This window comes from Crocodylus siamensis, chromosome 2, assembly GCF_052110815.1.
Source record: "Crocodylus siamensis isolate JL-2025a chromosome 2, ASM5211081v1, whole genome shotgun sequence".
Lineage (NCBI taxonomy): Eukaryota > Metazoa > Chordata > Crocodylia > Crocodylidae > Crocodylus > Crocodylus siamensis.
In genome coordinates this window covers 273,210,487-273,787,202 of record NC_143396.1, presented here as the reverse complement: position 1 = coordinate 273,787,202, position 576,716 = coordinate 273,210,487, and the positions used below count along the sequence as shown (strand labels likewise).

At 44.0% G+C, this 576,716-nt stretch overlaps 1 protein-coding gene across 10 annotated transcripts; it reads left to right on the top strand.

The window, feature by feature from the left end:
• The first annotated feature begins 308,449 nt into the window (after positions 1–308,449).
• Positions 308,450–574,880, top strand: BEGAIN (brain enriched guanylate kinase associated). Of its 10 annotated transcripts, XM_090034027.1 has the most exons (9): positions 308,450–308,765; positions 378,766–379,198; positions 385,922–385,950; positions 437,579–437,668; positions 458,160–458,321; positions 469,148–469,214; positions 563,477–563,584; positions 569,412–569,495; positions 572,505–574,872. In XM_090034027.1, the coding sequence occupies exons 2-9, from the start codon at positions 379,148–379,150 to the stop codon at positions 573,876–573,878; spliced, it is 1,965 nt and encodes a 654-aa protein (XP_089890153.1). In that variant the 5' UTR covers positions 308,450–308,765; positions 378,766–379,147; the 3' UTR covers positions 573,879–574,872. The 10 variants fall into 10 exon arrangements, with proteins under 10 accessions (XP_089890153.1, XP_089890157.1, XP_089890154.1 ...); XM_090034031.1 differs by lacking the exon at positions 437,579–437,668 and having other exon boundaries at positions 308,451–308,765; positions 572,505–574,871; XM_090034028.1 differs by lacking the exon at positions 378,766–379,198 and having other exon boundaries at positions 308,452–308,765; positions 572,505–574,871.
• Positions 574,881–576,716: the final 1,836 nt, after the last annotated feature.

Here is a 576,716-nt window from a genome sequence, read left to right as displayed (position 1 = left end):
CAGCTGCCAGGGGCACATGCTGCTCATGCTCTCTCCCACCCCGCTTCTGTCTCCCTCTCCCCTGCCCTCTATCCTCTTTCACGTGGAAGCCACGTTGTGGAGCCCGTTGTGCAGGGCAAAGAGATTTAACTTAGTTGGCATCATTTACAATAGTCACTACAACAGTGTCTGATCATCTTCAAACCTCCAATGTTCATTCTTGATTATAAAAAAACATTCTTGGCAAACTCTTTTGCTTTCATTTGTCTTGCCCCCATCCAAGAATTTCACCTCTAACGGCACAATACGAATGCCCCTGGCCATCCCTCTTATTCATGGCCCCAGTTCCTAAACCAAACACAATAGACCCAGAGTGCTATTCCACTGTTCCTAGCTGTAGTATTCTAGTGACCAGCCTGCTTTGAACACACTAATTTTTTCAATGTAGATCCCAAGGGCATTCAGTTAAGAGCAGCAAGGCAGTGCTAAGAAGCAGGGGCCAGGACAGGTGATAGCTTGCCTCACGGTGGACTGCCAGCTCCATCCCAAGATGCAACTACTAGCTTTTTAACTGCAATATACACTTTTGGAGCTATAATTACCAGAGTTGCTGACAGCAGACTTGCCCTGCAATCGATCCTACTTTAAAGGATTTAAAGTATACTCATTCCAATTACAAGGCCTTGAAACAATACTGGAATGTTATTTTTTGTCACTATCCTTCCAGGGTCAGGGGTAGGTAATCTGCATGCCTGCTGCCTTCCTTGGATGTGGTAGCCATTTTTCAGACTCCCTCTCCAGAATCAAACCCTGAGTCCCCATTACCAGCAGTCACCGGGGTAGGCACACCGGGGTAGGCACAGAAAGTACCATGGAAAGTTGATGGGGCAGACATTCGAATGAGTCTTTACCACCACATGGCATGCCATTGGTCGGAGGTTATCAAAGCAGCTGGGTAAGCCCAGGTTGGTTTTGATCTGATAAATGCATGCATCCCTGGAGGTCAGTGCTCAACAGCGTGTATTAACTCTGAAATTACCACAGTTATCCAAGTAATGGTTTGCGTGACCAAAGGTCACCAATAGTTGATTTAATGAGCCATTCACAGTTTCTCTGTGCCAGCCTTGTGCATTTAGACATGCATGGCTTGATCTTTGAGACAAGCATATGCTACTGGGAGGATCAACCAGGTAGGTGTGTAGGTGTGATGCTCATGAGAGAGTGGGGGCATTGGGGAGGAGGGAGAGGGGAGGGTCATCTACTGGTCGCTGGGAGAAGGCCAGTGGCTTTCCTTTCTGAAGCCCCTGGCATCCCTGCTGCCCTTTCCTGGGAGGAAGGCACAGGGTCTGCAGTGCAGCAGGCTGGGTCAGTTGGGATAATGGCCCTCCCTAGAGCTGATCCAGGGCATGTGCAGGAAAGGAGGGTAGAGAGGGAAGGCAAGGAACAGGCTAGAGCCCAAATGCTCACTTACCCACTGTGTCCCCCAGGGGCCCCTTGAGGCAATGTGGAAGGGCAGTGGGCCAGATCCCGCTGGCACCCACTTTCACAGCTGCTGCTAGAGAAAATGGTATCTATGAGACAGAGGGCAGCAGGTAGGCAGAGAGAGAGGGACCTCACATGGCTCCTCACCCAGGGCCACTGCCTGGACCTGCTGACTCTCACCTGCGTCTCTGTGCACAATCGGATGTCTGGAGGGACTCACAGGGCAGCTTGCCCTCACTAGACAGGGTACAGTCATACTTCCTTTGGGAAGGGGAGGGCACTGCACCCAAGCCCCTCTCCCTGCATGAGAATGCCTCATTTTGTGGAGGCAGGCAGTCATGCAAGAAGGGGAGGTAACCACTTTATCTGAACACCGGTGGGGGAATTGCCAGCCCACAAAGGCTCCCTCCCAACATGACCAGGATTGCCACAGCAATCATTATAGGAGCATGAGGCGGAGTAGTGCATGGCCTGAGACTGCAGGAGTGAATGGGGATCCGTGACCTTACCAGGGAGGCAGCTCCATAAATGCTTATGAAAGTTCACAGGGGAGTGACACACATTGAGGCTGACCTCCCAGAAGGGGGTACAGCATAGTGTGGGGACACCACACTGGTCCATGAAGAAAATGCTGGGGCAGGTCAGGGCAGGCAGGAAAACTGGACCCAGACTGTGGTCTCCCACCACCAGGTGCCTGTCTTCCTCCTCTCCTCAGTCAGGTACAACATTCAGGTTGGTCCCCGAGGTGTCACAGAAGTGTGCCTGGTAACATGGTGTAAATGCCAGGACTGGTCAGGTCAGGCAGGACATCCAGCCAGACTGTGGTCTCCCACCACCAAGTGCTTGCCTCTCTTTGGTCAGTTACAACACTCAGATTGGTCCCCTAGGTGTCATGGAGATGTCCCTGGAAGTGTGGAGCAAATGCCAGAAAAACGGGATCAGTCAGGATAACTTGCACAAGACCATGAGCTCCTGCTTCCAAGCATCCGTCTTTCTCCTCTCAGTAGTGGGGTACAACACTGAGGTTTGTTCCTGAGGTCTCCCAGTTCTCAGCAGGTTCTGAAACTGTTCCTGAAAATCTCTCCAAACTTTTTAAACAGGATTGGATGGCCCCGGCACCCAGCTCAATCATCAGATCAAGCCAGGTAATATAGCTGGGCTTCTGGAAACAAAGATGCGCATCAGAGTTTTGAGCGACCCCTTGTGGACTTCTGGAGCCTCCCAGGACGCCAGGTCAGCCATGCATCCCTTGGGAGGTGGATCTGACCTCCTCATGGGCCTTAGAACATTTTCCTCCCCCCACCTCTGCTAAGAAAGTAACTGCAAGACTCTGCCAAGGTTAGGAGTGCTTCTTTCCCTCTCTGTGCTTTTGACTCCTCCAAAGCCCTCTCCTCTTTTTAATGGGCTTGATCTTCCACAGATCAATTTTTTTTTTCTTGGAGAAGGTTACACTACATTTGAAAGCATGTCTAATTTTATCCCAACCATGTAGTTAGTCCTATAAAAGATATAACCCACAAAAACCCTTGCCTTGTTTATATTGCTTGAGCCATCAGGGCTATAATATCACTTGAACACTACCACAACATTTTTGTTAAAACATACTTCATTCAGTTTATGTAATTCAAATCAATTACTTATCTGCCATTGTAGTGGCAGGGCATAGGCAAAGCCCTCATCTTCCCTGCTTGTTCCCTGTGGCACGTTGTATGGTACTCTTTGGTGTTTATGGTCTCATATCTTGTAGTTGTGGTACATGGGGTTTGGTCTAAGTGATTTTTAGGAAACTTGGGTAACTGGTTGTTTGAGGATGCAAGAGTGTGGGCTTCACAACCCAGAAGGCTCCTTCCAGTCCTGTGTTTCAAACTGCCTGCAAACAGGTGGCTTAATGACTTCTACTCCCTTCAAATAAAAGCACAGAAAGATTCAACTCCAGGTCTAAAAACCTCCACGAAAGCTATCAGAAAAAGAACAGAAGACAACATTTGATATGACATATTTCTAAGCTAAAAAAGTTGTCTGCTTTGTTTTCCTTTTTAAAAAGCACAACCTTTCAGTCTTCTCTGTGCATCATCGGAAGGAATAAAAGGGACAAATAGTCTTCCTCTTCAAATGGTCACCTTCACCTGTGTATTTTTACACAATTGCCTGTTCCTCTTTTCTTTCAATTCATACTTACAACGGGCTACCTCAGCTGGAGCCATACTGACTATGTCCTGCTTGCATCCTTCTTTTAAAGCCTTGCTTAATTAGTGCCCTTCAGGTTTTGTTGGCTTAGAAATGGTATTTAAAGTTCTGTTTTTTGGAAATTGGCTTATAGGTATAGATGTGTGCATTAGAATGGTTTAAGATGGGGATCAGGGGTTAGGGTCTCTCATACACAAAGTGTCTCATAGCCCTGAAAGCAGACAAGCTGTCTAACACAACAATGCCAACGGATACACACATAGCCTAAGAACTGAGAGGGCTTGCCACAACACAAGATCACAGCCTTCAAGACAGACAGGTTATTTAACACAACAGGGACACACAGTCTGGGAAAACAGCCTGGGAGCCAAGGAAGTCTGTATCATACTGCCCATAACATGAGATAAGTGACACCAGCTGCAAGGCCCCAGAGCAGAGGGGGGGGGCCCCGAGTCCCAGTTTTGGGGGAACAGACCAAATTAGAAGGCCTGGAAGGCTACGTGAACATATGACTACAGAGGGAAAACCAAGCCACGGATGAAGAGTCATCAGGAGGGAAGGAGAATACAAAAGCAGAGCCTTGAGAGTAACAAATGGTCCCTCCCTGTCCTGCCCAGGTCCCTCCCTTTGTCCTGTCCCTCCTCGTTAGTCCCTCCCTTTGTCTCATCCCTCCCCATCCCCATCCTTGTCCCCCAGGAAGGCTCCCCAAGACCACCATGGACAGAGGGCATAACAGCAGCCTGTTTCATGCACCCCACTGGATGGGGGGTGTCAGCTTCAGCATCCCACCTCTAGGCTGCTGATATGCTGACATCTGGTACCTAAGGGAGTGCCTCAGAGTGAAGCCTGTCCTGGTCAGATGTAATTTGACTCTGTTGACAGCCCTAGGATATGGTAGATATATACAATTGCTTGATTGTTTTTATTGCTTTTTTTTCCGTTATTGCTGTGTATCAGTAAATTTACCTATTATTGAATGGAAAGGTTGTGGTCAGTCTGAGGGTGCTCCCCCAGAACAAGGTACCTGGATCCTAAGTCCAGAGTCAATAGGGTTCTCCAGCCTACTTTTTAAATTAAATGTAATGCCTTCTTCAATCAGATCTTATTTGCTAATTCATTGGCTTTTATGTGAAAGATCTGGGAGCTCCCTGCTATAATTTATGAATATTATATGTGTGGCTGTTATTTGAGTATGTTTGTGTTGTTTGTCCTATGACTACAAAGCGTCAATTTGAGCAGGGATGTATATGTGCATGTAGGAAAGCTCGTAAGAGCTTCAGATTCCTCCTCCACTTATACTGAAAGGGAAGTGCAGCTGGCAGTCATGTCATAGAAAAACATTATTCTCCTTTGCCATGGAGAGAAGGGCATGTGGTAGGGGTGTGCAAAACAGGCCATATTCCATTTGGATTTGGATTCAGCCCAAATTGGGGATAGTGATTCGATTCATTGATTCAGATCACTGTCCCCAATTCGATTTGGTCAAATCCAAATCTGAAGATTCGATGCTGATTCGGAGAATCAGCGATTCAGCCATGACACAGCTTTAAATGTCTTTCTGACATACCTTGAGGTACCAGGCGTGGCTCATGAACGCTGTGATGCTGGGGCAGATGGAGCATCCCACAGGAATGCAGGAGGACCCCCCCTACGTGCTTGGCAGTGAACCTGGAAGTGGACCAGAAATACTTCCAGTCCACTTCTGGGTCCACTGGGGATCACACGGGGCAGGGCCCCTACACACCCATGGCTCAGCAATCAGCCGCAGGGGGACCCCAAGCCAGCGGGGTGCTTGGAGGGCCCCCCCAGCATGCTCTCTGGTGCACACATAAGTGAACTGGAAGTGCTTCTGGTCCTCCAAATCCTTTGAAGTGTGCTGTGAGGTATGAGGTGATTAGCACATAAGATAAGCAGATAAACCACAGGCTCAGTGTTTTCCCTGCTTGGCTGATCCCCCACCCACAAGGCTCAGCCCCCCTTCAAGGAGGTAAATACTATAAAATATAAATTAGCTTTTGAAATCAGGAGCCTCTCAATTCACAAAACTTATGGAGGGGGGCCTTGAGTCCAACAAGGTGTCCCTCAGTCCGAAAAGATTGAAAAGCACTGACTTATCATCTCATTTGAATTTAGATATTATGGCTCATATATTATCTGCTTTGCAATTTATAAACCTCCTGTATGATAGAGGTTCATCTGTATTTCTCTGCCAAAAATATATAGTATAGTTTAGAGGACCATCATAAGTGTCCTGTGGTTCAAGTACTCTTGAGAGCTGGTCCAGAAATGTTCCATTCTTTCTGTTCCTCCAGTTCTGATGATATGCAGAAGATACCCACTTCTATTCTATATTTTTCATTATTTTTTAGATTTCAGATTCATACCCATCATTGTCAAATTACGTGATCTCATTTGCAATGTGAACATTTTTGACACACAACACCTCTGCTCTTCTTTCTAGCTAGCTCTGCTTCTGAACAAAGCTTTGCTTCTGAACATAGTATTTACCCATGTGATAGACAGAGTCTTTTGGTTCACGTTGTTGTTAATAAAAGTTGTTAACTTTTATTAGACCAACCCATCTCCACAGATATCAACCTGAACTGTAAGACTCTATCATATAGCCCTAGACCAATACAGCTGACCCCAAAAGAAAATTCTCAAACATAGCTAGTATTTACCTTCTGCTTCTGAAAATAGTATTCTGAGCATAGTATTTACCCATACTTACATTTAATATTTATGCAAATCTTGTCACCAGATTCCAGTTACACGCACTGAATTAGACTCACCATCATTCAATAACATTTTATTTTTATTTCTTTTGTTGTCTCCCTTTCTTTTTACATTTGCATTCAGACAGATTAATTAGTATATGCATATTTTATTTCAGAACACTTCCACTTCTTTCCATTACATCCTATGCCATAGGTACCTTTCAATTATTTGAATTAGGAAAAGGCTCCCAACCTGTGGCTCTTCTGCTACATTTAACAGCCACCTAAAAATGCTGTTTTAAAATCTAAAAGAACAGAATACTTTCCTGCTTAGGTGGAAACCATTAAATCCACAGATCGATTCAATGCAAAAGTTCCAGTGCTCTGTAAATCTAAACTCGTTTTCTTCCTTGTATTCAACCTATGTGCTTAATCCAACTGAAAAGCATTGTCAGTCTCTTTAATTACTGCACCCACCTGCAAGAAACACTCCTATTCACCCTCAGCAGTCTTTACATCATTCCTCAAAACTGCCAGGCTTGGATTCTGGCAAAACTTAAGACATTTTCACTGAGAACATTCTATCACTCATTTCAGAAAGGTTTGCTCTAGGACAGTCGTTTTCAACCTTTTTAGACTGAAGGCACCCATTGTTAAATTCAAGGCACCGCTTGGAATCTTAGCTTTCTTTCATTTTTTGATGGCAGAAACATAATAGAGCAATGCTTCTGTTGCAAAGAACTCAGAAATACCAGAGTAGGTCAGCGTGTTTTTGATACTGTGGCTACTGTGGCTATTTGAAAAGTCTGGGTTTATCTTGTGAATTATGTTTGCACAGCCAACAGCGTTAAAAATTGAAAACAAAAGAACTTCAGGTCATCATTATTAACATTGCAAAAGATAAAATTAATTATTGTATTTTAAGCTATCCAGATCTCTGATCCCACCAGGCTTTTAATAACTTATCCTGAACAGAATCTAAAAATTGTAGTTAGAACGGATGATGGAAAACTGGTCTTGTGAGCTCCCAACCTTCTCCCACTCTTGGAAAATGAGCAGTTCACTGAGTTCTCACAGCTTTTCAAGACCTTAAAACATTTCCTAAAGAAAAATATAGGGATCCATCAGGGAGGAGTCATGACCAAAGATGGCAGTAGCAGAGTTCTCATGCAGGAGTCTGTCAGCATGGATCTTTTTGCAGGATCTGGGTCATAGATTTCATTTAACTTTTATTTTCTGCTAGGTACGGAATGATCTTGCAACTATATTTTAGAAACTTATAAAGAGAATAATTTATATGTTTTCTGACTGAACGATCAAAAGAAAATAGATTGTGACAGAAGACTTGAGCATGTTCTTTTTTGCTGTAATTTTGTACACAGGATCCTTCAACCTTCAAGCCAGTAACATAAAAAAGGGTGGAAGGACCATATGACAAACACCAAATCCATAAGCCACAAAAAGGTCTGAGTCATTGTGCATAATAGCTCCTGAAGACTTCATAATACTTCTGGTAGTCATATACACATATGAAATATAGGTGTAACAGAAAGGAACTATGTAGGACACCATGCATGAGAAACCGGGAAAATCGGAGGCAGTCCCATACCACTGACAGGTCAATACTATCCTGTGAACAATAGCATCAGAGTCCTGCCAGGCACCTTAATGGCATCATTGCGGACACTTTCCTTTTATTCCTCACTGATCACAGACTTTATGGCAGATACATGCACACAGCTGTTGGAGGTGACATTTTCACCACTGCTTTGTTGGTTAACACCACAATTTGAATTAGTTCAGCAGGAACCTATCAGATCCAGTCTACACATTTTAGATGAGGCTGCCCCATCTTATTCCTTTCTCAGGAGGCAGCACTGCAGTTCTGTTCTTTAGTCCAAAAGCTCTTTGTTCTCACTGAGGACACTCTCATTGGCAGACCTCTCATTGGTTTCAGCGGTACAGAATTGCACCCTAAGCTACCTCACTTTACCTAATAAAAAAGCAAGTCCCCGTCCTTCAAATATATGGACACAGCCAGAAATTATTCCCCAGAGACTGATAAAATATTTTTTGTACGGGATAATTTTTCTCCCCAGAACAGTGGCAACTGAAAATACTGTAGCTAAAATCAAGTCCGGCCCCGCAGGGTAACTACATACTTTTAAACTGCACTTGCTAAATAACGTCAGCTCACCTAAGCCAGCATGACCCATCAGTCACTTAACACAGACTGGAAAATACTGCAGCCATTTTCGAAGATTCACTTTGTAAAGTTCTGGTCCTACTGAAGACAATAGCAAATACCCACCAATACGGCTAGGTTTTCATTCACTGTCTTTCATCGACAGAAATGCACAACAGCCCATCAAAGAACACGAACAAGAATTGCTTATAAAGAAGCCCTAACATTATTTTTCATAAAAAAGGTTATCAATAGAAAGAAGTGACAAGAACTGGAAGAGAACTCCATTGATAGAATAATAATACAGAGCACAGATATGAATTAGGAGGCTATTATTGAAAATATACTTAGGGAAGAAATAATTATAAAACCAAAATGGAGCCCTTCAGTAGATGACATCACAAAAAAGCTAACTGCTTTCTAAGCCATAAGCACTAAGGCATCTCTCAGAGAACTAGGAAGATTTCATTATCATTCTATACTGCACGAGTTAGTATCAGGAATATTGAAAGTAACTCTTGGTTTTTCTGTTCAGGAGTACCATAACAATACAGAAAGGTGCAATGAAAGTCAATATGTAATTCCATTTCTTGTGAAAATGAAGAAAGAAAACTGCATTTTCTGACACTAAAAAGAAAGAAGCACAAAACGATGGGGGCATAGTGTCTATCTGAATATTTAAAGCAAAGGAAAACAGAGTGACTAACAACTATTCACAGCCAGCAGAACTAATGGCCAAAAGTAAAGTTGAAAGAAAGATTAATTTAGTTTGGATATATATAAACCGACTTTAACAGCAAGGCCAATCAGATAGTGGACAGTTTGGCAAATGGAGTGAAGGCAAAATAATTAGATGTCTTTAAGGAAAGGTTAGGTATGTTTATGGAAAGACTAATATAAATACATCACTGCTTGAAGCACGTGTTTGGATTAGATTATCCAGGATTTTTTATGGTTCTATGCTACCTTTCAGTGCAGGGAAATGTATCCTACAAACGATCATTTAAGATGAAAGCATGAATTTTACAGATTTTTTAAAAGTGCTTAGCATTCTGACAGATGCCAATGATAGCTATGAAATTCCTAATATAATAGAAGTAGTTAAGTCCAACACCCGTTACCCATTTTTGGCTGAAGTTGATTGTAGCTTGTAATTTATACCACCTTCTTATCTCTTTTTTTACCCACAATGCATTGGGAACAGTGCTTATACCTATGGATTCTCAAGTCAATGAATATACTGAATACTTTTTATCCTAACTTTCCTATTATTACATTTTAATATAAATTTTAAGTACTTTCTTGAGACCAACAAAATAATGTTCAGTTCTTCTATATCCTATAACCAGATTTAAACCATTGTTCTAAGGGAGGGAGATAAAAAGCTTCTTTAATTAGGTAATATATGCTTGTGTTTACTTGAACTGATAGAGTAAGTTATTCTGTGTGTTTCCTGAAAGGGATTTTTATGAGAAAAAATGGATAAACAAGAAGTTTGCTTTGAAACAGACATATATCAAAATGAAGAGCTCAGTTTTAAGCATACTGACCTTGAAAAGACAGTGAGCCATCAAGTGTCAAAGAGAACAGAGATCCAAGATTGAACTATCACTGAAATTTATTTGAGTATTGTCATTGTAGAGATGATGGCATCATTTCCTTTTTCATGTCCTTGCATGACAAGGTATTTTAGCAGAAATTGCAGATTTGTTGGAATCTGATAGGGCCATACCATGAGCATTGCTGCTATGGCCTTAAATTTGTGATTTCAAGGCTATCAGCCATGCATCTACCTGCTCACACCAAATCACATCAGCCCCCAGGGGCTGATTGATCATATACATATGTGTATGTGTGTCTGCATGCATACACATACACACAACCAAGGGAATAGTTATGAATCTCATTGATTAATATATGTAAAAAAAAAAATGCTAGCGGGTCTAAAAATCTTAAGATATAAAATCTCCAATGTCTTCTGATCCAGGCAGTTTCTCCAGAGCTTTGAACTCTAGTTGTGCATACAGCTTTGAAATCTTTCAAAAAGCTGTGATGTGGGCCTAAGGTGCTTGCAATAAATTAGGGGAGAGGCAAGTAGCAGGCAAAAACGAAGAAAAAACCCACCCAAAAACTTTTCTTCTCCAGTCACAGTTGTCAGGCTCTAGATTTCTGCTATTCGATCTTTGCCTTTGTCTCAGTCTCAGCTGGTTTTTGTTCACATACTACTCTAACTACAGAAACAGGAATTGTGGTTTATCATCTGCCCTTACCAAGGGTTACACTTGCTCTGGATTTATAGTTTTTAATCCAATACATCTGCCGTATAAAACTCACACACAGCTTTGTTCTATACACACCTCTATGAAGGCATTTGCTTTCTGGTATCCATTTCCTGCCTGTGTAGGAAGCTTGCTGGGGGTTTTTTGTTCTGTTTTTTTTTGAAGGTGGGGGCAGTGGAAGGTGGAGGTTGGCTAATGGACCCTGGCTAATGGACCAGAGCATTCTTTAAGTGATTTAAAATTTTTCTTTTGCACATATTTTTGCACATACATGCTCCTCTTTCCTTTTTGGTATACCCTTATCGATACTAGAAAGCAGGTTAAATTTACTCCTAATTCAGTTTTGTTTGTTTTCCCACTTACATGATAAATGTGCCAGCCTCATTCAGCTTTTTGCTATTACACAGTATTTCTAACTTATTTTCAAGGTGCTACCATTTTGCAGGTCTGTCTTATAGTTATGCTTTTCATTAGTTTCCAAAATGCTAATATACATCAATAAAGATAATCTAAATAAGAACCACATCCTAGAACCTCTATTTTGTTTGCTGGCCAACTAATATTTGCCCAATTTTGCATGTTGTTTGGAGTATTTAACTTTTCCTTTGTTAGCATTCATTTCCTAAGAATCAGTCAGATTTTCTTGGTTTCATGAAGTTCCTGCTGCACTAAATCAATTCAGTTTTACCTCATTTGTAAGGAATACATGAAGAATATGCCTCAGAACGAGTGCTTCGGGAGTAAATATGAAATTAATGTTTGATAACATGAGGTATCATAAAATTCCATTGTTTGAGAAATAGGAGCAGTACACATAAAATGAGATGGGAGAATAAAACACAGTGATTACATAATCTACAACTAGGAGAGGTCCAATCTTCTCTTTCTAAAACTACAGAGATGCATTGGTGATGTGTAGGGGGTGCATGCGGGTGCACCTCCTGAGACTGGTGGTTCACCCTCTGAAAGAGGTGCCTCTGTTGCCGCTGGCAGTGCCTGCAGGCAGTCACACTCCTGCCCCCCCGGCTACCGGTGTCTGCGGGTGGTCACTGATTGCCACTGGCCACTGCTGAGGCTGCCAGCAGCATCTGTAGGTGGTTGCCATGCCCCCTAGCCTCTGGGGGTATGCGTTGTTCATGCAGAGAGGAATAAGGATTCTGACAAAATTTTATCCAAATCTTGAATGTAGCTTTCTAGAACTTCTTCTCACAAGGTTATTCTGTCTGTTTCCTACGGTTTTTCATTTTCATCTCGAGTCTATATTGATGTCATTTATTCAAACCTTCCCTGGAAACTGCCAATGAACTTGACAGGATGAACTTCCAGTAAATTTACTGTATCATAGATATCTGACATCTAGAAGTTGTTGACTTTTAAGAAGACAATGTCCACTTCAAAACTTCAAGTGATAGCAAATCTATAGTATTCCTTAGTAAACTGTTTCAGTAGTAAAATAGTCTGATCATTATGTTGCTCATTTTATTCAGTCTGGATTTGTCAAGCTTCAGACAGAACAAGTATTCTAAATGAAAAAAATAATGAACATTTGGATAGAATTTAAAATTGTATTAGAGGAGTTTTTAATTCCAAGGTGAAAAAGAAGTTCTAGGGTAACATTGGAAGGCTTTCTTTTAGTCATCTGAAATGCTTCTGTTCCCTGAATTTGAATATTCAGATAAAACCAGATCTGAATTACCAGTGTTTTTGATTTTAGAAAATCAAATCCTGTCAGCAAGGTTTTGCAAATCAAGTAAAGGCATATAACTAAATGAAAATATCATCTCTCACTGGAATATCTCAAACTATTTTACAAAAGTTGGTAAGTATTAGTATCCCTATTTTACAGCGGGATAAATATAGATACAGAGTGTTCTCTCCATGGGCTAGTAATAGAATCAGGGGTACAGTCCTGGTCTTCTGGCTCCCAGTTTCTTTTTCTCCCTACTACCTCCCTTGAAACATAGGATCGTAGGAAAGTAGGGCTGGAAGAGACCTCACAAGACCAGCTAGTCCATCCCCCTGAAGAAGGTAGGATCATCCTGGACTAAACCATCCCAGGCAAGTGTCTGTCTGACCTGTTCTTGGAAATCTCCAGGGCTGGAGATTCCACAACTTCTCTAGGTAGCCTGTTCCAGGGCTTGAGTCATAAAGGTCCTCCTGATCTCCAACCCAGATTTCCTCTGGTGCATTGCTCCTAGTTCTGAGCCCTACAGTCCCGGAAAAAAAGCACATCTTTATCCTCCCTTGATAATCACCCTTCAGGTATGTGAAGGCTGTTATCAAATTGCGCCACAGTCTTCTCTTCTCCAGTCTAAATAATCCTAACTCTTTCAGCCTTTCTTCATAGGTATTGCTTCCCAGGAATCTAATATTTTTTGTTACTCTCTAGATTCTTTCCAAACTGTCCACATCGTTTTTAAAATATGACTCCTAAAACTGGGCACAGTATTCCAGGTGAGGCCTCACCAGTGCTGAACAGAATGGAAGAATCACTTCCCATAATTTGCAAGTGATGTTCCTGCTGATGCAGCCCAGGACACTGTTGGCTTTCTTTGCAACAAGAGGACAGTTTTGGCTTATATTCAGATTACTGTCCACTGTAACCCCCGGGTCCTACTCTGCAGTTTTGCAGCCCAGCTGGTCATTCTTCAGTCTGTATTTGTGCATGCAATTATTCCTTCCCAAGTGCAGGAGTTTGTACTTGTCTTCACTGAATATCATCTCATTGATTGCAGATCACTTTCCAGCACATTATGGATCCTATCACTACCCTACAGAGTGTCTTCAACTTTACTTAATTTGGTTTTATGCACAAACTTTCTAAGTGTGCACTCAATCCCATCATCCAAATCAATAATGAAGATGTTGAACATTACCAGATCCAGGACAGACCCCTGGGGACCCCCATCTAATGCCTCCCCACAACCAAACATTGAGTCAGTGTTGACTATCATTGAACAAAATTATCAAACCAGTTCTGTATCCATGGGTGGATCTAGGATTTTGAAAAGGGGGGTGCAGATGCTGTGGTGCTTCATGTCATATAACACAGTATATATTTTCTTCAGGTAAAAAGAAACTAGAAGCTTTACTAATATTCTATGGGCCTAGGAGTATATTATTCAGTTTCATGTATATAAAAACAAATATAAATAAATATATCAGTTTGACCTCAATCTCTGGAAAGATCTTGGAAAAATTCATCAAAGAAACCACCAACAGGCTAACTGAAGGCAACATTTTGAGAGAGAGCTATCATGGCTTTGTTGCAGGTACGTCTTGCCTGACCAACCTCATTTCCTTCTATGACCAAGTGATACATCACCTGGACAAAGGAGAAGAGGTTGATGTTGTATATTTAGATTTTAAAAAAGTCTTTGATTTGGTCTTCTTGATATCCTCGTGGTAAAATTGGGGAACTGTGGCCTTGACAATCTTCTAGGCTGATGGCTGGGGAACTGGCTTTGTGGTTGGACCCAAAAAGTGATAGTAGATGAAACCGAATCAACATAGTGCATAGTGACCCGTGGCATGCCCCGGGGCTTCGTTCTCAGGCCTGTACCTTTTAATGTATTTATAAATGATCTGGACTCTGGTGTCAGAAGCAGACTGACTAAATTCATGGACAACACCAAATTATGGGGAAGTATAGTCACTCTAGATGACAGGCTGGCAATTAAAGCCAACCTGAACAGGTTTGCAATGTGGGTGGATAAAAACCTGATGACATTCAATTCAGAGAAATGCATGGTGCTCCACCTTGGGAGAAAAAGTGCACATCATACTTATAGGAAAGAGACTTGGGCATCATGATTGACCACAAGATGAACATGAGCTACCAATGTGATGCTACAGCTGGCAAAGCAAATAAAACTCTGCCTTGCATCTATTGATGCATCTCAAGCAAGACCCAAGAAGTCATCCTTCCACTTTACTGAACCTTAGTCAAGTTGCAGCTGGAGTACTGCATCCAATTCTGTGCTCCACATTTTAGAAAAGATGTGGAGAAGCTTGAGAGAGTCCAAAGGAGAGGCACGTGCATGATTAGAGGTCAAGAGAAAAGGCCTTATGAGGAGAGGCTGAGAGGCATGGGACTCTTCAGCCTGAGAAAGTGAAGCCTCAAAGGTGACTTGGTAGCAGCTTATAAGTATATAAGGGGTGTACATCAGGAACTGGGAGAACGTCTGTTCACTAGGGCACCCCAAAGGAAGACAAAGTCTAACAGTCACAAACTGCTGGAAGACCATTCTAGACTGGACATAAGGAAGAACTTTTTTACTGTCTGTGTCTCCAGAGTCTGGAATAGACTCCCCACAGAAGTTGCACAAGCACCTGCTCTGGTTACCTTTAGAAACACTTGGATGATTAACCTGCTGGAGTGATCTGATCCCAGCTGACTTCCTGCCCCTTGGGCAGAGGGCTGGACCCAATGATCTCACGAGGTCCCTTCCAGCCCTAATGTCTATGAAATCTATGAAATAACTTCATTGGAATGAGTTAAAAACAGCCTGCAGGGCTGTGAAAAAGGAGCTACATTATCACAAGCAGCTAACAGACAGCAGAATTAATTAGGCTAGCTTGATTAGTGGAACACTATGACCATTAAAAAGAAGACAGGGTCATTAACACCTGTGGAATGAAGAATTCTGAAAGAATCCTGTAGAGCAGGAATCAAAGTGGGGGGACCAGGGTGCAACTGCACCAGTGTACTCCCCCCCGCCCAATCTGCCCCTGTCTGTTTCCAGCTTCAGTACTTTCATCTAATCTGTATTTTCTTAGCATGTTAGTGAGATTGTTGTTGGAGAAGTCAAGGTATATCACATCCACTCATCCACTGAGCCTGTCCCCTTACCATAGAAGGAAATCAGGTGGGTTAGGCATGACTTGTTTTTGGTGAATCCATGCTGGCTGTTCCTGATCAGCTTGTTCTCGTCTAGGTACTTCACCATAAATTCCCTGAGGATCTGCTCCATGACCTTTCAGGTATTGAGGTCTAGTCTGTAATTCTCCTCATCTTTCTTCTTCCCTGCTTTAAGGATGGGCACAATATTTACAATTTTCCAATCATCTGGGACCTCAGTTAACCTGTAGCTCATAGAATCATATAAAAGTAAGGCTGGCAGAAACCTCTAGGAATCATCTAGTCCATTCCCCTGCCTGAGGCAGGATGATTTCTATCCTAACCACCAAGTAAATCCTTATCTGACCTATAACTAAAACTGTACGGGCAATTCTGCCACACAAGCACAAAGCAGAGCACTCTAACCTGCCACAGCAGGAGAACAATGGTGGCTAGCGTCCTGTTGCTACAAAGGTTGTTAAAATACCTTTAACAGATCCAAGGACAAGAGCCATATCCCCCACTGCAGAGGAAGGTAACCGTTGCCCCTCCCCACCCTTCCAGTCTGTAGTAATCAGACCATGAAGTAAAATTCCTTCCTGACTCCTTATGTTGCAATTGGTCTGACTCTCAGCAGATGGCCAAGACCCTTTAACCAGGAACTCTGGGTTTCCATCCATCCTAATAAAAATCCCCTGCCTTGGTTGCAGCCAATTTCCAACACTCCTGAGGAAGGAAAAAAAAATCCCTTCATATGTAACAATGAGAGGGGGAAAAATTATTTCTCAGTATTATGTAGCAACCAGCAAAGCCAAGAAGTATGGGAAATATGCTTATATAATCTCTTCTTGAATGCCTCTGATGATGGAGGTTCCCCAAGTTCCCTAGGCAGCCTGCTCCACTGCCTCACTATTCTAGGAATGAAAACGTTTCTTCTCATCTTCTCATGTTTTCCCTCATCTTTATGATATTCCCTTCAGATACTCAAAGGCTGCTGTCATGTCCCCTCTTAAGTGCCTTTTCTATAAGCTGAACATGCACCTATTTCCTTTAGTGTCTCCTCATATAGCTTGCCTTCCAAGACCTTTATCATTTTTGTCATCCACCTCTGGACCTTATCTAACTTGTTCATGTCCTATATAAAACATGGAGCCCAAAAGTACGTGCAGCCCAAAAGTCCAGCATCCAAATCATTAGTAAACATATTAAATAACATTGTCCTCTGTGGGAATCCACTCAAAACTTCCTGTCATTCCAACACGACTCCATTTATAATTACTCTTTGCTCGTTGTGTTGATCCAGTTGTCTAGCCACCTTATAGTAATTTGGTCTAGCCCACATTTCCCCAATGTATTTATGAGAAGGTCTTGTGAGACTTTGTCTAAAGCCTTGCTGAAGTCCAGATGCACTATATCCACTGCATTCCTTTCATCTACTCAGCTAATTATCTTGTTGAAGGTGATGAAGTTGGTTTGGCACAATGTGTTCATAGTAAATTCATGCTGGCCGCTCACCCAGATTTCCTTCTGATATGCTCCAATAACTTCCCAGGTATTGAAGTGAGGGGAACTGGTCTGTAGTTTTTTGGGTCTTTTGGCTTTATTTTTTAAAAAGGGGCACTATGTTGACCTTGTTCCAGTCCTCTGGTACCTTGTTCACCTCTGATGACTATATAAATATTATCGCCAAGGGCTCTGTCAGTTCCTTTAGTACCCTGAGATGAACTCCATCAGTCTCTGATGACTCAAATTCATTCAGACCCATCAAAAGCCATCCAACTGTTTATTTTGTTATCTCATCACTTAACTTGACCCCTTCCTTACCCAAATAATTCTTTTTAGCAGCCTGGTTGTAACCTAATTTGTTGTGAAGACTGAGGTAAAGTAGGTCTTGAGAAGCTCAGCCTTCTTTGCATCTTCTGGAAAGCGTTTGCTCTGGCTACTTAATAGTAGACCCACAGCTTCTTGGTCTTACTGTTCTGGCCAACATATCTACAGAACCTTTTCCTCCTGTCCTAACTTGCTTCACCAGATGAAGTTAAATTTTACATTTGTTTTCCTGATTTCATCCTCACAAGTTCCTGTTGTTTCCTGGTGTGCTTCGGTGGTGACATATCTATCTTTGCATTGCCTGTATGCTTTCCTTTTGGATTTGAGGCATCCTAGAAGCTCCCTGTGCAGCCATATTTGTCTCTTGTCATTACTCTCCCTGTTGCTACATAACCTGCACCAACTGGAAGCCGCTTTTGGCAGAGAAACCTTGCTTATTCAGGTCCAAATTGCTGTGCTGGAAGGTTATGTCCTTACATTCTTGCAAGAATAATTTTCTAGTTTTAAGTTTCTGAATTCCCTCTTCATTGCTGCCATGAGTCATGCTATCTATAAACTATTCATACTTAGAGGGTTTTGAGAGTACTTACAAGTCTCTTACTATCTAATTAAATGTTTCATCTACATATCAGTTGAGAAAGTTGAACACGTGCTATGCTATTTCTCTTCTGAGCACAATGATTCTTAGGTATTTTGATCAAAACTGTGATTTGCCTCATGTTCAAATAGAAAATGTGCTACAAATCTTCCAAGCCAGTTCTCCTGAATAATGCAGGAACATTGAGTAGTTCATTTTTTCTGATTTGGTGCCCTTCTCTGTGGCAATCATATACAGTTTGATCTAAACTGGGGGGGGGGGTTGGTTGTGTGTTTTATTAAGTAATTAACATTTTTGGTGGATTCAGTTGTTCACAGGAAATGGAACCCAGGGCCTGTCACACATTAGATTTCATAGATTTCATAGACATTAGGGCTGGAAGGGACCTTGGAAGATCATTGAGTCCAGCCCCCTGCCCAAAGGGCAGGAAGACAGTTAGGGTCATAAGATCTCAGCAAGGTAAGCATCCAATTTACTCTTGAAGGTGTTCAATGTAGGTGCTTGAACCACCTCTGATGGTGGGGTGCGCCAGACCTTGGGGACTTGGACAGTAAAGAAATTCTTCCTTATGTCCAGCCTGAAACGGTCTTGCAGGAGTTTGTGACCGTTCGACCTAGTCATCCCTTGGGGCGCTCTGGTGAACAAACATTCCCCCAGATCCTGGTAGTCACTCCTGATAAACTTATAGGTGGCCATCAGATCGCCCCTGAGCCTGCGCTTTTCCAGGCTAAAGAGTCCCGTGGCTCTCAGCCTGTCGTCGTAAGGTCTGTTTTCCTGACCTCTGATCATGCGCGTGGCTCTTCTCTGGACTCTCTCAAGCTTCTCCACATCCTTTTTGAATTGTGGAGCCCAAAACTGGATGCCAGCTGCAGCCTCACCAAGGCCCAGTACAAGGAGAGAATGATGTCCCGGGATTTGGTTGAGAAGCATCTATAGATGCAAGCCCGCATTTTGGTCACTTTACCAGCAGTATTGCATTGTAGGCTCATGTTCAACGTGTGGTCAGTGATGACCCCCAAGTCTCTTTCTTCCTTAGTGCTAGCCAGTGTAGCACTGCCAAGCTTATAAGAATGCTGCAGGTTTTGCCTCCCAAGATGGAGAACCTTGCATTTTTCAGTGTTAAACACCATCAGGTTCTTGTCTGCCCATTTGCTGAGCCTGTCCAGGTCATCCTGGATCACCCACTCTGCTCCTGACTCCAATGTCTGCATTATTAATGAAGATGTTGAACAATATGGATCCAAGGACAGAGCCTTGGGGGACCCCTCTGGACACAGGACACCATGATGATTGACTTTCATCTATTACCACCCTCTGGATCTGACCATGGAGCCAATTCCCTAGCCAGCGAATCATGGTGGACCCAAGGCCACAATTGGCCAGTTTTGCCAAGAGGTGATCATGGGATACCAGATCAAAGGCTTTTTTTGAAGACAAGATATATGACATCAAGCTCTTCTCCGTTGTCCAGGTGATAGGTCACCTGGTCGTAGAAGGAAATGAGATTGGTCAAGCAAGACCTACCCACAACAAACCCGTGCTGGCTGTCCCTCAGGATGTTGGCGTTGGCCAGTCCATTAAGGATGGCCTCTTTAATAAACTTTTCTAAGAACTTCCCCGGGATAGAAGTCAGGCTGATGGGCCTATAGTTAGCCAGATCCACTTTCCTTCCTTTCTTGAAGACAGGCACCAAATTGGCCTTTTTCCAGTCTTTGGGCACTACACCAGAGCACCAGAAGCTCTCGAATATTCGTGCCAGAGGCTGAGCTATGATGCTCGCCAGCTCCTTGAGTTCCCTGAGGTGTAGATTGTCAGGGCTGGCTGACTTGAAGGTATCCAGCCTCTCAAGATATTCCTTCACAAGGTCAGCATTAATGGAGGACAGGGGATCTCCCTCACCCAGACGGCCCTTTCCCGTGGTGGGCATGGGCGTCCCATGGGACTGATGAAAGACCGATACAAAGTACCCATTTAATAGGTTGGCTTTTTCCTGGGCATCAGTTGTCAGTTGCCCCATCTGGTTCAGCAGGGGCCCAATGTTGCCCTTGCTTTTCCTCTGGCTCCCCACGCATCTGAAAAAGGACTTGTTATTGTCCTTGATGCTCGAAGCTAGTTGGAGTTCAGTTGCAGCCTTGGCTTTCCTGGTTTGCTCCCTGCAGGACTGGACCAGTGCAGAATAATCCTCCTTGGAGGTGAATCCTGTCCTCCATCCTTTGTAGGCCTTCCTTTTTAGCCTCAGGAGGTCTGCGAGATCCCTGGAGAGCCAGGGGGGCTGCTGTGCCCTCTTGCTGCCTTTACTCTGAGATGGAATGGAATTAGCTTGTGCATTGAGCATCACTCCCTTGAGGAGCAACCACTCTTCTTGAACTCCCCTCTCCCTGGGATTGTGTTCCCTTAGGGCCTCACTGACAAGTCTCCTGAGCTTGTCAAAGTCAGCTTTCCTGAAGTCAAGGACTTCTGTGTTGCTGACTGACTTGCCAGCTTTATGGTAGATAGTGAAGGTGATCAGCTCATGGTCGCTGTCACCCAGCTTCCCATAAATCACTAGGTTGCCGATTAGGTCATTCCCAGTAGCCAGTACCAGGTCGAGCAGCACTTTACCTCTCATTAGCCCATAGACTTCTTGAGTCAAGTAGAGGTCATCCATGCATGATAGGAAGCTTTGTGACCGCTCGGATTTTGCTAAGTGATCCTCCCACAAGATGTCCAGGTAATTGAAGTCACCCATGACAACCATGGTCCTGGATCATGCGGCCTCAGACAGTTCCCAGGCGAACTCCTGGTCAAGCTCAGGACTTTGGGTGGGAGGTCTGTAGTAGACTCCCACCGTTATGTCCCCTGTGCCATGTTCCCCACAGATTTTATCCCAGAGGGTCTCCAGTCATCCACCCTGGGCATCAACATTAGCTTGCAGGGACGCGTAACTTTCCTTAAAATAGAGAGCTACACCCCTGCCCCTTTTATCTACACGATCCCTCCTGTACAGGGTATAGCCATCTATACCCATGGTCCAGTCATGGGTGGAGTCCCACCAGGTCTCCGTTATCTCTATGACGTCATAATTATTTGAATTAAGCAGGAGGACAGGGTCTTCCTGCTTATTCCCCAAGCTCCTGGCATTTGTGTATGGGCAGGCAGGTGTCCCCTTGGGGTGTCTTGCCTTGCCCACAGATTGTGCCAGGGCCGGGGCAGGGGTGGGCTCCCTTAAGTGCCTTGGCCTCCTCACTTTGCAAGGGTTGCTCAGTGGGCCTGCAGTGGTGGTAGTCCCCCCATCCCCCAGCGGGCTTAATTTAAAGCTCGGTGGAGCAGGTCAGCCAGTCTGGCTGAGAAGAATCTCCTCCCCAGTGGGGAGAGGTGGAGGCCATCTTTTCCCAGCAGCTCGCTGCCTCTCTCGCCAAAGAGCGGGCTGTGGTCATGAAAGCCAAAGCCTTCCCGATGACACCAGCACCGTAGTCTTTGGTTGACTACATGGATCCTCCTCTCCCTCCTCAGCCTATAGCCCAAGACTGGGAGGATCAAAGAAAACACCACCTCTGCCCCCAAACACTTTAGCCCCACTCCCAAATCCCTGTAGCACCTCATGACCCGGCTGGGAGCGCTCTGAGCCATGTTATTGGTGCCCACGTGAATGAAGAGCATGGGATAATGGTCTGTGGGCTGGAGGAGCTTCGGGATCCTCTCTGCAATGTCTTGGATGCGGGTCCCCAGAAAGCAGCAGACTTCCCAGGCTAAGGGGTTGGGGTGGCAGATTACCCCCTCAGTCCCCCTCAGGATGGAGTCTCCCACAACAAACACCTTACATTTTGTCTTGGGGAGAGTGGGGGCGGTAGCTGTAGTTGAGCCTGTGTTGCCTGTGGGAGCCGGCAACTCAGCAGGCTCTGCTGGAGCAGCAAGAGGTGCATAACTGTTGCTAAGCTCTGGCAGGGCAGGGGCCTTGGCACGGTGAGCCTGAGGGCCCTTGACCACCTTGATCCGTGCCCCTCTGAACAGAATGGGAGGTCCCGGAGTCCTCCTTTGTCCTGGAGGGAGACGGTGGTCTACCCTCCGGCTCCCGGGGGAAAAGGGCCTGGCAGTAGGATTCAATCTCCTGCTCACAGTCCCTGATGGCATGCAATCTCTGGATTGTGGCCTGGGGCTCCTCCAGCTGGTGCACCAGAGACCCCAAAAGGGAGCAGACCCCACAAGGGGAGGTAGCCATGCTTCCAGGCCCCAGAGCCCAAAAAAGGGACAGGCAGCCCCCGCAGCTGAGAGCCAGGGGCTCCATCTGGGTGGCCGTCTCTGAGGTGCCGGGGGGGGGGGCCACAGAGCCCGAGGGGACCTCGGGGTGTGGCGCATGCCCATCTGCAGCATGCTGCTGGTAGGTGGGCTGGGCCTGAGTCTGTCTACCCTAGGGGGTTTGCAGGCAGGATCTTGGACCCTCCCGCTCACCCTTCTGCGCAAACTCTGTGCTAACTCATGCGCCAGCAGATAAGTGCACCTGATTTCACAGCCTGTTTGTGTGGCTCCAGTCGCATGGCTCCCTGGGGACTGGGCGAAGTAGGGACCTGGGCAGGGCAAGACCCGGCCCGGCTCCATTCAGCCACATCCTCGCAATCACTAAGGGATTAACCCCCTCCCACCACGGGCCCCGCTTACCTCCAGCTGTGCTGTGGGTCAGCATGGGGCTCCGTGGCTGCTGGGGATTTCTGGGGGGCTTTGGGGGAGCGGGGGCACAGCAGGATTTCATCTGCATGTCTCTTGCCGCTCTGGAGCCTAACTGAGATAATATTCACAGATGTTGCTTTATTGTGACAACTAAAAGCACCTAGTGACAGGGACACAAATGAACCATTTTTCTCCTCCTGCAGTACATGAAAGTAATTGTGACCAGGCTGGATGGGAAGGAGACCACATTGCTCCAGTTACATTGGTGTAGATCCACAGTACTTCCAGATTTACACTAAGATAAATATTACTTTTTATTATTATATTATAATACATTGTGTTAGTCTATCCAATTAATTCTTGTCTTATATTTAGCTTATATAATCCTTTGGGGTAGAGACTGTCTTTTTGTTCTGTGTTTGTGCAGCACAGTGTCATGCTGGGGATCCAGGCATTGATACAATAGAGATGATAATAGTTGTGTAATATCTATATTTTAGTAGTGCCCATAGGATTGAAGCCTGATTAAGCTAGATACTATAATGATAATGCGAAAGAGGCAACCTCTGTCTATAGGAGAAAGGCAATGGAAAAGGATACAACAACAGCACAGTGATGGCTGTCAGGGAATGTATTAACTCATCTAAGTTGGTTTTGTTTTTTGTGGTGGAGGGCTGTATAAAAAATTATAAATGCACACAAAAATCCAATACACTATTTTAAAAGAACATCATGAAGGTTGAAATGTTTAGACTCAAAAGTTAGGAAATACAAGAATTAAGGTTGCTTGTGAGAATTTAATTCGCCTTACCCCAGACCACCTTGAGTATATGCATTATAATACAATATTTAATTACATAATCACATACCTTTTTTCCACAGGATGCCTGCCTGATTCAATGCATCCTTAATGAGTGGCTACTCAATATTTTGTTTACTTATTGTTCAATATGTGTCTGATTTCTTATTTACTGCAAAATCTGCTGAAAAGACAAAATTATTAACTCCTCATTGCAGGGTTGTTGGTTGTAGCCATGTTGGTCTAAGGACATACACAGGCAAGGTTCTTTGGGTAGATACGAGATCTTTCATTAGACAGACTAAACAGTTGGGGGAAAGTTCTTCGTAAGCTTTTGGGCACATACACCCTTCTTTAAGCTGAGTCTCCCAATGCCCGAAGAAGGGTGTTTGTACCCAAAAGCTTGCAAAGAACTTTTCCCCAACTACTTAGTTGATCTAATAAAAGATCTCACATCTACCCAAAGAACCTTGCCTGTGTTAATTCCTCATTGGCTATTAGTTCCTTATTGCTTCACAAATGTTAATTAATTTTCACAACACCCTTGGGAGATGAGGGGGATTAGTACTTCCATTTTAAAACTGGGAATAGAACCAAAAGCTTGGGGTGATTTTGGGTGCCCAGTTTGAAATGCTCAGCACCTGATTACTTAGTATTATAGAACACTTTATATATTCAAAGCACACCACCCATCCACACCACTTAGAGATGTGAGAACTCAGTGCTTCCACCAATCAGATACCAGAGTCTCAAAAGCGGGACCCAGAAAATAATAAATACACATGATTTTCTTGTTTGTGCCACCACAGTGTCACACTGAGGTCTATCAGCAGGAAGCATGGTCTGCCCATTTGCTCCCCATCGGTCTATGCCAAACTTCAGAAGTGAGATAGTGTAGGGCTGTCTTAGAGCAGTTCTGAGTGCACGAGAAGGCCACCTACTACAGGGAAGCTGGGAGTGGTCTTGGGGATGCTATTCAGGAGGGCTCTCTGTTGGCTACATTGGCTTATTTGGGGGATTTGGCACACACCTAGCAGGAGCAAGTGGGCAAGGTATGATTCCAATTCTCCACAGCAGTTTCAGGTGCAGCATAAGAAGCTGTGTGGACACACCCTAAGTGACCACTTATGAAAACTTTGCTTCAAGAGATTTCTGTGGCATCATACAGGAACTCTGGGACAGAAGCAGGGTTAGAATCTAATTCTCTTGTGTGGTATTAAAGAGCCTTATCATGAAACTGCCCTCTCTCTCCCCGCTGCCCTCTGACTGATTCGCTATACGTGCAACATGGGAAGCAGTGGTACTACAGACAGCAGTGTCCCTCATAAAACAAGCTTGATTCATCCCAAGAGTAGGTCTATCTTGTGCACTGGGTGAGGTAGTGTCTTGAAGACATATTCATAAAGTTATAAAAAATAGGTCTCAAAGGGATGCAACAGGGTCATCAAGATGTCACTCAAGACAGAGGATCATATTTGTCTAGACTGTCCCATGTAAATATTTCTCTCATTTGAATTTAAAGATTTCCAATGACAGATTCCTTGGCTTCTCTAGGTAATCTGTCTTATTACTTAACCACTCTAATTGTTAGAAGTTTCTTCCTAGTATCTAAACGAATGATCTCTTGTTATAATTTAAAACCACTCATTACCTCTTGCCCTTTCTCCTGTTGACACAGAACAACCGATCACTTTCCTCTTCTTAACAATCCTTTGCATACATAAAAACTGTTATGAGTCTTCTCCTTTCTGGCTTAAATAATCCTAGTGCTTCCACCCTTTCTTTATATGTCAGGTGCTATATACCTCTAGTCAGTATTGTTGCTTGCCTCTGGACTTTTCCAATTTATCCACATGTTTTATGAATGAGTTGTATAAAACTGGACACAATACTCTGGGGAAAGTCTCACTAATGTTGAATAAAGTGGAAATATAATTTTCTGTGACTTGCTTAAGACACTAAAGCTAACTCATTGTTGTATATTCTGAACATTTTGCAACATTATGGATAGTTGGCTCTCGTATAGGTTGTGGACCACTATAACCCCACATCTTTCTCTACCTGTTTTATACCGTGCAGTATAGAACATTGCACTTGTCCCTGCTGAATTTCATTCCAGTTATTTCAGACAATTTTCCCAGTCTATCAGGGTGCAAGTCAACATGAGATGTTTACTGGAGAATTGCTTAATTAGCTCCAAAGTAAAGTCTCAACATCTACATGTACAGCCCTATTAGGCTGCAATAAACTAATAAATGCCACTGTAGGTTAGTACTTGTAAACACAAGTACTATCCTGCAACAGTTTTGGTGAGATGTCAGGGTACAAACAGAGAACGAAGCTTGCCTGTGCAAACAGGCTAGGTCAGAGAGCTGAGAGAGATGCTAAGAATGGATGCAGAGACTGGGAAGGGATGCTGGCACTGGGAGCCAAGTGGGCTGGGGGATATAGAAAGTGTTAAACAACTGGAAGCCAGTAGGAAGGCAAGAAACTGAACGAAGCAATAGGTGTGGAAGAAGACAGAAAGGACAGAGGGGAATATGCCTTAGCTGAACAAGAAGACTGAGTACGAATTTAGAGAGAGCAACTGTCTTGAGCTGCTACTTAAGTCACACAATTTAAACTATTAGGAATGACAGAAATATTAACTCCACCTATAATTATAGGACAATGGGAATTGGCAGAAGGAGGTGAGTCAATAAGAGAAAAATGTAGGAAATAAAAGGTGGGATGGAGTTTTTAAGGGGAAAAGAGAGTAGGAAAACAAAATGGGTTAGGAAAAAATGAGTGAGGATGGAGAGGCAGGGGTTATGAAGAGCTGAAATGAAAGAGAGAAGAGAAGCCTGAACCCGCTACTCCTGTTTGGACCTTTTCCTGCCCCCAGGGCTCATCCCAGAGCTCCCCTCTGCCCTGCAGGTCAGGCGGCCTTCTGTTCAGCCGCTCTGTTTCTCCTGGCTGTGCCGTCATCCCACTGCACTTTTGTGGGATGTGCGCTTTTCCTGGCTGTGCTATTCCCCGCCCCCCCAAAGCAATGTAGGTAAGGGCGCAAGAGTGTGCGCGAGACAGCACGTGAGTGAGAAAGAGGGAGAGAGAGCACGGTCGCCCTGGTGACAGACTGAGAGTGGAATCTGCAACAGTAACACAGGCACATTCACAATCTTGCTGCAATTTCTCATCTACACCATGTAACAATGAAACGACCAAGAAAGGGATGACCCATTTGTTTGGTTGCCATATTTCCACTTTATTCAACATTAGTGAGACTTTCCCCAGAGTATTGTGTCCAGTTTTATACAACTCATTCATAAAACATGTGGATGTTACCATGCAGGGAATGCTGGCTCAGAAGAGCCTTGCTGCCTTGGCTCTTGTGGGCTGAAGATGCCTTAAATCACAGGTTCTCAAACTGTAGTCCGCAGACCACCACTGCTCTGCAAACTGCATTCAGGTGGTCTGCAGAACGGTTGCTGAACAACTGAGAATATCTGTACTTGTAAGGTAAGACTACTGGTATTAAAATATGAGTTGTGTGCTTTGATTTGTAGAACAAAAAAAAGTTCTCAGCAATTTTCAAGAGGTCTGCGAAAAAAAAGGTTTGAGAACCACTGCCTTAAAAATAAACTGATAATCAAACCAATCTTTCTTTGCAACAGAAGTCATATTGACATCTATTAGGACATTGTAGGTATCTGAAACAGGTTGAGAGTCATCAGTGGTTCAAAATTCAGCAAGTGTTTATTCAAGAGGAGATTGGTTGAACTAGATGCATTTTTTAAAATTATGATGAGCTAATTCTTAGCTAACATAACCGTGCAGGCAAAGTAGGTTCAGGAAACCAATGGGAGATTATAGAACAGGAGCTTAACTGTTGGCATGTTATACTTTGCATACATGGGAAGCAGCCATTCTCTGAAATTGGTTAGACATAGAAGCCAGATAAAGACACGCCTACCTTGAAATTACATAAGGCAAAAGATAATTTTATAACTGGCACAGAAGGGGGGACACAGTGCTGCCATGAGAACTACCACTGCTTCTACATAGAGGAAAATACTTTACAAACTTACTAACCCTAAAAGGTCACTTGGACACACATAATATTTCTTCTTATAGATTTGGCTGCTAAGTTTTAGGTCACCTGGGATATGTTCCCTGAAGGGCTTTTCAGATTCACTGAGGAATTTTCTGTACTTCTTGTTTCATTTTATAATTTATTATAATAAGGATTCAGTTGGTGAATTTGCTTCAAGCTTCTCAGTAAAAAGTCATTTATTATTTATTATTATTTTGAGGTAGCGCCTGGGAACACCAACCACTGTTTTGCTATAACATACTAGGCTTTGACTCTTTTTATTTAAATCCTTAGTCTGATACTCTTATTTCTTATGGCATTCACCTCAGTGAGTATGTAACCTGTTCCTTCTGGCTAGCTGTAATTTCCTTTGTGGCCTTTACAAGATATGGAAATCACTTTTATTAATATATTCTGTCACAGTTGCTGGGCAAGCTGTGCTTTTATGTCATTCAGTCCTTCCTAATGACAAGCTTCAGAAGATAGGCACATCCCCTGCAGTGGACCTCCATAGTGCTGTAACTGTTGGGTTGGGTTTCTGGGCTACATCCCCTCCCACCCCATTTCCTAACTATACTAACGAACCTGTGTTTTCCAAACTGTTTGGAATCCACGTGTCATGGTCTTTTAGGGACCTGTGACAAGCAGGCTCACTAATCTGACTCACAAGAGTTCCTTCCAAACGAAGTATTAATTTATTCATTCACCCGAAGATACTTGGCTCACTAAACAAAGGGCATAAAACAATAAGAGCCTATATGCATTTTTTCCCTTACCTATACCATATTTTTTCTTTACAGGCTTTTGTATGGCCCATTCAGCCCAGCTACATCCACCCCAGCTAGGAATTACATGGAAGCATGCTCTCTGTGACTTTTCGACAAACCATTCACATCCCCCTCCTGTCTACCCAGTACCTCTGTAGACTTGGTATTCTCCTTGATATTCCCAGGCTTTGGCTTAGGAAAAATAAAATTTTCCAGGCCACCTGGGGCTAGATAAGGCTATTCCTAAAATAAAATCTCCTCCCATTGTCCCCATAAGGGACATTATTTTTATGACTGGTTTGTTTTCTATTTGCTGCCCCCAGCAACAACCTCATTTAATTTAATTCTAATATCACATTGGTAAACTGAGGTGCCTATGATATTACAAAAAATACACATCATGTGTTCATTTGTCATAACTTTCCTAACAGATTAAATTGTCTGACTTAAGTAGCAGCTCAAGACAGTTGCTTTCTTTCACTTCCTACTACACAGAATTCCCTGGTGTGTTGTTTTGCTGTTTCTTAGTAATTGGTTCCACGTGGCTAAGATGGAGCCTGTCCCTAATATATATGCTCTCTCTTCTGCATTAAGTTCCCTGAGGCCTAGTAAATGTAACCCTTGCCTCTTCTAATCCTAGGGTTCCTCTTGAACTCTTTCTTAGTAACTTATACTTTGCTTCCAGGGAACTCTCCATTACCTTCTTTTCATATCATTGGTACTTACTGTGCCAACTGGCATGGCCCCAAAACTCACCAGAAGTATAAAATTTTGTGAGAACTGCCATCATCATATCTAGTAGAAACATCACTGTTTATTGTCATTTTTATTATTCATATCTACCATTGTCAGAGTCTGTGTCCAACAGGTGTAACCACTTTTACTGATCTTTGTTATATGATGTATGATTAATAGCTTCTCCTTTTAGCAGAAGGTGGGCCCCACGAAGGGAATTCACCCTTCCATTCCAATTTAAAGACAGGCTTCTTTCTTTTCATCCAGGTAATGACATGGTCCACACCTCCATAGCATCTGAGCTACTCCCAAGTATTTAAAAATAGAAATCTTTCCCACCTCCCCCATTGCGTCTCTTGGAGAAATAGCTTAATTAGTTTTATAGGGGTGTGTTTATGTCTGCCTGTGTGTGCAAATGAATGGGTGTGGATTATGCTTATATAAAGAATTATTGAAGGAGAGCTAAGTCAATGAAATTAGTATTGCATTTAGCCATGAGAATGATGGGGCACATCTTTTCATTTCTCCTGTAAGAATGAGTCCTATATGCTACTTCCAGTTCCTGCTGTCTCCTAAACTCCACAAGTCTCTTCTCGCTTGATAAAGTCATGAGTCACCATAGAAAATCCAGAGAACAACGAAGGCCATGGTTGTGAAGGAAAATGTGATCTTCTAGGACACTACAAGTAATCCCACAGTGAGAATCCCTGACTGACAGATCACATCAACCAGTTTTGAGGTAAATATAGTGTGTAATATATGCTGTTCCTGTACATAAATACTTGTCTATGATTCTTCAATCAACTGCATGCTTCTCTGAAGTGACTGGTTTCCCAAATGTTATACACTTTTGATGTATTCCTGCTCAAATGTGAACCCTATAAACTTTTAAATGATGCAGACAGAGAAAAAATTATAAAGCCAAAGGGAGAGCCATATTATGCTGGTTGGAGCTCTACTGTCTCTGCTGCTTATAAAGATCAAAGGCCATGGCTCACATCCCTAGTAGGGAACTCGGTAGCAGATGTTCTACCCACAGATTCAAGCTGGAGGGAAAAAGCATCAATTACAAGTAGCACAAAGCATCAGAAAAGGCCCACTTATTTGGGGACTTTAAAGAAATATTTATTTGTGAAAATGATGAACAAGAAACTAAGGATTAAATAATAGCTGATCATACTCTGGTAAGACAGAGCCACACTGGAGACAATGTGGTATCATGGTTGCAGTGACTGCTGTTAAATGCACCCCAAGCACCTCTGAGGCACATGCTTGCTTATCCATCATGCAAATACAAGGCTTCTTATGATTCTTTTTCATAAATGTAATAAGGCCCCAAAACAGAACCTAAGTAAAAATGCTTTAGAGAAGACTCTTCTTGTTTTCTGCAGGGGATCTGGAAACAGGCTACAGCTGCCAGGGTGCAAATTCTTTCACTGGGGAACTAGCCTCAGCTGGTGTAAAGCCAACATAGCTGTTTTCCATACTGACTTCCTCTCTGATGAACTGAATCCTTGTAGTGGCTTTTGTCCCTCAGTGATCCTCTGAGCTGTGTTATTTGGAGCCTCACACTGTTAGCAGGGTCACTCATGGAGAACAGGCCTGAGAGGAGGATCTAGGAAATCAAAAATTAGTGGTGGCAAGATAAAGTCAACGAGATTCAGGTCCATGCTGATAAACATGACATGTATAGCTTTTTCCAGGCAACAAATACCATCTATGGCCTCATGTCTCATGGTCCTACTTTCCTGTGATTGCAGGAGGGCTTGATGTTGTTGACAGACAATAAATCCATCCAAGCTAGATGGAAAGAGAACTTTGAGGAACTCCTGAACCATGAGTCAACTGTGGCAGATAACATACCACCACTGAGGGCACTGACAAACAAGTAGCTCCCCACTGTAAGCCATGGCACTTCTCAGGAAGCATCATGAATTATTGCGAATTATTATTATGAATTAAGCATTCCCCCCAACCCAACAGACATTTGTTTTTGGGTCTGGGGGGTTGGAGGGATCAAGCTTCAGTGTGCAACTGCTCTCCCTTAGCCCTGCCCCTCCTACCTCCAAGCTTCAGTGCTGTCTAAGAATGAGATGGAGACAAGAGAGGGGAGGGAGTTCCATCTGGGATTTGCCCAGCCTGTGCCAGAGGGTGGGGCAGGTAGATTGGAGCCCCCCCCCCAATCCGTGCATCCTACCCTCCAGCGCAGGCTGAGCAAACCCCAGATGTAACGCCTTCCTTGCCTCCCCTTATTCCCTTCCCATTCTGTAGAGATCACCAGGGGTGGGTCTGGGCTGTACCAGCCAAAGCCTGCTCTTCAGACATTAATGCTGACAGGCAGTTTTGGAGCACCTTCATCTGAACCCTTATGAGGATTCAGATTGTTGTGTGATGGGGCACTTTTAAAGGGCTCTGCAGCTATTCAGTTCTATAAGGGCATGGCTCTAGAGCACTTTCAAGGGGCTGATTGCATGACAAATGTAACTCGTTTCTGTGCCCTGAGTGCATACCTCAAAACCCTGAAAGGGGATCCCTCTCCAACAGTGGCAACATGACAGGAACACATAGGGGTGCATGGATACCCCCTGAGAGCACTGGTACACTCCCTCACAGCAGCGTTTCTTGCTTAGGTGGCAGACGGGGAGGGGAGGCAGGAGCACTGGTACCCCCCCTGAGAGCACCGGCTAGGGAGTGGGGGCACCAGGAGAAGTGCCGCTGGCATTTCCAGGCATGTCCCTGGCCCTCCTGGGTATGCCGCTGGCACTTCTGGGCAACGTTCTCTCTTAGAGCCAGCATAGGGGGAAAGTGCTGCCCCCCACCGACTCAGGGGGTACCAGTTTCCTATGCTCCCCATCCCTCCTATCTTAGAAGTCTCTTGAGTCATCAGGGAAACCAAGAACAACAAGACTGGAGGGCATACCTGATGAATTCTACAAAACTAGGAATGAGGAACTGGTACTGAGATTCCATGAATTTATTTTTCAAATATGGAACAATGAAGAGATCCCTTTGGACCTGAGGAATGCAAACTTTGTGACTATCTTCAAGAAAGGAGATAAGTCTGTGTGTAAGAACTATTGAGGCATCACTCCCCTTTCCACAACAGGGAAAATCCTTGCTCACATCCCCCTGAACCACTTTGTATCTCTTGCTGAGAAACTCCTGCCAGAATCTCAGTGTTGTTTCAGACCACCTTGTGGAGCAATTGACATGATTGCCCGTAAAGTCCAAGAAAAGTGTCAGTAACAACATTAGGACCTGTATGTGTCCTTCATTGACCTAAAAAGTCTTTACTAAGGCCTTTGATTCCATCAATTTTGAAGCCTTGTGGAATGCACTGGCCAGATTTGGATGTCCTGAAATGTACATCAAGGTCTAGAGGCTTCTCCACAACCAGATGACTTCATCATAGCAGATCAGAGAAAGATCCATCTGTCATCCAAATGGGGGTCAAATAAGGATGTGTCATTGCTTCAACTCTGTTCTCCATTTTTTTTGACAATCAACCTGGTTCCAGGATTGGTATTGAATATCGAGGGAATGGAGAGCTCTTTAATTTGGGATATTTTCACTCAAAGACCAAAGTACTCAAAACAACCATCCTTGATCTTCAATACACTGATGACTGCACACCATCTTTGTGCATGCTGACCATGCTGGATCTCTTTGGGGAAGGCTACTGAACTTTGGCTTCTCTCAGCATCAAGGGAGATGCAGTGGAAAGTGTATTGAGAGCAGGTGTTTGGACTATGCCCTGGCAGGGGAAAAGGAGGAGAGTAGAAAACTCTCCCCTTCTGAGACTCAGAGGAGTCTCTCTACACACCAGAGTAAAATGATGGGAGGAGGATGGGCCAGTGTTTGAAGAACAGCAGTGTCAGCTTTGAGAGTATCTACACGGGAGAAGACAACTAACTGTGAGCAGTTGCATTTCAGGGTCAGCCAATGGGGGGAACCCCAAGACCCGATGCCCCACTACCAACCCAAGGCTATTTCTTTGATTTAAAGTGACCATATCCAGTTATGTCACCTAATGGCTTTTCTAACTTACAGGGGGTCAAGACAGAGTAAGTGAGCCTAATTAGTTACCAGTCCTGAACAGCTGTGGTGCTGCTGGAAAGTTGCTGTTTATATCTTCATGGGAAATCTCTGAGTTTGTCTACATACTATCACCTGTATTTCCAATATAAACTATAAAAGAGTTATAGAGAAAAACACACCTTGGTTTAGACTGGAGCTGTCCAACTTCTAAGCAACTGAGAGCTTGGACTGTATCCCACATGGGTTGCACCAGTGAGGTCCTCATCCCACATGTATTACAACAGTGTAAGCCATGCGGCCTGCACCTGTGGGTACTCCCATCCCGCACTGCTGTACTGCATATGGGCAGCTCCCTCCCTTGCTGCACCACGTGCAGAGAGAGATACCCTCTACCACTCCAACATCTGTGTGCACAGTGCAGTGGGGGGAGGGGGGGCTATGCATACTGCAGCAGTGGCCTGGGGCCCTGTGGCTCTTACTACTGAAGCCCACATGGGGTGAGGCCTACATTGGCGTGCCACCCTCCAGCTTGCCAGCTATGGGATTCCCTGCTGCACTGAGTCACAGGCTTCCCCAGCAGTGCACCACACTGTCCCTTGGATTGGGTACAGAAAGAAAAAAACAGTGGAGGGAGGGGAGCCCCACAGACCCCAGGTATAGCATCAGTAAAAGCAAAAGGGGTAACAGCAGCCAGATGACAGCCTGCTAACCACAGATGAACTCCTGGCAGGCTGTATGCTGCCCACAGACCACCAGTTAGACAGCCGTGATTTAGATGAGCATTCCCAATGCCCTAATTCCAGTATGAAAAGTCTCTTCCTTCATGTCCTAGCCTCTAATGTTCACTCTCACACCTGGCTCAGACATAATCTCACATTGGTCCTAGCAATTCTTCTCCCTGCCTTAGTTGCTTAAAGTTATTTCTTACCATTCAAGGAGTTTGATTTCTTCATTAACGCACACTAATTTTTAGAAATAATCAACTTATGTCATTTTAAATTCTCTGTAGTTGTCAAGTTATGCATCATGGAGTTTCATCTGCTGTTTATTTGTTCTCTTGACTCTGTAGAGCACTGTATATATACACGTTTCATTGTTTTACTATGCAGCAGCTTTTGTCTTAAGATTTCAGTGTGTGCCCATACACTACTGGTGGCATTACATGGGTGCCCAGAGACATTTTTAAAGAAATATGTTTTCATTCTGATTATAGCTAAATCCCCAAAACTTTGGTATATGAGTAGTAATAGCTGCTTGAGGAGATGAGGGATAGATGTGATTAGTGGATACTTGTGCTTTAAGTTTCTTGAGTGCCTAAAAGACCTCTCGACATACAAAAAACTAGAACTCTTGGTTCCAAAATAATACCTTTTATTAGACCAACTGGAAAATGGCAAGAAAATTGTCCTTTTCTGTAAGCTTTTGGGATCAAAGTCCCTTCGTCAGGCTCTGGGAAAAGTGTAGATGGAACAAGATGGTAAAAAGTCCCCATACGTAGGAAATAAACTTCATTTTTGCACAGAGGGAGCTGAAGATGGAAGCCTGATCAACACATCAAAGAGCTACTCAACACAGCTCACAAAGACACTCTCATGGACCCATAGGGACAGACTTCCATCTTCAGCTCCCTCTGTGCAAAAATGAAGTTTATTTCCTACCTATGAGGACTTTTTACCATCTTGTACCAATGACAATTTTCTTACCATTTTCGAGTTGGTCTAATAAAAAGTATCATTTTGGAACTAAGAGTTATAGTTTTTTGTATGTCTTTTTGTCTCAGACCAACATGGCCACCAAGTACACCCCTAAAGGACCTCTAGGCATTCCAAGCAGTTGGGAAAACATCAGCTAGCCTTGAAGCTGCTCTAAATTGTTCAAGGAACTGGAATGAATCCAATCCCATGCCAAGACTGGGGAGCCACAGGGGTAACTTTGTCCACCTACTCTCACCCTTAGCCATACTGGGTGTATCTTAGCCCCACCTGAGGATGAAAGTCTCTATATTTACAAGTGAGTGTCATGAAATACAATTTCTAAAACAGACCTTTAAATGCATAACTTCTCTATTATTTTTTTCCTCTCAGAAATATAAAAAGACCAGCTAGATTCTAAAAGGATGTAAATTTACCTAGCTTCTTCAAGTTCAAAAGAGGTATGCCAGTTTATTCCAGATGAGTTTTTGGTCTATAATCTCTGAAAACAGGTCACTGACTGGTTGAGAAGGGATGAACCTGAACCATCATCTACTGGAGGCAAAGGAAGATCTCTAGAATCATGGAAAAATGTTTGGTGATCCATTTCTTTCAGAAAATATGTTGATGAATGCAAAGAGGATCTAAGGGTGAAGGGGGATCTTACGCTTAGACAGCACTAAACCTGTAGAATGTTAAGCAGTGTTCAAGCTAGAATGTGCTGTGAGCAATTGCATATTAAGCGTTAATAGCATTTCTTGCCTGAACAGCACTGACTTGCCACTAGAGGGCTTGCAAGCAGAGGCAAGCCTAGGAGCATGGTGCAGGTATGAAATTTATCCTCTGTTTGGCGTAAGTTGCCATAGTTATTGTGCAAGGACAGGCATGCACATGGAGACGTGCACCTGTACTGCACAGTAATTGTTGGTTACTGCTCAGTAAGCTAAATTACTGCACAGTAAATGTGCATGTGTAGATGCACCCAAGAAGTGAGAGCAGTTTGCTGCCATTAATAGCAAATCTGCTTCCACTTCCCTGCATGTGTGAACTCCTGCCTGGGGGCATTTACTCATGAGTAAACTTCTCCCAAATCTAATGCATGTGTAGATATACCCTCTGAACCCTAACCCTACCCTCCAGCTTATGTACTACTTTCTCCAGCTGGGTAGCATAAAATTTCAGCTATGAAGCTGGGTAGCATAAGAATTCCATCTAGCATATTCCTTAAAGCTGACCTACCAAACACTGTTTCTGCATGTTCTAAATAAGTAGGTAAAAGACTTTGTACTAGTCTTGAGATCTCTTTGTAAGATGTGTGACCTAGTTAATGAAAAGTTAAAGATTTTGTACTTTGAGTAGGACGTTGGAGGGTTTGTGATGGCTCTTTGTTTTTCAGGGGCAACCAGTACTTCCATGTTTTTCACAATTCCCATGAGATAGCTTTATTCCCATGTAGCATCAGCATAATTTCAGGATACTTTGAGAAAGTACACAGAAAGGGGCTCTCAACTACTAGTAAATTAGCACTTCTCAAATAGGGTTCCTGAATTATTATGCTACCCTGCTTGAGGCCTAGAGTTCCCATAGTAGAAATGGTTCAGCAGCCAGCCTTTTTTCCAACAATGAAAATAACCCTGATTTCAAAAGGTACCAATTGACACAGCAGCCATGACCAGATGGCATCCCGAGTTTTAATACATTATTAGTGACACTGCTAATCAAATCACCCAGGGAATTATGATGCTTCAGAACAAAAAATACAATCCAAATACAATTTGTTCTATGAATTATTAGTGACACGTTTCTTTTTAACAGAAAAAACTATATTCTACTATATGGAAGATTCCCATTTTTGACGGAGCCAAAAGCCTGGCTACATTGAGACTTAGCTTTAAAAACACACATTTTGTTGCTTTCATTTTTACGCACATAAAACGGTCACTTAAAAGTGAGAGGGGAATAAATAGCATTTTGTTTAATTTATATACCCCTATCCTCTCAATAAGTGTCTGTGAGACATGACTTGCTTTTAGTGGGAAGCCACAGGTAGCGAACTGATTGGTACAGTATCTTCAGGATAAATCTCTGCAAGCTGGTGAGTAGTTTTTGTTTCGCAGCAGGTTGGGCTTTTTAATTTGAGCCACTGACTCACTGGGGTTGGAGACAGTGAACTTTTGATTTCTGCCAGCTTTGAGACACACGTAGAACAGCTGCAAAGAAAAGATTAATGTACAGAACAGGTATCGGAAGGCAAAAGCAATAGATGCAAGTGCACTGGGCTGGATTCTTCTCTGCCTCAAAATCAGTTATAGCCCAGGTGTGGGTTCGAGATAGACAAAAAGAGATCTAAGTCACTCTTCTACGCTAGTGGGACTAGCTGGGGAGCAGTATGATCACAGGTGCAAATAGCGACTCTAACACAAGTTGTTACTGTCCCTTAGATACCATTTCAAAAACCTATGAATGCAGAAGAATTTTATACCCAGCTGCATCTCTTTTTAACTCTGGCCTGCCTTCTCACTACTCTGGAATGCTACCTGCATCTAAGGCAGACAGGGGGAGCGAGATATTTAGAGACAGCAGCTCTGGCTTTATGGAAACCAAGGTTCACTCTGCACTGCAGGGTCCCACAGAAGTTTAATTTTGGCCAGCGGTGGACAACCTGAGGCACAGGTGCTACAAGTGGCACAGGCAGCATGTGTGTATGGCAGGTGATAGATCAGTGCTAGATAGGGCAGGAAACAGAAAGCAGAAGAACAGATCATGCAAGGGAAGGGGACTGGAGTGGTACTGGAGAGCAATTTATGGCACACTTCCCAAAAAGGTTGGCCCCACTGATTTAGGCAACTATGTATGCCCACTTAGGGGCTTACTTAGTGCAAGAATTTAATCCTGTATTTTGCTCTTCTGCATGCCTGAATAAGTCTAAAATAAGTGAGAATACATAAAGTACAGATCAGTGCAAAACAACTGAATTTGTCCTCTAAATGGCAGTGACAGAAATTATTTTGAGACCAGGAAAAAAAATGCAAAGAAACATTAAAACACATTTAACAACCAAAAAGCTGGTGGACCAAGTTCAGATGGTGCAGAAATTGTGTTTTTTGGATCTCTGATTAAATATACAAAATCAAGGACATTGACTCTTGTTTCATGTGGACACTGCAAATGCACATTGGCAAGTCTTCTGAGATACCATGTAATTAGTGCAACTTCACAGACAAGTCTCTTAATACCCTCTCTATACATATACATACAGATATACCATATTTAGTTGTCAAGAACTAAATCCTGCCTTTAGCTGGGCTGCTCTAGGGAAAAAGTAACCATCAGAAAAATTAGAGATATCAGTGCCTTATCAGACACTTTGAAATTTTCCATTGAGACTTCATTTGCTAAAATACTGGCTTGAACTAAAGTTACATTTTCACAAAATATCTTCATCTCTCCAAAAACAATCAAAACCCAAGAATTTTTGCCAAAAACTATAATCTGAAAATTGTTTAGTTTTCATGTTTTGGGGTTTTTGTTACACAAAGCCTCAATCTTCTTCAGTAAAATCACCACCCTTTTTCACCAGTGTCTTATTTACCAAGTACATTTTTGTAACAGAATAATATTCAAGTCAATCAATAAAAAAACTTGATTCCACATTAGTTATACTAAAATTGTTAAAAACTGATGACATGCAAGTCAGAAATACATCTTATACCAAATATTATTCCATATGGAGAATAGCCAAGTGCTTCAGTGAAGTACAGGAATGTTTTAAACTCTTAATAGCATAGCAGTTGTTCAGATATGATCGTTCATGCTACATACACACAAAGTCAGAATACACAAATTCTACATGCAGCTATAGTTGTCTTTTCAAAGCATGACAGAATTAGTTTAGTGCTACCATTACCAGATATTTTTAGTTTTCCAGGTACGATTTATTCACCTTTACTCCTTAGAATAACAAGATATAGGGAAAGACCCTGAAGACAATGGAAAATAACATTATGGGTTAGGTTAAAGTCTTAGTGAACTGGGGGATATAACAATTATTTAAAATGGTCATAAAAAACAATTTAAGTTATTTTATGAAAGAACAGTGGCCTCCATCATAAACACAAACATATTATTGCTTTGGCGAGAGAGGCAGCGAGCTGCTCGGAAGAGACGGCCCTGGGGAGGAGACTCGCTGACCTGCTCCACCGAGCTTTAAACTAAGCCCGCTGGGGGATGAGGGGACTACCACCACTGCTGGCCCGCTGAGAAACCCTTGCAAAGCCAGCAGGCCAAGGCACTTAAGAGAGTCCACCCCTGCCCCAGCCCTGGTACAATCTGTGGGCAAGGCAAGAGCCCCCAAGGGGACACTTGCCTGCCTGTACACAAATGCCAGGAGCTTGGGGAATACAAAGGAGGAACTCATCCTCCTGCTTAATGGAAATAATTATGATGTCATAGAGATAACGGAGACCTGGTGGGACTCCACCCATGACTGGACCACTGGTATAGACGGCTATACCCCATACCAGAAGGATTGAGTAGATAAAAGGGAGGGGGATGTAGCTCTCTATGTTAAGGAAAGCTACAAGCTGATGTTGGTGACCAGGGTGGACGACTGGAGACCCTCTGGGTTAAAATCCATGGGGAACACGGCACAGGGAGACACAACGGTGGGAGTCTACTACAGACCTCCCACCCAAAGTCAAGAACTTGACAAGGAGTTCACCCAGGAACTGGCTGAGGCTGCATGCTTTAGGACCATGGTTGTTATGGGTGACTTCAATTACCTGGACATCTCGTGGCAGGATCACTCAGCAAAATCCAAGTGGTTGCAAAGCTTCCTATCATGTATGGATGACCTCTACCTGACTCAAGAAGTCTATGGGTCAACAAGAGGTAAAGCGCTGCTCAACATAGCAGGCTACTGGGGATGACCTAATCGGTGACCTAGTGATTGATGGGAAGCTGGGTGACAGCGACCACGAGCTGATCACCTTCACCATCTGCCATAAAACTGACAAGTCAGTCAGCAACATGGAAGTCCTCGACTTCAGGAAAGCTGACTTTGACAAGCTCAGGAGACTTGTCAGTGAGGCCCTAAGGGACCACGACCCCAGGGGCAGGGGAGTTCAAGAAGAGTGGTTGCTGCTCAAGGGAGTGATCCTCAACGCACAAGCTAATTCGATTCCATCTCGGAAGAAAGGCAGCAAGAGGGCACAGCAGCTCCCCTGGCTCTCCAGGGATCTAGCAGACCTCCTGAGGCTAAAAAGAACGGCCTACAGAGGATGAAGGATGTGATTCACCTCCAAGGTGGATTATTGTGCACTGGTCCGGTCCTGCAGACAGCAAACCAGGAAAGCCAAAGTTGGAACTAGCTTCGAGCATCAAGGACAATAAAAAGTCCTTTTTCAGCTATGTAGGGAGCCGGAGAAAAAGCAAGGGCAACATTGGACCCCTGCTTAACCAGATGGGACAACTGACAACTGATGCCCAGGAAAAAGCCAACCTATTAAATGGGTACTTTGCATCAGTCTTTCATCAGTCCCATGGGACGCTCATGCCCACCATAGGACAGGGAGGTTTGGGTGAGGGAGATCCCCTGTCCTCCATTAATGTTGGCCTCGTGAAGGAACACCTTGAGGGGCTGGATACCTTCAAGTCAGCCAGCCCTAACAATCAAGGGAGAAGAGATTGACATCATATATCTTGACTTCAAAGCCTTTGATCTGGTATCCCATGATCACCTCTTGGTGAAACTGGCCAATTGTGGCCTTGGGTCAACCATGATCCGCTGGCTGGGGAATTGGTTCTGTGGTCGGACCCAGAGGGTGGTAATTGAGGGAAGTCAATTTTCATGGTGCCCTGTGACCAGTGGGGTCCCCCAAGGCTTTGTCCTTGGACCCATATTGTTCAACATCTTCATTAATGATGTGGTCATTGGAGTCAGGAGCGGACTGGCCAAGTTCGCTGATGTCACCAAACTCTCGGGCAAAGCATCCACACCTGAAGACAGGAGGGCAATCCAGGCGGACTTGGACAGGCTCAGCAAATGGGCAGACAAGAACCTGATGGTGTTTAACACCAAAAAGTGCAAGGTTCTCCACCTTGGGAGGCAAAACGTGCAGCATCCTTATAGGCTTGGCAGTGCTACGCTGGCTAGCACTATGGAAGAAACAGACTTGGGGGTCATCATTGACCACAAGATGAACATGAGCCTGCAATGCGACGCTGTGGCTAGTAAAGCGAACAAAACCCTGGCTTGCATCCATAGATGCTTCTCAAGCAAATCCCAGGATGTCATTCTCCCCTTGTACTTGGCCTTGGTGAGGCTTCAGCTAGAGTACTGCATCCAGTTTCGGGCTCCACAATTCAAGAAGGATGTGGTGAAGCTTGAGAGAGTCCAGAGAAGAGCCACACGCATGATCAGAGGTCAGGATAACAGACCTTATGATGACAGGCTGAGAGCCATGGGGGTCTTTAGCCTGGAAAAGCGCAAGCGCAGGGGTGATCTGATGGCCACCTATAAGTTTATCAGGGGTGACCACCAGGATCTGGGGGAACATTTGTTCACCAGAGTGCCCCAAGGGATGACGAGGTTGAACGGTTATAAACTACTGCAAGACCATTTCAGGCTGGACATAAGGAAGAATTTCTTTACTGTCCAAGCCCCCAAGGTCTGGAACAGCCTGCCAGTGGAGGTGGTTCAAGCATCTACCTTCAAGAGTAAATTGGATGCTTATCTTGCTGGGATCCTATGACCCCAGCTGACTTCCTGACCTTTGGGCGGGGGGCTGGACTCAATTATCTTCCGAGGTCCCTTCCAGCCCTAACATCTATGAAAGTCTGCGAAAGAGTCTTGGCCCAGATTAATTTACCCTGATGCTTAGAAAACAAAGGCACATGTGGGCAGAGGATTTTTCACTGTTACAGTTTGTGTGCCTGTTGTAAGATAAGCAAAACACAAAGGAAAAAGATTTAGATAGAAGGTGGCAAGAACAAGCAAAGACTGGACAGGCACTGGAATTACAGACCTGAGTAGAAATCTACAGAAAAGCTAATCTGAGGCCAGGAGCAGGCAAGTACACTGTCTTTTTTTATATTTTTGGTAAATAAAGTTAACATCAAATATACACCTAGCTCCACGATCAGGTTCTCCTCCTAACAGAATCAGTCCCCAAGACGCACAATTTTTGGCAAGACATTTGGCTGCAAAACGGTAACTGTAATAATAAGAAGCAGCAATTCTAAGGAGACCTACAAAGTTTTCTGTAGGAAGGATAATACATGCCTTCTTCCAGAATGAGTAATTTATTTGTAGGAGAGTTGGCATAGCAGAAAAAATGGAGTGTTTCATGATTCGTGACACAGTTGTCATACACTCCATACTGAACTCCGTAATGCTTCCAATCTAGAAAGATGTGTAAATACATTTTAAAACTAATTACTAAAACATTAATTTCACACACCCTTAATGGGGCATTGAGGCTGCACAAAATTAAATTATTATGCTCATCATTGCCTTTGTTCTACAGAAAAAGCTTTGTACCACATTATGATGCATCGCTCTAGGGGTTTTGCTTTATCACAGAATTTATGAAAAAGTGGATCTACTTGCTCTAGTCCTGCAACCAGATTCATGCACCTGGGTCTTGGGACTGTTTCGGGCTCAGGGGTCCACTTGCCTGTACTGACTACGCTGTAGGATTTCACCCTAAGGGCCACTGCTTTTCCACATAAACTGGAGCTGCGCTGATTATATGCAGGAAAGGAAGTATGTCATCTCTTGTGTGTATTCTGATGTGGGACAGCATGGTTTCTGACATGGAGTGGAGGATGGAGAACAGAAGGAATGCATTCAAGACACTGGAGATGATGATTAACACTTCTGGGTGCTGGCTAAGGCCTCATATGAACTTCTACATCTAGTTTTGGGCACAGCTTTAAGAAAGTTGTCAAGAAATGGAAGAGCATCCAAAAGTCAGTGCCAAAACTTATAAAGGGATTGAAAAGCAGGTTTTATGAGGGAAGCTAGAAGGTACTAGGTAGGTTTAGTTTGCAGAGTAGGAGCTTAAGGGAAGATATGACTGTAGTTTTCAATTACTTACAAAAGATGCCTTAAAGAAGGTTAAAAAAATCCCCATTGTTCTCTTTTGTCACAGAGGAGAGGGCAAGTGGCAATAGACTGGATTGCAACAAAGCAGATTTAACTCAGATCCCATCAGGAAAAGGTTCCTAACTGTATGAGCAAGAGGACCATAGAAAAACCTGCATAAGGAAGTTGTAGACCCTCCTTCATTGGAGGTTTTCAAGAAGAGGCTCCTCTTTAACTGCTATGGGACTTGCACTAGGTTATGATAAAGGAGAAACATGCCACAGGCTAGCAGAGAGTAGTTAGCAGTGTTAGTCTGCAGTCAGGCAGAAGGCAGGGCAGGGTGGCACCTTACCAATTAATTATGCAGAAGGCCATATGCTTTCACAGGTACACCAGAACAGGGGGCAGAACAATCCTTCACACATCCACCAGCATAAGATGACAGCAGAAGGCATCCTTCCCTCTCCACAGCCTTCTCTGAATCAGCTCCTAGCACTCAACAGGTTTTTTAATCCACCATAATAGGCTTCTCTGTATCTGCTCCTTCACCCCGCAATTAGATTGTTCCTATTCTTGTTCTCTATGCTCTCCAGAATAGGACACCAGGAGATGGAGGGCTCTGGGGAGAGCATTTCAGTGTGATTCATTCTTGTACGGTGGATAAGATCTAACGTATTTTGACTATAATTGTAAACCATACTACAGTCCTCATGGAGACCATTGCTGCTAAGATCCATTCTTCCTAATTTAATAATGGCTAAAAAGGAGAGATTACAATTTCAGGCTGCTTTGTTGGTTAGCAGAAGGAGAACTGAGTTTCAAAGAAAATGCCCTGAAGTGCTGGGGCAGAGAAGGGGGGAGGAGAGTTATTTTTTGTGGGGTGGGTAGGTATGGCTCACTTAGTAATATTTTAAAAAATAGTGCTATGTTGGCAAGTCATCTGAATAGTAACTGGAGCTAGTAGAAACCTACATATTAATTCCATACAGGCTTTATGCTGTGGCATCAACTTCATACTTTAAAGTATTTTAATGTCTCCTGAAAGAAAAGAGACTGCCGTGGGGGGGAGCTGGGTTCCACAATTTCCACAGGACAGACTCTCAGATGTCATAGCATGAATGTGTGTGTGTGTGTGTGTGCGCACAAAAGCTTCCCCATTGCAGACCTTTGGTGTCAGCTTGGTTAACTCTAGACTTATCTCCCTTATTGTAATCAGAGACACTTTGGACTACAATGTGCCTGTGCATGCAGTAGACAGTCAGTCGTGCTCTAATGATGCTGGATTGAGCTACTGATGCAGTCTCCTTTTCTCTCACTTTGTTCATTCGCCACCCTCTGATTAATTTATCTCTCCCGCTCCCATCATCTCTCCTTGGTTCTTTCCCTGCTTAGCAGTTCATGCATCTTCTTTGTTTTTCCAAGCCAACCTCTCTTCCCGCCCCTGACACTCCACCTTGGATCTCATAACGTCTTTTGCTTTCCTGTATTGGCATCTCCTTTCTCCAGCTATTCCCAGGGTTTGCCCCGCAAAAGACTACCTTGCACTTGATTGCCTGACGACAGATATTTGTGCCACTTCAATGTTTGAGTGCCTTTGTGCTACTGGGGAGAGGGTAGATAGCAGCTCCTTGTAAACAGATGACAAGCAGCCAGCGGGAAGCTTCTGAGTGCTATGCAGAATCAGTCTATTGTGACAGTGATTCATTTGGTGCCTGGCGCCTACCAGCCATCCTCACGCTGGAGTCTACCAATTCTGGCTTTGTGTCTCCATGAGCCGAGAGACCGTAAGGACGGAAAAAAAAATCTTCCCCTATCTGTGGGCTGGAGATTTTTAAATTTTTGTTAACAGTGACGGGCCTAGTGGTAGGGAATCAGAGTGACAGTATGAGCAGCCTCTCTCATTTCTCATTCTGATGCATCTTTCTCTCCTAACAGATACTTTTCTTTATGCACGGAAAATGACAGACTAATTTGCATGGTGGAATAAGTGATAATAAATTAGCTGCCTAAGTCCCCGCTTCCTAGTCCTCAGCAGAATAAACGAGACTGGCTTATTTACATGCCATGCACCCTGTGGAGAGGAACAATATATTCACAGGAAACAAACAGCTCTTATTCTTTAACAATAAATATTTTAGCTCCAAATAAGTGTCCAAAACCATACTGAAATCGTATTCATGCTAAGGAATTTCTTGCATTAAATCTTGGCATTTCCCACAATGGTGAGCAGATTCCTCTGTTTCCAAACAGCATGGTCCACAATGTCCTTGGAGGGTGCCTGGCTCCTTGTTCACTCTGGGACCTTGTGGACAGCCTGGTTATAGCCACTGCTTAATGCAGCTTTGTCTCCCATTTTGATTGTGCAGGCCAGATCCAAGAATTTCAGCTTCAAGAGTCATAACACGCTTGACACACGTGCGAAAGATCTTAGCTATAGAGAAGCCTCCCCCCACATCGATGTCCTAGGAGAAAATGCTGGCATAGAAAATGCTGAGAACGTCTGAGGACTGCCATCTCCTCCACTCCAGCTGCACTAATTCTTGTCTTGCTCCTGTGTAGACTGTTCAATGTTTTGCTGCAAAAAACAGCTTTCATCCCTGCTAATTTTATTTAAGAGTCTTTCATGTGCCCACCTACCTGAAGAGGCAGGTGGAATTGGTCTGAACAGTCCAGAAAATTCCCTTGCCTTAATCCCTTGATCTCGCTGCTGCTTTAGTTTCTAGTCTCATCATCACAATGGCTGTCATAATTCATATTTCTCGTTGGATCACAGAACTCCAGTTATTTAAATCCACTTATTTGTGCTCACCTCCGACACCAAATTTGAGCCTATGCTCTCTGAGCCTCTCAAGGTTCCCTGCACCTGTCTTTCTGTTTACAAGTCTCCTCTCCATCTACTTTCGACCCTGCTCTGCCTCTTTGCATTACACAAGACTCCTGCCTAACCATGCCTGTGTCTCCCCATGACTTTGTGCTTTCTTTGATGCTTTAACTTACCCTTGAGGAATATGCCTCTTGTATGCCAGCTGAGCACTCTGTCTTCTCTCAAATCCCTGACTGAACAGTCCCACAAAGCTTTTAAACAACACTCCAGTAAATAAATTATTTATACACACATGCACCCTTCTCTCTTCTCCTGCCCAATTTATAATAGCTGCTGGCTGGAGAACAAATTCACTCTGTGCGTCTGACTGTCCTTTGGTCTTTCAAAACAAAATGAATTTACCATTGGCAGAAACCCTTTTTCCCCCTTGCAACAATGGCAATATTTTTCTAAAATGTGAAGAATTTTTACATGAGAGAAATTCATAAATTTGACCTTTTAAAGTATGAAAAGCAACATTCACAATGGGCAATATTGCTAAGAATAGCAAAGGACGCCCCCCCCCCCACACAAAGCAAATAAACATTAACATCTGTCCAAATGTCTGTCCAGAATTGAAGTTGCTTCACCCAGTTCCCAAAATTCAGTTGCGGTGATAATTAGAAAAATCTACATGAGAGTTTTGCACAGTAATGACTGCTTGATCAAGGCCTCGCTGCAAAATAACATGCAGATCAAATCCTGACTCCTGATTCATATAATTAAATACATCTCTGGGTCTCGTATTGTGGAAAGTGTCATTTCCCCCCCCACACACAAAAAGACCAAGCATATGCTTTCAGTTCACATGACATCTATTTTAGATTGAGGGAACAATGAACTACAAAATGATAAATGTCTCCATGGGAGAACAGTGTGTACATCTCCATCTTATAATTAGCACTAAACAGTAGATGTCTCTTTAGATAGCAGAGAACTACAAATTCTCTGGCATACACAAAGAATCACAGACTTTACACAGTACACCACAAAAAGCTGGTAGGACAGTCACTCAGCAAATTTTCCCCTGACCAAAGAAAGAAATGCCGCTGGTCCATGGGATCCCAGTGCATATCTATATGTACTATATCATTCCAAAATCTGTACTGTGATTTCTGTCTTACCTACTATTCCATCAATTCTATTGTACCATGCAAACATATCTAAATCACACACACGTAGCTAGAGTGCAATTTCAGGCTACGTATTACATGGGTAGGGGAGGAAGTCACCATCTGGAATGCTGGAACTTAAGAATGGAGGAAGTATTTAAGGCCATTGAATTCAGTCCCCTACATTTACAGGCAACCATTTTCCCCGCAGATGTCTAAAAATCATCCACCTGAATTTCACATATGCACACACACACCCACCCAACTAGAAAGCAGAAAATAAGGAACTCACTAACACCTCAAGTAAAAGAAGGGGAAAATCAGGGTCCTTCCAATGCTCTGTCCTTCTCAATGGCAGAGTAGTAGTTTAGTTAATACACTTTCAGAATATCTTAGGAAAAGGACCACAACACACACTATAGGGGCCAGTAAAAATCCCCAAAGTCCCCTTCAATCTAACCTCAGGAAACAATTCTTTCCTGATCCCAAAATTTGGTGACCAGTTAGGCCCAAGTAGAACACCCGACCCTTGAGCTAGGAACCTGCACTCCAAAGTTAAAAAAACTCCACTGCCTTAACTGCAGCCAGTGTCCAGTGCTTTAGATCAGGCTGTCCAGCTTCTGAGTGGCCAGGGGCCGCACAGCCTCTGGCCACATATCGGGCAGGCTCCACGCCTGCTCCAGGCTGTGTGTCACGTGGGTGTTGTGTGGCACTGTGCCAGCACCCCTGAATCCTGTATGACATGCCAGGTGGGTCCCTCCCGCTATGCCATGCAGCAAGCACCACACTGTAGTGTGCTGGCTCCCTGCCTTTTGCTGTTTGGGGTCCCTAGGTCTTCACAAGCCACCCACTGATGAATTCATTGATTCCTCCACCACAGGAAAGACAGGGAGCAGAAGCCAGAGAAAGACAGGGAAGCCCAGAGGATTGCATGTTTCCCCCCCCCCGGGCTGCTTCTGGCCTGAAGGCCACCAACTGGACAGCCCTGCTTTACAAGATAGAAAGAAACCCAAATACCACTACCACCATGAGAAGAAAACAATTCCTTCCCACCCTTTGGAGGCAGCCAGCAAAAGCCCTGAAGCATGGGACTGAGAAGCACCTGCCACACTGCAAAACTGTTTCTATGCCCTAACATAAGGACTGCCAATACCTGATTCCACATATCATACACGTGGAATGTATGATATATGGAATAATTATTCGTTTCTATCCATAGGCAGTGGAAGGCCAGGCCTAATGGGGCTTAGCCCCGACAAACATGGGAAAGCGGGTAGGGCCACAGAGCAGCCTGGCCATGGGCTCCACGCTGCTGCAGTGGGGGGGTGGGGGCATGCACACTCAGGCATGCAGCCAGGATCACAGCCAGCCAGGATCTCAGCCCCGGCACGTGGATTACTGCCCAGCATGGCAGCCAGGCAAGTTTCAGTCTCTGTGAAGGGGAAGGAGCCAGGGGCGGGGGGCAGATCAAGGCCCCCACAGTGCAGGAGGGAGTGGGGCAGAGGCAGAGGCAAGGGCTGGGGTGAATGGGGCCCCAGAGTGAGTCGTGGGATGCTTAGAGCCTGGATGGCTCATTTGGAGGTGGGGTGGGGGGGCTCCCACCACTGACTGCTCCCCGATAACATTATCTCCCTTTGTCTATGTTTCTATCATTACTGAAGAAAAAATAATCACACTGCCCTCTCCTTAACTTTTTCAAGGTCAGTCTTAAAGTGATTTAGGCTGTTCTCCCTTCCTTTTTTTTTCAAAAGACCTTTCCAAAACATCACTCCTCTGCATAGATTTCCATTCTAAATTTAAGAACCAGTTTTAACTCTCTGGTCCTCTGCCAATATTGGATATTTTTAGCATATAAACCTTTTCTGCCTTCCTAATATTTGCCCAATGACTATTTTGTAGAGGGTAATAATAACTCCTCCAAATCTTTGTGAAAATGTACAAACCAATCTCCTTTAATAGGAAAAGACTTCCATTATAGAAATGTCTTAATGGTCCTTCTTTGTACCTGTTCCAGTTTCTCTCTTTGAGTACTTATCCTATTTTTCATTTTACTTAGCAACATTGGTACTGCAACTAGTTGTCATCATGGAACTTGCAGATGATACTAAGCTGGGGAGGGATTGCCAATACGGAATCTAGTCTTGATTCCACAAGATTATGTAAATCTTCTTGAACAACAATCCAGTCCTCTTCTGTATTGGCAATCCCTCCCCACAGTTTGGTATCATTGCAGGTTTCATGATGACAACTAGTTCCAGTACCAGTGTTGCTAAGTAAACTGTAAAACAGGATAAGTCCTAGGACTAGTCCTTCAGAAACACCACTAGCCAACACTACTTTCCAGTCTGGTAACTTACCTTTCAACATAACCTGCTATGGCCTCCATTTTAGCCAGTGTCTGTATTCATCTCCAAAATAGATTATTGATCTCCATCCTCTCCAATTTGGCCAAGACTTTTCCATGAGTTACAGTAGTGAAATCTTTGTGTAAAGCTAGATAAACTAAGTCCACTCTATTGCCCTTACCCAATAAGTCAATCGTCTTGTCATGGTAATTAAGACTGCACTAAGAATTTCATTATAAAAACATTTTCTAAACTGTTTTTGAATAGAGACACTGATTTGTCTGAATTTTTGTGAGGTTGAAACAAGTTAGGAAAAGACCCGCTTTGAGAATTTGGAAACTAAGAGATACATTCTTCCACATTGTATTTAACCCAAATTGGCTTCCTACTAATTTTATAATAGTGCCCCATGGCTATTCACATTTCCTTTTCTCAGCAAATCAAAAATATGTTTGAGAGTCAAGTATGTTCATCATTCTCTTCACACTCAACCAAAGAATAGTTACCACAGTTATAAAAATTAATCAAACCAGTATTGTGGCCTCAAACCCTGCAACTTTCTTGTTGAGTGAAGTGTTAATAAGATAACAATTAAAACTTTCATTACTAAGTAATTACACTTGGGTGTGGTAGTAGGTACATCATGAAAGAGCACTGAGCTCTAGGGCCAAGGGAGAGGAAGAAGCAGCCAGCAGACAAGGAGGCTCCAAATTCTAATGTGCAGACACCTGTGATAAAGTGCAGGAAGCAGATTTTAGAAAGGAAAAGAGATAGGTCTTATATTACAGCACAGGGGGAGCCAAGGAAAAAATCATTCTGGGGGCAGAAAACACAGCTGGAATCAGGTTTGGCATTGGATCTTAGAATAATGGCACCTGATTGCTGGAACCTGTGAGTAGAGATGCAGACACTGAACACACTCTGGAAGTCAAGACGGATGGACTGTGGCCGGCTATCTCACAATTCACTGGGAAAGAATCAGATCAGCTCATCATATGGCAGCACATACGGTATGTCCCAGAAGTACTAGTGACACACCTCAAATAAGGGCATCAGCAGTAAGCATACAATGCACTGGTGTAGCTTTGAAGTATGGCTGCTCACACCTGAGCTAAGGTACGTACACCTGGGTCATGATTACTAAAGTTAACTCTGTGGTAGGAGGCTGGCTTGACAGGTTGAAGACCTCAGATGGCTGGATAGGCAAAGCCATAATACTCATCAAATCATATCAGTTCAGGGTAAAACCTTCTCAAAGGTTTAGGCTGCTCAAAGTCACATGTACATTGAAAGATCTTGAAAAGTACAATAAACAAGCACACACGTGTAACAAAATGGTCAAATGTAGTGTAGAGACATGAAAAGTATAAAACCTTGCAGAAGGTTTTATAACTGACACTCAAGCTCATACCAGGTAGAACAGAACTCTTCTTACAAAGCAATGGGAATCTGGCATCATAATGACAGACAGAGGCATTTCCAAACACAGAGAATATTAAGCAGAAATAATCTCAATCATCACCACAGAAACAAACTTGACTTTTCTTTGTTATGCTTATAAACAGTTACAGAGATGACAGTGGTGGGGTTACTGAGGCGCGAAAACTCTTGCCTATCATGACAATCAATACTGTCTCATTGGTTCTTTGTACACCCATGTCTATCTCTCTTGTCCAATCCTCTACCTTTTCCTTTAGGGACTGTGCTTATACTGCCTCACCCAGTAGAGTCCTGAGCCAACACTAGAACTTGTAGTCTCTATGGTAATAAAAATAAAGAACAACAATTACAAAATGGAAATGAATTTTGTGTGCGTGTCACATATTAGTAGGTGCCTTTGAGCTATTTATGAAATTTAAATATCTTGATCTTATTCATGTACCAGCCACATCATAAAATATATTGGTATTTTAGTAATATCTACTCTGTCTAAGGTTATCATTGTTACTTATCACACAAGTGTCTAGACACATCCAAATAAGAATAGCTCCAGACTTTTACACCTAATTGAGCAAATATTATTTAAGGCAAATGCTATGAATGTATATTAGGCATAGCTCTTATACCAGGTTATAAAAGATGTCCATTAAATTAAAACAGGAATTGTTCATGTTACATTGATTCATTAATCTTGATATGGTAGAACAAGCAATATGAACCTGTAGTCAAGTATGCAAAGTAAGAAAATGTAACCAAAAAAAAAAAAAAAGTTGAGGACAAGAGCTTGCTCCAAATTCCATTACAGTCAAAATAAAGTTTGACATTGATTTCACTGGATGTTAGGATTGGGTTCTACATTAGTTAAAAATGCAAGGGAAGAGTTGAGATTATTTAGGGACTACAGTTTAACTGTTTGTATATGTGAACTGAATTTGAGGACTGGTATCAGGATTCTTTATACTATCTGTAGCTGTAGCTTGTTTTTTCCATAGTGGTTTTTTTTCGTTTTGTTTTGTTTTGTTTTGAAGATGCCTTTAACAAAGCTGCTTCTTTCACAGTTAGAGATCAGAACCATAATTAAACCAAGTTTGGGCACTTCATATTCTTACACTATTGCATAAACAAAAAGAAAGAGGCCAGTTAGTAACAAAAGCTTCCCTCTAGCTACTGTCTTCATCAAATGTGTTAAAAAGACTTTTCAAGTTGATGATAGCACATGGCATAATTATACATGTGGTAACACCATTAAACATATGCATGAGTATAACCTAATTATACCTTCACTGTAGGACTCTTAGCTGCAGCACTCATTTTGACACAACGGCTACTGTACTATCATTTCAAAGTGCTCTGTAATTCATCTTATTTGTAAAAGATTATATTTTAAAACTCTCTTAGTTCTTAGCTGTCTGGGAGTACTGTTTAGCCCAGTATTTATCACTGCTTGGCAACACTTAACATAGCGATATTTGACAGAAAGAACTGGCAAAATGGATCAGCTGTTTCAGCAATAAAACTATAACCTTTCAGTCAAGCATTTTTTCTTTCCAAGATTTCATTTTTGAAGTTCAGATTGCTTTGTTATAATATACTTTTACATGAACAGATTCAAATGCCATTAAAGCTACAAGCCCTGTTATAACTGGGATAGAGCTCTGCTTTGATCAGAAGACTAGGAAGATAACTGGAATTGTTTTGTGTTTCTAATTGGAATAGAAGTAAGAATTTCCTGTATTCCTTTGGACTGATGATTAATTGAATCTTCAATGCCCAGTCAGTCTGAGCGATCTAAGGAAACAGTTAACCGCACCTTTGCTGGTAACCAGATCTCTGATAGAGTGTAGCAGTCTGACCTATTGGTTTGGGTATACCCAATATGCAAGTGTACCTGATCAACCGAGAAGACAATCCAAGAAATGTTGGCTTTTTTTAAACCTTTAAGACCTTATGTATACTTCGGCCAGTAAATACATAAATAATAGCAATGTTAAGAAGATGTTGAATTATGTCTCCTTACTATTTGAAAGAAATAACTATTTAAGCTGGTAATATGATTTGAGTCATTTTTAGCACCTGTTGGTATTCTTTTATGTAATTTTAGTTCAGAACTGATATTGCATCTGGAATGCAGCTGTAAATGGAGGTTGATTTAATCTGGAAGGCCAAAGCCAAATGTGGCAAAACTCTGGTAGGTGTTTTAAAACTCAGGTTCTACTTGAGAAGACAGGTAACTTTGTAGTGAAAGTAAATAGGCAGCAAGGAGGAAACAGCTCTTTGCCAGACAGAACCTTTTCTCTGACTGGAGAAAGATCTTAATGATTTTATGTTCATTTTGAAGAAGTGGGGAGCCACAGAGCATGTATCCTTTCATTCATATTTTCCCACAGGCATGGGTCAAATGACCCCATACAAGAAGCTGATGTCTTGACTATTTAGGTTCACAAAAGCTGATCACTTTTCAGGTTAGTAGAGAGAAAACCTCACCAAGCCTGGCCAAATTCCAGTGTAACTAAATTCTGAGGCACCTGCTGTTTCAATTGCCTTTGCAATAGGAGATGCCTGCCAGAGCCAGTCTTGTTGATTAGAAGTAACAGTTGATTAGGACACCGACCTATAAAACACTGATCAAAATGAAAAACAAGCCATAAAACCAGATAGGCTTAAATTAAAAGTAAATATCATCTGGCTGCCAGAGTGAGCTCTTCTGACCTAACCACAGTCAGACTAATTCCCTCCATGCTAACTCAAGCCTTGATCAATTCCCTTTTCTCCTATTAGCCATTGCTTCCCATAAAGATGCCAAGAAAGAAAACATCCCCTAACAACTGGACACCAGAGGTGGTGGTTTAGTGAAACGTTTCCTTTATAAATCCTTCCTAAACAAATAATTGTTTGAGGTTAACTCCCATTTGGTTGGAATCTACCGTAATCAAGTGTGGTTCTACTGAAACCAAGCCCTATAAGAGAGGCTAATTTATTAGGCTATAAATTAGCTTAAGGAAATAGATAAGGAAAATAGATAAGGAAAACCTAACTGTCCACATGAATTGCTTTCTAATGGGATTTGTGCTCCTTAAATGACTCAGGCTTTTGGACATTCCAGCTGTGGTCTATTCATCTTGGTCTACCTAGTTTCAGGCTAGATACTAATTGCCTTGAATGGAAACTGTAGCTGCAGGAGGAAGTGAGACCACAGTCTGAGACAAAGTATGAATAGCCCATAGATAACAATGTTTAACATTTTTTCTTGTTTGAAGAATCTTATGTGGTTGGAAAATTAATATTCATTCAGTCATCACTTTTCATGCCATGCCAATATCATGAACACATGTAAAAAGGCCAAATAAATTGGGGCAGAGGCTATCTTATTGTTCTATGTTATACAGCAAACTAGTGGCCCAAACCTTGATGAGGGCCTGTAAGTGCTTTAATAAGGGATGTTCTTATTTGCTAAATTTTTGTTAGCTACGTTTGCTTGAGATTTTTTACTATGAGAGGCTCAGCCCTGGTATGCATAATATCAGTAGGTTATTGGACTAGCATTGCCACACCATGGAGTTGTTTTAATGAGGATTGAGAACGTACAATATTACCTATTTTCATCCTATTGATGATCCTCGGTGTTTTAATTAAGGATCCAATTCTCTGTTGAGAGATTTCTGAGGTCTAGTTATGAGACTGTAGGCAATACACAGCTGTGCAGATGCAGTTCAGTCTGATCCCTTTCTAACCTGCAGTGACAGAAGCATATGGCCTGCAAATAGAATTTGTTCTTAATCATTTTGAGTTAGTGAAAGATATGTAAAAAGTCAATTTTTCTCCCAGTTACAGTTGACAAGTCCAGATTGCCACAATGTAACTGAGAAGAAGACATCTCCAAAAAGCAGAATTCAATATGATGGCTTTAAAGGGCAGAAAGTAATTTCAAGTAGCACACTCTGCTTTGCTATTCTAGCAGAAAAAATTATGGACAAAAATATTCAGGAGTATACTTTCATATGGTTAAGATTCAGAACTGTTGAGATGTGAAAGCTATAACAACATCTGTACCCACAACACTGAATTGTGTGTACCAGTTTCAGTAATTCTGTCTCAAGCTTCTTGATCTGCATGCACGTCAAATAGTTATCAGTGCAAGTATTTAAACTGGTGCCACAGTTGACTCACAGCTGCAAAAAGCCAGGGCAAACTTTGTAGGCACAAATTGTGCTTCAAGAAGAGAAGGCTACCCTTTAGAAACCTCTGGCCTATAATTTGACAAGGAACTATTTATATAAAACCGCTTCCTTTACTGGAATGAACAACTTGGGAACAGCGACCATGTTCTCTTTCTCATCAAATGTAATACAGATGATCAACATTTCTTAAAGATAATATTTCATTCACATAGCTCTCCCTGATAACTAGAACGGGAGGTATTGCAAGTAGAGATTATGAAGTTGTCTGAAGCAATAAATAATTTGCAAGGAGACACTTACAACCTTTACTTCTCCTGGGCTTACAAAAATACATCCATATACATGGTGGTTTGGAACTGTGCGTAGATTTTCATAAACAGAACTACAAGAACAAGGAAAATTGGCTTTTCATTGATTTCTTCTGAAAGTGAGGAAATCACTTCCCACCTTGTGCAATTATGCCATAAGGGAAAAGTATTTTTCCCTGTGTTAAGAGATAATTAAATCACACTAAACTGCCATCAGCAAGACAGGAGCAGATGAAAATACAGTACCTGCATATGTGGGAAAGAAGACCCATTCCACTCACACGGCTCAAGGAAACCTCCCTGCCATGCATGGGAATTTCAGTACAGTCTGAGGGTTTCCATGTGGCTGTGGTCAATGAGTCTGTAATTGGCAAAATCCATTAGTGTAATTTCCCGAATACAGCATCACCCTGACCCTCCCAGATGGGTGCCCATAGATCCTAGCAGCGCCACGGGCTTCCGATTCCACATCGAGAGGCTTGTAACCAATGGAACTGTGCAGTTCAGTGACTTATGCCCTTACTTTGTCCTAAGTCTATACATAACTTTATGAAATCTAGCTCAGTGGGTGTCACAGTGAACAAGAAATTACAACAGATTCTCACTGGGTTGCTTCTTCACAGTCTTCCCCTAGAACAGGGGGCTGGACTTGATGATCTCCCGAGGTCCCTTCCAGCCCTGATGTCTATGAAATCTATGAAACAGAGTTCCACAAGCCCCCTGGCACTTCGTTCTTTGGGGGGTTATGCCTGGGCTCTCTGTGCTTGGGAGAGAGTCTCAGAAAAAATGGGACTGAAGAAAACACCAACAGAAAAAAAGAATGTCCTCTGTTAGGGTCACGAAAGGAAGAAAAAGGAATTTTGTCCCCTAGGCATGCAGCCCGGAAGCTTTGAGTAACACAAGGGTTAATGTATTTGCTTCACACTGGACGAATGGAGCTAAAAGTCATGTCAGGTTTCTGTAGTATGCAGACTCAATCTGAGAGCTAATTATGGTAGTAGCAGAGGAGGGAGGCATCCTACGAAAGACAGAAAGAAACAGGTGATACTGAAAAGCTTGGGTAGGAACTTTCCAGTTTATTTTGTTCTTGGTGACCTCACCTTCCTTCTCTGTGGTCTCTTTTTTCCTGTCTAATGTACAGAGATGTAAACACTGTGACAGTACAAGTCAGACTAAAAATCAAATCATGGCTGCCCTGTAGTGCTTGTATTAGCTGATGGCAGAGATGGAGGAAGACCTTTCCCTTCAAGTGTCCAGACACATTATGATGGCCATGGAATAAAACCTAGGTAGAAACTGTACTCTTAAAAAAAAGTATTGAAAATTCAACTACAGTACTTTACAAAAGATTCACCAGCACTGCATGGCAACTTGGCAAAGAAGATGCATTTGGGTTTTTTGAGATGTTTGCAGTTTCTTGGGCATGATAATTACTGCTTAGGATACAGAAACAGGTGAAGGAGGAAGTGACTATGGTACTTTTCATACAGTTGTAGCATCTGTTTCATACGAGTCTGTTCCTCCCAGCTCTCTGGAAGCATTGGCTGAGCTGTGCCTGCTGCAAGTTCCAGTAGAGAAGCAAATGTAACTCTTAAAGCATCTTTATATCTTCCCAATCCCAACACCACCAGGTGCTAACTTAGTCCCTTAGAAAGGTACAGCAGCCTTAACTGAATGGGTAATTCATCCTATCATGCCTACCTCTGCTTCACCCGTAGACACTCAATGTCAGCTGCGTATCACTGGAAAAGCAAACAAGTGGTGTCATCTGAATCAGATTTAATCAGAGCTGGGTATTACTCACAACTAATGACATCTGAACTCAAAAGTGAGAAAAATAAGACAAAACTACATTCAGGGAAGTCTCTTAAATTTGAAGGAATGGAATCAGGCAAGACTTTCTTTCCTACCTAGGATCTGCCTCCATGGCTTCCAGGATATACTTGGGAATGCTGCTCTCAAGCATCCAATTTACACCTAGTCCCACCTGGTACACACTACACCTGGAAATGAAGGGGTGAGACCACTCCTGAGCATGCTCCTAGCTCCCACTTTTGAAATATCTTCCTCCATCGTGCTTGAGATTTTCAGGGAGGGGCACCTCAGAGTGCCTTCACTGTCTCATTTCCAGGTACAGTAAGGTGTACAAAAAGCAGGAGTGGTATTTCTAGATTTTTGCAAAATAATTTCAAGTTAAATTCTAAGAATAACGTGTCTTATCAGGATTTTTTTGGTTTTAGAGGTTTTTTCTCTAACCACATCTGCTACAAGTAGTAGCACAATACATGTAATTGTAGAAAAAATTAAAATGTTGGGTCAGTGTATAAACAAACACAGCTCCCTCAGCTTGAAATGGAGTTGCATCCAATGAGTCTGGAAGAGAATTTGGCCCAGTCTGTTTATGAATCCAAATTAAAACCCCAAGGCACATTTTTGAATGCTTACTTTTAAAGTACTGTGTGTTTCACCAGCCATAAATACCTTAATATGGGAGTAGGTAATTAGTACCTTAAATTATCCACACAGGACGATACTTGCCAAAGGAGATAGGGAGGGGGTAAGTGACTTTAAATCATAAGTAGTAGTAAATAAAAGATATTTGGAGTTTGGCAAAAGTATGCTTGCTTAGGTGATACTGCATTTGATTTCAGAATAATTTATGGGCCTGTAACAAAATACTGTGGTTAAAATATTATGCAGAGAGGAAGAGGAGTTATGCTAGAAATGACTGTTGGTAACTTCCTGTTCAGGCCTATTGACAGGTGATTTTTTTATCCTTTTTTTAATGAAATTGAAAAATTATTTAGGTTATTTCACCATTTGGATTTGCTGAAAGCAAAGTTACGCACTAACTACTAATCTGAGAACAAACATGAGGCAACTAGAAAGATGATGAGCAGAGCTGGCCTTAGGGGTGAGAGGCTGCCAATGGTCCAATGGCACCATGGTCACAGGATACCAAACACCCTGTTGCCCCATCCTAGCCCAGCCGATCCCCGCTCAAGGCAGGAGGAGCAGTGCCCAGTGCAGCAGGTGCCAGCTGAGGCCATCTACTGCTCCCCACCCCTGTGGGGTCCCCTCATGCACCCCAGCTCAGCCACATGGGGCAGTGCCCCCCATCACCCCAGTCACCCCAAGATCTGGGCACAGCACAAGGGGGGGTGGCTGGAGGAAAGCAGGGATCAGGCCAGGCCAGCCGGTTGCCTCCTGATTGACGCCCAACTTTCTGCTCCTCCCCCACAGAAACGTTCTGTTCCTGGACCCTGGCTCCTCTCCAGTCCATGCACCCATCCCGTCCTGGCCCATCCCAGCCTGCCTTGCACCCTCTGGAGCATGGAGCAGGTAAACACCCTGCCCCGCTCTGCTCCAGTCCCACTGCACCACAGTAGTTTCATAGTTTCATAGTAGCTAGGGTCAGGAGGGACCTGAACAGATCACTAGCCTGACCCCCTGCCACAGGCAGGAATGAATGCTGGGTTCACAAGACCCCAGACAGGTGATCATCCAACCTCCTCTTGAATTTGCCCAAGGTAGGGGCGAGGACCACTTCCCTGGGAAGTTGGTTCCAGATTTTGGCCACCCTAACTGTAAAATATTGCCTTCTGATCTCTAAGTTAAACCTGTTCTCCATCAGCTTATTACCACTGTTCCTCATCAAGCCAAGTGGTGCTGGGGAGAAAAGGGCTCTACCTATTTGCTGATGATCTTCCCGGATGAGTTTATAGGCAGCCACCAGGTCCTCCCTCAGCCTCCTCTTGCCGAGGCTGAACAGGTTCAGGTCCCTCAGTCTCTCCTTGTAGGGCCTGTCCTGCTGCCCTCTCATCAAGCGGGGGGCCCTCCTCTGAACTCTCTCCAGGCTGGCCACATCCCTTTTAAAGTGCGGTGCCCAGTACTGGATGCAGTACTCCAATTGCGGCCTGACCAATGTCACATAGAGGGGGAGTAACACCTCTCTGAACCGGCTTGAGATGCACCTTTGGATGCATGACAAGGTATGGCTGGCCTTGCTGGCTTCAGTCTGGCATTGGTGGCTCATGTTCATCCTGGAGTCAATAATGACTCCAAGATCCCTTTCCGCCTCTGTGCTTTCAAGAGGGGAACTCCCCAGCCTGTTTGTATGCTGTGGACTCCTTCTCCCAAGGTGCAGCACCCTGCATGTGTCTACGTTGAACCCCATCCTATTCTCGTCTGCCCACTTTTGTAGTCTGTCTAAATCTATTTGCAGCCTCTCTCTCCCTTCAAGTGTGCCCACCTCACCCTACATCTTAGTGTCCTCAGCAAACTTAGACAATGTGTTTTCAAACCCCTTGTCCCTGCCCTGGTGGCCCCAGCCCTGTACTGGGCTCAGGTGGCAGCAGAGCGCGTCCCTGCCCTTCCACAGCAACTCACCAGGGAAAAACATCTTCACACCCAGATTGAGCCACAAGGGGAAACTGAGTTTGATCATCATAGCATGAGCCCCAGTCTAGCAAAGCCCTTTGCCTTCATGAACCCCTGAAGTCAAAGGGATACCATGAACCAAAAGGTCTTGTCAAAAATGGAGACATAGCACCTGGAGACACTCTACACTTGGATGGATGACATTAGTTCTGCCTCCAGTTCTGACCTAAGTAGGGAAATTTAACATAGCAGCTGCCTGTGCTACTCACGACTTTACTGCTGTCTGTATTCCCTTCACGCTGCATTAGCATCAAACCATGTAATAAAACATTTTGTTTTGCAGCACAAGACAGCTACAAAATGACTGGATTTCAAGATGGGCAATGGTCACTTATCTTCCTTGACAGGCTTTTAAATATAACTGAAAGCATTCTTAAAATTTATCTAAGGAGGGAGTGCTCAATTTTAATTTAGAGCCTGGGAGATTTTCTGCATTCCAAAATCTTAATTCTGCTGCATAAGCTACAGCATGGATAGCTGACCTAGCTTCAGATGTTCAAGCCTGCATCTCAAAAGGACTTTGTAATAATGGTAAGGTAAATTGCTTGATATAACAATTAAAAAAAAATACATCATCAATATGGGACAACAGTCCCCCAAAATGATGCAAGACAAATGTATCTTTCTTTGAAGGCCTTATTATCTCCAGCTGCATCCCACTCCTGTGTAGGAAGTAGGCCATGGATTTTTCTTTTCTATTCGTTGCTTATTAGAACACCAATATATTAGGGAGTACAACGTACAGTAGTCCAAAGTAAAACTAGCTAAGGTACAAGCAGTCACAGAAAATGAAAAGCATGAAACTGAAATGTGAAAATACAGATTTCCATGCCATAAAGGGAATTAACAATAGAAGGGATGGTAAAGGTTGTATTCAGCAAAATGCCAGCATTTAGTGCTCCAAAGTCAGGGAAGGAACTTACCAAAAAAGTTTTTTACGGCTAGTCAGTAAGCCACCAGTACTCAATTCCCTCAAAACACCTTTTAGCACCGAGCACAATGACTGAGCGCAGATAGCCTTCTACTATATTATTCCCCAGCTATCTTGAAATATGTCATTCATAATGGAAGGGAACAGCATGTGGGCAATATAGTGAGCCAAGTTACAGCAGGGAGAGAAGGAATAATGGCAAATAGCCCACCGTCTCACAGAAGAGTGCTTAGGTTGGGTTGGTTCCTTTGACTGCTACAGAACTATAGTCCTTCTGCACCAGCCAACTAGTTGAGTCATCCCAACTCTCAGCAAGTCCTCATGCAGATGTAATTAAAATTGCCCCCACCCTATAACACAGTTTAACTTAACTATATAACAATAAGAATTCAGACTTTTTCCTCCCTATGTCATAAATTGTCTCAGGATTTATGGTATTTCCCTCCCAAAGACACAACTTCCAGAGGCAAAAGATGGAAGATAAACAGGACAAATCTGGTTCAGCACAATTTTTTGCTTTGCTAAAGGCAGTCAAACTCTCTCTTTCCTTATTTGTGCAAATGGCCTGACTGGTCCACCTGCTTCCCTGTTCTGTGCAGAAGGACATCCATAAAATCTGGCCAGGAAAGCCAATTGCACTATTCCCTGGTAATTTTCATGATTTTTCATAATTTTTCATCCAGAATTGAGACAGGAAGCCAAAACTATGAAACGTTTTCTAGAACTAAAATCATTCCACAATATTTTCATTCAGAAACATTAAGACATGATGGTTTTCTGAAACAAAATATACTCTCTGCGATCTCTACAACCGTTAACTTCAGTTGACAAGAATCTAACCAGTTTTCATTGTTGCCCATGACTGGAAAGCAGTGGTGAAACTCGCTTTCTTGGCAAGCTAGGCTATCAGAACCCTGCATTTAATTGGAAATGCATCAAAACTAAGACTTCCTTGCAGAATATGTTGGTTTCCATGCAACGGAATAAATTAAATACTTGTTTAATCAGAAAGCTTCCAGTCAGCTCCACCCCAGAATTCATTGTTCCATGCAATGTCAGTGCTATTCTGTATGCCCTCTACCATCTGCATGATCTACCATGGGATAGCTGCTTGGATTTTCTGTAAACACATTCATACAAAAAGAACAAGGCAGCAGAATAGGTGAAAATGCACAGGATACAGCTCTAATGACATAAGAGCTGTTGTGTGGACACAAACTGTGCATTACTTACAACCTGGTAAGGTGACTGGCACACCTAAATGGTTACAATACCATCAAAATGTTGTAGACTGAAGACAGGTTTTAGAACCCTCAGATTTCAAAAGATTACCGTTCACTTTCCATGATATACTTAGATCTGAAATACTGAGACCTATCTCCTTAATTGTGCTAAGTCAAGTAATAAATATTATAGGATTTAAGAACCTTGTATTATGGGAAAAACTGGAACTTTAACTAGATCATGTCCCTGTTTTTGAGATTAAAAATTGAATTCAAGGTAAGAACCAGTTTCAGCTTTGGAATCAAGAGCTACATATGCATTGAACAGACAGAAGTGGTTGGCTGTGTTTGTCTGAAGTCACGGAGAAGGTGGGGTAGAAATATACCTTGCAGACTAAGTCAGAGATGCATAAGCTTTTGTGAAATTATATGCATTTCATAGCAGAGATTAATTTAATCCTTATGTTGTTCCCTTTCACTCTGAGCTACTGGCCCTGAAAGGTCTGCCTGCTCAAATGTGCATCAAACTGTAGCAAAACCCCCAGTTTTTTATTTCATTCTCTCCCATTCCCCAACCATTTCTGACTTTTTCTCTCCCTCTCTATTCCCTATAGATAAGTATAAGTGAGCTAAGACATAAGATAAGCTTCAGCATTTTATTTTGGTAGTGTAGTAGTCTCGGGCTACTGTGTAGTCAGTATCTTGTGTAGATGAGGCCAGTAAATCTGCTACACATGTAGATGCTGATCAGGAGCAAATTTGTTTCCAGTCAGCCAGATTAGCAAGGGGCCAGGCTCCTGCCAGGGGCAAAGCAACATAGAAACCCTCCAGTGTTGGGGCAGGAAAGGCTCTTTAGCAGTCCCTGACTGGCCTTTAGACCCCTGGCTTGACCCCTAGGTCCTGGGCCAGCTGCTTCCTGCCCCTGGCCACTGTGTACTGGTTTGGTGGGCATGTGCTGGCTGCAGCAGCACTGTAGATCCCTGGCCTGACCCCCAGGCCTCTGCTGGCTGCTCCCTGGCCCCTGGGTAACCTGCCCCTATGCTGCAGGCACATGCCAGCTCCAGCAGTCCTGCAGGCCACTGTCCTGATCCTTAGAGCCTGTCCCTGCATCTGCCTAGCCTCTGGGTACTGTGCCCCTCTGCTGTGGGTATGCACCTGGACCTGATGGTTTTCAGAGTCCCTGCCAAAGGTAGCACTGGCAATGACAGCCTCGAGAGCAGCCTGGGGCCCAAACCAGGTGGCAGGGGAGACCATTGACTTCATTGTGGTCTGGGGTGAGGCTGAGGTCCAGAGACAGTTTGGCTGGGCCCAGCCCCATGGAGGAATAGGAGTCTCCATACCAGCAGTAGTGCTGCCATGCCAGGGTGCCATGTGCCTCTCCCCAGGCTCCATGCTATAGGTGCCTCCAGTCCACTGTTTGTCCCTGACACTGTACCACTTTTGAAAATAGTTGTGTGGGGAAGTGGGTGTTTTACTGGTGGTGGGCACAGACAACTGGTAGAGGGGACATGGGGGGCACATGCCTCCCACCCCGAGTTTGACCCCCAACTCAGCACTGCTGAGGACAGGGCAGTTTTTTTGCTGCGTGAGCCAGCAGCATGTTGGATGGGGGGTAGGGGGGCACTAAACCACAGCACAGAAGTGTAGGAGTGGATATGGGGTTTTGGCTCGCCCCTGGGCCCACCCACAAATTGTGCTCCCCCAGACCAGGAGGCACCTGGTGGTGGGCATTGGGGTTCAGTGGGGATGTCTGTTTTGGGGAGGGAGGATGGAAGGGAGTGTGTTATGCTGGAGGGAAATAAAGATTGTTGACTGGAAACTGTCCAGAGTGTATGTGGTCTTGGGGGTGCACTGAGGGTCTGAGGTCCATGGACAGCCGCCCAGGCACCCTATTGCATGGGGTGGGAGAAGAGGTGGTCCATGAGTGACTTGTGGACATGGTGCCTTGACTGTTGCTTCCAGGAGAGAGGTCGGGGAGTATCCATGACACTCACCACAGGCTCCTGGGACAATGTATCTGGTCAGGCTGAGCCTGCTTTTTCCCTGGAGAGACCCCTGCCAGCCTGAGCCTGCCCCATGGGATACTGCTGCTGGCCTGAGCTTGCCCCTCTGGAGACCCCTGGCACCTGGGTAGCTTGATTTGGCGTCTGCAGCTCCGCCTGGCTGCTGCAGGAGGTCAGAGAAGGGAAGGAGCAGGTTTGGATCTGCTTAATCCTATAAGGAGCAAACCTGCTTCCAACAGGATGCACTTGTAGATGCCTTCCCAGGGCTGGCTTACTGCACAGCAAACTACTGAGCAGTGAGTCTAAATAGCATTAATTGCACATGTAGACACACCCACTATTGATGTCTTCTTACTATTGAATGAAGATAAAATATGGTAATAACAGGGGTAGAAACAAGGTTAATATTCTTAAGACTCTCCAGTCTTTCTGACATCTGTCTGTTTCAACCTGTTGACATAGTCTTCTAAGTTCTTATACTTAGAAATATTTGTATGATTATCCCTGCAAGACTCTAAAAATGCAATTTGGAAATTTAGTTTTGGCTACAAAAATGATAGCAAGGTATGAGTTGTATGTGCATAATCAACAAGATTCATTCCACATATATGTATTCAGAGTAGAGCTTGTAGATTTCTTGAGGGTAAAATGTTTTAAGATACCTCTGGATCAAGGAATTCTCACCAAATCCCAGGCAGGATTCTGAAAAATCTCTTTTTACCTTCCTGTCCTATTTACCTACCTGCCTGAGAACAGACACCAAGGCTCCAAGGCAGGCTGCTTATGGGGTCTCCCCTGAAGCTGGTGACTCCAAAAGTACTGAGCCCGTCTCTTCAGGAGTTTGTCAGGGACTGGGACTCTGGGGCATATCCATCAGGCAGGCTGTCCTAGGGCCAGGATTTTAACAATTCACACTCAGCATTTTGAGGCTTCTCACCTTGCCAGAGTTTCCACAATCTCTGTAAGGGAGCAAGAAGCCTGCAAGCTTTGGAAGCTCTGGTTCTGTCCAGGATGCTCAGAGCCCTATTCACTATCCAGTGTCTGGATCAGATCTGGATGGCCTTGTAGGATCTGCTTTCAGGACAGTTTGCATCATGTGGTCTGTGTGGAAAATTCTCCATGCACATCTTGCTTATATACCACCTCTAACTCAGAGTCATAGCTGTGTTTTTTACTGACTGAAAGTATTACAAGCAAGTTAAAAATCGGGATCTGAAGCTAAATTCCATTCTGGTTCATGTATCAGATTTGCTAACCACATCCTGAAGGTTGGCACTCCATGTCTGTGTGTGTGTGTGTGTGTGTGTGTGTGTGTGTGTGTGTGTGTGTGTGTACCCACCACCACACACAGGCACTTCCATGTTGATGCATTATTCAGAAAAAAAATCTGAGTTTCCAATTCCTCTTTCACTTTCCAGCGTTGACAGCCAAAAAGAGCATCTCTTTACTTGTAAACTAAGCAAATTGGATATACAACCATTGTGTGATAATGAGCATGGAATCCAGTCAAACCTCTTTTTTCTCCAGTTAGTGTTGCCTATTTACAACATTTTAACTCTTATGTGACACTTTTTATACGGTGTTCTACCAGAGAACAGGCCTAGTCCAAAGCCCAGTAAAACCAATCGGAGTTCCTTCACTACATTCAGCCGCTGTTGGTTTAAGTCCCTAGTAAAGTTAAGTAATGGAGATTGTACTCAGATTGCAGTCTGAGAAGGAGATGCTTGCTGAAAGTGAGACTTCAATGATTTATGTTATAACCTTTTCTTCTGCTCTTTAGCACTTTTAATTTGATTGAACATGCACATACAGAGAGGCCAGCAGAGTTTATGCCAAATGTTTGCCTAATAAATCAAACCCACAGGAATACCCTTTACTTTCACGTTGGGCTGTAAATCTTTTCCTTTAATTCTGTGAGCAATTTGTCAAGAAGTTGTTTGCCAGTCATTTGACAAAGTGGACTTAACTATGCCAGAAAAACTCAGATGCCTGAATGCCTGAAAGTTTTAATTTCCATCTTCCTCACAGGATATTTTTGTTTCTACCTCCATACCATGCAATTTATCTTTTGGAATTGTTATAGAATTGGGACCTTCCCCCTTCAAAATGGTTTTACAGCTTCAGAGTGGGTAACATTTATTATGCAAATAGACCTCTGTACTATTAAAGTGTAAAGAATGCAAGGGACACTCAGGCTTTCAATAGGAGCACCCTGGAGAGGACCCTCAGCATGAAAATCCCACAGAGCAGATGGGGAGAGCAATTCATCCACGCTGGTCTTCTGAAGGGTAGGTAGAATCTGTCAAGAAGTTAATGCAACCTAACAATTACAGGGTCAGTGCTTCTCTAGCCTAATGTTTTAATGTCAGGCAGCAAAAAAACACCACAAATAGCTGTTACTCGCAGCATCAAAAACACAAAATCTATTTCCTGAAATTTTCCTCAATTTTTACATATAAAAGGGAGATCTCCTTTACACATGGCTTCTATGCATCACTTTTATGCCCTATGTAGTCTCTTTACATCATGTCAAGAGGGACTTAAGCAAAAAGTAGAGCTTGGCCTGAACCCTGTATTCCTAAGCAGGATTCATAGAAATTTGTATAGAATAAACTCCAGATTTCTATAAAAGCGTACAGCTCATTGCACAGGGGAAGTTTGGCTCCTTTGTCTTTTTTGGTAATGTGAAGAATGTTGAAGACCGTCAGATCTTTTCCCCAGATATTTTGTTATGAAAATATTAAGGTGTGGCTGGTGTTCTGGAAGGCGTCACCTGGTGCATGAGATAAGATGATGACCTGATTGTTGCTGAAGACAGTGAGTCTGGAGGTTAGAATACTGCATTTGATCGTTTTATTTGCTAGGCAGGAAGACAAGCATTACTTTAACTAACCTGAACTTCTGCAGAGCTGGACATTAAATTTACCATTCATAAAAATACATCGAATAATGCTGTTTCAGACAGCCTGAAATGATTTGCAAATTTGGGTCACAATCACTGAATAGCTTTTCTTGGGGGCGGGGAGTGAATCAGCACTGGCCTTACTACAGAGGAGGTGGTGATTTGGATAGGAGGGGCCCTCCTAGGTCCCCTGTTACTTCAGGCAGCCACCTCATACTAGTCATTAACAACCACCAGCTTCTTAAAACAAAAAAACAAAGTAGAGTATCTGTCTTAGCCATTTATGGACATGCATTCTTTGTCCCAGACATGTTCCTTGGTACATCATTGCAACCAATGTAAGGCAATTACTTTGCCACATTTTCAGGATTTGGCAGAAAAACTGTTGGAACTAGCTACAAACAAAAGAAAGAAAATTGTAGCAGAGGGTTCCAGATTTAACAGGACAAATAACCACTTCATAGGAGATATGACGAATAAGCAGAAAGCTGACAAGGAATGGAAAATAAGAACTAATCAGTAAAGAAAGTGAAGTCTTGGAGGTTAAGAACTGAAGACCTGAAGTGAGAATTGCCAAAAGTCAAGCTAGCCTTGCAAAACAAATAGTAAAAGATTCTTCTGAGACATAAATCAAAAGACGGAAAAAAAGCAGAGAACATGTAGGGCTCCTACCCAAGTAAAGGTGGTGTAGAAAGTAGCTCAAAAAAATCAAATGGGTGTTTCTTTTTCAATAAAGGAGGATGATTCCCCCACTCACTCCTCACTGGTTGGAGCTTTGCCCAGAGCACTCCAGGCACTTACTATGCCTTTGTTAAAAGACATGACTATATATATATATATATATATATATATATTTTAAAAAAAATACAATACAAGTTTAACAAAAGTAGTCTGCATCAGATTTGTTATTTTCTAGACCAAAGACGTGCACTATACCTGATCTACCTGGACCTCAGTAAATAATTTGATGCTGAATTACACAGGAAATTATTAGTTAAAGTAGACAAGACTGGGTAGGACTGTGAAGTAGGTAAGGAATGAGATAAAAACAAGATGACAATGCTAGTATTGAACAAGAAATGCTGGGCTTGAAGGGTCTTACTAGGGAATTTCTCCAGGGTAAGTCTTGGGAACAATCCTATTAAATATTTTCAGTTACGACTTTGGTATCAAAAGCAGGAACATACTAATGAGCTTAGCTGATTATACAAAATTGAGAAAGTGCATCCATATGGAGGCAGAATAAAAACAACATAAGAGAAAGAACTGGATGATTTTGAGGATTGGAGTATCAGCGATAGGATGACATTTCACAGTAAATTTAATAATACAAATGACAAGGACATGCACTTGTGGAGGAATATCAAGAATTTCTATTATAAACTGAGAGTTCACCAGGTAGAAATGACAAGGCAGGAGAAAGAATGGGGTATACTAACTGATCACAGGTACCACCAGTGTGATACAGCTATGAAAAAGGGAAATGTAATATTATAGGACAGGTACAGACATTACATTTTTACCAGTATAAGTGATCAGAAGCCAGTCTATACCCATAACAGAACAGAAGTTTTCAGCACACAGAACCAGTCTTTACCTATATTATAACAGAAGTTCGGCGCACACAGACTGGAATAAAAATGGTAGAATCCAGTCTAAGTTTTCCCTTCCCCACCCCCAACTAAAGGGAGAATTATGTGTTCTGGTTACTACTGATCTGAACTATGCTGTTCACAGAAAACTGCATAACTTAGGTTGAAAAAGCCTGAGGCAGAACCAGTGTCTGCCTAGTCATAATGTGTGGGGCAAAGTATCTTTCAGGGGAGATAAAGTATTGCTGCAATTCTACAATGCACTGGTAAGGCCTTATCTAGACACTAGGCAAAATTTTGGTCACCCTTGTAAGGTGAATATGAACTGCAACAGTGTAGAGAAGGGCTGCTAGGATGACCAGGGTGAAAGAAAGCTGAAAGAGTAGGGTCTGTTTAGCTTAGAAAACTAAAGCCTAAGAGGAGTGTACCAACTGACCATAAATAAAGTTAATTGGATATTAAGGGCACCAGTACACACTATGGGTTTCAATCCTCATTAAATAAATCGGTTTATAAAATTTAATCTTGTTTATTTTGGAGCATCCCATCAGTGTTTGCACACACTAGGATTTCAAACAAATTAAGCTTCTGAGCATTGCATCTATGTTTGCACGCGCTAGGCTTTTGAATGAACTGAGCCCAGCCCCCAGCCGGTGCTGCAAGGGAGTGGTACAGTCCAGCACTGCCCACCCAGCCCAGGGCCCCCACCCACTCCGTGGCCATGCCCTGCCACACAGTTTTGGAAGCAGGGAGCTGGCAAACTGCACAAGAAAAAAAACCCAGCAGAAGCAATTTGAAAGCGAAGCGATTCGAAGGGGTGAATTACAAAAAGTCGCAGTACCATCTGGTGGACAAAGAAGCTCATTACATGTCTTTGAGTGCTTTTGTGTTTGCATGCAACGAGTCCATGGACGCAATGCTTTAATTCCTGGTGAGCCAAATTAAATGAAATCCAAGGAGTTCTAGTTTAATATGCCAGCAGGACTATTAAAGCATCCAGAAAACCCACTTGTGCAAACAGTCATGCAGTTGCAGGGCAAAAAACGTGGCGTGTATAAAGACCCTAAAAGTTGTTTTCTAACCATCAGAGCAGCAAGGTTCTGGAACAGCCTTCTAATCTCAGGACTGGGGGCAAAAGCCTAATTATTTTAAGAGGAAACATGAAGAAGATCATCTGAAACTGTTGCCTGAGGAGACTAAACTGGACATGATTAACCCAGAGGTCCTTTCTAGTCCTATGCTAGCTCCTCCTCACCCCATTTTCAGACCTAAGCTTTAAGCATCATTCTAGCTCTTATTTATGTGAGTGCTGACAGTCATTATTAATGAATTCAACTCTATTATCATTGGAGGGTCTTTTTCCATTTCTTGAATAACCTGAAGTTTCAATGCTTTTTTTTTTTTTGTTTCTTATCTTGATTTTATTATTTGAGGCACCTTCATTCCATAGACTCTCAGAAATATTCACAGCCTTCTAAAAATGAGGGAATTAATATACTGTACCTGAAAAGAGTGTGGGAGAATGACTGAGGACATATCTGGCTCTCACAAATACTTTTATTCACTGTTTCTTTGATGTGAAGAGCTGTAAGAAATGTAGCCATCTGTAATGCTAAAAAAAGTATTTTAGGAAGCTTAGAAAACCCTTCCACAAGAGCCCCTCAGAGAAGGGGTTTTAGATCTGTTTTTATCATTTTCTGTTTAGTGTTTGAGCCTAATGGGAAAAGACCATTCTGTCTGAATGACTGTTTTTCATTACAGCTGAAGTCATTTCAAAAAACGGCACAATTTTTAATTTTTCATTAAATCTGGTGAAAACATTAGTTTCTCATTTGATTGACAAGTGGTACAATGTTTTTTCCCCCACACAGTATATTTAAGACAATAAGTCTGAGTCATCTGAATCCAAGAATATACAAGCAGAAAATTAAAAAAAAGAACCCTAGGAAACCTACTGCTCTAGGTTCGTGCCATTGGAAAGATCTGCAGGGACAGGCCTGTAAGAGTACAGAACAGATTACTGTACTTTAGTAATCAAGGTAATACTACTAAATGCTTCATAGCATTAATATTTTAGAAGAATCACTAACCTTTAATTTTACTCTATCTGAATACAAACCTGGAATTTATGACCTACCACAAATCGTACGCTCTTGACAAAATTTTATGCAACGTAGCAGATTGCCACAGAATACGCAGCCTGCCATTTTCCAGTAACTCTTAAACAAACTGTCTTGCCAAACTAATAACTGGATATACACAACAAACTATAAGGCACCTCCATCACATTGGGACTTCTTAATTACTTATGCAATGTACAGCGATGATGTTGCTGCCCAGATCAAATCATCACTGGTTACTAGTAATTCCTCTTGCTGTCCAGCTATCTGTTGCCTCTTTGTCTTGTTGATATTCTAGGCCAGAGCTCACTACCTGAAGACAAGTGTATGTGTGTGTCTGGGGGGGGGGGGGACAGGGAGGGAGGATGGTGGGGGTGTGAAATCCTGGTTGCAGTGAAATCTGTGGCAAAACTCCCATAGAGAGACTGAAATTAGGGCTGGGCGAAGCTTCGGACCGCGATTCAGATTTGGAAAAGGTTTGGATGATTCAGAGGCTAAATCTGCAAGTCTGAATGAAACTGCTGGCTGCTTTTGGATTTCTGAATCGATCTGGAAAAGATTCGGAAAAGTTTCAGTGATTCAGAGATTTGGAGGGCTGTCTGTATGGAGAAACAGATACTTAGAAGTGGAAGGAGGTGCAGGGGGGGAAAGGCTGACATGTCTAGGTGGCCAGTGAGCATGATTTCTCTCTGACTGCCTTTCCAATTACAGCACCAGAGGGGAAGAACATAGAAAGAGCATTAAATCCTCTGTGTGTAGGTTTGCTCTGCCTTTTGTGAGCTGGTTCTGTCTGAGCACCAGTGTCAGAAAGGTACTGTGCTGCCTGGCTTACTTCATAAAGTCAGTCAGCTGCAACTTGCCTGCTCCTTTTTGTTGTTAGAAAGGATTGAATGGAATTTAGCTTAGCTTAGCTTAGCTTAGACTCTCTTTACTTAATACTATCCAATTCATTTCTTTCAATTATATTTGCTCTCTTTTTTTTCTCCAAACTTTGAAAAAAGAAAGCTCAGTATGTTCCCTGCCAACGTGATCCATTACTGTGCAGGAAGGCACACAGATTGCACATGCACACTTATAATATACACACAGAGAAGAAGAAAAATCAGATATTCATAGGAGAAGAAGAGAGTCAGATTATATATAGTAGTTATTAGTTATTAATATTATTACAGTTTACATAGAGACTGAAGACAACACAGAAGTCAGATTCAGATTGAAACTAACACAGAACTCAGGGTCTTAGAAGAAGATATATCGTTTTAGGTACACATTAAAACACAGAAGAAGAACAAGAAGTACAGTACTAGTCACACATTCACATTAATAGAACAACACAGAAGAAGACAGCATATATAGTTATTAATAATCAAAGAAGAGCCCAGTGCATGCATGGAAAACAGAGGGAATAACACAGAGGGAATAAAACACACAACAGAGTCACGCTTCGTATTCATAATTCATAGTAAATAAATACATCACAGCGGAGAAGACATCAATCAAACAATCAAAGAAGAGTTCCGTGCATGCACACAACACAGAGGGAATAAAACACATAATACAAAAGGAATGACACACACAAACACACCTTTTGCAGCACAGGATAGATTAATGTGAAGCATGCTGGAAAGGCAGGTGCCAAGTCTTCAGGCAGGGGAGGGAGAGGGGGAAGGGGAAGAGCTAGAGCTGCAAGTCCCCTCACCCCTGCAAACATAGACACATCTTCTTCCCAAGCAGCCATGACGCTTCTGCTGCCAGTGGAAGCAAGAAGTTGGGTGCGGTGTCTGCACCTGATGTCCCTAAACCTGCACCACCTTCCCTCAGTCCAGAAATAGGCAAAATCACCGTCTCCTCCACCCCAATGTCATCTCTCAGCATGAGCCTCCCGCTGCCAGAGGAGGAGCTGGAGCTGGAAGCAGGGGTGCTGAGCTCCCTAGCTCAAGCAATTCTGGGGACTGAGGGGGAATCAGAGTTTGTGCTCCACACCCCTCAAAGTTTCCCTAGACCCATGTCTCCTCCAGAAAGCAGCATCTCAGAAGAGGTTGAGGTTGTAGAGGCAAGTGGCTCAGCTCCTCCTGCTATTGTGCCTCAGCCTGCTGAGGAGTGGGATAAGGCAGCATCCTCACCCTCAACCCAGAAGTGGGCACGTAGCATAGTGTGGGAGCATATTGAGCTGGCAGATGATCCCAGGTTTGATATCTGCCAGCACTGCCAAAGCCACATCAGCTAGGGCAAGGACATGAAATACTTCTCCACCACGGTGATGCTGCTGCTTGTCAGGAGGCAGCACACCTTTGCCCTTCTTGCTGCTCAGCCTGGCACCAGTTTAAGCATGCTGAAAGGGAAGTCCCCTGCTCACTCCAAAGCCTCCTTCCCCCCAAAGCAGAGGCAGGCCACCCTGGACCAGTGGGGGAGAGCTGCAGACAGAGGGGGGCAAATTGCAAAGGCGAGGGAGATCACCCAGACCATTGGGAAGATGCTTGCTCTGGATAGCCAGCCCTTCTCCGTAGTTGAGCGGCCAGGGTTCAGGTGGCTCATAGTCTTTCCAGTCCCATCTTACAATGTGCCTGAACACACCACCTTTAGGAGGATGGTGGTGCCCTTTCTGTAGGAGGCATGCAGAGAGTACTTGAGTGAAGAGCTGCTCAAGGCAGGGCCACAGGTAGCCATACACTTCACCTCCAACATCTGGAGATCTGGGGTGGCAATCATGCCTACCTCTCCCTCATAGGGCACTGGTGCCATCAGTCAGGCTGTCAGTGGGCTCTCCTCCAAGTTGAGGTGCTGGATGAGTCCCACACGGCAAGGGAGATCATGGGGCCATGAACCTCATGGTGGCTCATTGGGCAGGCCGAGCTCACCTGTTGGTATCCACTGTGTGGCACACAGGCTGCACCTCATAGTGAGAGATGCTTTGGAGGGGGACAGGGCTGCCAGTGATGGCACCGCCACCACTGCTGCTACAAGCCAGGTGATTTTGAAATGCAGGAAGGTGGCGGGCTACTTCCACTGCAGCATCAAGGCAGGCAAGATGCTGTGGGAGAAACAGGAAGATTTGAGCATCCCACAGTACAGAATCATGCAGGACGTGGAAACTCGTTGGAACTCCACATACCTGATAATCAAAAGGCTGGTGGAGCAACAGAAGGCTATCCATGAGATGGCCTTGCTTGGGGAGATCAGGATCAGCAGACCCCTGAATAGAGCTAAGTGGGGTACCATCTCCCAGATCTTGGTGGTCCTCCATCCCTTCCTCGTGGTCACTGAGACCCTTAGCACTGGTGATGCCCTCCTCAGCCAGGTGATCCCCCTAGTGAGGGAACTGGAGAACCAAATGGAGAGGTTCCAGGGGATCAATGTTCCTGGCTAGGGCAGGCTGCTCTCACCAGATGTGCAGGCACTGGTGAGGTGGCTGAAGGAGGACATCAGGAGATGGCTGGATCCCCTGTGGCCCAGTACAGTCCACATGATGGCGGGCATGTGTGACCCGAGGGTAAAGGGGAAAATGTGCACTGGCAGCACCAAAACCCTCAATCACTGGATGCAGGTGCTGGTCAACAAAGTCAGGGAGGCCGAAGTGCAGAGGTAAGGGGATGTGGAAGAGGGGAATCCACTTTCCCGTGCCAGCACTCCCAGCACCAGCACCAGCCAGTCTTCTCCACACCAGCCTCAGCCAATGTGGGCCATGGGCTTGGGTGTAATGCTGGGGTCCAAACGCACCAGACCTCAGTGTCGGGTAGGTGGCACCAAGGCTTCAGTGGCTACCTATCTTGCTGAGAATGTGGAGCCACTAGACTGTGACCTCTTGGCTACTGGGCAAGCTGCAGCCAGATGTGGCAGGATCTGGCCATGGTTGGCCGGTAACACCTATCCTGTCCATCAACCAGTGTTCCAAGAGAGAGGGTGTTCAGCATTGCTGGGGATGTTGTGACACCCCACCACACCACCTTGGATCCTGCTTTGGTGGAGCAGCTGCTGTTCTTGAAGGTGAACCTTTCGCTGCTGGGGTTCCCCAAGCTCCACATGAAGATGGACTGAATGCCACCCTCCTCACTCTGTCTGCATCAATTTCCTTTTTTGATTTTTTTAAAAGCCAGGTAATGCCCCGCTCTCAGCTGGAGGGGGCACTAACTGCATCACCAGTCAGCAGGGGAAGAACATGTTCCTGCTGAGCTCATTCCCCTACCAGGATGAACTTGGAGGTATGGGATTGGGGCTATGGGGAAGGAGAAGGCCTCAGGTCCTGGGCATGACCACTAAAACTGCACCCTGCCAGGGTAGAAAGGCCTGGTGGGACTGCTGGTGGCACAGCAGCCCCATAAATGCCAGGACCAACGATCCCCTGGTGAAAGGTGGGTTGGAGACACCATAACCTCCAACTAACACATGCACATGCACAGTCCCAGCTAGGGAATGCCGAGACCTGTCATGTCTTTGACAGGCCTGACACTTGCTGGTTGCAGTGCAGTTGTGAGGCTCTCAGTGTGCTCAGCTTACCTGCCTGGGATGCCAGCTTTTGTGTTGAAAACCCCTTTGTCAAGCTGAGGAAGTATCTGCAGTTGGTCCTGGATTGGAAGGAATAGTAAACAAACCAGAGACTGGCCTGGCACACAACGCAGGCAAGAAAGCCAGTCAGTGAAAATGGAAATGGAGGCACCAGGGGGTGAGGGACGGGGTGGGGGATGTAGCAGCACAGGTAAAAGTGCAGAGGTACCTGGGGAGTTAGATGTCCGTCAGGTTACAGTGTGTCAGAATTTCACAGTCTAATATATATTGAGTCCATGAGTTTCTGTACCTACTACCTAGGAGGCTGATGAAGGGCAGTTCATAGGCCCAGCTCTGAAAAGTGGTTTGTACATTCAAAGAAGCACCTAACCTCATCACCAAAACTGAATCCAACTTCCTACAGCTTAAAAAAACACAAACCCTGCCAACTATCTCCAGTACTCCCACAGACCACACACCAGGATCATTCTCTTTTTTTCATAATAAACATATAGACATAAAGACACAAGATAAGCCATCACACACCATGAGTAGTATCATATATCCAACACAACACAACATTTTTAATTCTTGCTGTCAATTCCTTTATAAAAAGAAGGCTCTGTGACAATTCCATTTGGGTACCTTTGATGCTGCTGCTGCTGCTACTGGTGTTGAACCAGTTATTCAGACCTGCTGTTGTTTACAGTGGTGGACCAGCCGAGGCTGTAGGGGAGAAGGAGACCTCACTGGGGCACACTGCCGTGTTGTGCAGAGGCCCCAGCACCAGTGACGGTGCACCTGAACACAAGTACATACACAGACACACACAGACACACACACAGTGAGAGAACACCTTAACAGACGCTAGAGAAGAAGCAGCCCCTACTTGAGAAGAAAGAAGAGCTCTCTGACAGTTTGGCTACCTGAGATGCTGCTGGTGCTACTGCTAGTGCTCAGTCAGTCACTAAGATATTTTACCTGTTGTCATGTAAAGTGGTGGACCAGACTGGGGCTGTAGGGGAGGAGGAGACCTCACGGGGGCACACTACCGTGTTGTGTAGAGGCCCCAGTGCCAGTGAAGATGCATCTTAACACACACACACATCATGAGCTTTGCCTGTTAGCAGCCAGCAGTGCAAGGTCCCAGAAGCCAGACTCCATCTGCTCCTATCTCCCTGGCAGCTGGCAGGCTTTGTGGCTGCAGCAGGGCCTAGCAGGACTGCAGTAGTGTTTTTCATCCCCTGTGCCCTAAGAGAGAAATAAGTCACACAGGTTTTGCCTGTTAGCGGCCAGAGGTGCAGGGCCCCAGAAGCCAGGCTCCCCCTACACCTATCTCCCTGAACACTGGCAGGCTTCGTGGCCACAGCAGAGCCTAGGAGACCTGTAGTTTTCACCCCGCTGCGCCTTAAAACCCCCATATAGTGTCACCTATGTCACAAGTTTTGCTTGTCAGCAGCTTGAGGAGCAGTTTCCCAGAAACCCCTGCACCTATCTCCTTGAAACTTGGCAGGCTTTGTGGCCTCAGCAGAGGCTACCATCCTTGCAGTTTTCACCTCAGCAGGGGCTACCATTTCTGTAGTTTTCACCCCACTGTGGCGTAACATACAGACAGGACATGAGTTTTGCTTTCAGGACTTTGATGTGCAGTTTCCCAGAAACCCCTGCACCTATCATCTTGGACCTTGACAGGCTTCATGTTCTCAGCAGAGGCTACCACTTCTGCAAGCTTCATCCAAGTCACACAAAAAACAACAAAGTTATAGATATTTCATTGATTCCCCTTTATACCCTAAGGCCAAATCTCCGATTGGCTCTGAAGCTTTGGAGCGGATTCGGCCGAATCAAAGTGGAAAAATGATTTGGAACTCTGAATCGAATTTCTGGCATCTGAATTAGTCAAATATGGATCCAAATCAAATAGTTCCCTATTTGCACAGGCCTACCTGAAATGGTTCATTTGGGGGTTATGTAACTCTTTTTCATGGTTTTGTTTTTTTAAAAAAACTAATGAGTTATTTAGTACATATTAACATTAGGCATTACATAATTTATTGGACCAGTATTGTATTTATGACTCATACTGACCCATTGTATAAATAATTTGACTAAATTAGGAGAAGATTAGTTTCATTTGGGAATTAGAAGGAAAAGTGTTGCATGAAATAGTAATGAACTTTCAGGATAAATTAATTTTTTTGAGGATTAATAAATCAATTCATTTAATCTGTAAGTGGTATTTAAAAAGATAAATGATCCTGCCAAATATCAGTCTAGGCCTTAAGAATTATCTCCAAGCAATGTAGGACCCAAGATTTTTACATCCCCTGCAGTGAAATATCACTTAAGCATTTAATCAATTTATGCACTGATCTATTTCTGATGAAGAGGAGAAGGTTGAAAATTCAGACTAAAGCAGAAAAGACCCATTAAGCCTCATCAAATACATACAAAAAACAGCATGACTACTTTGTTTATGCAGAACAGCTTTTGGTCAAGTCTCTGGCATTTCGTTTAAAGAGAGTTTTTACCAGCTCCTCTGACCCTGTGGTCTAGGGACAGACATTACACATAAACAGGTTCAATAGATCAGAAACTGGTTTAAACCTGTAACAGAACAGATGTTCACTGCATATAAACCAGTTTGAAAATGGCTGAACCCGGTTTGAGATAAACCGGGTTGAATGTAGTATCAAACACAACTGATTTGGGCCAAACCTGTTTATGCAGTCTGTCCTAGACCCCTTCCTAGTTTAGCTTTGCAGTCCTGGGCTGGGCTGTCTGCTCTAGAGCAGCGCTGGCCAGCTCCTCTGCTCCCTGGCTGGAGCTCCGGCAGAGATATTTGCTTGGCTTCTTTCAGCCCATCCTGCCCCCCATTCCCTGCTCAAGTAAGGATCCCCACCACCCTTTCCCACAGCATGGACTGTAGCCAGCATGTGGTATGCGAGCTAATGCTGAGAGGTGTCTATGTAAGGTGGACAGGACAAAGGCAGACAGGACAGTGTCAGTTTAGTGCTTTTTGGAGCTAATCAACAGGTCAGCTGGTAATATCCCTTGTTCCTTCCTTGGAAAAAAGGCTATTTAAGAAGAGCTTGAACTAATGAGAGGCTTTTGGTTTGTTTTGGTGGGTTACTAAATGTTGTGTTACTCCCTGTGTAACTCCCTGTTTTGTAACTAAATGCTCTGTAACTCCCTGCTGGCTCCCTCGCTAGTCAGGAGCAATGAGGTGGGGAAGGGAACCCCTCCCTAATCAGACCATCCTGCCAGGGCCTGGCCATGCCCCTCCTCAGCACTATGGAAGGGAAGGGAGGGCTTCTCTAGCACTCTCTGTGCCCCCACCCCCCCCGGCTTCTAGCCTAAGCCACTGCAGACATGTGCCTGCATTACTTCAGTCTGGAGGGGATGTCTGTCCAGTTAGAAACTGATTCAGCCTAGCCAGGTTAGACTAACCTACAAAGATTGAATCAATTCAGGCTTAGGTTTCTTGAATGTCTATCTCTAGCCCTGGAGAGCATTGTCTGTTCCCATTAATAGGGTGTACCTATTTTGCTTGGTAAGCATTAACAAGCATATTCACTCACAATAAAGACAACCTAGTACCTGCCTCTAATACATACCATATGAAACACACAGTATTTTACTTAGCAAACCTTCCCCCACTTCTGATCCCTTCTTTATGGAACATGTTACTCTAACAAATAAATTAATACTGATGAATAAATGGAAGCATGCTGGTAATTAAAAAATGATGTATTCTGTCAAATTTCTTCATGTCTCCCTTAGAGAGTTTTTAACAAGAGTGTTGGTTAAGTGACCCACAAACTGATTTAGCTAGAGTTGAAAAACTGACCCCCTACTCTAATCCAGCATGTACATAATACACTCAGTGAAAAGGAAATAATGCAGAAAAAAGGAGAGGTTTGTCACCAGTGAAGAAGGATTATTTTAAGGCTAAACAGAAGACTGGACATGAGAGTTGCAAATCATTCCTTGCTGTATCACACTGGATCCATCACCTTGGAGAACATAAGAATGAGTTTAAGTGCTTTGTGGAAACCAGACCTACTAATCTTTCTCCATGGTGTTCAAGGTGCAATGATCCCATTTCAAGGATGCTAGTGTCCTTAATTGGATACATAAACCTTGAAAAATGGATCCTCAAATGGATCATCCATGAGTGATACTTGCATTTTTTGATAACATGGGTCTATGGTTTAGTTAATGTACCTGGGTATTGGGTGCTTTGAACAATAGGCACTGTGGTGCTGCAATGTTATTATCTCTTGAGTTTTATCAAAAAGGATTGATTATGATATATCATTCCACAGGAATTTTTGGGTAAAGATAGCCATTATTTGGAGTGTCTTCTTCAAATCACACAAAGATTAACAGAATCCTACCTAACAGGAAAGAAAGTAATTTTGTAGGCAAATACACTGAGGGAAAAATACAGTTTTTCTGCCCATTATATTCAATTGCTATAAAATGACAAGATATTTTTGCATTCTTTGGTATTAAGTGAGCTTTCTCCATTGACTTTAATAACATACAAATGGCATGTGCTACAGGTACATAGATATTAGAAAACAGAAATTAAAAAAATTAAATACAATCCTTGTAGCAATAAAACCAGAAGAAAAAATGATTCTGCAAAACATGATTTCTCTTTGCTTTCATAATAAAGGTAAATTGCGCATGGATTAAAACAGCTGAGGCATTATATTGAATCTTGAAACCTTTTCCCTCCACTCATCCCTATTCTAATGTGTTATTACACTGAAAGTAGTTTTAAAGTAAGTAAAATAATCTTCACTTTAGGGAAGGGTGTGGTCTCATGATCTGAACATATGGTGAAGAACAGACAGTTTGAATTCTAATTCTCATACCAGGATGAGTATTTTTTATTGCCTTACACAATGTATTCAGGCACTACTTTAAAAAGGAATCCCTGTTCACCAAAATATGTTAGTCCCATTAAAATCAATGAGAGTTAAACTAGAGTTTAAGCATTTTTGTGAATTATAATGTATGGGCCTGATTTGTTAGAAGTAGCTTTGCTTCACCATGTATTTCACCTTGTAAGATTGCTGTGGAGACTAAACAGTTAAATTCTCTGAAGCTGAAAAGTAGTGTTTATAGAATAAATTATTTGCAGGTAAAGTATTGAAGAAATGTAAGGAGTGGTTCTCTTTTTATTCTAATTTTTAACTGTCTCTGTTTGAATGGAGGTTATCACAGAAGTAATTGAAGTAATTTGTGGTGTAGGAGTTTAAATATATGTTGATTTGAATTAAGGGGACAATAGCTAGATTAAAACATAACTTTTCTTAAGCAGAAACGTTATTATTGTAGGTGTGCATGAAAAATTATGTCTAATGACCTACAAACTGTTATATAGTTTTAATTATGAAATAAACAGATGTTCCATTCTTTCCTTAATCATCTGGAGAATGTGTATTCCTTTTATGGCACAAAGTTTCTACCCAGCCTCCAGTTTTCCACGTGTAACTGATTAGGATCACAAAAGCAAACTGCCAAAATCAGAGGCTGACTGAAAAGCCTCTTTAAAGTAATGCATATCCAGCATTTTCCCCCCCTCCCCCCCATTATTTGGTGGTTCCCAGGATTGCCTTTAGTTCCATCAAGGCCTAGAAAAAAAAGTGAATGCTGTAGGGATTAAACCTCTCTGCTCTGACACAAATGGTAGTCCAAGGAACTGCACTGGTCTGCGTGAAATGTGAATAGTTCCAGCTGGATGTTACAATGGCCGTGGGGCAAAGTAACTAGCTCTCTTAGCCTGCCCCACTGAGATACTTTGCAACAGAAGCTGGAGTTGGATTGTGGTTAACCAAGCTACTTGTGCCAGTGTGCTGGGAATCTGACCTGGACATAAGATTTGGTCCTATGCCCCTGAGCCTCCCCCTACAGGATTTGAAAAGCACATATTTGTTAGGTACTTCCCAAAACAGGGGTCAGCAGTGTTTAAGAGCAGGGATGAGAAGGGAGCACTGCTTTAAAAAAGCTCAGCTGTACTGGCAGGACACTTCCTAACTAGCATGTTTCACTGCTGCTGCCTGTCACACCACTCCTTTCCAGGCTGCTGCTTATCCATGCCATGCCAGAGCCCACACTACAGAAGCTGCCCTACCTCCCCCTGCCACTGAAACACCACAGAGGACCTCTGGCTCTACAGGCTGGATATAAATGTCTCTAGGGTCTGAATCCAACCCTCATGCTGTCAATCCCTGTCCTAGAAGGCATTTGCCAGAGAAGGTTATCCCAGGACCAAAATGCTGAACAAATGCTACTAGGTAACTTTGGAAAATGTGAATAGCTTTGGAAAGTCATTAAAGTTTTTTCAAACAAAAATGATGATGCTAGACAATCTAGTTGTCTGTTCTTCTCTGTTTAAATACAGGTATTGTAAAACTTTTGATGAAAGGAGGGAAGAAAAGAAAGGGCAACATTACATTTCTGTTTCCATGAGGAGAGATAGAGAGGTCATTAGCTGTGTTAATCTAAAGTCAGGAAGAAGGTAGGGTAGAGTTGCACCTTATAGGGCATGTCTACACATCATCCTACAGTGATGTTGTTACTGCACTGTGTTTAGTTCCCAAAAGGAAGTACTAAAGCATGGCACAGTAACTACTTGTGCCCTGCATGTGACGCAGTTAGTTTTAGCTGCTACTTTGCAATAGCGGCGTGCTAAAATGGGAGAGCACATCACTATGTCAAAGTAACTGCCTGTCACATGTAGATTCACATGATCACTGTGCCACCATAGCACATCATACGGCAACATAACATGTCACTACGGTGACATAGGGTGATATGTAGATGCATCCATAGACTAACTGAACCAGATGTGCACAAAAGACTTCTGCATCTGATTCAGTTACTCTCCGAGAAGAATCTCTACCCTTTCTTTGGCTTTCTCTTTCCTATTAGCAACATTTTGCTAGACATAGTTTGAAACCACAGTCTAGCAACCTGAAAAGAAAATAAGATAGTGCTTCATGGACCTATTGACATTTCAAGAGGATCTTTGTTAAAGGATTATATATTTCTGTATCATGAAGGTTCAATAGTCACATTAAATAAAGTGGGGTGCTTTTAGGTATTATAGGGCTTGAGTCCTCTCTTGCCTGGTGTCCTACCTCCTTGAAATGTCAGGGTGAGATCTTAAGAATAACATTATCTGCTTGTCCTGTTAGTTGTTCCCTCTTTCCTCCCATGTCTTGATGTTCTTCCTGGGAGATCGTACCTGCAAGTATCCTGTGAGATCTTACTCTTTTGGTTTCTTTGTGGGGCTCCTACCTTTCCTTTATCCCACCCTTACCACATCCAGGGCCAGAACAGGCATTGTTGTCTTGGAGTTCACTCTGTCTTGGTGCTAGGTTCTCACCCATGCTACCTGTCACTCAAAGAATAATTGCTCCCCGACTGTTGGCTCATCCTCAGCTGTTCTTTGGCTCAAGCTATTGTCCCCACAACTAAACTCATCACAGTTTTGCATTAATAAAGTTCTTTAAACAATAACTTAGGAAAACTAACTTAAAGCTTGATTGACCAGCCTCTGTGGGTATATTCTTGTAGATACCGAGTTCTCGTCACAAGCTGAATTATGGGGATTTTCAGTGTCCCGCTGTGCCCCTCAGTCCTGATAGGGCTCTCTCTGGGTACCTGTCCCATCGGCCCCTGCTCCTGATCTCAGTGTTGTCTGGGTCTTCATGCCCTGCCTTGTCTCTAGGGCCTCAGTCCTCCAGAAGGACTGTTCCTGCCCTGACAGCTCCTTTCCTGGCTCTGATCAGCTGCAAGGCTGGATGGAACTTCCCCATCAGGCCTCATGTTGCCTCCCAGCTCCCATCCCAGCTCTTTCCCACCTGGTACCTCTGGGCTCCGACATTGCCTGTCCTGTTGGGGCTCTGGGCCCTTCTCCAGCCCTCTCTTCACTGGGGCACACAGCTCCCTGGGCAAGCCATGTGCAACTTCCCAGCTGCTCTTCACTGGGGCACACAGCTGGCTCAGCTCTTGGGGCAAGCTGCATGCAGTTTCCCAGCCACTCATCACAAGGGCACACCATGTGAAGCCATGTGTGGCTTCCCTGATCTGTCCTGCCATGGCGGTTTCTTACCCAGTTGGCAGCAACTCTCGCCAGCTGCTTCCCAGCTCACTGACTTCACCCAGCTCCCGCTGGGTTTCCCAGTGGCTCCGTGCTCCTGGTGAGCCACTCCGAGGCTCTCTTCCCTGGCTCCCTCCTCTCTGTGTCATTTTCTCCTTCTTGAGTCTTCTCCTCCCAATGCACATGGCATTGCTCCTCTTTCAGATTGCTCATTATCTCTCACCAATCTGCAGGCTCAGGCTGCTGCTTGAAGCACCATGTCAGAGTTGCAACTGCTTTCCCGGCTGTGCAGGAAGGGGGAAGTGGGGAAAACCCCCACTGGCAGTCTCTTCCCACTTCACAAATGGGGTAGACAAATACATATTTTTAAAAACTGTCAAGAGACAATAACCTATTAATATCACAGTTCCTAAATATTAACAGGAGTAAATATTGAAGACATAGCTTTTGGGATGCATTTGAAGAGCCACTAATCATTTTGGACAGATTTTGATAATAACACAGCTTGTTGGAATAAACCTATCATCACACCAGATCAGTCCTCTGGAAATAGCTTAATGATCTCTAACCCAAGTGCCAGGACTGATAATGGGTTTTTAAAGCAAAGGTGGTTTAACATGATTTTCACTGTCTTCTTGAGGTTAGAGCCAGAATACCATATGCTTATTGAATCTTCATTCATGCCCAAGTGCACATGTCAACCATATGTTGCACAGAAAACAGACACACTTGGTGGAAATGCAATTGGAGTATTTATATGTACATTATGAGCCTATGAAGATGAAATAGTAGGATATAGAATTAGATCTTTCTGATGATCTTTCTAACACGAACTTGGATCTGGAAAGATGCTTCAAGCATTGATACTCACACTTGCCAATTAACAAGGTATGAAAAGCAGTAATCAGACTCAGAAGACCTTTGAAAATCAATCAATCTATGATAAAACTTGATGAATTTAATGCAAGTACGCCAGCACTGTATTTGATGAATATTCCAGTTTGGTTGATGAAACATTTGTGCCTACTACAATGTCATCTCTTTTGTTTTCCTTTTAAACAAAAAAATAGATGCTACACAGACAATAGGAATTTTTAGGCTTTAGTAAGTGTTAACACACTAAGGAGGTCACTAGTACCCATGACTGAGTGCCAATTCTCTTACTTTCCTTGAGGCTGCTCATTACACAGAGCATTCCTTGAAAATGCTTTGTCAAGCTGTCTGCAGTGTCTTTACAGCTGTGAGATTTTAGTTTCACTTTAATTAAAAATTCAGGTGGGGCACAAAGAACCAATTTTAGGTAAAATGATGTAATGTCAATTTATTTATGTCTTAGTTTGGTGATATTCAACCAGAGGCTCATGGAACTATGTGTGTGTCACTTGCACTATGCAAACGTTCTTCTGGGGTGTGAACGAGGAGCCAGGCAGCATCTTGACATCAATGTGGCAGCTGCTAGATAATACTTGTGCCTGATGGGACTATTGGATGGCACTATAAATTAGTCTATACTGGCCTAATTGCCACACACATGTAGATGGCGATGCTCTAGCACACAGTAAATTAGTCTACAGCACAGTAAAGTTCATGTGTAGATGTGCCCAAGAAGTAATTAATCCAGCCTATTTGACATTGGTAAGTGCCAGCTCCATACTGGGGTACCACACTTTAAGAAAGATGTAGGCAAATTGAAAAAAGCCTAGAGGAGAGAAACAAGCATGTCAAGAACACTGGAAACCATAGCCTGCGAAGAAAGGTTGAAAGAACTGGGTTGGTTTGGTCTAAAAAGGAGAAGGGAGAACAAGATATTGACAAGATATTGATATTGTCTGCAGGAGAACAAGATATTGATCTTCTGATACAAAAAAGGTTGTCAAAAAGGGGATAATAATCAATTATTCTCTAGGACCACTGGAGAAAGGATTAGGAAGGAATCAGCTTGCTTTGCAGTGAACAAAACTGAGCTAGATTCCAAGAAAAAAAACCCTTTCCAAACTATGAGGATACTTCAGCACTAAAACAGGCTAAATAGATAATAATAAGTGCAATCTCACTCACAAGAGATTTTTATTGTTAGTTAATGCCTCAAAATTCACATCAAATTGGTATCTAAGCTAAATGGATAACTTGTGAATCACAGTCTCAGAATGCTTTTCATTTATACTAAGTCTTGTGATGATTTTATATATCAAATTTCAGGGTGCTGACAGACATGCAGGTCATAAAATGCCAAGAGTTATAATGATTCCTCTGACTCAACAGAAGTTTGTCTGTTGGAAAGGGGGGTGGGAGGAGGGCAGGGGGAGAAGAGAAAAAAAAGAGGTCCACTTTGGAACCTGTCTGCAGCCTCTCTCTCCCCGCCCCGGCCTGCCCCCAGCTCCAGTGCTGTCTGCAGCAAGGGAGGGGGGAGAAAGGGATGGGGAGGGATCTGCACCAGGGTCATCATAGCCTGCATTCTGTTCAGCAGTAACTAGCCCCAAAGGGACGGACTGGCTGAAGGGGACAATTTTACAACAGCCGTCCTCAAAGGGTTTTTTGGAAGTGCAGGGTGGATTGGCAAGGAGTTACTCATGCTGGTTGGTGGGAAATGTCTGGGGCGTTTGGCTGCGCACACAAGACCTCTTGCAAGTTTTTCTGCCAGGCAACTGGGAGATTTTGGTACCAGAGAGCGTCAAGCTAGGGATGGGGTGCCGTGTCTGCACCCATGGAAGCTCTGTGTACTTTTTGGCATACTTGTTCTGCACATGTTTTAGCTCTGCTGTGTCCTGTAGCCCTGCCTGTATGCAGTTGCACAGATTCAGGCTGCCCATGAGCAATGTGTCCGGACACAGCTTCCAGCAGGACATGAGCTGAAATGCTGAGCATTGGAGAAATGGCTAGTGAGGGAATTAATGGTGACAGAGCTCACCCAATATTCATAAAGTGGAAGCGCTTAAGGCCCATGATCAGGGTGACAGGCGATGTGTACCGGGGGCACGGGGTGGGGGAAGATGTGCTCCTCCTGAGATTGGCCCTCGCCAGCTGGAGAGTAGGGGTGATAGCCAGTGCCCCTCCTGAGACTGTGGGGGTACTGAGAGAAGCACCAGCGGCACTTCCAGTTTGCCACTGAGACTTCCAGTGGTGATTGGCTGGTGGAGGACCACCCCCGGTCAGTGTTTAGCCGCTGGTGTCCCCTCAGGATCAAGAGGCACCAGTCACCCATGATCAGAGTTACGTGAACCTGACAAGCGGATTTCTGTAAAAGCGGTGAGTGAATTAATGGCTGCAGCCAGCTGTAAAAGGATGGTTTTTGGAGGTGCAGGGTGGGTTGGGACAGAAGTTACTCACAGTGGTTGGCAGGAAAAGTCTGGGGGGTCTGGCTATGCATGCAAGACCTCTTGCAAGTTTTTCTGCCAGGCAACTGGAAGATTTTGGTGCTAAACAGTGTTAAGCCGGGGGCAGGGGGCTGTGTCTGCATCCATGGAAACTCTGCGTATCTTATGGGCATGCTTGTTCTGCAAGTGTCCTGTACCTGTGTACGCCATGGCACATATTCAGGCTGCCCGACAAGCAATGTGTCAAGCACTGCTCCCAGAGGGACTTGTTTCCTGCAACCACCCCTTTTCAAAAATGAAAATCGCTGAAATCCCTCAAGCACTCAGTGGAAAAAGGGCAAGTGCTGAGCACAGGACTGACTGGACAAACCATGAAACACCAAGGCGGTCACCCCTCCTAGCTGAAAGCATCCCTCACCCCAAGATCACACCAGTCTCCCCTCAAGGGAGCCCTCACCACCAACAGCAGCCACCACCCACAAGACCGATGCCTCACAGATAGCTAAAGAATTGCTAAACGTACCAAGATTGAAAAACCTGAAACTTCCAAAATTAAAACTTTTAATTCAAATATAAACCAATACAAATACAACAAAACAGAGAACACGTAAAAACTGTCAATTGCCAGTGAGGGAATGAATGGTGATGGAACTCACCCACTTTTCATAATGTGGCCGCACTTCGGGTTCCTGGTGGGGTTCACAGAACACCACGTGGCAGGTTCATGTAAAAGCAGTGAGCAAACTAATGGCATTATGGGGGACAGTCAAGCTGCAGCCAGCTGAAAAGGTCATGAGGTGACCTGGCCAAGGGAAGCTTACCCCCACTCTGACCCTGCAGTGCCTGTGCAAAGTTTAGAGAGCAGACATGCTCCACAGGTGTTGCAACTTCGGTGCCAGACAGAGGGGTTCACCTGGGACATTTGCAGCCAGGCAGGGTCAAGCCAGGGAGGAGGGCTCCGGCTGCACCCATAGCAACTCTGTTCATCTTATGGGCATGCTCCTTCTGGAGCACTGAAACACTGCCAGACTACCCAGTAACCCGCGTGTCAAGACACCACTCCCAGTGAGACATGGTGTGAAATGCTATGCATTTGAGAAATAGCCGGTGAGGGGATGAATGGCGATGAAACTCTCCTGCTCTTCATACAGCAGCCACTCTTTAGGCTTGTGATTGAGTAGACAGAACCCCACTTGTTGGTTTCACAGAAAAGCAGCGAGTGAATGAATGGTGTTATGGAGGACCATCACACCACAGCCAGCCAAAAAAGTATGTTTTAGAGGTGCAGGGTAGGGGGCCACACTCACTTCCTGTAACCCCCCTCCCTCCTCTAGCTGGAGCAGACCAAACCCAACAGGGCCAGAGATGACCTCCCTGTTGCAAAAACTGATAACTGTCCAGACTGCAAGGGAACTTTGGGGACCCGTTAACCTCCTATTAGGTGTTAAATGCTCAGAGCAGAAGCCTTCAATAACATGCTTCACTGTGCAGAATTTCTATAATAGTGCTAAGGGGGTCAGGGTACACCACACACTGCATTTACCCCGATAGTGGAGAAGGGAGCACATACACAGCAGACACCGATCAATCTCCAAAAGAGACTGAGATCACCCTGATCTTCCACCCACCAACACATCCTAGGACACCCACCCACCACACCAGGTGAAATAGGAGATGACAAACAAAAAATGGTTTCTTTGAATTATTCATTTAATGAAGAAAGAAAAAGAGGTCAGCAGAATATTGGTTCATGTTGGGCTCTGCAGCTACACCTGATGTCCTAAAACATTCATTGCTCATAAACACCTGCAAACTATAATGACCCATGGTGGACAATGGGCTCAGTACGTGCAATTCAGTTAATTAGCATGTACACATGACAGATTTATGGCTTTATAGTTGTAAGTTGCAATGTTGCAAACTGAACTACATTGGTTTGTTTGTAATGATGAGAAGTAATTTAAAACCCCCAAAAGTCACGTACGTGTAAAGCGTGATGGTATTAAATCACACAAAGGGAAATTTTCATCAAATGTACATCGTCTCACCATCATGTGTACAAGTGCCCATTGGAGTTAAACACAGCAACACTCTGAAGAAGGAAGAGACTATAGAAATCATCCTTCATACTTATTTACACCACATTTTAGGACACAAAGACCATACTATTTTTGGCCAAGTATCTGGAAACACAACATGATGAATATTCATGATATATAATAAAAGCTACAAGACAGTGACAAATATTGTTCTAGGCTTTCTTTTCTTTAAGAGAAAAGGGGAAAGTTCACAGCTGCATATGAAGCACACCACTTTGTTTTTATAAGTTCAGTATCCTGCTGTTAGAGCCGGGCAGCAATTTTGCAACATAAGACTTTCCTGTCAGAAAAAGCTGATTCATTGAATTTGAAACCTTTCTTGAATTTTCTGGAGAGAAACAAAGCAGGTTTAAAATCTCTTTCCCTGCTAACTTACCTGCCTTGCATTCTGCCACAGAGCTGGGACCACAGGAGCTCCGGCTATAAGGGCTTCCAGACTTCCAGCATTGTGGTTGTACATGAGGCAGAGGACCAGAGAGTCGTGTCAACTTAGTTTTGTAAAAATTGAAAATATAACTGTAGTAATAAGAGGTACAATTCAGCGACACTTCCTAGCTTATAGGAGTTGAGAGTTGGGAGCTGGTCCCTTAGTTAGGTAAGCAGCTGTTAGTTTGGAGAGAAACAGACCAGGTGTCTGCAGACGTTGCCTGCTGCTCCACGAACACATTTTATCGTTTAGTTCTGCTCATTCATGTATACCTGTTTTACTGAATCCAGTAACTACTACAGCACCATATTTTTAGTTTTCAGGACCCAAGATTTCAGCTTCCCCACCTTCAACAGGGAATTCTGAGATTTCAAAATAAATTCATTTTTTGAAAGTTTGATATGAGCCAGTGAATGTTAATTCCAAACTCTAACCAGCACTACTTGCTACTACTATTGAAGAGAAGCTAGTACTCATTTTCAGCTTGCTTTGTTTTATTTTTTAATATACATACAATTCCAGCACTGGTTTTAATGCAGCTCCTCCTCCACCAAAATGCACTGCTATTCTGAAACTCTTGCTGAGTAGGAGCTTCAAGGAAATTCAGAGCAGCAGTGTATTAGGATAACTCCATACCCTAAAGGGTTGCAACACATGGGGTAGAGCCAGCTTCTGTGTGACTGGTGGCCTGTTGCCAGCTATGGATATTTTTTACTTCCCCCTGCAAAGACAATGCTTGGGGCTGCCACCCTGGTCACTCCCCCTTCATTATACTCCTAATTTAGAGCCCAATCCAGGAAATCACTTATGCATGTGCTTGGTTTTAAGCAGGTGAGTAGTCACATATAAATATGATGCTATTTTAAAAAAGAAACAGGTTAACAGGACTCTGTGTGATCTGAATTGAGAAGAGATACATGCCAAGTACCCTTAATTATTGGTGTGGAACAGAAATGCATTTTCTTTTTTCCTACTAAAATACTCATAAACCACCTTAACGCTGATAGGCTCTATTGGCCTAATCTCATCAATTTTAGTTTTATTTATTTCCTGTTGCTACAGCAATCTCTTCTTAAGGGTCCTGCAAGATATTACTCTTGTGAAATCCAGAGCTACCCAAACTCCGTGACATCAACAGGAGATGAAGATACTCATAACTTTTCCTGAACTTTGAATGCTGTCCTCAATCTACTGTGCACTCATAAGATGAACAAAACACACACAGATTCAGAATCAAGCCTACAGGATATTTGGAAGCAGTCAGGGACATGTTATGAGGATCGTGCACATGGTTTGCATCAAGGCCCTGATCCTGCAGTCTGATTCTTTTGGGTGGACTCCTGTGTTTACCTCATTTCACAAGGATTCATAGATTCATAGATGCTAGGGTCGGAAGGGACCTCAATAGATCATCGAGTCCGACCCCCTGCATAAGCAGGAAAGAGTGCTGGGCCTACATTACCCCAGCTAGATACACATCTAGCCTTCGCTTGAAGACCCCCAGGGTAGGGGAGAGCACCACTTCCCTTGGGAGCCCGTTCCAGACCTTGGCCACTCGAACTGTGAAGAAGTTCCTCCTAATATCCAATCTAAATCTGCTCTCTTCTAGCTTGTGGCCATTATTTCTTGTAACCCCCGGGGGGGCCTTGGTGAATAAATACTCACCAATTCCCTTCTGTGCCCCCCTGACGAACTTATAGGCAGCCACCAGGTCGCCTCTCAACCTTCTCTTGCGGAGGCTGAAAAGGTCCAGTTTCTCTAGTCTCTCCTTGTAGGGCTTGGCCTGCAGGCCCTTAACCATACGAGTGGCCCTTCTCTGGACCCTCTCCAGATTATCCGCATCCTTCGTGAAGTGCGGCGCCCAGAATTGCACGCAGTACTCCAGCTGCGGTCTGACCAGCGCCCAATAGAGGGGAAGTATCACCTCCTTGGACCTATTTGTCATGCATCTGCTGATGCACGATAAAGTGCCATTGGCTTTTCTGATGGTTTCGTCACACTGCCGACTCATGTTCATCTTGGAGTCCACTAGGACTCCAAGATCCCTTTCCACTTCCGTGCCACCCAGCAGGTCATTTCCTAGGCTGTAGGTGTGCTGGACATTTTTCCTCCCTAGATGCAGCACTTTGCATTTCTCCTTGTTGAACTGCATTCTGTTGTTTTCTGCCCACTTGTCTAACCTGTCCAGGTCTGCTTGCAGCTGCTCCCTGCCCTCCGGCGTGTCCACTTCGCCCCACAGCTTAGTGTCATCTGCAAACTTGGACAGAGTACATTTCATTCCCTCATCCAAGTCGCTGATGAAGACATTAAAGAGTATCGGTCCAAGGACCGAGCCCTGCGGGACCCCACTGCCCACACCCTCCCAGGTTGAAACCGACCCATCCACCACGACTCTCTGGGTGCGACCCTCCAGCCAATTCTCCACCCACCGGACTGTGCAGTCATCCAAGTCACAGCCCCTTAACTTGTTCACCAGTATGGGGTGGGATACCGTATCAAAGGCCTTCCTGAAGTCCAAGTATACGACATCCACCCCTCCTCCTGCGTCGAGGAGTTTTGTAACCTGGTCATAAAAAGATACTAGATTGGTCAGGCACGATCTGCCTGCCACGAACCCATGCTGGTTTCCCCTCAGCATAACTTGCCCTGCCGGGCTCTCACAAATGTGAGCCTTGATAATTTTTTCAAAGACTTTGCCAAGGAACAAAAAATCTGTGCATTACAGAGTAGGACTGGGGCCAAAGGTTATAACATTGCAGCTTTTCACAGACTAGGAAAAATTAAAACATCATAAGTTCCCAGAAGGGGATCCTATATGACAATCCTAAATTCTTAAACTACCCAAATTGGTCTTCCTTAACAGTTTGGCTAGGGACAGAAATTATACAAACTGGTATAAGTGACTGGAAACCACTTCAAATCAGTAACACAGCAGAAGTTCAGTGCACATAAACCACTTTCAGAATGGCTGAAACTGGTTTCAGTTAAACCTGGATGTAGTATCAGACTTAACCAATTTAGGTTAAATCAGTTTATTGAACTTCTGCCCCAGATCCCCTTCAGATTCAGGTTAACTCACAGTCCCCCACCATCCCAGGATGCTTTGCACCTCCCTTGCAACCGTCCCTTTTTGCAGGTTGGGTGGGTTAGCTTTGATCCAAGTTGTCTGCCCCAGCTGAGCAGGGAGGTATGCTATAGCACCCCCTGGCATCTGTCTTGAGCTACTGCAGGCATGTGGCTGCATTTCCAGAACCAAAAAAGTGAATACCTTGTTTACTTGTTGTCAGTTCAATCTACACAGTTTAGACTAAACTGTGAAGATTGACTCAATCCAGCCGTGGGCTTTTTGACTGCTTGTACTTAGGCTTTATGATCCCTCTCTTCCTGGTGATCTTTAGTGGCAGCTGCTGTACAGGGCTCTGGCCACTAGCAACTCTGTCTACCATTTAAGCCTGGTAGCATTGGCAGCCTGCCTTTTATGTGAGGAGGAGCTAGAAGACACTCTCCCACATCTTCCTAGATTGCCCCTGGCTGTGACCACGTTTTGCTGTCCTCAGTGCCCCTCTTTAGCATGCTGGGACTCTGAGACAGGGTACATTTTCTCTATCCTGTATCAGGCAGCCAAGGGCAGCGTGATCTGCCTGACCAATTTCCTAAAGGGTTGAGCTACAATGGCAACCCTGAAAAAGCTTAAAGAAAAAGAAAGAAAGCTCAATCACATAGAAGTAGTTTTCCATCTTCCCAAATACCAAAACATCAGTTTATTCAAAAATCTAAAATGCTGTCTGTTTTCTCCTAGTCCAAGGGTCTATCTAAGCTGAGCAAATGGCTGGCAACAAATAATTCTGGTTAATGAAAGAAGCAAGTGATTGTGAAAAGGGAAAAGACAGTCTCATGGTTTAAAGCAGCTTAGTGCTGGCCTGGAAAGTAGTCTTTTCTGACATTCAGTTTCTATATCATTTCACAGACAGTTACTAATTGTGTGTTCTTCATTTACTTGAGCCTCTGGGGTCTGATTTGCAGAAGTGCGGAGCGCTTGGAGCTACAAGTGATGTCAATAGTAGCTGTGATTAAGCAGGGAGTATAATATAATGCTAAGTACTTTGAAAAATTGTGTATTTTGTTCTGGTCACCCAACCTTAGAGGAAATGTTGATCTTTGCCTCTGTGCCTTAGTTCCCCATTTATAAAATGAGGATAATACCAACCTGTCACATCATAGAGGTGGTGAAGGTTAAACAAGTAAATGTTTCTGAAGTATGCATACATTATATTGAGTCCCATAGAAGAACCTATGAGAAATTAATAATTCTACATTTATACCAAGGTATGAAAAGAAAACAATGAATAAGACATAGAACTGCACAGTGAACACCAAGCACAAAGCAAAATGATTCCTAGCTACTCATTAAATGTGTCCCATCCATCCTGTTCAGTGAATAAGGAAGGAATAATGAAAAAATAATATCTGATCATGCAATTAAATAATAATGTATACATACCAAGGGGCCTAATTAATGTTGCATAAGCAACCTTAATTCTGGTATTTCCTAGAGGTTTAAAACTAAGTAAATGGTATTTTAATGTTGTTGTTTTGTGTAGAATATATAATTATGTATATATGCTTTATAATGGCAGATCTTAGAACTCACCCAGGCCAACAGCCAGCTCAAGGTCCTAGTCTCACATTTCACTCTTGACAGCCTTACTCTTCGCAGTTCTATTTTAGAACTGATGCAAAGCTGCAAGTGGATGCTTTGGGTTCAAAATAATCAGCTACATTACACTGCATATGCGTGTCTTAGCTGATTTTTTTTGGAAACCTTCATCATTTGCAGAGTCATAAATTAAAGGTGGAAGGGATTCATTAGGCACTGAGGCCATGCCTGCAAATTAGAGTTTTGAAGGCAGCTGTTCAATTGAGTTTTCTGTGTGTTGAGTGATGGGTCCTCGGCTGCTCATTCAAGGCTGTTCCACAACTTAGTAGGTCTCACTGTCAGGGGAATTTTTACCTTTGATTAAATCTTGAACCCATGTAAATCAATAAAAAAATTCCCCTTAACTTCAATGGGGATGAGGATTTCAAGTTGTACATTTTACCTTTGCTTACCAGCATAGGCACGTGGTATCAGTATCTAGCTCTTAGTAAATTGGTCAGCCACTTTTGTTTCATACCCATCTGACAACCAAGTTTCTTTACTTCTGATATACTGAAGTTACCATTTTACTGTATTATTTAGCATTTGCTACTATGCAAGACCCCCGCCCACTAAGCTACAGGATTTATAATGGAGAGAAGAGAAAGGCCCGTAGATTTCCTAATGACTGTACTCTCTCCACCCCCACTCCACTGGAGTCATATGGCACCAAATGATCTTTCCAGCCAAAGTTGCTACATATAGGGAGTGATGGACAATTCTGGAAATAACATACTTGGAAAAAAATAAAGAGAGCAAGTCAAGGTATTACTGAGCTAACTTTGTGATTATGTTCTCTTGTTTTCATTTCCTCTCTCACATGCAAACATCCTTGGTCAGATTCAGCTACTAAGCAGGGTCTCCCTACTGCCTAGATACTCCAGCTTTAGGGCTGTTTTGCTCTAGAAGCTCAGTGCCATGTTGCCCTAATGAAGCATTGATTCCAACCAGTGATTCCTTATGGAAAAGTAGCAATGTTACTCTTGCATTAGCCTGAATGGTCATGCAAGTCATGGAAAGCACTCTTCTCTCAGTAGCATAACTAAGGTAGGGAGGGGGTGGGGGGGATGGGTGGAGGTGGAAGAGGGGGGCAACCAGAACAGCAGCCCCAGGCACTACCTCTATGGGGAGAATGCTGAGGGAAAAAAAGAGGTCATGCAAAAAAGTCAGCACCATGGTAGCTGATGCTGCCCTGGGCATTGGGCATTGCATCACTGCCAAGGGCATTGACATGCCTGGCTACACCTCTCTTCTCCCTTTTGGATTTGAGCATGTTGGCTAAACACAGATACATTTGGGTCAAGTGTTTAAAACAGAGGAATGGCAATCCAGAAATCTGGGTTAAAGTCCCAATTCAATCAATGACTCATATGGGATCTTAAATCACTGGACTCCCTTCTGGCATTCACCTCAAATGGACATTAATATTATTTTTCCATGTTTTAAAACCCTTTCATGCCATTGGGTGAAAGATGCTACAGGAGTGCATTATGCTGTTGTTAATATACTTTCCAGCCTGTGTTAACACAGGAATGAGGAACATTCTACATGTATAAGATGTCTATTTCTAATTAGCCACAATTTCACTTTTGGTCATGTTAACACCATTCCAGCAGACAATGCTAATGGTACCAGGTCCTAAAAAGGGTTCAGGTTGAGGTAAACTGCTAGCACAATTCTGATGAATTACTGAAGGGTATCTTGTTAATGAATTAAAAAAAACTATATAACCTATAGTAATTCATAAGTCAGTTGTATTTTACTTCTATAAGCACCCTTTTCTCCTTCATTTGCTACTTTTTTAATACTATAGAATAGGAGCAACAGAATTTCAAACTAGTTATAAAAATGGAAATATTTCTTCTGTTTTATCATATCTGACCAAATCAACCAAGCTATATATAATGAAAAATAAATAAAAACCGCATAATTTCTGTAGTAGAAATGCAGTATCTCATATATAGTAACTGAGAAAAAAGAAAGACTGTGAAAGGCATTTAGGAGACACTCCACAGCTGTGGAAATTCAGAACTGATGGGTTAACTTCCCAGAGGCATGATCAATATCTGCTCTGTGCATACTACTGTTTCTGGTTTGGGCAATGCAAGTGCATTCATGCAGCACTGTAGGAAAGCTGTTGATTATCAGAGGACAAGCTAAATAGCATGTCCATGGCACCATAGGAACACCTTTGCAATCCTTGGATTGCAGCAGCTTTAGAAATGCACACTATTATTTCAGTTTAAAATTGCTTTTGGTGCATGAGCAATCATCTATAGCTAAACAGACCAGCAATAGCCAAATGATGATTGAATACAGTTTACATGTCACCTGGCAAAGAGATATCCACCATTTATTCTGCTCAGGATATGAAAACATGACATGTTCAAACAATGGAATAACAAACAAGCTTGATTTACAACTGGGTAATGCTATGCCTATGATGATTTTTAAGTAAATGTAATATTCTAAATGCAGAGCGAGTAAAAGCTATTAATTTTAATTAAGCATCAGCAAATAAGCAGAGTGATACTCTTTTTGAAAGCATAAATCCCTCTTTTCATAGGCAACTTACAATTCTGGATGGTAGTATTTATAGCTTGTCACATACAGCACAGACATCTTCATTGTAACAGATTTAAGTGAATGAGAAGGGATTACTGAGAAGATTCAGTCCTTTTTTCTCTTAACCTCCTCCCCTCCCACCCCACTGTTTTATGAGTTGTTCTTCTTCCTAGTTTTCCAGCTGTGTACAGCATATTTTATACTCATTGCCTCTTGGCAATCTGCACGGAAAGAAATTTATCTATTCCTGTCAAAAGTTCAGCCGAATAGGCTTGGTTGTCAGGTATAAAGCACGGATTTTCATTCTTTTCTTTGACATGTAAAACCCATAGATCATTTCTAATGAATACAGCTCTTAGCCTGCATTTGTTTTGCATTGATTTGTATTATTTTGGCTACTGGCTTATAGTCAAAACAAGCCTGGAGTTATAGGTTTTATGCATTTCATAGCTCAAATAAATCTGATGGAAAGTGGTAGCCAAGGCTTACAAATGAACTTTGGCAAAACTGAGAACAAGCCTACTTTGCATAAAACCTACAGATTTAAGTAACATTGAACTTGCCTTGCATAAACAAGAATTTGTGTGTTCAATGTGATAAACTTTACCCTAGCTTGAAGCTCTGAGCAGGCTGGCATAGGCTGGCTCTGCCAGCTCCAGGAAATGGATCATCACAGTTAGGCATCCCGTATACATGGTTTACACTCCAGAGACAAAGAGTATCAGTTCTTGTACTGTAAACCCGTCTCTGGCATGTTTATGGTTTTCTTTTCTACCTGAAAGGAGAACAAAGTTATCCTCCCTACCTCAAAACCTTCGCACTGCATGTTTCAATAGATCTGCTGAACTCAGTTCCTTCTCACTCTAAGTTTCCACACTTTTTGTTAAAACATTTCATATGGTTGTATTTCTGGAAAGAGGATGGGAAGTGATTTTCTCTCTCAATCTCCAAAGAGCATAAACAATAGGAAAGGACAAATCTTACCAGGACAACCCCTGCTAGCATAGCCTACTGCATGCTTATGAGAGTAAGCACGCCACAGGCACCAACAAAGGATTCTGATTTAGTGTATTTAGAAAGGGAGGACATACTACACTCTACACTCTTATTGAGTGTAGTGTGTTCTCTCTTTCTAAATACACTAAATCTAAATACACTTATCCCTTTATTAGGGATTAAACCAATTGGAATATACAGAAAGTATTTTTTTAAAGCCTAAGAGTAGCCAGTCTGTATCCAATAAAGGACTTTTGCCACTATCCTATGACATTGTCAAATTGTATGGAAAAGTTACCTTTCTTCATTAACATCCGTATTTTTCTGTAAAAAGGATGGTGTCTGAAGACAACAGTGATAATGCATATGAGAGGGAGGAGGGAAGGGAGACATGGTTAGAAAAAGTAAGCTTGCTGAGTAAGTAAGCTATAAAGCTTACTTCTACAAGTATGTCAATAGCAAGAGGAGAATCAGGAAAAGTGTGGGTCCCTTACTGAATGGGGGAGGCAACCTTGTGACTGATGATGAAGAAAAGGCTGAAGTACTCAATGCCTTCTTCACCTCAGCCTTCACAGGTAAAGTCAGCTCCTAGACTACTGCACCTGGCAACACAGTTTGGGGAAGAGGTGAGCAGCCAGCAGTGGTGAAGAAACAGGTTAGGGACTATTTAGCAAAACTGGACATACACAAATCCAAGGGGCTGGATGGGATGCACCCAAGGGTGCTGAGGGAGTTGGCTAAGAAGACTGCAGAGCCATTTGCAATCATCTTTGAACACTCTCAGAGATCAGCAGAGGTCCCAGATGACTGAAAAAGGAAACAGTGCCCATATTTAAGAAATGGAAAAACGAGGATCATGGGAACTACAGTCCAGTCAGCCTCACCTCAGTCACTGGAAAAATCATGGAGCAGATCCTCAAGGAATCCATTTCTACATACTTGAAGAAGAAGGTGATTAAGAACAGTTGGCATGGATTCACCAAGGGGAAGTCATGCCTGACCAATCCAATTGCCTTCTATGACAAGGTGACTGGCTCTGTGGATGTAATATACCTTGATTTTAGAAAGGGTTTTGATAGTTTCCCACAGCATTCTTGCAGGCAAGCTAAGGAAGTATCGGCTGGATGAATGGAATGTAAGGTGTCTAGAAAACTGGCTGGAGCATTGGGCTCAGAGAGAAGTAATCAGTGGCTTGATGTCCAGCTGGCAGCCATTACCAAGTGGAGTGCCCCATGAGGTCAGACCTGGGGCCCATTTTGTTCAATGTCTTCATCAGCGACCTGGAAAATGTCATGGAATGCACCCTCAGCAAGTTTGCAGATAACACCAAGCTGGGGAAGTAGTAGATACACTGAAGGGTAGGGCTAGGATTCAGAGTGACCTGGACAATTTGAAGGATTGGGCCAAAAGAAATCTCATGAGGTTCAAAGACAAGTGCAAAGTCCTTCACTTAGGATGGAACAATCCCATGCACCAGTACAAGATGGGGGCTGACTGGCTGGGCAACAGCTCTGCAGAAAAAGTCCTGGGGGTTACAGTGGACATTAAGTTGAATATGAGCCAGCAGTGTGCCCGTGTTGCCAAGAAGGCTAATGGCATACTGGGCTGCATTGGTAGGTATGTTGCCAATAGGTCAAGGGAAGTGATTCTTCCTCTCTATTCAGCACTGGTGAGGCCAAATATGGAGTACTGTGTTAATTTTGGGGCCCCCTGTTAGGCCCCGACTCCATGTGGCCCTGATGATCCAGTTACTCAGGGATCCAATTGCTCAGGGAGCAAACAAGGAGCACAAGCACCAGCACACATTGCTTGCAACAGCTTTATTCAGAATGGAGACAGCTTCAGACTAGCTTCCAAAAAACCGGGGAGTCGCTGCAAGCATTAGTTCTTTCCATATTTATACCCCTTGGGTCATACTCATTAATGTTTACTCCACCTTTGTCCTACCCATATTCCCTCCCATCTCAAGCTCTGCCTCTGTTTACTGTTTACTTCATTAGCATGGAATTACCTATTAATGTCACTTATTTACATGCCTTTTTGCTATAAGCACATGTCTAAGACCCTGACCCCGCTGCTTCGGTCACTGGGCTGACTTAGACCAAAACTTGGCAGCTTCCGGAGGCCTCTTCACCAATCACCACTCACCTTTTCTCATATGTTTATTTCAGATTCTGTTACCAGTTATGTGTTGTCTTTCACATTCCAGTCCGTTTTTCAGTCCCCTGTTGTACCATCTTCCACATTCCTAAGACTTCACCTCATTCACAGCACACAGACTCACTTGAAAATGGTTGACACAGTTAAGATGGCTACTTAACATAAGCATTCACAAGCAAAATCTGCTCTTATCTCCTAATGATAGCCGGTGGTTTGCATCCTGTTTCTTTTACACAATGAGCTATATCTTGCAACAATACTATATGCCTAGAAAAAATACTTGCCTAAGCATCTTGCTATGTTACTTTTAATATATCATTCTGCCTTGTGGTTAGCAGTTTCGCTGAGCCACACATTAAAGCCTTTATTTAGCTGCAAATCCCAAGATCCAAATATTGTCACCCTAACACTGCTCACTACAGAAAGGATGTGGAGAAATTAAAGAGAATCCAGTGGAGGGCAACAAAATGGTGAGGGGGCTGGGGTACATGACTTATGAGGAAAGACTATGGGAACTGGCCTTATTTAGCCTAGAGAAGAAGAGACTGAGATGGGGACTTAATAGCAGACTTCAACTATTTGAAGTGGGGTTCAAAAAAGGGTGGAGCTAGACTATTCTCAGTGGTGGCAGGTGACAGAACAAGGAGCAATGGTCTCAAGTTGCAGCAGGGGAAGTTTAGATTACATATTAGGAAAAACCTCTCACTAGGAAAGTAGATAAACACTGGAACAGAGAAGTTGTGAAATCTCCATCCTTGGAGGTTTTTAAGGCAAAGCTTTGGCTGGGATGATCTACTTGGGGATGTGTGGTGAGGTGGGCATTCCTCACTAGCCATAGCTAGCTCCCCACCTGCCTCTGGGCATGCTGCTCGCCTGTCCGTCTGTACCTGCCACACCTTGTTAGTAATTTAATAAAGTTGGTAATTAAGGTAGGAGGCTGCCCATTGTTGCATCCTGATATTAGAGGATATTTGTGGCTCCATACCACCCGTACACCGCAGCCCAAGCCTCACAGACAGCATCTCAGGCAGTTAGTTGGATCCTCACCTTCGTCCATTAGCTATGGCCCCCAACCATGGGAACCTTCAGCTTCCATAAGCCCTGGCCCCATCTCAGGCCCAGTCAGGACCCTGAGCTCATTGTGGGCAGCCCTCACGGTGGGCCCCTGGCCCTTTTGACCCTTAGGTCCCAACCCTAGCATTGACCAGTTGAGTCCCTCAGAAAGGGTCCAGAGGAGGGCCACACGCATGACCCGGGGACAACAGGGCAGACCCAACAAAGAGAGACTGTGGGACCTAAACCTGTTCAGCCTCCACAAGAAAAGGCCGAGGGGAGACCTGGTGACTGTCTATAAACTCACTAGGGGAGACCAGAAGGGTTTGGGAGAGACACTGTTTCCCCTAGCTCCCCCTGGCATAACAAGGAACAATGGACACAAGTTATTAGAGAGTAGGTTTAGATTAGACATCCGCAAGAACTACTTCACAGTTAGGGCGGCTAGGAGCTGGAAACAACTTCCTAGGGAAGTGGTGCTGGCTCCTACCCTGGGGGTCTTTAAGAAGAGGCTTGATGCCTACCTGGCTGGACTCAATTGAGTCCAGTTTTTTCTCCCGCCCGGGGGGTAGGGGTTGGACTTGAAGATCTACAATGTCCCTTCCGACCCTACTTCTACGATTCTATGATTTTATGAAAAGCAGCATGAAGCTAGAGGCAGCAGATTACAAGACCCAAGACATGGCTGGAGGCCATTGTAATCCCAGAGCCACTGCCACTTTCAGCTCTTCCTCTGCTTCCACCTGTGAGGTGTCTGTCCGTGCAGGACCACACACCACTGAGGCTGTGTTGTTCTCAAAAGATTAAGCAATTAAACTTACAGAATGGTAAAGCTCATTTATTCAGAGAACACTACCCTGCCTGCAGTGTTGCTTTTACCTCCTGCAATCCCAGGGCAAAAACAATGTATACATAACACTTTTAAAGGTATCCACATATCTTCCCCTTTTACAATATCCCCATATAATACTAACATTGGAAGTGTAGTTCGACCCATACTTAAAGCACTTTTTAACAGGTCCCTTTTAGTCTTTGTGTTGGCTCTTTAGCTCTAAGCAATCTTCTCAGTTTCTCTGCATTCTCAATCCGTATTGGTTCAGTTCTTGATTGGTTTCTTTGTTCAGATGTCTGTACTTCTGTGTCACTTTCAATATCCTCTGTTGTTTCTTGTTGCTTTGATGTTAGTTTTGTTTCCTTTGGTGAATCTCATTATTCTGCTTCTTTTCTCCACTTTACAAGCTGCAAGTGTCATCTGTTCTTTCTTAGCACCTGTCCTTCCAGCATGGCTACTTTATAGGATGTTGGAGCTACTTGATGGGAAACTAGTGCTTTTTGTTTCCACATTTGTCCATCTGAAATAAGCATCATATCTTTGTTGTGCAGTTGTGGTAACTCCCTGAAACCCCTGTCATAGTACCATTTTTGTTCAAGTTTGTTGATTTTAAGTGTTTTCACATCTTGCATTTCATTCTGATGAGCCTCAGCCACAAGATTTGGCAGCCTGGGTTTGAGTTTCCTATTAACAAATTTATGCTGGGATAATCCATGTTTCATGGGTGTTGCCCTGTAATTTTCCACCAGACCATTGGATTGTGAGTATTTAGCACTTGAAGTATTGTGACAGAATCCATAGTTGTTTTTAAACTCTTTAAACTCAAGACAGTTGAACTTAGGTCCGTTGTCTGTCCTCACAACTTGTGGAATTCCATGTCTAGCAAAAATCAATTTGATGTGAGTTATGACCTGGTTTGCTGATGTGCTTTCAAGCAATTCAATTTCAGGATAGCAAGAATACTAATCCAACACTAATACATAATCTTTTCCTGCATGCATGAATAAGTCAATGCCCACATGATACCATGGTGTTCCTCCATGACCATATCAAGGGCTCTTTTCTTAGTGTTGATCTGTACTTTAGGCACATCATACAAGCCTTTACAGCATCTTCTATGTTATTTATGATGGGCCAATATAAAGCCCCCTTGTTCTCCTTTGGCTTTTTTCAATGCCTGGAGGCCCCTCCTGTATTTTGTTTAACTTATCTTTAGAACTACTGGAACAAGTCACAAGCCTTTGAACAAAATGCCATTCAGTACTGACAGCTCTTCCTTGAACTGAAAGTAGGGGCTAGGTATATGTTTTCCAGGCCAACCAGCATCAAATCTATGATTCTAAGTATGGCTCAACATTGAAGGGCAGGGTGCTAACAGTGAAAAAGTCACTGAGAATTTGCCATAGTGGTTTTCCCATATCCTGCAGTTGCATCTTGGTGTTTGTGCATCTGTGTAAAATACAAAGGAACATCTGGTCCCCTGCTACTATGGGTTACATTTCACTGATTTTAAAAAGAAAGTTTCCACAGCTCACTGTTAATGAGCCATCTGGATCAGGTTCCCTTTGTGCTCCTGAGCTGGGGAAGTAAACATATGCATGGAACTGATGGAGCTTTACTGCAGGAGTGACATGATAGTGGTGTAGAGGGTATTTGCTACCCGAATAAAAATAAAACTCTACAGGTATGGATCTGTGGAAATTCAAGCACATTTTGTAATAACAGACTTCTGAATGATACATTCTATTATTTATAATGCATAGAATCAATGCAATAGATACTTATTAACCCAAAGAACTAAAACATTGTTAGAACACATCTAAGGCTAACAAGATACTTGTAATAAACCACACTAAGAGTGTATTGCTTTATATTTTTGTAGCAGTTCCCAGCATAACGGGAAAAGAACCTCCTAGAACTAGAAGCTAGAAGTGTCACCTATATATTCAAGCTGATCTATATTAAAAGTGAAGGCCTTGGTATGGGGAAGTTGACTCTCAGACAAAATTATTATCCTCAATATAAATTTAGTTTTGTTGCCTATTCTGATGCCAATTCTGATTCAGTATTGCCAGCTCCCCAAGTATTTAAAAAGCAAATTGTGGTCCAAAGTAAATAAATAAACAAACATAAAAATAAAATAAAAACCCATAAAATGACCTTAATGATTTTTAAGAGATATCTATATCTATTTATCATTTTAAAAATATATATTATTAAAAAACTGGATGGCAAGTAACACTACCATCTGTGCATGTGCGCACGTCTGTGCCATCCCATTTTTGCACTTTTTGGCTCCACTCCTTTCCTGCCTTCAAGATTTCTTAGCAGCCATGACAACTAGAAATGTACCTTTTAATATTTAAAAGCAGTGAAAGTTGCTCACAATCTGAGGCATTAGGGAAGGGTAATACCATTTAATGTGAGATTCAAGTTAAAATATAAAAATTGCCAGCACTGAAAATCCCATATTTTAGTCTTCTCCTTTCAAGCACATTGTTTCATACTGTAAACTATGCACTTTATGGTTCTCTGCAATGATCACCCGGAAAAGCTAGGGTAGACAGGACCTGCTAGAGGTCATATGAGGAAGCATCGAATAACTCAGGCTCACTTGGACAGATGCCAAGCTGATCTCAGAAACCTCTGATGAAGAAAGGGATTCTGCAATCTGTTAATAACCTATTCCAATGCTTAGTTACCTTCAGTTACAGAACCCAATCCTAAATCATTGCTGAAAATTAAGCTGATGAATTCTTGTCCAGTCATGATGGACAATGACAACAACTGATCACCGTCCTGGTCATACCAACTTTGTTACATTTGAAAGCTTTTATTGCTCCCCTTTCCCTTTGGCTTCTCTTTTCTAAGCTAAGGAAGCCTAATTTTTTCACCCTTAACTGAGAGGCCATATTTTCTAAACTTCTTATAGTTCTTTTAAATGGAATCTTGCCAATTTGTCTACCTAGAATCATAGAAGTTGGGTCGGAAGGGACCTTGTAGATCTTCAAGCCCAACCCCCCGCCTGGGAGGGAGAAAAAGACTGGACTCAAATGAGTCCAGCCAGGTAGGCATCAAGCCTCTTCTTAAAGACCCCCAGGGTAGGAGCCAGCACCACTTCCCTAGGAAGTTGTTTCCAGCTCCTAACCGCCCTAACTGTGAAGTAGTTCTTGCAGATGTCTAATCTAAATCTGCTCTCTAATAATTTGGGTCCGATGTTCCTTGTCATGCCAGGGGGCGCTAGGGGAAACAGCATCTTCCCTAAACCCTTCTGGTCCCCACTAGTGAGTTTATAGACAGTCACCAGGTCCCCCCTCAGCCTTTTCTTGTGAAGGCTGAACAGGTTTAGGTCCCACAGTCACTCAATGTAGGGTCTGCCCTGCAGTCCTCGGATCATGCGTGTGGCCGTCCTCTGGACCCTTTCAATGTTGTCCACCTCCCTCCTGAAATGGGGTGCACAGAACTGGACACAGTACTCCAGCTGTGGCCTGACCAGTGTCGCACAGAGGGGGAGGATCGCCTCCCTGGCGCTACTTGAGATGCACCTGTGGATGCACGACAAGGTGCGGTTAGCCCTGCCAACTGAGACCTCGCACTGTCGGCCCATGTTCCTCTTCGAGTCAGTAATGACTCCAAGATCCCTTTCTGCCTCTGTGCTCTCAAGAAGGGAGTTTCCCATTCTGTAAGTGTGCTGCTGGTTTCTACTGCCCAAGTGCAGCACCCTGCACTTGTCAGTATTGAAACGCATCTTGTTTATGTCAGCCCACTCCTGTAACCTATCCAGGTCTTGTTGCAGTTTTTCCCTCCCTACTAGCGTGCTCACCGCACCCCAAATTTTGGTATCATCAGCGAATTTAAACAGGTTGCATTTCACCCCGTTGACCAAATTGCTGATAAAGAAATTGAACAGCGCAGGCCCCAGGACCAAGTCCTGGGGGACTCCGCTGCCCACTTCGCCCCAGGTTGAATATGACCCGTCCACCACCACTCTCTGAGTACGACGCTTGAGCCAATCTGCAATCCATCTGACTGTGTAGGTATCAATGCTACAGTCGCCTAGTTTTTTAAATGAGGATGGGGTGGGAGACGGTGTCAAAGACCTTGCTGAAGTCTAGAAAGACTATGTCCACGGCAACACCTGCATCCAATGCCTTTGTGACCTGATCATAAAAGGCAATCAGGTTGGTCTGACAAGACCTGCCCCTAATGAAACCGTGCTGGTTGCCCTTGAGCATCATCCCTGAAGCCGGCCCATCACAGATGTGCTCCTTGAGGATCTTCTCAAAGAGTTTCCCCAAGGATAGAGGTAAGACTGACGGGCCTATAGTTGCCTGGGTCCTCCCTCTTCCCTTTTTATTTATATGTGGTTTCTGTAAGGCCTTGCTAGGCTGGGGCAAAATATAATAGTTACCTCCTATAGCATGCCTTCAGTATTCCTTTACTCCTATACTTTATCACAAAAAGAGGCTAATGCCATTTTGAAACATCCTGGTACAATTGACTCATATCCAGTTTGTGATCTACTGTATCCCCCAGATCATTTCTGCAACCTAGACATGTTGTGTTTCTGTAGTTGCTTTTTTCCTTTCCAAGTGTAATACTTTGCACTTGTCTTTGATTCCATCTTATTGATTCCAGAACAGTTCTCCTATTTAGCAAGACCATTTTGAATTCAAACCCAATTTCTCTTGGTCCAGTGTCTTCTGTAAATTTTAGGAGTGGTTTCTATTTCAGCTTCCAAGTTCTTAATGAACTGGATCTGGAACTGAATCCTTATGACACTGTATGAATTACCATGAGCTTGCCAGCAAACCATCACTAAACACTCCCTGGTAGGGTTTCTTCAGCCTGTTGTGTATCCAGCTTGTGCTGATTTCTTCTAGTTTGCTATAACACATTTCCCTAGTTTGCTCACAAGAATGTCATATGGTGCCATGTCAAAACACTTACTGAAGTCAAAATAAAAATCACATCTACATTCCCTTATCCACTAGACCACTTATACTGTCAGAGAAGGATATTAGATTGGTTTTACATGATTGATTCCAAGATACAGCAGTATACGCTGAGGAACAGAAGGGCAAAGTTTCCTGTGACTTCAGTAGGAAAAGGATTAGGTAAGTATCAAATTATTTAAATAGATCATTACAATTTATGAAGACAGACAGTTTTGACGAAACAAATTCCTAAACAGCCATACAACCCTCTCAGAAACTTTCTCCTCCCTAACAATCTCAATCAGGCATTCATGGTTTTCTTTATGTAAAAGGGAAAACACATATATTTCATATTAAATTATCTGGGTTTTTGTCACTAATTTTATAAGGGCAATGCTCCTTTGTTAAAATATTTACTGTCCTTTATGATTAGGAATTTTTAATCATATCTAGGACACAATATAAAACAAAAGAAAATTGTTTTGACCTTTTAGGACAAAAAAGGTGACGCTCTCTAAGAAACAACACTCAAGGTTTTAATCCACATATATTTCCAGGATTGCGGGTTTTGTTCAGTTTATCAGAGAGACAGAGCATAGCAGCATCCCTCCCTCATCTGGCAGACAGATTAGGGCCTGCAAACCCGGGAGGACTGGCACAGCCCCTGCAGCCCTCCCAGTGATAGGCCCTGATCTGCCTGCTGGCTGAGAGAGGCTGTATCAAGCTTCCCCATTATAGGCAAAACGTTGAAACGTCATCACTGTTTCAATGAAACAGAATGAAAATGGAATGAAACAGAACAGCAGTTTCCAACTGAAACAAAATTTGAAATGAAATTATCATAAAAGGTTACAACCTAGACTCAGGTTTTCCAATAAGGAAATTACAATGTAGCACCTTTAGGTTTGAAACTGACATTGCTCCACCTAAGTCCCAACCCCTTTTAGGTTTTCTTTGAATATACTTTCTTGGGATGTGCTTTCCTCGAATGTGTTGGGTGTGCCAGGCAGTTCGATCCAGTTTTATCATCAAGGCTGAACCCTGAGCAAAAACCGTTAGGTCACCTAATCTTACAGCTACAGCTTTGCCTATGGGGCCCAGTCAGTTCCATGAACAGTTAATTTTATCATTTTGGTTAAACTTATGACAGACAAGTTACATTTGCGGTTTACAAACTTACAAGCTTTATATTATCTAATGTTACCTGTTTAGGCAAAATACCAAATGCCTCTAAGAAGCACGTATTTATTGCTTATTAATCTCTCTGGTTCTGGCCGTCACAGGCATGCACTTCCTGGCGCACCTGGAAGTGGACTGGCAGTGCTTCTGGGTCTGCTGCTGAGAATGCGGTGGCACCCCTCCAACCCCCACTCCCATGGGACACACCATCTGCCCCACCATCTCAGCATTCACAAGCTGGTGCCTTGAGGTATGTAGAAAAAACATTTAAAGCTGTGTCTATGTCCAAATCGTCAAATCTTTCTGAATCAATTCAGAGGGTTCCAATTTGATTCGGAGAGATTAAAGGGTCTCTTGATTTGATTCAGATTTGGGGATGCAGTCATTGAATGAGGCCGATTCTCCGCCAAATTGAATCAGTAAGTGAAGCTTTACACAGCCCTGGTAGTTAATATGAGCTGAAGAGATTCCCGGTAAGGGCCAAACACTTTGCTACAGAGGAAGAAACCCCCACAATTCATACCAATCTGAACATGGGGTAAAATTCCTTCCTTACCTCAAATCTGATGATATACTTGATTATTTGAATATAATATTACAGGTGACAGAAACCACAAAATCTGTAAAATATAAAAAAAAAAATCATAAAATCCATGACTCTTAGGAGCATTAAATTTTAATTTAAGCACAATAGTAATAAACTGTACATTTTAAAATACTTGTTCCTTGACATTCTGCCAATAGAAATTAAGTAACATAGACTCACTATGCTTACAGCACATCTCCAGGGATGTAGAGACTGTAGAAGTGTATAAAATGGCCTAGATTAATGTTGATGACACTTCAGAAGCACAAGCCAGAAGCTTCCACATCTCATCTTGATCTGTGAATAATTTACTAGTTTTAGAATGTTTTTAAAAACTTAGATACAAATTTAGATGCATAACTACTGAATTTCCTTTGATCCTTGCTGTATGTTTAATCAGTTACCTAACATTAGGTAAAATGCTTCATAATAAGTGCAATCAATACTAGCTTTACTAATAAAAAACCTCAAGTGCAATACTCAATCAATAGCCATTATAAAAGGTAGTTTACAATACTAGGGATTTCTTGCTTTGTAGCTGAGAGTAAGGATTATGGGAGCTTAGGTGCTCTTGAGAAAGGTATTCAGTATATTGTCTAACTTTGATGAACAGCTTGTGATGAAGGAATGCCAGCCAGCGGGGGGGGGGGGGGGGGGGGGGGCGGGCGGGGAAATCAAATACATGAAATGACTGAAATTTCTCTCATTGAGTACTCTTACATAGTGAAGATTTTTGAGACCTCAAGAAGACCAATCAAGAGAGTAGGCCTCCATTTTGCTAGAGACAGTACAAATAGTCAGACAGTACATGCACCAAGAATTTGCAGTCTGTTACATTCCAATAAATACTGTAGTTTGGATGATGTACTGAATTGCATTATGCTGCTCTAGAAAATGCATGGACCCCACTTTATTCTGACTCATCTCTTTTGATAAATACAATGAGCTAACTCTAGGTGCTCTTGCTCTATGGATTACATCAGGGTAAAACTCTCTCCAATAACTGCAAATCAATATTTTAAAAAATGTTATTCAGACCAATGAAGTATTCAAAACATTGCTTCCATGGAATTACCCTGTAACTCTTTTGGAGTCAACTGTGAAATAGAAGCATAGCTTTTCTTGACATCAAGAGCTATACCCCCGCCCATTTTGTCCACTCGACCTCTCATGTACAGGGTATGGCCATCCCTGCAAGGCGACATTGGCACCCATGGTAGAAGACTTGAGACCCTCTGGGTTAAAATCCGTGGGGAGCATGGCACAGGGGATACTATGATGGGAGTCTACTACAGACCCCCTACCCAGGGTCAAGACCTTGACCAGGAGCTTGCCAGGGAATTGGCTGAGGCCACGTGCTCCTGGTGTATGGTTGTCATGGGAGACTTTAACTACCCAAACATCTCATGGGAGGAGCACTCAGCCAAATCCGAGCGGTTGCAAAGCTCTCTCTCATGCATGGATGACTTTTGACGCAGGAGGTCTACAGGCCCAGGTCTACAGGCCCATGAGAGGTAAAGCACTACCCAACCTGGTACTGGCAACCAGGGACGACATAATCAGTGACCTAATGATCGAAGGGAAGCTGGGTGACAGTGACCACAAGCTGATCACCTTCACCATCCACTGTAAAGCTGGCAAGTCAGTGAGTAATACAGAAGTCCTCGACTTCAGGAAAGCTGACTTTGACAAGCTCAGGAGGCTTGTCAGTGAGGCCTCCAAAGGGGAGAGGAGTTCAGGATAAGTGGTTGCTCTTCAAGGGAGCAATTCTGGATGTGCAAAGTCTATCCCGCCTCAAAAGGAAAGGCAGCAAAAGGGCACAGCAGCCCCCTTGGCTCTCCAGGGAACTACCAGACCTCCTGCATCTTAAAAGGAACACCTACAAAGGATTGAGGCCTGGAACCACCACCAAGGAGAAGTACTCTGCTCTGGTCTGGACCTGCAGAGAGCAAACCAAGGAAAGCCAAGGCTGTGATGGAACTCCAGCTAGCTACAAATATCAAGGACAATAAAAAGTCCTTTTTTAGATATGTGGGGAGCTGGAGGAAAAGCAAGGGCAAAACTGGACCCCTGCTAAACCAGATGGGACAACTGATGCCCAGGAAAAAGCAAACTTGGTAAATGGGTACTTTGTGTCAGTTTTTCACCAGTCCCATTGGACACCCCTGCCCACTGTGGGTCAGGGATGCCCGGGTGAGGGAAATTCCTTACCCTCCATTGAAGCTGACCTTGTGAAGAAACACCTTGACAGGCTGGATACATTTGTCAGCCAGCTCTGATGGCCTAGACCCAAGGACACTCAAGGAGCTGGCTAGCATCATAGCTCAGCCCCAGCATGGATCTTTGAGAACTCCTGGCGCTCTGGTGAAGTGCCTGATGATTGGAAGAAGGCCAATGTTGTGCCTATCTTCAAGAAATGAAAGTAGATCCAGGAAACTACAGGCCCATCAGCCTGACCTCTATCCTGGGGAAGGTCTTGGAAAAGATTATCAAAGAGGCCATCCTTAACAGACTAGCTGACAGCAATATCCTGAGGGATACCCAGCACGGGTTTGTTGTGGGTAGGTCTTGCTTGACCAATCTCATTTCCTTTTATGACCAGGTGACCTATCACCTGGACAAGGGAGAAGAAGTTGATGTTGTATATCTTGACTTTAAAAAAGGCTTCGATCTCGTATCCCATGATCATCTCTTGGCGAAACTAGCTAACTGCGGCCTCAACCTCAGCACAATCCGCTGGCTGGGGAATTGGCTCTGCAGTAGGACCCAGAGGGTGGTGGTTGATAGAAGTCAATCATCGTGGTGTGCGATGACCAGTGGGGTCCCTCAAGGCTCTGTCCTAGGGCCTATACTTTTTAACATCTTCATCAGTGATGTAGACATTGGTGTCAGAAGTGGGCTGGCCAAGTTCACCAATGACACCAAACTCTGGGGTAAAGCATCCACACCTGAGGACAGGAGGGTGATCCAGACAGACCTTGACAGGCTCATGAAATGGGTGTATGAAAACCTGATGGTGTTCTCCACCTTGGGAAAAAAAACCCTGCAGGATCCTTACAGGCTCGGCAGTGGTACGCTGGCTAGCACTATGGAAGAAAGAGACTTGGGGGTCATGATTGACATGATGAACATGAGCCTGCAATGTGATGCTGTGGTTAGTAAAGCAACCAAAATGCTGGTTTGCATCCATAGATGCTTCTCAAGCAAGTGCCAGGATGTCATTCTCCCCCTGTACTCGGCCTTGGTGAGGCCACACCTGGAGTACTGCATCCAGTTTTGGGCTCCACAATTCAAAAAGGCTGTGGAGAAGCTTGAGAGAGTCCAGAGAAGAGCCACGCACATGATCAGAGGTCAGGAAAGCAGACCCTATGATGAGAGGCTGAGAGCCATGGGACTCTTCAGCCTGGAAAAGCGCAGGCTCAGAGGCGATCTGGTGGCCACCTAAAAGGTTATCGGGGTGCTCACCAGGATCTGGGGGAATGTCTGTTCACCAGAGCGCCCCAAGGGATGACAAGTTCAAATGGTACAAACTCCCCTGGGACACGGGGCTGGACTTGATGATCCTTCAGGGTCCCTTCCAGCCCAAATGTCTAATGAAATCTATAGCTCCTTGAACAAGCTTTATCTAAAGTGCCCCCACTGCCATTCTGAAGTGTGGGGATGCTGGTACACAAGATGCTTTAATTAAACTGTCTCAAGTGCCCCTGCCCCACCCCCAGAGCACATGTATAAGTGCCCACAATTTAGTGACACTTTAATGCACAATAAGTAAACTAATGCACATTAAAGCGCATGCGTAGATGCACCCTCAGGGAGTCTTAATCTGATAAGTCCCTTCCCTCTACTAATGCATGTTGTGAGTGGGTTATGGATCCTAACTCCTTCTCCCTCTGAACTCGCCTGCCATAACTTGGATGGAAAAGATAATAAGAGGGATTCAGTGGTATTGCCCCATGCAGAGTTAGTAACGTCACCCAGGTGTTAATTTCTTACAATAAAGCTTTATTGCCCCTGTAGTGGATTTGGAGAACTATGAGAGCCTTGCTAATTATTCCATTAGTGAGGGAAGCCCAGGTTGCTGATAAGGTACCTTGGCACTGGGTACATATTGTATTCGCTACAGTCCTTGTCACTAATTGCCTCATTAAAATGGTGCATTCCCCGCGTCTTTCACTTATGCCATGTGCCGGAAACGGCCCCAGCTGCTCCCTTGCTGTCCATGTCGCCACACTCACCGTCATTGCTGGTCCCGTTGGGTTGGGGCTAAGTCTAGCTCCTCTTGCCTGCTTCACCCTGGGGAGCTTCCCTTTCACTCCCAGCTCACTGCTGCAGAGCCCCAGCTCTTCTCTGGACTCACCAGAGCAGCTGCAGTTCCCCAGTAAGTACGTAGCTTTGTGGCCAACCCACCATCATCCCGAATCCCATGGTCCTGGTGTCCTGTGGAATCACCCATCTGGCGCGTAATACTTCTCTTTTCTGGGGTCCGGGTTGCTCCACATCTTTCCTCCAGTGCCTGAAGGCAGAATGTATATGCCACGTCGCTGGATATATACCGGCCATGGCAGGATAAGCACCCTGCCCTGCCCCCAGTGCCTGATTCCCTCCACCTGGTGGGGTGCATCGTAGTGTTAAGATTGCCCAATCCTGCCTTAGTAACCGGGCTCTCACCTGAGCCCCTGTTACACACACATAATTTTCTACCTTCCCTCCTCTCTTACAAACACACATTATGAAAATAAGTGTAGTTTATCCCCATACATTATTGATATCATACCTTTTGATTATTTCTCCCAAAATTATATAGATTGCTAATAAGCCCTTTTGCAGTTCTGAAAGATGACATTTTAAATACTTTCATTCATATTCAAATACTCTTCTTTAATCAATGGTAGAGTTCAAATTAACTGTTAATTAAGAATGTCATTTAGTTCCAACATCTGAAATTCTGTTCCTATTCACAGTCATATCAGTAACTTACAAGTACTTCTTTCTGTATTACTTTGTGTGTGTGTGTGTGTGTGTGTGTGTTTATGCATGTACACACACACACACACACACACACAGAGTCTCCCAGCCATGCTCCAAATTTTACTTGATTAATTATACACTTCTCTTCACCATGTTGTTGTCTTTGTTTGTCCCTCCTGTTCCAGTTCTTACAGAGGCCCTAGACTATCACAAAATAAATTACAGCTCTTTAGTCTTTTGCCTGTCACCTCTGACAATTTCCTCCTCATCTGACTTGCTCAGCACATCTTATAAAAGTTTTGAGGTAGACTTTTATGAGTCTCCTAGGTACCATAACTGTTTTTACTAAGCTTTTGCCTATCTTAAACAATGACTTTATCATAGTATTTAGGCAAACAGCTGCCATAAGGGTTTAAGGGCTGGATTATGTTGTATCCCTATTTGGTTGTTCATGGAACAAAGAGAAACCACAAGAAAACAGTTTGCATACACATGGTTTCAATATTATCTACAATTACAGCATCTCTATAACCAGTCCTCTCAATTAAAGCCCACTATAGTTTGAGAAGCACAGAATCCTCGCAGGTTATCACTTACCACAGGGGTGGCTGGTACAGGATTCTGCATCTAAAGGCAGGTGTTGGGGTTAGAGTAGGTTTCAGAAGTCACATCTCTCCTCTTCTCCGGCTCACCTGAGTATCTCCATGTGCTCACTTTCATGCCTTTTATATTATTTTTGATTTGGTACACTGTCCTAATCCACCAGAACAACTCCTTCATCCCTCGGCTCCATCTCTCTGGGCCATTGGCCCCTCAGCTCAGTTCAATTTTCTATGGGCTCTCACCCCTCAGGCTCAGCTCTAATAGTCCTTTTTTCAACTGCATTGCTTTCTCTAGTGGCCACATTCCAGCCTTTCAGCCACTCTCATGCTTTGCAGCTTAAAATGCAGTAAGGAAAGCTCCACCATAATCAACTTGCATCTGGACAACCTTTCTATAAATCCACCTCAAGCCTCTACTTCCACTGCCTTCTACCAGCTCAGGCCCTCCTGAGCCTACTCACCATTCCCTTAGTCTCTAATCCTCATGCTCCTCAGATTCATACAAGGAGCTCCTTCTGCTTCCACAGTCTAAGCCAGACTCCAGTTCCCTGCTCCTTTTCTTAGTTACCGGCAAGAAACTCCAGACTTCAGCTCTGCCCAAGTCAGACCACCCTCTCTGCCACTGGCAGAGGGCTTATATAGCCCCTGACTCCTCCTTCTGAAATGAGGTCACCTCAGCAAGCCATTACCTAACGAGCTGCCAGATGCTTATTATCTGGAGCTCTGCAGCTGTCTATTTCTACCCTCAGCAACATGGCTTGGTCCCTGTTACAGCGCCACGAGTCCCATAAGTTCCACGGGTAGCCTCTGCTTCTAGCTCTGCTTCTAGCACACAACAGATTGGAGAGGGGTCAGGGAGCAGAGAGCAGAGCAGGAGAGTGGGCAGGTAGGTACAAAGGACTGGAGTAACACTCAGGGAGACTGTGAAGCTTAATTTGTGCTATGTCTGCCAAAAAGTTTGGCCCCCACTGAGTCCCATCACACAGTACATGGAACCTGTTGTCAGTCTTGTATGATCCAGAACAAAGAAGAAAAAATAATTACCAGGCAAAGAAAATACAAATTCAAATGAAGCACACAGGCATGAAGGGACCAATAGGTTGGAAATGCAGGATTTCCAGACCCAAAATACTTGTCCTTGCACAGGCTGAGGGGGGATCTTGTGGCCTGTTATAAACTAGTCGGGGGGACCAGCAGGCACTGGGGGAGTCCCTGTTCCCCCGAGCACTGCCAGGAGTGACCAGGAATAACGGTCACAAGCTGGCAGAGGGTAGGTTTAGGTTAGCTATCAGGAGGCTCTACTTCACGGTCAGGGCGGCTAGGATCTGGAACTAACTTCCAAGCGAAGTGGTGCTGGCTCCTACCCTGGGGGTCTTTAAGAGGAGGTTAGATGAACATCTTGCCGGGGTCATTGGATCCAGTACTCTTTCCTGCCATGGCAGGGGGTAGGACTAGATGATCTGCTCAGGTCCCTTCCCACCCTAGAAAATATGAAACTATGAAACTATGAAACCCAAGTGCATTGGAATGGTGAGATCCCATCCCTCGCTCCCCCTCTTTCTCTTTTTCTGTCTAGGCATAGATTTCTGAACCTGAATTGTATTAGTTAAGCTTAAACTAGGTTTCTCCAAATGCTCAGTGAAACCAAGATAATATTGTAATTGCTTTTGTTTGTTTTCCCTTGCATGTGTATTACTACTAGTACCATTATGCATTTCATATACTTAGCAATAAATAACTTTTATAGTCAAACGGGTAGTAACTGAGTATATTTTTTCTTCTCTACTTCCCCTTCCCCACTCGCTCTGCAGCAACGCTTCTTTTACCTAAGCCAAAGGTCCCTGTGAAGCCCAGAAATATTGTGGGGTCTGATCATCAAGAGGCTACCACTACTAGGACAGTTAGGGCAAAGGATTGGGACGTGCTGAGTTTGAAACAGATAAGGGGATCAGCTTGTACAGGCTCATTGATGCAGTTTGGCTCAGACATGCCCTAATAAACTGAATGCTGGCCCATGAGGGTGTCAGCTGGACACCCAGCTGGATTCAGAGGTATTCTGTTTAGCTGTGTGCTTGTGTCTGACTGCATTTTATTGTTACCTTAATGAACTGATTCCTAGCATATAAGGGTGTCAGCCTGTCCATGCTGATCAACCCGGCCAGGTCAGGCATGTCACGTTAATCTGTGTGTGTGCTCTCCTGCAAGGGTCTACTAAAGCCTCCCAATGGAAAGATCTCATCTAAACAATTTATGGTGATGGGGGATTGCTATCTAGCTTCCCCTCTAGGGTAACATGTTGGCATGCTTCAGATTCTCTGAGTGCTGGCTTGGTATTGCAGTACCTCCAGATACCAGGCCCAATGCTTATTCCCTCCTGTGACATAAGATAGTTGCCGGGGAGTGGGGGAGCGGGGTTGTTTGGTTTTTTTAAATGGCCACATAAAAAAGGATCAGTATGTCCAATATGGGCTATGTGTTTTATAGATATGCTCAGTGGTGGCTGCATTTAATCAAATCAGCTTCAGAACTGGTTTTTCACTGCTGAGCACATGTATTTAATGAATTTACCTTATATAAAATTATAAGGTGAGGGGCTTTTTCCATCATGCTGATTAAAGGAAAAAACCTTGTCTTGTATTTGAATAAATACAATAATATATTTTTTATGTCTCAAAAGTTACATGAGGTGCTGATTTTTAAATTCTGTAATGTAAGTATCGTTGCATTCTTCTGGTTCTTGATGTTGTGCTAACAGGACATGGGTCAGTCAGACCCAGCTGTAAAAGCTGGAGTTTGAAACTAGAGTCATAAATTTGATAGCCCAGTGGTGGCCATGCTTGCCTCACAAACCTAGGGCCCTGAGTTTGATCCCTGTCCTCCTGTAACAGTCTGGGCCTCACAGGGCAGCTGCAGCACACACTAGGGGCCTCCTTATGCCCATTCTCTGACTCCAGTTCCCCTTCTTGGGTCTCCTCTTCTCTTTCCAGCCATGCCTTGATATCAAAAGATATTAAACTCATTAAAAGGTCCAAATCAAATCCAAAGCCTCTGAATAGATTCGGAAAATATTCAGAGAGATTCGTAGACTTGGATTGGCTGCGGAGAGACAGGCACAGCTGGGTGGCTGCAGGTTCTCACATGGCTCCTCCAGCTGTGCCTACCTCTCCCCAGGCAGGGGAGCTGCAGAAGAAACCCCCATGGCTGCCCTGCCCAGCCCCATCTCCCATCTGGTCCCAGCCTACTCCTGGCACTTAAAAAAACCCCCAAAAACCCCAATTCCCTGTACTCGCTATCTGTAGCACAGGCTGTGGGGGCTCTGAGGCCACGTGGCAGAGCCCCCCAGCACAGTCCCCACTCCCAGATCACCCCCCAACCCTGTCCAGCCCTGCCTCTGATGGCACCCATGTCTGGCCCTGCCGCTGATGAACTCCCTGCCCAGCCCCAGCAGTGCAGGAATCAAAAAAAACAACCAAACCACTCCCTGGCAGTAGCAGTGGCTGTGGAGGCTCTGGGGCCACATGGCAGAGCTCCCTCTGCCACAGCTCCAGCTCCCTAATCTCCCCCCCCTGCCCAGACCTGTCCCTAATGCCCTCCTACCCCCCATGCCTGGCAATTAAAAAAACATTTTAAAAGCCCCGTACTCACCGGCTCTCACAGCAGGGGGCAGGGCCTCTGGGCACTCATGGAAGAGCAGCGCAGGGCAGTGGGGATTGCTCTCCCACCTGGCACCCATGTTGCAGCTGCACCATGGCATGGGTGCAGTGCGACTCAGCAGGGCCCCATGCAGTGTCTGAGAGCTGGGGCAGCTCCAGTGGTCAGCCGGAGCCTGGTACCACTCAGCTCCAGCAACCCCCAGCTCCCAGATAGAGCACATCTCCCTGCTGCCATGCTGAACCCATGCCATGGGGCAGCTGCCACGCAGGTTCCAGGCAGGGGGGGTAATCCCTGCTGCCCCATACTGCACAGGGGGCCTCTGCCACGAGCCTCAGAGGCCCTAAGTCCCATTGCTGCAAGTGGTGAGTGTAGGGCTTTTTTTTTTTCATTTAAAGTACAGGGAGCCTGGGGCCAGGCAGGGGCTGGGGCAGGGGCTGGGGCTGGGGCTGGGCAGAGCAGCCAGGGGGGTTTCTCCTGCGGCTTCCTCCAGCTGGGGAGAGGCAGGCACAGGCAGAGGAGCTGTGGGAGAACCTGCAGCCACCCAGTCATGCTTGCCTCTCCGCAGCGGATCTGAATCTCTGTATCATCACTGAATCTTTGATTCTGATTCACCCAAATCGAATGGGGACAGTGATTCTAATCATCAAATTGAATCACTGTCCTCTGAATCAGCCATATCCAAATCAAATCCTTCCCTACTCATAGAGTCCTAATAGACCCCAACTCCCTATATCTGCCAGGCTAAAGAGCTGGTGAACAGAACAGGAGTACATAACACTCCACAACAAAGTCTCTTTAAGACATCTCCTCAGACTCTTAAGAATGAGTTGAAACTTAATTCTCCTGGTGTTCATCCTGGAGTGGAACAGTTTTTTTCATGTCCATAATCAGGGCTCATCCTAAAGGCACATCTTAACCATAGATGGATGCCTTCCTATTGCACTAGTACTGTAGCCTGTGCCCCTGTGGGCTGTTAAATCATCTTGAGCTGAGGGAGGTGCCGTTTTTCAGAGGAGATTTAATGCAGAGCATTTGACCTTTTCTTGCTCTTAGAAATGCTTAGAGAGGTATCTGTTGTGACACATGTAAACTGAATCAGCTTTTTACTAGCTATCAGAGAAGCTCTTCAGCTGTACAGCCAGTAGCTTTTATTTGCATCTGGTTCTACTAATAAAATGGTGATTTAAAAAAAACAGTAAAAGGAAGCAGCTTCTAGAGCTCCCTCCTCTAAACAATCTGTCTGTCCCAACACTAGCCTTATTGTCCTTATGTTCTTCTGAGCCATACCTACAACAAAGAGTCATCAGCAGTTAACCTTGTAGAGCCTTGCAGCTTCCAACAGGATAAAGCACCAAGAGAATCCAGTTATAGTGGAATCCAGATATACAGAACACAACAGTTTTACAATGTAAGTGTCCACTGCAATTTCAATGGATTAGTCTTTCTGCATTTCCCGTACAGGGTTAGTGAAGTGATTCCTATAGTTTATATATAGAAGGCTCTTTGGAATTCTACCAGGTAAAAGACTGTACATGGATTTATGACACTTGCAAAAAATACACAAAATAAGTACACAGTAGAGACTGTTTGTATAGTCCTTCCAAGTAAGGGTAGAAAAAGACAAAAAGTACTGTTGAAACAGCATACAAAATGGCTGCAAGAATAAAGTGGACTCCATATTGGAGAATGAAACTGGATCTGAAAATTGCTGGTCCAGAGTCAACCCCATATGGATACAGATTATACGGGTGAAATTGTGTATATCAACCCAAAAGCTTTCCTTCCCTCACATCACCCCCCAGTCAGATTATTTATAACTGGGATAGAAAGACAAAAAAACATAGCGTTAGACAAGACTTTCCAATACTGCTAAGGTTAAGACAGACGTTCCTAAAATTAGGATAGCATCACAGCAGAATCCAAAATCAGTTGCAAAACCAAATTCAAATACTGTCACTAAGTGAACCTGAGACCTTTTAAAGTGCTTTACTTTAAAAAATTGCTGAACATACGATCTCTGCAAATCAAACCAATTTAACGAATTGCAAGAAAGTAAGTCACTTCTAAAAATCTTTAGTCATGGTTAGCAAAGGCCATTAATTTACACAAAGATTTTTTTTTACTGGATTACAAGTTACTTGAAACAAACATTCAAAAAAGAACTTTTGAAACTGCAATGGTTCTAAAATTAATAACTACAGCAGTGTTTCTGTCTATTTTCTGTCCAGATTTGAATACACTGTTCAATTTCTGAATCTACAGAAATATGTCTTTCCCAATAAGTTGTGAGAAACATTTTATTTTATTACTCAATATAAATGCTAAATATTTTTTAAAACAACAAGCATGCTTGATGCACCATGACTTATAGTTTTGTCTTGCTCCGAAAAGTATCTCCCGTAGCAACTGCTGTGTATGTCTGTTGATATTAAATATAAATTGCATTGCAAAGAAAACACAAAAAAATCTCAGTAGCACAACAATCCAAGTCAGATAAACATGAACAGCCGTCACAGTGTGATTTACAGGACATTCATTACTCATGACTATGAGCAATACCAGCTTGTTTTGCATATTTATTAATTCTCATCTTAGGATACTGGCAATAAGTGCAATCATTGTCATGAAATGCTAGATGTAAAATAAGTGAGTGGAATAAATTAGCTCCATCTCTGTACATGATTAGAAATTATATACCTCTAATTAATAAACCAAGGGCTTGAAGGACATTAATAATTTATTTTCACAGACAATTTTCTTCTGTGTTTGTGTCACATTAATTCTTCACTTGGACAGATGACAGCTAGGACTCAGATGAAGTGAATTAACAAAACTGTCATGTCTACCAAGATTACAACTCAGAGTACAGACCTAAAGATACTACTGAACTTATACACTTCATCCTCACACACAACTTCACTTTCAATAATGTACACTTCCTCCAGACCATGGCCACAGCTATGGGCACCAAAATGGCCCCACAATGTGCCAACCTTTTTATGAGCCATCTGGAAGAAGAATTCCTCAAGGACTGCACTATCAAACCAATGCTATACTTAAGATATATTGATGGCATCTTCATCATTTCGACTGAAAACCTGCAATCTGATTGATTTCCATCAGAAATTCATTAATCATCACTCTTCCATCAGAATAAATCTTGAATACTCCAGCACCAATGTTTCCTTTTTAGACACAATGATCACTATCCAGAATGGTTAAAGACAAACCATCATATACAAGAAACCCACGGACCATTATATATATATACATATCTGCACAGAACCAGCAATCACCCTAAACGACCAAAAAAGTTGTTATCACAGCCAAGCCCTCCGATACCACCAAATCTGCACTGAGAACACACATGATCATCAACTCACAAATCTCAATAGGGCTTTCAACCAATAAGGACACTCCTCCAGAGAGATAGATTGCACATTTGAAAGAGGCACCTGGATACCACATGAAGAATTGCTACAGTACAGAAAGAAAATCCCCATGAATTGCACACCATTAGTTATGACATACATCCTTCCCTGGAACCTATATGGAAGATCCTCAAACAATTGCAACCCATACTAGAAGAAGACCCAATTGTTAAAGAGATCTTCCCAGAAACACCCATCCTAGCCTTTAAACAAGAACTGAACCTTGCAACCTCATCAACAGAAGCAAACTAATGTTTGCCCAAACACATCGAATAGATCCAGACCATGCCATGACAAGAAATGTAAAACCTGCCAACATATCTCCAGCACCCCCACAATAACTACTCCCCATAACAGAACCATCACTATTTCTGGATATTACACCCACACCCCAAGAAATGTAATGCATCTCATCCAGTGCACTAAATGCCCTGATGGAAAATATGTAGGAGAAACCAAACAACAACTGCAGACCAGAATGAATGCACACCGAAAATCTATTAAAGACAAGAATACCCGACTACCTATGGGGGCACATTTCTTACAAGATAACCACTCTCTGTCCAATCTCCCAGTTCTACTCCTCAAAGGAAATTTACAAAAAACCTTTGGCCAACAACCCTATGAACTTCACTTCATCAGCCTACTGGATACAGAAAATCATAGAATAATTCATAGAATCATAGAAGTAGGGTCGAAAGGGACCTTGTAGATCTTCAAGTCCAAGCCCCTGCCTGGGCAGGAGAAAAATTGGGCTCAAATGACTCCAGCCATGTAGGCATCAAGCCTCCAGGATAGGAGCCAGCACCACTTCCCTTGGAAGTTGGTTCCAGATCCTAGCCGCCCTGATTGTGAAGCCGTTCTTACGGATGTCTAATCTAAACCTACTCTCCAACAACTTATGGCTGTAATTCCTTGTTATGCCAGGGGGCACTAGGGGAAACAAGGTCTCTCCCAAACCTTTCTGGTCCCCGCTAGTGAGTTTATAGACAGTCACCAGGTCCCCCCTCAGCCTTCTTTTGTGACGGCTGAACAGGTTCAGGTCCCACAGTCTCTCATTGTAGGGTCTGCCCTGTTGTACCTGGATCATGCGGGTGGCCCTCCTCTGGACCCTCTCAATGTTGTCCACATCCCTCCTGAAGTGGGGCACACAGAACTGGACACAGTACTCCAGCTCTGGCCTGACCAGTGTTGCATAGAGGGGGAGGATCACCTCCTTGGCTCTACTTGAGATGCACCTGCGGATGCACGACAAGGTCCGGTTAGCCCTGCCAACTGTGACCTCGCATTGTCGGCCCATGTTCATCTTGGAGTCAATAATGACTCCAAGATCCCTTTCTGCCTCCGTGCTCTCAAGAAGGGAGTTTCCCATCTTATAAGTGTGCTGCAGGTTACCACTGCCCAAGTGCAGCACCCTGCACTTGTCAGTCTTGAAATGCATCCTGTTTTTGTTAGCCCACTCCTGTAACCAATCCAGGTCTTGCTGCAGTCTTTCCGTCCCTACTAGCATGGTCACCTTACCCCAAATTTTTGGTATCATCAGCGAATTTAAACAGGTTGCTTTTCACCCCGTTGTCCAAATCGCTGATAAAGAAATTGAACAGCATGGGTCCAAGGAGCAAGCCCTGGGGGACTCCGCTGCCCACTGCTCCCCAGGTCGAATATGACCCATCCACCACCACCCTCCGAGTACGACCCTTCAGCCAATCTGCAATCCATCTGACTGTGTAGGCATCAATGCCACAGTCACCTAGTTTTTTAAGGAGGATGCAGTGGGAGACGGTGTCAAAGGCCTTGCTGAAGTCCAGACAGACTATGTCCACAGCAACACCTGCATCCAAGGCTTTTGTGACCTAATCATAAAAGGCAATCAGGTTGTTCTGACATGACTTGCGCCTAATGAAACCGTGCTGGTTGCCCTTGAGCATCATCCCTGAAGCCGGCCCATTGCAGATGTGCTCCTTGAGGATCTTCTCAAAGAGTTTCCCTAGGATTGAGGTAAGACTGACAGGCCTATAGTTACCCAGGTCCTCCCTCCTCCCTTTTTTAAAGATGGGGAGCACGTTGGCTATCTTCCAATCATCTGGCACCTGGCCCGAGCACCACAAGCACTCATAAAGCCATGCCAAGGGCCCTGAAATAACTCCTGCTAGCTCCCTCAACACCCTGGGGTGGAGAGCATCTGGACCTGCTGATTTGAACATGTTCAGCCCCTCCAGAAGCTCTCTAACCTGTTCCTCCCCAACCTGAGGTCTGGAGGTGTTCCCCTCGAGTCCGTCTTGCATCACAGTGGGGAAGTCTCGGTCCCTGCACAAGAAAACGGAGGTGAAGAATTGGTTAAAGAGGTCTGCTTTCTCCTCTGGCGCAACCACAAGATTGCCCAGAGAATCTTGCAGGGGCCCCACATTTCCCAGTATTTTATTCATCCTCCCTATATATTTGAAAAAGGACTTTTTATTATCTTTGATTTTTGATGCTAGTCCTAGCTCTATGTCCACCTTAGCTTTCCTGCCAGCCCCCCTACGGGCCCGAACAGAGGAGGTATACTCCTCTTTGGAGATAGCACTCCCCTTCCCCTGGTTCTTGCCGCCTTTTTGGCAATCAGGCATTCCTGGATGCCCTTGGTGAGCCAGGGGGGCTTTTGGGCACTCTTGCCTCCCTTGCTTCTTGTTTGGATGGTCACCCCGTGGGCCCTGAGTATCGTCTCCTTAAGGAACGACCACTCATCTTGGGCACTGAGTTCCCCTGCTCTCAAGAACCCCAGTGCCTCTCCCACTGATCTCCTCAACTCATTGAAGTTGGCCCTCTTGAAGTCCAGGGCTATCGCCTTGCTGCAGGCCCCTGACACCCTGCGCTGGATGGTGAATTCCAGCAAGCGATGATCGCTATCACCCAGGTGGTCAAGAACCTGGAGGCCCTTTACCAGGTCATCACCTGTGGCCAGGACCAGGCCACAGACATTACAGACATTGGATTTACCTGCCTAACATCTGATACCCCAGGTAACCTCTTTCCTATTTACCAGCTACATCTTATCACCAGGTCTACATTCCTCTCCCCCCTCCCACCCCACAACACCACTGGTTTCTCACCCGTTCTGCCAGAATTTTCATTTTCACTGACTGGCATTGGTGCATACTGGCCTCTGGCTTCTATTCTATCACATCTAGGAAGAGCCCAAAACAAATGCAGATGCTTCCTCCACCTGAAGAAGGGTGTTTGTACCTGAAAGCTTACAAAGAAGAATTTTTCCAATTATTTTATTTGGTCTAATAAAAGATATTGGATTTTCCCAAAGAAACTTGTCTGCCTATATCTACCACAATGCACACTGATGAGCAGATAAAAATTAAGTGAATAAGTTTTTACTTTCCAGTTCTCTTGAAATTAAATAATAGTGGGAAAATATTTCCATAGTATTGAAATTGGGATGACACATTCAATCTTCCCCTCTAGTCACATCTCAAAATGCATTACTACTGGTATTTATTTCCTAATAGTTAAGCATGGAGGCACACTAAGTGATAGTCAAACCCCAATAAGGTCAACCATTTAAGTTTGGTTTTGATAAGAACCATGTGTGTGCCTGTTTCTCCAAGTCTTTGTAATATTGCCTCTAACACAAGCCCCTTTTTTACCAACACCTATTTCCTTTTTACTTGTGAGTTTGGTTTCACTATCCTCACTTTATGCTCCCTGGTAATGAGAAAGGTGTCAGGCCCTTTTATCTGCTTCCAGTATCTCCAGCCAACAGTCAGTTTATCTGCTCTTCACTCTTCATATGAGGGATGAAGCCATTTTCTCTTTTACCAGATTAATAGGCATCTTGCTTCCTACAGATATAATGTTTTCAAACAACTACTCTGCAGCTCTGATCCTGGGCCATCACTACTCTTGTGATTTAGAAGTCCATGGACCATAGAGGGACACCCCAGACTATTGCGTAATGTTCTTTGAAGATGGTTGGAGAGTCACCTATGCTTGGTGAAGGAAAGGAGGGCAAAAATTGGTGAGATGAGAGAAGATGATCAAAAAATATACTGTCCCATCCTCAGACACGTTTGATTGGAGTTTGGTCCTTTTTAAAAACAAGTTACTTTTATTTTTTCCCTAGCTGTTATGAACTTGTGGTGTATACATGAACAGCATATTGAGCAGCCTTGCATTCAATATAACAAAAGAAGAGGTAATGTACTGAAAGCTGACTTTTTTTCCTTCTCTGTGAAATTTAAATAAGTAGCATGAGTCTGTTGCCCATTCGTTTTAGGTATCCACAGAACTCTTAATTTGCTTCATCTACATGCCAGTAAGAGCTGAATTAATAATTTTAAATCAATCGTTTATAAGAAATTAAACACTGTTTCTGTTTGCTAGTTGTCCATGTAGAGATCTGCTCAACTATACCAGTGTTAGCCTGATTTGAAAAATAAGATCTATGGGTTTATTTAGACTAGAAAAGATTAGTGAAGTATTGCAGGTTGGAGAATCAAGAATACCTGTTGCTATAGATCTTAAAATAGGGTAGACAGACACCTATTGGAGATGGTCTAGGCATGCTCAGTCCTGCCTCAGAGTATGGGGGAGGGTATGAATAGATGGACCTTTTGAGATCCTTACCAGCCCTCCATTTCAATGATTTTCATATATGAAAATAAATAATAATTAATGCTGGTCTCTTCTTCAGGCAATTTATGCAATTTGAACTACTAGAAACCAAATTTAGATTGTATTGGTTAGTAACTTAGACCCACAAGTCACATCTGTGTCTTGACTCCTTGTCACAAAAAACTTAGGCTTTAAATTTCTGAGGAACAGGTAGTACATAAGAAAAATTTGAAGGTTTAAATGTATTTTTCCTTTCTGTAGTGCACATGTATTAGTGAAGGCATTGGTTCTTGAAAATTTAGGCAAATTGATAGCCTAACTTGAGAACTTTAAATGTAAGTTTTGCTTTCACACAGGCATAGAAACAAATTATGAACACATGCTCAGTCTGGGTTGCAAAGAAGCTAGGAAGTCCATTTAACTGCCTCCATGCCAAGACAACATTCAAGGTGGTTTGTAACTTTTTCCCCTTAAATTGTCCCGTCTGTTACAAAATGTACACCTTCCAAGCAAATACTGGTAAAGGCAAATTTAAAAGTGACTATCCTCTTAAAATTCACCACAAAACTTCAAACCTTCTGTGGCAATTTTGTAAGTAAAACTTAATAAAATCATTCTTTTGAGTATTGCAAGACAGAACACAAAAGGGTGAGTATGAGTATGGTCAAATCAAGTTCACCTTCAGATTTGAGTGCATCTCCTGCTTTTGTTGTAGGTCAGCAGGTTATGCTTCTCAACGGCAGGAGGAGTGCTTCAGAATTTGTACAGATATACCCATAGTCTCACTAATGATGTGTTTATCAGCTTCCATTACAACATGGTAACATACTGCAAAGGTATGAACAATCCTAGAAGGGATTTCTGAATTAGAATTTACCTAGGTGGGAGATTTTTTTCAGTGATCTTGGAATGATTATACCGGTGTAGTAAAAACATTATAATCATAGCAGTATACCTGGAATATCTCTTTCAGTTTAGCTCAATGCAACATAAGCTAAATATGAAAGGCAATTTTATACCAGAATAAGAGTATAACTGCCAAAGATCCAGTTAATGTGTTTGTGTGTGTAAGTAACTCAGGAGTAGACAATTATTTGGGCTGGAGGGCCACTTAGGGAATTTTAGTGAGCTATTGTGAACCAGGTCAGTACCCACCTCCAACCTGCAACAGTTCACCAAAACTCTCAGAGTGGTTCCTGCAAGCAGTGAGCTTCCCCAGGTAGATGAGATGGGGCTGTGGGCAAGCTGGGAGCAGAATGTATGGACAAGCAGTGGTGACCAGGAACAAAACAGGCATGCAGGGCTGGGACCAGGATCATGGGTTGGTGACAGCATGGGGCCAGGGCCCAGTGAAAAGCTGCAATCCACTGCCTGCATGACAGATCATAACCAACCTGACCTGGAAGGGGGACAGAGCACATGTCCATGACCCAGCCTCTGCTGCCCCTGCCCCAACACAGGTGCATGTGGGCCGCCCTAGTCGAGCATGGCTGCAGAGCAGCACAACCCAGCAGTGCAGGGCAGTCTAAACCAGTCAGGATGCATCAGGGCTGCCCCATTACAACATGGAGGTTAGATGAACATCTTGCTGGGATCATTTGACCCCAGTACTCTTTCCTGCCATGGCAGGGGGTCAGACTAGATGATCTGCTCAGGTCCCTTCTGACCCTAGAAACTATGAAACTATGAAACCTCAAAAACCCTATTGCCTTGTGGGTATCCCTTGGTTAAAGGCTAGGGGACAAGACTGACACATATGTACCCCCACTGAAGTGTTAGGCAGTCAGCAGCAGCTATAATGTGTTGCTGTCTGGCAGAAGCTACAACCAGAATGGTACTGAACGTCTGGACTAGATCTGGTCTTCAGACCCTTCCTCAGTTGTCTAAATGAGGGATGGTAGGTCTACACCAGCCTTCACTCCTCCATGCTCTTGCCTAGGTGTACACACTGTAGGTCTCGATGTGATCTATAATGGCCAAAATGATAAAGTGACTCTTATGCTGGGATGTTCAGACTCTGATCCTGGAATCAGACCCTGGCTTTGATTCAGATTCTAATTTACAGAAAATGGCACTACTAAATTATGAGTTGGTTAGGCTCAGAATTGACACTGGTGCATTATCAGAAACTCGGCTCTTAGATATAGGTTCTATCCAAGAGAATGATTGCACTATATTCTGGCATGGGAAGCCAGCAGAAGAAAGGAAAGGAAAGGGAGTATGCTTTGCTATTACAAACAGCTGTGTTTCCCTCCCTCAGCTTTTATGGCTCCATAGTAGCTAATCAGAACTCGGGGTTTGCCATAGGGGCTCTGGTTATAGTCCTCCAGTAAAAAGTATGCATTGTGCACAGCATACCCTCTGTCTGGAAAAGCTATTGCACCCTGTCGCGGGGCACTCCCGCGCCCCGCTCCTAAGGAGACGCCACCCCGGGAAGGGGAGAGGTGTAGCAGGGCACTAGGGTGCCTGCTACTAGCAGGAGGAATAGGGCTGCTGAAGTGCCCCAAGCAACACAGATGGGGGTTGCTAGGGCAACCAGGCAGGTCATGTGGCCAGGAGGGGGCAGGGCCAGGCCCTTATAAACAGCTAGGCCAAACCCTTTCTGGCTGCCACAGGAGCAAGAGCTCTGTGGCTGAGCTGAGTGGCCTGAGTTAGTGGTTGCAGCCTTACCACGCTAACTGGCTGCGATAATGCGGGGAACAAGAACACCCTGAAGGGAGGTAGGATTGAGAGCCCTGGTGGGGCTTGTGTTTATGTTCAGAGCAGGGAGACTCTGTGCGGTTTATGTTACAGCCGGGTGGCTCGAGCTTATGTTACAGTTTGCACCGGAGGACCGGGTGAGGCTGTAGGGGAGTAAGGAGGCCTCAGCGGGGCTCCCCAACAGCTTGGGGGGAGGGTTCTGGGTGCCCAGTAGGGGCACAGTGCCAGCGGGGCACAATTGTTGGTGCCAGAGTGGCGCAGCGTACGGGGTTTGGACCCCAGCCCGTGAGGGCGGCAGTTTGCCCAGTGGGGCAAACGACCCAAGAAAGGGTCAAGGGGGCCAGGCATGGCTACGGCCACCTGAGCCCCAAGCACGAGGAGCGCGGTACAGGCCCCAGAGAGGGCGAGGCCCCAGAGAGGGCACAGCGCAAGGTGAGCGTGGTTGGAGACCCCTAGAGGGGCCGCAAGCGCGGAGAGCATGGCAGAGACCCCGAGAGGGGCGAGAGGAGCTAGGGCGGTGGCTACATGCCAGGCCCAGGGGCGCCAGGTGGGCGAGAAGCCCAGAGTGCCCGAGAGAGAGAGGGCCCCGGGACAGCTGCGAGGCTTGGGGCGTGCTAAAGGGGAGGTTTGGAGGCACCCATTTGCCCATAAGGCTGGGGTGAGAGTACCCCCTACTTTGGAACGGAGGTGATACCAGCAAGGTGTCATTAAGTGTAAGTAGGCAGCCTCCCATTCTGAACCTCAACAGCAAAGACGTGGCGGGCGAGTAGAGGGTGCCAGACCACCCTAATTGGCACGGCAAAGGGGCGCTCGCGAGCTCACGGCTGCTCGCGGGGCCACTCCGTGACACACCCTCTGAAAACTTTTTGGTACCTTTCTGGCAAAATTCTTAGGCACAGCTCACCCACTCAGCTTGCAGCCAAGGAAGGCTTTGCAGCTGTTACACACAGCATAGCTTCACCATGTTGTTTGGTGTCTACGGGCTTACCCTTCAAGCTAGTGTCAAAGACAGGAACATTTTCTACCAAAAACTTGAAGAAGAGATTGAGAAAACTCATAGAAATGAGACCATTATAATACTTGGCAACTTCAAAGCAATAGTTGGATATAGTTTTAAGAATTGGCCTAGTATTTTGGGCAAACGGAATTAATAATATGAATGAAAATGGCCAGCAAGTGTTAGAATTTTGTACAAATCAAAATCTGTGTTACCAACACAAGAAAGACATCTTGGAAACATCCAAGATCAGGGCCTGGTACCAATTAGGTCTAGTACTAACCAGGCAGGCATAACCACCTGAAAAAAATCCTGCATACGAGGTCTTATCACAGTGCTGACTGTGACACTGGCCATGCCTTAGTGTGCTGCAAAGTCAGAATCAGTGTCAAAAAGATCCACCGTAGCAAAACTACCCGTCATCCTCAGATAGACATCAGCCAAAAAAAGGCATAGAAAAAAGCAGACGATTCAAAGAAGAAGTTGTGAAAGCAAGTTTCCTTAACAACTCAGTCATTGAGGCCTTGGAAAGCTTAAAAACTATCATTTACAATGCATTGGGTACAACAGTATTGGGCAAAAAATGCAAGAAAAATGTAGTCTGGTTTGAGGAGAACTCTGAAACCTTTTACCACTCACTGAAAGCAAAGGGACAGTGCTAACCAAATATAAGAAATCTCCCAGCACCATAAATCTGAGAAAATCTGAGAAAGGCTCAAAAAGAAGTGCAAAAGAAAGGAAAGAGCTGTGCCAAAGATTCTGGACTGAAACTATGATGATATTCAGAAAGCAGCTGATGCAGGTGATAGCTGTGGAACGTATGAAGGTATCAAATGAGAAAGTGGTCCCATCAAAAAGAAAACATCTCCACTGAAAGACTCAAATGGAAATTAAATTTCTGATAAACAAAAATAACTAGAGCATTGGATTGAACACTATGGAATGCTATACTCCAGTGAGACTAACATCAAACCTGAAGAACTCAAAGGATTATAAGTTTGAAGTTATGATGGATTTGGACAACGAGAGCCATCTAGTTACACTAGTATAACTTCCCTCTTGTAGACAAGCCTTTAAATTATGGGCAGGCAAAATACGGCCAGATCTGGCCCACCAGGACATTCTATCCAGCCTGAGAGCCCCAAAATGTTTAGAAAATTAATATTCATCTGCCCCTGGCTGTCTGTCAAAGATGACAGGAGACAGGGGCAGTAGGACCCAGAGAAAGCTGGTGGCAGGACTAAGCAGCATAAGCAGCAAGGCCCACCCAACCCCACACCCCCAGGCCCTCCCCACCCCCAGCCAGAAGCATCTGCCTAGCAGAAGCTTGCGGCCTTGGACCCTAGGGCTGTTCCTGCCTTCCTGCATGGGAGGAAAATTCAGATAAGAAGGAGGGCAGGGAGGGAGGCATGAGAGGACCATGGGCGATTACCCCAGTCCTCAGGGCCATGCCGTGACAGGTCCTGTGGTCCCAGCATTGCAGCCGTGAACCACATGGTGCTGGAGTGGCCAACTGATGGGGGGGCAGGGAAATTGCGGCAGAAAGTGGGGGAAAGGGGTAGTTAGTGGGTGTGTGGAGCACAGCAACAGCTCGGTGGGAGCACGAGGCACACGCTGGTGTGCCAGAGCCAGCAGCAGCAGTGGCCCAGGGCAGGGCAGCAGGAATGCACGGCCCAGGCTGGCAGGGGCTCTATGGAGCAGAGCCAGCTGCCCCCTCTTCTCGCTGCCCCAGCCCAGCTTCATAGAGACCCTGCCACCATACCCTGGGCCCCCACTAGAACTGGCCCTGGTGCACTGGTGTGCCCCACTCTCCTGCCCAGCTGTCACTGTGCTCTGCGTGCCCACTCACTGCCACCCCCCTGCCACTTGCCACAGCTATTTCTCTGCTTTCCCACCCACAGCTGCCACCACTCCAGAACCACGTGGTTCCTGGCTGCAGCTCCAGGCTGCAGGACTCAGAAGGAATCAGCTTGGCCCCTGCAATTCTCAGCTGGCACCATGCAGTGATGGCTGGGCTGGGCCAGTTCCTACTGCATCCTGTGGTCTTGGCCATGCAGCTGGGACATGGTGCCTGAGCAGCATGCTGGGCAGAGGGGGGGGAAGGGGGATGAAGCGGGCAGGGAAGTGTCATGAAAAAGGCAGCAGTGGCAGATGGGAGGGACAATGGCAGTGAGCAGGAGTACGGGTCCTGCGTTGGTGCTCCGGGGCCAGAAGTGGCAGAAGTGTGGAGCCTGAGCTTGGAGGAGTGCTGGAGGGGGTGTGCCTGCCACAGGGGTGGGGGGGAGCTGTGGGCAAATGCTCCCCCTCCATGCATGCCACAACTCTCCCCAGCCACCCTCCCCCCACACACTCACAGTCCTCCACAAACCCCATACCCAGCTGCACACCACGCACACCCACATGCTCTCTCAACCCACATACATACACATCCACACCCTTCACACCTATCCATCCTCCCACAAGCCCTCCCCACCCTCCACACCTATACCCACCCACCCACTTGCACCCTCCCACAATATACAAGAGTAAGACTTCATTTTAAGCTATTATATTATCACCTCTATGTACACTACATAAACACATGTAAATCAGGACAAAAATATTTTTTGAAATGAAATTAGTAAGTGTTGTAGTACATGTTTGATTTTTATAATATAATTTGGAATTCTTCTGGTTCTGAGATGGCAAACCCCCTTGCTGAAAGGAGAACTTCCAGGGGGTAAGGGAAGGGACTTTTGGTGGCAAAGGTCAGGGGTTAAGGGGTGGGACTTCCAGTCCCAAGATGGTGACCAGAGTGTGGAACACATGTCACAGGGAGGGGCTACCCTTACAGCTCTCGGTGGCTGCCAAAACTTGGAAAGCAGCCCTCTGCCCGAAATATTTGCATACTCCTGTTTTACATGGTGCCTAAAATATAGGCATTTGCCTCCAAATTAGTTTTAGATCAGGATCTCAGATTTAAGATGACATCAAATCCCTGTTCCTATTTCTATTAGTTGCCAGGTATATCTTCAAGAGATTTTTAGTCACAAGTGATGGAATTCTCACAAGGCCTCGTGATCTCAAAAGATTTCTAGCATGTGGGGCCAACACCTCAGAAAATGGCTCTTCTGAGATTTTAACTATGTATAAAAATGCTTTCAGTTTTAGCTTTTGTGTGTTATCTGAATTATATGGATGGTTTCAGATCTGAGAAAATTAATGCAGAACATTTCTCTTTCAACTAATAAGCTGCAGCAGTTTGGACTGGAGGCTCTAGCCTTGTCCCATCTCTAGTAGGATTGTTTTGATTCAAACATAAAGCTGAGATGATGAGCAATCTTCATCATAATAATAGAAAACTTCCCTTCAACTTATTGTCTTGACTTGAAACTTATTATCTGACCCTAAAAGCCTGAAGAATAGGTATTTGTTAAAGGCATAGAAAATAGGAATCTCTAGCTCCTTACCAGTGGTGATATGTATGAGGTGCACAGAGGTATGCGTGCCCCACCCTGAGAGTCCTGATGCACACCCTCACAGCCAGAGTTCCCTGCGTAGGCAATGGGCAGGGTGGGCAGGTGGGAGCACTGGCGCCCCCCCCCCGACAGCACCAGCTGGGGAGTAGGGGCTCCAGGAGAAGTGCCACTGGCACTGTTGGGCATGCTGCTAGCACTTCTGGGTCAGTGCGATCACCCGCAGGGGGACACCCCCCACCTCCGGTTGCTGACTGGCCTGTGAGGGGGCAAGTCCCCCCCCAACCCCGACTCAGGAGGCACCAATCGCCCATACTTCTTACATTTTTTCTTACCAAAGACAGAATAAAAATTAGATTCTTGCTCTAATAACAGACATGCAAGAGCAAGGCTGTGCTACTTTTACCTTAATCTGTGCCTCAAAGGCCTGGAAGATCAGCTCTTCAATACATAAAAATACATTCAGATGCCCCAGTCCACATGCTAATCATGTACTGTGCTCCATAATGACCTTTTTCATGTAAAAAAAGGAAGCTCCTAATCCTGTTCCTTGGCGATAGGATAGTGAGCCTATAAACAGAGGAGTAGATGGCCAATTAATTAAACTTCTTAGTGAAACTTAAAGGTCAAAGCAGAATATGCAACTACCTTAGTTCACTGAATATGAAATTAAAGGAGCCATCTTCCTGGTAAAATTATATGGGCACAAAGTTATTTTTTGTGTTATCCACTGAAGTGCCTTGAAGCCCAAGAGTAATTTGGCCTAGTGTTTGGAAGGCAAAAGATATTTGGATTTCCCATGCAGAAACAAGTCTTATTCGAAGACATGGTTCTGCAAAGGCTTGTTGGGAAGAGATGGCATCCACATCATGCCAAATGGGGAGAAACTGTTTTCTCCCAGGATGGCTGACTTGCTGGAGAAGGCTTTAAACTGGGTGTGTTGGGGGATGGGTGTGCAAATGAGAATGAAAGCCTGGGAACAGCCAAGCAGGAAGGGCATAGAGAGGGTACTCAGGCAGGTGTCAACAGGTTGGAATAATGTCAGCATGGACCAATGGCAGGGAACTAGGGGTTACCAATCAGGGACTTAAGTGTCTATACACAAACACTAGGAGTATGGGGAATAAGCAGGAGAAACTGGCACTCCTGCTAGCAAATAGGGAATATGATCTTGTCGGAATAACGGAGACCTGGTGTGACACAACACATGACTGGGCTGCATGCATAGAGCTACAGGTTGCACAGAAGGAATTGGGTAGGGAAGAAAGGAGGAAGTGTAGCTCTCTGTGTAAAGGATCGAGAAGGGTGACTTGAGAACTCAGTGGGTCAAGATATAGATAGGATGAGGAGAAGGGGACTTGATGGTAGGCATTTACTATGGACCACCAAACCTTGTTGGGATCATTTGATCTCAGCAGTATTGCCACCCAGAGCAGGAGGGTTGGACTCAGTGATCTTCTGAAGTCCCTTCCAGCCTTAATTTCTATGATTTTATGAAATGGATGATTATAAAAAAGAAAAGTATAACAATTCAAGAAGAGACAGAAATTGTGATATTTATGCCATGAAACAAGTGGCACACTAAGTTGGAAAGAGGAGATGGGTTAGCAATTAAAACTTGTAGGGAGTGTAAAGTAAAAGAAAAACAGTTTAGTGATCAAAGCAAAGGCCTAGAAGTCAAAATGTTATGGATACTAGACCTGGCTCTGACAAAGACCTTTTCTGTGGCCTCAGTCAAACCACTTAATGCCTCTGCTTCCATTTAATTTGCCCATCCGTGAAATCAAGGTAAAATGCTCTAACCCCAAAAGTGTCTAGGAAACATTAAATATGTGTACAGAGCCTTGAAGAAGAAATGGGCTATGTATGATAATGTAAATGTTATTAATTAATGCTTAGAAAACCCATGTAGTACTCCTGATATTTAACAAATTGGCACATTTTTAACACTTCTTTCTATATTCCACATTATGGAAAACAAATTCTCAGTTTGTGTCTCTAAGTCTTGTCTCTCCTAAGGCATTTACCACAAGAAGTGAGGGTTTCATCTGTAAAGCCAATATACTGTGTTCCAGCTGAGACTGTGGCCAGGCTCAGTTAAATCCCAAAGAAAGACCCTTTCCAGGCAACTGTGGGGTGTGAGTGAAACCAAAGAACTGACTGCAGGTTTGTATTTGTGATGAACTCAAAACAAGATGCCTTTAAATTACTCCACTAAACAAAGCGTAGCCCCACTATTACTGTAGAAAAGTACTTTTCCAAATGTGTTCATCTTGGGAAGGTCAGTGAGACTGCCTTCAGCATGCTAGGTGGGATTACAATGGTGGCTGGCTATCATGTTGGGTGTACCACTGAAGTCAAAGGAAGGAAAAAAAACCCTCTATTCTAGGAACCAGCTGGGCCCAGGGGGCTGTGTTGTGAAGGAGCTCTCTCTGAACAGGGACAGGGTCTAGTTGACTGAAACACACTGCCCTATTGAAAACACTGACTGATCAGGCCTGGGTGAGCATTGGCTCCTGCTGGTGGAGTGGTAACACATTTGTCCAGTGTCCCAGCAACTGAAGGAGGTTAAGGGGAAATTTAAATTACTTTTCTTTCAGCCAGAGGCATGCATCCTACTCTGGGAGCCTGCTAGGAAGAAGAAACAATATCAGTCTGTTGGAACTTGTCAGAATAACGGAGACCTGGTGTGACACAATGCATGACTGGGCTGCATGCATAGAGCTACAGGTTGCACAGAAGGAATTGGGTAGGGAAGAAGGGAGGAAGTGTAGCTCTCTGAGGGGAAAGGGACTTAATGGTGGGAGTCTACTATAGACCTCCCAACCAGGGAGAAGAGCTTGACCAGGAATTCTTGGGTCAGCTCACAGAGGTAGTGAAGGCTCAGGATGTGGTAGTCATGGGGGACCTGAACCAACCTGGTGGCCTTTTATAATCAGATCACCAAATCATTAGATGCAGGGGTAGCAGTGGATATAATCTTCCTGGACTTCCGGAAGGCTTTTGACACTGTCTCTCACCCTGTTCTCATCAAGAAACTGGGGGGCTGTGGTGTAGACACCCACACAGTCAAATGGGTTGCCAACTGACTGGAGGGCCACACCCAGAGGGTGGTAGTGGATGGGGTCTTCTCACCTGGAAGGACGTGGGCAGTGGGGCTCTGCAGGGCTCGGTCCTTGGGCCCGCACTGTTCAACATCTTCATCAGTGATTTGGACGAGGGGGTAAAAAGCACCCTGTGCAAATTTGCTGATGACACTAAGATGTGGGGGGACGTGGGCACACTGGAAGGAAGCAACAGGCTACAATCAGACCTAGACAGGTTACAAGGCTGGGCAGACGAGAATAGGATGGGTTTCAACACAGACAAGTGCAAGGTGATGCACCTCGGGAGGAACAACCGGCACCATAGCTACAGGTTAGGGAACTCCCCTCTTGTCAGCACGGAGGCGGAAAGGGATCTGGGGGTCATCACTGACTCCAGGATGAACATGGGCCGGCAGTGTGGGGATGCAGTCAGGAAGGCCAACCGCACTTTGGCATGCATCCACAGATGCATCTCGAGTAGGTCCAGAGTGGTGATCCTCCCTCTCTATGCGGCACTGGTCAGGCCACAGCTGGAGTATTGCGTCCAGTTCTGGGCGCCACACTTCAAGAGGGATGTCGACAGCATGGAGAGGGTCCAGAGGAGGGCCACTCGTATGATCTGGGGCAGCACGGCAGGCCCTATGAGGAGAGGCGACGGGACCTGAACCTGTTCAGCCTCCAAAAGAGAAGGCTGAGGGGGGATCTTGTGGCCTGTTATAAACTAGTCAGGGGGGATCAGCAGGCATTGGGGGAGTCACTGTTCCCCCGAGCACTGCCAGGAGTGACCAGGAATAACGGTCACAGGCTGGCAGAGGGTAGGTTTAGGTTGGCTATCAGGAGGCGCTACTTCATGGTCAGGGCGGCTAGGGTCTGGAACCAGCTTCCAAGAGAAGTGGTGCAGGCTCCTACCCTGGGGGTGTTTAAGAAGAGGTTAGATGCACATCTTGCTGGGGTCGTTTGACCCCAGTACTCTTTCCTGCCACGGCAGGGGGTCGGACTAGATGATCTGCTCAGGTCCCTTCTGACCCCAGAAACTATGAAACTATGGATCCATCCAGAGGCTCCAGGGAAGGTGGATGCAATCTGCTGCTAACCAGACTTAGAATACCAGGAGTGACAGGGACAGTGAAGCTAGTTTGCAGCTTATTTACTACCAAGGGGCATTTATATAGTTCTCATTTGTCAATGTATCTGTTATTATAGATGTCACGGAGTCACGTAAGTGCCCTGTGACTATGAGTGTGATTGGCCGAGCTGCCAATCACCCTGGCAGCTCAGGTGCCGGTTACCAGGGTGACCAGGCAGGTCACGTGGCCAGAAGGGGGCAGGGCCAGGCCTTTATAAACAGCTTAGGCCGGAGCCTGCCTTGCAGTTCCCTTCTGGCTGCTGTGGGAGCAGGAGCTCCGTGGCTGAGCTGAGTGGCCTGAGTTAGTGGTCGCAGCCTTACCACACTAACCGGCTGCGATGATGCGGGGAACAAGAACACCCTGAAGGGAGGTAGGATTGAGAGCCCTGGTGGGGCTTGGAGCTTATGGTTTGGAGTACGGAGCCTCTGTGTTTATGTTGCAGCCAGATGGCTTGAGCTTACGTTACAGTTTGCACCGGAGGACCGGGTGAGGCTGCAGGGGAGTGAGGAGGCCTCACGGGGGCTTCCCAGCAGCTTGGGGGTTCCCGGTGCCCAGTAGGGGCACAGTGCCAGCAGGGCACTATTGTCGGTGCCAGAGAGGCACTGTATTGCACCAGGGAGGCACGGTGTGCGGGGTTGCAGACCCCAGCCCATAAGGGCGGTGCTTTGCCCAGTGGGGCAACTGGACCCAGAGAAGGGTCAAGGGGACAGGCACGGCAGCGATCGCCTGTGCCCCCTAGTGTGTGGAGCGTGGTAAAGGCCCTAGAAAGGGCAAGGCCCCAGAGCGGGGCAGAGACAGGGCGCGAGGTGCGTGGTGTCGGCCCCTGAGAGGGCAAGGCCCCAGAGTGGGGCAGAGACAGGGCGCAAGGCGCTAGGCGTCGGCCCTAGGAAGCGCAAGGCCCCAGAGCGGGGCAGAGACAGGGCGTGAGGCGCTAGGCGCCGGCCCTAGGAAGCGCAAGGCCCCAGAGTGGGGCAGAGACAGGGCGCGAGGTGCTAGGCATCGGCCCTAGGGAGGGCAAGGCCCCAGAGCGGGGCAGAACAAGCGAGGTAGCGAGCCAGACCCATGGGCGCCGGGATTAGGGCGGTGGTAGCGAGCCAGACCCATGGGCGCCGGGATTAGGGCGGCGGTAGCGAGCCAGACCCAGGGGGCGCCAGCGATTAGCTGGACATCGGCGAGAACCCGGCCCAAGGGCGCCGGTATCAGGGCACCGGTAGCAAGCCGGCCCAAGGGTGCCGGTATTAGGCGGCGGTAGCAAGCCAGACCCAGGGGGCACCAGCGACTAGCCGGATGCCGGCAAGAACCCGGCCCAAGGGCGCTGGTATTGGGGTGGCGGTGGCAAGCCGGACCCAGGGGGCGCCAGCGATTAGCTGGACGCCGACGAGACAGGCCCAGGGCGCAGGGAGCGGGCTGGAGATAGGAGCCCGGCCCAGGGGGGCGCCAGGTGAGCGAGGAGCCCAGGGTGCCTGAGAGAGAGAACGAGGGCACCCGAGGGGCGAGGGACTATACAAACGTCCCCCAGAACAGCTGTGAGGCTTGGGGCGTGCTGAAGGGGAGGTTTGGAGGCACGCATAGCCCTTAAGGCGGGGCGCATATAGATACCCCCTGTTTAGGAGTAGGGGCAGGAACATCGGTACTGTCCACTAGGGAAACAGAGGCAGCCTCCCATACAACTTATTGGTCATTAAAGTCGTGGCGGGCAAGATTCTGAGGGTGCTAAGTTCACCCTAACATGACGGTAGGGGGCGCTAGGGAGTTCACGGCCGCCCCTAGGCCCCACTCCCTCACAATAGACAAGAAGATAAATTTGGACATTTTTTAACTTCACTATGATTTATTGGGGAAATTTTGATGCCAAGTATCCCACTAGCTGCTGCTGGTTGTGTGTGTGTCCTGAGGAGTTGTGCATTTGATATTGCATAACTCTTAAAAAACACACTAATAGGACAGGGAAATTTTGTGATTATGCCCATTCATTCCATGTCATCTTTTTCAAATAAAATGATCTAAGTGTGCATGCAAATTAGGTGCCATCCTCAGATTCCTGGCATGCTGCCAGTGGTGGCCCTCTGTGTCACAAACTGTGTATTGTAATGTGCTTTTTATCATCCTTTTAAAAATTCCATGCGTGGAAAGCCTGATTCTGATCCCCAGTTGCATGGAAATCTGGAGCAATTTAACTGCTCAGCCTGTCCCTCAATTTCCTGCATTTCAACCTAATTGCTGCTTGGATAAGTCCAGGACTGAAGAATGCCATTATTCATAGAGCAAGGTTAATAACAACATACCGGCATATTAGAAGGCATCTTGCATTTTGGAGCTGTTGCATCCAAGGCCTCAGGCAGTCATCAAGCCTTGTTACTCAAGTGCTTTGAACCTGGATGAAGATTTCTCAGCCTATATACATATCATATAAGCACCATACAAAGGCAGAGAAAACCGAGAGACAAAGGCAACAGCTGCTGCTACTACTCCAAACCTGGAAAAACCATACTGTACAAGTCAGTTCTTTGCCAAGTTTTTTTTTTTAAGCCCATTACCACATCAGATTTCCTCCCAAACAGAATGTTCCCAACACAGACATCTTCACACCCTGTCTAACCCATTGTCAGTTAAAGAACTCATAGGCACAGCTGGCTGTGGGTGGTAGCAAGAGGCTGAATTAGCAATAAATTATCAGGCTGAGTGAGATTGAGAGTAAGCAAAGCAAGATTTCTGAGACTCCTGTTATGCATCTATTTCATGTTTTCAGAGCAACTTCCCCTCCATATTTCATAACCAGAAGGAATACTGGCATACAGCCACAGTCAAACAAACTTGATCACGTCTGCCATTCACCTGCCTGCAAAAATAACCTTTTAATATCTATTACATGAATAATATCTCTACTAGTAATATTAGAATCATTTCTTACCTTAAAGATAAATACAGAATGCCATTCCCTCAAAACACAGGGCTTTCTGAGGATAGAATTTGCTACACACTAGTTTTAAGTTCAATGTTCAAACTTTTGCTGTGGATTGATATTTTCAACATTCTGGCTTGATGTTACTACAGTTACTGCAGGGTGTAAGTAAAACCTGGGGAGGCATCCAGCAGTAACATACTATTTTAAATATCGTATGTGACCATCTCATGGTTGCTACTTCAGGAGCCACTACTCTATACCTTAAATATCCCACAGCTCAGCAAAGCTTTAGACCTCTCTAATGAGTCAGCCCATTCTCAGTGCAAACTGGATATATTCTGTTTTTTTTATTAGCTGGCTTGCCCTTAAAGAAAAAATAGGAAGAGCATGCATACAAATCATACTGAATTCTCCTAACATTGGTTTTATATGATTAGTATGACAACATAATTTCCACCAAATAACTTTAATACTAATTTCCAAAAATACACTCTAGTTATTGCTACATATAGAGTATGCTGTATGTATAGAGGGATACAAATTGTAAGGTTATTCCATCTGGAAATCTCTCTTAAGCTAAGGGATATTAAGAAATACTGTACCTGCACAACTTAGCAAAAAGTCAAATTAATTTATTCTTCGGGACGTGCACAATGGCTCTCCTGGAAGAATGTTTGCTGAATCCCTGTTACATTCCACAAGTAGCTGTCAGAAAGGCATACAGTTTCATATATATTTGCATATATGAAATAAGTAATGCTACATGCAAATACACATTTAGATGTGACAATTGCCAAATCCATGCATGCAAAGGAAGAGTTCTTTAGGTTGCACCTGATACACTTGTGATGGGAAAAAAACAAGTGTCAGTTTCAACTGGCCCCACATATTATTGACAGCAAGGATAGTATGCCAGTGCTGTTTACTGTGGGCACAGTATGTACATACAAAGGCTGATTAATATAGGTACTATGTCATAGATGGATATTCAAAGGACCTACTATAACTTAAAATTAAACAAAGGCAGAGAGACACTAATTATGCAGTTTGTTGCTGATTCAAGTCGGGAACGTATCACTTGCATTGCTGATTGAGAGGTCAAGTAAACAATCTAACCTAGCAGATCTGACCAAAAATGCTTTATAAAACAAAAGAAGGCAGGGCAGATTTGCAATTTATAAACTATCTTCCCTGCCTTCTGCCTGACTTTCAACGAATGGATGACTACCTCTTTTTATCAAACAAAGAAGTCAAACAGAAAAAATTATATTATTTATTTTGCTTTTGAATGAGAAGCAAAAGTATTTAAAAAACAAACAAACATATTTTTAATCAGACTGATCTTTCTCCTAGAATTAGTTTCTTTGTAAAAACATAATTGGTATTTATAATCAATTCCTATCAAATTCAGAAACATGCTTAAAGTCAAAATACTTAAGAGGGACAAAGGATGGGACAGAGACTGCGGGATGAAGTGACTTGTCCACCGAAGTCCCCCATCTGGCCTGCAGCAAAACTATGAACAGAGCCCTGGACTCTGTAGTTTCTGGCTATACATCCTGCTGCTTCTCCCTGCACACGTTAAGGCAGATGGTGGGAAAAGAAAAACTACACCTCCTTCCTCATACAGACCCCTAGCCATCCCCTGGTAAAAGATGCAACAGTATTGTGAAGTAGGACAAGTCAAGCCTCCCCCTCCCCCTCTTTTTTCCATCTTTGTGTGCTCTGCAGTGGTAACTGCTGGCAAAAGTATCAGCTTCCACTGCAATGGATAAAAAGGGTCCAGATACAGATTAACTCTATGTCTTCTGAACAGTCATCTAGCACACAGCTTCAAAACTGCTCTGTACCCCCTTGCCAGACCTGACCAAGTGCAGATTGCAAGTATTGTGCTCATACTTTGCAAGAGCATAGGAGCAAGAACTTTGCAAATAAGGCCTGATCCTGCACCATGGAATTTGAAGAAAGCTTAGAAAGTTTTGTTATTGACGTCAGTGGAAGCAGGACCGATCTTTAAATCTGTGGCAGTACTAGGAATAGCACCGACAACTCAGACATTACCTCCCACTCCCCTAGTGTTCTTAAGTTAAGCAATTGATGCTTGTGCTGGGTTAAAATAAGTTAATTTGTCATGCTATTACCAGATAAACATTTGAACTTCATAGGTAGTACATCCGGCTTCTGAACCTCCACCATATAATGGAGCATATGCATCCTAAACATGAAATTATATCAAAGATAAATTTGGCCAAATAGTACCTCTAACCTTTTCTTTGCAAAATTTTCAAACACTTAGTCTCCCAAAACCCTCCTTTGTAGGCTACATTTTAAAAAAGTCTTTACTTTTCCATAGTTGTTCTTCATTTGCATAAGGTAAAAAATGTTTCCATAGAAACAACTGAGATATATAATTTCTGAATAATGATTCCTCCACAAAGTACTGGAAATCATTTTCAGATTAGAACGCAAAGTCTTCAAACAAAGCTATTTGTCTTATATTATGGTGAAAAATTATGTAATGTCTTTCTTGAAAACATTACACTGCAAATTGCTATAAACTATGCAGAGAGAGTTGAATGTATTAGCTCATGCAGAAAAAGAAAGCTGAATGTATTATCAGTATCCATAAAAACAAGGAAAAAAACCATGAGCAACCAAGGTAATCAGTTTACTCTAGTGCAGCTCCACTGAGTTAACTGGATGTAGATTAGGGTACATCTGTATGCATCTATATCAGTTCGTAAACTGTTTGGTTTTATAAAGGCCATTTTGGTTATAGGTAGGATAGATATGTACCTTATAGACTAACTCAATAAGCTATATATAGAACACAAGCTTTCGAGAACTTGAGTTCACTTCATCAGATTTTGGTTATAAAACTGGTTTATGCCTTTACATGGGCTCTGTATTATCTATATTTAAATGAAGCACATAGAAGATCTTGGAGGAAACTTTGCACAAAACTAACAATGGCTGGTTATTAAATTTTGATGACCACCTGTTCAAATGGAAGCAACCTTTGATGAAGCCCTGCCTACCATCCAGGGAAATTCATTCTCTCTGGTAGGCTGATAACCAAGCAACAGATTAGCTGACTTGGGTTTGAGCCTTAACCAGGGAGGTGACCTGATGGGGGGATTGGAAGTTATAAAAGGTTAAGACTGCTTTGAGTTCCTTTCTCTCTGATCAGAACAGAAAAGGAACATAAAGCAGCGAGAAAGAAGAAAGGGGAACGAAACAGAACACTGAATTCTCTGAACAGACATTGAACAAATCCAAAAGACTCTTGAAGTGAAGAGGAAATGGAGGCAAAGAATTGTGTGCCAGCTGTATCTTTTCCTTAGATTTGTATCTCTCTTGTGAGGTTTAAAAGTAAAATATGATCAAGTTAGAATTCCTTTTGCAAAGGTTCCCTATTCTTCCTTCATATATTACATGTTCCAGAAGAAAAACTCGTAGACACTGCTGAACCTTTCTTGTAGAAATACAAAAGCAATTGAACTCTTTGTGAAACCAGGTAGCCAAAAAAAAAGTTTAGGGCACACCCCAAAATACAGGTACATGTCAAACTCTGAGTGGAAGTAGGTAGCTTCAAAGTGCTTCTCCAGACTGAGACAACAAAGGCAAGGGCTAGGACATTGAATAACAGAGCTACACATGTCCATGTGTCACAGGAAAAGGTGCAGAAGTAGCAGAAAGCAAAATTTTAAGCAACACAGCCTGAACAAGCGTGCTGTTAGCTTAAAAATAGAGGGAAAGTAGAGCAACCAAGCAAACAAATAATTCTTGTGAAGCTCAGCTGAGTTCACCAGGGACAGATTAGTATATGTATGAGAAATGCTTTGGGACAGTCTTCGAGGTAAAGGGCTGACTGGAACAGGCTTGGACTGTAAGCAAAGAAAATGTTTCCAGCTGTTAGATTCCGCTTGTGTTTAGGGAAACAAAATTTTAGGGACATTATCTGTTAAAAAAAAAAGGATCTGTTTCTTTTCATAGACAATCATCTCACAGGACCCTACATTTTGGCTAACTACTTGGATCAAGAGAGGAGTAGAGCTCTGGGGAAGCTATGCATGCCAGAGTAGAGTGTCCTGTGGGTCTGCAGTGGTTCTGGAGGCACACAGCAGTCTCACTGCTTGAATGTGATACCAGGCGGATAGTCTATCCAGAAAGTGCCCATACAGGCCATAGGCAGAGACTGTGGCTAGAGCAAAGCAAAGACCCCCAGAAGCATGCAGATACCATACAGGGTTAGGATCCCAGTCAGGTGCCTGGCCAGTGTCTAACTGGGAGAACTCTGTCAGGTCTGAAACATAAGAAAGGTTAGGCCCACAAAATATATTTCTAGAGTGCAAAAATCTCAGCTAACAAAATATTTCTACTATGGGAATTAACATTAATCCATGTGTTAAGGAGACAGGCCAAAGAGACAGGACAAAGGTCACCTGACTGGCCAAGTCAGGTGCCTGGCCAATGTCTAACTGGGAGAACTCTGTCAGGTTTGAAACGTAAGACAATTTCCGAAGACGGAGAATCCTCGGTTTCTCTAGGTTCCCTGTTCCAGTGCTTGACTACCCTCAGAGTCAGCAATCTCCTCCTAATCTCAATGGAAAATTTCCTCTGCTGCAGGTTGAGGCCATTGCTCCTAGTCCTGTCTCCTATGGCCACAGATGGAAACCCATCTCCATCCCCTCTGTAAGTGGTCTTCAGATATTTGAAGACTGTTATTAAGCACCCCTCAGTCTTCTCTTCTCCAAACTAAATAACCCTTGTTTTTTCAGTCTTTCCTCATAAGTCTTGCATCTCAGGCACCTCATCATTTTTGTCACTCTGTGCTGAATGCCTTCCAATCTGTCCACATCCTTCTTGAAGTGTAGAGCCCATAACTAGACACAATATTCCAGGTAAGGACTCACAAGTGCTGAATAAAGCAATCACTTCCCTTGATTTGCAAGTGATGCTCCTGTTAATATAATCCAGTTTACTGTTGGCTTCTTTTTGCAACGAGAGCATACTGTTGGCTCATATTCAGCTTATGGTTCACTGTAACCCCCACGTCCTACTCTGCAGTTCTGCAGCCTAACCAATCATTCCCAAGTCTTATCTGTACATGCTGTGCAGGACTTTGTACTTGTCTTTGTTGAATCTCATCTGATTGATTGCAGACTATTTTTCCATTCTATCTAGGTCATTCTGGATCCTAGCCCTGCCTTCCAAGTGTCTGCAACTCCACCCAACTTGGTGTTGTCCATAAAATTGCTAAGCATTCACTCAGTCACATCATCCAAATCATTAATAAAGATGTTGAACAATACTGGACCCAGGAAACAGCCATGGGGAACCCCACTTGCTACTTTCTCCCAGCTAGATATTGAGTCACTGATGACTACTCAGTGAGTAAAATCACCCAGCCAAATCTGTATCCATGTATTTTCATCTAATCTGTATGTCCTTGGAAGTTGTGATAAGGGCCTTCCTTCCGTTCCCCATATATTTTATACTTCACCTGGGTTGAGCTGGGCAGAGACTAGTTATTGCAGGGATGAAGGATCTGAGTGGCTGACTTGGTTCAGATGTAGAATAAGGTCTCTAGAGGATGAGAGTTCCCATGAACTTGCTGTTTTTCACCAGCTCTCCTGAATGCCCTAGCTCCAGTCTGAGTGGTGGCCTTGGGATTGCCCACTCTTTGGTAGGCCACCGGGGTGAGGGGAGGACGAAGGGGGCTGTTGGAAGGTAGGGCCCCTGGAAGTCTTGGGAACCCAACGCTTCTGTTAGCGGCTGTGTTCAGTGCATGAGAAAAGTGACTGAGTTGCATCTAGCAGGGTCTGAGATGAATCTCTTGCCATCTAGCAGGGTTGTGTAAGGGCAGGGATCGGCATGCAGCTGCTGAGCCAAGGAGGTGTTACTACATGTTAAATGGAAGGTAGGGCTATACTAGGCAGACAGGCTAGACCAGGGGTGGGCAGTTATTTCAGCTGGAGGGCTGCTTAATGAGTTTTGGGGAGCTGTTGAGGTCTGCAAGGTATAGCCCTGACCTTTGACAGGTGCCCTGCTTCCTAGTTGTCATCTTGGGATTTGAAATCCTGCCCCTCTTAACCTTTGCCACTGGAAGTCCCTCCCCTTGCCTCTGAAGTACTCCTTTTTTGTGTGGGGGGCAGCATCTTGAAACTGGAAAAAAAAAATCATATACTAAAAAAAATCAAACATCCAAAAAATTAGGCGACTGTCGCATTGATGCCTACACAGTCAGATGGGTCACAAATTGGCTGGAGGGCCGCACCCAGAGAGTGGTGATGGATGGGTCATTTTTCGACCTGGAGGGATGTGGGCAGTGGGGCTCCCCAGGGCTCGGTCCTCAGGCCCGCACTGTTCAACATCTTCATCAGTGACTTGGACGAGGGGGTGAAAAGCACCTGATTCAAGTTTGCTGGTGACACTAAGATGTGGGGAGAACTGGGCACGTCAGAAGGGAGGGACCGGCCACAACTAGATCTGGACAGGTTACAAGGGTGGGCAGATGAGAATAGGATGGGTTTCAACACTGACAAGTACAAAGTGATGCACAGGAAGAACAGCAGCATACCTACAGGCTGGGGAACTCCCTTCTCATCAGCACAGAGACAGATAAGGATCTTGGAGTCATCATTGATTCCAAGATGAGCATGGGCCGCCAATGTGAGGACGTGGTCAGTAAGGCTAACCGCACCTTGTCATGCATCCACAGATGCATCATGAGCAGGTCCAAGGAGGTGATCCTCCCCCTCTATGCAGCATTTGTCAGGCTGCAGTTGGAGTACTGTGTCCAGTTCTGGGCACCGCACTTCAGGAGGGATGTGGACAGAATTGAGAGGGTCCAAAGGAGGGCCACGTGCATGATTGGGGGCAGCAGGGCAGGCCCTTTGAAGAGAAGCTACGGGACCTGAACCTGTTCAGGCTTCACAAGAGGAGGCTTAGAGGGGACCTGGTGGCCATCTATAAACTTACCAAGGGAGACCAGGGGGAACGGGAGAGACCCTGTTTCCCCAAGCACTACCAGGAGTACCTAGGAATAATGGCCATAAGCTGACTGTGTGTAGGTTCTGGGTGTACATCAGGAAGCACTACTTCCCAGTCAGGGTGGTCGGGATGTGAAACCAACTTGGAAGTGGTGCTCACTCCTAGCCTGAGGGCCTTCAAAAGGAGACTAGATAATCATCTTGCCGGGGTCGTTTGATGCCAGCATTCTTTCCTGCCCATGACAGGTGGTCGGACTTGATGATCTGCTCAGGTCCCTTCTGACCCTACCAACTTATTCTAATTTTATTTTTAAAACTATTTTTGTCCTGATTTATGTGTGTGTACATAGTGTATCTAGAAGCAATTGCGTCAACTGCAGTGTTTGATTTTGTGGATACAGACAGGTAATCATACACCCCTGTGTAATGTACTTTGGTATAAAACACTGGGACAGTGCAGATGGAGATGCAGGTAGTTTATAGTAGTGCACACAGTAGGGAGCTATAATTGCCTTGCCACTAGATGGCAGGAAAACAGTTTATCTTAGGACCTTGTTTGTCTTAGGACCTTGTTGCACCTTATGCCATGAGCTGCATAAATGTTGATTGATGTTAGTGCTAGCTTGGAGTTTGGAGCAGTCACAGCCTTAATCTAGAAACCTCTGACTGTCCCCCACCTGCACAGATGTGACTTGCCACTGGAGGCCTGGTAAGCAGGGGCAGGACTAGAAATTGTACTTGCGAGTTGACACTAGAAAGCTGGTGAGCCAGGACAGGCTTCTTTCCCTGGTCTATGGGTAGGGGTGTGACAAATCCTGGCATACTGGAAGACTTCAACTTGGGTGTCACATCTGTTGAGAGTGGCCACACCTTAGTGGACCGGGAACTGAGTAATAAGAATCAAAAATAGTCCTGATGGATCCAAATCAATTTGAACAAATGCAGAAAAACTGATTACAAGTAGGAAGGAATCATATTTTAAGCAGAGCAAGTTGATAATGGTACAGAGTGTTATTCTAATCCACTGATAATTACCAGATGTGCTGGCTAAATCTACATTAATCATCTGATATTCAACAAATGGATTTAAAATCCATCCAAATGCCAGTAAATCCAATAGGAACTTTCCTCTGGTAGATGCCAGTGTTCTGTATGCGAGCCATTCCCTCCTGCTGAATGACATTCACTGCTCAACTCTGTCAAAACTCTCAGACTGATAATGCTAATGTGTATTTGCTTTCAGCACAAACAGCAGGGGGAATTTGCCTTTAAAATAGGATCAATGATGTCTCTCATCCTCATGACTGTGAAATTCCTAGCAGCTCTGGAGTACAGCGTATGAACGTTAAACCCAAGGATCTACAGAGCTACAGAACTGAAAGGGGTCCAACGTAAGTTAAAACCAAACAAATCTTGCATGTTCCCCAGACCATCATAGCACTAACAACACTACAACATGCTTGTGGTAACTTATTAAGTCAAAATATCACTGTTGATAAAATGGCTGAGGGGAGTACTGTGGATATGCTGACTACACTGTGTAGCTGGCCAATGACTGTGATCCTTCCCTGAGATCCCTTCTAATCCCAGTACTCTCGGGGAGGGATGGAAAAACAACATAAAAGGCAGCATTGCTTGAACTGGCCTGCTTTCTGCCTTGGGGTCTGACAGTTACCAAGCTGTCTTCCAGCAACTCAGGAGCATTAGACAACAAAGGCTACTACTAGCATTAATTTGAATGATTTCCTACCTGCTAGTCTAACCTAGCAATGGGATTCCATAATTCCTTTTTGCTTTCTTCTAGACTCTTTTATTATTATATTCATTGATTTATTCTTTTCAATTTTATAATTATATTGGATATTACACTGTAGAATTTCATTTATATAGGAAGGGATATACATTTATATTTTATTTCTATACATTCTATATATACCTTGTGGCATATACTACATACCTTATATAATGTATATAGGAACAGAGATACATTTATACTCTGCGTCATAGACTATACACCTTAGAGAATTTATATAGGAACGCATATACATTTGATATATTTGTATAAAAGCAAAACACAATGAAACACACCATGAAGCATGGTGCAAAGCCTTCAGGGAGGGGTGGAAGAGAGGGTAGAAGGAGAGGTGTAAATTCCTGCTCTCCCCTGCCCTCCAAAATGAGACTCAGCCTCTTTCCTACAACTAGCAGGGATGAGGCTCCCACAAGCAGCAAGGAGAAGAGAGCAGTGCCACTGCCACTGCCACTGCCTGTGCCTGAGACTGCATCTCCTCCAAGTGCACCAGCCATAACCCCCACCACTGCCACCATGACAACAAACAGCAGCACCAGCATGACATGACAGTCTCCTTCACCCCCATTTCACTTGCCATGCTGAGCCATCCAGTGCCAGAGGAAGAGCTGGAGCTGGAGCTGGATCTGAGTGCTCTAGCAAGGGAAATTCTAGGAAAGGAGGGGGAATCAGCTGTATTTGTGCTCCACACCCCTCAAGTTTCCCTTAGAACCAGGTCTCCTTCCCCAGAAGGTGCTTCAGAGGAGGCTGAGGTAGAGGTTGTGGAGGCAGGCAGCTCAGCTGAGTCTGCTCCTCCTCTTGCTGTGCCTGCTGAGAAGGGGGAAAGTGCAGCATCCACACATGCACCCACACCCCAGAAGCGAGTGGGTTGTGTGGTCTGGGATAATTTTGAGCTGGCAGATGGTACCACATTCGCAATCTGCCTGCACTGCCAAGCCAAAACCAGCTAGGGCAAAAGAACAAAACACATGAACACCCCAGTGATGCTGATGCATTTCTGCAGGCACCACCCCCTTGCCCTTGCTTATTTTCAGCCTGCCACCAGTGGGAGCGTGCCCATAGGGAAGTTCTGCCTCTCTCCAAAGCCCCTGTCCCCCCAAATCAGAGGCAAGCCACCCTGGAATAGTGAGGGAAAGGCAGACAGAAAGTGGGGGCATGTTGCAAGGGTGAGCGAGATCATCCAGAGCACTGGGGAAATGCTTGCTGTCAATGGCCAGCCCTTCTCCTTAGTTGAGTGGCCAGGTTTCAGGTGGCTCGTGGCGCTCGTGGCCCATCTTACCAAGTGCCTCCACTGCACCACCTTCGGCAGGATGGTGCTGCTCTCCATCTATGAGGCATGCAGGGATTACTTGAGGGAGGAGCTGTGCAAGGCAGATCTGCAGGTAGCCTTACACTTCCCTCAGACATCTGGAGCACCTGTGGTGGAGATCAGACCTGCCTCTCTCTCACAGGGAACTGGTGCGACCAGTCAGGCCATTGGTGGGTTCTCTTTCAAGCCGAGCTGCTGGGTGGGTCCTAAATGGCAACAGAGATCATGGGGGGCCATGAACCGCTTGGTGCGGGTGTGGATCATTGGGTAGGGTGAGCTCACCCACAGGTTCATGGTCACCAACAATGGGGCCAATATGGTCAAGGCAGTCTGTGATGCCAACTTTGTTGGCATGCACTGTGCAGCACACAAGTTCCACCTCATTGTCAGGGATGCCTTGGAGGGGGGCAGGGCTGCTAGTGATGGTGCCAGCACCACCAGCAAGCTCATTTCCAAATGCAGGAAGGTGGCAGGCTACTTCCACCAGAGTATCAAGGGGGGCAAGATACTGCGGGACAAACAAGCAGAGCTGAACATCCCACAGTACAAAATCATGCAGGATGTGGAGACTTGGTGGAACTCAACATACCTGATGCTTTACGGGCTGATGGAGCAACAGAAAGCCATCCATGAGAGGGCCTCGCTCAGGGAGATTGGGATCAGCGACCCCCTTAACAGAGCTGAGCAGCATACCATCTCCCAGATCTTGGTGGTCTTCAAGGCCTTCCTCAAGGCCACTGAGACCCTCAGTGCTGGTAATGCCCTCCTTAGCCAGGTGATCCGCATAGTGAGGGAACTTCAGAGCCAAATGGAGAGATTCCAGGGGATCAATGTTCCTGGCTGGGACAAGCCACTGTCACCAGATGTTCAGGCACTGGTGAGGCGGCTGAAGGAGGGCATCAGGAAATGGCTTGATGCCTTGCAGTCCAGTACGGTCCACATGCTGGCTGCCATGTGTGACCTGAAGGTGAAAGGCAGTGTATGCAGCAGCCAAAGCCTGAATCAGTGGACAGAGATGCTGATGAAGAAAATCCAGGAGGCAAAATGGTGGAGGTGGGGGGGATGTGGGAGAGGGGGATCCACTGTACCATGCTAGCACACCATCCACCAACTAGTCTCCTCCTCCACCACAGGTGCTGCCAATGTGGGCCAAGGGCACGGCTTCCATGGCGAGGTCCAGAGGCGCCAGACCCCACCATCAGGCAGGTAGAATTCAGGCCTTGGTGGCTGCCTATATCACCAAGGACATGGAGCTGCTGCTGTGTGACCCCTTGGCCTACCGGGCAAGCCACAGCCAGATGTGGCTGAATTTGGCCACGGTTGGCCACGAACATCAGTCCTGTCCACCAACCAATGTTCTGAGCGAGAGGGTGTTCAGCATTGCTGGGGATGTAGTGACACCCCACCACACCTGCTTGGATCCTGGGTTGATGGAGCAGCTGGTGTTCCTGCTGCTGGGGTTCCCCAAGCTCCAGGCATGGATGGAGTGAATTCCACCCTCCTCACTCCATCTGCACCTATTTCCTTTTTTCATTTTTTAAAAGCCATTTAATGCCCTGCTTCCAGAGCTGGAGGGGGCACTCACTGCATCACCAGCCAGCAGGGGAAGAATATGTCCCTGCTGAGCTTCGATGCCAGGATGAACCTGGGGGTATGCACTGGGGCTATGGGGAAGAAGGAGGCCCCAGGTCCTGGGCATGACCACTAAAACTGTATTCTGCCAGGGTTGGGGAGGCCTGGTGGGACTGGTGGCGGTGCAGCATCCCCAGGAAATGCCAGGACTGATAATCCCCCTGGTGAAAGGCAGGTAGCAGGCACCATAACTTCCAGCTACCACACGCATGCACACAGGGGAAAGCCCAGACCCATCAAGTCTTTGACAGGCCTGAAGCTTGCTGGTTGCAGTGGAGTTGTGAGGCTCCAGGTGAACTCAGCTTTTAGGTTGAAAAATGGTTTGTCAGGCTGAGGAAGTGCCTGCAGTTGGTGTGTGCGTGTGCTGTTCCTGGCAGGAAGAAATAACATAGAAGCCAGAGGCTGGCATGCAATGCAGGCAAGAAAGCCAGATTTTCAACCCAAAAGCTTGCTAAGATATATTTCTGCAACTAACTATTTAGTTGGTCTGCTAAAACAAACCAGATTAGATTGACTCAAAGGAAGGGGCCTTGTCTGCCAGTGCCATGTACTTAAACCAACACCCCTAACACCTGACCAGAAAGATGCAGGGCCCTAGGCACATCTAAGCCCCAGGGATGGGGCTGGCAGGGAGAGTTCTCTGGCAGCTGCTAGAGAAGAAGCTCCTGCAGGAAAGGCAACAAAGGCTCTAGGCTGTGACAGTTTGGCTGCCTGAGATACTGCTGGTGCTACTGTGCTGCTTACTAAGTTATTACCTATTGTCATTTAAACTGATGGACCGGGCTGAAGGGAAGAAGAGGCCTCATTGAGGTACACTACCATGTTGTGTAGAGCCCCAGCACCCGTGAGGATGAACCTTACCACACACACACACAGAGTGAGAGTGCACCTTAACACACACACAGACAGTCGCATAGTGAGGGCACACCTTAACACACATGCTGGAGAAGAAACTCCTGCAGGAGAGGAAATAAAGGCTCTGATAGTTTGGCTGCCTGAGATGCTGCTGGTGCTACTGTGCTGCTGCTCACTAAGTTATTTTATTACCTATTGTCATTTAAAATGGTGAGCCAGAATGAGGCTGTAGGGGAGGAGGAGACCTCATTGGGGCACAGTACCATGTTGTGTAGAGGCCCCAGCACCAGTGAAGGTGCACCTTAACACATATACAGTGTCACCCATGTCATAAGTTTTGCTTGTCAGCAGACTGAGGTGCCGTTTCCCAGAAATTCCTGCACCTATCTCCTTGACATCTGGCAGGCTTCATAGTTTCAGCAGGAGCTACCATCCCTGCAGATTTCACCCTGCTGCGCCTTAACACACACACGACATGAGTTTTATTTCAAAACTTTGAGGTACAGTTTGCCAAAAAAACCTGCACCTATCTCCTTGAAACTTTGCAGACCTCAGGGCCTCAGATGGAGCTACTATCTCTGCAATCTTCATCTGAACTAGGTAAAAAATGACAAAGTTATAGGCAGTTTTGTGCTTCCCCTATAGCCTATAAGCGAAATGTTGAAACAGTGAAACAGTTTCGACAAAACGAAAGAGAACAATGGTTTTGAAATGAAACACTGTCCTATCGAAATGTCAAGACAGAAGTTGAAATGGAACAGTGCTGTTTCTCACAGTCCTACTGGATAAAACTGAACTTGCCTCATGTCCCAGCCATGCCCTCCACAGCACGTTGAGTCAGGCTCCACGTGCTGTTACAGAGTTTATTGCTCCTGGGCACACATTCAAACAGTGCACCTGGGAGCAGTTAACTGCGGAGCAGTCAGTTCTGTAGTTTATTCAGGTGCCAATTGCATGTGTAGACACACGCACTGCTATCTACTTCCTTGTTCTAAGAGCCGGATCCTGTACACAGACAGGTGTTTGCTATGCAATGGAGCCAAAAAGGCAGTTGAGTGAGTTAATGGAGGATTCTTCTACCATAGCAGCTCCTAAGTGAGAGCTCTTTATCCCCAGCCCAAAATATATGTGATGCAAGAAGAACATCCCTATATTTTTCTGGTCCCTGGCTGCTAAAACAGGCAACAGCTATAAGTAAGATCTGGGACAGAAAATCCATAGGTCAGGGAAATGCAAAGGATAGTATAAAGACACTTTTCCAGAAAAGAGAGAGCTTGTCTGGAACATGACTTAACTTGTTTTTTGAAGACATAAGATAACTGTTCTTATGCTTCCTACTATTTCTGTTTATTCATTCGTGAAGTTATTTATTATTAGGCAGCTTCACACTCAGACATAGTATGGACAGGCAAACAGCAAAATTATAGAAAAAGTGACTTGAACAACCACCCCTCTCTCTCCCCCAAAACCTCCATATTTTTTCTATCTAATACACATTAATTTCTGTTACATGATTCAATGAAAGTAATATTGAGGCATACCGTGGCCAGAATTCATTGCTATGGGTGATGTGTCTGGCTTAATTCAACATGAAAGTATGAACGTGAGTGGGCCAATGGTAGGAGTAAATCATGGAACAAGATTCCAAATTGGACTCGTATTAGTACCGTCACATGATTTAATCATGGAGCACAAAAAACTATTTTCTAGGTATGTCTCTTGTAAAAGAAAACTCTTTCTAAAAATGCAAATTTACTACACGCCGTGAATCCTAGCATAAATATTCATTATGAGCGAGTCAGGACTTCTTGGCCTTTTCTGTGCCCCTCCACACCCCCTGTGTCTCTCCACTTCCAAGAACCTCTGCACATCTCAGCCTATGCCATGAACATTGTGTCAACCTTAAATGTGGCTACCACCAACAGGCCATCAAGGATTAATGCCCCTCTTGCTGCCATGGCAACCTGTTAAAATCTATGTGCTCTTCAACTGACAGACTAGACAAGCAACTACACAAGTGGTGTGTCTACATGGACATTTGATCTGGGAGCAGTTTACTCACAAATAAACTACTTGCAAGTAAATGCTTCTGACCTAGCATCTACACATGCAGGGACTCAACAACAGATTTGCTGCTCATGGCAACAGTCTGCTCCCACCCCTGCTGGCCCTACAGGCCTCCTGCAGCAGCCAGGGGAGCTCTAGCTCCCCTGGGTACAAGCCCAGGGGTTGGCAGGGAGCATAGGCCCAGGAGACAGCTGTCTCCTGGTGGGAGCTAGTTCATTGCTCCTTGCCCCTGTGTGGCTGCCTGTTGCTGGGGCGGACTCTGCCACTGGAACCCTGGCGGGGACAATGTCCCCCTGTCCCAGCAGCAGGGAGCTCCTGGCCCCAGCTTCCCAGTCAGGTACAGGTAACTTGGAAAGAGCTGCAGGGGAGGAGCAGGTCCCAGCCTCTTGTCCCAATTTGCCAATGTGGCAGCTAGCTAGTGTCTCCTGTAGATACACCTATAGAGTATGGATATACAAGAAAACTACAGCAAGTTTAAAAAAGCAGGGGCCTATGAACAGTAATTGTCAGCTGATGAACAGTAACCGTCCTGCAGTAGCATAGCACTGTTTCAATGAGCTTCTCTGGTTGAGCCTTCACTTACCATAGGGAAAGTATATATTGTACCAGCTGCTCCAAGGTAAGTCTATGACTCCTTTTACCTCACTGTAACTCACCTATTCTTTGCCCATACACAGCGACAGAGAATGTTATTATTTCATTAACTTTCTGTTATGAAAGCTGAGTAAAACTATTAGAATATTACAGTGCAGCACTATCTCTAATATAAAAAAAAACATTTAAAAATCAGGCATGCTACACACAGTGCATATGTTTTGCTCGGAGATCAACCCTTACTGAGCACATTTCTTCACAGTGTGTACTTAGTAACCAGATGGAGGAGCCAAGAGTCTATTCATTACAGGTGGCACAAAAAGGCAGCATGTCTAGAGTGATGAGGACAAAATAAGAACATCCAATAATTTGAGTGGGTTGTCCTTTCATGGAAGTTTGATATTCAAAACCTAATTGATATTCCAGTCAGGGCATAAAAGGCAAGTCATCCTGCAAAATGGCATCAAATACATCTCGATATAAACCCATTCCCAGCTGATGGAAATGTCCTTTATATGTTTTCAATTGCGGGGGGGGGCTTTAAATGGGGCTAAGTGCAAGGGCAAGGTGCATGTTATATTAAAAGGAACATTATTAAGATTGCAAATTTGGACACATACACAGTTAGGAGATTCCATAATTAAGAGTGTCTGAACACTTTAATTTGACCCCAGTAAGTATACAATTTAGCTAAGTACAGACATTCAAATAAACTGAGGTGGAACCAATTCAATCTACCCAGGTTTTGCTAAGCTGCATAGATTGAATCAGGAGTGAACAGAATGCATGTTCACTCTTGGATGGAGGCGGGGGGGGGATGCAGATGCCTGCACTGTCCAGGCCAGAAGGCAGGAGGTACATGACTCCCAGTGGGGCTTCTTTCCCCAGCCCCACCCCCCACCCCACCAGCAGCCCTGTCAGCAGCAGTGGGACACCCCCTAGTTGTGCTTGCTTGGGTTGGGGAGGGAACTAGGGCTAGGCTGCGGGGTGAAAATCATATGAAAAAAAGTTGTCCTATATCAAGACAGATTGGGCACCTGTAGATGTGTGGGGATGCTGCTCCAATGTGCTATAATTACAGCATGTTGGAGCATGCTCAATTAATCAAGTCTGTTGGTGCTAATTAGCATGCTCCAGCAGTCTCCACATCCCATGTATTCAGTGTCCCCCCAGAGGCAACACTAGATCCATGTCCTGCCTTCATATAGCGCAGCCCTCCCCCCAGTTTTCTGTCTAGTCCACTTCAACCCCCTCACTGGGAAGAGGCTGATGCCACCCCTGGTCCTCGTGCTTCAAAATGGTAGTGGGGGCACTTTAAAGCTCATCAAATGAGCTTTAGTTGATGCGTCCCCACCACCATTTTGAAGCATGGGACACTGAATATACATGACACTGTGGACACTTCAACTGGAGTGGCTCTTGGAGACACTCTAATTAAAAATTCCCCTCCACCCCCAGAGCACATTTAAGGATACCTATTTAGATGAAATTTCAAGAAAAGGCTTTCTAAGAACAGAAGGACGGTGGAAGAAGCTGCCTAAGGAATCTCCTCCATTGGTAGATTTTAAGAAGAGGCTAGATAGGCATCTATCTGGCTTGATTTAGAAATACAGCATCCTGCCTCTGTGTTGTATGTTGGACAAGATATGACTCTGGCAATCTTTTGTGGCCATCTTTTGTCACCACAGGCCGCTGTTTGTCACCTACCTTCCACTGCTGCTATCACCCCTTCACCTCCCCAGTAAGCTGCAGATGTTGCAAAGGGAATAGATAGAAAAAGGCAGGCACTGGGACCCTGCAAATGCCTCCTCTGCCACTGCAGAGAGGCTGAACTGAATGTTATCAGGCAAAAGGACCCTGGAGATGCCTCCTCTGATGCTGTGCATGAAGACTGCTGTGGATTCCCTGGGCTTTCACAGGTTGGACAGTGTCTTCATGGGCCAATCTGGCTTGCAGGCTGTAGGTTACTGACTTCTGGACTAGACAATCCTTGAGGTAATTTACAACTGTATGATTCTCTGGTGCACAGGATCCAACAAAAGCCACTTTGAGTTAAACAATGATTAAACAAGACTGACTTGCAGAGGATGTAGATAGACTTTCTGCATAGGGGATAATTTCACCAAGAGTGATTAACATATTACATGCAGTATAGTGTATAGTGAGGAAATGCTGCTCATATCATACACACCATTTGTACCACAGTTAGGTGTATAGAGATTTCTGTAGCTCCTCCTTTGGTTTCCAGGCTTATCCTTTACAATGTTTCTTGCACATACATGGTCAAGGGTCAAGACTGATGTATATGTAAGTACAGGAGAGCTGATCATCATTAATTAAAAATGTATACAAATCTGAGAATAATTAGGCATGAGTGTAATGTGACATTTTGCCAACTAAGCTAAAGGAACAGCTATTACATAAAAGTCACAGAAGTTCCTGCTATAAGTCACTTTCTTTGACAACAGTAACATGGGTATGTAATAGAAGAATACAGGAAAGCATCTATCCTGTTCAATACAGCAGGTAAAAGGTAACGACTGAATCACTGAATACCAGTCTTCAGTCATCGCTCTTGTTAAGAACTGTAATTTTAAGACAACTGATATCACGGTTAATAGCACAGTTCATTTTAAAATAAAAATAGCATCAAAGGAGAAGAAGAATAAACCATGTTCTGTAATATAATCAGATTCATGAATATCAGATCAGATTGGATCAATTTCTTCTTGAAACTGTGCACCATTATGTCCTGACACTTGTACATTCTAAAAGCTCCCTTTTTGAATTGACAAACCCTGATTTACCTTCTCTGAACTGTCTGTGATACACTTCCCCATCCCATCTGCCTTATGTTACTGAGCTAAGGTGGACCAAAGAACACCATTTGCTTTATCTTCCTATCTTAAGTATACAATCCTCTTCAGCCTCAAAATTGTCAGCCAGTACCTATTCCCCAGTATAAAGTTAAATCTAAATTATAAGGGCATTTGAGGAAAACACAGGGCAAAATATATAAATATAGAAAATGGAAACAATAACAACAAAACAAACAAACAATGGTGTTATGATTTTCAACCAGAAACCTTGTTTTAGGCAATAGGAGGTTTTGGCTGAAGAGGTTTTGGATAGGCACAGACTGCAAAAATCTGAACTCATACAGGCTCTGTGACTCAGTGACAAATGCTAAAGACTGGTGCTCAGAGGGCATATCTAAATGTATATTTATGCTGGCTTAAATTTACTGTGCACTAAATTACTGTATAGCAAGCAGGAATAGGCCAGAGTCTACACGTGCAGGCATAACAATGCATTAACACTATGTGTGGACTAACTTGGGACTAAAATTAGTCCCAAGTCAGTCCGCACATACACAGTGTTACTGTGCAGTAAGGCATCTACATGTGTGTTACTGTACAGAAACTAATCCGGCATGATGCAGGTATCAAATTTACACTCAGGTCAGTGTAAGTTGCTATATTTACTGTGCAGTGTGGGCATGCATATGTAGATACATGCCCATATTGTGCATTAATTTCAGTTACTGTGCAGTAAATGGGCACGTGTAGACACATCCAGAATTAAATCTGAGGACAAGAAATTCAAGGCTTGCTCATTCCATGAAAAGTCCTGTCCACAACTGTTCCTGTTTCTCTAACCAGGCCACTAGCTCGTAGTAGAATTCACAAGCAATTGAGTGTCCTTTTGCTATCCAGCTCCTCCTTAGCACAAAATTTAACCTTGGCACAAAACTTAACCAGTAAGTTTCCATTAGTTGTCTAACTTTGATGATGATACACTGTTCAAAAGCTAAGCACATGCACACCTTAGGGAATAATTCACAAACAGACTGATTCTTTCAAGTACATGTAAAGCATTATTATGTCCCACAGGTGCACCCACCTCTGCAAAATGTTTGGGTAAACATTCTTCATTCTCATTAATTCCTCAACGATCATTTTCACACCCCAGAAGATTTTCTTCATGTTTTTTTCAGTGTGGTGAATTATTTTGCTTTTCTAACATTCAAACTTAAATCAACCATACATTGTGTACCCATGGGTGTTACTTTAAAAGAATTGTTTAAGCAATGGGAGTGGTTGTATTATAGCCACTCACCACAGTGAGGAATCAGCCCAAAATATGTAAAGAATATGCAGCTAATTTAAGCAAACCTAATGGTTTTACCACAATCATTCAAAAACTTCACAAAACACCCACAAAATACAATATGTGCAGTAGACTACTACAATTTACTTTTTAGTGCAAAATGCTTTTGATACCAAATTAATTTAGGTAGAAACAGACTAGTTCAGGTCTAGATTTTGAACATCCCCCAGAACTACAGAGCATTTAGATTTGGGCTTCTGGTTTGATTTAGGACAGCATCAGACAAAAATAGGGCTGGGAGAGACACCAAGAGGTCACCTAGTCAATCCCCTACTTAAGTCCCAATTGTATGTATCTACACCATCCCAGACATAATACATTAGCCCAAAATCAAAGATAAAGTGGATGCATCTACATGTTCATTAGGGCCATGTGAAGCTTTGGACCACAATTCAGATTCGGAAAAGATTCGTACTATTCGGAGGCCGAATCTGCATGTCCAAATCAAATTGCTAGCTGCTTTTGGCTTTCCAAATTGATTTGGAAAAGACTGAGAAAGATTCAGCGATTCAGAGATTTGGAGGCTGTCTGTATGGGGAAACAGAAACTTAGAAGAGGGAGGGTAAGCAGAAGGGGGGAAGAGGGAGCAGGAGGGGAAGACTAACATGTCTAGGTGGCCAGTGAGCATGATTTCTTTCTGACTGCATTTCCAATTACAGTGTCTGGGGGGAGGGATATAGAAACAGCATAAAAGCCTCTGTGTACAGGCTTGCTTTGCCTTTCATGAGATGGTTTTCTCTGAAGAACAGCATCAGAAAGGTGCTGTGCTGCTGCCTGGCTTGCTTCATAGTCAGCAGTTGAAAATTGCCTGCTCCTTTTGTTTGTTAGAAAGGATTGGATAGGATTTATCTTATCTTAGCTTAGAATCTCTTTATTTAATACTATCCAATTCATTTCTTTCAATTTATATTTTCTCTTTTTTTTTCAAACTTTGAAAAAGGAAAGCATGATCCATCACTGTGCAGGAAGTCACACAGATTGCACACACACACATGCACACTTACATACACATAGAAGAAGAAAAATCAGATATTCATAGGAGAAGAAGAGAGTCAGATTATATATAGTAGTTATTAGTTATTAATATTATTACAGTTTACATAGAGACTGAAGACAACACAGAAGTCAGATTCAGATTGAGACTAACACAGAACTCAGGGTCTAAGAAGGAGATATATCATTTTAGGTACACATTAAAACACAGAAGAAGAAGTACAGTAGTAGTCACACATTCACATTAATAACACATATTCATAATTCATAGTAAATAAATACATCACAGAGGAGCAGAAGACAGACAGACATACAGCACACATTTTACATAGTTCTTAATACTTACTATTAAATCAATCAAACAATCAAAGAAGAATCCAGTGCATGCATGCAACACAGAGGAAATAAAACACACAGCACAAAAGGACACACACAAACACACCTTTTGCAGCACAGGAAAGATTAATATGAAGTGTGCTAGAAAGGCAGGTGCCAAGTCTTTGGGCAGGGGAGAGAGAAGGAGTAGGGGGAGAGCTAGAGCTGCAAGCCCGCCGCCCTGCCTGCAAACATAGATGCATCTTCTTCCCAAGCAGCCATGATGCTTCTGCTGCCAGTGGAAGCAAGGAGGTGGGAGCGGTGTCTGCACCTAACATCCCTGCACCTGCACCACCTCCCCTCAGTCCAGAAATAGGCACCAGCAGCAAAATCACTGTCTCCTCCACCCCAATGTCATCTCTCAGCATGAGCCTCCCGCTGCCAGAGGAGGAGCTGGAGCTGGAAGCAGGGGTGCTGAGCTCCCTAGCTCAAGCAATTCTGGGGACCAAGGGGGCATCAGAGTTTGTGCTCCACACCCCTCAAAGTTCTCTCGAAGATTCTCCTATGGAAAGCAGCACCTCAGAGGAGGTTGAGGTTGAAGTTGTGGAGGCAAGTGGCTCAGCTGAGGCAGCTCCTCCTGCTATTGTGCCTCAGCCTGCTGAGGAGTGGGATAAGGCAGCATCCTCACCCTCAACCCAGAAGCAGGTGAGTAGCATAGTGGAGGAGCATTCTGAGCCGGCAGATGATCCCAGGTTTCATAGTTTCATAGTAGCTAGAGTCGGAAGGGACCTAGGTAGATCATCTAGTCCGACCCCCTGCCTTAGCAGGAAAGAGCACCGGGGTCAGATGACCCCGGCAAGGTGCTCATCTAACTTCCTTTTAAAAATCCCCAGGCTAGGAGCCTGCACCACTTCCCCTGGAAGCTGGTTCCAGGCCCTAGCCGCCCTGACTGTGAAGTAGCGCCTCCTAATATCTAATCTAAACTTACCCTCCGCCAGTTTGTGACCGTTATTCCTGGTCACTCCTGGCAGCGCACGGGGGAACAGGGACTCCCCCAATACCTGCTGATCCCCCCTGACCAGTTTGTAGCAGGCCACAAGGTCCCCCCTTAACCTTCTCTTGTGGAGGCTAAACAGATTCAGGTCCCGTAGCCTCTCCTCATAAGGCCTGCCCTGCTGACCCTTGATCATACGAGTGGCCCTCCTCTGAACTCTTTCCATATTGTCCACGTCCCTCTTGAAGTGTGGTGCCCAGAACTGGACGCAGTACTCCAGCTGCAGCCTGACCAGTGCCGCATAGAGGGGGAGGATCACCTCCCTGGACCTGCTCGAGATGCATCTGTGGATGCATGACAGGGTACGGTTGGCCTTCTTGACTGCCTCCCCACACTGCCGGCCCATGTTCATCGTGGAGTCAATGACGACTCCAAGATCCTTTTCCGTCTCCGTGCTGGCAAGAGGGGAGTTCCCCAACCTGTAAGTGTGGTGCCGGTTCTTCCTCCCCATGTGCAACACCTTGCACTTATCAGTGTTAAACCCCATCCTATTCTCATCTGCCCACCGTTGCAACCTGTCAAGGTCAGCTTGTAGCCTATTGCACCCTTCTAGTGCACCCACATCCCCCCACATCTTAGTGTCATCAGCAAACTTGAACAGGGTGCTTTCTACCCCGTCATCCAAGTCACTGATGAAGATGTTGAACAGCGCGGGCCCGAGGACCGAGCCCTGCGGAACCCCACTGCCCACATCCTTCCAGGTCGAGAAGAACCCATCCGCTACCACCCTCTGGGTGTGGCCCTCCAACCAGTTGGCGACCCATTTGACCGTGTGGGCATCGACACCACAGTCTCCCAGCTTTTTGATGAGGACAGGGTGAGAGACAGTGTCGAAAGCCTTCCGGAAGTCCAAAAAGACTACATCCACAGCAACCCCTGCGTCTAATGATTTGGTGACCTGATCGTAAAAGGCCACCAGGTTGGTCTGACAAGACCTGCCACTGATGAACCCATGTTGGTTGCCCCTGAGCATGCATTCCCCCGCAAGGCCCTCCTGGATGTGTGCCAGGATAATTTTTTCAAAGAGCTTACCCGGGATTGAGGTAAGACTAACTGGCCTGTAATTTCCCAGGTCCTCTTTTTTTCCCTTTTTGAAGATAGGGACCACATTGGCCCTCTTCCAGTCCTCCGGCACCTCGCCAGAGCACCACGAGTGCTCATAGAGCCGCGCCAGGGGTCCCGCAATGACCTCGGCCAGTTCCTGTAGAACCCTAGGGTGAAGATCGTCCGGACCAGCGTTTGCTATCTGCCAGCACTGCCAAAGCCACATCAGCCAGGGAAAGGACGTGAAACACTTTCCCACCATGGCAATGCTGCTGCATGTCAGGAGGCAGCACCCCCTTGCCCTTCTTGCTGCATAGCCTGGCACCAGTGTGAGTGTGCTGAAAGGGAAGTCTCCTGTTCACTCAAAAGTGCCCTTCCACCCAAAGCAGAGGCAGGCCACCCTGGACCAGTGCAGGAAAGCTGCAGACAGAAGGGGGCGAATTGCAAAGGGGAGTGAGATCACCCAGACCATTGGAGAGATGCTTGCTCTAGCCCTTCTCCCTAGTGCAGCAGCCAGGGTTCAGGCGGCTCATAGTGCTTCTGGTCCCATCTTACTTCACCTCCAACATCTGGAGAGCCGGGATGGCAATCACACCTACCTCTGCCTCACAGGGCACAGTCAGGCTGTTGGTGTGCTCTCCTCCAAGCCAAGGTGCTGGATGAGTCCCACACAGCAAGGGAGATCATTGTCAGGGATGCCGTGGAGGGGGACAGGGCTGCCGGTGATGGTGCTGCCATCACTTCTGCTACAAGCCAGGTGATTTTGAAATGCAAGAAGGTGGCAGGCTTCTTCTACCAGAGCATCAAGCAGGGCAAGATGCTGCAAGAGAAACAAGCAGAGCTCAGCATCCCACAGCACAAAATCATGCAGGATGTGGAGACTCAGTGGAACTCCACATACCTGATGCTCAAAAAACTGGCAGAGCAACAGAAGGGCATCTATGAGATGGCCTTGCTTGGGGAGATTGGGATCAGCAGACCCCTGAATAGAGCTGAGTGGGGTACCATTTCCCAGATCTTGGTGGTCCTCAAGCCCTTCCTCAAGGCCACCGAGACGGTTAGCACATGTGATGCCCTCCTCAGTCAGGTGATCCCCATAGTGAGGGAACTTGAGAACCAAATAGAGGAGTTCCAGGAGATCAGTTTTCCTGGCTGGGGCAGGCCACTGTCACCAGATGTGCAGGCACTGGTAAGGCAGCTGAAGGAGGACATCAGGAAATCCCTTGTCCAGTACAGTCCACATGATGGTGGGAATGTGTGACCCAAGGGTGAAGGGGAGCACGTGCGCTGGCAGCACCAAAACCCTTGATCACTGGACACAGGTGCTGGTCAACAAAGTCAGGGAGGCCAAAGTCAAATGTCTGTCAGGTTGTAGTGTGTCATAAATCCAATGTCTATATGGAGTCCATGAGTTTCTGTACATCGGAGGTTGATGAAGTGAAGTTCATAGGCCAGGCTGTGAGAAGTGATTTGTAAATTCCCTTTGAGGATCAGGACTGAGAGACTGGATACAGAGTGGTTTTCTTGTGAGAAATGTGCCCCCACAGATAGTTGGGTATTCTTGTCTTTGATAGATTCTGGTGTGCGGTTTGTGGGGGAACTGGAGATAGTTGGCAGGTTTTGTGTTTTGACCGGTAAGATGTTGGCTTTGGTTTTTTTGGTGATAAGGTTAGGTGCTTGTTTGAATGTACAAACCACTTTTCAGAGCTGAGCTTATGAACTGCACTTCATCAGCCTCCTAGGTAGTAGATACAGAAACTCCTGGACTCAGTATAGATTAGACTGTGGAATTCTGACACACTGTAACCTGCCGGACATCTAACTCCCCAGGTACCTCTGCACTTTTACCTGTGTTGCTACATCTCCCCCACCCCGTCCCTCACCCCAGCCTGTCCCTCACCCCCTGATGCCTTCATTTCCATTTTCACTGACTGGCTTTCTTGCATGCATTGTGTTCCAGCCCAGCCTCTGGCTTCTTCACTATTCCTTCCAGCCAGGACCAACTGCAGGTACTTCCTCAGCCTGACAAAGGGGTTTTCAACCCGACAGCTTCCTAAGATATATTTTTTTTAAGTATTCCTTTTCTTTTCATAATAAACATATAGACATAAAAACACAAGATAAGCCATCACATACCATGAGTAACATCATATATCCAAGGCAACATATTTTTATTTCTTGCTGTCAATTCCTTTATAAAAAGAAAGGCTCTGTGACAATTCCATTTGGGTACCTTTGATGCTGCTGCTGATGCTACTGGTGTTGAGCCAGCTAATTTATTTTGACCTGCCGTCGTTTACAGTTGTGGACTGAGCCAAGGCTGTAGGGGAGGAGGAGGCCTCACTGGGGCACACTGCCATGTTGTGCAGAGGCCCCAGCATCAGTGAGAGTGCACCTGAACACAAGTACACACACACACACACACACACACACACACACACACACACAGTTCCACAGTGAGAACACACCTTAACAGATACGTTTGAGAGGAAGCAGCTCTCTGACATTTTGGCTACCTGAGATGCTGCTGGTGCTACTGCTAGTGCTCAGTCAGTCAATAAGTTATTTTACCTGTTGTCATGTAAAGTGGTGGACCAGACTGAGGCTGTAGGGGAGGAGAAGACCTCACTGGGGCACACTACCGTGTTGTGTAGAGGCCCCAGTGCCAGTGAGGGCGTACCTTAACATACACAGTGTAACCCACCTAGTTCATGAGTTTTCCCACCTAGTTCATGAGTTTTCCCTGTTAGTGGCTAGAGGTGCAGGGCCCCAGAAGCCAGACTCCCCCTGCACCTATCTCTTTGACAGCTTGTAGGCTTTGTGGCCTGGCAGAGCCTAGCAGCCAGGCCTGCAGTAGTTCTTTTCACCCCCCACACACACACCCTAAGAGATGCATAGCTGGCAGGCTTTGTGGCTGCAGAAGGGCCTAGCAGCCAGGCCGGTAGTAGCTCTTTTCACCCCCCTACACCCTAAGAGAGACACAATTGCACAAGCACCCATGTCACGAATTTTGCCTGTTAGCATCCAGAGGTACAGGACCCCAGAAGCCAGATTCCACCTGCACCTATCTTTTTGACAGCTGGCAGGCTTTGTGGCCTGCAGTAGATTGCTCCACCCTGTGCCTCAAGACAGACACAGTCGCACAAGCACCCATGTCTTGAGTTTTGCCTGTCAGCAGCTAGAGGTGCAGGGCCTCAGAACCCAGACTCCCTCTGCACCAATCTCCTTGACAGCTGACAGGCTTCATGGCTGCAGTAGGGGCTAGCAGGCCTGCAGTTTTCACCCCTCTGTGCCTTAACACACACGGTGTCACCTATGTCATGAGTTTAGTTTGTCAGCAGCTTGAAGTGCAGTTTCCCCTGCAGTTTTCACCCTGCTGTGGCTTAGCACACACACGTGATACAAGTTTTGCTTGTCAGCAGCCTGAGGTGCAGTTTCTCAGAGACCCCTGCACCTATATCCTTGAAACTTGGCAGGCTTTGTGGCCTCCGCATGGCATACCAGTTTTCACCCCACTGTGGTGTAACACACACACTTGATGTCATTTTGGCTTTCAGGACATTGAGGTACAGTTTCCTGAAAACCCCTGCACCTATTCCCTTGAAACTTGGCAGGCTTCCTGCCACCCCTGCAAGTTTCATCCAAATCACTCAAAAAACAACGAAGTTATAGATAGTTCATTGATTCCCCATTACACTCTATGCCAAATCATTGAATCAGCTCCAAATCAGCTCTGAAGCTTGGCTCACAAGCCCCTGAAGCTGGGGTTTGGTTCTGTTCAGGTATATGTTTTTAATTAGTTCAGTGTAATATAAACCCACCTTGAAGAAGAGCAATTGGGCTGAGTCTGTTCTCTCACTAACTTTACAGTGGTGGTGTAATTCCATGGACAGGACCTGAGTTACCTGAGTCACTGGTATAAAAGAGGTAATCATTGCATCAGCTGTGTAAAAGCTCATGGAAGATGCGTGGGTAGCAGCACCTCAGTTTTAAATGTGCAATGTTCATTCCCTGCCCAAATGAAAAAGGAAAAAAAAACATTCTTTAGTCATCCTTCAAAGTTACTGCTAGTGTTTTTTCCCAATCTGATGCCAATGGAAATAATTATGAATGTTCCAAAAATATTGTTTGTAATATGTGCTGACAGACTCTGAAGCATATAGTGGGGTTGTATAAAGAGTGAAAATATATAACAAATTATCACCTGTTATGTAGACACTAAGCAAGTGAGTCTGCCTCATAATTATACAGTGCTTGAGGCACTCTTACCTCATTTACATTTTACCATGGGCACTTTTGGTTGATATTAAACTGAAATGTAGATTATAACTCCACAACTAGATGGTTAATTAAATCTAAAAAATGGCAATCCAGACCCTCTGCTAGTATAAAGCAACACAATTCCATTGACATTAGTACAACTCCTGCCAGCTAACAACCTAGCTCTGTATTTCAATTCATATGAGAGACTTTCAAATTGAAAATATTGCACAGATAAAAAGCAGGGTCTGTGAATTATCACTTGCACAGTTCATTTTTATGCATTTATTGTTATGTTAGACAGTTAATGTGATGATATTTGTCCATGAAGCCAATACAGACCACAAATATTTTAAATGCTAATTTAATTTAGAAAATATCAAGTTGTAGATTCAGCAAAAAAGGTCAATGAAAGAAGAGAGTTCTTTGCAGAAAGGTTATCCAACACCTAGCAAAAGTGTGTGCTAATAAAGACTAAAATGTAACCACTGTGAATTCAAAAAAATAGCTTATGAGAGCCAATATTTGGTTTGACTGACGACAATGACATAATCCTATGTTCCTCCCCTGTCTAGCATGGCAACTATTTTTGAAATCTTTCAGAGAATGAAATAATCGGTCAACTGGTAATATAACTATGTGAACAAAACATAGTATAGTATATAATGATATAGAATTTGCCTAGAGAAAGCCCTTGTCCTTTGATAAATTATTCAAGAGACAGTGCTAGCCAATTTATGTTGCAATATATTCACACTATAAAAGGGACCTTTAATTCTGAGCTGCTTTAACACATTCATACTCCGACCTCTTAGATTTGCATGAGTTCCAAAAGCATTGTGTCATATATATACACAAGATTAAAAGTTGCACTAAAATCAGATAACTATGCCAAATTAACCATTCAAAATTATAAATTCTTCCAAAAAATGGGAAAGCTTGTCATAAAAATCTTGTTCCCCACCCCCAAAGGTTTCTTTTCTTTTTTCCTTTTTTTTCTTAAAGCATACATAAGGATGCCCTTGTAATTCTTCAAAATATAAAGGCTTAAATCCAGCAGGCTTTTACACACATCTGCAACTTTAAGAGATGAGTAGTTCCAAAGAAGTTGATGGTTGTAGTATTCTTTAATTAATTTATTCAAAGAGAAAGGTTTTTCTTTTTTTCCCCTCTTCAGGTGGAATGTCAATAAGCTTACAGAGGTGTTTCAGTACTGGAGCCCAAATGATTCATAACATATACAATTTTTAAATTATAACATTTTTAGTAGCCATTTTTAAGGGCCTTTTCATTTATTGCGTCCTTATGAGAATCGAACATGCCTATAGCAATTATGCTATTGACAAATTCATCCCATGGTATGGTTTGTACTTTCAACAATTCCCTAAGTTGATGGCTGAAGCCAGAAGCAATTGCAATGCTTTGCAAAACATGTGACCATAAAGAAACAGATTTTTAAGTGCTAAAACAGAATAATTTGTTTACTCTCAAGGATTATTTAACTTTATACCAAAGGAGCAGCCCTTATGCCATCATCATTTATTATGTATAGAAAAGAGTAGTTCAAAATTATGTTGTAATTCACTGGGATTTCCACTTTCTACAAGGAATTGTTTTGTTTTGGGTTTTGACACATTCAAAAGGATGTTAATTATCTGTTAAAGTCTGGTATAACCCAGTTCCATCACATTACTAAGAAAGAAGATGTCGTGTTTTATCAACAAAGTCAAAAACATATAAAACTCATGATTTGCTACTTAAACAATATTTTAATTAGATCCTACAAACATTTACATACCTATCTCACTTTAGGCACTCTTTGTAATCCCATTGAAATCCATACACCTGTTCACTGTATATAAACGTAAATGTCTAAATCTTTCCAGATTTGGGTCATTAAAGGCTATATTGCATATTTCAGACTATACTGCAAAAGCCAAGTATTATCAAATTTGAAAAATATGAAGAAAGAAATGATAACTCTATTGATAACTACCAAAATAATATATGTAGGATGAAATCCAGACCCCCCTGAAGTCAACAGGTCTTTGGTATTGACTTTTAGAGAAAGGAATACACTCATATCTTGTTGATATTTGAAGAATTTCTCTCATATACATTTAGATGGTGAAGTAATTGTGTACTAAGACAACACTATTAGTGTCGCAAAGCCAAGCATGCATGAATGAAGAAATGCTGGAATTAGCATTCACAGGCTGGGTCTGCACGTGTGATTTAATGCACATTAGCCTATTTTAATGTACATTACAGCATCACTAAAAATTATGGGCATTTGTACACATGCTTGTGCTGCAGTGCCAGGTGCTTTTAAAAGGACCCAGCACTGCAGCACATACAGTTGTGTAAGTGGCGAAATGCACGTCAGAGCTGAGAAAATGGCAGCGGCGCATAGTGTTTTGGTTCAAAAGTGTACCAGAGCCATTTTCTGCGTGTCGATGCATATTTTGCTGCTTATACAACTGCACACAGTGCAGCACAGTGTTCGTCAGCTCACATGTGAAGCAGACTCAATTAATCAAGTCTGCTCTGACTTGCCAGATCTCCACTTTATCGTGGGGCAAAAAGGTATGTGCATAAATGCCCTATGCTCTTTAGTTAATGCATATTAAAACAGGATAATACACATTTTCTTAGTACCTCACAATGGCAACACTAGATTTAATGAGCATTAACTAAAGCGTGTTAATGCACTTGTAGACACACCCACAGGCAACCTGAATTTAGCTCTCTCGTGTATAGGCAGTATGATACAGTCTTTAGTCAGAAGGCAGGGTAGATTTGCACCTTTATAGACTAAGTAAATATACCCTGTCTTCTGCCTTACTCCAGACTAACACGGCTAACTACCTCTCACAGGCTTTAACTACATGCTCCTATTTTTGTCCATAGAACCTGGACTCTTGCATTTGGTACATGGTTAAGTAATGAAGAAGGCTCTTGGCCGCAGGACCCCCTTCCTCATTTGCTGAAGAAGTTGGAATGTGTATATTGAACAAGGCAGGGGATTTCAGCAAGAGCAAGGAGGGCCTTGTGACTGAAACTGTTGAATGCCATTCTATGGAATTGTATTCTACCCTGCTTCTACCATAGAGTTCTTATATAAAGTCAGGTAAATCACTGTAGGCACCCTCTAAACAAGTGATCTGTTTGTCACTTATAGAGGCTTAAATTGAGACCCTGGGATCAGTTAGCAGAATAACTAAGCGTTCACATTTGACAATGAAGCCTGTGAGAACAGAGCTAATGTTAGCAGTGTTACCTAATCTCATTCAGGCTAAAAACTTTCTGTGACTGTCCCCTACCTACCCCCTACCTACCTAGCTATAACTTGCTACTAGAGGGCTGGTGAGTAAGGTGTGCCTAGGAGCTACAGCTGTGAGTTGCCAGAGCACATGTGCAGAGGCATTCCCTGGAGACAAGTAGCAGCAGCACAACTATGTGTTGCTGCTATTTGTCCCCAGGGAAATACATGTTCCTGCATGTCTGGAATTGCCAAATAAGGGACAGCAAAAGTAAACAGGTCTCTTGAGTCTAAAGGTTAGGGCACTTGTTCCAGAGTTAGGTGGCAGCTGGCTTATAGACCTAAATTTGGTCTCTAGGTGCTTAAAGTGACACCCTCATGTTTGCTCTTACCTAACGTGTCATGTCTAAATTCTAGATAGCAAATACTTTCAGCCAGGAACCGTATCTAACCATGATTTGTAGGGTGTCTGTGTTACCACCAGGTGCATTGTAATCAGTATGTCAACAGTGCCACTACAAATCCACACTTATTTTAATACAAACTATAAACAGACAAACAAAAAAAAGACAGATTGCAAATCTCTTACTCAGACTGGGGAGCACTCCTACTGAATCACTCACCAGAAAGACTACTCCTATGAATATCTGCAAGGTTAATACTCCAATCTGGCCTATACACAGATACTGTTGAGCATTTGTGTAAACTGTTTTTATTCAGACCTCTCTATAGGGCAAGTTACAGATGATATAGAGAGTCACTTCACCCTACTGCTAAAGGGATTTTGTTCCAAAATGGAATGCACAAGCAGCAGACTGCACAACAGCTTGCACAAGGAGAGGCATACAGTAGTTAATTAATCCTAATGTTTTTTCAAAGTTTAATCATGCAGGTCATCTACATCTAAATATTTAAATGTAAGCTTTAGTGATTCCAAAGGATCTGGGAGCTTTTGCCAAATAGTAGAGTGTTCCAGTCCTTCCAAGTTGCATAAATGTCTCTAGCAAGTAGTACTGATAAACTTCTCTAACTATTCCTCCATACCTATAGAATTTGTCTTCATCCACTTTTTAAAAATATATATTTCTGAAGACTGAGCTGTAGCTTCACCCCTTGACCATCATGAAATTATACCTCCCTTCCCTGGCCCTGTCTGGAAAATAGCCCATGGAGACATCAGACTGCAACTGAACAGCATTTATTCAGAGAAAAAAATCCTAGGGAAATATAAAGTGGAATCTTATAAAGTGGCCTTTATAATGGCAGCCTGCATGCTCCACAATATTTATGAAACCCAGGGAGAGCAGGCTGATGAAGGCAAGAAGCAGTGGCACAAGAGGCAGCAGCAGCCACCAGCCAGAATTGAAGTGTGAGAGGCAGCAGCAGCAGCAGCCTGATAGAGACATAGGCAGGCAGCACACAGCACAATACAATATCAGCATGGAGATACTGGTCAGGTGGCCCTTGTACGGGATTACCTGACACCGCATATTATGCAAGCTGCTGACAACTAGCAGTGGTTGTTCTTCATTAAAATAAAATTGTTGCCTATTTACACCGGAAACAATCTGTGTCTGCAGTACATTTTTGTGAAAAGTAGCGGAGAGAAGGTTTCAGTGTGAGTGTGGGGGGGCAGGTGGAGGATGGTCAGGGCATGCAGTGATGGGGTGGATCAGCAGCCTGGACTGGGGTAGTGGGTTATTGTTTGAAGGCTAGCATCAGGTGGGGGGTTGGGGCACGGACAGTTCAGTTCCTGACACCACCTTGCCACCCTGGATCATGTCCTGCAAAGGGTTAATTAAACTTTTCCTGGGTGGGGGTATGAGGGGGGACTGGTATGAACAGCCTGCAGGAGTCCTCAGGTTTTTGGTGTGTGTTGGGGGTGGGGGAGGGGGTGTATTTGCCTAAGTTGATGGAAGGACAAAAATCCTCCTAAAGGTGTCTGCTCTATCCAGTTGTTGCTTTACCACCTTTTACATCCAACTGTGCAAAGAATACTCTTTGGAGTAAAGGAAAGGTCTCCATTTACTACACTATAATTGTTTATTGATGTGCTGAGACACTGAGATATATTTACATGCAAAAAAATTGAGGGGGGAACAGATGGAGAGGTGGTGCAGTCCATAGTCAACCCTACATTTCACAGAGCTCTGTGCCATATAAAACACACAATCACACAGCACATGGCTCTGTGAAATGTTAGGGTGACTATGTTCAGGTATTCATGGTATCACTGGTCAGGGGGAAGAGAGGGTGGAAGCAGCCCCTGTCGGGGTCCCCATGGAAACTGTTCCAAGCCCAAAGAGATGGGAAATGTTGGGAAATGTAATCCTAAAACATGGAAAACTAACTGTCAGACAGATCCAGGAGGACCCCACACTACTATACTATACCGTTAAGTTCTGTAATAAGCGTTAATTGCACACTTCCATTTTGCATGGAAAATGGCCATGCCACCACCAACAGCCACAAACACCACTGGTGATATGGAGATGGATGAGAAGCGGGCATGGCACCCACTCCTCTCACCCCATAGAAATGTATATTTCTGATACGATATAGTTAAAAAAAATTCATATATACCTTTGCATTATTTTCTAACATGGGAGTTCACACTGTTTGGGGGTGTGGGAGGAAGTGATGCACACAGCTTGGCATGGGGGTCACTGTCATGGGCTGCCTGCTGGAGACCAGATAGAGCCTAGTGGAGTGCAAGTGGCAGGGTTTTGGGGTGACTGCAGCTTGGCAGGGGCGGGGGTGGGGGGATTAGTGTGAGTCTCCTGATGGGGGGGGGAGCAGGGACTGAGGAGGGAAGAGATTACTGGAGTATTATTTACTGGTTAACTGGTGAACACGCACCCCTGCTGTAATTCAGTAGCGAAGACTGCACCAGGGTAGATTGGTATTTGGCTCCCCCTGCTGGAATTTACAGGGAATTGCACACTGGGCTTAATTTGTTCAAAAGCCCTGCACATGCAAACACTAACACACCACTCCAAAATAAATAAGTTTAAATATTATAATCCTATTGAAATGAATTAGGATTAAACCCCGTGGCATGTACAGGTGCCCTTAGGCAATTAAACCCCCACAAAGTTACAAACAAGACTTATAAGGAACCAGGCATAGGTCCTGATTATAGTGTAGTAAGCATCCTTGTGATTAATACATGAGCACTTCTGGGCTATGCCTCATTGTAGTTTTAAAGAATCAACACCTATGGGCTTTCTAGGACTTTGAAAAGGAGGTTACAGGTGGTGTATATATGACCACATACAACACAGCACATTTTTCTCCAGTTGAAGACAAGCAGAGGATTTACTAATCTGCTAGGGGTATAGAGATCTATTATTCAGTTTAAGATCAAAACAGAAACAAAAACAAATATAACTTTATAGAAATGTGTACCAGTTTGCTAGCATATATTAGATTTGGAAAACACCAGAAGCTAGGCAAAAATAGGCCAAAGATAGTGCTTTTAGTCCTGCAGTCATGATAGTTAAATGTACCTTTCTTACTCATATTAACAAAAGAAAATCTAGTCTTCTTGAGGATCTTGACAGTGCATCCAACATATCACTGTCAATTATTTCTGCACTGAAGTTAATATTCACTTGAGTTAATATTAACATACCAGACTTGAGCTTTTCAGCTAGAACAAAATGCATTCTGGAGGGCTGTGAAACAGAAGAGAGATATTATTAAGATTATAATGAGCCATCCTCCCTTACCCCACCCCCCACCCCCCAGGGTAACTTTCCATGTGCCAAAGCATGCATGGCACAGGTGTTCCCTGGGGATAAGTAGCAGAGATGTAAGATGCACCACCACTACTTGTCCCTGGGGAACCAAATATCCACGCACATCTGGACATGCCCTCTGAGTCTTGATGCTTCAATTTCATCTCCCCACATTTATTCCCTACACCCTTCTGCTCCACCAGTTCTAGTCATCTCTTTGCCAGATTTAATCTTCTTCTGATGGATTAGAAATACATTTTTTAAGTGTTTGATTTTTAAGTTAGATCAGAATTTGTTCACATAGTTAAACTTCTTTAAAACTTAAATTTGATGTTACAACCATTGCTCTCAAGGGCAAATGTTTAAAATAAATTATGATTTGAAGGAAGTGGGAAGACTGAGAACCAATTAGTTCAACAGGTTGGATCAACTGCATACCAAACAAAAATTCAGCTTAGTTTAAAAATTGGTTAAAAATTGGTAATTGAGTCATATAATTGTTTTACTTACTTGCCCAGAAATAAATCTTTCGTCTCTTGTGGGCCTTTTTTAAATAAAGCAGTGAGTCAGAACATTCAGGTATTTTGTAGTTAGATCTCAATCTGTTGGGTGTCTTTGGGCAGTGAATCATCTTTTGCTCTTGCAGAGTATTTTGGACTCAACATTTCTAATGCAGCCAACATGTTGTATTCTTTCTTGCTTCATTTTTTCTTTTATTATTGATCCTCTTCTTCATCTGGCAGCCATTAGGTATAATGCAAATACCATCCAGCCTTATGTAATTGTTTAACCTACGCCTAGTCAAAAATCAGGAGACATGGTAGATGGAGCTGTTTCCCCTCTTGCTGATCATGAAAGGGATTTTAAAAAAAAATTGACACCATTTTGGGGAAAAAAATCAGCCTTGATATTTCTTGTTGGTGATAGCAATAAATAGAATGAGGTCCAAAATATTCTTCTCCACATGTTTCTTCCTCCCCATCCCCATGTTGCTACTCATTTCGTTTTCAAAACTTCTCAAAACTTTGAAATGCAGAAAGTGGCCGGATTAAAGAGCTTAAAATGTTCCTTTTGCCAGCTTATCATTTCAGAAATTGAGGAAAATATGATAAGTTACAATAGTAAAAGGAAAAGAGTCGAATAAAAATGTTAAAAACAATCTTAGAGTTTATACATTTATATTATTCAGTGAATATGCTTTTCTAGTATAGGAATAAGCCCCATATGCAAAGCAGGTAGCCTCTTCTAAATTTGAGTTGGTGATGTGCCCCTAGGTATCCTAGATCTACAAGAGTCAATAGCTTATGTATCCTTAGCACTATTTCTCCTCCCAGTATACATACACCTGTAAGTAGAGTAGAACATACAAAACAGCGTAAAGACACCAGACATGCTCTGCCCAACAGCATTCCAACACTGGAATTCTGCTACTAATTTCAGATTAAAGGAACAATTAATTTTTCTCCCTATTGTGCAGCCACTTCAATCATCGCCTGAACAGACAACTGCAGACAGAAAAACAACTTAATAACTTGTGTGTTCCAGCTCCAAATGGCCAAGCATCCACCACTGAACATGAATCAGCCTTGGCAGATATGGTTTTGCCACTCTTGATTTTGCCAATCAAGGTTGCCAATGAAGTGGAAGGGTTTCTCCAATGGTTCTACCATTTGTGACCAGTAGCATAACTAGGGGTGAGTGAGAGGGTCACCAACCCTGGATGCCAAGCGAGGAGGGGTGCCAGAATTGCCCTTCATCCCCATGAAGTCCACAGCCTGGCAGCAAAAGCAGCCCCCCCAGCTTACCCATGCTAGGAAGTCTAAAACAATCCCCAATTGCCAAAGCCCTGCTGCCAAATTTTGGGACCTGTGGGGAGCCCCTGGGCTTGAAAACATACTGAATCGGTGTACAGAGGTGGCCCAGGACCTGATCTTTGTACATAGGGGCCAGCTGCAGGGACCGATTTGGCAGTCTGGGCCTTGGGAAGCAGCCCAAGGCTAAGGGAAGAGGTACAGGCCCTAAGAAGGTGGTATGGGCTCCCAGTCTATTGGTGTGGGGCTGACTTAGGCAGTGCAAGGTGGTATCTCTTCCATAGACTAGCCTCATGCATTCATCTGGCCCGTGACTCCCAAAGGCTGAGCACCACTGGTTTAAGAGTTCCTGACATGGGTAAGGCTGCTTTGCCCCCTGCCCTTCTCTCAAAACACCCATGCTCTCCTGCAGGGTTTGTTCAGGGTGTCAACTCTGCTCGTTATACCTGTTTGTGACTATCCCTGAACCACAAATTATGTGACACCTTCTAAGGTGCTGGTTAGTTGGAGATGTGTGCTCTACAAGCAATTTGGCAGTGTATAAGGAGCATGCCATTTCACATGTAAAAAGAAGAGGCAAGGAAGAGGCAAGGTAAGCAAGGAAGTCTATAAAAAACTGAGAAGACTGTATACTAAGCAGAGAGAGAGGGGGACCTACAAAAACTGAATATACAAAATACCACAAATGTCAAAATGTGGAGTTTCAACAAAAAACTATAGTACTAAAAACTTTTTTTTAATTCCATTTTTAAAAGAGACCATATTTTGTCAAATGCTTTGAATAGGAATTTTGATCCAGCCCTCTTTAATTTTTGTGTCAATATAAAAAATCAGTTTACTTCTGTTTTTACTTTGCATTATTAATATTCAATTTGCTTTAAATCAATATTGTTTCCCTTTAAGTTGTTCCAATGGCTTGAGCCTTTGCACTCAAAAGATAACCGCCACATATTAGCCCTAACATAGGTGATTCTCTGTACTTCTGCTCTTGCAGTTACAGGCAGGAATCAAGATGTTTTATAGCTATAGACCCATAGAATTACATGAAGAAAGTAGTTTGAAGCTAAACTGAGACAACTTGGGGTGTCGTTCTGTCTGAGCAATTGTTTGTCCTCTTAGTGCTGCATTTTTTCCTCTTCTTTTTCCCCTTCATTTTTTACTTTTTCCGCAGTTGTGCTATTCTTGTCTTTGCTGGCAATCTGAGTCTGCCGTAGAAGTAAATCCTGATGCATGCAGCCACAGGGGTATTTGCAGATCTGTAACAATCTATTTCATACTCTCACAGCTTGCTTACTAGATTCTTCCAGCTGTGCCATGGTTCTTACATAACAGAACTGTGGTCTGTAAATTGTATGTGCATAGCCAACTAGGCATATAAGTTTCCATGGCACTTTCAAAATCTTCACAGCAATAAGTGTATTTGAGAAATGGCCTATGAAATCAAGAATGAACTACTGCCCAATATGATTATTTGCCACCCTTCACAGACACCTTTCTTCTGAATACTTTACAGAATTCAACAACAATTACAATTACTAAATCAGCTGAGGCATGGCAGAGGTGGAACGGTGTGGCTCCTTTATTAAATCCAGTTATGCCTTTACCTGCAAATGTAGAGGGGTTCTGGGCCAAAGCTTGTACAAATAAGGTCCGAGGCAAACTAACAGGGAAGTTTGCACTGAAACTGGCTATTTTACATTTCTTCTATAAATAAGAAAAAAATTGTCTGGAGTTACCCATATGACACTTTTCTAAAATGATTTATAAGTTTTAAAGAGGACACCAATGGAATGAAAGTGCTTTTGGGATCTGTGTAATCCCCAGCCTCCAAATCAGCACAAACACAATTCAAAGCTGAGCAACAGGAACAAATTGTAGTTACTTGACCAGGATTTATATCAACAGTACCGAGGCAGAATCTGCCTGGGAGTGAATTCCTTTATTCAGACTTTGATACATTAAATACTGCTTAGAAGATTAAACCCTGGACACTTGAATAGAAAGCCTCTTCCCATTACAGAACTGATTTAAATATAACTGGAGTACATGGTGACTGGAGGTGCTGAAAAATGTCAATGATACTTCTTGTCTTTTTTAAAAACGAGGTAATTTATTTTCATTTTTAAATGAACTTGAATCTTAACCATTCATTTTCGGTTTCCCAAAGACAAAGGCGAACTATATTTGTTTATTTTCAACAGAAATCAAAACAAATATTCTGTTCCATTCTTAAAAACAGAGATCATTTCAGTCCAAAACAAGGTTTTGACAAACCTGTGCATCCAGTTCTGAAATGATCAAATATAATTAACAATTAATGGTCACTTAGGGTGCTTGTACACATGACAAAATTGGCCTTGAAATTGCCCTTTCTGTACTGCTTTAATGGTGTCACAGTTTACACCTTCAGTGGCATATTTTGCTTTAATTTTGTGACAATGTACACATTCAGCAGCATATTTCACTTTAAATGACATTGGAAGGTAAAATCCATCTGAGGTTTTTTAGTTTGTTACGTAACAAAGTACAATGGTGCACAGGGCACTGGAAGTGCAGACAAGAGAGGCAGATAGCCTTGGGGGAGGATTGGACCCCTCACCACTTTTTCTCTGGTAGAGCCTGCCCATGGCAGTGGGGGGAGGGGTATGAAGGAGGGGGAGAGGCAGGCGAGCTGATGGGAGGCCATGATGCACTGTGACGTGACATGATGTGATGTGACGGAAGTCCCTAAATTGAAACCATGGGGTTTTTAATGACATGATTAAAAACACACTGATTAAAAACCCACAGTTTCAATTTAGGGAGAACTAAACCTCCACTGCATGTACAAGCACCCTTAGTGACATCTTTGAATCTAATTTTTTATCTTAGTCAAATCAAGGTTCCTTTGCTAGGAACCTTTCCTTTGCTTTGAAGGATGGAATGGGCCAGGTGTGGCTGGTGAACTCAGACTGGTGGGGCGATGGAGCATCTCATGGGAGCAGGGAGGGGTGTAGAGCTGGCCAGCAGTGGGTGTGGAGGGGTGGGGTTTGCAGCCTCCTTGCTACTGGTTGACTGCAAATCCCCCCCACACACACACACACTCCTGTGGGATGCTCAACCACCTCACCAGTCTGAGTTCACCAGCTGCACCTTAATTTTATATAGTCTGTTGGTAAGCAAAAGATTTCAGTATTCAGAGCTGTCACTCTGGTACCTGCATGTTGAAATCCCCCATTCATAAGCACTATTGTCACCTTGAATAATATAGAGGATCTGAGAATAAAGTGTTTTTGATTAACTTCCTTGTACATTTCTAAAAGTGAAAGGATAGTTTGCAACTTTTCACAGGGAGTATTTTAATCCCAGAAAAAAGAGGAACTAAAGATTTAAAGGATGGGGACAAGATCAAAATGTGAAATGCCTAGGGAAGTGATCTATTTTTTTTTTCTTGATATGCATGGCTGGCAGCATGACTCTCACCATGGAGCATCAGGCCAGTACACTGCACTCAGTGGTGTCAGTTTTATAAAAGCTAAGACATGGCTTACTGATCTGTGAAGCTTAGTTTCAAGTGAATTCTATATCTGTGATGTTTATGACTGCAGGATATATTTAAGACAGAACATGAGCATTGTTAAATTCTTTTGCTGTTAAATTTTGGGGATTCTGTGACCTTATGGAGGTTTTTTGTAGATTTAAATATTCTCATTGTCCTCTTTTAATATCTTTTTTATGCACCTCAAGGATGGCAAAAATGAATAATAGACAATATAAGATTCCACAAGAGGAAAAAAAAACCTATGCATGAGATTCTGAGTAGCCTGGGTGTTATGAGAAAGTTATGTGTAACTTTATTTCACTGTGGTGGTCATCCAGACTTTGCAAATTATGTGACTCTGGGACAATGTTGCCACCGGCCCAGATTTTTTGGTTTATATAAGGCCTAAAAATGCTGATAGGCACCTAGTGGGAAGCACTTTCGAAAATCCCACTTCATTTTTAGGTCCAAAAATACTCTTAAAAATCTCTCTCTTAATATATTGCTTACCTATGGGTATTTAAGGTAGTCAGTGTAGACTGAGGAACAAGGACATATCTACATTGCTGTGTTGTCACCTGCCAGGTGGGTTGGCACCTAGCAACCTCAGCCACCATTCTTTCATGCACACTTCAAATCTGGAAATACCCTGGTGACACTTTCACAGCACACAGACTGTGGCAGCCCAGACAGTAAGATGTCTAGAGTAGCCACAGAGGGCCTCTCTAGAGTGTTTTCACTAGCATATTTCTGGGTTTAGAGTGTGCATTTGGGAGCAGCAGATGCAGTGCACTTCAGGATATCCTGCCTGAGAGATTCGACATGGTGTAGACCAGTGGTCTCCAACCTTTCTAAGTAGGATACCACCTTTGGCATTTAAAAGCAGCCCAAGATCTACTGTGCACTGCCACCCTCTCTCCGCCCCCACACACACCCAGCAGGTAGGTATGGGGGTGCAGATTGAGGCAGAGGGTGTAAAAAATATTTGGGGGCACACTTCCCTAGCAGGTAAGTCCCACCTGGCCAGGGCCCCACACATCTTACCCCTTCTCCTGCTTCTGTGGCACTATCCCTCACCGTGGGGGCCTTGATCTAGCCCTTGCCCCTTACCTCCCCCATGGACTAACCGGCTGGGCTGGGGTGAATGTGTGCATGTACGTGGGCACTCAGCCCCCAACCCCAGCCTTGGCTCAAGTCCAAAAGTCTACAAGATCTCCCACAAGAGGTTTTGAGATCTACTGGTAGATTGAGATCCACTGGTTGGTGACCACTAGTATAGACTGTTGACTGAGCCAGAGGCTAAGATAGGGTTAACTCCTGAAATTCCTAAAAAAATGGCACTGGTTTGTTATTAAGGTCTACTTGGAAAGTAAGAAACAGCAGTAACAACTAGGAGGACTGGGGTTCACCAGTTCACCTAAAAGAATTAAGTGGTTTAAGACTGATTAATATATGTGTATGTTACTTTTCTTGTGTATCTTATCATGACTAATGAGATTAGGTTTTATTTCCCCTGTTGAGTTGTTGTCAGGCAAACTAATCCAGGAATGTAATAAACAAGTTACATTGGTAATGTTCTAAAGTACAAGAGGCAGAAATAATTAGGTATTGCTCAGTGGTATATCTGTGGGCTAGCCTGTGACTGGATTATTTAAGGAACGACATGTCTAAAAGATATATGTTTTAGGGCACCATTGGATCTGTGTACCTTGGCAGGTATCCCCTCTGTAAGTTGGCTTGATCACCCAACCAAGAGTAAATAAAAGCTACTTGGTTTATGTCCTCCATGTGTTTCTTTGAGCCTTGTTATGAGAAAAGTTCCTCATCTTTGATTCACGTACAAAGTCCGAGGGGAAGGGTGAGGGGTAGGCAGCTGCTCTGGGTCTGACTCTGGCCCTGAGCCTGGGTCAAGACCAGAGTCAGACCCACAGCAGTCTCCTGCCCCCCACCCTGTTCTTAACTTATCTAGTGGTCCTCACCAAACACAGTCCTCACTAAAACTCCTCTACTCACATATCTCAGCTCCTGACTGGTCATGTTTTTGGCCTACATTTTGGGCATTATCTTCTCTTGTTCCAGCAGCTTAATTGCTTCTTTCATTTATTCTGGAAGAAGAGCAGCTTCTTTTCATGTAGTGAAGGAGAAACAAACCCACAAGTAAATCTTCTGTAGTAAGAGCAGAGCCCTACAAACCTCTGTACATCTTTGAGTATTTGGAGGATTTCTAATTCTGCAGAGGCTCAATTTTCTGTTCATCAGTGGAACTTCCTTCCTCACTGGTTGTGTCCCCAAGGTAGCTTCTGTTTTTAAACAACCAGTATTTCTTTGGGTTCAGTTTCAGATTGGCAGCTTTAAGCTTATCACAGGCCACTTGTAGATGTATCTTTCCCTGTTAAAAAAGTCTAGCCTGCACCAAAGATATTACTTAGGTACAAAACACAGGCCAACAGAAGCATGATAGACAGTTCCTTCTCCATTAACCTCTCAAATTCAGCTGGCATACTGCGTGAGGTGAAATCCATCACTTAAAATTGCCTTGTCCTGCTGTGACAGCAGTCTTCCCTGTTCTTTAGATACATTTGCCATTACCCACTTTTAAGGTCTATTGTGCAAACCTACTACACCTATTCAGATATTGTCTATTCCTGGTAATGAATTAGAATCTTTCAAAGTAACAATTTAGTTTTCTCAATCCACACAATATCTTGGGTTGTTTTTTTTGTTCCTGATCACACAAAAAGTGAAGCCCAGTAGGTAGATGAAGACTCCAATAAGCCTTCTTACTATATTTCCTCAATCACTAGTAAAGGCCTTTAATTTGCTGTTGACTGCTTATCAGAAACATCCAGAAAAGGAACAGGTATCCATTCTTGCTTCATCTATACCAAAACACTCACAGCTAAAAATCCCCTCACACATGCACTTCTCAAATTCCTGGGTCTAAAACAGATTTTGGTATTTTCAATACCTATTCTGTGTTGTCAGATGTGTTAAAAACACACATACAATGTACTAGTACTTTCATGCATACAGTTATGGATTGCTGTCAAACACTCACATAGCAGTTGACACTCCCCCCTGTGGCAAGGTCTGGTATATCAGTTCTGTCACTATCACCTTCTGTCTCTGGACTAGTAGTCACCTTCTTCACAAGTCCAAGTAGAAATTAAAGTCTGGATACATGTCTCCAAGATTCAACCCCTCTCCAAGGGCTCATGATCTTTGCTTTTTCAGACTCCAGATCAGGTACTGCCTCATTCTGTACTCTGGGTGACAGTGTTAGGACAGCTAAGGCAGGAAAGGTTCTTTGGGTAGATCTTTCATTAGACCAACTAAATAGTCGGGAAAAGGCTATTTTCATGCTTTCAGGCAAAAACACCCTTCTTCAGGCAATGGGAGACTCTGCTGATGTTTTGAGTTCTCAGAGGTAGAAAAGAAGCTAAAGTAAACAAACAGTCTGTGAAGATGCAAATGAGTGGAAGTTTAGAAGACAAAGGGTAGAGATTGGAGGGGAGGGGAGAAGGAGAAGGAAAAGTGTGAAGCAAAACAAGTGGTCAGCTAACAGGCAGGTTACCTGGTATGGTTGATATCAGGTAAGTTGTAGTGTGTCATAAATCCAATGCCTGAATTAAGTCCATTATTTTTTGTATCCAGTAGATTTCTGAAGTGAAGTTCATAGCCTAATCTATGAAAGGTGTTTTGTAAATTCCCTTTGAGCATTAAAACTGAGAGATCAGAGGGGGAGTAACTGACTTGTGAGAAGTGTGCCCCCACAGGTAACTGGGTATTTTTGTCTTTTATGGAGTTTTAGTGTGCATTCATTCTGTTACTCAGATGTTGTTTGGTTTCTCCTACATCTTTTTCCATCAAGGCATTTGATGCACTGGCTGAGATACAGTACATTTCTAGAGGTGCAAGTGTAGGAATGGTGATGGTTCTCTTGTGAGGTGTCATTATTGTGGGACTGATGGAGATGTGTTGCCAGGTTTTACCTTTCTTGTCTTGGCATGGTATGGATACATTTGGTGTAGTTTGGGTCATAGGAAGTTTCCTTCTGGTGATGAGGTTAACAAGATTTGGTGTTTGCTTAAAGACTAGGATGGGTGGTTCTGGAAAGATCTCTTTAAGAATTGGGCCTTCTTCTAGTATGGGTTGCAATTGTTTTTAGATTTTCTATATAGATTCCAGGGAAGGATAGTCATAACTATTTGTATGCAATTCCTAAGGATTTTCTTTTTGTACTGCAGCAATTCTTCACGTGGTATCTGGGTGGCTGTTTCAAAAGTATGATCTATTTCTCTGGAAGAGTGCCCTTGTTGGGTGAAAGCTCTTTTGAGATTTGCGAGGTGATGATGGACTTGTGTTGGAGTATTCAAGAGACAGTCTGATGGAGGGGTGATGAAATAAGCAAATATAATTTAGGCAGGGCTGGGCAGTGCCTGCCTAACCCCGCCCTTCCCGCCTGTAGGGCCATTCTGTGGCTAGTGCGTGCTGGTGCTATGCACACAGTGGCAGAGGAGCATGCAGCAGGGGCACTGGATGCAGCATTGTGGTGGCAGTGGTACTGGAACTGCTATCACCGGCCTAGTTTGGGAAGGGGGGGCGGCTAACGTCCATTAGCCCCAGCCTTCCACCACATATGGGTGGTGGTTTGTAATGGAAATCAATCAGAGACTACAGGTTTTCAGTCCAAATGATGATGTCATCTATATATCTCAGGTATAGCATGGGTTTGATGGTGCAGTTCTGAGGAATTCTTCTTCCAGGCTGGTCATAAAAGGTTGGCATATTGTGGGGCTGTTTTGGTGCCCATAACTGTGCCCATGGTCTGGAGGAAGTGTTGGCTGTTGAAACTGAAGTTGTTGTGTGCAAGGATGAAGTGTATAAGTTAGTCAGATCTTGAGGTCCATAGTCTGAGTTGTACTCTTATTCTTATAGATATGTGAAACAGACTTGGATGCCATCCCAATGTGGGAGGATGGTATATAAGCTGGTGATGTCCATGGTGGCTTTGAGGGTATTGATGGGAAGGTAGTCTATGTTTTTGAGTTTTCGCAAAAAGTCTGTTGTATCTTGGATAAAACTCAGTCTTTGGGTGGCAAGAGGTTTTAGGATGGATTCGATGAAACCTAATATTTCTTCACTTAGGGTTCTATGGCTGGAAATTATAGGTCTGCTGGGGTTCCCTTGTTTATGGATTTTAGGAAGCATGTAAAGTGTTCCTGGAGTGGATAGTGGAGTGATCAGGGATTGAAGTTTTCTCGTGGATAAGATGAAAATGGTGTGATAGTGGTTTTGAGTTTTGAGATGAAAAGGGGAAATGGGTTATCCTCTAGATCTTCCTTAGGGCACTTACGGTATGCTCTGAGTTTTTACTTCTCTGGGCTGCTCCTGCCTTTGCCTGTTTACAGGGCTATCCTATAATGGTGTCCTCCAGTACTTTCTCTCTCTGAAGCTTTTAATTATTTGCAAAAACATTAGTCACCTGTTTGTTTGGTTGTTTGTTTTACTAGTGAAAACTGAGAGCACTTGTAGACAGAGATGAAACCTTTTAAAAAAAAAATCTTTCTTTTTGTTTTTTAAACTGTTACTACAGAGTGTCCAAGCAGATTGGGAATCCCTACTGCAATGTTTCTAGTTTGGAATTGCAAGGTGGATTTATGAGGTGATCAGCAACCTGACTGATATGGACCAAAAGACTTTCCATGAAATAGGAGATAAAAGGAAGCTCTGGTCAACTTGGAACTTGCTAAACAGAGAGGACATCAGGAAAGACTTAAGGAACTGAGACCCTGAGGAGGAAACAAAGGCTCATAGACTACAGTGGAAGTCAGATCTCTGGGTGTTGAACTTGCTGAGACTGGATATTCACCAAAGTTTTCTATCCTATTTGTAGTCCAGAGGACTGGAGGGAACAGAACAAATTGTCTTTGTTAAAGTGATAAAAAGTTCATTACCTCTCATACAATAACTCCAGTGGGTTTGCTTGTCTCAGGCCAATGTCATAGTGCAAATGAACAGCTGGGGAGATGGACAATGAGAGGAAGATTTCTAGCAAGTAATCCCTGTTTCCCTGGTCTAAAAAGCAAATAAGTGCTGCAGAAAAGCAAGTAAGTTAACTACATTTAGTACAAGGCTTTGATACGTGGTTTGGAATCAGCCATAAGTTTGAGCTGGTCAATATACAACTAAGAGCTGGAAGAGAAGAAAAGAAGAGACTCCAACTGAATTAGCAGCATACATGTTTCATAGTTGGTAGGGTCTGAAGGGACCTGAGCAGATCATCAAGTCCGACCCCCTGCCATGGCAGGAAAGAGTACTGGGGTCAAACAACCCCAGCTAGGTGTCATCCAGCCTCCTCTTAAAGACCCCCAGGGTAGGAGCCAGCACAACTTCTCTTGGAAGTTGGTTCCAGATCCTAGCCACCCTGACAGTGAAGTAGCACCTCCTGATGCCTAGCCTGAATCTACCCTCTGCCAACTTGTGACAGTTATTTCTAGTCACTCCTAGTAGTGCTCGGGGGAACAGGGACTCCCCCAATGCCTGCTGGTCCTCCCTGACTAGTTTGTAAACAGCCACTAGATCCCCCCTCAGCCTTCTCTTCTGGAGGCTGAACAGGTTCAGGTCCCTTAACCTCTCCTCGTAGGGCCTGCCCCGCTGGCCCTTGATCATGCGAGTGACCCTCCTCTGGACCCTCTCCATGCTGTCCACATCCCTCTTGAAATGCGGTGCCCAGAACTGGATGCAGTACGCCAGCTGCGGCCTGACCAGTGCCGCATAGAGGGGGAGGATCACCTCCTTGGACCTGCTTGAGATGCATCTGTGGATGCATGACAAGATACGGTTGGTCTTCCTGACTGCATCCCCATACTGTCAGCCCATTTGGTGTCAATAATGACTCCAAGATCCTTTTCTGCCTCTGGACTGATGAGAAGGGAGTTCCCCAGCCTGTAGGTATGCCACTGGTTCTTCCCCCCGCAAGTGCAGTACCTGGCACTTGTCAGTGTTGAAACCCATCCTGTTCTTATCTGCCCACCCCGTAACCTGTCTAGGTCTGATTGCAGCCTATTCCTCCCTTCTAGCGTGCCCACTTTCCCTGCATATTAGTGTTGTCTGCAAATTTGAACAGGGTGCTTTTCCCCCCTCATCCAAGTCACTGATGAAGATGTTGAACAGTGCAGCACTGAGGACCAAGCCCCGGGGGACCCTACTACCCACATCCCTCCAGGTCGAAAATGACCCATCCACCACCACTCTCTGGGTGCGACCCTCCAGCCAGTTTGTGACCCATTTGACTGTGTGGGTGTCGACACCACAGTCCCCCGTTTCTTAATGAGAATGGGGTGAGAGACAGTGTCGAAGGCCTTCCTAAAGTCCAGAAATAATACGTCCACTGCTACACCTGTATCTAAAGATTTTGTGACCTGTTCATAGAAGGCCACCAGGTTGGTCTGACAGGACCTGCCTCTAATGAATCCATGTTGGTTGCCCATAAGCATAATCTCCCCTGCTGGCCTCTCGCAGACGTGCGCCAGGATAATTGTCTCAAAAACCTTACCCAGGATCGAGGTAAGACTAACTGGCCGATAGTTTCCTGGGTCCTCCTTCCTCCCTTTTTTGAAAGTGGGAGCCACATTGGCCCTTTTCCAGTCCTCTGGCACCACACCAGAGCACCATGAGTGCTCGTAAAGTCGTGCCAGGGGTCCCACAAGGACCTCAGCTAATTCCCTCAGAGCTCTGGGATGGAGATCGTCAGGACCAGCTGATTGAAATACATCCAGTCTCTCCAGAAGTTCCCTGACTAAATTCTCACTGACCCTAGGCCTCCGTGTGCCTCTCCTGGGGCCTATGGGAGTCCCAGGGGCGGGGGTGCAACCTGGTCCCTGCTCAGAAAAATGGAGGCAAAGAAATTGTTAAATAGTTTAGCGTTGTCATCTGATGCGATGACCAGATTTCCTAGCAAGTCTTGCAGGGGCCCCACATTACCCGGTACCTTCTTTTTCATAATTTCATAGTTTCTAGGGTGGAAAGGGACCTGAGCAGATCATCTAGTCCAACACCCTGCCATGGCAGGAAAGAGTACTGGGGTCAAACGACCCCAGCAAGATGTTCATCTAGCCTCCTCTTAAAGACCCCCAGGGTAGGAGCCAGCGCCACTTCTCTTGGAAGCTGGTTCCAGACCCTAGCCACCCTGACCGTGAAGTAGCGCCTCCTGATATCTAACCTAAACCTACCCTCTGCCAGCCTGTGACCATTATTCCTGGTCACTCCTGGCAGTGCTCAGGGGAACAGTGACTCCCCCAATGCCTGCTGATCCCCCCTGACTAGTTTATAACAAGCCACAAAATCCTCCCTCAGCCTTCTCTTTTGGAGGCTGAACAGGTTCAGGTCCCGTCGCCTCTCCTCATAGGGCCTGCCCTGTTGTCCCCAATCATATGAGTGGCCCTCCTCTGGACCCTTTCCATGCTGTTGACATCCCTCTTGAAGTGTGGCGCCCAAAACTGGATGCAGTACTCCAGCTGCGGCCTGACCAGTGCCGCATAGAGGGGGAGGATCACCTCTTTGGACCTGCTCGAGATGCATCTGTGGATGCATGCCAAGGTGCGGTTGGCCTTCCTTACTGCCTCTCCACACTGCTGGCCCATGTTCATCTTGGAGTCAATGATGACCCCCAGATCCCTTTCCGCCTCCGTGCTGACAAGAGGGGAGTTCCCTAACCTGTAGGTATGGTGCCGATTGTTCCTCCCAAGGTGCATCACCTTGCACTTGTCTGTGTTGAAACCCATCCTATTCTTGTCTGCCCACCCTTGTAACCTGTCTAGGTCTGATTGTAGCCTGTTGCATCCTTTCAACGTGCCCACGTCCCCCCACATCTTAGTGTCATCAGCAAATTTGAACAGGGTGCTTTTTACTCCCTCATCCAAATCACTGATGAAGATGTTGAACCGTGCGGGCCCGAGGACCGAGCCCTGCGGAGCCCCGCTGCCCACGTCCTTCCAGGCTGAGAAGACCCCATCCACTACCACCCTCTGGGTGTGGCCCTCCAGCCAGTTGGCGATCCGTTTGACTGTGTGGGTGTCTACACCACAGCCCCCCAGTTTCTTAATGAGAACGGGGTGAGAGACAGTGTCAAAAGCCTTCTGGAAGTCCAGGAAGACTATATCCACTGCTACCCCTGCATCTAATGATCTGGTGATCTGATCATAAAAGGCCACCAGGTTGGTCTGACAGGACCTGCCATTGATGAACCCATGTTGGTTGCCCCTAAGCATGCAGTCCCCTGCTGGCCCCTCCTGGATGTGTGCCAGCATAATTTTCTTGAACAGCTTGCCTAGGATCGAGGTAAGACTAACCAGCCTATAGTTTCCTGGGTCCTCCTTCCTGCCTTTTTTGAAGATGGGGACCATGTTGGCTCTCTTCCAGTCCTCCGGTACCTAACCAGAGCACCACGAGCGCTCATAAAGTTGTGCCAGGGGACTTGCAATGACCTCGGCCAGTTTCTTTAGAACTCTAGGGTGGAGATCATCCGGACGGGCTGACTTGAATACGTCCAACCCCCCAGAAGCTCCCTAACTAAATCCTTGCTAACCCGTGGCCCAGGTGTGCCTCCCCCGGGGCCCGAGGGGGGGCCAGCAGGGAGGTGGCTGTTCTGGTCCCTACTTAGGAAGACGGAGGCAAAAAAATCATTAAACATGTTAGCTTTGCCGTCTGGTGTGACGATCAAGTTTCCCATGGCGTCCTGCAAGGGCCCCACATTACCCGGGACCTTCTTTTTACCCCCTATGTATTTAAAAAAGGACTTCTTATTGTCCTTAATCTGGGAAGCTAGCCCCAGTTCCATCTCTGCCTTGGCCTTCCTAACTACCCCCCTACATCCCCGAGCAACTACAGAATAGTCCTCCCTGGTATGACCACCTTCTTTCCATTGGGCGTAAGCCTCCTTTTTAGCAAGGAGACATTCCCGGATGCTTTTGGTGAGCCACGGAGGCTTGTGTGCTCTCCTGCTCCCTTTGATCCTCGTTGGGATTACCTTCCTTTGGGCTTGGAGGATCGTCTCCTTAAGGAGCGACCACTGTCCTTGGACACCTGGCTCCCCTCCCCTCCAGGACCTCAGTGCTTCTCCAACTATCCTCCTTAGCTCGTTGAAGTCTGCCCTCCTAAAATCTAGGGCCACTGCCTTACTGCATGCCTTTGCCACCTTGTGCTGGATGGTGAATTCCAGCAGGCGATGATCGCTGTCGCCCAGGTGGTCGAGCATCTGCAGCCCCCTCACCAGGTCATCACCCGTGGCCAGCACTAGGTCCAACAAGGCATCTCCCCTGGTGGGGCTGTGCACCTCCTGGGTTAGATGGAGGTCCTGCACTCTGGCCAAGAACCTACGTGAGCGTTCAGACCTGGCTGACTGCTCTTCCCAGCAGATGTCCAGGAAATTCAGGTCCCCCGTGACTACCACATCCTTAGCCTTCACTACCTCTGTGAGCTGACCCAAGAATTCCTGGTCAAGCTCTTCTCCCTGGTTGGGAGGTCTGTAGTAGACTCCCACCATTAAGTTCCTTTCCCCTCGACTGCCTTGTACTCTAACCCAAAGCACTTCAGAGTGCCCCTCCCCTGACTTCTTGCTAATTAACAAGGATGTGTATTCCTCCTTAATATAGAGCGCCACGCCCCCACCTCTCTTTCCTATCCTGTCCCTCCTGTACAGCCTATAGCCCTTCACATTGACCGCCCAATCATGTGTTTCATCCCACCACATTTCTGTAATCCCCACTATGTCCGGGCTGGTGTCAGCCAGCAGGAGGGTAAATTCCTCCTGCTTGTTGCCCATACTATGAGCATTTGTGTAGAGGCATTTGAGGCCTCCTGTGGGTGTGTGTACTGACCCCCTAGTCCCAGCGTTACCCTGGCCCCTATCTCTTACCTGTTTATTTGCTTTGCTCGTTGGTCTGGGCTGGGCTGTAGTTGTGGGTGCTGTTTGGTCTGGCAGTCTGATGTTTCCTCCGCCCTCATCTTCCCCTTCCCCCGACGAGCCTAGTTTAAAGCCCGCCGGAGGAGGTCCGCCAACCTAGAAGAGAACACACACTTACCTTTAGGGGAAAGGTGGAGCCCGTCCCATCCCAGCATGTCTCTTGTCGTGATGTGCCGGTCATGGCTGAGGAAGCCAAAGCCCTCCTCGAAGCACCATTCCTGTAGCCACCAGTTGGTCTCTGCGATACATGTTTCATGCCGTCTGCCTCGTCCACTCACTGGCAGGATAGAAGAGAAAACGACCTCTGCGCCCATCTCCTTCAGCACGCACCCCAGAGCGTGGTAGTCCTCCATCAGGCGATCAGGGCTCCTCCTGGCTGCATCATTAGTGCCCACATGGACTAGGACCATGGGGTAATAATCGGTGGGCTGGATTACGGTCTGGAGCATCCCTTTCACATCCTGAATCCTCGCTCCAGGTAGGCAGTATACTGCGTGTGCCGAGGGGTCCCGGTGACAGATGGGGCCCTCCGTACCTCTCAGGATGGAGTCACCAATGACGATCACGCAACGCTTCTTCCTCCTGGCCTTCTTGCCTCCTTCAGCTTGCACAGGACGTGGTGTGCGTGGAGTTGCCTCCTCCCCAGTTTCATCCTCTCTGTCCTCCTCCTCCAGGTCTGCCAGAGCTTCGTACCTGTTCTCCAGCCGGACTGTAGGAACTGATGCTGCCGTGTCTCAAGCAGCCCTGGCACGGGAGGTGACCGTCTGCCACTTAGCAGTGGAGGGCTCATCTTGAGGTGCATCCTCCTTGGTCATACAACCCTGCAGGGAAAGAAAATAACTGTCAATTTCTTCCTCTGCCTCCCTGATTCCCCTCAGCCTGCTAACCTCCTCCTGGAGCACCCTCACCTGTGCCTCCAGGGCCCTAAGGCGGGTGCCTGCAGGACAGGTGTGGGGGTCTCCAGTCCCTGCCCCTCCAGGCCTTGCTAGGCAGCTCCCGCAGGCCACGGGGTTGGGGGATGCCAGCCCCCCGTGGGCTCCGTCTGGGTGGAGTCCTCAGACAAGCCCCAGGAAGGCCGCGCCCCCCGGGCAGGGGCCCTGGTAGCACTCCATGTCGACACCATCGTAGGAGTTTCTAGCTGAGTTCGGGTCCTCTGGCCCACACTAACACAAGTCAGCCTCTGGGCCCCTCCTACTCCCCTTCCGGCATGAACGCCAGCACAAACACCGGTGCACTCTTACAGACCAGGCCTGTTTGCGTGCCCTGTTCACATGGCTTGGGAGCGCAGCTCCCTACTGGCTCAGCTAAGAGGGATCCGGGAGGCTTCCCCTCCGGATCCGGCTCAGCTGCGTTGGCCCCTCTGCCCCACTTACCTTAGGGGGATCAGCTGCTGCTGCCCCCGCTGCTGCTCCGTTCGCCTCTGCTGCTCTCGCCTCCGCTCCGGGTCAGGTAAGGGGGCACACGTGTGCGTAAAACACACGTGTGCCTGTGTCCTTCCTCTCCCTGCTGCTCCTAGCTTTTTTTTACCCCCTATGTATTCAGAAGAGGACTTCTTGTTGTCTTTGATCCGGGTAGCTAGTCCCAGTTCCATCTCTGCCTTGGCTTTCCTGACCACCCCACTACAGCCCCGAGCAACCGAGGTATAGTCCTCCCTGGTGATGGCCCCTCCCTTCCATATGCCTCCTTTTTACCTGTGTCCTTCCTCTCCCCACTGCTCCTAGCTCCCGAGTGCCGGAAGCTACATCAAACCGCGGCTTTTAAAGGCTGCGGTTTGACTTTCCCTCCTCCACTCTATCCACCAATCAGGCGTTCCGGACTTACTGGAAGTGCCTACTGGTGATCCCGCCCCCCTGCTCTCCCTCACTGGGGGGACCCAGTGCCTCCCCGAGGGATACCCCCGGGGGTGCTTCCTGGCTTGGGGGACAGTCCCCCCCTAGCCTACCCTGTTTACGTGCCCTGTTCGCGTGGCTCGGGAGTGCAGCTCCCTACCGGTTCAGCTAAGAGGGATCCGGGAGGCTTCCCTTCCGAGGTATAGTCCTCCCTGGTGATGGCCCCTCCCTTCCATTGGGTGTATGCCTCCTTTTTACCTAGGAGACATTCCTGTATGCTTTTGGTGAGCCAAAAGCACCCTCTTGCCATCTTTGATGCGTGTTGGGATTACCTCCCTTTGGGCTTGGAGGATCATCTCCTTAAGGAACAACTACTCTTCTTGGACACCTGACACCTCTCCCCTCCAGGACCTCAGTGCTTCCCTGACTATTCTCCTTACCTCATTGAAGTCCACCCCCCCCAGAAGTCCAGGGCTGCTGCCTTGCCTATGTGAAGACATATGCCCCTGACCTCCAGCACAGACTTCAAGTTGAAGCTAGCAAAGAGCAACTCAGCTGGCAGCTAGACACTGCACTGGGCATGTCTACATGAGACATTTTACTTGAGATTAGAGCTAATTACTTCTCAGTAAGTGTCATCATACACATGAAGACACTTACTGCACGGTAATTTTCTCTTATAGTAAGTAAATTTGCTACTTGCATTTGCAGGTAGCAAATTTACTCATGATTACTTACTGCATAGTAGTGCACGTGTAGACATGTGACCAGGAGCAAATGTGGTCAGTGAGGCAGCAAGAAGAAGGAGATTGCTCCCTGCCCCCAGGGGAGACTCCATCACCAGAGCCTGGGTGGAGGCTACGTCCCTGTGGCAGGGCACTGTTGGTGCCTTTCACTTTAAGGCCCAGGTCACACATCCAGCAGGTGTCTGATGGTGCCAGCTATTTTGAGAACTTAGTATATAAAGGCTGCAGTCTGTTCCTACCAGGCCAGGCAGAAACACTACCTAGCTGAGCTGCAGCAGGAACAACCAGGAGGTAAGGGCAAGAGCTTATGGGGATGGCTAGGAGGCTCTTGGTCCTGGACATTAACTAAAACCGCACCCTGCTTGGGAAGGGTGGCCTGGTGGGGCTCCTAGTGGTGTGGGAGCCCCCAAGAAATGCCAGGTCAGTTCCCTCCGCCGTGAATGGTGGGTCAGGGCACCTTAATAACCCCAGCTCACACAACCAGGTGGGTAACCCCACAGTAGAGCTGAGAAGCTGGATCTATGTGACAGAGTGGGCTAGACACACAGAAGCCTGACTTGAGGAACCCTCAGCTGGTCAGTGCTGGGGCCAGGATCAAAAGGGTCAAACGGGCCAAGGGCCCACCGCAAGGGATACCCAGAGCCAAGGGCCTGGGTTTCTGACTGGCCTTGGAGGTGAGGCCAGGGCCCTTGTGGCCAAAGGTCCCAGGGCAGGAAGGCCACACGCAAGACGGGGAAGACTGCAGGAGCTAGGCAGCCCAGAATGAGGGTAGAGCAGGCTGCTTGATTAGAGGCATCCAGTTGGGGTCCAGACTAGAGGATTATGGGGCCCAGTACAGGGCTGGAGATGCTAAGACCTGTGATGCCATCTGCGAGGCTTGAGCTGCAGGGTAGGGAAGGTTTGGAGCCACAGACAGTGCCCCCTGGCATCAGGGCTGGGAATGGGCAACTTCCCACATTATACCACCAGCTTATGGGAACTGCAAAGTCATGGCAGAAAAGACTGGGTGGACTGTCTCATAGAGACAGGTGGGCGGGCAGGCATGAGACCTGGCAATGAGAGATGCCCCCTGTTACAGTCTCCCTACCCCAGCAGCAGGGAGCTCTCATCCCCCACTCCACAATTAAGGAGTGCGAGCTGAGGGATCCTTATCTCTTTGCCCTAGCTCCACAATTTGGGTCCCAGGCTGGGAAATTAGTATCTTCCGGACCGGTCCCCATAATCATGGAATGGGGGTTGGGAGCTCTCTGCTAGTGGCAGCTGTTGACAGTTCCCTGCCAGCCCCTGGGCTAGCACTCAAGGGGAGCCTGGAGCTCCCTTGGCTGCTGCAGGGCCTGATGCAGGGCTGCAGGAAACAGGAACAGCCAATCTACTCCTAAGTCCCTGCATGAGACACATGCCTGGAAGAGTTTACTTTAGAGTACTTTACTCTAGAGTAAACTGCTCCCAGATTATTTGCATGTGTAGACACACCCACTGATTTATGAATGAAGATTGAGTCAAAAGGATCCCAAAGTCACTGAGGGCTTGGAAGGTCTGGAAGCAGCACACCAAAGAAAAAAAATAGAAATTTGTGCATACAGATCCATGATTAATGTGCATGGGGACAAGGGAATTCTGAACCAGTTAATGATATTTTAAACTATTACCAAAAAAGCGATAAATTCAGTTTATTAAATGAAAAAAATTGAGTGAAATATAAAAATTAAGGGAAACAGATTAATCAAAGACTTGTTCTGTGAAATGGCTAGCCACAAAAAAGAGAATTGTTCTAAGAATTAAGCAAGTGAGAGCAGCACATCATTTCCTTACTGAAAGGCCTTCTTCCAGTTTGGGAAAGGAGGAGGAAGGGAAATGCACCAGGCTGAAGAAGCAAAGCTGAAAGATACAGGGACCAGCCTTGGTGTTTTTGTTCAGGTCTGAGTAGTTAAATATCTCCCTTCTAGGTTTTGCCTAGGTTTATGGACAATTTCTTGGCAAGTAATCTTAAAAGAGTATGCATTTATTTTGTCTCAGTGTTGGACTCATTCATCTTTTAACAGCAGTCTTACCTTTAATTCTTTTAGAATGATGTAGTTGTGATGGTCCAGGAATTATGTAGGGAGAAAGAGGTTTTTTTGTGTAATATCTTTTATTGGACCAACTGCATAACTTGATGTAGTATATTTTGCATTTGAAAGCTTGGGTGCTTACACAAGCTTAATTTTTCACATGACCTAGTCTCTGAAAGTGCTCTACAGCCATAACATAGCACACATTCACATCTGCAGAGCACTTTTAAAATGGCTGATTATACAAAAAATTAACCCTTGATAAATCAGCTATTAACTGAAGGCACTCTAGAACAGAGTGCCATAGGGAACTTCTGTTCAGGTTCCCCCACGGCTTAATTTTTTGCACGTGCCTTTGCAGGGCTGGGATGGTGCTTGCACCTGCAAGAACCAGCCCAGCCCTGCCCTTGGGGCTGTCACTGAGAGAGGGACAGGGCAGTACACAGCTGCTGGCTGGACTGGAGCTGTGGGGGCAGCAGGGTAGAATGAAGCTCCATCACCTTTTGTTTTCCCCCCACCCAGCTACCCCATCTGAGGTCCTGGAGGGAGCCAGCCTGGGCACATGAGGCAAGGGAGATCCATTCCACACCTGCCTTCTCCCCACCCCACTCCCAAGCTCTGGCTGTGGCAAAACCCAGTCAGCAGCTGCAAGATGGCAGTTGCATGCTGCTGCTTCAAGAGGCTTGGGCCAGGGGTGGGGGGAGGGAACCCCCACCACCTCACAGGCCCAGCCTATCTCCCCACCAGCATCTGAGCTGGGGTAACTGCAGGGGGGGGCGGTCATGAGGAGCAGGAGATCCTTTCCCCTATCCCCCACACAATCCTTTTGACAGGGGTAACACCCAGCTGCTGGCTTGGCTTGGCTATGACCAGAGCTGGGGGTGGGGGCAAGGAGGAGGAAGCTGGGGGGAAGAGTGATTCAGCAGCTTCCTGGGACGCTGCTCAAGCACCCAACCAACTGGCTAGGACTGGTGCAGGCAGGCTCAAGCCCCCCTGCCCCACCTGACCTTGACCCAATAGACAAACATCTGTTGGGTTGGGTTGGGAGATGGAGGCTCCAACTCATGGTGCTTTAAAGTACCAAATCATCCCCCAAAATCCTTGCCTCTCATATTAATCTGTTTGTCATTTTGCACTGAAATGGTGAATTTCACCATGCTGAAACAAAATAATTCAATGCCTCTGGGTAACTGAGGTAGGAAAATAACTTTTATTTCACAGTTGGCAACAACTCAGGGACTAGGTATAGCAAGAAACCCAGATTAAAGGGAAATTGGATGGTACAAGTTGCTAGAGCTGTAATTAGTTATCTATAAATGAGTGATGTTGATTTGATCCTAACCTGACTTCTTGATTTAGGAGAGCAGTCAAGCTTAAGTTCCAGTGGCTTCCATCTGACATAAGAACATGATTAAAGTTAAGCATGTGTTTAAGTGCTTTACTGAATATGGATAATTTAAATTTGTACTTAAACTGTTTTCAATTGGGTTCAGAATGAGTTAGCATTCTTTTCTTTCTGTGCACCAACTGCTCTGTAACAATCCCAGGAGTAATAAAGAGATCAGATTTACCCAAAGAACCTTGTCTGTTCATGTCAGCAATTGTTATGTTCAAAGAAGAACGGAGTTTCTTTAATAGCCCATTCTCAATAATATTGCGAACAAGATGATTCAAATGCATATCATACTAAAACAGAGCTCTCAGAATAGCACCAAACTTTTTAGATTCAAGTACCCCTTGTTAGACTCAAGGTGTTCCATAAATTTTGTGAATTACATAGCATCCTACTTCAAAAACTAATCCATTTATTGGATTGTTTACCTCCTTTTAGAGGGGGCAACAATAGGTCCATGTGAACAGCCACACAGGAACAGCGTGTACATTCCCTTATCTGCTTCTTTCCTTATTTCCTGTGGAAACCTTCAAAAGGAACTCATGGCATTTCAGGATACCCTAACAACTGATCAAGAATCACTGCTGTAGTAGAATTAACATACTACATATGTGACTCCAAATGACTTTGATCCTAGAGACTACCCAGGGCTACAACTGAGCAGAGGACAAAGGCTTCATTTTCTGAAGAATTCTAAATCTGTCTTAATTCTAAATCAGAATGAAAACACGAAAAAAGTAAAAGAAAAAACACTATTTAAATTCTCCATCAGTTAGAAAAATATTCTCTAAATATTTTTTGTTTTGAGTTGATCACAAATGCTTTTTTTTGGACAAAATTGCATTAATTTTTTTTATTTTGACCTGTTAATTTTTTTTTTATTATGTAACAGTATAGTACAAGATTGAATTTCTAAAACAAAAAGTTGTTTCAAACTAAAAAATGTGAACTTTTTGTTCCAAAAAATGCTGCAAGAGCTCATTTTGATTTTGCCAGAACTCTGTCTTCATTTTCTTCCAAAATGATATACTGTTAAAAGTGACATGATTTCAGGAGCTATATGGATTTCAAAAGAATGTCATATTGACCAACTCTAGTTGTAACAATTTCTTCGTAATTACATATGCCAAAATATGAAAAATTCAATCTGGGTAGCAAATGCATTCTAACTAGTCAAAGACAATGCCTTGAACTGTCTCTTACCTAAGTGAAATCAAACTTATAGCTTGGTTTCTTTTTTAAGCCTCCACAGCAGGAGTTATCTTAAACTTCTATTAGCAATTGTGCTCCTGTGTAATGGGTGACCCCTTGCTCTGCAGCCATCATTCAATTGTCATGTTTGACAGGAACTTGCATTCACTAAGATCACTGGAATGGCAAGTTCCCAAGTGTTGTTCTCACCAGGTGAGGGCAGTCATATTCCTTAATGAAAAGAAAGCAGCTGTCACCTTGAGAGAAAACCAGATTGGCCGCCCACACACATAGCTGGAGGGATTCTGCTTAGGCTGAGCTTTGTATGTTGCAAAGGAAAGAAAATCAGAAACACAGAAAGGAAAGAGAGAGGAAGAAATACTGTGCACGCATAATTTATCTGGGGTTTTGTCTCATATAGCGCATCTTATTTAAACATCAATTGCTATCATTGCAGAGGAAGTGGGGGTATTGGGATAACATACATATTTATGTGCAAAACAGATATGGAAATGCAGTCATCTTTGTCCTGATGCAGAGAAAGACTGTAACATCTGCATATCAATACCCACAGATTTAATGCAGTGCTCAGTAATATCATTTCTGAAAATCTCAAGGGGAAGTTTATATCTCTCCTTCCTGTGAGACTGGCTCACACAATCCCTCCTGCACAGAATGCTACCAGGTTCTCTGCCTGCTTCCACAGCAATAAGCTTCGAGGGAATTTAGTCTCATCCCAAATTATTAGCATACCAAGGGTATCCTGCCCCCATTACTGCTTTCAAAATTGTCACAGTGAAAAACATATCAGGTGAGCAATAGCAGGCTGATAGAGATACGGAAGGTGCACTTTGTCCTAGGTTCAGTGCCCAATAACCCAGTACGTATTCTAAGTACTTTAACAGAGAGAAGTAGTTAGCTGTGCTAGTCTAAAATCAAACAGACATCAGGGTAGATTTTTCCTTATAAACCAGTGGGGCCCAAACTTTTAACAGGTGCGCCATAAGGTAAACCCAGCACCTTCCCCCAGTGCCACTCATATCAGGCAAGGGAATGGGATCAGTTGCTCTTACTTTCTGCTCCCTGCCTGATCTTTCCTTGTGTTACCTACTCCCTTCCTTATGTGCTGCATGCCACACACAGAGGCTGCTCATGCCATTTGTAACACACATGCTGTGCATAAGCTTTCACGAGAAACATTCTATAAGGTACAAGTCTATCCTGCCTAAGTACTGCAGAAAAACCTGGGCACCTCCATCCTAAGTGGATAAAAGATGTTTCAGTTAGCTCAGAAACAGGCTGGGCTGTAGGCTGGGAACATCTTCAGAGAAGGCAAATAAGAGAGATGCTACAATGACATAGCATAAACCAACAGAGCACCTCCCTCTCTATAATATATATATTCATACTCAGGAATTGAAGATACTCAGTAATCTGAAACAGGGGATTAATGGGTTTAATTAATACCTGCCAGAAAGAGGCAGGTATATATCCTTTATTTCTAGCTCATCTTTAGTAAATGTGGATTAACTAGATTTTATTCTTTGAACAAGAGCGTCCATTGTTGTTGATGACGATGAGTAAGCTCTTTCCTCCAGTGATATCATGGCATCATGAGTTTCACAAGTTAACTCAATGTTATGGAAAGTAGTATTTCCTTTTAGCAGTTTTATATTTGTTTTCATTCATTCTCATGGATGGTCCCCTTGATCTTCTATTTTGCAAGACTGAATGTCTCTTTAGCATTCAGTATTTTGCATACCTCTATCAAGTCAATTCAGTTGCATCTGCTTCAAACAAGATTGACCTAATCTTCTGTACTTGGAAGTCATTTACAATAGACACACACACTGTACTCTTGCACAAAGACTTTACCATTGTTCTTTCTTGTTCATCTAAAACCAAAATCATTCAGCAGAAATACCCCATTACCTTTTGGCATATGGGAAAAGCAGCTTCTTTTGTATTATTTCACTGTATTGCAGTATTTTATAATTTGCAGGAGCAATGTTTCTCTGGAAAGCAGAAAAGGTGGAATGGAGAGCAGTGTTTGAGAACCAGATGAAAAAAAACAAGTCATGTGGAGGAATTTAAAGCAGATCTGAGCTGCTCTTAATACTTATTTTTTTGTTGAAGATATAATGCTCTGTCTGCAGTATCATAACCATCTCCACAGACACTGAACATCTCAAAAAGAGGGCTGACTTCAGGTGAGGAATAAGCAATAAAAAGAAATCAACTTAAAGCAAAAAAAAACAAACAAAACTCCTGATACCTTGCACTTTTCTCTAGCAATAGAGAACAAATGGGAAACAACATAGAGAAAATATGCTACATAAGCAGCATTATTTCTAAGCTGAAAGTTTTTATTTTCCACAGGATCTTAGCAGATCTTTAATGTGTGCTGAAGAACTTTGTGGTACTCTGAGCTTCTCTTCGAAGTAATTTTAAAATGTACAAAATAACTGTTATACCTCTTAGTAGAAAAATATTAGTTTCCCTGAAACCAGTGGAGATCCTGAGTTAATTAAACTCATCTACTAGTATGGATTCTTTATAGCATTCTAAAATGTCAGTAATAATCTGGGGGGGCTAGACAGTAGGGCTGTGCAAAATTTTGCTGGTTGTTTCATTTCAACACTGTTTCAACTCATTTCAAGCTTGAAACAGCAAAATAAAAACAAAATGAAGGGCTTTGAAACAGCCTCAAAATGAAATGAGGGCAGTCTAAATGTTTCAAGTTTCAAAGCTCAAGCTGAGCATGCCTGCAGGGAAGACAGAAAGTAAGGAGAGGGAGGAGAAAGAGGGGGGGGAGGACTGCTCTCATGTTGACTGTGTAGTTGATAAGTGACTGTGATCTTTCCCTGAGGTCCCTTCCAATCCCAGTGCTCTATGGGAGAGATGGAAACACAGCATAAAAGGTAGCATTGTTGCAACTGTCCTGCTTTCTACCTTGGGGTCTGACAGTTACTGAGCTATGTCTTCCAGCAGCTCAGAAGCATTAGACAACAAAGGCTACTACTACCACTGATTTGAATAATTTCTTACTTGCTAGCCTAGCAAGTGGGATTCCACAATACCTTTTGCTTTCTTCTAGACCCTTTAATTTTATTATTATATTCATTGATTTATTCTTTTCAATTTTATAAATATATTGGATATTACACCAAATAATTTATATAGGAATGCTGATACATTTATATATTTGTATAAAAGCAAGACATTATGAAGCTAATTTTGATAAGCTCAGGAGGCTTGTTGTTGAGTCCCTAAGGGGCCATGACTCAACACTGAGGGGAGTCCAAGAGGAATGCTTGCTCCTTAAGGGAGCAATACTGAAAGAACAAGGATGTCCAACTCATCTCAGAGGAAAGGTAGAAAAAGAGCAGAACAACCCCGCTTGGCTCAGCAGGGAACTTGTGGACCTCCTATGCCTAAAAAGAGAGGCTTATGGGAGACAGGAATCACCACAAAGGAGGAGTATTCTGCACTGGTGCACACTTATCAGGAGCGAACCAGAAAAGCCAAGGCTGCAACCTAACTCCAACTGGCTACATGTATCAAGGACAATAAAAAGTCCATTTTCAGATCTGTGGGGAGTCAGAAGAAAAGCAAGGATAACATTGGACCCCTGCTAAACCAAATGGGACAACTGACAAACGACTCCCAGGAGAAAGCTAACCTGCTTAATAGGTACTCCACATCAGCCCAAAAGGACAGCCCTGCCTAGCATGATGTGGGACGACTAGGGCAAGGGTGAATTTATACCCAGTATTGGTGTAGACATTGTAAAGCAACACCTTGAGAGGCTGGACATCTTCCCCAGAGTACTTAAGGAGCTGGAAAGCATCATAGGTCAGCCACTACAAAAGATATTCAAAATCTTGTGGCACTCAGGAGATGTACCTGAAGTTTGGAAGAAGGCTAATGTGGTGCCCATCTTCAAGAAAGGGAGGAAAGTAGATCTGGAGAACTACAGGCCAGTCAGCTTCACCTCAATCCCTGGAATGATGCAGGAAGGTGGCAGGCTATTTCTACCACCTGCATTTTTCCAGACTGAAAAATCCCCTGGCTCTCAGCCTCTCTTCATAAGGCCCTCTGATCATGTGCATGGCTCTCCTCTGGGCTCTCTCAAGATCCTCCACATTCTTCTTGAATTGTGGAGCCCAGAATTGGATGTAGTACTCCAGCTGCAGCCTCACCAAGGCCAAGAACAGTGGGAGGATGACATCCTGAGATTTACTTAAGCATCTATAGATGCAAGCCAGAGTTTTGTTTGATTTGCCAGTTGTGACATAGCATTGGTGGCTCATGTTCAGCCTGTGGTCAATTATGACCCCCAAGTCTTTTTTGGCCATCGTGCTGCATCAAGGGGAGCAAGACGCTGCAGGACAAACAAGCAGAGCTAAGCATTCCACAGCACAAAATCATGCAGGATGTGCAGACTCAGTGGAACTCCACATACCTGATGATTGACAGGCTGGTGGAGCAACAGAAGGCCATCCAAGAGAGGGTCTTGCTCGGGGAGATCGGGATCAGTGGCCCCCTTAACACAGCTGAGTGGAATACCATCTCCCAGATCTTGGTGGTCCTCAAGGCCTTCCTTGAGGCCACTGAGACCCTCAGTGCTGACAATGCCCTCCTTAGCCAGGTGATCCCTGTAGTGAGGGAACTTCAGAGTCAAATGGTGAGCTTTCAGGGGATCAATGTTCCTGGCTGGGACAAGCCACTGTCACCTGATGTTCAGGCACTGGTGAGGCGGCTGAAGGAGGCATCAGGCACTGGTGAGGCATCAGGAAATGGCTTGATGCCTTGCAGTCCAATACGGTCCACATGCTGGCTGCCATGTGTGACCTGAGGGTGAAAGGCAGTATATGCAGAAGCCAAAGCCTGAATCAGTGGACAGAGGTACCGGTGAACAGAGTCCGGGAGGCAAAATGGCACAGGCAGGGGGATGTGGAAGAGGGGGATCCATTGTCCCACGCTAGCATACAATCCACCAGCCAGTATCCTCCTCCACCACAGGTACTGTCAATGTGGGCCAAGGGCATGGCTTCCGTGGTGGGGTCCTGAGGTACCAGACCCCACTATCAGGCAGGTAGAATTCAGGCCTTAGTGGCTGCCTATCTCACCAAGGATATGGAGCCACCACTGTGTGACCCCTTGGCCTATGGGGTAAGATAAGCCAGATTTGGCTGGATCTGGCCGTGGTTGCCCACAACCAGTTTCCAAGTGAGAGAGTTTGTGGAATTGACAAGTTTCCAAGTGAGAGAGTGTTCAGCATTGCTGGGGATGTAGTGACACCCTACTGCACCTGCTTGGATCCTGGTTTGGTGGAGCAGTTGGTGTCCCTCAAGATGAAACTCCTGCTATTGGGGTTTCTCACGCTCCACGTGCAGATGGAGTGAATGCCACCCTCCTCACTCCATCCGCACCTATTTCCTGTTTTCATTTTTTAAAAGCCATTTAATGCCCCACTCTCAGAGTTGAAGGGGCCACTCACTGCATCACCAGCCAGCAGAGGAAGAACATGTCTTTGCTGAGCTTCAATGCCAGGATGATCTTGGAGGTATGGCCTGGGGCTATAGGGAAGGAGAAGGCCCCAGGTCCTGGGCATGACAACTAAAACTGAATTCTGCCAGGGTCAGGGATGCCTGGTGGGACTGCTGGCAGTGCAGCAGCCCCAGGAAATGCCAGGGCCAAGGATCCCCTGCTGGAGGCACCATAACCTCCAGCCACCACATGCATTCACAGAGTCCTGGTTGGGGAAAGCCCAGAACTGTCATGTCTTTGACAGGCCTGAGGCTTGCTGGTTGCAGTAGAGTTGTAAGGCTCCAGGTGAGCTCAGCGTAGCTGCCTGAGATGCCAGCTTTCAGGTTGAAAAATGCTTTGTCAGGCTGAGGAAGCACCTGCAGTTGGTATATGTGCTGTTCCTGGATGGTAGGAATAGTAAAGAAGCCAGAGGCTAGCATGCAGGTTATAGTGTGTCATAAATCCAATGTCTACATTGATTCCATGAGTTTCTGTACCTACTATCTAGGAGGCTGATGAAGTGCAGTTCATAGACTCATCTATAAAAAGTGGTTTGTAAATTCCCTTTGAGGATCAGGCCTGAGATACTGGAGACAGGTGGTGTTCTGTTGTTGTCTGTGCTCTTTCTGGTGTGCAGTTCTTGCCTGGTGTCTACACATATTTTACATCAGGGCACTTGGTGCCCTGATGGAAATTCTTTTTGTATTGTGAAGATATCTCCATACTGGAGATACTGTTGACAGGTTTTTCATGTCTTGTCATGGCCTGGATCCCATTCAGTGTTTTGGGCTATAGGAAGTTGATTTCTGGTTCAGTGCTTGTTTGAATTTACAAACTATTTTTCACAGACGAGTCTATTTACTGCACTTCATCAACCTCTTAGGTACAGAAAGTCATGGACTCAATATAAACATGGGAAATCTGAAACACTATAACCTGCTGTACATCTGACTCCCCAGGTACTTCTCTACTTTTACCTGCACTGCTGCAACCCTCATCCCTCCGACCCACCCTGTCCCTCACCCCCTGACACCTCCATTTGCATTTTCACTGGTTGGTTTTCTTGCCTGCATTGCATGCCAGCCTCTGGCTTCTTTACTGTTCCTTCCATCCAGGAACAGCACACACACACCAACTGCAGGTGCTTCCTCAGCCTGATGAAGAATTTTTCAACCTGAAAGCTTGATAAAATATATTTCTGTAACTATTCAGTTGATCGGCTAAAAGATACCAGATTAGATTGACCCAAAGGACGTTGTCTGCTAGTGCCATGTCCTTAGACCAACACCCCTAGCACCTGACCAGAAAAACAAAGGGCCCTGGGCATATCTAAGCCCCAGGGATGGGGCTGGCAGGGAGGGTTCTCTGGCACCTGCTGGAGAAGAAGCTCCTGCAGGAGAGGAAATAAAGCCTCTAGTCTGTGACAGTTTGACTAACTGAGATGTTGCTGGTGCTACTGTGCTGCTTACTAAGTTATTACCTGTTGTCATTTAAACCAGTGGATCAGGATGAGGTTGTAGGGGAGGAGGAGACCTCATTGGGGCACACTACTGTGTTGTGTAGAGCCTCCAGCACCAGTGAGGGTGCACCTTAACACACACATAGTGTCATCCATGTCACGAGTTTTGCTTGTCAGGTGCATTGTCCCTGAAGCCCTGCACATATCTTCTTGAAACGTGGCAGACTTTGTGGCCTCAGAAGGGGCTACCATCCCTGCAAGTTTCATCTGAATCAGGTAAGAAATGACAAGGTTATAGGCAGTTTTGTGCTTCCCCATTTTAGCCTATGGGCGAAACAGCAAAACAGTTTAGACGAAACAAAATGGAACAGTGGTTTCAAAATGAAACAAAACTCAAGATGAAACACTGTCCCATCAAAATGTCAACATGGAAACTGAAACAAAATAGTGCTATTTCACACAGCCCTATTAGGTGGTAGGGGCAAGAACTGTAGCATTTCAGATGCTGGATCAAACACACTCCTTCACACAAAAGTACTACTCTACTTACTCCATGTTTTTGGAGCAGCAATTCTATTTCAGCAGTAAATAAGGACATTTTAGGTGCTGGCTTCACTCTTCTGACTTCCTATGCAGGGCAGGGAGGATGTATAGTAATGTTTAACTCCATCTATGAGATCTTAGATCCATCCATTCTTGGCCCATCTTCTCTAGGGAGGAAAAACAGAAAGGTAGCTTAGATTTACTCTTTTATACTTGGATCTATGGCTCAGGCAGTCTAAAAGCAGGCATAAAGGGAATGCTTATTCCCTTTTAGTCCTTCACATGGAACTGTATGTAAGATACAATCTACACCTTTATTAATATTACATAAAGTATCTATATATCACTTGTCACAGGCCAGCTGGGCACTGTGAGTGTATTAATTTTATCACAGGCCGACTGGGCTGTTTGATTCAGTTTTGGATTGAGGAGGCAAAGTTGGGAGTGAAGCGAAGGCAAATTTATTATAGCTTATACACACACAACAGTTAACAAAAAGATAAATGCAATAAGCAAATAATGCAGTATTAAAGAGCTAATAGTAAATAACAGATAATAACAATTCTGTTGCAGGCCAACTGGGTACTGCGAGGGTATCAGCCACTGGACTGCTCAAAACAACAGACAGACAGACATGGGTTGGCAACTTATCGATAGTCCCTCAATGCCAGGTGCATGTCAAGTGATTCCGGCGAAGTCAGGCGTCCCCGATCGACACTGTCAGAGGGATTACCAGGGAAGATCTGATCCTCACTCACACTGGGAGTCCAGGCATAAAACAGAAATGACCGTTCTGTTCCCTCCTTCCTGCTGATCACCTGATGCACGTGCTTTTTATACCTAGTTTTATGCTAATATATTGGCTTTAGAGCCACTCACAATTTTACCCTATAGCTGTTACCTTATGGGATTAAAAGGTGTTAAAATTATCATAAAAGGTTACTACCCAAACTCGGGTTTATCCAATAAGCAAATTACGATGCGGCACCTTTAGGTTTGAAATTGACATTGCTCCACCTAAGCCCCGACCCCTTTTAGGTTTCATTTGAATATGCTTTCTTGGGATGTGCTTTCCTGGAATGTGTTGGGTGTGCCAGGCAGTTGGATCCAGTCTTATCTTCAAGGCTGAACCCTGCACAAAAAACCATTAGGTCTCCTAATCTTGTAGCTACAGCTTTGCCTATGGGGCCCAGTCAATTCCACGAACAGTTAATTTACCATTTTGGTTAAACTTATGACAGACAAGTTACATTTGCAGTTTACAAACTGACAAATGCCAAATGTCTCTAAGAAGCATATATTTATTGCTTATTAATCCATAGATTTCATAGACATTAGGGCTGGAAGGGACCTCGGGAGATCATCGAGTCCAGTCCCCCTGCCCAAAGGGCAGGAAGTCAGCTGGGGTCATAGGATCCCAGCAAGATAAGCATCCAATTTACTCTTGAAGGTGTTCAATGTAGGTGCTTGAACCACCTCCGCTGGCAGACTGTTCCAGACCTTGGGGGCTCGCACAGTAAAGAAATTCTTCCTTATGTCCAGCCTGAAACGGTCTTGCAGGAGTTTGTGACCATTCGACCTCGTCATCCCTTGGGGTGCTCTGGTGAACAAACGTTCCCCCAGATCCTGGTGGTCACCCCTGATAAACTTATAGGTGGCCATCAGATCACCCTTGAGCCTGCGCTTTTCCAGGCTAAAGAGTCCCATGGCTCTCAGCCTGTCATCGTAAGATCTGTTTTCCTGACCTCTGATCATGCGCGTGGCTCTCCTCTGGACTCTCTCAAGCTTCTCCACATCCTTTTTGAATTGTGAAGCCCAAAACTGGACGCAGTACTCCAGCTGCGGCCTCACCAAGGCCGAGTACAAGGGGAGAATGACGTCCCGGGATTTGCTCGAGAAGCATCTATGGATGCACGCCAGCATTTTGGTCGCTTTATTAGCCGCAGCATCGCATTGGAGGCTCATGTTCATCTTGTGGTCAATGATGACCCCCAAGTCTTTTTCTTCTGTAGTGCTAACCAACGTAGCACTGCCGAGCCTATAAGGATGCTGCAGGTTTTTCCTCCCAAGGTGGAGAACCTTGCATTTTTCGGTGTTAAACACCATGAGGTTCTCGTCTGCTCATTTGCTGAGCTTGTCCAGGTCAGCCTGGATCACCCGCCTATCTTCTGGCGTGGATGCTTTGCCCCAAAGTTTGGTGTCATCGGCGAACTTGGCCAGTCAACTCCTGACTCCAATGTCCACATCTGGACCATCACCTGGTCATAGAAGGAAATGAGATTGGTCAAACAAGACCTACCCGCAACAAACCCGTGCTGGCTATCCCTTAGAATGTTAGCCTGGGCCGGTCCCTCAAGAATGGCCTCCTTAATAAACTTTTCTAAGATCTTCCCCAGGATAGAAGTCAGGCTAATGGGTCTGTAGTTAGCCGGATCCACTCTCCTCCCTTTCTTGAAGATCGGCACCACATTGGCCTTCTTCCAGTCTTCGGGCACTACACCAGAGTGCCAGGAGTTTTCAAAGATCCGTGCCAGGGGCTGGGTTATGACGCTCGCCAGCTCCTTGAGTACCCTGGGGTGCAGATTGTCAGGGCCGGCTGACTTGAAGGTATCCAGCTTCTCAAGGTGTTCCTTCACAAGGTCAGCATTGATGGAGGGTAGGGGATCCCCCTCACCCAGATTTCCCTGTCCTATCCCTTTGGCTCTGGCCATCAAAATCACTTATTTTGGAGAGATCTGAGTAACTCACATCAAGAAAACAGCTAAGAACCTCTGTATATGATCTCCTGCCTTCAAAACAGAGAGAAACTGTTTTCCATGTGCCTAATCCCCCAAACTTCAGACAAATTCTGCTATTTCACCACCTGGGGCCATGCCTGACTGCCCAGCTAAAAAGCTCTCAACAGTTTTTCTTGGTTTGAGAAAAAGCAACCTCTAGATATACTGACAGTTTCATCATGTCACAGTAAATATTTCACTACTGCCCTCCCCACTTCCTTTGTGCCTGATTACTTCTCAGGCATCATTTGGACAACTCTTGATGCCAGATCTTTAAGGGAGGTACTGTCTCCACATCCAGTACACGAAGCAATGTGACCGCCATCCTAATGAGGTCTTTCCACATTATGGAAACCCATTCTCTCTGAATAGACCCAGCACCCTCTACAGAAGTCAAATCTGACCATTTCCCACCACCATTTTCCTTCTGTGTCTAAGCTGATAATCTTACATTTTCCTTTGTATCTGTACTTTCCTCCTGTCTTTCATACCAGTGGAATTCAGGGGACAGCACTGTAGGCAGTACAAGAAATTTAGGGCAGAGGAGGATGCTGAACAGCTGCAGGAGCAGAAGTAATTTGACAATCTGTACCATAATATGGCTGACATGCACCGTTGGACTGGCACTAAATTTAAGGCACAAAGGGTGAATCTACATGTAATGTGTTAATGTGTATTAGTTTAATGTAATGCACAATAAGCATGCATATCTATACATGGACACCTGTAATGTGCATTAAAAATGGTGAATTTAGACTAATTGCACCTAACTTTGACACCTACAAATGCAGGTATCCAGTTTTGGTGCAATCGGTTAAAACGCATTAATGCATGTGTAGACATGACCCATCATTAACTTTAGTGCTGGGTCTGCCTAGCCACCAGGAAGCTGGCCCGAGCCCAGCTCCAGGGCTCCTAGCTATTAGCTTCTCCTCCCCCAGGGCTGGGCTGCTCTCTGGCAGCCCCAAACTGCAGGATATAAAAGCCAGCAGCCATTTTGTGCCCTGGGGCACACAACACAGTAGCCTAGACCAGACTGCTGATCCATGCAGCAACCCAACCCCGGACTGACCACAGTCTGTCTCTCCATGGCCTGCCCCCCTCCAGAGCTGTTTCCTGGCTACAGGTGTGCATTGCAAAGGGCTACAGCTTGCTGAACCCCTTGCCCAGCCTTGAGATCCCCCCAGAGCTGTGGGTTACCTATCTTTAGAAGCAGGGCCAGTACTTGCTCCCTGCTGCTGCTCTCTCCCAGCTGTCTCCTGTGCTTGCAGGTCCTATGGTGAAGTGCCTCTGCCACGCAGGTCCCAGTACCTGGCCATGCCAGTGTGCTGGGTGCTGCTGGCAGTTATCCAGGGTCAGCCATGCAGAAACAGCTGCATGGGGATCCAGAGAGCTGGCGCAGGGCAACCATGTCATTGTCCTCCTTCCCATTCAGCCCTGGCCTCACCCATGTATACACTGATGCCAACTGCCAGAGTCCCCAACTAGACCTGGGAGGAGGTGTGTGAGTTCCTGGCACTCTGGGGCAGAGGCAGTTTGCATGAGGTGGGCACTTGAACACCCACATTTACGAGGCCCTGTCGGGAAGAATGTTGGAGCAAGAGCACTCTCAGTTGATGTGTCAGTACTGCATTAAAGGTCAAGGTCTTGTGGGCACACTGGATGACCATGACTGACTTCATTTGTCAATCCAGTCATGCCCAAAAGTCCATGCCCTATATGCATCAACTGATCCACAATTTGGTGCCCTGGGAGACAGGCCATACCCCTATGAATGCTACCTTCAGGGAAGGCCTGGCCGAGCCCCCACTCTGCCCAATGCCTCTCATGATATGTCATTAAAAAAGGGGCCCTTGGGCCTTCAGCACCCACTCCCAAACCCACCCACGTCCTCCTCTCTGGCTGCTGCAGCCATCTGTCCAGCGGCTGCCTCACCCTTGGTTCAGCCCCAGACCCTGACATGAGGAGCAGCTGCCCATGCTACCATCAGCCGCCAGCAGTTCCTGCTCTTCCCTGTGGGGGGCCCTGGCCAAGTGCTGGCCCACCACAAACTGTGGGCTGTGGACAGTGGGTGCATCCAGATGCCATCACTGACGCGGAGGCCCACACCAAGCCACCATCCTCACCAGTCCCAGACACATGATAAGTCCTTCACTGGAGGAGGGCCCTCCAAGTCAGTATCCACCCCTGTCCCTACCCCTGGCCGCAGCGTCTGCCCCTACTCCCTGCCCAGCTCTCTGGGCCCACCCACAGTCCCCTGGTCTACCATGCAGTGCCAAGTGCACTAATTTTAGTCCCAGCCAAATGTCTGCATGTGTAGACAGCTGCCAAAAATTGCTTAATGTATATTAGCTGAATATGCATTAAATTTAGTTGTGCTTATTTGCATGTGTAGACATGTCCAAATAATGTTAAATCCAGCATTAGATAGAGCCACTAAACTGACAAGTGGGATGCTTGTTATTTTGGAATTAGCCAAGGATGCAGTCCTGCTCAGCATTTCAAAGGTGAGAAGAAAATGGTTTCCAGACAGCTCATTGCTTTTTATAGCAGTTAATCTTCTAAACTGACATCTCAGAAATGTATCCAGCTTGTACCAGGCATCCTGTAAAGCCAATCTTTCCTATTGCATCCTTAAATTTAACCCACTACATCCCTAATTTGTGGCTCTAGTGAAAAATACAACTTTTTAATAGTGGTCGAGAATGTGAGCTGGGATTTCTACCTGATGTTCTGAAAAAGTTCATTTTCCTTCACCAGAATCACATTCATAATGCTGAGTTCTGGGAGTGGTTTGATGATAGACCTTATCCTGGTTCTGACAGTTTTGTTGTGTGCCCAGCCACACACAGACAGGACATTAATTTTCAGAGAGAGAGAGTCACATTTTACAATCAATGCATTGCCATTTGTGACACCCTGGTGGCATTGCGTTCATCACTGGAGCACACTGCTATAGAGAAGGAGACGTAATACCCTTTTTTACTGAAGAAGAAATTCACCTGTGCACAGAGGGCCCCCACAGAGTCTGCTGTTTAAGGGAAAGGGAGGGGGAGAATTGGGGCTAGCTCTGTGCACTTTAGCGTTCTAGTTTGGCAGCTGAAGTGGCTGAATACTTCCCCACAGATCATCCTTCTCATAGTGGTGGCTTCAGAGAAGCAGCTTGCTGCTTTCCAGAAATACTTTTGTTACATGTATACATTTTATTTGCTGCAGTAGGGCCCATACTCTGCGTGTGTCTGTCTATGTGCATGTGTCCATGGGTATGTGTATATGTGTGAGTGAAATCAGCCTTCCTCCATCCATAACTTGGTAATTTAGGGGAATGCAGGGACTGCTCTCTCTATCTATATAGTCTCAGTCCCACCCTACTCCCATCCATGGAGCAGAAGCAGCAGATCATGTGCTTTAATGAGTTCTTTGGATTTTAACCAGGATCATATCATTTGAAAAGACATAAAGGACACTGTGTAGCTTCCCTTTACATTCAAGTCAGCCTAAAGACTGGTGGGGGCCATCAAAAATCTAGTATGCGCAGCAATCTGAAATAGTGTCTCTGAAGTAAAATATCAGTTCTTAACCCTGTGTGTTATTTTCTTCCTTTCTGTCTCCCTTTCTCACCCCCATAAACACACATTCAGAGAGATAGATGAAGAGAGACGAGACTTATTAACATCACATAGAATTCATTCATGCAGATCTCTCTGCCACTGAACAAACAACTTATTTATGTATGGACTCTCTTAGGTAGTAGCATTTCATTATAATACCCCTTGTTAGTCTAGCTGGGGGACAATGAAATATTGAGTGGCTAATACTTTATTTAAAAGCAATCAGACATAAGTGGTTGGTTATGACAATTTTCTAGAAGATGAGGAAAATAAATGTTTTATCTCCTGTCACAAGTGGCATGCAAGGGATGAATTGCCCAGCAGCTCTAGAGTTGCATCTTTCAACTCTAGAGCAATTTTGCCAGACTGCAGAAACTCACTTTTTTTCCTGCTTTGAGATTGTTGCCAATACTTTGTCCTGCAGATTTGAATCAATTCTTTGTACGTTATACCCAAAATGGAGTGTTATGTATCTAGGATATATTTGTTACATCTTAGATATATAAGGGAATAATTCTCACCACCCTTGTAAACATAGGTCAAAAGATAGACTGTGATGAAGTACAACTCCTGAACCTTTTCTGTGCTAGAAGGATCTCTTTGTTTTACCCGATTTTTCCAAATATTCTATGACCCTTGAACTGTGCTTTATCATGCTTTCTCAGGCAGCTGACTCACTGGTGGCACTCTACATGTTGACAGCAGTACAATTCTCTCCACCTTGCCAGATGCTTTTTTCTCAGTGGGACCAATCTATTTTCTTTTCTCTTTGAACAAAGTTATTAGTAATGCTCAGAATCATAAAATACTGCACTTTCCACCTGGAGGGAGGGCAACTTTCTAGCTGCAACCTGTGAAGAGGCATGACAGAGCCCCAGAGAAGCAAATTTATACTCTACAAATTCAATGTGAATGAGTGCCAGTGTTTAATCCAAAACTAGCACTGTGCACATGTTCTTCATGCAGAAGTCAGTTCCCAAGAGAAATCATCATCTGTTTGGAGGCTTTGCACATACATATTTTTCTTGGGCTGACACCTTCAACCCCAAATACACTGATTTGCTCACAACAGCCAGTGCCAGATGAACACGAAAAGCAATGCTTGAAAGGAATCAAAATGTAAGATCCACTTACATTTCCTGCCTCATACATCTGCCACTGAGTGCTTGTATTCTGAACTGTACAATTCCCATACTCTCAAGGATTCAGAACCTTTCAGAAGAGCTTTCAGACCTCATCTGAAAGCAAAAGAGTAAGCAAAGTCATGTATAGACTTCCACATATTTTGTATTCTGTAACAGTGAATACAGGTCTTTCCAGACCGGCACCATGGCAATACAGTTTATTCATAGTGGCACGCCTGCCAGTACTTTGCAGAAATTATTTTAATGCCATGCACACAGTCAAGGTCATCTCATTATCTCCATCCACCTACAAAAATACCCCTGTCAGTTATCACAGTTTCAGATTCCATACCATCTTTAATAAGATATCTTATTTTTAAAATTACAAGGAACTTTAAATACTCCTTTATATATATTACCATGTATTAGGAATGATTTTGTTCCAGTGTTAGTAATCCGTATAATAAGTGAATGGAACCAAAGTTCTGTCATAGCGGCTAGGGACAGACATTCTAAAAGCCTGAGCCTGAATTGATTCACTCTTTGCAGGTTAGTCTAAGCCACGCAGCTTAAACTGATTAATAACTGGACAGAGATTCTCTGTTAAATCAGGAAATGCAGCCTCAAGCCTGCAATGGCTGAAGCCAGAAGGTAGGGGGTGCTAGAGCACACCTGCCAGTCACTGCTGAAGCGGAAAGAAGAGAGACGCCCTTCAAGGCTCTCACCGCTCCCTGCTGGGCCGGGGGGTTGTGGCCAGGGACCAGCCAGGGCTGGCACAAAACACAGGATGCCGGCCACCAGTTGCGGGGGGGCGGGGACAGCTTCTGCCAGACTGAGGAGTGGGGATGGGGAAAAGGTTTTTTCTCTGAAGCAAGCATGTATTAAACATAGCAATTTGCAAATTTACAAGGAACCACCAAAAATCTTTGCCTAAGCTAAAATCAGCCCAGGAAAATACAGCATACACAATTTAGATGAACTTAAAATGTAAACCAGGAAGACAAGGATTAGTTTTACTAATCCTGAGGGCAGAGTGCCTCCTTACAGCCAGGCAATCAGAAAGGCTTTGTTTAGGTATTTCCACCTTTTACATGTTCTGCTTTATAATGTAAATGTAGCCCTCTGCATCCTTTGGTGAAGCTGTCTGCATCTTCCATGAACTACAGCTCCAGTATGTGTGATGATTTTCAGGCCTTTGCCAGCACTTCCCACCTCTCAGTCTGGTCCTGCAGGTCTTAGCTTTGGGCTCACAGGTGCAGGGCTTGAATCTCTACACAAGGGACTGGCTTGCCTCTCTCTCCCCACTCCAGGACATGCTGTGGAATTAATTCCATCCCTGGCTGGCTGCAGGCAAGCTGCAAAGACTGCAGCCAAACCCCCAGGGGTTCTGGGGGAGAGAGGGGACAGAGGGAGGAATTAACTCCATCCCTTCCCAGCTGCAAGCAAGTCATGGAGGTACAGCTTGGGCTGACAAACCCCAGCTGTGGTCCCTAGGGTTTGCCAGTGGAGGTTGGGGGGAGAAGGGACAGAGGGAGAAATTTGCCTTATGGGCCATGGCAGGCCAGCATTTGGTACAGAGCAGAGGGCAGGAGCCAGCCCAGATCACTGGAGCAGAGAGCAGAGCTCTGCCCAGCCCAGAGGGCATGCCAGGATGGTGTGGGAGTCTGATTTAACTTAAACCAGCAAGGGGTCTGGGGCAGACATTGCATAAACCAGTTTGAGCCAAATCAGTTAAGTCTGATGCTACATTCAACGAGATTTATTGCAAACCGATTTAGCCATTTTCAAACTGGTTTATGTGAACTGAATATCTGTTCTGTTACAGGTTTAAACCAGTTTCTGATCACTTAAACTGGTTTATGTGTAATGTCTGTCTCTAGCCATACAATGCAAATACACTTGTTGTTACTATGCCAGGAGCTAAGTAAAAGACAACTAGAGGATGTTGGTTATTATACTTGTTTTACCAAGATTTCATACTCAGTCTCTCCCTATTCAATTTTTATATTTTGTCAAAGCTAGGTTTACAAAGTATTTAGGGTAAAAAAACTGGGAGAAATCCTTTTCCTATTGAAGTCAATGGCCAAACACTCAATAAGTTGACAGGCACAGCAGAACATTGGCCTCTTTTTTATTAGCTGCATAGAACCTGGTAAGGTAGAACTCAAACCTTGGTACCTAGGTGTTTCTATACAGTAGAGTTAAATAATATCAAATTGTAGTTTTGCCTTATTATATAGCTCTTAGGTAGAAGGCAGGACAGAGTAGCTCCTTATAGACCAATTCAGAGAGGTATAAACAAGAGCTTACGTCTCTGCTCATATATATTGATCCTATTCAGAGTGTACTTTTATGTTTCCAAGAACCCTAAAAGGCTTACAGATCTTTCTACACTAAAGAAGATTTCGGGAGGTGAATACATAGCTTATATCTTTCTTGTGGTCTCAGAAGCAAGCAGGGTTTTCCAGGCCAACAGAGGAAAGCAAATCCTTGTCTCTTTCTAAGGACTGCGTGCATCTTCCCCACCTTGTGACTGTTCAGTCCCTTCGGGTCTTAAGGTGGGAATGATTTGTAGAATGAAACATTGGGATAACAGGAGGATTTATAAGCCCTTCCCACAGCTCCTGGAGCATTCAGTGTAGGAAGAAAAAACTTGACTTCTTTGAATTAGAGTGGGAGCAGGTATTTTGAGCCTTTCTGTAGGCATTGTGCTAGTACCTGTTAAAGTTAAGAAAGAAGTATTTATCATCATCCTCTCAGCAGTTCAGGGACATGGTGGGTAGATTATATTGAAAGATTGCATTTTTTGTTGTGACTTGGCAGGTACTTAGTGTGGATAACCAAGAAATAGATGGTCTGGTTCCCTGAGTAACCAGAATTGGAAGCAGGCTTGGAGAAAGCTTCTCCTGAAGAAGTAGGAAATGAGGTCCTAATGCTGATTTAACAAGGGAACCACTGGAGGGTGGTACTGGAAGGGGATATTAAGCAATGTTGCCAGGGATCAGGTTAACAGCAGGCTGTCATCAGTCTCCCACCAAGTAGATCCAATTACAATAGGAAAGATGATCAGTATTGGACTGGTTACTGGCGGATAATTCCCAGACATGCAATTAAACGAAGTTAAACCACAATCTTGGTACTTGCTTTCTTCCTATGGTGCCCATGACAATATGCAGCTATTAAAATATTCATTGAAGAATTGATACATGCTGTTGCATGTGAACTCTGCTATTGATCTGTATTCCCCTTTATAGTTCCTAGTGCCATATGGAGCTTTTCACAAAACTCCTGCTGAATTAAATGGGAGTTCTGTTTTTGGAAAAATACCAGGTTAGAGCTGAAAGAATTAAATAAGTTGATAGAGTATGGCAGGTACAAGAACCAAGAAAAATATCTCACTGTATTCTGTTCTGTTGTTGTCATTATACCATGTTTATAAGAATAACATCTGTACACAGAGTATGTATCTACAAGAATAATAGCAATTAGATATTGTTCTACCCATGTCACACCTCACTTGAATCAGACCTTCTTCTTTTCCTTTTCAGCATTAAAGTAATGCTGCTGAAAAAAGCCAGACTGATGATGAAAGCAAAGCTGTAGAACTCATGAATACTGGTGAATCTCAGTTTAGCTTTGCATGCATATATGTACAACTTTTCCTTCCATAAGTTTAAGCAGGCATGATAAAACCTGCCTTCAGCTTCATCAAGAGAGTCCTATTCCTTTAGTGTGCTCTGAACATATCTAAAACATACAGGAAACTCTAAGTTCAGTACAAAGATTGGTACCACAGCCATTGCCCTTTAGGAAGGGCACTGGAAGGTGGGACAGTGCCTGTCATTCTGGACAAGAGCCTGGCAGTCAGAGAACTCACCTAAGTAGGCAGAGACATGAGTGCTAGACCGTCCTCCGTCTGAGGGGATTCAAACCCATGTCTCCCACCTCCCAGAGGAGTTCCTTACCAGCCAGCCTGTAGACAGGGAAAGGAGTTGAGGAGGGGCCCTGTTCTACCTCTTCCCTGAACCAAATCTAAAGGACAAAAAAGAATTTGAAAGTCATGGGGCCCGAAGGTGAACAGGCAAGGGGAAGTCTCCCTTAGAAGGGTAGGCAGGGAATGCTCTGGATCCTGCTATCAGGATTATTTTTCAGTTTTGCTAACCAATGATTTGCAAATGTCACATGCATGAATGGCTTTGGCAGCAGGCTGGAACCCAGGCCTTCCTCCCTTCACTTCCCCAGAGACTGCTCTCATCACAGATCTACACGGTCATACCTTCCTCCTGGCTCCAGGACTTGTGTGCCCTTCTGTCCATTGGCTCTGCCTCAACAGGATCCTCCTCACCCTCTGAGAAGGATTGCTTGCTCTGGGTCCTAAATGGAAGGAGGTGTCTAACAGGTACCCTTAACCAGGTACCTCAGCCCAGGGAAAGGTAGAAGTCTAGACACCCCTCTGTGTTCATTGTTTCCATGGGTCACTCTAGGCATCTTGCTGCCAAGCATTTAAGTGCAATGAACCCGCTTTGAAGCATCCAACTCCCCCTTTCACTGTACTGGGATCCTACACACTTACATTTATCTATATGGATCACAATCTTGGAGCAGAACATCCATCTTTTAGTCATGCCAATGCCCAAAATAGAGACTTGTATATGGCTGATCTGGTTCTGGCCCTAACTAACATTTGCTAAAAGTATCAAAAATATTGCAGTGATTTCAGATCAGGAACACCCCACCTCTTCCACATGCATGCCAATGCTTCATCTACCTGGTGATCTATCTCAGCTCAGAGCAGGTGGTGAGATAATTAAAATGCTGATAGTCACCATATTAATGCTTCCTTTATTGCTGCCTGTGGTATAGCTACTGCTGGGGTTGTGCGGTGTAGAAGTGTGTGACCAAGAGTATTTGCTCTGTATTGCATTTCATCTTCTACACTTCTGGCCCAATCAACTGCTTATTATGAGGAATAAATATTTGCAGAAGTTTTTTTGTTGTTGTTGCTTCCTCTTCCATATTCAGCTGTTGCCATAGTCAAGTTTACATGCCTGTGGCTGTTAGGTCAAGAGGAAGTGAATTGATCACCTTAGCTAATTTGTGGAAGCACTTATCCTGCCCCCCCCTTTTCTATTGTTTGCTGCAGGCTGTCTTTTGAATACAGTTTACCTCTGTATAATGCTGTCTTTGCTAAATGGGTTTGCAGAAATAAGAAACAAATGAGAAAATACAAAAATATCAAGAAATACAGCTACAAACAGATGACTAATTGTCTATTCTGAGAGCCTCCTCTTCTTCAAAGGATAGTGTAAAAGAGTATCTTCTTCTTTAAAGGCTAGTGTAAGAACAGTGTCTGTCATAAGTAGAGAAATTTATTTTTCTGGAATAGAAGCATGTAGGAAAGGAAAGAAGGACACAATGGTGCAAGATGGCAGCCATGCATATCCCTCTGGCAGCCTCAGGGCCAGAGTTCACTCTTCAGGATCAGACCTACAGCGATAACAATCTTACAGCCATAGCCCCTGTACTCGGCATCCCCTGCAATCAGCACTGAACCCTGACTAGAACTATTTTTTTTCTTTGTCCTGCCTTTCTGAAACAAGTCACGTAACTTATATGGGGCGATGGGGAAAGCAGGAAATGCAAAGAGCAGCTAACTGATAAAGCATTAAAGGTTAGGTTTATAATGAATTCTGATCAATATGGTTTTATGGAGAACAGGTTTTGTCCACTGTATTCTCTGTTGAGATTAAAACTTCGTTCATAAAGGTAACTGGCTAGAACATATTTTGACTTCTATAAAGCAATTGGCTGAGTACTGCATACCAGTCTAATTAACAATTACTTCCAGGCAGTATCAAGGCACATATTAAATGGATTAAGAGCAATGACTAGATCTCAAAAGTGTATTCAGAATTGATAGATGTCAGAAAGCAGTTATCACTAAGGAATCAAGAGGGAGGTCTGTAGTGAGGCCAAATACTTTTTAACATTTTCATCAATGATCCAGCATCAGTGATCCAACCAAAATAATGGCTAATAAATATTCCAAACAGCAGACGTTGGCAGGCTGGTAAATAATGAGGAAAACACAGTTGTCATTCAATGCAGCCTTGATCAGTTAGTAAAACAGGCTCTTTCAAAAACTGTGTTCCAACAGAGCTACATGCAACATTCTACATCTAGAAACAAGAAATACAGGCCCTGCTTACAGAAATGACTCTGAAATGGATCCAGTGGATGTTCTGAACAAACTCTTAGTGCAAAGCTGTGACAAAAAGCATGTTTGTGTTCAATGGATGTCCTAACAGGCCATTAGTAAGTAGGAGGAAGGAAACCGATTTTCCACCTGCATATGATATTCATGAGCCTGTTAGTGGAATGCTGTACTCTGGTTTCAGTGTAACATTTTAAAAAATTGGAGAAAAATTGGAGAAGGTGCAGAAGAGAGCCATGAAAATGATTTAAAGGACAAAGAAAATTCTTTTCAGTGACAGAATTAAAGAGCTCAATCTATTTAGCCTTATCAGAAGAAGATAGAGTGGTGACTTGATTACAGTCTTCAAGTGCCTCACAAGGAGAAAATATGAGAGTCATTTAATACAGGAGGGAAAGGCATAATAAGAACCAATGGCTGGAAGCTGTAGCTAAATAAATTAAAATTTATAGAGGACAACATTTTTAAATAGAGGAAGTGATAAGCTATTGTAACACTCAACAAAGTAAACGGTGGATTTGCCATTTCGGAATGCCTTTCTGGAAGCTATGCTTCTAGCAAGCAAGGTAGTGGACTTATACAAGGGTAGCTGAGTGAAGTTTAATTGGCTGCAGGGAACAAGACTACAAACTAAATGGGTTTGCACAAATAATGGTCTCATGGTCCCTTGTGGCTTTAAATGCCATGAAGTTGTTTAAAAAAAATAGTTCTACTATTTTCTCATCACTCCCAATTATGGCATAATCTATTTTACAGAAGCAGGCTATACTCCTACCATAGCTTCTGAGGTCAGAGAACACTCAAAATAAGTGAGTAGGTTTCTTGCAAGCACTCTGGAGAAATGTAGAGTACTTAGTATAAAAGAAATATGTACCCATCAGGGTAGAAGGTGATTTCCAGTGTTTCATAGTTTCATAGTTAGTAGGGTCGGAAGGGACCTAAGCAGATCATCAAGTCCGATCCCCTGCCATGGCAGGAAAGAGTACTGGGGTCAAATGACCCCAGCGAGGTGTCTATCTAGCCACCTCTTAAATACCCCCAGGGTAGGAGTGAGCACCACTTCCCTTGGAAGTTGGTTCCAGCTCCTAGCTGCCCTGACTGTGAAGTAGCGCCTCCTGATGTCTAATCTGAATTTACCCTCTGTCAACTTGTGACCGTTATTTCTAGTCACTCCTGGTAGTGCTCAGGGGAACAGGGACTCCCCCAGTGCCTGCTGGTCCCCTCTGACTAGTATGAAACAGGCCACTAGATCCCCCCTCAGCCTTCTCTTGTGGAGGCTGAACAAGTTCAGGTCCCGTTGCCTGTCCTCGTAGGGCCTGCCCTGCTGCCCCCTGATCATGCGAGTAGCCCTCCTCTGGACCCTCTCCATGCTGTCGACATCCCTCTTGAAGTGCAGCGCCCAGAACTGGATGCAGTACTCCAGCTGGGGCCTGACCAAGGTCACATAGAGGGGGAGGATCACCTCCCTGGACCTGCTTGAGATGCATCTGTGGATGCACGACAAGGTGTGGTTGGCCTTCCTGACTGCATCCCCACACTGTTGGCTCATGTTCATTTTGGCTTGAATGATGACTCCAAGATCCTTTTCTGCCTCTGGACTGATGAGAAGGGAATTCCCCAGCCTGTAGGTATGGTGCTGGTTCTTCCTCCCAAGGTGCATCACCTTGCACTTGTCAGTGTTGAATCCCATCCTATTCTCGTCCGCCCACCCCTGTAACCTGTCTAGGTCCGATTGTAACCTATTCCTTCCTTCTAACATGCCCACATCTCCCTGCATCTTAGTGTCGTCAGCTTTTTACCCCCTCATCCAAGTCACTGATGAAGATGTTGAACAGTGCAGGCCCAAGGACCGAGCCCCGTGGGACCCCACTACCCACATCCCTCCAAGTTGAAAATGACCCATCCACTACCACTCTCTGGGTGCGGCCCTCCAGCCAGTTGGCGACCCATTTGACTGTGTGGGTGTCAACACCACAGTCCCCCAATTTCTTAATGAGAATGGGGTGAGAGACAGTGTCGAAGGCCTTCCTAAAGTCCAGGAAGACTATGTCCGCTGCTACCCCTGCATCTAAGGATTTGGTAATCTGGTCATAGAAGGCCACCAGGTTGGTCTGACAGGACTTGCCTCTAATGAACTCATGTTGGTTGCCCCTTAGCATAATCTCCCCTGCTGGCCCCTGGTGGACATGTGCCAGAATAATTCTCTCAAAAAGCTTACCCAGGATCGAGGTAAGACTAACTGGCCTATAGTTCCCAGGGTCCTCCTTCCTCCCTTTTTTAAAGATGAGAACCACGTTGGCCCTCTTCCAGTCCTCTGGCACCACACCAGAGCACCACGAGTGCTCGTAAAGCCGTGCCAGGGTCCCGCAAGGACCTCAGCTAATTCCCTCAGCGCTCTGGGGTGGAGATCATCCAGACCAGCTAATTTAAATACATCCAGTCCCTCCAGAAGTTCCCTGACTAGACCCTCTCTGACCCTTGGCCTAGGTTTGCCTCCCCTGGGGCCTGAGGGGGGCCCAGTGTGGGGGCTGACCTGATCCCTGCTCAGGAAAATGGAGGCAAAGAAGTCATTAAATAGGTTAGCTTTGTTGTCTGGTGTGACGATCAAATTTCCTAGTGTGTCTTGCAGGGGCCCCATGTTACCCGGTACCTTCTTTTTGCCCCCTATGTATTTAAAAAAGGACTTCTTGTTGTCCTTGATCCGGGAAGCTAGTCCCAGTCCCATCTCCGCCTTGGCCTTCCTGACTGCCCCCCTGCATCCCCGAGCCACCGCAGTATAATCCTCCCTGGTGATGGCCCCTCCCTGACACTGGGTGTGCACCTCCCTTTTAGCTCGAGGCCTGCTTTTTAGCTAGATTAGTGAATGGCACTTTACTCAAAAGCAATAAGGAGTGCAACTTAACTTAAATAGTTTGGCCTTCCCAATGACAATTTATAGTAACTATTATTAATTCATACAAACTATGAAAATATCAGTTTAAGTATAATTGTTAGCTGTGGTGGTAGAGGGCATGGACACTGGTTTTCCTTTTCATTTTTAATTTGATTTATTTCAGACCTGAATCTCAATCTAAAGCTATTTTGTCATAAGACAACAACTTTCTCAGTGTTTACATTAGGAACAAAAGTCTGATTCTCAAAAATGGAACATACTGTTATGTACATCTGATGTACATGTTCAAATGTTGAAATTGTATGACAATTCTGTGTATAAATCAGGTGTTTTCAAATGCAAAAATCCAACTGAATGGATATCTAGACATGCACACCCACAAATAGCTAAGGTGTACAGGCATTTCTGGGGTTTGCCTGTATAATCATATGTAGGCAGCTTGAAAAATAAGGCCTTTAAAATACAAAATATCACTGTTATTTTTCATAGTGGTGCACTTATTGCAAAATAGTCTCTGTTGACAAGGCCTAATGAAAGGTTAGGCCTTATAGGTTACTTCAGGCACTGAAAATACATAGGAATTAGAAATAATAGATACCTGTATAGTTGCTTTTGTATCCCTATTACTGCAGTGGCCCAACCACCTCATTTTGTTAATATCAGCAAGAGTCACCTGCTTGAAAAAGTGAGATTGGATAGGTCTGAGAGTACTATGGGATGCAGGAATCATGCCAGCTTTCACAAAATCAAGAAAATTGCCTTTTATTTGCCACAAGCAGGTGCTCTGGAATATTAGTGTATAAGTGTGAACTCGAACCATCACCTGAAAAACACCAAATCAAACCTTTTAGTGGCTGTAAAAGCAATGCAAATATCTCTAACTTTTTACTTGGAATATTCATCTATAATTCTTAGTTTGGGGTTGGCAATGGCAGCAGAAATACTGCAATGTTGAAGAAATTCTTTCTAGTATTTAAAGCAGATGGCATGAATAAAGTTGCTTTTCTAATTTCAGACGCTCAGATAATTTCAGAGAAGCATTTTAAATGCATCTACATTTCTGAACAGTCATGTAAATTATGAAAATCCTCCAAGCACTGCAGCATGATCTCTTATGACTGTGGGAGTCATAATAATGACTTGTGCCTGTGTGATGATTTCATATAAAATGATCCTATGTTTATAATCAGTGCAAAGAGATTGCAGTATAACCATCTATAGGCACTCTTTAACCGAACAATGAAATGCTTCTAACACTAAAGGTGACCATAAAGATAACACTAAAGGTGATGCAATTCAATTCTACAAAGGAGTTCAATGCAGGCAGTACATATCTGAAAGTTAATGGGAATTTTGCTGGAACAGCCATTGCAAGGATCTGATGCAGGTGCACAGCAAAATAGTCACCAGGTACAAGACCTAAAACATACTTGTTTGGGACTACATTTCCAAAGGGAAGCTGTTAGCACTCTGGAAGATTTTAAGAAAACACGCAACTCAGCCAAGCATTTAACCTACATTTAGAGGTTTCATAAATCTCATTAATTCCCACACAAATTTTGAGACTTAAATTAATTTGGGAATCTGGTCCTCAGTTCTCCAAAACCTTAAATTAAGAACATATTGGGCTTAAACATTCCAAAAGCACCTAACGGTCTATGGCATCACTGTGGAGCTCTATGCTGACCAGCACCCGGGACAGTCTAGATCAGGTACAAGCAGCCAGGAAGCAAAATGCCCCTTGAGATCCAAGTGCTAACCACTTCCTGCCATGTGTGTTGCTATGACTTCTAGGGACAGATCACATGACACTTTATGCTACATTAAGCTGAAACATTGCTTCTTTCCCAGTGACCTGCAAAGAACTTACTTGTCTGTCCTAGGCCTACAAAGGGAATAGAGTTTTAACAGCACACAAGCAATTTAATCTGCATTCTCATATTACAAATAGTTTTGTAGTCAACCCAAGTGAGAGCAGAGCTCAAGTTGTAACTATACAAACCAGGATGCCAGCTGTGCAGATAGCTTAGGATCAAGGTCCCACTAACCTCAAGTGAGAGATTTGTATGCATGGAGGATTGGAGGAAGCGTTAGTGACAAGGTTTATGCACATACCCTAATGGAATTAAATCCGAGCGCTGAAATACCTAAGTCTTTTTATAAAAATAAGATTGAGACTCTAGCCACATATTTGATTTGGTCATTTTACCCATTATTAAATTAATTCCTAGCATAGATCTACTGAGTACAATGGAGTGACACCAGTAATTCAGTTGGCCACCCTCTCTCTCTGAACACTCAAACAATTCTGCCCAAAAGGGGTCAGAGGTGTGGTCACCCTGCCTTCCACCACCACTGTCCCTGGCTAACCCAGGCACAAGCAGATCCCAAGATTTAGGGATTGGAGCAATGGGAGGTTTTCTCTTTCTGCATCTCTCCCTGGTGCTCCCACAGGTGTCTCCTGCTGCCAGGAGCAGGCACTGCAAGGAAGAACCTGCCTACAGTTTCTCCCACCTGACACAGTCGTGGGGTGAGGAGGGGGAGGGGTAGCCCCAAACCTGCAGATCTGGATGGCAGGGAGCAGCTGTGTGGGAGCCAACTGTCACAGTGGTGGCAGCACACAGGTTTCTCCTTCCAGCATCTGCTCCTGACTAGCAGGGGATACCTGCATGGGAGGGGAGGCCAGGAACCAGTCACTGGAAAGTGGCACTTGCACGCTGCAACCAGAGCTCCCCACAGCCCCTATTTGGAATGGGATAGGAGCAACTCTGGGGCTCCCCACGGCAGGGTCAGCTAGGGACATGGACAGAGGCATGCAGGCACCCTCCACTTCATACGGGTGCTCTCTTCCCAACTCCCTGGTATCCCCTGCTGGCCATGGGGCTCCAGCCATGTCTTGTCCCCATTCCCCCATGCTCTGAGGGGCGGTGTGCTGCACCCCCAAATCCTGGATTTGCTGATCAAGATATCTGAAAGTCTTTCTTCCTTTTCATTTTGCCTCACAGACTATTTAAGCTCTTGAAAACGTCACTCTTCTGCTTATTTTTTATTACAGGTAGAGATGGCTTCCTAGTCACCATTGTGCTTATATATTATTGTGAAAATCACATCCTGGAAACATCAGTCAGTTTCAGCCTTTTCTAGGGCTCCCACACCTACTGCTGTCAAAGACGCAGGATTCTCTCATATTCCACTCTTTTGTCTTCATCATCCACTAGTTCCACTCCAGTGGTAAAAATCTGATAATGTATCAAAGACATGGTACGACTATGTAAGTGCCGAGTGCTGTTAAGAATGTCCACTCTCGTGAAAGATAATGTATTGTTTTCCTCCGGCATGTGATAGCTTTTAGATCCGGATGCAAATAAAGACATCTTGAGGTTATGTTGATTTACATTTGTTAATTCAAACAAGGCTTGGGATGAATTTAAAGAGTGTAGGGCTTATTTAAATGTAATTGTGATATATTTAAAGTGAGGGCATGTGTTCCAGATCACATGGACATCTAATTTACTTTGGAATACTGATGCTGGATTCTCAAAAGGGAACTAAGGAAGTCAGTCATCTGCTTTTAATGGCTACCAGGCACTTGCTTACCCGTAGGCTTCTTTGAAAATGCCAAACTTTGCAAGCCCTTAGAACTCGACTAATGTTTTTGTCTTATGTGAAGTTGCAACTTATTTTGTTCTTATGACATGGTTGACATGAAAGAGATTTAGAGGAAAAAGAAAGACACCCTCTTAAGAATTCACATGCAATTTAGAAAAATTAGCCTAGACTCTTTCCACTTCAAAAAAATAAAAGATCAATCAGTTTACAGCTTCATTGTTCATCAACTACTATGTTGGAAACTTGATCTCAGTTGTATTACTGACTAGTGTTGTGATAGGATTTTCAACAAGACTAGAGACAGAATTAAACAAATTATTATTGGCCATTGTTATATTCACAGGCATACTTTGCCTGGATCTGCATATTTTGCCAGTCAGTCAGTTCAAAAAGTAGTGTTTGTTTTGGCTCAGAAGTGTCTCTCACATTTTACTGTATGCTCTCTGAATTAATTAGGGTAGCTGAACGTGTAGAAATTCTTAGATGCTTTTGGAGGAAACGCCTAATAAAAGGTCTATAAATAATGCTGCCTCATGAAAAGAATACTTTAAAAATGTTCTCCTGGGACATCTGAAATCTGAGAAGAATATCCCACATTTTGAATAAGTGAATGCAATTCACTCACAGCATCTGGCAAAAATAATATATGAAAATAAGAAATTGACCAAAGAGATGAATAAAGAGATTCCAAATATGAGATTATCACAGTAATGTGGTCCTGCCAGTATCACCCAACAAAATAGGGAGTAAAATGTTATCTAAGACATAAGGATCCAGCATAAACCATAATGGAGAAATTCTGCTTTGTAAGTCTGAAGTAGCACCAGGGACTTCAGTGTAGTTACATTGTATTCAATGTATTCATTGTATTCAAATACATTGTATTTGATCAATGTAACAACAGAATTTAGCTAATATATTCATAGTCACCATTCATGAGCAGGGCTGTCCCACTGTAGCCTAAGGGTCATGTGTGACCCACAAAGGGTTAATCTGTGATCCCCAGGCTCACCTGGGCTGTCACTCCCCCCCATTGCTCTGGCTGCTGCTTCAGTTGTGATCTCTGGGCTCCCTCTCCCTTCTCTGACTTTCATTTGTTGCTTCTGCCCCAGTAAGTGGGGTGGTACAGCTGAGGAAACGGCACAATGCAGCAGTGGAGCCTATAGCCAAGAAAAAGGAAGGATGTGCATCAAGTGTGGGAGTGGAGCTGCCCACACTTGTGGTACAGTGGCAAATCCTGAGGGGAATGGGTGGTGGCACCTGCTAGTGCAGCCCGTGGTGTGTGGCCCCCCTGGCTGTTAAATTGAACAGCCCTGTTCTAGAGGTCAAATATACATCTACTGCATTTCTTTTTGTGAAAGGAGAGGCCCCAGGGATGGAGGAAGACCTGAGGGTAACCTTTCTCTTCCACTTACCTGAGGCAGGAGAGGGAACACTATTGAGGAACGGAGCACCACAGCACACTGCCAGAGCCAGTGCTCGGTCCGCACTGGGGGGGCGTGGAGGCCAGAACAGTACTTCCGTCCCCAGAGAGGTACAACCAGGGAGAGACCATGGCATCACAGCAGAAGAGATGCCAGAGTACTCTTGCTAACTGCAGCAAGGGTGTGCACAGCACCAGCCAAGTCTACCACCCTCAAGCTAATGCGCTAGTGAGAACATTTTAATGGGGCCCTTTAGCGTATGCTTTTCTGCTGTGCCCAAGAGGACCATAGGTGATGGGAGCTGTTCTTCCTGCCCCCACCCCGGCTGCCTTTCATTTGCAGTGAGGGAAGCACCTCAGGCCTCCTGGGGCTAGGCCCCTTTTGAATTGCTTTATGGGCATTCCCCACAGAGTTTATTAGACTTGGTCTGCAAAGAGTGGGAGATGGATGAAGGCAGCGGAGTGGAACCCTCTCGATATGTGGCCTCCATGAGGGAAAAGCTGCAAGTCATTAACAGGGTAGATATGGATAACTTACAAAATGCACAAAATAAGCAAAAGGAGCAGTAAGATAAGAACCCAAGGAAGTGGGAGTTCCAGGTAAGACAAGTCCTAGCCCCCCTTCACAGTTCCACAAGCACATTTTTGACCTGCTGGCAAGGCCTGTTTGAAATCATGAGGCAGATGGGCTAGGTTCACTACTTTACTGTCAGGGCGGCTAGGAGCTGGAACCAACTTCCAAGGGAAGTGGTGCTGGCTCCTACCCTGGGGGTCTTTAAGAGGAGGCTTGATGCCTACCTGGCTGGAATCATTTGAGCCCAGTTTTTAATCCTGCTCAGGCAGGGGGGTGGACTTGAAGATCTACAAGGTCCCTTCCGACCTGACTCCCTTGATTCTATGATTCTATGAGGTTGATTACAAGATACTCCAACCCAGGCATAGAAAGGAGAAGCAGATTTACCATGTGAATCTGCTAAAGTTATGGGAAGAACTGAAAGGCCTTTTGGCCACTCCACTCCCCAAAAGAGAGACGTTTGGGTGGGAAGTGAAGCAAATGTAGGGCAGGCACGACTTGAAGACAGAGTATCCTTAGGGCATCCTTAGATGTTTCTTACAGTTGGACAGCAAGCACAGTTGAGACATGTAGTCTGGGAGTTTGCAGACATCTTTAGTGAAGCCCTGGGGAGAGCTAGAGGGGCCAGACATAAGATCATTACTCCAGAAGGGGAAATTGTCTGAGAAGTGGAGAAGGATACTGTATCATCGATACCAGCCAACCAAAGAAAACTGAATAAAATGTTAGAACGGGGGGTCACCATGAAGCCCCTGGAGGAGTCTGATCATGACAGTTCCAAAAGCAGATGGCACACTTTGCTTGAGTATTGATTTCTGTAAGTTGAATGCAATTATCCAGTTCAATGGATTTCCCATGCCCCAAGAGGGAGAGCTTTAAAAGTGAATTGGGCAAACAAAGTTTATTTCAACTTTCGACTTAGCAAAAGGCTATTGGCAGATCCTGCTGAGAGCAGAGGACTAGGAAAAGACAGCGCTTTGGAACCCATTGCAGGCTGTATGAGTTTACAAGGATGCTTTTCAGTCTTAATGGAGCTGCAGCTACTTTCTAGCTCCACATCAGGGGTATGCTGTTGCCCCCCCACCCTCTTATTTGACAGAACTATGCCAGACAATTGTTTAGGATGGTAACATTTGCGATCCAAGGCACACAACCTTTGCAGTGCAGTGCTGTGACCGTGCTATTGCCCCAGCGAGTGGTGCATGCTGGCATGGAGCTCGCGCTGTGCCCCTGCACTCAGGTGATGCAGGCAGGAGCCCGGGATAGGGGAGTTTCTTGTCCCAGCACTGCCACAGGCTGGCCAAGTGCCCATGCAGGCTATCTGAGGCCCCCTCCTGCTTAGTGCCACCTCAAGAGCAATATATGGATGGTTTACACAGAAGGGCGGAACCACCATGTGAAGGCAGTTAGAGCAGTCTTACAGGAACTGAGATAGGCTGACCTAATGGCCAACCTGAAGAAATGTACTCTGGGGAAGGGGGAGACCAAATACCTGGGGTTTCTAATAGGGCAAGGCCAGATAAAGCCACCGGTGGATTAAGTAGATATAATAAAAAAATTATGGCCCCCCACAGAATAAAAAACAAATGTGGGCCTTCCTTGGATTGGCCAGCTATTACCTCAGGTTTATTCCCCAGTTCACAAAGTTAACAAGCCCTCTGACTGATACTATCTATGTAAAAGGTAACAGCCCAATCAAATGGGACGCTAGCTGCCAATAAGCATTTGAAGGTGTCAAGACAACTTTATGTCAAGAAGCCATCTTGCACTCACCTGACTTTACACAGCCTTTTTTTCTGCAGGCCAGTACATCTGGGGGTGGTCCTCTCACAAATGGTGGAAGGAACAGAAAGGCCAGTAGCATATGCCAGCAGAAAACTTAATGAACATAAGAGGAGGTATGCTGTGTTTGAGAGGGAGTGCCTAGCCTTAAAGTGAGGAGTGAAATATTTTAGATACTACCTGTTAGGCCATGACGTTAAATTGATCATAGACCATGCTCCACTGAAATGGCTCAGGTCTGCAAAAATGGACAATGCCTGAATAATGCGATGGGCCTTAGCATTGCAACCATTCCAGTTCTCTGTTGAATACAGGCAGAGGAAGATGAATGTAGTGGCAGATTTTCTATCCTGATGCCATCTATGAGAAGGACCAGAAATGAATCAGGTAACACTGAAAGGGTTGCCAAAAGGTACACCAGTTGCATCAGGTAATCGGTGAAGAGCACCTAGTGGAATCTTAAGGGGAGGGATGTGTGGAAAAGAGAGGTCCTGGGAACGGAGGGAGACCGGGGGGGGGTAACCCTTCTCCTCCACTTAAGTCAGTCAGGACAGGGAATGCTGTCAGGGACCAAAAAACCATGCAACACTTCCAGAGCCAGTGCTCGGTCCAGATTGGAAGCAGCAGACTCTGCAGAGGTACTTCCAGCCCAGGAGAGGGACAGCTGGGGTGAAACTACAGCATCAAAGCAGAAAAGATGCCAGGAAACTCTCTGCCTGATGTCTACCTACAGCCAAATGTGGCGAGGTGGTGCACAGCAGAGGATCACAAACCAGACTGAGGACTACTGAAGGAGTGCTGGGGGTGGCACACTGAGGAAAGTCAAAGCTCTGGACGGAAGCAGGTGCTCAAGGAGATGGGTGGTACTCGGCTCAGGATCATGAGCCTGCTGTGAATAGGGCAATTAAGCCAGCCAGCATGGGTTTTCATTTTTCAAATTGATTAGCTTGTTTTGGGACTGTTAGGTAAATTGACAGGGGGAGATCCACCCTGGATGAATGAAGAGACTTAAGTTGATTGTTTGACTTTGGTTCTCTTCAAGACTACAAAAGAAGAGAATTGATTGGAGAGGGTGGGATTCATCCCAAAGACAATGCATGCCCATCGATTTGATTCTGGATAGTTTTGGGACTGTTAAAAGAAATTGAGTTGAGTTCACATTGGCACCCTGTCAGTTGACTCACACTAGGAGATGAATGCTAGTTGAAATGCTGGTCAAAATCTGGATCGCCCTACTGAGGTGTTTCGTTGAGGCCCAACAGAAGGGCCTGACATAGATTCCAGGTGGCCCAGATAGGTCTTTTATATGCAGCACAAGGGACTGCGCCCAGGAAAAGAGCACTGAACAACATCAAGGGAGTGGTAAGGATGGAGTGTAGAGGAGAAGGCGCCCCATGGAGGAATTCCTCCATCAGGCCCCAGTGTATCACTGAGGGGAATCAGCTCCCTAACTGAAGGAAGATTAAAGTCATGGTGGGTGATAAAATAATACCAGAGCACAGCTGAGGGATACAGTCACCCCTTCCACATTCTGACATAATTTGTCAGAAAGACACCATGCCAAATGGGACCTAGGCCTTACAGCACCTACTCCCAACACTACTGATTTTAACAAGCTGCCTCTATTTCCCAACCCCATTTTAAGCTGAAGTAAGAGACCTGGTGGGAACATCACAGAGACCTCTGACAGAAGGAAGTGTCATTTCCTTTCAGAAGGGAGTGTCATGTCTTTTCTTTAGTAATCTCTTTAGTATTAATGAGCTTTTGAAGGCAATGTACCCTTTTCTGCAGGAGAAAGTTACTGTGAGGAAGTTCTTTCAGAGTGAAGGGCACAGCAGGCTGAATAATATGCGTGAATAGTTTATTCAACAAAATATTTCCAGCAATTATGCAAATCAGATGTTCATTATCTGACCAGCTCAATTAGAGGTCAAATCATTTCATTCAAATAAATAATTTTCAAACAAGTAGTGACCAGCTCCAGGGATAAGAAATAAGGACAATTTGTGTATGGTATTAAACCATCTCCTCAGTCCTCTTTGCTTTTTTTGAGTGAAGCTGAAACAGTCCTGGCACTGATAGCTCTTGCTAGTGAGCAACTTTGACTTAGTGGGACTAACTGAAACCTGGTGAGACTCTTCTCATGACCGAGTGGTGGGAATAGAGGACTATAGGTTGTATAGGAGAGATAGAGCAGGGAAAAAAGGTGGGGGAGTTGCTTTCTATATCAAAGAAGAGTACACATCTTCCCTACTCAAATTAGGGTTAGAGGGTGGTCAAGCAGAGACTCTGTGGGTTAGGATCCAAAGGGCTCGGGATAAAAGGGATATTGGGGGGAGGGGGGGGCTCTACTACTACAGGCCGCCACACCAGGATGACGAGCTATACCAGGAATTTTCCAAGCAGGTTGAAGAAGCTGTGAGGTCTAGAGATATGGTAGTCATGGGGAACCTTAACTACCCAGACATATACTGAGAAGAGCAGTCAGCTTGATCTAACTGCTCTCACAGCTTCTTAACCTATATTCAGGACCTCCACCTAACACAGGAGGTAAGGTGTCCCAACAGGGGCAATGCCATGCTCAACTTGGTGTTGGCCACAGAGGATGACCTGGTGGGGGACCTGCAGATTCAAGGCAACTTAGGGGACAGCGATCACCAAATCATAAAATTCACTATCCACCAAAGGGCAGGCATTACACCCAGCAGGGCATGGATGCTAAACTTTAAAAAAGCTGACTTTAATAGACTCAGGGGATTGGTAGTAGGGTGCTAGGAACTAAGAACTTGGATGCATTGAGGGTCCAGGATGGGTGGACATTCCTCAAGAAAACCATTCTTTGGGCTCAGAGTGAGTCAATCACATGGCAGAGGAAAGGGGGCAAGGCAGCCAGGAAGCCCCTTTGGCTAACCAGGGGCATCCAAGATACCTTAAGGGCAAAAAAAGAGGCAAACAGGAAGTGGAAGCAGGGGGTAGCTAGCAAAGAGGTGTATACTTCTTTGGCCCGCTTTCTGGAGGAACCAGATCCAGACCAACCTAGACAGGTTGGGGAAGTGGGCAGAGAGCAACAGGATGCAATTTAATAAGGACAAGTGCAAGGTGCAGCATCTAGGGAGGAAGAACTGCCATCATACCTACAGGCTGGGCGGTAACTGTCTCAGCTCCACTGAGGCAGAAAAAGATCTTGGAGTCACTACTGACTCCAGGATGAACATGAGTCGCTAATGTGATGAAGCAGTTGGCAAAGCCAATCGCACCTTGCCATGCATCCGTAGGTGCTTCAGAAACAGGTCCAGGGAAGTGATTCTCTCCCTCTGTGCAGCACTGGTCAGACTGCAGCTGGAGTACTGTGTCCAGTTCTGGATGCTGCCGTTCAAGTGGGATGCAGACAACCTGGAGAGGCTCCAAGGAAGAGCCACTTGCCTGATTAGAGGCCTGCAGGGAAGGCCCTACAAGGAAAGGTTAAGGGACCTTAACCTCTTCAACCTCTCCAAGTGGTGGCATACAAATTCATAAGGGGAGAGCAACATGAAGTAGGTGACGATCTGTTCACCAGGGCACCCCCTGGAACGACTAGGCCATAAGCTACTAGAGAGAAGGTTTAGGCTGGACATTAGGAAAAAGCTCTTCATGGTCAGGGTTGCTAGAATCTGGAATGGGCTCCCAAGGGAGGTGGTGCTTGCCCCATCCTTGGGGGGTCTTCAAGAAGAGACTGGACAGGCACCTGGCTGGGATCACATGACCCCAGGTTTGGTGACTCTTTTCTTGCTTGCCAGGGGCAAGGGGTCAGACTAGATGGCCCACTGAGGTCCCTTCTGACTCTATGAATCTATGATGTTCTGGATGCCTAGGGGGGACATGTACCAGTACGCAAGAATGAAAACAGAGGTTAGTGATCACCATAGCATTTTTTAGTTGTGGAGTGAACTCTGTGGGCATGTCTACATGTGCAATTAATGTGGACCAATAAACTTCAGCACGTATTGCTGTGGATTTTTTTTCTCCCAGGCATGCCATTTGAATGTACTGGGTTTAAACATCATAGCAAATTGCTCTGGAGTTTACTTGTGCGTACCACACGGAGCCTGGTTGGAGCAGTCAGGGCTGGTAGGGACCCCAGGGGGCCAGCCTGCCAGCCCAGGGCTGCTACAACTGGGCCCATGTGCTGCATGCGAGGGGCTGGCTAGGGCACAGGATGCTGCAGTGTGGGGCTAGCTGGCAAGCAGCCCCCTGCACTGATGTACACTGTGCCCCAGCCAGCTTCTAAGCAGCATGCGGAGACAGGGAAGCAGCCAGCTTAGGGCTGGCTGTTGCACATGAAAAGACTCCACAGCAGGGTAGTACTTGTATTTACAAGTATTTACAAGTACCGCCCTGTTGTGGAGCTTGTTAGTTTTGTGTGCCATAATAGAGGCATATAGGCAAATGCTGAGATGTTTACTGTGCATTTAATTGGTCAACTGCACAGTAAACGTTTCATGTAGATGCATCCTGTACGTGTAGAGAACTGGCTTCTAAGAACCTTTTAGCTATAATACATCTTATATGAAAGTTAGCTCTATATGAGGTTTTTCAGTTTAAAGTTCAGAAGTATTTATACGGGAAAAAATTTAGGTCAAGAGAAACTTATCATCAGTCCCTCTTCAAGGGACTGATAATACATGATTCTTCCTGTAAACGTAGAGCAAGATTAGATGCAGTACTTCAGAGGGGACTTGTGATAAGGATTACTTTACATGCATGTTCCCTTGTAAACAACCTATTTCTTCCTTCAGACTTTAACTGCATGATGTTCTCCGTCAATTGTATTAAATGAGCAGTTGGGCAACGCTAACTGACATACAGGAAGTCTAGTTCCACTTTTTGTTTTGAGTCATTACTGTCCTTGTTAGTATTTATTATATGTTTTGAATGCTGACATTGTTGTTGTGGCTGTAAAAGACATAAAATGGTTCTTCTTTCTTGAGTGCTAAACTGTGCCAGCTAACCTGATTTGAGGGAGACCATGCCAATCCTAGCACAAACATATTCATTCATTGGCACAACTAAGCGCTCATGCCAGATTTTAACATATATTTTAGCTTCTAAGGATACAGAAAGTTGTTGAGAGAGCTTTTCCACAGAACCAAAGTTCTTAATCCCCCAGGGGTTTTCATGTGTACCAGGACTGAAAATTTGGTCTCACTGGCTGGATCCAGATGTGCAGACACATGTGGTTTGTTGCACTGCAAATCTCTTTGCAGTGCCACAAACGCCACAAGTTGCACATTAATCAGTGTGTGGCACTACTAATGAGCAGCGCTGGGACAAAATTTGCTACTGGGATTTCCTGGTAGCAAAAAAAAAAAAAAATCCCAGAAAAAAGCAGCACAACCACGCCAAAGTGGTAAGCACTGAGACAAATGCAAAGACGGGGTAGCAGGCAGGCCAGCATAAACTGCTTTCCCATCTCCATCTGCTGTGGAGCCCCTGTGCTGAGGCACCCTGGGCCCCAGCCAGCTGCTTCCTGGCTGGCTGGGACATGGGGTGCCTCAAGACAGGGGAGCAGGCGGCCCTGGGCTACCTGCTTCCCTGTCTCAAGGCACACTGCACCTCAGCCACGTGTGCAGTGGCTGCCTGGGGTGCAGGGTCCTCAGTGCGGCTCGCGGAGATGTTGGAGCAGGCAGCCTTGGGCCACTCCATGTGCCACTCCCCTGCTGTCAGGGCACAGGGTGCCTCAGCGCAGGGGATGGCTAGCTCCTGCTCAGGCACCCCGTGCTGCAGCCAACCCCCTCTGTAGCATGTGGAAGAATGTGTCCCACTGCAAAGCACACAGGCAGGGGTATGCACTGTGGCACAAAGTAGCGGCACACATTTGTACCACTACTATTTGTGGGCATGCCCCTGCTCGTGTGGACCTGGCCACTGAAGTAAATTGCAAAATAAGCAATGACTTTAATGTGGAACTACTGACTAGTTAATGAATCCGTCCACTTGAATATAATGTAGATGCAGCCAAAACCACATGTTCAGCTTCTCTCTTTTACTGAAGTGCTGTATAACAGCATATATCTTTTTTATCCTATCCTTATTTTGGTCCTTTTCTACTCTCACCTTACCATCTGGGCTGTGGAAAAGGGCATTCCACTATTCTTGGCTTCCCCAGAGCAACAAAGCTCTGCACAAAGTCTGCAAACAAGAAGGTTCTGAGCAACTTTCCTTCCTCTTAATCAAATTTCATAATTAAGTTGAAAAAGCTGTATCTCATGTTAAAGGGAATCATAATTGCTTGACTTGCTTCTGATTGTAAAATAATGTCATACTTTAATTACAATGGCATATTTTAATGAAACTGTCATTTTCTGATGAGTTGAACAATAATAAAAAGATAAGGTAACAAAACCATGCATCCACCCCAATGGCTTCTTCGCTCTGTTAAATTTAATGAGAGCATTTGTCCACAGTTGTTATAGCTAAAGCAACTATTGTGCTTCTTCATTCAAAAGATTAATATTGTAGCCTGTTTTTGCTTCAGAATATATTTTCCTCCATTAATTTTAGATCTGATCAACACATTGAGTTATACAAGATTGTTTGTCTAATACATGTTGATTTTAGCTGTAGATCTTAATTATAATATTCTTTGGAAGCACAGAAGGCAATTAAAGCTAGAATGATACCAGCCTACTGAAAAAGCCCTGGGGACAAGAAACAGAAGAAGAAGAAGGAGAAAAAGTATAATTTCATCCTTGTGCACATTGTGGTTTCTTCTTATTAAAATTCAAATTCATTTTTCTGTTTTATAGTGAAATGTACGATTTGTAATATTTTATGCAGGAGAAATGTTAGAAGTATCTCTGCCAAATGGGCTGCATTTGGAAATGGAAATATAAGCCATAATCTTGTAGTGAGCTGCCTTTCCCCACACCGCCCCACTCCCTTCTCTAGAGGCCAGTGAAAGGTCAGGGCCTGGTTGTAGGCAGAGGTGAGAATGACCCCCCTACTTTTCAACTGCCTAACATTTTCCCATAAGAAAGAGTTTTCCTGAGCTTGTTTTCAACAAGCTCTCATACTTCCATTGTTCACAGCAAACCTTTGATATTCAGCAGGGGGAATACCCTCAGGCTACAGAAGTACCTTTTCTTTGTCTTCTGAAAATCCATTCAGGTTTTGGCAGAACTATAAGATTGCCACTGTTTAAAAATTGCCATTTCTCAGGGGTAGGGGAAGGAATACAATGAAAACCTTTTGCTGATTTCTCACCCCCGCCGCCCCCACAATTTTTATTGAGCCTTCAAAAACATTTGAGATTCTATGACTAATTCAACTTACACAGGTAAGTAGGCACTGTAAAAAACTGTTACCACTCATATTCATTCACATTTTTGAGAGCTTTCCCTTAGTCCGCAAACCTTACCAGTTCCCTTTAGGAGAGCAGCTTGCAGTTGGGCAATACTTGCCAAAACTGTGAATGTTGCGTAAGTCAGGAAACAAATTTATTGTCTGAGTATTTGCACTGGTGACCGATGTGCTTGAGTTACACTTACCCATCCAGGGAAAAGACCCATACTATGTGACCATTTGTCCAATAAGAACAGTATTAATGAAGTCTCATTAATCAGTAGATCTTGAAGTGCTTCACATCATGCATTTTCCCGTCCTTAAAAGGGGGAATCTAAAGGTGGCAAATGACATAACATTTGAAGGAAGCACTTCAAATGAAAAATGGAGCACTTCAGCTGTACACATATATATAGCCCTCTCCTGCACATCCTCCCTGGAGCTCTCCAAAATTGCTGTGTCTACATGCAGCAGTTTACTCTTGTCAGGGCACTGTTCCCCCCACCATGGGGAGATGCAGGGAACAGGGCCAATATCAGTGAATACTCTCCAGTCTACTCCACCTTGGTTCTCCTGTAGTGCCCTGCCCTGCTGGAATCAGGAAACCAGAGGCCCTATGCTCCCTTTGCCAAAGACACAGGGTCTCCCAGTTCCAGCAGGAACAGCTCCTGGAGAACAGAAGCAGGGCAAATGAGACAGAAGCCACTGACACAGGGCATCTTTAAACGTGCTCCAGGGTTGGGGGCCGGGAAGGCACTTTAATTAGAGTGGCTCTCAGAAGCTGCTCTAATTAAAACACTCACAGTGAACCAGGGGACCTGCATTGACCATTAGTTCTTTTTACTTTTTATTTACCTTGGTTCATACATGTTAACATTCACTCAGCTCTCATTCCTTCTTTGGTTCCACCCATTCTTCCTCCCATTTCAAACTCCACCTCTGTTTACTGTTTGTTTCCTTAGCATGGTATTGCCTATGCATTTCATTCATTTACATGTCTCTGCTAAGAGCGCATACGTAAGACTTTGACTTTCACTTCTCCTGGTCAGTTGTGGTTTCTTGCTGGTTCTTTCTAGTTTTCCTGCTGACTTCAGCACCATCTCCAAAGCTGTACTTCCGCTTTATCTCCTGATGATAGTTGGTGGGCTTCATCTTGTTCTTCTTATACAATAGACTCTAATGCTATGACTTTGTTTAGAAAACCACTTGCCTAAGCATTTGCAAGGTTATTTTTAATATATTATCCTGCCTTGTGACCAGCAGCTCTGCTGAGACACAGGAAAAAAAGACTTCATTCAGCTGCACACCCAGTACTCCCCAAAATTTATATTGTTACCCCAACACCCCAAATTCATATCATTACCCTAACAGTGGGGGCGCTATAACTAAAGCGTGCCAAACATGATTTAGTTAAAATATCCCTATCACCATTGTGAACTGTGAATACATTTGAGAAATTGCCACTTGGGGACCACTGTAAAGATGAAGCAACATTCACAGACTGAATAGTTCATTACAAGTTTCCAACCAGTTCTACATACTACTTAACTTCAGTGACAACTCTGGTTCAGTTAAGAGTATAATATCAGTATATTTGGGATTTAAATAGCAAATTGATGAAAAGGTATTTAATACAGATTTTTTTTTCAGTTGTGATGCAGTGCATTATCAAATTGCACAGTTGCCATTGGTACTCAAAGTCTGTTTAGGAATATTGTGATTTTGTTTTTTTAGTGAATAAACACCCATGCTGTAGCGTGGCTCAATTCTCAATTAAAGGACTAGAAAGGAAATTGCAAACCCATATGTTTAAGTGAAGTTTCCATGGATACTACTGTTTTCCATCTGCAGTTTGCAAATTCAGCTGCAGCAAGTAGCAATAAATAAATAAACACATTCTATCTATCCACTTAGGGTTTCAAATTTCAGGACAGAGACCTTGGACTGGACTTACTTATTCAATGGGGACCCTAAGGCAAAAAGTGCAACACCAGAGCAAAATGCCCATCTCAACCTGTGTTGCTAAGCAGATGAGTAGTTGCTACTCGTGGCAGGTGGAGCTTGTTCATTCATAGAAAAGAGCTGCATTAGAAAATACTGGAGATTAAGAAGCACAGATCTTTGTGCACTTGTTTGAATCCAAAACAAAGAGAAAGTCTTCTACCTGGTCACCTATGGACATAGGTATGTTTTCCTCCAGGACTATTTCAGTATTCATTATCATTGAGATGCCCTAGAGGCCAACTTATCAAAATATTTCTCTCTTCCTACTCCTTTCAGTCTTAACTCAGTCCCGATTTAGCCATCAATTTACCCTCCAGCTCTTGATTTTGGCAAATGGCTTGAGAAAGCAAGCAGATCGTTAAGCTTGCATTTGATCTACAAGAGATGGAGCAATGAGCTATATAAAGCACATCCTAATTGATATGGTTCATGTCTCACAACATCCAAGGGTGTATTCAGGGAGCACAGCAGTGCAGTTGCACACCTTTGATTCCTGCTGCACCCAAATGTTTAACGCTAACTGCCTGATAGTGGCAGCAGCATTTCTATTCAGGCAGCACTGAGGAAGTCATTTGACTTCATGGCTCATTATAAACTACCTGGTTCCTGCTAATCTTTCTTAACTCCACAAGTGTTAATGACCCTCTCTCCATTTTAACAGTCTGTAGCCACTGGGCTGCACCATGCCCTCGTGCAGCCAGTTGGTGTTGGCTGCTCCAGAGGCCACTCCAGCATGGTCTGGGGTGAGTGCCGTGCCTTGCACTCCCTGGGGCTCCACTTGTCTGCACTCACCCCAGCCTGTGCTGGAACGGCCCAGGAGCAGCCAACACCAACTGCCTGCACTGTGCAGCACAGGAGCAGAGGTGAGTGCGGACAAGCGGAGCCCAGGTGCAGGGGGAGAAGCAGACCACAGAGCAGCTCAGCAGCTGCAGGCAGCTGGCACCAGCCACTCCCAGGTCCACTGCAGCTGGGGCTGCAGTGAGTGCCACTCTGTTCCCTCTGCTTTGCTGCCTTGTGCAGCCCTGGAAGTGGCACCCCTTCCCCCACCTCTTCCCTAGCCCCAGCCTCACTCCCTCCTCCTTCCTCCACCACCATGGGAGCCTATCCCTATTTGTTGCATTGTAAAGTCGGTTCGCTTTATGCAAATTAAATGTATGTACTGCATAAATCAAGGAAAACCTGTATTGACATAGAATCATAGAATCATAGCTAGATGTACACCTTGCTGGGGTCGTTTGACCCTAGTACTCTTTCCTGCCATGGCAGGGGGTTGGACTAGATGATCTACTCAGGTCCCTTCTGACCCTAGAAACTATGAAACTATAGAATCAATGAGTCAGAAGGGACCTAGACAGATCATCTAGTCCGACCCCCTGCACTGGGGGTGGGAGGGATCATAAGACCCCAGCTAGGTGCCTATCCAGTCTCCTCTTGAAGATTTCCAGGGAAGGTGAGAGCACCACCTCTCTGGGAAGCCTATTCCAGGCTCTGGCCACCCTTACAGTGAAATAGTTCTTCTTAATATCCTACCTAAACCTATCCTCCCTCACTTTGTGGCCATTGTTCCTGGTGACTCCAAGGGGGGACCTGGTGAATAAACTTTCCATGAGTCCCTGCTGGTGGCCCCTGATAAGGTTATAGGCAGCCATAAGATCCCTCCTCAGTCTCCTCTTGTGGAGACTGAAGAGATTCAGGTCCCTCAGCCTCTCCTCATAGGGCTGGCCACAGAGGCCCTCAACCATATGAGTGACCCTCCTTTGGACCCTCTCCAGGTTCTCCACGACCCTCTTGAAGTGCGGCGCCCAGAGCTAGACACAGTACTCCAGCTGTAGCCTGACCAGCGCCGCATAGAGGGGGAGCAAGACCTGTCTCGACCTGTTAGTAATGCCCACTGACAATAGTCAGTGCTTTTATCATTCTAACAACCCAAGTTAAAAATTGGAGCAGACAGTGGTTCACTTCAGGCTGAATATGAAAAACCTAAACTGACTGACATGTTGACTCACTTGATCAAAGCCTCATTCCTAGGGTGACTGTAGGAGGGCACACACCCCAGTGCCTGTTACTACTTGAAGAGTTGCACCAAACACCCGTTTGCAGAAGGATACTTCTCTGTATGTGAAAGGCAAATTAAAGAATGGGGTTGCATACTCTGTCCAAATCCCAAGTGTCTTTAATTACTCCTCGCTCAACTGGGGGGTGAGGAAACACATGAGAGTGGTGCTGGGTCTCACTGGTTCTGAGAAGCGACTCAGAAGTTAAAACTTGAGTTGGGCTGGAGGGTCAAATGCCCTGGAGGGGGGATGCATAGAACAGCAGAGGCTCATGCAGGCTCATGCAGGCTGCATGGAGGCATTGCAGATTAGCTAGTTTAACCATGTGAGGTCTGAGCATCAGTCTGGCTGTTGTGGGAAGGAATACAAAATGATGTCGGAGTCCTCTACTGAGGGGTGAAAGGAATGCAAGCACTAGTGAGCTTTGCGTGCCCGGGCTCCTTCCTGAGGGAACAGGAGTGGAATCAGTGTACTTAGGACCCACAAAGAGGCGGATATCCCTATTTAATGAGTGAAATGGGAGGATCAGGGGAAGCCCTGCTGGATGACAATTATTGATTGTAACAGTGGAGAGGCCATGGACTTCTAAGGCCAGAGGGCTAGAAGATGCAGTGTCATGGAGATAATGGACTAGGTGTTGACAGAAAAATCACACGGGACTTTGGGAGCATGAGGAAAGTATCTGAGGTTCTGAGCTGCCAGCAAAGTGGGCAATTGATGTATAGAAGAATCAGTTGTCACACCGTGGAGGGACAGTGGATGGGCACAAATGAATTCCGTGTAGGAACGGATGATTAGAGGGTCCTGGGTGAGGACTGAGTGAGTTGTGTCTGGACTTGATCATGAATAAATTGGGGAATTAATACCTGGGACTAAGTTGGGATGAATCAAGGTCTTCACATAGAAATCCAATGATAAAGAATGAACAGAATTATGTGAATAAAAACACTGTGATCAGACTTCTTAACAAACTTGCCATAAAGATGAAACCAGATGAGACCATCAGCCTATACTGGGTTGTTGGTGTGGTAAGGTCACGGTGTAGGGGCAGAGAAGCCCTGTGAATAGGCCTATAGTTACTATTCAACTATTAAGCAAACTGAAGACTTTACCTCCCTAATATGTTTCTCTTTCCTTGTGCTTTTTTTTCCCCAAACACCAAGGTCGTGGTGGGCGAGCACTGTGAAAGAGTACATCTGGATGTCGGGTAGTGACTGATTCATCACTGACAGGTGTGCGTGGATCATAGTGACCATAATAACTTTAGGGAGATCTGGGATGGGGTGATGGGGGTGCGCATGCACACACACACACAGCATGTCTCTGCATCCTGCTTCCTGTGCAGATGCACACATGTGCATAAAACAGCCCGAACACTGCGGCTCCAAGGAGCCCTGATGTTGGAGTGGGGCAAAGTTACATAGCACAGAGGCCAATGGGCCAGGCTCCATCCCCTTCAGTTGGGACCCAGTTGGGATTGGACCCTGTGCAGTGTCCCCTTGGCTGTGCCAGCCTGTGCTGTGCAGCCACATGGCATTTCTGTCCCAGCATCGGCAGCCACACAGAGCCATCATGCTCGGCCCAGGTCTCAGCAGTGGTCACAGCAGAGGTGGAGAGGAGACACAGTGTGGCCAGACAGTGGGGCTGGTACAGCCCAGGGGTCACTGCACAGGGGCTGCTCCCAGCAGGGTACAGTCCCTGTGGGTGGGGGATGGAGTTTGTCCATGGCCCTCCATGCTGTCCCACCCTGCCTTGACCAACTTTGCTATCCTACCTCAACCCAGGCAAGTGCCTGAGCCCTGGTACTGACCCACTCCCCCAGCATGCCCTGCCCCGGCCAATCCCCACCCCAGCCCAGACTATCCCCTGTCTCCAGCCTGCTCAGAAGGATCCAGGCTGGGCATGTGCAGGTGGGGTGGCCCCAATCCAGGACTTTGCTTCAATTCGCATGAACCGGCTGGGACAATCTATGAAATCCAGGACTGTCCCGGCCTAGCTTAGATGTACGGTCACCGTACTCATTCTACTCTTTTCAGTGCATGTAAATAGGTCCTTAGTAATGTGTTAATTTCTGACCAAGCCCTAAAGTTCCTCTGGGCAAAGATAGCAGCTAGGGCTATTTACAGTCATACAAAGAGAGACTTTTTTTGCCTGAGATTAAAAAAAAAACAAAGCAAAAAACCCCAGAATCATTGGCTAAATAAATGGAAAAGCAGGGAAAGCAGAGACATCTGTAACAAGTGGTAGTCACACACATGAAAATTAGTGGTATTTTAAATTGGCAAAATTTGTTTCATTTAAATATTTATATATTTAAAAATCTTTTAAACATAACAGAGCCCTTGGCAATTATCTTTGAAAACTAGTGATGATCCAGACAGGTCCTGGAAGGCTGAAAAAGGGGAAATATAGTACCCATCTTTAAGAAAGGGAAGAAGGATCTGGGGAACTACAGACCAGTCAGTCTCACATCAATCCCTAGAAAAATCATGGAGCAGGTCCTCAATCTATTTCAAAGGGACTCAATCCATTTCTAAGCACTTTGAGAAGATGATGATGATTAGGAGCAATCAGCATGAATTCATCAAGGGCAAGTCATGCCTGACCAACCTGATTACCTTTTATGATGAGATGACTGGCTCTGTGAATGCAGGGAGAGCAGTGGATGTGATATAACTTGACTTTAGCAAGGCTCTTGATACCATCTCCCACAACATTCTTACAAGCAACCTAAGGAAGTACAGGTTGGATGAATATGCTGTAAGGTGGATAGAAAACTGGCTGGATCATTGGGCTGAGAGGGTAGTAATTAATGGCTCAAAGTCTAGTTGGCATCTGATATCAAGTGGAGTGCTCCAGGAGTCAGTCCTGGGGCTAGTTTTGTTTAACATCTTCATCAATGATCTGGAAAATGAGATGGAGTGCACCCACAGCAAGTTTGTGGATGGCACCAAGTTTGGCAGAGCATGAAGTTCATGCTTCTGTCCTACATTTGGAACAGAACAATCCCATTCACCAGTACAGACTGGGGACCAACTGGCTAGGCAGAGACTCTGCAGAAAAGGACCTGGGGGATACAATGAAAAATAAGCTGAATACGAGCCAACAGTGTGCCTTGTTGCCAAGAAAGCTAATGGCATACTGGGCTGTATTAGTAGAAGTACTGTCAGCAGATCTAGGAAAGTGATTATTCCCCTCTATCTGGCACTTGTTAAACCAGATCTGGAGTACTGTGTCCAGTTATGGAGCCACAACTACAGAAAGGATGTGGACAAACTGGAGAGAGTCCAGTGGAGGGCAACACAAATGGTCAGATGGCAGGGGAATATGACTTACGAGGAGAAGTTGAGGGAACTGGCTTATTTAGTCTGGAGAAGAGAAGACTAGGGAAGGGGGTGGAATTTAATAACAGCTTTCAACTACCTGAAGGCGGGTCCAAAGAGGATGGAGCTGGACTGTTCTCAGTGGTGGCAGACAACAGAAGAAGGTGCAATGGTCTTAAGTTGCATCAAGGGAAGTTTAGGTTAGATATTAGGAGACACTTTCTCACTAGGAGGGTAATAAGGCACTGGAACAAGCTACCCAAAAAGGTTGTAAAATCACCATCCTTAGAGGTATTTACGACCCAGGTAGATGAAGCCTTGGCTGGAATGAGACAGTTGGGGATGGTCCTGCTTTGAGCAGGGGGTTAGACTAAATGACCCCTGAGGCCTCTTCCAACCCTACTTTTCTATGGTTCTTTGATCTTTGAGCAAATTTAAAACCCAATAATTAAGTTTGTAGGAAGTAAAATTTAACAAATGCAATATCCACATAAGGAATTTTGCACCATGTTAAGTCCCATTTAAGGCTTAAACATTGTATAGATGTCAGTTCCAACCACAGATTATAACTGTGGCTAAGAATAGGAGTTTCAAGAAGCCTGAGGCAGAAGCACTCTAACTTTCAAGCTTTTCTCTATGGGTCCAAGGTTTAATTGGGACCGAATAGAACAGACATTAGCCCTTCGGTGGGGCAAGGCTTGGAGCCTGCCTGCATGGATTGAGCCTAGCAGGTGAGGGGGCTCTCATATGCCTCCCAGAATGTCCCACAGGTCCCCTGTTCTGCTGAAGACTTCAAAATGGAGCCAAACGGGTGAGCCACCCATGATTGGCTGCTGGGATGGGCCACCATGCCCTCAGTCTCCTCGTGACTTGCACTTGCCTTCACTTTTGAGCCTGCACACCCAAGCGCATGCCCCAAACACCGGGTTGTTGAGTTTAATAAATGCTACTGATGCCTTTCCATGAGTGCTTTGGGGGCTCCCATGGAGCGCGGCATGACCCTGAGAGAAATGGCAAAGATGTGTCAATTATGCAGATTCATGATCCCATTGGATGGGACATGCTCTCTTAAGTGCCCAAGAGGTGGGAGAGAAGCTTGGAGCCTTGGCTGGGTTCCAGGCTTCAGCAAGGGAGGGCAGGCCTCCCTTGCTGAAAAAAGAGGGGGTCTCTCTACTCTGCTTATTGCTGAGGGAGAAAAATCTTTCCAGCATTTACTGACTGGTGGCCTTGAACTGTGAGTGGGGCAGGGAGGGACATTTCACCCTTCCCCTTTGCTCCAGTATTCTCTCTCTTTCACTTCAGAGGCTTGTGCCCCCAGCTCCTGTGTCACCTGGTCTCCACTGCCCAGGTCACCTCCACAGCCTTGAAACTTCCAGGGGCTTTCCACAGATGCCCCATGATTATGCCAGCCACAGCTTTGAGATTCAGTGCCCTGCCCCAACCACATCCCTCCACATGGTCTCACACTACAGAAACCTACAGATGCAGCCAAAAATGCTTCCATGTAACCATGGTCCAGCTACCTGACGGCATTGCCCAAGCTGCAGAGCCCACAGGGCTGGCTCCATGCAAGTCCAGTGTTGATTTCCTGGCCTTTGTCATCCAGCTCTTGCTCTGAAGCATGTTAAATAACCAGAATTTAATGTCAAAAGCCTTACATCCATTAGGGAACTTGCCCATTGCCAGAAATCAGTGCAGATAAATCAATTTTGAAGACAGGTTAACTCTTAGTTAGGCAGCCTTGTTTTCTTTGCACCTAAAATAGTAGCTGAAGCACATTCAGCACTTACTGAACTGCACCCATGACAATATGCAGTAAGAGAAAATCAGCAATAAGCAGTTTTCTCTGTGTGCATGGATCTATGCTCAGAAACCAGATGAAAATACAGTCCATGTTAGTCAGTCTAGTTATCAGGAGTAACAATAGAAATGGTAACAACATCATTAGGTCTCGACCATGTAGATAGCATTAGACCACAACAGCAAATTGCAGCATATAAAAGTTCATTCTAAAATAACCATACATGATGATGATCAGTGAGGAGAAGGAGGGAGAGTCAATCTAAATTGAATGACAATGAAGCACGTAGCAGGGGCCTGTTGTGCTAAATTTAGTGAAGGGGTAGGGTGAACAAAAATAAATTGATTCTTAAGACTATTTCAGTTTTAAAGTAGTATTTTTTGAACACTTAAGCAATACCAATATTTAAGCAAGGCTTTAAATCCAACACTTATCTTTAAGCAAGCCCTAGCAGTTTACTTAAGTCTTTTGATGGATACAATGATTTTCACTGCCCAGGCATTTGTTACTGCACTGGAATTTGCCCAAACTGGGTTTTTTTGGCTTCAAGCTTTTTAAAAATTGTAATGCTTTTGTTTGCATTTTATACTGGTTGTTATAGTTTTGGGGAGGTTTTGTGGTTGCTTGATGTTTAAGTTTTGTGTTTCCTGCAGTTTTCTGACTTAGAATTTTGACTGCTGCAGTTATGATTTTGTTTTATCATTTGTTTAATTAGCCTCTTTTACTTGTGCACTTTCTGTGTTTACCTGCATCCTTTTTAACTGTTTTCTTTGCAACGTGTATTTAGCAAGCTGGGGCTTTCTTTATTTGCTTAATCTGTATGCCTTTTTTACAAATATTCATCACTTATTTTTACAACAGTTGTTTGTTTTCCTGTTATAGTTACAGCTATTTCAATTTTGCTGTTTTAAACTATTAGACTATATTTAAAAAAAACTTTTTGCAACAACGGTTGCAAAATGGTTACCTTACACTGGGCATGTCTACACATTCAATTAATGCTATTTGGCTTTACTGCACAGTACATTTACTGAGCAGTAAATTAAGTGCCTGCATAAGTGCCTGTATGTGTACGTGGTGGCGCTTTACTATGCATTGATTAATCTACTGCACAGTAACGTGCCTCATGTAGACGTGGCCATTGTAGCTTATTTGCTTCATTTACTTAATTCTATTAAGGCACAAAATGGCATGATTTATGCTAAGCATTTTGCTAAAACAGCTTTCAGGTTAACAGACCTTCCTTCTGAAAAAAAAACTGAAAAGAAAGTGATGGCAAATATTTAGGGTCCAATTCAGCCTCTTTACTTTACACTCTTATAAGATGGGGGAGGACTTTAGGTGAGGCCACAGGGGGTGGGCAGAAATGCTGGGGCATAGGGAGAGGGTGAATCACCAGCTTCCCCCATAACCCAACCCTCCCACACTGAAACCTGGAGCCCAGCCAAGGCACCACTTCCCTCCCCGCACCTGGTTACTTAAGAGTGCCTGTCTCCTTTGGTGGGATCATAAATCTGCATAATTGGCATATCCTTGCCATTTCTGTCAGGGCCACGCTGTGCTCCATGGGAAATTCCAGCCTAAGCACAGACACCCTGAGCACTTGTGCATAAACAGGTCCCCCTCCCCTCAAGGCACTCACAGAAAAGCACTGACATGTTTATTGAGCTCAGCTCAGCAGGCAAAAGGCTAAACAGCAGCTTTTTTTCAGAGACCACCTGCAGGTCAGGGATGGGAGATACCACACAGCTACATCTGACAAACACTGCATGAATGAGAAAAAAATGCCCCCCTAGTCAACCTCTCCACAGACTTCCTCCCTCCTTGCCACTCCTGGAAAGGGACACTTGTGATGGAAGGATTCCCATGTGGGAACTGTTATCTCAGCCACTTGGCTCTCACAGCCAGGGGGACTCCTAGATTGTGTACCTGGACAGGCTGGCAAGCAGCTCAACAGCACATTTTCCCATCCCCTCTGATCCAATCTATGGGTGAGGTCCAGGGGGCATCAGCTGTTCTGAGTCTCACAGCACAGACTGTACTGACCGCTCAGGGCAATGCCCAACCCTCCTCCTGTGATTGCAGGCCCATTCGAGCCCCAGACCTGCCTCCTCGCCCTCTGAAATACCCCACAACTCTTGCAAGCTAAGTAACCCCTCCCCCTTGTCTGCAAGCTCCCCACCTGTGCATGGAAGGCCAGCTCACAGCTGAGACACGGGCAGTGTGCAAAAGGTTTTCTTTACTAAACACAGGAAAAATTTGCAACATCAATATTTTAAACTGAGGCACATCTCTTCCTCCTGCTATGTTTCCCCACACCTTGGTGTGTGCCCTTCGGGTGTTTGAGGAGGGAAAGGGGAAGAAGCATGGTGCCCATGCAGCCTAAGTTGTGAGTAGTGGTGCCTGTGATGCAGGGCCAGAGGATACCATGGCAGGAGACCCATGGCCCAGTGCCAGAGCATGGTCACTTGAAGCCTTCAGGCCCTATTCATCCAGGGAGGGCTCCCACGTCCTCATGGATGAGGAGGCAGTCGGACAGAGTGTCATGGATCTGAAAAGCCTGCCACAGGGCAAAGGTGGGGCCAAACACATCGGTGGGAGGCTCACCTTCTCCCCTATACCTGTACCATGTGTGCTTGTGGTGCCAGGCCAGGTCTGTAGTTAACGTACTTCTGGTGGTCTAACTGCCCCAAATAGGACCTCATGACCCAGGGCAGAAGGGGGTAGGCCAGGCTGTGATGAGGCTTGGGGGAGGGGGGAGGATGAAATCACCAATAATGAAATTGGGGACCCCAGGATCATAGCATCCACTGTCTATCACCCGGGGGAACGAGGAGTTGCATAAGAGGCAAGCAACATCCTCATCAGCTACATGAAAGTCAATAGCTCAGTCATGCCCTGAATGCCTCGGTGTATGCATGTGCATGTGTGTGCATGTATGTGCACATGCACCCCAGATGCCTGTGTTTTCTGCGTGTGCATGTGGAGATACACACATACACACACACACACACACACAGAACATAGGTGTCTGATACACACACACACAGAACCCAGGGATCTGGGGCACATGCACACACACCCACATAAAACCCAGGCATATGACACACACACAAACACACACTTGGTGGGCACAGGGCATGCAAAGTGGGCATGCAGGTAGTTCATAGCTATGAGGGTGCACGCCACAATGAGCCACTGCCACATCAGGTCCAGGCAGGCAGCTATGATGTCCCTGCCAGCCAATCAGGGGCAGCTCAGCCATTTAGCTCCACTTCGGCAGCCTAGAAATCCTGCAGGACATGCTAGGAGGCATGCAAGAGCCCCCACTACCTGCTGCACTTGGGCTGTGCAGGCAGTCTCTAAGCCTCCCCTTTACCATCCACAAGGACTAACCTGTGTTCTGTTTCCTTTTAACCTAAATGGGGGCATGCAGAGTAAAACTTCAAAGTTAAAGTGCTTTTGCCATGGGCTTCTTGAACACCTCTACTTAGCCTAAAACAATTTGCATCTGTTGATGATATGCATTTAAACACTATACTTTCTTAGACTCATGGGCCGTTTCCAGACAAGCGCGGCTGTGCGGTATGTAGTGCTGCAGACACGTCTTTGAAGCCACATACCACACATTTCATTGTTCTCTGTGTTGCAAGGAAGCAGCACGGAGGGTTTTTTTGACCCCTGGATATCCAGGGATTAAAAAATCCCACGGAGAAAAAAAGGCAGAGAGGAGCACACACGGGCCGCACATACTGCTCAAAAGCACAGCTGGGCCACCTGGAGCCGCACTGCAGCTGCCAGCCAGAATCACTGCTGCTGCAGCCCCAGGAGGCCCCAGAACCCCAGATAAGGCTGCTGGAGCCAGCTCAGCCCTTCCTATTGCCCCTGGGGCAACTTGCCACACACCAGAGCATGGCACAGGTGTTCCCTAGGGATAACTAGCAGCAATGCAAGGTGCACCACCACTAGCTCTCCCTGGGGAAGCAAACGTCCAAACCACATGTGGATGCAGCCATAATAATGTCAAAGAGTAGGAAGGAAGGAGGCATGCATAGTTACTGCACATTCAGTTGGAAGGTTACAACACTTAAAAAAAATCTGATCGATATTGTTCCAGTGAAAGAAAGTTTCCCCATTAACATAATTTTTCCCCCATACTTATTTGTAAAAAGCCTATTTGAAACAGTCTGCAGTCTGTAGCACTGATACCCCATACTGACAGTGTCATAAATGGTATTTCCAAGATGGTAGGAAGCACCATGAGGATCAGAAATGGCAAGGGGAAAGTGAAAAATTAAATTTTCAAATACATTTCACAGTTCATGCACAGTTAGGTGCCACTTATTTTGAAAATTCCCTTCTCTATTCAGAATTCATTTTACTTGACAGAAAACTTATTTTATACTTGTGGGAGCTGAATCTTATAAATAATAGAATTTAGCTTTCAGGATAGGTGGGGTTTGCCAATCTGTCTACTGGAATTTATTCAGTTTAAGCAAGACATACTTGGTCCAATTTAACTTTGGTATCAACAGGTATGACAGCTGAAGAGAAGAGGGCTGCACCACTTTACACCAACTCTGAATTTGGCCAGCCTTGCTTAAATCCATGTCATTATATGTGTATGCTAGCAGCCTAGGACTCCTACTGCTCAAGACAATACAACACTACCTTTGTTATGAATTCTCTTTCTTCCTAGCTATTTCTGGAACACTGGCTTAGTAAGAACACTGAGTAACTTTATCCTTTTTTCTTTGAGTTCCTTTCCCTGCAGATTAAAAAGGTCCCTTGACAAGTTTGTCTAAAATACATGAATATAGGACAAAATAATGTAAAAGCAATCCAGACATAGCAATCAGCATTTCATATAGTTATGACAAGGTGCATTTATGAAACATTTGCCATATTCCCATCTAGTTCTATTGAAGCCAATGCATGGCAACATGGATGCATTTCCTAGGCATTGATCAGATCCAGTCACTGATGTCCTATTAATAGACTGAGACTATTTAAAAGATCTCTTTTAATTTGGTTTGTTCATAGCACCATCAGTATGAATGTTGATTCCTATTAGCACAGCCACTTATTGTACTTCTATGCCAGCTTGTACCAGCTGTGGATCTGCCCTGTTTGTATATACAATTAAAACCCAAACCAAAATCCTGGATCTGAACATTCATGAGTTTTGGGAAAGTTTGTAACTTAATCTCTGCTGGTGCTTTGCTGTCCAGCTAGAAAAACAAACAAGCAAACAAAATCAAACTATTTTCTTTAGTCCAAACAATGGACACAAACAAGGTCATTATTTAGTACTAGAGACAGGTTCCATTGTGGGTAGAGTAGCTAAGAAAAAGAAATATTTGCTGGTGACATCAGAGGATCTGGGAATTTTTCTAGTAACTACTGTACAATGTTCATTGACTGAGAGTAAAATGTGCTAAAATGTTAGCATTCTCTAAGTTGGGTTGGAAGTAGCGAGAGAAGAAATGCTTTAATCTCTAGATTGGCGGGAGGTGGGGAGGGGAATTACAGAACTCTTTTAAGGCCCCAGTTCAAAGCTTCCAAGTGGCCATTTGATAGGTCAGACTAGCCCATTTCACAGTAGAGTAGAATGATTCTTGGAAGTCAGGAAGAAAGCTGTAGCATGACATCAGCCTTCGAAGTGGTTTTGTCCCAGAAGCAATCTAAAACACTACACTATCTGGATATTAATAGGGAAGCAACGTGCATATTGATGGCAAGAACAATCTTAAAGCGTCGCAAAGCAAAGGCCTACATTCTCATTACTGTGCAGTGATTGTGGGGTCCCCAAATTAAAAAGAACTGATTTCAGGCAGGTACTGCGTACCCACCCTCTTAAAAATCAGGCGCCTTTAGAGCTGTCTCAGGTTGGATGCCAAAAACTGAGGTCCTCAGAATTGTTAATCACCTTTGACATGATGAGTCTGGGAAGGTGTCCATTAAAGGAAGTTGTTAGGGGTTTTTTTAACTCATCTGTTTACAAGCATCTATGTGTTTATATTCCTGGAAATTTACTGCTGCCCTTAATTGCTATGCTAAAAGGGGAAAAGCAAGTTATTTTAGCAAGGCATATTTTCAAGAACAGAATGCCATCCTAAAGAACATAAGAGGAAGGGAGATAATATATATATAGCAGTCATCGCTTGACCTGTTCTTGGGCCTCCTGTGCACTCAGACACATGTACTTGTCTGTCAGGTGGCTTGTGTTGATGGTATTGCTGCGTTGGCACAGAGGGACAGCTTGTCCTAGAAAAGACATCAGTCTCAAAGACAAGTAAACCTTGTTGGTTAGCATCCCCGACTAGTTGAAAAATATCCATCCATAAGATGGCAGGTATCATACATTACAGGCTAATAAGCCTGAATACAAGAAGGACAGAAAGAGCTGGGCCTGAAACCATCTCAGAGAGGTCTATTGTCCTTGGCTTCGGCATTGCTCCCAAGTGTCTGCTCAGGGCTTCTGTAGTAACTAATCTGCACCAAGTGGCCTTTGGAAACAAAAAATAAAATGTTTTTCTGGCCCCCACAAGGATACTTCCCTACCCTCTGGCCTGATGAATCAAATGGAGAACTGCAAGCTATGAGGAAATCATAATGAAAAGAAGGAAAATTCTTCCCTTTCAGAGCTAGGGATTAAGCTAAGTAGTAGAGTCTGTATGGAAACATTCAGTGTACACTGCAGTTTTAAAGAACAATTGAAGGGATCATAAGAGAAGGAGCACTGTAGCTTCTTCTCAAACACATGTCTAAACTTCTCAGCTTAAAATTTATGCAAAATTAAAGAGGCAAGAATTCTTGTGGGTAATTTCTTAAATTGTTACGTTTCTAGCACTATCCAAACCATGCAGTTGGTTCAATAAAAGATATCATCCACAAAAACTCTTGCCTTTTGCATATTTCCTGGACCATTGTGGCACCAATATCACGTCAAAACAGTGCAAAATTAACTCAGTTCATCATTTAATCCACAAGTCAGAAAACCCCTCAATATTTAACACATGCAAATTCTGTACCTTTGACTGTACCAGGAAGACTTCAGAATTAGTCTGAAGAACCCTCCCACACCACCACCACCAAAAAGCCCAATAAAACACAATAAAAATGCCATTTTCTTTTGGTAGACTTGAGTTTTCAAAAGCACTTAGAATAATTTGATACTGGATCGCTGTGCATGGATTCTTCAGCAGCAAGTACTAGCTAAACATGCCTCTCCTCTCAGTCTTTTCATCTTAGCTTTTCTTCACACCTGCCACACATATCCTTTTCTCCCACATCCAGTGCTTTTCAAACACCTGTCCGTCCCAGAGTGTCTCCTCTTAAGTAAACCTACACTCACAAAAAACATGGAACTAACACAATGTTTGCTGCCATCACTATGTTCACTCTGCCTTTCTTAAATCTCCCTCTATCTTCTCTCCAGGCCTGTCTTCTCGATACTGCAAGTTCCTCCAGGCAGAGACCACCTATTACTCTGTGGCTATACTGTGTCAGCACAATGTTGGCCCAGTCTTTATTTGCTCTAAATCATATTTATTATAGTATTACTTAATTCATAAAAATTATGACAACAGTGTGGCTGTACCAGTAGCAACATGATGGCATATAAAGTCACACAATTCTAAGCAGTGCTTCTGTGATAGTTTATCCTCTGTACAACAGATGGAGTCAACAATATATTTATTTCTTTTGGAATTAGATGTCCAAATGCCACTAAAATTCAATAGGACCTGGGCATTTAAAGCATTTAAAGAAGGGAATATCAAAAGAAAGGCTTTGGCATTAGAATTATGAAAACCTGGAAAAATACAACCAACATTTCAGAGTTTTAGCTATTAATTTGTTATTTGTAAGTTTGAAAGCCTAAGTGCCACTAAAGAGAGAAATCCCCCCCCCCAAATAAATTAAAACAAATGTTCTGGGTTTACACATCTCCTTCTCCTTTCCTGCATGGAAATTTTACTGTTTTGGGCAATAAGAATAACAATATACAATTTATTTCCTGTTATCTTATATCATTAAAAAAGGAATTTTTAGGTATTTTATACACACAAAAAACCCCAAACACAGGAATTTCCAGCCATAAATACTGTCAGCTTCAGGCACTGTCTTCCATCAGATGCCTAAAGTGCACACAGTAGAGAATTCATGTGTTTTTCTCCAGGAAGTCAAGAAAGCTTGAATCCCTTGCAAACAGCACCTTGTATTTCTTTTGATGCATCATTAAGATGATGGGCCAAATCTAGTCACACTGACAGATTACATCTTCTCCCTTACGGCAAAAAACAACCTTTGTGATGATCCAAAATTCATGCTCTGAGATATAACCAGTCTGACAACGATCATAAAACAATTCAAGCTTCCTATTGCTATCTTAGAAGTTTCAGGAAAACAATCTCTTGCATTATTTCAGTTTTATTCCACTCTGCTGATCTGGTCCTAGCTATGTCTGCAACTTGAGTATCAAATGCAAATTCCATGATGGTGCTTCAGTGGTAGTTTCAAAATTAAACCATTTTGTGTGCAACCATCATTTACTGGACCACGTCATTTGTCTACATAGTTGTAAACAATCGGTGCATTCAGCAATGCCAGTATCAGTGTTCCCCGCGGCTGTGTAAACTCCCACTGTCCCACACGTATAGTGTGGGCAGCCATTTTGCCGTTTGTTTCTGAAGCAGCTTCTTATATAAACTGAATAAGAAAAAGTACATTTTCTTCCTTAGTCCCAAATAAGCCCACCCACTCTCCCTATGGCAGAAACCAGCCTAAGATTTTGCTTCTTAACTGTAGGCTGTCAACATCCATCTGCCTTCCCCATTATGACTTCAACATTTTTATAGCAATTAGCCAAATAAGTATAGCTTGAGAATCATCACTGGGCTTTCAAAAATTGAATTCATTAAGGACCTGTTCTTACTTTTGAGGTCAATGGAAGCTCTGTCATTGACTTTAACAAGAACAGGATCAGTACTTAAAGGCTTTTTCTTTTTTTTTACTTAACATCTAATTTTTTCTTCCTTTAACAATACAATGTATTTTCTCACTTTCAACTTAGTACCTCTTGGCCCTGCCCAGCTTATTTCATGGACGTCTTTACCATGCCATTCTGAAGCCTCTCTCTCTCTCTCTAAATCTTTAGCTCAGCTTTCTTTTACAAATCAAATTATTTTTCTATTCTTTATAGTTGCAAAGGAGGAGGAAAAGAGATAACTCCAGGGCTTGAATTGAACTAATGCAATAGTGTCTTCCTGTTCCAGAGAATGTGAAAGAACAGCCCCATTCATCTCACTACAGGGTGGTTAGCTCTGAAAGGCACCTCAGTGGAAATTGGGAGCGCAGGGCCAGGGTGATATTACTTAACAAAAGGCTGCATGGGTGCAATATTGGAGCTTGTTGGAAGGCCCACAAGAGATATCCTCTGCTTAGCTGATGGAGTACTGAACTCTCTTTTGTAAAAGAGATGAGAGACTACCTAGAGCAATGGTTATCAAACATTTTAGAGATTAGATGTACACCTTGCTGGGGTCGTTTGACCCCAGTACTCTTTCCTGCCATGGCAGGGGGTCAGACTTGATGATCTGCTCAGGTCCCTTCTGACTCCAGAAACTATGAAACTCTAAGACACCTCTCCATAACTTGTCTGAATTTGGCATCACCTGAGTTGTGAACCACTGTTGTACTGCCTCAGTTTACCTGGCTGTGGCCAGGCAGAACAGTTCAACATGCTCTGTGCAGAGAGTGACTGAGAAAGGATGGGGTGGGGGTTCCTGCCTGCCTTCAAGTTATTTGATAAAGTCAATGCAGGCAGGAGCCTCAGTTTCTGCTGCAGCACTTCTGGTCAGGCTGCAGCCGAGGTGCACAGGGCAGTTCCACCCAGCCGTGATGACAGCATCCCTGGAAGGGTCTCATGGCACTCTACATGAGAACCACTGACTGAGCGAGAGCTCCACAAAGGGAGGAGGCCCACCTGCCCTAAGAGAATAACGGCAGATCACGACCCAGACCATCAGACAGACGGCTCAAGGAGGCAATCTGTTCGACTGCCACTCCGAGAAGGACTAGCTATGCTATGGGAGTATGTACAGACAGCAGGCCTGCAGCCTCAGGCTAGCTTAATCCAAAGAAGTTTTCTTCCTTTTGCACCCGCCACATAGGGGACAAACATGGACCCTTCTCCTGTCTCTGAAGGCACTGGCTACCCCAGATGACTGACAGTGCTGGCTAGGTGCACAGTGGGGCAGAAATATAACAAGAAGTTTCTGCTTCATGGGTGGCAAGAGCAGCAAGCATCTGTGGTCACAGCTGTTCTTGCACCCTCTCTAGGTCAATGACAGGGGCTTGTGCCCTGGTCACACAGTCCTTAGGGTATTACAGTCAAACACTTTAAGAGGGAGTAGCAGTGGGTATGGTTCCCTCTTCGCTGTAGTGATCTCAAAGGACTACACCTCCCTAGAGTATGAAGTCCCTTTGCATTCACTGAATTAATGCAGGTCAATGCAGCCCCTCATGTCAGGCTGTGCCATGCAGGAACATTTGGCTCCTGAGTACCTGAATTGTTTCTGGCTAGCCTTTTAAGACTTGTAAAGCATAGCAGCTGATAAACGTATTCTGTTACTGGAATATGTACGTTCTCTGGCATGATATTAAATGTCTTAGTGCTATAGTCAGCCCACATGGCACACAGGCAGAGATCAGATGCAGTCTATCCTTCCAATTCCTTAGGGTGCTCATCAGTTTTTAAATTACTAGCATAACAAAGCACGCTAATATGGCACCCTCCAAATGGAAGGTAATAGCGTCCCACCTGCATTTCTTTAACAAGAGCTGAACATCACGCTGCACCTTCTGTGATAACCTGCCTGTTCTGAGATCTCACTGACTTCAACTGAGCTCAAGTGTAAGACAGGAATTACAGCAAGGCTCTCAGAAATGTTTGTCCCTGAACGATCCATTTAAAAATACTCTTTGCAGTTTGTATTTTAAGGGTCCAGAAAAGATCTAAAACAAAAAAAAAATCATATTCTACTCTCTTTTTCCTTATTGACAAAGAATGCCAAATATGAGTGCCCATCAGGACTTTCACGCTGAAGGTTTCCAAGTGATGTCTTCAATAAAGCATTCTGTGTGAAACTTCTGGTCTGTTTCTTAATTTGATACTAACCAACTATTATATTAGTAGGCTTCATACTCTCAGTCTCTGCTTGAACGCTCATTGGGACCACAGTCTATTTGTATCCCTAATTCACACTAAAATGTCATTTATGTAAAAAAAAAAATAATAAGCCTCCCAGGGCTTCCTCCAGGCTGATTTTGGCTTCTTTGTAATGATTTTAATTGACTGCTTCAGAGCAGGACCAGAATAGAGTGATCAATCAGTAGTGATGTTGTTTACAAACTCACTGATTGGATATAGGAGTGAAGTCTAGTATTTGCTCAGTTTAATAAGGAAGTAATATATCTATAATGAAGTGGAAACAAGCACTCCCATAAGAAACCTACACATATGAGATATACAAAATGGAAGGCCAATGACCCCCCTAGAAAAGGTTCATTTTTACAGCGAAGATGTCTTGCTATATTTTCCTGAAATTTAGAGATCCACCATTTGCCTTCTTATGGCAACTTTGAAACTAATAACTCCTTTGACTGGCAAGATACATGGACACATTTATTTTGGTAAAGAAGAACATTTTTAAAAAGTATTGACCATAAATGTCAGAGTGGCACTCTCAGAAGCTGAGCAGGTAAAATCTTGACCCATTTGCAAGTTTGGAGCACTGGAAACCTGAGCTTGAGTTCTGAAAATTTTAACATTCACTTAAGGGAGCTGAGAACCATCATCTGAAACAGCCTAGATTTACAGAATTTGCCTTTCTCTTTTTCTCCAACACCTAAGGCCTTTGAAAATAAAGAAGAACTGTAGTTTTAAGGGCAGGGAATTGTTTGAGAAGCTAAGGAAGGAACCTGTGATATATTGGATGCCACAATCCAAGTCAACCTGTCATGGTAAAGGCACCAAGCAGACATGAACAGGAACCTTTTTCCAGCATTCTTATCATGCTAAATAAAATAAATGGTTCACACTGAGAGCTTAAACTAAAATTTTCATATACAATGCTCTGTCATGTTGCTGTCAACATTGGGGTTTGTGAGAAAGTCAGAGAACAGAACAGAAGGTCATATCATATCACTGATGCTTTCTGAAAAGGCACAAGCTACACTCATATATAAGTCTTTCTTTGTGTAACAAAAATGGTAAATGCAAAGATGCCTTTCCAGCTGGCTTCAAAATAGCCTAATTACAGAATTTCCCAAGTTCTGCTTTGCCACAGTATCCATGAAGAGCCTTTACTGAGAAGTTGATAATCTATTGATAAAAATATCCCTTCAATCTGATTAAGAGTTATTGTTTAGGGAACTGAGCCTGCACCCATTTTGTACATAAACAGAACTCACTAGACACAGAAGTTGACTGATCCTACAAAGAAATGAGCCCATGCAGCCCTTGTAGGGACAGCAAGCCAATGTATCTTCTTTTATCATGTGAGGTCAATGACAAAACCTCATGCTCTTGAATAAAGCATGGATTGGCCCCTTCTGCTGTAGTTGATGTTAATAGGTGCTCGGCACCTTGCAGGATACAGCTTAAAATGAACTGTTGGATATAATTAATATGTAGAAAACAGTTCTTGGTATCTGCAAATGGAATGTGCATGCCACTGTGAATACTAGTAACACAATAATGAAGGGGTGAGAGGGACACAAGCCCCAGGACCTGCTCAAAGTAGAAGGGGAGCTGGAATGCAGCTGGAAAGAGTTTCTCCCCGCACACCTTCACATATACACCTGCACCTTCCCTACAGCAGCTCCAGCTCCAGCTTTAGCAAGAGGGAGGACAAATCAGCAGCAGAAGTGGATGATATAGAAGCAGTGGCCAGAGCTTTAGTGGGCAGAGGTGAGGAGGGTGGGGAAGAGATATCACATACTTTTTTTGCTGATGAAAATAGGTATTTTTCTGCCTGTTCAACATGCCTTGGCAGCAAAAAAAAGATGAGACTCCCCTCCAGTCCCTCTCTTTGCACTGTGTGTTGCCACCACCTAGGTGCAAATCTGGCTAGTTATGCTTCTGGTGAATACTTACAATAGAAGCCGGAGATGAAACTTTTGTACCAAAGATTTCAATATATGTAAAAAAGAAAAAAAGGGGGGGGGAATGCAAATTGTATTAAAATCAATAAATAATTCAAGACCCCAATGCTAATTCTAGGATATAAGACAGCCTTGGTTATACTTGCCATATTTCTTGCCAATACATCTATCTTAACCAAAAGTAAGGTCATTTTCTTGTGTAAAGTTTTTCTTAACAAACCAGGAATAAACAATAGAAATTGAAAGATGTTCATCCCTATGCCAAATTTTCTCCCATAAAACACATACTCCCCCAACCCCACCCCACCCCCCGAGAAAAAACAATGTCTGGAAATTTCACTGCATATTATATGTAATAAATAAGGTAACAATATTTTCTACCAGCACCAGGCAAAAGCAGAAGTAAAATCTGCATGCGACTCTCACAGAAAAGAACAGAGAACAAGTTTGGATTCCTAGCTGCTGCTACTTGCTGGGCAGGTTTCCACAAGATACTTAACTTTACACTAGCACAGTTAACTGCAAAGTAAGCATCTGCATCTACACGTGCACATGCTTACTCTGCAGTAAACCTCCCTAATCCCAAGTAAATTCACTACCAGAAAATGCAAGTAGCAAATTTACTCAGGATTAGTAACAGTGCCGTAGTGCTTGTGTAGACACCTGACTAGGAGCAAAATCTGCTCCTGGTCAGCCATCCACAAGGGTATCAGCTCCTGGGAGCTGCCTGCTGCTGGGATGGGCTCTACCACAGGAGCCTGGGCAGGAACTATGTCCCCCTGCCCCAGCAGCAGGGAGCTTCAAACCCCTGCTTCAAAATCATGATTGGGAAGTGAGCCCCTGAGCTCCACCATCCCTCTTAGAAGAATTTTTTCACCAGGAAGGTAATAAAACACTGAAACAAGTTACCCAGAGAGGTTGCTGAATCTCTCTCACTCCTAGCTACCCCACCAGTGGATCAGGGCAGGGGGCTGGGACCTACTCCACCCCTGCAGTTCTTTCCAGGCCCCTTGCCTCGATCACATGATCAGGGCACAGGGCTGGGATGCGCCCCGGACCAGGACAGTTCCTGGCCAGCCCCAGGCTGCACGAGAAAGTCTGTATGTGCAGCCTGGAGCTGGCTGGGGACTGCCTGAGACAGGACAGACCCCAGCAATTGTAACTGTTACCACAGAGCGGGAGCTAGGGAGCTTGTTCCCAGTTCCCACTCTGCAAATGTGAAGTGGGGGCTGGGAACAAGCTGTCGGCTCCTGCTCCGCAACTGGGGACTGGGAGCTGGAAACTCCCTACTGCTGGGGCAGAGGGACATTGCCCCCACCCGGGCAAGCAGTACAGGGGCTGGGGACCTTGTTGCCTACCCAGCTCTGTGAGAGTGGGGCTGGCAGGGGAACAGGCTGGGGAGCTTGTCCCCCCCCACACTAGCTCCACACTCATGGAGCTGGGCAGGGAACAAGCTCCCCAGCCCCCACCAGCAGCAAGCTCCCAGAAAGCCTAGGCCAGAGGAAGCGTATGTATAGATGTGCCCGGTTACTTACTAGAAGAAAAAATCTTTTTTTCTTCATTCTCCTTCAAAAAGAAGGGGCATGCTATTTGTGATAAAATATGAGAATTTGCTCTGTGAAAAAGCCTGCAGTGAGTGGGCTTCATTTCTTTCCATTTGCCTCATTTTTAATAACTATTTCAAGGGCAACCTGACCCCCACACTGCAGCAGTGGACTGGGTCTCTTCTGTACAAATGCTGGTAAGGTGTGAGAAAGCCTTCAGGGAGCCTGTGCTTCCAGCACAACCCTGAACTTGTTCGGAAATGACTCCCCAGTGCAGGCCTGTGCAGCAGCCCGTGGATGGGACAAAAGTAGAGGTGCTACCTCCTTATAGATGGCCTAGCCTTCTTCACAAGGGTCTGGTCATGTAGGAGAATGAAGAGAGCTGGGGAGGAAAGTGACTCCATGCCTATCATATTCACTTTGATTATTATTTAAACTTCTGCAGCACCCACGAGTGTTGCTAAACACAGCTGAAGACACACCCTGACATATATCATTGTCATCACTAGCTTAGATTTGCCCAGCTACTTAATACTGAATTCATGTGATCTTTACAACTGTTCTAGCCTGACAATAGTACCTTTTGATAGGCTGCTACTGTTTCATCACCACACTTCCTCATGTCCCCCATTCATACCTAAGGGCACCTGCCAACAACATTTCATAAGAAACTACAGAGTGACTGACCATGCTAGCTTACAGATGGGCTGCTAGAATTGCTTAATTAGCAGTCTCCTCTCTGTTTTTTACCTCAGTCCCATAAAACTCTCCTTTCAGGAGTTCTCATTCTATAGATGCCTGATTATCTTCACAGAAAAGCACTTCTGACTTAGGACCAAATGTTTTTCACACAACCTAAAACAATATTTCAGCTTGTACTTTAATGTCTCTGACCTCCCTTCTGCCCCTGCCACTATTATATCTGCTGCAACAAAAACCATTCTATTCTGTATTTCTAAAATCTGACAACTAACCTTCAGAAGTACTGCAACATTGTTTTCACTCAAATTAAGGCTTACATCATAAAGACAGACTCAGTTTGCTCCAGGAAATTCTTCTTTCGGTATCAGACAGTCATTGCCTTCTGCTCATTTGAGAGAGAGGCAGCTTATTCCCCGCCTATCTTGGACCAATATTGAAAAACTTTGTCAATATCCATTCTGCCAAAATTCCCATTGGCAACTCCAAGGGTCAATCCTATGAGACCTTAGTCTGTTTCTAGCATGTATGGCTTGGAATCAAAGTTCCTTCAGAAGCAAATGTCTCTGTGCCATCCTGCAGGAGTTGTGATCAAATGAAGTCTTTGAATTTTATCAAGGACTTCTAGCAGCATGTTCTCTGTACAGACACACGGACCTCTACCATGGAATGCCCATGTGCAACTGAAGGTGGTAATGGAGAGAGGTAGTAGAGATTTCTTTTTCATCCCTTCACCCCTGGATGAGCAAGAGTATCTCACAGTCCAGTCTCTGCATTAACTGGAAGCACCACAACTAGCCTACAAAGCTACAAACGTTAGAATGTCATCTTGCGCTAGGCACTGGAGCTAATTTTCCTATTCAGTGAGTCTGTCATTTTGTAAAATGTGTACAATGTGCAACATCATTTCTTATAAAAAGCAGAGCAGGCAGATTAAATATCTGACAGAGGCATATTAGCATTTCTTGGCCAAAGAAAAACTTCACATTTGTGAATCATTCCTGAGATAACTGTACTCCACTAAATACCACAAAGAAAACAATTCAGATGTTTGTTTTGTTGGGCGTTATGAATATTAATGGAAGAAAAACAGAATGTGTCTATTATTGACATTCAATAGCTCTTTCCCTTTAAAAGGCTTGTACATAGCAAAGAAAATGCTTTCAGAGAACTCAAGATACTATATTGATTTCAGCCTGACTTAGGAACAGATAAAACCAACTAATACCACATACAAATAAATAATACAAAAAATAAAACTTCAGTGTTGGCTATTCCAGTCAGTAAGTATTACCTTGCCCAGTCGTGTAAAAAAGGCATGTAAAATCCTCCCTTAGGAGAAACAGTCTACTTTTGGTTGAAGTACTGAGCGGGCAAGCTCTTCCCTACTTCCCTAGTGACTTGTATGTGACTTAGAGAAAGAGTGACTTAATCTATGCTGCAGTTTCTTTATATAAACAGTAAGTGTAAGAATGTGCTTACCTGCTTTACAGGGCTGTTGAGAGATTAAATTCAATAAATGCTATAAAAGTACTTGAAGCACATGGAGGGAAAATTATTTCCAGAAAAATCAAGAATTATCTTCACATAACCATCATTCAGCAGAAGAGAATTTTCACAAAACTGTAGGGAAAAAAATCGAAAGGAAATGACTGGAGAGCATTGACAGAGGTGACACTGATTTATAGAACCAAGGCACTGTCTGGGTTGGTAGTGCATCAAGATTAAAACAAGAGATTGATACCATGGTATCCTACAGATAACTCAGGAAATAGCAATATCTTAATACACTAAACGTGTCAAAGAACCACCAGGGGCAGCTAAAAAACAAAACAAAGCCATGGATACGCCCACTGTGAGACTGGAAAACAGATATGTTACCAAGTCAACCAGGTTTTATACAAAAAAGCAATTGTGATATATTGTCCAGATGGCAACCAAGCTTATGATAGCAGCACCCACGCTTTGTATAGCAAACAAACGTTATACTTCCCATAAAGTGGAAATGAAAGTTGACCAGAAGTAATAGTGTGGGGATAGGAGTCTGGATTTAATTGACACTGGATTTTATTTGGGTACTGACTCAACGGTGTGAATGTCTTCCTGACCAGCATCTTGATGAGAGAAAACATTCTGGCCCAGCTGTTTTCATGAGACTCTCATATCCCACAAGAACAGCTGTATGCCCAGGAGCTCTGCTAACTTAAGCCTGGTTGGCTATAGTCCTCAAAGGCTTGATGGAGCTCAACACACAAGGAGCATGACTTCCCCACTAGGAATGCCCTGAGCATGCACCTTTTACTGGAAACAAGTAGGGGACTAGTAGAAGAGCCAGCTGCAGTACATTTATTTAGTGTTACCATATTTCCAGATCCAAAAAAGAGGACACCTGTCAGGGGGAGCGGGGCAGGTGCAAATATGATGGCAGCGGAGAGGGCAGTGACATGCTGGTGCCCTGCCCCTGCCCATTCTGTTGCCCCTCACTGACAAACCACAGCCCACCCCCAGCCCTGCTGTTGCCCCTCACTCTGGACCCACTGACCCCAGCCCTGCCAGTGCCCCTCACTCCCAAACCACAGTACCCTGCCCTTGCTGGTGCCCCTCTCTCCCAACCCACAGATCCCTGGCACTGCTAGTGCCCTGCACACCCAACCCACAGTCACCTGTCCCATATCCCCTGCCCCTCACTCCTGATCGGCACCCCCTGTTCCCTCCCCACCCTCCCAACCCACAAACCCCTGCCCCCCCAGCCCGGCTGCCCAAGCAGCTCCCGCATTGCATGCACACCAGCTCTCTCTCTCTCTTTCTCTCTTCCTGGTTGCTGGAGCCTGCGTGGAGAGCATGTGACCCCCGGCAGCCAATCACCTTGCCCACTGCTCCCAGCCCCAAGCAGCCAGCCCAGGAGAACAGAAGACCCAGGCATTTGCTCTTATTTTAAAAACCCACCCAGACGCAGCACAGAGATCCAAAAATGAGGACATGTCCGGGAAAACCCAGACATATGGTAACCCTAGATTTATTATACCATCTAAGGATTTTTCCACATTGGGGAAATCTCCAGTTGAGAGATCTTAGCACTGTTTTGCTCCTCAGTGTCAAAGGAGTACTGCAGAAGGACCAAACTGGGACTGAAAATTGTTATCTCCACCAACATTCCTCAAAGTCAACTCCTTTTTCTAATTTTTCTGGAAAACAACAACTGCAAATCCAGGGCAAGAGACTTTCTTTCTTTTTAACCTCCATACATTCCCATGGGGTATTTTCATTCCCCAGACGCATATTTTGTGCAGTATCTTCAAGTTAATTAATTCTAAAAAAATTTCTGTTTAGGACATTGTCACCGGCACTGGTTACATGAATGGTTTGCTCTCTGTGAATGAAAAACTGCCAGTGTAACGTATTACCCCCACGCATAAATGTGTTTTTCCATATAGAGTAACAACTTACCCCATGCCCATGTTAATGCATTGGTGTAACTTGTTACCCCAGTGGAGTTTCTGTATAAATGACAGGCCTAGACTTGTATGGCCACTTTGGATGGATGCATCTGAAAGCATCAGCATTCATTCACCCATCATGGATACCTGAAGTGTACGTGAATAAGTAACTAATGGATGGCCATCCTCCACTCTGCTTTTGCAGAAGATGTGGTAATCCCTTTTGCTAACCACTTTGTTTGCAGGCTGCAAGGTCATCAAAACACCCTGCCCTTTGCCAAAAAACCTCCCCCGCCCAAAAAAACTTGCAAAACAAACAAACCCTTTGTCACACCCAGATCCACCTCTGCTCTCTTTTCTCATGGCAAAACTCTGCCTCACCTGCCCCTTTCATAACATACAAGCTAGTTTGCCCTGCCTTTGTTGGAAGTGAGGACAAGGAGCAAAGGGACAGCAGAAGAAGAAACAGAACAACATCATACTGCAATACACTATGGAGTGTTCAATGAAGGGCTTGACACCCCCATGCCCTTTTTACCTGCTCTCAATAAGCCCCTGCATGTGTGGTTTCCAAACAGTATCCACCCACATTTGGCTTGCCTGCAAAGGGTGGATGCTGGTCTCTGGCTTCTGTGCCTAGGAGGAGAGGGTGCTACCTGCGCTGCCATAGGGCAGGGTGGAATTGCTTCTGTGACAGCATAGGTGGACAGGCTTGTCTTTGATTGTTATTTATATGCATTCAGCAGTAATCAATTTTTTCTTTTTTTTTCTGCAGTCCAGGATGAGAAGGCAGTGCATATTCAGTGCTGAAGTCTGTTTTGCACAGGTAACCGGGGATGACAGCAACACATCCACTGATGAAATCTTATCCCAAGGCAGTGAGGATGCTGACTTTGTTCCAGACATGGAGATTGTTCATAGCAAGACCATGTATCTGTGGAAGCTTCATCCAGCTCAGATGAGGAGAAGTTAGTGCCACAAGCAGAAGTGATGCCAACACTTCCAGTGAGAAAGAGAAGAGGACCAGCCCAGGGCCACCATGGAAGTACCAAGAGAGCTACAGCAGGACGTGGAGCAGAACCACTGCCACCATCCCCAGAAAACATTGCAGATGATGACACCTTTAGAGGAAGGAATGGCAGAGTGTGGGAAAAAAGTCCACAGCTAATACATCATCGAAGAACAGCCAAGGACATAGTCCATGAAAGTGCTGGGCCAACAAGAGAAAGTAATAAAGACACAGTGGTGGAAACTTTCTACCTGTTTCTCTTACAAGAGATCCTGACTGTTATCATAAGAGAAACGGAGAGGCAGAAAGAAGATTCAGGGAGTGGAATGATAGCCATCCTGAAAATAGAAAGAGTGGAAAAAGCTGGACGAAACAGAGCTGAAAGCCTACATTGGCTTCCTACTGCTGAGTGGGCTATACCACAGTGGTCATGAGGCACTGGAGGAGTTGTGGGAGCAATGCACCAGGTGTCCTTGCTTCTGTGCCACCATCAAGTTTAAAACATTTCCATCAAATCACCAACTACCTGAGATTTAACAGACAAACTGACATGTGAGGAAAGGAAAGCTGTGGACAAGCTTGCTGCCTTCAGGGATATTTGGACACAATTTGTGGAGCAGTTCAGGAAATGGTATATTCCAGGAATATACCTGCCGGTTGATGAGCAGCTCATTGAGTTCAGGGGTCACTGTCCCTTCAGACAGTATGTACCCAGCAAGCCTGCCAAATATGGCTTGAAAATTTGGTAGTGCTGTGATGCAGCAACATCTTTCCCCCTGTCTGGAAATATCTACCTGGGCAAGCAACCAGAAGCTCTGTGCCAAGGTAATCTTGGTACCCAGGTTGAAAAACTGGTTGAAAAACTGGTTCATCCCTGGTACAAGGAATGTTGCAGGTGACAATTTCTTAACAAGTACTGACTTGGCCGAAAGACTGCTACAGCAGGACTTGACCTATGTGGGTACGATTTGGAAAAACAAGGCTGATATCCCAAACAAAATGCAAGCAAATCGAAGAAGGGAAACTTTTTCATCCATTTTTGCTTTTGATGGGAATTCACCCTAGTTTTCTGTGTTCCAAAGAAGTCCAAAGTTGTGCTGTTGCTGTCAAGCATGCACCATTACCTGTCAGTGGGTGGAAAGCAAAGAAATCTGAACATCATCCATGACCAGCGTTCCCTTTAAGTTGTGCGGTGCATGTGGCCACACAGGCGTGCTCATGCTATGCTGCCAGGCATGCCTGGTGTACTGCGCGCACCACACAGGTTAGAGGAAACGTTGTCTATGGCTAAAATGAAAATGAGGATGGGGTAGATAACCTTGACCACTTAGTCCATATGACCACCTGCAGACGGAAAATCAACAGGTGGCCAATGACCCTATTTTTCAATAAGCTGGGTCATAGCTGCCATTGCCAGCCTCATCATTTGGCTAGGCCACAATGCAAATGGGAAGCAAAGCTCATATTTAAGAAGACAGCACTTTTTTTGCAGGAGCTTGGAGAACAGTTGATCGATGGATAAATAAAACGAAGGATGATGGATACACATAATCTGTCTCAATCCAGTCAAGTCTGGTATGACTGCCCTAAATTACATATTGCCACAACGCACCCCAGTAGAACCTTCTGCAAGCATGAGTGGATGTTGTGCTTTTTGTCCAAGGACAGATGACCGCAAAACCCAGAAACAATGCAAAGATTGTAAGCGATTTGCTTGTGTGCACCACAATACATCACTGCTGCTTGTGAGGAATGCAATATTTAGTTAAAACACTGAGGAAACATTTTTGGAAGTAATTGTTAGTTTGAAAACAGTGTGGACGGCAGACTTAGCAAATTGTTCATTCACGTTTTGAAACTCTAAAAAAAATAAAAAATGTTTAAATTTTGTTCATAGTTCTAGTTAAATAATATTTTGGGCTCAAATCATCATAAATACTCTTTCAAATAATCTGTATGTTTAATAAATAGTTTTTGGTACATTTATACTGTTGTCAGTGGTCCCATTTTATTCATACAGGTGGAGTAACAAGTTACCCCATGAGAACAACGGTGGTCACAGTTTCATGAGAACAGATGAGGATTAAACCAGAACTTTTGGCTAATTTCTTGAGGTATTTAGCGGGGAGAAAAATGAGCGATCATCTTCTGATCTGCACCTTGTGTAGCCAATTACCCTATGCAAAGTGCATGCAATGGCATTTTGATTTGGAAGTGCTTCCATCTACTATGCATAGATGTAAATGACTACACAAAGAGAAAGGCAATAGAGACACAGGTGAATTTCTGACACCAAGAAACAAATAGGTTGACATACAGATGGGTTGTCTGCTGAGCTAGGGACAAACATTCAAAAAGTCTGAGTCTGAATTAACTCAGTCTTTGCAGGTTAGTCTAACCTACAAAGCTTGAACTGATTTGGAGGTGAATAGACATACCCTTTTTATTTCAGAAATGGAGGCACATGCCTGCAGTGGCTTAGGTTAGAAGCTGGGGGCTGCTAGAGCAGCCCTCCCTTCACTTACACACAGTTGAGCTGTGGGGAGCATGGCCAGGCCCCAGCAGGATGCTCTGATTAGCCAGCAGGGAATTGATAACAGTGTTTAATCACCCCTAGCTCGGTGTTTATCACCCCACTAAGAAAGCAACAAAGAGACATTACCAGCTACCTGTTGGTTCTGCCTTTGTCACAGCATGGACTGGAGCCAGCATGTGGTCTGCTAGCTAATACACAAATACCTCTTGGCAAGGCAGAGGGAATGGGGGAATCACTACCTATAGGGGAGTGGTGGAGGGTGGGTGCAGCCTGCAAGTCTCTGCAGGAGCTGAAACCAGGGAGCAGAGGGGAGAAGCCAGCCCTGCTTTGAAGCAGAGAGCCCCATCCAGCCCAGAGAGCATGCCAGGAAGCTGGGGGAGTCTGGTTTATATTAAACCAGTGAGGGGTCTGGGACAGACATTGTATAAACCAGTTTGAGCCAACTTAGTTATGTCTGAACCTAGAGTCAGGTTTATCTCAAACTGGTTTTAGCCATTTTCAAACTGATTTATGTACACTGAAGATCTGTTCTGTTACAGGTTTAAACCAGTTTCTGATCACTTAACCCAGTAATGTATAATGTCTGTCCCTAACCCTGGATGAACTGGGAAATTTTGTTTTTATGTACATAACCACAGACTAGAATTAACTGTACAGTTGATGAAATGCAATCATCTGTGGAAGGAGATGAAGAATGAAATTACTGTCAGTATTATGTATTTACACTAACATTTTTTCAAGTACCACCTGAGTAAGCTGGAACCATTTTGAAATAATGCAGCTTAGGGCATATCAACTAGAGGACTCAGAGCAGAGAGGCACAAGCAAAGATAATTGACTGTAGTTGCCTGACAGCTAGAGAAAAAATGCAACTCATTCAAACTAATCACACAGCTCAACAAAAGCAGTGTTAATTTTCAGGGAGGAGGAGATGGGTGAAGATAGAGCCCGCCATTCTTGCAGCCTAATACATCCTATGTTTAAACTGGCCCACTGACATTTTGCAAAAGTTGAATGACAATGATTCAGAAAAATCCTGGGCTATAGAGTCAGGGCTTGCTTTAATTATGACATTGTAAATGATAAGACAGGAGAAAGCTGAAAAAACCTGTAGGTTAAAAGGAAAAAAAACAAAAAAAAATCAGTTTTAAGATGACCCAGAAGTGTCAATGAGAAAGCTAAGATACTAAGAAGGAAACAACTAGCCTTCCAAGAGATATACCTCATTAAACCTTTAGTTATTATTAACTTCTGGAACTATGATGTTGGACACAGCTTTCAGGCACAAAAATAAATCTTATCCTACAGAGTCCAGATAAAAGTATTGCAAGCTGAATGCTTCAAATGCCCTTTGGTAATGTAAAGATTAAAGTCAGAGAACAGGGTGGTACCACAAAGTAGCAATAAATTGTATTAGCTGATGTCTCTATCTTGGATTGAATCATTAAAAAGTACTCAAGGATTTATGCTACTACAAAACTGGGTCTTGTGACAATACATTTTTCAGTCACTGACAAGACTCAACCTCTTTGTTTTGATTTGAGCTCTAGAATTCAGCTAAGCCTGTTTCACAATACAAAGTATACATCAATTTGTACCTCTTTAACATCCTGGCTTGATTATAGTATTCCACACTTATCTCCCCCTCCTTCCCTGTCAGGTTCTGCCAGGTATAACTATCTCCATTCAAGTTAAAGAGGAAAAGATGCTTTTTTGCTTAGAAGAGGCTTTTTGCTTGAAAGGCAAGGTCTGCCATCAGATGACTTGTCATATATAATAACAAGAGCCAATAGTGCCTCTATAGAAATCATCTGACCCTTCATGCACACTTCTGTACTGGTAATATTCCATTTCCTTAAGTTACAGTGAGTTAGTTCCAACCCAGTAATTACTTCCCCAGAGATCAAGTGCAACTATGGCATCTTTCTCACTTGGAAGAGAAAACAGTGTGCCAGTGCAGTTCCCATAAAGCAGTACATGGATAAGGCCAGATCTTCCCCTGGTGTAAACTGGCCAAAGTCCATTGGACTGCCATGGAACTGTAACCATTTAACCCAGCTGAGGTTCAGAACAATACCCATCATGATAAGTTAGTGTATCCTGGATTGCTTTAGCCCACATGAATGGGGAAGAGTTTCTGGCACAAAGACATTCTTTTCTTACACACAAACACATACACATAAAAACTGTTAAGGTTAAAAAAAATCAAGCAACTGAACTAGAAAATACCAGAATTAAGGCATTTTTCACCCATAAGGCAATTACTTTGTCATGGCAATCTGACAGCTTCCTTATATATATGAATTACAATATAGTCTTTAATTATATGATCAACTAATTTTTCCTTTTGTAAAGGACACGTGGTTTATTCAGTGTCTCATTTTCTGGATACCCAACTAGAAACTCTGGGGTTGAATATATAGAAGTGTTAAACATTCACAACTACTGTTATATGTTCAAGGCAATACTTTCATAAAGATTTCTATAAGTAACTAAGTACATACTCTGAAAAAAATCAGGTTCCAGACATCTCAAATTGGACATTCAAATTAGTGGGGATTGTTAAGTTAAGATGTCTGTGTCTCAGATCCCCTCCTATAAAGAGGAGAGAATGCCACCCCCTCCCTGCACAGCAATGTTGTGAAGATAACTGAATGTTTCTGAAATATTTGGATTATTATAAGGATGAAAACCATTAAAATGAATAATGCTGCCTTCAAAGTAGGTCTTTGTAATGGGCAATAAGGGGATTTGGGCTCACATGCCAAACAATGAGACTAAAGCAGAATATTGGACCATTACTCTAACTGAGAATATTCATTCTGTGCACTGCATAAGCTGTGGGAAAAAAAACTATGTCATTGTGTCATCAAAGACACTATCATAATACACAAATATATGGAGGCCAAACTATGGTTGCATAGGCAACCTACATTCTGGCATTTCTTTATGCCAGTGCTTGACTTTGCAACCTTAACAATATTACTTTATTGTCATATGTGTAGATGTCCTAGACATTTACCAAAAATGGATAAAATAGGAAAATCTATCCTTCTGACATCCGCAAGCATCATCAGTGGGTTCGGACTCTTAGTACAGACCTCTGCCACCTGAGCTAACATAGTAACTGAGAACAATAGTAGGTTGTCTTCTTCTACATTATTTTGCAGCAGAGGGGAATGAAACAGGCACTATACCAGTGAGTTTCAAAAATATCCGCTGAGAGCAGAGAGGGGATGAGATTCAGGAATCTTTGGTTCCACTCCAGGCTCTGGACAAGTATGTTATCTAATAGAAACAGACCTTTCTGTCCAAGCCCCCAAGGCTGGCCCTTTCTGTCCTGTCCTATCCTTGTCTCTTTCCCACTTTGAGTCCCTGCCCCTGTCCCAGACTCACTCCTCAGATTTCTCATGCCAGCCCCAGCCTCCTTTCCCAGCTGGTCCTATATACCTCCTTTTCTTATGCTATTTCCTAGCCTCCAATCTCCTGGCTCAGCCACTACCAGTTTCCCTCTGCCAGCATCTCATTTGATCTGTCTCTCCTTTTGCCTCCCCAGGTATGTTGGCAAGTCTTGGTTGCTTGTTTCTTTCATTGCCCAGCCAACCTCAACCCCTATTGCCTACTCCTCAAGTGACAGTCAATTTCTCTTCCCTCACTCCAAATCCCACTTTCATCAGATACCTCCCAGCTTTGCCTGTTCTGCATTTGAATCAGAAATTTTCCTCCTCTACTTTGCTTGGATGCCAGCAGAGACGTCACTGAGAAGCCAGGAAAGAGACAGTTTTCCTGCTTTCAGTCCCAGTATCTAGTCCAACCCTGCCTGAAGGCAACCATTACAAAGAAAGTTGAGGTTTGCACCTGTATCCCTGAGCTGAAGCGCGCTCTGTCGGGGAGAGTGTTGGAAGTTTCAGCTGCTGACAATGAAGTCTATTGAGCCTGTACAAGCACTGATCATTTTAATGCGTTGGTCAAAATGTGGGCAGAATTTCCACAGGGAATAGGAATAGATTTGACAAAAAGGCTATCCTGCACCAAATTTCAAATCCCCAATTCAAAGCAGGGCCCACTATAGCTATTAAACAGTTGCCAGAACATCTCCTAGCTTTTTTCTTTGAAACTTTTGAAAGATTCTAAAATAATCCCACCACTGTCAAATACCTGACATGGAAAATGTCAATGGAAAAAATAAATAAATAAATGAAAAGGTTAAATTGGAGTTGAATTATAATCCACTGAAAACAAGGTCTTATACTTGGAAATATAACACAGCCTTAATACTAAGTAGTGTATCTATAAGGAATTATTGTTTTTAAAGTATGGTTACTTAAGATGCTATATATCAAATTAAATAAAAGGTTTCTTATTTTTCTACTGAGACTTAGAGATAGAAAAATCACAGGAATAGTTCCTAAGAACGCTAGAGCATTGAGGCTTTAATGACACCCTGTGTTGGAGAATCAGCCAGGAATAATTGGATCTTTAAGTGGCTGCTCTGGACAATGCTTGCATACCGATAATATCATTTCAATTTAGTAGTTCAAAAAATTCTATAATGACAGCAGAAGAATTCAGGCCCAGGGATTCTCTGTTTTGCTAGGATGTAAATAATACATCACACCTATGTGTTTCATAATTGATTACAGAAAAAATTATCATTTCAGATTTTATAGAAACTTCCACCATTTGGGAATCTAGTACCAACTGTCTCTGCTGACTCAAGGCCAGGGCAAGCCAATCAGTCAGGCAAAATTTAACACCAATTGGCCCAGCTAGCAGAATTCCCATAGCAAATGACCAAAAAAATGACTCTCCCTTCTGCATGTGAAACTAGCAGCACCCCTCTTCAGGCATTTCCCAAAAGACATATATATCAGTAATTCTTGATCATAGTAACTGGCTCACCCAAAAGCCTGAACCTGAATTGATTCACTCTTATCTGGTTATTGAAACCTGTCTTGGCTACACTGGTTTGTAATCATACAGACATCCTCTCTGGATTGAAGAAATGCAGGCACATGCCTGCAGTGGCTCAGGCTAGAAGCCAGGGGGTAGTAAAGCAGCCCTCCCTTCCACAGTCCTGAGCTGAGGGAGGGCATGGCCAGGCCCCAGCAGGATGCTCTGATTTTGCTGACCTTGCTGTTGATAACAGCACTGAGTTACACAGGAGGGAGTCACGCTGGGAGTTGTTACCATTGATCAGCCCATCAAAAAAAACAACAGCCTCTCTCATTAGTTCAAGCTCTCCTTAAACAACTTTTTCAAAGGAAGGAATGGAGGGATATTACCAGCCACCTGTTGATTAGTTAGAAAAAGATCTAAGCCAACACTGTCCTGTCTGCCTTTGCCCAGTCTCCCATGGCACAGACCATAGCCAGCATGTTGTATGCTAGCTAATGATGAGAGGTGTCTGTAATAGGGCTGTGCAAAATGGCTATGCTTTGTTTCAGTTTTGGATTCAGCATTTCAGAGGGACAGTGATTCATTTCAGTGTTTTGGATCACTGTCCTGATTCGATTTGGCCGAACCTGTTTCAGTTTCTAAGCTATTTTGGTGTTTCAGCCATAGGCTATAACAGGGAATCACTAAAATGCCAATAATCCTGTCATTTCTGGCCTGATTCAGATGAAAATTGCAGGGTGGTAGCCTCTTCAGAGGGCATGAAGCCTGCCAAGTTTCACATAGATAGGTGCAGGGAGATTTGTGAAACTGAACCTCAAACTATTCAAAGCAAAACTAATATCACTTGCCGGCAGCTGTAGCATGCTGTCATCCCACATGCAGATCTGGGGGCCCACACCCCTCAGGAAGAGTCTGGCATAGCCCCACAGCCCTCCTGGGGGGCATAGGCCCCCAGATCTGCATGCGAGATGATAGCAGGCTGCCGCTGCCACTGCCGCTGCCACTGCTGCTGTCACTGCTGCTGTCACTGCTGCTGCTGGCTTAGGCCAGCGTCAGCACTGGGTTCTTCTCAGCTCTCAGTGCAGGCTGTGTCAGGCAGGCTCATCCTAACATTAATTGAAATGAGAGTTATGGCTACCTTCCACTTCCAGGAGAATCCTACAGAGCCCTAGCTACTGTTGCACCACTTGCATGTAGCTTTCCCCACCCATTGTCCTATGTTCTTTGATGTTATTGTGAGTGCGTTAAGGATTGGGGTTCAGACATCAATTTGTATTGTAGAACAAATCAAAGTAATTTGTAGTTATAAACCAAGAGAAGAGAAGAGAAGAGAAGAGAAGACTGAGGGGGGATTTAATAGCAGCCTTTAAATACCTGAAGGGTTGTTCCAAAGAGGATGCAGCTGGACTGTTCTCAGTGGTGCCAGATGACAGAGCAATGGACCAAAGTTCTCAAGTTGCACCAAGGGAAGCTTAGGTTAGATATTAGGGGGGTGGGAAATTGCAATATGAAGGTAGTAAAACACTGGATCGGGTTACCCAGAGAGATGGTGGAATCTCCATCCTTGGAGGTTTTTAAGACCTGGGGAGACAAAGTGTTGGCTAGGATGATCTAACTGGAGATGGTCCTGCTTTGAGCAGGGGGTTGGACTAGATGACCTCCTGAGGCCCCTTCCAAACTTAATTTTCTATTACTCTGATTCTTATAGTATGTTTCATTATTTTTGAAACATTACTCTAAGGACTACCAAATATAAGCCCTGCCCTAATATAGAGGATTCTCGTTCCTGTTCATTTTTCAGGTGCACACAAAATCAGTGGTGATATGTAGGAGGTGCACAGGAGTGCATGCGAACCCCCTGAGAGCGCTGGTACACCCCCTCACAGCAGGGTTCCCCATTTAAACAGTAGAGGGGGGGCAGGTGGGAGCACTGGTGCCCCCCCTGAGAGTGCTGGCTGGGGATTGAGGGTGCCAGATGTGCCACTGGTACTTCTGGGCATGTCCCTGGCCCTTCCGAAAGTGACATTGGCACTTCCAGGTAGCGTTCCCTCTCAGAGCCCCCTTAGACCACCCCCCCATTGTCATGATCAGCCATGGGGGGCCCTCTTCCCCCAGTCACTGACTGGCTGCTGTGGGGACAAGTGCCCCCCTGACTCAGGAGGCACCAGCCACCCATGCACAAAATGATCAAAATCTGTAGGTTCAGTCTGGGTTACCCTGGTTTTTAAATTATGAGAAAGTCACAAGACCCTCCAACTTGCATTGATTCTTGGCACTGCTTCAGAGCCTGCCAGAGGGGAAGCACACAGTTGCAGCACACACCATAAATAGTCACAATCTCTCCCTTACATTTTCATGCTATATACTGCACTCTCCTACTAACCCGATTTGAAAGAACCCCTCCCACCAAAGAGAAAGGAATTTGGTTTTTTTTAAACCAAAAACTTAAAATAGGGTTGTCCAGCTAGCAACTCATGGGCCACATGCAACCTGTGAGGGGCTAAAGTGCAGCCACTAGGCTCCTGTCCAGTCACTGTTCCCTGCACTGCTCTGACTACAACAGCAGCCAAAGGCTCTGGGCTCCCTGCTCCTCCTCTGGTTGCTGCTTCCTCCCCTGCATCTGGGGGTGCAGCAGCATGGAGAGCAGAGAGGGACCCTGGGGCATGCAGTGTAGTGAAGAGTAGGTGCAATTGAGGGTACATGCTGCAGAAGTGGTTACCTATGTGGTGTAGCAATGGCGGCAGAGCTGTCCAGGAAATATGAAGTCTGGTGTGGGGAGGGTCACGCTGGAGCCGCTCACAGGGCTTGTGGCTCCTGCTGGTACAGCCCATGCAGTAAGTGGCCCCTGGCCACCTGGAGGTTGAACACCCCTGGCTTAAAATAAAGGTAGCTAACTATTTTAATTTCCTTTTACTGGTCATCTTCAAATCAAGGAAGATATTAAGCACTGCACAGATACCAAGGAATTCAAGTTCAGAAGTCAGTTCTTCTATATTGCAATCCCTTATTCTGAGCTGTCATACTCTCATCATCACTGTGTCAGATTTTATATAAGAATTTGTATCAGCAGCACCTTATGGTTAAAAACTATCCACATCTGAAGCTCAGTATCAATCATTATTTTTCAGCATACAGCCAGCCCTGCTCATCACTGAATAATCACATTCCCAGCTGCACTGAAAATGCGTGCTGAATAAACATTGGAAGGAAGACAACTTGAATATTTTACAATTATTTTAATCATGGTAGGTTGCTTTTTCTTTTCCAAAGCCATTATACAGGGAGATCTTCCCATGCCGCTAGGCTGCTTACATGACAATGAAATATTGAGAGCACATAGGAAACCAGATGTGCCCCTTTTATGCTGCACCATCATTCCATACTACAGTTCAGAGAACTAACTGGAAGGAACAACAGAATCATAAAATATAAAGAGTATGCTCAAGTCTGCCTTACCATCTTGCAGCTGGGATGTTGGTAATCTCACACGAATAAGGATGCATAGCACTCTCTGAGAGCCTTTCTTATCCACAGATCTTGCAGCAGAGGTAGCCAAGAGTTCTTAGCCCCATTTTAGAAATGGGATAAGTGGGGTCACAAGGACTGTCAGTGGCAATTAGGGCTTTCTGCCATTGTTTCTAGTAGTGTTTAATAGGTGGGAAGTTTAGTAGTGTTTAGTAGGTGGGAAGCAGAAACTTCAGGGAAAACAAAACAAAGCTGTTCAAGATCCTCTGTGATTTTTTATAACCCTGTTTGATTTCATTGAAATTAATGGGATTTTTGTCATCAACTTTACTGGGAGCAGAATTAGGCAGTTGCCTGGACCCTGATAGCAAAAGATGCTGAGCATCTACAGTTCACACTGACTTTAGTGGTTGAGAATCCTCAACTCACTTTCAGAATCAGACTACAGCTGTGTTTCTATTAGACTGGATGCCAGTACCCTAACCCCTGCTGAACTGTGGAATCTTCCATCACAAATAGCCCCTGTGGAGTTAATGGGATACTAGTGGCAGAGCACACTTCAAAATATGAATACAGGTATCTGAATCTGACCCACAGGGACTGTCATGGAACTATTCATATTATGGTTTTGAAAGCTGCTGGTCTAAACCCACTGATTGCTTACAAGAATGAAGCCTGTGTGAGTTTTGACACCTGTATAGCAAAGTTTTTGTCCATTCTGATTGTTCTACAAACACATTCACACTCTCTCCAGGATGTTTTATTGAGTTGGATTTAGTACTGTTCATATGTAGGATTGTGTGGGCAGCCAAGTATTCAAAACAGGATATTTCCATTCAAAGGTACATTTTCAAACTGCTGTGCATTGTTTTTACCAACATGACCCCTGTTAAAGTCAATGGGAGCCTAGCAGCTAAAATCCCATGACTCTGAAAATTAATCACTTGGGCTGATGTCGCAGCATTTTAGCCCCAAATTTCCCTTTTATAACTCCTGACAGCTTTATTTATCTTGAACATGTAGTGACTAATGGTTGATTCACTACAAATATGCATACATCTGGAATACATACATGCTCAGTGGGTTTCTACCATGTCATCATAAGTAATAAATCAAGATACTTATTTATGTGCACCTTTCTGCATCTCTAGTCACAGTTTGCAATTACTCTTTCAATCTCTGCTGAATATCTATCCATCTGCCCAACAATCCTCGGGACTTATATGACCCCTTTTACCAGCCCATCTTGAACATATCCTCATTATACCCTTGAATGATAAGAAGTATGCTATTATCTCCATTTTACAGATGGAAAAAAACAACACAGAGAAAAAGTAAATCACTTTCCCAAGGTCACACAGAAAGTAGTACCAATAGAGTTGGTACCAAGATAGTACCAATTTAATCACCGGACTAACTTTTGTTTCTGCTCATTCTTCCTTCACCTCCTTTTCATGCTTCAATAGCAGGGCTTAAATAATTAGCTGGGCCTGGCTCTTCCAACAGAAGGAAGGGTAGATTTGCACCTTATAGACCAAATCAGAGATGCATAAGAGTTTCCATAAGCAGTGGCTTACTTCATCAGATGCTGTGAAAGAACTGCAAGAAGAGCTTCAAAACAGAATGCAGCTATTTCAATGCAAAGGGGTAGGGAACCTTGAGAGAGGCACGGTGGATAGAAGAAAGAAAAACATAGTAGTTAACCCACTGAGGGACACAGAAGTTATAAAAGCTAATCCACATAATAGGATAAGAATCCATAGCCTTAGGATCATAAGAAAGTAAGGCTGGAAGGGACCTCACAAGGTCCTCTGGTCCAGCTCCCTGCTCCAGGCAGGGTCATCCTTGACAAAACCATCCCAGCCAAGTGTCTGTCTAACCTGCTCTTGAAAACTTTCAAGGATGGAGATTCCACAACTTCTCTAGGTAGCCTGTTCCAGTGTTTGACCGTGCATAGAAAGATTCCCCTAATCTCAACCTAAATTTCCCCTACTGAAGCTTAAGACCTTGTTTTAGTAGTTTAGATCAAGTTTGTCCAATCTGTAAGTGTCATACTCCACTGCCTGCACCAGCGAGGCAACACACTATGGGACCACACCAGTGGGGGCCCCAGGCTGTGGGTTGCATGCTGCATCGACCCTCCTCCCACACTGCTGCCTAACCCCCTCACCTCTGCACCATGCCCATATGGGCACCCCCCACCACATACACCACCATGCCCATACAGGTGCCCTCCCACTGGTGCACTGGTGCCCACATGTTTCTGGCTTCACCCTCAACTACCAGCACCATGCTACACCACACACCTCTTTGGGCAGGAGAAGAAAGTGAAAGTCAAAGACTCTGGCTGCTACTGCAGCCTGATCGTTGGAGGTAGTGGCAGCTGGGCTGGAGTCCATGGCCAATCCAAGCTGTGGATGATTTCTTTTTTTGCAATTTCCTGTTCAACAGAAGACATTGAAGCAGACAGAGTATCATCTGTTCGCCACAGAGATGCAATTTGAATTTTAAGCTTAGTTGCAATTATACAGCATTCACACTAACACTAACTTGGGCAAGAAACATATGTAAACTTTAGGCTTGCATGGCCTACTAGATGTTTTTGTGAAGTAATTTTAACCCCTACAGCAGTGTACACATTTTGGAAAACAAAGGTTAGTAGGAAAACATTAAATAGTATAGAAATGGCTGGTTCTGCAAATAGGGAACCATCAAATAGTTGCTAAGAAATGTATAAGAACTAAACGTGGCTGAAAAATAATTGCATTTTACATTCAATTCTCTTCTGATTCAATCAGAACCCTTTCTGTTATACAGATTGTACAGAGTATGTGTGTGTGTGTATGCATATGGTAGCTAGAGGTGAGTAATTGGAACAACATAAGACCATCAAAGTAAAAGCACACCATGGACCACATGGAGTAACTCTGTACCACCTAAAAGAAGACATAGACATAGATCTGATGCTGATTGGAACAGCCTATCTGTAACTCAGAATCAGGCCATTATTCAGTTCTGCTCTATTTGCTAATTTATACCTTTGTAATTAAAGGTGATTATGTATTGTCCTAAGTTTCTATTAAATAAATCTACTTTAATTAAGCACATCTGCAAATTGGGCATAGATGGCACACTTCATGTAAATAGCATTTCCTATTTTCTCTTTGTAGAATTCTCTTTCTTCCAAATCTCTTCAATGTTTATGTCCTTGCCGAGAACTTATATTAAGGCCACTAATGCGTCTAGGCTTTTCACTGAGCTATTAAAGATGTTCTGCAAGGAGCATGTTAGAATAAATTAAGTAACCAGAGAGACACTATTTTGAGAAGTTTCTTTGGTAGCAGCTGTAAAATGAAAGCTTTTGATCAGTTACAATGCCTTTATTCACAGATCAGTTTGATTTCATGTCAGTGGTAATGGAAGTTATTTTATTCTCTGTACTTCCAATAAAAGCTTTAAAGCATTATGTTATTTTTCATTTCCAGATGATGCTTGTAATGATAAGTTATAAATCAAGTCAGGGCTTGGAGACAATTTGATTGAAAGGATAATATTTCCCTTACAAGGAACAAGTGACCTTTCTGTAAAGTTCAAAAGCTGCACTGGGAAACCATTAATTTATTTTAATCAAATAACAAGTACCTCTATCATTGGCTGATCAATAACAGCCCCATTCCTCCTTATATCAAAATTTAAGCCACAATTTGCAAATTGCAGTGCTAATTACAGTACAACACATGCAGTAATTATAATGGCAACAGAACTTGAGGTGAGCCCTTACTCAAAACCTTAGATCCAAATGTCTCTATATCATAGTGATGTTCAGATAATATGAACTGGATGAACTAACCCCAAAAAGCAGGGACCTACCAAGTTCATGATTTTGCAACTTTCACAGATGCTCCAAATCTGGTACGTCCTCTGTGAAAAAGCCCAGTCCCCCCAAAACAGCATTGGGATGGCAAAAAAAACCCCCAAAACAGGGAAAAAAAAGAAAAAGGGAGCTGCAAACAGATGTGGGAAGGCCTAGGATCCTGAAGCCTGGAGGTGGAGAAGGGGGAGAAGGGGAGGAGATGTTTGCAGCTGAGCACAGACACCAGGGCCCCTCCCCCATGCTTCTGATTAGCCAAGGAGCCCCATGAGTCCCACCCCTCCCCGGAGATTGACAGATGATATCTGTCAATCTCTGGCCAAGGGGCCTTTGAAATCCCACCCCTCCCTGGAGATTGACAGGTGGCCATCTGTCAATCTTCATAGAGGGGCAGGACTTCTGGAGCCCCTTGGCCAGAGGCTTGTGGGGGCCCACTGCTTTCCACTGTGAAAAAGGTGCCTGATACCATGCTGGGACTGCAAAATCTGGAGGTGCCCTCTGTGAATTAGATAGGTCCCTACCAATAAGCAAAATTCTGAGTGATGGGGAACACAGAATAGGAAGACATTTCTTCTATAGCCTTTTATTTCATCCTTGCCCATTGTCAAGTTCTCTTCAGAACTCCTGGTATGTTGGTTCACCTGGACCTAGTTCAGTATCTCTTCTCACTGGCGGGGACCAATATGGTAATTCCTGTGTTTCCATTTAAAGGGGGTCCAGAGGTCTGGATCCAAACTCTCTAACCTCTGTCACTTTGGCCAATTGCCTGGAGGGCTGCACCCAGAGAGTGGTAGTAGATGGGTCCTATTTGACCTGGACGGATGTGGGCAGTGGGGTTCTGCAGGGCTTGGTCCTCGGACCTGCATTGTTCAACATCTTCATCAGTGACTTGGATGAGGGGGTGAATAGCACCTTGTTCAAATTCACAGATGACACTAAAATGTGGGGGGAGGTGGGCACTCTAGGGGAAAGACAAGCTGCAATTAGATCTGGACAGGTTACAGAGGTGGGTGGATGAGAACAGGATGAGTTTCAACACTGAAAAGTGCAAGGTACTGCACGTGGGAAAGAAGAACCAGCAGCATACCTACAGGCTGGGGAACTCCCTTCTCATCAGTACAGAGGCAGAAAAGGATCTTGGAGTTATTATTGATGCCAAGATGAACATGGGCCGGCAGTGTGGGGATGCAGTCAGAAAGGCCAACCGCACCTTGTCATGCATCCACAGATGCATCTCAAGCAGGACCAAGAAGGTGATCCTCCCCCTCTATGTGACCTTGGTCAGGCCCCAGCTGGAGTGCTGTGTCCAGTTCTGGGTGCTGCACTTCAAGAGGGATGTGGACAACATGGAAAGGGTCCAGAGGAGGGCCACTCGCATGATCAGGGGGCAGCAGGGCAGGTCTTATGAGGACAGGCTACAGGATCTGAACCTGTTCAGCCTCCACAAGAGAAGGCTGAGGGGGGATCTGGTGGCCATCTATAAACTGGCCAAGGGAGACCAGCAGGCAATGGGAGAGTCCCTGTTCCCCCGAGCGAGAGTAACAAGGAACAACGGCTATAAGCTGACAGAAAGCGGATTCAGGCTGGATATCAGGACGCGCTACTTCACAGTCAGGGCGGCTAGTATCTGGAACCAACTTCCAAGGGAAGTGTTCCTCACTCCTACCCTGGGGATCTTTAAGAGGAGGCTAGATAGACACCTTGCTAGGGTCATAGTTTCATAGTTTCATAGTAGCTAGAGTCGGAAGGGACCTAGGTAGATCATCTAGTCCGACCCCCTGCCTTAGCAGGAAAGAGCACCGGGGTCAGATGACCCCAGCATCCTTTCCTTCCTGTGGCAGGGGGTCAGACTTGATGATCTGCTCAGGTCCCTTCCGACCCTACTATGAAACTATGAAACTATGAAACTTTACTTGCCTCCCCATCCAAAGGGGAGAAATGGGCATCTCACCTCTGAGCTCTGGTGGAGAACATTAATTTGAAACACATCCTGCCTGCCCACTCCTGATGTGCCCACACAGAGTCCTAGAGACAAGAAAACAGAGTCAACCAGCCCAGAGTAGGCACTTAGACTAGTGATTTTTCAACCTTTTTACACTCAAGACTCTTCTCAGAAAATACCAGCTTTTCTTAGTTTTCACTCATTTTTTGACTACAGAAAAATAGTAGAGCAATTCTTCTGTTGCAAAGAACTCAGAAAGACCACAACAGGACAGAATGTTTTTGATGCTATGGATTCTTGTGTGAAATCTATGGGTTTATCTTGTGAATCATCTGTAGGTGTTTGCACATCTAATACTGATAACATGATGAGGTTCTCAATGGCACCCTTAAAAGAATTTTGTGGCACTCTAGTTGAGAATCACTGCCTTAACAGACACGCACTTAAAACAGATCAGAGTATGCACCAATAAGCATATGTAAGGCAGAATGCCCAAAAGTGATGTTAAGTGCATGCTCAGTCTTGCTCTAACATGGCTATCTTGCCTCATTTTCTCAAGTCAGTATGCCTGGAGGTAGGAAAAAGAGGCACACTATGCATTCCCATTTTACCTTCTCCAACCACTAACTGTGCCATGCTCCCACAGGCATATTTAATCTCTCCAAGAAACTTTCAGAGGGGCAGAGTTGCCACTGAGATATCTTAGCCTTTTTTTCATGCAAAACCATGGCAGATCCATATGCATGAGATGGAGATAACATTCCTCTAGTCCCATCACCCTCCCACTCCCCACTTTTTAAAAGGGTAAAGTGCCTAGTCATGTTATCATATATAGGTCCAACTTTGGGCCTGCATAGAAGAGAACTAATTACAGAGAAAGTGTGTCTATCCTTTTGTCATTTTTAACATTTGCCTAGAGATACTTTTCTACAAGCTTAAAATAACAGAGTATTAGGCCATCTGTTTACACTGCAAATACTGTACATCTCGGCAACCAAAGAGAGAGAATCTTCTGGTTGTTAGTAAGTGAAAGTAGTGTTAGAGAGATGTTGTAGCCATGATGATTCAGGAATTAAGTGAGAGGCAAGGATTTCCTAGGGTGATATCTTTTATTGGACCGACTCCATAGCTAGAATAGAGTTAAACAAGCTTTTGAATACAGGACATTTTTCAGGTATGATGAATAAAAAGCCAGCACAGCATAGTGGAAAAAGCTGGAGGAGGGGGGAGAGAAATTCCCCGGGGTATCAGACAAATAAGTGGCAGAAGAAAAGAAGCTGATCAAGTGCTATCAAAAGGGAGAGGGGCCAATAATCACCATTCATATGTGGAAAGAATTCAGGAACTAGGTAGGTTATAATGTGACATGAAACCAGTATCATTGTTAAAATCTTGGTTCTTAGTGCTCAGTCAACTTTTGAATTTTTGTTACCAAGTTTGCCTTTGAAAGGGTGTTAGGTAGATTTCCCTGGAGTATGACTTTAGTGAGGTCAAAGAGGGAGTGTCTGTTCTATTAAAAATGTTCTCTTAATGGTCTATGTGCATCTCTGTCATTCATATTTTTTCTGAGAGTTCATTCTGATGTGCATTTAGTTGCTTTTTACTTTCACCTGCGTAAGTGCCATGAGGGTATTTAGTGTTGGATCAGATATATCACATCTTGGGAAAGGCATGTGTACGAACCATGGATTCTGATGGTTTCTTATGGATTCTTATTCTTATGGATTCTTATGGGAGGTGTTAATTATAGTAATAATAGGGATATGCTAACAGGTTAAGCATTTCTTGCTAAGGTAAGACTCTGTTCCACATGATGTCTGTTGGTCAGTGGGCAGTTTGCTTCTGATGATAAGTTGGGCACAGTTAAGGCATTGTTTGAAAGCTACAGACAGAGGGGCTTGAACTGTTTTTCTCAAGGTCTGATCTTTGTCCAGTGTAGGCTGTAGTTTGATGCTTCTTCTGATCAGGTCCACCGTGGGGTGATAGATGATCACCTGGGGTGTGCAGTAACAGGGGTGCCTTTTTGTATTGTAGCAGGTTCCTGTGGGGTATTTGAATAAACCTTCAAATGTATGGTCTGTTTCTCTACTGGAGCATCCCGTTGTATAAAAGAAAGGCATTAGGCTGGCCAGGTGGGCATCATAAGCGTTATTAGAGTAGATGCAGTGGGATCTGAAGGCCTGACTATAGATTATAGCTTTTTTGCTATGCTTGGGAGGATTGCTGGTCTTGTGGACAAAAGTATGGTGGTCCATGAGGTTTTTGTATATGGTGTTTTGATCAACCACTCCATCTCTGACCTCACTATCTTTGTACTCAAGGAATAGCAATGTAACACCATTAAATGTGAACACCAGAGCCCAGTAACCAGATACCCATCTTCACCTGGGTTGGCTGGGGGCAACTTTGGCACAAGTCCTGGGTAGGGCTTGATCTCATGTCCAAAATGATACAACTTGTCTAACGGGCTCATATGAAATGCCTAGGATGTGCAGCTCTTGGCCACTAGCCAGTCTGAGGAGCCCCAGCAGGTCCCCACAGTAACGAGTGACCCCAGATAGCTGTGGAGGCAAACCTTCCTAAGAGGCATAAAACCAGCCCAATCTTCCTGGTTTCTACTGCAACTTTCTAAGGGAATTAACATGCTCCTACAGAATTGTGTCAACTCAGCTTCTTCCAATGTAAAATTGATCTGCTGGAAATTTTCCTACTAGCTCTATGCATAATCATAGCCAATACCCAATGGGCATACTCTAAACTTTTCTTTTAATTACTTACTTTAATCAGTGCTGTCACTTTCAGATTTTATCATAAGCCTTCTGAGAATCTGGTGTTTTTTAACTTGTGTTTCCCTAACACCACTGGATTCTTCTGAAAACTCAGCTACCATTTAAAAAAAGGTTTTAACCCTAAAGGTTGCAGAGTAACGCTTGAAAATGTAAGAGGCTAAAACCTCAACATCAAGAGGGAAATAAAAAAGAAAGAGAAAATAAAAGAGAAAAAGTTGGAAAGTGTCTTGATTTAGAAACATTTCAGTTTGGCTATATTCTATCATCTACTGCAGTTTTGCAATCTTGTCTACAGCTATCATCACAAACAAGCACTATTTACCGAGCAATACTCCCCATCCTGCCCCTAGATCTTTGTCCCTGCTCAGAACAGTATTGAAATGAAATCAGATTTACAGTCAGTTGCAGGATTGGGAAATTTTAGCCATTTTAAAACTGACCCATGTGTAATTACTGTAAACAGCAATTTTTGCCCCATAGGAACATAATTTTGTCCTAGTTTTGCACAAACTTAAAGATGCTTTGACTACTTCCTACATTCCAACCTCTAAATGAGCATTTTTAAAAGGCTGAAAATAAAGGATTAGAACTGAAACATTTTTGTAACCTGTATGAAACTCATTACCACATGAATACCATGCCAAAAGCAGCTTTCCAGCTGCATCTTCTTCAGATTAGCATGCCAGATGCCACACTCAAGAGAAGCCAACAATTTTCTTTTTCCAATGACTCACACGTCCTTTGTAAATAGAAACAAAGTAATTCACTTATGCCCCATTCCTGCAAACACCTTTGAAATAACAGGCTTATTTCTATGCCTTAAACATAACACATATGTAAGGATTTGTAGGATTAGAGCCATGGACTATAGTTTATTCTGCATGCCTACGTTCTGGAACTCATTAACCCATAAATCATGGTGCACATTACACAAAACATTTTCTCTGGATAAAAATGGAAGAAAGAAATCCTGGAAGTGTCACAAAGGAGGCCAGGGCTCTAAACTGTTCATCCCACTTTTAATGTCCTGTGTGGTTCACTTAAAAATCTGAACTGTACAACAATTATTCAGAGAAAAATTTTAGTATCTACTTATCACTAGTGACAGCAAGCAGATTTCATAGATTTCATAGACATTAGGGCTGGAAGGGACCTCGGGAGATCATCGAGTCCAGCCCCCTGCCCAAAGGGCAGGAAGTCAGCTGGGGTCATAGGATCCCAGCAAGATAAGCATCCAATTTACTCTTGAAGGTGTTCAATGTAGGTGCTTGAACCACCTCCGCTGGCAGACTGTTCCAGACCTCGGGGGCTCGGACAGTAAAGAAATTCTTCCTTATGTCCAGCCTAAAACGGTCTTGCAGGAGTTTGTGACTGTTCGACCTCGTCATCCCTTGGGGCGCTGTGGTGAACAGACGTTCCCCCAGATCCTGGTGGTCACCCCTGATAAACTTATAGGTGGCCATCAGATCACCCCTGAGCCTGCGCTTTTCCAGGCTAAAGAGTCCCATGGCTCTCAGCCTGTCATCGTAAGATCTGTTTTCCTGACCTCTGATCATGTGCGTGGCTCTCTTCTGGACTCTCTCAAGCTTCTCCACATCCTTTTTGAATTGTGGAGCCCAAAACTGGACGCAGTACTCCAGCTGCGGCCTCACTAAGGCCGAGTACAAGGGGAGAATGACTTCCCGGGATTTGCTTGAGAAGCATCTATGGATGCACGCCAGCATTTTGGTCGCTTTACTAGCCACAGCATTGCATTGCAGGCTCATGTTCATCTTGTGGTCAATGATGACCCCCAAGTCTTTTTCTTCTGTAGTGCTATCCAACGTAGCACTGCCGAGCCTATAAGGATGCTGCAGGTTTTTCCTCCCACGGTGGAGAACCTTGCATTTTTCGGTGTTAAACACCATGAGGTTCTCGTCTGCCCATTTGCTGAGCTTGTCCAGGTCAGCCAGGATCACCCGCCTATCTTCTGGTGTGGATGCTTTGCCCCAAAGTTTGGTGTCATCGGCGAACTTGGCCAGTCCACTCCTGACTCCAATGTCCACATCGTTAATGAAGATGTTGAACAGTATGGGTCCCAGGACAGAGCCTTGAGGGACCCCACTGGTCACAGGGCACCACGATGAGTGACTGCCATCAATCACAACCCTCTGGGTCCAACCACGAAGCCAATTTCCCAGCCAGCGGATCGTGGTGGAGCCAAGGCCACAACTGGGCAGTTTGGCCAAGAGGTGATCATGGGATACCAGATCAAAAGCTTTTTTGAAGTCAAGATATATGACATCAATCTCTTCTCCCTTGTCCAGGTGATAGGTCACCTGGTCATAGAAGGAAATGAGATTGGTCAAACAAGACCTACCTGCAACAAAACCCGTGCTGGCTATCCCTTAGAATGTTAGCCTGGGCCAGTCCCTCAAGGATGGCCTCCTTAATAAACTTTTCTAAGATCTTCCCCAGGATAGAAGTCAGGCTAATGGGCCTGTAGTTAGCCGGATCCACTCTCCTCCCTTTCTTGAAGATCGGCACCACATTGGCCTTCTTCCAGTCTTCGGGCACTACACCAGAGCGCCAGGAGTTTTCAAAGATCTGTGCCACGGGCTGGGCTATGACGCTCGCCAGCTCCTTGAGTACCCTGGGGTGCAGATTGTCAGGGCCAGCTGACTTGAAGGTATCCAGCTTTTCAAGGTGTTCCTTCACGAGGTCAGCATTGATGGAGGGTAGGGGATCCCCCTCACCCAGATTTCCCTGTCCCATAGCAGGCATGGGCATCCCATGGGACTGATGAAAGACTGATGCAAAGTACCTATTTAATAGGTTGGCTTTTTCCTGGGCGTCAGTTGTCAGTTGCCCCATCTGGTTTAGCAGGGGTCCAACATTGCCCTTGCTTTTCCTCCGGCTCCCCACATATCTGAAAAAGGACTTTTTGTTGTCCTTGATGCCTGAAGCTAGGTGGAGTTCAGTTGCAGCCTTGGCTTTCCTGGTTTGGTGCCTGAAGGACTGGACCAGCGCGGAGTAATCCTCCTTGGAGGCGAATCCCATCCTCCATCCTTTGTAGGCTTTCCTTTTTAGCCACAGTAGGTCTGCTAGGTCTCTGGAGAGCCAGGGGGGCTGCTGTGCCTTCTTGCTGCCTTTCCTCTGTGTTGGAATAGATTTAGCTTGTGCACTGAGGATCGCTTCCTTGAGAAGCAACCACTCTTCTTGAACTCCCATCTCCCTGGGGTCATGGTCCCTGAGGGCCTGACCGACTAGCCTCTTGAGCTTGTCAAAGTCGGTTTTTCTGAAGTCCAGGACTTCTGTGTTACTGACTGACTTGCCAGCTTTACGGCAGATGGTGAACATGATCAGCTCGTGGTCGCTGTCACCCAGCTTCCCATCGATCACTAGGTCGCCGATTAGGTCGTCCCCCGTAGCCAGTACCAGGTCAAGCAGCACTTTGCCTCTCGTTGGCCCATAGACTTCTTCAGATGAGTACTGAAGACATTCTACATATCTAGCAGATTATTGTCAAGCCTGGGTACCTTTCCAATCCATACAGTAAAGGTCAAAAATCAGAGAGATCTGATTTTAAAATTAATACAAGGTAGCAACCAAAATATGAACACACAAACTGAGAGGGGAAAAGCATGCAAAACAGAGGTGATGCTGTTTATGGGAGTTCTAATATCACATGATCTATAAGACAGCAATCATATAAATACTCAAAGACTCTTCTTAGAGCTGAAGGCTTGTAGGTGCATGATTTGTTGGAGAGCCAGACTGTATCAAAATAAAATTAGATCAACCAGCAAGAGGAAATAAAATAAATCAGATTTGGTTTTGACTCCATACAAAAGCTCATTGGATTAGCCAAGACTCTGGCATAAGGAAGATGGGTTGTGATAAGAAGTTCTGTGGAAAAAAATATAGTGGATGCTAACAGACATGCAACTCCCTGCTGTAACTTGTGGCATTTCACAGAAAGTGCCATGACTTACAGCAATGTTCATGACCCAACAGGCATTCTCTGTTGGGTCTGAGGGGCTGGGGGATTGAGCTCCAGTTTGGAGCTGGCTGTGAGTCTGCAGCCTCTCTCCCCTTGCCCCCTGCCTCCCTGCCCCAGATCTGGTGCTGTCTTCAGGATGGGGGGGCGGGGGTGGGGAGGAGGATGGAGTTTGGTCCAAGACAGGGGGGCTCCAATTCAGCAGCCCAGCCCTGCTTCTGGCATGCACTGACAGAAGTTAACAAAGGTGCTCCACTTTGGAGCACCTTCATCTGAACCCTCATGTAATGAGGGTTCATTTGTTGTGCAACTGGGCACTTTTAAAGCACTCTTCAGCCATGCACTTCTGTCAGGGCACAGCTGGAGAGCACTTTCAGGGGGGCAGTAGCACAAAACATCACCTCTGTCAGCTCCCAGTATGGTAATTCCACGGCTCTCATTCTAGCAGAGCACTGACCACTCTACTACCTCAGAAAGGAGATTGAACAGGACTCCTGTGACTTTTGGTATGCAACAAGGCATGATCATAATAACTAAACTTTTGGGAGGCTTTATCTGTCTTGGTAATGCACAGCCTGAAACCAATTATGTTCCCAGAGGTAGTTTTTCTCATTTCTTAAACAGGAGCTGGCTCTGGACCCATGTCTGTGAGTTGGAGATGGTTCTGAAGGGAGTCATGAAACAAATTTGTGAAGGGGCCTTTTCTGTGGTTGAGTCAAGCTGTGGAAATTATATTACCAGAGAGGATTGTATAAGACACCAAACTACATTATTTAGAGAAGTCTGAATCATGAGTTTAGTGAAGTAGGTTTTTAAATCTGGTCTTGAATTCCTGGTAATGTTAATAACTAAGACACTATGACTCAGTAAAACATTTGAAAGAGAGCGAAAGGTTGGTCCCTCTTCACTGTATAAAATCTCAAAGGAAAAAGGGGAAGGGACCAAGCTACTGTAAATAAGCTCTGTGGCAACTAATTAATCTCATAAATTTTGTTTGACTTGACCATAAGTGTTATGTTTCTGCATTTGTCAAGGATAAGAAGGAATTGGTTGTGGGCAATGCATATAGGATTCTTGCAATGTACCTTAGAAAGGATGGAAGAAAAACTGTAGACATAGAAAACCTATACAGAAGCTCACAGAATTGCAAACCAGAGACCACAGAGTATATTCCACAAAACATAGTAGGTTAAGAAATGCAGGCATGCAATACAAATCAGAGTTTTATAGGAAGATATTAGGAAGCACCGCCCTCCCCCCCCCCTTAATTGGGATATTAATGGCTTTCATTCCTTCAGAACAAGATTATATTATCACCCTGGTAAGCCCAATGGTGATACACAAATGAGTGAAGGCCCTGTAACAGGGAGTCCAAAGCTTCTGATACTTTAAAGGGAAAATGCAGCAGGCTAGCCTTGCTGTGCAGCTTAAGCTAGCTGTACTGCAATAAGCTTGCAGTGTGGGGCAGGTTTCCAGGCATCCTGAAAGTAAAGGCTGGGTGGGGGGAGTGACTCGGTGAAAGAGTGGGGTGGAGGTGCTAAGCAACCTGGAGTCAAGCTGCTCTGCCTTTCCCCATAGAGCACCCCAGGATAGGCGGCGCAGCTGCAGCCCCCACAGTTTGGCCACCACTGGCATATAAGGTTTCATGGGAGAAAGGTACTGCAGGGCAGGCCTTAGAGGCTACGGGACCTGAACCTGTTTAGCCTCCACAAGAGAAGGTTAAGGGGGGACCTTGTGGCCTGCTACAAACTGGTCAGGGGGGATCAGCAGGTATTGGGGGAGTCCCTGTTCCCCCGTGTGCTGCCAGGAGTGACCAGGAATAACGGTCACAAGCTGGCGGAGGGTAGGTTTAGATTAGATATCAGGAGGCACTGCTTCACAGTCAGGGCGGCTAGGGCCTGGAACTGGCTTCCAGGGGAAGTGGTGCAGGCTCCTAGCCTGGGGGTTTTTAAAAGGAAGTTAGATGAGCACCTTGCCGGGGTCATCTGACCCCGGTGCTCTTTCCTGCCAAGGCAGGGGGTCGGACTAGATAATCTACCTAGGTCCCTTCCGACTCTAGCTACTATGAAACTATGAAACCAGCCTGGCAGGCACCCAAGCCACCCATGGGTGCTGGGAGGTGAGAGCTCACAGGGAAGTACAGTTTGCTGGGTGACATTAACCCAGAGTGAGGGAGGCTTTTAATCTGGAAGCAGGTGCTTGTGCTTGAGTTGTAGTTAGGTTTGATACTGGAGTGCTGGTTGTGGCCATAGGAGAAATTTGGAGGCCATGTACCAGGATGCCTGGGGGCACTTGGGGTTTCAAACCCTGCAAAGGGTGAGGGAGGGTTGGGAGCAGGCTAGAGCTATGAGAGCCAGACCCTGTACCTTGAGAGTGAGATACAAGGTGCAGGCTAGAGCTATAAGGGCCACAGCCTGTGCCCCAAGACACTGTGGCACAACAGAGGAGAGGATGAGGCTCAGAAGCCAGGCCACAGCCAATGAAACTGGCTAGAATCCCATAACAAGAGTAAGCAGAGGCTAAGGCCAGGAGGGCAAAAGCCTCTACAGGCTGGTACTTGAATCAAAAGCAACATCTGCAAGGCATAGGCATGGGAACAGGGGAGGATGGCCAACTATTGCCCCCAAGGAGGCTTGTACTCTAAGGCATGGATAAGCCCAGGGGACCACAACTCAGAAGAGCAAGGTGCCAGCTGGGTACATGATTCAATTGGTAGTAGAGGGTCCCTGCGGCAGCCTCGCTAGGTATTATTTGTTACATCAAGGTATGACAGGCCAGATAAAATGGGAGGGTACCCCAAGGAGCTGGAGTGGGGCAGGAGGCACTTGGCCACCAGGGGATGTCATGGGCTTGGTCCTGCTACAGACTTCTAGCCATTGTACAAAGTGAAAGGCACTTTTTTTTAATACTGAAATCATTTCATCCATCACTGAATACAGATACCTCTGGGAGGTACCATGCTGCACAAGCAATTCTGGACAAAAGACACAGAAGAATAATTCCTTGTTAAATTGAAATTAGAAGAGGAAAGTGTTACGAAGGCAAAATGAAATTACCCTAGTTGGAATCTGACATCAGGATTAACCTAAATGATTCTCGGTCCAACTGAAATATGAATTTATTGTGATTGTACACTTCACGTATTGTATATATTATGTTGCTCCAATAAATAGTAAAACAGACAGCTTTTGTAATTGGCATGTGGTGGTTGAAATCTAATAAGGGCTTTTCTCCTCCTGGAATGTATCTACACTGAATGTTCTGCATTCTTGATGTACCCAGACTCTTTTTCAACAATGTATTTGCATAGGGAAATATACATGAACTTTTACCAAAATACTTTTATTACAGCATGACTATTATAAAACATTCATGAGAACATTTCACATACATCCATACATAAATAAATACATAAGTAAGTAAATAAGGATTTTTGTCTGGTTCAGCATCACATACCTACTCTTCATGAAGTAAAATACAGGTGGGAAATTATGATAAGAGCCTTGAACTGGAGAAATGTATGTTGTATGAGGGATAAATCATCTGCTTTACTCCAAAGCAGAGTAGATGGGTATGGTGGAGGGGTTCATATTCCAATCAAGGAACCTTTTAATTCCCCTTGTGGGGAATTGTACCTTTTAGAGGCTCTGGCTTGAGCTAGCAGTAATAGGCTGGTACATTTTGCAAAGACTCACTGAACACAATACTGATCAGTTAAAATGCAGACAGAGAATGAAGCAGAACTTGTCAGACTCCTCCTTCTTGAGCAACTAGTGGAACATATACTTCTCAGGCTATGGAGTCATAGCACATTGACTCCTTGATGAATATCACCCTCTAGGATCCAGTAGACTCCATGGAGATTATGCTGTTTCTCTACAAAATGGGTTTTCACCAATGGATGCAGGACTCATGGGATACATCTATATTGGCTTTGCATTGCTCTCAAAACTACCAACAACAAAAAAAGTCCCAGCCTATTCACTCCCACACAGTTTGTTCCAGAACTAAGGTACTCTGGGGACACACATCCCTGCTGCTCTCAAGGTGTAGTTGGTTTAGGATTATTTTTTTTAGCAACAGTGTTAAGATTACTGCAGGATAGATATACCCTGTGGTATGTCTTCACTGCTGTTAGCCCAGGAGCTTACTGAGCCCTTTTCTTGTCCACAAATCCCTTTCCTCTAAACCTCAAGTGAGGCTGACTTGAGCTGGTAACTTGCTTGCCTCCACCTGTACTGCAAGTGCCAATACCACAACACCCCTGTGAGGGATAGAGGTGTCGTTCCCCCCATTATAGTGACAGGGATCTAAAAGCAATAGAAAGAAAGAACTGAATCTGTCTCCCCTTCTGTGGTACTTAGCTCATTCTTCACCAGGCCTCTCCTACAAAATAGGGAAGCTGCCCCAATGACCTTGCCCATCAGCAAGGTCAAGCTGTGCTTGCCCACTGCCTGCCCTCCACTGTGAACTCTCCGAAGGAGGGACAGCATTAGTCCATGAAGTCACAGAAAAAGAGGAAGCTTCCCATGTGACTAAGAATTAGGGCTGTGCAAAATTTCAACGAGTGTTTCATTTCAAAGCAGTTTTGATACGTTTTGAGCTTGAGACAGCAAAATCAAAACAAAACAAAAGGCTTCAAAACAGCTTCAAAATGAAATGAGGGCACTCAAAACTTTTCAAAAGTTTCGAAAGGTTTCAAGTTTCAAAGCAGCCCAGGGGCAGGAGGTGGGGGAGAGACAGGGCTGCACTCTGAGTAGCTCTGCCAGCCCCATGGAGCACAACCTGTCCTCCCAGTGCTGCCTTCTGGGGGGCCACAGGCCCCCAGATCTGTGCACAGGATGACAGGAGGCTGCTGCTGCTGCCTGGGGCCAGTGGCAGCACCAGTCTTCCCAGCACTGGGCACGGACTGCGCCCAGCACCAGTCCCAGGCAGCAGCAGCAGCCTCCTGTCATCCCAAGTGCATATCCAGGGGCCTGCACCCCCGGGAAGAGTCTGGCACAGCCCCACAGCCCTCCTGGGGGTGCAGGCTCCACATCTGCGCACGGGATGACAGGAGGCTGCTGCTGCCAGCAAGTGACAGGAGTTTTGTTTGTCACCGCCTTGAGGTGCAGTTTCCCAGAAACACCTGCACCCATATCCCTGAAACTTGGAAGGATTTGCAGCCTCAGAAGGGGCTACCACCCCTGTAATTTTCATCTGAATCAGCCAAGAAAAGACAACATTATAGGCAGTTTCATGATTCCCAATTATAGCCTATGGGCGAAATACGTCAAAACAGCAAAACAGTTTCGACAAAACGGGACAGTGCTTCAAAATGAAATTAAATGAGAAAATGAAACACCATCCCTTCAAAACAGTGGAACAGAAGTCAAAAGGGTGCTGTTTCGCACAGCCCTAGTAAGAATGTGCCAGAACAACACAATCTCCATGTCTACCTAGCAGAGGTTAGAGGCAAAATCGCAATTGTTTCCAGGATGAGAAATTAGCTCATCAGCTCCAACCTCCTCCAGCTTATTTAAACTATTACCGATAGTTTGTAGGTGTATTAACTCTGTAAACAACCTCATGCTACCTTAAATTACTATTAAACTTTAGACCTGAGAATCAATTAGGGTAAATCCACTTGCCTTAAAAAAGGCAAGTTCTAATTGCCTTAAAAAAAAACCACACACACAACCTAAGAAATTAATTTTTATAAAAGATATTATTTCTGCATGCAGTTTAATTCTTCCAGACACATAGCTCCAAGGTTTTCTGGGCTACCAGCTTGTAAATATGAAATTGTAGGCTTCCGGCCTGATAAATTAGCTACTAACATATAATGTTCTGACTGTGCACTGAGCATGAATACTACAATTGTGCCTGGCTGAATTTAATATGTGCCTAGCCTGTCTTTTAATATAGTCTCTTGCCTTCTCAGTAGTGTCTACTTATATGAAAAATATGCTGTAATAGATCTTTTTTCATTATGTTTAAAGTCTTTGGCCCCCAGCATAGTGGCATAAAAATGAGGAGCCCTGTTCATGGCATACAAATGAGGAGCCCTGTTTAAGTTTCAAAACACAGAACACCTTTTGGGTAGGACTCTCAAAGATGTAGTCCTCAAAGCTGTTTCACTCAGCCCATGGTGCTTCCAGACAGGCTGGGATTCTGGGGGCAGGGCCAATAGCTAAATTTCCAATTGCAAAGCCCCATTGGGAACACATGCCATTGGCAGAGGGGCAAGTGATAGCTGCATTAACCTGCACATCACTGTTCACCCCAACTGGACCCAGCCCCCTGCCATGGGTAAATTTGACACCCCTGCCATAGGACATGTTGCCATCCCCTTCCTTGTGACAGAAATCGTCCCTGTCCACTCATGCTGCTTGGTTCCACCAGATAAATACACACGAGGGGCAGCAGACTCCTGGGGAACAGTCTCGAGTGTGATCTCTGCAGTAGCATAACAAGGGCAGGGCCAGACAGGCACCAGCCCTGGGTGCCCGAATCTCTCCTAGGAGTCTGCCATGCCAGGGGCAGCTCTGTGCTGCCCAACTGGGCAGTGCATCTGGGGCTGGGGTGTGAGGGTCAATGGAACCGGCTAAATGGTATTCCTTTGCCCCCTCCCACCTGGGAGCCTTTGCAAGAGTGGGCAGAGCCCTATGAACAATATGCATGTATGGGGGCAGGGGAGGTGGGGATACAGAGGCACCTGAGTCAGCTGCCTGGGCACCTGACCGCAGAGCTTCTGCCACTGGAGCAAAGTTGACATTGCTGCTTACAGCAGCAAGCATCCAGGAAGGTAAGTCTTCCATTCCCCTCACCCTGGCACCCTTCCCCCCCGACCATCCCCACACCCCAAATTTGTCTGCAGTGGTTGGCAGACCCCCACACTCTCACCCTCCCTCCACCCCAGCCAGTCAGTGAGCTCACTATACCTTGGGATCTGTGTGCCAGAGAGCGAGAGAGAGGCACTCGGGTTCACTGGAACCCACTTGGGACTACTCCTGAGCAAGTGTTTTATCACCTGCTGACCAAGGATTGGGAGGGAAGGAAGCCGTACAGGCAGGGCCTTCATTTCCCAGCAGTGAACTTTGAAAAACTCTGTTCTAACATCAGCTCAATGCTGTTCCCAGACCCAACAGGACAACCTTTTTGTTCTCAATTCGGACAGTACTTAGCACACTAAGACCCTCTGCTGCCTAACAGTACACAGTAATACAGTAATACATACATTTAAAAAACAGATTTGGCTTTAAGGGAAGCAAATTTAAATCAGCACTAAATCACCTTCTGTTATTTTTCTATAGCTGTATGAGATGCTTTAACATGCCTTCATGTTAGTGCAATAGAGATTTAATCCAATATTGCCTTAAGAGCACAGTAAAAACACTTCTGTAAATATGTGAGACTTCTCAGACATTTATTCTTGATTAGCTCTACAAATCAGTTCTTCTTGCCTTCCTTCCCCTTCAGCACAACCTTACAGCTCACTGCTATTAATCCTTCTGTGCAGTTCCTATTTGTCAGGCTCTTAGCAGGCATGTCTCCACCACGAATGGACCAGGCCAGGCGTGGTGCATTCAAACGCACCACACTGCTCCACACAGGCCATCTCCTCAGCTAGAAGCAGATACTTGTGTTAACGGGGCTCTGACAGCGAGCCAATTAGCATTGCTGAGGGACAGTCCAGTCCTAGCCGGCTCACCCACAGCACTGCCTGAGCTTGGCTACACTGTTTCCAGTTCATGGGGGTGGGGGGTGCTGACAGGAGCTGTATGGCATGCTTGAGGGTGCTGCAGCCTGGTACAGTCTGTTTTCCATGTGGACGTAGCCATCATCCCAGATTTTGGACACATTCCTCAACATCATTCTTGCCCATCAATTTCGTAAACTCAGTTTGTTATAAAGCTTATTTTTTGCCTTCCTGGGTAATCATTAAGTATGTTTTATGGAGTAACCAGAATAGCAGGAGTTAATTGACCTTTTCAGTGCTTCATCGTACTTTTAAATATATTTTGATTTGATTTTAATATTAAACGTAATATGGAAGGTACAGTCCTCTGCAAAGGTTTTGCCTTGCTACAATTAAACATTTCTAAAACAGCATAAAAGGCAGAAACATTTGGAAGAGCATTGCATTTAGAAACACTGTGGCTGTAACACAAGGCATATGTAGTACAGTAACTGAACCTGGGTATTATTCTGGTTTAAATGCATGAGTCTAATCAATTAGAGGCAGAAGCAGACCCAAAACTGTATTCATGCTCTGCCCACCAGAAGAGGACAAAGTCACAGTGTGTAGGAAGGAATATGTTATATTCAATTCTACTTTCTTCTCATCTATATTGTGGCTTTGGCCACCATGCTAATTAAACCCAATAGAAGACTCAAAAGAGAGTTTATCTGTAATAGATATTCCTGCCAATATTCTATTATTCTATTCTCTCTAGGTTTCTGTACCCTGCCTGTCACCTGAGCATCTGCGTACCCTGACAACTGTTGTCATCTCAAATGAAATCATTCCCTTTCCCTGCAAGAGCTCAAATGACTGCTCTTAAGTTCATCTCCAACTCTCAGCTTACTTCCTTTCTCTCTTAAATGCACACATATTATTGTGTGCCAAAGAATCACAAAACAGTAAAGCACCCACTTGGGCTGCTTAACAAAGATCCTTTATTAAGAAAAAAATAAAGGGAGTTCTCAAATAAAAAAGACTAAAATATCTGCAGTAGATCCTGTTTTCATTTCTAGATAGATTTTTGTCTGCTGACTCTGAATACAAAACCTAACAAAGCAACGTACAGATCCTAGAGAGAATATCAGCTGCAGCAGTGGATGCCTTGTCTGACTTTTGGCATATTCACTAAATAGGAATAAAGCAGGTGATTTAAATATCTCACTTGCATTGACTTGAGAGATTATTAACCCTTCCCTTCCAAAAGCAATATATTGTACTGAACCACAAATCAAACTGCCTGCCACGGATACAAATTCTATCTTCCCTCAGAAATTTCTTTGAACAGAGTCTTGAAATTTCTTTGAACAGAGCAATATAAATGGGAAAATTAAATTAGAAGGCTTGTATTTCAAATCTCCCACACATCTGTTTTAATTAGATCAAAGTGGATGTTTAATTGTGCTATATAACCTCATTAAGAAAGAAAGCTGACACCACATTCAATGCAATGTGAATGTTTAAGATGGCTTTCAGAAACAGCAAAAACAAATAAGCATTGTTGGATCTATCTTTTGCCAAAGAATTATGGTTTTTCACCTAATTTTGGCTCTAGTTTGCTTTTATATACTATCAGTTTTCTGTCTTCCTAGAACTCTACATTTGCTATTTCTAAATGAGCAATAATAAAATATTTTCTCTAAAAGATAGCATTATTAAAAACTGAAGAACCTCAGACTACATGCCAAGCATATGAACAGTTATACCACTTAAAGTACAAAATTAGATAATGAATATCATAGTCATGGTTAGGATACTGCTCTGTCGGTTCACCAAGCCCCTTCACTACCACCTGCCACCAATGTCTGACTGTATTTTTGCCATCCTGACTCTGGATTTCTGTTCTACTTTTCTCAGGGCAGTTCATTTACAGAAGAGGTGATCTTATTGGAAGGCAGAAAAGAATTTTTTTAAGAAGGAAGCCTCTCCAAACGGTAGATTTCTTTAAGGAAATGCATCTAAGATAAGAAAGGTAATATGGTAATTCTCCAAATGTCAAGCTATGAATGATATAAGATTATGTGCAGTTCAGCTTTATTAAGATCCATTTGAAAATCTGAAATATGAAGATATGTGCCAAAATGCATAATGACTTGTGAAGCGCTATCCCGCAACATCCCAAAGTGTTACAAGGAAAGCAGATTGTTTACTTCATATGGGATTTTGTCAATAAATCGTATGTACAATCTAGAGATGGAAAGGCCCCAAATTTGAATACACTTGAACTCCTTGGCAGGCTCAGTTCCCATCTGATTACCACATCTGATTCTTACTGGCCAGGTCTAAGGGTGGGATTTTCAGGATGTCCATATGGCTTGGAAAATCCCAGCACTTCTTGACAGATATCCCAGAAGCTGGGCTTTACTAAATGAACTGCATGGTTTCTTGCACCAGACCTATTTATTTCCTTCAGTACAATGAGACTGTAAAATCAATTATGCTCAAGACTGACCGGGCATAATCTGAATCAGTTGCTTCTATATGGCAACATCTCTGTGAAGCTGGGCCACACCGTCCCTTGCTGAGCTGTGGTCATTTTGTTACATAAGAGCATCCATGTTGACCTGCAGGAGCTTTAGACTGCAGCTTGCAGTTTGGACAGACGGCATCTTAACGTCTATGTTGTCAGCTTTCATACAAGTCAAACCCATTTCAAAATAATGAGACTTTAAAATTAAATGTTATATTCATTTGATTTGTCTTCTGGCTCTTGAGCTTTTGTCCAGAGCCTGAAAGGTCATAAACTCATTTCTTTCAAATTAAATCTGAGATTCACAAGTGTTGACAGGGTTCCAGGAGCTGCAATTTAACAAATGACTAACGCCTGAGAGTCTATTAGAATTTAATGGCGCAAACAGACTTGGGCCCTTTATACCAAGTGGTGTATAACAATATAAAAAGCTCCTGCCCCACAGACCTTACAAAAACCATAATGTGATCAGTGTATGGTGTTGTGGGCTCTCAAGTGTGGAAGTATTTGTTCCACTGTTGACTGAAATAATGCAGTGCTGTCTACAGAAGTGCTACCTCTTACACCTCAGCAAGAGCCAGTTTTCCCTTCTATGCCTCAGACCACCACCAGCAACAACACTGCCTCTGAATCATAGCAGTGGGGTCCAAAAACACAACTGCTGATGTAGGAGTGCATGCATGGACAGAGTCATTTTTACTATTGTTCTACTCTTCTCTATACAATTTCAATTCAGTAAGTAGAAATTAAGAGGGAAACCTGATGTGGAATAGTGTTTCACAGCCCTAATCCCACCTCATTTTTAGGAGTACTTATATACTTAGGTGCTATCTTTGACAGGTACCACTTTTCATATTTGGTGAAATTAGGTTGGCATCTCAAGGAAAAGATGCAGCAGTGTCCCAGTGTTAAGTCTATTGGGTAGAACACAAAAGGGAAATGGCCCTCAGGTTCATTTTAACAAGGCAGAGCCACTGTCCTTGTACAGGTCTTCCAGCTTTAAGATCCCTAATGAAACATCTCCAAGTTTGTTCAAGATTTTGCTTGAGTGGAGATTCTTATATTTAAAAAGGATCAATTCTTCTCTCTCCTTATCAGCACGTACTGTACCTCAATTCTGTACAATGAATATATCACATTTTTATGGACTTTACTTCACTGAGTGATTGATGTAGATCCTCATTTCAGACTACTTTATCTTATTATAGATGCACTAAGAGCTCAGAGAAATCATAAGCCCTGGGGGGCAAATACAACTCCCACATTTCACAACATCATTAGAAGGAATCAACAAGAGCAGTGGATTTCTGAACTCTATCCTTATTCTGGTCTTGGACATAAAGCAAAGGAGAAAATACTGACACAGCCAGGCTGGGTGCACGTTTGAGATATACCCCCAGGGTGTTCTCATACCCTCAGGGCTCTCCTTCAGCCCCAAGCCCCTCCCTGCCATCTGCTGCTTGACCACTGTGGGATGTGCCTCTGAGCACCAAAGGGAAGGAAAAAGGGATTTTCACCTGCTTTAGGAATTTTTAAAAAGTGTCTGAAGGCTCCCACCACATACTCCAATCCAAAAGGTGGGGAAGCCACACCACTGCACCCCCTCTGGATCCACCCCAGATCTTCCCTTCTTTGGCCTGTATGGTCAAAAGCTCTGGGATCACATTTATCACTAAGCTTGCTATAAAAGATAACAAAAAAGATACATTGCAATAATGAAAGCAAATATCAGAAAGCAATAGCCATATAGTGAGATACAAACAGAGATATAAAACACAATAATCTGAACTTACCTGCATTGAAAACCCTAAAAATACAGTTTTTACTCAGCTCAACAGGTTAAAAAGCAGCTCCTGCCTTTGACCTTTCTGTCAGGGCCTTCTGCTGCTTATCCTGTCAACCAGAATACTCAGCCTACTGGCTGAGATCCCAAAGGCAAAACTAAATACCAAGATTTGCTCTCATGGCAAGGCTTAAGTATAATTTCTTAACTGGCAATTTACTTACGATGATTCACTGAATTCTTGGGGAGCCCATACCATGCATATAACTTCCTGCCCTCTCAGATGTGTATGTTTGCCAGACAAAAAGACATTCCTGATCTAATTATGACTGGGAGAATATTTTCATCCTTTCAGGTACGAAGATCACTAATCCAATGTCCTAAAGATACTGCCTTTCACTTAATTTTCCCACTGTCCTTCCCCAAATAGCCTACTCTCAGGTATTATTCTTATGGGTCTCTTTTTTTTAAATGTAAATTCATGATGTTCTGGAAAGCCCTGGTTCATGTACCTGCAAGGGTCTGTTTGCCTGGCTGTTTAAAATACCCATGACAGATGTTAGTTTTCAGTGTTTACTTTTCTTCAGACTTTAGTCTGAGTCTCTCGCAGGTGCTAGAGAAACTCATTGTGCAGAGAGTGATACTTGCAAGTCATTAGCATATTGTGCAGTCCTGGTTCTATTGTAGCACATAAGAAACACATTTTATGTCAGATACCACAAAGCGTGTAAACACAAGGATGGTACAGCTGAATGACGCTTAACATCACCTATTTGTACAGACTACATGAGCGATATCATTAACCAAGCTCAAGAAAATATGTAGGACATTCCACAAATACTTCAAAATACAGTGGGTTCGTGACATATACTAACAAGTTTGAGCTTTTTACAGGGATCTTGGTGAGGTAGAAAACTTAGTTCCCTCTTTATATTCCATTATAGCCTTGAAAGACATAGGCTGCTCAAGAAATGGCTTTAAATAATGCCATGCCAGTGCTTATGCCTTCTCCAAAAACTGTCATGCCAAATTAATTCCTTTAAAGCAAACAAAGTATTATCTTTCTAATTGCAGCATTTGCTTCAGTACAGCAACAGCATTAGCTCTCCAGTCCCACAGAACCTCTTGCTGGGTGAGTCACCTGCTTCCTTTTTTGTGTTACTCCCATGGTGATTCTCAACAAGGGTGCCATGGCACCCTCGGGTGCTTTAAGACCCTTTAAAGGGTACTGCTGGGTGCTTTGCAACACAAGAACTCCTCTATTATTTCTCTGTAGTCAAAAAAAAAGAGTGAAAACTGAGGGCTTGCATCTTCAGAGGAATGCCTTGAGTCTAATGAGGGGTGCCTTGAGTCTGAAAAGGTTGGGAACCATAGTACTAGCGAGTCACCTTGCCATGTGCTTTCTTCCAAGTGAGCTTTCTGTTTGCCAGTCTTTTACAGATTTTATCCACTGTTTAACAGACCTGGGGATGAAATATTGAGGTAATTCTTCCTCCTCTCTCTAATGAAGAGGAGGAACCCAGTTAGAATGTTATTCAGGAAATAGGCTATTTACTGCAACTGCTCCTTCTCATTATAATCAAGACAGATGCACATGGCTTTGGGGGCTTGTTCTCTCACTTCATCTGGTATGGTGCTTGTCCACACATCCTCCCTTAAAAGGCTCTAAACCTTGAGTTATGGTTTCTAATAGCGTACATCAGATTTGCTTCATAAAGGGTTGGCTGACTAGGGGTAGGAGGGTATGAATCTTTCAGCAAAATAGTATTGACAGCTCTGGACTTGATTTTCCAGATACAAGCTACATGTTCTGTAAACAGGTTTCAACACACCTAGTCTAGTAAGAATCTTAGCCTCATTTCCCTGTATAAAGATCAAATAGAGCTCACCACATTTCTGAAGACACCCAGGAAAGCCTCATGAAACTGAAAGAGACGTTACAAGTGGTAGAAGCAGCACAATCTTATTGACTAACTATGAAGTAAGAGACAAGAGCCTTCATACAAAATATTAATTCATACATTATATAATCACTACCGTTTTCCATAGTGGTTTTTTTTCCTGGTGTTACCCCATTAACATTTAAAATGCAAAGGGAAAAGTTCTAATAGGGTATGTTGTTGGCAAAGCTGACCACAGAGTAAGTCCTTTCAAGTCCAAATTATTATGTACCCAACCACAGCAGTGTAGCTGTCCCACCTTTCTCCCTTTTAATAATGGTCTCTAGATTTAATTTGAAACAAGTCAGTCTATTTTTTATTGCCTTGTTTTAAATAAATCAACATAGCCCAAAATCCTGACCTTAAAATAAGGAGGTACAGAATTACACTACCCCACAAAAAAGGCCTCCTCACAACTCAATTCATTAATACCATCTGTTTCCTGTGTACTCTATAATTTTCACAGAGCTGTTTAGATGCTGGTATGAATGCAAAATGAATGAAAACCGTGGGAAGTTGTGTGTAGGTGTGCAGTAGCCAGGCTGCTGAAAGTTGAGCGTGACTGATGTGCAGATAGCAGGCTGTGTGTGGAGAATGATAAATACAGTGAAGGAAAAGATTATTGCATATATGAATAGTAGCTTGCTATACATCACCTGCAATATGCTGTAAGTAAAGACAGCTTCTCTCTATGGCCAATTCTTTCCCTGCCCTCCCTCCCCACACACACTTCATTAATACATCCTTCTGATTTACATTCATTTTACTGGACAATTCTGGAGGATCCAAAAAGAAAAATGTTCTTGTTAGGCCTCTGGTAGACAACACAGAAATAAAAACAAGTGAATTTTTTTTTTTTGCCAGAATGTATCATTTCAGAACAATGACAGGGGTCACAAATCTATTTGTGAACTTGGGTCAAATTAAGAAAATACTTTTAGCCCCTCCCCAAAATTGTAGAAGTCCAACATATTGTTTAAAAAGCGTTAGTGCCTCAGTGTTTTGATTTTTCATTTTGAAAACCAGATTTATTCTTAAAATAGCCTCTTTTAAAAAAAGTAAAAAACTCTTTTCTAAATGCATTGTTTCAAGACAAATCAGTGGGAAAATGGTTTACTAATTAGTATACTATTTTCTTCCCCCCAATAGAAAAAAAAATCAGGTCAGCCCAAAATATCTCACAATTCCAGCTCTCAAACCCCAGCTTGACCAACAAACCAATGAGTCAGGTCTATACAAGCCATTTCATAGCCCACTCTTCCACAGACTTTCTGTGAATCCTTGGGCTAGAACAGTTTCTCAACTTTTTCAGACTTAAGACACCCTTGAGAAAATGCAAGGTCTTAATTGTCACTCATTTTTTGACTACAGAACAGTAGTCAAGCAATTCTTCTGCTGCAAAGATCTCAGAAACACCACAAGTCATTAAGGAGTCCAATTTGAAAACTCTTGGTTTACCTTGTGAATCATGTTTAAACACTAAACCCTGCTAATATTGTGTACCATCCTTGAAAGGCATCCCAGGGTACCACAGAACCACAATCACTCAACTAGAAACTTGGCTGAGATTAATTTTATCCAATGCCACATGAATGCAAAAGGCATAAGCAGCACTAGAATAGGGAGTGGACCCAGACTCTTCCCCCAGTGCGCTCACATTCCAGGGGAGCGTCTGTCTCACAGGTTTAGAGCCATGCCCGTTCCACCCCTGTTCCCCAGCACACACCTTATGCTTGTGCTGTCTCTGGTCCTATAAATCTTATATGCCCTTCTACATGATGGCCCAGCTTCAACAGAAAGCATAAGGAGTTGCCTTTGCTGATCTAACACTCTGGCCCAGGGGTCAGCAACATATGGCCCATGTGCCTAATGCATTCTGCAGAGTTAGAGGGCTCTGCACATGCCCTTGCCCATACTGGGGCTGGGGAGCAAGGAGCTGTCCCAGGGCCAGGCAACTTCCAGCTGCACTCTTGGTGCTGATGATCCTCCCTGCCCTCCCGCTCTAGTCCCTTGTGGGCTGGGTGGTTTGGGCAGCATGTCCCCAGCTGGGAGCTTTCCCTGCACCTGAGGCAGAGCCAGGGAGCAAAGAGCTGCACCTGCACTGCTGCCATTTCCCAACGCCCAGGCTGAGGTGTGGGCACAGCTTCCAGCTAGTGGGGAGCTGCACTGGGTCCAGGCAGGTTCCAGCTGTGCCAGCACTACAGCTGGGGAGGGGGAGAAATGGCAGCATCAAGGACAATCTGCAGGTACCTGGTCCTAGTGCAGCTCCCCACCAGCTGGAAGCTACACCCTTCCCTCAGCCAGGGAGCTGGGAGAAAGAGCAATGGCAGGGGCACAGCACTCAGCTGCTTGGCCCTGATGCTAGGCATGGGGAAAGCCCCCGGTCACCACTGACACACTGCCAAAGCCACCTGGCCTGCATCAGACTGGAGCCAGCTTGTCCCAGCATACAGCTTGTAAAAGGTTGCTGATCCCTGCTCTAGCCTAGTGGCTCATGGCACATTTTTGGGGTGGGGGAAGGCAGGGGGAGAATGGGATGTAGTTTTGAATCCTATCCAGCCATTGAGGGCATAAAAGCCAGATATCCTACTCCCCGGAGGAGTGTTCTAACCACAGTTATACAAAGTGTGGACAATACTCCCACGGCCAACATTTCCCCTTCCAACCACATCTTCAAAAGCAGAGAGTGAGGCAGTCATTTCTATGTGAAGGGGTGACTTAGGGTCCAAAATCCTAAAATACAGACTTCAAGTGTTGAATCCCAGTGTTGCAGCAGAAAGTGTGTAGGCCCTGGAGAGAGAGACAGGTTCAGACACACGCTTCTCTTTAGTGTTTCCAATTTGCTGGCTTAGACCTACTCCTTCCATTCACCATGGCTGTTGTGAAATCCAGTTCACAACAATTCACATTTGTATGCCTGTGGGACATCATTACCTCATTTGGGTTGAAGAATTCATCTCCTAGAGCTGGGAACCTGATTATTAGGCATACGGATGCTCGCCACACCTGCCTGTTTTGCAAATCTCACCCTAAGACCTCTGTGGCTCAGGTCTCCAACCATAAAATCAGAATGACAGTGCCTACAAGGGCCTCTGCTGCGAACCTCCTCATTCCTCACCAAGCTTACGATTCTCTGGATTCTTAGAACTTAATGAAAAGTTCAGACCGGTCCAATGGACTCTGTCAGAACTGTCTCAAAAACGGGGAGTTGCTTTTTTCACTGCACATTTTGCTGGCCTCCTAGTGCAAAACTGCATTTGTAGTTTCAGGCTTGTCAGAAACACATAGCTGGATGCTTGGTAAAGAGGCCAGCAAGTTCCACACAACATGTGTGTCTGTGGTGCAAGTTAGAAATCCTTTCTGTGGCACCTAGTGGAACCCATTCATTCTATTCATGCCAAGAAAGGACTTTTTAAAAAACTCATGGGTTTTTGTTATATAAATATAGCATAAAAACTAAGTTTAAAGCATAACTGAAAGACCAGAGTGGTGAAAAAACAGTGATATTTTTGTTCTGTTTTAATTTAAAACAAAGTGTTGGGACAACTAGAGTTTCTCATTGCTGGGATTTCTCAAGGAGTTTCCATGCCTCCCACTCTTCCATTCTCCTGCTTAAATTGTTTAAGCTGTAAAGTCTTCCATAAGCATCATTTAGGCTGGTGGAGGAGTCTGGAGTTCACCACCTGATTTCACAGACACTACTGTTTGGTGATAAAAAGTGATTTTCCATGCCCAGGGACTGAGTCAGCTTCTTCCTCCACATTTCCAGACTCCGCTTCCCCAGCTGCTGCCACCCCGTGGGGATAAAAAATCAGTGAAACCAAATGAAGAAGGCAAACCATATGTTCTCAAACCTGTAACAGATGAAATTTGCTCAATCCAGATCTGCAGTGCAAGGCCTCACAGGGACCTCTGGTGTCAACTCCTTATTTTTCACCAAACTTAGGATTTATTTGGGGCCTCAGTGGTGCTTCACTGACCTTGGAGACTCATGTCAGCACTCTGCAGTGAAGGTGCACCTAAAGATGCAAGTATTTGGTGAGCATCTAAAGATTTTTTAATGGTCCTTTGAACCATTCAGTCCCAATCTCCCTTTGTGTGGGATGTTTTAATTCTCAAACCAATACAAATGTTATGAATGGATGACGGTAAAGATTGTTATTGAAACTAAAGACAGCTTGTCTAGATGTTCACTTTCCATTCCTGCTTGATTGAGATTGTTGAATGATAATTTGATTGAAAGAAAAGGAACACATGGAGAAGGGAATGAGAAGGAATGAGTGGTTAGTGGCTGTGCTCTGCAAGATATACTTAGAATCAATCATATTACTGTTTGCTCAACCAGGCTAGTGATCATAAAATTCTACAGCTTTTCCAGAGCTCACCAGGCTGTGCAAACCATTCCCTTTACAGCCTTTGAAATGCTTCATGTTTCCCATATAGCATTTACAATGGGATTATCATTTCAGCAGATGAATTCACATAGGAAGGGGCGCACACAGAGAAAGACTCCTTGGTTGGTGGAGGAAAAGGAGAAGTTGGCAAAGTATAAAGAGAGCACTCCTTTAGTTTTAGCTAATTGCAGGACTCTCGTTTATTTATTCCCAAAGGAGGTTTGTTTTGCTTCCCTTCATTTATGCTATATGTTAACATGGCATTCACTAAGGCTTGGGTTCATAGTATCATAGAGTTTAGGGTTGAAAGAGACCTGAACAGATCATCAGGTCTGACCCCCTGCCCTGAGCAGTGACAAGTGCTGGGGTCATATCAACCCAGCCAAATATCTTTCCAGCCTCCTCTTGAAGACGCCTGAGGTAGGAGAGAGCACCACCACCCTTGGGAGCCCATTCCAGAGCCTGGCAGCCCTAACCGAGAAGTAATGTCTCCTGATGTCCAGCCTGAACCTTCTCTCTAACAATTTGTCGCCATTATTTCTAGTAACCCTGGTGGTGCCCGGGGGAACAGAGCCTCCCCCAATTCCCACTAGTCCCCCCGTTGAGTTTTTAAACAGCCACCAGCTACCCTCTCCGCCTTCTCTTGTGGAGGCTGAATGGGGTCAGGCCTTTTAGCCTCTCTTTGTAGTGCCTGCCCTGTGCACAGCACCACATTGGGAGAGGGGGGGATGCCTAGCCTGACAACATTTTCAGTCTCTGCTGCTCCAGGTACAAAAAATGGAATCACCAAGAAGGGGCTTATTCTCACTTCTTTCCCACCAGCTGATGGGATACAAAAGAATATGCCCGATACTCCAGAGACATGCAGTCATACCCCTGCATACAAGCCTTGGAGACTCCAAAGTACAGTCTACCCATTTGTTCTGGACCCACATCATCCCCCACTCTGTCAGTGACTTAAAGACAAAGTTAACCCCTGTATGAAAAATGTGATAGGGAAAAGTCTGTCATAGGCCATGCTGATTTGTGCAAGCCCTGAAGGGGAATGGGGCAAAGTGGGCTATTCAGTACCTTCCATTTCCATAACCTTAAGAGCTGCTGTCGTTTATGACTGCCTGTAATGACTCCCAGGTGGCAGGATTCTACCCATGGCCTCTGGTTCTTTGGAAATGTACACACGAATGTCAAAATGCACATAAGTGACATAAGATCCATGCAATTTAAACAGCTAGGGGCAAATTTAAGACCGTGGCTTCTAGTGCTGCAGGTCCCCATCATGCGTGTCCACCGTGCTGCGTCACTTGTATGTGTGATGGAATCTACTCAGGCAAAACACCCCAGAGTCAGCACAGTAAAACAAAAATAGGCATGCAGATGAATACACAAAGTATTCAAGTTCATTCAGAAAAACAGGCAAGCATAAATGCAGACTGGATCGAAGCGACTGGAAAAATGTAGCCCTTGAAGATCAAAGATGGAGTAGGGTGCTGCGTTTCTTAGATACGATCCCTTTGCTATATATAGTGTCTATAGTGCAGTCCCTGCATTCTTTATCTAGGGCCTGGTCCTGACAGGGTGCCTGCTGTACCAGTAGATATTCCACTCACCACCCTCCTGTTGATTTCTGTGGGGATTTTGACTGTGCAAGAACTGAAAGATTTGTCAAAATGTACTTAACTAGTGAAAATTCCCACATAGCATTGACTCAGTCCATTTCAGTCTCAAGTGTAAGTGTTTAACTAGTAATTTCCTACACTGGTGACAGACATGCAGTAACACTCCTTGATGCTGTTCAAGTTTGGGACTACACAAGAAGGCACCAGCTGGTAGACAGCGAATGACCCTTAATAAGTTTGTTGGCAATTGCTCGACTTTGCTATGCAGGTTGACGCTCTCATGGCAACACGGACAGGATGTCATTCTTGGCTGGTTTCATTAAAAGAAAAATGATCCTGCCTCTCAGTTTAAAAAAAAAAAAAAAAAAGCAGCAGCAGCAGCTGTAACTGTTGAAGCAGCATGCACCTAATAAGCTACTTCTAAATCTGGCTCCATCGTTTCAGTCTGTGGACTAGCAGAACAGAGCTCCCAGAATCATTCCAAAGTAAGTATTGTTTTCTCTTAGCCATAGAGCATGCCAGTTTTTTTTCCATTTAAAATGTATAATAGGTAGCAAAAGTCTTCAGCACTAAATCTGTAGCAGTGGCAATTCAGATGTCATATTGCAGCTTTAATATGATTTAGCATGCTCCGTTGTTTCATTTGGCAGACATTGCTGCCTTAAAGAGGAAACATTTAATATACTGTGGTACAAGACGGCAAATTATATGGGTGCAGCTTCCCATAGCTGCAGTGCTAGAAAGCTCATGGAATGATTTATTATTGACTTCCATAATAGTTTATTTTGGTGGGGGGGTGGGGAGGTGGGAAAGAGTTATGCATCTTGCATAATGCACATCGTGGAAAATTTTATTTGATCTTATCATAAATGGAAATGTGTATCAAGAATATGCTACTGGTCAGTAAGTGTGAAATTGCTACAATCATTTTTACTACAAGGGAGGGAGAGGAAAACAGAAGTCATATGGTAGCATTAATACAGCTAATAATACACATGAAACCATACTTTAGCAATTTGTATTAAATGCTGAAGAAAAATATTTTACAGTGGGTGATTTTGTTTAATTATTCGAGGCATTAGTCAATCATTGCTAAACCCAACATGAGCTTTGGTGTGCAGATGAAATAATCGTTTGTGTGTGAAGCAGCATAAATGCAATTTCATTTGCCAAAGCAAACAGTGCATATTGTAGCTTGCCTCCTTTAAGAGTATTTATACAGTTCAATAGACATGTTTATTGGAGCCTGGTAAGAGGAGCTTGGATCAGGGGCTTTAAAGGGGTAAAGAAAAATGTGAAAGATGCAGGAAAAATAAATTGCAACAGTTGTAATGGAAAAAAAGGTCATTGCAAAGAATAAAAGGATCTCTCTGTTCCTACACACACTTTTTCATTTCATAGCTGCCTTACTAGCTACTTAGCATCAGTTAGCAACCATGTGACTCCCTAATTGTGAACAAGTAATGGGCGTAGCTCTTTGTAGGAATATATAGTATATGCACATAAGACAGCATCCCTGCTGCCAGTGCCCAAGAAACTTTTAATGTAAGCATGTTCAAACCCTCTTGGTAACAAGGTTAAAAGAAAATTTTGTATGTGAAAAAACATCACTTGTATAAATCGATTATTTTAATAACCACCATTTGCTGTAGGGAAAAAATCCAAATACTTTCCTCTAATTCTACCCACCCATCCCACTAGCACTACAAGACATGTAGGCAAGAGAGGGGAATTAACATTTATTTCTTCCATTTATTTTCAAATTATTCATAACAATACCTTTAAAAAAAATCACCTGTCCAACTCATTTACACTCAGAGAAGCTTTTTTTTATAAAAAAAAAACTTTGCAGGACGTGCTGAAGCTCAGAGCTAAAGCATTCATCCCCTTATTTACTGTGTGACAGATACAGAAAGCCTTGGAGGATTACACACATCAAGATCTAGAATAAAAATAGAGAACACTACCACTGCCATAGGGCTACAGTGAACAACATTAACCTAGGACCAGCTCTATGCTAACGGGTTGCCAGCCACACAAAAAAAGTCCAGTTCCGAATGTGCTCAGTCATGGCCTGGGTTATCAAAGCAGCTTTACAAGAGCCCTGGAAAGTCAGGACCCTAGCAAGTCTGAAAGAGAATAGCTGGTCCAGGAAGCAGGAGAAACTTGAAGCACTTTTCTCAAAAAATTCAGACAGGGCCAGGAATTAATATATTTAAAGAGGTCTTGATCACTTGGTGGCATAGGGGAAAACCCTCAAGTGGTAAATTGGTTTCTGAGATAGGATGAGAGAAACAAAGTAGATTTTTTTGGGTGGCAGTGGGAAGACTTCACATCTCCAAGTACATGGAGACTCTAGCACAGGGGAGGGCAAATGCAGCCCGTGGGCTGGATGTGGCCCACCAAGCCATTCTATCCGGCCTAAAGGGCCCCTAAAACATTTAGAAAATTAATATTTAGTTGCCCCTGGCTGCCTGTCATGCAGCCCTCAATGGCTTGCCAAAACTCAGTAAGTGGCCCTCTGTCCAAAATAATTGCCTGCCCCTGCTCTAGCAGCATGTACAGACATTCACTCTCCAAGAAGAAACTCTCCTGAGTATGACTTAACCCTGGTTGTTCCCAGGTTATTCTTCTCCTGAAGCAGCCATTTTTACCCTGGGACAGAAAGCCAGAACATCTGCATACTCGTGGTATCTCCTGGGAGAGTCACTACTCTCCCAGGAGAAACTGAATGTCTGTACAAAACCTCTAATAAAGGTGATAGGGGGCAGGGAGCGGGGAAAGTGTTTCCTTCTGCCTCTTTTGTGGTCATCATGTCCTCCAGCAACAAACCCATCATGTAGGGTACAGTGTAGCCCAATAGATCAATTGTATTTATTAGAAGTTAATGCTTAAGGGCCTGCAGTGACTTGATATAGCACATGTAATCATAGGTTGTATTAAGATGCACTTGAGTGACATTGGATAACAGACCTCAGAACTCACATTTTATTTCATTTGATGGGATTCACATGTCAAAAGTATGTTAATATTAGTGACATTTTATTCTTTTTGTGGTTTAGATGTTTGACAAAAGATTTCCCCCATCTTTCACCTTTCTCTAAATTTCAAAATTTAATTAATGGACTTAGATTCCCAAAGATGTAAAGTGAGGGAAAAGTTCAGGGGAAAAAAAAATGATGAAGAACCAGAAGTTCTATATTAGTGTTTGGAAGTTTTTCCAAGAGTGACTGAAGTAGATTCCAGATTCTATTAAACTCATCATTACATTCATAAAAACTGGTACTATAAAGTTCTGCCACAAAATCTGTATGCAAAATAGTCCAAAACACGGGTTCTGTAGGTGCCCAACCTGGACGGCTACATTCTCTCCTGAGGAGAACTTCAGAATAGGCAGTATTATCAGTATGGAGAGAAAAGGACTATTTGGTGCAGTGCTGGAGAAGCATTGGAAGCGAAGCTCATCTAACAATAGGAAAACTTTAATCGTGTAGAATTTCAAAGGACTCTCATTCCTCATGGTGAAAAACAAGATGGATTTATGCAAACTTTCTTACAAAGATTTTTCCTCTTGGAATATTTTTTGTTTTTTAAGTTTTTGGTCTCTAATCACTTGTGTTTACCATGTGCTTCCTCTTCCCTCCCCGCCCTCCCCCCTTTCCTTAGGCAACTTTTTCCTCCCAACTCTGTTTCATTTTGCTTTAAAAAAAGGAGAGAGCAAGAGAGAAAGAGAGAGAAAGAAACTAACTGGAGTGGGGGGGGTTAAGAAAGGAAGAAGAAGGGGGAGAAGGGGGAAGAACTGAAGGAAAAGTGGCCCACGCATGCTCAAAATAAAGCTGGGTAGAAACCAAAAACTGAGTTGTTACACATTTTCAAGCACTAACCTTTTAGCTGGTTGGCCCTTCTTTCAGCTAGATAGTAGGGCTGTGCAAAGCTTCAGTTCCTGCTTCAATTCGGTGGACATTTGGCCCAATTTGGTGGCTGAATCTCCAAAGCTGAATTGAACCAGGAAACCCTTTAATCTCTCCAAATTGAAATTGGAACCCTCTGAATTGATTCAGAGACATTTGGAAAGATTTGGTGATTTGGACATAGGCACAGGTTTAAATGTTTTTTCTACGTACCTCAAGGTACCAGGTGGCTCATGAATGCTGAGATGGGGTGGATGGAGCATCCCACAAGAGCATGGGGGGTTCCCCAGTGTGGTCAACAGCAGACCCAAAAGTGGACCAGAAGCATTTCTAATCCACTTCTGGGTTCACCAGGGAGCTCGCAGAAGGCCCCCCCCCCCCCCAAGCTCCCTCAGCTCGGCAACTGGTGGCTCCTGAGTCTGGAGTGGCACCAAGAGTCCACCTGTGGCTGATCACTGAGCCATGGGAGTACAGAGGGTCCCCTCCACGTGCTTGGTGGCAGACCCAGAAATGGACCGGAAGTACTTCCAGGTTTGCCGCCGAGCACATGGGGTCCTCACCCTGTGCTCCTGTGGGACGCTGCATCTGCCCCACAATCACTGAGTTCATGAGCCATGCCTGATGCCTTGAGGTATGCAGAAAAAACATTTAAAGCAGTGTCTAAGGCTGAATCCAAAGCTGGATTGAATAGGACCCATTTCACACATCCCTACTAGATAGTCATTTTTATCATGTGATAATTACTTTGCGCATGTGGCTGATATAACTTTATTGAGATTCACCAGTCAATTGTGCAATATGTAATGTCTAGCAGAGGCATAAGTAAACAAGATATGGCTTAGCCACCTGAGAGAGGTGGCAGGGGTGCACGGAAATAGTGCACTGAAATAGTTTGAGCCCTTCTGAAGGGACGCATCCAAAACAGCAATGATGGAAACTGCACTCCCACAAGAAGATTTCTTACCTGCTAACTGAACCATTAGATGACTTGGCCTCAAGTGAAATCATTATACTTGTGACACAATAGACACATCTACATGTGCCCCTACGGTATCAATGTTACTGTGCTGTCAGTTAGTACTTCCTTTTGAAAGTACTAAATGACAGTGCAGTAGCAGGCCATACTTCACCATCCACACAGCACACAGTTATTTTTTAATCACTACATCGCCATAGAAACATGAAATAATAAGAGTTTGTATCACTACAGTGATGTAGCTGTGGCATCATGGGTTTCGCCTGCCAATACTACATTGCCATAGCACATTGCTACAGTGACACAGAATCATTGTAGACACACCAAGTTTCACCTTTTCTACACCACACATTTACACAAAGAAAGGCACCTGGTGTTTGAAGGAGATCAGCTTATGGATAAACATGGGCTGATGCTGAATCTGAGCAAGACAGACGTAATGGTGTCAAGCAGAGGAAAATGCTTTGAGGAATTCAGTCAAGATGCTGTCATTGGCTGAAGGCATACACTCATCATCAGTTCTGTCCATAGTTTAGGGGCACTTTTAGATGCCCAGTGATGTGTAATGTGTTCCATCATCTTCATTTGCCCAAGAGAGCCCTTCCCATCCTGGCAGACAATGGCTTTTCATGTGTCAGCACCTCTCAGCTGGACTCTAGTACTGCAATATACCCTAGCAGTGAAGACTTCATACCCAAGAAACTCTTTTAGAGAATACTGGAGCCTCTCTCTTCAACAGCACAGGCTAATCAGAATACAACACTGTCCTCCTATGTGTAGTATGAATCCCATTTAAGATGCTTGTCTTTATTTTCAAGGTACTCTGTGGCGTAGTCCAAAGTTATTTAACAAAATCCACTCTACAGGTCTGGAATGAAGACCAAAATTCTTCCTCAAATACAAAGGAAACGTTGCACAGAAATGGGTAAACTTGTCTATGCAGAATTTTGTCAGGAGCTGATTGAAAATTGAAACTAATTCTCTCAGCATTTTAAGAGCCACCACAAACCTCATCAAGTGCAAGGTGACTTTCATTGATCCTATCTTCTGTAACGTAAATACACAGCAACACACAGGCAAATGCTGTCAAAACAAGGAATTGCACTTGTGTTTCTGTTACTAAAGAAGAGCACCAGAAGATCACCAACAATATTAGTGTCATTGCTTAATTCACTAAAGGAAGGTACCGTGATGATAAGCAGGGTAGAAGAACTTACATAGAATAGAAGAACTTACATAAAATAAAAACTCTGTGTTGCAGTTTCCTCAAGACAAGTCTTTCCAGCTTATACAAAAGCAATTTTTATTTTATTCAAAAAAAAAAAAGGTCTGACCAGCTTTTAAGCCAGAATATGGTTAATTTTAATTCTCCTACACCAGGCCTCCCTGTCAATGCAGTTTCCAGAGCTGCTGCATTGGTGTGATGGCAAGAGGTGGCAGTGTTCACCCACCCCCCTGGGTTCTGGTCCTCACAGGCCACAGTTAACTGCTCGGGACCAGCAGTTGGACAGTCCTGATCTACAGCATTAGAGCACTCAGTAATATAACACAGCCTTGCTGTAGTTCTAGTATTTGCCAGAAACCAGTCACCCCATTCTCATATCTAAGCTAAAGATTACATAGACCGTCTCACACTCAGTGCTACCTGTAGGGATTGAACACTGCTACCACTGGCTGAAGTGGTTGTTCCGAAAGAAATAGGATCATAAGTGAAATGGATAAGATTTCTGATTGCACACACAAGATAGCACTAAATTCCACACCCTGGTGCACTGATCTCTATGTAGCTTTAATGAGGAATGCATTTGCTCACTTGCACTGAGGAGCCCTGTGAATGTAAGGAAAGCAAGAAGAGACAGTAGCAGCAAGCAGTTTCTGAGCAGCTGAAAAGTCTGCATTAATGTGCAGTGTTGGCTTCCTAGGAGAGGCAGATGGGGATACAGACAGAGCAGCCTACTCACTGCACATAGAAATTGATAGAAGAGTGCAGGAGACCCTGCAGGATCACAGTGTACATAGAGCAACTACTTATCCCTTTAAAAAGTAGCATGTACCCTCCCACATCTCTATTACACATTATCAAATGAAGTGGGCCCAATTACAGGTAAAAGATGAAGCCTGGAGCTCAAGGGCAGGGACAGGAGGTCTCATTCTTTGTTTAGTATGCTAACATACAAGCAAAATGTTTCCAAAAATTGGCTCTGTTTCATTTTGCAGCATTACACCTTTATAGGCTCCCACATTGAACCATGCTAACATTTTCATTACTGTGGTTATGAAGTGGGAAAATACTTAACTCATAAGATACTTGAGCAACTTTTAATGTTAGCACTATAAATAGGCACAAAGTACATTTCAGGAGGCAAACACCACTGCAACTCATTCCTGAAATTTTCCTTCTGAGCAAAACAATAATATGCTTCCAATAATGTTGATAGCTACCTTGGCAGGAGACACTGACGGGAATAGTCATATGGAATGGATGATAGCTTGCACACTACTGTTGGCATGAGTTTAAGTAAATAAGCAAGCAAGGCCCCCTGCTTCTTCTAGCCCTGCAATTTGGTCTTACATTACTATAATCAAGGCAGTGTGGAAGAGTCAGACCTAAATTGCTTCCCCTGCTACAGTTTGTTTGTTTGTTTGAGTGGCATGCAATCCATGTACTGAAGTGGAAGAGTTGTGGCTGTGGAGACTTTAAAAAAATTAATCCAAAGTCACTATTTGTCTAAAATGACAACATGCTTTTGTACAGCATCAGTTTCAATGCTTATAGTGCCCTAGTCTTAATAGCTATGCCAGGTACATTTAAGCTATTTTAGCTTTAGTGGGTCATCCTCAGATTTTCTTCCTGCATTATTGAACAAGCAATGAAACTCACAATCAGTTTTGTTGGCTAGGAATTAAGCAAAATAGCCACAGTTTTTTATAAGCCTCCCACACTCCTGGGGAAAAATAAGAGGGGTTAACAAACCAGTTACAGCACTTTTCTGAATGCAGGGTAGTTTCATTCCATTTGCCATGAGCAAATACTGCTGAAATATTTGAAATCCCTAGAGCAAATTTTTAATTGGTACTATTTGGCAGTCATCCACTGGAAGAGAGCAACAGATCCATCTTTCTGTTGGTTCTGAGGGCTACTTGATCCAGCAGAGAGCCGGCATGGACTGGAATTTTCAGTAGGAATGCACAACTCTCAGGGAGGAAGATAGTAAAATATGATGACCTATAGTAGAAAACCAGATGTAAGGTTCAGTGCATTTCTTGTTCATTCTCAATGTCCTGCTCCACACAAAAAAATGCTGCTGTTAATATTTAGTGCTGTGAAAATAGATTGTGTAACACCTAGCCTGCCTTGAAATACATTATTCCCATTTACCTGGGAAAAAGAGACACTTTCCAGAGAGATATTAAACAAAACTACACCAAGAAGATTTTACACCAACACTGTATAGTTAAAAAAACTAGACAAGGAAACCCACTATTAAATGCAAATCAGTGTTTTGGTAGCCATTATAGCAAGAAACAAATCCCAAAATGAACCCAAGTCAGAGAGGAACATCTGTATTATTTGAAGGGGCATGCTCAGTTGTGCGATGGAAAGGCCTCCATTGTTCTACTGAAGACGATTCAAAGAATAGCAAACTGAGGTCTATTAAAGTCTTTGTCATCAGACGAAAGGGGGAGAGCACACAGTCAAAGGACTTGGCACTGAAAGTGTCAGGACTTAGCTGCTGCAGGGAACTGAGAACTTCTGAATAAGTCATCTATCCACTATGCTTGTAAGTCCAGTGGTACTTCAAGTACATTGTCTGACAGTGACCAGTACCCAGCATTTTAGATTAACGTGCATATTATTTACTCAGTATTCTGTGCAGTGGAAGTGCAGATTAGGAGAGGTGGGGGGAAAATGCAGTTGGCTAAGTTTGGCTTTTAACAAAACTTCTGACCGGCTGTAAGGCCTAACACAATATGGTTTTCACAAAGATCTGTCTAACTATGTTTATAGTCTCCTTCCTGGGTAGTCTCTGTTTACTCTTTATTGTCTGTCCTAAGTCAATGGGTTTTCATTTGTTTGTTTGTTATTTTAAACACGATCTAGAGTTAAATATGGCATTTCCAGATTAAGTACTTTGGTTAGCAGCTTGGAGAAGGATGTTAGATACTCTTCTAAAGGTATAAATCGGAGCTTTGTACCAGAAATATGGGAAATAAGAATTCCCACCTTAAGTAATGTTGGACAAGGTCTATTGTGACGTTGCCTGGAAGAGCTAAATAACTGGAGATAATAAAGGAATTTTCATGCTGGATCTGATCTTTTGGACATTGACCAGTACTAAACAGTTAATACATAGGTTATCTACTGTGGATAAATTAGGAATAACTATCCCATAGGAGAAGTTTCCTTGTAAATTCCATCATTTTATAGCTGGATTATACCAAAGGTAATGGAGAGTTTGTATCCCATACAAAAATAAGTCATATTTTTTTAAGAGGAGAGGATGAGGGAACTGGGCTTATTTGGTCTGGAGAAGAGAAGACACAGTGGATTTAATAGCAGCCTTCAACAACCTGAAGGGGGATTCGAAAGAGGATGGAGCTGGACTGTTCTCAGTGGTGGCAGGTGACAGAACAAGGAGCAATGGCCTCAAGTTACAACAAGGGAAGTTTAGGTTGGATATTAGCAAGAATTTTCACTGGGAGGGTAGTAAAGCACTGGAACAGGTTACCCAGAACAGTTGTGGAATCTCCATCCTTGGAGGTTTTTAAGACCTGGCTACATAAAGCCTTGGCTGAGATGACCTCTAGTTCCCTTCCAACCCTAGTCTAGTTGGGGATGGTCCTGCTTTGAGCAGGGGGTTGGACTAGATGATCTCCTGAGGTCCCTTCCAACCCTAATTTTTCTATGATTCTATATTTGATGCAACCATGAAAGTTTGTTGTCCATATAAATAGCAGTACTCAACTAGAGCTTTATCGAAATTACATGGAAAGAAAAATAAATAAATTAAAAAAGAAAAAAAAATCAACCAAATACAGTGGTTTTTGGCTCAAGCCCATAATGCACCTCTTACACCTTGGAAGCTCAGAGAGACAGCAACAATACGGCCTGCAAGGAAAACCAATGTATTGCAGTTCCCTTTGCTGCAGTAAGTGTAGCACAGCAAGCAATTTGATACTTGATCTAAAGCCTTAGGGGACATCCAGACGAGCACGCGCATGCAGAATGCGGTACTGCAGACCCGTCTGCAGTGCTGACCAGTGCATACGCCACACTTGCATGTGTTCCCCCACTCTGCTAATTTGCAGTGTGGTGGGGGGGAGGGGGTTTGACACCAGGAGATCCCAGTGTCCAAAAAAAAAAGTGCCACGTCTAAAAAAGTGTGGCAGTGCATGTGGTAGCAGTACATGCCACCCAAAACCAGAACTTGGCCATCAAGAGCCAGACTCCAGCTGCCAGACCACCACAGCTACAGCCTCCAGAGGCCCCCAGGATCCCAGAGAAGGCTTCTGGGGTCAGCCCAGGTGCTGTCTACAGCCTCTCCTACCCTACCTGGGACAACGTGCTGCTCATCAGAGCATGCATGCATGGGCATTCCCCTGGGACAAGCAGAAGCACATATTGTGCAGCTGCTGTTTGTCTCTGGGAAAACGCACATTCCCATTCATGGGGACATACCTCTAGAGTCCCTCCATTGACTCTGGCAAACTTTGAGGGCAACCTTTATTTGGAATTTTAAAAAGAAAACAGGTCAATATTTTGTTCACGTTATGTTTCCTTTTAAGTGGGTCACCTGAATCAGTGCAAACCTGCCTTTCAGCCTCATTACAGCAAAACCCCTATATTTTTTTATATATATATATATAGGTTGACAGAATATTTTATTACGAGGATATGAAAGTATATAGTGCCAAGTATGCAAAACATTTGTGGCTCTAAAGAAATTATTTTAAGAAGAGTTAGAGCTGGGATATTTTATTTGACCCAAAAATGAAAACATCCTTCCAGAGCTCTACTCTATAAAACTTACAGTTGTCATAACAACCTACTGCAGCTTTTTTGCTATAGCTAAATGGATAGATTCCATTTGCTTTTGGTACTATTAGCAAGAAAATACAATCTCCCAAAAAACATTCATATTATTTAGAAAAAAACAACCATAGGTGCAAAAATGTTGTGTCTCAGAAAAAAAAAATCCCATTTTCAGCTCTTTGAATAGTGGTCTGTAGAGACATTAGTCAGAATCAATTAATCTTTAGCAGTAACTACTCTGTCCTGCTCTATCTTCATCCCAAACCTGCAGGCTTGCACGGTGCCTGCAAAAAAAATGGTACTCAGCACATAAATTAACCTTTACAAAAAATCATTATATGCTCTGCAAAGTCATCCTCTGTGGAACAAGTTCAGTAGATGCGCCCCAGAATATATTGTTCTGGAACACAGATATCTGACTATGGCCATGGAATATTGGCTCATTAAGAGGGGCTAATTTGTGCCGCATTTTTAGACATTTATCAGATCCATTCCAAATCCATTCCAAATCCATTCCATTCCATAGATACTATAGTATCTGTAGTATCTATGATCATATCATCCTTGTTGCCTTGTTCATATTAATGTTGCTAATAAAAAATGAAGCATTTAAACAGCCCCACCTAGGGCAAACAAATCAGACTTACCTGAGTCTGTGTGAACTGGTCCTATTTTCAACTGTCATGATTGTTTGTATTACAGCAGTGCCCAGAAAGCTTCAAACTGGATGCACTTATTATGGGTTGGTAGCAATCATACATAAGAGACAACACCTTCTCCAGAAAGATTATGATCTACATAGTCAAGATCAACCCAATAACATCTTGCTAGGAATCATGGAAGAATCCATCAGGGTGATAGGGGTGCAGTCCCCCATCAGCTGTGTGAAGCATATGTGTGAAGCGTGCTCACTGCATGTGTGGCAAGCACTTAAGGAGTGTGGCTGCAACCTCTTGCTGTGGTCCTCAATGCCAGGGAGCTCTTGCATGAGCTCTGCACATCCCATGAGCTCACCAGCTGGTCAAGTACAGGTTCCACCCAGAGTCCATGCATTCAACCAGCTCTAGAGCAGCTGTTCACTCTTCTCCTCCCCATTTCTGAATACAGCAGCAGGGAAGAGAAGGAGATAAGGATGTGCAGAGCCTCTGGGAGTTGCATGAAAGTAAGGGCTGACAACAACTGACTCTGGAGCTGTTTGAAAGCAGAAACTCTGAGCAGACTCCATGCTGCCTTGCTGGTGGGCTTGGAGAAAAAGAGGACTGTGACCATTCACTGAACCCTCTCTGAATCCTAGGGTCACACCCCAAATATCACATAGAAACATGTCTCCTATTCCTTTCTCGACTTGGCTATCACATCCTCTCTCTGACTCAGTGACAGGGTGAAGTCAGTAGAGTTATATGAATGCTGAGGGAGACTGACTCACTATCTGAAAATGCTTTAGGAGTAATACACTTAATATCTACAATTTCTTAACACAATTATAGAATAGCACACAAGATTAGCATTCAGGCAATCATCCACCTGGCAAAGACACGTTATTACAAGAAAGAGAAGATTAAAACTGTTAATACAACTCTCTAATGACATTTCTCTTGGAAATACTGCCTGGACTGCTATAATAATACATTGCTATTCAAACGTGTCTCCGCTCACAGAGCAGAAAGAAACATTTTCTTTTGGGGCAAAATAATTTTAAGAGCATAACACTCCATAAAGTAAATCATGTAACATAAAAACTAAGTCACTGAAATCATTCCAGTATGGTAATGCAAAACTATAAGGATTTGATCCTCCAGATCCTTATGCACATTCTTGTTTGATATTTGGTTTCTTTGTATGGAGTACCCCTATGGTGAGGATACCTACTCAGAGACTAAACTGAAGTTTATTTCATATTAGACTTAGACCATAGTAAGGGCACTTAAAATGTGAGTGTCCACATATTAAAGCCCATTAACTCATGCTAAATACTCTCTGTGGCTGAGTCCACACAAGAATGGACATTTGCTTCCCTGAGGACAACTAGCAGCAGGACACCTTGTGCCACTACTAGTTGTCCCTGGGGAATGCCTGTGCCACATGCCCTCTGGCACATGGCAGGGAACCCCAGGTGGAGTAGGGGAGGCTAGGGCCAGCACTGGGCTGGCCCCAGAAGCCTTACCTGACATCCTGGGGATGTACCAGTGGTGATCCTGCTGCTCAGCACCTGGCCAGCAGCCAGAGCATGGTTCCAGCTAGCCAGGCTCTGGTTTTCAGTGGCACGTGCTATCCTTGCTTGCACCACTCTGCTTTTTTTTTTGCCAGGGTTTTTTTTACCCTGGTTATCCAGGGGTAAAAACCAAAAAAAACAAAAAACCCATACTGCTCCCTTTGAGCATGCATAGCTGAATTTGAAGTCCTTCAGAATCCCAGAATGCACTGCTCCAGTCCTCCCTCCCCCCAAGCAGGGATAGAGCTGAGGTGTCCTAGGTCTGCACTGCAGATGTGTCTGCGGCACCACATACCGCACAGCTGAGCTCATCTGGACACAGCCCATGCATCTCAAATTTACAGCACCTAATGAGAGGGTTAATGCTGGGATGTGCTACCTAGCTCATGTTATGATAACAACTTCAGTGTGCTCCATGGTGATAAAATATGCAATCTGAAGTCCTTCAGAATCCCAGGATGCACTGTTCCCAGTCCTCCCTCCCCCAAGCAGGGATAGAGCCGACATGTCCTAGGTCTTCGCCAGGCCCCTGTTCACTAGCCCTCTAGTTGCAAGTCAGAGTTGTGCGGGCCAGAAACAGTATTAACCTTTAACATGGGAGTGTTCACAGCAAGTTCCAATTTTAACACTATATAAAATTCCAACAATTTGTTACAGTCTATATGTATATTCACCCATAGATATTATACAGTATCAAATTTGGTAACTGTTAATTTGACTGGAATTTTAAGGGGATGGATGTAACAAGATTTATGCAATTCGTTCCCAAGGCATCGATCCCAGTCGTAACGAAGTAAAAACCAGTGTCTGTCATCCTAAAGGAACTCTGAACTGGGAACATGTCAAGGCTGCCATATTCTGATTGGATAAGCTGAACCTCTTAAATAGAAGCAATACCTAAAGAAGTCATTGGAGTGTTGAAATTCTGAGGAAGGTAAAGTAAAACGTAAGCAGGACAGAATGTTTAGGAATCTTGTCTTTTGCACACAAAAAAGCAAAATATCTAATATTTGGGCAGTGTACTGTATTATATTGCATACAGCAGCACACCCCAGAACAAAATACACCCCTGTTTTTGAAAGGGAGCTTGAAAGGGGGAGGGGTGGAAGGGATGGACAACTTACTTTTTAGTACAGGTAAGAAACCGAAAAACAGCAGTTAGGTAGTTGAGCTATTGCCAGCCCTGCACACCAAACAGGGCTTGCAGACAGCAACATGCTGGCCCAATCCAGCACACAGGATCTGAGGCATGTGGTGGGTCTAACCCTGTATACCAGGGCTGGCTATGAACTGACCCTGTGTGGCAGGTCCAAACTACGTGCCAACCTGAAGCAGTGTACAGGCCATGTTATTTGGAAGCAGGATTCCCCACAGATCCAGAAGTCTGGCAGTGGGGAAGCGGTGGCAATGTTAATTGCTATGGCTCGGAGAGCTGGGGCATTTAATGCTGCCACCACTCTCCCACTGCCAAATTTCTGGCTCCCCACAGGTCCGTATATCTCATATACAATGCACACCCTGATTTCTCCCAGCTGGTTCTGGGGGGCGGAAATCTGTTTTATGTGAGAAAATATGGTGTTTCAAACAAATAAGCTTTTTTTCTGGCTGAGAAACAGGAAGATACAGTTCTTATCACAAAAGAAATTGGTTCTATGCATTGAGTGGCTGGATTGGTGCTTGTGAAGATACATTTGTTCATACACAAGTGTTCAGTCCTGCATGACTAAAAAGCTCCTCTTTAATGGTTGAGTCATTAAAGATTCTAGCTTGACTATGATGTTTGCTCTATTTCTGGAACAGACAAGATTTTTAAAGTCTCAGAAGCCAGGAACTTCTATTTTACTATGCATCAGTGGAAGCTGAACTTCAGAAATGCCCAGTTGTCTTCATATAGACTCCCGCACCTTTGTGGAATCCCACTGGCGTTGGTGGGCTACCACGAGCACACAGGGCTCTGTGATAGTAGTCGTGGAACTAGAGCAGGGAAAATGACTGATCCAGCCAGCAGCTGGACTCCATTTCCCATCACCCCCTGCCTGCGTCACTGTGGCCGGTTTCTATGGAGACCCCAGGAGTGGTGGCACCATGACATGTGGAGCCAGGGTTTCCACAGAGACCAGCCCCAGTAGCACTGGCAGGGCACACAGTTGGGCAGGAAGCTGCTCCAGGGCAGTGGTGACAGCATGGTCTGAAGCCAGGGCAGAGCTGCGATCTGCTGCCTGCACACACTGCTGCCTGGGGTGTGTGGGCAGCGCATGGCAGCTCTGTGCCATCTCCCAACCACATTGTCACTGCTGCAAGATCCCAACCCCAGAGCAGCTCCCTGCCCAGCTTGCACACCCTACCAGCACAGCTCAGGCCAGTCTCCATGGAAACTTTGACCCTGTACTGTCATGGTGCTGCCACCCCTGGGGTCTCTATGGAAACCAGCTGCAGCAATGCAGGCAGGGGCTCCTGGGAAATGGAGTCCACCAGGAGCCTGATTGGGTCAGTGGGCTGGACTTTGCCCACACCAAATTAGAGCCTAAATCCAGAACTCTCAGCAAGAGCTCTCCCATCTGTGATAAAGATTGCTACAATACATTCCTGCCTCACTGAAGTGAAACCATTGTGCTACTGTCAACACAAAAAGTGTTCCATAGCCTTTGCCAACCAGCATATTTCAACTTAAAGTGGTAGGAAAAAAATAAGTAAATTATGATGCCAGAAATTGAGGATTGGTTCTTATACATTTTCAGATACTCTCTCAATGATTAGCATAAAGTTCTGCTGGTTCATCAGGGGTAATGGAACGGCAAAGTTCAAGTGAACGAATGAAGCCGGTTTGAACAAAGTTCCAGCACAGATGTCTTGTGTGTGAAGAGGATCAGAAAATTTTACCATATTTGCAAATTATATATACTAACACTGTAAAATACATCTCAAAAATTATAAAAAACACATGAAACGTTACAAAACTCCACTTGAAAATGGCCACTGAAATTACGGATACAGAAATAACAGTTTTTTGGTAAATTGCCTAATAGGATGCTAAATATTGCCCACAGCGCTTCTACCTTATAATTCTGTTATTTTCATCCTGGCTGACCAACTAGTTGACTTTGACAAGGATGACTGGAAATCTTGTCTTCCCTCATCTTCCTTGACTGATTTTAGTTTAGTTTAGGCCCCATCACTGCTCTATACTCTGAAGTATGCTTTAGAAACCTTTCCACTGAAAGTCTCTCTCTAAACTACTATATTTGCATCATCCAAGTATAATACACATTTTACCTCTCCCCCCTCGCTACCTTTACTCCACTCATGACCTTTTCTTATTTCTTTTTGCTTTCTCTTCATGCTATGCACAGATAGTAGTGGCAACAGGGGGCGCCCTTGTCTCACCCCATTGGATTTTAAAATCCCCACTCAGATGCCCATGAATTTGGGCTTTGCTTTCTTCATTTCTATACATTAACCTTATCCAACATAAACTTCTCTGGAACCCCATTTCCTAGTATTTTGAATATGTAACCAAGATCCCTTTTGTCATATGCTTTTTCTAAGTCCAGATTTGCTATAACTGTGTTTGTTTTCCTCTTTCGGATGTGAGCCAGTGCATCTCTGATCACTGTGATTGGTCCGGAAATCCCTCTACCTAGTACTGCACACACGTGCTCTTCATGTATTATCTTCTGGAGTATTTTCTTCATCCTCAAAGTCAGCGTCTTGGCCATTAAATTATTGTCTATGTTAAGAAGTGTAATCAGTCTCAAGTTTCAGGAGTTTCTTTTCCCCTTTCTTAAAGAGTAAGATCATAATGTCTCTTGGAAACAGGAGAGGCAGGGAAAGATTTTACACTATTTCCTCAAAGACTGCCACTATATCCCTCCCTACCCATACCCAAAACTCCTTGTAAAATTCCATAGCTAGTCCATTTTCTCATGATGATTTTCCTTTTTTAAAGCCTTTTAAGCCCTCCTCTACTTCCTTTAAGCTTTTCTTCCACCTTCTTTGCTCTTCTACTTTCTCTTCCATCTCCTCCAGCAAAACTCTCATCTTCTTTCTGACTGTTTCTTCTTCGGATACAGTTCATCATAAATCTTCTTGTTGCCTCAAACACCCCCTCCTCCACCCAGGTACCATCTTCTTCCTGCACTGCTTTTAGCTGTCCTTTCACCATCTTCCCTCTAGCCAAAAAGTACTGGGATCACTCTTCATTTTCTTCTACCAAGAGCACTTGTTATAAAAACATTCCCTCTCATCTTTCTATCTCTTGTTTTGTTTCTTCTAGTTCTTCTCATACCCATCTTCCTTCTGCAGCTCCTGCATTTTTCCTTGCAGCTCTCAGCCCCTTCAATCTTCTCCCCACTGTTCCTCAACCTTCCTTCCAGAAGAATTCTCCCATCCTTTTTCACCATCATCCACCATTCTCTGGTACTCTTAAAATATGGCTTCAGTGTTCTCTACCCCTCATACTATCTTATGTATGCTTGACATATCTCATCTTGTATCAGTCATACATTTAACTTCTACACTCCCCTTCCTTTTATAGGACTCTTACCAAGACTCAGTTCCACCTTCAGCATCTGGTGATCCCTAAAAGCCACATGTATGGTTTCTTTCTTCCTCATATCTCTTTCTTTAGTACAAACACAAAGTCAATTCTTGATTGTTTCTTTCCACTGGGGCCAATTCTAGTGAAAACTTTCTCCTCTGCTGTCGCAGAGCATGCGGGTGCCCTGCGCCTAAAAGCAGAAATGGCAGGAGAGACCCCTAGAGGTGAGAAGGGGAGGCTCAACTGCCCGTCACCAGGGCAGCACAGGTGCTGGTTGCCAGGGAAACCAAGGGGGTCAGCTGACAGGAAGGGGCAGGGCTTAGCCCCTTCTTAAGCCCAAGCATAAGGCCAGGAGGGCAGTTCCTCCTCAGGGAGCCAAGGAGTGAGGAGCTCAGCCAGTGTGGAGAGAAGGCCAAGGTTTGGCTGCATGAGTATCCGCGGGTTGCTGCCATGAGCTGGAGTATTTTTGCCTGGTAGGGATTAACTGTTGTACCGGACGGTTTAGCTTTATGTTACAGCCCGGGGGCTTTGTGTTTTGTGCTTACTGTTTAACCGGAGGACCAGGTGAGGCTATCAGGGGTGGAGGAGGCCTCATAGGAGCTCCACAGTAGCGTGGGGTTTCCTGGCGCCGGAGAGGGCGCAGCATTGTTTGGGGGCGCATTGGCCCCAGCCCCGAAGCGAGAGGGGGCAGTGGGGGACCCCAGAAGTAAAGAAGAGGGCCAAGGCATAGGGAAAACCATGTCAAGTACCATCTGCGAGGCTTGGGCTGCAGTGTAGGGGAGGAAAAGGAGCCGCAGATAGCGCCCCTGCCCACCCATATAAAGTGGGCAGCCTCCCGCTAATTACATCACTCAATCAATTAAGATCAAGGCATGGCAGGCAAGTAAGCAGGCAGTTAGCCCAAGACAGGAAGGCAGAGCCACCAACAGAAAGGCTCCAGCACGCTATCTCTGTTACATCTGCCCACACATCTCTTAGTGACCCTTTTTTTTATTATATTTGCTAACTATCTGGATGAACTGGCTAAAGTACCATCTCCTCCTTCCCCAGTTCCATCATCCAATTCTATTCTGCAATTGCAGACCCCAGCTATTACCCATGGTCTCCCTCCAACCACATAAACTGCTAGCTTTCTAAGCCTTCTTCCCCCCAGCTCTAGTGGTACATACATGATGTCATAAACTTCTGATTCTGTTCCCCCAACTGACAGTATCATTTGCTGCAGTCTGCCACTGATTATGTCTTCCACCTGCTTTGCTTTCACTTCCAAATTCTTGATAGTATTGTCATGCCAGCCACTTTGTTTTCATTTGTCCCTGATCACCAGGATGGTTCCCATCTCCACCTTTTCTCAAAACGTTTATAATCCCTTTTCCCTCCAATATCCCATCTTCTTATAAGCAGATGAGGTCTGGCCTTACTTGTTTTAACATTGTTCCCAACTCTCCCTTGTTAGTATGCTCCTGATATTAATAGATTTTATAATTAGTGATATTGTGCTTGTCTTACAAAAAAAAAAAGAGTGCACTTGTGCCTTTAAGGTTCACCGGCACTGCTGCTTGACCTGGTTGACTCCTCCCCTTCCCTCACCCTCATGCCTGTCACTTTTGCAAGATGCCAGATTGCCTTTGCATTCAGGAAGGCTTTCATTTTTCCACCTCCCTGCTGTTTCCTGCTGCTAGGTACCCATTCTGGGCTGGAGCCCAAGGGATTTAATGGTGCGAAGCTGCTCTCTGCTTCTGACTCCAACTCTTTCCCCTTGTTGTCAGGTTTCTTTCTCCCCAATTTTCTTCCCTGACTCCTGGACTCTTTTATTTGTTCCACCTCCATTTCTTCTGCTTGTTTGATTTTTTTTTTTTTTCCTCCACCCCACTCTTCCACCTCCATGTTTGGGCTCTCTCCTCCCTCCCGTTCTCCTATTTTTTCTTGGGCTGCCTCAACTAAAGATATTACACTCCCTTTTTCTCTTGTCCTCTTTCCTGTGAGTTCTCATCCATAATTTCTACTTTACTCTCACTCTCCTTTTCTACCCCACTGTCCCTTTCTGATTTTACACGGTTCCTCACGGCACCTGACCTTGCTTGCATAGGCTTTGGGACATCTCAATGTCTCTCCCCCACCCTACCCCACCCCACCCCAACAGTTAGTGTATTTTAGGGACTCCTGGCACTCTGCAGCTCTATGCCCCTTCTCTTCACATTTGTAAGACACCATAAGAGGACAGCATTGCAGCAATGAGGGGCACCTGTCCAATTTGCTCCATTGCTTTGGTTGCCTGTAGTATATTATAAAACACCAGTGGGGCCCCAGCTCTATCCATTCATTTGCTCTCAGCACAACTCTTGCCCTCCACAAGCCTGTCAAATGCCATATTTGTCTCATACCTTCTCAACCTACATTACTCTTTGCACATGCAATTCCATCTACCTTTCTATGTCTTCTGCCTCTAATAAATCCATATACATTCTTACTGTAAATCACTTGTTCCTTTGACTTTTCCCTTGCTATAAACTTTATCCCTCTTAATTCCTCCCTCCCATATGCTTCTGCATGTTTCTTCCAAAATGTTTTATACCTTTCACTGTTCCAGTAAGTGAACTCCCAAGTCTTCCTGTTTTGGAAAGCAGTCAGGCTGGTGAGATGTTCTGCCTGCACCTCCAATATATCAACACTACCTTTTCTATAAACTTATATTTGTTCATCCTCAGTCTCATCTACATGCCATCACCAACTGATATTGCTTTTATCTATAGTCTCCAATCCTCCCCAAGATCTTTTGGTGTATCTTCCAGGTCTTCCCATCATGCCACTCCTGGTAGGCCAGCCTTATGTCATGATCCTGATATTTTGTTTCTCATCTAACATACCTTATCCTGCTGCACCCACTCTATCTCCCATTTTCCCCTGCTCCTTTCTTCCTTCTGGCCTTGTTCCTCTCCCCATGCCTCTGCCATCGTTCCTACTTTCACTGTTGCTTCCATCTTCTTGTCTTTCTTCTCTGCTTCTCCACCTTTGTTCACCTTCCATTTGTCTCTAGACTTCCTTTTCTGCTCTTCATTTCACTTTCCACCTCCTGGTTACTTGCCACCACTTCCACTGTTTAGAAAGTTGGACTTCTCCCCTCCAGTCCTTACACCCCAATGCTCTGTCGATCCCTATTTCTGCCCATAAGGCATCGACCAGGCTTTCAGCTGATCACTTTATCTTAGCCCAAGTGTATGCTGATGGGAATTCACCACAAGGAAAACTTAGTGCAGTCCATCTGAATAAGATATATGACAGTGCCCATTGCACTTAGCTTCCCTCAGCACTGACTCATTTTTATAAGTCATGGTGAGTCACTATATTGCATATATTTTAGTTCATCTTCACTCCCATAGCTGAGTTGTGCCTTTCTGGTTGTGCCACAGTGCTAGTTAAGGGTGTATTTATGGAGTACCTGAACTGAATTTTCCATATATAGAGAATTCTATCATTGAGGATTCGTCTTATAATCAGGGTAATTTTATGTTCAAGAAAACATAGTATTGTCAATCTTACTTTTTCATTTACAGAAAGCTGTTTTTCTCCATCCACATCTTGATGTGGGGATTTTTTTTCCTTCTCTAAAGTACAATTCTGATTTGAGTCCATACAGTCCTTATCTGAAATATCCAAGCCTCTTTGCCTGTAAAGCTTAGCTATATGTGCCAGAAAAGAGTTTAATTTCCAATACTTCCTGCTTCTGAAAGATCACAAGAGGCCCTAACAAATAGTCAGAAACAGTTTTCTTGCACTTCACAGATTCTGTTTTGTGTCTTGGCCAGGTCACTTGGTGAGGAGACAGGATACAGCTATATTTGGAGCAATAAAATAAATTAGCTATAAAACTTTTCTTAACGTTTGGGCCAACATTAAAGTGGGTTTCTCCATCTCTAGCAGAAACACGTTTGCTGTTGTGTATACTATTAAAAGGGTCTTTTTGCAGGTCAATTTGATTTAAATGAGCTTCTGATCAACAAGTAGTTTCAATAGGATACTACAGCTTTAATAGCAGCACCACGAAAGTCTCATGGTTAGGCTGAAGTGTGAGAGGTAGGGGCATCAGGGGTTCCTGGTTCTTCCCCATCTAAGGTTAGAGAGCTAGTCTAAGTTGCATAAGACTGTGAAAATATAGTCCTTACTTGGCCACAATAGGGAGTATGTTCTCCTAGTATCATAGAAGAGCTGGGCTGGAAGGAACCTCTGGAGGTCACCTAGTCCAACCCCCTGCTTGAGGCAGGGGTCTTTCCTGTCCAAACCTATCACTTGTCTAAGCTATTACTAAAACTTCACAAATCAACCTCATCACAGAACCTAACCTGCCACAAGTAAAGCAGGGGGACAGTGGTGGTCTGTATCCTGCTGCTGCAAAGTTTCTTACAATGTACTCAAAAGATTGAAGGAAGAAAGCTATGCTCCCCACTAGAGAAAAGCAACCCCCCCACACACCCCTCCCCACACACAGACAGTTTGTACCAGTCTGACCATGGGATAAAATTCCTTCCTGACCCGCAATCAGTCTGCCTTGAGTGACCTCTAGCCAGGAGCTTCTGGGTTTTGTGCCAGCAGGAGCATTGGTACACCCCAGTCACAATCCCCAGCATTGATTTCAGCTTCACAGGAAGAGAGAAGAAAAACAAAAATAAACTGCAACACTGACATGTGTAGCAAAAGGAAAGAGAAAAAAAATCCTTCCTGGTCCACATGGCAACCAGCAAACCCCAGAGGTATAGGGAATGCTTATAGGTAGTATAGGCATAGCTACTCTTAGTCCTGTTAAAATACTTCAGTCTGTGATTCCAGTTCCTGACACAGAGTTAGTGACTTACTCTAGGTGGAAGTGAGGTGTAAGGAGGGAAGAGAGAGGAAGATTAGTTATTCTTTCTTTGTTCCTGAAGCAATGCAAGAGCACATCAGCCCATACACAGAATTGACTACAAACTTAGACAGTAGCTAGGGACCTACTTAAATTGTGATTTTGCAAATTGCGTGGAAACTGAAAAATGGTAGATTCTGCAATCACCACAAAAAATGGCATTTCATGTAATTTTGCACAAAATTGCCTTGGGGGGAAAAGAAAAAAAAAGGCTCACCAGAATACAAAGAAAGCGCAGCAATGCACATGGTTTGAAAAAGAGCTACTGAGAGGCTGAGCTAGTGATGTAGACTCAGTGAAGGCACAAGTCAGGAAAATGAAAAGGTTTCAGCACTGTCTTTTAAAAAGCTAGATGCAATGCAGTAGCAATGCTGCAGTCTGAAAATGAGCGATTGGCAAGGGGTAGGGCTGCCAGAGGCTGTCAGCCAATCAGGGGCAAGGGGTTTAGGTAGCTCCCCAATTCTAGCCCTTCTCCCCCACAGGTCTTCAGTTACTAATGTGTAAACCAGGGGTGGGCAAAATGCGGGCCACAGGCCAGACGCAGCCTGCCAAGCCATTCTATCCAGCCCGCAGAGCCCCTAAAAAATTTAGAAAATTAATATTTAACTGCCCCTGGCTGCCTGTCATGCGGCCCTCAGTGGCTTGCCAAAACTCATGAGAGGCCCTCCACCCGAAATAATTGCCCACCCCTGGTGTAAGCCGAGGATAAAACTTCCCAGTTTTGCTGGTGTATTCAGTCTTGCTTGAATCATGGTCATTTACAAAGATTTCGAGGAGCCTTACTTGGAAGGATGAAAGGTACCGACCCATCTTCGTTCTCTCCCCTCCTGTTTAGTTTTCAGCACTGAAATAATGTAACATTTTGATGTAAAAGCAAGGAATGTCCATTATTTTATAATAAAAATGCTGGAGGGAAATAGGCAGAAACTGATACCTTTCTCCATTGTCTGTTATCGATCGGTACCTAGATTTCTAATAGAAGAGTCCGCTGATAGTGTTAGGACAGAGCAAATGACAGCATGACCTTCTGTTATCTGATTTTTAAAAGCCCTGCCACAAAACCAGCCCAGCCCTTACATAGCAAAAATCAATTTACATTATTGTAAATTGGTTTACAGTTCAACGAACAGAAATGTATCATATGCTACTCTGGATCAATGGTAGCCTATGCTCATCTGCTATGCACTCAATACCCTGAAAAATTTTCATATTGTATAGATTTAGTTGATTAGCATGGCTAATTAAAAGGATGAGAGTGTGTTATTGAGCTCATTTTGAATTATATGTATAATACTAGGGTACACAGGGAATGAAATGAGGAAGCAGATCTGCTGCATGGCTCATAGGGACATCTTTTCTCTTATGGGTTAGACCAGGATTTAGGGAAATGTACTTTACTAGAACTAAGCTACACAATAAACAGAGGTATTGTCAAAGGATTCCTTTTCCCCAGTCAAGCCAAAGTGTGTTGTACACAGAAGACGCCCAAAGGAAGAGGAGGCAGGAGGGATAGCTGAAGAGAGTGTGTGTTATACACCTTCTTTGCCTGTTTACCTGATGCAGGAAGTGACATGGAAAGAAAACTCCCTGGAGTTTTAACTATGGACAGTTATTCCAAGCCCTGCAGCTCCAGTGAGGACAGCTTTGAGTTACAGGACAGCACAAGGTTAGAAGCTAAAAGCTTTATTAACAACAAGAATAAGAATGCAAGCTATCGATCTCATCGATTAAAGCATGGACAAAAGCAGGGGGGGGCTTTTGCTCTGTATCCTGCAAAAGTGGGAAACACCAGCCAAAAGCTCCAGAGGCAGAAGGCAACAAAAAATAAGAGCAGTTCCTCTGCGTCTGACCTGAGTTGGGCAAGTCAAGGATCATCAAGTTCTCCGTCCATTGTGGAGGAAAAAATTGAAGCTAAACTCAAATTCTCTCAGTTTCTCAATGAAGTGACTTTCCAAGTGCTTGATCCCATGAGCCTGAAAGCATACCGAGCTGCTAAACCAAAACATACCTTTCTATCCGGTGGCAGAAGCCTGGATGATTTGAGCATAAAGAAAAAGGTCCCAGGAAACTGGAAAGAAAACACTCTGACCAGGAAAGTCCAAAAAGAGACAGATGTAGAGACTGAGAGCCTGAAAAGTGAAGACATTGCAAATGGATCGCAAACATGCAAATCAGAAAAGTCTGCGTCTCTGGATACAGGTCCTTCTCTACAGTTATTTGGTATTGGGGCCTCAAACACAACAAGACCAAGCCTGGTAGTAGAGACTACAATTTCTCACAACAGTGAAATGCCAGTCAGAAAGTCTGCTTCTCTGCCTCAGAGTACAAGCATGGTGAGCTCCTCTCAAACCACTTCTGTTAGCTACATGAATTATCTGTACTTGGTGTTTTTATATGCTCATCTATAAATGGTTATTGCTGTAGCCCTGGCTAGGCACTTGTTAAATGGTGCAGCTTTTAGGAAGCAAAATCTTGAGATACTCCAAAGGCAGCTAGTAGCATACCTAAAATTAGCACCAGCTAAATCAGTTTTGGGTTTATGTAACTGTAATATTTGTCAACTCCAGCTTTGGTCAGGATGCTGCCTGGCTCTGATCTGGAACAAAAAGTTTTCAAATTCAGAATGAAAGTTTCATTTCAGAAAAATCATTGGGATACCAGGATACACTCCACATTTTAGAGTCGTGTCCTGGAAAATCTGGGAAGGTTGGCTGTTTTAGTATTTACTGTACACAGAGCATTATCCAAAGAGATGGAGCAAACATATAGGGTGTCTCAAAATATGCGTGCATACACATAGAAATCATCATCAGGAACATAGTGACACACTGATCAGCATTGTTCATTCTTTATTTCATTAGAAAGCTTGGAGCATAAACTTACAAAAAGGTTAAAAAAAAAGTTCACTGTTGACATACAGGCACAGGCAGCAAACAGATTCATACACATTTTCTGGAGGTGGTCCATATAAGATCACCTTTTCAGTAACTGAAGACACTGGTAGGCACTAGAAAAATTGTGTAAGGGAAACACACACCATCAATCCTTTCTGCATTCAGTCCTCTGAATCTGGACAGGCTGAAGCAATGCACAGGCTGCTTGTGAACTTGTGGCAGCTCCTGCTATTAAGTAACTTTGTTCAGGATTAGGACTGTGAGGTTAATGTCTAACAAAAGAATTTTGTATCTGGCTATTTTAAAAAGGTAGCTGAAGAACAGCGAAGGAAACTTCTGGGCAGAGGCTCTTGCCATAGCTGGCAACTAACCAAAAGAACATGACAAATAAATCCTTTTTGTTTCCAATTTTTGGATGCACAGATTTTCTGGGCACCGTATACTGCAGAACACTGAACTAATTCATAAAGTAGTTATGCCCCAGGTGCAATATTTCTGAGCCTGCTAAGAACACATTAGTCCAGAAGCCATACTTAAGATCTCTGTTTCACACAGTCTTAGCTGAGAGTTTGGATAAGGACACCTGTTTTAAGCACTGTACTTGCAAAAGAACTCATTCAGATAAAAATGATAATTACAAGAGGCTTGTATTTGTACAGTACAATAGAGTTGCCTATTCCCACATACAAAGAATATTGCTGAACAACTCAGTGAGTCCAATTGAACTCTAATCACTTGATGTAAACATTAGCAGCCCATGCTTTGGATTTTAGAGAGATAATATCCAAGGGCACCCTATCTATTAGCTATTAAAGACACCCTCAGGGAGATGATCAGGGTGGAAGATAATGGAACAAGAAGAAAAAAAATGCTTGTTCTGTTATGTCAAAACCCCTGACAAGCAAACAGAAGAGTCCACTGCAAGTAAGCAATCTTCGCAAGATTCTGATTTGAATCCCTGGTTAAGTCCTGTGCTTTCTTTCAAGTATCAATTATTCACTTGTCACAGTATATTTTCCATTGCATGGGCACATGCTTTACACATCTGATAGACTTGAAATGGCCATCCAATCAAGCAATGACAAACTAAATGCTCCTGAATCCTTTTTCCATCCAATCAGTTAAATTGAGCATTAGCCTGCTCTAATTTTAATGATTCAATTTAAATACTAGCCTGTTCCTGTTTAAATCTAGTCATTTAAATACAGGTTTGCCTTACTTTATGCTGTACATTAGGGCTGTGCAAAGCTTCGGTCCCCCATTCAATTCAGCGGAGATTCGGCCCGATTTGGTGGATGAATCTCCGAATCCAAATCAAATCAGGAGACCCTTGAATCTCTTTGAAACAAATTGGAACCCTCCAAATCAATTCGGAAAGATTCAGTGATTTGGACACAGAGACAGTTTTAAATGTTTTTTCTACATACCTCAAGGTACCAGGTGGGTCATGAACACTGCGATGCTGGGGCAGGTGGAGCGTCCCACAGGACCAGGGGGGCTCCCCAACGCGCTCAGAACGCTCCCCAGTGGGCACAGAAGTGGACTGGAAATGCTTCTGGTCCACTTCCAGGTTTGCTGCTGAGCACGCAGCATCACTGCGTTCACAAGCCACACCTGCTACCTCGAGGTATCCAGAAAAAACATTTAAAGCTGTGTCTATGGGTGAATCACTGATTCTCTGAATCAGCATCAAATCTTCAGATTCAGATTTGACCAAATTAAACTGCGGACAGTGGCCCGAATCAACTAATCGAATCATTGTCCCCAATTGGGGCCAAATCTGAATCGAATATGGCCCATTTTGCACACCTCTACTGTACATACATTCCTGGAAATGGTGCATAATTCAAATTCACATAAAAGGAACCCACTTTACAATGTAACAAATAGGGATATGTTCCAAGACTTTGACTGCACTGACCCCCAGACCCATTTCTACCACTTCTACCAGACAATTTTGGTCCCCACTGACAGCAAACAGTGTTCTGGATTTCACATTGTCCCCTACGTACAGCTCATTTGCACAAACACTAATAGTACGTGACCAAAACCAATTACATTTAACATCTTTTGCTAGCAACCAAATTATCATTATTGCAGTTCACAGCCTCCCGCCCCCTGGGCCATGCAGACCAAACCACAGAAGCAGCAGCCAGGGACTTTTAAGTCCCCAGAGCAGGTGAAAATCCAGCTCTTCCCCTGCCTTTGTCCCCTGCTGTCTTCCCCTCCACACTCAGTGGCACTTCTCCCCTGCTCTCTCATTCCACCTGTCCCCACACACACCTTTGCCCTCTCTTCTTATACTTCTGGACTCAGGGAGCAGCTGTGCTAGGAGCTGGGCTTGGCCAGAGACAGCAGCAGGGGCAGCACACAAGTTCCTCTGTCCATGTGCCTACTCGTGAGCTGTCAGGGAACCCCTGGGGTGGGGGGGACCAGGTAGGGAGGAGAAACCTGTCTGTCACCACCAGCACTACTGTTGTCCCTGACTGCACCCAGTTCCCCACGTAACCCAGCTGGAGTGGGGTGGGAGCAGCTCTTGAGCCCCTCTACTCTTGGAATAGCAGCAGCGATGGGGGGGCGGAGGAGGGGGAGGTGACGTACTGCTGAGAATAGAGGGCGAGACAAAAAAGACTGGATTCTTAGCTACTTCAGAACTAAAAAGAAAAAAAGTCCCCCCATGAAAGAACATAATTGAAAGTCTGGAGCTAGGGAAAGTTTATACAACAAATAGGAATAGAAGTTGAGTCCAGTCACACTGCGCCCAGTCTGTTGCCATATTACACAGTCAGCAAAATTCCACGTGCCCCCAGCGTTACGTCTGCAACTCAGCCAGCGGTGACTTAGCAGACCTAGAGCTGACACAGCCATTTTTATAGTTCACATGTTTGATGAAAAACAGATCAAAATGTTCATAAGCATTTCTGCAGAACCATATCCTAGTTTTTATACAGTTGCAACTGCCACTGAGTCTAAGGAAGCTATAAAGATAACTTCCTAGCATAATGTTTGTAAAAGAATCATGTTGCACAGGACTGAAATAGAGCTACCTCTAGAATGGCACATAGCAATTATGTAACTATATGCAGTTACATCGCACAATAATTTAGAGCAAGAAGAGAATAATAATGTAGTCAACAGCTTAAGTTACAGAAGAATTTTTAATAACGTTTGAAAAACCCACGTATCCAGTGCAATGGATATGGAACTGCTATGATTATAATGCAAATATTGTAAGTAAGCTGGTTAGGAAGGTAAAAGTTACTATACAGCTATAATGAGACATTTGGGTTCCTTATATGAATTTATTGCTTTTAGTTAGGGAGTGTTGGAAAAAACAAGCAAGAAAACAAGATAAACCACAGCTACATAAGCATACTGCCAAAACACAGTGGGTGCATTTACATGAGAGACTATAGCAATGTAGTTTGTTGCTACGGTGGCATAATGTCGGCCGCAGTAGGGTTGGAAATGACCCTATTTAGCAAGTACTAAATGACTTCCCAGTAACAACTGCACTGTCAGGGGCATGTGTAGACACACCCAATGTGGAGCAAGGGTGGGAAGTAGCAAAGGCCAAGGTGAAATAGCTGGTTTGCCAATATTTAAAAGTACCTATGAGGAGAAAGTGGGAGCCAGCAGTTGTTGGGGACCATCAAGAGGCCTGGAATAAAAAATGATCTCTGCGAAAAACTGTAAGAGCTGGCTTTTTTCTCAGATCTATGGAATGAAAAGCCCTGGTGAAAGGCAGGTATATGTACAGATTGATTTGTTTCTTTGAAGGTACATTTGCTATTAAATATATTTGTTCTGAGTAAACAGTTAGCTATAAGAAGCTATTTGGTTACTGGGTATACTTCAATCATAATTCCTGGAAGAGACAGAACTGTAGGTACTGAACCAAATTCGGCCTAAGTTAATCACAGGTGGCTACAGTGCAGCACCTTATTGGACAGCTGGAGAACTGGGTAATTCTACCCCGAGACAGAGCAGCCAAAGGTCTGAGGGCAGAAAGCACATGTAAAGAGACTAACAGAAGCTGGGGTGCAGTTCATTTGCTCAGCTGCGACACCTAAATAAAGCATTAACATCCTGACCCTTGCAGAAAGTGCCATGAGATGCTTAATTTCCTCTGTCAAATTGGTTTAATATACCTGTAGCAGCTCAGCACCATCCATGCAGGCTTGAAGCATTGTTTGGGTAAATCTCAGAGGACAGAGTACTAAAGTCAGCAACCCCACATCACTCTCCAGGGTGATTCAGGTTTTCCTTAGAGATCCTTCATTCAAGCAGTGATCAGGCCTGACCTGGCCTAGCTGGTGAGATTTGATAAGGCAGAGACTGAGGCAATAGGGCATTCTCTCACAAGACACAAATGCAAGCAATAGTATTGACAGAGCCAACACTAAAAGCAAAGTAATCTGGATACCTCTGTCTCCCACAACATGAGGCAGTATGTTGTAGAGTTGGGGGTCGGCTATTCCCAGGGAAGATGACCTGCTGTTCTCTACATACAGGAAAAACAACAAACAAAAATCCACAGTATTGGCAAGTCTCCAGACTATATTCAGTCTGCACATGTAAATACAAAACTAGATGTTGAAGTGAGTGCATGAAAAGTGACATTTGGGCTGGAATGTCTTGTCTTCAGATGCCTGACAGTTTAACCAGGTATAGCTAAGTCTAGTTCAAACACCACAGACCCCTGGAAATCCTTTCATCTGGATGGCTGTCCCCCAAGTAAACCACCCAAAACTCCACGAGACCATGCTCACAATAAAATTCTGCAGATGCAAGGACAACCAGGGACAAAAAAGAGAAAAATCCAGAAAAAGAGGCACAAAAAAGCAAACAAACAAGCACAACGCAACCTCAAGATTAGAAAGTGGGGGCTTGTGGAATTATGGAAAATGAGGTCTTATATAGGTTAGCAAGTAAAACAAGATCCTAGTGTCAGCTTTGTAGAAAGACACCTCCAAAATGGGTCTTAACCTTCCCCTGCAGTACTATGACAATCACTTGCTCCATGAGGGGACAGAAGAGAATTTGGATTGGTGAGAACACAAATCAGAAAGCATAGACATTATAGAAAGAACCTGCTAGGGTTAAATACAAAATGCACCAAGATCTCAATTAGGCTCTACAACGGGACATTCATTTTCTGTTGTCAGCCCTGAAGGGGCAGTAACTGCACTTTCACATAGGCTGCCAACAACATTTACATTTTACAGTTATGCCTATCAAATCCTCTAAGCTGCTTCAGTCTTAGGCTCGCAGTACGCTGTTGGTAGACCACTACACCTACAATCTTAAGATGTTACAATCTTCAGGCTAACAAGAATGGGCAAAATTGGCACCAGACTGGTCCCATGCTTGCTGCTGTCTTTGTCATGCTGAAGGATTCAAGCTGTTCACTGACAGTCTCTTCTGCAAGAGGGATGCCTTAGCATCGTAATGGCTCACACGTTCTGTGGCAGATGAGCTGTATTTTTTACTCTGATTTTTATGGCACTCTGCAGCTGCATTTACCAGCAAGTCTTATTCTGCCCCAGGGTCCTGCTTGCATTAGGAAGTGCAGAATAGCAGGATTCAATTCCAGAAGTACTCAGCTCCTAGGTTACTTCAGTTCCAGCATGTTCAGAGGCAGAGCAGACAGGTTGGCAGGCCCTACCCGCTACCCCTGTAGGGCTGAGTATTGGTAAGTTGATCTTCATGACCTTCAGCCTCTACATACATGAGGCCATTGGTTACATGCTCCTTCCAGCCTGCACCAGCCCTGGTCATATGGCAAATATCTTCCTCTTCACTACAGTAATGGCAAATGCCACTCTGGGATCTTCCCCAACTATTTCACTTGTCATCATTTATATTACAGTAGCGATCACAACTAAGGTCAAGGTCCAAGTGTCTTAGACAAAAAATCCTCACCTCCAGGATTTAAAAATCTAAATACACCAGCAGAGGAACAGTGGGAGGAAGCCCTGAATCAATTTATCCAAGGTCACAACAAAACAAAGGAAATAGCCCAAGTTTCAAGACTACCATCTTGTGTCCTGCGTCCTAGACCATGCCAACTCTGTGCATCCAGGACAAGTTAGCGTTATCCTCAGCAGCAGAAACAGATTCTGCTTTGATCAGCAGAGACTTCCAGAGAAACAGGCGAGAGATGACTGTGTTAGATTTCTCCACTCAGCAGCTAATTACGTCTCTTTCCCAAGCATGACAAATTACCTGTAACAGGCATTAAGAGCTGCTGCTAGCTACATGATGAAGAGGAAAAATAGTGTTGCTACCCTCCTCTTCTGGCAGCCTTGCCTCCTTCTTGCTCCCTTATTCTGTGTGAAAATCCTTACAGCTTTGCTTCCTTCTGCCTCATGCATTGGCAAAGCCCATAGGGCTCTTAGTAACTACTATTAAAATACAGATTAATAAATGTGGGGCAGTACCTTCAATCTTTTAAGTATTACAGTGGGAAGAGGGGTGGGAGCTAATTCTCCTCACCATCTAGGAAGACATATCACCCATTCCAGCAATATTACAGAGACCATAAAAATGTCTCGTCTAATATAATTGACTTGAAGTGTGTTGTCCCAGCTTTGGTTTAAAAAACAAAACAAAAAAACCCACAAGTTCTCTCTCTATTCAGACCTCTTCATGTGCATATTGCCCGATATATGTGCCCAAGCTTGATAACCCTGGAATACAGTCAGACACTAGATCCTAAGCTAGTATGATCTGTGATTGCTTGGTACAGAAGAACATCCAAGGAGGGACCCCAATAAGAATATTTTTCTTTTTGATAGCAGCACCAACAATTTTCTTTCTCCATTACCTTCTTACACACCTCCCTCTGAAATTGCCAGTATGAAAGAGCTAACATCCAGTTACGATGAAATGCTAATGAACAGTTTGCCAAATGCACTAGGTATGCAAGGCACATGCTCTAGAAAACTCAGGTTTATACAAGTTTGGCTTTTTAAACTACATGTCAAGATGGAACCACATACATCACAATACCATACTTATACGAACCCAAACCCAAAATGCAGAGAACCCTCATTGTCTCATTTAGTACCGATGAAGTCACACTAATGTTAACTTTTTACCGAATAACTAATGAAAGAACCATTCCGCTTCATTTGTATGTAATGGTCCTATGTTCCTCTTTAGGTGCTGACAGCGTAGCACAGAAACAACCAAGCTATGGCTTACATACCATTAGCAGCTTAGCTGTGATGGAAGCTAGCCTGCGCTGAGTTCTGTGCTAAGTACATACCCAGTTTCTTGGGTGGGTTTGGACCACTGAATCTTCTCCCATTGCTTTGTCTCTGAACACTGCAGTCACAAGATACTAGCACTGCCACACAGTGTACGTTCCATTTTTTTTGTTTGTTGAGGATTCCCTTTAACTCCTCTTGTCACAATAAAGCACAATCAACTCTTTTGCCCATTGCCTAGAGGAGTGCAGCAGCCATATACTGGTGGAGATTTCAATGTAATGTTTTTAGAGCAGCAGATGTGGCAGAGTTTTACCAGCAGTCATATGAACAGATGGTGTTTTAAGAGCTTTCCTTGTCTACTCTAAAACCTCTCTGCTGCTTGCTAATGGAACTTGCATCCAGTTAACTACAATGCAAAAAGCTAAGGACTTGCAGGGTAGTGGATACCATCAGCTGGAATTTCCAGTCAAAATAAAATGGGATGCCCTACTCATCTGATCAGATGACATTTGATGGCCCTTGTAGCCCTTAGATTTTGTGTTCTGCAATACATAGACACATATGAGCCATTACACAGCTTGATGGGTTATTTACTACATCCAGTCAAAAGTTACTTATCTAAACGACACTAAGGGCCTTGTTACAGTATAATTTTGAGCAGTTCCTGGAGCTTTTAACTCTTGGATTATCTGCACATTAACACCTGAAACTAGTTTAAACACTCATTAGGTGGCTCAGAGTTACGCCACTCCAGGTCAGGATTCTCTCTCACCCATGTCACCCAGTTCATGTTACACTGGGCGCATCTACACATGCACTTTAAGGTACATTAGCCTATTTGAATGTACATTAAAGTGTCATTAAAAATGTGCTTTTTAGTTAATGCACATTCAAATAGGCTAATGTGCATTAACCATCACTTAAAATCTATGCTCTTTAGTTAATGCGTATTAAGACAGGCTAATGTGCCTTTTCCTAGTACCTCATAAGGCAGTTACTAGATTTAATGTGCATTAACTAAAGCACATAAATGCATGTGCAGACATGCCTACTAAATCGTAGCCACTCTAGGCTACCCCTTAGTGTAAACACCGCACCTGCTCCTCTGCCCCCACTGGCCCAAATTGGGCTCACTTCCCCCTACCTCCCCAGCACCCAAGATTCTTTCTTACTGCCACCTCCCTGTTTACATGTGGCTGCCCATACTGCCCATCCCAGGGGATCAGACAAGGAAGGGTTAACTTGCCTGCCTGGCTATATGGTGGCTGCTGCTCTCTGAGCTGGGCTCACTCTGAAAAAAAAAGCTGCAGCCCAGCAACACCAGAGGCTGGGCAGGCAGGTTAACTCTCCTGCCTGCTCCCATCGGACAGGCAATGAAGGCAGCCACAAGTAATCAGCAAGGAGAGTAGGGAGTTCTTACCTTTCAGCCCCAGGCCCTTGCTGGCCTGAACCTGTGATTGCTCCAGACTCAAACTAGTGTTAACACCCATCAGCATTTGTGTGGCTTACAGTGTAATGTATAACAAGGCCCTTTTATGAAAAACTTCCCTGGTTTTGCAGGGTTTTCTGGGAAAGAGAGTTGGAAATCTTCCACCAAGGAAAGGCAAACACAAAAATATTTTCCAACTAACTACTATTTACTTCTAAAGTGTTACAAATTTAGTAAGAGCAAAATCTTGCTCTACAGTGAGATATGTCAGGCCCTTGCAATTCACATTGACTTCAGTAGCCCTCAGCATTTGGCTCATAGGAAAACAGCATGATAAGAGCTGACATCTGGTGAGGGAGAGGGGTCCTTCTGCAGTGCTATTTTCTTAATGCTCTTTGTCCCACCTCTTGTTGACAATCATTTCCCAATAACACAGATGGCCTTTGGCAGAAATGCTGCTTTTACAAAGAAACGGTGTTTTTATAGTAACAAAAGTGCTGCTAGCCTAAGAATCTAACTGTGTTGGAGATAACTGCAAACTGAAGAGACAGTTGGCAGGAGGAAGACAGAAAATATGGATGGGAGAGAGAATAGGTTGATAAATCATCAGTTTTTATAATCTGATCAGTCTTCTCTAGCCCAGATTTCTTCTCCTTTACCCAAAAGCCTTGCTACATAATTTATGAGAGAGAACAGGTTTTAAAGAGTTGCTATCCCTTTTACTTCCAGCAGTGAGTGTGACGGGGGGACAAATTCCCAGGCCCAGCCACAGTACTGGCCTGCCCGCTTGTCTTTGGGCAAGCCTTCTGCCACGCCTAGTTGCAAATTAAGTAAGTTAATTAGGCAGGAGGCTGCCATTTGAGCACCCTGCTGTTTATGGGCAATACACACATGACTCCTACCTCCCTCTATCATGTCTCATGACACACAGATGGCATACTTGTGCTTGATTGATATTCCAGCTTGAGGCTGAGCCAAACTCGGTATCGTGTTAGGCCGCTCTCATTCTGCCCTGTTCAGGACTCCACACATACTGCCCACCTCTCACTGGGGCCTCTACCACTCCACCTGCACTAAGCAAGCCTCTCACACTAATCCCCCTTACTGGGCCTCATTCACATCATCCTGCTCCTTTGAGCGACTATGTACGTCATCAGGCTTGTCCCTGCTCTCCTTGGCTAGCCCTGACACAGCCTTTTGGGCCTCTCCCATGATGCTCATCTGTACAGTGGCCAGGCAATTCATCAAACACTGGGCTACCTCTGCCCCTGGCGCCAAACCAGGTAACACAGCCCACCATTCCCTAATTGGGCCATTGGCTCGCCCATTCTCCTTTCAGCTTCCTCTGAGCTGCCTCACTTGGCCTCAGGCCCATCTGCAGCCTCAGGCACCCAAAGGCTTACCTGGGCCTCTCTGCCCACTTGTCTCAGGGGCTCAATTAACTCATCCCCTCATCTCTAGGGCTCAACACAACTCTCTCCCTTTCCTGGGGCTCCAGGGTCTTGCACCCCTACAGGCTCAGGTGCCACTCATGCAGGCATGCCTGACCTCACTGCTCTCCGGGGTCTTACACCCCTATAGACTCAGGTGCCACTCATGGGTGTGCCTGGCCCTACTATCTCCAGTCTTACAGCAACCCATGAGCTCATGGGGGATGGGGTTGTGAGGCACCACTACTCGCCTTTCACTGGGAAGGTAACTGGCTTTGCATTTTTTGGAGGCTGTCTTGTCACAGACAGCCCCGCCAGACCACCCTTCCCCGGCAGGGTGCAGTTTTCAGTCTTATGCAAGACCAGGAGCCTCCAACCATCCCCATAGCTCCTGCCCTTACCTCTGAGATGTTTCATAAACAGCAGCTCAGCCAGGTGTTGCTATTCCATTGGCTTCTGGCAACAAACTGCTGCTCCAGCCCTGAGAGCCAGGATCTTAAAACAGCCACCTCATCAGGGCTAGCCTGCACCTGCCTGCTGCCTGCTCTCCTCCTTAAAGTGGGAGACACCAAAGGTGCTCTGCCACCCACCTTCCCCCTTAAAATTAGTTCGTAGGGTGAGGCTTTTCCCTGCTGCTCACAAAGCAGGCTCACTTGGAGCCTGCAGCAGCCCTTAAGTGATAAGCTGGTGCTCCATCACAGTGAGCAGTCCGCACTAATAGTCACTAGAAGTTTACATCTTGTCCTGACACACTATAGCTTTTGCATATCACAGAAGCAGCATGCAGTGAGTCTCAGAGTTGTATGGAATCATTTTCACACCAAACTTCCCTGAGTGCTGTGAATGGCAATACACTGTGGGCACATCTACATGAGACATATTAATGCATACTATCCTAATTTAATGTGTATTATGGGCATGCGTCTACATGTATGTGCCCTTTATGATCATTAAAAATGGTGAAATGAAGCTAATTGCACCCAAATTTTCAGGAATCAAACATTTAGATGCAATTACTTAGAGTGCATTAACACACATGTAGACGTGATTCAGAACTAACTTTAGTGCCAGGTCTGCCCAGCCACTAGAGGCACATGTAAGGGCTGCAGGGATTTGGCACTAACTTTAGTGCCAAGTTCCTGCATGTGTAGACTCCTGCCAAAAATTCCTTAATGCACATTACATTTAGTTGTGCTCAAATGCATGTGTAGATGTGCCCTATGTGTTTAGAGTGCAAAGAAATCCCAGAGGCAGAAGGGAGAGAGGGGTTGTCCAGTTCATCATGCACGTTAAGTATCATTAAAAATTCAAATTGCTGTCTTAAAAATGCAATACAAAGGCTAAAAGTAACCCCCCTCCCCAAGCAAAATAAATGTCCACTTCTCTATACAAATGCAGCATGTCATGCATTTGGACGAAGGAGAGATTGGTATTCCTGTAGTTTATGCAACAGCTGGATTTTAAAATAATCCATCTTCTCTATAGTTTTACACATCAAGGCCTCCACACTGTGGCTGGGGGAAGACATGCAAAAGCCTGAGCCTAAATTGATTCAATCTTTGCAGGTTAGTTTAACCTGGCTAGTATGAATCAGTTTGTAACCGCACAGACATCCTCTCTGGACTGATAAAATGCAGGAGCATGCCTGCAATGGCTCAGGCTAGAAGTCGGGGCGAGAGGGGAGGGTGGTGCTAGAGCTGCCCTCCCTTCCCTTCCATAGTGCTGAGCTGGGGCCAGACCCTAGTGGGATGTTCTGATTAGAGAGGGTCCCCCACACCTATTGGCCAGCCCAGCAAGAAGTTGATAACAGAGCATTTATCAGCCCATCAGCAAAGGAAAAGCCTCTCTCATTAGATAAAGCTGTTCTTAAACAACTTTTTCCAAGGAAGGGAACATTCCAAGGAGAAATATTACCAGCTACCTGTTGATTAGCTCCAAAAAGCCCTAAGCTAAAACTGTCCTGTCTGCCTTACACAGACATCTCTCAGCCTTGGCTAGCATACTACATGCTGGCTATGGTTTGTGCTATGGGAGGGAGGGAGGGAGGGGGGATCCCTGTTTGAGCAGCAAGTGGTGATGGGAGGGATGAGCCAGGGGGAAGCCAGGCAGACATTGTTGTGCCTGCAAGCCTCTGCCAGAGCTTCAGTGAGGGAGCAGAGGGAAGAAGCCAGCTCTGCTGTGGAGCAGAGCACCCCACCCAGCCCAGCAACCATGCCAGGATGCTGGGGGACTCAGGTTTAACTTAAACAAGCAAGGGGTCTGGGACAGACATTGCATAAACAAGCTTGACCCAAATCAGTTAAGTCTGAAACTACATTCAACCAGGTTTTTCTCAAACCAATTTCAGCCATTTTGAAACTGGTTTATGTGCACTGAATGTCTGTTCTGTTACAGCAGTGGCTCCCAACCTTGGGTCATGACCCAAATCAAGGTCGCGGGGGAGTCAGCCCCTCGCTCCACCCCTCCCACCTGTGGGGCTCTCCTGGTGCATGATCCACGTGGCTCTTGCCTCCACCGCTCCCCAGCCCAGCCCAGACTCTGCAGGCACCGTCAGGCATGAGTGAGTTCGTAGCAGGGACAGGGGTCATGACCCGGATATAAAAAGTGCAGTAAAAAAATGTTGAGGGCCATTATGTTACACGTATAAACCAGTTTCTGATCCATTAAACTGGTTTATGTGTAATGTCTGTCCCTAGCCTGTGGGTTTCAGCATTACATCAGAAATATTAGCTTTAAAACTCTAATGCTCAATGAGGCGTATATAAATTCCAGGAAGTGAAGTCTTGATGAGATAAACTACAGACTGGAAGGCCAGATACAGACATTATACTTTTACTGGTAGAAACAATCAGAAACTGGTCTATTTCCATAACAGAACAAAGGTTCTGCACAACAACAACAAAAATCAGTCTATACCAAGGGTAGGCGAAATATGGCCCACAAACTGGATGCAGCCTGCTAGGCCATTCTATCCAGCCTGCAAGGCCCCTAAAAATTTGGAAAATTTTAGAAGTTCTAAAAATTTAGAAAATTCCTGTCAAAGTTGACACGAGTCTGGGGCAACAGGACCCAGGGGGAACCACCAGCAGGATTAAGCAATTGGAGCAGCGAGTCTGGTCCAGCCCCAACCCCGAGCCCCAAGCCCCAGTCGGAAGCCTCTGACTAGCTGGGGCTTCTGGAGACTTCTGGCCTGGGATTGTTTGTGCCTCCCTGCACTGAGGGAAATACAGATAAGGAGGAGGGGGGGAGGAAAGTAGAGAAGGCCATGGGCGATCACCCCAGTCCTCAGGATCACGTCAGCCAGCTCCTGCAGTCCCAGCACTGCAGCCAAGAGCCATGTAGTGCTGGAGGTCAGCGGGTGGGGGACTGGGGAAATGCTTGTGGCAGGCAGGGGGAAGGGGCACTGAACAGGTACATGGGGCCCACACCAATACACAAGGGCCCAGTGCAGGGTGGCAGGAGCACTGGGCCGGGCTTCCAGGGGCTCTACAGAGCCAGGATGGCTCCTCCCTCTTCTTGCTTGAGCAGTACAGCCCTGTGCCATAGAGCCCTTGGCAGCCTGGTCCCCGCTCTGGTCCCCACCATATTGGTAGAGGCCCCACACTCCCGACTGGCTGTCACTGTGCTCCACATTCCCACTCACTGCCCCTTCCCCCAAAGTGCCAGACCTATTTCCCTGCCCACCTGTCTTCCCGCTGTGCTTCAGCATCACGTGGTTTCCAGCTGCAGTGCCGGGGGAACATGGTGCCAGAGTGGAGGGGGCAGGGGGGAAGAGGGAACCTAGCAGGAGAAGGCCAGCAGTAGCAGACAGGGAGCAAGTGGCAGTGAGCAGAAGCACAAGGCTAGTGCCCTGGGGCCAGGAGCAGCACCAGAGTCTTGCAGGAGCACTGGTGGGGGCTCTGCCTTCTGGGAGGGGGGCACCTGTGGGCAAAACCTCCCCCTCCACACAAGTCACAACCCTCCCTATCCACCCTCCCCCCACACACTCACAGCCCCCCATAAAACACATAACTGCTCATACCCCACACACCCCCACAGCTATCCACTCCTGAACAAATCACACACATACACACTCTCCCCGCATATTATACAAGAGTAAGACTTCATTTTAAGCTATTATACTATCCCCTCTATGTATACTGCACAGACATGTGTAAATCAGGACAAAAATATTTTTTGAAATGAAATTAATGAATGTTGTAGTACATGTTTAATCTTTAGAATATAATTTGGTATTTTTCTGGTTCAGAGATGACAAAACCACTTGTTGAAAGGAGTATTTCCAGGGGGCAAAGGGAAGGACTTCTGGTGGCAAAGGTCAGATGTTAGGGGGTGGAACTTCTGGTCCCAAGATGATAACCAGAGGGTGGGGCCCCTGTCAAGGGATAGGGCTAACCATGTGGCCCTCAATAACTTGCCAAAACTCTGTAAGTGGCCCTCCTCCCAAAATAATTGCCTTCCCCAGTCTATACCCATAACAAAACAAAAGTTCAGCACATAGACTGATTTAAAAATGGTGGAACCCAGTCTGAGATTTGCACTCCCTCCCCTTCCCCCAAAGAGTGAATGTTGTTCTCTTCACTACCAACATAAACTATGCCATGTACAGAAAACCTCACAACTTAGGTCAATTCTGCCTCGGGCTTTTTGAATGCCTGAACATAGCCAATGGGATTATGTTAAATGTGGATCATACTGCAGCTTTGGAACAGTAGGCCGCAGTCCCAGGATGGCTTGATAAAGCAGAGGAGGACTCTAGCAAGAACATTGCTCTGGATTTATTGTTATGATTAATGCTTTGTGTTGAAAATTCCACAAGAAGGACATAGCATTGCCATAGGAAAACATGACTTCAGTTTATGTTCAACCAATTCATCTTCCATTCTTATCCTATTTTAATATATTAATTTAAAAAAATACAAAAGACAACCTGCCCCTGTGTTTTTCTCTATACAACAATTTTAATAATGTGAAGATACAACACCTTCACACCATCAGCTGTCTCCTGAGAGTAAGCAAACCACACAAGCTGAAATTTCCCATTTCCTGTTCAGCTCTGGTAAAGTCTCCAGTACTGCCTTTCTACGGTTTTGTACGGCTATGAACAGCTGCATTCTCCACACGCAGTTCCAAATTCAATTCCCAGATGACATCTTCTAGCAGTGAATAGGCAGGCAGAAAACACAGATGTTGTCAACACTAAATCTAAAGAGGAGGATCCCCTCTTTGGGGAATATTTCTTGGTAAATGAATGTCTAGATTTTATCCACAAGTCCTCTGTTCTCTCCAGAGTATGCAAAAGAGGACAGTTCTTCCTAAATTGTTGCCTATAATGTCATCTATGCATCAGATTTCAGAAAGTAAAACTAATTTCTCTAAATTAACTGACATATGTTTTTTTTCCCCCAAAATAAATCAGCAAAGCAAGCTCCAAGAAATCTGGCAGGGGAAACTGAGAGCTGAAGGTGAAGATGGACATGCATCAGATTAAACTGAAATTAACAGGAGATGCAGTCCGGGTAGCAAGCACAAGAAGGTTGTTTGGGTTTGCTACACCAACAGGTTGTGTTTAGTCAGTATGGAAAGTACAGGGTGCTGCCTGAGAAATGAGTCACCATTGCATTCATTGCTACTAAGTCTTTCCTAGTCTCTTCCACAAGGGGCATTCCAGGGCTTTTTGGAGAACAAAATGCAGAGATTCAAATAAGGAAGACCAGGCTTCTTGGGTAGATGTGATATCTTTTATTAAACCAACTGAACAGTTGGAAAAAATTGTTCTTGGCAAGCTTTCTTTGCAACCCTGAAGAAGGATGTTTGTGCCCAAAAGCTTGCCAAGAACAATTTTTCCAACTGTTGAGTTGGTCTGATAAAAAATATCACATCTACCCAAAGAACTTTGTCTGCCTATGTCCTTAAACCAAGATGGCTACAACCAACAACCCTAAAGCATGGGAGGGAGATTCAAATAAATAAAGCATAACAGTGATAAACTAATGACCTATACAATATTTTTTTTGGCAAGGGGTGCCTGATTTTTGAGGTTTGCAAATCATTAACAAAGACATAAGTAGTTATTGTTGTTAATCTCTTTTGCCTAACTGCAGACTAATGCATTCAGAGACCTGAGCATTTGTAAGCTACAGCCTATTTTGTCAGACGCTGTGAATGGACTAGCATCTGATGAAATAGGCTGCAGCTTACAAGAGCCCATGCCTCTCCAAACCAGTTAGTCTGTAAGGTGCCACTTTAACACTGAGTTAACTAAACAATTGCAATGAACAAGACATTAGCCTCAACAGGGAGCTTTTTGTCTTAAGTGTTCAATTTTGGGTGCGTTAGATTGCATAACTTGTGTCATGATTTGCCTCCTGATTGGATGGCTGCAATTTTTACAACAAGAAAATGAGGAATAAAGAAACATTCTGGTCCAACACAAATACACACATTTCCCTAGAAACAGAGAGATGTTCACCCAAAAGATAATTACTCCTTAGATACCAGTAGTAACAAAACCTGCAGCATGGACACAATCCAACTGAACAGCTTTCAGAACTCAAACAGACATTCACAATAAATTATTTCTGCTTTGTCAACCAGCCCAGTTCTTCCCACCACTCACAAGACAGGGCCTCACAGAAGAAACTCACATAATGTATTAGACACATACTATTTCTGGAGAGTCAAGGCTGAATCAGAGTCAGGCAACAAGAGAGCCAAGAAGCTCCCTGTAAACTAGTAGGACCAAACAGAAACAGAACAGAACAACAGGCAGAAAGACCCAAGCAGCAGCATGAGAAAGTCTACTCTAAGTCAAGGGAGCATAAGCAAACGGAGTATGGATGGAGGCCCTTTCTTCCCAAGTTATTCATTTCTCTCTGCCCATCTGGAAGATAAAACAGTTCCCCATACAAAAAGGACTGTGTAGGCAGGAATCTGACCATTACTATGCTACAAACAATGCAAAACATCACTAATCATTAGGGATTTGAATGAGACACCAAATGGATAACAGAACCTGTGCTGAACTTTTCTACCAAGTGTTTGCACTTAGTGATAGAGCTAACAGAGGTTCAAGTCCAGAGCTGCATTGCCTGTGTTACTCTTACATTTTCTTACATTGCAGTCCTCTCTCCCTCTTCTGGTAACAAATTTGAAATGGACACAGAGCCAGCCAATGAAGTTGCACTTGGAAGGTACACAGCCCATTATGTCCAGTGTAATTAATTAAAACCACAATTAAAAAGAGAAGAGGCACTGAGAATGGAGAGCCACAATAAATCATTAAAACAAAATTAGTTTACACTTCACGCTGAGTCAACTGTGCCCTCGGTTAAACCCATGGAGCTCCCATTCATATTGTTGACTGAGAACTACAGGAAGTAAAATTCAGATGGTTGTCTTTCATCCGAACAGTCTCACTGTGCAGTTGATACAAGCTCTCACTTTTCGAACACAAATTTCCCATTCCAATCACCATTCTAGGCCTAGATGGGTCAGTTAAGATTGAACTGTTTGAAGAGTTGCACCTCACACACAAAACACCCATGTTATCAACACTGGGAGACAAAGGGAGGCTTTTAGTCATCCTAACGAGAAACAAAGCCCAGCTGTGTAGCTGGGGGGAGGTTGTTTTAAAAGCAGAAAGGGGTAAATGCATTCCACCTACAAGCCATCTGTAGGTACTGCCTCCAAATAAAAATTATAAGGAAGAGGGGGGACTTCCACTGCAAGAAGTAAGAGAAAGGAGCCTTAAGGTCTCTTACTAGAGGGTTTTCATATATTAGAGTATATCTCCAAACAGAATTTGGCCTGACACAAAGTATTCATTAAGTCAGACTCTGAGCTCTGTTTATTTAGTTACTGGGGCGGGGGGTGCTATTGTTCAAATGCTTTTTTTTGGTACTGAAATAACTATTTCATCCCCAAACTTAGGTTTGCAGGAATAATTCTATGGTTGGGGGATTGTCTGGTATTATAGCCTTAGAAACTGTGTACTGACAGCTTTGATCTTCCCTTCCTTTCTTTTATTTCCTTCTTAAGTGTTCATTCCAACCTTCTTCCCTTACCTCAGGGGTACTAAATCACAACCACACTTTAGGAAATGTTATTGACATCTTACAGTGCTAAAAAGAAAGTTTTGTCTTTTACTTTACAAAACAGCTAATATTCCTGTTCCTTCACAAACAAAATAAACCCTATGACTGAGTCATTATTTAATAATATAATAATTAGACTAGTATGACAATGAAATACAGCATTCTACTCTAATTGGACTTCTAGTGGCAGACAGAATGCTATAAGTAGCTCAACTAAGTAACTGGGCTACTTCAGACTCGATTGGTGGTTTGATTCTTGTATTTCTCGAAACAATGATCCTTTATAGCTATAATAAATACTAACATACGTTCTTTAAGCTATAATGGAACTTCATGAAGGTGTATGCATATTGCTTTAATGTGACGAGCAGATAGAGCTAGTTGCAATAAATAGCTAGCTCTTCCATCTTTCTGTTGAAAAACAATTGCTGCCTCTGTATTTAAACCTTGTTCTAAAGGAAAATATTGTAAAATGTACTTAAGATGGAGCACAGAAATATAGAATTTGCCATTCTATCAGGATGAAAGCTGGTTTCTCTTCCTGCAGTGGATAATATCTGATGCATCAGAAGAAGGAAAAATCAATCCTATTTAGCATCACTCTCAATTTTACTGAACACTTCTCTTACTGATTTTTCTTTATGACTTTGAGTAAAGGTACTTAATCTTGTATCTCAGTTTTCCCTTGTATAAAACTGAGTTAATAGCCCTAACCCAGCTTTGCAAGTTTTTCATATCCTTGCATAAAAAGCACAATATAAATATTTAATCTAGACATACCTAATAAATCTGTAGTGTCTCACCTAAGTGATCAGCTCACATTCACTGAAACACATATTTGGATTACCCTCATGTTACCAGACACAGCCATTTGTTACTGAACCCATGGTGGGTGCCTGACTAAATATCAAATCAAAATATCCATCAGTGAATGTTCCTACCCTCAATGATTCATATAAACATTTTCAGCTTATGCCTTTGGGCAAGGAAAAATGTCCTAAGGATATGAATTGTGTGCAGTTGGCATCTTTCAGCTCTATTCTGTATGTAGTCAAGGGGGTCGTTACATATTCAAACACTTCTTCACTTGTTTTGGTCTCCTGCACCACTTGGTAAGACTAAAGTCATGGCACATCTTTAACCTAATAATAGGTATTTTTTCCTACCAATTTGTTTTCTAACTTCTTATTTACCTAGACATGCAATTCTCATATTCCTTTGGGCCAGGTACAGACATTGCACTTTTACCAGTATAAGTGATCGGAAACCAGTCTACACCCAAAACAGAAGTTTGGTGCACAAAGACTAGTTTAAAAATGGCAGAACCCAATCTAAGGGCACAGACAGAAGTGACCATTTTCACCTGATCTGGCCACAGAAAGCAGTTTATAGCCATGATCAAACACAAGTCCATGGCTCCAGAGAGCTTCAAAAATGGCCCATCCAGTGAAAATAAGGACGTTTCAAAGCATAGCATCTTCGTTAACTTGTGTCTGCACTGCCTGCCAGCGTGGAGCTGTTTTCAGAAAGAGGGGGAAGGAACAGAAGGAGTTCAGTCTGGGGGATTTTCAGCCCCCGCTGGAGGGTGGTGTGACTGTCCTGGAGTCCCCCTGAGGTGGGGAGGAGGCTCCAATTCACCCACCCTGCCCTCGAGCACTGGCTGGGGAACGCCTAGAACAAGCTCCTTCTGCTCCCTTGCCCGCTTTCCATTCTGAAAACTTTGCAGCCAAGCAGGGAGCAGGGGCTGTTGCTAAGGGACCCTGGCTGCAGGCTGGCAGCCAGGAGCTAGATTCCCCTCCCCCTGGAACCAACCACTGTTCAGTCCAGGGGATATTTGTAACTCCAAACGCTTCCTGCAAGGCTTTCTCAGCTACAGTGGGGAGCTGCACTTCTGTCTGCACCCTCAGATTTGCTCACCCCTGAGAAGAAATCACCCTTTTTGTCTGCCTCCGTTCTCTGAGTGTGTGCAGCCCCCCTGTTTCAAACTCTGGCTGCAGGACCCACCTGCTCAAGCTGGGTTGTGAAAATTCCATGGGAGGGGGCCTCACTCTTCCTTTGTCCTGGGTTTTTCCCACCAAACAGCCTGTGGGGCCCTCCTCCCTGGAAAAGGAGGATGCTGACAGCTGTTAAAAGGATTGGTCTGCATCATGTAGCCCCTGTTGCTGATGAGGTCACAAAAGTTTTAAAAGCATCCACTCCATTTTTCATAGATTTCATAGACATTAGGGCTGGAAGGGACCTTAGAAGATCATCGAGGCCAGCCCCCTGCCCCCAGGGCAGGGAGTCAGCTGGGGTCACAGGATCCCAGCAAGAAAAACATCCAGGTTTCTCTTGAAGACATTCAAAGTAGGTGCTTGAACCACCTCCGATGGCAGGCTGTTCCAGACCTTGGGGGCTCAGACAGTAAAGAAATTCTTCCTTATGTCCAGCCTGAAACAGTCTTGCAGGAGTTTATAACCATTCAACCTCTCTCGTCATCCCTCGGGGCGCTCTGGTGAACAAACGTTCCCCCAGATACTGGTGGTCACCCCTGATAAACTTATAGGTGGCCGACAGATCGCCCCTGAGCCTGCGCTTCTCCAGGCTGAAGAGTCCTATGGCTCTCAGCCTGTCATCATAAGGTCTGTTTTCCTGACCTCTGATCATGTGCGTGGCTCTCCTCTGGACTCTCTCAAGCTTCTCCACATCCTTTTTGAATTGTGGAGCCCAAAACTGGACGCAGTACTCCAGCTGCGGCCTCACCAAGGCCAAGTACAAGGGGAGAATGACGTTCCAGGATTTGTTTGAGAAGCATCTATGGATGCAAGCCAGTGTTTTGGTCGCTTTACTAGCTGCAGCATCACATTGCAGGCTCATGTTCATCTTGTGGTCAGTCCTGACCCCCAAGTCCCTCTCATCCATAGTGCTAGTCAGCGTAGCACTGCCGAGCCTATAAACTGTTTTTTCCTCCTAAGGTGGAGAACCTTGTATTTTTTGGTGTTCAACACCATCAGGTTCTCATCAACCCATTTCTGAGCTTGTCAAGGTCAGCCAGGATTACCCCCTTGTCCTCAGGTATGGATGTTTTACCCCAAAGTTTGGTATCATCGGCGAACCTGGCCAGTATGCTTCTGACTCCAATGTTCATATCATTAATGAAGAGGCTGAACAATATAGGTCCGAGGATAGAGCCTTGTGGGACCCCACTAGTCACAGGACACCATGACGATTGACTTCCATCAACCACCACCATCTGGGTCCAACCACAGAACCAATTTCCCAGCCAGTGAATCATGGTCGACCTGAGGCTGCAGTTGGCCAGTTTTGCCAAGAGGTGATCATGGGATACCAGATGGAAGGCTTTTTTAAAGTCAAGATATATGACATCAATCTCTTCCCCCTTGTCCAGGTGATAGGAAAGGAAATGAGATTGTTCAAGCACAACCTACCTGCAACAAACCCATGCTGGCTATCCCTCAGGGTGTTGCCATCAGTCAGTCTGTTAAGAATGGCCTCTTTGATAATCTTTTTTAAGACTTTCCCCAGGATAGAGGTCAGGCTGATGGGCCTATAGTTTGCCGGATCCACTTTCCTCCCTTCCTTGAAGATAGGCACCACATTGGCCTTCTTCCAATCATCAGACACTTCACTAGAGTGCCAGGAGCACTTTTGGAGGGGGGCAGTCATTTTTGGGTCTCTGAAACAAGCAATAAGCCTCCAAGAGCTCCATCCATCTCTGGATGAACATGTGAGTAACCTACCTGAAATTTAGCCAATAATTTAGGAATAAGTGAACTAGATGCATATCAAAAGGGCCAACAAGCCCGTTCTATTTTGCTAAAGTAGGTTTTCTTTCAATTTTCTGTAGTTTTATATTCCTTCCTCACTCTCTCCCTCTTTAATCGGTAAAGATATCTGTTATAGCACACCTTGCTGTAAATGCTTATGAGGGGGAAACTAGCCTTTAAAGCCCCCTTTATTAAGCACCTCCAAGGTCAACGGGGTCCGTGTACCCTGAGCAGCACAGAGCCCTAACAAGACCAGGGTGGTGGCAACTTTACCCCAGGCTTGCAGGTGTGCTCCAGGAAGGGGGTTGGCTGGATGTAGGTGCCGCAGAGGAGGCACCTGAAGCATGGTTTTCAGTCAGGCTCAGTGAGGTGAGTGACTCAATGCCAGATTGCCCCCCTACAGGCCCGTCACAACCCCCACCACCAAAGGGTCTGTTTGGTCTGTTCACTGCTGATCTAAACTATGCCATTTACAAAAAACTCTGTAATTCAAATAAATTCTGCCTTGGGCTTTTTGAATGTCTGTACTTAGCCTTGATGGGGGTAAACTCACAGCCATAATCTCTGAGTTTTACCAGTCTGCTTCTTCATTCGGTATTGCATTTCCAATTGCTTTGCTCAATAGAACGTACTGAAACTTGCTATATTTGTGCTCCATGTTAAAACTTCCCCTTATGAACTATCCAAAACAAAACAAATGCAAAAAGAAATGACAGGAGAAAAGCAGGAGGAAAGCTGTGAAATGGAGTTTGGTATTTCAAGAAACCTTTTCATGTGCTTCTTGTATCACACTTCAGACTACTTACCACTGGATTTTAAGTAAGATGGGTCTGGATTAAACAACTTCTTTCTCACTTATGGAAGAAACATACTTTGAAGGTGATGGCAGCTTTTGTGAGCTGGAATTAGATTGAAGAGTCTTTTGTTGTTGTTAAGGCAAAATAAAACACATTATTATGTACACTTTGTAGCTACTCCTTACTCGGGACCGGGTCAAAGTCAAAGCAATGGGCTGCTTAGGTCTAATCCTTCAAACACCAATGCTAGAATGCAGAACTTCCTGTTGGGTGGAGTGCAGCTGAAACTAAGAACTAGGAACATTATGAATTAGAAAGTCTTTCCCTGAGGTGTGTGCATAACCCTGTGCTTAATATTTTTATCAGTTACATGTACATACACAGGAAACTGGAGGAACCATCCATTAAATCAGTGGCTCTCAACCTTTTTTGTACCAAGAACCATTTGTAAACATTGATGGCCAGTCCTGACCCAGTAAATAGTTTCAGTAGAAAACAGCTCCTTGGCCCTTCCAGTGCCCCTCGCTCATGACCCATAGCCACCTTGGACCTGCCAGTGCTCTTCCCTCCCAACCCACAGCTCACCACTCCTCCAACCCTGCTGGTGCCTGTCACTCCCAACCTGCTGTCCCTGTCCTCAGCCACCAGTTTCATAATTTCATAGTTGGTAGGGTCAGAAGGGACCTGAGCAGATCATCAACTCCGACCCCCTGCAGGAAAGAGTACTGGGGTCAAATGACCCCGGCAAGATGTTTATCCAGCCTCCTCTTAAAGGATTGGGGGGGTAGTTGTGTCGGGTGAATGGGGTGGCCAGTGAGGGTGCACATGCCCCCCCCAGATTTGTGCACCCACAGCAAGTATGGAGATACAGCCTGGCTGAACTGGCAGAGACAGGAACTGCGTCCACAGTCCAGTTGGTAGGTCCCAATGTGGGAGAGCAGAGCAGGGCAGCAAGACTTGTTGTTGCCGCTGCCAGCACCATGAACTCCATGCCAGCTGCAGTGCCAGCACTGCAAGGAGTAATGGATGGGGGAGGCCACACTGCCCTCACTTTCTCCTGCCATCAGCCACTTGTGTTCCAGGCCACAGCTCTACTCTGCTGCCATGGCCTGGCTGCTGCTGCCACTGCTCCCCTTAGGCCACTCATGTTGCCCACCATCCCACTTGATAGATCCATGGCCTAAGGGGAACAGTGGCAGTGACAGCCTGGTCATGGCAGTGGCAGTGACAGCCTGGTGCGCAAATGGCTAGTGACAGAAAGAGGTGAGGGCAGAATGTGCCCTGCCTCCTCCCCCCACCCCATCCATTACTCCTCATGCTGCTGGTGCTGCAGCTGGCACAGGATTCATGGCAGCAGCAGTAGCAGCAACAAGTCTCACTGCCCCATTCTGCTCTCCCACACTGAAACCTACCCATTGGGCCGTGGAGGTGGCTCCTGCCTGTGCCAGTCCAGCCAGGCTGCAGCCCAGTGGCTGCTGTTGGTGCACAGATCTGGAGGGCATATGCCCTCTCTGCCTCCTGATGCATCACCTGTGCCCCCCCCTTTCCCCCCGCCCCATTGACTTAACTGCAGGGAGCTGCGGGAGCTGCTCTCCATCCTCCCTGGCTGCCATGTGCATGTGCTTGATCGCGCTCCCTCCAGCCCCAAGCAGACACTTGCAGGCTGGAATTCTGCCTGCCTTCAAGGGGAAACCCTAGTTTCCCGCATTTTTCTGTGATGGCCACTCTCAAATATTCTTATTCTTATTCTTATGTGACCATTTTTGGGTCACAACCCACAGGTTGCGAAACACTGCTTTAAATAACCAAAGTATTTATGGATGTACTTTATGGAATCAACTTTGATTTGGCTCTTTATTTCCTTAGTAGAAGATGATTTAGCTTCCTCATTTTGGAGCTATTGGAAAACCATGCCATTGATGATTACTTTCATAGGCAACATGGTATATATAATTTCACCAAAAAATCGATTTTTCCGTTTCCAACAATACGGGGCTCTATTATTTTTTGGTTAGCTAAAAATAGCTTGCTTCTGTGATTGTTTGGTTTATTAATACAGTTTGCCTGACCCTGATTTGAAGCAGTTTGATAAATTTCAAAACTTAAAAGCTTGATTTTTTTATAATATATTTAACTAAATTGTATAAGATGCAGGTAGGAATTTGTTCAAAGCAGCTGCTTGTTTAAAAATCCCTCTGAATAAGTTATTATTTAGAGCTGACTTGTAATCTCTTGCTATAAAGGCTTTTAATTTTTTTCAAAGAATCATGCTTGATCGCTTTGTTTTTTAACAAGCAGTCATGTTGCCATTTTCTTTTTTATTGTTCCACTAAAATGCCTCTTTTCTTTATGAACATTGCTTTTATAGGCTTTGTATTTGCTCTAACTTCAGCAGTTTTGTTTTGTTTGGTTTTTTTAACTTGATGGGATTTTTGTCTTCAGGATGTTGATGAAATAAAGCAACACATGTTTTTTATTTTTCTTCTCTGCTTTTCCTTCTGAATTAGCCACATGTTTAATTAGGTAGAATATTTTTATTTATTTTTTGTTGAATTGTGCCTCGATTTACTGCTTACAGGTTTTAATTATCAATTCTCATTCTGGCTCCGGTACAGTCCATGAGCAGTCCTTTACAGTCCCAATGGGAATGAATATGTTAAGAAACATATTTTCATCTCCAATATTTTATAAACACTCAACTTTTTTTGTATGTGAAATATTCTGCTCTTCCCTCCCCCACTTTCAGTATTAGATTCCGAATCAGGCCAAGTTTTTCAAAAAGCTATTTGATAAGCATAGATGTACTAAATTAAGACTTTGTGAAGCACTAGACTTAGTAGTGCTTGACATTTTGATTTTAAAAAAGAGCACTATACAATAGCAGTAAAGCAGCTGTTAAATGGTTTAAGAACTAGCTAACCAAGAGACTTCCAAAAGTGACTTTCAGTGGGGAAGCATCATCGCAAAGAGATATTTGTTACAGAGTTCCATAAGGTGCAACATTTTCACCAGACATCTGAAGAACATACAAAAGTTGCCACTGATAAAATCTGTGGCTATCCAAAGACTGAAGTGGGTATTCCTAGACAATAATATGAATTCCTCAATAAGTAGGTCTCATTACAAAAATGTGTTAAATAGAGCCAAAGCTATACCTTAGTAACAAGGAATGCAGGTCACTTCAATAGAATGGGGAGCTTCAGTGGCTATGAAAAGAATCTAGAGGTCATAATAAGCAAACTGCTCCATATAAGTTCCTGATACAGTGCCACAGCATAAATGACCAAGCCAATCTTTGCAGAATAGGAGTTAGGGGGTAATGTTACCCCCCTGGTAAAATCTATATGTACTACTATATGCACTACTTGAACAGGACAAGGCTCATCATATTCAAGTAGTGCATATTGTCCTAGTGTTAAAAAGGAAGTTGAATAGGAAAATAATGGATTGTTCCCTTCTTGATGTCTTCTACTTGAAATCCAGTGCCTTTCTGGTAAACTGCAAAAAATAAACAATTGAGCGGTGAAGCTGAAAGAGCCACTCAATATACATGATGGCAGACTGGGTGACACAGTGGTTCTTTAACCAATGTGATTCTGTGCCCCACTTTTTGGGCATCAGATTTGGAAAACCTTATAGGGACCCAACTTTATGAGGATGGGTGCTTAGCAATTCTGGAAAACCAGACTTTTTAAGATTGTAGATTGACCCTCCCTATCCCCAACCGTCCCCAAACTGGATACATGCACAGTCACTATTTCATTTCTAAAAATCTTGTCCTTGTTTTATGGAATTCTGTTCATTTTCAAGAAATCAGGTTTCTAGAAAACATATAACAGTCTTTATAATTGCACCAGACTTCAACTGTTCAACAACTGTTTTAGGTTCTTGTCTGTAATGTCTTTTTAGCAGCATTTTTGCTACTTGGGCAAAAAAATAATAGAAGTAGAAAAGGGTATATTGATTTAACATGAGGTGTAATAGCATATTGATTTAACTTTATTTTCTTGTCCCACTGAAAATGCTATGGATGTCTGAAAGATTACTCTGTTTTGTCACCATGAATATTCTAGTAATGTCTTCTCAATGGCATTCCATGTTCTTTCTGCTTTATCCATCTCTATCAAACCAAGCTAAGCTGCAATCATTGTGACAATGTTCATCATGAACTCTTATTCTGTTTAACTCAGGATACCCTTCTGCCTTGTTCAAAGGTCTATTGCCATTACAGTTGTTACATGCTAAAAGAGATGAGTTACAAAATGTGAGGGCATGTCCACAAACCACAGAGAAAATGGCAACAATAACAGCATGGCCTATGAAGGAAAATTGAAGAAAGAACGAGAATGGATTGCCAATTCTTAAAAAATTGTCATAGAGAGACTAGAGATCAATAGCATTCCATGACAAAAAGAAATTAACTTATTTGCAACAAACAAGATTTAGGTTAGATATAGGAGAATAAAGTTGGAATGATGAAACAGTGGCATCGGCTACTGAGGAATGCTGGAGAATATCTTTCACTGCAAGTTTTTAAGAATCAGTTAGGAGACCGTGTCTTGGGTATGGTCTATGCGTATTTGGTCCTACCTTACTGCAGTTATTTAGGGAAGATGACTTCTTAGGCTATGGACCAAAGTTACATATAAATGGATATAAGTGATCAGAAACCAGTTTAAACCTGTAACAGAACAGAAGTTCAGTGCATATAAATGGATTTCAAAATGGCCAAACCCAGTTTAAGATAAACCTGCATGGTTGTAGTGTCAGACTTAACTGATTTAGGTTAAACTGATCTATGGAACTTTTGTCTCAGATCCCCTCCTGATTCAAGTTATGTCCCAGTCCCCCAGCATCCTAGGATGCATTGGGGCCACCAGCTAACCCCACTTGAAGGGAAGGCAGGCTAGCCATAGCTGTGCTATCTGCTCCAGCCCTGCCCCACAGCTGTCACAGAGCTGAGGCAGCAATGTCTATGCTCTCCAACTTGGTCCTACCTGGCCCTGTCTGACCCGCAGGACAGCAACAGGGGAGGTGGGGGAATGGAGCCCCCAGCACCATCCCTCAAACCCTGGTCTATAAGGCTTGCCTCCCCCCCACACACCCCCTCCTCCCAGAGGTGATATCCTTTGGGAGAGGCCCCACAAAATATGAATGATAGCAATTACATAAAGGTTTTAAGAACCATTATATGGAGCCATCCAATCATACAGTTGGAAGAGACTTCAAGGGTCATCTGGTCCAACCCCATGCTTGGTTGGACCTGGTATCTTATAAAGCAGAAAGAACATGGATCTTACAGAGGCAGAAAAGGATCTTGGAGTCATCATTGACTCCAAGATGAACATGGGCCGGCAGTGTGGGGATGCAGTCAGGAAGGCCAACCATACCAGGTAACTTCCGTACCTTGTCATGCATCCAGAGATGCATCTCGAGCAGGTCCAAGGAGGTGATACTCCCCCTTTATACGACACTGGTCAGGCCACAGCTGGAGTACTGTGTCCAGTTCTGGGCGCCACACTTCAAGAGGGATGTGGACAACATGGAGAGGGTCCAGAGGTGGGCCACTCACATGATTGGGGGCAGCAGGGCAGACCCTATGAGGAGAGGCTACGGGACCTGAACCTGTTCAGCCTCCACAAGAGAAGGCTGAGCGGGGATCTAGTGGCCTGTTTCAAACTAGTCAGAGGGGACCAGCAGGCACTGGGGAGTCCCTGTTCCCCCGAGCACTACCAGGAGTGACCAGGAATAACAGTCACAAGCTGGCAAAGAGTAGAATTAGACTAGACATCAGGAGGCGCAACTTCATGGTCAGGGTGGCTAGGATCTGGAACCAACTTCCAGGAGAAGTGGTGCAGGCTTCTACCCTGGGGGTCTTTAAGAGGAGACTAGATATACACCTTGCCGGGGTCGTTCGACCCCAGCACTCTTTCCTGCCATGACAGGGGGTCAGACTAGATGATCTACTCAGGTCCCTTCCGACCCTAGAAACTATGAAACTATGAAACTGTGGTACTGTTGTTACCTACTGTTCTATAGGTCAATACCAAAAAAAAAAAGGATATATCTCTACAATATATTGGCAGAAAGATCAGATTCCTTCCTTTGCTAGTAGTGACTCAGGAGCCACAATGAATGGAATGCAAGTCACATCCCATGACGATAACGCCTAAAGCTCACAAAAATAGGGGCACTGAGCCATAGAATCGCAGAAATTAAGGGCTGGAAGGGACCTCTAAAGATCATCCCTATATACATAAAGAAGGACTGATTCTTGTCCTTGATTTAGGTCACCAACCCGACCTCGGTCACCGCCCTTGCCTTCCTTATCCTCTCCCTACAAATACGGGCTATACTTGTGTATTCCTCCTTGTTTTCACTGTCTGTAAACCTCCTTTTTCTTTTTAAAGCACTCGTTGACTCCTCTGGTAAGCCAAGAGGGCTTCTCGGTGCCTTTGCCACCTTTCCTGCATACAGGAATGGACCTTTTCTGTGCTCTGAGGATTGCTCCTTTGAGGAATGACCACCCTTCCTGAACTCCCTTCCCCTCCAGTCCTTCTTCCCATAGCATCTCTCCCACTATTTTCCTAAGCTCATTGAAGTCAGCCTTCCTGAAGTCCCTGCCCTACTAGCAGACTTCCCTGCCATGACCAACCATCTCTTTCCAGGCAGGTATAGGAGTCACAGGGGAAGGAAATTTTCCTTCAGTGACCCTGTCCTCTATGCATCTTACAAAAAAAAGTAGTCTCTAGTTCCTCTCCCTAATGGGATTATTGAAGAACTGTCTTCATGCTGAGAAGAGAATGAATTGGGACATTTATCTTTCTGGAAGTGAGGGGCTCAAGAGCGATTTCTCAAAGCTTTTTTTTTTTCAGAAGTTTATGCAGTTCCCATCTCTGATGGACATTAATGTAAAGCCCTGGGTAGTATGTTATTAAGGAGAGCATACATCTCTTTCAAAGAGCTATAAATACAACAGAACATATTCCCTGAGTTAAGCTATCAGCATATGAAATTTCCTGTACTCTCTCTAGCCTGCTTGCTGGCTCTCCTTAAGTTTCAGTCATCTTCTCTAGTACTCTCATTTCAGCCATATGGGATATGAATGGAAAAATGACCTCTTTCTGCTACAGTGCTTCACGTATGGTCTGTGCTTCAGATGTCACTCACAGCTTAGGTAAGACAAAGGAGGAAAATGTGTATAGAGTGTAAGGCGTGTGACACAGCCTTGCACTGCCTCCTTTATGTTGTATCAAATAATGGAATAGGCATCAAGGAGAAAAGAAGCACTGTGGCTGGAGATGGAAAGCACTTGCTCACAGTCATGAAATTTCATCATTGTTTTCTGCTAGTTAAACAGTAGGATACAAACAGTGCAACATTTTAGGAATGTTTGTGATCTTGTTTTTATACTTAAAAATCCAATTTGTACACAGCTTTCCTCCTGCACTGTTACAGTAAGCAGCTGGCTGGCTGAGTCTATTACCAGCACACACACAAGAGCTCATAACTGGAAAATTTACTTGCCCTGACAATTTATTGTAACAAAATATTGAATGGCACAGGTCTACTGAACCATGGAATCAGACAACAGTACCATACAGCTTAGTAGTTATGGGGATCTGTATGATCCTTCTTGTACCTAGAGAAAGTAATACAATCATGTTATATCTTCATGTGGTATTTCTGGGGACCTTTTTTTCTCTGGTATATGCCAACCCATTTTACTTTCCCCATACTTAGTGATTAAATAAACCACAGTCTATGTAGCACAATGGGTGCATTTACATGAGATGTTAACTGCACAGTAGCCAAATAATACACAGTAGCGCATCCCAGCACAAACACAGCTAATACTGAGCAGTATTATTAGGCTCCTGCACAGTAGCATCACTAAAGAGACATTTGCTGGCACTACTTCACAGTAACTGCAATTACTGTGCATTTATTTAATACTTGAATATACCAGTATATTTTGACTATACAAGTATATTTATACTTGAATAAAAATAAATCTACAGTAACCACAGCACAGTAGCATCTCATGTAGACACACTCAGCGATGTCTTTTTTCCCTTCTATTTACTGTAACTTTAAGTACAGAAAATCTCTGGCTGCTGCTATCTTGATATTAGATGCAACATTATGGAGACAAACACAGCATGCTGTTTCATGGAGTTTTTACTTTGTTTTTCTGTTCTCTTACCAAAGAAGTTTATGGTGCTTCTATGTGCATGTAAAAATAGACATCTGCCTCCTTTAAAAGATTTCCTATAGAGAAGAGTTCTATAGAATTTTAGGACGCAGTGAATGGGAGTCATTGAGTATTTTAAACTGTTCTATAAAAAGTATTCTAAAAAGCCTTACAAAATTAAGTCATAATCTCTCATATGCTATATTTACTTGTATATAAACCAATCCTGATTATAAGATGACCCCCCAATAATTAGATTCTATATATGGAAAATGTATGCCTTTGTTATGATTTTCCAGGTGTGGGATCTAATTATTGGAGGTTTTCCTTCAGTTTGTCCCCTTCCACTGCTACACCAGAGAAAATATATCTGGGGAGGGGGAGAGCTGGGGGGCAGGGGCAGGCAATCCCTTTGCCTCTGCTTCCCCACTACTTTTTTCCCCAGCAGCCCCTTCCCCTTCTCCTTACTGTCAAACTCTGCTCTCCCTAAGCACATGAGGAAGTCAAAATGTATGCAATATAGTGGCTTACCATGATTTGAAAAAGAGTCAGCACTGAGGGGGAGTGCACTTAATGGGAACTACTATATATCTTGTTCAGATGGGTTGCACTAACCAATTTTTGTGGTCCATTCTTTGCCTCTTGTGGGCTAAGAGCAAGTGTAGTCACTACACTGGTCTGATACCTGAGCTGAAATACAATTAAAATGGCACTGCATGCAGACAGGACTCCCTATGACACCCTCATAGCTAGCTTCCCATTGGCCAGCTTCCAGCGGGAGGATCTCGGCTACACGCTGACTTTATGGAAATGGGAAATTCCTCCCTAGCTTGCTTCTGCAGCCATATGGCTGTGGGCAAGTAAAATTTAGGGACATCCAAACCCCAAGCCTCCAGGCTTGGGCCTGCACGTAGGATGCCTGCTAAAGGATTTGGAAGTATCTGAAGCCCCAGGCTGAAAAGTCTGGCATGGAAGATACTTGCAGGTAATAGGACCAAAAAAGGGCTTTTGAACAATTCAGAGGACTCAGAACTAATCTAGCTAATTGGACCTGGTACACAAAACATTTTCCAAAAAAAATCCATTCCCATGAATAAGCTTGCCCAATATGGCCCATGTACTTTACACTCATGGTTAGTGTTGGCTGCAATTAATTATCTTCACAGTTGATTTCCATTACTGAGCACATGTTGCTTTTGGCAGCAGTTTAACAATAGACAATGTATTTAATGAGGTTTCTTTGTATGCGATTATAAGATGAGGAGTTTGTTTTTCCCCATGCTGATTGGAGAAAAAAACTTATCTTATTTGAGTAAATATGGTAGTTTTTGGAAACATTCTATAAAATTCTATAGGACAGATTATTATATATATTACATAAATGTATACATAAAATTACATATTGCTTTTGCATGGGGGAAAAACAGTTTTCCAAACTGTATGTATATAAACCTGTATTCTATCATTGCTTTCTCACTACAGTCCCTTATATTTGCTTATGAAATGTAGCCAGCTTGCCAAGATGCAAGAGATAATTTTCATGACTTTTTCTTCCTTTTCATCAAAATTTTTCATTTTAAAAAACTTTTCAGCCACCTCTGTCTGGAGCCCTGGCTCTTCTTCCTCCACCTGTTAAGACTAGCAGTGCAGCATTCTCTCCTGATCCTACACTAAATGCAGAGTCCTGTAATCCATGCTGATTCACACCTGTGAAGTCCTTTTGAAGTCTCTTGGCAAACTATTACAGCCACCTTTTTATAGGCTGGAAGATTTTGCAGACATTTTTCAGTTAATTAATATGCCTGTTCCTTCTTTCTTCCCCTCCTGCTCCTGCTCTTGGGGTTGCATCTTGAGTGATATATTGCACTCCTGAGATATGCACTCTGTGAATGGCTCATGGAGGACAGTATTAGAGAGTATTAGAGTATAGGAGGATCTAAGTGAAAAATTTTGCTTTTTAAGATTTAAGTTCCTTGACTCCCATTTCTCAATACATGTGCGCTAGACTGTCAGAAAATATTCTCCTAAGCAGATGCACATTGTTACCAAGGGAAAGTAATACATTTAGAATACATAAAAGCCAAGATGCAGACATTAAGGCCCTTAAGTGCATGAGTAGTCACACAAGTTTTACAGAACTATTCACATAGTTACATGCTTAAGCATTTATGGTATTGGACCTACTAATGAGTAACTAAACAATTTGCTGGCAATATATGCAACACAGAGGTACTGTAGTAATCCCATTACAATTCTAGCAAAACACTGTTATTCTGAACTGAAGATGTAAATCAAGATTCCTCATTTCATTGGTTATGGATTCTGACATTCTAGTTTGTAATATCCAGTGACATTCACATGTTTTAATGGTTATCAAATACTTAAATTCAATCCTGCAAATCTATACTGCATATAGTATTCTGGCAAAAATCAAATTTCCCTGTCTGGCAGCAGTAGAAAGAATAAGTTTATTATTTATTCTTTTAAGAGTTACGTTTTACTCTTAAAATTTTCCTATTCTGCAAACATACAATTTGTTTAATTTTGCCAAACATGTATTTTACATTTTAGATAATGAACCACATTTTCTTCTCTTCTAATGTATTAATTCATAGGTGCATTTATTAGCTAAGCAGAGCCAACTATTGAACTAGATCTTACAGCCCTCACAGAGGTGAAGTCCCATTACACAGCTGGGACCAATGACTTTAATGGCAGCTTTTCTGGCATTTGCACTGAAATGTTACCCATGATGGCCCTGATCCAACAAAAGGCTTAGGAACTGTTCACCCTGACAAAGATTCCATGTCCTTTTCTAACCACAGTCATGAAGATAAGATATGCATTTGTTTGCATACATATGCCAGTCTTACCATTTGCAAACTGATGCAAGCATATTTTTTCCAGGGGCCATTATGTAAATGTGTGCCCTAATTGACCACATTTCCCCTGTTAGCTTCATTGAATAATGGGAAGAAAACCTAGTGTCTTCTAAATCTGAGTAGTTTATTACAGAGACTGAGTGGAAAGAATAAGGTTTTTCAGAATTCACTTTTTATGATCAGACTGAAGGTTCACGTTTGTGTGTTCTCTATGACCTAAAAATTGTGCTGTCAACTTCAGTGGGATAATGTATATGTTCAGGGTTATGTAGTACCAAAATGCTATGCCAAATTAGCGTCTTTCGGACAACTTTAAATACCAACTCTAAATAAGCTAAAATATCAGAAAAATAATTTCCTCAACTACTAAGGGCTTTCTTACATGGTAATTCTGGGCAGCTCCTGGAGCTCTTAACCCCTGGATTATCTGCACATTAACACCTTAAGGTGGCTTACCACACTCATTATGCTGCTCAAAGTTACACCATTTCAGGGCAGGTTTATGTCTTGATCCACAAACCTAGCTCCTGTCCCATTAAGGTGTGGTCACTCCCCACAGACGTGCCACTGGGGTTGAAGGTATGACTGCTCCAAACTCCAAGTTAGCACTAAGTTGATCAACATTTGTGCAACTCACAGAGTAAGGTGTAACAAGGCACTGAAGGACATAATGGTTTTTGTTTCTCTGTGCTTTTGGCCATTTGATTTCTCAACATAATATCAGTCTGTTTAATTAATCCCCAGTCGAAAACCTATTTAAGTTATGGTTTTCTCAGACTCCCTTGGCTTGGTTTTAACTTTATGTTTCTGCATTTCTCACTCTGCACCATGGTAGGATGATATTGTGGTCCTTCCCCATCCTCACTCTGACATCAAAGCCGACTCACCTCCATTTTTCCTCTTGATAGCCGTGAGGATCCTATGACCCCAGCTCTGGGATCCTATGACCCCAGCTGACTTCCTGCCCTTTGGGCAGGGGGCTGGACTCGATGATCTCCCGAGGTCCCTTCCAGCCCTAATGTCTATGAAATCTATGAAATCTCTTTGACAGACTCTAACAATGAATAGAGAAAATTGCCATTGGTTTCAGTGGGGCCAGCATGGTATTTAGAGACTCTCACTGAGCAGGATTTCCTAAATGGCTAATGATCCTAAATGGTTAATTTGATACATTTTGTTCTCACACTTCAAAATTCCTACAAGTATTATGTTGTGACCATATGTCCTGTTACAGCATCTCTCTCCTAATATTATAGGAACTGTGCAGGGTAACAGTAACAAGCAACACAGTAGAATCATTGACAACCTCAACCTCAAGTATCTTCTTGTACTTGCCTTGACACTTTAAGGCTATGGAATTCCAATGGGATGATAACCCATCTAAAAATAATGTGGCATAAGGAAAGACTATCAAGTAAAGCCACTAGGTAGTGCAGGCTAAATGTTCCTGTGAAACATGACATATGCAAAAAGCCAGATGTAATGTTAACACTATAGCTTCCTTTTTGACAAAAGAATCTCTAGTCTGATTTAATGTCCCCACAATAAAACCAAACACCTTAGCATTTTTGTAGAAGTAATAATAGACTGTCATAAATTCAGAGAAGAGCACCCAAGACGAATGTTAATGTAAGATGCAGTGAACATGAAAAGATCCTTTGTGACCTTCTAGCAATGAAGACACCATTCAAGTCCAGGAGAGAAGTCGCCTGACTCTTTAAATTTTCCAAAGACAACAACTGAATTGGGAATGAATTGTCTTCCCACTCTTCAAAAGTTAAAAATCTGTTTAAGAAATGTAGGGGTCAACCTGATGTGCCATATTTACTATGGAGCATCAGGAGTGGGCTTTGACTGGCATAGAGGAACAGGCAAAAGACATATCTCTTATTTGTGCTGTTGCTTAAAAAGAGATGAATAAAAATGGTGGCCTGTTTTGCCTAGAAAACTAGACTATGATTTGTGGCCTGGGTTCAAGTCTGCTCTACTGCAGGCTTCCTATATGATGTTGAGCAAGTCACTTAGCCTCTCTGAGCTTCAGTTGTCTATCTGCAATATGACCATAATAACACTTCCCTATTTCAGAGGAGTGTTATGAAATACATTAAACAGTAAGAGGTGCTTGAATAAATCAAAGATGTGGCCATATCACTTTAGATATTTTTCTTGCTCTATATCCCCTAAGCATCTAGCCTGTAAGTGCACACTTCAGAAACCTTAAACTTTATGAGGACTGACTAGCTACTGAAGTCTTTTACAGATGAGTAAACCAAGGCACAGAAACCTTCGTTCAGCCAGTGGTAAGCACTTGCTGAGTGCCTCTGATGCCAAGGCACTTTTCTATATGTGGAGGGTGTGCTGCGCTGTGGACTGCTAGTCAGAGGCAGACTCCAAAAGAATTAGGAGTCCTGGGGCATGTCCAGATGAGAGTGCAGATGCCCGCTGCGGTGCCTCAAAGCAGTTTGAGATGCCACAAGAGGCATGCTAAGAACAAAAAAATGTTCCCCATGCTGCATATTTGCAGCACGGGCTCTAAATTTGATACTGGGAAATCCCAATATAAAAAAAAAACATGCCGGAAAAAAGCGGAACAAGCCACACTCCAGGAGCATGCCCTGAAGCAACTAGAGGCTGAGTTCTTCAAAGAGACACTCTAGCATGCAGCCAGAGCATCTCTATGGCTGCCGCATGCCCCGCTGCTCCAGCATGCTGCCTCAGTGTGCTGGGGCAAATGGAAGCAGGGCAAAGCTGCAGCAGTGGATCGACCCAGGTACTGTCCCAGTAAGTAGGAACATGGAGGTGAAGGGCTGTGAGTGAGTGTGGAGGGACTGTGTGAGGGTGGAGGGACGGGAGTGGGGGAGACTGCTCAGGAGGGATGGGTCCCCCGCCTGACCCCCAGCACAGCCCACAACCCCCCACCCCACCCGCAGCAGCAGCAGCGGCGGCCATTGGGACACTGATGCCTGCTCCTAGAATAGACTCCGAGCAGTGTGGGCCCAACTTAGACCATCAGCTGCACACGGGGCTACCCCAGCCAGGCCCATGTACCCTAGGAGAGAACCAGAACAGCTCCTGCTGTTACCCAGGGCTTCCAGCACCACAGGGAGAAGCCACACACCCTCAGGCTGGACAGGTCCTACCTGCATGGAGCCAGCCCAGCTCAATGGCATGCAGGGTGCAAAGAGGCAGGACCCAGCCTGTCCCAAGGGTACGTGGCTTCTGCCTGTGGTTCTAGAAGCCCTGGGTGACAGCAGCAGCCAGCCTTGGTCTATCTGAGGGCACGTGGGCCTGGCCAGGCTGGCCTCATGTGCAGCTGATGATCTGAGGTGGCCCTGTGCCACTAGAGGTCTCTTCCAGGAGCAGGCATCAGCACCCAGATGGCCGCCACTGCTGCTGCTGCCGCTGCTGCCGCTGCTGCAGGGGGGACTGTGGGCCATGAGGCAGGACTGCCCCCCCACCTCCACAGTCCATCCATCCCTACACAGTCCCCTCCACCCACACAGCACACACACACCCCACACACCACGTCCCTATCTACCAGGGACAACACCTGGGTTGATCCACTGCTGCAGCCTTGCCCTGCTTCTGTTTGGTGCAGGGGGGATGTGGACCATGTGGGGGTGTGTGGGTTTTATGAGGGTGACTGTGCACTGTGCAGGGGGGTGGGCCATATAGGTGGGCTGTAGGCCATGTGGGGAGGCGGGGGGGACTCACCCTTCCCAAGTGGTCCTCCCCACCCCACACAGTTCCCCCACACCCAAAAATTCCCCCACAATCTACCCACAAATCCCTCAACCCACACAACCCACACACACAAAATCCCACACCACCCCAACCCCTGCATAAGCCCCACATTGCCTCCACAAACCTTACCCCCACAAACCCTACACCCAACCCTACACCCACCCACACCCCCCCAAGCCCTATCACAAACCCTATCCCACACACCCATTGCCCTCCCCCCAAAACTCCACATCCCTCCACACATCTCACACCCTGTATGCCCAGCTGCCAGATGGAACAGGACCTGCTGGTGGGAGCCACAGCTGCAGGGGCAACTGCCACACTGAAGCCCTGCCCTGTTCCCACACCAACCCCAGCCTTGGGGGGCTCCTGGTCCCAGGAACTACTTGGGGGGTGCGATGGGTTGGGGGGAAGGGTGGAGGTGGCAGCAGGGATATGAGAGGGAAAAAGAGATGGGGGTTGGGGTGGGGGAGTGCTTCAGGTAGGAGAGACCACCAGAACCAGGCTTAGAGCCCCCATACCCCTGTAGAGCAGCCTGTGCAGGGGGAGGCCAGCCTGGAAAGGAAGGAGCTTGCCTCACTCAGTCCCTGAATCCCAGTTGAGGGCTTCCCAGGAACAGCATGGGGATCGCTGGGGCCTGGGCACAGGCACAGGGAGCAGAGCAGCAAGGGTTGACACTGCTCAGAGCCACAAAGCAACAGGTGGGACAGCTGCAGCTGGACTCATGTCCTGGTGCTGGGACAGAGCTGCTACCAGGAGGGAGATAGTGGGGGCAGGCAGAGGCTATGGGTCATGAGTGAGGAGCACTGGTGGGGCTGTGGGTTGTGAGTGAGGGGCAAGGGTATAGACAGAAGCAGAGTACCAGCTTATCAGTGCTGCTTAGCACCCCACACCCTGGTGAGCAAAGGGGGCAGGGCAGCTCTGATTTTTCTATGTTAAAAAAACTGAAATCAAATGCCAAAGTGTATAGATATTTAGAATTTGTTTTATTATGATGATAGTGGCACTGGTAGGCTTCCAAATTGCTTTACACTTGTAAATATATCAATAAAGCATCACTGAACTGATCTCTGTATATATAGTGGTGTGTCATTTTTATTGCAGAAGAATATAGATTTGGGGTATTTTAATGAGAGAATTTGTGGGGGGGAGTTATAAGAGGATTTGCAATTTTTAAAGAAGGAACCCCAGTATCCCTGCTGGTGAGGCAAGTAGTGAGATGCAGGTAAAGGAGCCTGCCCAGTATCAGCACTAGGGACCCAGCTGGAGGACAGATGAGGTGGCTGACCTCCTGGCCATTTGGGGCCAGGACACGCTTCAACAGTTTGAAGTGGGCCACTGCATGGAGCACATCTTCCATGTGATAGGTGCCAAGAAGATGGCAGAGCAGGGACACCAGAAGACATGACAGCAGTGCCACCCAAAGGCCAACTGTGCAGCCACAGCTGCTGGCAGTTAGCACAGAGGTGCAGGCAGTTCTGCTGCAATGCCAGTACCATAGCCTAGATGGCCATGTGGTCCTCATCTGGGTCTGGCAGGTGTGCAGCCATGAGACCACAGGTCCAAGGGAATAGATGCTGTCACAGATGGCAGCAGGTCACAGACAGGCAGCAGCCCCGACTGCCAGACTGTTGCTGTGGGTAGACAGTGCAGGGGGCACTCTAGGTTAGGGCTGCTTCAGCATTTCAGCTGGCACAAGGGGGAGTGTCCCCCGATACCAATTGACTGGGCCTCAGAAGTAGCCCTGACCTGCTTACCAGGGCTAAAGATTCAGGAGGTGTTGGGTAGGGTCAGTTTGCCCCAAGTGGCAATCTGCTGCACATGAAAATGCATGTCTGGACACGTGTGCTGAAGCACAAATCTCTGTCACAAAATTGTGCTGCTGCTATTTGAGCTGCTGCAAATGTATGTGCCTGCATGTGTGAACATGCTCCTGCGTTCTTTCATCCCCATTCTCACCTCCAGGTATCCAAAAGAATTGAAAAAGATTCAAAGTGTCAAAACTAGATGTTACACAGAAATCTTTTGGAGCTTCCAGTAATATTATCCAACTTAACAAACAACCAGTCTGTTTCCTTTTATGCACATATCAATATACTTTCTATCATCAACAGGGGTTCACATGTACAAGACAGAAGGAAAATTGACTCTGGATAGTAAAACAAGAGCTAGCATCAATGCTAGTGCTTCTAGTAACTTGATAGTCTCTTTTCTACCCCTTGATTCAATATGACTGGTGCGTTATGCAGGATGGTAATTGGAACCCTTTCCTTTGATTAAGGAAAGGTAGCACTTCTCCCCTCTCACTCATTGTAGAACAAGGGAGATTTTTTTAAAAGTTTTCTGTACAGCTTCTTGACAAGAATGCCATTTCTTTGATGAAGAGAGAAAGACTGGTTTGAAAGAAGAAGATAAAAGATCGGCTTAATGGCCTGATTCTTTTATTGCTTAAATAAGATTCCCTTCTTAAAACAATTATGCAGCACCTATTGTTTCAGAGATAAACACAGCATCATTGCTTTGCTTTTCAAGCACAATAAATGTCAGCTGGAAGTGGAATACAAGGAAGGGGAAATCAATAGATAGATACTGTTGCCTCTTTGCTTCTTATAAGCATACCCTGAGGTCTTGCAGGTTGGCTTCCTTCTGTAGAAGACAGCAGTGCAGCTTGTTCTTTTTGCTCTATCTCTATCCAAGGACTGGACAAACAGCATCTTAGCCAAACCACCAGTGTCCACTTCCCAGGTAGCAACTGTGTCTTGAGAACTGACTCTGGCTACAGAGATTACAAAACAGAACAAATTCCTTACCACAGCTCTCTCCAAAAACAAAAACATGTTCATATAATAAGATTAAGCATAAAAGTAGCTCACAGCGACTCCTAGACTGCCTAGGGAACTTATGGTCTAGCCACCAATGGAGGTGTTAAAGAAAAGGATGGACAGCGCCTGAACTTGGGGATGATCTCGATGTAGCTATTCCTATACCAGGGGTATTTCCCATGCTTCTAGGCTTTGCTAGTTGCCCCCTTTCACCCTTTCTGCTACATGTGCCAGGATGTTTTTAAGCCTCCCTCAGAGGCATTGCAAGTTGGCTACAGCCAAGGCTGGGGACTAATTTTATTCCATGATCAGATTGGTATGGACTGGGGTGCGGGGGGGGAGCTGCCTTCCTCTGCAATGGGAGGCATGGCCTTCAACCCATGGTCCCTTGAACATATACTGACAATATTTCATAGAATCAGGACATTGGCTGCTGTATTTCCCCTGCTTTACGTGTGGCAGTTTAGGGTGTTAGGTCTATGATGTGTAAGGTTTAACAGTAGTCTTATGCAGAGTTTAGGTTATGGTTGTATGAGATGATTTGGACAGGGATGATCCTTCCCAAGAGGCTGGATGAAATGTCCTCTGGAGGTCCCTGCCAGCCCTACTTTTGTATGATTCTGTGATTCTATGATTCTATCACAATGCTAGAGTCATGACGGACACAAATAACAGAATGCAGGGCTCATAACAGCAAAGAGTCTAAGAAGCCAAGGTGTGGGATATTTGTTATTAATTAATTGTTCCATGATACCTCCACTCAAATACAGGGGCAGATCCAAGGGGCATGAAAGTGCTAACACACCTCCTTCCACAGCTAGGGGCTGTTGCCACTGTCTTTAGCTGATCTATCAGTGGGAGCCTCAACACTGCTCCTGCCCCACTCCAGCTACAGGCTGAAACTGTGCAGGGTGCCAGGCTCAGTAGGGGACAGTGGCAGCAGTACACAGGTTCCTCTTTTAATGCCTGCTTCTTGACCTCCCCTGCAGGTGGCTTCTGCTGGGGACTGGGCTGGGACTGGGTACTGGAAGAAAGAACCTATGTGCCACAGCCACTGTCCGTGGCTGATGCAGGCATGGGGGCAACACCAGAGCCTCTCTTGACCCATTCCTGCCCTACCTGCAGGGAATAGCTATGTGGGCAGCCAGTGCCTGCTCCTAAACATCAGCAAGTGAGAAGCAAGAGTTGGAAGGAGGAACCTGTACGGTTGCCACCTCTGTCCTCATCTGAGCCCAGAACCTGTGTAACTGCTCTCCACAGCCTCTCACTAGACCGAGCAGTAGCAGCTTTAGCCCCTTCCCTTCCTCCAGGTCAGCCAGGTATGGTGGCAGCAGTGTTGGCAGGGAGCAGGGAATAGACCCCTTCACTACTGAGTTTACTTCCTACCTGACTCTCCAGTGTCTTCTTCCAATCCTTCTTCCAATGGCTCTAGCCATGTCTCACACCTATGCTCCCAGAGTCTGAAAGGCAGTGTGTGTTGCACCATCCCTTAGGAGATCTTGGATCCCCCCATGGATAAGTATACATGTCCTCATAACTAGGCTTATATTAACTATTTTAGAACTCACGTCATAATTCTCCACGCAAGCTGTGTTGCTCAAGGTTATTAGAAATTAACTCCTACATTGCGATACCAGAGTTACTTTCAATTCTCTCCATGTGCTACCTTCTGACAAATGCCAAATTTTTAAATGGCAACCACTGTGCCTAAATACAATCCTGTGAAGTCTGTAACTATACTTAACAATTTATATATAATATATGCCCACACAAGCATATTGGTAGTGTATGGTAAGTACTGCCATGGGTTAGTTTGATATATACTTTACCTGGTCTTTTTATTCTTATTTTCTTCTGGCTCCTCAGGCTCTTCATTTACAATGTTTGAAGATACTCCGTACCTTGCAGGGTCAATCTGAAACCAAACTTATTGGAGGTGAACTACAAAAAGAGTGATTGGGATATGTAATGTTGTTCCACCTCTAAACCTTAGCTATTTGTTATTCTGGGGCATGGTATGACATTTGATAGGAAACAAGCCAAGTTCCAACAATTCATCCTTCCAAGACACAAGCACTATTGTATTCCTGCATGGTAGCAGAAATAGAAACAGTAAAGCTATTTGTCTAGGTTTACATTTTTTACTGCAAGTTTTTCTGGGTAGGGCTATCTCTGCTTACATATTTATACAGCTCCTGACACAGCAGGGTGAAGATTTAAGCTAGGGCTTCTCAATTCTACAACAACAATAATAAATAGTTAAACCAAATTAGGTAAATATAGCCCAGTTGAAGTCTAAGCTAAAGAAGACTGCATACAACCAATTAACAGAAACTCATGTAAACTGAGGTAGTGTGCTAAGAAGTTGGAGGATCAGGGTTTTGCATATACAAAACATAGCTGAAGTGGTAGGAAATTGCTTAATATGCATAGTCCCTTGTTCAGCTTTCACTGGACTGTTTGTCAATGAAAACTAGAAAGAAGAACAAATTGTGGCTGACCTACACTGATTTCAGTGGGGCTATATCAACCCACACTTGCCCCATGCAATGGCGTAATTAAGGTGAAGTGACCCAGGCAGCTGCCTGGTGCACTGACTTAGAGGGGGAAAAGAGAAAAAAAAAAACGGGGGGGGGGGTGGTCAGGAAAGCTTAACATTAATGAAGCTGCAGTAATTTGCACCTGTTGAGGACAAGACCCTGAGACTCTACAAATTTTTATCATGCAATTAAATCAATTAAAGTAGAAAAAAACTAAAAATGTTATTTTTCCTAAGTATACAAAGAAGAATTCCCCTAGTTACATATATATATGGCACAATTTCATTAGCAACATTTAGTTGGCTGGAACCTAATGAAAGAAAACAGTGTACTATTAAAATTGTACTATTTAAATTGCCATTGATTATATTTCAGCCTACTACTGAGGATATCTTGAGTGGTAGTGTGGAATGTGAATAAAGAACTCTGGAAATTGTTGACGGGTCTAATGAAAGATTGAATGATACCACACATGGGATACATCTAGCCTGCTGGAGTCAAACCTTGCAACCTTAGCATCCCATAGAAATGTAACTCAGTCAGGTTATGCGGGCTCCGCTTAATACATTTTAATTCTAACTCTGGGAATAACACCTGGGCAGCTAGGAAAAATGTGCCAGGAACAATCACCTTACCATAGATCTGGCATTTTATCACCTATTCTCACCACTACACTAATAAAAGCCACTGCCACTGTATAAATCTCATGGAATCAATGCCAATGACTGTTCTCTCTTACTTCATGGCCTCCATGGTGCTGGAGGCACTGTAGATTGCAGGTAATCTGATGAGAAACATGTCGAGCACACTTCTTCTATTAGCCTCCCTGGGAGAGACTAAAAGAACTTTTACATGGCTCCAGGGGAGAGGTAGCTGCTCTAGTTAAAGTACCACCACATCTCATGTATCGGTGTCCCTGCATTTAAAACTTACAGAAGGAGCACTTGAACTAGAGCTTGTTCAACCAGCTTTAGTTCCAGCACCCCTGCCACCATTTGTAAGACCAGGGATGCTGATTCACAGGACTCAGGAGGCTGCTGGATCACAGTAATTGCCACTCCACAGCAGACTTGATTAAGTGAGTCTGCTCTGGCATGCTGGAATTCCAGCAAGTTGGAGCAGCCTCTGCACTTGTATATAAGTGCCCTAAGCAACTTAAAATCATAGAGAAGTAGGGCTGGAAGGGACTTTCATAGGTGACCTAGTCCACCCCCCTGCCTAAGGCAGAATCATTCCTATCCAAACCATCCCATACATATATCAGTGATCCCTTGAAGTTGAGGATGATTGTCTTCTATGATTGCTTTATCTGCGGGTCTGAAGAAGGCTGATGAGGCTGATCTGGGATTGACAGACTTTGTTGCAATTCAGGCAATTCAGGCATGTTTCCCTATAAGAGGGTGGTTCTGGATTCTTGATTTGGTCTGCAACACACTGTTTCAGCTGTTCCTGCTTTTCCGTCTCCTGCTGTTGACATAAGGTTTCAAAGTACTGAGATCCTTGCACCACACTTCAGGAGGGATGTGGATAACATGGAGAGGGTCCAGAAGAGGGCCACCCACATGATCAGGGGTCAGCACGGCAGGCCCTACAAGGAGAGGCTATGGGACCTGAACCTGTTCAGCCTCCACAAGAGAAGGCTGAGGGAGGATCTAGTGGCTGTTTACAAACTAGTCAGAGGGGACCAGCAGGCACTGGGGGAGTCCTTGCTCCCCCGAGCACTCCCAGGAGTGACAAGAGGGTCACAAGCTGGCAAAAGGTAGTTTCAGGCTAGATATCAGGAGGCGCTACTTCACGGTCAGGGTGGCTAGGATCTGGAACCAACTTCCAAGAGAAGTGCTGCTGGCTCCTACCCTGGGGGTCTCTAAGAGGAGGTTAGATGAACACCTTGCCAGGGTCGTTTGATCCCAGTACTCTTTCCTGCCATGTCAAGGGGTCGGACTTGATGATCTGCTCAGGTCCCTTCCAACCCTACCTACTATGAAACTATGAAACCATTTGGGGTGGTCCTGGGTGATCATTTATCATGAGTTGATGTCAACATTGGATTTCTTCAGTTTGGCCTTGAGGACATCCTTGAAGCATTTTCTGTGCCCTCCTCTTTAGTGTACAGCTTGACTGAGCTGGAAGAATAAAACTTTCTTCGGGAGTCTGGAGTTGGACATTCAGATGACAAGGCTAGCCCAGTGAAGTTGTTGTTGGATGATCATCACATCAGTGCTCATGGTGTTTTTTTGCAAGAGGATGCTAATGTTGGTGCAGCTGTCTGCCCAGTGGAGTTGAAGAGTCTTCCACAGGCAACACTGATGGTACCTCTCTTGCAGCTTGAGGTGTCTCCTGCACATTATCCCTGTCTAAGCTCCATACAGTAAGATGACGTTCATGACTGCTTAATAAACCATGAGCTTGATTTTGGATCTAATATTGCAATCTTCAAATAGCCATTTCTTCTCGAGTATCCAAAGGCTGAACTTGCACTTTTAAGGCAATGTTGGATTTCTTCGTTGATGTCAGACTTCGGAGAGAGACAGCATCTAAGGTATGGGAAATACTCAATGTTCTTCAGAGTCTTACCATAAAATTTTATTACCAGAGCTGGGGACTGCTCATTAAGAGCTTGTTAATTGAGGACTTTAGTCTTCTGAATGTTAAGCATCAGTCCCATTTTCTTGTTTACCTCCGAAAAGATGTCAACAATTGCCTGAAGATCTGCTTCTCAGTGAGCACACATTACAGCATCATCAACATATTGGAGCTTGATGATTGAGGTTAGGCTGGTCTTGGTTTTGGCTCGGACTCAACTGAGATTACATAGTTTACCATCCATTCAGTAGTTTAGCTTCACTTTGACTGGAAGCTTGTGGTGGTCATATCTGGCATCATAGTAGGGAATATTGAGAAGAGTAGAGTGATAATGCAGTCTTACTTAATTTATATACAAGCTTGCTTAAATCCTATACAGGTTAGCTTCTTCAATACTGGGTCATCCTTCCTCCCCTTGCTGGCTCCAAAGAAACTGAAGATCCATTATTCATGCTTTAGACATTCCCACCGTAAGACCAAATATCCTGATCACAACATCAAGCTGAAACCATTCTGTGACTAAGAGATGTCTCCTATCAGTCTCTTTCAAGGGTTAGATTAAATAGATGCGCATTGTCCTTTATACAAAGGGTAAATATAATACCTAGAGATAAAACTGCTAAAGGTCAGAGTTATCAGTCACAAAAGCAACTTGAACATAAATAACTGAAACATACTTAACAATGGCACTTGAAACATAGTTGTGTTTTTTTAAGTAAGCTAATTGATATAATTTTGTTCTAAATTTTGAATGAAAACATTTTTAGTGTTCCATCTCCCTTCTTCCTTCCATCTGTTTCTTTTTTTCTTTTTTGTTATAAAAAACACAATGAAGTTAGGAAGGGGAGAAATAGAGGTCTGAAATGAAAAAAAGAAACAAGTCTACACTGTTTGCTAGAAAGTGTTTTATTGGATATCCTGATTTCATCAAAAAAATTTTCATTTTAAAAAAAAAAAGACTTCAACAAAAAAAGGCCAACCAGCTCTAAGTGGTGCACTATGGGACAACTAATATGGGTTAAATTAAGTTAAAGAGGAATGGCCACTCAAAGCCAGGACCAAAACTAAAAACTACCTGATTTTAAATGTGATAGGGTGCTATAAGGTTTTTTTGAAAAGGCAAGGAATGCAAATATCATGTTGTTTGTATGTACTAGGGCCAGATCACTTCAATACTATTTATTGCTATTGGATGTGCTACATAGTACTGTATCATATGGCTTTTTTCACTTTAAAAGTACTGTGGAGCCATGGTTCCCATGGGAACTCATCTCACATGAACCACTTCACTGCTTCCCCCTAATAGGCTTCTCAAGATGACATCTCAGCTTTCAGAGTCAAGCCAATTTGCTGTTTTAAATCTAACTTTTTATTAAAATGAAAAGGACACAAACACCAACCATTTGGAATAAGCAGACATAAAGACAGAAATTGACCTACTCCACAGTCTTTGAAGCACTGATCTAAAATATATGTTTTAAAATGGCAAATTCTGTCATTTCTGTCTATCAGCTACAATGTGTCTCACATTTGCTCCCACCAAATATTTTGAAACCTCACTGACAAGCTTGGATTTCTGCTGCACCTGCCATTTTGAAAGTGCTTCAAGCAAAGTCAACTACTGCACACAACACTATTTAAAAATTGAAAACCTTGCCCATTACCTTCATTAAATAAACAACAGGATTCTAAAGTAGAAGGAAATACACTTTTTATGAAAAGGCAAATTGGTAGATGTATAAGCTACTGGCAATGAAACGTTGCTTTTATCATGTTTATATCTGCTGCCTCTGCCATAAGAGACCATTTAAAATTCTTTCAAGTAGGACCCATATAAGTCTCTAATCACACTGCCCTTTACAAAAAATCAAGATGCTGTTGTTTCAGCTTACCAAGAAGTGTTTTATAAGTCATTTCTAGCACTCAAGTACCACCTTATACCTCAGCCTTTTTTCCTCTGGGGCCTCATGAAGTATAAAATAAATACATGGTACTTTTAAAAATAAATAAAACAGAAATCTATTGGCTATTTTAGAATAGGAGCAAGAAAACATTCCAGGGAGGAGAATCCGTATGGGCAGAGTCTTCCTAGCTGCCCCCTCTAGGTTCACAGAGGAGGATCTAACATCAGTACTTCTACTGACTATAGCTGTGGCAGCAAGAACTAGTCAGAAACTACATTTTTTTCCCTTACTGAAAATGTCAATGTCAAATAAAACTGAAATTTTTCAATCAACCTCCCCCATTTTATTTTGGGGGGTGGGCACAAAGCGGAGCAGGAGACAGCTGCCAAACAAAAGACCAGAGATATTTTTCATGGACTGCAGGTGCATTTTTGGTGAATTCAATTCCTCAGGGAAAAATTCTGCAGTCCTTCAGATAGGCTAGTCTCAAGCCATTTGAGGCCTTACAGTTTCAGATCACCATCTTAAAACCTATTCAGGATCTTCAAGATAAACAGTTCAGGTTCTGAAAAAAAAAACTGTATTGTCTTCTTCATCAGATGCCTAGTGGACGGTATCTAGTAAACCAGTTCTAGCTTGCCAACAAATTGAAGTTATGAACATGTGTACAAAATATTGCAATCCCCTAATCTAAATTACATTTCATTTTCATACTGGTAATTGTAACAGAAATAATGTGATAGCTTCCAAAGGCCACCAAACAGCATTCTCCCTGTGGTTCTTACCTCATATTGTACACACACAATGCTTCAGGAGTTCACAATCTAATTTGTAATTAGCCTAATGAATACTTGGTACTTCTTCTGTTGCCTTCAAACTGAGGGTATCAGAACATATCACAAACAGTCTCAGATTATGTGCTAATGGCACTTCTGTAAAGTGCAGTTACTTGGTCTAATTATCCCCGTTTTACAGACAGGGAACCTGAGATCCTCTATGTAAATAACTACAGATGGGTGATCTTTTTTTAATAATGTATTTCCAAAAAAATGTGGTTTCAATCAGATGGAAACTATGTGAAGTTAGATCAAAGTCACTGAGAACTTTTGGCCAGAAAAAAAAAATTGGGGTACATTCATGGTTCTTCTGCCACAAGTCTTAGGGTAGAGACAGAAATTACACATAAGCCAATATAAATAATTAGAACCCGGTTCATAGATTTCATAGACATTAGGGCTGGAAGGGACCTCAGAAGATCATCGAGTCCAGCCCCCCGCCCAAAGGGCAGGAAGTCACCTGCGGTCATAGAATCCCAGCAAGATAAGCATCCAATTTGCTCTTGAAGGTGTTCGATGTAGGTGCTTAAACCACCTCCAATGGCAGGCCGGATCTGTAAAATCTGTAACACAACAGAAGTTCAATGCACATAAACTGCTTTCAAAATGGTCAAAGCCAGTTTAAGATAAACCTGGATGGACTTAACTCAGCTTATTGAACTTCTGTGCCAGATCCCCTCCAGATTCAAGTTAACTCAGTCCTCCAACATCACAGGATGCTTTGCACCTCCACAACCACCCTCCCCCGCATCACAGGGCAGGTGGGCTAGCCTTGGACCATGCTGTCTGCTCCAGTGGAGCACAGAGGTGTGTTCTAGCATCCCGCCGGCTTCTGGCTTGAGCCACTTCAGGCATGTGGCCGTGTTTCCGGAATCAAAAGTGAATGTCTGTTCACTTGCTTATTGATTCAATCTATGCAGTTCAGACTAACCTGTGAAGACTGAACTGATTCAGCCTTGGGCTTTTTGACTATCTATACTTAGCTTTACTCAACAGCTCAGAGGTCAGAGCATTCATCCAGATTGTGGGAGACCTGGGTTCAGCTCCCCTTTTGCTTAAAGGGCTTTGATCCCACCTTCTCCTGTCTCCCAAGAGAATCCCACAATGCTATAGGCATTCAGACATGGAGGTGCTCATAATAAAATACTGGACTAGCAATACAGCAAAAGAAGGGCTATCTATCTGGGTGCTTAGGACACTTATCTGTGTGGTAAGATACCTAGATTCCGTTGTTGTTTCTAAGTGGAACGTTATCTACAGGAGGGATCAAGAGCATCCCATTGAGGAATACCTAACGTTATAGTATTACATGGTGACTAAGCCTTTTGCCTGGGAGGCAGAAGATATAGATTTAAATTCCCTCGATTAAAAGGGAGACTTAAACCCAGTTCTCTTGTATCCTGCACAAGTGCTCTAACAGCTATGCTATTACATAACAAGGGAAATAAAAATGGCACTTATACCACCTGCCCAGAAAAAACCTTAAGATTCACAAAGAGTGAGGTGCACAATGGGCTTTAGCATTTTTTGTTTGTTTTGGGGTTTATTATTTGTTTTTGCTTCAAAGAGCAGCTGAAAGAAAAACCACTAGTTGAATCAAAGAACTTCTTTAATTTTTTGATTTAGCAGCCAAACAAAAAAATAAAAGTTATTTGCACAGCCCTCTGAATGACTCACCCACTTCCAAACATTAGATCGATAGCACAGGCAGAAAAAAGAGGTTAGTTAGAAGTCCTGCATTTTAACTATACAAAACTGCCCTCATCCCAATTCTGCAAATGCAGCAGAAAACAAAGCACTGGACAATTGTCTAGTTCAATCATTTTCCCCCCTGTGCCACTAGAAACCAGCAGCATAATAGAAACAATGAACTAAGTTCCACATGGTATTCACTCTTCCTGAGTGACCCCTGCAGCTCACACTCACAGCGACACTGAATAACTCAGGAGGGAGCTGTGTCCACCCTTCCTTAACTGGAGGGAGCAACATCATTAGGCAGGGTCTTTGAGGATAAATGCAGGGGAAGTCAAGTGATAAAAACAGTGATATCTCAGAGGATCTGCCCCCCTGCCATTCCAGACCTAATAAACCCCCATCAATTACAATTTTATACCACGGCTATGAAGTATCATTTATTCAAAAGGCAAAAGGTAGTATTATAAATGAAATATAAAGGTATGACTAAAGAAAACCAAGCTTAGATCCCAAGGTAATTTCTTAAATCTCAGAAATCTAGGATTTGCCATTGACAACCCTGGGCTTTCAGAAAACGTGCTGTGACTGCATAGTATGCACTACACCTATTACTGTGGAGCTAAAAATGGCTTTTCCAACTGCTGGCATCTTGTGTACCAAGTTATATTCACAAGAATGAATCACTGGATTCTCTATGATTCCTTATGTGTGTCATTAGAAATCATCATGCATACATGGGTATGATGAATGACTTCATCTACGGTGCACATCTAAAGTAAATGAACAGAAGGAAAATAGGTGACATAATGAGTAACCAAGAATTTGCCATTTGGGATGTTTTATTGGGCAATGTGACATATAAATACTGCTGCCTAATTGATGACATTTACATTTCTATAAAATTAATCTTTGAATTTTATCTATTTGTTATTTAATACCACTGCTAGTTATTAATCCATACTGTTTAAAACACTAATGATTAATAGGTAATGCTTTTAGTGTGAAATTTTGCCAGGCTGGAATTAATCTTAAAATCTAGGGACTGAATTTCTCTGAGGTTTCTTCTTCTACTTACAATAAACAAGATCCGAGGGGGGCAATGAGGTTCTGTTTTAGTAGTACAGTAACTGGAGGCAAAACAGACATTGAGCAGCTACATGGGAGAAGGTTGAATGAGAAAGTGGTCATGAGAAGGGTTAACAAGATTCAAAGCTACTAATATCATAAAAGGAAATAAAGGACATAAAGGAATTTATAGTGCAGATGTGGTAAGGAATTAATGTAATTATACTCTATTGGAGTATTCAGCATGAATCAAATGTTAAATTAGGGCTGTAGTTATAAGAAACAGGAATCAAGGAGTTAATGCAGTTCTTTGCTATAGCTATGATAAACAGACAGCAAAGGGTTAATGGTGTTCCATGCTACAGCCATGGTAAACAGGAATCAAGGATCAGATGGTGCAAAACAGGGTTCAAATTACACTTTGACTCTTGGAGGCGTCTGCAAAAAAAAATTGGGCTGCCCATCATGATGCCCTAATAAAATCAGAGACCCCCTCCAGGTTATGATTTTCAAATCTTACAGGGATCTCTCGTCTCTTAGGGCAGTGTCAGTCCTCCCCTCCCCGCCCCCAGCTCTCCTGTAAATCAAACCCTGGTGCTAAACAATAGAGCTTGGTAAGCAGGAATGAAAGCGTTAATGAAAAGGAGACAATAACTGAGCTGCTAATTGTAAAGACAGCATATTACTTGCACAAACTAATTTGATTACCCAAAACTCCTGCTGAGGATGCTATGCTCATGTCCATTCTAGCTGTTAAAATCTGTGACACATTATGAGTTAAACTCAAATTACCATGAGATTCAGACACTTCAGTTTTACAGCCAGCAGAATGCTTCCATGGTGCTCATGATGCACAGGGTAGCACTGTATTTCAACTTTTTCTGTGAAATCCAATAGGCATACTAACCTGTTACTTGCTTTTTTCATTTTCTGCCTCAGCGCTACAACTGAGTCATTCTGTTGCCCATGGCTCCTCGGTATACAGTGTTCCTGCAGCGTGCTGCATTATTTCTGAGTTAATCTGTCAATGTTATTTTCTGCTAATGCAGATGTGGGGTTCGCTTACCGTCGCTTTGTAGACACTTGTCGAGAACCATTTGGAAAACCTAAACTATGCATAAATCTGCAGAGTGAATCTTTTCCTTCATTCACTTGTTCCTATTATTTGATTTCTTGTAGGCCTCTGCGGCAGAAATGGAGAAAATAAGGTAAGCCAGACAGTTTATTTACATCTCATTATAGGCAAGAAATATTCTAGTGTCTAATAAGTGATACAGTCTCGAAAATATTTTGCTTTATATGATCAGTGTAAAATTTCAGATTGCACAATAATGCAACAGAAGAGCAATGTTCTAGAGACAATAGAAAATGACTGTGGTAATGCTAGTAAATCTGTTTTGCAGACATGTTAATTCAGAAGGGAAATTCTACACACAAACGTGTTTTCATCACCAGATGCAGAGTATATTTGATTATATAAATGTTGTAGTCACTTGTCCATTTTCGGCAAGAGCATGCCAGTCTGTTTTAATGAGAAAGGTGGATCAATAATTCATGAAAAAGCTAAAGAACATATAGGCTTGACTTCAAAGCATATAATTACTGTGGTTTGTTTCAATGTGATGCTGTACTATTGGTGTTCGTTTTCTGTTTTATATTTCTGAACTTGCCAGATAAATCCTGTCTCTCCATGTTTAAAATGTTGTCAGACTGAACCTGTTTCTCAGCACATCTTCTTGCTTTAAGCAAACGGAGATAGCTTTTATAAACATAAGTTTCCCATCTCATGTCCAAATGTAAGTCTGCTTTGGGGGATATTGTGCATGTTGCAAAGGAAATTTTAAAAAAGCAAGAATTGTAGCCATTTTTTATTAAGACAGTCTGCTAAATACAATAGCGTGTATAAGGAAATGCTGAACTCTTGATTATCTGCAGAATATTTTACAAGGCTTTTATCTCCAGAAATAGCTAAAGGACTCTTGTTCCTTTTCACTGAACAAGTCCAGATTTCTCTGGAAAGACTCTATTGAGACATGAGAATTAACACATAAAGCACAACTTTTTCGATTCATTAACTTTTAAAGGAACTGCTAAATTTGTTAAGGAGATACAGGGAAGTTGCAGAACTCTGGGAATAGCTCTGAAAGGGTGGTCGTGCGCAGTTGTAAAAGAACAGAGATTTGAAACTAGCACTTGAAGAATTCTGGACAGGAAGCACATCACGCTGCTGGAGTTTTAGTTGGAAAAGAGTGGGAAGGATTAACTCTTACAGCAGACTTGGTCTAGATGCATGTTGTGAAAGTTCATAGTATCATATACTGACAAAGGCAGCTTTGGTGTTACAACTCTAGACTGCGTGCTGTCGCACAAGAGTCAAGGGCTATCCATGTTCAGCCTGGTAAGGAACTCTGCACAATGTACTGTGGTTACTGATGTGCGCAGTTTGTTAAAAATGGGATATATCATAAGTTTTGCCTGAGTCACCACTGAGTAAGCACCTCAGGATTTGGCCCAGTATTGTACAAAACTTTTAGACTGTTTTGGAACAGGCTTATGCACCCATACCCAGATTTTGATATACAAATCGGTCAATGGTGCAAGGAGATGAGCATTTATGCGCTCATCTGTGTGCACAGTCAGGCACGTGGACAAACATGACTTCAGAGTATGTTTTGGCCTCTACTTTCAACAAACATGGTTCTTGCTCTAGGCAGCAACAGGCTATGGAGCCCAAGTGATGAATGAAGTTCAGAAAGACATTCAAAATGAGAGCAAAGGGAGAGGAGAACTCCACTTCTGTAATTCTAGGACCCTGATTCTGCAGCTGTCTTGTATTTATAGCTCCCAAACCAATGAATTTGGAAGGAGTACTGTGACTGAAACAGCCCCGTGTCACACACCTGTAGACTGATTCCACCCCATTGAAGGAATGAGTGTTTTGCCATTGACTTCCAGAAAAGGGTCAATCTGTGTCACCATCCTAATACTTAAGCATTTTGTTTATGTTTTTCTGTACATAAAAATTCTCCATAGCAGTGTTTGTTCACATCCCACTCTCACCTCAAAGAGGCTCAGGAGCAGAACAATAGGGCAGGACAGAAGGATTCTAGCAGAGCGAGGCAGGGAAGTTGGACTGCTGCAGCCTAAACACTGCCTGCCTCATGCAAGTGATAATTGTCTCTCACTCTCACATGAACTGGACTCACTGGTAGCAATTTAGAAAATGGAAACAGACTGTCACTCTACCAATATAAGAAATGCACAAGCCTGTGAGATCTAGACTGGAAAAGTAATGCATACATACAAAGGACTGTAAGGTCAGTGCCCTTGATTTCAGTGGGTCTGCAACGTGGTACTCTTTGCATCTGTGAGGTCTATTTTACAGCTGGCAGATGGAAAAACGTATGATGGAAAGAGTCACTGCTACACTGCACCCTGTATGTTCTCTGCTTCGGCTCTTACCAGCTTCTGCCTTACTCTCTGAGTGGCAAGCAGGGAGAGGTGTCATACCTCAGCAGGAGGAAGAGATTTCTGGCCACATGGAAAGAGCACAAAGCATGCCAGAAACTAGAGTGAGGCAAGGCTAGTGAGGAGACCAAGGCATTCAGATATTGTGGATTTTGTTAGAAGTAGGGTAAAAGAATTACATCTAAGACTTGTAAAAGAAAGAGAAAGTAAGGTGTGCGGCAGAGAATGAAATGAGATCATCTGTTGGGCCATCAAGAGAGAGTTAGGAAATACATTTATTTGGGTTTCATCTGCCCAGTTGAAACTCTGAATGAGAATTCAGGGCTCTAATAAAAGTTAAATAGCTCCAGACTTGCATTCTGCTGTGCATTTCAAAGTGCAAATCCTGAACCTTATGAAGTATCAAGAAAAGCTGCACAGAATCACACTCATAGTAACTGATGCCAAAATGTCAGCCCCAGAAGCCCATAAAGCCACGTATCTGAAGATTTTTAAACTTGTTTTCTTTTAGAAGTCTTACTGTATGTGAGCAAGCCTCTGAAGATCCCACAAAGCAGAGTACAGCAGGTCCTAGAAGAGAAAGATAGCTCAAGGTCCTGTAGTGTTGACCCATGGATCCACCCTATTTTTTAATTAAAGCTGTATTCCAGTGGACCTCAACCTTACAGTGACAGTTTGGGTGCCTGTGGCCTGGCTGCATCACAGGCCACCACTCCCCTCTGGTAGTGGAGCAGGGAGGGAGAGAGGTGGGGGAAGAAAGTGGCTACCAATGTCAGAGGCAAGGCTGCAGAGGAAGAGAAAAAGAAAACAGAACAGGGAGGGCTGCAGAGGGGATCAGCAACATGGTGCAGGGCAGGGGAGGGCAGAGGACACTCCAAGCTGAGCCGCATTTTGGGGGCCAGATATGGTCTGTGGGCCATAAGTTGAGCACTACTGGTGTATTCTATTCAGCTCGCACAAAAGCTGAGCACTGTTGTTCTGTGCTGATACATAAAGCCCACCTTGCTATGTGGTAGACAATGTTATGTTTCTCTGGTTTGGTGTGCTCAGAAACTGATGATCACATCACCTCACTCAGTAAATACCACTTGCTGAGCAAGGAGCCGTGGTGACCTGCTGTGTTCTATTCTGTCCTCGTCACCACGATTCCAGCCTTAGAGGTGGATGCGGTTAACAGGAAGAGGGGGTCAAAAAACTGCCAAAATGTAGTTAGATGTGTGGAGAACTTTCTTTGGAAGTGCAAACATGCTATTATGCTCTAAAATGTCAGCTAGAAAAATGATTGCTGAAATGAAATCTTCCCACTGTGAATAATTCTTAGCAGTACATAGGAGTATTTACAACATCTGGGAAGTACCATTAGATTAGGCAGGAAGTAAGGCTAACTACTAATCACAAATCTCTTGGGGATCTGCATTTACGTAGGTTGGCTGTGTACGCTTATACAGACACTTTAAACATTAATTACCACTGACTACAACCTTTTAAGCACAGTTTTTGGATTCAGTGCTCTACCATGTCTATAAACAAGGCTGAGCTTTTCAGCCCTATGGTATACAATTGAAAATAAGTTTTAAAATGTGTGTGGTCTGGTCGGTTAGGTTCTTACCATTGTAGTTTCTAAGAGTGACACACAAGGTAGACTTTCCATGTAGAAAACTAACTTTATCACATATTGTATGTTGGGGCAACACACGACATATGCCACAAACCCCACACACGGTAAATCATGTAAATCCAGGATAATGCTACCTCTTGAAAAATGCAACAGAAGAGCAAGTACCAGGAAAAATTACTACTTACAAGGTGTATCTACATGGCGCCGTACAGTGACATTGCTATGGCGCTGTGCTTTGGTACTTCCTTTGGCAAGTACTAAAGCATGATACAGTATGGGTAGTTACTGTGCCATGCACACAGCGCACAGATTTTCCTGCTATTTCACTGTAGCAGCATACTATAACCATGAAGCACACTGTTATGGCAACACATCTGGTGATCACATATAGACCCCTGTGATTGCTACATGGCTGTAGTGTGCTGTACAGTGATGCAGAACTTTGCTACATCATCATAGGGCAATGTGTAGATGCACTCATAGTGTGTCATGTGTCTGTTCCTCTAGTTGATTCATCACAGAGAAGCCTTTTGCTGAATGTGGCTCTTGGCCATACAACGATTTAGTGCTTTGATATTATCTACTGTGGGCAGTCAACTTAGGAGAGCTGGTCATGTTTTTGCTCCTTACTAGGAATACATTTACCAAAGAGTAAAACGCAAGGTAAAATTGCACCATAGCAATTGCCATGTGTCCACACCCCAAGTGCTATGTTTTCAAGGGGGTCTATCCAATTCAGTACATGATCTGCATGACTCAAGATATACAGATGCATATTTTATGTGCATCCAAAATGCAGCTACTTAAAAGATTGTTCATGCACATTTAGAGATCAGATTTTATACACAGTAAAGCCACAGATTAGATTTCTTTTGGGTACTCTTGGCAAAACTATAACAGATTCACTGTGTGACATTCTATTCTTCAATGTACCCCTTTTAAAATAAAAAGGTAATAATAATCTCCTGCCTTGCACAGGATACAATTATGACACTAAGTTTTTAAAGTCTTTTCAAATCTTTAAATGAAAGACCATCCAACAACAAATTATTTTATCTTTTTTTCAAGTTCAGGAGCCAGATTCCAATACCACAGACAGTCTCTTTTTCCAGACTCCACATACTGCTCTGCTGTAAATGGCAATCCAGAAACCTTAAGAATCAGTCATCCTAGATTCAAACAGTCCAGAAACACAAGAAATGTTGTGGTCCCATGTGCTAGGTTTAAATAGGTAACTACCCTCAGTAATGCCAGTTTTTCATCTCAGTTTCCCAGAAGTGGTAAAATTAGTTCATAAATATGTTTGTTTAATCATAGTTATAAAAAATAACTGTGTGGCTCTCTCCTGTTTTTAAGTTCTTTTTTGTACCTTAAAAGCAATAAAAATAGCACTTTCTATAACATCATTCGTTGGAGCTGCTTTCCGTAATTTACCACCATGACTGAGCAGTCTCACAAACATTCTGCAAAGGAACCAGAGATTATTGTTAATTAAAAGATGATGGAAATTAGATGAACCGTCTTGCCTACAGTCTTGGCTACACACATGGAGTCAGTGGCAGAGTCAGCAATAGAAACCAAGGATTCAGAGTGCTCATCATGTTGGGCTTTTTTATGGGGTTCTTTGGGTTAATCTGGAAAAGGTAATATATTTGCTTATTTATTAATGGGTTTTTAAAAGCTTTATGAGCCCCCACAGTCTGAGTGCCCTACTGCTGTCATTTAGTAAAATGTTCTTTGTTGTAGATTAGTGACATTTGGGATATATGAATGTCCTCTGGTTTTGGCAGCCTTCCTACTGCTTGTTACAGATAAAGTTCTCTGCACATATAAGGAAGAAAATGGTCTTGCCCTGCATTTGTCCAAGGGTTTCCCCCCCTTTTTTCTAAGAATTTCCTGACAGGCAGCTCCAACAGTTGTAGCAATAGTGAGCTCTCTTTGGTGGCAATCTTTCCCATTCACAGCTGTGATTCCAGCATAGCTGAACAGGCCTATGCTAGTTTTCATTTAGCTGGTATGGGTAAGTGAAAATGCAGCCATGTGAACTTCAGCAAGTGCTAACAACCCTAGCACGTACCCAGCAGGCTAGCATAACCCACACTGAAATCCAAGCCACTACTACTTCACTACTATAATTTTCCATGCTAGCTAGATTTGGCATGGTGCAGGCATGTCTACTTATGCTGCAGTCACACCTTTAATTGCCATGTAGACATATTGTCATTTAAGCCTGTCAGTTCAAGACTATACTACTCCATTTTCTCAGCCACCTCCTGTACCTAATCCTCAAAAAGACATCACAGGGAGAGAATTGGTTACTCTGGGAAAAGCTAGCAGAGATGAGGAACAGAAAGCTTTCTGTGGCTCCCCTGCCACTTGTGCAGTTTCTGAGCTGGTGTAGCAGCCTGTGGTCAGAGACATGAAACAATCCGAAGTGATAAGAACATAAAACTAGAAGAGACCTCTGTAATCAATCTAATGCCCTGCTCTTGCAGGTAACCACACCATATAATCTCATTCACAAACCTCTAGGTAAGAGTAAAGTAAGTAAAAGTGTCCAGCCAACAGGAAACCTGACAGTAAGAACAGGTTGGATGACACCAGATTCAGCAGGAAAGGGTGGCCAGAGGGGAGGACTGAACTAAAGCAAAGCACTGGACTTTCAGGGGTGATAGTAGAAGATGAACAGTGTGATAAAGCTGAGTCCTGGAATAAGATATTAGGAAAGGTATTGGGCCCAGCTAGGTATAGACTTGCATGCAATGTATTGAAATAAAGAGGTGGGAAGAGACAAGTATACTTCCAAGCCATATTTTTCTAGAGTTAGTGAAAAAAAAAACTTGAGAGAACTGAGTGTCTCTCTTTGAAGTCTCTTCTACCAGTTCTATAGCTAATGAAAAAGCAGGGTCATATTTTCAGGAATGATTTTACTAGAAAATGTATCCATTTCCATCAATATGGGAAAATGCTGTCTGCTAATTATCATTATAGCATTTATATTGCAGAGAGTGCCTGACCCTAGGTTTGACCACATCACCTGTTAGTGCTTTGTTTGAAGGGGGATGAGCTTTGTTTGAAGGGGGATGAGAAATGTATACGTCTACCCAAACCGGGATAGACTGTCCAGAAGTTTTAGAATATTACAAATTTGAATCATCAGCAGAAGCAACTGCAGATACAAGCAGCCAGAAATTCATATGGTTTTAACCAAGTGAGAAAAAAGCTTCCAAACTAAGGCCTCAGTCAATTTAAAGGCAGTAACAGTTCAGTTTGCTAACAGGTGGTTCGCTTTGTAGTAAAATCAGCTACCACTTGATTATTTGCCTCACACAAGTTGACATGCAGAGGGAACGGACTGTCTCAAATACTTGATTACCGACTTTTGCAAATTGCAAACTTAGCTGTTGCTGGCATGGCTGAGGCAATCTAATTTGCCAATCAATCTTTGATTTGTTCCCATGGAATTTAAAAATATATTAAAATAAAAGTGATGTACATCAAGGCTTGATTGTTTTTAAAAACACTGAAAGGTGTTTGGAATACATCAGACCACTGGTTTTCAGAGAGGGAGAGGGTGAGAAAAACCAAAAGGGATTTGAAACTGTTTAATATTATGATGGAGACCCTAGGGCCAAATAAGTATGAAGCACAGAGCACATCTGAGTATTCCAAATAAAGATAGAAACTGGCTTCCAAGCATGCAAGCAAAACAAATAATTTTTGTACCTTGTACAAACCATAAGAAGTCCTCTGATAAAGACAGCCCTTTTGATTCCCCTGCATATATGTGACCACAGTGCTGTTTATGTGAACTGCATAACACATAAGATGCTCGTGTTCTTCAATTACTCTGAAAAATGGAAACCCTTTCTTTCTGCAAGTCCCTTCATAGCATCTCATGAAGTAGACTGTTACCTATGAAAGCTCATGCCTGTTTGAACTAGTTAGTTTCTAAGGGTGCATCCAGATGAGCATGCACGTGTGTTTCCCCAGGGACCAATGTTGTGCCATTTGCATTTGTCCCTGGGAAATGTTCGTACAGGCATGCTATGGTGCACAGCAAATTGCCCCAGGTGGGGCCACCTGGACTGGCCCCAGCAGCCTTTTCTGGGGTCCTGGGGGCCTCCTGGGGCTGCAGTAGTGGTAATCCAGGTGCACAGTGCCTAACCTGGAGCATGGCTCTGGCTGGCTGCAGTTTCAGTTGATGCACGCTGCAGCCATGTGCACCATGTCACTTTTTTTTGGAACATTTTTTTTTAGTTACTGGGATTTCCCAGTATTTAATTTTCACTCTTTGCTGCAAATTAGCAGCACAGAGAACCTTTTGATGTACACTGTCATTTGAGGCATTTTGTGGTGCCTCAACAGCCTTTGAAGCTCTACAAAGCATACATACACACTCATCTCAGTGCACCCTAGGGTGCCACCCTGCCCTACCTTCTGTCTGAAAATAAAGAGATCCAAAATTTTCCATCTTGTTTAGTAGTACTTATACAGCCACAATACACAAGTTTAGTCATGGGCATGCTTGAAGAAAGCTAAAAATGTCCTTCATTTTGGATCAACATATACTGAGGGCTCAGATACTTGATGGATTTTTCAATCATGTAACTTACAGCTGTTTTGTACACCCATATAAGTTACCTCAGGGTTTCGAGTGGATGGACAAGCGTTTATCATGGGCTAGATGCATGCATTTGACAGTATTATAATAGCTCATTAGTAAGGGGTAGCAGAGCAAGGAACAGCTTCTGTTCCTTATGCAAACCAATGCCCCAGGATGGAAGCAAAGAGATGATGCCTATTCTGGTGTAACTGACACTGGTATAATTTTACCTTTTATATTTTTTCCAAGATAATTCTACACCAGATAGGGTAAAATTACCCCACTATAAGGATTAGTGTTGCCTGTCTGCTCCTTGTTTACACAAGCATACGTGCTGATTCCATAGCTGTAAGTGCCTTTTGTCTAGGCCTCAACTCTCTCTCACACCACAAAATTCCCTATAGAAATATTTGCAAGGACTCATAGAAAAGTATCTTGGGAAAGAAAGCCTGGAGAAATCTAGGTTCTTATTGCACTTGCTGATAGTTCCATTGACAGATGTGTAGCTGAGCAAGAGTCAGTGTATGTCAGATTTGTGGAAAACGGATCTTGCACTCTCCGAAACAGATGACGTGGAACCTGGGATGGTTAATCGGATTAGGTAGGCACAGTAGGAACAACTGCTTTAGGAGTATGGGGGCAGTAGAGTTTACATGAGAACTGACTGACCTGAATTTAAATGGTGTGGCAGTAATTAGAGGCTCCTCAAATGGTAGACAAGCCGGATTGGACAAGACACTCAAGTTATTTCCTCAACCACAATTTCAGCTTCCTGTAATAATTGCAGAAAGATTATTCCTACACTTAAAGGTTTGGATTTCTTTTGGAAGACATTTTCAAATAGTAAGGACTTTGTATAGGTATGTGTGAATGACTGAAGTATAAAATGTTTTGCAGTCACATTGAAGGATTCTCTTATGACCTGAAATGGAACTAATAACAAGACATTTTCATGGATAGAGGCACAGCAAGTACCGAGTACCAAGCAGCAGTACTAGCAGACTAGGTTTGCACAGGTTTCTATAATGAGTCTTGATTTCAAAGTAAATGAATATAGCCCATAATATTATTAGAGTAGGAAGATTTTTAATTTAATGCAAAATAAATTATACACTCTCCGTTTGGAGTCTCAGTCTCAGGTTGCTAGCAGCAATGGCATTTTAATTTTATATTTTGATTTATATTGATGTGTGGGCAATTAAACATGAAAGACCAAGAAAGAGCAAGATATGCTGAAAGCAGGAGAATAAAGAAAGAAAGAAAAAAGAAAACCCTGTCATAATACTCAAAAACAGAGCAACCAGAATGCAGGCCACAGCAGCAATGATATTTAAGCTAAGTTACCTGGGAGAATGAAAGCACAGCTCAGTCACATTTTTCTCTCTGAAAACCACATTCAAAGGCCCAGGCTCTATGCCTGTAAAGTGTGTGAACCCCTGATTCTCAGCCAGGGTGCTATGACCCCCTGGTGGGCCATGGGATACTTTTAAGGGTTTTGTGAGGTGCCACTCAGTATAAGCACAATGTACAAACACCAACACCAATTCACAAGATAAACCAAGAGATTTCAAACAGGAAACCATTCAGGCCAGAAAACACTCTGTTGTGGTCTTTTTGGGTTCTTTGCAATGGAAGAATTGCTCTATTATCTTTTAGTAGTCAAAAAACCAAGTGACAGCTAAGAGCTGGCATTTTCTGAGGAGCAGGGTTTGAATTACACTTTGACTCTGCAAAAAAAATTGGACTGCCCATCGCGATGCCCTAACAAAATTGGAGACACGCCCCTCCCCCACGCCCTGGTTATGATTTTCAAATCTTACAGGGGGCTCTCATCTCTTATGGGGGGATCAGCTCCCCCGAGCTTCCCCGTAATTCAAACCCTGCTGAAGACTGCCCACGGTGGTGTAACTAGGGCCCCTGACAGACGTTAAAGTAAATGCACAATGGGATCTGATGTGGGATCCCAAAATTACACTTCCTGATATGCCACACATGCATGGCAGGAGGTGTGATTGTGGGATCATTTTTGGCGGAAACCGTGAAAAATGTCAGTTTCTGCAATTTTGTGCAGAAACACCAGGAAAAAAAACTAACTGAAAATAAAATGCTGGTACTCCAGTGGAAGCCAACATCCACTGCAGCTTGGCCTTGCACCCTGATGGGGTGGTGGAGAGGTGGAGAGGCACCAGCATAAAGGAAAGCAGCCAAGACGGCAGCCTCTCCCTCCACCCCTGATTGGCGAAGAGGGCTGCCTTTCATGCGGCCTCACCCATCTCCACCAATCAGCAGCAAGGGGTGGGGCTGCATGAAGGGCAGCCCACTCTGCCAGTCAGCCAGTCACATCTTAAGTGTAACATCTGTCAGGGGCCTAGGGCAGAGAGACCAGGGCAACCACCACAGACAGCAATTTTGGGGAGGGACTGAAAAAAAATCCAGCTGCTACTGGCAGCTGCATGATTGCAATCTTGTTTGTGCCAGCAGCACCGGGAGTTGCCATTGCCCCTGTGCCCTGGGCACCCAGCTGCATCGCTATACTGCTGAGTGTCTGGAGTCTCGAAACAGGTGCCTTGAGTCGGGAAAGGCTGAGGGCCACTGGCCTTCAATGCTGCTTTACAGGGTTCCTCATATCAAATTGTGGGAGTGGGGTCTGTTTCTGCTCACTGATATGTGATCCCCTCCAGCAGCTTTCCTCCCCCATTCCAGTTTCGCCAGTAGTTCTACAATCTTTCATCTACGGTCCTGGACAGGGAGCCCCCAAAGAGCCAAGCTCCACAGTGCATGGTATGGCATGGCATGGCATGGTATGGACTCTGCAGTTTCCAGTCTCTGCACAGCAGTGCTGTTTTATTCTGGGGTACTTCTGTTCCATACCTCTGTGCACTGCATCCTCCCTGTGCACATTTGCTCTCAACACACAGACCTTGCAGATAAAAAGGTGGCCCTTCTGCTGCAGGTCTGGGACTTGGGAGACTATTCTGTGGATCTGTTCCAAGGCATTTAGGACCAAATATCCTTTCATGAGCAAATAAAAGTCTATGAAGTTTTTGCACTTAACACAGAGGCTGCTAACTCGACAGGTCTAAATGAATGGCACTTTTCCAAGACCAAATGTTTCTTGTCTACTATGTGCAATACAAAACATCTGGCTAATAGGTACCTCCAGATAACAGGAACATATTCTCTTCTAGATTGAAATCCTTGTTGTGGCAAGCTTCTGCTCTAACCATAGACCTTCATTTGCTGGCCTTTTACTGTTCTCTGTTTTTGAACTTGACAAGGACTCAAGAGGTTCAGCTAGTCAAATAAATGGGGTTTTACGTGCCTGAGCTTCTGACTGTTTTTCTTTACAGAGTAAAACTGAGTATATTATCTCCTTCAAAACAGAAAAAAAAAGAAAGCATCCCTCAGACAGGTGTCTCCTTAACGCAAGCTTATATTGTGTGTGTTTGAGCCTTCATGAAGGTGGCAGGGGGCGGGAGGTGGGGCGGGGCATATTGTCTCGCCATTTTAATAAAAGTGTTTATGCTGTACTGATTTCTTTTCCATGTTATATGTTTTGGAAGCCTGCATTTTCCTTTCTAAAAATATTTTACCTCAGAAAATGAAATCTCATCTATGCTATATGTGTTAAAACAACAAGCTAAGAGAAAGGTGTTGGGTTAAATTATTATAACTGAGGAACACGTGGCAACAAATAACTATTAATAGCTATGCTGAAGTAACACCGCAGGCTTTGTGGCTCTAAAGAGACTAGCCCAATAGTCTGGTGATTAAAATTTCCACTGACTGAACGTCTGGTGATGCTGTATGGACTAGAACTACCCTACTGTGGCTTTCTTGTCCCTTCCCATCCAGTGAAAGAATCTCTAAATGCTGGCACACAATATAAAAATTAGGTTTGCCAATATTTTTAGCTTGTAGCTTCTACAGTAGCAAGCCAGTACTACTTAAGGCAGGCACAGTTGGCACCTCTGATTCAGATGCCACTATGGATATCCAGTAGGGCTGTGCAACGCTTCAGTCGTTGATTCAATTCAGCGGAAATTTGGCCCAATTTGGCGGCTGAATCTCCAAATCTGAATTGAATTAGGAGACCCTTTAATCTCTCCAAATCAGAATCCACTGAATCAATCTGGAGAGATTCGGAGAGATTCTATGATTCAGACATAAACACAGCTTTAAATGTTTTTTCTACATACCTCAGGGTACCAGATGGTCACGAACACTGTGATGGTGAGCAGATGGAGCATCCCATGGGAGTGTGTGGGAGTCCCCAGTGTGCTCCGCAGTGGACCCGGAAGTGGACCAGAAGCACTTCCAGTCCACTTCTGGGGCTGCTATGGAGCACACATGGGACCCCCCACCCAGCTCAGCAACTGATGGCTCCTGGGTCTGGAGGAGCACCCGGGGTCCCCCTGTGGCTGATTGCCGAGCCGGAGGCATGTGGGAAGGGACCCCTGCACACTTGGCAATGGACCCAGAAGTGAACCAGAAGTATTTCTGCTCCACTTCCGGGTCTTTCACTGAGCATGGGGGGGCAGGGGGCCACGCTTCTGTGAGACACTCCATCTACCCCACCATCTCAGCATTCACGAGCCGCGCCTGGTACCTTGAGGTATGTAGAAGAAACTTTTAAAGCTGTATCTGTGGCCAAATCACTGATTCTCTGAATCAGCATCAAATGTTCAGATTCAGATTCGGCTGAATTGAATTGGGATATCAATCCAAATCAATGAATCAAATCACTGCCCCCCGATTCAGGCTGAATCCAAATCTGAATTGAATACAGCCCATTTTGCACACCCCTCATATCCAAACCTGTTCCACCCCTTATTTATACTGTATGCAAATATTTTTTAAGGATATGTTGCATTCAGACCAGTTGGATCATGATACATTACCACATACTTGGTTAACTTCTGCAGCATTTCATAGAATGCCAGCCTACTTGGAGGGAGTCATCAATCTTATTTTGTACAAATTAAATAAAGCATACAATAAAATTATTATGCAGACTACACAAAGTTGAGATGAGTTAACTGCAATGGCACAGTTAATAAAATAAAAAAGACTCTAGATACCAAATCATCCTCCAAACAAAAAGCCAGAGATTTTTATGAATGTGAAGGTACTGTGATAATGCTGTGTAAATGCATAAATAAAAGAGTCGTAGATTCTACATTGAATTCCTGTCACCTGTATCTCTACCAGGTGCTTAGTTTAATCTCTTGCCTGTTAAACTATCTATGAGTTGCGCCCACGCAGGAGAATGTCCAATCTGTATTCTGTACTACAAAGCTATACTAAATAATTAAATGCTCCCAACTCAGTATTGAACTAATTTCTTTTTCAGTCTTAGTGTTATCAGCCACCAGCTTTGGAGGTTAGTTAAGTTGAAGCTTTAGTAAGACAGGAGGCTTTACACCCATCAGGCATAATCAGCAAATAAAAATAGTTGTCATCCATTTAGTCAGGGATGCTGTTTTACAAAAAGCAATTAGTTGCACTTTCTATTCTTATTCTCCCTTTTTCTTCAGCACTGACAAATTAGGCCACTGGCTTGCAGAGTCATGCTCAGAATATGGAAAACAGGACTGATCATGGAAAAGCAAAAAAAGTTTCAGGGCCAGCACTTACATGTATGCTCAGTCTGGATGCCCAGCTTGAAGCGTGAAGGGTTTGAATTTGATAGGCACTAAGCATCCCTGGTACTCCTTGTCTTAGATATTTGATCCCGGTGCTCTATCCTCTGCAGAGGGGCAAGCTTGTCTGGTGGCTAAAACACAGTCCCTGGAGATTAGAATTCTTTCCCAAGCTCTGACAAGATTTCTGGGGCAACTTTCAACAAGTAGCAAAACTTCTATGTCTGTTTCCTTGGGCAACAACATTTACCAACTGCACTGAAGTAATGAAGTGCCTTAACCCAGCCTCATGGTTTTGGCACTGCAGGCTAGGTGAAAGGCATAGGGCTGGTTTGCAGGATGGACTAAGCTCCATACTGCCCCCACATGCTGGGATCAGACACTAAGAGACCCTCTTCCACCTCTGCATGGGCAGGATCCAGCTCCAGGGGCCCCACACTGCCTCCACACAGCTGGGATTTGGCTCTGGGGCTGAACTGCCCCTGCCCAGCTCGTGCACTCCAGGCTCAGACCCCCACCACCCTGCATGCTCAAGCTAACGCACAGGGCCAAAGTCTACGGTCCGTGGTCCAGATGACACCAGGGACTGGATTTGGCCTGCAAGTCAGGAATTGAATACCTGTTATAAATCACTTTGAAATTCTGGATGGCAAGCTCTTCAGAAGTGCAATGTGTATCATCACTACTGTCTTTATCCTGAATCATTAATTTTGCATCACCTGACATTTTAGCACATTGCCATATTCTCCGGTGTGATTATGACTTCAAAACTTGCATTTGCAACCTAGGGGTGCAGCTGGAGAAGCAGCTAGGTAGGAGTAGCAGGTTCCTCTGTGAACTTTGAGTCATGAAAATGGATAAAAACAACCTTTACAATCAAAAATATAAATAAAGAGAAGCTTGACTGTTAGAACAAAGAGGCATGAAGGAATTGTTGAAAAGGACAACTGCAGCCGTAACGTTCAGCCCGCCTTCCTGAAAGCTCAAAAACGAAGAGATTTCTTACTGTGAATGCACCATGAAGAATTGTGTTCTAAAACAATAGGCATGTGTCACTGACCTATTTCCTGCTGAGCTAGAATGACCTAACCACTGAAGTGGAAGAGGGGGAGAAAGGAGGCTGGGGAAAAAAAACCAAGAAATAGGAGTTGTTAGAAAACGTGTTCACATTGAAGGCAAGGTTCTTTAGGTAGATATTTTATTAGGCAAACTAAATAGTTGGGAAAAAGTTCTTTGCAAGCTTTTGGGCACAAACGCCCTCCTTCAGGCATTGGGAGACTGCGTGGAGAAGGGTGTTTGTGCCCAGAAGCTTGCAAAGAACATTTTTCGAACTATTTAGTTGGTCTAATAAAAGATATCATAGCTACCCAAAGAACTTTGCCTACGTCTGTCCTTAGACCAACACAGCTTTAACCAAGAACCCTGTTTACATTGAAGGGTATCACCATCTACACACCTACTGCCTAACTCCATCTAGGTTGTCTAACTTCTCCAGAAAATCTGTAGTGTCTCAGGGAGGCAGGTCCCAGTTTGTACCCAACTCTCTTCAATCTCTGTACCATTTTTCTAAAATATTTCTCCCCTGCTTCTCTTTGCAGCCACCATCCTTCCTTTTCTCCTCCCTTTCAAAATGCACTAGGTCTGGTATATGTAAATCCTAGACTTTTCCCTCTCCCAGCAAACTCTGAGAGAAACAGTGATTAAGTCACATCAACTGAACCCTTGGCATTGTCCTTCCTCTACTCCCCACCAGCTCACTTTCCCTAAGTCAGGTTTCCCACTGCATGACTCCAGTTCCATGCCACTGTGACCCTACCAAAACCAACAATGATTCAGATTTGCAAGCCAACTGCCGGTGTTCACTGGATTCGAATTAGGCGTTATTGGAAACAAACTTTACAAGTCAACCCCCACAACCCCCCCAGCATCCCACAGCTTTCACCAACAGACCTCAGGTGATATCTAAATTAAGAGCATCAGAGGTATTTACAGAGGTGGTTTGCTGTAGAGAGGCCAGGTGCATGGAGAGGGAGAAGTCCACTTCCGAGGAGGATATTCACCAGCTTCCCATTGTGCTCCTCAGTCTGTGATACCAAACATTCATAGGCCTCCCATCACACTGGTTTTGCATGAAGATTACCTGTGAAGATGATAGGAAGCAGCAGAATCTATTCTTGCCAGTGATGTAAGAATGGGGAAAATCCCCTAGTGTTTGTATCACATCACTAGCTCATTCTGTGCAGCTGCCAACCAGAATCACCTCCTGGGCAATCAGGACTTTCAGAGGGGAAAGGAACAAACAGGGAAGAAAAAGGTTTGGGGCCATGACAGGGATTATTTTTGATGGGGAAAAGGCTCATTCCATCACTATTCAAAGAGGAAAACATTGTCTAGGGACTATTAAATAATAATATGACTAATTAGCAGGATAATTATGTACTTTCTGGAGCACAAAACAGTTGAAGTAGGGGAGCTGCTGAGAGCGCTTACCACAGTAAATTACTGAAATGCTTCTCGTGGTTTATTCTGCTGGAATAAGGCACTCGGAGAAGTGCAGTACTTTCTTCTTCTATTGACTTTTCAACACATGATTATTAGTTATTATTAGACTCAGGCATTTGAATAAGAAACAGTGAGGTCAAGTTATTAAGGCTTCTGAAGCCCAATCAACTGCATGATGTTCAGTTCACCCACCTGTGCAACATCTCAGGGGTGATATGAAGCTTGACCACTCATTGCTTGGAAAACACCTTGATAAGTGATCAAGTAAAAATACTAGGCCAAATTCCAAGTATTAACAGACGGAAGAGAAAGAAAGATGATATTAAATCATAGCTATTACATGTTGTATAGCTGTTGCAGTTTAAAAGAGGTATTCAACATGTCTTTAACATATCCCTCACTGACACTGAGTAGGAGATTAAACTAGATGATAGAATGCTAGAAAGTTAGGGTTGGAAGGGACCTCAGGAGGTCATCTTGTCCAACCCCCCGCTCAAAGCAGGACCATCCCCAACTAGACCATCCCTGCCAAGGCTTTGTCTAGCCGAATCTTTAAAACCTACAAGGAGGGAGGGTCCACAACCTCTCTGGGTAGCCTGTTCTAGTGTTTTACTACCCTGCTAGTGAGACGGTTGTTCCTAATATCTAACCTAAACGTCCCTTGCTGCAACTTGAGACCATTGGTCCTTGTTCTGTCAAGATCTATGATGATTCTCTTGAAAACTGCCATTTACTTTCCGCCCTGACTCAGCACCAGCTAATATTGAATGGCAGACAAAGTAATGCTCTGCATTTACACAGAAACATTCAAATATTTTTTTATAAAAAATAACAGTTCCAAAATTTAACAGTAAATGAGGCCCAGATCCAATACAGGCAAAAAGCAAATCAAAACACTCTATCAATGCTGCTTATTGCACATACTGTGAATCTACTGGTACCCTTCCAGCCAGGGTCCAGGTCCACTGACTTTTCCGTAACTTATCCCTGGACATGAGCAGTGCCTTTGAAATGAGTAATGGTTACTTACATCTCTAGGGGAACAGGACTAAGCCAAAAATGTTTGATAGAAGAACTCAAAATTACTCGGTATTCTTTCCAAAGAGACAGATACATTACTGGTGTAGATGGGCACAACTCCTCTAATTCAGTATTCTCCCATTTATACCAGTGGTGAATTGGCAAATGTCTCCCTTAAAGAACCTGAATGTCCAATGATTTATGCACACCATCCTCCTGTGTATAAAAGTTAGTCAACCAATCAAGGAACAGAAAAATCTATCATGTGTCAAATGTGATTAACGTACCACAATTGCAATATTAAACTTTCCCCTAATAGCCACCACTCAGAAAATTAGTTCTGCCCTGCTCAAGCTATTCCTTTTCTCCAGCCTTCCATCATTATCCCCATATGTAGCTATTTATGGTGCCCTAATCTCTGTCGTCTCTGGCAGTGAGGCATGTCTCCGCCATGATCCTGTCTCCCCTGCTCCCTCAGGCAGCAGCAGGAGCCATCTCTGTTCTAGATTTATTGCTCTAATAACTGAAGTTATTTTATCATGTGTGGGCTGCACACTGTCCAAATGTTTCTTTGAAAATTCATGTTAAATGAAACTTCCATTTCTCAGCCGTTAATGGACTGAGGGCCAGAATAGTGGATAAAAAAATGGGACAGGTTTGAAGTGCACTTATGATATTTAAGAAGCAATGATCAGTTGATGGAAAGGTGGGCAGTTATTAATAACAGTAGCTGGATGAAAGAGGCTGCTGCCAAAGGAACTGATGGTAAAGGGCAGCTTAAGATATTGTGCCTTCCATGTTTGTTCCTTCTTCAGGAAGTGACTGCTGGCTATTTATTTGTGTGTGTAGTAAAAGCCCAATACTTTGCGGGGTTATGTTCTTAGACTCCCTGTGAACATGCAGGTTTGCAAAGTATCCAGGGGTATACAGACCAACACCAAACTGCTGCACGACACTTTTTCAGTACTTCAGCTGTTGGATGCAGCTTTTATTTTAAAGAGCACCACTTCTCAAATCACCAGTATGGGGTCACTGAGCAGATGGGAGAAGCTGTGCCCTTTGAAGCAAAAGCCACAGCAAACAGTTGTAAATTTGGCAGGTTGTGAACCATCTGACTATGAATGATCTGACTTCCACTAACAAGGCTGTCCTGTCATGACCTGGGACTTCAGAAGGAGCAGTATGGTTGTACAAAGGGAGATCCCAGTCAGCTGCATGCTTTTAAGAAGGCATTGGAGTCCTGCAGCAGTTAGTAACCAATTCCTGCATGAGTCACTGTGACTGGTACTGCTTCTTGATTTCCCCCCTGTATACAGAAGAGGTAGGGGAGCTTTCTGGTCAAAGGGAACCTGGGACAGATATCTTTTCAGAGAAATCCTAAGAACATTCAAGCTTGGGAAGAAACCCTAGGCTGAGGGCAAGTTCGGGGTGGGACACTAAATACAGTGCCCATCAATGCTCTTCAGAGCTCTACACGAGCTCCAGCAAGGTACAAGTGTTAAGGGTTAGCCTGTGATTGGCATTTTAACATCTATCCAAATGTCTGAAAGGCTATGAGGTGCTCACAAATTTTCATCCAGTGTAAGCACCTGAAACAGGTGGGGGAATCTAAACTCAAAGAAATTTGGGTCATACGCAGTCAAGCTATGGCTACACAGTAAACTTACCATGAATGGCTATGGCATCCTCAAGTGCATTATGCTGCTCTGTGTGGGTTCCCTCACAAAGTGGAAGCCATGTAGCCATGCCCCTTACAGCACCAAGGGTGAACTCATTGCCACTACTATGCGACTGAGCCAATTAGCCCATTCCTCATGATAATTAGACAGCCCAAAGTGCTTATTTCTGGTTTAAAAGGAAGCCTGCACAGACCTGCGCACTGTACTTGAGGGAGTTGCTTCCAGGTGCATTAAGTTTCTTGCGTAGACATGATCACAGAGAGCCACACAATAGTTCTGATACAATGTATTAACATCTGCTATATGACCTTGTCTTATTAAGTGAAGTCAAATTAGATTAGTGTTTTCAGTGAGATCAGCATCACCACGGTGTGCCTGTATTCCATGAAATGAAAAAAAAAAAGCTCTTCAAGGGGCAGGTGTGAATTACTTCACTTTCAGAAACAATGTGTTTTATCTTGATTGCTGTGTATGATACAGAACATTTTTCCAAGGAACTATTTTGACATTTAAGTGAAATATGCAGAAAGATCAAACACCATCCTTGACATGGTCCTCCAGTGTATGGGTGTTTAAGGGCCCCTCCAGCTGCATAGCAATACTATCTGAGAGCTAGTACAGTAACTCTAAACTAATGAAACATCAGTTCCATTTTAGGAAATAAGTCTTGGCAAGTTTGAATAGAACAGTCTCAAAATGGAGCAAATGGACATTTTTATTATGTAATTTTCAACAAAATGTTGAATAAGAGCAGCATCTGCAGTGCCACTAATAAGGTTTAGCCTAAAAAGCTTGTCTGATTCCACAGTATGTCCACAATAATTCCAAAATAGTAGCTGTCACTGCTGCTAGCATGGAACCCTGCGTATGCAGATGATCAGCCTACAAGAGCAATTTTTGCTCCGAGGACCCAGTAATGAGTTTGACACTCCAGCTCCCCTTTCTGTGGGCATACACACTTAGACCCTTCCAAGCTCCTCCAGCTTTTTTTGTTTCTGTTAGGAATATTCACTTGCCTACTAATCGTCTGGCTCTAATATAGGAAGACAGTCTTGCATTCTTGTTGGATTCCACCATAGGCTTTTTCCCTGTCCTGCATCTGTCAGATGTCAGGCAGGAACACCCTCTCTATGCATACCTTCTCCATTTCTAGTTGCCTGCTAGCTCCAGACATCTGTAAAACCATATTTAAAAAGAAAAAGATCTCAAAGCACATTTCCAAGCCACAGAGCCATGTTCCAATGTTTGCCATGACAGTGCTAGAAGCAAATCCTGCCTTTTTGTAGTGGGATGAGAAAATAATCCATTTAGGGAGGATTAGTATGAATGTAGATCATCCCTACTGTCATCACAGGCTGGACACATCTACACGTGCATTAATGCCCTTTTCCTAATGAGCATTAAATTTAGTACCTCCAAAATTAGGTACTAAATTAAGGCACATTAAGCTATCCTAATGTCTAGTAGTACACGTGTATGCTTTTTAGGTGACACTTAATGTGCAGTAGCGTATTTTACTGCACATTAACGTAATAGCACATTTTTACACGCCAAGTTAATACACAATAAAATAGGCTACCATGCATTACAGCGCATGTGTAGATGCACCCACTGGTTCTTCGTACGTATGTGGTGTTTTATGCCAGCAGGTGAGGTGTAAGTAACATATGTAGGTGGTCATTAATGCAGTCAATTAAAAAGAAACAGGAGGTGATGGGCCAAGAACAAATATGAGTTGCAGTTGCACAATATGAGGAATTAACTAAATATGAAAGGTACAGGAAACATAGTTCCTCACCATCTCACCTGTAAGATTGAGATACTGTAAGTTGATTCTGTAAGAATTATTTTAGCACAAGCTGATCATCAATTGAACAGACCTCACATTTCACATTTATTTTGGGTACCCAGCAGGAATTTTACACTATCCCCACAGGTTCTGACTAGAGACCCACCATTTTACAGATTTTGAGCATAAATATATTTTTGACAGTTTTACAGAAATATATATACACCAATTTTAGGTGTTTTTATTATTATTATTATTATTATAAATAGATGGGCAAAATGTCTTATCTCAGATCATTTTGTAGATCAGATAAAAGATCTACAGCTAAAGAGCTTAAGAAATTCTCAAGACATGGTTAGCCACGTTAGTCTGAAGTCAGTCAGAAGGTACAGCAGGTGGCACCTGAGGGCACTTCCAATGTGTTGTAATCAAAATGTGTCAGACCAGACTTGATTAATTAATCTGAATGCTCTGGCATGCTGCAGCATCTCATGTATTCAGTGTCCCGCTTTTGAGAATGGCAGTTGGGGTGCTTTAACTAAGGCTTATTAAGCGAGTCTTAGTTAAAATGACCTGCCACCATTTTGAAACACAGGATGCTGAATACAAAAGACACTTCAGGCGTTTAAATTACAGTAGCTCTCGAGAGCCGCCCTAATTAAATTTCCTCGCCCCCCTGCCGACAGCACATATCTGGCACCCTGAGAGGCTAACTGGTTCTTGCAAAAGCTGCTACCAGTTTTAGATCAGTTTTAGTTCTAGTGTTGGCATCACTCAGAAACTGGACACAGAATTCCAGCCCTCAAGCCCATTAAGCACTGAAACTTCCATTGACTGCATGGGCAACCTAAAGTGTGCAGGGTAAGGGTTTAGGTGACCCACTGATTATGCCTTTTTATTAGGTGACCCACTGATTAGTCCTTATATTAAAATATCTTCAAATTAAGGATGCAAGTATTTACCATTTGTTTCTGCTAAAAGACTGTAAACAGTGAACTAATTTCTGGTAAACACCCAGCTCAGCTTAGTGTTGCTAAAGCCTTAGTTAAAAAAGAAAAATACCTAATTATGAGAATGAGACAAAGACCGAAATTCAACTCCACCTTTAGAGAAGCAGGTAGCATTTAAGCAACTAACTTTAGCATGGAAGTGGTATTTATTTATTTATTTGATCTATATGCTGCCCTTCCAAACTAAATCTCAAGATAGCTTGCAGTAAGAGACAAAATAACATATAAATGCAAGTGGAATATTAAAATATAAAACAAAAACTCCCTAAACCAGGGGGTGTGGGCCAGATCAGGTCACACCTATATGCTAGAGAACACCCCTCTTGTCGAAACAGTGGCAGAAAGGGATCTAGGAGTCATTGTGGACTCCAAGATGAACATGAGCCACCAATACGAGGAAGCTGTCAGTAAGGCTAACCACTGTTAGCACTGTGTGCTCTACTGATGCATCACAAGCAGGTCCAGGGAAGTGATCCTTCCCCTCTATGCAGCGTTGGTCAGGCCGCAGTTGAAGTACTGTGTCCAGTTCTGGGTGCCGCACTTCAAGAGGGATGTGGCTACAATTGAGAGGGTCCAGAGGAGGGCCACTCGTATGATCAGGGGACAGCAGGGCAGGCCCTACGAAGAGAGGCTGAAGGGCCTGAATCTATTCAGCCTCCACAAGAGAAGGCTGAGAGGGGATCTGGTGGCCATTTTCAAACTCACCAGGGGGGACCAGTGGGAATTGGGTGAGGCTTTGTTCCCCCGGGCACCACCAGGGTTTACTAGGAATAATGGTGACAAATTGTTAGAGAGAAGGCTCAGGCTGGACATCAGGAGACATTACTTCACAATTAGGGCTGCCAGGCTCTGGAATGGGCTCTCAAGTGAAGTGGTGCTTTCCTACCTTGGGGGTCTTCAAGAGGAGGCTGGACAGATATTTGGCTGGGGTGATACGACCACGGCACCCATTCCTGTCCAGGGCAGGGGGTTGGCCCTGATGATCTGTTTAGGTCCCTTCCTACCCTAAGCACTGTGAAACTATCTGATGACTGGCACAGGGTCAGCCCCACAGGCTGGATTCAGGCCATGGCCCCTGCCACTTCCAGCCAGTTCAGGACCTGCCAGGGTGGGTGCCACTTGCAGCACAGGTCCCAGACTGACTAGAATGGGCACTGCATGCAGCACAGCCCTGAACCAACCAGCATAGCACTATATCCAATACCTGCCCTGTGGCCAGTCTGTGCACTGCACATGCTGTCCACCCCAAGACCTGCACTGCATGCAGTGCCCACTCCAGCTGGCCTGCATTTTAAACCAGCCAGAGCTGGTACCACATGCAGCAGCATCCTGGACCAGCAGAGTGGGCACTGTGAGAACTGGATCTGGCATATGGGTGGGAATCCTGAACTGGCCCTATATGGGTACTGCATGTAGCAAAGAGTCCTAAAAGTGGATGCTATATGCACTGCATTCCTGGGTCCTGCATGCAGGGCCACTCTGGCACACACTGCATGATGTGTGGGTCAGCTTAATACCCAGGACTAGTACCAGAGGCCAGATGATGTGGCTCCATGAGCCAAATCTGACCTGCAAGCCATGTCTTTGACACCTCTGCCCTAACAATCCCCAGCCTTGCTTACTAAATGCCTGCCCAAAGGAGTGCTTCCAAAAGTTGCCCAGGCTCAGTCTCTGGCAGGCCCCATGTGAGAGGGAGTTCCCAAGCTGAGGATCAACTGCCAAGAATACTTCCCCGCAGGTTTTCACCACACTGATGGTACTACCAGGTACCAGTGTACTGGCACACTGATGGTGCTAGTATTCTACTCTTGGCAGACTTTAAGCATCACAGTGGCCATAAGGGGAAAGGTGGTACCTTAAGTATAATGGGCCCAGACCATTTAGGGCCTTGTACCTCAAAACTAGCACCTGGAATTGTGCCTAGAAAGCTCTTAGAAGTCAATGCAGGCTCTGCTGAATTTAAGGTGGATTTTAAATCTCACTGCCCCTGGGAAGGGGTTTAACTGCATGAGTAGGCAATGTGCATGTTCTTCACTGGTGCCCATAAATATAATGCATGCATAAAGCTTTGCAGGTACACATGTCCAGTTGTATGTCTACTTACTTGTTTGTAAGAACTACTATATACTGAGTGAGACCATGGGCCTAGTTAGCCCAGTATCCCATCTCATGCAGTAGCAGACAGTGGATGCTATAGGGAAGGGTGGACAGGGCATGTCCAAGGTTTCCAGCCTCCGTTCCACTCCTAATACCAGATTTCTATCCATAGCAATTATGCTGGTGTGAACATATAAGTTTTAGAATTAAAGACCAATTAATCCTCACAATAAGGCTATTGTTTAGGACACATAGTAAAACTGCAGTTCACCTTGTAAAGATGAAGAATGAAATTCTGTCGTCAGTGACATATCTGCAACCTCACTGAAGTCATTAAGTTCTAAGGATTTAACTAAGACCTGAATCTAGACCTGATAATTAAATACAAAAGCAATTACAGGAAAATCCATCTAATTGATCACTCCAGGGATCAAAAAAATGGGTTGCTTAGCAAGAGGCACTTTTTTAAAAGACAGAGGACAATTTAAATCAGAAGATTTGTGCATACTTCAGATCTCCCAGGATATTATATAGGTTCCTTGTACAAATTTCAATGTAATTAAGGATACCAGAGGGGCAGTGCACTCCAGCATGGGCATATAACTGTCTGACTGGACTTTCCTGTTTTACACAGAAGGAGCCTCTCTAAGTATGCTCCCTCTGCTTCTCTAAAGTTGTATAATGTGATTTGGGGGCGGGGAGTGGTCTATCTATGTAAAACTTATGCGTTCTGTTTGATACTGGGGAATCAGCGTGTCTACCAGACAGCAAAGTATTTTGGATTTTGAACCTGGTTGCTTTCTCTGCTCTTTTTTGCCTCCATATTGAGATAAAGCCCCAGAAAATGAAAGGTGCATATTCCTGGCACAGGGCTGACAAAAAGGGTCTTTAAACTTTTGATAATCATCCATTCAAATAGATCCCCCTAGAAAAAAAGAATGATTTTTTTTGTCTCCCAACACTGAACTTCCAATGCAACTAAGCAGTGAATCACTTGGTGCAGACTTTGATCTCCTGACAAGGCCAATCAGGGAATAACCTGACAGAGGGACTCAGAAAAACAGGAAGCTTGAGCAGGAAAAGGGGTAGTGGAGGGGTCTGGTTTATCTGTGGGGCCAGCCAAGAAAAAAAGAGGCTTGCAAGAAAAAAAGGAGGGAAATCTGAAGATTCAGAAGCAGTTCAGCTGTGGGCAGAAACCAAAAGATGCTAAACTCTGTAGAAGACTGTGACCTAGACCCCCCAAAACGTCCAGAGTTGTGGCAAAACCAAGAGAAATGCATGTAGGTATTTTTTTTTTTTTGCTTGGTTGGTTGGTCAGTTTGGATCTTTGTATTTCTTATGCTCACTAAAGTGAAGAGTGATTATTTTTAGGAACCTTACAAAGTTTCAGTAACTCTTCTCAAGAGGTGAAATGTAAAGTCAGAGTGCATATGAGGATGGCACTCTGGGAGAAGTTGAGCTTGTGCCACTGGAAAATCTGGGAATTCAAAACTAAACATGGGGAGTCAAAGCAGATGGGCCACAAGGTCCCATTTCCGTGCAGGGGTAAGAGAGGAGGCCAGTGCCCAGAAAGCATGTCGGAGATGCCAAGGAAAAAAACAGTGTTAAAGCCTGTTCAGATCAAGAGAAGCTTAAGAGGAAGCTGCTAAACAAAACCAATATGTGTTGCAATAAGTCTTTTCTCCAGGTTATTTACTCTGGCCGGGTACAGATGTTACACTTACCATGTGATAAGTGCTCAGAAAGCACTCGACACCTGTAACTGAACAGACATTCACCGCACAAGAGCACTTTAAAATGAGGGATCCCAGTCTAAGAAAGATCTGGGTGCATGTAGTATCAGACTGAAGTATTTTAGGTTAAAGCACTCCATCAAATGTCTATACCAGAGTCTCTTATGATTCAAGATAGGTTGCAGTCCCCCAGCATCCTGGGGGCCTCTCCCGGGGCAGCATGCTAGCCTTGGCCAGTGCTCATCTGCTCTCGGTGAGCGCTGGCCCAGCCCCATGTCTGGGCTGTCACAGAGAGGAGAAAAGGTTCAGTCTCCTCCCTGCATGGAGGGAAATGGAGCCCCCCAACTACATGGGCCCCCCAACTTGCTGGTTCATGTCTTGGGTGGGGCTGGACCATGTCTGTGCAGCACGGGGGCCTCTGTCCCTCCCCACCCCCCCACCCATCCCAGCCTCCTTAAAACTGTACCTTGGAGCTGCACATGACTTGTCATTATGCCAGGAACTGGGGATATGCGGTGGGCAGGGGGCAGAAAACAACCCCCCTGCCATGTGGACCCAGCCTGCCTCCCCCAAGACCTGAGCCAGCATACCTGGGGAACTGTTCAGCAGGGATTCAAGCCCATCCACCGAAAGGCAAACATCTGTTGTGTTCGCTTCCAACCTAACCTTGGGTGCTTTGATTAAAGCATGATACTTAGAGCACTTCCACCTCAGGCTTTTTGAATATCTGTACCTAGTCCATGAATTCAAACTCAGCTTTCAGTCTCATCAATGCTGTTATGAATTTAATGTGGAAGTTCAATTAGATGAGAAACAAGCATAGTTTCACTTCTCTGTAGAACAGAGTTGGAAACTTTTTGGGTGATATAAGTGGGCTCTGGTTAGGGTGCATTATGAACAGATGCTTACGAGTAAAGGATGTAGCAAAGGATGGCCTGAGGGCTTCTCAAAGCCACTGGCTAAATATCTGGAGCCAGACTGTGATCTCGCCTCTCTGATTTAAGTGCCCTGTCTCTGACTACTGCTAAATTATTCCTGCCTAAGTTGGCTAATTGTTCCAACACAAAAATGTTCCTGAAAGGCAGATTTAGAATCAACAGAACACATCTCCCATCTGTGTTATACAGGTTCAAAGGGTCTTTTAAATTAATAAGAACATTTTTGTGGGAGCTTCTTGTGTAAAACATTTGGCAGCACATCTTGGTGTGCACCTGAACCCATTACACTCTATGAAATATGGTCTGAGGTGGCAGTTGATGGCAAACTGTATGAAGCATGCTCTATTGAACATAATTTTCCAACAGCAAACATAGTGAAACAATTGATCTTTATGGGAAACTTCACTTTAACTTTGTTGTGCCAGTACCCTAAAATAATGGGGTTACTCTATTAATTCATTTTTACTTTCTTCTGTTTACAATCATTACAAATTTGAATTTTGCTTCAGTTGGTTAAACAAATGTCAAACATTTTTCAGAAAACTGAAGCCATTTAAACTGCAGAACACATAGTAGGACTTATTCACTCTATTATGCAGGACCTGTGTATAAATGCTGCCACCACAGATGCATTACAAATAGCACAGAATTGATGAATGGGATAGGTAGAGCTGAAAATGAGGGGAAGTGTCACCTGCTATATGGCATGTATTTGTACAGAATATTTTACTATTTAAAACTCATTAGTGCTATTATCCTCCTTCATGCTAATACAAACATGTTCCTACTTTCTTCAATTACGTTTCTGAGGGCTGCTCATATTCAGCTACATTTGCCTGGGAGAGGGACAGTCATTGCAATATTACAGTTCCAGTTTAGAACAGAAATGTGAACTGGATGACTCCAAGCATGATCTAAGGATGTAGTACTGTAAGACAGGATACTAAGGATGTAGTACTGTAAGACAAATATATCACACAGCAAAATGTGAGTATGGAGTCCAAGGAAAACTATTAACAGTAATGCAGCATTTCTTCAAGCTTTGATCATTTTTTTTAATATGGTTACCCAGAGATGCAGGCAAGGACCTGCCAAGTCAACATAAACACAGCCTACACAAACTGGAAAATGATTGAACATACTAAATTGAATGACTGTTCAACCAATAAATCTTGCTGCACAGTATAATCCAGAGTCTTGCTGATTTCCATAGTTGGTTTCTTCTTCCCTTCCTCCTACCTTGTCTCATCAGAGTATTTGAGAAAGCATTTCATTGCCCAAGAAATGCCTTATCTGGAAGTCTAGATACTTACAGTTTTGATTAAATACAAACAAACGTGGCAGTAGATCAGTAGCAGAAAAGATCTTCAGTAAAATAAAATGGTTCATTCAACCTTCCCCTTACTCTAATGAGTGCATGTTGACTCTCAGCTCTTTTTTTCACCCTTCATTTGTATTTAGTTTATTTGAAATTGTCATTTCCTACTTGCCCTCGTACGAAAATGCCTTTAGCTAACACAGAGAAAAAACTTGATTCCATAACCCAGAAAAACCCCATTTCAAATTCATATTACAGTAGTAGCACAAGTTATTTAGGCTGCTGCAGCATTTACTGCAGCCTTATGTAGAAGAGCACTGTGAGACGTCCTGTCAAAAACAAGCCCTGCCAAGGTTCAAAGATCTCTCTCAAGATAACCAAGAGCCCAAGAACTGAGAGAGTATCAATAAGCCAAATCAATTAAACTGCTTGGAGCAAATGACTGCTTTAAGTAACTGTCAGAGTTTTGAACCTGCCCTTGAGGACTCTCCTTGAGTAATGATGCCACCACGATGGCAGTGTTGTGGTCAGAGACACTGTGCACCACCTCTGTTGAAATTCCAACAGCAAATTTAAAGGACCAATTTATCACTTTGTGCTAGAATCCACCTCTGGCTGGATTCAGCTCTAGCATCACTATGGCAGATCAGGTAGCTGTGGAGCTCCTAGAAATACTTCAGAAAAGTCTGGAGTGGTGTATATCAAATGAGATGTCCTTTCAAAACCTTTGTGCAAGGAAAGATTACCCAGACCCCCCTGACCAGACCTTTATCCAAACCACCTGCCTTCAAGTTACGCAAGCTGAACAATAGTCAGTGTTTAAAAAAGAAAAAGGACAAAGCATTAAAATTTACAGTAATATGATATGTAATGCACTCCACTGCAGGCTCCTTGATGGTCAATTGGCAGAATCTTAGTTTAAATACAAAAACAGATTAATACATTTCCCACTGCTGCACTTCTGTGTGAGCATATGGCTACAGCAGATGTACTCCTGGCTAGAGGATATGATTTCTGTGAGAGCTCCTTCATAGAAACATTTCCATTTCAAACACTTTTTTTTAGAAGGATAAAGTTGTATCTTTAAAAACCACTTTCTTAGAGTATTCTTCCTACTAGGGTTTCTTTACCTTGAATTTCTGTAAATACACTGGGGAGGCAGGAAAACACCAGAAAAGCAGAACTGCTGTTGGCACAAGAACAAATGGATATAAAGTGACCAGGAATAAATTTAAGAAGGATATTAGAAGATTTCTCATCATCAGAGCAGTGGGTTTGGGAACAACTTTCCAATAGGAGGAATAGAGTGGGGAAAAAAGGAACAAGATTTAAGATGGACCTTGATAACTCGGTGAATGGGATTGTCTGATGTACTTGCCTGAGAACACAGGTGACTGGGCTCAGCAACTGAGGCGGTCTCACTCCGTCCCATATTCAAATGTTCCAATAACTTCTATACAACCTCATGTACCCAAAGTGCTCCCCATGCCCTGTGTCCCTATTACAGGTCAGTTAACATTAAGACTGGAGTTGGGGATGACAAAAAGAATGATGGTCACGGTAATGGCTAAAGACATTATAGTTGCACAAGGTACAACCAAGTATAGTGCTTCCTGCATGGCAAACCTTAAGAAAAGAGGTAACTTGTAGTCCTCCCAGCATTTTCCTCCTGTTGCATACCGATGAATGGGAGGAGGAGCGTGAGAGCGTGAGCTATAGTTGTCCCCTTAACCCATGCACACTTCCCACCTTTGAGATATTTAGTAATGCACATATAACTACATTAGCCAGTATGCAGCACAGCTACACACATCAGAAATAGGTCTGGTTCAGCTCTCAACTTGAGAAGTTAACTTTGTGGCTCAAGTTGTAGATCTGCCTGCTTTAGCTCTGCTTGTCACTAGTTCAAATCCATAAGCTAGCTAACATGACAAGCAGCTCTAGTGGTTCCAACTTGCCTTCTGCAAACGCTCGCTGTAAAATTATGGCTGCCCTCTGCTCAGGAAGTAGTGAGATTTCCCTACAAAACAGCCATGCTGGAGCAATCATAATTTGCACCTTAGAGAAAGTGAATTCTCCTTCAATCTGTTTGTAAACCGGTAAATGCACGACAGGGTATACATTTTTAATAGCAACAGTGCACTCCTTCATTAGATAAAATGTCAATGCTTATTTGGCCAAAAGACTGTGTTCATAGTTTGTTCTCCACAGTGGGTATTTGAGCTTGGTTCATTTAGTTTGTCTGGCATTTTCACACATTTTCACACACAGCAAATGTACTTCAGAGGCACATTAGAGGAACACGGGTACTGTAGCTGTCTTGTTAAACACTGAGGTTTATTCTCCAACGGTGTTACATATGTGTTGCTCCAAATTAACAATGATGGAAGCCAATCAGTTGGTGAAGACAACGTTTTTTCAAGGATGTTAGCAACTGATTTCAGGATGGCTTGGTAGAATGTACTATTTTAGAAAGCCTTCAAATGTGTCATAAAGTGTAATAGAAATATTTTACATCTTATCTGAGGATCAGTACTTCAGAAAAATTAGGTCTTTTATACTGAAGTGCCCAATTATGGAGATTTTTTTTAACTTAAATTAACTGAATAAATTATTCCTCACAAGGGATTCACTCAGCTCCAACATTACTATTCCTCATGTACAGATGAGGAAACCAGGGCAAGGAGATGTTAAATGATTTTCTCAAGATCACAGTCAGCAGCCTCCAATATCCAGCACTATATTGCCTTCCTTCCACCTGGCCACTTATTTCTAAATGGAAGCAAATGTCCATGTTTAAGTGCCCAGTGATACCATGGGGTACTGAGGCTAGTAGCACCCTCTTCCCAGGACCTTCTATGAGCCTACTCATGTCCCCAGAAGCAGCTTCGACCTTCTAAATCTTCATGCAAGACCTTCCTATTTTCCACTGGTAAAAAGGGCCACTATGCACAGCTTTTTCTAGTTCTCTCCTCCTCTCCAGAAGCTAAGGTTGCTAAGGTTGTACCCATGACTGGCTTCCTCCAATGCATTATGCATTTTGCCTATGTTCAGCCACCCTCATCTCCCATCTGTCTCCTTTGCATCCACAGCTATGACCTTTCCCATTAAAGCAGTTCTAACAGTAAGTGCCACTCCCATAATGAGGGGAATGACAATTACATGGAGTGTGTTTGCAACAGTGTGAATTCCTAGGAGGTATTTTGATGTGTTTCAATCAAAGGCCAAGAACTGAACAGCTGGTGCAACTTCCCTTCCATTCTTCAAACTAAAGGCAGGGTGGTTGAAAACTTGCACTGCTACTCTCCGAACAGGGAGGATTGGCAATTTCAATGCACTGCCAGCACATTTCACAAGCATCTGGATTGCATTTTAGGGAAGAGGAAATAAGACATGCATTATCATCAGCCACACAGCAGCATACCATAGAATTAGTTTTCCTATTTCCATACACAGTGAAGAGAGGTCTTGATCTTTATTTGTTTGTATGGAGTTTGAGATGCCAAAATAAAAGTTCTAAATAGAATGGACTTCATGAGAAAAAAATCATTCCAATGCTATCAACTATGCCCCATAAGTCTAGGAGATTACATTTTCCTTGTACATTTTCTGTTGATTTTTAATCCTTATTTACCTTGTCCGTTCAAAATGAGCAGAAAAGTGATGAAATATATTGGAAAAATTGTGCCTACTTTTGCAGAATGAATCTTTCATTTAAAGGATGTTGGTGAGACCTCAGCTCATTTTAAACCCATTTATTCACTTCTAGTGTCTCCATTCACCCACCCGCCCTCCCAGGGATCAGACATATGGTTAATTGCAGTCAAGATGACATCGCTTGGAAAGAACTCCCTCACCAATTACTTTCTTCTTTAAAGTATTGGAAAGAAACTGGAATTGAACATTAGAGAATTGAAAGGAGAACATTTCATCAATGCGCTTGCCCTGGCCATAGAAACTGAGCAAGAAAGACCTTGCTGAAATAAAAGGCCTTTGAACATGAAGAGGAAAACATCAGCAAAATTTCATTTCCTTTTCCGAAATTGTCCATGGAAATGTCATGGTATATTTAGCCCTGCTTCAAAAGGCAGGACACCAGTTTAAAGGCTTATCAAGTATATGGTTATTATAACACAGCCACTCTATCTACCTTTTAGTGACATGAGGTACTGATTTTTTTAAATTTTGAAAATCACTTAACACCAACCCTATTCTCTAATAATCATCTGAATACTTCATTAACTATTAGTTAAGTTTTCCTCTCCTAGAGGGCACTGACATGTGCAGCTCCCTGATGAACCTCATGGCACTTCACAGGAAGCACTATGAATTACAATGTTACCTCTGACCCAACAGACTTTCACTGTTGGGTCCGTGGTTTGGGGGATCAAGCTCAAGTTTGAAGTAGCTGCGTGTCTGCAATCACTGGCCCATGCACCAGGGGCATGGGTGCCACTGTGGTGTTGTGCTATGTGGGTGCAGCTGAAGTGGCTGGCATGGCTCCTGCCTGACTCTTAGCCCCTGGCATGTAGCTGGGCCAGGCAGGAGCTGCCCCAGCTGCACCCAAATAGCCCAAAGCAGTGCATAGGAACACAGTGCGGCACCAGCCTAGCCCAGCTGCATGCTGGAGACTTGGGGCAGGGGAGGGGGTGCCAGACCTGGATAACCCACAGCTCCCAGTCCATTTCTCCCAGCACCCTGTGCTCCACCCCAAGTCCCTACCACACAACCAGGCCAGGGCCACACTGTGCTTTTGTGCGCCACCTCAGGCCACATGGGCACAGCTGGTGCAGCTCCTGCCCCTAACTTTTGTCCACTCACCTCTCTGCCCTTAGATCAGGCATGGCTAATTACTTGGGCCAGACGGCCACTTAGGGAGTTTTGGTGAGCTATTGAGGTGAGTAGGAGACCCAGCCCATAACCTCTCACCAAAACTCCCTAAGTGGCCCTCCAGCCCAAATAATTGTCCACCCCTGCCCTAATGCATCCTCACCATACTGAACCTGGCAGTCTCTAAATTCTGAAATCTGGGGACTAATGGGACTGATCTTGAACTCTGGAATTTGCTTCCCTTAATCTGACAGACTCCAATTTGCTTACCTTCAGAATATCTTCAGCATACACGGGAAAGCTGATCTACACACTCAGCATCTTCGTAAGGAGCCTGGCTACTAGAGCTCGGTCAATGAGGACAGGAATTTCCGGTCCCCTGCCCCCCGTCCCCTTCCATTGCCCTTATTTTTGGTAACGGCTAATGCTACTACTCTCCCTGTACCTAAGATCTATTACCTGGGGTTCACGACTCACTTTTTCTTTGCCCCACAAATTTAAGGCACATCCTGCAGCTTCTTCCCCCTAAACTTTTCAGGATCTATCCACTTCTTTTAGGCCCTAAAGCTGTAACTATCTTTCAGGCACTTTTGAACTCCTTTCTTTTTTGTTACCTGCTTCTTACACAAAGGCCATCTCCCCCTCCTGCTTAGAAGACCTTGACATCTGTCTTGGGACACCTTCACTAGATTGTGCACATCCAGAACATCAAATCCAGACATCTGGCCCTGGGCCTCTGAACTCTGTTATTCTCCCTACTCAGTTACATCTTTTTGTTTTTTCATGCACCCTTCTCCCCTGCTGTTTCTTCAACTCCAAACTGGTGGTCAAAATTCATAACCTATTTATCCACACATTTCTCTCTCTCTCTTCTGTCACACCCACACCCAGAGCTTAAATAACCCTTTCTGGAATAGGACAAATACAGGGTTAGAAGGATAATAGTCTTATGATGAAGAGGTGTTGCCTGCCTACTGTTCTTGTTTTTGAGAGAGCATACCTATTAATAGCTCAGCAGGTTTAAAATGTTGGTATCTGTGGTGATTGAAAATGAGAAAAAATGTATGAAGTTTTACAAATCCGAGGCTTGTTTCTATTTTGTAAGTTCAAAAATGGACATTTGTATTCATATTTTACTTTTGGATTTTTTTCAAGAAATATTTGAGACATTTCAAAACATTCAAATTTCAATATGTCCCATTTTTCTCTGCTATGTTTTCAAGATGGAAAAGCCCCAAAGAGAAAGAAAGGATCTGGAAAAAAAGAAAGGATGGTGGGTGGTGGCTAGTGGAAAAACCATAGATACAAGTCATTCTACTGCATTCAGTGGTGACGACAGAAAAGAAGACCACCTTAACATCTGTCTTTGAACACCTGCACTAGATCATGAACTTCCAGAATATCAAATCCAGACATGTGGCCCTAGTCTTCTGAACCCTGTTATTCTCCCTGCTCTTTTCCATCTTTTTGTTTTTTCATGCACCCTTCTCCCCTGCTGTTTCTTTGATTCCAAACCAGTGGTCAAAATTCATGACTTATTTATCCACACACTTCTCTCTCCTTTCTGTCACACCCATATCTGGAGCTGGAAAAACCCCTTCCTGAGATGGGCCACAAAGCAATGATCTTCTCTAAGGCCAAAATTCCTCTTAGAAATCCTCTCTTCTATGGGCCTAATCATACTATCAGTTGCAGGTGCTCAACTTTCATTGATTTCAACAAAAGTTACTGACAAAAAAATTACAGGATAATCTGGTTTTTTTCAGCTTCCTTGTCTCCTATGTGCTCCATTATTAAACCTTAAGTTTAAGTAGTCTGTCTTTCTCGATTTGAAATTAAAAAGAAATAGGGGAAAAAGTACAGTAAACAGTAGGGTAGCATTCTTAGGACACTACCATTTTAGTAGCTTAGATGTTCTCTCAAGCACCTAACAGTAGATTATTTTTGCCCCAAAGAAAGATTCTTCCTGTCTGGCTAAAAGTTATTCTCTAGCCAGTGGTTTTCAACATTTTTTCATTTGCGGGCCCCCCAAAAAATGTTGAATGGAGGTGTGGACACCTTCAGAAATTTCAGATGGAGGTGCAGACCTCTTTGAGTTGTAAGTGTGGGCAGTCATATACTTTTAACTGATTATAGTAATCTTTTGTGGACCCCTTACACATAGTCTGTGGACCGCTAGGGGTTTGCAGACCACAGGTTGAAAAATACTGCATTAGGGCATAGAGAAGCTGTTTTGACTTTTAATTGTACCTGCTAAGTCCAGGTGCCCATCCTGAGAGGGGCCAAGCTATCAGTCAGTTATCAGAGCTTACAGACTGCACCTAATTAGAAGTGATACTTATTAAAATTCAAGACTATGTATTATAAAAGAGGCTTTGCCTAGCAAAGTGCATCACAAATGTTGTTTGGTAGTTTTCTGATGAAAAAAATAAGTAGAACAAAAACTTGTATTTTGTTTCAAATCTGGACTTTTTGGCTTCTAAGAAGAGAAATGCTGGATTTCTATTTTTTGTCTCCTGTCTCCTACTCAGTTAGATATTGTTCTTTGATTTTATTTATAACTTAAAGAAGTAGTGCCTTAGGTAACTGTACCTTTTTATTTCTTTTTGTGACAGATACAATTGCCTGACTCTGGCAGTATTAATTGGGACCTATCAAGGACTGGACCCTGTAGAATCTAGCCCTTTGAACAAGCCTAGCACTTGCCTCTGTATCTGAGGTTCAGACATGCAAGACTTTTAATGGGGACTGATGAAGCACTGTCCAGGCAAAGGGGTTTGCTACAATCCCAGTCTAAGAGAACCATGCCATTGGAACTACTACAATGTATTTTCTTCTCACCTTAAGTTTTTTTTCTCACAAAAGAGATTAGACCAAACCAATTCTGGTCTCTCTTTGGAGTTTATTTGCCTACTCAACTGAAATGTTTGTAGTGTGTCTCCTCAGGTCTGATTAAGCTAATTTACTTAGTGGGTCAACCATTTTATGTGATAGACAGACAGATAGACAGACAGACAGATAGATAGATAGATAGATAAAATCCTCTTTCAACTGAAACCAAACCTGAAGTATTTCAGAGCCACTGACTTAGTTAGAGAAAGCTGGGAATTAAAAAGTAGGGACAGGGAGTGTTAAAAGTGTTAAGGGTGGGATTTTACAAAGTGTTCAGTGTTGGTCTTCATATAGTTTCAGTGAAATCATGGGAAAACCTCCCACTGACTCTAGTGAAAACAAGTTATCCTAGTGCTAAGGACTGAAAAACCTATCTAAACTCACTTTTAATTTAGAGCTTGATCCTGACAGAGGCTGAGCTCCTGCTATGTTGTGATCAGCATTTTATACGACTTAGGCACATGCTATACTGAAAAGCAGTTAGTTTAAACTATTCCTTATGTCTAAATATTTTTCCTAAGGATAGATACGTTCTGAAACTGGTGGTAAATTCAACAACTAATTTTGGCTGGGAAAAAATTTTGAAAGCTAAATTCACAAAATTGCCAGGGTCGCCCGTGTTTTTACCCAGTAACACAGGAGTTAGAGCACTCAGCCAGGAAACAGATCTCAGCTTCATTGGGTGATGGCATTTGAACCCACATTTGAACCCAACAGACCATTCAGCCTCACCTCACTGCCTGGAAAAATCATGGAACAGATCCTCAAGGAATTCATTTCTAAGCACTTGGGAGAGAAGAAGGTGATTAGGAACAGTCAGCATGGATTCGCCAGGGGCGAGACATGCCTGACGAACCTGGTTGCCTTCTATGATGAGATAACTGGTTCTGTGGATGCAGGGAGACTAGTGGATGTGGTGTGCTTTGATTTTAGCAAGGCTTTAGATACGGTCCCACAACTTTCTCCCAGGCAAGCTAAGGAAGTATGGGCCAGATGAATGGCCTGTAAGGTGAACAGAAAACTGGCTGGAGCATTGGGCTCAGAAAGTAGTAATCAAAGGCTCAATGTCTAGATGGCAATCGTTATCAAGTGGAATGCCCCAGAAGTTGGTCATGGGGCCAGTTTTGTTCAACATTTTAATCAACAACCTGAAGGATAGCATAGAGTGCACCCTCAGAAAGTTTTCAGATGACACCAAGCTATGGGGAGTAGTAGATATGCTGGAGAGTAGGGCTAGGATTCAGAGAGACTTAGACAAATCGGAGGATTGAGCCAAAAGGAGTCTCATGAGGTTCAACAAGGACAAGTGCAGAGTCCTGCACTTAGGACAGAACAAACCTATGCACCAGTACAGGCTTGGGACAAACTGGCTGAACAACAGCTCTGTAGAAAAGGACCTGGGGGTTACAGTTGACAATAAGCTGAATATGTGTCAATCATGTGCCCTTGCTGCCAAGAGGGCTAAAAGCATTCTGGACTGCATTGGTAGGTGTTTTGCCAGTAGGTCAAGGGAAGTGATTATTCCCCTCTATTCAGCACTGGTGAGGCCACATTTGGAGTACTGTGTCCAGTTTTGGGCCCCCCACTACAGAAAGAATGTAGAGGGAAACAAAAATGGTTTGGGGACTGGGGGCCATGGCTTATGAGGAAAGACTGAGAGAACTGGGTTTATTTAGTCTAGAGAAAAGAAGACTGAGGAGGGATTTCATAGCTTCAGCTACATGAAGGGGGGTTTGAAAGAGGATGGAGCTGGACTGCTCTGTGGTGGCAGATGACAGAACAAGGAGCAATAGTTTCACATTGCAGCAAGGGAAGTTTAAGTTAGATATTAGGAAGAATTTTCTCACAAGGAGGGTAGTAAAACACTGGAACAGGTTATCCAGAGAGGTTGTGAAAGCTCCATCCTTGGAGGTTTTCAAAACCTGGGTAGGCAAAGCTTTGGCTGAGATGATCTAGTTGGGGCTGGTCCTGCTTTGCGCAGGACTAAATGACCTCCTGAGGTCCCTTCCAGCCCTAACTTTCTATGATTCTATTACTCTGACCCTCTGACTACAGTATTCTGCAGTGGGGTACTCTCATTGTCTACTGTTGGAGAGCCCCCACTTTCTATTTCCACAAACCGCAAAAATATGAGAATGACTCCAGTGTTCTAGTCCCTACTCTAGTGAGTATTCAGTATTTATGTAGAAACAGAATAATGTCAACAGAAAACATTGCGATCCCAAACATACCAGACTAGGCTGTAGGTGGTTAGGACACTCTCCAGGTGAGAGAAAGAAGTAGGTTCGTATAGAAGTAGAGGAGGAAACTCAGTCTGAGTCTCTCATATCCTACATCAGATCCCTAACCATTTCATTGGACACATCTACATGTGCACTTTAATGTACATTAACCTATTTTAATTAAAGTGCCTCAGTGTCTTGTGATAGTGTCCCTGTGCTTAAAAATGGTGGTGGGGGCACTTGAACTAAAACTTGATTAAGTCCAGCATTGGACTTGATTAATGAGTCTGCTGTAATACTCTGTAAGTACAGTGCGTCGAATCAGCCTCCATGCTTATGTATAGACACCCTGTAGTCTTTAGTTAATGTGCATTAAGACAGGCTAATGCATATTTTCCTAGTACCTCACAATGGAGATACTAGATTGAATGCACATTAAATAAAGTGTGTTAATGTACGTAAATATAAGATGAATACCACTGCCAGTACCACCACCAGATGAATACAACCATCATTCCTTTCCTTGGCTTTTTATCCAAGTATCCAAATTAACACATTGAAACTGGTTTAAGATAAACCTGGATGGATACAGTATCAGACTTAAATAATATATGTTAAGTTGGTTTATTGAACTTCTGTCCCACATCCCCTCCAGATTTAAGCTGTCTGCTCCAGCCAAGCAGAGAGGCATGCTCTAGCACCCCTCCCCCCCAGCTTCTGGGCTAAGCTACTGCAGGCATGTGGCTACATTTCTGGAATCAAAAGTGAATGTCTGTTCACTTGCTTATTGGTTCAATCTATTCAGCTTAGACTAACCTGCGAAGATTTAATAGATTCAGCTTCGGGCTTTTTGGCTGTCTGTACTTTGCCACAGACAAAAATCAATTACTCACACCACATTGGTTAACATTAACTTACTCTATATAAAGTAGCATCTACAAATATGTCTGGTATTTTATTTTTAATAGACTCTTATATAGAACAAACCTTTCCAGTAACCAATTTTAAATGCTTATGTAATTTTAATATAACTGTAGTTAGATATTTTCCTTACAAAATAAGCTCCTTTGTCCCCATGACTTGGCACTAAATATCTAGACAAAGACAGATTTTTTTGCTGCAAAGCCTATTCTGTTTTTCTAGATAAAGAACAGAAAATAGCACATGACAGGAGTTAACCAAGCAGTAATAAAGCTCACCTGAACTTACGGATGTTTTAATTGCCAAATGAGACATGTTGCACAACAATTGGGTTTTTTTAAGAAAAGGGATAATTCAGTCAATTCATAATGGATTTAATTGTGCTCTGATTGCTCACACCTGGTGATTTATTTTTCTAACATTTTTGTTTTATTTTACTGAAACACTTTCAAATAATAGAATGGGCCTTAATCCACGTATAGTAAAGTGGTTCAGGCCTTGATATAAATGAAATACTTTCATTTTTCTGGGCACATCCAATAGCTAACACTTTCTGTAGATTAATAGCCTATTCCAAATACTACCCCCAGTCAGTCTCTTCCTCAAAGAGGAATTTTCACCCATGATTATCTTAGATTTTATTCTGCTGTCCTTCACACCTCTGGGGCCACTCTCTCCCCAGCCTTCTCCAATCAAGCTTTGTCCATTGTTATCTCAGGATGCCGCATCTCTTTCATGCACCGTGGCACCCCACAAAAATCCTATTTCCACTATTATTTGTATGTTGTATGACAACAGTGATTAAAGTCTCTACCTGAAATTGTAACACATTACACTATAGATTGCACAAATACATATTAAGAGCCAGTCCCCCACCTGATTAATTTACAGTCTACCTAGACAAGACACACAAAGGATGGAAAGAGAAAGAAAGAAAAAGGAAGTGGTCTGCTCTGCATCAGGTACCTGAGCTTGAAAGAGAGCCCATAGTTCTGAACCCCCAGGATGGTGCCCTCCCCCGGCCCACACTGCTTCTCTTCTCCAGTTTGGGGGCCACACTGTTCATTGGCCATCTCAAGTCCTTAGTATATAACAGTCTGGCATAGATGGATCTCTCAGGAGCAAGTATAGGATACATTAAGATAATCTAAGATCTATCACCTAAATTGGAAGGTGCATGCAATGGCAAATACAATAAACAGCAATGACAAATGATGCCATAGGGCATGATAGACTGAAGTAACCTCAATAAAAATATAATGCATTAAGTGACATACAGACCTGCCCATGCAACTCCACTGAGTTTCTTTAATGGAGTTACAGCCAGTGCTGAATTATTTCTTTATTCGTTAAAGAATTTAGCCCAAGGAGTCTAAATCTGTGACAGTGGAACAAGGGAAGAAGATCAAAAGGGAAACAATCAGAAATAAAAGAACAATTTTTATATTGAGCTCTGGTCCTTCTTTTTCATGGTTTCCCATCCTAAGCCCCAAACACCTAGGATGCTCTGTTTTATAGATGGCTCAGATTACTGCCAAGTATGCCTATACATCAGGGGGCACATTTGCAAACATAGTAAGAATTATTGTGGAGGTACAGGGGTGTAGGTTGTAGCCATGTTAGTCCAAGGACATAGGTAGACAAGGTTCTTTGGGTGAATCTGATATCTTTTATTAGACCAACTTAAATAGTTGGGAAAAAATTTTTAGCAATGCTTTGGGTTTAAAAACCCTTCATCAGACTGAAGAAGTCTCTGTAGCTGGTGTGTGCTCTTCCTGAATGGGAATAAATAGTAAAGAAGCCAGAGGCTGGGCTGGTGTGCATGCAACACATGGAGGTACAAAATGTATAAACAGGTATTGTTCCAGTAAGAAGTATCCCTGGATCACACACACATTTTAACAACCTATATAATAACTTTGATCTTCTGGCTATATAAAGGAAATCTCCGAGTACTTTTGAACAACACACAGACAGGGGCAGATCCAGAGGAGTTGCAGTAGTGCAGCTGCACCCCACTTTTGGACTGGAGTCCTGGACTGGCATGAAACCTCTGGGGACTTTTTTAAAATCCCCAAAGGAGGTGAGAATCCCCTCTCCCTTCCCCTCCATGATCAAAGGCATGTCTTCTCCACTTCCCTTCTCTTGGAGGCTTGGAGTTGGAGATAGAGCTGCCCCTGTAGCTCAGATTACTGCTCTTGAACCCTTTTTGCCAAATCCTGGATCTACCCTTGTACACAGGGTATCATTTCTTGTAGACTAGATACCTCTGAGATGATCTGTGATCACAGCAGAGAACAAACACCCTTACTCCATGGTAGTAGGAAGCAAAAATTAAAAGTATCTTTGCCATCAAGGCCAAACTGGCCATTGCTTCTGAAAAAAAGAAGCATATTTACAACATATGTTCATTTCCATCAGGAAAAACTGGGTCTCTTCACATTTTACTATAGTTGACTTTTCCCTGCATTTGCTTCCCTTCCCCCAAATTTAATCATCAGTCAAACTGTGTTCAGGTTGTTGTTAAATTCCAAATCTTCTCAGGCCTGCTAATATATTTGGTGGCCTGATGAGGTACCAGATTGAAAAACTTGTCCTTATCGGTGACAGAAAAGGCCTGTATGACCTCTCAGCCTCAGGTGATTTTTTCAAGCATTCAGCTAAAATGGTTTGGGCAGTTCTGAAAAAAATTAGCAAAAAAGATGTTATTTTTTTCCCAGGTTAAAATAATAACTTGTGCTGTTTCATTAAGAAAGGAAATATCTGTGCTCTGGTTGCAAGGACCTGAAACTTGAAAAGGGAATAGGGTTTATCTAATGAAATCCCCATGGACATTTGCTCCATACAACCAAGTTATGAACATCTGACAAATCTCAGTTTACATATACAGAGTAGAGATATGTTAGGGTTTGGCAGCTAAATTTTCTATAGATCCTATAGACTTTTCTTGTCATTGCTTCCTCTGGCAGCCAACGGTCATTGTGGTGTTAGGCCCAGGCACTGCGGGGGCAGGAGACTATCATTCTTTTGCTTTCAGTGTTAACCTTGACTGTGCTGAGGCAGTGGGAGGAAGAGGAGGAGGTAGAGGAGGAGGAGGTGGCCATGGAAACAGTCTGATGGAAATACAGAGATGTGCAAAACAGAGAATGGGCAGGAGAGCATGGGTTGTAGCAGCAGCAGCAAAGGGTGGGAAGAAGCTAAAGCAGGCAGAAGTTGGTGGGCGGGATGAACAAGAGTCATGGCAGGAGCCTTGGCAAAAGGCAGAAACTTATATGGGGGATGGGATGCAGGCTTGGAAGGGAAGAGCAGATAGAGGGAGAGACTGGATGAGAGAGTCAAATGGATCTAAAACCACTGAAGCACAGGTGACAGGGGGCAAGCCTTGCCATAATGGAGGTGACAAGCAGAGGTGGTCCAATATATGGCCACAGCTCTTGCTCACCCCCTCCCACCAATGGCCATGTCCTCCAGGGCCACTGCACAACCCTACTGCACATGCTAAGTCTACTCATCCATGTTTATGTAGCCACATAATAAAGTCAGAGCTGAAAACACCTGGGTTGACAGCTAGAAAACTGCCATTTAGAGGCACAAAGGGAAACAGAATTCAGCCCTAAGTACTCATTACTTAGCACATCAACCTGTTGAACCTTTTTAAAAAGAATGCTTTTTTATTATTAAAATTTGGAGCCAGGTCTAGCAGGCTTCATCAAATGGAATCAGACCTTCCTAGATCTTTCATGTGTTGGAGTTTGCAAGTGGAAAGTGGAAAAAAAAACCCTGAACAGTGGGAAAAAAACCCCCTGGTCATACTGTGTTTACTTTCAGCATCCACTTTCTGCCACTGTGTGACACAGGATACTGGGCAAGATGAACCTGTGGTCTGACCCAATAAATGGCAGTTCTTATGTTCTTATGCACATTCATTTGCTAAGCCAGACAACAACATCTTTGCTTGATGTATTTAGTGTCCCAGACTACTGCAGAGTCTGAATAGAGGTCACTCATCAACAGAGCAAATCATTTGTATTTGAGGAGAACTGCAGCCTGCTTCATACTGTTTCCATCTGTGAAAGTGGCACAGCACCCTTGGTTGGTGTGGAATCTATTCAGTGCAATAGGGCAAAATCAGGAGGATGAATGGCAGGGTTGGCAATGAAGAACTTGTTGTTATTAATGATTAATGATTCCTCTTACTAGCATGATTCTGCAGATATGCCCTGAGGTACTTCAGATTGCAAGGGCATTTTGAGGACAGACACAGGTGAGTTAGAGATCTCTATAATCATAGCTCATAAAATCATGGAAAACTAGGGCTGGAAGTGACCTCCAGAGATCATTTAGTCCAACCCCTTGCTCAAGACAGGATCATCACTATCCAAACTGTCCCATAACCAATTCATTTCTAAAACTATACAACCATCCATGTCTCATAACAGCAAGGCATACTGTCCAAAGACACTAACATCACCCTAACTTGCCACAAGTAAAGGCAGGGAATGTGCACTATAGGAAGGGAGGGGGAGAAGGAAGCAGGAGGGAGCTGCAGGCTGGGGTTTGCCCTTTTCTCAGCCCAGAGTTCCTGCCCTCCCTTTTCCTCCCTTCCCCCCCACCCCAATACTGCAGACAGCACTAGAACTGGGAGGAGGGATGAGGCTAGGGGAGAGGATACAGACAGGCAACTCCTCCTTGATTGGGTCCAAAGTGGAACTCAATCCCCCACCCCTTCCCCCAACCCAACAGCTAATATCTGTTGGGTTGGGGGCAGCAATCTAACTCATGGCACTTTCTGTGAAGCACTATGAGGTAGAGCAGGAAGTAGCATGTCTGCCAGTGTCCTATATGTCTGTTAAATTATATCATGGGTGACTAGTGCCACCTTAGTCGGGGGGGGGTCACATGCCCTCCCTCCTGCCGACCAGGGAAGGGGTCCCCCACAGCCAGTCTTGCTGCCTGGGGGAAGTTCCCCTGCAGCTGATCTCACTGCCTGGGGAGGCCCCCACGGCTGATCCCACAACAACTAATCACTGCGGCTGGTCACTACAGCCACTTCTGGGAGTTGCTGAGGCCGCTTCTGGGAGGGGCTGCAGGGATCGGCCGGCACTTGCAGGGGAGCACCGCTGCTTCCACCTGCCCCCCCAACCCATCGCCTAAGCAGCAGGTGCAGCCGGTCAGGGGGTGCACCAGTGCTCTTAGGGAGTGCACGTGCATACACTATGTGTCACCACTGAACTATATGATCTGTTCCTGAGCAGCAAAAGCACCTTAAAGATGTGATATGCTTGTTTCTGGTTGGATGATATGATAATAGTGTTCAGCTGGTGGCTGTGTGTCTACAATCAGGATAGCATGTAGATCAGAAAATGACTGAGCTTGGTGCTGGAGCAGATTTCATCTGTATAAATGAACTTTTATTAAAAGGTGGACTGAAGGTCATTAGGGTAGAAATTAAACAATACGGTTGTAAGCACACAGCTCAATGGGAGGATATCTGTCTTTGCTATGCATTTGTTTTATTTCCCTTGTACACTCTAATCCACCTGTCAGTGGTTTCAGCTACCCACTTGGACCAAAAGGCCAAGATAGTAGCCTATGTCATAAGCAAACAAAGCACTATTGCTCCAGTATGAAAGCAGGGGGAAGGGTTCTGAAATTCTTTTGCAAGATATAACTCTGTACCATAATTTCATTGCTGCAACACTCAACAAAATTCTGTATGCAGGACACACTGGCAAAAAGATGCTCCAGGATCTAGAAACATTTAGAAAACAACAATATTGGTCAATGGCCTTCTGCACTGTACAGGTCTTTCCCTGCTTTCAGCAGGAAGTGATCTTGGAAAGAAAAAAACCCAAAATCCTAAGCAATTTATGCTTTCCAATAACATGAGTAAATATTTGGACCAACCAAAAGCAAACACGTGGACCAAGATGCTTCAGGAACACCAAAAACATGTTGCTATAACCTGAACTATAGTGAGTTTTGCAGTAGTATTATTCAGTACTATGTCCAATTCAATGACATTTGATAGAACTGGATAATTCTGAGAATGGCTTTGACAAGGGAACTACTCCCACTCACTGTGAACTTGTTGCTTGACACTTATATCTAGGTGAGCTTTGGTGGTCACGTGCTAATGGTTGTTGGATCAGACCAAGTTGTTAGTGCAAATGCCAGCATTTTCTGCTAGAGTTGAGGAAGTGATTTTTTTTCAGTTGCCCCCACCCAGGAGGCACACTTAGCAACAATTAAAAAGGATGATCAGCTACATCAGGGTCAGATAATTCACACCGTTTAAAACAAATTCTGGGACACACTGTGTTGACCTGGCAGTTGTTCCAAAAGACTACCACACATGCTGCACTAAAGAATATTTACCAAAATATCTATACACTTCTTCAGTTGGCATGCTGGGACATGGGGATATAGTCATGGTAGTACAACCCAGGATTTTCCACTAGAATTAGCATTCCTGCTTCATCCATATGACCCTTGAGGTCCTTTCCAATTTTAGAATTATACAGTTCCATGAATAATTCTCCCAGTTTGGTCTGTAAAAGTTCTACCTCTGCTTATTAATAAGCCAGATTTATAAATAAATGCACCCAAAATAGCAGGCTGTTGTTACTTGAAAGAATGGCAGGGCTGTTCTTCAACTTGTCCTACTAAATATAAATAGCAAAAGACAAAAATAGTGCTGTATAGAAAAATATTAATAATGCCCCAATCCCAGTTAAGATCAGTTGGTCCAATAAAAGATATCACAAAAAATTCTCAGATTTTTCCTGTACCATCACAGCTACTACAACCTCACCCAAGACATACACTGGAAAGAATAAGGGAGCAGTCATGAACTCTCCAAATATGAGAAGGCAGGAAAAGCATTATCATCCTCAATGTAGTTTGTAAAAACCTTCACACATCTTCTTCTATCATAGGAATAGTGTTTTAGGGAAAACCATATATGAGCCAAACATTTTTAAATTTATCAGATGCTATGACATTTACTCACATGTAAAAGGGTAGAGAGGCAAAGGGAGGAAGAGCTGCATTGTTTTCCTCTTACATCATGCTATTCCTTAAAAATACAAAATTGTTCTTTTTGTCTGTATCATTTATAATTAACTATCTGTCATCTGCCACCCTCAGGACTTAATAGTGCTTATTTAATTTCTCTAAACAGCAATTAGTGTACCAGCTATATTTAAACAATCTTGGACATGCTTGCTTAGAGATCAATAGCCACTAACGATTTCACATGACTTTTGGTAGATGTGTTGAAGATTTTATTTGAAGTATTGAACATAGAAGCCCAATACTTTGGCTGATAGAATAAGGAAACATGGGTTATTACAACAGTACACTTGGGTTAAGACCTCACTTGACATAAGATATTGTCTCTGTTCTATCACCCACAGAGCAAGATGCTGTATGCAACAGTGGGCAGAGAAAAATGAATTATGTTACCCGACTATAGTGTAATAAAAAGCTACTTATTTCTAGCCAAAAACTATATTATCAGCACTTTATCAGGCTATTTATAGAGGACATTCTTCATGAAAAAGTACAACAGCTGCCTACTGCAACTATAAAATATTGTTTCTGAGTAAACCAAATTTGTTTATTGGTTTTACAACTATTTCTTTCTAAGGGAGAAAGCCAGGCACTGAACTGAGATCATTTTTCATTTGGTTTTCCCCAAAGTTTACAACTTCTTCTGGATAAAAGATGATCTATGATATTCTGATCTTTTAGTCTGCCAGTGATAAAACAACTTCCCGTGTAATTTAGGAATGCTGCTAAATTCATTTTCAGATTTGTATACCAGGCAAATAAATAAATCATATAATCACTAATTATCTTTCAACCTTGCACTTGCGAATTGAATTAGAGTGACTACAACTGACACTGATTATCTGAGACAGGATGTTATTAAATCCCTTTGGGAGAGAGCTTTTGTAAGCCAAGATCCATCACATTTAGAGCAGAGAGCATTTTTCTGCATTAGTTCATTTATGGGCAATCATTCAGGTCTTGCTAGTAAGAGCATACAACGAGCAACACCGAACAACAACAGCAAGTAAAATTAATACTAACACTATCTGCTAGAACATCTATTTTATTTATAGCCTTAAGATGCTTTGGCAAGAATATCTGCATGAGAAATGATAGCCGTATATGAAAGAAAATGTATGGTTCTAGCATCTATACTGTAGAACGCCATCTCACAATATCTGGACATTGACAGAGATTTCACCCTGCATATAGGAGGTCTTCAGTCCTAATATTTTTTTTACTGCATTTTATGGCTTCAAGAGTCCAGCCCAATGGTTTTATTGGATCCATTGCAAGTTCTGATCTTTCATTAGCAAAATACTGCATCTTGTTGATCTTTTAGCTGACTAATTTGAACAGTCTTTCCTGGTTTTAAAGAAACTTCTCGCTGAATTCTCTGCTTTTCCTGCCTGAAGATTTTAAAGGCCCAGTTTTTAGAAGCAGGCTTTAATTTTGTAACCCAAATTTACAGGCACAAAATGAGATGTTTCTGTCAAATTCAGGGCCTTTATTTCTTCTCCTATTGTGGACTATGTGTATAACATCAGGTAACAATGGCAGTACAGAGAGAGATTCCATAAATGCTGGTGTATATTTGTAGATTAAATAGGAGGTGCAGAGTTAACTTGATAATACCAGGAAAGCGAAGACACCCAATCTAAAATACCATTGACAGCTCATTGAAAAGCCACCGGTACCAACGTATTTTAGATGTTAGCCATTTGCCCTTGCCTCCTTTTTAATGTTAATGTCTGTGTGGCCTATAAGTTAGTGCGATGAGAAAATCTACTGAACCTCCGGCTGTCCCTTATTTTTCCCGCCTCACAGATGTCTGCCCACATGTGATTTGTGTCAGACAGCAAACTGAAAGAACTGATCAGAGGCTGTGTGTTTTGCTCTTTCTATAAACCCTGTTACTCTCCGTGAAGAGGCCATGGTGCTTTGTAGCCTTCTTTCACTCAGACAAGCAAGGTGGGGAAGGCAATAACAACCCCACTCCCAGGAGCACGTACAAACCCACTCAGACGAAAATGACAGACCCAGACTTGGGGGCTGATGCAGAGCACAGCCCTGAATGTTCTGGGCAATTCAAGTGCATGACAAGGAGACATTACCTTGGCTGTTTCCCCTTGTTGGCCAGCTTATAGATCCAGGCACAGTTGGGGAAAGAGTGAGAAGGGAAACTAAAACCTTTCAAAAGCTACAGTAAGGGAGCAGACATAAGTGACAGATTTTGCACAATCAGCTGGCTGAAAGCATTTTACAGCCATACCATGACATATGTGCATGCCTGCAGAGTGCTTTTAAAGTAGCTGATCATGTGACATATTAACCCTCCTCAAATAAGGTATCAGATGAGTGCCTTAGGGAACCTGTGTTCCCTAGGGTCATGCAATTGGGGCTGGGCTGATGCAACCTAGCCCTGCCCCCAGGGCTGTCAGCAGGAAGGGAGTGGGCAGGCAAGAGGGGGAGCAAGCTGCCAGCTGGGGTTCGCCCAGCTTGAGCTGGAAGTGGGGCTAGATCAGAGCCCCCCTGCCTCACAGCTCCCCACTATTCCCCCTGCTGCAGCTCAGGCCAGGCAAACCCCAGCTAGCAGCTCACATTGCCTCCCTCCGCTCTTCCTGCTGACTGCCCTGGAGGTGGGAGGGTGGGGGCTGGGGAAGAGGGGCATTTTCTTGGCTACAAGCAGGCTCCTGCAAGCAGGCTTGATTCCCCCTGCCCCAATAGGCAAAAGTCTGTTGGGGGGACAGGGAGGAGTGCTCTAACTTGTGGTGCTTTATGTAAAGCACCATGAGTTAGAGTAGGGGACTGCACATCTGTCAGTACTCCTTCTCTTGCTTCTCAGTCTCCTTTTCCTGCTGCTGTGCATTGCTGGCACAGTGTCTCCCAGTACTTGTTCCCTGGGTAGAGTCGTTTCTGTGTCACGTCCGCTCAGGGCTGTTTGCCTAAGGCACTACCTAACCCTACTAATCACAAAAGATTCCAGAAGAATGGGAAAGTTGGCCTGAAATAAATCACTGCTGGCATCCCAGAGCTTCCTAAGACTTCTTTCAAATATCCTGCTAAAATGATATACCTCTGAATGTTTAATCAACAACTCAAGCATGAAACCATCTAGAAACTAATAAGCTACACTCCTTTATTTTTTACACTAGAGTATTTAATATTTCACACTTCAGTGTTTTTAGGTTTCATTTAAACTATAATTCATTAAGATGCTAGAGTACTGGAAGTGTGCCAGAGCACATAGTAATGTATTAGAACTACACCAGCTTTCATGTTTGGCTATTAATGGTGAGTACGAGGGCCTTATATGAAATTGTGCTGTGCAGTTATTGTACTAGTACAGCCCTCATCTACAGAGCATATAGATTTTCCAGGATTCCTTCTAATCAGATGTCATTCATTGATCAGGTTCTTCTGAGTGTTGATGGAAATCTGTGTTTCAGTACAGAGGTTGATTCTTTACATGATTTCTTCCATTTCATGGGGGAATTTTCTATTAAATTAGAAAATTGAATGATGGGCTGCCTCTTATCCCGCCAGCAATGGGCATCATTATGCTGTCCTTATCCAGAGTCAGTCAACGGGACTGCTCAAAGGTTATTATTATTTGTCAATACAAATAGAGGTGGAAGAATCAAAACTGGCAGTGCTATCTTCAAATACATTTTATAGTCCAAAGGGTTGTTTTATTTAAATATGCTCCTTACTCCATTGAAGTCGAACAGGGCTAAGATCTGTTCACAGCTGAAAAAATCTGGAATGATTTCATTGATATAACTGAGCAGAATTTTACTTATTGTCCATCCATAGGAGTTATTTGGATGGGATTAGGACCTTCAGATTTGACCCCATGATACTTCTGTAGTGAAGAGATCCATTTATGCAGCATTCTTGATCTGGTGCTAAGTAATCATCCAGGTATCCATCACTGTTGAAATGTAGTGCTCCCAGATTCAGTTTACATTAAAGATGGCAGACTCAGGAAGGCTTCCCACTTCACTAGATTGTTCTGTTCTATTCAGATGTCCACACTGCAGCCTGCTCTCAAAGTATGTCCCTATTCCAACCAAGATGTTTATACAAATGCATACAGTTCCTGGCAATACTGCTAACTAATCATGAATACTGGCAGGTAGGATATTCTCACATGTGCCCCTTTTGCCAATTAGGTTTATTACCAGCGATAGGGATGTTGCTGGTTGCTAAATAAAAATAGCAGTTATGTAAACAAAAACTTACTCTTTTTGTCTCTATAGCAAGTGGTCTTAGGTTGTGCTTTCCAATTTGAAAGCAACCGAGAGAACAATGCAGATTCACCCTGTGTGGCCAGATCCTGTCGTCCTTACTCAGAGTTTACAGAGGGAGAACTCCCACTGACTTCAGTGGGACTCCACCTGAATAAGGACTAACTAGAATATTTCCAGTCTTGGGGCATAGAGAAATGAACACATATGCCAGTGCACTTTACACAGGTTTTGTACACCAATGTAAATTACACCAGGTTCAGACATGGACAGACATGCAGCCATCTTGGGGTAGATGACACTCCAGGCAGCTGTTACTGCATTTCACCACTGGGCAGTGGGGAGGTAGGAGAGCAGGCAATAGTTTATTTGCCTCTGGCAGACAGCTACGCTGGGATGGATGCAAGCAGACAAAAGTCATACTGGTTTAACTTACACCAATAGGTTTACCCAGACTCTTTCAGGAGTAATTCGCTACAAGACTGGAAAAATTATTCAACGTTAAGGGTTAACATCATTTGCCTGCTACTTCATTTACATTGGTGTGATGCCACCTGCACCAGTGTAAATGTCTTGTCTGTCCATGTCTTTACCAGTGCTGCTTGATCTTAATGCTAGGGAGTAGCTCCCACTGCCAGTATGCCTACCTGTTGTACCTTTGTGGAGCTCTGAACCTACTTTTTGTGCTAATCATGGCTTATATTGCTTGTTCAGGTTTATGCTGTTTTGTGCTTTCCATTTGCAGCAATCATTTTGCAGCTATTCTTCTGCAGCTGTTGGATGTGCACAGTACATGGTATGCAGAACTTGAGTCTCAGCCCAGATTTAATTAAAACTATTAAACATTCTATCACCATAGTGCTCAGAAATACTTTGCTGGCTGTATTGATATGAAATTGGTTTGACTTGATTTTTTCTCACAATCCAACTAGAAGGGCGTGACTCAAAAGTGGGGTGAGCAGGTGCTCCAATAAAATCAATTGGACCCACTTACATTTTCGGGTTTGACCCTAAATATTTATCGTGACCTATATCTGGTCTTACAAGACAATCAAAAAAACAAGTGAGCTGGAACAACTTGTGTGTAGATTTAATATTGCTTTAAAGTAATACAATATTAATTTTAATGAATTAGTATCCAAATTATGCCAGAACCTGCTTATATGCAGGTATTTTAGCTAGGTTACCACTCCTTTGTCTTATGAGCCATACCTAGCCATGGTTTATCCTCTATTCATGCTGCAGGGTACGAAATTCCTGGGTGCCAACCTGTCTATGGCAACCTAGAATTCTCCAGGGCAGGCTCGCAAAATCTTCACCTACCCTCTGGGACAGGTAATGAACAAGTGCTGTTTTGTGAAGTTATGCTTTCTTTCTAACTTTCTGATGTCAGTAACATGTTCTGTTTCTTCACATCAGTCTCTAGTCTCTCATACGCCAACTGTATGGTATTTCTGAATTAGGGAAATAAAAAGCAAAGCTGTTTGATAGTACTCTAGATGCCTGCCTCATAGCAGTCTGTAGTAATTATTATCAGCATGTATAACAGCCAAAAAGATGTTTAAAAAGCCACAATTTCTACAGCTTTCTATAGATTCATATTTTTCCAGCATATGTACACAGTTCATTCCATTACTGATGAAACAGTAATTTAACCAATTTACTTGCAGTTCTTAATTGCCAATGTTTGCATACTCTGAGATCTCTTTCTTTTGTTGCGTGTACTTTAATTCATTGGTCTCCAGGTGTCAGGTTCTCTCAATGCAAGAGGTGCAGAGATGATGAAAGGATGTGTCAGGAACAGACAAGATGGAGGAGTCATGATTGATTCTAGCTTGACATTCCTATACAACAACTAATGAGTTTGCTGGGGTTTTTCTTCCTTCTCTTTCATTTTTGTTCTTTCTGCCAAGATCTGCCCCGCATTATGCCAAACTGCGGGTACCTAGAAACAATGCTGTTCACTCACCCTATAAAGTTTTTACTGAGACAGATATTCCAAAATGGAAAATTAATTAGGCAATACAAAAGGCAGGTTTGACCATAGTGCATTTATTGCAATCTTCAAATTTTCCACGGAGAACTGGTGTAGGCTACCACCCTTTCAGAAATCAGAGAGCAAGAATGGACATCCTTCAGCTATTGCCTGCTACGCTGCTTATTACAGGGAGGAAGTGAAGAGTAAAATAGACATTTTTCCTTTGAAGGCAAGTATATGCCCATATGATATACTGGGAAATGGGGTTTGAGTCATTTCCAGTCCTTTAGTGCCCTGGACCATTGTTACCTGGTTCCAGATAGGACAGGGGTGAGAACTGCTTGTTTCATGGTATTTCTGGTCTGATCATGCCTGAAATAATATAGAACGGGAAAAAAAACCTCAACCAGTGATTCCCTCCTGCAAAGAATATAATTTTAATTTATTTTGATGTTTTTAGATATTGTTGTACATCAGAACTAGTTTTCCCAGCCATATCATAACTTAAATTCAGTCATGTGTATGTGTGTGTGCGTGTGTGTGTATTTAACAGATATTCATCAAGAAGCACAGAAGACAGGGCTATGGTGTAAAGGTACAGTATTTGGTAGCCTTAGTTTATGACCAGCTAAAACATGTTATCCTTTCACTGCCTCTAACACAAGCCTTAACTCCATTAACCATCAATTTGTGGCACTTGCTTTCTAGTAGAAATGAACTTGTGCTAATGAGAAAAATATCATAATTGGACTTTACCGTGTCCCCAGGTTTAAGGGTGTCCAGATCCAGGATTTTGGTTCATACTATTTAACGACTTAAAAGAGTGACATGTGGTAAAGGATGCTGCTGATATTCTTGCATCAGTATCTGCGAGAACTGCAAAATGAACTGAAGTTTTAACTCACGTCATCACTAGTTTCAAGACCAGTACGGATGTTTGTCTGCAGTGGGCAGAATTCCTGGATTTTCAAACAATAGCTGCAGTAGCATAATTAGGTTTGGGAGAGCTGGGCACCAGCCACGAGCACCAATACAGAGGGGCAGTCCATGCAGCAGCAGCAGCCCTTGTGCTGACACACTGATGCTTGGCACCCTCTCCCCTCTGGCTGTGCTCAGGGTACCAAAATTCCTAGTTACTTCTCTGCATATCTGCATTGTGCTTTACACAGCTGCTGGTGCACAGTTCTGCTTACACGTACCCAAATATGTGCTGCCAGATGTTGGGCCATCTCTGGCTGTAGAAATCTTCCTGGTTTGAGAGCCTACTTCCTCCTCTTAGAGAACAGTTGTTTGAAGTGAGTTCACAACATGCTGAGCAGTGGCAACCTTGCAAGAGGTGATCTCATTTAGATTCTTGCAGAATAAGAAACTTGTCAGTTCACAAGGCTAAAATACAGCAAAGCAATAGATAAAACAATGGGAGGTTCAAAATAATGAACTAAAGAGGATAGATGGCACATTTTTGATTTACTGCAACCCAAAGTTGATCACCCGGTTAAAAGCCACCTCCACATTTATTCAAACACATTTCATTCAGGTAACAGTGGGAGCCGATTTTGCCTCCAGTTGAAGTCTCAACTAATCCCATTCAACTGAGATACACGTGCATGTGTGAGGACAGCAACTGCTCCCTAAGCAATCTGCATGACAGGTTCAAGGGTCAGGACAGAGTGTTTAGGCCTAAGGCACCCCGGAGGTTTGCAAAATGTAGATCTGTTTTACTGCCAAAACCCCTGCACAAGAAATCCCTGTTACTCATCCTCTTCCCCTTAGTATGTAGCTTTAACATCATCACAACGCCTTCCTGCATTGGACAGAGTAGAACAACAATGAACAGACGTCCCATTTGATCTTCAGCATTGCCCAGCCATTACTAAGCATATCCAAGACACTACTGACCCCTGTATTTTCACACATACCACGCACCAACAAATAAAACAAGTGCCTTGCTTTGGGAAGGTAAAATAAAGGAAAAAAATGTTTTTTCCAGAGTTATAGATAAATTCTGTCTGCAAGGGATGCTGGCCATATTCCTGAATCCTGATTAGCACTGCTGAGGCAAAAGCTGAAGTTTTAACCTCTCACAATCACTGGCAAATTGGCAGCAGCTATTGGCTGCTCAGCCAAAAGTTACTGACAATTTCTCAGCGGCGGTGAAAGGGTTAACACTGTAGCTCTACCCTGGAGAGGCAAACTCTGCCCTCTCCCTCCCTGAGGCTGGCAGGAGGGGAAGTATGGCAGCCATTTTACAGTGTCTCCATGCTTCCATTCCTCCACTCCAACATCGAAACTTCAGCTTCCCCCCTTGAGACACGCACCACCATTTCATAGGGCTGACTTTTGGGCGACAGGTGTATGTGATATGCAAGTAAATGCAGTATTTCTCACCTAGGCAACATCAGTGATCTCTCTGGTAGCATTTTATAGTAACTGTTAGCAGATGTTGACTTTTAAGAAGGTTGATCCCTATATATTCACATTTTGATTACAACATAAGTGCTGCTTTGACTTTCCTCACAAAGGATAACCATGAAGCTCTGGTATGAATTCTACTGATAAATTAATGAAAATTGGTGTTATTGGACACTCCACACAGTCTGAAACAGAAAATCAAAAGCATTGATTTCTTTAATACTTCCCTCTAGAAGTAACTCAAAATGGCTTCTCCCAGAGCAAAGAGTAAATGTGGCTCTTGCATTTAATTAACAACTTTCCTTTAGGAAATAGCATTCACTGCCCTCTCAATGAAACAAACAGCCCCTGAAGAAGCAGCAAGTTTCAGGTGTGTTTTAAACCAAAGAAAAAGAAAAGGAGCAGCAAGGGGAGAAAACAGAAAGAATGAGGGGGAGGAATTGGCAACTGTGGGTAGAGATTGTATCATGCACTCGTCCAATTCCTTCAGTCTGACTACTTTATCTCAAGACGACAGGAACTGATTCCCTTGCCTGATGCCAGAGCAACTCTTCACAGAATTTCCCCTGTCATTTAAATGAAATGTTAAAATATGAATTTCAATATGCCTCTCTGCACTACACTTCCCAAAGCTTTACTGCTTGCTCTGTCTTTACAAGCATGCACTGTTCACCATTACTAAAACAAAAATGAGACAAACACAAAGCAGAACAGGACAGAGTGAGAAACAGGAAGGGACCCACAACACAACCACAGAGAATATGGCTTTATAGGTGTGAAAGCTGATACCGCAGGACTTCCTCTAGGCCAGAGGTTCTCAAACTTTTTATTTACCGCATATCCCCTTCTGGACTTACCAGCTGCCTGCGTACCCCTACCAGCATATGTTTTATACTTAACCCCTTAAATGCCAACTATTATAATGCAAATTAAATCCTGCATTACACATTCTCATGCAGACCCCCCAAGGATGTCTTGCGTACCCTTGCTCTAGGTCTTATCAAATGGGGTGATGAGATGCTTATGCTTAAACGCAAGGCAATCCTAAGGGCTATAAGGTGACTTGGTGCAATTCAAGGATGCCTTCTGAGCTGTCTTGGGAGGCACTACTTTGCTTCCAAATTGAAGGATAAGAACAGAAGTCTCTCTAATTTTACTACCTCCATTTCTCAGTGCCCTGGTATTGACTTCTTACTCATTACTGCTTAGTATGGTGCATTTCTCAGTGAAATATTCTGCAGAGTCCTGATGGTCTGTGCTACATAAAAAGCAGACAGTATTTGCACAACTTAAACTGTGACAGGCAACTTCCCTGTAGTCTTCATTACAGCAAGATAAATGATTTTGTACAAATAAATGATCTGATGAGCTCAGCTAATTTTCTTGTTTGTGAATTATCCTGATGTCTGCAAATGTATTTTTAGTAGTGTTGGTGCAATGTTGTTGCCATTATGGTCCAAGAGATATGTGAAAGGCAAGACTTCTTGTGGGTGATATCTTTTATTGAGCAACCTGTATGGTTGGTATAGATATAGGCACGCTTTTAGGTGTCACAGTACACTACCTAAGGCTTCTGAGACAGAACTAGACACAAATCAGCTAAATAACATGCGGGATAAAAGCTTGTTAAGTAGGTTCATTATCATTTGTGAAGTGCAGGGTTAGAGTATATCAGGAAGATTATAATAGACCATGAATTTATTGTCTATGGGTGCATCTACACATGTGCTCTAAAGCACAGTAGCCACGTAAAAAGCCATGTGATTACACTAATGGCCAGTAAAATAAGCTACTGAGCATTAAACCTTGCTTTAAAACTGTGCACGATTGTTACCGCACATTAAGGCCACCTAATGTGTATTTCTTTAGTACCTTAAATTGGAGGTACCAAATTTAGTGTGCTTTAGAAAAAATACCTTAATGCCCATGTAGTTGCACCCTAGGTTAAGTCCCTAGCGCTTAGTGTCTGATAGACTGTTGAATTTTTGTTTTCCACATTTCTCTTGTAAAGGTGTTAGGGAGATGTTCTACCTACCTGCATTCCAGTATTTCTATCCTTTATCTTTTTTTTTAGTAGTTGTTCATTCTGGTGTATAGTTCTTGTCTGGTTTCACCCACATAATTTCCATGAGGACATCTGGTACACTGGATGAAGTATACCACGTTCTGCAATAAACACGTGCATGGTCCATGTGTTGACAGATCTTATATTTATTGTTGAGGCAGTGCTGGATCCTGTTAGGTGCCTGTTGATCAGCAGGGGGTTTACTTCTAATTATGAGTTTGGCAAGGCTACAGGGTTGTTTGAAGGCCAGGCGCAGGGGTGTTGAAAATATTTTTCTCAAGGTTTGATCCTTTTCAAGTACAGGCTGTAGTTCTTTGATCATTCTTACAGGGTCAAGTGTGGGATGATAGGTGACCACCAAGGTTGTGTGTTCAGTGGGGGAGGGTTTCTTGTATGGTAGTGAATTGCTGCTGAATATCTGGATGGCTCTTTCAAAGAGCCATTTCTCTGCTATTTCTCTGGTGGATTGTCCTTGCTGCGTAAAGGCAGTTTTCATTTTGGCAAGATGGGCATCAGGAGTGCTCTTTTCAGAGCGGATGTGGTGGTATCTGAAAGCCTGATTGTATATCACTGCTTTTTGGTGTGTTTGGGGTGGTTCCTGGTCTTGTAGTCCATGGGTTTTCTGTATATAGATGTTTGTGGGGTGCCCTCCTGGATATACATTGTAGTGTCAAGAAAGTGAATATATATATTGAAGGATATATATAGTATTCCCAAGTGAATTTGATTGAAGGGTAGTGGTTGTTAAACTTACAATGGAAGTTAAGAAGCAAGTCCAGGTGTTCAGTCCAGATGATGAAATGTTATCTATGTAGCTCGGGTATAATGCAAGTGTAGTGGCACAATTTTCTAAAAAAGCCTCTTCCGTGTGGCTCAAAGAGGTTGGCATATTAGGGAGTCATCCTTATGCCCACAACTAAGCCCATGGTTTGGAAGAAGTGTCAGTTGTGGAAAGTGGGATTGCTGTGGGTGAGGAGGAAGTAGATGACTTGTGCCATGTGTTGTGGTTGCAAAAGTGTAGTCTATTTTCCTGTAGGTATTTCAGGTCAGCAGTGGAGCCTTCACTATATTGGATATTGCTGTATAAACTGATAACATCCAAGGTTATATGTATGACTTTCTCAGGCCGGTGGTTATTAGGCCTGTGCAAAGCAGCAAGTATTCGATTTGGATTTGGCTGATTCGGAGGGATAGTGATTTGATTCAGTGATTCGAGTCATTGGCCCAATTCAATTCAGCTGAATTGGATCCAAAGAGTCAGCACTGATTCAGAGATTTGGCTAGGGACTAAACAGGCAGCAGTCCTCAAGAATGCTGGACACAGCTGCCTCCAGCTGGTAAGCCCATTGGGGTGGGCAAAGTGGGGAGTGAAGGGATGTGGGGGTGCAGATCAATGCCCCCACAGTGAGGGAGGGATTGGAGTTAGGACTGGGACAAACTTCCCAGCTGGGGTAGGGGGCACAGGACTCAGGGAGGGGGGCTCCCACCACCACGCACTGGCACATGCCACCAGTTGGGGAAGCCATGGAAGCAGACATGTGCCCCCGGATCTGCGCAGGGTGGGCTGGGCCAGGCTGTGCTCTGGCTGGGCAGCAGAAGGCACTGGGAATGGGGGCTCTGCCCTGATGCAGCTTGTCCAGCCAGGGCGGGGGGGACACGATGCGCATGTGGCAGCACTGGGAGCGGGGGCTATGCCCTACTGCTGCTTACCCAGCCAGGGTGGGGGTTGGGGTGGGGCGTGATAAAAGTGCAGCTCACTCCATGTGGAAGGGGGCTAGCCTCCCAGAGTGCAGCCAGGCCTATCCTGCCCTGTGCAGATCTGGGGACATACACCCACTCCCATGCCCTCACGGACCGGCAGCATGGGGTGGCACACAGCGGCAGGAACTCCCCTCCCTGAGTCTCACGCCTCCCCCCGCCCCCGCCCTGGCTGGGCAGCTTGTGGCAGCCACAATCCCTGCCTCACTGTGGGGGCATTGATCTGTGCCCCCCACCCCAACACCCCTTCCCTCCCTCCTCCACCCGCTACAACAGACTTACCAGCTGGAGGCAGCTGTGTCCAGCGTCCTCAAGGACTGCTGCCTGTTTAGTCTGTGAATCAGTGCCGAATATTTTCCAAATTGATTTGGACCTTTTAATGGGTGCCCCGATTTGATTTGGATTCAGAGATTTGGCCGCCGAATCGAGCCAAATCTCCTCCAGACTGAATCAACTATCAAAGCTTCACATAGCCCTAGGGTTATGTTCTAGATCTTGTTGAGAAAGTCTGTCTTGTCTGGTAGAAAACTTGCTTTTTGAGTGGCAAGTAGTTTTACGTGGTTGTGTGAATCTTGATAATTCTTTTTCTTTGATTCTTCAGTGCAGATATCACAATTGGATATTATGGGTCTGCTAGGACTGTCCTCTTTGTGAATCTTTGGGCGCATGTAAAATGGGATATGAAAGTACGATGTGAGAGTAGAAGAAGTTTTGTGGGTTTCTTTCCCTGCCTGAAGCTGATGTGGAAAGGATTTAATAATATTTTCTAGCTTCAGAGTGAATGCTGGTATGGGGTCCTTCCTAAGGTCTTTATAATAGCTGGTCCTAAGGTCTTTATAGTAGTCTGAGAATTGTCCATTAGCCTCATTGATGTAGTCTTCACAGCTGATGATGAGAATAGCTCCTCCTTTGTCCACTGGTTCAGTTACTATTTTGTGGTTGGATCTTAGGGACTCATATGGCTTCTCTCTCTCAGGGACAGAGGTTGTGGTGGTCCTGGCATTTGTTGAAAATTGCTCTATTACCTTTCTTCCTGAAAGAGTGGTAGTAGTAGTCCAGTCAGATTGTTATTGGTGTTTGTTTAACTGGCACATGCTGTATAACACAAAGGTTATAAGTGGTGGTTCTACCCTGGTGGTGGAAGTATTCTTTCAGGCAAAGTCTGTTGAAGAATTCTTCTAATTCTCCCGTATTAATATCTTATCAGGTTGTTTCTGTGAGTAAAACTTCAGGTCTTTGGAGAGTACAGATACTTCAGTGGGATGTGTTGGATGTATTTTCATAATTCACATGATTTTAGCAGGTAGTTCCTGCAAACTTAATGGAGTTCTTGCCTGGCTGGGCAAATAGCTGGTGTAAAGAGAAATGCTTGCCTGCCTCCTGTTTCTCCTTGACAATGAGGGTTGGACAATGTGAAGATGAACTCCGCTTCCAAACAGTGATTTGTTCGGTTCATGTGAAGGTATTCACTTATGTGTCCCTCAACTTCCATTGTTCATGTATATCCAAACACAGGCTCTCACCTTTTCCTGGTCCTTCATTTCATTCTTCTCTTGTGCCTTATTTCCTAGCCTCCCACCATTTAATTCCCCTGATTTGCAGAGACTTATTCAGATAAATTCATAGTCTTACACCACCTACAAGCTCTGACTGATGGGTCTTTAACTTAATAATTACTTGTTCTCAAAAACTCTGTGTGAGGAAGTCTAGCTAAGTCACTCAGTCTTGCCCTCAAGAATTTAACTGGGTATAATTGGGGGTCTGAAATAAGAAAGGATTAGCAAACTTCAGCTGCCTCTAGACTGACATAGACTTTCTCTAGTCACCTTCTGAATTTTGTGTGTGACATATCCGTTTATCTTATACATGGCAGTGTCTCACTTAGGTATTTAACCTCGAAAGTGTCACTTCAGCAAAACTGGTTATCTTGCTAATAAGAACTGGAAATGTGTTTTGAACACACTAGATCCAAATCAAGTTAACAGAAATATTAAATCACTCCTCAGAGATCTGACTCAGCTCTTCTAGCTCTAAGCAGGAATACAGTATTAAAGTGCAAAGGCCGGGCCAGCCACTACACCAACTTATGAGACAGGATGTATATATATCATGATTTATAGTTGTAAGTTACTTTCTCCTGACAAACTAATCCACATCCTGGACCTCAATGGAATAAAATATTCCCCAACATGGAGAACATCATTTTTAAATGTTGATTTTTATTTTGGTAAATCTTGTGCAGTTTTCACCACTGTGGAGAATCCAAATAGGCTTCAATCATAATAATTTTTTTAAAAAGCAGCTTCAAAATCTACTCCTGAAAGTCACAATTTTATTCATGTTGTTTTTCTCCAATCCAGTAAGTGTTGGGTTGCAAATAATATATTTTAAATAGAGGACCATTTTTATAACTTTATTACAAATATGTATGGAGTCCGGATCTCTGTTAATCATAGAGGAAGTACCCCCTGAAGTGACTCCTTTCATTTTTTTTTTTTATTTAGCTTGCCCCCCAGGTCTGATTGGCAGAGGGGCCCAATCAGCCAGGCTGTTTGCTGCTGATTACTGGGAAAGTGAAAACCACAGGTTTAAATATGCCGTGGTTTTTGCCTCCCCACCACCAATTAGCAGAGGGCCCTCAGTGGCCCTGCAACTTGCTGCTGACCAGCGGGGAGGCAAAAACCACAGCATGTTTAAAACTGTAGTTTTCACTTCCTTGGTGATCAGTGGCAAATGGAGATCCCCAATATTGAGAAAGGTATCCCATTCTACTAAGAGTAATGACATTCACCTAATACAATCCAACTATTGGCAGCTGATCAGCGAGAGGTTTTTTCCATATAAGAGTATAGCTCTTCGTTTTCATCATATACTCTCCTTATATTACATATATTGAATTAAGTCTCTGGAAGAGCTCTGGGCTTTTCGAATTTATGTCCAGCATATTAATGGGCCTCATACGCAGCGAGAAAATAATTGCCATTGAAGTCCACGGAGTATTAATTCATTGGGAAAGGCCCTTCCATGTATGGATGGCCCATTAGGTAAGGTACCCCAATTTCTTAACCAGTGGCACACAAAGGAATGATGTGGCTAGCACATCGTCTGACCACCTTTCATTCCATAAAGGGATTTGGGGCTTTGTTGCATAGGACACTTAACGTGCATTTTACTTAGATCATAGTAAGCATTATCATGCTGTACTGAAAGTTAGGACATGTTCTAAGGAGTTATATGGTAATGCTTACTATATTCTCAGCCCACTTTGGACAGGACTGGGGCTGGCCATACCCCCAGCAATGGGCACCACAGCCCACGCATCTGCCCATGAGGATGTGCAACCCACATGCCTGGAGCCCGCACCCTCCCTGCTACATACCCAGCACTGCCCAGCCTGAAAGCACCTGCCCCTGGCATGCAGGAGTGAGTCTCTACTACTGGTAGCAAGTGGACGAAGGCATGGGGAACTCAGCCTGGGAGAGAGCGTAACACTTGTTGCCGAATCCATGGGTCGAACTAGGTCTCTACCACTGGCAGTCCTGAACTGGCTCCAGTGCAGTGCAAGGTTGGGACTGTTGGTCCCAACACTGCACCAGAGCCTTGAATTCTGTGGAGGAGTCCAATGATAGCTGAACATGTGTTACTTAATATGATCAGGAAATACTTCCTCCCCCCAAAAAAATGTAATGACTTTGCTATGATACAATCATGCATAGCGTTAGGCCTGTGCGAAGCAGCTAGTATTTACTTTGGATTCTGCTAATTCATAGGACAGTGATTTGATTTGGTGATTTGAGTCACTGTCCCGATTCAATTTGACCTAATCCGATTCAGAGATTAGACTGCTGCCGAATCTCCGAAATCAGTCAGGCCCATCCTCCCCTGTCCAGCAATGGCTGCCCTGCCCACCCCAGCTCCCGGAACTTGTTAAAAAAAAATCCCTGACTCAGCAGGTGCTGCCAGGTTGGGGGGCAATCCCCACTGCCCCACACTGCATGGGGGGCCCTGCCCTCTAAGAAGAAAAAAAACCAAACCCCAGGCTCACCACTCCTGCTGGTGTTGGGTGATCCCTGCTGCCCCCCACCATATGGGGGGCTCTGCACAAGCCCCCTGAAGCCCTGGAGGCCACTGCAGGAGCCATGAGTCCCAGGGCTTTTCTCATTTTTTTTTCTTAAGGTACCGGAGCTGGCCTGGGGGGGACACTCCTGGGGGGGGCTCATGCAGAGCCCCCCCATGCAGCATGGGGCAATGGGGGGCAGCAGGGATCATCCCCCTGCCCAGAAGCACCCAGTGAGCACCAGGGCTTTTTTTTTTTTTTTTTTTTTTTTTTTTTTTTTTTTTAAAGGACTGGGAACTGGGGCACACAGGGCAGCCATGGGGGGCTGGGGAAGTGGGCAGGGGTCCCCTCCCCCATGGTCCCCTCCCCCAGCCCTTAGTACATACCAGCTTGGATTCGGCTGCAGCTCCCTGCTGCAGCCACCGGGGACTGCCCAAATCAAAGCTTTACGAAACTTTTCCAAAGATTCGGAGAGCTTTGAAATCGATTCAGACCTTTTAATTGGTCCTCTGATTCAATTTGGATTTGGAGATTTGGCCACCAAATCAGGCTGAATCTCCTCTGAATCGAATCACCACCTGAAGCTTTGCACAGCCCTACTTAGCATGTGTTTTACGGCTTAGACACGTGGAGACTCACATTTTAAGTTAACATATCCTAAGTATAGCGTGCGATATGGCCCTCACTCACAGCTGGGTTGATTGGGGGTGGCCTTTGTCATAACTACTGAGCAAGGCTGAAACTCATGCCTCTGGAATGATAGAACTTCTTAAAGCACTTCACTCCCAGCATTAGGCCAACACAGTTGCAATGTGATTCCAAGTTATTCTTCATTATGGGATGCTGCACTTCTCCCTTCCTATGAATTAGTCCATCAAAGTTTAGAGCAGTATATTAAAATGCATTCCCCCTTGCTGGCTCTTACTTTTAATTGTGTTAATTGAGCATTAATACACTGCCTGTAACCCCTCCCCTCATAAAAGGAAGCGATCACCCCAAGTATGGCAGTAACACTGCAGTAAGCCATGTTTGGAGATACTGGGCCATACCCTCAGCTGGTCCATTAACACCAGATGAGGATCTAACCTATCTGGTTTAGAGCTATATAGGCACTTAGCACTTTGGAAAGAAATAAAGGAAGCTCTTTCTTTTCTTTTTCCTCCCCTGTTCCATGGAACTTCTCTATGTCCTTTTGTGTTTTATTGTTGTTTGCACTTTGGCTCTAGATCTTTAGGAACAGCTTGACCTATAATCCAGGACACCATTTTTTGTGTGTGTGTGTGTGTGTGTGTGTGTGTGTGTGTGTGTGTGTGTGTGTGTGTGTGTGTGTGTGTGTGCATGCGCATGTGACTGTGTGTTGGAGGCCTGGAAAAGAAATTTGATCTCCAATTCTGGGCCACTCATGCATTTATCCTAGAGGACATGCATTTCCCTTCCTCCTCTCTAAGCCTAGCAGTACTTCTTTTGAAAACCAACATAGTTGAGGCATGCCAGTTTCTACAGCCACTGGCACACAAGGGAATGAAAAAAAAACCAACATGATTAATGGGGACGAATAAATGTCAGCAGCCTTGTCTATATGAATGAATAAATCTACAAGCAGTTCAACAAACACACTGCACTCCCTGATGCTTAAATCCATTTAACTAAGACAGGCAAAGACACAGTCCTTTGCTTTTCTTGGACTAGCAGGGCTTCTCACTCTCTGGAAGCCCTGACACTAGCATTTTTAATCAAAGCATATGCACACCCCTGGCTCAGATCTACATATCTTTTCAGCTCCCAAACTATCTCTTCCTTGAGTTCTATCACACGTCTAAATCTGCATCTCTCAGTTATTGCTCACAGCACTCTTATTTACCCCTTCCCAGCCTCCATTCCTCCTTTCCGTTTGCAGGAGTCCTTCTCCCTGGCTCTTCACAGACTTTCTTATAAGCCATTTCAGCTGTGAGGACCAATGCAAGTCTTGCTTTTTCCCTGCCCTCTTTTTCCCCTCTTTATAGCAACCCATAGGTCAGGTCACTCTGGGGAAAAGGAAGAAAGTTATATGCATACCTGTCCCTTTCCCAGAATGCATAGCTCCCAAGTCATTAGCTCCCTTCCATTACACTTCCTGCCCCCAAAAACCTATGTCTGGGGCTGGCATTTGACTAGAACCACCCTGAACCTATAGAATCCCTTAAAGGATTTACCAACTCTCATACAGGACCCAGCTGAAATCAGGGCCCCAATTTGTTGTACATCAAAGCAGGCAAAAGGTGGGGAAACAAAGAAATATTATTACCCCCATTTTATAGCTGGGGAATGGAGGCATCTAAGACTGTGGCAGAGTGTGTAGCAAAGCTAGGAAGGGAGCTCAGATCCCAAAGCCTACGCAAGTGTTTTAGCCACATAACCATTCTTCCTGTCTAAGATAATCCCCCACATAAGATAATGTTAATCAACAACTGGATTTCTGCACTAATGGAGAATAGGAATACTTGGCATGTTTCTTTTAATACTTTTGACATGGCCCATCTCGGTGTCCTCATTCTGTCATGCCTCTCATCCACTCTCTCTAATATGGACCAGTGCTAACCATATTTTGCTTTCCTTATTACTAAAGCAGCATGGAGAATTTCCAAATTCAGTTTAATTCCAATTTCAAACAGAAATAAAAATTAAACATCTTCTGTGATGGGGAAAGAAGCCTGGAGCCCAGGCAACCTGCAGTCAGTCAGTCAGTTGCAGTCAGTCTAGCAACCTACCCCAGATCCATGGGCCCTGGCAAGTGTAGGACCCTTAACTCCACAGCAGTTCTCTTGGTTGTGGGCTGCCAAGCGAGACCTGGGTCCCCGGCTTACGGACAGTCTGCCTGGTAGGTTCCCTGCAGCCACAACCCTAGAATCCCTGAGATCCCCAGCTCAGGAGCAGCACACCTTGAGGACAAGGATCTGCAAAACCTGGAAGTCTCTGGACATGCAGGTTGGCATTGCCAGGATTTTCACATTCTGGTTTCCCACCACCCTTTTGTTGTGCTGGCAAAGAGCTGGGATCCTAGAGTCCTAGGCTTTCCTGTAACTCTCTAGGTAAGCCACCAAGGATCAGAGCAGGTGAACTGACAGAAAAACCAACAGAAATATTGTAAAATTGCTTGCTTCCCATTGCACCATCCTCAGAACAGAACTATTTGCATGGAATCAACATACCATATTTCTCTTACGGAAAGAGATTCCACCAAAGATCTTTTGATTAGTTCCACTACTTACCTTCATGCACCAGGGTAAGTTAGAGGTACATGTTTGACTTTCAGTGGAAGCTCTACAAACCCAAAGGTGAAACTGAGTAGGATCCGAAGGATTCTTAGCTATGGATTGTATGAGCTAAGACAAACATCAAAACAGAAACGTTCTGTGGTTTGATTGCAAAACAGGCATCCTCTGTGGGTAGGTCTCTGCTGAGGAGGGTGCAGATTAGACCAGGTTGACAGTTATGCAAGCAAGAATCTTTATAAATTTCAGAAGAGTACAGATGGTTCGGTATCTGTTGCAGTCCCTCCAAGTTCCTTGCCTTGGGTCCACACAACCCTTTAGTCTTCCTCCTATTGGAATAGCACTCCCATCTCTTGAAGTGGCGCTGGCCAACCTGCAGCACGTGCCAAAAGTGGCACAGACAGCTGCTGTGTGGGCACACGGTAGGTCAGGGAGGGGGCAGGAAGCAGAGTAGTAGACTAGGCTGGAAGCAAAAACACAAAACAGCAGACGGGGCAGGAAGCACAGGGCAGGGAACAGAAAGCAGAACAGTAGATAGGCTTGGGGAAAGGAATCAGCATGGCACACAGGGGGCATGTGAAACTAATTTGTGGAATGGGTGTAAAGAAGGTTGGCCCCTGCTGTCTGAAAGTGTTGAGTCTAAATAGAGTCAGACCTGAGCTGTTAATTCCTCCTTGCACTACCTCTGAACTTGAGATAGGGGTTGGTCCCTGAAACCAAAGTGGCTGTGTGATGCAGAAGGCCCCCCTTTTAAGGACACTGCTGGGCCTCATGATCCCCTCCAGGATGTCCCAGAAGACCCTACCATCCCTTACCAAGGACCAAATCTAGAACCCTGGAGGTCCAATGATGGCAAATATGGGTAAAGTTTTAATGTTTATGGCCACATGTGGTGGTGCTCCTGTGTTTAGCTTGTCTGTTTAGAAGGTTTTCTTGTATGAGCATAAACAGCTTTTACTTTTTGGAACAGATTAGTTTGCTGAAAATAAAGTGATGGAAGGTCTGCATACACTTTACTAATGAGCTAGAATGAACACATCCTGGAATGAGGGGTTCCCTCTCTATAAGATAAATGTTTAGAATCTTATTGACTGTCCCTCTTTTTAGAAAGGTAGTTTAACTAAAAAAATGTTGGTTTGTTTTTAAAAATGGATAATGACTTAAAAGCCATTAGTTACCACTTACCACTTAAGATCACTTATCTTCATCAGTGATTAACATCTTCATCAGCGATTTGGATGAGGGGGTAAAAAGCACCCTGTTCAAATTTGCTGATGACACTAAGATGTGGGGGGACATGGGCGCATTGGAAGGATGCAACAGGCTACAGTCAGACCTAGACAGGTTACAAGGGTGGGCGGACGAGAATAGGATGGGTTTCAATACAGACAAGTACAAGGTGATGCACCTCAGGAGGAACAACCGGCACCATACCTACAGTTTAGGGAACTCCCCTCTTGTCAGCACGGAGGCGGAAAGGGATCTGGGGGTCATCACTGACTCCAAGATGAACATGGGCTGGTAGTGTGGAGTGGCAGTAAGGAAGGCCAACCCCACCTTGGCATGCATCCACAGATGCATCTCAAGTAGGTCCGGGGAGGTGATCCTCCCTCTCTATGCGGCACTGGTCAGGCCGCAGCTGGAGTACTGCATCCAGTTCTGGGCGCCACACTTCAAGAGGGATGTCGACAGCATGGAGAGGGTCCAGAGGAGGGCCACTCGCATGATCAGGGGACAACAGGGCAGGCCCTATGAGGAGAGGCTATGGGACCTGAACCTGCTCAGCCTCCAAAAGAGAAGGCTGAGGGGGGATCTAGTGGCCTGTTATAAACTAGTCAGGGGGGATCAGCAGGCATTGGGGGAGTCACTGTTTCCCCGAGCACCGCCAGGAGTGACCAGGAATAACGGTCACAAGCTGGCAGACGGTAGGTTTAAGTTAGATATCAGGAGGCACTACTTCATGGTCAGGGCGGCTACGGTCTGGAACCAGCTTTCAAGAGAAGTGGTGCAGGCTTCTACCCTGGGGGTGTTTAAGAGGAGGTTAGATGAACATCTTGCTGGGGTCGTTTGACCCCAGTACTCTTTCCTGCCATGGCAGGGGGTCAGACTAGATGATCTGCTCAGGTCCCTTCTGACCCTAGAAACTATGAAACTATCACAGCAGCAGTGCTGCAAAGAAAATTAGACAAAGTCAAAAACACAGATTTTGGGACGTACCCCGTCATTCCTTGCTCATCCAAAACTCATACCAAAGTCTATGTGAGGTTCAAGAAGGAGGGAAAATGCAAAGTTAGGCCTTTCAGACATGATCCAATTTTGTTCCATGAACATTTAAACATCCCCATACCCAAGCACCACACAATTTGACTGCATTTAGGAATCAAATATCCAGGGGTCAGTCTAGGTGTCTTCCAAGAGTGATCCAAGCTTAGGTACATTTGTACTTTAGAAAGAATACTAAAAGAGGTAGACACCTTCAGAAGGTGATGCAGAGAGCCTGGATATGCCAAGGGTAGCCAGTAAGAAATACAAAGCACAGGGATGCATCTGAAATCCCACTCCTCTTGGTCGCTTAGGTGTCTGACTAAGGTAACACATTAGATACCTCCATATATTTGCAATCAACTATTAACCCCACATCTGAGGGTAGACTTCTAACTGACTGATGGTGTTGGCCAACTTTTGCCCACTAACATAGTGATTTAGATCACTTGCCAAGGAAGTGTAAGACCTAGGTTATAGGTGCTTCTCAACCTGAAACACGCATCTTGCAGATCCCCTCCTACTGAAGCAGGGCCACTGGGTAACCAAAGGTGAAAAAGCCATAGGGCCACAAGAACAAATATAGGAAACCTGCCCTTATAATGTAGTGGTTATAGCATTTATTTGGAGGTGCAAGCTTGAAGTACAGCATAAACTTAGGCACCTACATTTTGTGGTTTCTGGAGCAGAGCTAAACTTTTAAAATTGGATACCTAAATTCTGCCTAGCCCCATTTAAGTGCCACTAGGACCAAAACTATACTGGGCTCTTTAGGAGCTCTACTATACAAGGAACTACACATTTCTATGCAGAAATTTGAAGTTACTAGCAAACGTGTCTTTCCTGCCTTTCATTTTACTATACTTTCCCTTGTATCTTAAATGGAAAAAAAATGTGTAGCGATAAGAAAAATGCATTTAATTGTTGAATTATTTTCCCCATTTAATTATTTTCCTTTTTTTTTTTTTTTAATCACTATAAAATACATATACCAGGCTGCACATATTTTTATCATCAAAGATGCCTGAGTCTGGAATGTAGATATGCAACATGTTACTGATACAAGCATTCTTTTGTTCTGCTCTAAAACCAAGAATACATGTTAAAAATGAGTATCCAGTTTGCTATCTACCAGAAAAATGTAAATGTATATTAAATAGATGTTTGGTTCACTTTTATTCATTTTTGAATATTCATACTAGAAGAAAAAACATTGAACAATTCATGGTACAGTACCATTTTCTTTTTAAAAATAGTCACTTGCATATGCCACTACAGGCAGTGCTGTGCTATACTCAATGAAAGGACAGCCACACCTTTAGTTTTACTGCTCACTGGGCACATCTACATGTGTATTAAGGCACAGTGATTACTGTGCATTTAGGCTGTGCGTAGACGAAATGAGAGGCATGTGTGCACGACACTTTAAAGCAGACTAAATGCTTTTCCACCACTTTAATGGTGTCGGTGTTTGCATGCCTTGGCAGTGTGTTGCGCATTAATTCCAGTCGCTGTAGGAAATTCAGCGACGTGATGTGCCGTAAATGACTTGGGGCGCAGCAAACTAAAACTCCTTCAGTTTGCTGCCCCTACAGTCATGGAGCTCAGTGCAGCTTGACAGCTCTGCAGGAAGCCTAACAACAGCCCGGGAAGGCAGGCTTCACCCAAGAAAAGCAGCAAGCCTGATTTCCCCCACCCCCCAGAGCCTGCCTGCCTGCAGGTGCTGCCTGGGGGCAGGAGGACATCCTTGCCACAGAGGGAAAGGACCAGCCCTCCCCACAGCCCAGGGACTGCTCTGCCCACCAGCAGCTCACCCTCCCCTTCCCACCAGAGAGGCAGGTAAGTCAGTGAGGTATGTGCACAACACAGAGGTTTAATCAGTCCTAAATTGAAGCAGTGTTTTTTAAAACCCACCACTTCAATTTAGGACCCATGTTTCGTCTACACATGCCCTTAGGTAGTACCTGTAATAAGAGGGAGTACCTGTAATGCACAGTTATTACAGGTACTAACTAAATGCACAGTAACTGGCACTACTGAACAGTAGTTCAGTATTGGCACATACAATTATAGGTGATGCTACTGTGCAGTAGACTAATTCTGCTGTGTATTAGCACAGTAGCATGGGGTTTGCCCACTGCACTAACGGACAGTAGAACTAGTCTACTGTGCTCAAAGTGTGAGAGAGTAACTCATTTTGGAAGCAGCCTAAATATGTTCATCACCACTATTCCTATCACTGTTTAACACTGAATCCCCATTTAACATTGAATCTTTGCTTTTGTCCTCTCTTCTGTCAAAATCACTCATTGAAAAAAGCATCCATGTTAAAAATAAAAAGTGACTTGTAACTATAAAAGCCAATCTTAAAATGTAGGTGTCGCTTTTAAAATGCTGCCCATAAGTATCCATTAGGGATACTTTCTAAAAACATTGGAATTAATGTAGAAATTTCCAACTGACTCTGAGTCAAAGCCTATATACGGTTTACATGTCCTTTATAGTACTGAGTTATACCTTTTAGAAAGAGAGAAGGAAAAAAACCTAAGGGCTGTTAAATGAGGCAACATCTGTTACCTGAATTATGGGAGTTTTTTAAATATTATAACTACTAGTAGTAAGGCAAGGACAACTGTAACCACAGAATACACATAATCAAAGCAGAACATGGTGTTGGCAAAACATTAGGCTGTTTCCAAGATATAAGTTACTTCATTACAGTAAGCATGATCTTAAAGGTTTTCCCCATTTAACTCACCTAGGCTCCTTATACAACTAATAGAAGTTCACACATATACACACTAACTACATTAAAGCCATTTCAGATAAATAGCCTCTGAGCAATGGTATTTTGCCCCTTTCAGCCTCCCACACACTAAGTCTAATCACAGGCATAAGCTGCTTTTGTCAAGGTCCAAAAATCTCAGTCCCTTGATATCGATAGTACTTTTGCCAAGTAACATCAATGAAATTGTGATTTAGCCCTTATTTCATGAAGGGCAATATCTATTTAGCATATATTATATGTTCAGCTAAATATATTTAACATGTTATAAACAAGTTAGATGATTTGTTATGAGGAGTCATGTAGCAGAACTTGTGCCACTAGGTCCTGCTGGGCTTAAGTTCCATATCAAGACTGGAGCGTATAACCAAAGTCAGCCCAACAGTGCAGCACTAGCAGTGTCTGTTCTCTTATTACTGTATTACTGTCACAGCAAGAGGTCTCAGTGGTTATCAGGAATGTATTTTGATGTTCAGGCCCATAGTAAGAGACTGGCCCGGACCTGAAAAAGCTTACCATTAAAATAGCCAAAGCAGAATATTATCCCTATTTTACAAAGAATGGGAATTGAGGCACAGAGTTGAGGACTTACTCAGAGCTATGCATGCAGTCTCTGGCAGAGCTAGGAAATGAATCCCAATTTCCTCGGTTAAGAATCCATTTACATAACCAGAGAACCACCCTTCCTCCATGTTAATGTAATTACCCTTTTTTAAGGTGAGATGTGGAATGATGGTACCACTAGCAAACACATTAAAGGGAGGATAAAGCTTGATTGAACCATTCAAAGAATGGCTTGTATTTCCTCTCTCAATAAAGCAGGTTGTAATGCAAAATAATCTTGATGAGCTATTGCTTTGGTCCAGTTGCCTACACAGTCACTGCATTATACATATTTATGTGAAGCATTTTACATAACTCCAGAATGAGCAATAGGATATAAAACCAAATTATGCTTCATGGCATATCCTAAAATGTATTCAATTTTTAATGAGAATGCTTCCGCAAAATGTCCTGGGATGGCATTCAGATGCTAGTGGTAGCTGGCCTAGAAAAGATGGATGGAGGTACTGGCAACATAATTGTTTCAAAATATACTGTAATAGAAATAAACATATAAATGATTAAGTCCCATTCTCTATCTTACTATCTTCCATGTTATGCAATGGTAAAATGTTGAAATCAAGAGGGTGAAAATGGTCAAGAAAGACCCTTCCAGACTTGCTAAATGCTACAGCTGTGGTGTTTGTTCTTCTAGTACTTTGCAAGAACAGAAGGGGGAATTACGGAAGCGCCTATCCTATACTACCCACAAACTGGAAATGCTTGAAACAGAATTTGATTCTACGCGCCAGTATCTTGAAATAGAACTGAGACGTGCTCAGGAAGAACTTGAAAAAGTAACTGAAAAACTGAGAAGGTGAGTAATTAACTTTTTTATGAATGTGTTGAGTCAAGAATAAATGAACTACCACGCTTAAGAACACAGTATGCACATGTATATACACGTAAGTCATAATATATCAATATTCATAGTAAAAGTTGCAAGCATAAGTGCATATATCTATTACATTAAAGAGATAAATAGTCTGTTTGTATTGCATACATATATAACACACACATAGGTGCAGCACATAGTGTATAGCATGAATACGTCTATACATACACACATGCAAATATTTATAGCAGTGTACAGATAAGGCAAAGCAGAACTGGCAACTTCTAGTTCATGATTGTGAATGCACAGCTGCTGGCAGCAGCCGCTTTTTTTTACCCCCATTCCCCAAGTCAGCCCCGAGGCAGTTGCCTCTAGTACCCCTCCCACAAGTTATGCCACTGCACATTTGTATACATATCCACACACATATCCATACAAACACACATGTATCTATACCAGGCATGGGCAATTATTTGAGCTGGAGAGCCATTTAGGGAATGTTGCTGGGCTATCATGAGCCAGTCAGTTCCTCCCTAGCCTGCAACAGCTCACCAAAGCTCCCGAAGTGGCTTTGCCCTACACTTGGCCAGGAAGATAGAATGGGGCCACAGGTGGGCAAGGAGCAGCATCTGGGAGCAGGATGGGTAGGCAGGGCCAGTGGTCATGAGGCAGTGACAGCATGGGCTAGCACCTGAGGCAGACCCATGATCCAGTACCCACATGTCCCTGCAACAGGAGTTCGTTCTGTGAGCAGGGGCATGTGGGAAGTGGATCATGGTTCTTCCCTGGGCCCAGCCCCATGCTGTCATTGTAGAGCAATCCTGGGGTCTATCTGCCCAAGACCTGCAAGGGCAGGGCATGCTTGGCTGAACAGCTGGAATGGGCCTATGGGTGGATGGGGAGCAGCATCTGGCCGTAGGACAGGAGGGAAGGGTTGGGGCTGGGATCGGGATCCCAGAGTAGTGACAGCATGGGAGTGGGGCCTGGGACAGAGCCACAATCTATTCCCTGCATGCCCCTGGCTATGGATCCAGTACCCATCACAAGGACATGAAGGCAGCGGACTGGGGCTCTGCCCCAGTCCCCAGGCTTGTGCTGTCACCGCCCTGCAATCCTGGCTCTGGCCATCCATCCTGCCTCCGGATGCCGCTTCCCACCCACCAAGGGCCCTATCCCATCTGCCAAGCCAAACACGTGATGCTCACACAGGTCATGGTCCAGTTCCCATCAAGACCCTGACTGCCTGCTCCATCCAGCACTCCTGGCAGCAGGTGCAGGGCAGAAAGGCCAGGGTGCCCAAGCAGTAAGGCCAGGTTGAGTTGGATTGGCAGAGACTAGAAGTGGCAGCTGTAAGGACCCCACACTGTGGGGGCTGCCAGAAAGTGGGTCCAGCCATCACACCACCCCAGCCCTGCTGCACACCCAGTGGCAGTGGGACCAGACACATGCCATGGCCTGGGCTTCTGCCTGCCCAAGTCTTGGCCCGGTAGGGCCAAGGACCCACCACAGGCTGGATAAAATCCCTTGGCAAGTCAAATCCAGCTTGCAGGATGTATTTTGCCGTCCCCAATCTATACACATACACATATACTTAATAGCATGGGTATAGATATACATGCATACATTTTACATACATGAGATAGATCTCATGTATGTAAAATATATACAAGATAGATATCTACCTATCATATTACCCATATAAGTGTATATAATGCATATATCCAAACTTTATTTTGCAAGTCAAGTGTAGCTACATTAAATTTAATTATTTTGCTTTTATGCTGTTGCAAGACAACAGAATTTGGCCCTGTCTTTAAATTCCAAGAAAAATACCTCGTATATGAAAAGCTCTGAAAGTTAATATCATAGGGTGACAGAACACGTTCCATTTAGTGCCAAAAAAGCATGATGTGATCCTTAAAACATTCTATTTTAATACAAGCTGTGCTGAAAAGAAGGTACAGAACTATGCTAAATTTAAGATACAATCAATATAAATAACAATTTTGTCCTTACTGAAGACAACAGCAGTGACTTAAAGAAGAGTGTGATCTAGCCTTAAACATATAAATGTTTCAAAAAATTTTCTATTCATTGTGAAACTCTAAATAGAAAGATTCATTTATCAGTCCAGGTTTGTTGGTTGTAACCATGTTGGTCTAAGGACATAGATAGACAAGGTTCTTTGGTTAAATGTGATAACTTTCATTAGACCAACTAAATAGTTGGGAAAAAAATGTTCTTTACAGGCTTTTGGACACAAACACCCTTCTTCAGGCATTCATTTGCATTTTTAATGATGACATTGCTTGAACTGGAAGAATAATTTATTTCTTCAGTTCAAGAGCGGAACAAATAAAGAAAATCTAAAAATTAAAAAAAAAATGGATATCCTCAAAACAAGAGGAAATGTTTTTGGCTCTCTCAATTAAACAAAAGGTAAAGGTAAAGATGCCCTCTTTAAAAGCCACTGAGGTACCATGGGGCAGTGGAAGCAGGGCTCCCCTGTTTCTTTAACTTTAGCATGAGAAGGAAGTGTTGTGGTCAGGAGCATGTTCTAGCAAACATTTACCCCAAGGTAGCTCCTGGTTCTCATTGGTTAGGAGGCTGGATGGACCTCAGGGCCATATTAGAAGTAAAAATAGTGAGTGGAAACCTGTCACCCTCACCTGAGATTAAATCCATGTTCTAGAAATCCATAGCCAGTTGCTCTACCAACTGAAATGAAAGAACAAACAGAAAAACCGTGGCAACCAGAACATTTTGTTTGACATAGTTAAATGGATGGAACCAGTAGAGGCTCCAAGAATGGAGCAAGGGGAATGCAGCCCCCAACCTTAGCTGTGCATGCATCTGCTCTGAGCTCACTAGTCAGCACAGGGTCCTACTGGAGCTCCACAGGAGCAATGAGCTCTGAGCTCACCAGCTGATTGGGGAAGGGTCTGGCCAGAGCCCCTGCTTTCACCAGTCTCCAGAGCCTAGAGGTGAAATCTGATGCTGTTCAGCTTTCCCCTTTCTCCCCCTCCCCACTGAACTCAGCAGCAGGGGAAGAAGGGGATGAACAGAGGTTGCAGCTCTCACCCCCTGGGCTTTGGAGTGGTTCAAAAGTCATCAAGTGCAGCACAGCCAACAGGAGGTATGACCATGCCTTGGCTTCCTATCTGGATCTGCCCTTGCGCAGAACTTTAAGACCCATAAAAATCAGGAAAGCATATTACCACCTGTTTAAAGATGAAGAGTGCACTTATGGGCTTTCCTAAATAGAGGTGTTTCCCTGAATGAGACCCCAAAAAGGCTGATAAATAGCACTTTAAGAAATTTTGCTACCTACAGGTTTCTATGTAGAGTACTCTCTTTATAAGTGTCTTGCTCCTTATAGCATATTTTTCTTGTCACTTCAGTTATATCAAAGCAGCTGAGAGTAGCACCATAGATTGTAAGGGGCTGGAAGGGACCTCAGAAGATCATTGGGGCCAGCTCCCTACACCAGGAAGGAAAGACAACTGGGGTCAGGTGACCCCAGCAAGGTGATAGTCCAGTCTCCTCTTGAAGATTTCCAGGGTAGATGATTGCACCACCTCTGGAGGGAGCCTGGACACCAACTGTGAAAAAGCTTTTCCTAATGTTGAGCCTGAAATGGTCTTCCAGGAGTTTGTGGCCATTACTCCTGGTTCCCCCTCCCTCCCCCACAAGGGTGCCCTGATGAACAGTTGTTCACCATGCCCTTCACCAGTCTCAGTGTAATTTTCTTCTACTCCACAGATCTTTCTAACAAAGTATAATTTGAGTGCTTAAACTGAGGAAGGGCAAAATTATTTGCAGTGTTCTCTCAGGCCACACACAGACATAACATTTAACGTTTTTAAGAAGGTATTGCCACCGGGGAGCAGACATCCGGTGTTACATTTGTAATTGTTATGTCTCAATATTCCTGATGCCAGCAAATCCTTGTAACTTTAACTCTGATGAGACAGGGCTAAAGTTGCAATGCTTTTGTTCTACTTGCTTGCCACAGAACCATGCATCATATAGCTTATGTTGGTATCATTTAATACCAGCACCATTGCCATGACTGTACCCTAAGGCCTATCTGCCAGAAAATCAGCTCTAGCCATGTCTTTTAGAAAGTGTGTGGTAAATCTTGCACCCACTCTAAATAACTCCTCCCACCCTCTCTGTTTATTTACCAAGTACCTCTTACCACATTTAGATCAATGGAGATTTTGGCAGGGTAAAGATTGCAACATCAGGCATGCAGACCTACAAGTAGGGACCTACCAAATTCACTGCAGCAGCTCCTTTAATCTTGTAGGTTCCCCTGCATACCTCCCTCTCCCCCCATTGCTGATTGGCTGAGGGGCCCCAGTGGACCTACTGCTTACTGCTGACCTGCCAGGACACAAAACCAGCACCATATTTAAAACCATGGGTTCTCCCTCCCTACCAATCAGGAGTAAGCGACAAGGCCCCTCTGCCAATTGGCTGGGTGGGGGTGGGGGGAGAAGTAGAGAGACACCTGCAAAACTAGGCCCCAGGTCCTCCTTCCTCCCTTTTTTGAAGTTGGGAACCACATTGGCCCTCTTCCAGTCCTCTGGCACTACACCAGAGCACCACGAGTGCTCGTAAAGCCATGCCGGGATCCCGCAAGGACCTCAGCCAATTCCCTCACCACTCTGTTGTGGAGATCGTCCAGACCATCTGATTTAAATACATCCAGTCCCTCCAGAAGTTCCCTGACTAGATCCTCTCTGACCGTTGGCCTAGGTGTGCCTCTCCTGGGGCCTGAGGCTCCAAGAACGGAGCAAGGGGCTGATCTGGTCCCTGCTCAGGAAAATGGAGGCAAGGAAGTTGTTAAATAGGTTAGCCTTGTTGTCTGGTGTGATGACCAAATTTCCTAGCATGTCCTGCCCCACGTTACCCAGTACCTTCTTTTTGCCCCCTACGTATTTAAAAAAGGACTTCTTGTTGTCCTTGATCCGGGAAGCTAGTCCCAGTCCCATCTCCGGCTTGGCCTTCCTGACTGTTCCCCTGCATCCCCGAGCCACCACAGTATAGTCCTCCCTGGTGATGGCCCCTCCCTTCCATTGGGTGTGCGCCTCCCTTTTAGCTAGAAGACATTCCTGGATGCTTTTGGTGAGCCATGCTTTTGTGCCCTCCTGCTCCCTTTGATTCATGTTGGGATTACTGCCCTTTGGACTAGGAGGATCATCTCCTAAAGGAGCAACCACTCTCCTTGGACACCTGGCTCCCCTCCCCTCCAGGACCTCAGTGCTTCCCCAACTGTTCTCCTTAGCTCATTGAAGTCCACCTTCCTGAAATCTAGGAGTGCTGCCTTGCTGCAGGCCTTTGCCACCTTGCGCTGGATGGTGAATTCCAGCAGCCGATGATCACTGTCGCCCAGGTGGTCGAGCACCCGCAGCCCCCTCACCAGGTCATCACCCGTGGCCAGTACCGGGTCTAACAAGGCATCTCCCCTGGTGGGGCTGTGCACCTCCTGGGTTAGATGGAGGTCCTGCATTTGTGCTAGGAACCTACGTGAGCGGTCAGACCTGGCTGACTGCTCTTCCCAGCAGATGTCTGGAAAGTTCAGGCCACCCATGATGACCACGTCCTTTGACGTAACTACCTCCGTGAGCTGACTTAAGAATTCCTGGTCTAGCTCTTCGCCTTGGACCCCCACTGTTAAGTCTCTTTCCCCTTGACTGCCTTGTGTTCTAATTGGCCTATTGAAGTCAAAAGACTCCCAATCACTTCAGTGGCCCTCAGATCAGGTCCAGTGGATGCTGCAGGTGTTCAATATCTTGCAAAAAAAAAAAAAAAAAAAAACCAACAAAAAACCAACCAAGCACATTAAACATTTAATTTACAGCAAACAATATTATCTGTGGAAAGCATTGAAATGAAAGGAATACAAGTGGCATTCAAATATTCTATGCAGCAACTGCTTCACATTATAAAGAAAATTTATTTTAAAAAAATTATGTTGCAGGCAGGCAATTTCTGTTCTGAAGATCTATCACATGTGAAGTCCAAAATACACTGCAAAATGAGCTTAAAAATTTGTTTCTATTGAAACTAGCAAGACGTAACAAGAAACACAAGATAAAGACCTAAAAATCCCCAAGCTGGAAAAAGATACCAACGTTTTAAAACAAAGTGTCATTCAGAGAAGTGTCAGCAACATATAAAAAAAAAGTCATCTGAAAATCAGCACATAGAAAACAGAGCAATAAAATAATACTAATAAATTGTCTTCTGCTTTGTTTGCTTCTACTGGGAGAGAAAGGTAACCAGAAAAATCTCTAATAGATTAACCGAGAGTAGCGTGATGCCACTTGTATACTAATGAATGTTTCAGCTGATAAAACTCACACTGCTGTTGCATGCAAAGTTTTCTTTCTCAAAGGTAGGTATGGTCATAGATAGGTTTCTAAGCTTTACTGAAAGCTTCCCCATGTTTACTTCAATATACAATAATACCAAACTCAACTGGTTTGCTGGATTGCTTGGTTTGTTTTTTTAAATGTCACTCTCCCAATCAGGGAGTACACATTCAGGTGACTTGGTTTCCCTCCTCACCAGTTTGTAAACTCCTGGAGGGGACAATTTCAAAATGCATAGCACTGACCTACACTGACTCCATAGAAGTCAATAGGAAAACTTTTGTCAGCATCAAAAGGAGCTAACTGAGACAAAAGCGTGTTCTGCTTTAAAAAGCTGCTGAAACAACCCTGTATGCTGTATGACTTGCATCCTATTAACTTTAAGACGTTCCCTATTAACTCTAGTCATTCAAACAGCTAGAAGAATGTGATTAAAACAGAACTGAAAGCCTAGACAAGGCTCCAAATTGAGAATCACTTTAATATCATTCCATCTTTTGCAAGATCATATTCCACTGGTCATATTAGGCCCTCCAGTGCACTTGTGTCACTGTGCCATCTTCAAATTATGCCCTCAATAACAGCTGGAGACGGCTGGATGTTGGTATGTACTAAACAGGTTTCATGAACAGGAACCTCATAGCTGTGCTGGTTCTAAGAACTAGTAAGAGATAAAGTATCATGTTTTTGTAGGAGAATAGATATACCTTTTGAACAGACCAAGAAGGCGTGTGTTCAGTAAGAAGATGCCATTTTTTATGCTCATTCTCCAAAGCAGAACTGCATCTGAAGAGAAATTCCCCAGGAGGCCTTCACAAGGCCTATGTTCTTTGTAAGCCTTATGTCATGGCATGAAGTGGGTTTGAAATACAGAGGGTTTATATGGACCTCCTGAACCAAAGTGAAGGGTTTCTTTCTGGTAGAAAGTTACAGATATTTAATGCTAATGCCCATCAGAATTCTTTATATTAGTCCCTGATCCAGCAAAATACTTCAAGATATCCTTAACTTTAAGCAGAGAAGTAATCCCCTATGCCAGTGGTTCTCAATCTTTTTTGAAAGACCCCTTATTAGACCTGAGGCCTCCCTCAGAAAAAAACCCAGCTCTTCGTTTCCATTCATTTCTTCCCTACAGAAAAATAGAGCAATTCTTCCGTTGCAAAGAACTCAGAAAGATCACAACAGGGCAGAATGCTTGTAACACTATGGACTCCTATTTGAAATCTCCAGGTTTGTCTTGTGAATCATGTTTGCACCTAGCAGTGCTAATACTGTGGCACCCCGTAGCTCCCTTCAAAGGATCTCAAGAGACCCCAGCACCCTCACTGAAAAAGCACTGCTCATGCAAGTGTGCAATGCATACTGAAAAACCACAGAGGAAAGCAAATAGTATACAACACCACAAATCCAGCACCAAAACCATAATAAATGATCAGCTCACCTGAAAAATGAATACATTCTAAAAGTACAAGAAGCAATTTCACTGCTTAGGCTTCATTTAACTTATGAAGGTGGCAGATTTTGCAATTTAAGTGTGCTTCAGACTGCAAAGTTCAGACCATCTGGGTGGGTATTTCTTCCATAAGTTGGACTGCTGCTTTTTGTCCAGTTAGTCATTTCAATTTAGGGTCAGTCATTTTCCCTACATTCTCATTCATTTATTGCTAAAAGATGCGAATTTAATATTTAGGACACATTTTTTTCTGTCATATCTGGCTTGTTTTCTTCCACATATTTCTGGGTCCCTTTCCCCTCTTAACATGCACATTGCTCCTGTGGGTCTTTTATTTGTCCAGTTTGGAGTCTGGGCATGTGTTTATGTATCTCTTTTATTTGGATTACCTTTGCATGTAGTTCTCAATAGAAGCATTTTTATGATATATTTTATATATCAAAATCAAAGCAACACTTCATAAAAATGCTTCTATTGAGAACTGCATGCAAAGGTAATCGAAATAAAAGAGATACATGAACACATATATCTATACCGATCTATCAATATATCGTGGCTGTTTTCTTCAAGCCTGGATCTCGCAGAGTGCTTTTAGAAGTGAGGGGCTGGGTTTTTTTTTAAAGGAGTGCTTTGAAAAAGTAGGGCTTGCATGCTACTTTCCACTAACCATTCATGGTCAGAGCAAAACTGGATGGAAATAAGAGGAGTGAGACCAAGAGAAGCAGGAAGTTGTGGTCAGTGGCACATTTCTTGGAGAACCTTCAGTGGAGGTTTTCAGTAAGAGTCAGGATAGGCATTGGACAGGGATAGTACAGGAATGGTGGATTTTGCATCTGTATGATGATTATGATACCTGAAGTCGTTTCTAATCCTATGATTCTCACTGAGTCTACAGTAAGGGGGCACTGTAGGTCAGGAACACTGTGGCAATGGGAATCAATCCTACACTCAAAGTTAAATGTGGAAACATCATCGAAGCAGGCCTACAGCATTTTAGAAGGAAAGCTGTCCTGGAAAAATTGAATATATAAATGATGTCTTGGCACATGTTCCATACCTGCAACTTTTTTTACAGTTGTAAACCGGCTGACTCTTAAAGTTTCCCCTGCACATTGTCTCCTCTCATGTGGCTTATTCTGGGGGAAGTGAGTTATATGTAAAATAGCCTCAGCTTTTTCTCTGTCATATTGTCATCCCTGGCTGGATAGGCATCAAAGTCCCAAGTCTGATTAATGACATGCAAGCAAACAGCTATACAGAGGCTTACTGTGAATTGCTGCATCTAATAGGAACAGAGACTGCAGAGATCTGTTAGTGCTGAGCAAGCCTTTACTTCACCGGATACTTGTCATAGGATATTCTAAGATCAAATCCACTCAGCTCACAATTTGTGGGCTGACCCCTTGTCTAGAGCATGGGCTTGTTACACCAGCTTTCTAACCCATTTTGTTATCCAGCCAACAAATATTATTCCCATAGAGTGCTCATGAAGGAAGAAATCCACTTCTGTGCAATGGGCCTGCAATAGCTGTATGTAGCACTTAAGTCTTCTTTAGGCGCTCAGAATAGGGTTGGAGAAATGCAACTGCCTTGGGCTAGCATTTCCCAGGGGAGAATTTTACTCATAGGGATGTTCACCTTCCCCTCCCCACCACAACAGCTTCACTGGGGGGGAAAGTTTTCCTCCCAAATCTGCATAACAGCTGTAAAAAACAAAGCTAGATCCTCCTGTCTCCCCACTGAAACCCCAGAGGGAGCTCTGTACACATAGGGACAGCACAGTCCAAAAGTTACTGTCCACCGGGTTCTCACCGAGTAGAGATTTTTGCCATGCTTGACATTTTCACGGTGCACCAAAACCAGCTCAGAACTGCACTGCTAATGCACTGTAAGTTAGAGGTGGGACCAATTCCTCAGCTCTGGATTGAGCTGGGGTAGCACAAGTCCAGATCTTAGTCCTGATCTAAACACTTCTACTCATCTCCCCAAGTCAAACCAAATCCCTTGGTCCTAACTTCCCTGAATTCTTGGGAAAAATGAAAGGTGGTTGCAGACTCCTCCTCCTAGGCCCAGTTCTGCTGCCAATTAAATGTCATTATAGTCGAGTACACTAGTGAAGGCTCTATTCCATATGACAACGAAATGAAATAGGCTATGGAAAATATTCTAAGAGCCGGTTCACATGAGACTTATAAGTGCAGAGATTTGGGACGCACAGAGATTGATATACAATGACGGATTTTTTCCAACAGAACAGACTTTGGTCAGCTTCTCTAATCTATCATTAAGGTTACCAGCAGAGCTGCCTGGAGATGCTGACACTGAAACCTTCTTGCATATATCAGAATAAATAGGAAGCTGCTGTTTCCTCTGTTCCTCTGCCACTTAATGTTTTAAAGATTTAAAGCCTTTTGGAGGTTAAAATCTTGTTCCCTGGCCAAGGAAATGGGATTAGCAGGCTAGCACAGGGATTTCTTGGATTTAGTAGGAGAAAGCATTCGCTCTCCTAGGCCATATGCTAAAAAGCCTTTATGGACTGTTGCTGCAGCCTGACAGTCCCATTAGTTTCTGTTGCATCGCCCCTTAAGAGGAGGGCTTGGTAAATGAATCAGTGTAACTGAGGACTTGCAAGTCATGCCTCAATCCCAGCAGTAACTAAAACTTCTGGGCATGGCCCATGTAGTACAGGCTCTATCCTGGTGCCGCAAACACACCTATGCAAGAAATGCAACACTAGTCCCAATTCATTCTATCCTTCTGGCCAAATTGTCTCTAAATATAGTAATCAACTATGACAGAGTAGGTTGCTCAGGAAGCTGAGGGTAATTATATTTTCAAGGCTCTTAGCTGCTGATTAGCAGCAAGAGTGATATGTAAATAGATTTATATTAGTGGAAACAGTGTGCAAAAGTACAAGTAAAGCAAATATGCAAAAAAATACTTTAAATTACATGATGCCCTTTTTATTTTAGGATACAAAACAATTACCTAGCCTTACAACGAATTAATCAGGATCTGGAAGATAAACTTTACAGGATGGTAAGTATTGCTAAATTAACTTTCTTCTCTGATATGTTAAGTATATTTTTACGGTTCTTAAGCTGTAAAATACATGAGTACGTAGCTGGACTAATAAAGTTCAGAAGTATGCTAAGCAAAGGAAGATGACTATAAATAAAACAGGCCAAGTCTCAAGCTGCTTTATGAACTGTAATGGAGATGTTGAATTATATCAGCTGATGATCTGGTTTACTAATCTTGGCTTTGAAAGAGTTCTGGTTAATTCAGCTAATAAATATTTATAATATATGAAAATGAAGTTATGCTTTAATTAAGTAACAAATTTAAATGAGGTAATCCAAAATACCAAGCCAAAGATTCTCTCATGCCTCTTAGGTACATTCACTCAGCTTTTATTAAGTGACTTAATTGAGCTTGGAGAGTCTTGCTTTACATATACTGTCATAACTATCAATCTCCATATATTAATTTCAGATCTGCAATTGTCTATGAATTCATTGTCAGTGTCAGTGCTACTGCCATGGGCCAATTAGTAACTAAAGGGAAATTGTTTTATCAGTGATGTGCCTATGGGTTTAGGAACATTATGGATAAGCTGCATGTAAATTCAGATACAATCTGTTTAGATCGATAGAAAATAAATGATAATGTCATGAATGCTCATTTGAATGCTAATGTTCATTTGAATGTGGTTTTAATTCAGTGTTCACTTTTAAGTAGAACTATAAAGAGAAATTTGGGTGTGACATTTAAGGATGTGCACAGAACAAAAACAGACATTACACTGAGGGCAATTCTTTGTGCCCTACCTAAATCTCAAAAAGCCTTCAGATCTCCATCCCTCCTAGCTTTTTACATACTCATGTTGACTTTTTAATCATCCATCCCCAAATCTCCTTCCTGCCCTCAGTCTTAAAAAAATAAAAAAATAAAAAAATCACAATTTTAAGTTTAAAGATTTCCTAGTCCACATTTCAAATGGCCTTGGACTGTTCATATCTCAGGTGTTTGTTTAAATAAATAAAGGCTACAGGTCTTAGTTAATAAGATATCAGTGCATTAGTAAGTAGCCAACTTATATAAAAATTATAGGGTTTGACTTCATCCTCCCCCTCCCCCTCACACACACCCATCGTATGTTGAACTTTTCAACTTGTAAACTTTCACATGGATTTTTTATTCTTCTTGATTAAGGACAGCGTCCAGCACTTTGTAGGTACTATCAAAATACAAACTAAAGAAGGATACATATAGGTATTGCAGTTAGATTGCCCTAACTAGGGTTAAGTCAATCTAAATGACCAATCGTGCAGGCATGCAGAGAGCATAAATCAACTAGAAAAATAGCATGCCTGATCTAAGTTAGTGCACTTGAGTAGGTGCACTGACTTAGATAGAGCCTGGGCTAGCACAATCTAAGAAAGGGTTAGCCTGATCTCAGTAAGCCATGTTAACATAAATCAGGTATAGACTGGACTCACACAAAAGTGACATTTCCAGTTGGTAACCAAACAGCAAAAGGAAACTCCAAGTATTTCTGGAGAACCATTGCTATCTATGGTTTATCATGTACTCTGGAATAAATACAGTGACTTTTCAGACCTGTATTAGAGGGTTTCCTTTAAAACCTAAGTACAGGTTTTAGCAGTGAATGGAGGAGGACGTGGTTCAGCGAAGTACCTCATCACTCTTCCTCCCCCCACCCTCCCACATCAATGTGAGAGTTAACAAAGATGGATTCAGAGGAAGTGAAGGGGATCAACCAAGCTTTATAAAATACTTAATTCCAAAGTTGCTTTGTCTTCTGGCACACTGAGACTGGGATACAGAAAACAAAAGCAAACAACACTAAAATGGAAAACATGAATAGAGAGGAGTTATAGTCATACTAGAGGTATAGAGAGAGAGCTATATTTGCTTCAGCTAGACCCAGTCAATTGATTTTCTGGGCATACTGCAAAGTTCAAGGTTCGAAGGAGAATAGGGTAAGGTAGAAGCTGGGCTGGGTTTTTCTTCCTATTTTTTTCTCCATGCCTGTGTTTGCTTGGAAATGCTAATCTATTAAATATTAAAAAGTCTTTTTGAGAACAACCTTGTGACCCTAGCAAAATGCTGTGCAACTAGAAATTCAGTGTCTCAAGACTGCTCAACAAACAGACAAAGTGTGACTTGCAGTTGAAATGCATGGTCTTTATTAAAAGGTAAAATGCAAAAGAAGTTTGGTCAGAGGAAGCAATGGGAAAGTAAATTCTTATTATACAGGAGGCTAACAGAACATAGCACTACAAATTCTGCTTCAGCTAATCACATAGGTTTCTATTCTTAGCACAGTCAACATCTGGAACTGAAGAAGATTTTCATGCTCCCATTGGCATCAACTTGCAAAGAAGCAAAATAAAATAATCCTTGTAAATAATTAAAGCTTCATAATTCTGGATTCTGTTCATTAAGGGAAAGGCAAGGAACATGACAAACTGGGGAATTCTGTTACTGATTCTATCAAATTTAAAAGGCTGTCTCTTATAGCTCCAATTTTGGTCAATATTCACTAGTTTCCACTGAAATTAGTCTGAATTTGCTGAGTAAGATGTTAGTTTGATGTCACCTTACAGTTCACAAGAAAATTGTACAGATGACCCCAAATTAATGCTAAAAAGACCCTTAGTATCATCCCATGCTACTCTGCATATGCCACATTATGTAAAGGAAAGCTTTTTTACACATGTTCTAGAGTTTTGAGAATTTCTACTGGTATCACTGTCTGTAAAACTTGCTTAGCAGGATTTTCAAAAGTTTCGTGCACCTACAGATGCAGATAGGCACCAGTGCATACCTAACAGTCCCCGAAATCCCAATCTGCATCATTAGGCACCTTAATATCTTTGAAAGTGTGGCCTTCTGAGTCCAGCTACACAGAGTTCAGAGGAAGTCATTGTTTTGAAAAATAATATAAAATACACTTCTGTAACTAGAAAGTCAGTCATAAAGTCTAATTCTTCAGGGCATTTAAGGGATGGAAGCAATGGTGGCGTATACTGGAACTCTCCAAGGTTGTAGATCTGTTCCTAGCTCTCCAGTGTCAATACTTAATGCAGTAGAGGCCTAAGATGTAAAATGTGTGTACATGCATAATATATATTATACACACATGTATAGGTACGTACAGATTATGTGGCTTGTGAAAGTAAATAGCCATGTGTTAAATTGCAGAGTCAGGACATGAACTGGGGAAGTAGGGGATATACTAATATCATTTTGGAAGTTTATTGTGCACCCTTGACCACCTCATGTGCACGTAGCCAACCAATCCATCTCCCTCAGGACTACATCCAACATTCAATCAAACCTGTGAGCTGTTTTAAACAGGCACCACTGTTTTTTGTGGCCATATTATCAAATTTTCAACTTCATGACATTGTATGATGTTATGTTCTTGCTATTGTTGTTCCACAAGTGTGGTGATGATGATGCCATTCAATTTAATCCCATTCCCCTAGATCTGGTCTGGATCCTTCTCCTCAGATACATTCCCCTACCCTCATAGCATTAATGACATCCAAGCTACAATAGATCTCAATAAATGCTTCCCAGTGATGTAATAAATTAAAATACTGCACTTCTTACACTATATTTTATAAGCTACTGAATCAACATGTAGGGGGCACACTACAGGCCTAACAAGGGCAAGTGGAGTCCACATACAATGGAGTCCCCCCACTAATTTTGCCTCCTGACAACATTTTCCTTCACATCTTCCCCATATGATTGCTGTGTACTCTTAAAAAATGCTTGTGTTGCATACCTGGTTGTAACTCTGTTTCACTGGTAAATGAAGTCATTCCTTGGTATACAGTCTAAATATTTTTTATGGTCCTTCAAAATGAATTATATAGCAGAAGAACCAGATTCTTGTTTCTTCTAAGGGCTGTAAAGTACAAAGGATCTATATTTATACCTACTATAAAGAAGAATAAGTGTAAATGACTGTCAGGCTCTAAACGTGTTAAAGGACTCGAGTGCTCCACTGGTTATCGTTTTACTTCCTATTTTGTGTGCAAGCTAAGGAACACAGCAAACTATGCAAGATTTGGAGGGCTGTAGCAGCTGGTTCATACAGCTCTTCAGTGTTGGATGAACTTCTGTCTGATACGTCAGTCTAATACTTCTGATATCTCCAGCTGAGGAATCCTCAAGATGCATAAATAGAAACCAAGAGGCCAGATCCTGCTCCATCTGTTGGGCAGTTTGCATCCACTTATGTTCCTATGTGTGATCCCATTCCACCTCAGCGCAGCCCCTGAAAACCTCTTAGTGCTAGAAAGTGGGTGGTTCTCTCCCTCCTCCTCATTGCATTTTAATTTTAAAGCTAAGATAACAGCACTTGACAAAAATAGATATCTTCATAGATTTTCAGGGACTTGAGCAGAGTGGAATAATATCACACTTTGGTACCTCGTGGGCAGAATGGTGCCTAGCCTTTAGACTCTAGCAAGGCCCTACACAGGTCGAGGATATGAGACCCTATTATAGGAACATCACTAGAAAGGAAGACAGCTTGTTGGAAATCAGGGCAAATGAGCCCAAGCATTATGTAAAGGAAGAGGAATCAGATCAGAAACCTAAGTTTGTGCCCAGTAGTATCCAAGTGGGTGAACCAAGGCATGTGGATCTAAAATTAAGCCAGTCTCTAGTATATGCCTAATTTTCCTATGACAGCTACGAATGAGCTATTAGCATTATTTAAATAAAAAGTGAAAGTCAAAAATATAAAAGTCAGGCTATTCCTGACTTATACCTAAGGAGTGTAGAAACCCAGCATGATTTTTTTTGTTTCTGCATAAAAGATGACAACTTTGAAGATGACTTTGAGCCACTGGAGTGATTTAAAGCACTTTTTTTTCCCATTTTCTTTACTTTACTAAGAAGCACTTACTTTTTTTTCCCCTCCCGCTGCATACCCCATGAAAGTGAAATAGAGATGACCTACATATACTTAAAGGGATTTGCATCCCAAAGACAAGAAAAGTTTAGAGTCAGCTCAACCTGGCAGGCTCATTTTTTCACATTCATTCAAGACAGCTGTGAATTTTTAGAGACATTCACAGGGGCTGGTTAGTCAAGGCAGAGCCCAGAGAAGTTTTGTATTTCATGGTGCTAAAACAACTTCCTAAAATGCTATTTTGGGGAGGAAATTACTGCAAGTGCTATCAAAACAAGTAATTTATAAAAACAGCAACTGAAAAATCTAATATTTAGGGGGTTTTAGACTTCTCACTTTAAGTCTGCTTTTTGGTAACATTGAGTACACAGCTTTTTGCTTTCTAGCATGCTGCTGTATTACTTGGCTTTTATAACCAGTTTATGATCCCTCTTTTTGTACTTAACAAGAGCTTGTCTGTGTTTTGGGCTCTCTGCTTCCAGGAAGAAATGACCAGATGGTTCCAGTTTGCTGGTAATGTTCTAGTAGCTTGGGATGTTTAAAACAAACTTAGGTTCTGATCTATTGAGTTTTCTAGAAAACATACTGGAGGAAGATGAGGAATCTTCTTCATGGAAGGTTTCCAGGAAGAGCCTAGATATGCATTTGTCTGGGAGGAGTTAGGAGCAGCACAGGTTGGATTAGATGCTTCTCCAGGTTCCTCTCAAACCTCTGTTTTATCCTGTCCCCTGATGGCCAGCTCTGCATCTGTCAGTATCCAGGACTCATCTCCTCACTAACATGTTGGAGAAGGTTTTTTACCTGTGCTTTTGAAAGGAGTACATGGAAGCTGAACTGCTAGGGAAGTTAGGTACCTAACACCCTTAGTCTCCTTGAAAATACTGGATATGGCCCTATAATGCAGAGGTGGGCCAAATGCGGCCTGCAGGCTGGATGTGGCCTGCCAGGCCATTCTATCCGGCCTGTGGGGCCCCTAAAAAATTTAGAAAATTAATATTTATCTACCCCTGGCTGCCTGGCATGTGGCCCTTGATGGCTTGCCAAAACTCAGTAAGCAGCCCTCCACCCAAAATAAATGCCCGCCCGTGCTGTAGTGAGATGGGGATTCACTTCACTCAAGCAATCTTTGGCCTCTGTTTATTGTCCTTATTTCCCTGAGGGAAACTCCCTCCCAGCAGGAATCACATAAGCAAATCGTAAAACAAAAGGCACAAACCAGAAGGGTTCTCACCCCCTGCCTTCTTTCCCAGACTGACTAGAGTACCACTGCTAGCCCGAACCTCTTTGCTTTCAGCCCATTTCATACCCACACTCACAGTTTTAGTTTCCCTCAGACCTTGGGAGAGTCTCCTGGCTTGGGCTGCTATCTTCAGCCTCACAGCCCTCCAGTTGCTTCTTCCATTGCTCCGTCTGCAAATCCTGGAAGGAAAGTACTCTGGAGTGGTTCTCTCAGTCTCCTGTTGTGCTCTCTGAGAGCTTTTTAATTCCCATGGGCCAACTAATTATCCTTATCAGCTGCCCCGAGTCTCCAAAATCAGCTTGCACCGGCTTGTTCATGCAAGCAGCTACTCTGCTACCCCAGAGATGTAGAGCCTACACACAATGCCTTATAGAGTCCTTGTCACTATTTGTGAATATGAGGACCTACAGGCATTTTGATGGTAATAGAAGGCAAACAAACACACCTTTCTTGAGGGTGATATGAAGATGTTTCCTATAGCTGCCAGGATCACTTTTGTCTTGTCTAGCTTTATCTTTAGATGCATGCTTCACATGCTGTCGCATTCATGGGGGAGCTGCTGCTAACATTTAAAGTGATGGCTATATTGGAACTACAGCTGATGTTAGAAGCCCTGGTATCTTACAATCCCATGTGCCCACATATATGACATACTGAATGGGAGACGGGTGATAGAATAGAGCCTTGTGGGCTCTTAGGAGTCTACACTTCTGTAGACAGAGGCACAGTACCAAAAGCTGGAACTGTAGCTGCTGCTGAAGATTGGACTACACGGGCAGCTCTGGTATTTTGAAAAGAACTGAAAACAATCTGCAGGGCTGTGAAAAAGACAGACCAGGAGTAGCTGATAGACAATATTGACAAAGAAAGGATCGGTTGATTTGTGGAACATCAACACCATTAAAAAGGAGAGAGGGATATTAACACTTGTTGAGTGAAAAGCAATTAGCAGGAATGAAGTAGCTTATAATTAATCATTAAGTCAAATGACTTCCTCAGCACTACCTGAATAGAAATACCACTGCAGCTGCTGGGCAGTTGATTTTAAACTTTGAATGGAGAAAGAATCAAAGTGAGGTATAACTATATCACTGCACCCACACCCCGGATATGCTCCTGTTGAACTCCATCCCTCCTTCCACGTAGCTGCTGGCAGGAGGATAAGGGAAAATAGCAGCAGCTATCATACAGCATTACCATGCTTCTATTCTGGGTAGAAAATCAGCTTTCCCTCCGAAAACATGCACTCCAATTTTGGAGGTCTAATTTTGGTGGAAGAGGTAGGCAAGGAAGTATGATATTTCTTCTCTGAAACTACTCTCATTGTAAGACTGTTTCTGAAGGCACCATTAAATTGACTTGGGGGGATTACCCTGAATCAGCACTATCTCTTCTCAGCTAAAATCCATTTAGTCCATTATTTATTTAACATTGCTGTCTTCAGAATCTATACTGCTCAGTGGAAATACATGAAAGCACCAATATACAGGGAGATGCAAGCAAATTTCAACATCTTTTGTTTTGCAGTCAGGGACAGTTTGGAGCAGGGAGCTGACCTCAAGGAGAGGATCATACTAATAACCCAATAATTGAGCTACATTTCTTCCAGCACAATATCAGGAAGATGAAGAAGGGATGTCGGATAAAACCACAAGATGTTGTTTTCATTGACGCAGGCCTGCCTGCTAAAGGCAGAGGTAGGCAATTAATGGATTACATCCAATTATAAACAGGTAACAACCAAAGCTGGAAGCAGCTATTTGTGTAGAGAAGTAGTTCTGTGACAATGGGACTGAACAGTCATACACAGAAAAAGAACTTTTACCAGAAAGCTACAAACCAAATCTAGGACTGGAAATAAAGGGAAAAGAACTGAGTGGGGGGAACCTTTCTATGAGTGAAATTATTAGTTTCCTGTTTTGGACATGCTTTTCCACTGCTGTTTTCGTAGATTCATAGATTGTAAGGGACTGGAAGGGACCTCGGAAGATCATCAGGTCCAGCCCCGCTGCACCAGGCAGGAAAGATAACTGGGGTCAAGTGACCCCAGCAAGGTGACTGCCTCTTGAAGATTTCCAGGGTAGGTGATTGCACCAGCTCTGGAGAGAGCTTATTCCACAGTCTGGACACCCTTGCTATGAAAAAGTTTCTCCTAATGTTGGGCTTGAAACAGTCTTCCAGGAGTTTGTGCTCCTGGTTTTCCCCAAGGCTGGCCTGGTGAACAGTTGTTCACCAAGACCTTGATATATGCCCCTGATGTAGCGGTAAGCTGCTACCAAGTCCCCTCTCAGCCTTCTCTTCTTCAGGTTGAAGAGTCCCAGGTCCCTCAGCCTTATCTCATATGACTTGCCATGCAAGTCTCTGATCATGCAGGTGGCCCATCTCTGAACTCTATCAAGCTTTTCCACATCCTTCATGAAGTGGGGCACCCAGAACTGGATGCAGTACTCCATCTGCAGTCTCACCAATGTTAAGTAGAGTGGAAGAAACATTTCCTTGGTTTTGCTGGAGATGCATCAATTGATGCACGCCAGAGTATTATTTGCCCTGCTGGCTACAGCATTGCACTGCTGGCTCATGTTCATACTGTGGTCAGTTACTACCCCCAGGTTTCTTTCATTCATAGTGCTAGTCAGATGGCATTGCCAAGCCTGTAGGTATTCATCCCCAGGTGAAGCACTTTACATTTAGCAATGTTAAACCTCATTTGGTTCCGATCCACCCAAATTGCCAGCCTGTATAGGTCCACCTGCATCCGCAGCCTGTCTTCAAGTGAGATTACACTTCCCCATAACTTGGTATTGTCTGGGAACTTGGCCAGTTAGGTCTTCACCCCCACATCCAAATCATTGATGAAGATCTTAAAAAGCACTTGAACCAAGCACAGACCCCTAAAGGATACCACTGGCCACTTCTTGCCAAGACGACATGGATCCGTTCAGTAGAAATCTCTGGGTCCTACCTCATAGCCAGCTTCCAGCCCACCTGACTGTCTCACAGTTAAGCCCACGATCTTCTTATTTTCTCATGAGAACATCATGGGATACCAGATCAAAAGGTTTTTGGAAGTCAAGTATACAATGTCAACCTCCTCTCTCTTATTCAGATGGTGAGTTACCTGACCATAAAAGGAGATGAGGCTGGTAAGACAAGACCTGCACGTGACAACGCCACGCTGGCTGTCATTCAGAATCCTACCTTCTGCAAGCCTATGGCATATAGACTCCTTGATGAATTTTTCCAGGATCTTCCCTGGGATCATTTTATTTCATTTCAGATCACTTTTATGCATGACCTGTCTTAGAGCTCAGTTGTGCCTTCAGCAACAACCCTGAGCACATGGTACTACAGAGACCTGAGATGTACCTCCAAGACCTCTCTGGCAGAGCCTTGCTGTAGGTGCATGTGACTTTGCTGCCATTTGAAGGCCCTCTAGCACAGAAAGGAATCTAAAGTGGTCTTAGTTTAAATGAGAACAGGCCCCAACAGTCCTCTGTAAATTGATTTGGAGATTAGAGTTTAGTACTGAATGGTAAAACTTCCATTGATTTCTATAGGAGCTGGCATCCAGCCAGAGGAAGGATACTGATGGCTAAGGTCTGCTGTATGCTATCAAGTTTCTTTGGGAAAGCTCCCACCATCTAACTGTTAAAAGATCATGCCCCCTAGCTGACATAGTTATGTTAGCAAAATCCCAAATCTGCTGGCTGGGCTAATGCCAGTTTAGCTAATGCCATCTCAAGAGATGATGTAACTAAAGTGAAAGAACACCCCTCCCCCCTTTCTGACAGCATAAACTGCACCTTCGTTAGTGGACGCCACTAAAACTCCGATATGCAGCAACAGTTCTGTAATGTAAATGAACCCTGACATTACAACTTCCTTGCAATGAAAAGATTTAAAATAACCTAATATGTACCCCATAAAACAAGCTTATTGTTTAATAAGCATCTTAATGACACATATGTAACAGCCTTTCTTTTCTATAATATGTTATTTAGTAGACATGGAGGTTTCTTTTTTTTTTACCTCCATGAAATTAACTTTTGAGCCTGTGATGCTGTGTCATCAAGGACACAAATCTTTAGACAACCTTTTCCAGTATAGGATTGACTCTGATGTGAAGAACAAGTGATTCTTCAAGTAATACAAAGCCAAAAGCCTCAGACAAATCATTATGTCCCACCATGTTATTTTTAATAATACTGTATGGTATGGATTGTGTCCAAGGTCATTCTTAATCAACAGCCCATGCTTTCATTAAAAGGGATTCGTTCTACCATTCGACTTGGACGGGGACAATTAGGCTGAGTCAGAAATTCTGACTTGAGGCATTACTTCATTTATTACAGATAGCAACCACTGGTGGTTTCCACACGTCTATTCTAGAGATATGGAAAGCGCACCTGTAACCAGAGTTCAGATTACACTCTGGCTCTTGCGGCGGGGAGGGGGGTCTGTGGCGGTGGCAGCCAGAAGCCGGAAGGAGCCACTGCTACTGCCACCTGAGCTGCTGAGAAAGCTGTGGGGTGGGCTGGGGCTGTCATCTCTTGTAGCGGGTCTTATGGGGGAGGGCTCAGCCCTCCCAAGCCCCACTGTATTTTGAACCCTGCCGGTAACAAATTCAGTCCATCCAGTTCCTCTTTCATTAATGAAAAGAGGAGGAAAATGCAACACCTGAATGTTCCCACTGCTCAGTTACAGTCCCTGTAGTGTTTATTCCAAGAGCTGTATAGCAAACTGAGTTAAAGACAAAAGGCTGGAGGCATTTTTGTCTCCCCCAACTTTATCCCTTCTTTGGTAAAATCCATCAAGTTCCTCTCCCCCTGTCTTTGGCCTGCTATCCTGCAGTTCCTCTCTGCTCCCCTCAGCTCCTTCCCCCTCTGCCCTCTGAGCAGCTGCTATCCCTTTTTTCTCTATTTAGGGTTTTACACAATTTACATTTCCAGTCCCTTGATCCTAGGCTCTGGCCTTTGGATAATAACCTCAGATGGAGAGAGGCAGGTTGGTATTTGGCAGTAAACTGCTCTTCCATTGTTCTCTCTAGAAGTGCCTTATCTCTGTCATTGTTTTCCTTCCCTTTTATTCTCCCTAACTCCTGCCTTTGATTTAACTTCATATAGTCAGACAGAATAATATCAAGCAGAGGAAATGAGGTATGTATAATATTCTTGAAAAATAATACCCCTTATTGTCCACACATACTGGTTGAATTTTGTCTCTAAAATACCTTGCTTTGTTATTTTTAGTTCATCTACTATATTGATTTCAGAAGCCACTGTATAATAACAGTCTCCTAACATACTGCTTTCTTACATGTATTTGCAACAAGGCTACATTCCCTAAATTTCCTACTCATTGCAAGTCATACTCAAGTGAAAAATATGTTCCCTTTTCTCTGAAAGTGAGCATATCCCAAATGTTCAGTAGAGCTGTTTGCAAAAATCAAAGCTCAAGCTAGCACATTGTATGATTTGTAAATTTATTCTAAAGAAAGTCACAACATAATTGTGGGATTTTTTTAAATGAATGGTTTAGAGGAGAGATTTATACTTTAGATTTTACCTTTCCAACCATACTCTAGCATAATCTGGCATGAGGAGGATTAAAAAGGACTTGATTAATTATATGCTCTGCCTGAACAAATACAATTTAATTAAGGAAAATGTGATTATTAAATCTAAAGTGCATTAGTGTGCATCAATCAGCTGTAGAGCTTTAAATTAATAAACAGCTCTTTTACAGTTATACAAGTATGAGACAGAAAATCAGAATAAAAACCCATAATAAAATTAGCTTCAATCTTTCAATGCAACGTTTTAAACATAATTTACTGAATGATTCTCATGCAATAGTTGGTAAAGGCCATATAACTTTTTCCAGTGGTGGATGATCTGAACAGCAGTGACTGGTTATGTTTTGCTACAAGATTTCATGTTCCATCAGACAAAACAAACTGAACATAACATGACATGGCGCAGTTGGGTGCTGCTTATATTGTGCCAATATTTTAAAACATTTTTTTGAAATGCTGCATTCTTTTCTGTTTAAGCAGTCTGGTTATTTCTTTTAAATTTGTAGAGAGGATATACAAAATATCAAAGAGTGTACAGCATATTCCAACAAAAGATATTACATAAATTACAAATTTAATTCTTATGCTAGAAGTAAGAAAAGCAGATCAAACATGTCCAAATTATCAAATGTATATTAACTTCTTCCCACTAAGATTAAGTGATTCCATCTCATAATCAAATCATGAATGAACAGTAGAAAAACCTGAGGGTGAGACAGGGTCAGAGGGGCACCAGAACTAGGTTGTGACTTAGTGGGGGGATTGCAGTGGTATCCCCCCCTTCCCTCTAGAGTCTTTGTTATGTCAGAAGCAGCCCTATGCCACCTAACAGCAGGAGACAGATCTGGGATCTGGCAGGAGCAGTCCCATGCCACCCAGCTGTAGGAAACCTCTTCCCCTCCTCCTCCTTGCTCTGTGGAACTCAGCATCCCCCACATCACCCACCCCATGGGGAAGTTTTGGCTGAGCTATAGACCTGGATGGTTACATCTCTACTAATGAGCAAACAGAAAGACGACTACAGTGCTGATAGATCACCGCACAGAAAGACTGAGGGCTGAATACACTGCTCTGGCAGTGCAGATTATTCTTCAAACCATTGAGACTAGCTCCCCTGAGACTTCACTGGCATGGGGGGTGTAGAGCAATGGTCCTTAACTTTTTCAGGTTCATGGCACCCCTCAGTAGACTCAAGACACCTCTGGGAAAATGCCAGCTCTTAGCTTTCACTTGTTTCTGCATAGAAAAACAAGTGAAAGCTAAGAGCTGGCATTTTCCCAAAGGAAAGACCCCAACAGGTAAGAATGTTTTTAACACTATGGATTCCTATTTGAAAACTCTCGGCTTATCTTGTGAATCATGTTGGCATGTCTAACAGTGCAAATAATATTTGTGTGGCAACCCATGGGACACTTTCAAGGATCTCAAGGCACCCCAGGGCATCACTGGTATAGAACCACCCTACCCCATCTCTTTAACCATTAGCATAGGTGGTATGAGAGCTTGTAGGAGTCTAGTGTGTTTGAATATGTACAGAGGATACAGCTATCCCCTTTTAGGCTACTGCAGAGAGCCATGAGACCAGTAGTTCTCAACCTTTTTTGTACCAGGACCTATTTGTAAACTTCAATGGCCAGTCCCTACCCAGTACCCATCACTCCCAGCCCATTGTCTCCTGCCTCCACTCCTAGGCCCCAGTATGTGGGTCAGAGTGGGGGGGAGGGGGGGGGCAAGCAGCCCCTTGTCCCCTTGGGCCCCTTGGGCTGGAACTCTGCCAGTTTCCCACATTTTTCTCCTTTAAAGGAGATTCCATTGTTAAAGTTTGTTGGTCCATTTTTAAGTTTGTCTGTGACCCTTTCATGTATTCTTGTGACCCACTTTTGGGTTGTGACCCACAGGTTGAGAAACAATGTTCTAAAGTATATTTGGGCCTAGCTCTGCTTCTGGCAATACAAGGGTTGGAGCAGCAGAAGATAGTGTAAAGCCACCTCCCCGTCTCCCTCACATAGATGCACATACACCCCTCCATTCTATGCCAAGCACGTTTCAGCTAAATTATATGACCAAGAATAAGAATTATTGAGAAGCTCAACAGGATAGGGTAGGCAAGATTTGCCAAATCACATGTTTGACATATACTCATTATATGAACCTACTTTTAAAACAATTACAGGCAGAGTTGACCTCATGTTTTGTGGAAATGAAGTGTGCAGGGAAAGTGACCTGTGTGCAGGAGAAGACCTGTGACTTCAAAAATACCCACTAATTTTGGTTGCTGCTGATTTGAGTGCTTCAAATACTATGGACTGAACAACTTGAGCCAAAATCAGTTATAAGTTTGAATTATAGTGATCACCTGTATTGAAAGTCTGGCCCTGGGGTTTATCAAGTTGGGTCCAAGGCCACTAGGATGTAGGATTGATTTCCTACTTCAGGACTTTGGCCTCAAACTCTATCCTGATCTTGTAATAGTTCATATGAAGAATGGTTTCATCAAGAAATCGACCAGTACAGTGGGGTAGATTAGGGTCTAGGACAAAAAACATGCTAGGGCATGTTTAAATGTTACATCTAATAATTGTTAGAGGACCTTCACTTCCATTAATCAATGGACTAGCACAACCCCATTCTCAGAAGCTTTACCAAGGAGACCAGTCCTGGAGTTTCCTCCTCTAAACTCCAAAACAAGTTTAACTAAAGATCTTGATTAGACCAAGTGGTAGCATGGCTGGCAGATACTAACAAGGGATAGACAACCTCGGTAACACCCTGAGCAGAGCATCACAGTGTTCCTAGCTTGGAATAATGGGGCATTTTCTTCTTGAAAAGTAAGCAGGAAGGAAAGAAACAGATTGAATTTCAGAAGTGAGGATCAGGCAGCCCAGAATTTGGGTTTGTTGAACATTAAGGAGCTACACACATACAAATGTTCTGGGACCTGAGAACAGCCACACACATTGGCAAGAGGAGAAGGGGGAGATGTCTATGTTATTCTAAATATAGGCAAGAGTCTCTTTAGGGCAAGAAAATGACACAGAAAAGATGACTATACTCAATGCTCACAAAGGTGATGTTTCTGATTTTATGTGAGTGAAGTGCAGAGGAATCTAGAGAAGTAAAATCGTCTACTGCATCCAGAAACAGATGCTCTTATCTGTGGGACAGAGCCCCTTCTCCAGGCACCACTTGAGTGAGGTATTTGGCCATATTAATGATGATTCCATGACCCCACATTTAGGATGCAGAGAAAGAAAGTGATGAGCTTTTTATCCATAGCTTAAATAGTTCATTTTATCTGGTCCTCTTCTGTTGCCTGGATGTGTCCTCTTGGGATGGGAGAGCAGTGGGCAAAGGAAGATGCTGCCAGATGAGGAACGAGCCACAGGAGAAGTGACAAGAGCTTAAAGAATTGTAGGTCAAGGATAAAGGTATCATTCATCACTAGTATGACTGGGGAAACATCCATCTATCAGAGGTCTCCCTGCAGAAGGCTGCTACTGCAGATTCCCACACCATTATATCTGCAGCAGAAATGACTGTTAATATAAAAATTTAGACTCCCATAACTAGGACTCAGGGATCCCTGTTACCAGTGACGCAGGAGCTAAATAAATACATCATCATGGGGAAGAAGTCCATTTGAATGGCACCCCCTGGAGACAAAATCAATTGGCTTTCTCTCCCCAAAGATTTTGATAAAAAGTTCACTACAGGACCTTGCCCTAATCCTTTTACTCAGCTTCTAGGAATCCATTCCACTGAACAAACAACCAGAGATGAAAAATAAAGTCTAGAAAGTGTTCCAAGTGGGAAAGGAACTTAACCATGGGACCTCATAGAAAGGAATGAAAAAGACTATAGATCTGCTCCTTATTTCCATTTGTGCCATTTCATCTACCTACTGGGTTTCTATAATTGCTCTCCTATGAGCTGATTAGGTCGAGTATAAGGACCTTACTACACATTGCACTTTGAGCTGCTCAAACGTTGATTGGTGTTAGCGCTAGCTCAAGTTTGGAGCAGTCACATCTTAAAAACCTTCTCTAACTATCCCCCACCTGCACAGCTGTTACTTGCCACTACAGAGTTGCTGAGCAGGGTCCTCATTAGGAGCTAAGTTGTGAGTTGCCACTACAGGACAGGTGAGCCAGGACAGGCTTCTGTCCCTGCTCTGAGTGCGGGAGGAAGAGGGAGCGATGGGTTGCATGGGGTGGGAACATGAAGCAGGTAAATGGAGAGGTAATGGGATGGGAATGGGTAAGGAAATGGAAGATAGAAAGGAAATGGGGGTGGTGGAAGGGTGGTGAAATGAAGGAAGTCAGTCACTGAAGAATAAAATATGAAGTAAAAAAACCCCAAGAATTTAGAAAGAAATAAAGAGGAGTAAAGAGGATGGCTGGGAGACTGGAGTGGTGAGGAAAGGTGCTTTTGGGGGAGCTACTGCCCCTGCCCCAGGAAGGGAGCCCCAGCTCATGGGTACCTGATCTGGCCCCCTACTTTGTTGCCCCACTCACACACTCCTAAACCCACCCATGCCTTGTGACCTGGGTAGCTGACATGTGCAGACTGTTTGCATAGGATTGCACCCCTGGGAATGGGAAGGTCATACCCCTAGGGGCAAGAGAGGGAATTGGCTTGGTACCAGTACCACCCCCTGGGCAGTAGAGTTCAGGGGGTAGAAAGTTTGTCCACACAGAACAGGAGGGTAAGGGAGGGACACTGCATCCAGGAATGCTGGAGGACTGCAACTTGGGTGGCTCATCTGTGGGGAGTGGCCACACACTAATGGAACGCAAGCTGGGTAACATGGATCAGAGATAAACCTGCCCTGGAGTGGCATAACTTTGAGCTGCATAAAGTGTGCTTAAAACTAATTTCAGGGGTTAACATGTGGACCTCCAGGGGTTAAGAGCTCCAGGAGCCACCTAAAAGCAACGTGTAACAAGGCCCTAAGGATGGCAAGAAGAAAAATAAGGATTTGATACCTTAGCTACCACTTCAGTGGACATACAAAATCAATGGATGTAATATCCAACTTTGTTGCTTCCAAAAAAAAAGAGGGAGAGAATGATATAGCCCACCTTCAACATTTGCACCATCACTGCATAAGCAGATGGTTACACACAGTGCAGTAGCTGATAACCCTGTGGTTTAAATGGACTCCATTTCCAACTGAAACATAAGTTAGAGATGCTTAAGCACTGGGGTAAATTATTTATAAGAGGGCAAAACCTGAAGCCCCTGAACCCCACTTACAACACCCTGACTACACTGGAACCAGTGTTTCTCTCCTGTACAAAGCTGGACAACAGGCTTAGATTTGTCTTTTCTTCCAAGGGCTCTGTTCCTATCATATGCAAGGGGCTCAGTTCCACTAGGGCTTCCTGTTCATTCCCCAGAAGGGGATTTTGGAATGTCTCTGATCCCTGGGATTCAGTAGCCATGCTCCACCCTATTAAAAACATAATGGCACAGCCCAGGTAATCAGCAAGGGACTTAAGAAGGGAGTTTTGAGCATCAGAATGAATGGGAAGAACCCAAACCAACTGATCTGTTAAAAATTGTAACCTATATTTAAGAAAGAAAAGGATAGCCCAGGCAGGAAAAAGAATGAGTGGAAACCAGAGGGAAGACTTGACAACTTATAACCAGCTGAGGCAAATGGAATGGGTGACATCCTACATGACTTCAGGACGATGAGAACTGGAAGCACCAGCACCAAAAGAAGACTAGGAGCAATTCTACATAGAAGCATGGGTCACAAACAGGTTCGCAGGATGGAAGCTCCAGAAACTCTTTCTGAAGATGTAGCTGGTGGAGCGGTATGGAGAACTCTACAGGACAAGCCTGAGTGTGGCTGCTCAGCCCATCTTGCAGAATAATCAAGCATGGTCATGAATAGCTGTCCCACCAATCCTGGGAAGGATGGAAAGAAAATATTAGAAGGAACAGGGAGACAAAAAATGTCTTCTCCCTGTTCTGGAGTCTGGATATCCTTTTTATGTCAGTGGTCAGAGATCCACCAGCTGTACGTGTTGTCACTAATAACATCTCAGTATGAAACTGAAAAAGAATGGTCAAGTAATCTCGTCAAAGAGTTTGCTTCTCCCACAAATAAAGTGGAAAAAGGCAGGAGATTCCTGGAATGAACTGCTGCCCAGGTAAGTACCATAAAGTAGAGGGCTTAGATTTAGTTGTCCACCTTCCGTGAGTCTGAAAGATCTCCATTTCTGTTGGAGCTAATTTTCTAGGGGAGAAGCTAGGTATCCTAGTCAAGAGGACATTACATTAGACAGGAGTGTGAAGAGTGGGAACAAAGGAATACTTGTTTAATGTTGAATCAAATTGTCAAGAGTAAAAGTAATAAAAGCATCAAGGGACTTAAGAGAAGAAGAATCTCTTTAATTACATAACTGCCAAAGATGGGAGCTGAGATTCTAAAAAAGAGGAATCAGAATTGCTCAGTTAATGAGAATAAATTTTGCTTAGGTTGTATTATTGGAACCCGGTGGGAAATGTATATGACTGGAATGTCCAGGACAGACCGACTGCCGGAGTTACTGGGTGCATTGCATCGAAAACGGCACCCATTTCCAACTCACCGCAATTCTGGAACAAATTATCTTGAATGCTTATGGATTAATGTTCCAACAGGTAAAGCACACAATGGGATGCTGCTGAATGTCCTAATACAAGACCAAAATGGCGATTTAATTGGGATAACAGATCGGGGCAGTTCACTGGCTAGAATGCTGATATGGATGGGTATCGCTTGTTCAGCAAAAGCAGGCAGGGTGCAGGGGAAAGGACGTGTTGCTTAGTATTTTAAAAAGATGTGAGGCCCAGAACAAAGAGGGGGATAGCCTTGCTAACATCCCTGTGTTAATATCAAAGAGGAAACAACAAGGGTCATATTGGCCATCAGATCTGGAGAAGGAGGTGGATAAGGCTTTAAACAAGTTGCTGAAACACCTGTTTGGACCTATTTGTTATGAGCTCTTAAGGTCACTTCCAGTCCCATTGTCTTATGCTATAAAGAGCAAACAGAATCCAAACACTATGTAACATGACTAGATCCATGACTATGTGGCCATAGTAGAATTATCAATAATACAGAAAAGGAGAAGTGTTCGAAAATATTTATCTTCTGTGTTTGGAGAAACAAAGTAGATGGTACATACACCTATACTAGTAAAATATTTTCCAGTTCAAACAGAAGTGAAAAATAGTGTGAAATGATAGCTACTGAAGTTAGACATTTTTAAACCAGCAGGTTCTAATAACTTATATTTAATAGTTTTAAAAAAGCCAAGAAGCTCTTCGAACTTTAAATACTGCTTTCCATTAGGTCTTGAGAAAGTGAGGATATTCCAAATTTGGATATTCCAAGTGAAAAAAAATAAATGTTTTGCCATTATTTAGGAATACAGGTTGCCATTATGTAAGAAGGGTAAATAAGATGACCAGGGTATCTCTAGGACGTTTTCCTTATAGATATGCTCTAACTAGGACACAGTTATTGGATTTTAAGCAATACTTAACTAAGTCATATATATTCTATCTTAGACAAGGGTTGGGGACTAGATGATCACACATTCTTTCTGGCTATATATTTCATTAATCTATGCTACTATAGCCTAGAAAGTCCTTTAGCAGCCCTCTGTAGCCAGAAATGTGAGCACATGTTCAGAGCTAACTTGTGTCCTGGCAGGGTGGTATTCTATCTCCCACAGCTTCTTGGTTCATCTTAATGCTCACCTTAATATGAAACCTAGATGCCTAGGCTTATTGTGAGAAAATATTTTTGTCCATGGTAAGGAAAAGCCAATGCTGTCTAGGTTACAAAATGCCATACAATTGTGAACACCTGTAAATATCCTTGCAACATTCTGAAAGCTAAATAGGCTGTGGAAATCCATCATTTTTAGCAGGCTAGAAATGAAAAATTAGATTATGCTTTTGGACAGGGAAATCTGGGGAAACATACAAGGAACCAGACTACAACACTGCCAGCTCAGAAAAGGCAAACCAAAGGTTTACAGCATTCAAAAGAGTCCAAATGAAATAGAGAGGCAAGAATGTATGTGTGTTGTTTGTTGGTAAATGGTTGGGCTAGACTTAGACATGCTTTTTAATACAGCACATTCATCAAGCTTGTTGAAGTCTTTTCAGCTATGAAGTTGGTCCAATAAAAAGACTTAACCCCACAAAACCCCTTGCTTTCCATACATTTCCTGAACCATCACAGCTACAGCATCACTCAACACTACCAAATAAAAGAGCTACATTGTACTGAAAAATAAGAAAGGGTGAAGAAATGACCACACAAAGTGCATATTTGTTTTTTACAAAGTAGAAAAGTTGAATAAAAGAATAAGTCTCTTTTTTTGCACGATCTAGCTGTTGAATTTTTAATGAATGTATTCTCCATAGCCAGAAAGTAATCTCTACTGCCAAAAAGGAGTCTAATAGAATTTACAAAGCAAGAACAACAAGATTCCAGCACCATCAAGTAGTGAATCTGTAATCTTTGTGGAGACTACTACTAGAGGGACAGATACTCTAGTAATATAAATCACTATAATCCATTGACTTTTACACTGGCCAAAAATTCTACTCTATTTATAATTTATTGAAACAATAGCTACTGTGAAGAACAAGGATGACTACCAAGGTTTCCGTTCTTATATTAAGCCAAATACATGCTTAGTTTTAGGTGCACAACTGCGCCCCAGAAATATGGAAATCTGAGGATTTGAATACTTGCAGCATTAAGAAGGTGCCCAGAACTGTGACTCTACTTCTTTAAGAATAAGGCCCTTGGTTATTAAGTGTTGATGACTTAGGGTTACCATAATTCCAGTTCCAAAAAGGAGGACACATTGAGCAGGAGGGAGGGTATATGATTGTGGGGGGCGGTGATATGGCAGTGCCCTACCCATACCCATTTTGTTGCCCCTCACTCCCAAGCTACAGAGCCCCCCAGCCCTGCTGCTGCTGCTCACTCCTGACCACAGATCACAGGCCCTGCCAGTGCCCCTATCTCCCAACCCACAGTGTCCTGCCCTCCTGGGCCATGCTGATGCCCCTCGCTCCCAACCTGCAGGCCCCTGGCACTGTCAGTGCCCCACATTCCTGACCCATAGACCCCCGCCACCCTGGTGCCCCTCACTCCCAAGCCATGGCCCCCACTAAGCCCTGCCAGTGCCCCTCACTCCTGACCTGCAGCCCCTTGTTCCCTACAGCCCTGCAGCATATCCCGGCTGCCCCATCTCTGCGAGCAAGGGCACCAGCCCAGGTGCCAACAGCTCCCTGCTGCCCCTGAAGGGCCCCCGCTGGAGGGGCAGGCATGTCCCCCTCTCCTGCCCTGCCACAACCCCAGTGCCCGGACATCTTCCCCCAGTGCCAGCAGGCACCTGCCCCCTGGCACACCCATCCCCTCCACATACCCCTGCCACACACACACAGCCCCCCGGGCAGTCCCCAAGCCCTGACCCTCCAACCTCTGCCCCCCACAGACTTACCTGCATCCAGCTGCTGGGGCTGTTCCCACCACCCTGCCTGGCTGTATGTCAGCCATGTGTGTGTGCCCTGCCTCCAGTCACACCCTCTCCCTGCTGCCCCCAGCCTCAAGCAGCTCCTTGCTAGGGCAAGCCTGGAAAAACTCCAAAGCTGAGCTGACCAAAATCCTGGACATTTGATCATATTTTTAAAAACCACCCAGAAAGAGATTGGAGGATCCAAAAAGAGGACATGTCCAGGAAAACCTGGATGTATGGTAACCGTAGGTGGTGTAACGTAGTAAGTAGAGTGCTGGAGTAGACTCACAAGACCTGGGTTATATTTCCAAAATCTGCTACTGCTCTGGAGAGCATTGGAGTGACAGATACATCACCGTTCTGTGCCTCTTTCTCCATTAATGGGGAATAATGATGTTGACCACCTTTGTAAAGCACTTCAATCCATTAATGGAAACGCACTGTATAAAAAAAAAGGAAATATTATTAGTAAGAGCTACATAGGAATTATCAAAACTGCTCAACCTTGGCTTTGTGGCACTTTGGGGAACTTTGGCTGAGAACGATGAAAATATCCAACCTGTTTTGCCAAATTCCACATTTCTGGATCTTGGCAAAATTTTTAATTGATAGTTTAAGTGGAAAATAAAATAGTTTAAATGATGCATAGAAAAATTATTCAGTGTAACTTACTTACTTGTAAACAATGGAAGTGAGTGGGAAAGATTTGAGACCAGCTATTCATAGTTTCATAGTTAGTAGGGTCAGAAGGGACCTAAGCAGATCATCAAGTCCGACCCCCTGCCATGGCAAGAAAGAGTACTGGAGTCAAACGACCCCAGCAAGGTGATTGTCCAGCCTTGTCTTAAAGACCCCCAGGGTAGGAGCCTGAACCACCTCGCTTGGAAGTTGGATCCAGATCCTAGCTGCCCTGACAGTGAAGTCGCACCTCCTGATGTCTAGCCTGAATCTACCCTCTGCCAACTTGTGACAGTTATTTCTAGTCACTCCTGACAGTGCTCGGGGGAACGGGGACTCCCCCAGTGCCTGCTGGTCTCCTCTGACTAGTTTGTAACAGGCCACTAGATCCCCCCTCAGCCTTCTCTTGTGGAGGCTTATTAATAACAAACTAAGAATTACTATCAAAATATTTATGTAAAAGATGACAACTTTCATCAAAAGACTGAAAATTATTTTCATAGTCATTATATACAGGCTCTATTAACCTAGGAACTCCCTAGCAAGTCTGGTTCCTCCTGAGTGCTAATGTTGTTCATTATGAGATGGGATCAAAGCAGATAAATGGCTGATTTGGAAGTGTGACTAGTTGCAGTGTATGTTTTTATTTAAATACCTAGTCTAAATATGTGGGCTGTACAATGGGTTTGGTTCTCCATCACTGGCATAGGAGTATCTTCTGTTAACATGGCAATAACCCTTTTGGCAAAGTTATACAGCCCCAGGGGTAACTACCAGATATTTTAGAATCAGTTGGGCACAAAATCTCATACTTTTCCCTCTTATAGTTTCACTGTTCACATAATCCCATCGTAGCTTTTAAGAAACAAAATTTCTCTTCCCAAATCTGGGGTGATAACATTCTTTAATATTAAAGGAGACATCAGGGTTATATTGGATCATTCATAGGTCTCTCTGAACTTGGAGTGTTACACCCTAGCAAGGCCAGAGAAGATCTCAGTGTGAAATGGTGTAGCACCTTGGATCCTCCCTTCCCAGGCATCAGCAGAGAACTCAGATGGGAGAAATCTCTGCAAAAATCCCCTAACAGAGCTGCAGTGCCTCTCCACCAGCTTACATCCCTCTAGCCCCCAAAATACACCACAACTTTCCTGGTTGCCCCCTCCCTGTCCTTTCTGCTAAATGTGTCAGGGTGTTTTTAAGTCTTCCCAGAGGCACTGGGTGCTAGCTACAGCAAGGCTGGGGACTTTGACTGGAGTGTAACAATGCTGCTGCTGGGGCCAAAGCTGGAGGTTCCTGGCTAGAGAGTCTTGCCCCTCTCCACTCAGGGTCACCGTACTTGGGGTCAGAAAGCAATGTTTCTGCATAGTCAGATTCATACAGACTGTGGGGGGGGTTGCCTTCCTCTGTAGCTCTACTCAGGACCTCTTAAGCTTATATTGACAACATTTGACAGAAGCCGAACATTGGCTGCCATGCTTCCCCTGCTTTACCTGTATTAGGTGTGTGTTGTGTCAGGATCAATGGTAGTTTTATGTAGAGTTTAGGTTATGGTTTGTATGGGATGGTTTGGATAGGGATGATTCTGACTCAGACAGGGGGTTGGATTAGATGACCTTTGAAGGTCTCTTCCAGCTCTACTTCTCTATGACTGTGACTATCTCAGCCCAGTAATATCAGCATCAGGTGAATCCTTTTTTTCTGGAATATCTCTGTAGGGTGCATGATATGAACCACTATCATCACAGCCCAGCCCACTGCTTCTACCATCTTATCTCAACTCTGTCCCCTGCTCCAGCGTAGACCATACATCTGCAGAGCACCTCTGCTGAAGCAGCTGTTGTCCTCTGCCCACTGACTGATTGAGGTCCACACTCAGAGAATCCCAATGTATAGGTAGACCTAGGAGAAAAAAATCCAAACCAAAAATCTGCAATCTGCCTCTTAGATTACTACCTACAATTACTTCACCAAGAAGGATATTGGCTTTCTGTCCTTGAAAAGGACGTAGGACAAGGTCAGATTTCTTACTACCATATTTTCTCACATAAAACATGCCCCCAAGCAAAACATCCACCTCGCTTCTGGAAGACAGAACGTAGGAAAAAACATTTTTCCAGAATTGTGGCCAACTGTGTGACACAGAGTAAGTCCTCCTGGGGGAACACAGTGTTCAGAAAGTGTGGCATCCCAGGAGACAGTCTGGTGATGCAGCGGGCAGCACGAAGTTCCTCAATCAGACTGTGTCCTGGGAGGCCACGTTTCCTGGACACCCTGTGTTCCTAGAAGGACTTACTGTCTCACGCAAAGTTACGGCCCAGACCTTTTCAAGGGCAGTAGCAAGGCTGAGAGTTCTTTACTACAAGTCATTCTTTATATAAGTTCCTGTAAATATAGTGTTGTTTCCACGTCACAAGCCTCATCAAGATACTACCAGCAGTTAACTTGCTGCTTCAGGCACAAGCTAAAGTACTCAGCCAATAGCTGCGGCTGTTAATGTAGGATGCCACCCCTTCATCTTGCTGAGCCATCTTGGCAGCGGTGTCTTCAGGCACACTTCTTTTCCAATAAAGAAAACAGCTTCCCTCCAAAAGACACACACCCCAATTTTGATAGGCTGGTTTTCAGGGAGGAGGTGCATGTTGCATGTGAGAAAATACAGTATTAGCTGTTAATGCTCCAAATGCAGACTTAGACTACAACCTACAACCACTGAACTCAATGGCAAAACAATCCTTGGATTCTATGGGAACAGGAGTGAGGGCTTAAACTGAAAGATTTCTTCCATCATATTACTTTGCCTACAGAATGATTTTTCATCAGGTAAATAGTTTTCCTCTGATGAGCACCAAGATTTTATACTACTGCCTTTACTCACGTAGCACATGCACCTTTCCCCCAAAATCAGCCCCTCCAGATTGTGGTGTGTACCTTAAGCGGGGAAGTTGATTTTCGTTCTCTGGAAGAGAAGCATTGAAGAACAGACAGATGAAGACACTGCTGCAAGTTGTCTTCCAGTCTTATCCTTCTTCCAGCCTCAGAGAGGAAGAGGAGTTCCCCTCCTCCCCATCCCTGGAGAGCCCCTTCAGGGCCTGAGCTCCAGTGTTACCCTCCCACAGCCCCAGCTGCTACCGTCAGGATCTCCTCCACTTGGTATTCAGGCATGACTGGGAAAATCTTTCTTTTCTTCATTCTGCCTTCCCCAAACAAGACGGGAGGGAGGGAGGGGGCACGTAGTATGTGGGGGGAGGCAGGGAGGGGAACACGTAGAAAAAACAGTAAAAATTTGACAGCGTCCCACCCACTTTTTCTGGATCCCCTAGTGACAGCAAAGGAGTAATTCATAGTGAGGAACCTACTTAATTCACAGTTTTGCAGATTTTGCAGAAGCTGGGAAATCCAGGATTGTTTGTGAAATCTGCAAAATCAGGATTTTAATAAAAATAAAGTGGGAGCCTGTGGTCCTCCCCAGTGGGAGCCTGTGGTCCTGCTGGGAGATTAAGGCACTGGCTGGAAGAGCGGCACAAAAGATGGCAGACAAGATGGCAGCCCCCCCCCACTTCCCATCTCCTCCCCCACCCCCCCAACCAGGCCTCTTCACTAATCAACACTGAAGGGTAGGGCCACCATGAAATGCTCGTGAAATTGTCACGGTGCGCCATGAGTGAGCTACAAAAACTAGCCAATAGTTGAGCTTTGTGTTTAGTTGCACTTGTTATGGAAAAGGGATCATTCCTGGCAGACTGAGTTTTATGAATGGGCCTCATATCTTTGCTTTAACACTGAAGCATTTCCACAAATCTCTCTCTCTTGAGCAGAAGAAAGCAGAAGTTAGTCCATACACTGCACACAAAAAGTTGCCTCAGATACCGTAGAAGCACGTAGTGAGTCTGTCAGGGGAATGATCAGGAATAAAGACCAGGACCTAGAAGATGATGCACACAGAATGCTGTGCAAGGAGGAGATGAATGGCTATAGTGAAGAGTCCAGAGAAAGTTTGACAATGAACAGAGTGACCAGAATGGAAGCAAGTTTAAGGGAGAGCAGCAGAAAATAAAGAAATTTGTTAAGGAGAAAAATAAGATCATAAAAAGAAGCTACAGGTTATGAATCCATGCCAAGGAGTGAGTGTGACATCTGGGGCAGTAATGGGTGCCGATTCCAAAAGCGGGACCAAGTTGGAGCATAATCCTGGTCAAAGGCAGCCTTTCTAGGAGCAGAAAAGAGGGTTCTTCATGGTTAATGGATGATAGCAGAGGTCTACAGAGTTTGTTAATGAGAGGTGTGGGCAAGAGGAAAGGGTGCAGATTGGGAATTTGAAGGACAGCAGGAAAGCCAAGGAAATGGCCAGTAGAACTGGAAAAGGAACAGAGTGATGATAGGGTGACGTTATACAAATGCCCGATGGCCCTTTCACAGAGGAAGACTGTTGGGGATGGTTTGCGTTGGTTTGGTAGAATCTCTGAAATGGTTCAGTCATAACTTAAACTCTACCCTGTACCACATTAAAGGTACCAAGAGGAAGGGGAAAATACTGATTTTAATTATTGTAAAGCTTCAATATATTTAATAACCATAGATGATTTTCTATATATAGTTGCAGAAGCCAAGAATATTTAGTCTTTTCATAGACAGATGATCTGACAATTTTATATAGAAGCAGAAACATAGGAAATATAAAAAGGTTACAGTTTGGCAACTTTTACAGAAGCCAAATCAATCATTTATATTACTGCTGTACACTGGCTTTCAGGCAGGAGATCCCAAGGCACCGTACAAAAAATTAAAATTCAGCAGCACAAATATTTAAGTCTGAGCCAAGTTAAGTAGGAAGGACTTAAATCAAAACCTTCTCAGCAGGACTTTATTGCACAGAAAGGAATTTTGAATCTCAGAGTAAAAGCTCTTGACTTAAAGGACTTCACGCGAGTGATTAAGGATCACCAAAGGCCAACATCATTAGACTTAAAGACATACCTTTATATATAAAGAAGGCATAAGAAATTCTGAATGAATTTCATTTGGGGCTGCTGAGAACTGTAAAGAGATACTCAGCTTCCTCAGGGGAATAGGTAAGGCCAGCACGTGCACTGATGAACCGGGGAAATATCTTGGAACAGCTAATTATCACAAAGCAACCCCAAGGCAACATTTTGTGCAAGATAGTCTGGACTTCAGGAAGTCCATAAAATTAGAAATGGTAATAACAAAGCCCTGAAGTGATCAAAGCATGAATCACCACTTCATCAACTGATTTAGGAAGGAGAGGAGGAGAAGCTAAGATTGTGCCTGTTACAACATCGTAGGCATCTGCCAATACTTCCCTGTCTCCAGGTGCCCATTGAGACAGATTTGTCCTTCCTTCCTCTGCTCAAAGATACCTTCTGGATGGCTCTAATGATATTTGCTGCAGGAAGACAGATGGTCTGATTTAAAGAAAATATTTTCTTGCCTTTTATTACGTTACATTTGAGCAATATTCTGGTGAAAGAAGAATTTTGTATACAAAACAAATCAGGAGAATATTTGCCCCTAACCAAAATTTCTTTTAACAAGACTACTAACACAGGACCAGCCTTTTTCAGTTCCTATCTAGAAAAGAACTCACATTGACTTTGATGCTCGCCAAATATATCTGCATTAAGCTAAACATATGCTAATGCTCTCCCAATTAATCACCAGTCACTGCCATCCATTCTCATTAGTCTAAATCGGTTCCCTGGGAGATATCCCAATAAAGTGATGATCCCAATTAAGCTCATTCCAATTAATTTGAGTACGATGGGATTTTTTTAAGTTTAACTCAGTTAAATAAAAAGCAAGGCTCCAGCTATCCTGGATGTGACTTCAAAGGGAGCTCTGCTTTGAATAAAGGCTCAGGATTTACCCCTAAATGGACAAAAGACATGTGTTCATGCAGATTTTCTCAGTAGCTCTTGATTTTGCATATATGGATACAGCTAAGCACAGGATTTAAAGTGTGCTATAAAAGTGGGGTGTCTATCACCACCTCACATCTGCCCTTCTACCTCCCTCTGTATCCTTATGATTCAGCTCCATCTTCACTTCTACTGGCAGTGACCTGCCTTTCCAACTTTCCAACAAATCTCTACTCTGTTGTGCTTTTTGCAACCTGAGACCTGACCTCCAGTTTAAAAAATCTGAGGCCACATATTCATGGAGAAACTCCATTACTCAGCATACTTCAACTATTGAAACCTGAATTTACATCTCTGTATATAGACTGAATCTTCATGTGTTACCCATTTTCATCAGTGTGCATGTGGAAATATTAAATTCAAACAAAAAACAAACAAACAAGCATTTTTTTTAATCAAAACCCGGAGGGCTGATGTATTTATTGTATTAGCAGAGAACAGCCAGAGGAAGTCATCTATGCCTCACATTCCCTGAAGGGGAGTCCTCTGTGCCTCTTGAAGCAAGTACTGAAAGATTTAGGCTTAGCTGCTGACTGATGTCAAAAGCTCCCCTACCATTAAGCCTATTTTGGTGTTGGTTTAAAGATATATGTTTTAATGCTACCTGTTAAATCCAACCATGTCAACAAATATACACATTACTCTGCAGCTACATTCTCTTGTGCAAATGGCATATACCAGCACAGCAAAGACTGAATACATTCCTTCCATAAGTAGCAAATTAGTACATTCACACAAGATAATGTTACTTTATTCCATAAAGGCTGATACTCCTATGGAAAGGAATGATAAAAAAAATTCTAACACATAACTTTGTTATATTTTCTCTATGAAAAGATGGGAGTAGAAATGGTGATAGGAGGCAGGAAAGGTAGTAATTAGAAAAAAATCTGAAGGAAGTGCAAGGATGTATAAACAAGTAAAAACTTTGCTAGAATGGAAGGTGTCAAATAAATACTCCAGGATAAACTGAATACTAAGGGGACATGTGCACATTTATTTAAAGCACGTAAGAAGGGGAGAGGGAAATTATTTCAGCCTAAATCAGCAAAATTGTTAATCTCATATGGTCTAGTCCTATGCTGAAGTCAACAACTGAGGTGCCAAGTTCAAATGGAGCAGCCCCAACCTCATATTACCTAAGCAAGCAATGCTTAAATTTTGATGGGTCACAAAGAGTCAGAGACTTCATAGGAGTGAGGAAGGAGACTTACTGCCTGAGCCTAGAAAAGAGAAGACAGGAGGCTGGGGATCTGAGAACAGTCTCCAAATGCAAAATGGTTGTTATAAAGAGGAAGGTGATTGTTCTCTGTGTCCACTGAGCACAGGGCAATAAGTAGTGGGGTTTAACTGGAACAAGGAAGATTCAAGTTAAATTCTGAAAGCACTAATTATGAGGTTGGAAGCACTGGAAGCAATCACATGAAAATTCTTATTACTGGAAGTTTAAGTGATGTTGGACAAATATTTGCCCAGGGTAGTTTAGACACAGCCTTGACTAGTGGAGTTGACTAGGTAACCTCCTGACATCCCTTCCAACCCTGCTTTTGTAGAGTGCTATCATTTGTGGTATTGCCTAGGAGAAAACATCTAATTGGCTGCCTGCCATTATTCCCCAGCTCCTGGGATAGAAGAGCCGATCATAGCTATAAAGTCAGGTAGAGCTCATTCCAGCTATGAAGTGATGCTGAAAGGGGTATGAACAGAGTCCGTCATCTCAGGATGACTCCACCCTTGAACTCCCTCCCCTTCCTATGAACAACAGATTACTTACTCCCTCCCCTTCCTACAGCAACCTATCTGTGAAGGGTTGATGGGATAGAGAACTCCTCAACATGCCTCCCTACCCTTAAAGAGAAAAGAGAAGATAAAAGAATAAGTGTGGAGGAAAGATTGTTAGGGACTGGGTAGCAGGACAAGATGAGGGCAGGCTTGCTCTGAAACAAGAATGATTTGGATATGGAAGTAGAATCAGTTGGTAGGCAGAAGGACAGGCAACTGTTGGATGATGGTAGAGTCCCCACTTTGAGCTCCATGCCTAGAGACAGCCATGCCTTAGAAAGGGCTAGCCTGGCATCTGCACAGGAGGCATTTTGTATATATTTTAATTATGCTTTTGTCAAATATTGATTATTGGATTAATACAGGCATGAAAATCAAGGGGCTGTATCATTTTAGAGACCATCCTAAATGATCTTTTCTAACCTTAACATTTATGGGTCTATAAATTTTAGACATTGTTACAAAATGCACACAGCCTAAATGTTTGCTTATTTTGAGATCAGCCTTGATAAATGAGCAGAAATTGCTGTTCTTGTCGTTTTGTCATTTACAAAACCTTCATCTGAACAGCATTGTGTTTTCCTTAAAGAAAGCTTGGCTGCAAAGAATTTCAGACTTAGCTGTCTGAAATTCTCCTCCAAGGCTGCCCTTAAATAACCTAAATAGACAAATAGCTCATCAGACACCGGCATTTTACAATGCCTTGTGAGAGAGAAAGAAGAGGTAGGTTATGGTGAATCTCAGTAACACACATGAAGCTTTTGTATGTATCTCTACAGCGGCTTCAGAAAGTTGAATATAAAAGGGCATTTGTATGGGCATGGCAAGCAAATGGAAGGAGATTTCATTATTAGAGGAAAAAAGAACTACACGCGATGTTAAAATATTGTAAAGAAGGTCTCAGGAGTAAATTGATTTTCATGAAGGTTTTCATAGCATTTGATATGCAGCTGATCATCATGGCAGGTCTCAAGTTTTCCAAAAGCTTTTGATTCCCACCATCTCTCAGCTACCATGCTTACCTATTGTTCATAAGAAAATTAAAAGAAGGAGGACTTTTTATGGATTTATTGCACAGCCTTATACACCTCTGGATGAACTCAGAGGCTCCACAGCCAATTCATTTCTCAGCACTGAAAAGGTTCATGTCATCAGGGACTGGGATAATGCTTTCATTACTTTAGTAGAGGAAATGTCTGTATGATTCAAGCACTCTGTAGTGCAGTACAAGCACCTGAATACTTAAGGGAGAAAATTCACCAGAGTGTATAGGGGCCAGACAAAACCTGCCCACAGCTCAAGCCCAGCACTAATGACATGAGGGGGTCTACACTATAAATAGAACCTCATAGAGGCTCTTTGCACCAGAGTAAATGTTACTCTAATTGCTTAAGTTTCAATATTTTTCCTCTCTGTGCTAGATTTCTAACCTGAGCTGCCATGGCAAATCAGCTTGGTTTTATAGCTGTCTGCATTAGCAACAAAAGGAAGGGAGTCTGAGAATTTATTCATTTGACCTTAGCCAGTCCATCATTACAGTCCATTATTGCCACTTGTCCTTTCATCAAATATTACGCAAAATAGGAAAATTAAAACCATTAAAAAGAAGGGAAGCTGGAGTGCATGTGTGTCGATCTCTTTTCTGCTCTTAAATGAGGTCTGAGTATATGACACCAGTGGCCTTGTGGGCTTGCACATATAGCCTCTTAGCTTCTGAATGGAGTGCAACAAATTGGCATTGACCTCGAAAGTCAAAAACTAACCTAGCATTTTCCCTGTGAAAGACTTTTGTAATTTTTCAGAGAAGGAAAAAAAAATCTTTGGAAATGACATGCTGGGGTCTAGTAGATTCACTGCCTTTCATTGGTTGCTACTTTATTCACTTTAAAGGTACTTTTCTAACCACTGGCCTACAAACCTAATCTCTGATCTGAAAGTCCAGGTGCATTTTTTCCAGTTCCCATATCATTGCAGTTAGGAAAAGGTATTATACATTTGCCAAAGCTGGATAATTTGTTCACTGCTATAGAGAGCATAAAAGAGTTTGGGGAGCTAAATTTACAGAGTGACATAAATGCTGATAGAAGTGATATGTTAGTAAATTGTGCTGTAACTGAGCCAGACCTTGTCCCTATGTAAGTCAGTGCCAAAACTCCTGACTTTAGCGAGATGAGGTTTCAGCTCAGTAAGTGCAAGTTGTAAATTACAGACCAGAGGGGATGAATCTTAAAAACAAAATTATCCCAAACCACACTTGCACTCATGCCAGCCTACCAATGCATAACCTAGATCATGGATGTCCATCAGTGGCCTGCAGCCCACAAGGGGTTAACCTGAAGCCCACAAGGGGTTAGCCTGCAATCCTCCAGTTCATGGTCCAGGTACCATTTCCCTATGTTGTTCTCTCGCTACTGCTGCCAGAGTCTCCAGGCTCCTACTCTCTCCTCCAGCTTCTGCTTTATGCCCCTGCCCCTTGCACAGTGCAGCATGGCCCATGGGGATGAGGCAGGCTGTAGCTGGGGAAGCTCAGCGGGACTGGGAATCCTAGCATGGCTTGGAAGCGCCAATGCAGTACAGCAAAGGTGCCCTACAGTATGGCAGGGCCTAGTATGCAGCCTGAGTGGTATGTGGCTGGGGGAGCGGGGAGAGGATGGGTCTTGCTTAGATGTTGCTCAGCCATGAGAGACTTGGGGGTCATCATTGACCACAAGATGAACATGAGCCTGCAATGCGATGCTGCACCTAGTAAAGCAACCAAAACGCTGGCTTGCATCCATAGATGCTTCTCAAGCAAATCCCGGGATGTCATTCTCCCCTTGTACTCGGCCTTGGTGAGGCCGTAGCTGGAGTCCTGCATCCAGTTTTGGGCTCCGCAATTCAAAAAGGCTGTGGAGAAGCTTGAGAGAGTCCAGAGGAGAGCCACACGCATGATCAGAGGTCAGGAAAGGAAACCTTATGACGACAGGTTGAGAGCCATGGGGCTCTTTAGCCTGGAAAAGCGCAGGCTCAGGAGCGATCTGGCGGCCACCTATAAGTTTATCAGGGGTGACCACAAGGATCTGGGGGAACGTTTGTTCACCAGAGCACCCCAAGGGATGACAAGGTCAAATGGTTATAAACTCCTGCAAGACCGTTTCAGGCTGGACGTAAGGAAGAATTTCTTTACTGTCCGAGCCCCCAAGGTCTGGAACAGCCTGCCATCGGAGGTGGTTCAAGCACCTACAACATTGAACACCTTCAAGAGCAAATTGGATGCTTATCTTGTGGGATCCTATGACCCCAGCTGACTTCCTGCCCTTTGGGTGGGGGGCTGGACTCAGTGATCTTCTGAGGTCCCTTCCAGCCCTGATGTCTATGAAATCTATGAAATCTATGATTTACACAACCATTTATGTAGCAGATTTCCTGAATACAAAGGAAATCACGCTATGTTAGATTAACAGGAAAACAAATGTTTGTGAGAGCATAGTGTGTCCTTCCTCTGCACCATGCTGCATCACCCCCACCTTCCATAACAGTATTCGCATTTGCAAACACTCCTTTTCTGTTGCAAAGCAACAATAGAGAGAAAATAAAATTTTAGCTAGTTATATGCACCCTGGTCATTCATGACCTTGTCACAGACAAAGCTGCCATTGTAACCAGCAACGTAATTTGACGCGCAAAAGTTTATACTCAGAATTGAATTGACAACTCTGATAACAATGTACAAGGACCATCCCCCAAAGAATGGGATATTTCACCCCTGCCTATGGGAGTGAAGCTGGACAAGAAGAACAGCTAAAGTCTGCAGCGAGGATTGCAGGGTGGAGCATCACTGTATTTGTTCCTGTTATAGTCCTTGGTAGGCTTCAGAATGAACTGTCCTAACCCCTCATAGGGATTTACAGCACATGTCTGCAGAGGGTTAGGAGAGGAAATGATTCAGGAAGCACCCAAAGCAGACATGCAAGCTTTGATGCTCCCAACCATGGCCAAGGTGGGTGCACTACAAACACCACAGAAGGACAAGAAAAGGCTTTTAATCAAGCTGGTTAAAATCTCTCTGCTTTAGCTCTTTAGCTGCTATAAAGATTGTTGTTTTGACCAGTGGACCTTTTCTTTTTTGTTTTTTTTTTACAGGTTTGCCTTTTTTCAATATTTGACTTTTTTTTAAAAAGGAAAATTTTCATTTTCAGCTGAAACCTGAACATGTTTATTTAGAAATGACCCCAAATGGCCTCACAAGGATTGTGGGTGCCATAAGCCTTTATTGCCATCCATGGACAGTGCTCCCCAACTCAACTCCATTTCACAAGAAGCACCGATGAGGCTCAGCATAAAAAGCACCTATGGCCTACATAATCTGGGTGTAGATCCCAGGGTGTAGAGGAGGCAGTCATGAGGCATCTCAGTTCCCAGGATGCACTATGCCATTGTTTCCCAACCTTTTCCAGCCCAAGGCACACTTACATTAATAAAACTGGCCTGTGGCACACCCGTTAAAGAATCCCCTATCCTCATACCTATGGTAGCTCATTGCCATGACAAAATTCTGCAGCACCCCTCTTCATTTCTGATGGGACACTTTTGTGCCGTGGCACCCTGGTTGGGTAACACTGCACTATGCTAATATTTCTGAATTAAAATGTGTGTTTAAAATGATTGGTGATAAAAAAGGTGGGGAGGTTGCTTGTCAGCTATCCTGCCCTTCCCGCCTAGACTGACTGAATTGATTTGTATGGCCAGGTTCACAGTGATCAATGCTCACAGCATGTCTACTGAGATGAGTCTACAGGGGAGTGAAGGATTATAGCTTTGGGGAAGGTGGAGTATAACTAGCAAGGTTTTGCACTGATATATTGTTACATTGGTCATTACCGTTCATCTGACCTATTTAATTCTAAGCTTTTCAGGGCACAGGTTATGCCATCTTTATATCAGTTTGTGCAGCACTTAATAAAATGGAGCCCTGATTCTAACTGGGACCTTTGGTACTACTGCAATATGAATAAGGAATTTAAGGAAAGAGATTTTGCACCAAAGATTTGTATTAGATAGGTTTACTGAGCAAGAAGATATTATCCCTTTCCTGACTGTCTGAACATTTTAAATGTTACAATGCCTATTTCCAAACTTTGGCTTCACTTTGCTTCATCACTTGCCATTTAGATGGTACAAATAAGACAGCAAATAGAATATTTGTACATTGGGGTTTGCCACTCTGCAATGCTGGAAGGGGCTGAGTGGCATAAGTCCTTTGCTGAGCAATAGATTATGATACTTTTGTATATAAGACAAGCAAAATGCTGAAATGATGAATGCTCTGGTTCCATTTATTTCTTCAGCCTTTCCTAGTACTATTCCATCAACCCTATTTAAAATTACTGGATTGGGTTGTCCATGCATTCCTGTGATCTTAAAATCCACATGTTACTGTAAAAGAACTAAGAGCCCTATCAGAATGAAAGTAGTACCTACAGTGCCTAATTTTTAAAGTGAACTCTTATTTTCTAGGCCAAAGAGCAAAGGGTTAAGGAATTTGAGTGGGTTTGAAATATGCAGTCTGGACTAATCCTCATGCTGTGAGACAGCTCCTATGACAATTTTCCAGGTAATTTAAAAGCTCATTCTTCCTTGCAAGCAAATGCTGTTGGTTATACATAGAAGGTTTAATCTGAGACTAATTAATTCCTATAGACTCCAATAAAGAACAATAACGTTCAGATCAAAAGCCTTCAGATCAAACGTATTCTGATTATGTAGCCTAATTAAGAGATGCATGGAAGCCGCGTAGTAGCAAAGATGGGGGGGGTTTACGAGGCGGGGGGGGGGAAGAATACGCTTCTTTGCAAAATTAAGGGTAAATATTTGCTTCCAATGGCACATTTCTAAAGCCCTTCCTGTTAATCAGTTCCTATAAAGCTAGCTGGAGTCCCAGTCCTGTTTTAACATGATACAATTTGCTAAAAATATCTTCAGCAAAATGGCTGGGAATGTAGAACTGTGAAAACAAACAAAAATCAGAGATGCATCACTCAGGTTTAGTTAATCCTACACTATAAAGCAGAAGCCTTCAAGGAGCTGGATTTAATGTCTGTGGCAAGAAAGAAGGAACAGGTAGCTCTCAAGCAATTGTATTTAATCCCATGTGTCATTGTCAAGCAATTTGAGCAATCTCAGAGCAAATTCTAAATTTGGCACCTCCAATTAAGACTTCAACAGACTTAAAAATTAGGTGCCTAGTCATGGAAGGTTGGTCTAGAGATATAGGGTTAGGCCTCGAGGCTCCCTAGACGTTCAGTGAAGAGAGGTGCCTCCAAAGGACATTCTGAGACCCCTCCTGCTGCATCGAGTACTGTCAAAAGCTAAGCCATTAAGCTGTGATAAACAAAAGGGGTGTATCTGAATACCCAGCTATTTCTGGAACATAGATAATTGAGCCAGGCCTGCACAGGTGGCATCTCTGTCCAGAATCCTCTTCTGAGAGCGCCTTCTTAAAACAAGAAGAAAGAGTAGGGGGAACCGGGGGTGGTACCACCCACCTCTCGCATAATAGCTTAGCACTCAAGATATTTGCCTAGAAAGTGGATCTTCAAGGCTCTCCTCAGCCCGAGAGGATTCATCCCCACATTTCCCACACCTTAAGAGAGTGCGCTAACTGCAAAGTTATACCAAAAAGCAGTGGAGGCTTGTCTACCCCTCCTGTTGAACCTGGGTGACTGGGTACTCAAGAATGCAATAGTAACAGAGCCATAAAGCAGGGCAGAGACACAGGGTAGACACTCAGCCAGAAAGAGAACAGACAAGAGGAAGCATGATTTTGTAGATTATAGTTATAGTGCTTTTCTGAGACGGGAGAGCTTCCTAACCAATCTATTGAATTTATCAGTTATATTGTTGGAAGTAGCTCGGATAAAATTATTCAAGCCTAGAAGATATGCATTTTCTCTCTCTCTTCCTACACAGCAAGCAGTGTAATATTAGATGTAATATCATTATTTGAAAATCAGTAGGACAATTGAACAATCTGTGTAGGGGAGTTGCGGCATTCCTGGATTGGAGTTTTTCAGGAGCTGGGTTAGGCACCTCTCTGGGAATATAAAGCATTCTGCATTTGTGCAGAAGGTTAAACTAGATGACCCCCACAGTTCCTTCTAATCCTATGGTTTCTATGATCTAGACAAAAAATAATTCTGCTGAAGTCAATAGAGTTGACCATCAGCAACAGAAACATCAGGTTCAAAGCAGAAACTTAACTTGCCATTCTGAAACCCTGTGCAGAGATGCTTTCAAGCACGTCATAAAGCTTTGAACAAGGGCAATTAAAAGGAAAAAGGGTACTCAGTTATCCCCTATCAAGCATTACCAGAATGGTGGCCAAAGAGTGGAAGCCAAAGACCTCCACTGCTGCTGCAACAGCTCCCCACACTGTGGCTATTGCTGCCACTGCATGGTCTCCCCAGAAGCTGCCATTCTGGCACTCCAGCTAAATTGATTCCCATGGCTGGTACACCATTTGGCCTACTATAGTTATGTTCCTGGTTTTAAGTAAACAGCCTACAGGAATAGTGAAAATTTGCTAGAATCTATAGGCTACTAAAGTTCACAGGTAAGCCATTTTCATATTTATCTGCCTCAGCTCTTCAGAAACACTTCAGAAAGGATAGGAGTGTCGCTCCCTGAAAATGTGTATTCTGTGGGTACTGACAAAACTAGTAGCATAAGTAGAGCCCACAAACAGTGGCTTTCAGACTGGTTTATTAGCTACTAAGAATCCATTGAAATGTTTCTTGTCAGATAATGCTGATTCCCTTCCTTACTCCCAAGAGCGAAAACACATTGCATACGTTTTTGCTGTCTGCTATTGTCCTAAAATTACTTTCTTGTTAAAAGAAACTGTTATAGTTGCTACACAGCTGTCATACAGTTGTTTGACATATGTAGGTGAAAAAGTGAAGACGTGGTCAGTGCTGTTGCAAATGGCACGTAATCCATGCTACAAAAAATAGCTTGAGAACTCCACCTAAGGAGGATAGCTTGTATAAAAAGTGAGACTTTCCAGTATGAAAATGGTACTAATATAAGTATAAAGGAATTTTTTAAAATAATAAGGTATTACACATTGGGGTTTAAAAAGTACTAGGGAAAATCTTATGGTCAATTGCATTTCTTGAAAAATAGTATAGGATCACAAGGCAGTGTCAAAGTTGTATTGCTTGAGGTTAAATTTGGATTTTATGGCAAAATTCAGACAAATTAAGGAACATATCTAGTGAAGTTAACTAAACTGAAGAGCCCAAGGACTTGAATGTGGAGGACGCTTGAAATTTCTTTCTAGTCAAACATGATCATACTACATTCATACCAAGAAAGAAAGGGAGCTAGAGGTAACTGGATTAATAAAAATATGAGATGAAAAAAATGGGTGGAGCTGAACCAGTTACACCTCAGAGAGACCATAGGGATACAGTAAGAATTGCTGAAAGTTAAGTTGAGTTGGGTCATACAAAGGAAATTAAAACAACTATGAATGGTTCTTTAGCCATATAAAAAAGAATGAGAGAAAGTTGATATTCAGTGGGTGTGTCTACACATGCATTTGATCTGGGAGCAGTTAACTCACGAGTAAATGCTCCTGGGCAGGCATCTACATGTGCACAGTCTCGAGAGCAGATTTGCTGTTCATGTCAGCAATCTGCTCCTGCTCCCACTGGCCCTGTATCAGTGCCTTGCAGCATCCAGGGGGAGCTCTAGGCCCCACCTGGATGCTAGCCCAGGGGCTGGCAAGGAGCATGGGGGCCAGAAGCATAGGGCCATGCATAGGGCCAGCATGGGGCTGTCTTCTGGAGGGGGCTGGGACATTGCTCCCTGCCTCTAGGGGCTGCCTGTTTCCAGCATGGGGACAATGTCCCCCTGCCCCGGCAGCAGGAAGCTTCTGGCCCCAGCTCCCCAATCAGTGGCAGGGGACATAGAAAGAGCTGCAGGGGAGGGACAGGTCATAGAATCGTAGAATCAATGAGTTGGAAAGAACCTAGACAGATCATCTAGTCCAACCCCCTGCCATGGGCAGGAAGGAGCACTGGGGGTGGCAGGGGTCATAAAACCCCAGCCAAGTGCCTATCCAACCCCAGCCCCCTACCCCACCAATGGATGGGGCAGGGGACTGGAACCTTCCCCACCCCTGCAGCGCTTTCAAAGCCCCACACCTCAATCACCTGATCAGGGCACAGAGCTGGAACCTGCTCCCAACTGGGACAATTCCCAGCCCCCACTTTGTAATCATGAGGCAGAGGCTGGAGAGCCTGTTCCCTGCCTGGCTCCACAGCACATGGGCTAATTTGCCCCAAGCCCCGCACCCTGCTCGGGTCGGCTCTGGCCAGGAGTCTACACATGCACTACTGTAGTTACTAATCTTGAGTAAATTTACTATTTGTATTTTCAGATAGCAAATTTACTCATAATTAGATCCGATTACTGGCTCATGTGTACACACAGATGCTTACTGCACAGTAATTAGCTCTACTGCACAGTAAAACTTCTCACCCAGTGAGCATCAGGTTGAAATCATTAGATTGAAAGCATCAGGTTGAAAGTGTTTCACCTAGTGGGCATCAAGTTGAAAGATTAAAAATAATCCAAATATAGCCTAAAAATAAATGAATTCTTAGCCTCACTTTTCAGTGAGGAAGTTGTCTAGAACATGGGAGTCAAGGTAAAATAGCCTACAGGAATGAGGACATGGAAGAGGAAATGATCACATCTAAGGCAGAAGCAAAACTCAAAGAGCTTAACATGCACATGTTGGAAGGGGAAATGGATCTTCTCCATCCTGGAATACAGAAAGAACTGTCAGACAGATTTACAAGTTCAACACCAAGGATTTTTAATTAATGCATCAAATTAGGATTGGAGAATAGCAACCCTCATATTTATATTTAAGAAAGTGACCTCAGTAATTGTGGGCATGTCTACACAAGATTAGAGCAAATTACTGCACAGTAAGCATCACTGTCTACACATGCAGATACTTACTGCACAGTAATTTTTTCTAATCGCAAGTCAATTTGCTACCTGTAAATACAAATAGTAAATTTACTCAGGAGTAATTACTGCTCAGTATGACATATGTAGACATGTATGACATGTGTAGCCAACCAGGAGCAAATTTACTCCCAGTCAGCCAGTCAGCAGGAGGTGGGAGATTGCTCCCTGCCCCCAGGAGTTGCCTGCTGCTGGGGTGGGCTTCACCACCAGAGCGCAAGCGGAGACAATTTCCCCCCCCCCCGCCTCAGCAGCAGAAAGCTCCCAACCCCGGCTCCACAATCATGGAGGCAGGGCTGGGAAATAATTGTTCCAGCCCCCGCTCTGCAATCACAGAGTGGGGGCTCGGAGAGGATTGTTCTGTTGTAAATTACATGGATATTCATTAGGTTTATAAATAAACATGATTTTTTAGTCAGGTTGTTTCCTACTGGCATACAATGAAAAGGGGTGGGGCTTTCAGGTCTTTTGGAAGTGTTTTTAAAGTGGAATTTGCATGAGGAGAGGTTGGAGATATGTTAGACTTCACTAATCCATCCTAAGCTCTTCAGTGTAGAGACCAATGTTATGCTCTGGTTGTACAGTAGCCAACACAAGTACTGGATCATGACTAAAGCTGCTTTGTGTTACCACAACTCCAAAAAATAAATAAATATTTGACGAATATATTTCAGTTTTCCTGTTAGCTTCAGCATGCTTTGGATTAGACCCCGATGCCTATACAATACTACATCTGTGTTTCTTTCTTTTAGTATTTTAGTCTTGTCATTATTGACCTCATTACAAGCTCTCCTGCAAGGCAAAATGGGTTTTATTTCTCTTGGTCTCATTCAAAGGCTGGTTTGGAAAAAAGAGGATTAAGTAGCACTAACCTTTTCCACAGCAACCCAAAGCCATTCATTTTCCAGGTTGTATCACTCAAGTTCCTTTGTGCTCAATCTGGTAAAGTGAAGCACATACAATATTTGCTAAGCCATTTTTTTTTTCCAGGAACCAGAAAAGACAGATTCTAAGAATCCCAGATTTCCAGATTTTTAGCATTGTGTTAGAGCATTGAGTAATTCAATGAATGCATCTTCAGCTCCTGGCAGCTAGCAGAATGGCAGCAATCAATTCAAATTCTTTGCAAACTCAGCTTGTAGAAGCTTATACATCAAATTTTTTAAATCCTCTTATGAAAAACACACAAAACAAACACTTGAGGACAAATCCAGGTCTGATGTAAGTAACTGCTACTCTGTTGGCTTCATAAAGCTGCACCGACCTCAGAGCTGCATTTGGCCTGTAACCAATTTTTCAGCCTGGGAACCAGATATCATCAACAAGTCATTCATCTTATGGCTAGTCTGTTGAAGAATGAAGGCATTTTCATTCCTCACCCAGTACCATTGATTCACCTATAGAAGCCCTAATCACTTGCTAGTAGGTGGCAGCATTCACACTGTACCATATTTACTTGAATGAGCCCTCCCCCCAATTCAACGTGGGGAAAAAGCCATTGGATTCAAGTACAAGGTGGATGGAGGGGAGAGGTGGCTGCTGTGGCTCTGACAATGGACCCAAGCTTGGGTCATCTCTAGCCCAGAGCTGCCATCACTAGCTGCTGCATGGCCAGGCAGGAGCCAGAGCTTCCATATGCTCCATGCCCTGGGAGGGAATGGATCCAGAGTCACACCTGATAGTAAGCAGCAGGGCAGAGGCTGCAGGAAGGAGCAGAGGCTGAGGGGCTAGACGGGGGGGGGCAGAAGCTGCAGAGGGCTGGCAGCAGGGGGAACAGGTGACACTGATACAGGCAGTACGTGAGGATGGTGGGCCGCAGGAGGTACAAGTATGAAGAGACTCCAGCCCCCCCCTCCCCCCAGCCTTGCTTTCCCTACTGCAGTGGCAGGGGGGGTGAATTTAAGATGATCTTCAAATAATTAGAAACATGTATAATTTTTCCTTATATAGAATCTAATTATTGGGGGATTGTCTTAAATTTAAACTTCTCTTGGATTCATATAAATATGGTAACTAGAAAGAGCCTGATAATATTTTTCTCAATTTTTTTGGTTAAAAACCTTTTTTTTAATTACAAATTAAGATCAACATTATAAGATCAACATTATTTCTCAAAATGTTTCTGCTTTGTAATGACATTTTAATCAAGTTTTTCATTTGTAAACAACTATGTTTTCTTATAAGAAATAAGGTTTTATTATAGAATCATAGAATCATAGAAGTTGGGTCGGAAGGGACCTTGTAGATCTTCAAGCCCGACCCCCCGCCTGGGCGGGAGAAAAAGACTCGACTCAAATGAGTCCAGCCAGGTAGGCATCAAGCCTCTTCTTAAAGCCCCCCAGGGTAGGAGCCAGCACCACTTCCCTCACAAACAAGGCAAAATATTTAAATAAGTTTTGGGCTGAAATTTAGGAAAAATATAAAGGAAATGTTTGTGAAATATGGAAAATGGGTCCATTTTGTAATGTTCTGGAATAGAATCATAGAGAAGTAAAGCTGAAGGACCCTCCACAGGTTATCTAATCCAACCCTCTTCCTAAGGCGGGATCATCCATATCCAAAGCAAGTTATACAAATCCACTGTCTAACATCTTAACAGAACAACACAGTCAATTCTTTCATAAAACCCAAGAAATAACACCATAAAACCTGCTACAGGTAAAGCAGGAGGACCACAGGTGCCTATATACAAGCAGGGAGGCTGCTCTGATGCGCTATAGTTCCAGCACATAAGATTAATCAAGTCTGCTGGAGCCTGACAATTCCCATGCTCTAGCAGCCTCCCGTGTCTCATGTATCAGCATCCCCATGCTTCAGAATGGTGGCAGGGACACTTTATCTAAAGCTTGTTCAACACTCCAGGTGCTTTAATTAGAGCAGCTCTCAGAACCACTCTAAAGCCCCCTTCCCACCCCCCAGACATGTATAAACACCCACAGTGGATTTGTTAGGTCAGCTACCAAACTGCACATGCTGGATTACTTTCTTTTTTCCCCCAACAGAGGCTTGAGCTGAAGAAGCTCCTATTACCATATTTTTTCATTTAAAACACATATCCCATTTTCCAGTATCTGGATTTTAGAAAAAATGTTCATGTATGTAATAAAATATGGTATTTTACATATAACCTATATCTCTTGCCTATCTGAAAGATTACTTTCATTCTCAAATGAACAGACTTGATCACCATCTGTTTCAGTACTTAAAATGTGGATTTAAAAAACCAAACCCAAGTATTGTGCAGCTAATTTGTAAAAAAAGATGCATAACGGCATTCTTCAATATTATATCTGCTAACCCAATTCCATTCTACAGACCCCCTATTTTGCTCATAGTACATTTCCATGTGGAAAGGAATCTTAAAGAAAAGTTTAAGCAGAATCTCCTACCTCTTTAAGTTATGGATAAATGGTCATGGAAAGAAAAGACATATTTAAAACTTAGGCCACAGTGGGCACAACTACACAAGATGCTTACTGTGCAGTAGCCTAATAACACTGCACAGTAGCATGCCAGGCAAAAACAGTACTAATATACTACTGTACAGTAGTACTGGGCTACTGTGCAGTAAGTGTCACTAAAAACCCGGGCATCAGCACTACTGCACAGTAGCACAATCTACTGCGCATTGATTTAGTACTTAGTTAACCAAGTACTAAACTTAATGCGCAGTAACTATGGCACATTAATGAATATGTAGACATGCCTAGTTTCCTCAATCCAAACTGCAAAGAGTTGAAGCATGAAACTCTCATAGTTGGAAAAATGCCTTAAATCGTGGGAGAAATGTGTCTGGTTTCTACCTGGCAGTGGTGGGAGAAAAGCCTGTCTTCTAAATGTCATGAGCTAATTACAAATATGTGGCTCTGTGTGTATGTTTGCACAGCTGAAGTCTGGTCTATTTAAGCAGCTCATCCAAATTTTAATTTTGTGCCAGTCTCATTCATCTCTTCCTATTCACAGAACACTTGAACAGCATCTTAACCTGCAGTTCTCATTGTGCTCCAGCTCTTCAAGACAACCCCCTAGTGTTACGCTAAGGTGCTCCTGAAATGCCTTTACTTAGATTAGTAATGCAAACATAATTCTGATTTTCATTATCCAAAATTAGATCTATCAACTGCCATCAGTTTTGTCATACATTCAAAATGCTGCTACAGAAAGCTTAACTGCCTAAAACTAGAGTGCATTTGGTATAGCTGTTTTCAGGAATTGTAGTTCTAATAAGGGAATTTGTAAAAGCTCACTTTAAGAAGGTCAGTATAGATTATAGTTAGATATCAGCACGTTGATATCCTAGATCTCTTTAAATAATATATAGCAAATCTGAGCCAACGATGTTAGGAACAATTTAGACTACTTAATTATTCAAATTGCTTTTGTTCTCACAAAGATTGCAGTAAGGTTCTAAATGCTGAGTATCTAAGAGACCTTTCCAGTTGCAGATTAAGAGTGAAAATTAACGTGCTGTGTAATTTAAACATCTCTTTATTTGACTATCACCTGTGTTCCCTACCTCTTCCTGTTTGCCACCCTATGATTGACCTTACTCTGAGCTAGACTTTTCATAACATCCTCTTTCCTTTGGCTTGTGTGTAATGCCAGCTGGAACCTATTCTAAGAGAAGACAAGGTGGATCATTGTAGAGGTCCAAAGGATCCCAGCACACCTAGAATCTGAGGGTGCAGCTTTCACAAAGCACTCAGATGATGATCCTTACCTAGTCTTGCAGTAATATACATCTGTGATGGCTCTTGGAGCACTTACATTCTGGAAAGGCAGATAGAGAACTGGCCCTCAGGATGGTAGCAACCATCCATCTGATGAAATATTAGATGAGTTTCTGAACAACAGGGATTCTCCAGGGCTGGTTAGGAGTTGTCCAGGATTGACAACTCATAACCAGGGCATGAGTTGTCAACCCTATTGATATGGCCAGGTTACAAATAAAGAAGGCAGAGCCAACAAGCAGCATTAGAAATCAAACCATCAATCTAAAGCCAGAAACTATAGTCAAACACTGCCAGGACTCAGGGCAGTGTCTGAGGGTTAGGTTAGAAACAGGATTCAAGACAAGACTAGAGACAGAGTCCCAGACAGGAACCAAAGGAACCAGAGCTGAGGTGAAAGCACAGACCTGGACTGAAGCAGGAGACTAGGCAGAATCAGGGTAGGATCCACAAGCAGGGTCTAAAACAAGAGCTGGGCTGAAGAAGGAACCAGAGCAGGATACAGGACAAGAGCAGGGAGATTAAGCTAAAAAGCAGTCAGAAACAAGCCATAACTGCAAGCTTATGAAGTGTTGAGAAGCCAACATTCCTTCAGGGGCACAGGGCTTGTACGTTGAAGCTTGCCTGCCTGCAGCCAATAGAGCTGTCAGGCACAGCTGGACCAAATCACGAATGAGGCAGCTCCAGGCAAGCCTTAGTGCAGGCCTTAAGCCCAGGCATTCAACACTATCACCCATGTAAGCAGGGAAGAATGATTCCCTATGTAGCAGAAATGACTAGGTGAAGTTTCGTGGCCTGTGGTATGCAGGAGACCAGACCCTTTTGGCTTTGAAAATCTCTGGAAAGTGAGTTCATCATGCTCCTTTTTTCTAGACAGTAGGTGATTACCCATGAAAGAGTGAATTACAGGCCCCAGATTGATCAAGGTAACCTAAAACTAACCCAGGTTTCTATGACTGTCCACAAGTTGCATTGTTACTGTGTAGCCTCTATTATGCCAGTGTTAAATCATCCTGGCTAGGGACAGACATTAAAAAAGCTTGAACCTGAATTGATTCAATCTTTTCAGGTTAGGCTAACTTGGCTAGACTGAACCAGTTTGTAACTGCACAGGATAGGGACAGACATTACACATAAACTGGTTTAAGCGATCAGAAACTAGTTTAAACCCATAACAGAACAGACATGCAGTGCACATAAACCAGTTTGAAAATGGCTAAAACTGGTTTGAGATAAGCCTAATTGAATGTAGTATCAGACTTAACTGATTTGGGTCAAAGCAGCTTACGCAATATCCGTCCCAGACCCCTTCCTGGTTTAACTTAAACCAGAGTCCCCCAACATCCTAGCATGCTCTCTAGGCTGGGCTGGACTGTGTGTTCCAGAGAGCTGGGCTGGCCCCTCCCCTCTTCTCTTTCTCTGGAGCTCCAGCAGAGACTTGCAGGCACAGCAATGTCTGCTTGGAAGTCTGCCTCATCCCCTCCCAACAACACTCACTGCTCATGAATCCCTCCTTCCCATCTCCCACAGCACAGACCATAGCCAGCATGTGGTATGCTAGCTAATGCTGAGAGGTATCCATGTAAGGCAGACAGGACCAAGGGCATTCAGGACAGTTTCAGTTTAGGGCTCTTTGAAGCTAATCAACAGGTAGCTGGTAATGTCCCTCCTTGGAATGTTCCCTTCCATGGAAAAAAACCTTGCTTAGGAAGAGCTTGAACTAATGAGAGAGGCTTTGTTTTCTGATGGGGTGATAAATGCTGTTATCAAGGAGTGGGGAACGCCTCCCTAATCAGAGCATCCTGCCAGGTCCTGGCCACAACCCGCTCAGCCCAGCATGAGCTTGGGCCACTGCAGCGTTTTTTCCATCCAGAGGAGATGTATTTAACCTACTGAAAATTCTGTATGTTGAACTTAATGCCCAGACTTAAAAAATACATGGAAGAAGGAAATGTTTCTGAAAGAAAATGCCCACACAGTCTCTTCCAGTATTAACTAGCCTCAGCACCACAGACAGATCCTACAAGGTGTGATGAAGAGGTTTTGTGCTATTTACCATGCTATTTTTCCCCTAACAGCACAAACTCCTCTTATAACAGGGGGTTCTTACCTCCTGCAGTTACAGGTAAGGGAAGAAGGAAAGAATGAGAGGATTTTGTTGATTGCTTGAAGCACTTTTTGTTATATAGTTCAGCAGAAAGTGCATCTTTGAAGCTGGATAGTGAAGAAGTCCATGCATGTTCCCTACCAGAAAGAGTGACCTTGGAACTTCATCTGATCCAAAACACACTTGAACTCTACAGCTCTTCAAGTAAGACCTATGGCTGCTCATAAACCTTGGTTCCTGTGCAGCAGCATGCACAAGTGCTCCCACAGCATTAGGCTACCTGAACTTAGGCTATCTCTGTACACCTCCAGGAAGAGCCCAGCCAAGAGCTAAGCTAAACTCACTTGTGCCAGCTCTGCTTGTGCTCTGTAAGGTGAAGCGTACAGCAATACAGAAGGCCCCCAGCATGCAGCCCAGTACCACACTGATTTTCTCAGAGCTGCTCAGGCACACACCTAAGCCATTTCTGCTGCCTGATTTGCAAGCTCAGGCCCATGCAAAGTGAGCAGACCTTACGTCTTGGTGATGCAGTCTCTCTGGGAGTTGGATAGCTTTATTCACCTTATAAATCTTTCCATGGGTGTGGAATTTATTTACTCTTATTTTGAGTGGCTGATGAGAATAGGGCATGAGGTAGGATTCTAAGATGAGACTGGAATGAAAGAATATATTAACAATCAGCAATTTTTTTCAACACTTGACACACAAAAATGATTTCAGGTAGTCAGATGCCTAGGTGATGGAATAAACTAGATCTATTGCATTGGTAAAGTTTCCTGAAACTGAAAACTGAATCTGTGTTTCAAAGAGGTCCATTTAGCAAACCATATAATAGAGAGGAAAAGGAAAGATAACAGATCCAGCAACCTACCAATGTCAGTTTGTAGATTCATGCATTGATAAATAGGGCTAGAAAGAACCCCAGGAAGTAATTTAGTCCAACCTCCTGCTCTAGGTAGGATCAGCTAAACTGCCTAACTTGCCCTTAAAACCTTGAAATGCCACATAAGTAATCTGCAGGGAGCTGGGTTTTCCATTCACCATGGTAAAACATGGTAAAATGCTGATTTCCTCATTTTAAGAAGAAAAACCTGGATTTTCTCCTTTAAAGGAGAAAAACATCAGAAATGGTGGGTTTCCTTTTGCATGCTGGTAGAGTTCCAGCCTGTAAGGGGCTGGGGGAATGAGAGGAGGGTGGTCAGGCAGGAGGCACCATGTGCATGTGCACATGCACACATGCACATGACTGCCAGGCAGCCTGGAGAGCAGCTCCCCACAGGTAAGTCTAGCATGGGAGGTGGGGAAAGGAGGGGAATTGAGGCCCCCATATTGAGAGAGGGAGGGAGGCAGGGAGAGACGACAGAAGTTGGGCAGGGCTGGGGCACCCACCCAGCTGGGGAGGTGCATGGGGCTTGGGGCCTGGGGCTACAACAGGCACTTGCAGGGGCCAGGCGGGAAGCAGGATGGAGCCATGGGTGGCTCATCCAGGGGTGGGGAAGCAGAGGGCTGGCTCCCTGCTGCTGTAAGCACTCCTGTGGAAGGCATGGGGGGCACATGATTTGTGCACAGGGTGGTGATGGGCTACCTACTGCAGACTCTGGGCTCCCTGTCCTGCTGCCCTCCACCTGGGGCCTCTGCAGCCCAGCAGGCAGGACCGAGCATGGCAGGGCGCAGCAGAGCAGGGAAGCTCAATGCCGCCACTACTGGGAGCCCCACACTGCCATGGTGGTGCAGGGCTCACAGCAGTGGCACCTGGTCCCTCTCTGCTCTGCTATGCCAAGTCCCACCATCTGGGCCGTGGAGGCCCTGGGTGGAACGCAGCAGGGTTGGGAGGCCCAAGCCCACAGCCCTTACCTACCCCATGCACAAATCTGGGGGACACATTCTCCCCATTACCACACCCCAGGAGTTCATGCAGCAGTAAGGAGTAGCCCCCTGCCTGAGCCTGCAGCGGGCAGCCCATACCCACTCTCCACATCAGCACCATGCCAGCCCTGCTGCTTGCGGGGAAGAGGGAGCCAGGTTCTGCACTCCATTCTGCCACAGCAGCCACTGGGGTTTGGGTGCTGCTGCAGAAGGCAGGGGGCTTTGGACCCAGGTCCATGGCCCCATAACCCTGGCAGCTGGGGGCCCTGCTCCAGCAGGGCTGGGGGGTGGTAGTTCGTGGGTGGTTAGTGAAGGGCACCAGCAGGGCCAGGAGGCTGTTGATGGGAAGTGAGGGGCACCAGCAGCACCAGGGAGCTATCTGTGGGGAGTGAGGGGCACCAGGGGGCTGTGGATAGGGAATGAGGAGCAAAGGCATGGGCAGGGCACCAGTATATTAGGGCTGCTCAGCACAACAAAGCAGAGTGGGGGGACAGCCACCACAGGCAGGGGGAGAAAAAAATTATTTGGGGGGGGCTGAACATACGCGTATGTGCACCCGCACATTCCCCCACCCCTGTGCACCCAGGAGATAAATCTGTAGGGAAGGGATGGGGGGAGGGGCAAGGACTGTGGGAAATAGAATGAGGCCCCTACAGTGAGAAAGGTAGTGGAGCAGAAACAGGGGCAGGGGCTGGGGTGAATGGGGTCCCAGTCAGGCTGGGTTGTGGGACAGTCAGAGCCCAGGAAGCTCATCCAGGGTCACAGGGGGGCTCCCACCACTGTGTGCACCCAAGTGGAGACCCAGAGGGAATGTGCCCCCCCGCCCGCAATCCGTGTGGAGACAGGCTGCCACTGTGCACTTGGGTCTGTGCCTTGCTGCTGCTGCCCAGGGAGCAGTGCAACGCCATGTGCCTGCTGCCACTGGGCTGCACTGTGCCCCCTGTTCACCCAGCAGTGGGACGCACATGGTGTTGCATGGCTCTAGAGGCAGTGGCAGTGAGGCACAGTGCCCAGCATGCAGCAGCATCCCGTCTCTGCCCTGCACACAGGTCCTCCACTGGGGAACACACAGTGGCAGGAGTCCTGTCCCCCCATGGTCCTGGACGAGTCGCCCAGGTTCCAATTGTCCCATGACCTGGCCCAGTTGGGGCCCCATTCACCCCAGCCTCTGCCACTGCCTCTGCCCAACTCCCTCCCTCAATGTGGGGGCTCGATCCACCCTCGATCTGCTCCAAGCCTCTTCCCCTTCACAAAATAGACTGATATTTTTCTGTCATGCTGGGCAGCCAGTGATCCACATGCCAGATTGTGATCCTGGCTGCATGTATGTCCCTCCCCACCCCTGCTTCAGGTGCCCAGAGCCTGCAGCTGAGTTGCCTTGCAGCCCTACCCATTGCCCAACATTTGGGGGCGGGGGCTGAGCCCCGTTAGCCCCGGCCTTCTGCTACCTATGACAGCCCCAGCTGGACCCACATACTAGTGGGTGAAGGGGGCAAGGGGAACTCTGGATTTCCATAATAAAAAACACAAAATTAAAAACCAAAATGTATAGGTATTTATAATTTATTTTATTATAGTGATTGAGGCACTGGTAGGCTTCCAAATTGCTTTAGAATTGTCAATATATCAATAAAACATTGAGTTTAACTGATCAGTAAAACATTGTGTTCAACTATGTATACAGTGGTGTTTCATTTTAATCACAGAAAACCACAGATTTGGGGTTATTAATCAGAGAATTTGCATTTTCTTAATCAGTTAATTTGTTATTTTTAAACAAAGAAAACCAGGATCCCTGGTAATCTGTTTCACTACTTAACTACACTTGTATCTAACCTAATTCTCCTTTGCTGCAATTTAAGCCATTACTTCTTGTCATTTCACCAATGGATAGAGAACAGTTGATCACAATCCTCTTTATAACCACCCTTTTTGTATTTGAAGATTGTTATCCAGTCTCCCCTCAGTCTTCTCTTTTGCAGATTAAGTAATCCTAGTTCTTCCAACTGTACCGCATTTGTCATGCGTTCTGTGTCTATAACACCACATTATGCAAGTTTCATCTACCTCATATTTCCTTAGCTTATTCATGAGAATGTTGTGGAAGATCATATCAAAAACTTTATTAAGCTTAAAGTATATCATATCCATTAGTCACCCTTATGCACATGGAAGGAAATAGGGGTGATTGGGCATGATTTAATCTTGACAAACCTACCTTGCTGTTGCTGAATCATATTGTCATCCTCTATATTGTGATGATATTCTCCAATATCTTTCCAGCTATCAAAGATAGATGGATCTGTAATTCCATGTATCTTTTTAAATATATGCCCTATCTTTTAAGTACATGACATAATTTTGCCCTTTTCTAGTTTTCTGGGACCTCACATTTTTTTCCATGAGTTCTGAAAGCTAATAGCCAATGGCTCTGCAATTAGTTCAGCCAATTCCTAGAGTACCATAGAAGGAATCTCATCAGGTTCCGTAAATATGAAATCATCTGGCCTAGATAAGTAATCTCTCACTTGTTCTACATTATTGTAACAAGTGGGTGTCCTGGGCAGGTCAGTCATTGGCCTGCCCACTTGTCTCGGAGCTAACCGTCTGCCTTCCTCACCTGCCATGCCTTGATGATAATGGTTAAGAAATGTCAATCAGGTGGGAGGCTGCCCATTTACTTGCCCTGATGCCAAGGGCTTACATACGTGGCTCTGACCTTCCCTATACCATGTTCCATGCCTCACAGATGGCATCCATGCCCTAACCTGGCCTTAGCTTGTTTGGCCTAATGCCTGGCCTATAAGACCATGCCCTTACACTGGAACCTGTACTCCAGAGTCTCTCATGGGATTTTCCAACTCAACTCAGGGCTCCCAGCTCAACTTGGGACCTTCGTGGTCCTCTCATGCCCACACAATAGGGCCTCACAATCCCCTGGAGCCTCACACCTGGCTCCCTTATTGCAGCCTCAGAGCTTGCTGTGAGTCTGGGTGCTGCCTTAAGTCCCTCCACCTGACCTAGGCCCTGCGTCAGAGCTCACAGTGAGCCTTGACCCCTGCTTTGCTCTTATTACCCACCTTGGTTGTGGGAGCTGGGTTTATAAGACCCATTACTCGCCTTTCACTGGGGAAGCAAATGGCCTGGCATTTGCAGGGACTACCCCAACATGGGCAGCCCCACCAGACCATCCTACCCCAGCAGGGTATAGTTTTATGTCATGCCCAGAACAGGGAAACTCCTACCATCCCCATAGGCCATCCAGACCTCCAAGGTGTGAGCAGCAGCTACAGCTGGATGGTGTCCTTCCAACTGCTAGCAGCAAACTGTGGGCTTTGCTGCTCAGGGCCCTGCTCTTATAGTGAACAACTGGGCCCTGTTCCCAATCAGGTAATTAGGCCTGACTGGGAGAATAGCCAGCTGCAGGCTGCTTTGCTGCTACCTATGCCCCTGTGAATAACAGAGCACACTCCAGGCTGTTAGTTATCTACTCCCCTGTCCTTCCTATTAATTGTGGTCATCATCTGAGATTTGACCTATATTGTTAAGGCTTCCCCTCCCTCTCAGTTAGGATCCATGTTCTTACTTCTAACATATTTATACAATGTTTTTAATTGCCTTATATGTCCCTAGGTAGCTATATTTGTACAAGGGGCTTTCTTGTTTTGTCCCTAAATGCTTGTACCAGACTTTTAGGTTTTGATAATATTGGAGTGATGTTGTAGCCATGATGGCCCAGAAATTACACGAGAAGCAAGGATTTTTGTGGGTGATGTCATTTATTGGACCTGGTTGGGATAGAGTTAGATGACCCTTCAGATATCGCAGTACCCTTTCCTCAGGTTACTGAGGAAACTTGAAATCTGAGGACGGTTACTGTGAGGGTTTGGCTGGGATGTGGGTGACCAGGCCTGTGAGACTGCAGGTGTCTTAAAAGGGATGAGTGGTGCTTTCAGCAGCAAATCTGGTTGCCAATAACTGGGGCAGTTGCATTAGCCAGGGATCAGAGAAAGGTGTGATAATTTAGGTGCTTGGCCCAGCCAGGCATACCTGATTAGAAGCCTTGAAAGGTACTGTAATACCCAAAATCTCACCTAAATCTATTCCAACCACACATAAAAGACATTGTCCAATAAAAGACATTGCCCATAAAAATCCTTGCCTCTCCCATATTTTTATACTTGTTCTCAGTAACTTGTCCAGATTTCTGCTTTTTGAAAGATTCCCTTTTTAGTTTTAAGTTTAAAACTAAAGGATAGGAAGTGCAGCAAAAGACCTACTTGGCTACTAGTCATTAAGTGTTGCTGCACTTCCTATCCTTTCTTCCTGTAGGAATATTATATGAATGAATCATGTGTACTTTTGTCCTGAGATTAAAATCACAATCAACTATCAGAGTATTTCTTAAACGCAAGCTTTTTTTGTCAAACAGCATTCTTCATCTCTTTCCTACTTTTCTCATAACTGGTTCAGAGGGGACAGACCTCTCTTTTTGCAATAAGCAGTGTTCTAGAAATATCTTACTTTTCACAGCGAGGATTTGCCTCTAGGGTGTTTTATTGTGTCTAAATTGCATTTTCTGAATTGCACAGGGTGCCTGAGATACAGATCTACAGCAGTTACTCATAGTCTTACCTCTTACCTCTGCAGGAAGGAAGGAAGTTGTAAAATCAAGTTAGCATTCATGACTGAAGTACTCAAACAACAAATTACACTGAGAAGAAATTAAAAACAATTCAATTTAATGCCATCTATTTACCTGAAAAGTTACATTTTTTTTCCAAAGAGCTGTGTCTGGAAATAAATGAATCCGCTCAAAGCAGTAATTAACCTTCAAAATGATATCACAAAACAGGCACTGTGGTTAAAAAAGAAATCATGAACAGAAAAATGAGCATGAAGAGCTTATTACAGACATAGATCCCATCTCTGAGCCTTTGCAGTGTAATATATTGAAAGGACATGAGATACTACTTTGCAGAGACTTAAAATATGCCCTTTGTAATGTTAGGATCCTTCACTACCAAAGAGCAGCAACACTGCTCAGTATCTCTTCTGTGCTATATTCTGTCATGCTGCCCCATCCCAATTCCAGTCTGTTCCCTCCCAATCGTAGCCTTAGCCTGGCACACTCCCTACATCTGGGTTTGTGAGGAGGTCTTCAGAAACTGTTTGTTGCTATCTTGAACAGTTCCAATGGGGAAAAAATTCTCTTTTGGTCACACCCAAGCTTTTTACAACTTTCAGCCTTTTTTCCCCCATTACACATGGACCAGACCATAACTGAGAACCTCAGTTGAGCAGTAAAGAGGCAAAAGTTTGGGGACTCGGTTTTGTATAGATCTGTTTCCTTTTGCTGTTAGCTATGGTCCAACACTAGCAGCCAGAGAGCATGTTAAACAGCACAGCTAACCATTAGATATCAGCTGCCCCCAATTACTTGAACTGAAGAGTCATAGAAGAGAATACTGATGAGCTCTCTTGTCTGCACATGTTTAATTTTCATAGCATTTGGATACTTTTAATAACATACATGGGGAATTCTTGAAAAATAAATGAGTGCTTATGTTTTCCCCATATTTAAAAGGACAGGTGTGATGACCCAGGTAAATATAGCGTGGTTAATCTGGTTTCAATCCCAGACAAAAAAATGGAATAGGTGATACAGGATTCAATTAATATAGCATTAATTATACAACTATCTATTAATTCTAATTCATGGGCTTTATGTAAAATTGCTCTTGTTGAACCAACCAGAGTTAATTATTTGTTAAGGTGACAAGTTTGGTTGTTAAAGGTAATTGTGTAGATGTAATATATTTAGAATTCTGTAAGATATATTTGATTTAGTACTTAGTAGGGCTGTGCGAAATTTCACTGGCAGTTTCATTTCAACGCTGTTTCAATTCGTTTCAAGCTCAAAACGGCAAAATCGAAATGAAATAAAGAGCTTCGAAACAGCCTTGAAACAAAATGAGGGAAGTCGAAACGTTTCAAAATTTTTAAGCATTTCCAGTTTCGAAGCTCAAGCTGAACTTGCGTGCAGGGAAACAAAAACTAAAGTAAGGAGAGGGAAGGGGAAGGAGGGGAGGGGAGGGAAGGACTGCTCTCATTATTGACTGTGTAGCTGGCCAGCGACTGCCATCCTTTCCTGAGGTCTCTTCCAATACCGGTGCTCTGGGGGAGGGATGGAAAAACTGCATAAAAGGCAGCATTCTTTGAGTTGGTCTGCTTTCTGCCTTGGGGTCAGCTGAGCTAGGGCACACCTTAACACACACACAGTGTCACCCACCCATGTCACGAGTTTTGCCTGTCAGCAGCTAGAGGTGCAGGGCCCCAGAACCCAGACTCCCTCTGCACTGATCTTCTTGACAGCTGGCAGGCTTTGTGGCCTCAGCAGGGGCCACCACCCCGGCAGTCATCACCCTGCTGCCCCTTAACACGCACCATGTCACCCATGTCATGAGTTTTGCTTGTCTGAAGCTTGAGGTGCAGTTTCCCCCATGCCCCTGCACCTATCTCCTTGAAACTTGGCAGGTTTCATGGTCTCAGCAGGAGCTACCATTTCTGCAAGTTTCATCCAAATCAGGCCAGAAATGACAAAGTTATTGGCTGTTTTGAGCTTCCCCATTATAGCCTATGGGCAAAAGGTCGAAACAGCAAAACTTTCAATGAAACAAAACAGAACAGCAGTTTCAAATCAAAACAAAATTCAAAACAAAATGCTGTTCCATTGAAATGTCAAAACACAAGTCAAAATGAAACAGTGCCGTTTCACACTTAGTACAATTCTGATTAAAAATTGGCACTATCCAGTATCAAAAGGACCATAATATATGGAATATGATAAATTAAATGGCATGTGAGAAAGTAGAGAATGTTAATCATCATCAAATCACCACAAGTGATATGATGCTTGATGCTACTCAACATTGTCATCAATAATTCAGAAGTAAATATGAAGTCACTGCTGATAAAATTTCATCGTTTCATAGTTAGTAGGGTCAGAAGGGACCAAAGCAGATCATCTAGTCCAATCCCCTGCCATGGGCAGAAAAAAATACTGGGGTCAAATGACCCCAGCTAGGTGGCTGTCTAGCCTCCTTTTGAAGACCCCCAGGGTAGGGCCAAGCACCACTTCCCTTGGAAGTTGGTTCCAGCTCCTAGCCGCCCTGACTGAAGTAGTGCCTCACGATATCTAGCCTGAATCTACTGTTAGTCAACTTATGGCTGTTGTTCCTTGTTACCCCCGGTAGTGCTCGGGGGAACAGGGCCTCCCATTGCCTGCTGGTCCGCCTTGGCAAGTTTATAGGCAGCCACCAGATCCCCTCTCAGCCTTATTTTGTGGAGGCTGAACAGGTACAGGTCTCGTAGCCTTTCATCATAGGGCCTGCCCTGCTGCCCCCTAATCATGTGAGTGGCCCTTCTCTGGACCCTCTCCATGTTGTCCACATCCCTCTTGAAGTGCAGTGCCCAAAACTGGACACAGTACTCCAACTGTAGCCTGACCAATGTCACATAGAGGAGGAGGATCACCCCCTTGGACCTGCTTGAGATGCATCTATGGATGCATGACAAGGTTCAGTTAGCCTTACTGTGTGTCCTCACGTTGGAGGCACATATTCATATGGAATCAGTAGTGATTCCAAGATCCTTCTCTGCCTCTGTGCTGATGATAAGGGAGTACCCCAGCCTGTAGGTATGCTGCTGATTCTTCCTCCCCAGGTGCAACACCTTGCACTTGCACAATACCTTGCATTTGCAGAAAACAAAAACACCCAAACAACTAGTGGCATGGTAAGTAACAGTGAGTCATCTCAGGAGATCAGGATTGCTTAGCTGAGTCAAGTCAAATGAGCTGTGTTTTAACATAGCTGAACACAAAGTTGCATATCTAGGAATAAGGAATGAAGGTCATAGCAACAAAGTGGTAAATAGTGTCTTGGAAAGCAGTAACACTAAAGAGGATCTAAGGGTTACACTGGGGAAGCAACTGAACATGATGCTATGCCTAACATAGTTGATGCAATCCTTCTGTAATCTAGGAAATAGTCTACATGAGATGCTTAACTGTGTGTTAGCATAGTTTACTGTGCAGTAAGTTCATGTGTCAGCATGTGTGCATACCTACTGCTCAGTAAAAAACCCTAATCATGAGTAAATTTGATACCTGCAAATCCAGGTAGCAAATTTATTTGTGATTAGTTGCTGTGCCGTAATGCACATGCAGATACAAACTGGGAGCAACTAATTTGCTCCCAGGTTAGCCCTGCCACTAGGGGGTTGGCCTGAGGCTAGCCCAAGGTCTCCAAGCAAGGAGCCTCTTCTGCCCCAGGGCTGGGTGACTTCTATGGTAGCCCTTGCCTCAGGCCCTTAAAAGTATTTTGAGCCCTAGGGCACACAAACAGGGTGCCTGGGGGCACTTCATGCCCCTGTGTCCCCCCTAGGCAAGCCACAACCTAGTTATACCAACCTGCCTGCACCCCGGTACCACTGTCTGGCACTGCAGTACTGTGTGCTTGCCAGACCTATGCCATCCAGGCCTTCAGGGTGCTGGAGGCTGTTGAAAACTCCAGTCAGGCCTGCCAGCAGCCAAGCCCAGATGCAGGCAGTTTCTGGATGCCGGAGCCAGCTTCAGCTGTCTAAAGCCCAACCCTGGCAGTCTGCTCTGAGCCTGTAGGTGCTCAGCCATGCAGGTACCAGTCCCAAGCCGAGTCCCTGCACTGGGCAGTGCAGGCAGCTGCCCAAAACTGGCAGCAAAGGGATAGCCATGCGAAGGCCCAGGAAGGTATGGCAGCAGGTGCTGCCAGGAGCCTGACCTGTCCCACCCTGGGAATAGGATGCGAGAGGCAGGCTGCCTGCAGCCAGCACCCAGAGGCCCGCTAGCCCGTGGAGAATGAGCAGGGATGGGGGGCTTGTCCAGTAGTTGGCCTGCCTTCCTGATTTACCATGGTCTCTGGGAGCCCATATACACTCAAGCCCTGCTCTAAGGCCAGACAGACAGTACACAGCCCCTGGTATAGATTTCATAGACATTAGGGCTGGAAGGGACCTCGTAAGATCATTGGGTCCAGCCCCCTGTCCAAGGGTCAGGAAGTCAGCTAGGGTCAAAGGATCCCAATAAGATAATTGTCCAAATGTTTCTTAAAAGTGTCCAGAGTAGGTGCATGGACCACCTCTTGGGGTAATTTGTTCCAGGCTTTGGGGGCTCAGAGATTTTCCTTATGTCCAACCTAAAACGGCCTTGCAGGAGTTTGTATCCGTTGGACCTTGTCATACCCTGAGGTGCTCTGGTGAACAGGTGTTCCCCCAAATTCTGATGCACACCCCTTATGTACTTATAGGCTGCTACCAAGTCACCCATCAGCCTGCTCTTCTCCAGGCTGAAGAGTCCCATAGCTCACAGTCTGTCTTTATAAGGCCTGTTCTCTTGCCCTCTGATCATGTGTGTGGCTCTCCTCTGGACTCTTCAAGCTTCTCCATGTCCTTCCTAAATTGTAGAGCCCAGAATTGGATGCAGTAGTCCAGCTGTGACCTCACCAAGGCTGAGTACAATGGGTGGATAACATCCTGGGTCTTGCTCAAGATGCATCAGTATATGCAAGCCAGAGTTTTGTTCGCTTTGCTAGCTGCGGTATCACATTGATGGCTCATATTCATCTTGTGATCAATCATGACCCCCAAGTCTCTTTCAGTCATGGTGCTAGGGAGTGTAGCATTGCTGACACTATAAGCGTGATGCGGGCTTTTATTCCTGAGGTGGAGCACCTTGCATTTCTCCATATTGAATGCCATCAGATTTTCATCTGCCCACCATGCAAGCCTATCCAGGTTGGCCTGCATCACCAGCCTATCCTCAAGTGTAGACACTCTTTCCCAAAGTTTGGTGTCATCAGCTAACTTGGCAAGTCTGCTTTTGACACCAGTATCTAGATCATTTATGACCAGTCTGCTTTTGACACCAATGTCCAGATCGTTTTTGAGCATCTTATCTCTTAAATGTTGCAAACTCACACACACAGCTTCTTTCTCATGGCTCTAAAGGGCCTGAAGCTACCTGTGGGGGAGAGGCTGCACTTGGCATCAAGGATGTGGCCTCAGGGTCACTGACACCCACAGCCAGGGCCTTGCAAATGTGCCAGCTCTGCCAGAGGAGGACCCTGAACAGGAACCTACTCCTGAACTGCCTGGTCACAGTGTCAGAGGACCGTCTGAAGGACACTTGGGCCTGGTGGGCGGAGGATGTGGCCTGCTAGGACAGGTCACAGATAGAGTATGTGGCCCACTAGGACAGGTGGTAGGCAGAGGACATGGCCCATTAAGACACGTGGGACCAGGTGGACAAGGAGTTCCAGGTGCAGCTTCTGGCCCTTGAGCAGGAACAGGTGGAGGCTCAGGGGAGCAGGCCACAGATGATGACTGAAGGGTGCTGGACACCCTTCTGGCCCTGACAGTCTCCTTTCTGCCAACCACTGCCTGCCCCCTGGCAGCCACCTGCACCCAGCAGCAGGTCCCTGCCTGGGCCTGGGAGAAGGTCTTCCACCACCTCCAGCAGCCAACAGCCCCCTGGCCTGGCCCTTGTACAGGGTCTGACACCACACAGCCCCACTCCACCCCCTCTGTCTGGGCCCAGACCTGCCACTCACCCTAGCTCCATGTGGTCACAGACCCAGAGCTGCCTGCAGTGGGGCCAGGATCACATGCCAGCCCTGCTGACCCTGGACACCAGCTGCCAAAGGGAAATCTACCTGCGCTGGGGGAGCACCAGCTGCCGTTGCCCCTGAACAAGCCTCCCATGCAAACCCATGCACGGGTGACCAGAGACCAGGGTTCTGGCTCCCTGTCCCCTCTAGATGCCCCTACCCCACAGCGCCCCCCATGCCAGAGTGACACACAAAGAACTTTGTACATAGGGAAGAAGTTTTTTTTATTGTTGGTGGATGGAGTGGATGGTGTAGGGGCTCTTTTTGTTGAGGGGGGAAGGGAGCTGTGTTTTTTTGGGGAGAGAGTCTCTGGTTGATGTAAGGGGAATAAAAATGTGTTCTTCTGAGACATGTCTGAAGTAAGCATGGTGCTGGAGTTTCACAGTTTCAAGGGTCGGAAGGGACCTGAGCAGATCATCTAGTCCAACCCCCTGCCATGGCAGGAAAGAATACTGGGGTCAAACGACCCCAGCAAGATGTTCTTCTAACCTCCTCTTAAAAACCCCCAGGGTAGGAGCCTGCACCATTTCTCCTGGAAGTTGGAGCCGCCCTAAGCATGAAGTAGCGCCTCCTGATATCTAACCTAAACCTACCCTCTGCCAGCTTGTGACCGTTATTCCTGGTCACTCCTGGCGGTGCTCGGGGGAACAGTGGCTCCCCCAATGCCTGCTGATCCCCCCTGACTAGTTTATAACAGGCCACAAGATCTCCCCTCAACCTTCTCTTTTCGAGGCTGAACAGGTTCAGGTCCTGTAGCCTCTCCTCATAGGGCCTGCCCTGTTGTCCCCTGATCATATGAGTGGCCCTCCTCTGGACCCTCTCCATGCTGTCGACATCCCTCTTGAAGTGTGGCACCCAGAACTGGATGCAGTACTCCAGCTGCGGCCTGACCAGTGCCTCATAGAGGAGGAGGATCACCTCCTTGGACCTGCTCAAGATGCATCTGTGGATTCATGACAAGGTGCAGTTGGCCTTCCTAACTGCCACCCCACACTGCCAGCCCATGTTCATCTTGGAGTCAATGATGACCCCCAGATCCTTTTCCGCCTCCGTGCTAACAAGAGGGGAGTTCCCCAGCCTGTAGGTATGGTGCCGGTTGTTCCTCCCAAGGTGCATCACCTTGCACTTGTCTGTGTTGAAAACCATCCTATTCTCATCCGCCCACCCTTGTAACCTGTCAAGGTCTGATTGTAGCCTGTTGCATCCTTCCAGTGCGCCCACGTCCCCCCACATCTTAGTGTCATCAGCAAATTTGAACAGGGTGCTTTTTACCCCCTCGTCCAAATCACTGATGAAGATGTTGAACAGTGTGGGCCCGAGGACTGAGCCCTGCGGAACCCCACTGCCCATGTCCTTCCAGGTTGAGAAGGACCCATCCACTACCACCCTCTGGGTGTGGCCCTCCAGCCAGTTGGTGACCCATTTGACTGTGTGCGTGTCTACACCACAGCCCCCCCAGTTTCTTAATGAGAATGGGGTGAGAGACAGTGTCAAAAGCCTTCTGGAAGTCCAGGAAGACTATATTCACTGCTACCCCTGCATCTAATGATCTGGTGATCTGATCATAAAAGGCCACCAGGTTGGTCTGACAGGACCTGCCACTGAGGAACCCGTGTTGGTTGCCCGTAAGCATGTAGTCCCCTGCTGGCCCCTCCTGGATGTGTGTCAGCGTAATTTTCTCGAACAGCTTACCTAGGATCGAGGTGAGACTAACCAACCTATAGTTTCCCGGGTCCTCCTTCCTGCCTTTTTTGAAGATGGGAACCACGTTGGCCCTCTTCCAGTCCTCTGGTACCTCACCAGAACACCACGAGTTGGGCGGGGGCATGGGGGGGTCCACAGTTGGCAGTGCAGGCAGGCTAGAGCAGGGAATGCTGGAGGAGATGGTCAGCCAGTGTCTCCCACACCCAGTGCCCTCACCCCTGCTGACAGGTGGGCAGCTCTCCTGGGGCCTCAGTGAGAGGGGCTGCCACTGCTGCTGCCACCGCCTGTGGTGCTCCCACTGCATGGCATCCTCTGCCTGACACATCTCCTCTGCCCAGGCCTCATAGAAGAGCACCCTCCAGGCCTCGTGGAAGAGTACCCCCCAGGTCTCATAGATATTATGCAGTATGAACACCTGAGGGAGATTGTTGTTGGTGAAATCGAGGCAGGCAGTGTGGTTGCACCAGCAGCTCTTGAGGCAGCCAAAGGCACCCTCCACAAGGGTGTAGGTCCAGCCAAGGCAGCAGTTAAATTGGGCCTGACCAGTGTAGGGCTGCATGAACCAGATCAGAAGTAGGTAGGTGGGGTCTCCAATGAGGAGAGGCAGGACTGCCATGCTGCCCAGATGCAGGTCCAGCACCAGGGCTGGCAAGGCAGAGTTCTTGAAGATGACAGTGTCATAGGTGCTGCCTACCCAGCTGGTGCTCACATGCCTGAAGGCCCTGCAGTGGTCCACAATGGCCTGGAACACAATGGAGTGAAAGCCCCTCTGGCTATAATAGGGCTGGTCTCCATGGGGTGGGCAGGTGATGGGGACGTGGGTCCCATCCAGGGCATGGAACCCAACCACCACTGATAGGGGGTCATACACGTAGAGCACTGTGTCCCCCTAGCATATTCTAGAGGTCACCACACACCTCTAGGACAGCCTCCCCAGTGGTGGCCTTGCCTGTGCCAAACAGGCTAGCAGGCATGGACAGCTTGAACAAGGTGAGGGCCAACTGGATGTCTGCAGGGAGGGGTGGCCACATGCTGGTGGCCAGAACTGCTCCAGAAGATCCCAGAAGGTGGCCCTGGTCATGCAGAAAGCCTCCAGTCACTGCTCATCATCCCAGATTTCCTGGATGACATGCCAACACCAGTCCTGGCTGGCCCAATGGGCCCAGAGGTAGTTGGGCTGTAGGACCAGGAGGGCAATGCTAGCTGTAGCAGTGGCATCCTGGAGTCCATCACTGGCATCCCTGCTGTGGTCCAGCCAGGCAGATGGGGTCAAGGCAACAGGTGCATGGTGGAGGCCCTGGGATGGTGTGTGGCAGGTGAACAGGCAGTTTCTACTTGTCAGAGAGCCAGAAGAGGCAAGACAGCCATGGTCCAAGTGGCAGCTGGCAAGGCAGGCCAACAGGGCCAGCATGGTGGCCAGCAGGAGCCCAGGGCACTGGTTGTCACTGCCAGGGGCAGAAGCAGCCATGGCACAGGGAAGCACAGGCAGTGAGGAGAGCACTGCTCTGTGCTGTTCCTTTGCTGCGCATGCTGCTCCTGGCCAGGGAAGTGGCTGTCCAGTGAGCAGTTATGGCTTTTGAAGAGGGCTACCACCTGCTGGAAGCTGCAGCTGGAGCCTGGAGCTCCCCCCAGTGGTGCCAGGGGGCCATTGCCAGCAAATCCGCTCCCACTTCCCTGCACATGTAGATGCCTGATCAGCACTGTTTACTCAGGAGTAATTTACTCAGGAGTAAACTGGTGCTGTAGCAAATGCATATGTAGATGCACACAGTAGGAATAAGGTGGTATTCTACCTCTGTGTCTAGCACGGCTGAGTTTGATACTAGGACACTGTACTCAGCTCTGATCTCCATGTTTTTTAAAAGATGTTGAAAATTAGGGAGGGTGCAGCAGACAGCCACAAAAATGACTGAGGGCTAGAGAAAATGCCTTGTAATGAGAGACTTAAATAGCTCAATTTGTTTAGCTTATCAAAATGAAGACTAAGTGGTGACTTGGTGCCTAAGAGCCTTCACAGAGAGAAAATACTGGGTACTAAATGGCACTTTAAACTAGAAGAGAAATGCATAACAAAAGCCAACAGCTGGAAGCTGAAGCCAGACAAATTCATACTGAAAATAAGACACAACATTTGAAACAATGAAAAGTCTTAAATAGTAGGACAAACTGCCAAGGGAAGCAGTAAATTCTCCATCTCTTAAGGTGCAGAGCAAGATTCCTTTTGAAAGATACAGTTAAGACACAAGATATTGGGCTCAATACAGGGGTAACTTGGTGGAATTTAAATTCAGGTAATATATAGGAGGTCTGACAAGTTGATCAAATGGTTTCTTCTGTCCTTACACTTTCAATCTATGATATAGAAAAAGGGAAAGGATCCATCAGGCTCCCACTATTCAATAACAGGGCAAGCAAGAGAGAAAAATTATTAGACTAGAGCTTCTAGGAATATTCTTGCAGAAGGCAGAGCAGGATGGCACCTTAGGGCATTTTCACATGTGCTCCAGTGGTGGGGGGTGCACATTTTAATTAGAGTGGCTCTGAGAGCCACTCTAATTAAAGCACCACAGTGTCTCATGCATCAGCATCCTCGCGCTTCACAATGCTGGCAGGGGTGCTTTAACTTAAGCTCATGGAACTGATCCATGACATGTGGAAGCTGGCTGAAGTGTGCCAACTAGCACACTTCAGCAGGCTCAATCAATCATGTCTGCTCAGACGTGTTGTAATTACAGTGCATCGGAGCAACCTCCTGGCACGTCTACAGGAACCCTTAGAAACAAATTCAGAAGCATAAATTTTGGCATGCAACAGCTTGCTTTGTTGTGTGCTATCACAAAGTAGGCCATCACCTACAAAAGCTTATGCCACTCTAAAACTGTTAGTTTCAAAGTCTCCCTCTACACGTTACAGGTATCACACGATTAACTGGTTAAGTGCACAATTACCTCAAGACCAGCTACATATGTAAAGTATCTATCATGCCATAGTTTCATAGTTGGTAGGGTTGGAAGGGACCTAAGCAGATCATCAAGTCCGGCCCCCTGCCATGGGCAGGAAAGAATGCTGGGGTCAAATGACCCCAGCAAGGTGATTATCTAGCCTCCTTTGGAAGACCCCCAGGGTAGGGCCAAGCACCAATTCCCTTGGAAGTTGGTTCCAGATCCTAACCACCCTGACTGTGAAGTAGCGCCTCCTGATATCTAGCCTGAATCTACTTTCAGTCAACTTATGGCCATTGTTCCCTGCTACTCCTGGTAGTGCTTGGGGGAACAGGGACTCTCCCATCGCCTGCTGGTCCCCCTTGGCAAGTTTAAAGGTGGCCACCAGATCTCTTCTCAGCCTTCTTTTGTGGAGACTGAACAGGTTCGGGTCCCGTAGTTTCTCCTCATAGGGCCTGCCCTGCTGTCCCCTGATCATGTGAGTGGCCCTCCTCTGGACCCTCTCCATGATGTCCACATCCCTCTTGAAGTGCAGTGCCCAGAACAGGATACAGTACTCCAACTGCGGCCTGACTAATGTCGCATAGAGGGGGAGGATCACCTCCTTGGACCTGCTTGTGGTGCATCTATGGATGCATGACAAGGTGTGGTTAGCCTTCCTGACCGTGTCCCCACATTGGCAGCCCATGTTCATCCTGGAATCAACAGTGACTCCAAGATCCTTTTCCGTCTCTGTACTGACAAGAAGAGAGTACCCCAGCCTGTAGGTATGCTGCTGGTTCTTCCTCCCCTGGTGCAGCACCTAGCACGTGTCCATATTGAAACCCATCCTATTCTCATCCACCCACTTCTGTAACCTGTCCAGATCCAGTTGTAGCCTGTCCCTCTCTTCTAGCATGCTCACTTCTCCCCACATCTTAGTGTCATCTGTGAACTTCAACAAGGTGCTTTTCACCCCCTCGTCCAAGTTGCCTATGAAGATATTGAACAGTGCAGGACCAAGGACCAAGCCCTGGGGAACCCCACTGCCCACATCCCTCCAGGTCAAAAATGACCCATCCACCACCACTCTCCAGCCAACTTGTGACCCATCTGACTGTGTAGGCGTCGATACCAGTCACCTAATTTTTTAATGAGGATGGGGTGAGAGACAGTGTTGAAAGCCTTCCTAAATTCCAGAAAGACTATGTCTACTGTGACACCTGCATCCAAGGCTTTTGTGACCTGGTCATAGAAGGCAACCAGGTTGGTCTGACAGGACCTGCCTCTAATGAACCCATGTGGATTGCCCCTAAACATAATCTACCCTACTGGTCCCTTGCAGATGTGCTTCTGGATATCCTCCCTTTTTTGAAAACGGGGACCACACTGGCCCTTTTCCAGTCCTTTGGCACCTCACAAGAGCACCACGAGTGCTCATAAAGCTGTGCCAGGGGTCCCGCAATGACCTCTGCCAACTCCCCCAGCACTCTGGGGTGTAGATCATCAGGATCTGCTGATTTGAACACATCTTGTCCCTCCAGAAGTTCCCTAACTAGGTCCTCACTAAGCCCGGGCCTGGCTGTGCCTCCCCTGGGTTTGTCCAGAATCCCAGTGTGGGGGATGTCCCAGTCCCTGCTCAGAAAAATGGAAGAAAAGGATCTGTTAAAAAGATTAGCTTTGTCATCTGGTGCTACCACCAGATTATTAAGCTTGTCCTGCAGAGGCCCACGTTACTTGGTACCTTCTTTTTACCCCCTGTGTATTTAAAAAAGGACTTCTTGTCATCTTTGATCTGGGTCGCTACTCCCAGTTCCATCTCTGCCTTAGCCTTCCTAATAGCCCCCCTACAATCTCCAGCAATGGAGGTATCATCCTCCTTGGTGATGGCCCCTCTCTTCCATTGGATGTATGCCTTCTTTTTGGCTTTGAGGCGCTCCTGGATGCTTTTGGTGAGCCATGGGGGCTTTTGAGCACTCTTGCCCCCCTTTGATCCACATAGGGATTGTCATCCTTTGGGCTTGGAGGATCGTCTCCTTAAGGAACAACCACTCTTCTTGGACTCCCAACTCCCTTCCCCTCCGGGACCTCAGTGCCTCCCCAACCAGTCTCCTTACCTCATTGAAATCCATCCTTGTGAAGTCCAGGGCTGCTGCCTTGCTGCAGGTCTTTGACACCCTGTGCTGGATGATGAATTCCAGTAGGCGATGATCACTGTCGCCCAGGTGGTCAAGCACCCACAGTCCCCTCACCAGGTCATTGCATATGGCTCCATAAAAGGCTCCAATGAGTTCTAAAGTTAGACCACAAAAATGTGTACTAGATTTATAGTTGGTTGCTATCCAGTTTTAATTCACACATGTAGCAGGGTCTCCCCTGTGACTAGGAACCCATTAGCTGATAGGGCTTTTGGGGCTGGGAGTCCTGCAACTGAGGGGACTCAGACCCAGCAGCTGCTGACTCTGGGTCCTGGGCAGTTCCCTATAGCTGTGAACATGGTCCTAGCAGCATGCCTCCCAGAGTCAAGACCCAGCTAGATCCTGGCGCCCATGAGGCATGGCTGAGGTCTCCCAGCCCCAGGGGTTTCATGCACCCCCGAGACTGGGACACTGCAGCAGCTGCATCTCCCAATCATGGGAGGTTCATGGAGTGCCCCCCAGCTGGGAGAGCTCCCAGCTGTAGGAGCTTGCTTCTTGCCAGTGCAGGGGGAGCCCAATCCAGAATTGGGCTCCCCTGTACTGGCAATAAGGCACAATGGGATCTAATTCATGATCCCACAATGACACCTCCTACATGTGTAGCATGGCAGGAGATATGATTGTGTGGATCATGCATTAGATCTGATTGTGCCTTTACCTGCATGTGTAGAGGGGCCCTAAGGTGCCCTCCTGCCTGACTTCAGATTAACATGGCTAACTGTCTCTCTCAGGAGTATTCCTGTGACAGGTAAAAGGTCCTCAGCCTCAAGAAACATCTGGGCCACTGCCAATCAATTAAGTTCAGGTTCATTGCAGCTAGGCCTCCTTGGATTTGCAGCAGGTGCTCAATCCAACATGCTTTCATGTAGCTCATCCTTGCAGGTATGTTGCAAATCCCCCAGTGTGATCTCTCTCAAACCATGACTGGGATGAGCTCAGTAACCTCCCTCTCTTCCTGCTTGAGAGCTGGTCACTCCTTCAGTGTTCATAAAGTTGGCTCAGGGTCTGGGAGCCACTCAGAAATTAGAGGGTTAATTCAAACAAATTGTGCCACACAGGAATTTAGTTTGCTGCCAGCTCTTCACCAGATTATTTACTGTCTCCTATTCTGATCCCCTTTTAGCTTCTTTCACCTCATTTTGTTTAGTGCTATTTGTTTTTCTTATATTTTCCTGTGCCTCAGGTACCCATCTGTAACAGAGTGAGAACAGTATTTGTGAGGTGCTGCGAGGGTAAATATAGTAACGACTGAGGTGCTCAGACAGTATGGCAGTGGGAGTCACATAAAAGCCTATTACAGGTACTAACAGGGGTCACAGAATGGAATAGTTTGTGAATCACTAGTCTGAAAGAACACAGTTATTAGTGAGCAGCCAATTCTTAATGAGATGTCTGAGTCCAAAATTCAGACGAAGGGCAAGATCTTTCACTGCAGCAAAGGAATAAGCAAGGCATACTTGTGTGGGAGGAACATGATATCTTAGCACAGCTCTGAATCTTCCCTTTAAAATGAGTAGCAGCATATTGTAGAACTGACCTGCTTGAAAAATCAGATCCATGTTATTTTTTTTTTAACTAAAAACTATGAAATACTTCATCTACCCCTAGCTTGGAGAAAATCCACTGCAAAATCCAGGCCACTGCCAAAAAAGTAGAGATCTGGGTTTTGTCTGTCTGACTATATAAAAAGACATATTGCCTATTAACAATGAAAGCCCATACATAAATGTATCCCTCATTTTAGTTTCCTTGGACATGGGTGCTAGTAGATGGGTAAGAAAACTTACCTTATTAGAAGCTTCAGTCTACTGATGACCTATTGTGCAACCTTTCCTTATGCTGAGCAAAACGTATTCAAGTAATGACACTAGAACATGGATTCAACAAGCCCCAGATGACCTACAAAATCATATTATATATTTATTTTTAGCCTTCTGGGACATCTGTCTTTCTCAGTAGTAGTGAAGTTCTGCTTTTTAAACCTCTAAAAAAAGTGCAACAAAAAAACCAAACACTGAAATAACTCTGGGGAAAACTGAATTAGAAAGCAAATGAGACTTGATTTATGTATTAACAGACTTGGAAGCAACATTCTGTCTTCACTCAAGCAATTTACATAATGACTCCTTCCCTTTCTTTACACTTTTATTTTTCACATCAGTTATTTAATATAGTTATTACACTGGCAGCTTGAACTGGAACACTGTTAAAATGTTGCTATGTTTAGCAGGGTCTGGGGGGGCTGGAAATTTGAATAGAGCAATTTACATTAATGAACTTTCCTCACTCTCCCTTGAAAAACCTGCTTATGGGGATTTTCTCTCAGTATATTTGAGAGCCTGCACTGATTGTAAAAAATATCTTCAATAGAATTATCTGAAGTTATTAACTTGAGGGGCTAATTCATAGAGAAAGCGCATAAGTCCTTCAGTACTTCCAGTACATTCCCTGTGCTAAGATCCTGCATTCATTCACATTGCTTATATATAAACCAGGCTTGAATCACTTTCCATGGAAGAAAGGAAGAAAATGTCATTTTATACAGGGGGAATTGAGGCCCAGAGAGATTAAGTTGCCTACAGTCTCACAGAAAGGGCTATGGGAGAGAGAGGAACCCTCTCCCAGGCTCAGTGCCTTAAGGCCCTCAGGCATCAGAAAAGCCCATTCCCTCTTCATCACCGTACACTGGAGTCTGCCTAGAACGTGAGTCCATATCTGGGATGGGAGATTCAGACTCCGATCTCTTGCAGTTGGGGTCAGTCATAACACAAATGAAAAATGTGCAGGGTGAGAAGGGGAGAAATCTCTGTGCTCCACAAAGAGAGCACTTAGCTAGACAATCTATTCTGAGACAGCAATTACAGCGGAAAAGTCAAGGGAGAGCTTCATCTTCCTGCTGCCTGCCTAATTATTAAGAAGCAATGTCAAAGGTGGCTGGGAAATGAAAATCCCAAACACCCCACGGAAGAACAAAGTGCGGCAGAACAAAATGTAGTAAATATTCCAGCTTTAGTTTTAGTTAGTCAGACAGGGCTGCTGACCCTTGCTGTTGTAGGTGAATCTAATTTAAATATATTTGTATACTAATATAGTTTTATGATTAATATTGATTATTTGAAAGTACCAACGTTCAGTAGTTCACATTTTCTTCCTAAGTGATTTTATTACTCTAACCAGAAAAACTGATACCTCTCTCTCTCTCTCTCTCTCTCTCTCTCTCTTCCCAGACTAAAACCCCATTTCCAAACTTTGCTTTTGACCTCTAAATTTCCAGCTATTCAGCCGTTAGAGACAGCAGTTCAGGATGCAACTATGTATGTGTGGACCATCTATGGTCCAGGGCAGTATGCCCACTCTCCTCTTCTTTGTCTGAATGTTGCCATAACAACATATTTCATAATGAAAGGAAGGATGCTAACTTACCAGTAGTTCAGTTCAAAGAGTCACATAATTAGACAAGCTGATTTATTTGATTTAAAAATATGTCTTTTTAAGCATTGAACCTAGGATGGGTACACAGTAAAAATTCCAGAGACATAGAAAAAGCAATGAGAACATTTCATATTTGCAGCCCGTCCTGTTTAAGTATAACTTCAATTTTACCTTTAACAGATCCCCCATCCATCTCCCCATCCTGACAATGGCTGCTGATGGGCTCCCATCTTAAAACATTGCTCTTGCTATTGTCTTCTTTAATTGGAGGGAAAACAGATCTTTGCAATAGGTACAGACCTCAGGCACAAGACAGATCAACAACTTATTTTCTCTGACCCAACCAGAATATTTTAACATCCTTAATTATATGAATTTGTCTCCCCAGACTATAGCCTTGCCTGTGGCCTTGGCAGCTGGAAAGTAGTAAATCAGTTTAAACAACTATCTGATATACCATAAAATAAATATAATGAATTACTCATTACTCTTTGCCACAATTATAATGGTATTCTTGGCTTTATTAACATTATGAAGAGGTGTTGAAACAAGAATGTGTGTCTTGAAGATTAATGGAGTGAGAAGCTAAAAGGAGACTATGATATATCACAACGTACAATCAGGAAGCTGCTGCATACTGGGCACTAGTCTCTGCAAGCTCCTGCATTTCTGCTTGTAACTTGACAAAGAAATACTCAAGACATGAATAGACAAGCTTAAGAATTTTTCTTTAATCATCAAGTGAGGCTGTATTTTCTGGGGGGAAAAAAACGGACTGATTGGTTGACTTAGCTTGTATCTTCCAAATAATCTATTTTGCTGCAAAATTACATACGAAATAAAAGATAAAGAAGTGAAGCGTAAAGATGCTTACTGAACGCCAGTGACATTTAGGCCATCTCCATGCCACACCCTGGATGACCATCAAGAAGCACACCTACATACTCCCTCCCACTTAGCATCCACCAAATCCCAAAAATAAATCAGTGCAGGCACCTGGGAGCAGCCCTGCGTGTGCGCCAAAAAACACACCCAAGGAACAAAGCCTGAGAGCAATAGTAAGACATGAGCTCAGGACTGTATCCTGCCTCTTTGCCAGGGTTTGATGAATGCTGAGCAGGAGTGAGAGGCAAGACTTGTCTTCAGGCAGTCATTCGGGGGTCAGTGTGGAGGCAGTATGAACAAGCCCCTAAGTAAATCCCACATATTGAGGGTCAGGTCACAAGCTGGTGTAAACAGGCACATTATTTTTGGCATTTGTTAGTACTAATTGTGAATTTCAATCTCTCAATTTACCACCTTTTTACTGGTGACTCTGTGTGTGTGTGTGTGTGTGTGTGTGTGTGTGTGTAGGTGATGTTCAGGAGTCAGGTAATGCAAAAATAATGTAGCTGTATGTACACACAGCACAATTTGGAGATCTAAGAGGCAGAAACAAATGAATGATCATGTTTATAAAAATCATGGAGTGTTAACGCAAAGCTCATGGTGGTATCTACAAAGCAAAACAATATTTTGTTATTTTAATGGGTCTATTGGAAGGACATGTAGTATGCACATAGCCTGTAGGGAAGACTTGTAAATAGAACAGCTGTTAACTTAAAGAGTTACAATAGTAAAAAGGCTTTATTTCCAGCACATTTTTTTTTCATTCTTGTTTTGTTCACATCACAGATGCCTCTGGTCTATCCATTTCTTTTTCTTCTTCTTTGTTTTTAAGCCTTTGCTAGTTAGCTAAGTGGTCCTCTGGTTCAAGCTGTGTATTTCAAAGTTGTGCCTTGCTCAAGCTGAAATCATGATGCACCTGGCTGGAAAAAGGATGTGCACAAGTTTGTACTGAACCCCTGTCTTGCCCTATGCTTTGGGTTCTTTCCATCTCTTGTGGGTGGAGCTTGTGAGACAGAGTACCATCCACTGCACCAACAGACATTTCACTAAGTGATGACTGCTCCCATTTAGATGGCACCTTGATAAGAGAGAGATATGCTGACTGATACAGAAAATCAGACCTCCACTGAACATTTGTCACTAAGAAGCTTGCATAGAACAGCTAATGATGCATGTTGGCCAGAAAAAAATCTTTCCAAGCCCCTTTTCTTTCCTGTGAGGTATTGTACTGACCTCTTATCTGTGTAATGTCAAGGAATGTTTAACTTGTTTCTTAAAATCAGCATTGGGGCCAAATATATAATCAATGTAAGTGTTAATATAATTAAAGCAACTACACTGAGTCTAGAGGAGTGCATTTATATGCACTGACTCAGATGTAACTCACTGAAGTTCATGGTAGTATATGAGGGATAAGCATGAAACAACTATTCCTTATGTAATGTACATTTGTCCTCTATGTAAAAATACATCGACCTTACCATTTAGACCTTGGGATGCTGATTGTCAAGCAGGATGCCAGGGTACCCTGGAGTGCCATGAGATCTTCTGAAGGGTGTTGGGAGGTGCAAGGAGAGCAGCAGGTGTGAGGAGATAAGCGCAGCCTCAGACTCATCCCTGCATAGACATTCCCCTGCTCCCACTGCCTGTCCCCTCCTTAATAAATAAAGGGGTTTTTAAAATGGAGTGCTGCTCAATTCACAAACATTATGGAGGGGTGCCTTGAGTCAAATGAAGGGTGCCTTGAGTCTAAAAAGGTTGAGAACCATTGCCCTATGGTTTATTCCTTCCTAGCTGAACATAATAATAATTGCACATAATTCACTTAGGCTTTCAGTCTTCTTTTAGTGCCAAAGTTCTTGTCACAGTTACAGGGTAAGGTCCCCTCTGAAGTCTGTGTGAATGCACCCTGTTAGATATTAGGAACTAGTAGGAGACTTTTCTTAGGATGCAATGGCCTGAGCTACCATAACCCATGAATCAGTTTTGCTACCTGACCCCAACTGGGTCCAGTCAGATCTCCAATTCCTACTTTAGGGAGCTTTTTGACTTGTAGTAAATACAGATCAAAGAGTCTTCTTAAACCAAAGCTTTTAATCCAGTTTCATTTTAACAATTGGAACAACTTTCAAAATAATTGAAAACATATTTTAAAGCAAGAAACAGCATATGTGCATGTACCTAAGGCTCACTGTCTGTCTCTTTTAGAAGCCTAAGAAGGACTTACTACTTCAGATATAGCAACATGATCTATCTCTGTTAGTAGTCTAATCCTTAGGAATAACTCCCATCCTTGTGCGAAGGAAACTTTTCATCTTCCTTTATGTTTGATCCTGGGGGTTCCAGTCTTAGCAAAACAAGCCTTAAAATTGACTACAGCCAAAGTAGTAGATTCTGAAGTGGTCAAAAGAAAACTTTTTTTTAATTTATATTAATTGTCTGGCGTTCCTTGCCAAATATCTGCTATTAAAATAAATCAGCATATGTGTACAGCAGGTCTCAACACTCTCAATACCAGATGGCATACAGTGTCCAGCTTCCCCACGTCTTTCATAGTCCAAGGCCACTTAATATGAAACATGTCATTAAAATTGCATGTACTTTTTTATGAACATATGGGCACATCTACCTGTTCATTAATGTGGTTTTCCTAATGTGCATTAAATTTAGAACCACCGGGCACTTTTACATATGCTCCAGGGGTGTGGGGGGGCAATGCTTTAAATAGAGGGATTCCGAGAGACCCTCTAATTAAAGTGCTGATGCATTTGATAAGCTTTAGTTCAAGTGCCTCTCCACCATTTTAAGTGTGGGGACGCTGATACACGAAACACAGGAGGCTGCTGCAGCACAGCAATTGCCATGCTCCAGCCAAGTTGATTAATCAAGTATGTTCCACTGTGCTGGAATTCCAGTGCATCAGAGCAGCCTTAGTGCTTGTGTATAAGCACCCTCCATTGTGAGGTACTAGAAGAAGGTGCATTAGGCTATTTTAATGTGCATTAGTAAAAACTTATGGTTTTTTGTGACACTTTAATGCACCTTAAAATAAGCTAATGTGCATTAAAATGCACATGTAGATGCATCCTAGATCCCCTAGGGAACAGCTCTTCTGTAAACGCTCCCTTCTTTCTTAAATATGTGCTATAGTCAAGAATGAAAGAGGTAGATAGGAGAATTCCACATATATTCAATGTCAAATAAATGTTACTACCTCTACCAGAATGTGTGCTTTGGAGGAGAAATTGATTAAAAATAAACTGCATTATTTGTGTGTGTCTTTTGTTCTGCTTCTCTTGGAAACAGCTGTATCTAGATGGGTGGAGGCATTGTTTGTTTTGTTCTGTGTTTTTTCCCGAAGTAGGAAAGGCATGATGTTGATCTGACTCATTGGTTTCATGTATTATTATTTGTATGTCTGGCAGCGCACCTTTGGGTGCTTGCCACTTTAAGGGCTGGAGCAGGCAGCAGCCAGGTGCTTGATTGCAGCAGCATCGGGGCTGGAAATGGACAGTCTCCCACATTTTCCACCAGTACAATGTATCAGCAAAGTCATGGCAGGCGAGACTGGGCAGACGGCCCCATAGAGACAGGTGGGCAGGCCAACTTGATACTCTGCCCCAAGCTTACCCCCTTGTCACAGTATGCTTTACAGTAGCATGTAGCTATTAGTGCGGTGTGCCACTCTGCTAGATTCTGTACATACCCACAATTCAAGACAGTTCCTATACTAAAGGCTTACCAGCTTGAAAGTTGCTGTGAGATTCTCCTTACGTCCTAAAAAGCAAGGCTAATGACCCAGTGTGATGATTTTTAGTTCTTATAAGAACTTAGTACTTATTCAGTCTACATATCCTAAGTAACATGTGCAAAACAACTACTGAAATAAGTAGTTGCCACTCTGTGTTACCATTTCAAGAAAAAATAAAAAAACTTTGAAACTAGCATTTAAAAATACCTAAAAAATGTTTCAAAATATCTATTGATATGAATTGAGCATCTGTGTAATCCCCATGGTGGCCATTTTTTATGCTAATTGCAATAGAATAAGAACTTTGATGGTGTATATCAAAGCAAGAAGATCAGAGCTACCAACAGGCACACTGAAATTAGCAGGCATTTCCTCCATCTCTTTTTAGAAACATTCTTTTGGTTACCCTTGGCCATCTGGTTTTCACCAGATGAATATACATGCTAAATTATGTCTGTTAAATTGAGAAAAAAATACAAAACTTGTTTAAAAAGAGCCATAGATAGTTTCTGCTTTCCTTGCTGTGCCTCTGTGTCTGATATTCCTGTTGTAGTAGACTTTATCAAGCTGTATCCTCTTTTGTTTCATAGTCACACTTTTAAATATTTGGGTTCAGATTGTTAGTAGATATGAAGTGGTATAATTATATTAGGTCCATTGGCACTGTCAAGATATACCAAATGAGGAGCTTGCAAAAAGATTCATTATAGATCTGTATTATTGAGAGTTATATGAGGTCCACTGTTATGATAATATGAGGTCCAGTCAAGAGATCAGAAACACTGGACATTTATAGATGTGCTCCAGTAGGTGCTTGGGGTTGGGGAGTGCTTTAATTAGAGTGGCTCTAATTAAGGAGCCCAAGGAAACTGATACATGCAACACTGGAGCATGGTAATTACAACACTCCAGCAGACTCAATTAATCGAGTCTGCTCCAGCACATTGTAATTACAGCGCGTCAGAGCAGCCTCGCTGCATGTATATAAGCACCCACTGTTATCTCAGAGATAAAGACACAAGGCCCAAACTTGTTCAGCATTTAATTAGGAGACCCTGGGTTGACTTATGTTGACAAATAGAAACTGTGAAACTCAATGGTTCCATATGACTAATTATGCAGTATGGGTCTGTAAAAAGCAGTCCTACTCACTGCTGAATTTACATCATATCAGGACACAACTCTCAGGGCAATCACTATCTAGGACCAACCACTGTCACTAGGTGTTATACAGCATTACCTACTGTGTCCTAGTGTAACAATGTAGGGGAATGAAGCTTGAGGAGCATAAGTAACACTCAAACAATACAAGCTGAAGGAAGAAGTTCATAGAAGCCTAGGGCAGATTTACCAAGGATATGATCCCAGCTCCATTGAAGTCAATGACACAATGTCCACTGACTTGGGAGGAACTAAGATTTCCCTCAGAGTATCTACATAACATTGTGACTCATTTAATTTTGCTTTTACAATCTTCCTATGATTAAGTTGTGAACTTTTCTCTCTCTCCTAAGCTATACTCCTATTAATTGAGATGTTGGCAAATGTTTCCAGAATGTTTGCTTGTTTATCGCAATATGTTCCCAGATCTCCATGATCAGGCTGTATTTCAGGAAGTTAATATTCTGCATAATAACCTGAAAGCCTCCTTATGTAAAACTAAAACATAAAATTAGTAAGTATTCAAAAAGGAGTGTATTTTAATTGCTACAATCACTGGACTAAGTTATAGTACACAAAAGAGTAGAGAGAAGAAGCTGATATTTTTCCATAAATACAAGAGACAGATGGTTGATGCTTCATTCAAGGATTTTTTTGGTAAGAGGGATGCTGGGCAGTCTATAAAAAAATTAGGAAGATTTTTTTGCATATCACATACAGAAACATAATCCAGTCAGAAGGCCTCCTAAATCAATGAGCTCAGTTTCCTGCAGTTACAGGCAATCATTTATTGAAGGAATCTCCAACATTACCAATTCAAACTACCCGGAGTACTGCACCCAGTTCTGGGAGCCGCACTTCAACAAGGATGTGGAAAATCTTGAGAGGGCCCAGAGGAGAGCCACCTGTATGATCAGAGACTTGCAAGGCAAGCCATACGAGGAGAGCCTGAGGGACTTGGGCCTCTTCAGCCTAAACAAGAGAAGGCTGAGCAGGGACTTGGTAGCAGCTTACTGCTACATCAGGGGAGTACATCAAGAGCTCGGTGCCCATGGGGAAGACCAAGAGTAATGGATACAAACTCCTGGAAGACCACTTCAGGCTCAATTCTAGGAAAAACTCATTTGTGAATCAGGGTGTCTAGATTGTGGAACAAACTCCCTCCAGAGATGGTGCATTCACCTACCCTGGAAATCTTCAAGAGGAGACTGGAGGGTCACCTGACCCACAGTTGTCTTTCCTGCCTAGTGCAGAGGGTCTGGATCCAATGAAGTTAGTTTCATAGTTGATAGGATCAGAAGGGACCTGAGCAGATCATCAAGGCCAACCCCCTGCCATGGGCAGGAAAGAATGTTGGAGTCGAACGACCCCGGTTAGGTGATTATCTAGCCTCCTTTTAAAGACCCCCAGAGTGGGAACAAGCACCATTTCCCTTGGAAGTGGGTTCCAGATTCTAGCTGCCCTGACTGTGAAGTAGTACTTCCTGATGTCCAGTCTGACCCTACTCTCAGTCAACTTATGGCCATTATTCCTAGTTAGTCCAGGTAGTGCTCAGGGGAACAAAGTCTCTCCCATTCCCTGCTGTTCCCCCATGGTAAGTTTATAGACAGCCACCAGATCCCCTCTCAGCTTTCTCTTCTGGAGGCTGAACAGGTTCAGATTCTATAGCCTCTCTTCATAGGGCCTGCCCTGCTGTCCCCTGATCATGCAAGTGGCCCTCCTTTGGACCCTCTCCATGCTGTCCACATGCCTCCTCAAGTGCAGTGCCCAGAACTGGAACCAGTATTCCAACTGCGGCCTGACCAATGTCACGTAGAGGGGAAGGATCACCTCCTTGGACCTGCTCATGATGCATCTGTGGATGCATGACAAGGTGCATTTGTCCTTAACAACCGCTTGCTCACATTGGCAGCCCATGTTCATCTTGGAATCAATAAAGACTCCAAGATCCTTTTCTGCCTCTGTGCTGATGAGAAGGGAGTTCCCCAGCCTGTAGGTATGCTGCTGGTTCTTCCTCCCTATGTGCAGTACCTTGCACTTGTCAGTATTGAAACCCATCCTATTCTCATCCACCCACCCCTGTCCAGATCTAATTATAGCCTGTCCATCCCTTCTAGCGTGCTCACTTCTCCCCACATCTTAGTGTCATCCATGAACTTGAACAAGGTGCTTTTCACCCCCTCGTCCCAGTCTCTGATGAAGATGTTGAACAGTGCGGGCCCGAGGACCAAGCCCTGGGGAACCCCACTGCCCACATCCCTCCAGGTCAAAAATGATCCATCCATCACCACTTTCTGGGTGTGGCCCTCCAGGCAATTAGTGACCCATCTGACTGTGTAGGCATCGACGTCACAGTCACCAAATTTTGTGATGAAAATGGGGTGAGAGAGTGTCGAAGGCCTTGCTAAAGTCCAGAAAGACTACGTCCACTGCGACACCTGCATCCAAGGATTTTGTGACCTGGTCATAGAAGGCAACCAGGTTGGTCTGATAGGACCTGCCTCTAGTGAACCCATTTTGGTTGCCCCTAAGCATAATCTTCCCTGCTGGTCCCTCACAGATGTGTTTTTGGATAAGGGGTGGTCCCTTCCAGCCCCTTGCAGGCTATGAATTTATGAACTGTCATATGAACCTACAGAGCACAATACTAAAACACCAAGAACATCCCACAACATGGTTAAAAGCAGAGGACATAAGGCTCTACCTGCCATTTCAATGACAAATAATTGGTTCATATATACTCAGAACATTCTAGAATGTAATATGGCGCATTGGTTTTCTGGGGAAGGGAGAAAGGGAATGAAGAAGGGTGGAAGTTGCCAGTTTAAGCTAAGGGAAAAATTCCTTCCTGATGGCAAATTTGGCAATCGGTATGACTCTACCCAAAAGAACAAAACCCTCCAGCCTGAACCTCTCTGAATTTTCTAACTACTGGCAGGAGCATCAGTACCTCACCTTTTCTTTAGCTAACTTTTGAATGCTTCAGAGAAAGGTGAAAAAATTCCAGAAGCCTTATAAAGAAAAGATATCAACTCTACCATGAATTCTGATTCCTTTTGCCTCTAGACCAATATGGCCCAAGTGATATTACATATTCCTTCTCCCATTGAAATTATATTGTGCCATCATAATGGCAACAAATTTGAATACCGTGCCTTCCAAGGCAATGATTGACTTCTGGAGAGCATGTGTAGTCCATTCCTGAATGAATGGCTTGTTCCGTTCCACCAGACTGGAATTTCTTAAACAATTAATCAGAATTTTTACAAGCATTTTGACCCATTTTTTGTCAAAGATTCACTAGACAGTGTAAGGGAATAGGAACTGGGAAACACAGCTCTGCCATTAAACTATTGGGTGATCTGAGGCAATTCAGTGAATCTCTCTGTGCCTCTGGTTCCCCTTCAATAATATAATAATGATGATACTTCCCAACTTCGGTCAAGTTTTTGAAAGTCTTTGGATGAAAGCCCTAAATAAGCACTAATGATGCTACAATTTTCGCTACAACCTTAGTTAGGTGCCTAGGTTACCTATACATTGCATGATGAGTTAGGCTGTGAAGAATGAGATGCCCAAAAACCAGCATGCTGAGATAGGCTTGTCTTAGACCCAACCCCTGTCAAGAATTCCAGTGCCTTATTTGAGATGCAGGGAGGCTCTTAGTCCTGAATGGGATTCACAACCATGACCCCTCACCTGGAGTTAAGTGACAAAGCTATCCCTTCATCAAAGAATACCTCCAGAAGATATGGCAGTGACACCCGGCTTCAAAGTCACGCTCACAATGCACGCTCTGCCGAGTTCAATGAATCTTGTATTCTTTCAAGCACGTGCATGTTGGGCATAGATACAACAGGAAAGGTAGAAAGGATCTCTCCCCCACCCCCCCAGAACAGACTACACAGCTTGATAAGTATTCAATTAATCTCTGGGAAGGTAGTACATGAGGGTTCAATCCCCTCCATCAAAGGACAGGTGCGACAGCACCACCACCTGTGGCAGTGATTTAAAATATTTGCTCTGTTTTGAAAGAAAGGTTGTAGGTACGTACTTGGGGAAGAAGGCTGCTGAGTCCTGCAGAAGACATGTCAGTACTTGAGGAGTTGCAGGGCTGAAGAGATACCCACTATCCTTGGAATTTCCCTATTGGCTGGCTTTACGTAGCTGCACACTGAGCACAAAGGCTTTAGGTAGCTCCCTAAACAGTGTACTGGTTCTCTATGATTAAATTCTGAGTCACTAATTCTCCCCATACACTGGGTTCTAGGTTCCATTCCAGGGCCCTAACATCTAAAGTGAAGTACTGAAACACCCAGCATTGCAATACTAAAGTCCTCATTTTTGGATCTAGTCCTTTAAAAAAGCACAAAATCTATTGACTTCAAAGTAAAAGTATCAGAAACTGACCCTAGCTGACTTGATTACTACCTAGTAGTTAGAAACATTACTAAAATCATTTGCAGGAGCAAACTGTTTCACTCTTAATAATTATGCAGGAGATTTTCAAAAAGCAAAAAGGTAATTAGGTGCTTAATTCCTATTGAAAATCAATGAGAATTAGGCTTCAAACCACCATGTGTGGCTTTGCAATGACTCCTTTTGAATAGTTAAGTACACAATACCAGTCCTAGGTGCAATTTAAAAGTACCAGCAAACATCTAGAGTTCCCAGCATTCACACTATTACCCTTTAGAAAAGCCTATTATATATTATTATTAAATAACCATTGAGTTATTGTATAAAAGGGGGAAAATAAAATATTTTCTGGTTGTGTTTTAAAAAAGTGACCCCTAATCTGTTTTGAAAAGAAGAGTTGTCATGCTGACCTCACTTTGCCTAGCCATCAAGCCCACTTTAAGAAATGCCCAAGAAAATGCAGCAGGCCCAGCTGGCTGTATGGGGCCACAGCTGCTGGAGGGCAGGCTGGACCTTGACTGACAGGGAAAACCCTGTGCAAAGCTGGGGAAGGCATGCCACCAAAAGGACCCAGCCTTGGCTTCCAGGAATATAAACCTAGGGCCTGAGCCAGAGCAGGCGGTTTGACCCTGTGTGCTGAACGCTGAGCAGCTCCTGAGGGAGATACCTGCAGCAGATGGACTAGCAGGTGGCCGAGTTGTTCCCCAGAGCTGCCCAGAGGGAACTAAAGGGAGCTGAGGGACCTGTAGTAAGGTAGTGACCCATAGCTGGGTGGATGCTCTTGTTGTGTAGCAAGGGCTTTTGTTTATGTTGTGAATTAGGCTTTATACTGGAGGCCCAGGCTGTGGTTATGGAGGTCTGGAGGCCAGGGAGGGTTGCCTAGTAGGGCATTTGGCATTAGGCAGCTTAGCTGGGGTCAAGGACCAGAAGGCTAAGAGCTGGAGAGGCAACAGCCTAGCTCAGGGTCAAGGACCAGAGGGTTGAGGGCAGAAACCATAAGGGCAGCCCAGCCTGGGGTCAGGCACCCTGAGGGCCAGGGGCCAGGCACCCTGAGGGCCAGGGGCTTACCCAGACCAAGGGACACAAAGACCAGGGCTGGAGGCCTGCAGCCAGAGGATAGGGAAGCTAAAGCCAAGAGGGCTGTGGCCCCTATGAGGGACAGAACAGTGTACAAATAACATGTGTGAGGCATGGGTGTGGCTGTAGGCATGGAAGGAGGCCATGAACTTAGCCATAAAGGCAAATAGGACGTAAGGAACTGGTACATAGAAAGAGAGAGCACCTTAGGCTTACCAGCCTCTAAGGGCAGCCTCCCTTCATCAAGTTTTACAACAAAATATGGCAGGCAAGGAACCGAGATGGGACCCTGGGAGTGAGGGCAAGAGCTAGACAGGGTTGAGGCAACCACTAGGGGACATTACGGCAACCCCTGGCACCCTACCTGTTACAATGACAAAGACTTCCTTTTTATTTCACTGAGTTTGGGCAAGCTTTTTGCCCCCCTGCTATATTCGTGATCACGTTTTAAGTAGTAAAGTTTAAGCAAACTAGAGATACTGGGACAGTATCAAGTCAAACGATAAGAACTCATTACTCTTCTGGCAGTGGGGTTTCTGGCTGCCCTGCCTTGCTGCTCCCCAGCTGCGATGAGACGACTGTTAAACCCATAGCTACTGCTCAGAGGTTCCCTCAGCAAAACCAGTGTCTGGAGCAGTAGTAGATACAGCTTCGACTATGTAATCATAGTGCTTCTTCCTAGAGCAGTAGTTTCCAACTTCCTTAGAAACAAAGCACCCCTCAAAAATGCCACCTCTTCATTTTCACTTATATTTTTGTGGCCAAAAAAAAATAATCTTCAGTTGAAAAGAACTCAGAAAGACCACAACAGCTCAGAATTTTTAATACTACGGGTTTCTACGTGAAAATTCTGGATTTCTTTTAAGAATCATATTTTCACACCTAACAGTGCCAATGTTGTGTAGCATCCCATGGCAGCTTAGAAAGGATTTCAGAAACACTATGGCTGAGAATCACTGGTCTACAACAACCCTAACCCTAAAACAGAGCCTACAGCATCTCCTCAGCTCCCCAACTCAGGAGACTGAGTCAAGAGCTCAGAAATTACCAGCTGAAAGGGAAGCCTCTAGGCCATGACAACAGAACAAAGAGTTTCAGCTTTTGATGAATGAATTTGATTTATTTATTCAGATCTAAAATTATAAACAGATGCCTATAGAAGGCCATACTTGGTCTGGCTCTCTAATTAAACAGTATGATGGAATCCCAGCTACACTGAAATAATCATCTCAACTCAAGCACTGACAGGCCAAGATGTACACAGATTCATTTTAATCCCCTTTTTGTTAAGGGAAACTCATCCCATAGTTCTCTGCAGACATCACAGAATCATAGAGAATTAGGATTGGAAGGGACCTTGGGAGGTCATCTAGTCCAACCCCCTACTCAAAGCAGGACCATCCCCAAGTAGATCACCCCAGCCAAGGCTTCATCTAGCTGTGTCTTAAAAACCTCCAAGGATAGAGAGTCCACAGCCTCTCTGGGTAACATGTTCCAGGGTTTTACTACCCTCCAATTGAGAAAATTCTTCCTAATATCTAACCTAAACTTCCCTTGCTTCAACTTCAGACCATTGCTCCTTGTCCTGTCATCTGTCGTTACTGAGAACAGTCTAGTTGCATCCTATTTGGAAACCCTCTTAAGGTAGTTGAAGGCTGCCATTAGATCCCCTCTCAATCCTCTCTTCTGTAAACTAAATAAGCCCAGTTCCCTCAGTTTCTCCTCATAAGTCATGCCCTCCAGCCCCCTCACCATTTGTGTTGCCCTCCACTGGACTCTCTCCAATTTGTCCACATTCTTTCTAGTGCGGGCCCAAAATTGAACACAGTACTCCAGATGTGGCCTCCCCAGTGCTGAATAGAAGGGGATAATCACTTCCCTTTACCTGCTGCCAACACTCCAACCAATGCAGCCCAGTGTGTCATTAGCCTGCTTGGCAACAAGGGCACACTGTTGGCTCATATTCAGTTTATTGTCCAATGTAACCCCAGATCCTTTTCTACAGAGCTGCTGCCCAGCCAATCAGCCCCCAGCCTGTACTGGTGCATGGGATTGTTCTGTCCTAAGTTGAACTGCATGAGATTTCTTTTGGTCCAATCCTCCAATTTCTCTAGGTCTCTGTGACAGGGGACATCTCTCGGAGCCAGGTCTTATGTCGGCCTGCCCACCTGTCACTATGGAGCAATCCACCTTGTCTCACCTGCCATGATTTTGCTGTTCCTACAAACAGATGGTAAATATGGGAGACTGCCCATTACATTCCCCAATGCCAGGGGGCACTATCTGTGGCTCCATTCCTCCCCTACACTGCAGCCCATGCCTTGTAGATGGCATCCAGGTTAACATTACTCCCAGTCTGAGACTGGAGCAAACTGAGTCCAAAGTTGGGCTCCACACACACACAGATTCACACCACCTGCCCTCTCACAGGAGGCCTCTTCCACTCCACCCCTCTGTCACCAGGGCCTCTGGCATACTGCTCATTACCAGGCCACGCTCCACTGCCCTGCACCTCCTTGAGTGGCTCCTCTTGGGCCATCAGGCTTCGCTACACTCATACTGGCCTCACCACACAGAGCCTTCAGTTCCGGCCATGCTCTTATGCCAAACAAACCCTGGGCTAATTCTGCCCCAAGCCTCTCATGGGGCACAACTTCTCATGGGGCTGGTCCTTGTGCTGTCCTTCAAGTTTATTCCCATTCAGCCCTACTCAGTGTGCCCCTTAGGCTGTCCTTCAGGCCTACTCTGACTTCATCCCCACTCAGCCCCCTCACATGCACAGCCCTTCAGGCCTACTCGCACTTCAGCCCTACTCTGTGCAGGGCCTCCCAGTGCTCTCCATGCTACCCTTTCTGGGGCCTCCTGCCGGGGTCAGGCACCTACACATGAACATACCTGGCCCCACTACTCCCCCAGCTGCCTCTAAAACCCACCCAAAGGTTGGGGCTGGGGTTAAGGCACCCCTCCTCACCTCTCACCAGGGAAGTCACTGGCCTTTCCCTGGCATTTCCTGGGGACTCCCGCACCACCAGGAGGCCCAGCAGGGTGCAGTTTTAGGTCATACCCAGGACCAGGATCCTCCAAACCATCCCCTACAACTCCTGCCCTTACCTCCAAGGTTGTGCATGCTGAAGCTCAGCTAAGTGATGTTTCTGCCTCCCCTGGCAGCAGCAAACTGAAGCCTTTATATGCTTTGTGTTCAAAATGGCTGCCCTCATCAGGCACCTGGTAGCTGCATGCCCCTGTCCTTAGAGTGGCAGGCACCTAAAGGTGCCCTGCCACAGTTCCCCTGAGGGAACTAAACCCTACCCTCCAGCTTATCCATGACTCCCCACAAGTGGTGTCATCTGCCAACTTGCTGAGGGTGCACTCTATGCCAAATTCCAGGTCATTGGTGAAGATATTGAACAAAACTGGCTTCACAACTGACCCCTTGGGCACTCCACTTGATACCAGCTGCCAACTAGGCATTGAGCCATTGATTACTACCTGCTGAGCCCAATGCTCCAGCCAGTTTTTCTATCCACCTTACAGTCTATTCATCCAGCCCATACTTCCTCAGTTTGCATGCGGGATGTTGTGTGAGAAACTGTATCAAAAGCCTTGCTAAAATCAAAGTACACCACATCCACTGGTCTCCCTACATGCACAAAGCCAGTCATCTCATCAGAAGATGATCAGGTCAGCCAGGCGTGACTTGCCCCTAGTGAATCCATGCTGATTGTTCCTAATCACCTTCTTCTCCTCCAAGTGCTGAGAAATAGATTTCTTGAGGATCTGCTCCATGATTTTTTCCAGCAAATGAGTTGAGGCTGACCAGTCTGCAGTTCCTTGGATCCTCCTTTCTCCCTTTCTTAAACATGGGCACTATGTTTACCCTTTTCCAATCATCTGGGACCTCTCCCAATTGCCATAAGTTTTCAAAGATGATGGCCGGTGGCTCTACAATCACACCAGCCTACTCCCTCAGCACCCTTGGGTGCATCCCATCCAGCCCCATGGACTTGTACATGTCCAGCTTTTCTAAATAGTCCCTAACCTATTCTTTCACCACTGTTGGCTGTTCATCTCCTCCCCAAACCATGCTGCCAGGTGCAGTAGTCTGGGAGCTGACCCTGCCTATGAAGACCTGAGGTGAAAAAGGTATTGAGTACTTTAGCCTTTTCTACATCCTCAGTCACTAGGTTGCTTCCCCCATTCAGTAAGGGATCTGCACTTTTCCTGATCCTCTTGTTACTGACTTACTGTTCTTCTGCCATACTTGCTAGTCTTCCTGCACATCAGGATGGTTTGTTTCTGCATTCTCAGTCAAGGCTTCTTTAAGCTAGCTCTCCTGGACTGCTTTCCCCTCAGACTGGCTTCCCAAAGGATCCTGCCCATGAGTTCCTTGAGTGAGTCAAAGTCTGCTTTTCTGAAATCCAGGGTCCTTACTCTGCTGCTCTCCATCTTTCTTTTCCTCAGGATCCTGAATTCAATCATTTTGTATCACTGCTGCCCAAGTTGCCATCTACTAGTACATTCACCACCAATTCTCCCTTTTTGAGCGCAGCAGGTCAAAAAGAACATGACTCCTAGTCAACCACTCCAACATATGCAGCAGAAAGTTGTTCCCAACACTCCAAAAACTTCCTGGATTGCCTGTGCACTGCTGTATTGCCCTCCCACCAGATATCAGGGTGATTGAAATCCTATTCCACAACTGTCCTTTGCAATATGCCTGGGTGTTTACCCAGTCAGGATCAAGGTTAAAGTAATCTCCATTGCCCTGGAGCAAAGAAGATCCTTCCAGCTTCCTTCTTCATCAGAGTGTATTGCAACAGTCTAATCCTGAGGTAATAGACCCATGAGTTACAGTGGCCACGTCCATGCATGGCAAGAAAGGTCATAATCTCCTATCCATTTGCACTTGGTTAAAAAATGCTAACTATCCCCCTCTGAACTAGTAGATCTCTAAAATGACACCCTACTCTGCCTTCTACTGACCTTCAGACTAGCACAGTAACTTACCTCTCACTGCTCATGGATGGCACCACGCTCAGCTGAATGAGATATGCTGTAATCAATTACACAAGAATGCTTCTCTGACCAAGTTAGTCTATAAAGTGCCACCTGGCCCTGCCTCCTAGGTCACTACGGTAATATGAACATCAAAGACAAACTAGGGATATAAACTTCATCCCTAGATTACAAATGCTAATACAGTGATTCTCATCCAGGGTTCCAGGATGCCACCAGGTCCTTTGAAGGGTGCTATGAGGTATGAGGACATAAGCAGATAAGCTAGGCTCAAGCTTGTCTCTGCCTGGATGATCCACCACCCCTATTGCCCAGCCCCTGTGTAAGGAGGCAAGCACTGTAAAATATAAATTAGTTTTTGAAACTGGGAGCCACTTAATTCAAAGAAGTTACGAACGGGTGCCTCAAGTCCAGTGAGGGGTACCTCCAGTCCAAAAACATTGAGAATCACTGTGCTAATGATAGACATGCTCCTTGAATTAAAGGGACTGATGTTACCTCCACCATCTTCTCCAAATGCACCTCATCCCTGTAAGTCTTGCTTAAGCTGAGCTTCCAGTAGCTCACCCTCATCCTTGCAACAATGACTAGATGCTGGCTGAGGTACTAAGTTACAATGACGGGGTCACACAACATAGATGCATGCATCAGCCTAGTGAACACATACTACCCCTAATTCCTTATCCACTCTGATACAGTACTGTTTTGAAACAATGGACAAATACCTATGCTAAAGTAAAGCTGTGCCAATTTACATTAGTGGCCCTATCTAGCTACCTATCTACCCACCCCCAGGGCAGTAGATATGGCCCATACCTTCATGTCTAAGCATTGACTTTGATAGTATAATTTATAATACTTAGAAGAATATTAGCAGTTTTAATTTAATTTAAACATCTTTTTTTTTAAATCACATTTAGGAAAACACCAATTCTTGCAAATGTCACCCCAAAATCTGCCAGTAACACAAATAAAATAGAAACTAGTGCCAATCAGCTCTATTCAGTGTAATGCCAGGTGCTGTTTCCAAACCATTTTTATCTGGTCCTCCTTTTTTTATGCAGCCCTAAAACACAGGATGCAAACTTAGTCATATACAGACCTTCCCAGCTTTGTACAATGTGCTCAGCCCAACTCAATTCTGCTAGAATAACACCTGCTGAATTCAACTATACTGAGAACAAGTGGGAAAAGAACTGGCATGAGAACTAATCAGCTGCAAGGAATGTTGACTCACTTGTGCCTGTCACATACACAGATATCTCAGATGTTGAATATGCACATATGTGAAAGATTAAATCAGTATATTTTTGGCACTGGATTTAAGATTCATATACCTTGATTCAGGCAGACCCACCCCCTAAGACCTAGCATGACTTCTCCATTCAATAATAGGCGAATGTTATTGCTGCACAGTGATAGCAGATGAGACTAATGCAGGCAAGGCAAACAATTCCATATCTACCAGTCCTAAGGCTGTCACAGAGGGAAGGTACATCTGGCCAGTACATGAGCTTTACCCTGTGGTTCTTTTTTGAATGTCAGCAGACAGCAGCCTGGAGGTTGAGGGCCAAGGCCACTCTCTGCCCCAACCCCCGTGGGGTGGGTGAGACAGGCTAGTCGTATGCCCTCTGTCCATGGTGGCCTTGAGTTCTAGGGCTGTGCAAACCTTCGGTCGCTGATTCGATTCAGTGGAGATTCAGCCCAATTTGGTGGCTGAATCTCCAAATCCAAATTTAATCAGGAGACCCTTTAATTTCTCCAAATCAAATTGGAACCCTCTGAATAGATTTGGAGAGATTCGGAAAGATTTGATGATTTGGACATAGAAACAGATTTAAATGGTTTTTTTTGACATACCTCAAGGTACCAGGCAGCTCGTGAATGCTGAGATGGTGGGGTGGATGGAGAGTCCCACAGGAGCATGGCGGGGTCACCAGCACGCTCGGCAGCAAACCCAGAAGGGGACCAGAAGCACTTCTGGTCCCCTTCTGGGTCCACTGGAGAGTGTACCAGGGGCCCTCCTGGCCCCGCCCAGCTTAGCAGCCAGTGCCTCGTGGGTCTGAGGGACCACCCAGGATCCCCCCCGTGGCTGATTGCCAAGCCAGGAGGGTGCAAATGGGCCCCCAGTGTTCTCCCCAGTAGACCTGGAAGTGGACTGCAAGTACTTCTGGTCCACTTCCAGGTTCACTGCTGAGCACACAGGGTGGGGCCTCCCATGCTCGTGTGGGACACTCCATCCACCCCACCATTGCAGCATTCACAAGATGTGCATGATACCTTGACGTATGTAGAAAAAACATTTAAATCGGTGTCTGTGGCCGAATCACTGATTCTTTGAACCAGCATAGAATCTTCAAATTGAGATGTGGCCGAATCAAATTGGGGACAGTGATCCGAATCAATGAATCGAATCACTTCCCCTGATTCAGGCCAAATCTGAATCAAATATGGCCCATTTCGCACACCCTTATTGTGCGACATGGGCCCCTCTCAGGAGACTCTGCTGCTCTGAAATCCCTCCTTCTGATGACTCTTCATCTCTAGACATCATTGATTGGTTTCCCTGTGGTCATCATACTGTCCACGTTGCATTTTGTCAGCATGTTCCTTTGTTTCCACAAACCCATCACATGCACACAACTTAATTTGGTTATTTACTGGTCTTCTAATTGGACTGTCCACCAAAACCAGAAATCCCAAGGCCTTTCCAGCTGGGCACTGTGACCTTGCCAATGCAGCAGAGCCCCTTATCTCACGTTATGGAATAATGTGGTACGTCATAAATTTGCCAACCTGCGTGCCTGCTAGCTTCAGACACAGTGGGCCTTGAAGAAAACTTTGTCACCAGCAGGCTTTAGAAACCAATTAATCCTTGCCATTGCCCTAGACCATTGTTCTAATTGATATCTACTATACCTACAGGCCAAAAGCAAGCCTCTAAATATCATTTTCTAGCCATCAATCCCCTTCTTGAAGGGCTTACACCTTCATATCATAAATGAAACAATCAAAGGAATTACCTGGAATGATTCATGAGATTGTGGACCTCCACCAGTCATCCCAGGAAAAGTCTGACAGCATTCATGATCAGGGGCTCCAACGGGCTGGATGTTGTGATGAATCCCTAACCGTTGTTCAAATGTCATCCATACCCACTCTGACTCAGCCTTTTGCCTCAGCGTTCCCTAACCCAGCAACAGGGTCCTAGCCAATTGAGTCTTTCATATTGGGGCCAAGGAATGTATGGCCCAAGATGCCTATTAAACCTTTATTCAGTATTCCCCAGCAGCATTCCACTCAGCAATCAGCAGCTGTCCAATTGTCAAGATGGATGTTTAGATCAGAGAAACATCCTACGATCAGAATCTTTGGGGACCAGACATATTCATGTCAATTTTTACCCCCCTGTACAATGGGCAATGCTTTCCTCATTGTCCCAGATGGACTGCTCATCTGGGCTTAGTGCCATTGTAGCACCGCCAATGCCCCTCTGTCCTGCAAGAGGCTAGAGAAATGCCAAGAGTCGGGGCTTTCCTGCAGAAACAGCATGCTTGGTTTCCATCAGGATGCTACCATTCTACTCCTTTTTCCAGATCTTTGCACAAATTCTGGGAATTAATAAAGCTACATTGTATTCCTACTATAAAAAGCTTAAAATAAATATCTAGTAGATGCAAAGCAAAACAAAGCAAAACGAACAAACAAAAGGATGATAATTAAAAAAAAATGGTCAATCCAGCCTTCTCAATCTTTGGCATGGCTGAACTATTTGAGGCCCTGGAGGCAATGCTCCATATGATGCACCAAGGCTAAGTCACTATGCCCAGCTGCCGAGCCCTTGGAATTTCTGGTTTTGATGGATAGAGAAAATTAGGAAGTTAGGTAAATAACCAAATTAAGATGAGTAACGTGATGGGTTTGTTGAAACAAAGGAATATGATGACAGAATAGAACATGGACAGTATGATGACCACAGGGAAACCAATCAATGATACCCAGAAATGAAGAGTCATCAGAAGGGGAGAAACAATACAAAAGAAAGGATTTCAGAGCAGCAAAGGTCCCTGAGAGGGGGACCCAAGGCCACCATGGACAGAGGTCTCGTTCACCCCATGGCTTGGGGCAAGCCTCGGCCCTCAACCTCCATGCTGCTGACTGCTGACATTCAATAAAGAACCACAGGGTGAAGCTCACGTACTAGCCAGACATACCTTCCCAATGTGACAGCTTTAGGACCAGTAGGTAAAGAATCATTTGCATTATTCTTATCCGCTATCATTGTGTGTAGCAATAAAATTTGCCTATTACCAAATGGAGAAGTCATGGTCAGTCTGAGGGTTTGGGTCCACCTGGAACAGGGTATCTAGGTCTTCATTACACTGCCAACACATATAATAGATTTCAGGTAATGTTTTGAAAAGGACCTAACTAATTTTAAGTCTAAAGGACATAATCTCAAAAGTCTTGTGATGCCTTAAGATGTCAAATATGCATAGCTGAAAAATTACCCTTAAATCCTTTTCTCAGAAGTTACCTAGGGACAGATTTTTTAAGGGTATTTAGACTCTCAGTGTAATTTACAAAAGTGCAACCTCTGTTGAAATCAATGGCAGCTAAGTGCCCAGGCATTTCTCTAAATCCCACTAAGTGCCTATCTGCATCTTTCAGTACCAAAATACCCTTTGATCTTTAGAATCTCAAGATTAAATTAAATATAATGGGTTTTAGACTTCTTCAGGCCCTTTAGAAAGCAGTCCTCATATGGTTCTGAAAATATTATCCTTTGGCATTCCAGCACACACGTATTCAAGCCATCACAAAAACTGATGCTTGCTAGGAATCTTGTTGGAAATCTGGTCAGAGAGGCCAAAGATGAGTTTTGATCATGGAGAATGGATTACCCTCTTAATGGCCATTTCAGGTGAGGACTATGGAACAATTTGAAGAGTGTGGCACAGAAAAATCACTGCAACTTTACCTGTTCTGTTCCTGTATGGCAAATCAATAAGAAACAATACCTGAAAACAGGCACCAAATTCACCTAGAATAGATCATTTTCAATTTTTTTTTTTAAAGAACTACTTTGTATGTGAAGTTTGCCACAGTTCAGTTTAATAATCACTTTTTATTGTAGATTCATACTTCACAACCAAATAATTAACCTTGATATTTGTTTTGTGTCCTCAGGACACACAACTCCCATTGCTGTCAAGCAACGCTGAGCTAGACTGATGGAAGACTTTCTTGACTCTGTCATATTGACACACACAAGACACTTGGGAAATTTAAATATCTGATACGGTTTGCCTGTTGGAGAAAATGCTTCACAACATATTTTAAGAAATCTAGAGTGAGAAGTGGGGTCTTGAACCCATTGCTAGAATGAACAATCAAAGCAGACTAGATGTCAGTTAGTGTTTATCCTGACTAATCATCTCACTTATTATGCTGCTTTTTAAAAAATTTTACCACAGCATTATTGGGAGCTTCATTTTGGTGAAGAAGCAGTGGCAACTAGTGCAGACTCAATTAATCAAGTCTGCCGGAGCATGGTAATTACTGTGCTCCAAGAGACTCCAGTGTCATGTGTATCAGCGTCACCATGCTGAAAAATGGCAGCAGGAGCACTTTAACTAAACCTCATTCAACAAACTTCACTTAAGGCCCCCCCCCACTGCCATTTTTTAGTACAGGGACGTTGATACATGTGACGCTTCAAGTACTCTCGAAGCCACTCTAGTTAAAGCGCTCCCCACCCCCACACACAGACCTGGAGCACGTCAATTAATGCCCCTACTAAATAGAGCACTGATTCCCAAATGGTGTGCTGCACACCAGTGATGTGCTGCAAGAGCAATGGAAGTGTGCTGTAAGATTCCCCTGTGTGAGGAAGTAAATACTTTCCTCCCCACCTGACACCCTGAGCCTTCCCCAACCATTCCAGCAGCCTGCGACTGCTCCTCTGGGGACTACTGCTGCTGCTTCTGCTGCCTCCCCCTGCCCTTCCCCACCCGACAGCCTCTATGCCAGATCCACTCAACTCCCCACACTGCCAGCAGTGCACCCTGCTGTGCAAGGACAGATGCACAGACAGAATCATAATTTGCAGCCCAGCTCATTCCTTCCATTCCTCCCATGCCCCCAGGTCCAGCAGAACAGGCTGTGGGGGCAGTTGCCAGCACGTGAGACCCTTCAGGAGCAGCCTCAGCAGCAGGGGCACCAACTTAAGTGGCACCAACTAGATCACCAATTGTCAGCTTTAGCCTCAAGGCCTCCCGCCTCCATGTTTTCTGAATTAAGATGTCTCTCAATAATATTCAGCTGGGATACCACAACATTCAGAAACATTATGGAGGGGGCCTTTGAGGCAAAAAAGGTTGAGAGTAACTGGTAAAGAAATTAATCCTTTGCTTAAAGAAAGATATATTTGGTGTCATTTTCTTAACAATACATCTCAGCTCTGGCAGGGGAATGAACTAGGCAATGTTTTGAAATATACCTTTTCAGCAGGCAGGGGCGTAGGGAGCTCATGGAGCACCTGGGTGGGGGGATGTGAGGCTATGCCAACCACAGTTGACTGGAGAGGGAAGACCCATTCTCTCTGCTCCCCAGATACATTGACATGGTGCTTCACTGCCTGGTTTCTATGGCCAGGCGAAGGCAGCACAGATTTCTCCTGCTACTGCAAAGTCTGGAGGAGGGGAGGTAGAGTGCTATTCCACCTACTACACTCACCTCCCACCCCCCAGACACACTGATTGGTATGGCACTGTGCTGCCTGGCTCCTACGGCCGGACAGTAGCACAGAGCTTTTCCTGCCATGGCAGACTCCTGGCATGGGTGGTGCTCCCTCATAGTCAGTGCCTGAGATGAGTTCCCCCTCACCCCACCCATATGCCCAAGTTATGCTACTGTTTTCCAGTGTAAGAGTAAAGCATGCCGCCAATTTTAGTCCAGAAAAAAGTGTGCCCCAGGTATCAGAAGCTTGGGAAACACTGGAACAGAGGGACTGAAGTCCTACTGGGTTGAGAGTCAGAAGATTAGGGGTCATAGTTGCCTGCGAGACCTTGGGCAAATCACTTTGAGTGAAATTCAGAAGTACTTTAGAGCTTAAAGTACAATTTTGATACAGTTTAGGTCCCTAAGACCAAGAGACAATTCACAAAAACCACACCTGACCCCCTCGGGTGCCTCAGACTCCACGGGTGCTTGCATTTTCACCAGAAATCTACTTAGAATGCCTAAAGTTCAGCTACTTGTGCAAACCTAGAGGCACCACCATCTTGGCTAAGATGAACATTTAGGTTCCAATCTCCCACCTAAAGTCATTTGGGAATCTGTAACTTGTTGTCCTGGTGCCTAAGTCCTCAGAGCAGTTCCATTTATAGGTGTGTTCCAAGCATGCCTAACACCAACTTAGAACTGAATTTGACACCAAAAACCATATTCATAATGGCACCTTTTATATAATAGTCTAGTAATTACAGCACTTGTCCAGGCAGTAGGAGCCTTATATTTTTTGATTCTTCTCAGCCACCAGAAGAAATCTCCCATCTCCCAAGAAGTTACTCTGGCAGACAGGCTATAGGCAAGTCTGGGATGTGGCTACTCCCCACCACTCCTGTTGTGGCCAGTCAACAAAAGGGATGGAGAGTAGCACAATCCCAACCTTGCCTGTAGCTCAGTGGTTATGGGAAGTAAAGGATGCAGATTTGATGCTAGTGGGAGATGCTGAGAAAGGACACCTGGGTTCTAGGCCTATTTCCTAGACAAGAACTTTAACCACTAAGCCAGTACACAAAAGGTGGACAATGATGGCAAGACCAACACCATGCCAGTCATTTGCAAGTAAAGGGAGAAACTTGAGCAGCTAAAGCTAAGCAGGAGTTTGAGTTTCGTATTCCAGTTGTACATAGGTGTCTAACTCGTGCTTTTGGGTAGGCACTCCTCCGCAACCTAAGTTCAGGAGAAATGTAGTATTTCATGTACTTCCCACAATTTGTTCAGAATTTCCTATTGGTTGGCTTAAACATCACCCACTCAGACCTTTTTTTCTGTTACTCCATAGCATGCTCAACCCCCTTGAAATTAACACATTCAATCAATCAATTGGACAAACCATTTATTTTAGAAATAGACACACTTGTTGGTCTATTTTTGACAGCCCTCAGATCAATTATACTCTGGGATGCCTGCAGCTTCTCCAGCTTGATGGAAATGGAAACCAAGGATGTGACTGGAACAAATTTTGGTATATTGGTCAAGGAAGATCAAAGTCCTCCCTAGGCTTACCCTAGCAGAACCCATTTTCAATGAAGCTGGATTATCATCATCATCATTGTTGTCTGTATTAGTATTTAACATTAGTTCTTTTTCTCTTTTTCTTAATGTGAAATGCATTTGGCTGCCACATTATCACAGCATATTCTCTAATGTGCTATGTAAAAGAAGCAACCGATCTGAGCTGGAGGGGAGAATACATTGTTCATGTTATGCATCTTGGTTTTGAAAATGGCATCAAGCTTTGAGGAGTTTTCTGGAATTATATTACAGTGGCAAAAATACTGATTGATCCATTTTTATACACAGGGTCAACATTATGAAGAGGAAAAAAGGGCTTTAAGCCATGAAATAATTGCGCTCAATAATCATTTAATAGAAGCCAAGGTGACAATAGATAAGTTGTCAGAAGACAATGTAAGTATTTAATTATGGATGCCTCCCAAGGTCGTATATGAAAGCAAATTAGGCCACATAATTTATATAGAATTAAGGATTAATTTCCTATTCTTTACATAAAGTGTGACTTGTCAAATATATAATCAGAAACGTTGCTATGTTGGAAGTTTCTCATTACTCTATAATGTTAGCTTTTCTTACATTTTACTGTTGTGTTGTAATAACTGTTACTACTGGTCTTTATACCCCAAATTTGGAGAATTTAACTAAACCACATTCTATATTACTATAAACCAGTTTCAGCATACTTCCCTGAATCAAAGGTCCCAAGATAGTGTATAAGCAAATCCTGCTCTGCACCTATCAGTGTCTGCATGCAAATTATAGTTATATGGGAATGAGCATGGCAATAAATAGTCACATGGCCATAAATTTGTTTCTGCTAATATAATTTCTTCACTTCCCAGTTTTTCCAATCATTGATTCCTAGAATAGGACTCTTAGGGTCTTGGTAGATGTTTCATTTATGTCACAATTCACCTGTTAGTCACACCATAAATAGTAATTGTGCCAAATGTTCAGGAAATTAATGGTGCAACCAAACAAGAAACAAGCCATATAATGTGTAACATCTTTGTGGCTGGTTTCTATCATGCCTTGAATTGAAAATGTGGCAGGGTAAAGCATCATAATGCAGACCAATGTCATGTGCATGGCTGAACTTTAAGTTTACCAGCTGACACAGTGACATCCCTGGTTCCTAACTGTCCACACCTCAAGTTAACATCCCTTCTCATTTGCACCTTGTGGACAGTGTTCCCTCTAAGCTGTGTGGTGTGCACAGCTGTGCAGGCATGCCTGGCAGCACAGCCTGAGCACTCCTGCGTGACTGCACGTGCCATGCAGCTTAGAGGGAACGCTGCTTGTGGAATGAGAAGCTGGGGATAGGAGAGCTACCCCATCATTTTTAGGTGCCAGAGCGTTGAAAGCCCATCAGCTGAAACACTCCCCATACATAAGCAGGCCTGAAGGCCATGTAGTGCAGCCCTGCACCATTAGGCTTTCAGCCTGCTGCCACACAGAGAGCTTATCAGCACACTGTCAAATTGAACGGTCACCACTGGAAGCCTAGCATGAGGGACCGGTTTCCAATGCCATGCTTTATTCGGCACCCTTTGAACGTTTAAGTGGGTAAGGAGCCTGGCAATGGGGACTGAGTCTCTGATGATGGGCTCCCCACTGTGTCAGGGCCAACCTGGAAGGTAGCCTCAGGCTTCACCTGCCAGCTAGTTCTACACTCCCCTGGTCCCCTTATGATCTTCTCCCTCTTTATGCTCATCTGCCATGCCTTCACAAAAAAAAAGTTTCTGGAAGAGATGTCAGAAAAGGAAAATCCAGTGCTAAGGCTCTGGTGCTCCCTCTACCACTTTTACTCTCGCAGTTCTAATCATGGCCGTACAGGGTAAGAATCTTGGTCCCCAGCTGTCCCTATAGACATACCCAAGCCTCACATGTTTGTCTCAGTCCCTGTTTACTGGATCTTCTGACTGTGCTTGTTTCAGTCTCAGGTCCCTGAGGCTTCAGCTTCACATCCTTGGGTCTCAGTTCAGTTCCTCTATCCTAGCTCTGGATCTCAGCTCCATGGCTAGGCCCCCTCTAGTTGGGCCTCAGCCCTGTGGCTTTGGCCCCTCTCCATTCCAGCTCATTCCTTGCCAGAAAAAAAACAAAAAGAAAAATGGCACTATACAAAACACTCAGCTATGCAATCTCTTTCCCACCCCTCACAGCCACTCCTGATCCTCCAATGCTAATAAACATAACAGGACCTGCACTGGGCATATAACCAGTTCTCAACAGAAATCCCAACCCCCTCCACCCTGGGTAATGTGAACAATCCTCCATCCAATACTCCCCACACTGGGTGCACTCACTCCCAGCAGGCAGTAGGTCATCTTCTTCTGACCAACTCAAGTTCTTTCTGTCTTGAAGAAGATTTCTGTTCTCCTCCACAGCCAGGGCCAGAATGTCCCTCTGCCCTGGACTCAAGCGCAGCCTCTCCCCTGCTGGTCATCTGACCTGCCCTTCAATTAACAGGGCCCAGATGCTGAAGCTGGTTTAACTGTGCTGGTCACACCTCCTGTTCCTTGCAGCTAGATGTCTGCAGGCAGCAGTTACTCCACTGGCTCTATATTACTCTTTCCTCTTCCTTCTAGTAACAGAGGGTAGGGATCTCCTGTTACACCACTCACCTTTGCCACAGTTGGGGATCTGATGTATTTTATCCCGGATCCTAAAAATTGCACCTCCTGTCTTTGCACATGTGCCATGGTAGGATGCACAATTGCTGGGATCCAGGATAAAATTCATCAGATCCCCAACATGCAATTAAATCAATGTCTGCCGGGGGGCCCAACATCACTAACCAACTCTTGCCTGAGAGAGGATTATATATGATTGACTCATCATCTTCATCATTGAGAATTTAGGTTCCAAATTCTGAAATCCAGGTTATAAATTCGAAACTTGGCTCCAGAATTTTTCCTTGGGGATAGTTCCTTGTATAATTCTTTATCTCCCTTTACTGTAAAATGAACACAGAATATCCTTTTCAACTGTCACCAGGCATCTCTTTACACACTGGGGAATTAGCATGTATTTGGAAAGGGGCAAAAAGGTTGTGAAATTGTTCCATTGTACATACTTAAAAGGCACTGGCAAAGGGAGAAAGACTGCACGTTTTAATACATTATAATACCACTTCCTAGCTAGAGGTATTAAGCAAAATATTTATATTACAAAAGGCATTATATTCTCATTAGTACTCTTTAGTGCCTTGCATTCAGTGTTTTATATGCAAGCTCACATGCTGATTTCTGATCCTTAATCATGTGAACTTCAAGAATACCCGCATTGATTTTAACAGAAAAAAACATGTAACTAGCATCTTACCGATAGGAGCATGGAGCCCACAATCTGTCCCTGAATTTGTAACACACTTAGGGTATAAGAAAAAATAGGATAAATGCATTTGATAGTTTAACATCTGTACTAAAAGAACTATGTAATTACAATACTCTAACTCGGTTTCGATGCACTGGTACAAATCCAGAAAAATTCCACTGAAATAAATGGTATTATTTCAAAAGTCCAATGAAATAGATATTCCCCTGCCCTCATCTGCATTCTGGAAACTCCACTGGCATCAGTAGGAGGTATGAAGCATTGTGACAGAATTAGATCCAACATGTTCTAAGCTGAGTTCTCAGTTTTCACAATTTGAAAAGACACCATGGATTGAAACAGAACATGAAGCAATCAGTTGCTGCTGCTGCTTTTGTTACTATTCAGCATTCATGTTACTATTGAGCTAGAGGATATGGACATAAAAATAACTAACGGTTGGGTAAAAGCAGGAAAAAAATTAGTTCATATCAGGTGGTCTGTGATAACAGTAGGCTGTTTCTCTGTAGCAAGTCAAAGTTATCCCATCATAATTTACTCTCTGTTGAAAGCAGGGGAAATTACCCTGGTCTAGCTTTTACATACCATGGGATAGTAATGTACAACCAAATAGTTCCCACACAGCCAATGATGCTCTGAAGTACCATCCCTCTTTCCTTTTCAGTAACTTGTTTGTATTCCATGTGCTAAGATTGAGACCCATAAGCATTTATTTCCTTGTGCCCCAGAATGAATCACAACAAAAGAATTCTCCCCAAGGTTAATGGAGCAATGACAGCTAAGAGATTGTGATTGAATTTGATCAAATGTGCTCTGATAAAGATCTACCCCATAGATCTTTAATATTATAAGCAAAGATTAACTGGAAATGCTATTGAAAAATAGAACTTTACCTGTAAGGGTATTTATATCCACTGCTATTTCTTCAGTGGCTGATATTTTCCCCATTCCCCTGAATGCCACTAATGAATGATACCTAAGCTTTAGCAAACATGTGAGGGAATGTGAGAGAAACCTACTGATCAATTATTGCTCTGCTTGCACCCTTCTGGAGCTGAATTGAATTAATGTTATATTAAAGGATATGATTAATTCCAATGAGGTCATGTATGCTTTCATGTTGCGAACAAGATACATTCACTACATTCAACTTACATGTGATTTTCTTTGTACTTTTTTTTAAAGATGCTAAAAATAGTGTCAACATTGTATTCTGTGCTTGCCATGGCAACATCTTCACAGAGGAGGAAATGCCCAGTCTTGAATTAAGAGATGAGCCTTTGGAGTGATTTCATTCTTGCTTAATTATTCCACAAGGAATTTCTATTGGCTGTCTGTGTTTTTATATTTTTGCAGGAATGCACTCAGTTTAAAATATCCATGTAAAATATGCCAATATCACATGCATATGCAACAGAGATTTTGCTTTTAAACTCAATGGTTGGATTCCTACTGTTTGCATCTGTTTTTTTAGAATAGAGATCCCATTTACTAACATAAAATACAACAACAAATTTATTAGGGTGGAATTTATTTACCCTCCCCCAGCCCCCAGCTATGCATTAGAGACAGGCAATGGGATGTGTAGAGTAAGCCAAAAAGAAAAGTAGATAATGCAGCAATAATTTGCAAATAAAGGCATTTGAAATTGTAAATGTCAACATGAAGCAAGTAAAATGTGGATGTGCTTTTCCCATATCTCACAGCAAACTGAACCCCCAAACATCTTACAGAGCCTGCTTTTCCAGAACAGCTAGATTTTTTTCAAACAATAGAATTCACAAAAGAGACTCTTCCTGCCTTTCCTTTTCATAGAAAATGTGCATTCATTTTCAGAAGAATAAATGGAACCAGAAAAGTCTGTCTGCTCTGAAAAAACAATGAAGCTATTTTAAACCTAACCAGATTTTCTTTACAAACACTAATAATGTCTGTGCATTTGTGTGGCCTGGTGCCTCAAGGTTTTTAATGTTTTCTGTACCTCCGCAATGCATGTCTATAGAGCCTATGTTTGAAAATAGGTTTTGTTTTTAATGACATCTTACCAGAAATAAGACATGTATAACTTGCATCCCAGGGGTCCTATAGCTGCTGCAGTGGAGGGTACAGCTGGATATAGTAGGGTTGCACAAAGCAAGGCTGAATATTGAGTTAAGCACAGATTTCGGTACTGAATTCCTCCATTAAACAGGCTGCAGGAGCCATTCCACCACAAAAATAATGTAACAAACTTGTTTTAAATTTGCTTTTTCCCTGCGTGAAGTTCTCTTGGTACTTCCTGATCCACTAAAGACATCGAATAACTATGCAATGATATTTATGATATTTGCAGAGTTGCATTCTGCAGTGCATTTAATGAGCCAGGAAGTATCTCGTAAAGACACAAAGGAATGTTTAAAACCTGTGGTAAAACTCTGTAAACTTCCCTTACAGCCTTATGAGACTGTTTCAGATATTTCAAATATGGTCTCCAAGTGCTGCTTTAAGGGGATGTTCAGTAAAGAACATTTGTGCTTTACTGGTATTTCCTTTGCAATATAGAGCTTGCCTGTATATTGGTACCCTTAGTCTCTCAGGTATATTTACTATATAATCCTGAGTTCCTCATGGTAAGTACCCACCCCATGCTCTCAAGCTGTTCTTGAAGTAAAACTGTTTCAAAGGTTTCTTTCTTGGTCATTTTATTCACCTTTCCTTTCGTACCCTGGGGGGAGCTAACATTTTGGGACTATGCAAGGAAAGTAGACCCGTAATGACTTAGAAATATACAGTATGGTCTTCACTTTCCCAGAGTAAGCATACAAGGATTGCCAAGAAATGAGAGCAGGAATCAATGCCTCAGGCTAGTTGCAAATGTAAAAAACAGGCTTTTTTTGTTTTTTAGGAGCTCTATAGAAAGGACTGCAATTTAGCTGCTCAGCTGCTCCAGTGCAGCAAGAATTACAACAGGGCACATAAGCTTTCTGAGGTAACGTGAACAAACTTAATGAATATACAAAGAAATAACGTTTCTTGACAAACAGGCTATTCTGTGTGCATCAATCCCAAAACCCATTTGCATTTAAATCATTGGGTTTTCTATTTCCTTTAAGCAACAGGAAAGACTGACTATACCTCTTAATTTTCTGTGCAGTTGAGGGATTGTTACAAAATCTCAGCTTCAGATAAAGTGAGCGATTCTCCCTTCTCCAAAAGCTCTGGTATGGATTGGAGCAGGCCTGCACGAACCCTATTGAAAATCAAAGGACTGAGAATGCTCAGACCTCTATCATGTAAAATGATAAAAGAAAATGAAATCCTACTGCCGCCAAGGCTTTTTTTACACAATCAGTTTTCCTCCTAAAACTAATCCCAAGCCCATCCACTCAATTCCAAAAATCAATTTTAAAACAAATGAACAGGGAAATAAAATACTTTTTTTCCTAAGGAGAATAATATTTAATTTGCAAGGTAGAAGTATTGGTTAAATTAGTTAGTTTGCCCCAAACCTTCTAAGAGAAACTGATCCTCTGAAGCTGAGGAAAACGGGTACCAGATCATTGCCAGGACGGCATTTTATTTTATGTCATTACACAAGTGAAAGCAAACGCTAGGAAAAACCGTGGATACATTCACTAGCTTTCCACAATGAGAAGTGTAATTCTGGCCTTACCAACTGAGGTTAATAACAATACTGACAAGTCACGCAGGAAGATCAGGTTTCACTGCAAGTCTTTACGGTGACCTCTGAGATACTTTGGAATTACTCCCATTCTGCCAGTTGACTTTACTGGAAACAGAATTAGGCCCTCAAATAAGGGCCTGTTTTCACAGCAGACCTTCTTGGAAGGTATTTTAATGAAACAAGCTTGTGGGATGCTCTTACATAGTAGGCAGTGCCTTCAAGATGCATGTTCATGGCAGAGGTCACCAGTATTAGGACACTGACTCTTTTTTTCTGCTTCATCAGCTCAGTACAAAACTAAAAGGAAAATCTACAAATTATTTCTAAATCAATATAAGGTTTTGTGGTATTGAATAAATCTGTTAATGGAAGGTGAATTCACATTGTCTGATCAATAAGGGCAATGACCAGAACAGAGCCAGAGCCTCCAGATCATATAGTGACCTGATCCTGCAAACACTTTCAGCAGGGAGTAAAGTTTACTACCAAGAGTAGAACATTGTTTTCAAAAGTCTTTACTGGGACTGCTCTCAGGAGTCAGAACTACCTCCTGTAATAAATATTCACAAGCTCTGAAAATATTTGGGCCCTGAAAGTACACACTGATGAACTTAGTCAAGAAATATTCAAGGGTTGGTTTTTTTCCCATCATTTCCAAAAGCTGGGTCACCCTTTTAATTCAAGAGGCAAATTCTCAATTTACTACTCAAAATATCTGTTAATTCAGAAACTCTGAGTGTATGAAGTAAGGATCATTAAGTAAATGGATATATTGCAAAACTTTGAAACTGCTTGACAAACTATGGATAAATCATGGACCAACATAGTTTATATAATTCCATGAGCTGTAGTGCAGTGTATTTATTACTAATATTATATGAATATCATTTTACCAATACCAACCCCAGTATCCAACACCCCAACAGGAACAATTATTTTCTTTAAAACACTTAATAATAGAAATAATATGCATAAAATAGATCAAACAGTAGTGTAATGATTGTTCTTTATGCTCATAAAAATCACTCCTACCCTATATAATAGTTTAAATTTAAATGTGAGTTTCTTTTGCAATTCTGACCACACCTTTATGGTGATTTGTATTGGTTTGGCCTTGCAGTTTGTTTATTCAATCTTTGTTGCATCTGTAGCTACTGTTACTAATATTGTTGTCTGCCAGAGCATCAACAATGTTGCATACTCTTATTTCAAATGGAGGATACATTGTTTAAATTAGCAATGTCTGAATTAACCTAAAATATCATGGGAAGTGGTAAATAAAAAGGACTCTCATCCTACACCAAACTAACTGTCCTGTCATTTCACATCATGTCATATTTTGACTGCATTAAGGCTTCTGGGTTAAACCAACTGTAAAAACTGTGAAGTGAAGCTGAAAAATGAGGAACCATCTGTTATATATAATGGAATAATTATCCATAATGGTCACTCTCAAAACTTTCTTGACTTAGAGTAATCAAGATGTTTAGTTCAACAATTGTTATATTCTTTAAGCTCTGTATGGCAACATTATTTAGTAATTGAACATAATTATAAGGTCAGTCGCTACCTGTTGGTTATAAAAGAGAAGAGAAATTTCTGGGATTATCTGGTTGTAAAAGTGTACCTTAATAACAGTGGGAGATGCTAAAAAGAAACAGTTAGGAGTCTGCTAACAAATCAAAGGGATAAATTTTCAGTTGGTGGAAATCAGTATTGCTCATTGATCTCGATGGAGCTACACTGATTTACACCAGCTGAGGAGTTTAACCTGAACATTTTCTGAAAACTCCTGAATGGAGATTCCCAGGGACAGCCCCTATATGGTATTTTAATATGTCCACTTGCAGTCACAGATAGACTCTGGAAATTATTGTAGGGGCATTTGAAGAGGAGAAGAAGAGAGCTGATTCTTCACTCTAACAGGGGCCAAGATACCCCTCATATATTCCAGCTGCAGTCTGCACCTATGGGCTGAGAAGTGCTGCTATAGAATATAACTGGCCATCTGGACTTTTAAAATTCTGTAGCCAGGACCTCTCATTCTTTTTTATATTCAGTCAAACCTTAACTTGTATAGGACTTTTTCAGTTTCACAGGACTCTCCATAATGGGGAAATACCTGAAAGTTTCAGAACTTTTAAAAATGTGCATAGATTTCTTGTTGTTTAAGAATCAGTTTCCCCTCTCATCAAATGAAACCAAATGCATTAGCAAATTAACCCTATGTATGGAATTGTATAAGCATGAATGAGACAGCCTTACTGATTTTCCTCCTTTTCTCCTTCCCCACATTATCCCTTTATGTTACAGCTGCCATCTGACTTTCAGGAAAGAGTCAGCATCCATCTGGAAAAGCATGGGTGCAGCCTTTCTGTACCTCTCTGTCACCCATCATTCGCTGATACCATACCAACTTGTGTCATTGCTAAAGTGCTGGAAAAACCAGATCCAAACAGCTTGTCCTCACATTTGTCAAGCACATCTACAAGAGATCTTGCTTTTCAGGACACTGCTGGGAAGCTTGGGCAAAGGCCCCAATACAAGTCTGACATCTATTGCAGTGACACAGCTCTTTATTGCCCTGAGGAGAGGAGGAGGGAGAGGAGACAGAGTGTGGATATGCAAGTGAAAGATGTAGGGTTTTTGAGATCCCAGAACTCTACTGACAGCACTGTAGAAGAAGATGGCTTCCATTCCAGCTTCTCTCATGAAGCCTTCCCAGAATACGTTACCTCTTTACCAACCTCCAGCTCCTATTCCAGCTTTAGCGTTACATCGGAGGAAAAGGAGAATGCCCAGGCCAGCACTCTGACAGCCTCTCAACAAGCAATCTACATGGGCAACAGAGAAGAAATGTTTGACAGAAAGTCATCTTCAGGTTACGAACATCAGGGAAGTCCTAGGTTTGCCAAGTCCAAACCTGTGCAGCACATGGAACTTGCTGATGACAATGACAACTCTCCCACTTTTACTCGGACTCTGTCTCCTTATGCAAATGAGCCTTTCCATTTCTCAGCCATAACTACGCAACAGGTGTTGGCAAGTCAGAAAATGAGGAATGAGTGCAGAAGCACCCATCTCTCAGAAGAAGACTTACCCAGTCGGTGGAGGCAGCTGAGTGCAGAGGACATTGGTGCATATTCTTATAGGAACACTGGCAGGCTGTCCCCCTGCAGTTTTTCAGAACAGTACTACAGCAGTCCAGTCAAAAAAACCGATAGCCGAGCAAGCCCCATCTATGCCAGTTACAAAGCAGACAGCTTCTCGGAGGGAGATGATATCTGCCAAAGCAGACTTGTGGATTCTTGCTTCCTGAGAACAGACAGTGGCCTGAATATTGACATCAGCAGTAGCTGTAAACAGGACAAGTTACCCTCTTACAAAACGAAAGAATCAAGAGACCAAAAAAATGAACGGATAACGGTCCAGTTGTGCAGTAGCAAAAATATGGAAAGTAGCCCAGTGTTGAAAAGGGAGTATGTCGATGTAAGCCCAAACAGCTCGGCAGAATCTCTCAATCAGAGTTCAATGGAGGCTTCAGAGATCCATCAGTCTTCCATGGAGCAAGGGAGCCATTCAGGCCTTCACAGCAAACAGCAGCAGTTTCAACGGACTGGGAGTACAGGTCTGAGTCGGAAGGACAGCCTTACAAAAGCACAATTATATGGAACCCTTCTAAATTAACCATCTTCCAGAACTGCAATAAGAAAACAAACAAGCACCATTTGATACTTCTAGTGAATGACCAGGTTCTAAGAAACAGGATTATTATAAAATATATAGTCCTAATGGTACTGTAGGTTTGAAACAAAAACCTGTTCAAAACACGTTACAATTTTCACACCCCATCCTGTCCATCTGGGAGACTACCCTTCCCCCTCTTTTATAAACCTGAAATATTTTTATAAACAAAATGGTATTTATTAGACTCTCCTTAATATCAGCTATTTGAGCAGTACTCTTTTCCCTTCAAGCAGGTTTCTTATTTATTTTTGTGCATGAGGCCAGCTGTGCCTAAAGTCTTGGAGGAAAAGGGTTACATCATTATTGCGGTGACAACAAATAAACCCGTCAGATAAAATAGCGTGAACGCCGCGTCCTGTGAAACTGAAATATACGAGAATGGTGAATTCAAAGAAGTATATTTTTAAAGGAGAACAGAAATGTAACCTAAGTTATTTCATACAAATGTATCTATGAGTGAATAATGTATGCACAATGTGATACAAATATTTTGTTCTTTTACTTCATTGTGTTTCTGCTTCCCTATTTTCCCCTTGTATACTACCTCAAAAGTAATTGAGGGTTTCTTGTCACATATTTTCCGTAGGCTTGCATTTATATTGTCTAAAATGCATGTGGTGTCATAATTAGTACTGTATTTTGCATTACTTAATAAAAGACACAAATGGAAACATTTTGATTTTTTTTCTCATTAAAGTATATCCTAAGTAATGCAATTATTGACGGTCCTTTTGCCTGGGGTCAAGCAAGAGAAGAAATCCTACTAAATTCAGTGGCAGTTGAAGATGCCAAGTGTGAGGCTGTTTAGCATCTCTTGCTATCAAAGGATCAGGCTCTATTTAGCCTTAAAGAAAGGAAAGGTATCACTAAGATAAAATCTTCACTGATTGCATATATGGTATTTTCTCTGTTTGCCTTTCATAATAATCACAATAAAAATCTGAGGCAAAGATGGGTTATTATTTCACAAAATAATGGATGGATAGAGCAAGATCAATTTCAGTACAGACGGAAGAAAATGGGTTTTAAGTGTTTAAAGAGCTCTATTATCTCCAACCAAATGACATTCCCAGAGACTGCTTCTAGTTCATGATCATTGTAGGGTCCTGAGATCACTGACCAGCTAGATAAGCCCAGTAGCAAAAGAATTCAGAGTTGAATTGAAAGTATGGTTTAAATTAGCAAAATGCAGCCTTGCAATGAAGACACAGTCAGTTGCACACAGCTCTTCCAAACTCGTCTGTTCTAAATGATATTTGAGAGTGATTTTTAGCATATCGATTTGCAATTCAATCCTATTCAAACATACCTTTCAAATGTTGCCCTCCATTGATTTCAAAGGGAGAGGAACATATACCTCAGAGAGACAATTTTGGTCCTTATTATCCATTTGCACTTTGATAATACAATGTGATTGATAGTTCACTGTGCACTTGTAATGCACACAGTAGCACAAGGTGAAACATGATTTCTCTTCTCAAAACTTCCCCTGCTTATGAACCTATGTCATGAACTCACTCGTAACTTCTTAAAATTTCTTTGCAACTGGCATTTTCCATTACTAAATTCAAACCAAATCAGTATTTTTACAGATACATATATTTAAAGACATGTGTCACATCCATATCACCTCCCTGCTGTACCTAGGACAACCTCCAAGAGTTCTGCCCACTTGTTCCCACTTCATCCAGGCCCTGCCTGGCAACTAGGCAAAGTACACAATTTAAAGGATACTTGAGTTACGTGCACAAGAACCATTTTCCTGAGACAGAGAGCCTGCGAGAGGTGTTAGGGTATGTCCTTAGGTCTCTATCAAACTGTCTGGTCTGCCTAAGTGATGGACTTGGATGCAGGCTGAGCAGAAAGGTCATAGTGTAAAGTACTGGCCAACTGAAGTCAATGAGAGTTTTGACTTTAATAGAACCAGGACCTCACTGTAATTTTTGCATTTACGTCTCAAACATTTCTCCTTCTCAGATTTCCATCAGTCAATAGTATCCTGTTCACAGATCAGCTGAAGTGATGTAGGGAAAGGATATGTGGAGGAAAGAGAAATCCCACTGGTCTTACCCTTGGCCGTTATGGGAATACTCATAGCTAGTAAGTGCAACAGAATATATGACCCCAAATAATTAACGTGCGGTTGTAACAGGGTTTGCATTTCATGTGGTAACCTCACCCATTTTCTGAGGCTCTTGAACAAAGAAACAGTATCTCGTACAATACACAGACAATAACTAATGCATTTATAGTGAAAATCTAAAATAGTTCTAACTGGCCTAATTCTTACTCCCTACTAGAAGAATACACGTGAGTCACTAAAGGCCAGCTTATCAAAATTGCTCAGATTCCTTTTATGCACTTTGAATCATGAAGCCAAACTTCAACACTGTTCACAATCAAGAACTCCCATTGCTTTCAATGTTCTCAGCTCTTAAACAATTTAAAAATCTTGCACTTACTTGTGTGTGTCAGTATTTATTGAGCTCAGTTGAAGATGTGTCACTAAATTCCCATTGTTCCTCAGAGAGTGAAAATACTACGTTGGGAACAATGCTAACCAATACAAATCATGTAGGTAATTCACTCTGTAATGTTTGGTTGAAGCTGATTTCCGTGGAAAAATCCATATGTTTGTGCTTTCATCTCCCAACACTGACTCATACTGAGTAGCACCTTCCCTAGCAAGTAATCCTATTGCAGACTTCAGAATTATCTACGAAGCAAAGCAGTGGTGCCCAAGCTTTTGACCCCATGGGCCAGATGAGTCTGATCTGG

Coding starts and splice junctions, on each gene's coding strand:
- BEGAIN (XM_090034025.1), top strand. CDS start 332,419: ATGGAAAGAAAACTCCCTGGAGTTTTAACTATGGACAGTTATTCCAAG. Junction 469,215..563,476: donor AAGATAAACTTTACAGGATG/GTAAGTATTGCT, acceptor TTTTATACACAG/GGTCAACATTATGAAGAGGA. Junction 569,496..572,504: donor GGGCACATAAGCTTTCTGAG/GTAACGTGAACA, acceptor TTTATGTTACAG/CTGCCATCTGACTTTCAGGA.